Here is a 419,059-nt window from a genome sequence, read left to right on the forward strand (position 1 = left end):
ATTAAGTAGAAATTCTTTAATGTACTTGTCAACTTTCCCCTGCTTATTGCAGCATTCAGGATAACTAGTACTTAAAATCTTCATTTGATTTTTTTTACGGTTGTGATACGAAGACAAGACCTCCCAATAAATGAGATAGGGGAGTGGAGCTTTTCCTCATTTCCAGTGGCTTGAAAAACTAATAGTTACAGTTCCACCATGTTTAATGGCAAGCCTAAGTGTTTGCACGGTCTACGTTGAGCTACACCAGTTGTCCTTAATGGCAGTGATCTTTCTTGTAGCATTAAATGGATTTCAGAAAGAGTGGAGACAAACTGAAGTTCGGTTTACATAAACCATTATGTACGCCACTTGTAGACAGTGCAAAGAACATTTTAGTTAAGCTGCAGCTACCGTCAGTTGTTCAGCGTTGTGGAAACATGGGCAGGATGGAAAACGAAATTTCTTAATGACTACTTCAAGTGACTGGGGGATGAGACACTCAATAAGTCATCAATAGCTAATGAGCTATAAACTTTGCATTTAGTTTTTCAGTATTAATGTTCTTTTTCAGCCTAGCCTGTTTTAGTTCAAAACTTGTCAAGAATACCATCTCTAAACTTATTTTTAAAAAGCAAACTGGCAGCAACCGGCAGCAATCCCCACAGCAGCCTGTTTTGAATAGGTGGAGCGCCAACACTGAAGGCCATGGGGGTCATTGCCGAAATGGGGCTTTATAGACAAGAGGGACTGACAAAAGGAATGTTAAGATACCTTCATATCTGAATGTGCTGGCACCTAACTCTTCCTTGGCAGCAGGCTTATGTAGGAGGGTTAGGCATGAGAGCTTTTCTCCATAGTCTGTGAGTGCCTAAATACGGATTGAAGACTTACTGCTAGTACTGAAATTGTGGGCATTGTGACCCGAGGTTTTTCTTAACCCCCGCAATTTGGTTTTGCTCTGAAAAAATTGAGGGTTTTTCCAAGAGAAGTTGGTGGATTGTAACGCTAGGTGGCACTTAAACACAGCTAACAAAGTCTCTTCGATCTTGCAACACACAAAAACAGTCAAACACATTCTGTTCTAACATGCAGTTAATTATATCCTCAAAATGATGTCTTGGATTGATATTACTAAACAAACATGTATAAAATGTAATTACAGACAAGTGAAATAAATACTGTAGGCTTATAATTGCAAGATATGGGGTTTTTTGCTTGTAATATGCTACACACCTGTGCGTAGTTTATATAGATAGTATTTTATTTTGTCATTTTTGCTAACATTTAGAAGGGCACAGTTTAGCTTTATGTGCTTTTATTTACTGGTACCAATTTGTGCCATATGTCAGTTAAAAAAAAAAAAAAAGAATGTTTTTATGTATTTGGATTTTAAGACAGGGGTACTTCTAACGGAAAATAATAAGAAAAGAGTTTTTTATATAAAAACATTTCAAAAACTTTAAAAAAATGCATACATGTTTTTTATTTTATTTTATTTTATTTTATTTTATTTATTTTTTGATTGCTTTTCTTTCTTTACTTGCTTTTTTGGCAGTACACCTGTATTGCTATAATATCTTTATAGCCATTTGGAGGTCTAAAGTCCATCTGTTCATAAACATTCCTTATGTGATATCTTTGGTAAAATACACCAGGCCTACGGGACAGTCCAAGAGCCATGAAATCCCATGAGAGTAGCTTGTGGTCGTCACCCTGGGTTCTGGCAGTTTCTCTTATCAGCTGGAGAAGTGGGGGACAGCTGGCGGCATTTCAGACAACTGCACAAGTCCTGTGCAAAGCTGCTTGATGTTATTTCAAGCTAAAAAGGCTAAGATGTGCAAGGAAATGTCCTCCCAGTTAAGGGCCAAGCTAATAAGGCATCAAACCGAAAAAGTGCAAAAATTACCTTGTTCCTCTTCCCCTCACATTCCAATATTCAGGGAGCTGCTCTCAGCCTGGCTGTAGACAGGACCCATCTCACTCTGTTCAGGGTTACAATGAGTTGGCTTCACCGCAGGAGAAAGATCTGAGTTGAGCTGATGCTCATAAATGGTTGGGCAACCCAACAGCGCATCCTTGTATTGGCATTTTGTTATTTGGCAGCTGAATACATGTATCTGCTGTGGGAAAGACTGGTACAGGCATCAACGTTGAACGCTTGGTTGAAAGAAAATTGCCGATGCGGTGCTGTGTGCTTAGACAAAGCAGCGTGAGCACACTTGTTGGAATCGCCCTCAGACATCACAACACCCATCTGAGGTGATCCAGAACCCGAAGAGCAGACCAAGATGTGGTCTGTGCACCAGATGGATGCACCGCAGCTGCCAGCAATCTACAATTGTGAAGGAACTTTCTCGACATGAAGCCACCAAAAAAACACTGTCAGCTTCACACCTGGGAACGTGATCTCACTGCAGGGTTGGAAACGAGCACACATGCCCAGCAGCTGGTGCAAAAGTAGTTGGCCAAACTATAGACAGTTGAGTCAAGTTCTGAACAAGATTTGGAAGGGCTGGGGAAGAGGAAGAACCAATAGCTGTAAGAGCACAGAGCTGGTGGGACTCCAACCCAACTCCAACAACTCTTCGTGTGCTCTTGAAAGCACAGTGTAAAAGTGCTGATCAGGCCAGGCCTGGCCTTGTCCAATGCCAAAGAAAAAAAAAAAAAGGTTGTAGGAGAAGGGCATAAAGAACAGAATATTTTCTTTATGCTTCAAGTAGCAATAAAAACCTGGCAAATAGGATGGACCTAAGATAATCAGCATTCAGCTGAAAATTAATCTATTTATTTATTTGTTTGTTTGTTTTTGAGAAAGATCCTTTAGGTTCTGGAAGTGTCTTTCCAGTAGTAGTTGATGTGAAATATGAACTAGCTTAGACAATACATGAGAGTTTACTGACGTACCCATTCAGTATTGTCAAGGGGATACGATCCATGCCCCCAACAGGTGCTTTGCATCTGTAGTTTCTATGCCATAGCTACTTCTTTTTGAAGATTTCAAGAAAATGGTTTGGCCCTTGAGTAGTAACAATAAGCCTTCTGTTAAAAAAAAAAAAAAAAAAAAAAAATCCACAGACCTCCACTGACTTCAACAGATGTACAGGTAGAAGAATGTTTTACATGTAATTATAACAACTATTTATAGTAATTAGCTTGAATTTAATTGCTTCTCAGCATGCTAAGATAGTAAATTACAGCTTTATTTCAAACAACTCCTGTTGTCTGTTTTTCTTCAACTGAACACAGGAAACCCAATAAAAACAAACATGTGGAGCATCACCGTTCCCAGTTCCTGTCTCAGTGTGTCAAACAGGGATGCTTTGCTTTGATCTTACACGCGGCGCTTCCCTCATCCATGCAGAGGAGCCAACCTTGCTTCCCTCGGCACTGAAAGCCTTCTCCTCCTAAGAGCAACGGGAGACCACAGCGAGATTACCCTGAAACAAGCCAGCGCTTGCCAACCTTCACGTGAATCCAGTCTTGGGCAGGCACCGCTGGCTCTTCCAGCCATTGTCCAACTGCTTTGGGCAATAAAATTGGGCAATAAAGCGGACTCCTTAGCATGGTGTCTGCCCGTGCCCCGGGACTTCCAGCATTCATCCCTTTGCACTGGGTGTACGAGTCAGCATAGAGCTTTCATCCAGTGCAAGTAATGTTGTTGCCATCTGGTCTAACAAAGAAGTTGTCTTGTTCTGTAATGGTGGTACATCTACAGAAGCAAAAAATACTCTGAATTTTAAAACATGCATTTATGTGACTGTCAAGATGCTTGATATTAATAGCTCGACTTTACTGTAAGCAGAGGTAGAAGAAATAACACCACCTTCACAGCGCTGGCACAGTTTCCCTAAGAGCTGAATTCTCAGCCAATAGTTTCTGTCTCTGTTTTTTGCCATAAAAACCTGAGCAGGAATGTTCTATTTTTTATTTCAGTTTAGATTTTGAATGCTTTTATTATGAGTTTCCTCAATCCCTGAGAGAAATTAGAGAGGCAACAATGCTGCTCCTATTGCATAACACCAACATTTACTGACAATAAAAATAACTGAAGTTGCACAAAAAAAAAAAAGTTTCTATTAAACCCTTTTACTAGGTTGTTGTTATGAAAGTTGAATTTCTCATTTTTTACAAAAAAAAAAAAAAAATCCCTCTTTTTAAAGAAAGGTCACTCAATCTTTTTGGAACGATTTAATAAATGACTTTTTCCCCTTTTACTAAATTTAGCCTTTTGTTGAATTGTTTCAGTTCCTATTAAACCTTCACAAAAATGTACTTTCTATTATGTTTCTTCTAATAGGTTTCCCAGCCTTATAACTATAATAAATTTGTCAGTCTAGCTCCAGTGAACACTGGACTCCTAAATCCTACCACAACAGATTATAAATATAACCATTTCTAAACCCTTTCAAGAAGTTTTACCCTTTCTTTCAACTCGTTTTATGTACTCAGCAATTCAGTGAAAATAACCTTTCGGAGTCATTCTTTAAACTCTTTTTGTGGTGCTAGCGCAGTCTGCTCATTTGATCAGTCAGTTAGAAAACCCGAGTTCTGCTCCCACCTCTGCCACCGCAGATTCAGCCTGAACCAACTCACTTAAAGTCAATGTTTCCTTAAGTGTTCATTTAGAGGAAATGACCAACTTGACCCATATAGGGCCTGATTTCCAGAGTAGCTGAGTGCTCAGAACTGCGATTTAAATCATTTGGAGTGGTGCCCTTAGCACTGATAAAAAAACACGCCTGAAGACATCGTGTTAGGTAACCAGAAAGGAAGACCCTCAAAAGGAGCTTTTACAACAGATACACAAACACGCTTTGTTTGACTGATCTCTTTCCTCTAGCTTGCGTCTATGATTATTACTATTGTTATTATTATTGTTATTTTTTTTTAGGAGAGAAGGAATTACGCTTCTTTAGCAAACAAAACACTCCTTTGATAAACAGTTCTCTTCAGGACATGTTTTAAAGTTTGCATTAATGAAAACAAACTATAACAAAGCCTTTAGAACATTAATAACCACACTAAAAGCAGAAATGCAAGCAGTGTGATCATATAAATTTAAGGAAAGCAGACAGAATCTAAATATCTCAAGCCCTGTGTCATAAAATGAATCAACTCAGCTTTATAACTCTGTATAAAGAATAAACAGCAATGCATCATATTTGCTTTGTATGAATGAATGGGAAGCAGAGAGAGGCAAGGCTTATCTAAGTAGTATTAAAGCTTAATTAATGGAAACTTCCCGAGGACACAAATAATCTTCATCAGTCCTGAATTACAGCATAAACTCCATCCTTCAATTTAAACTCCCTTGTCAGGCCTACCCATAATCATAAAATGGAGGAAAAGATGAATTTCTTCACCCGTCTTTCCTTTTGAGAGAATTATGTAGCTGAGCTCCTCCAAGCCTGCTCGAGTTAGCTCTACTCGTTGGAACAGCTCTAAGTATTATGCTTTGTTTCCAGTCACCTGAGTTCAAGAAAAATGAATTCAAACCAAAGAGGGATACAAAAAGATTTAGGACGATCAAGGTAGTGGAGCAAATTTGCTTTGTGAGCTGAGATTTATCAAAACAAGATCAGGAGAAGTATCTTGATTGTTTTCCTATTCATACACGAGTAGTTGTTCACATCAGAGAAAAATGAGTGTTTTAAGCAAAGAGACAGAGCTAGCAGAAGAACAAATGGATGTAATTAATAAACCTCAACAGAGGAGTCTGAGGAAGGTACCTAAGCATCCGACAAGTGAACTTCGACAACAGCCTACTAGCAGGAGTGGAAGGGGAGGGTGGGCAGGAAAAAAGGTTCATTTTAACCTAGACCTTGATTGGTTTGTGACCGGGAATCTGTGACGTGGTTTTCTGCGTGACTCGGCGCACTAAAGGGAAGTCCAACTTGCAGAGCCCGTCCAACAGCAAGCCTGTGGCAGCAGCCGTGTCCTGCTGAGCAGCGCTGCTGAAACTTCAGAGTAACACCACAATGTCAATATGTAATAGCTGACAGTGGTGTCTGAGAGAGGAACTGTGGAAGCTACAGTTCCAAGTCACCTGCTGCTCTGCGCCTCTAGCTATGGGTAGTATTGCCGGGGGAAGATGGGCAATAAACATTGCACTGCACAACCTCTGCAGTCTGCTTCCATTTGCCTGCCAAGCCAGCCTGCTGGCTGCTGACACCAAGGCTATGGAGGTGTGTAGAGAATTGCCACGCTATTCAGACGTTGGAAAGAGAATGTTTTTTTAAAATTTTTTTTAAATAAATCTGTGTTGTGAAGCTCTTTCTGTCAGCATAGGCTTCCTAATGTAAACTTCCCTGCGCTGTGATCTCAATACGAGTTTTGTACTACAAAGTACATGACGTTGTTTGTAGTTGGCTGTTTGTCTGAACCCATTTCGTAGCCTAAGGCACAGAAAGGCAGGTGAATTTAAATCCAAGCTTTCAAGTTGGTTTCCAAATGCTGTCAGTTTAAAATATTAAAATAACGGCAAGTTCTAACAACATCCTCAAATTTCCTTGCCCAATTGGGTATCTTTGTCTTTGCTGAACAGAGCTCTATTTGCGATCAGAGTTATGGACAGCATGGTAGAGTCCAGGCTTTGAAATAACTGGCTAAAACTGTCAGTGCTGCCATTGACATGAAAAGGGTCAACACTTGGATTTCTGCCCTTTATGGTTCAGCTTAGCAGTAATGCAGTAGAGGAGATTTTATTCGGAAAGATGAAGCAGTAAGCTCAGACAGAAATATAAGAAAAGAAATACAGTCTAAGGAATGAGAAAATGAAGGAATATCATTCATTTTCTTCATTAAACCATATCACAGAAGGTTATCTGATGCTTGGATTGTCAGTTACTGAAAATGGACATGACTCTAGCAAAAGCTGGAAAGTTGCATCAATTTATATCAGCTTTTTTAAAAGAAAATGTTTATCTAATTAAATGAGGTTTGCACAGTCATGTTCTGCATGTAGGTACCTGCACACATACATGCACACCTTTCCTTAACATCTCTGTCTTCAATAATTGTTGACGTTGACCAATTGCAGCTAAGTTTGACACCAAGACTGCTAGCCTCAAAGTCAGTGCTGTCCTAAAAGTTTTGTGGCAATGGATGGCTATGCAGGGAGGAAGAAAGGCTGTAAAGAGAGCTTACCCCTTAATAGATGTCAGAAGCTCCATGTAGGTTATTTTTTCCTCCAACTCAAATCCATAGGAAACCAGGTTCTATTATTCATAGAGCTGCTTATTTAATTAAAATTTTATTGTATTTAGAGCAACCAAAATGAAACGAGTTTATATAGGCAATCAAGCGATCTGTTGCTAAAATATGGACTCTCGTATAAATCAAGCAGTTAGGGAGATGCCCTAAATTTCCTCTCTGGAAATGGCTCTCCATAATTGGCTAATCTCTCAAAATAATTTGTGGTACCTTCTTACATGTTGTGCCAACTGGAATAATCAAACAGGGCTGATTAAAATTACGCTTCCCCAGTTCTATTTAAAATGGGTACTTCATAATTTTTATATACTTTGAATTGGATGTTCTAGCCTCTTAGAAGGGACTGCTGTCCCTGCGCTAGAGGAAGCACAGTTGAGTGATGAAAACATCTCAGTCTCTGTTCACGTCTAGAGCCTGTGGGTTTTAATTGTAGGAAGTATCATGGAAGTGTTGGGATCCATGGCCCCAATCCCACATGGCATGCAGAAAGTTGCAAGGTACATCACGACAAGGTGCTGAAGGTATCTCCCAAAAACATAATCCTGAATGTAATGTGCTTGTTCATTGAATAATATATATATATATAAAGTATATATATATATATTAATAACATTTTGGGGGCACATCTCCCACTGCAGATACAGCATAGAGTTAGGTATAACATTCATTTAAAATAAGAGGCCAAATGAAGGAAATAAACTGTAGGAATTAATTCAGTAAGGGAACTGGGTATTTTTAATAAATTAAGACCCAGCTAATTTCACTTGGAACAGTAACTCTGGAGTCATACAGGCCAGGAGCTCTTCCATCTCATCTTTCTGAAGATGCACAGTGGGGGAGACCCACAGTGACTCAGCAAAGACAACTTCTAAAGGACTTCAGCTCACCTCCATTGCTGCTGGCGCATCACCCAAAGGCTCTTTCCTGAAGCCAGCGGGGGTGGGAGGGGAGAAGAGTGTGCACACCAAGCTTTGTGTTTATTCCTCAGCTTAAACTCGTTGGTGTTAATGTCTGAGGATAAAGTAAAGAGCATCATACATAAACAAACAGCAAACCTGGCTCTTTATTATGCATCCACACACTGTCTCTGGCAATGCCCATGGGTCCACCACAGGTCCACCACCAGTGGTCCCAGGATACCACTACAACCGAGTAATTGCTGTTCATCATAAACATCTTTGTAAGAAGACTGGAACAGATATGCCTAAAATTGCTCAGGAAAAAAAAAAAAAGAAAGCAGTAATGCCGAAAGCCAAGAGATTAGTGATACGGTAACAGTAAAATCTTGGCTCTGCTAAAGTCAAAGCGAACTTTGCCAGGAGCTTCAGAGAAGTCCAGGTTTTTGCCTTGAGAACCTGCCCTGAGCAGCTGCTGTGGCTGGGTGTCCTGAGAGAGCCTCCTGCCTGCAGGGCTCCGAGGGAAGGTGTGCGGTCCTGAATTCAGAAAGCTGGCTTTAACGAGCATGTGCCCCACAAATGCCTGTGCCACTCTTTGTGAACAAGCTAATCTTTCCAGCTTTGCTATGAATTGTCACTAAGTCAGCTATTGCAGCTGAGCACTCACAGTTGTCAGCGCTTGTGTCACACCCTTTGAGGGAGAACAGGCAAGAAAACATTAAAGTACAGAGGATTTAGTAAAAAAAAAATAAAAAATAAAATAAAAAAATAAAAAAAAATGGTTGGCTTGCTATTTAGAGAGTGCTGGGAAGGAACTGTTGTGAAAAATGAAAGATTTGAGCATCAGCCATTTTTTTTTCCCTAAGCTTTCCATCAGGAAAGGAACCACGACCGTTCCTTCTTTGGCAAGGTCTCTGGCCATTTTGCAGTGAGGAGGTTAAACCTGGAGGTTTAATGCTTTACGTTGTGCCCATTGCAATGAAATAAAGCCGTGGAGAGCCTGGCTGGCATGGATGCGAGATGCTGGCGTCTTCACCACGTGGGTGACGCAGTGCACGGCTTCTTGCTCTCAGGAGGAAGCAGGGGCCCCCAGGACAGACCCGTGCGTGATAAAATCTAAACGAGGACGGCGTAATGAAGCTGGGATTAGCTGCACGGAGAAACTTCTTAGTGCCGGAGTACTGCCTGTTTGTGCTGTAATCTGTCGCACGCCGTCCTACAACCTTATAATGAGGTTAGCTCATAAATCATTAATAGATAACATAAGCTCCTAACAGATAAGGAAAACAAGGGTCGCAAGCTCATCAGCAGATAATGCTATGCTGCGGTAATAAGCAACCTGCTGAACCCTGTAATCGCCTACAACAATTGAGACCTATTTGTGAAAGTATCTATTAATTCTTATTAACTGTTACAAAAGGAAATGTGACAGGAACGGGCATATAATAGGAGATCACTTTTTTAGTGCTATTTTGTCTCTTAGCACTTGCTCATTCTTGGCAAGACCCTTCTGTAGGTAGGAGATGGATCAGCTGCAAGTCGAGTGGCAGGAGAGAGGAATTTATTTTTCTTCTGCCGTTGCTTTGTTAGGAAGCTGAGGATTTGAGTTGGGCAGAGGCAACCATGGCTTCGTGGCAAATGGTTTGCACCAGCATTGTGCAGGCACGTGGGGCTACACGGCATCCCCTGGCCATGGCCAATCATCATCCTATTTTACACATGTTGAAAGGGATTTTTAAAATCCAGCAAGATGTTAAGATCAAAATAAAATATCTGGGATTCTGCTTGGAGATAGATCTGGTGCCCTTCAGCTCAAGAAGACCATGGGTGTCCCCAGTGTGGAGGTGCCACCCTACAGAGGCAATGGGCATAGTGCCACTGCTTCCCAAGCCCAGCATGAAGGAACTGACCGTAGCGTTACAGCCTGGCAGTGGGGATGCAGCCTGCCTTTAGCAGAAGAGTTGTAGGACTTTCTTCATATTGCTTTGCAAAAGTAACTTGCATCCTTTACTGGCAACTGAACGCAACAAAGCAGTGGATAGGAGGGATTTTAGAGAATAAATTAGCTCAGATATTATAGCAGTAGATAAAATTAAAAAAAAAAAAAAAGTCCTCCACAAAACCCAGCACAAACCCCTTCCCCAAGCAATAGTATTTTCCATTCATTATACTGGGAATGGCATGCAACAATAGGATTATGATGACTGCAAATGTACCATACTGAAATAAAATTAGTTTAAAAGGCAGGAACAATATCACCATCAGATAACTTTCTTGCAAGGTGGAAAATAGCTTTAATAATGTTATCGTTGCAACCAGTCTAAAAAATATGAAGGCTCTCTTCCCCACACCTCCTAGAAAACAGCGACTGTGTTAAAAGCAATCTCTCTGGGTCTAGAGGGCTCTTTTGGTATTGCCAACCTGTGAAAAACAAGGGCTGTGGCATGCAGCTGAAAATCAGCAATGCAGAGCGTTGAAATCTCATTCAGACAGGAGTGTATTTCAGAGTACGGGACCAAAGAGGAATATTCATTATACGGAAAGTTAATGCATCATGCTGCCTGGGAAGGATGCTGAGAGGTGGCACAGGAAAATCGATAAAGATTGAAGTCCCTGTAAGTGCAGGCAGAATGTGGAATAAGAGCTCCAAAGGCAAGGAATCCAATTGCCAAAGTTAATATTACCTTTTTGGAACATGCTTTTTGGGCTTAGTAAGAAGGAAATAACATAATGGGGCTTTGCTCGCTATTTTGGAAAGAATCCACTGTATAGTCTAAGAAGATGAGGGATGATTCAGCCTGAAATTGGGGCAGGGGTGGCTGTGTGCTCAGGAGGACATCAGCCCTGCTCAGGGCTCTTCATTGCCAAGGCCACGATCATCTGCCTATTAATAACAAATTCCAGGTCAATGCGCCTGTTGCAGTGGGTTTTCACGCCTGTTCTGAGAGAATGGACTTTCCTAAGCTAGTATAAGGTCTGTGGGAATACAGCTTCCCCCAAAAATATTTCAAACAATCTGAAAACCAGGAGGGAGCCATCGGACTGGGTGAACACTTTGTGCCATGAATCTGTGAGTTCGTGATCAAAATTACCTTTATCGTCCTGTGGAACACAGGCTGCGGCCCAGTTATGTGCAGCAGCAGGAGCACAAAAACGAGCCTCATGAAAGAAATAAGGGCATAAAAAGTAGGTGTAGGGGCAGAGGAGAGCTGCTATTATCCCTTATTTGTGAACTTCAGGGTAATTTGACCAACTTTATGCCATTTCTATTAACTGACCGTGTTCTTTCCACTTGTCATGTTGGAGCTTATTCTTTTTTTATTTTTGTCATACCTTTTATGTGACGAACTCCTGCTCAATACATTTTTTTGGCAGTTCTGTACTTAATCTTCTGATTCCCGTGGCTACCAGCACAACGCCGTGTGCCAGGTCCTGTTCAAGCTGATGGATCAGAGACTGGTCGGGGCTCTGTGCTGGGGCTGCGAGGTGCTGAGCCCTTACTGACCAGGTGCCTGTGTCTCAAGCTGGGAAATGAAGAGGAGAATTTTGGCAAAATGAGAAAACTCTGGTGCGACAGCGCTCTGCTCATCTGGCCACGTGGGCTCGACTCAGTTACTCTTGCTAACACACTCACAAAACGTTCATCCAGTTGACTGAGTGAGTGGTATGAAGACGTACTGACACACAGGCTGGCTATGGCACAAGAAAGATACCAAGACATTTTTATTTACACTTCTATATTATGAACACAGCACTGAGATAAACAAATGCTGTAAAACTTGCTACCAATATCCTATGTGAAACCAAGGAGGTACATTACTGGTGCTCCTCATTCTTTGCAATACCTTACGTGATAGACCACCATGAGATATGTAGCCCTATTGGGTGCATACCGGGTGAATAAGACCCCATCTGTTGTTTTTGGGATGACTGCACAAACCATCAGATTTCATAAAAACAACATTTGAGAATTAAATTTTTATGTTATGTAGTGGCATTGTCAATGAAAACAATCAGCTTCATAATACAAGAGCCAACTGCTATACATTTCAGGTACTACATCATAGATGCTGTGCGATCAATAGCGTTTCTGAACTGCATACAGAGCATAGAGCCTAACAGGAGACAAGACACCTGCATCCTTTTTACTTCAGAAAAAGAAAAAAAAAAAAAAAAAAGAAGAGCTAGGATTTACTTATAGCCAATTTTACAAGCTGCAATCAATTTACAGGTCACTGGGAGACTTTCTGGCAAAGGCACAACGTATGTCTGTGTCTAACAGGCTCAAAGTAAGAGGTTTAAGTAATAAGGAAGCTTATTTAAGGCACTAAAATTCAGAAGGCAGAGCCTTTCCTAACGTAAGCTACTGAACTTTTAAGAGCTTTTATGATTTTTTTCCCCCACTAATGGTGTTTTTCAGCTTGAAGGCTGGTATCAAGCACAACTAAGGACGTTCTTTGCTAGTTGCAAAGTGTGCTCACCTTTTTTATACCCGGCTAAGCAAAGTGTTAAATAGCTTAACCCTTTTACTTTGTCACCTGTTTTCATACAGCTTGCTGTATTACAGCTACAATAGCAAGAACTAGTTCAGGTCGCAGTCCCACCTGTTGCTTTTTAACACATGGTGTTCTGCAACCTGATGTGCCCTACAAGTGTCAGCTGACAGTATCATGAATGAAATGATTTAATTGAAATGACATTAAATGTTATTTTAAATTAAAACCACAGCTTAGAAACAGTGTTGTTCGAAGATTGGGACCAGAGTTTGTCCCACAGTTCCTACACCGAGGCAATGCCCTTAAAGATCATGGTTTAAGCCTGCGAGGATGAGTTCCTGGAGGGCAAAGCTGTGTGGTGCTGATGGGCCCATCAGGCTGCACATAATGAAGGCGTCAATTTATTGTTTTTCTATGGTTTTCTATTCTTCTTGATCGTCTGCTGATGAAACCTGGTAAGCACCTTGTTACAAGAAATTGCTCATTTATCTGGTACATCCAGGACAGCCCTATTTCGTCCCTCTGGTGTACCAGGGAGAAACGGCTTTGCGGAAAGAAAACAACTAGGCTTGATCCCAGAGGTCATCATTTTCCTCCTATGCGTTGGCAGAGAGAACGCTACAGATCTCATTTTATCCTGCAATCAAGCTCGTCAGCTCTCCCCTTGCTTTTCTTCCCAGCAAGGAAACGAGGAGCCTTGCACTCTTCCTCTCCTGCGGAAAGGGCACGCAGCATCGCAGAGCTCTAGTGCTGAATTACGGAGTTTGCTATGCCATGGGCCAAATGGATATTGTTTGAAATAGCTCTCCCCACCTCCCCCCCCCCCATCCTCCCAAGTCTCATTCTACAAAATTCATAGCAATCGTCATTGCCGCCAGGCTTTCCTGTCCTGCTAAATGTCTGTCTGAAGGGAGGAAGGGCCTCAACCAAAAGACAACAACACACCGGCCATCTTAAGTGACTCTGTGGCAGATTTTGTACTGGAGCAGACTGTGAACTCTTCATCCATGTCCCACAGCCTGCTGGCTGCCCAGTGAGGGGTCAGCATGAGCCAGCAGAGGCCGGGCAGGTCGGCGTTGTTACTGTGCTACTGAGGCATAACACCACATGGAGGTGGTGCAGGCAGGGCCCTGTGGGCCTGTGTGGTGCATGGCTGGCTGAGAAGCCACAGTTCCTCTATCAGGACACAGAAGTACTTTTCAAGAGTCCACACAGGATGTCTTGCAGTGCCTGCCTTTTATTTGGATGTTCCCTCTTGCCTCAGTGTCATTCCTGCAGGTCTGGCTGATGAGGGCTGGTGTGGCTGCAGCTAAGAGGGCTGCGCGCTGCCTTCGCTACGTGCCTGGGATCTGTGGTCAGAGCAGCAACAGTTTGTGGAGCAGTACTAAAAGTAGACACCAGCCACCCATCAAACCCAGTCCAGGCCCTGTTCCTGGGGAAGAAAAGCTTTAGTTCTGCCCCCTCCTGGCTGCTGGGGTCAGCCCCCGAGGTACCCAGGGAAAGCTGGGCCCCTTAGTGCCTAAATGGTGCGGAGAAACACCTCCTTTACACAGGGACCTGTGCAGGCAGAGCCTGCTGCCCTCACCTATCAGCTGCGGCGTGCTTCTGGAGCATAAAAGCAGGAAAAAATCGCTGGTGGAGGGTTGTGCCACATTCCCTTCCATCAAGCCTTAGGCTGCAAGCCAGTAACGCTATCCTTCCAAGACAACACACACGTACCTTCTGGCTTTCTTTTGATGTTGACTCAGAAGCTTTCTCTTTCAGCAGCTCCTTAGATAGAGGAACAAAGTGTTTATGATTAGCTATTGTGTAAGAATAGCCTGTGGTATGGGATGTAAGACCAACAGGATTTTAATTTAGGTGTGACAGAAATTACAAGCCATACAGAAAGCTCACAGATAGCAAAATATGAAGTACTGGAAGCTGCTCCCACAAGAGACATGGAACTGAAACGCAAAATCTTTTCAAAATTCAAAAACAACATAAAACACCAGTAAAGCAGATGTCAACTCCTAAACAAGGATTTCAAGACATAAGGAAGATAACAACTTTAGAAAAGAAAAGCGAGCCCAGTGACTGTCACATTAATTGAACACAGTGTCAGGAAAGATTTCTTTGTGAAGCGTTGCTTCTTAAAGCATTACAGAGTCAGAAAGACATCAAAACCATTGATTGGCAGCAAAGGGGAAACAGAAACCACAAGCGATCAATAAGGCAACTGCCAGCAGGTGGTGGTGACACGCCAGCACACGGAGCCCTGCGTGGTGCTTCAAGTGGCCACATTAACAGGATTGGGACCGAACCATTGATCAAAATTATTTTTATTTTCGCAAAAGGTCTTGAAAGTACACCTTCTGGCATTTGAATCCATTTTATAAAATGCTGCTATTATTTGTGCCTGCTTAGCATGACGGCTAGCAGCCTCTGGAAGCCTTAAAGGCTAAACTCATTAGCTATTTAGTACAGAAGAAGTTGGGATCTCCTGATACCGGCAATTAATTCAGACGTATTGTTAGGGGTGGGAAGTGCTAGTAAATCCTATCTTTGGCACCAAATACTCTGGTGCCAAAGTATTAATGAACTACTTACTGTATGCTTCCACGCGATATAGGTCCCAGCCAGCACCTTCCCCAGCACAAGCAGAGACTTTTTCCAAGACTTTGCCTCCCCTTTGCCCTCCTGTCCCACCCACGCAGCCCAGCAGGGGACAGCTCAGGAGCTCAGGGCCTCCCTGTTCGGGACTGCTGCAGGGCTTTCAGCACGAGGCCCGTGGGTTTGGGGCTGTTGTTTGGCTGTGGTGTGGCGCTGCCATGTCATGCAAGTCGCAGGCCCTGTCCGACGTCCCAGGTCCCTGCTTTTGCCCTGTCAACCACAGCATGTCTGAGAGGTGGGACTGCAGAAGCACAAAGGCAGGCAGGGGTGCAGGGGACTGAGTTTATCCAGCCATTTCGTGCCACCAAGCAACGCCAGTTACGGGTGCTGTACCCAAGTACTGCCATGGCACCACAGAGATGGCTTCCCTGCAGCTGTGGTGCCCACCACAGGCCTGCACTGCTGGCTGCTGGTGCCAGGGTGAGATCCACAAACCCAAGTGGTTTTCCCACAAGAATAACAAAAGAAATAACACACACAACCAGGATCAACACAGGAGGCGGCACACGGAGCTGTCAAGTTCCTGTCACAAAATGCTGAGCACTGTCGGCACAACGCACCCGCTCCAGAGGGCTCCCGGCTGGATGCGGCGGCTGGGCATGACTTCTAAGGCTCCACGGGGAACATTTGCTGCTTCATCTCTAGGATTCGGAACATCTGTCCCTCCCTCCCTGTCTGGCTGTGATGGGGATGAACACTTCTGCCTTCCCTACCATGGCACCAGGAGGTGCAGGTGACCACGGCGAGCCCGGTGAAGGGGCTGGGTGAAAGCCCCTCTTCCTCCAGGCAGCCATCTGCTGGTACACCACAATTAGATCCGGGGAACGGCACAGCCCAAGGAGCTGGGGGTAACAATCCCCATCAAAATCCCGAAAAGGGGTCACAAAAGTGACCAGAGGGGTGACCAGTCACGGAGAGGGAAGGGAAGCTCTCTGATACACTCCGATAGCCTGAGACAATTAGGACAGGGGCGGTGATCTGCACTGACAAGTGACTGAGAGACAGCTCCCAGATGAGTCCTCCTTGGAAATTTGAGACCTAATTAAAGCAGGCCTCGGATCTCATCATTCTTCCTGCACGCCTGGGACAATGAAATACTGACTTGCGCATCTGTTCTCTATGTGTATTTGATGCAAATAAGGAAGAAGTCTGTAAATACATCAAAAACCATACTTTATTTTATGTATAGCAATACAATTTACATATTAAATAACACTATAATAGAATGATTTGATATAGTTTTAAACATAACAAAAAGAAGATCCTTCAAGTTACAAAAAAACCCAAAACAAACAAAACAAAACAAAAAATCTCCCTCAAAATACTCCCTCCCACCCTGTCCCAAAAGCAAACACCACATTTTTTTTTTTTCTGAATGGATCAATGAGACAAACGTATCCAGTGACTGGCTAAGTCTAATTCCTATTGCACACACTGACAATGGAATCGAAAAAAAAATCCAACTTTCACAATCACTGCCCCAAAGAAATGACATGTGTGGAAATCTTTTTGGAGTGTGATGATGGTGTCTCACTACCTTGATACACAGAAGGTATGTATTCACATAGCCACCACAGAACTAGGAAGGAGGTGAAACTAGAAAAAAATTAGCTTTATATGAAAATATAAAATTCTATGATTATATACCATAGATACAAAGTTCCCAGAAGATGCTTATCCAAGCAACAAAATATTTACAGTTTTAATGGTTTCGCTATTTAAAAATGAAGGAAAAGAAAATATGAGTAGACACGAATGCTTAGGTCTTTAGAAACAATGGCTGCTTGCTAGTTTCAAATGTTCTAACACAACAAAAAAAGTCACTACCCCAAATGTTGGAGAGTTGTGACATTGTATAAAATTGACTATCTCCTCTTTTGGAGACGCTTATTCTTAAAACTCAAGATATTTTTCTTGAAATTAATTATCCTCTGTAGAAAATGCTTCCCTTTGCAAATAGTTAACAAAAACACTAAAAACAGTTTAACAGCTAAGACAAAGTAGAGGCCAAATCTCTTCATTACAGTTCCTTCTCTTTCTCTATCTTTGCATTCCTTCTCCTTTGATAAGTAAAGCCAATGCAGTTCACATTGTTAGAATGGCAACAAAGAGAAGAAAAGCAAAGGGGTAACAATAAGAGTTGAATTACGTCTGCCAAAAATTAAAAAAAAAAAAAAAAAAAAAAAAGAGAAAAGCAAAGAACAGCAATGCAGTGGATTAACAAATCGGCATTTTCCCTTCATATAAAAATTCACTGGCACCATTTGAACATAAACTTCAAAACGCAGGATTTGATGTCCAAAGACATGAATTTGAGAAAGATTGCTAAATCTTTAAGACAACTACATTTTATTTTATTTTGTAAATTAAGTCGGTTTTGTTTTGCTGAGAATTAGTAGTATGTATCTTTGGTAGAATTGATATCTATATTTTAAGCTTTTAAATAAAATATATCAGCTTAAAAAAAAAAAAAAAAAAAGATTACTAAGAAGGCAGTTGTGCTGTTTCACAAAGAGTCTTCTCCTAATGTTCCAATACATCACTTGGGGTTCAAGCAATTCAAGCAGTCAGAAACTGGAAAAAACAACTGAAATGTTGCAGATCCTGTGAAGGATTCCACTAACCTCGAACAGACCCACAGCACGGAAGCAGTCGCACACGGGAAGTAGGTCAAGGGTTTGGGATTATTTTTTACTGTTCCTAAATGCAGATTTGGGAACAGACGCTTTGAAATACTAAGGACAAATGCTGCTTCGAAGGGAAAGACTTTAGAGCTTGGTCTTGCTGAAGAATCAGCCTGCGTGTCCGGGCAGTCCTACCGGCCCTCCCAGCACCTCCTGCCCATGCCAAGTCAATGCCACGTCACTCACATCCAGGAGTGTCACCAGTTTCAGATGTTGCTATGACACAGCTGCTTTCCAAGCATTCCCTCTTGGAAAGCTTGGCTATTTTTATGGGCTCGACACACAGAAGTCTTTTCTGTCTTTCACATGGTCTGCAGGTGCAAACACATGCAAGAGATGGAGAAATCATATCTTAGAAATGTTGACACACATGCACACACGCTTCCATCCAGTGCTTCCTTATTCCTCAGGGCTGTTGCTGAGGACATTTTATGGGGATACTCTTGGGCAGTCCTAATCTGCAGGCCTGCACATTGCCTGGGAGCTTCTGATGCTTGAAAAACGTCCTGAGCAAATGCCAAGACATGGCTACAGCGCAGGGGCTGGTGTGGCGAAAGCAGGGCTGCAATGCGCAGCGTGGGGCTTGGCCAGACAGACCCCAGAGCATCTCGGTGGGGCACTGCAAGTGCAAACCTCTGAACACAACATGTTCAGCCCTTCTGCAGTCCCAGGGAAAGAGGGGCAAGTCCATGGAGGAGAGCAGGACTGCAGCTGCTTACAGCATGACAGATTTGTCTCTAACGCGCTCCTAATCCTGACCTTTACAAGCAATTCCTAGCTTCATCCACTTCAAGCCGAATGCATCATCTATTGGTTATCTGACTGTTAACACAGCTCTTAACACACAGCTTAATCCCCCCCTAAGAAAAAATCCATGGAGAAGTCATACAACATCAGTGTAAATTACTTCCTCATGGATTAAGCCCCAAGCAAGTGTTTCAGATGTGGGAAAATGCCAATGCAAATACATGAATTTCCAAAGCATCTACCGAAGTTCAACCCCACAGCCTTCCTTCATTGATTTTTAAAACTCGTGAGAAGGTAAGGGATTAAACCAAGGGTATTCAGACAGCGTGTCATGAACCACAGTTATCTTCCATCATGCCACTGAAATGAAAAGTAATCAGCTAAAAGTACTGAGCAAATCCAGCCCTCTCGATGCCTGCAGTAATCTTTGTGTCACTTTGCTCTTGTCAGGGTCTGAACTCATTCCTTCTCTCTACACCTCCCCAGGAACTTAAACACTTCAGGTTGAACTGAACAAAATCCCCCGTACTGGCTGGAATTGCCTGGGGCTGGGATCACGGCTGGGGGCATAAGGGGGGCTCAGCAGCCTCGTGCCAGCACGCACTGCACAGCACACCCTCGGCAAAACCTTCCTGGCAGGCAGCGGTGCCTGAAAACTTACTGCAACAACTCCTCCTCCTCACTGGGCTGCAGTGACCGGAGAGCCCAACTCATCTCCTACCACACGTAAACTGACTCACTCGGTGTGGGGCTGTCCCAGGGCAAGGAGGTGCAAACTACAAAGCATTCCTTTGGAACATTTTGCACATCTTTTATTTGGACTAGCTGGTGCTGGACATGGGATTTCCTTAGAGAAACCATGGATATATTCCACTGTTCAGCATTAGCAGTTATTTGGACCACTTGTATCAAGGGAATTCAACAAATTGATTAAGTAAAAGGTAACTATGTAAAAGGTTGCTGATGAACGCTTAAATATATTGGTGTTGGAATTAATCAAGTGCATCCACAATAGGAAATCTTTCCCTTATTAAAAATAAAAGGCCAGATGTTAGTACATACCAGTTCATGTAGCTCCTCTACTCTCAGTTTGTACCTCATGAGGTTCTCAACCAAAATGCCTACACTCGGTATAAATTCCACTTTCAGTTTCCTTCTGTATAAAAAATCCACAGAACCTTCCTCTTAGCTAAGCTTCCTCCTCGCCCTCCCCTCCGACAGAAGAAGTGGGCTTTGCCTTGCCACATTTCTGTATCCTAGCAAGGCCGGACTGGCAGAAATTGATGGTTTTACATTAAATGAAATATATGCTGTAATATTTAGACAAGTCCTGAAGAATACAATGCAGGTTTTGTGCAGTTGAAATTTAGAAGAAATTAATGCCATAAATATGGGATAGTGCCTGTAACTGTACACCAAACGTCAGGGTGGTTGAAATGACACAGTTCATTCTCAAAGCAGATTCAATAACCCCTCCCTACTCAGCAGAGCTACGAAGGACATGACTAACTTTATCTCTCAGGAGAATTAAGTATGTGCTTACTTCTTGTGTTAAATAAGGATGAGCCTTGTTGAATTGCAACCAAATACAAAAGGGAGCCAATAAGAATGTATAATTAAATGCTCCAAACAATAATTCAAATTATTTATAGAATCTGGGGGAAAAACACTTCAGTGGTGTGGGAGGGAAAACACAATAAACTAGGTTTGTGCTAAAGAATTAGTCGGGCAAAAAAAAAGAGGGAGAATGGAACTTTATAGGTAGTTTTTTTATTAGTTTGCTTCACCAGTAAATATGGATCAGTACTTTATGTTTTAGCACTAAAGTATGAAAATTACACACCTGTAAAAATGGCATCTAACAGTTATGAAATTAAGAAACGCCTGTCATCATGTAACATACCATTAGGTGTGAGGTCATATTGAAGAAATAGTAAGGAAATTAATGTGTTTAAAATATTGAATAGCTTAGTAATGTAAAATATTGCTACCTTTGATATATCTGAAAACAGGTCTGATTTTGGGTTATAGTAGATTTCTTACTGTATTGGCTCTGAAGAAAATAAAAACAAAATACTTTCCCATCACGGGGCCGGTTAAAAAACTAAAATTGACATTTTTCTGAGTAAACAGGGAAACTTTGGAACTGTATGTTCAAAACCTATCACTGTGTCCCACATATGAATCGTATCTAATTTATAATTATATTGTATGTAATTTGTATATTCCATGTGAAGCAAGTCTTATGTCTGTAAGTGTACAAACAGCAATGTGAAACAATACAGAAATAATTGTTTCCGCTCCACAAGGCTATTACACCTTCACTGTAGCTAATAATCACCTGCCACGTTTTGTCAAGAAAGGATGAACACTGCTCATCCACTCCATTGGAATGCAAAATACGATTACCAAAACTGTGACATGATAATTAAAATAATAAATATGGTATGAAGGGGTACAGTATCTGTCGTAGAAAGAATCCACCTGGCCTAGCATTCAAGATTTAAGATTCGAGGGTCACTGTAGTTAGCAAAACTTCACTGCATTTAAACGAAACAGAAAAAAGCATGTTTGTTGTCATGGAATGTCACATCAGGGCTTGTTTTGTATTAGAATATTATAGGCAGTAACACTGATCATATAGTGCAAACTAGATAAAATTGCGTTTCACTGTGTGAAATAAACAGAGGTGCAAATGCTCAGTAGGATACCATTAAGACATAAAATGGCAAAAAATAAATATCAAAACTTTTATCAGTGTAAAAAAGTAATTGGGTTATTGTATAACCTAGAGTCTGGCAAAAAAGGCCTCAAAAAAGTTCGCTCAGTCTTCAGAAGTTCTACAAATTAAGTGCCTTTTCAGGTTTCCAATTAGACAAGAGACTCCATGCTTTCTGCGGGATCTGACTCATCACTGGCCATCACAGCACCGTTTTTGTCCAGTGTCATGGGACCGTTTCCATTTTCCTTAGTGCTGACCAAGCTTAGCATCGCCTTATAAAGAAACTGGTACTGCTCCTGGAAAAGAAAGGACAAGTTATTTCAATCCTTCCAGTGTACGTAAGTGAGAGGCAGTTAAATTGGGCATTTCTTGGAAAGGACACAGATATTTGTTACTAGAAGCATATGTAAAAGAAAAGAGAAATACTTAAGAGTAATTATCTGTGTTAATCTATCTTAACCTTGTCACCTCAAAATCTCAGTTTTGAGTAGATTGTATTATTCCTGATCTACTGCCCACTGAAGGAAAAGAAGTCTTTCCACAGATACTATAAGGACACTGCAGAATGGCTGGAACAATTTAACAAACCAAACAGCAGGTTGCAGAAGCCCTAGAACATCATTACTATTTTTCCAGCAACGAGGGCATACATCCAGTTCCCTTATTTTCGTCTTTATTCCATTACCATGCTGATTTTAAAAAGCAACATACAATTTGTGCACATTTTATGATTTCATACCATGAATTCAATGTGTCAATTCCTTGATAATTGTTCCACACACCAGTTCTAAACACATAAATGTGTTAGATCAGTGGTTGGCTTAAATTCCAAGAGGAGGAATGAGGACAGAGCAAGGAGGCATCTACAGCTTCTCAGTTCCAAGGCATCAGCAGATCAGTGTGCCCCAAACACTGAGTTATGGCCAAACTCACCTTTGGGGTTATCTCTGGGAAGGCCCAACAGGCTGGGAATATAGCAAACAGAATGAGGTAAGGCCCCACACCTCCATCCATACAGACCTTAGCTGGACGGACACTACTTGGGGCAAAACTGCTAGAGGTGGGACTAACGCTTACACAATACAGGAGTGCAGGACAACATCTGAGCCCACAGCTCAGCCCCAGGCTGTTCCCTCGTACAGGCAGAGCCATGCACGCCCTGCCAAGGGCTCTTGGTGCATGCAGACTGAAGAGCTCCTATGCTGAAGGTTTTCCTCCCCTCAGCATTCCCTGCCCTGCTGCACCCTTTGGATCACAACTTACAGGGCTGGCAGGGGAGTGCTGACAAGCTGAAAGGCCTGCCTGAGCACTGGCCCCCTAGCTGTGTGCAAAATAAGCTTAATTGCAAATCAGAGACTGCAGGCTTGAGGTTTATAAAAAATGACAATAATATAAAAAAAAAAAAAAAAAGCCCAATGCAACTTCTGCTTGGTAGCAGAAGCAATAGACTTGATAATATACACAATACATGTTTCAGTTCATGCTTTTGGTCTCAAATGAAAACCTTGTAAACTCTCCATTTATATCCCATTTAAAAACTTACAATGTCTGTAAATACTCCAGGCCGCATAAGATTTATCATCTTTGCCACCTGGAAAACATCGACAGCATTTTCATTCTCCAGCTGCTGGGACAGAGTGGTAAGGGCACATAGCGTTCCCGCTGACACAGCTCCATACCTGAAAAACCACATCAAAAGGATAAGATCCTCAGAAAAATACTGGGGCACATTGACAAAGAGCTAGGAAAATGTCGGTATAGTCTTATTTGATTGCCACAGTTCGTCTTTATATCTAGTAAATGCTTGCTTTACACTGGCTATTTTTTAGTCATTTTAATTAAAAAAAAAAAAAAAAGACATTTGATGGTACACTAGTCATTTCAGGATATCTGCAGTATTCAATATGAAGAACTGTATCAGCAGAAGAATGTGAGCCATTTAAAAACACCCAGCTTGCAGAGTATAAAAATGAAATCAGTTCTCACATGCCACATGTACTGAAAGCATCTGCATTGTAGCCGAGTGTATTTTAAATTCATTAGTGGGAGCTCAAGCAAAACATAAATGATTAGAAAGAAATGTGACTTGCCTCTTCCTCTGCATCAGGCAATTATATAAAACTAACAGGGATATGAGGTGCTCACAAGGAAATGGGGCACCTTGAAGTCCTCCTTAGGTCCGATTCATAACCAAAATGCAACATTCCCACGTTGGGCACCCAAAAGACATTAGGGATTCTGACAAATTGAGCTGGGCTGTCATTTAATGAGAACCTGAGCAATGGTTATTCATCAGGAGAATGACTAAGAATGTGTCCTCGAGACAATTGGCCAGGTAGAAACCTTTCTGCTGCTAAGTCTGGGGGTATGCTTGAGACATGCGTGCAGTTGTGGGGTAAGGGATGAAGGATCTTAAGCAACAGGGGCTCGTAACTGCTTCTGAGGACCCTCAACTGAGCTCTGCTCTCGTGGTATTCAGGAGACTGAAATTCTGTCCTGGTTTTGTGAAGTCTACTCCGTGACTTTGAGAAAGTCTGCATCTAAATGTCCCAGCCTGTGAAAGGGGACATTGGTGCTGATTTACTCTGCAAACTGTTTGGAGAACTGTACACGAAAACTTAAATAATCGGCAAGTACTGCGCTGCCATCTGGTACAATACGATTACCACTAGGATTTTTTACAACATTCCTGTGGAAATCAAGACATATGCTGACTTAATTTCGTATGATTTTTGCAAACTCAATTTGCCTAGAAATTGGAAGCAGAAATCAGATCACAATAGACCTGCTATTTTTGATGAAAAGTCTCCAGAAGAAGCAGGGCTTCTGCAGAACTACAGAGATGGCTGCGACTGATCATCTACAGGGACAGCGGACAAAGTGTCTAGTGCATGGGCCTGGTGGGACACAACTGAAGGCCTCTTGGGGCCTAATGGCTCCGTTTCTACTTGAGTTGATTACCGCCAGCTCCCAACAATCTGAAGGCTTTTCTCTCTCAAATTATGCAACAAATTTTCATCTAGTTGCCTACATATGGGCAGTTATATTTAAAGTTCTTGACAACTGTCTCCAGTTGGAATTTCTGAACTACTTTGAAATGCTGTTATCGAGTTCATCCCACCATGTACTTCCTAAATACCACATGCATTTAGTATCTGCAAATTCATATATTTGGAATTAATCTGCAGTTGTAATTACTACTGGATTATGTGATACAGTAGTTGCATGTAGTAAAGGGAAATTTTTGTTTTCAGCTACATTTGCTTAGGCTTCAGTAAAAAGCAGAATCCGCATTATGTATTAGGCATAAAAGTAAAATCATTGAATATGACAAATAAACCAAAAAAAGCAATTTACAGAAAGAATGACTCAGCAACTTGTTAGAAATGTGATTTTGAATAATTTTTTTTTTTTGGTCTAGCATGAAATGCCCAAATCAATAATGGTTCCAATTTTGTAAAACATAATCTTAAGTACTGCAAGAGCAGCAAAACCTCACTTCAGACTACCCAAAGCATGAATATTAAAAACTAGCCTGGAATTAATAAGTGCTGGCAAAAGCCAACAGAGCTCACACTGTGCATTAGCAAGGCAGGAAACAGTGGGAGAAAAACCACTTCCTGCAGCCCAAGGCACCATTTGGCGGAGTCTGCTGGGAAAAACCTGTTGCAGCAGCACAAGCTGATGTGAAGTGAAAGCTCTTTCTGCAACAGCAGATACCAGCACGCAATCACACATCAGCACAAAGGCTGATCTGACCTCTGAAATACCAGAGTATGCTAATAACATTTTTGTACATAAGGTTAAGATTTCTATGACTTTTCCACTAACTCTGCTTTGTAGCAAAGGCAGAAGGTATAATAGACTTGAGTGCAGGAGGCTTGAAGGGGTAGCAGTTGTTTATGCTGGCTTGGTGTTTGCTCTACGGGTGACTCAAGCAGTGTCAGAAATCAGGCTTCCTCGGGATTTTAATGGCAGAATGACTCCACGAAGCACTGTGCCCACCAGGAAACAGCTCCTTCCAAAAACAGCCCTGTTAGACTGAGGCTTCGGTTTCACAGTAACAGTATTTTGCAGCTCCATGATGTGTGCGAAGCAATAACATTCAATGCAATATTTAGTATCTTAAATAACTGGGCATTCAAGCATAGCTGGCAAGACAATGCTCACCATTACACGACAAAAGAGATGAGTGTTGGGACATGCTGGCCCTGTGTTAGCAGGCTACTTCCATTTGGCACCATGTGGGCCCCTTGGAGTGTTTTGGGGGAAGCAGAAGGAAGGAAAATAAATCTGCTCTCAGATAACCTAGGCTCCTTCTCACAAGACACTGCAGCTCGTACTGAGACACTGCTAAGCTGAGCTTGCTCTATGCCTCACCTGGCACGTTAAACCTCAGTTATCAGACAGGAGCTCAGGGCTGTTTTGAAAGTGGTTTCCATAAGCCCTTACCAGGCTGCTCAAAGCCTCACCTAAACCAGGGCTCTGCTGGCTTCTGAAACCTGTCGTAGAATCTGTATGGGATATCTCCATGTACAAAAGAATCCAAAATGCATACAAAGCAAGAAAAAAAAAAGACATACTCATCATGAACTATGGTGGGGCCATCCCTTGTTAAGGCCTCTTCCTTGATTACATTGATAAGTTCAAAGGTACTGCTTATGGGAGCATCTGGGTTTGGCCATTTAGGACACTGAAAGTGGCGGACCTCCAGAACGTAGTCATCCTGAAATGAAAAGCCAGCCTCAGCATTAGCTACTTTAACATTTATCCACTCCATGTAGAAAGATGCACAGCTCTGTAGCAGCTCCGCAATAGTGAACACCCTAAAATAATGCAACTTTAACAAAATGTTTAGTTAATGAAGATTTTATATTTCATTTCAGAGCCTATATCCATATACACCTTCTCTCAAAGCCAATAGCTCAAAAACCAAACAAGAGAAGAGTAATCAAGGAATCTAAATTTAAAAGGGCTTGCAAACCAATGTTTTGCAGCAAAATCCAGCTGCAATTCCAATACCAAACCAGAGATAGGCTTGTGGCTCAAAAGAAATGTGCTTAATAAGCAAACTCCCTTAACACCCCGAATAATTACACTATAAATATTGACATTTATAAGCATGAATAGGACAATAAACCTTGGTGTAGTTTACAAAGAATAATTCCATCTACTTTTGCAATTTCTGAATGAAAATCAGCGTCTTCACTTTCAAATATTCACACATTAAATACGACAGCCTCACTAGCTAGAAAAATCTACCTGAAGTAGAAAATGTGAGAGGGGGAAGGAGCCAACAAGAACACCTTTCCCAGTGAGCAACACGCATTCATGGGCATTTACAAGTAAATAGTTTTCAAAATTGTTTGTGTACTCATCATTTGTCATATTTAAATGATATCAACAACATTTTGGAGAAGAGCCAAGATCCACGTTTGGAGGTTTATTTTACCTGGGTAGCTTCAAGGATAAAGTCATGGATGATAATTTGCTCTTCATTAGAGAGGCACAGTCTGTCTTTGCTGATAAGGGTCACAGTAAAGGCCTCACAGTTCATGGATTCCTCGCGACTTGGCCAGTACACAAACTCATCTTCTGCCTGGAGGGACGAAACAACACACTGTTGCAGCCTCTCACATACCTTGCGTGTGACTGAGAAATCCAGCGGATCAAAAAATTGGTTTGATAAATAGAGATGATCAGAAGCTGATTTCTACAAGCCCTTTTTGTCTAAAAGCAACCTACTATTAGTCTACTAGTAGTCAGTAAGCCTGCCAGATCCCTCCTTTGTGTGTCCAAACAGGTAACGTCTGCTTTTTAATTGGTTTCATAGGGAAATGGTTATCTTACCTCACTCGTACTTAACCTTTGTATTATATCCCAGGCTTTATTACCTCCTGCCTAGACAGTTTTGCATGAAAGGCAGACACCTGTTTAGAAAAAAATCATTAACCTTTAATAATTAATTGCTTATTATTTTAATTTATATTTTTGTGGCCTAATCCAAAACTCAGGGGTATTAGTGGAAGGTCTGTGGATCAGGTCTAGGTAGAAGAGTGATGTATACTTAAGAGAGGAATTTTTAGAGGTGGAGGGAAGAATGAGGAAGAAAGAAGACACCCAAACTCATGAGAAAACATGAGCTATGAACCCACTTCATCCCTCTGCAGCCATGAACGTGTCTCTAAAAACAGGCTTATTTCTGTGGGCCTGGAGCCTCCATGCACATGATGTGCAAGACACCGTTGGGACTTCTGTCTTAAACGAAAACAGTCCTGAAAACAGGACCTGGGATCCTAAGTATTGAGTGCTCTGCAAATTCCACCCTCAGTGTGCAGAGGCACCAGCAACCCACATAACATTGCTAAATGCTGTGGAAGTGACCTGTTTTTCAATGTGACAGGTTCTCGCAGCAGGCATTATGGTCTCATCCTTTGGCATTAAACATTTGTCACCTTGATGCTGTCCCAGCTCTGTTCCACCACTCCTTGGCAGCCAACACAACACAACACAAACCAAACCAAACCAAACACTGAGCCAACATAAGGGTGCTAATGCCCTGCTAGCCAACCTCCACACTGGGCACCATGAAGATGAAAGCAGGCACCAGGTGTACTTGCAAGGGATATGGTCTAGGCCGGTGCTCCTCCTTTGCCTTTTAAATCACTAATGTTCTGCTGAGCTAGTCCACAGACTTGTAAAGACAAGAGCAGCCTCTTCATTTCTACCTGACATGCTTTCATTTTGTTAGTACTTTCTGATTCAATCGTATTTCTCTGAACACTTTTTGCCTTGCAGTGCCTGCAATGCCTTTCATCACACTGCACGCAGGAAGCATATCGACTGCTGCCTCTTTAGTAGCCCCTCATGACTGCTATTTTCCTGCTGTAGTGGAGGTGGTTTCTCTACCGTTCTCAGCTACAACTGTCTCTGCATCTCAGTAATGCATGCAAGAAAAAATGAACCATTTAGTTCCTAATCCTTTTCGTCCTGCCCTCTTGAGACATGCTAGTAAATCTGGAAGCAGTGATTAGCACTTCACCTGTGTCACTTGCTTCTCTCTTCTCGTTATTTCCACTTAAATTAACATACACGTTTGCTTTTTGCTTACATCAAAAATAACTTTTGTAACCTTTCCCAGCCTTAAGTCTTGCATGGCTTTAGTCTTAACCCCCCTGGAAACAACTGACTTATCCTAATGCCCCTGCTTTGTATTTCTGCTCCTGTCAAAGTCCTTACCCATGGCCCTGGCCAGACAGTAACCTCACTGCCTTACATCCTGCCAGCCGGGTAACCCACAGGAGCTTCGCAGAGCTGTCGTTGGCTGCATGCTGCCTGGAAGCACTGTGGTCTGCTCCAACTCACTGCAGTTTATGCTGTCTTTCCCAAGGGTGAGGGCAGAAAGAAAGAGCAGAAAACAGGCCCCACACCTAGGAATTTATCTATTTGTGCCAAGCTTAGGGCAGAGTTTGAGAAGATGGCCCAAAAACTGGTTTTTCTTTCCAGCCTGAAATAGCCATAGCATGTATCTACGTGGGTGGCCTGCTGGGCTGAGCGACTGCCGCACGGCACAGGGAGGGAAGCGTCTCACTCACCAGGCTCTGGTTGTCTGGCAGCATGACGATGATCTGTGCGTTGTGATCCCAGATCATTCGCCAGAAATCTTTAGTTGTGTGTGGCAGCGGATGTTGGGTTATGATGAACTCGTTACTCCTGTAGTAGCCCTTTTGCAGCAAAACAAACCGCAGTTACTTACTGCCTTCAACAGTTTTAGAGCATTAATTTTATCTTTGGGGACACATAATGACCCTATTTCATTTTATTCCACAATATTTTCACACAGACTATAATTTTGTAACTCCATTTCCATCCTGCAGAGTCTCCGTTGTTTTCATTTACGCTAAATCCCAGTATTTATTTGACTGTATCTCATGGAAATACACATTCCACCTAAATGCATCTTGTATTTAATTTTTTTAGGCAACAATCTTTAATAAAACACAGTTAATAGCTTTACATTATGGGGAAGGTGTTAAAATCTCATCTGTTAATACACAGCCATTACATACAGAATTAAGACAATTACAGGCATCTGGTATTTAGCACCTTAGAATTGATTTTACTTTGTAATTAGGTGTTGGCTTCCTCACCATGATATAAGAGGCATTAATGTAATCAGTTCCCTTCATTCCAGGCAGCGGTGCCAAGCCCACTCTAGCACGCTCAGCTATAAGATAAAGAAAAGAAGAAAAAAATATCAAAGTCTGGTCATGGCACATTGCAGAAAGCAAGAATTTCTCAGACGTTAACAAACCAAATACTGTGCAGCTCCCATCTCCCCCAGGAGCAGGCCAGCACTTTAACCGTGTTAAAGCATTGCCTGCTAACACAGGATATAAAAGAGAATGTTGCACAATATTCCCACAAGGACAAAGTAATTTCAGGAATCAAATTTTACTATAGCAAAGATTTTCACAGCAGGCTGAATTACCAAATAACAGTATATGCAGTGATAACAGGGGATTTAAGGTAATTCTGGACTGCAGCGTTCCATTTGTCTCCAGCAGCACACAAACCCAGCTGATTTATTTTGTTTTCCCTACCACTCCGTAGCACAACCATCACTCACTCTCCCAGCTGGAGGGTGAGATAACCTCCTCAGACAAAGCCCTTCCCTAACAGGTAGCCCCGCAGAAGTGGCTACGTGTTCTTCAGGAGGTCTGCACTGCTCTGTGTTTGAGGGTTGGGTTCAACAACATCCCGAAGCCAACTGACAGGCTCCTACTGCCCAGCTGAAACCACCGTAATCACTGCAGCTACACGACACCAACTCTAAAGTCACATAGGCTATTTCAGTCCATTCACCTTTGTTTTCAGCGTATATCCTTATGATTTCCCTTTTTATGACCAACCTTCATGAGGGACCAAATCTGTGTCATTACAACTTTGCAGTAGCTTGGCTATTGCCTGTCCTGTACGTCCTGTGCTTGGGCGGAAAGTGATGGGAACAACATTGTGCTTCTGCTTGGTTTGGTGCAAGTTCATATTGCTTAGCAATTGGGCATAGATTCCATATTAATAACTGTGAAACTGTGGCCTTGGGCACTAAATACCCTCAAATCTACAGAAAGCTCGCACACAAGAATTGAGTGTACTCGCTGAATTATAAAAAACGAAAAAACGTGTGCCAATCACCCTGGGAGATCTCACCTGAGCTGGGAGCTGTATCAAAGTAATTATCACAGTATTCCATAGATTATCCCCTACCTAATTATTCAAATTCTTAAGCACTTCAAATTAACACTTCACTTGGACAGTATATCTGGCTGACACCGTAACTATTTTCTTTTGTTCAGTTTCATCAGAGTAATGGTGAAAGACAGCTTGGTCTGAACAGAAGATTACAGTTCTCCTTCCTAGTGGCTATGCCTTTTCATGCATAACACGTGGAGAATTCGCTACAAAAACTTATGCTAGGCAGTAATCAAACTGAAGATGTGATCTTACATGGCACGACTGATGAGTTCCTGTTCTTCTCTTTGTTGCAGTCTTTCTGAGCACTGAAGCATTCCACGTATTTTGCATTACACTGTGTAACCAGCTGAAAGAGAATAAAGTAGTAAGTCACTCCTCATAGCGATCTAAATGAAGAGAGGTGGTTTCTTTGCCAACTCCTGGGAAGATGCATCAGTAGAAGAATAAACTGCATTGTTAAACTTGTTTAAAATACTCAAGATGCCAATGGAAATCATCCTTTTCATACAATATGTTTAATGGATAAAAAGATCTTTGCAGCTCTCAGCTTCGAAACATCCTGAAAATGAAGTTCCATCAAAATGTATTTTCACAGAACACTACATTTAGTTATTTTTGAGAATATATTTCAAAGACTTGCAGACATTTTCAGTCAGAAGCAGGTCTCAAGGAAGAAAAGCTAGCAAAATAAAACAGTGACAAAAGAAAACCAAAAAAGTTTTACATTTACTTTCAAAATAAAAGTGAGATCGTTCCTACAGAATGACTTTTTCCTGCCAGGCCTTTTGTGAACCCACCATGCCAGCAGCAGAGATCTGAGGCCATGGGTTATATTATCTGGCCTGCTAAATTTGTTCTGGGCCCAATGAAAAGTCAGGGAGGCAGATTTGTGTATTCCGCCAGTGCATGGGGAATCTCTAACAGAGCAAGGAGGGTGAAGGTGGCTTTTCCATCTCCTGCACTAGCAACTCATTACTCAACGTAATTTTACTCTAAGACAGTTGAATGTGAACTACTGTCCAAAGGCATGAGTGCTGGTTATTTTCTGCCAGCTCTGTGGTAGCAGCAGAAATCTGGGAAAAAAATTAATAATTGAGGCTTTCTTAGACCTAGTTTCACATCCACTCTAAACAAGATTGCTTAACTCACCCCTGTACTTGCAGTAGGTCTGTTGGAAGTTACAGAGTTTCTAAACATCTGTGCAACTCTAGCAGAGGAAGCCATTTCCAAAAATGGCACTTACTTTTTTTTTTTGAAATTTTGCCACAAGTCACGAGAAAACATCTTTATACTTATAATTTAATATTTTTAATAAAAGTGGAACACTTATTTTTTTTTTTAATAACAGATGTTTTTCTTCTGTTGCGTTTTATGTGTGTATGTTTGTACTTGTTTCTTTAATTTAATAATTAAGCATCTGGAATTTCTACAAATGAATTCTGAGAATATCTTGTTCATTTGTTGAATAGCTTTGCATCTGCTAAAATTTAACAGTTTCAATTCCTCGGGTAGTTATTAAACTGAGTGAGCTTAGCTGTGAAAACAGACATCATGTATAATCTTCCTATGATACACAGTCTCACAAAATAGTTTTAAATGCATTCAAATAAAATGCAATCAGAAAATCTTAGGTTTCAAATAGATCCAGGCAAACAATTTTACTTTGGCCATGATGAAAGCAGCTGTAATATAGTAAGGAAAAGCAGCAAGCATTGTTAGCAATCAGAAAGGCATCTTGTATTTCCTGGTCTTAAAACATTTTTAATTCTTTAATTCCACAACACTGACATGATAAGTGGTATTAAGAACCTCATTTCATTTCGTTCTCCATATATATGCATGAGAACCACAGTTTAGAGGAAGACCTCCAGCCAAGTTACCCACATGCTCAGGAATGCCCCAGCTCCCTTCAGAATGGGGAGACGAGCAGCACACTTCAGTATCCATGCTCCTCTTCTCACCTTTGACTCCAAGGGTATTAGTACTGATTTCCAGCAGTGCAGCTAAGACTTGTTGAACACTGAGCTTCCCAAGATGATGTGCTGTGCTAATCAAGTGTTCTGGTTTGGTTCATCATCTATGACAATAGATGGTGAAGACATGCCATGCAACACAGAGTGGAGAAATCAAGTCCCTCTGGATGGGAGCGATAAGCCTTACCTTGAACTGTTTTTCTAGTCGTGTCTTCCCTCCTATGCCAGGTATGAGGATGCTGTTAACGTAACTGTGCAGCTGGTTTGCAGATACTTCAGTCTCTTTCCCAAGGATGGCTTCCAACAAGGCATCATGAATAAAAATGTACTGCTCCTAGATAAACAACAGCATGTCACGTAGGCACTTGAATAAACTGAACAGCTGGCTTTAACTGAGGGGTAGGGCACTAAAGGAGGGCATACAAAACAAGCCACCCATGCAAATACTGCCAAATCCAGAATAAACATTTACAAGTGTAACAAATACAACTTCGAAGAAGTCATAGGCAAAATCTGAAGTTTCTGGTCTAGATAAAGAGAGACATTCCTGTGCAATACATTTGATATATGCAATACTTACAGAGGTGTAAATAAAAAATCTATTTGCTTTTTGATTGCAACATAATAATGAACATAGCTTTAAATTGAACCCCACTGCAATCATTACCTCTGTCTGGACGAGGTAGTTGCGCTGTGTCCTGATATGTTTCAGGAAACCCAGGACATTAACTGTGCTTTTGTCTTTTATCTGTTGCAGCATACTGTCTATCACAATGTAGGTACCAGTTCTGCCAACACCGGCACTACGGAAAACATAAGAGAAACTCCATGTAATACAGCTGGACCGAAGTAAATGTTCACAACAGGAGAACAGAACTAAACATATGCAGCTGTTCCCAGACTCTCATTTCCCTGCAAGCCTGAACCCTGGAAGTTACTAAACACAATATTTTGGTTTTCTGGGAATTTTATCAGGCATGTATTTCTCCCATTTGTGGTATCTCAGTCCTGTAAGAGAAAGACGAGCATTATACAAGCCATCGTGCCTGAGCCACTGAAGCTGTCTAGGCTTGCAGGCCAGGGCAGCAAGGATGGGGCTGCCATGGTCCTGGATTTCACAGCCTGGCTCTTTGCATGAGCTGAGACTTGGATGTGCTGCTTTCATTGCTGTTGTTACTGGTGTTGGCCAGAGGAAGCCATGTGGCAATCCACTCTGTGCCAAACTGGTGAGGTTGCTCCAGGCTGTGGGCTGTCCTGGTTGGCTTCAGCCATAAAGTAAGGCCGAAGCTTCGTGGTGGAGCTGTAATGGTGCTCTGCAAATGCAGGTGGTACTATGGCAAGGCCTAGGAGGGGTGAACCCTATGGAGGCAGGACTTCTGGAAGGGGAAGAGGGCAGTCCCAGATTCAACACAGAGGAGGGAAAGGGGAACTGTTCAGAGCTGCTCAATGAGCTCTAACTCCATCATCCTCTCCACTTTGCTATGGTTTTGTACAGCCCCCTTGCACACAGCGATGGAGAACACATCCCTCAGCTCATTTAAGGGAAGTGTGGGCAGGTGGAAAACAGACTTTGAATGAGAAACTGCACAGCCACATCTGTGCAATGCTCAGCAGCTCACCATCATGATGCAGGGCTTTGCTAACATAACTGGGCTGCTTTTGCCTTGGAGATGGCTTAAAATGTAGGCAAAGCTAACTCATGTCTCCCCACACTCCACAGGGCAGGCACACTCCCATGCTAATAACTCGTGGTGTTTTCCTTCACTGGCATTTAGAAGAGCACACACTGCAAAATAGGCATTTGTACCATGAAGAAATTAATCACACCCATCATACCTGCAGTGCACAACCACTGGTCCCATGTCTGGGGTTCTGGCTGCAGAGGATCTCCTAACAAAGGTTAGCACAGGCAGAGCATACTCCGGCACACCCATGTCAGGCCACTGAGTGTAGTGATACTGAATAACCGTTCTCTCATTCTGGCGCCCTTTTGGGTTTCCTTTCTGACCCTGCATGCAAAGTAGGAGCAGAGAAAAAATAAAGATTAGGAAAGAGGAGCATGCAAATATATTCAATCCTACTGGCTTGCTCGGATGAAAAAGTGCTGGACTATTACAGAAGAAATCTTCTGCAGCTCTGTCTCCTGCTAGGTGGAGACAGAGTTCAAGAAAAAATACACATGGGAATAACAGCAGCAGCTGCGATACCTAACCAGCAGCAAATTTGAGAGAAAGAAACATAGGTTAATCCTTTCACCAGGCTCCTTGTAATCCTGCTTTTGTTTACTTATTTCCCATCCACCTGCTGCTTCAAGTTGCCTATGCAACAGCTAAATTTTCTCCTGCATGGCTTGCATCCTTTACACAAGCTAGAAGGCATCTGGATGAGAACAGTGAAAGCTTCACCCACCTTCTTCATCTTCGTGTTCCTGACTGTGAAGCGGCGCACAGTGTAGCAGGCATGAATGTTTGTGCTCTTCAGTGTCACTATTATGTTGCCATACTCCTCACTATTCTCTGACGGCCAGTACTGGTCACATTTTCTCTGAACAAAGACATAGTTGGATGGGTTGGCTGAAGGTTTGAACTTTCTTTACATTTGTGTTTGAAGTTTTTTATAAAAAGTAAAATCATGGCTAGCTATGCAACCCTCTATGTTAGCTATGGTTTAGACATCAACATGTATCATCCCAGACCATTTAAAAGAAATTCTGCCCACATGAGTTGGAGAGATAGTAAGGAGTATCTGCTAATAAACTAGAAAATCTCTTACTCTTCCTTTTTCAACAAGGTTTGTGATCATGACAATGATTCCAGTATTTTGTTCCCAAATCATCCTCCAGAAATCTTCAAAGGTAGACTTTAAAGGTCCCTGGGTAGCAATGTAGGCTTTTGCTTTGTTGTAACCCTTCAAAGAAAACCATAATGCCAAGTGAGATGAAAGCAGTATCATGGCAGAGGTATTAATAATTTAAAGGTAACAATGAAAGGTGCCTTTCTCATTCAGAATAGTGAGGAATCTGTAGCAAAATTATCATGTGAAATTTGAAAACACAAACACTTCACAAGTAGCAATACTTCCTCCTTGTGGAGGGATTCAGAGTTAGAGAAGAAAAAACAATGAAAAGAACTTACATCAACATAATTAGCATTAATGTAGTCACTGTGCTTAGAATCCTTTCCTGGTAAAGGCCTTAGCTTCACCCTACTGTGATCATCTGCAGGACAGAAAACAGAGCAGAAGCATTAAGGAAACACGATGAAGAACTGCAGGTAAACGTCCCATTTCCTAGGTACTGGAGCAGCCCTTATTAATACCCTGCACAAACTGGCTTTGGACTGCAAGTGGAAGGTGTCTGTTCTTGGTCACCTGGATGAATTGTCTGTTCTTCCCCATTTGAAAATGGCAGCAGGTCCTCAAGGCTTCACATCCCTTAAATCACACAGTTCATGCTGGGACAGCTTCTCTTTAAAAGACACTGTAGAAAGATCTCTAGGATCATCTGCATTGCACAGTGTAATGTGATTCAAAGAGCCACAGCACCACACAGGGCTGTGTAATGTGGTGCAGAGGCACCAGCTCAGCTCTTGCAGGCAGTAGAGCTGCCTTTGCTTGGCTCAGTGTCTGAGCTCATTATCCTCCACTCGGTGCTGTGCTCTGACAGCTCTACTGGCTCTGGAGAGTGAATGTCCCCACTCCTTCACCACCCTCATCATACCAGGAAGATAGACTTTAGATTGTGCTTTTCCACTCTTTAGCTCCTGTTTTTTTTTTTTTTTTTTGCACTCAAATGCCTGACTTCCTGCTTAAATCGGAAGAAATTGCAGCCCTTCTGCTTCTAAGCAGCAGTATGGGCCTGGGAGGGGCTTCCAACACATGCAGGAAAGAGACATGTGGGCTAACTTTAAGCAGGAAGAATCTGGTTTTGTTTGCCTTCCAAGGCACCAAGGGAGAAAGAGGTTCCTTCAGGTGCAACTTGGAACACCAGAGTTCCTGCTTCAATTCTCCTCTAGTGGTACTTCTCTCTCTGTGCTTAGAGGGACCAGACACCTATGTCTGAAATCAGAGCTGGGACACCTACAACGAATCCCCTTGCCCAAGGACATGTAGCAAGTGTGTTACTGGTCCTTAGCCTACACTTTGACAGATTCTGAGAGTCAGAGACATGCATTTCCTCCCTATGCCATCAAAAACATTCAAGATTTACTGTAAATTTTAAGAACACTGGGGACTCTGTATCAGCAACTTTCCATCTTTGATCCTAAACCACAGTAACTGCTGCACCTCACATCAGAGAACAACACGGAAAAAAGTCACCACATTTACATCCCAGGCCTGTAATAATTTGCACTGAGTCCAGATTTGCAGTTCTCAGAGGAATACAGGCAAAGCCTGCACTGTGCTACAAAGATCACTGCTTGTCCAAGTCGTACACATGGTTGAAGCAGTTTGAAATACAGCAGATATATTCTGCAAGATTTAGCACCTTTGGGATTATAAGGAAATCTCAGGGATCATCAGTAAAACTCTTTTCTCCACCGTGCACTTCCCTTAGGCCAGTTTTCGGATGTTAGCAGGCAGAAGAGCTCTGATCATCAATTTATCCGAGTTATTCCTCCACAAAGTTTTAGAGCAAACCAGTACTTCTAAATCTATGCTTTCAAACTGGAAACTATTTTAAAACAAAAGTTGGAGTGAGATCCTAGCCTCAGAGAATTTAAAATATCCACTGCCTTTAGAAGGAAAATGATCTCCCTGTCACACTGTCATGTATTTATTAACTATTGTGTAATAACATAACTTTAACCCACCTGCTTTTCCAGTCACACAGACACAGTGTGAGAGGAGAGTGTTTTTCCTGTTTGATTAAACATGCTCACTGCTGGTGCTTACTTACATGCTAGGATGTTGATGTATCTGTTCTTGTGCTTGTTGTCGGGGTGGTTGGAGTGCTCTGCAGTGATGTTCATGTCGGCTGTACAGCGTTGCACTTCCTAGGCATAAAAATTATTCAGATGCAAAACGCGTCAGCCCCAAAAATGAAGCTCTATCTCCTTTTGCAACAGCTCATAGAAACCGCGTTCAAAATATCGATATCTTAATTACTGAATTAAACACACAGTCATTCAGCATTTTCCTGTAGGACGTGGTCTGCTTAAACCAAGGAGGTGTTAGCCTGGCTTATGCTTCTCTTCGCAGACCTGGTGACAGATGCAGTCTGGGCACCCCATGGGTGGCTGTCCCATCAGACCAGCAGTCCATCCATCTTCGGGACTGCATCTCCTGTGGCACCCCACTGTCTCCCCCCTTGGGAAAGGAAGAAGAGTCCCTTCAAAGGCAAGAGTGGCCACAATGCAGGGTAAGAAATGAAGCACGAAGAACATTTCAACGGCAGTCTCTTGACCGCAGGACAACTAATTTGCTTATAACCTCTCAAAACAGGGTTTCTGACATTTCAGCTTGGCACTGACCTTTTGTTAGTTCTCTGCAGAGAGATGCCTTTTATAAAATATAAATAAAATAGATCTTTGAAGATAACAGCTAGTGCTTTAAATACCACTTCTTGGACACTGATGAACAGCCAATGATATAGTGAAAGAGATAAAAGGTTGCATCCACGTATATATACCGGAGCGATGTCTATTCAGACATTCAGAAAGCAGGACGAGTCTGTCTCAAAGCTCGAGATGCAGGTGTCTGTCTAGTCAGGTTAGATACCAAACTCCCATTGACTTTTCAGCTCTGAACCTACTTCCTACACCATCGGCCATCAGAATACAGGGCTATTGAAATGGGGCAGTGGAGGATCTCTTCTTAGCCCCTTGAGAAGCAGCTATTCCGCTTGGCCAGGCTGCCCTAGAGATTTACACACATCAGAGATTGTCTTGCAAACTAAACACTACAATTCCTCAACTCATGTATGATACCACCTCCAGGACAGATTTTTTTGTCAGTTTAATTAGTTGTCTTGAAAATGCTAAAACTCTTTTTTATCCCTAGCATAAATATTTGTAGTTTTAAAACACATTTTTGAAAAATATATCAATGTTTGGAGCTCACAAAGTTGCAGAAGAAACTACAGTTATTTAAATCTTTTGTGAGTCCCAGAAATCACACCAAATAGAACCAATTTCCCCCAAGGATATATGGGGAAGTGCCAAATTGCTTTGTATTCCAGGCTTTAAAAATAACAGTACAGAACCTGCCTAAGAGGGAAAGTCATTAGGAGCTCACAGCTGCTACAAAGATCACAAGCTAAGTGACAGAGAAAAATTATCAAGAGAAATGCTATACAAACAGCAGATGTAACAGAGTTCAGCATTATGCAGACATTTCACAAAGGAGTTGCATTGCAATTTTGATATCTTCCCCAGCATTTACATTTTAAAAGTGCAAAGTGTACTAAAACCTTGAACATTTTATAGCTTTTATATCCCCATGACACTCCCAAATAAAAATTGCCTCTCTTTTTCTCTTCCCCCTCTCCACAGGGAGAAATACACTGCATTCACGGAGGTGAGCTGAGCAAAGACAAAGAGGAATCGGGCAAAACTCGCAGCTGATCCTAACAGAATAGTTCCGTTTCTATCACGGATGAAAAACCACATTAAAATGTGCACTTCCCTAATTCTGCTTGTCAGCTCCAGTAAACAAGGGACTTCTGATTATACACTGGGCAGGAACAGCTCAGCCCAAGTCATAAATGGAAAAGCAGCATTACTTATATGTTAGCTCAATTTAATGTATTTTTGTTTTACCTCTTTTTGCATTTAGAAATCGTGTAATAGCAGTGCTGTACTCTTTGAGTTCACTACTAAAAAATACCCTCCCACTTCTGAAAAGCCTTACGTCAGCCCCTACATCCCTGCATCACTACAAAATTCTTTTTACAAGTTATTAGCATTGAAACATTTATGCCAAATGCTGCAGAATTTAACGCAGATGAATCCAAAAAGGTTCTGTGGAGAATACTCTAAAAAGTTATAGAATGTAATAGGGAATTACATCCCTGCTAAGGAATTTTCTCTGACGGTTTAAATACTACACAGTAAATGTATCACTTTCTATTAAATTCTATAGGACTTTTCCATAAGGGAATTGTTGGTGAGGTTAATCACTTTAATTAACCTTTTTATGTTGATGCTGACTGTTTTCTCAACTGTACATGTTCCCAGCTGGCCAATATAAAGTTAATAGAAGAGGAAGATTAAGCTAAGATGGTGAAAAACACAGCAGTGGAAAAGACAGTCTGATGCTGTGAGAGCTGATCATCTGAAAATGGCTTTTCCTAGCACATAACATTCTAAGTGAATTTGAGTACTCTGGAAAACTGTTATAATGGTGGATTCCTGTTCCACAGGAGACTGTGAAAAGACAATTGTTCAAGAAAAGCTTCTCCCTTGCCAATGCAGGTTTTTTTTTTTTTTGGTCTTTTTTAAAACATCAGTGTAGGCCAATAAAAGGCCATTTCAATTTCAGCCCCCTTTCCCCAGCCCAGGCCACACAAAGCATTGGGATGCTGAGGCTGTCCTACAAGAAGGAGCCCGAGAATATCCTCCAGCTTCATGCTGGCCACTGACAACGCTTGGCTGTGCTGCACAGACAGGTAAGATTGAGAGCAGAGGTTGGTTATCCATGGTTGGCCCTCCTGGATTCACCTCTCCAAATTCTAAAAGCAAATGACTAAACCACAGGCTCACTGCATCAGACAGCATGACATAGCTTAACATTCTTTTGTTATTAAAGTCAACAGGGTTGCCTTTCATCAAAGCACAAAATGCTTTAAGAAGGCAAGACTAGTAGCAACCTGTTATCTATGCCTCAGCTCAGAACATTATTTGCCCTTTGGCAGAAGGGGATGGCCTAGTATTAACTAATATCACTCTGGAGGAAGTTCCAAAAAGTCACCATACTAATTATGCTATTTTACCACATTTTATATATATTACATATTTATTTTCTCAGCATTTTCTATTGGTTACGCAATTAACGCCCTGGGATTTCTAAGTCACACTGGCTACGAAGTCATTCATTTGCATTTAAAACACCCCCGTGATTATATTATTATTCCCACTTAAATTTGCAGGCAGCCCACCAGGTCTGGTCTGATCCCAGGCTGCTCACTGCAGCCTAAACAAACTCCTCTGCAATTAGCACATAACTGCTTCTGGCACCTTGGAGTAGTACAGCCAGTGCCCCTACCGCCACCTCCATTATTCACCCTCTCATATCAAACAAACTTTCAGGTCCAAAGTCTTTTCTTCGCCTTCCTTCATCCTGCTTAGCCTCTTCCCCTGATTTTAAGGGCGGCTGGCTAGCGCACTGCTGCTCCTCATGTTTAACTGCAGAACGCATTGCTGCCCAAAGATGAATGGATACAGGCTCTGATTCTGTCCTTTCAACTTATCATTGACAACCCAAGAAACCAAAGTACATGGCTTCAATTGACCGTTAGTTACTGTAAAAAGTGTTCTAGTCTATGCTATTATGGCTAATTTACCTTTTAATTATATTGTCCATGCTAATGCTAATTGGAATTTGATATACCCAGGTTTAACGACCCATTTTCATTGCCTTTCTGAAACAAGTTAAAGATTAGTTTCTTCTAAACTTCAAAGAATTTCCATTTAAGTGTAAAATCAAACCGCTTCAGCATCACGCTGGCAGTATAAGGGTCTGAGCAAGAATTTTTGCTACAGTGACTGAGCAGGAACTTGCTCCTTTGATTTGGCCTTATGCAGTGCTGCTGTTGTTTCCTATTACTTTAGTAAAGAGATGTCCTAGCAGGGGCCGAACTGTAAAAGCCTATGAATAGCAATGAGGAGGAATCAGGAACAAAGGAAAGGATCCTAACCTAAAGGACTAAATAAGAAACGAGCCATGGCTATGTTTTGATATTATTGTGATATTTTTCAGCGTAAAAGCAGCTAGTTCATCCATCCCTAAGATCATTTTTGATCTATTATTTTAATCCCAAATTAGAGAATTCTCTGGTAGTGCTCTCGCTGTTTCTTTTATCACAGCAAACATGAAGATGGCACACCAATAGAGACAGCAAATAGCATTTGAAGATCTCCCACAGGAACAGTGTAGATTTTTGCAATAATTTAGCACTAGTAGAAACTCTCTGATGGCACTCAAGAGAGGGGTGAGCTGGGGACAGCCTAGGCAGAAGAGGAAAATAAATAAATCAAAAGGACTGAACCCAGGAATAACAGTGGAGGAATCATGAACAGATCATTAAAGATTCATGCAAGTGTGAGCAAGTCAGGACCACTGAGCTGGGCATGCTGCTAAGCCGTATACCCAAGTGATGCCCGCAGAAGTGGGAGAGCAGAGGATGGAGGAGCACTGTTTGCTCGCTGTATCCTACCCTTCGTTATGGTCCGGTGTGAGTCTGGCTGAAACCTCACATTCCCTGTGTGAAGCTACGGCTGCTCTGAATACTCCTCTGAGGACTTCCAGGCAGAAACTTTGTGTATGCTGCTGGGCTGCAATTAACAGACAGCCTGGAGGTGTTTCAGAGACGTGCGGATGTGGCACTAAGGGACATGGCTTGGTGATGTGACTCAGTAGGTCAGGTTGACTGCTAGACTCGATGATCTGAAAGTCTTTTCCAACCTGAATAGTTCTATGATATCTGGATTTCTTTTAGAGTTTCTTTTCTGCTTTTTCTCTTAATTCGTGCCAGTTTCTTAGGGTGGGTCGGGCAGTGAGACAGAGGCTCCAGGAAGACCTCTCCTGCAGTAGTCCTTCGTCTTCCAGCTTCACAGTGCTGCTTCCCTTTGCTTTCACTACAGCAACGCACAGCCTGAGAATACCTCTAATTATGGCAGTTTTGGGCCAGGGTTATAAAACATTTCCCAGTGCAGCAATGTCTGCTAGCAACACGCTTTTGAAACGGCATCCTTCTACTGCCAAATTCCTTGGTGTAGACGCAGTTCTAAGTATGAGTCTGGTGTAAGCTATGTCTAATCTGTAAAAGATGCCAGTGTAACTACACAGTGCTTTTAGTGCCTCGAGAAATGTGCAAAGCGCAGCATTATCTCAGTCTTCAATGCCACCCTTCACTAGAGAATACCGGTCTGAGGTCACTGCTTAAAGACAGCTAGTGACCCTGCTCCAGACAGCAGCAACCGTGAGAACAGCGTTAGCAAATCCCTGCCCCATCGCTGAAGATATGGATTTATGTTATTTTCTTACATTTCAGGACATTTAGAAGAAGGTGCCACTGGAGTATAAAGATATTTTCAATTTATGTGATGAGGGAGCTAGACAGCCTGCCTCTGAGTTCAGCGAGCCTGTTCAGACTCCAAATTGGCAATGATTCATTACCCTCACACAGGCACTGGCAGGAGAGAGGTCTGTGGAGATTGCATTCACCCACCCTAATCGCTCCCTCAGCAGCACTGACCAACTCACTCCAGAATTAGGGAGGAGGTAAATAAAATTGTCTGATCTCAGAAATCCAACTAGGGCGTCGTACTATAAAAATGCATAGTTAGCTTGGGGGACGGAGGGTCATTTCTTGGCTTAATGTTCCTTTCTTAGAGCAAAAGGACATGACGACTCCGAGAAAACTTACTGTGTTATTCCAACAACAGGCCAGGGAGAGGGAGTGAAAAGCTTCGCCGTGGGAGGTGGCACTTCACACCCTTCTTCGATACAAGAATTTGGAGGGCACATGCCCTGTATAATCAGGCTGAGTATCAGGGGAATAGAAGACGTGACATCAGTTTTTAACAAGAGAATCAGAAGGGATTTCAGGCACTACAGCCCACTACGTCTGACTTGTCTACAGGGCAAAGTGCTAGACGCTATAATAAATAGCAAAGTCGGTGAGTGCCTCGAACGCGTTGCAGAGAGGTCCCTGAAGAAGCCCATAGGTAAGGACAGTCTAGAAGAGAACTGCATATTTAGTTTTCCAAAATGGTTTTGGAAAAGGTTTCTCAAAAAACATTACTTAAAAAACCGATCTTTCGTGAAGCAGAAGGAAAATTGCCCCTGTATGCTAAGAGGCATTCACCACCCAGGAATTGTCAGTGTTCACATTTCACCAGTGGGACCTTACAGGGACCTAATCTATTCATAAATGGACTGCAAAGCAGACAAAGCGTGTTTATGATGAAAAATTATTCAGGATAATTAGAAAAAAAAAAACTGTTTGTTAAGGGAAGCAGAATGATCTCACAATACTGAGTGGCTGAATGATAAAATGGCAAATGAAATTCAATGTTGGTAAATGCAAAGTGATGTACTTGGGAAAAACAACCCTAACTATACACACACCCTGACAGGTTCCCAATTTGCTATCGCTATTCAGTGACGAGACCTTAGGGTCAGAGCTGATAGTTTTCTGGAGGTGTCAGCTCAGTGCTCAATGGTTGTTAAAAAAACAAATAGTATATTAGGAAGGATGAAAGTAATAGAAAACCAAACAGAAAACATCACTGTGCTCCTGCAGAACTCTGCAGTAAACCCACTCATTACATACAGTGCACAGCTTTGGCCTTCCCACCTTGAAAAGGATATCGTAAGGAAAGAAAAAGGTACAGAGAGAACATGTCATCATAAATCTAGAATGGCTTCCTCAAAAAAACAGATTGAATTCTTCAGATCTGAAAAAGGATGATTGAGGGAAGTACACAGAATTATGTGAGGCATTTAAGTGAACAAGTTTTTGTAATGCAAAAACTAGGAGGTGCCAAGAGAAGTTATTAGGCCTGAGTTAAAACCAAAGGAAGTCTGTTCTTGTGGAACAAATTGTAGAATTCATTGCTATGGGATGCTTTGGGCACCAGACGTCTAAAAGGGTTCAAGAGGTAATTAGAAATTTGTGGAAGAAAGGTCTATCAAAGACTATTAAATATAACAATGCCAAGAAAATCTCTGGCTAGACAGTGAGTAGATGTAATCTCTGGCTCAGGAAGCCTCACAATCTCTGCTCAGTCTTGTCCCAGAGCACACAACGAAAAGGGCACCAAACTCTGCCCCAGTGTTGCCCTGTAAAAGTGTAGTACTTCACCCTGTATGCCATGGGTGCTGGAGCTGCCTGAGAGCAAGCCCCAAAACCTCCTCGAGCTTTTCTCAGTTTTAGGTCGAACAAATTCCAAGCTGAAATACAAAGAGTTACATAAGAAACCAGCACCGACAGCACAGGAGTGTGGACTTCAGTTCAAAAAGCTACTCGTTGCAGAGTATTAAATCAGGCCGTATATTTCTAGTTTATATCAAAAAATTGAAAATTCATGGGACTCAAAGGAAATCTTAACAATTCTGTATACACAAGAAAGCTCAGCTATCACCAGACAATAAAGCTGGCTACTTGCACTGTGATTACCCCCAGGGAATAAGGAATTGTTGTGGATGTACTTTCCATCAAAAGATTTGTGAGTTCAAAGTCCTTTTTAACTCTCCACATAAACCGCTTCCTAAGCACATTCACAAAATATTTAGCTGTAATTACACTCATTTTAAGAGGAGGAAGGGGGGAGTATTCATACAATTTATTTCCACGGGAATCTTCTTCATGTAAAAAACAACTCAATACAACCCACACACGCTGCCAAAAACACAGGAAGAGACACCAAAAAATAGCAACAAACAGCTGGAGAGTGTTTACCTTCTACATAGGGCAGGTTATGTTTATGCCTAGGTCAGTCTTTCCTTTCTTAGGTTCCACCATAAAACCTCTTGCCACAGAAACTTCTGAGGATATTTTTGATGCTTATCTCATTTAAATAATCCCATGTGCTGGCTGACTTTGGGAGGATTTATTTATTCTGTAGGACTGATTTTTTTTTCCCCCCTCAGCATCTCATTACCACTCTTCTCTCTTCCTTTTAGATGTAAAAAGCCGATTTTTGTAAAAAGGGCTATGAGCAGAACCTGACACCCCTTTTCAGAAGTTCCCTAGGCATGGGGGTTGGAGGTACATCACTAATACTGTGCACATGTACTGTGTGTGCACACTGCCCAATCCCTCAGCAGTACATCTGTGATCTAGATCAGGTATCACTTTACCTACAGGATCTGTGAAAAATTCTGGGTTCACTCTTCCATCCCATCACTGTGAACCATAAGGGAGAAAATCAGGCCCACGAGGTGTCAGCAGGGCAGAACGTAAGCACCAAAAGCGAGATGGATGGTTTATGCCAGACAGCAGTCGTCTCGTTCCTATTCCCTCTCCTTACTCTAGGAGAAGGTTTCTTTTAGTCTTTAGGAACTGGAGACCTCAGCTACAGAGAAATACATCTGAAGTAGCTATACAGACTTCAAAGGAGAGGCTCCAAATTTTGAGCAAGTGGGGAGAACAGAATTTGGTGTGTGCAGTGTAGTCGGAGGAGTCTAACTTCCTTCTGAGGGGACCCTGCAGTCCCCAGCACAGGACTAATTGCCTAAAACCATCTCTCCTGACTGGCTGCCACGGCGTGGCACTCGCAGCAGGGAGCTCCAGGAGGAAAGGAAAAATAGGGCTATTAGAGCAGTGTTTTCCTTTGCTAAAACATGGGCGGAAGGTGTCCAACATTTGTTAATAGCAGTGATTTTGTGACAGCTGAAGCAAAGCCAGCTTAAAGCCAGACCAAGTTTACAGATGTGTTGCTGATTATTTTGAATAATTAAATGGTGTAAAACCCAGCTGTGATGAATAGCACTGGGGTCGCAATTCATAAATAATTGAGAAGAGTGAGTCGCATTTGATCATCCTGATCAAATTCTGCTCTCTGGAGAATAAATGTTTGTCCTGAATACCATCAACATTGTTAAATGCCTCAATATTCCTGCTCAGCCATCCAGCCAGCAGTCAATTGAACTAAATCACTTTAACACCTTACACATTTGCCTTCCTCATGAATACAAAACGTTTCTAACTTGCACAACGCTTTTGGGGCATCAGACAAAGCAGCCTCTCTTTATAGACAGTAACCAAACAGCAACAATAAATGTTTTAAATGATCCCATTAAAAACAATTCCTGCATACAGTCCTGTCTTTACTGCAGTAAGTAAAGAAGCTGTAGATATTAGACCACCTATTTTGTTCCGTTGCTCTGTTTGTAAGCAGAGCTACCCATGTGATTCACATGCATCGCACAAACACACCTCTTCTGCTGATAGGGAAGCCAGCACCACAGCTCCATTGCAATTTCCTGGGGCTCCTCCTGCTTCTAAACACTTCTAAAAGTTCAGCTGTGACTGTGATTAGACTGAAAGCAATGCCTAAAAACTACCCAGAGAATACTGACTAATACTTACTGGGCCCAACTGCAGTCCATCCGCATACTATGGGATGTTTACTGTGTTTGGGCAGCATGGGTAACCCAGTCATGGCAAACTGCTTTAATTTCATTGGAATTACCTCAAATTTACAGCATATTTCTAAGTCAGAACCTGTCCTAAGCAGCTAACAAGATGTAGCATTAAGTAAATACTACCGAACAAGTCTTGAAGCCTTTCTCTTTGGTTTTACTGGAGCAAAATAACCAATCACTTCAACAGCAATCTTTCCTGGCTGAACAGACGATCAACAAGGACTCCAAGGAACTGACATGGTGCAAATGAGAGGTACAGCCATAGTTTGGGGTTTTTATACAAGACCAAACTCTATTACTCACAGTGAGCACTATTTTTCTCTTTTTGGGCAAAGGGTGACTTCTAAGTGTGATGGAGAAAAGCAAATACCAGGCCAACAAGACTAAAATAAGCTGCAGATAGGAAGAGAGACATGGAATTAAAAACGCCTGCTTGTGCCTTCATGTTGCAGGCAGCTTTTTCTATTTAATAAAAACACAGTAAGGTCTCCCTTAAAGGCACTAATTCCAGTAGAAGGCTGCCTCAGACTCTTGCTCTGTGGCTTGAAACCATCTGTAAACATCCAGTCCCAGTTTACTCATAACTGGTGGCAAATTGGTATTTCCCTATTTCTTCTTATGCATTAGAACGTTGCCTTTACCTGACATGACAACATCGCACAGATGTCACACAGCTCCTTACTATTAATATGCAATTAACTTTAGGAAAACGCCATTTTATTAGTGGATCATTAAATCATACCTCAAAGTCTTCTGAGAACCCATGCTGGTTATTAGAGTAGAGCTCACTGATGTGTTTAACAAACTGCTTGACTGGAATTGCTTCCATATCATCTGTAGAAAGAAAGAAATATTCAGAGTTGCTATTTGTCTTACAAGTAAAACTTCAACATTTACTTTCTCAACTGCAAACTTAGTAAAGAACGCATTCACTCCATATCATGTAGTTTTGAGTTCCCAGGACCATAGTTAGTTCAATCTGCAGTAATAAGAAATCTTGATGAATCTGGCCAATTTTGAAGCAAATTCTTCATATTATACTTGTAATTCTAACCACTGCAAATATGCATATTGAGAGTGTATTCCCTGTGATGCTTATTTGCAAAGTCCAATTGAAGTTCAAGCATCTTTTTGTTCTTTTATGCACTTTGAAGATAGCTGTGAAGGGGATGAAGATGCCAAATAACAGAATAGACCCCAAATAGGAAGGTACAGTACACAATTGCACCCAGTAAGTTTTTATCAGATTGAGCAGAAACACAAGCTTTTCTCCTGCAATGGAAAAGTTATTAATTTTTTCCTTTTACACAAAAATATAGTATAGAAAAGAATGTAGCAAGATGCCGTTTCTGAGCAAAAAAAAAACAGGCAACCCAAGAGCCACAGTAATTTGAGCTTTCTCTCATGCCAGATGTATTCTGCTGGACCTTCCATTTATGCTCAGCATAGTGCAATTGCTACCCAATATACCAATAAATCACCCACAAACATTTTCTTAGAAGTAAGAAATCAAATGCTGGAACAGAACTAAAGAAAAGCAAGACTATTTCTAGCACCTTCACCTGTGGGCAGATGCTAATAAAACTGGGGTGTAGGATGGTTGCCTTATTTTTCTCTCTTTCCCTCTCTCAGAAAAGGCCTAGATGTTGTTATAACCACCACTGCAGTTGGTAGAAACACTGCGCTTGCCAAGATTCATTAGTTAATATTTTCAGTCTGGCATTTGGAAAATGTAAATTGCTATACAACTGTGATTACTTTCAGCATGTGAAATAATCTATTGCCTGATGGCTACTATTGTCTGATTGCATGATTTTATGGCAATACTCCGGTATTTAAGTATCCCATTTAATATTCTTCTGAAGATCGCATCCAGTTTATGTTTACTCCCAGTAATTCAGTGGTGTATTTTTGCTCCCATTTAACAGCCATATGGTTTGGTGCTACAGCTGCATTATAATCTGGATTCCTTTCCTTTTAAACATCTACATTATGATAGAAAAAATCCAAATATTTCTACAGATACTTAGCAAAATTTAACGATAAATAAATAGATGTGACATTTACTGTATTCAGAGTGAAAGATCTTTGGCAGCTAAAACCCCTAAGCTGTCACATATGCTTTTCTTAGCGAAGGGTATGAAGATCTGTATGTGTAAATGAGGTTCTTCTTTGGCAAGAATTTTATAGATCCAGCCCTGACAATCTGATTGCTCTCCAGCTGATGGCAGTTCATATTGACCATGTCATTACTTCTCTACTCTTATTTTATCAGGTAGCGCTCTAGGGTGGTTTTTGCATCTATTGACATTTTCAGATTTCAATCAGCTCTCTTCTATTTTATTTACAAGAGCCAATTGTTAAAGATATGTTTGCAATCTGATCACCTCCCCGTATAGTAATACTACTTTAATTAACCACATGCTCATTTACTGAATAATAAAGAATTCAAAACATTTGACAAGTGTATGCTCATCTTAGCAAAAAGCTGCAGCATGTAGAAATGCTGGCACTTTACAATATTTAAGTGCTAACATTTATTCTGCGTAATATTGAGAATATCACCATCTCATAACAACATTTGTATTAATATTTTTGCTGCCAAGACACTTGAGTGGAATGATCTATAGGAACAGCAGTCAATAGCAAGAGCCTGTAAAACAATCTTTCATCTCCGGAAAAGTAACCCACACATCCTTAATTTCTTTGAAAATAACTTGGGCTATGATAGCAATTTCACAAACTGTCACAAGAAGAGTTCCATATGCATTATTTGTTTTTTTTTTTTCCTTGAGTAGTTTAGCTCAGCTGCGACCAACCAAGATCAAGGATTCACTGTAGCACACCAGAGTGTCCAATTTAATTTTGCAGAAGGCAGAATTTAATTTTAATTGTGATCTGTGAGCCAAAAAATACATTAGAGATAACGTGCTCTCCAGTCCGTTGAATTCCCACCAATTTCAAGGATGGGTCTGCACCAGAGATCCATGGCAAAATATGGTTAGTTTTCTTTTATCATCATCACTGCATGGTGGCAGTATCTCTCCACCTTTAGAGCCACTGTTAATTCACTGCTCTGTTCTTCACTATCCTTTATTTTTCTCCTCCTTTTTTTCTCTTCTGCATTTTCTCTTGTACAGCCCCTTCTGATTCCCTCCAGAAGGCATCATTCAATATGGTTTCTTACCCCATTTGATAATGTGGGCAACAGTTAAACAGGAAATAAATAGTAAATACTGTTGACATACAAGCTCACTGGGAGAAAGGGATCTTAGGCAGCTGAAGGTGCCCATTAACCCAGGAAAACCATGTTGGAACAAAGGCAATTGTTTGAAGATTAACATCAGAAACACAAACATTAGTAACTTAATAGACACTTATGATTTCCAGCTTCTAAACTGCTGGGATAACGTGGTCCTACTGACCATGCAAGATCTGGCAGACACTGCACAGCACCTAGGAGGAGGCCACCCCTGCAGTGATGCTTGCAGTCTGTATTTTTTGATTCATGCCCCCTAGCACCAAACCCTTAGCTAGGAGCAGACATTACCCCAGGTGGGGTATACATGCATATTTAGCGTTGGGCAGCTGTCAGACCTCTGGCAAAATATGTAGCAATATACTCAGTGCTCTTGAATGGTATCTGCTCTGATGTTACCTGAAGATAGCCGAGACCTTCTCTAAGAAAACCAACAGATGTAGCTAGATGCACATAGTATGCTTTTCCTTGCACTGTCTTCAGTCCAAAGGCTTTGATTAAGCCTTCTTTCCATCTTGAAGACAAATAGACTTCAATGACTATAATTCTTTTAGTCGATTGAAGAGATTAATGGAATCCTATAATGGCTAATTAAGAGCTCTAATAGTTGTTCTGTGCATATTCCCTTTTGCACCATACACTTTTTCCCATCCAGAAACCAGAGTGACGTTTGATGTTGTCAGTGGGATGCTTACATTTTGCAAGACCCACACATTCTTCAAAGAGAGTAGGGAAATGTTTTAATAACATACCTTCACCTCCAACACCAAAGATATAATTACAGGTCTGTCTAGCTTGGGTTTAGCCATCTGTTTTATCAGTGTAAATAAAGTGATTCCGGATTTACACCATTACAAAGTATAAGCTGAATCTGGCACCATACTAACATATTAATCCTTTGTGTTATACAGAGAAAGAAATAATCTTTGATGGAAAGAGGCAGAAGTCTCCATGACTTAAATAATTATACATATTTGTATTTATTATTATTAACAACATCATTTATAATAATAATATTTATAAGCAGATACCACTGAAGCTGATAGGTGAGGGTATGTTTCATTACAATGCCAGACAGTTAACTTTTGTGGTGTTCCCATCTTCACTTGCTGGGCCAAGACAAGTATCTGAGATGAGTATCACAAACAAAACTGAAGGAAGCCTAACACAGCTCACTTTCTGCCACAAAAGGAGAATGCCAAGAAGAAAGACGTGCTTAAAAAAGGGTAGAAGAGGAAAACCTTTACTTGCACATACACAATACATTCTCTTAGAAAACAACCACCTTCGAAAGAAGCCCAAAGTATACAGAAGTAATAAAGTTAGTACAGGGTGACATTTAAAATTTGGACAATTAGTAATCCTGCCAGGATGGATTTTCCTCCACCTCCCACTTTAAGCTGCCTTTGCAAAGTTGAAGCAATAGAGGCCAACTGCAAAAGAAAAATGGGATATCGTATCAGAGATGGCATTTCCACATAATAAGATCGGGGACTCATTTTGATTCATTTACAGCCTGAGAGCTCACTGGATGGTTTAGTGGTATTGGATTGGAATAGATGGGTTTGGGTCATGAATTAATCCAGAAGGTCAAAAGCAAAATACTTCTTCATATTACCTTTGTCTAGTTTGGAGTTTTGGCATTTTTGAAGACCAGCCATTTGATGCACATGAAGTCTTGCTAAGAAGATTCTCCCATGTCTTTCCTTGTGTGTGTAAATGCTTTTAGTTTTTCAACTATCATCTTACTCACTCTACTAAATCCAATACATTCCCTGTATCTTATGCCTTACTTTAAATGTGAAGACTTAGTCCGATTCTTAGTCATTGCACTTTAGCCTCTCATCTGTAAGGCCACCTGGATTCATGTGCCATAGCTGCCATGTCGCTTGGCCCATCTGCTCAAACAGCAGCCACATAACTGCACCACTCAGCAGACCTGTGCCACCCCTTGCATCTCAGAAGCACCCCCATCAATTCTCAGTGTGCTAGCCACAGATCACTCCAGCCAAAGGACAAAAGGATTGACCCATTCCCTTCTCCCTGCCTACGGGGCTGAGCAGTGAACTGAAACAGCCTGCTAAGCTGTCTGATGAATATAAGAGAGGATTAATGGATTTGTGGGGAGGGGAAGAAGGATTAGTTGTCAGTGGGGTAAACGGGTTGATCTTACTCAGTGCCATGGGGAATAAGTGACTATTCCCAGAAAGGGAAACTGCTCTTTCTGAAGACAGCGCAAACCAAAACAGGCTCATGACAGTCATGAAACCAGTGATGTGACTATGGACATTAATCCTGGAGCATCCACCTCTCAACGATGTATCCTCACGCTTCTCATCTCCTGCAAAATAGTTTTGGAAAAATCCTGCATGCAGTTGAAAAACCTGGCACTAATATTTAGGAGGAATATTACTTAAAACTGAGTCCAACAGCCATTCCATAAGTTACAATACATACCAGGTAAGCAAAGGCTGCAGAGCTCCAGCAAGAGCCTGCCCGTACATGCAGCACTGCAGCAGAAGTGCATGTGCAGTGCGATTCCAGAGGATTCATTTACACAGCTAGCAATGGGGCTCTCACAGCCCAGACTTAAATAGGATCCATGCAGCTGTACAACACAGGATGAGTGCACACAGCACTTAGTGGGGACGTAAAGCCCCAGATGTCTGTATCCGCTCTGTCTCTAGAACAGCAGTTAATCACAAAGAATATTGCAAGGATTAATAGCACACCCTTGGGTGAAATTCTGCCCCAGCGGAGGTTATTGAAAAACTCATGTCAAATTCATTACGGTCTAGAGAGAAGCTTAGACAAAAACCTCTAAGCCTACAGACTATGAGCATACTCTGAAGTACACACACTACAGGGGCCAACAACTTCACATGCAGCTCAAATTTTGGCACTGATTGAAATGGAAATGTTTGAGCAGGCAACCCACATCCAGATCCTGCCCCAACTCATGCCAGTACTTGACTCCACAAGAAATTCCACGTGTAAAAATGGGCAGTGCCCTTCTTTCTTCAAAGGCTTTTAGATTTAATGCATTTGAACTATACACATTTATATAGGCAAAGCCTTTAATTCTGCAGTATACTGGCTTTCCTTGCTTAGCTATTTAAAATAAGGATGCAACTGAAGCCATTGTATTTAATTTGGAATAATTAATTTTTCTGACTGATCATATTGCTCGCTGTATAAAAAAGTTAGAATATAAGGATAGTTTTATTTGTATAACATGTGTATCAATTAATTTGTGATAAAACAAAAGCCATTACAAACTCCTTAATATTGAGAAGGAATTTGTTTTCTATGGAGATCATTTCTATAAATACTAAAAAGGCAACGTTGCAGGTTTCATTCTAGGAGCTCCAACTACATGCTGAAAGTCCATTATAGCTGGCATCCTCCTGCATACACTGACCTCAGTGAAATTATAAATTAGAAGAAATGAAGATAAATAATAAATGACTGAGAGTTGATTACTGGGGATACCATTCCTCATTAATTATCACATCTTTGTAATTATGTGTTTATCAAATCCTGTTTTTAATAAAAATGTTTCTCAGTGTGAAAAGGCGTGTAAAACTGTGAATACATTTGAGAGTCCTGCATAGGTTGAAACGCTGAAAGAAAAAAAAAAAACAACAGAATCCTTTTCTTCAAGATAATTACTATCTATTTGTTATAATCATGTCAAATGAATACAAGGACGAGTTTCTGATAAAGGAGAGACACACGAAAAAGCAGAATATGAAAAATCACCTGTGTAATACTGTAGCTACATTCATCTCTCTTGCTTCAAGATTTAATCTACTACAATGCTATTAGCCATGTGTCAGTCAGGAATATAAAGATCTTAATGATAAAATTTTATATGTGTCAAAATAAGAGCTCAGTTTAAATCTGCTTGTACAAATCTTAGATTAGGTTATCATTAATTATAAATGTAATAGTAATATACTTCTTCCCTTTAAGCAAAAAATATAATTTCCAGTGAAGAGAATGAAATAATACGAATTTTCCCGTAGCACAGACATTAGACATGATCTTATTTGGTATTGTCTGCTAAGGAGGATGACTTTAATGTCACACATTTCCATCCTCTGGTCCAGTTGTGCCATTCGTTACACACACACCTTACACTTAAGGACTAGACACATGGAGGTGCAACTCTGGAGCAATCTGTAGTCCAGTGCGAAAGCTTTCTGAAAAGAAAGAATCTGCCCACATTCTACATGGCCACCATGAAAACATTTTTGGATGACCGAGTCCACTCCTGAAGCCTCCATAACAATATCATAATTAGATACCAACCCTAAATTCTTCGGTGTGCTGCAGGAACAGGGATGGTCAAAGAGAAAAAGGAAGGCGGATGTTCCCTAAAATACCTTGATATTTTCTTGGCTTCAGAGGATGGCTGCGTTTGCAATATTGCGTTCGTGAATTTAATTGAAGCTGAAGATAGGTACGATTCACAATATGGTGCTGGAACATAAATCCGCGGGGAGCAGAAAGCAGACATGAAGTCTCAAACAGCTGAAGAGCACTACTTCGGTGCTCAGTGAAAAATTCCATGCCCTTGAGAAATAAGTCCTCAGAAGCAGTTAGTACTTCTCCCTGCCCCTCACCAGTCCCTAGCACAGATCACTGTGTTCAGCACACTGTCACTGCAGTGGCCACTCACCTTGCCACTGACACGTCTTGGTGCTCCACTCTTCTGGCTGGGATGCAACTGGGGACAGCTGCATCTCAGCAGAAAACAGTAAGGAACCAACCTCAGTTAGGAACCTCCAATTTCCTTGTCAAGTGAGGTACCTCGCTACAGTCTTTTAATAAAAACAGTTCATCACAGGGTGGTTTCCACCACAAAATAACAGAAATGCAGGAGGTAAGCTTGTAGAAAACACCCCAAGTCTAACCACTGAAACGTTTGTCAGGAAAGGTTGAAGGGAATTGTGGTTATTGAAGAAATAAGAAAACAGCTTTCAAAAGACTGCAGAAGAGCCAACAGAAACTAAGAGTTAAGATGGACTCTTGACAGGACGACTTCTTGTAACCATGAGATGACAGAGGGATATGACAGAGGTTGATGGCTGCACTGGCCTTCACAACCTTGTATGATAGCATGAGGTGGCCAAGACACCTTTTCACTGCAGTGCACTTGGCTACTCCACAATTTCCTGGTCTCATGCAACCATCCTGTGTCATTCTTGAAGAGGTATGGCAGTGTTTCTCCCAGATTCTACCACTGTTTACTTTAAATACACTATTCAGAAACTCCAGCGATAGTTAAAAAGTAATAATTTACTGCCATTTAAACCTAAAACTGCATGCACCATGACCTAGGTGCACTAGGAAGTGCTCCTGAGCCTTGCAGTCTAGACACAGCTGAAAGGACTGGCATCACATCCGACACATTTTACTTCTACTGAAAATGGTGAAAGACAGCTGGAATAATATGCTAAATGAACCAGCTGCGTTGGCCAGCTGTTCTGTTCTTTATGAGCTGTGTTTCTCTGGACTGTGGTCAAGACTATGCAGAATTTTGAGTTTTGCCATAGGGTCAAGCCTTGGCTATCTCTGTACTGATCTCACAAGTCCTGCTGGCATCAGTGCCACAATGCCTGTTGTGCCCTTGGGCTGGGCAAGGAACCAGGAAAACCACAGGAAGCTCCTGAACAATGCACCAACCAAAAGCAGGAAAACTCTGAAACAAATGATAGCAGGAAGATGGAAGGAGTGAAATTTGTGCTAATTCCACTGTTCGATACCATCTAGGTTACAGACAGACACTTCTGCTCTGCTTTCATGGAGCGGGTCTTGCAACCAGAACAAAGGAAGACTGATGGAGATGCCTTATGTTTTGTGGTGTGCAAAAAATACAGCTTTGCAGAAATGCTGCTGCTCTTATATTCCTACTTATTTGACTCTACTGAAATGGATCAAGTCTAGATACTAACCCAACGACATAGACAAACAAGCGAGTACAGGAGCTGGTTTGCTGGGAGAGATGTTGCCATTATAGTGAAGATATTCATGCAAAGATGATGTAGGCATGGCCAAAATTAACTGAGTACAGCGGCAAAGAGAAAGGATATGGAGAAATAATTTTGTTTGGCTGAATGGAGGTGGTTTCAGAGTTCTGCCACTGATAGCAGATGTGTCAGTCAGGCACAAGGCTGTGAGTTTAGATTTATACCTCGGTTGTAATATCCAGTGGCTGACTCAGTTAATATCTCCTTTGTCCTGTGTTTCTCTAGATCAAGCAGTGCAGATAATTATGAATAATGATAATGATTTGGGTCTCAGAGCAAATTTGCACAGATAACCACATGCCTATGGGTGATGTGGCTTCATGCACAATAATTAAGCATGTATGCTACGGGAAGCGAAGTAGAAAATGGGTAAAATCATTCCTTTAGAAAAAGATTTTTCAGATTTTTGGCCCCAAAAAGCTGTACCGTGTACCAACTGGAGGTAGCTGGGAGACTGACTTTAGAGTTCACAGAACCGAGGAAACACACGGTGTGTGTAACCAAGAGCAGCGTGTAGCAGAGAAATAAATATGAAAGCTACCTCTGAGCATGCCAACAACATCCAGAGCAGTGGCACGCGGAGACACCAGCGCCGTGAGAGCTCTCGAGCTGCATCAGGCCATCGCTGCGCCAGGCTCCCGGGCACCTGGCACAGCCACTCCGCACCTGGGCCAGGACCAGCCAGCCCAAACTCGCTCAGCCTTCTCCTAGCAGCAGCTTTCTGCACGCTGTAGATGGGCTCTGGCCAGTCTGTTAAGTATCTTTCAGATGCACTGCTCTGAATTGCCGCCAGTGTGGCTGCTTGCGTACAATTGAGAGTAGAAGTTGGTCCACTAAACTGCAGGAGGTAGATGCACGGTTCCACGGGGATCTATCCAAATATATTTTTTGAGGATGTACTGTCTAGGGTTTCACGAGCTAACAAGATAAATTCAAAAAAACTTGCTTTTGCAAAAATGCCGCTTATATTTTAATTCTGTGATCAACGTACCAAAATAAGACTTTCTCAGACACTCTGACAGCTTCCACTGGAGAAGTTCAGGGGTTTATCACTTCACCAGTTGCTGTTAGTTCAAAGGAGAATTTTGTCATTTAATGTCTTGAAGGAACTTCAGTGGGCTGCCTATGTGGGACCAGCAGCTGATTTCAGAGAAGATCATCATTAAGGAGCAGGTCTACAGGAGGGAACAGGCCTTATCTGTATTTCTAAACAAGGAAAATGTTTAGGAGAGCTTCACTATCTTTTCAAGCGGTATCTTCCATCTTTGGAAAAAGGCAACATAGCTGGAATTTCTCTCTACTAACTTAGAGCCTTATTACCGACTCCCTGTTCAGGTAATAGTTAATATGCACAGAGGGAGGCACTTCCAGAGAGTGATTTGATTTTTGACAGCCTGAACAGCTTTACTGTCAGTGCCAAGATCTTCAAGTTCATCCGTGCATTCTCTGTTAAGACCTTCTGGGTATGATTCAGCTTCAGATTAAGGCACCTCCATTCAGTTGTCTATATGCAGATGTCTCAATATCTATCATATCCACAACAATCATATTAGAATGGAAATTTGAGGGTTAGATTCATCTTCACATCCAACTAGACTAAACCTCTGCCTGAGGCCCAGCTCTCCAAGTGCCCTAGAGCTGATCAGCAGTCCTTGCAGATTTTTTTTACTACAAAGCTTCTCGAGGTGTCCTACAGCACTTGATCAGCAGGTGTTTTAATCTTCAGTGCCTGTTATCAGATGTGAGCAGCAATTTCTTAGCAGTACTGAGTCTGAACAGACCACGGTGTGCACTGCTGTGACAGCAGCATCGCATCAGTCCTTAAGGTGCCATGGTCCATCAACTTGGCTTGCTATAGTCATGGGTAGATGTACCCAAAATCTCATTTTCTTCATTTCTCAGAGACTTGGTGTTTACATGCAAGAATGACTGCTGAGAAGCACTAGTGTACGTGCTGGCCTTACGATACCTGCCACCTGCATTACTTTAATGGAACTGCTTCAGTCTGTATTACAATTTATACGAGTGCATTCCAGTCTTTAATGGACTGTCCATCAAACATCCCTATGAAACGGGGAAGAACCATTGTCTCAACTCAACAGATAGCAGAGCATGAAAAGATGGAGCTTTCTGCTGGTTTCTTTATCTAAGAAAAGTTTGCCTCAATTATAAAAAATAAAAATACAATTGACCAAAGAGAATGCTCTTTGAGGGGAAAATTTCTCTCTTCTCACTACCTTGTGCTCAGAATCCCCCAGGTTTTGACATTGCTCTGTCAAGGCTAGCCCACCCTGCCCTTCCTCACAAGCTCTAAGGAGGCATCACATGGCAGCAGACAAGGTGGAACCATTCCACTCATTGTCAAAGGCAGCCCTATCAGCAAAGTGCTCCACCTGGTTTTAGAGTCAGAAAAAATGAGTTCTCCACCTATTCAGGCTCTTCTGTGAAAGATCATCACAGGTGGTCTAAGACTGGTTTCCTGCCTCCTGTTACTCTGAAAGAGAATGAGAGGAAAGGTGGCTCCTTGCTAAGGAGGTGAGGTGGCCAAGACACGTATCTCAGTCTGCCACAGAATGGAGACAGGATGATAGTATGTTTTCTTTCCTCTTTGGTTGCACAGAATCAGGCTGCAAGGCAAAATGCCTATCATTTTCTACAGGAGTATAATATCTAACCTTTCATATTAGTTCCCATGGGGATTTTTAGAAAGTCTTCCTAGAAAGAACAGTCACACATGTCTGCTGAATAAAATCAACGGAAATGTAAATGGACTTTCTCACTTTTCGAGGATGGATGTTTTTTCAATGTCTCAGAAATGGCTTTGATTTTTTTTTTTTTTAAATGAACCTAATAGCTGCAAATTGAATCCCATACCAGCAATACAAATTACAGAATATGACAAGGAAACTTTGAAGTGATAAGTACAAGCATTTGACAGGCTGAGGTCAGTACAGCATTTTGGGTATCTTGGTTCTGCTTGAGAAACCGAGCAACATCAAAGAAGTCAGAGGCTGCAAAGGCCACTGTAACACCAAGCTGTTCTCTGCCATTACTACTTAAAGGGATCTGGATCCTGCACTTGATATTTCCTAGGGGAAATGCCTCATGAAGAGACTAGTGCTAAGCCCTGCTTCCAGCTTTACTCTCAACATAGCCGAGAGGAGAATTTGACCTTTGGTAACTTGATTAATACCAAATTAACAGACGGCTTTGGACTTTACAAGATTGTTTGCTTATCCTTTCTGTCATGCTTTCCTCCCTGAGACCCAGCAAACACCACCCTCTGCACATGCTGAAAGCGGTGACAAACCCCTGGTCTCAAGAGAGAAGTGGAGCTGGGTGTCCCTTGTCCACAACCCACCCCGACAGAGCAGTTTGTTTCACCTTGGATGCAACGCGTTAGTGTTTTTAAGAAGTGTTGCTCGTGGTCTTGACATTTGACAAAGGTTACTCTGAAATTCCCATTAAAATAACGTGGGAGAGATGCCTCTGGAGAAGTACAGCATCGGTACTCAGAGCCCCACTGCAAAGCATCTTAAATTAAATGAAGCAGCATCAATACCACAAATTTCTATAAAAACACCTGTGATTTAATACAACGTTCTCGTTATGTAATTAAACCAGACTCCAAATAGCACAAACACAAGCGATTAAGCCCGTCTTACCTGGAATAGGTATAATGGGAATACTTTCATTGGGGACCACACGGGGTGAGCTGCTGTCCTCCACATAGAAATGGGCAGTCTGAAAACACTTTCTGTTAAAGGGGAAATAAAAAAAAAAAAAGTTCAGGGTGTGAAAAAGCCCAAAAGTTCTGCACATCTTTGGCTTCTCCATTTCTACTCCACATTTTCAGATATTATAGTTAAAAAAAAAAATCAGTAAGTGAAAACATACTTGAGTTTTCAACAATTTCAATCCTAATTCCAGATTCTGGTGTGCTCTAATTCACTGACATCTGACATCCAGCCATCATAAATGCCTCTGTACATTATTCCAAAGTACCATTGAATATGGAATTATACTCACAAAAGTCAGCAGTTGCAAAACAGGTTTCAAATACATCATCCAGAAAGAAACTGCACACAAGAAACATATTCAGCATACACTTCAAGCCAAATCCACCCAAGACACTAACATTTCCAGGGAACACACACTTACTGTAAAGGTTTATGCTATGTATCAGCGGACAGACAGTCATACAGCATCTGTAACTGCTGCGTGTCACGATGTTCTGCTACAGAAGTTATCCTTCTTATCCTTCAAACATTTCTTTTTTTTTTTTTTTTTTAACACCAGAGCCATATAACACTCATCCCATCCTCCTCCTGCAAACTTGTATTACATATGCTGCTACAGAAAAATTCAAGACACTTAGCTTGGGCCCCAGGACTCAGCTCTGAAAAGGCCTATAAAGAATAGAACTTAAATCCACCTGACTTTTTTTTTTTTTTTTTACCTGTATTTAAGGCAAAGCAGAGAGCACAAGCTGGTCATCACAGAAAAGGTACTGAGCAGAACAACATGAAGAGATCCGAGGAGACTCTGCATGGTGATGTTAACTGAGGCAGGGTTTTCCAACACCAGCGTCACTGCTCATTGCTGACTTAATGAGCTGCTTGAGGCTGGAACTGAATATTTAATGAGTCTTGCTTGGTCTGAGCAGCTATTGTGACACGAGAAGGGTCTGCTCTCATCTGTCAGGGGCACTTAACAATAGCTTCCCATTGCAGAAAGATGCCCTTCGCTGCAGCCCTTAATGAACTGCTCAACACCTGGGCAAAGTTTGCAGGCGGCCTTCCGAGCTGCGCCCTTTGTCAAGTTGCTGTTTTCCTTGCTGAAACATATTTGCATGGAGTGGCTTCTAAGTTTCTGCCTTGCAGCCTGCTCCTCTGTAATTTGGGCATTGTGCTCTGCATAGAGAGCCCACTCTGCTGAGCCGCCTTTGCTGACACGGTCAAAGTAATTTGTGCTCGCTTTGTTTTCAACATCCATATGTGCCAGAGAGCAAAAAAGTCGCTGAAAAGCAAACCACTCTCCTAGGCAAAACCAGAACCAAAAATAATCACAGGCACTTGCTTTCTATGCATTTGTACTTTCTAGCCCACAATCAGAGCGCTTTATAATGCAAGCACATGCTGTAGCAGCACAAGTACAACTTAAGACAATACAGAAGCAGGAAAGGGCATATTGCACAGCACGGAGCAACTGTCTCATAGCAGCTTTCTATTTTCAGACACCATGTCTTGCATTGTGCTGGAGTTATTTATTTAGTCGGCATGCTTTTGTTAAGAAACACCATAAGGTGAGTTCACACATGAGGACGCAAGATGTGCAATAGCCTCAGCATTTAAAACCATCAGCTAAACCCCCCCCCCACCCTACTCTCTCCCTGGTCTCATTTTTTTTTGGCAGCCTTTATTTTGGACAATGCACACCCTGGGGGCACAGAGCAGAATAAATCAGTCACACATAAAGAAGAAACTATGAATATGAAACAGGCAAAATGTTCCTGATTTTGATATATTTGGGGCTCTTTCCCTTGAGTCAATACTACAGAAATCCTTGAACTGCTTCTCCTCGTAATGAAGGCCTTAAGAAGGTGTTTGATAAAAGGACAGACCTTTACATAGGGATTTACAGGATTTTTTTAAGCTGACGATACTTAAGAAAAGCAATTATTTTTTGTAATTTGTTATTTTAGACTCCGAGAGACTCTGTTAGGCTGGCATTATGCTTTTTTTTCAGTGCAGCCGTAAGATAGCTTTTCCTTAATAGCCTCCCAACATGTAATTGTATTGCATAATCACGCTGTGTGATACTGTACGGCCCGCGATGGCGATAGCCGAACACCCAGCGCAGCGTATCTCTGCTGAGCACAAGGGTGGAATAACAACGTACTAAATGAATATTTCACACAGCAAAGTTCGCTGCAATCTTTAATGTCATTAACAATTCTGTATTTTACTCCTGGTAGACCTTCTGCAGCTGTTTTTGAAAAGGCAACCGCATGATTTGAATAAAGGTTTTCTCAGTTATAAACATCACATAAAATACACCCTTATCTTATGTACACCCGTACATAACACAGCATGCTCATCACTTCACAATGCTAGATACCGGCACGTTACACGAAGACATACCCCTCAAACATTTTTTAACCTGCTCACGATTGCTGTTTTCCAAGTTATCCAAGTTTATCCTCTACATCTGAGCACCTGACACCCACATCTTGGTGACTCCCCCATTTCCAGGGGGCTCCTGGTGATGGGGTAAGGCAGCACCGATGGGAATATGCAGGCTCAAACTCAAGAGCAGGATAAAGCAGACTGATCTTCAAAAGGCCTTTTACAATGGGTTTCACAAACTCACTCCATGAATTTTCCAGCAAGTTCTGCTTACTGGGCCTCTGTTTACTCTCGTACGTCTCCTCTGTGCAGCTCCAGGAGGGAGCATAAACCTTGGGGCACCACACAGATGCCCACAGGCCACCCAGTTTGGATAATGGCCATTTTTTTAGCCTGGGACTGACCAGTTAAGGAGCTGCCTGGACCCAAGAAGAGCCTTCTGCAAACTCACCTAGCTTGCAGTAATATATACTGATCGTTGGAATGGAGGCTATGGGAAGCCATTTCAGTAAGTGTCTTCTTCCCTGCTTTAGGGTGCTCCTATCTCTTCCCTGGCACGTTCTTCTGCCCATTACCTTCCCGTCGGTATACAAACCTTAAGTGGCAGCAGTTGCTAAGGCTACAAAAGGCTGCAGTGAATCTGTGTATATTGGGAGGGATGGATAAAGGGAAGGGGTGAGAGCAGAAAATTGCTTGTTTCAAGTCATTGGACAAGCAGCCGTGGAGAGAGGTGGGAATGGATGCAGGGCTTGACAAGGTGCAAGTCTACAACAGCTTTCAGGATGAGCACTTCAGCCTGTAACTTCTGACCCCAGGGTGTATACACGTTCAGGTATTTGCACCCATCTGCCCATTTGCTCAGAAAACCGACATGGTCAGCAGAAAAAAATGAGCTTTTTCTTCTGACAGAAGCAGCCCTTAGTGAATGAACAATCTGAATTTGTCAATGGCATAAATGATTATTAAAATTTTAGCAACTGAAACACTAATTTTAGAGTAATTCTTGTATTCAGCAGAGGCTGTGCAAAAGCAAATCGCAGCCTTCATTTCAATTCCAAAAGATTTCAGAGAGCCCACATCTTTTCTGCAGTATACCAGAGTCTGTTGTCTCTGAAATAGGCTTGTGTGCAGTGAAGCACACAATTTTCTCTAGCCCCATATGTTTTTTGGCTCCCTTTCCCTGGGGTACAATAACTGTGCGAGATTGTGGTGATCAGATACACAATTGTCACATATGGACCGAAATGCAGAAAGTAAAAGACTACGAGATTAGCATCTCCCGAGAGAAGGAGCAGAGGCAGGGTCTGGAATGCAAAGATGACGTTAGGGAGAGCATCCCCCTGCCCCGAATCTTTTTGCAGAGATACCAACAACGCTTTATTAAAGGAAGCTAACAGAATGCAAAGTCCAGAGCAGCAGCACCTCATTATCACACTGCAAGCAAAAAAAATATGCCAAGAGATGCTTCTGATTAGCTAGGTTAAATGCTTGTTCCATCTCTGCTGAGCAAAACACCAGATTAGCTGCTGTAAAAGAAGAGATGCCTCGTGAGATTTTGACACTCAAAACAGGTTTCCTTGGTTATTAGTTAATAAACCTCAAGCAGCTTCTCCTTTATGCTCATCTAAAAGCCAGATCACACGACGGCCTGGAAGCATGGATGCATTTTATTTTCGCATAGAAGATAATGCCTCAGTGTTTAGTTAATTCTGCCGCCAATGCAAACACCCAGCGTGTGCTGCAGCCGACGGCAGTGCTGGGACCAGCTCTGAGGGCAGCGCTTGGCCTTTACTCCTTTGTGCTCCGTCTCGCACGGGCAGCATCCCCTGATCTGCGCTGACAGGCAAGGGATCTGCACTGCTCAGGAGCAGCTGAGGCAGGAGGAAAAGGAGCAAGGGATTACTGCGGTAGGGCAAATGACTGCCTCTGCAGTGGCCGGCTGACACCGCCAGAACAGCGGCTGAACATGGGAAATATCAAAGGGGAATGCTTCGCTTCCTGGGGACACCCAAGGGTCGTGTGCTGCCTTACACGCTGAAGTGCCTGGCATGGTCACCGATCCCTTGTTCATCAGGGATCTACTCTTTCTTTCCACAGCAGCCTCTGTTGGCTGGAGTCAGCATGTATTCCCTCTCCGAGGCTGGGCAGATTTATTCTTTATTTCTGTAATAGCAGTGAGGAGCTCCAGACTCTTGGTTTCTTTGCAGTTACTCTCTCCTTGGGTCATTACCTCCTAAAGCATGACCAATTCGGGGCAGATGGCTTGAAGGGGTCCTGGAGGCCTATTCACTACCATCAGTGCAGGGCAAACCTTGTCCTCTGGGTACCCTTCCTCCAGAAACAGCCTCCTACAGACAGGAACTCTGCAGAACGTACATTTATTGATGAAGAGGTGCTGCAGCCACCCTACTTTCACACACAGTCCTTGGCTGGCAGGCAGCACAGGCAAGAGCGACCAGAAGTCAAACCAGGATCTGTAAGAGACCTTTATAGCAGGCTGCTCAGGACATGGCTTATTCTTTATCGAACGCAACCTGGATACAGGCGCTCATTCATCATGCTCCTCCATCACGGGGAGGTCTGCAAATAACTACCAAATAAGGCCACAAAGACAGGAAATTATCCCTTTCACTACCTCTGCACAATCATTTTCGCTTTCAATAGAAGAAAAGATGCTTCAGATTCTCACCGAACTGTTTTGCATGTTTTCCAGGAGACACAATTAAGATTGGTTTCTGCTGGCACCAAAACCAGGGTATGTATGCAGTCAAGTGTACTAGTAACACATGGCTCTGCACTTTAAACTAGCTTCACTATTCCTTGGCAAGCATTTGTCACTGTCAGAATTGGCAATGACTCCTCAGAAAAGAGCCGCAGACTACAGAACAACAGAAGTGCTGCAAATCATGACCATGTCACCAGCAGAGCAGTGGATGGGAGCCTGGACAACAGCTGTCTGCAGTCTGCACTGCTCTAGCTGGGGTCATCAGTCACTGATTTTTATGAGCAATAAAACTGACTCAAGCGTTAAGAAGAAAAAGAGAAGAAAAAAAACACATGGAAAAAGCTGATCTTATGAATATGAATAAGTGACCAGCATGGAACAGTGATATTCCATTCATTGTATCAGAAGGGCATCTGCGTTTTCTCTTTTTTAGCCATAAAATGGCTTGTATTGCCCCAATTTTCCTCAATTATTTTCCTTCTCAGGTCTTAATGCTTAAAGACCAGAATCCAAAAGCTGAGTTACAAAAGAACCTATGCTGTGCTGGAACAGTGACGCTGCAAAGGCTTACCGAAGTTGAGCTATGGGAGGATATACAAAGCAGGAATGAGCAAAAACCAAGACTGTGAAGAAGAGCTGAAAAAGGAGGAAAATTTCCTTATGATAATGCTGATTCTCCTGCATATCCCTCCTGAAGACGATTCACCTTCTCCCCACAAAGCAATTTCTGCCTGTAATCTTCTTGAGCAGTGTTAAGCATCGTACAGATATGATAACTGAAGAGGTCTAGACAGTACATGGATAGATTTCAGAGGTTCACAGCTGCCAAGTGTTTGGCAAGCCAAATGGTGAAAAGAAGGCTGGCCCTTCCAGAGGACTTCCTCTGGGCAAGGAGAAATGCTTTTCCACACTCCTCAGTCGTGTACCAACACAGTCCCATAGAAGCTAAAAGGATCCAAGTGCTAATCACCAGTCCAACCACACCTACTTAAAACTACACATATTACTAAATCACAGAGAAATAAAGACAGGAAAAATGCTGGGAAAAGGCAGACAGGGGTTAAAAAAAAAAAAAGAAAAAAAAAAAAAAGGTGTGTAAAACTCTGAGGCAGTATTCGTGATGAAGAACAAACCACTAGTAAAATTCTCCATCTGAAAAACTAATCTGCAAACAAGGCAAAGGATTTTTGACACAGAAAGACAGCTAATTTAATATTGATGGCCTAAATTTGCCAGCTGACTACACAGCTCTCCACAAAATTAAAAATCCTCTTCTTCCTATCCTCTGAGATCCTGGATTTAGATGTCATCTTCCTGTACCAGATGACACACCCATTTAAATCACGTATGGTACTGAACTCAGACATTAGACAAGAAATGTTCATTTATAGAAGGGTATTGAAATGGCTAACAGCACACACCAAGAGGAGCTGCTTTCAAGTCATCCCCCCCATCATCAGCTGTGTGACCAGAAAGTGCCCAGGTGGCCAACGGAGAAATGCACTTAGAAAGCTCTTTAACTGCAAATTGTAAGTGGATAAATCGTAGTTTAACTCAGCACAAACATTTTCCACGCTTCCTTATCCCATCTTGCTGTGGTCCCTGGAGAATGGCAAAGACGATCGTGAAGCCTTATTTGTGATGACACTTGGCCCTGTACCACTTGGTAGCTAATTACTCTCCTGGTGACCTCTGACAGGGCCAGCAGCATCAGGCCTTCCCCTCCTGCTTTAATCAATACTCACAACAGCTGTGTTGGATACACTCAGCAATTTTACAGATGACTGAATGGGTTTACTTTACTCATCAGTATTTGCTGCTGTAAGAGAACGAGCTTCTTAGCATATGCATTACCGCTCAAATTTTTAATGTCTTTGGGCAAAAATGGGGTAAAAAAAGCCATAGGTGGTATCTTAAAATGGTTTAAAAATTAGGCATAGTTTTAAAAGCAAAGAGAAACCTGATGTATTCATTTTCCTTTCTCTGAGCCAACTATTTATTTAATGCAACATTCATACCACAAAGACTAGAAAATCAGAGGAAAACAAACGCATGCCTTTTCCAATCAAATAATACCTCAGGCAATTCCTGCAAAACGTGTACTTCCAATGCCCTAAACGTAACATAATATTAAAAGGGAAGCGAAAACTTTCTCACAGAAGGAAGCTAAATGTAGCCAAGTGAAGAGTTGTTCTGTAATCACGAGAACTGCAGCAATCAATGAAGATTGCCTCTTACTAGAAAGGAGCTTTTAGTAGCACCTCCAAGAACTCAAAATTGGGCATACTTGATACTACCATTTCGGGACATGAATTCCCTTTGGGATGAATCTCAGAAGAGGTAAGAAAAAGAAAAAGAGTGAGGGTGGCACACCAGGAAGTTAAGATGCAGCTATTTTTAAATGCAAAGTGTAATTCATGGATCAAAGTTGTGCTGTAAGAAGCACGATACAGAAATGATCCCAGCTAAGAGAGGACGGAAAAGATTTGGCTTCTGCTTGGAACATTCACCTAAATGTCCCCAATTAATCTTACCTCAGCTCTCAAAATGGAAGAGCTCTACTCTTCTTGTTGCTAAAATGCTCCTTCCTCCTCTGAGTGAGACATCAGGACATTCAACTGACAATTATCTTAGGTATCCCAAGCTACAGACAGGGACCTAAACATGACACCAGAATGTGCTAACAGATCAGGCACAATTTTTCTCTTCTGAAGGCCCTGACCATCTTCAAGCCGAAATGCCACAGTTCATTAAATATAACGAACTACTTGGTGGGAAGTGCACTCTTTCTCGTCAGAGATGTCCACTTGCACCTGGATGAAAACTGTATGGGAAAAACTTGGAAGATTTCGCAACACCACTGGCCATATTTCATGTTCATCATATTGGGGCCAGGATAAAATATTAAAAATGTAATTATTTCTTTCCTCTTTTCCTTACTGTGTATTTAGAAGGTGAGCCTTTTTCACTGGCCATTTCAGAAAGAAACTCCTACTTATTTTTTTATTTTTTATTTTCTCTTAACTCTGTTTAGGACATAATTAGTCATGGAACAAAATGACACCTTTAGAAGCATAGCACAAAGGAAAAGAAAAGAGCAGCTGGCACCAAGAGCAGAGAAGCAAATTATTTAGTACCTGGAAGATAATGAGAACACTGAGAATACACTGCTTAATGGTAGCGCTCCGACAGGGCTGCGTACGTCACCTCATCACGCTAATACAGACAGACCGGGTGGCAGCCAGCTGGTCCTCCTTCCCCACCCATCTCCCTGAAAGCAAAGATTTGTAAGCCGCCAAATAATAAACCTGGACAGAAGTCTTGAGGATCATTAATCTTGCTATCAATCAACCCACTTGGCGACTCGCTTCTTGCTGCTGTTGGTACTAATGCGGTAGTGACTCAAGAGCTCTGTGGAAGCCTGGCGTATGCATGTCTGAAGCATTGCTTTAATGAGTTTGTTGCATTCACAGGTTAACAAATGTGACAAGGAAGCACAAATATCAGAGACAATAAGATGATGTCCATTGAACCAAACCCCTGAGAAATGCTGCACTGTGTATTCTGCTCTAGTATGCTGAACACATCTCTAACAAGCTCTGTAAAAATACTTAAGTCAGACCCCAGTGACCTATCTGGGATGCCAGGAGAGATGCAGCCATGCTAGTGTGAGCTCTGCCTGCTCCAATACTCCTTATCTGCTGGGCTACATACCTTGGGCACTGCTCTGCCCTAATAGAGCTATCTTGTAGAGAAGCAAGTTGTATGAGCTGAAGTGGAGTTCAGGTTAAACAGGACCATCAGTGGGGTGTAAACATAGCCCCTGGGCTCCCTTGGCTGAAGACAACAGACCCACATCAATTCATAGATAAGCATAAAATGTCCCTCCATCAGTAGGATCAGTCCAGTAGTATTTACATTAAATACTGCAGTATTTTCTGCGAGAATGTTTCTAAAAAGTAAACTATCAGCAACAGCAGTAACATCAGACAAATCCCAAGATAACTGATACTGTAAGAAAAATCTGATTAATACCAAAAAGTGGTAAGCAGTATTAAGCATACTTAGGCACAATAAATGAGCACATGAAGTAAAAACCATGCATATTTCAAATTACCATCTCCACAGACCAAAAAAGCCATAATAAAAAAAAATATATATCTAAAAATATAAGCAAGTAATGCAATCCACTATACCCACTATAACACGAACCAGAGGGGACTACAAGGATCATCCTGAAAGAACTTGAAATAAAGTGAGAAAGAGTTTCCCTTTCAAAGTATCTATTAAGAACAAGGACATCTTTGAAGCTTCAAGCCTATGGCTCATCCAAAGCCCCTTGAATTTCAGTGTCAAGGAAATGCACTTTTATAGCACATGGGGACTCAAAGCATGAGGCATATCAGCAAAGTCATCATGAAGTATATTGACAGGCCCCCAATTATACAGAAGAGTCAAGAACCGAAAAATTACAAAGCAACAGATGTAGACGAGACTTTGCCTTTAAGGAATCATTCCAAATTATTCTGAAAATTCAGAATGCTTTCATCCTCATGACAAACTTTCTCAGTAAGAATACACTTGGGCAAATAACCTATTGCTTTCCCATTGTCTTAATCAGTCTGTAGAAACATCTAATAACAAAACTAATCACAGTGAGGAGAATATCTTGATTCAAGATAAAAGTTCATTGCAAATAAGAAAAACAGGAAATTCAGTCGACCTATGTTAATTAGTAGATACCTTAACACCAGATACTGTTTAATATATTTTCTATTTATAGACTGTTCTCCTTTTTTTGCATGATTTTCAAAACTTAATCTACCTTTTATTAAGCTCCTCATAACCTTTCAGTATTGGCAAATGTGGGACTGAGGAAAAGGAGAAAAAATAACACAAGAAAGGGAGTCTGCATCTAGGAAAAACACGTGAATGCTCCTTAGTGTATGAAGAAATGTGTCTGGGTACGTCAGGCACTTGTTTGGAAGTAGAGATGTAAATTAAAGGCAAGCTCTTGTCTCAGTATTTTCTTTTCTTTCACAGCACACGAAGTGACATAGCTGCAAAAGCAGGCATGCTATCCGTGAGAAACGTAGGAGATGTCTGCACCTAGGTGAATTGTTCGGTGCTGACACCTCCAACAATTCAGATTCATTTTCCGCCTACTGTATTTATGCATTTCATTTCCATGGTCTTAAGTGATCCGCGGTGCTGCTTTTGCTCTGATTAGTGCAGCGATTAGACAGGGAGCTCAGGAGGGGAAACCAGAGCAGCACCCACCATGGCCAGCACCATGCATTCGGGCATGTGGGCAAAGGGAGCTTCCAGCCCCGACAGGGGTCCTGCCTTTAGACCCACTCCAACAATTTCCATTTGTGTTGGTAATTGGGAATGGTAGTAACAAGCCTTCCTATTTTATTCCTGTATTTTAATTCAAGGAGTTTTGTGAGCTAAAAATGCTTAAAATGCAGACTAAACAGCAGAGTATTTTGCCACTATTTCTGGTAGTTTTGTCCCAGACATTTGGTTTCAGATCTGTGATTTCCTGTCGAGAACACACAAGTGTGAAATACTTGTTGATCCGTTTATTCATTTGCCTCCTGGCTGATCATAGCCATTTTGACAGAACAGACAAATTGATTTGCTCTGTGTTGTTTTTTCACATGCTCCTCCACCAGCCTGAAAATACCACCCCAACTTCCCAGATGCTGTGCTTAGGTCTTCATCACTCCTGCACCCTCATTTTTCATCCTGCACCCTCATTTTTGAGGCTTGCTAAGCCTATTTCACGCAATGCCCAGGATGTCTGAATTTTCACAAACTCTCGCTATAGCAGCTTCCACAACTCCATCTGCCAGACGAAAATGATACATAATATTTAGAAAAACTCTTTTTGAACCATTCATACCCAATGAACGATTTACATCACTCGCTAGGACACCAGACATATCTGCTGGCACGGATGCTCAAATATATCTGTGACAATTGCGCTTGGTTACTGCAGGCAGTATTTAACCATTATCTATGACACATCGCAGCAAACCATCTATTTTTCCAAGTCATGAACAAACATTGCAATTTGGAGAGGAAACAATTCCTGAACATTCTCATTGAGGAAATGGCAAATGTAACAGCTTCAAGTGATGAGGCAAAACTCTGTAACATCAGCACAAGTTATTCAATGCAAAGTAATTTCAGCAGGCTAACAAATGAGTCACTTTTCTCAGACAGACATGCAGCAGAATCCAGTGCCTTTAATTGATATGCCCTTTTATTTCAAAACATGCTGTCTCCCTCCGGTTGGACTAGACCAACGGGATGCAGCATTTCCCAGAAAGAGCTGAAGAAAGCAAACTTGGCATGACAGTAACTAAATGTTGATTCAAGGGAATTAGGAGACGTTCAAGGGGACAGGTCCCAGGCTCCAAATTATGCTCCACTCTTGTATTGCCCCCATATGATTATAGCAAGTTTGCTTACAATTTGCTGCTCACACTTCTAATTGGATTCCTGCAAAGGGCAGTTTGCTGTGCCATGAGCTTGTCACTTTAGATCCCGCTTTATCTCCAAACCACTCAATTAATAATCCATTCCATTTATTATAAAAGCATTTGTTTCGACCCATATGATGCTATCAGCAGCCATCCCATTAATATTTATTTTCACAAAGCGGTCCACTGATGTTAAGGTCTCAGATACGACTGGTAACTTTAAAAGAGGAAAAAACATGAAACCAAAAAAGTCAAAACAGAACATGAGCTGTAGCAGCAAACATCCAACCCATATGAATTTAACTCCTTCTGCACAGAAAGCCTAGTAAATACAGTGAGGTTGGTGGAGGGCAATGACAATGGGAAAGCTCAACCAGTCACCAGAAAAATGCCGTGTGAGGTTGCCGGCACAACTCCCTGGGGTGGGGAGCTGCTGCCTGGAGCACCAAGGAAAAAAGATGCTGAAAGGAGGTGTGGAAGGGGAATGTTCCCCCACTGTCCTCCAACCCAGTGAACCTTAAACTCTGGGCTAGGGAAATACAGGGACCACAAAGATGGTTTAAAGCTGTTTTTCTTCAGCACCCGTTTCTGTCCCCAACACACAGGGAATTACAACACAGGCTGTTCCAGCTTGCTTATTTTGGAAGTCAACAGGACCCACACTTTTCAGGTAAGGAGTGGAGGAGAAGTGGGCTGCAGATGGTTTAAATGTCTCAAAAAAAAGCTGGTATAAAGCTCTTTCAGTGCTAAGAAGCATTGCCAGGGACAGACTGGACATCCAAGTGAAAGTTCAGATCCTGCAGACAGCACCGAAACCCACCGAAATCTCAGACTCCCAGTAAAACGTGGACTTTTCATTTCCCCACAGGCCTAAGTGCAGCTTGTATTATTGCAAATGCTGGTGAAATGGGAGCATTTCTTCTGTGTTCAGAAGCGCCCAGCTGCTTCTCGTGCAGAATGCTCCTGAGAGTGAGATTACACATTCAGACATGGTGAGATGAAGCAGCTGCTGTGAATGTATATCAAATACTGTGATTTCTTCTCTTCTGCTCGCTTATTCTGTGCATCTTGAATAAAACTATGCTGCAGGGACAACAAGTCTCTTTGTAGTAGTCTCCACCTATTCCTTTAAACTATACAACAGGGAACTTGTTCAGTGTAGCTCTGTGGATAACAAAAACAGTGATGTTGAACTCTAACCTTCCACTACCACAAAGAGCTAAATTAATTCCCTGCAGCACATCAGTGCTGCTTTTGAAAAGGCCCAGACACTGCAAAAAAACAGATGGAAACTAAACTTATAGGCCTTTAAAGATGTCAAGCATTTCCTTGCAATGATGGCATAAGAATCTTTCTTCTTCCCATCAATTTTTTTATTAATCAGAGCACACATGGCAACTCCCCGTGTGGTACCACTCGGGGCTCACCCCATCAACATAAAACCTTGGGAAATTATCACCTCAGGTTTACCACTGGGATAACAATGCTTTTATACCTAGAGTTAAAAAGATGAATTGTCACAGATTTATAAATCAACACACAAGAGCAGACACCGAACTCCAATACCATTCTGCTGTCCCTTGTCTTCCCAGGGACTGTTTCTGCAATTCACTACAGGATCCGGCTCAGAAGGAAGCAAGGACTCCCGTTGCACTCTGCCACCTTCATGCTTTTGCTTTCAGGGCTACCGTTTTGCACATTTTGAAGCACAAACCTGTCTTGAACTGCAGCAAAACAAAGCTTGCAGGCTCCTGCTCTAGCAACCAAATACTCTTAAGAGAGTGCAGAGCCCCAAAGACTCCCAAGTTCTCATCTCCACCATCAAATTATGTGGAACAGAAAACACTTACTCATCCATTTTCTTGAAGCCGTTTGCGTGAGGATCTCAGTCAAGTTACTCTTTCTCTCCCAAAGAGCTGAACTGGCGTTTTTAACTTCAAGAGGGCAGAGTGGTTGTGAAGTGCCCAACCACCTCTGAAGAGACTTTGGGGACCTGGAGCCAGGTCCTTATTCAGAGATGACAATTATCACTGCGAGCATAAGAAAAAGGGCTCTGCCCTACTGACTGTAGCCAAGTGCTCCACATAAGTTGGCTTAGCAGTGATAAATGTCACGTTTACGATGCGTTTTGCAACATGGAAGTCCATAATTTGCTTTCCAGGGACCTATGCTTGATTATCAGGAGAGTTAGAAGCATTCACTGAAGTCTAATGAATAGAATTAACACATCATTTAAACAGGGACTAATATGTATGCAAATTAGAAAAAGTTAGAAATAAGAGTCCAACCCGTAATTTCAGAAAATGTAGACTGCATCCTTGTGAAATATGAATGTTTCAATTCACATCATATCTCCACATCTATGTTAGCTGCTTTGCATGTGAACAATAGGCATCAAGCCCATTTTGATTTTTATATTTGAACTTGGACTTACAAAATAGATTATATTGAAACTTGAATAATATATATGCTAATTAAATACTCCATTTAATGACATAAATAAAGACGAAGACCAACACAGGCCAATTTACATTTGCAAATTTCCTAATTACTTTATTTTCCTTTGGAAAGCAGAAACTTTATTTTCACAGTCACTGGAAAAAAAGGGAATAATTTCTTTGCTGAAATGATTTTAAAAATCTTTTCAACTTTTTTTTATTCTTTAGGAGTGATCTCCAAGGAAATACAATTCCTAAAATTGCTTTGCCTAGACAGATTCAATATTAAATGTCACCCAAGTCAAACTATGGTGATTTGTGCATGCAAATGGCATTACTTAATTATTATCAGAGGTTTCTGGAAAAGGAATTGCTCTCGATAAATGTAAGGTATACACTCTCCCCTTCAATACCACAAAGTATGTTCTGAACAACTCTAGCAGATATAAACCAAATGCCCTTGGTGTTTGATGGGCTGTTAATCTCTCTCTCCCTTCGTTCTCTGCTCCCCCAAATTAGACAGTACAAGGGCACAGGACAAGTGGGTAGCTGTAAGGAGCCTAAGCATAAGCAGAAAACATGACTATGACTTCTGACATCCAAAGCTTACAGAAAAGCTTGCTGAAGAATAAACAGATCGTAGGAAAAGCCCTTTTAAGTTAAAAGGCCTGTTTGTACCTTTAGCAGTGAGGAAAGTGGTGATAGTTCATCGAAATGAACGTGAAGCCTGTAAGAATATCATGGCCAGGAATCTTATTTTGTCTATGTTGAATAAATGTTGGTTATGTGGATGAAGAAGCCTGGATTCCGCATTAACTCACAAAACCAACATCTGCAGGCTGTGGAGAGTGAACTGCAAAGCAAACCCATTTACTCTCTGATTGAAAGAGCACCCTGAATGCTTCAAAAATAAGGAGCTGTATGAATGGGAAGAGACTAAGCATTCTGGTAGGTTTACATCCTAGGCTTTTATTCAAAATGAACAAATAATCACAAAAAGTGACAGGGATGAGGACTGCCCCTCCAAAGCTTTCACCTCATGTCTGCAATACCAGTCACTATGAGCAATGAACACTGAATTCAGGAAACTTAGAAGACCGAGGAGTAAATGATCATCATTTTGAGTTATGATGTGGTTGGAAGTCCTCCTTGCCCTCAGCAATTGTTGCAATCCTCATCTGTAACCATTGCTGTTCTTACATTGACAATGCTTTCAACATTCAAAACCGGAGAAAAAAATTTAGTCTACACCAACCTGTGTTGTTATTATTATTTTTTTAATATATTGCTTTATAAATGTCTCTTTGTATGATACTTCAAACGTTTTTGTTCTGTTTTGGAAAAAATGGGATTTCTAACACATGAAACAACCCACGAAATGACAACCAGGCATGCAACCTGCTCCCATTCCAGCTTAAATGTTAGAGCTCAAATGGATTCTGACTTGTAAGGTGGCAGAGTGAAATACATGCCATTCACGGTGATAGAAGAAATGTTTTCTTCTTAACAGACTCGGTGTTCTACAAGAACCTGAATGAATTCGCATAGTTGCAACATTTGTAATAGCAGCACAATACGCATCGAGCATCCCAAGGCATTTGTTATCTAAGTTGCATAGGTTGGCACTTCATTTTAAGGAAAGTAAAAATAAAAACCCACCCCTGCTTGTTATTGCTTTACTAGGCTGCTGAATCCTGGTATATATCCAACCAGTTAAGATTGCTGAACTGATTTAATATTCTTACCCTATAATTTTACACTTAGACCACATCCCGCTGTGAAATAGCTAGTGCTAATGTTAGTCCAAATGCTGCTGTGGGACTTAGGACAGCACAGGGCACTTCAATAGCTGTATTTTATGGTTACAAGGAGAGAGAAAAAATATAATTTATCTGGTTGCTGTGGTTAATTCACAGTTTCACAGCAGAGGTATACTGTTCCCTCTGGGTACATCTACTTGTATTATAGGATATTTCATTCACAGTTCATCTGAGACATTCCTCTAACTCTCAGCCTACCAATTTATGTGAGAATACTAGAGATACCGTACACGATTTAGCATATACATACTAAAAATATTATATAAAACATAGGCATTAGCAACAGATCAATAAAGAACATAAACTAGCAACAAATCAAACAAGGATGGGTTAATAAATTGTTTCTTGCAGCTAAGAAAGGGAACAAAAAATGCACCCAGCCTCTTAAGAAATATTTCTATTTTTGACTTTTTTCCCCCAAGTTAATTTCACACAAAGCATGATTGCTAAGACTGATTTCTCTTTTTTAATAGCTGATCATTATTCTAAAATCCAGAGTTCAGAAGTTTTAAAGTTTCTTATAAAAAAGCTTACAATGAACTAAAGCTGAGTAGGAGAAGGCAGCAGTAACATCCTCTACTGCTGTGCTCATCAAAAACCTGCACTCCTCATGGTGTACTATTTCTCAGCAATTACAAACCACTTCTTAATGGAGCCTAACTTCAACATTTGAATATTTTAAAAATATTGCTTCAAAATTATGCATTGTAAAAATACCGCCTTTAATCCAGTTACTGCACAAATAAAACCTTGCTCTTTTTTTTTCAAGACCTCATCACTACAGCAGCACTGGGGAAGGCATTTCCAGAGAAAGTGTCTGGAATTAATCCATTTAATTAGTTCCACGGAAACAAAACAAAGATCAATTGCAGCTGCGCCACAGATTCCTCATTGCCTGACCTCAACTGTCCCTGCCTGCTCCCCTTTGCTCTCTCCCCAGAGGAAGGTATTTCTGCAAATATTGGGGAAATGCTGCCACACATCTACACAAAGCAGTGAGGAGTGTGTCAATAGCAGTTTTCCATCCTGCTGCCAAGACCTTATCCTCTTTAGCAAATTAGCATACCCTAAATGTCTCAGCTCTTATGGGACATGCTTCATAGCAAATTAAAGATTAAAATAAAAACTTTTTTGTTGTTGTTTCATTGTTTTCAAGGTCACCAACATGATATTTTGAATTCTAGTCTTCCACAACCGAAGCACATATTTTGCTGTTATTTGACTTACGATTGCATGCTTGACATTATCTTTTTAAAAAAGAGGTGATGCAGATCGGGGCTCCCACTGAGTTTGTAAAAGTGCCTGCAGAAAAGACATTCACACAACTGACCCGCACGGTACAAACATCCCAGGAGCTGTGGAACAAGCATGGTTTTAACTAAGAGCTCTCATTTAAATGCACTGTTAAAAATAACCACAATCCAGCAGGCACCAGGACTGCCTGGGCTGGGATGGGTGATTTGTGTGAGGCTTCATAGTTCTGAGAATTTAGCTCTTTAAGCCATCGCAGTTCCCTGTCTGCTCTGCAAGAAAATACTTTCCCATAATGAGCTCTCTGTGCATGGCTTGATTCAGCCACCCTAGATGCTTGCTCTCAGGGTCCTTTCCTTTGACACGAGGGGTGGCCTCATGCTGGCACTCGCCGCTGCTAATGGCAGTATTGACACATGCAATACAGATGGATGCCTCGGATAGCACCCAACGGGGGTAACAAACCTCAGCTAGGCTCACCCCTGCTCTTCTTTTTCCAATCTTCCTATCGTTGTATTCTTAATTCTTCCCTAATTTTAGGCCCACTGCTGCAGGAGAACAGATGGAATCAAACTCCAAACAGATTTTTTTCCACCAACCTGCAGTCTCCTGACACAGCTGTCCTCTGCAAGCTGCCTGTGCCATTTCTTTCCTGCCTGTCCGTATTTTCCTCTCCCTCCCCAAAGCTACAGCCCCTTCCTCTGTCCTTACGCCACTTCTTAGATGTGCTTTTTACTGGCTTCATATTACTCACTTTAAACCTGATGCATTTGAATGGTGTCTTCTAAACACTTTTTCAGCCTTCTGGTCTGTGATTCACAGGACATTTATCACACTACTCCATTCCTCCTCTTTTTCTGTACTTGCATGTGTGCCTTAAAGCCTGCACGGCAGCGCTGTGGAGAATGAGCCTCCAAGCTCCCATGCAGGATCGATGACTCCTGTGCTGCACCTGACAAATGGCTGCTTAACCTTTTTTTGGAACGTAGAAATGATGGAAATTCTGTAGTCCACTGCTTTATTGTCTTTCCCATCATAAAGTTTTTTCTAATGTCAGACCTAAATTCCTCCCTTGCTTCAATTTAAACCTAAGACTCCTCATCCTAAGCACAATGGATGCAGAAGATCATTTATTCCTTGCAGATCCCTTTCATGTACGCAGGAACACTTGCATCCCCTCTCAGCTAACAATCCTGCCTGCCCGTATGGTCTGACCAGCTTCCTCAAAGAAAAGGTGAATCTTGTGGGATATACCTCACCTCTCACAGCCACGGTCCTCTTTACACGTGGAGATACACCAGCCTGCTGTAGATCTGGTTTGCTTTTCATTTACAAGGCAGCTGAGAGAAGAACGCTGCTTCATGAAATTCAGATGAAGGCTGGCCATGCGTGACATAGGAAGAAGCTGGCTTCAGACACCTGGCAAGAAGTAACTCGTTATTGCACTTTTTGTGCTCCTGAGAACCCGTTTAGGTGATGCAGGTTCTACAGTTATGTGGACTCAAATTTAAGAGGGCAAGGTCTGATTTAACTGATAGCAGTTATTCAGAGTCACTCTATTAATATCAGTGGTGCTGTTCAGATTTAAACCTGAAGCAAGATCTAGACCGTGCTGTTTCCTTGAAATGGGACATCCCTGGGTCAAAATGTGCTCATTACTTTTTGATGTTGCTCCTGATGTTGTACAATGAGGATTAGAAATGCTCTTTTCTGAGTTTTATAGATATCATTACAGTTCTAGAAATCACCACTGACATGCATTTCACTTCTTTTAACTTCCCTCTGACTTCTTTTCTTTCTCCTTTCTTAAGACAACAATTGTTTGTTTGCAAAGCAGCAGCTCGCTACCGACCTCACCAGGGAGGAATCCAAAATCTTGCAGTGTTTTGCTTTGCAAGAAAAAGTGAAACTAGTGTTAATTAAAGAAGAGTAAAAGTAACAGGCATATAATTAGATAACATGCCCCCTTCCACAATCTAGCTCTTAACAGATCATCCAGCATGCTTAAAAAGCAACTTTCCATCTGCAAATCTGTCTCTCTCTCTTTTTTGTCTAATGAGCATGAGTTAGTCTGTTCAAAAGCCCAAATGGGCATCTCAGGGCCAATTCAGCAGCAGGGGGTCCGTTACTATAACAACTGACAACTCCTGTGATTTCTGAAAGGCCTCAAGTAGCCGTTTGGGAAACGGGTACTGAGGAAGAGGCTGGGAAGGCCGGGTGGTGCGGGATGTGGTGTCGAGGCCTCCCCTCTGCTCGCCCACATCGGCCCTGCCTGCGCAGAGTAGGCCCCAGCACCCCAGCACCCTGACAGGGCAGCCGGGCCGGATCCTTCCCAGCTCCCAGTGAGAAGAGAGGATAAAACCCCCCAAGGCCCACGAGGGGAGGAAGAGCAGCACCGCACTACGCTTTGGCATTTGCATTTCTCCTCATGGGCTCTCCCCCCTCTCTGCACGTCACCAGATGAGAGCGGCGATGCAGTCGGAGAATTTTTCCTATCGATTTTCCCCGACAAGCGCTCAAAGAACGGTGCCAACAGCTAGAACAAGCAATGAGCAGCTGCCCCGAGCTTCAGGCTGGAAAGCAAGCTGCCTGCCGCCGGCACAAAGGCTGAACTCGGTTCCCCGCGTGGGATAAGAGGGAGATGATCACAGGCCTGCTCCCCTTTAATGAAAACGAGCAGCGCTTTGAGATACAGCACACAAAAGGGCTCGCTGTTTCAGTACCTTCACCTCCAGCACTGGCAAAATCAAATACAGCCTGGGTCTTCTGCCATAGAGGCTGGAGTGCTTTCCCTGCTTTGCCTAGGTTGAGGCAGGGAGATCAGAGGGCTCTGAACCCAGGCCGGGCTGCACGCTGCTTGCTGGGCAGTGATCCCTCTGACGCTGCTTTCCATCACACAAAGCTACGTGCAGCCATCCCCAGAGCAAAACACAGGCACATCGTGCTCGGCGTGAGCAGGGCACGGCTGGTTACTGAACCTCCGAACTGGGATGGTCACAGGGAGAGGTTTCAGGCACACAGCTCACCTCCGTGTTTCTCCTCATCTGCCTGTAGTGCTGCCCGTCTCCCAGCTCAGGAAATCTCTCCCCTTGGTTAACTCTCCCCGCTGCCTGTGACAACACGGGTTGCACCCCGAGGCAAAGCTGTCCTCAAGCCAAAAGGACATGGTCCTTTGGCACCACTGGGGCAGTGTCAGTGCGAGCATCCCCATCCTTCCTGCTCCTCCCTGCCTCTTGCTGGTCCCTTGGTCATGCAACTCTCTGGCTACTGCATGAAGCAGACTGGGAGTTAATCTGGTCTAAATCAGGGCATGAAAGACCCCCTCTTTTTTAAAACAAAAACAGTAAAAACAAAACAAAAAAAAAACCAACACATGGATTATTTCTCAATCCAGCTCATCACGTGGTTGTACAAACATTTGCTTTGGTATCACAGAGGGCAGTGCAAGGGCAGGAACAGAGGAGGGTGCTTGATTCACTGCTGGTGAAATAAATACACTAGCAACTGCACCCAAGTCATTCTTAAAATCAGCACAGAGACTCTCAGAAAGTGTTACCTAGCATCCTCCAAGAGTGAGAAAGCGAGCAGAATCACAAGTATTTCAGAGTAAGCTGAAAGCAGCTTTTATCATTGTAAGCAAGCAATTTTACAAAGGTCTGTAAATTTGCAATGTTCCTTTTTCAATCAGTACAGTAGATGAACAACACACTGTGTACTCATAAAATAAAATCTAAAGATAGGCTCAAATAACAATTTCAGCACTTTTTACAACCTCCTACAGGCAGAAGTTCACATTTTTTTCCCAATGAAGTTTTAACACTCTTAGCTATGCGGCAGCACAAGTTACCCTGAATTTAGCACCAAATGGCGTTTTACCAAGGCATGGTTATTAGACATGATAACTACAACTGTCCTTGGTCCTACGCTGCAGCTTATAGTTCTAAATTGCAAACTGATTTACAAATACAGCTAACTGACCTTCCGTGGTGCTATTTCACCAGTGACTGAGTTCAGGTGCTGAAATATTGAACACCTGAGCTTGCTCCCAGTGAGGTCTTTGCCACCGAGTTCAACAACAATGCAGCCAAACAGTAAGTGACTTGGCCCCAGGTCACACAGAAAATCAATGACAGTCAGAAAAAGAACCCACATCTCCTGTTGCTCAATGTCATTTCTTCTGCACAGAAAGGCACTGCTGAAGAAGCGTGAGGCTCTGTCACAGGACCTGTTCCAGGGCCTCTGTTCAATTCAGTAGGATGCTTCCCAGAACCTAAGAAAACTCTTCTTTTAAATTCTGTACAGTTTTGCCTAAGGAAATTTAAAGGCCTCTTTTTCCCAAGCTGTCTCATATACACACATGACTATAAACAAGCAATGTAAGCTTGCTTGCTCTTTGAAAGGCAGCAGCTGTGTTGTTCCAAAAATCCCTCCTGAATGTAAACATATTAGCACTGTATAAACAGCTTGATTTAATAAGAAATGCAATACAACATTCCTGCTTTGTCTTTGGGATCACAATGTTGATAGTGGCAATAATTCAGAGGTGAATTATGGTATCTGCAGAAAAGAAAGAAACAGAAAACTCTCCAGCTATAGTTGTGAATTAATTTCTTCCTCTTAGCTGAAAATGAGAAATGGCTATAATTTAGTTCCCATTTAAAAGTTGCTGTTGGCTAAACTCTAAAATCTTAATTGCTTCTTAATATTCTCTGCTTATTTCCCCCTTTGAAACCATGGTCTATGGTATTGCGGTATTTATATTAAAAATCAGAATGGAAAACAATCAGGGGAAGGTCACCAGTCACTCCTGAAACTCCTTTCTTTTTTCTAAAGTGACAGAACGTAACGTGCATCTTAGTATTTTAGCTGATTTCCCAACCCTATTCACATTCCTGCACCTCTGTGAGAAAGAAAGTGCCACTGACCCTGGGTATCCCTTACAGTGTCAATACTCAGGACTTCTTCAAGTCGTGACAGGAATACAGTGAATGTTTCCAGGCATAGTATGGCTCAGCATGCTGTAGGAACTTGCCTTGTTGCAAAAAAAACTGAAGTCACACACAATCCCTAAATAGTTTGGAGGTCACTGCCAACACACGCTGCAATTCTCAAAGCTTGTAGAAAAGGTTTTAAGAGTAACAGTGGCAAAGATGGCAGAAAATCCAAGTCAAAATTTAAACTGACCTTGAAGAACTGCAGAAGGATCTCATGATACTGAGTCTGGGCATAAAATCACAGATGCAAAACAAATGCCCAGAAACACAAAAATAATGTGCTTGGGAAACTGCAGCTTACGATGCACATGCTTGAACGGGCTCTAGATGAGCTGGTAGTGCTCCAACAAAGATCATAAAATCGGAGTGAACAGTTCTCTGAAACACGCAGTGGTTGTCTAAACAGAACCCAATTTCAGGAACTAGTACGAATGGAATGAAAGCAGAAAAAAGAAATAGCGTTGTGCCACTGCAGAAGTGAATGCTGTATGTTGAGTACTACACGGATCTGGCCTCCTCATATTTTCTATCTGCTAAGACTCTTAATTCTTTGCACTACAAGAAATCAGTTGAAACTGATTTCTAGCACCTGAAGGTGCTAGAACTGGGAGCAGCAGCTTCCTTCGTCATGCCCATGACAGCTCAAGGACCAGCCAGGCCAGCTTTTCTGTAAGAGGAATCAAAGATGCACAGAAGCAAACTGTTGAACCACAGCCCGCCTGCTGCGAAGCCCAACTCCCATCCAGCCCCAGTGCACCTCCCTGGGTCCTGGTCATCCCGTGGTGCCGCTCTCTTCATTGTCCTGGGGTAAGAGGCAGGGCAATCTCTGCAGCTTCATTATGCTGACCTAGTTTATTTTCCATTCTACCAACTTAAAATCACATAGCCCTCTTTGCACAGCGGTGCCATTAAAAGTACTGAATTCAGGAAACTTTAGTAGAAAGGTAATTCAGAGCGGCTGCTTGCCTCTAAGTTCCCATCCCTTTTCATTACTGAGATGGCCATTGTGCTAAAAAGAAGGAAGTGACCCTTTCTCTTCAACATCAATCATATTCGTTCACCATTTGTCCAGGATCCACATGGAAAAGGAACTGAGAACAGCAAATTACCTCTGCAAATAAGGGAGTCTTGTTCAGAAATGGGACAAATCATTCCCAAATATATTAAATTACAAGAAGTCTCTAATGAACACAGCGTGGAAGTTCCACAGATATAGGGAAAGCTTCATCAAACAGTGGCTGCTCCCTTTCACTCACCTTTTCACATAAAGGGAACAAAAAACAAAGCTTCTTTCCAACCTGACATCATCACAAAACTTACTTCAGTTCTGTATCACAGAATGAGATACAAAGGCGCAGAACAGAGATAAACGTTTTGCCAAGCCTTCCTAAGCAACCCCTTAACTCCTTATTTTGGTCCCTGGATAACAGGGCACTGATGCAATGCAAAGAAGCAGAAGGCTTTGCTCTGCTTCATTGTTCTACTTATGTCACCTCTGTTCTCCAATCTTCTTATTCCCACTAATACTCAAAAATGAAAAAGGGAAAATATCATTTGTTTTTCCCTTAAAATGTATCGCCAAAAGGCAACCATGTCTCTTCTGCATTTTCTAGTTCTCTGGGTTGTATTTTGTAATGCTTTTTCTCACACCAAAACAAAGAATTGCTGTGCAAGAGAAGACCCCTTGGTCCAGCATGCCTGTCCCCTCGAGGGTTATCCTTTCATAGTAAGTGTTTCTCTGCTGTGCACTTCAATACCATGTTTCCCTTACTGAAAAATCTGTCTCAAACTCATTTTCATGCCATTTGCTTTGATGGTGTTAATTAGCAAATTATTCCATATGTTGCCTATTACATTTTAAGCTAAGTATTTCGTCCTGAAAATCCAGATCACTGTTCCTTTCAAACTTGTAAATTAGACTCTGAGGTGTTTGAGGTTCTGTTTTTTCCTTTCTTTGAAGCACTTACAAAGATAAACATTTTATTTTTCCTAAAGAATGGTAATCACACTGAAAAGGGCACACAAAATGTTGTGTTACCACTTCAATGACATGGCCTGCACAACGTGAAATGTTACTGAGGATAATTTGTGTTCTAGTTCCTCGTTGATTTATTCTAAAACACGCATTTACTTCTTTTGTACTTGTTCTCTATTTGTTAAAAAAAATCCTCAGAACTATGAAGCTAGGAACAGGAGCTTATTTTGAATTGAGAACATGTGCCTTCAAGTTTGCTTATTGTTCTCCAATTTGTTGCTTCATGTTTATCCAAAACTTTTGACCATGATGTGACATACCCTTCCATGCCTATATTAATTTTAAATTTCTACATTTTTTTTTGGCATCAATTATACACAATAAATTGATCCACTACTGTCAAGTGTATTAACGTATTACGTGTTCATAATTCTACCAAAGCTATTGATGAATGTTAATTACTCGTGAAAATTCTGGAGAGCAGATAAAAAACAATTGCTGCAACAAAAATGTTTTGTTATGCAAAACAACAAACTACATTACTGGAAAAATAATTTGGTTTCAGTTAAAGCTTTTGTTCACTTCCTTGATTTATGTGCCTGTTTATTATTGCTAAGCAAATAAAAACGTCATGAGGTAGATGGTTTGGAATTTGAAAGACAAAAGGCATTTAAGTAACATATGTTAATTTGAGACTTAACTGATATTATTATCTATAAAAAAAACAGTATTTACCAAAAATTAGTCTCTAACAATTGGTCACTAAGCCAGTGCTTTCCAACTTTAATATTCTCTCAAGGAGAGTACTGATACTAAATTTGCAAGTATTTCTCTCCATGCACCGCAGAAACACAGAATGGTTAAGGGTGGAAGGGACCTCTGAACATCATCTAATCCAACCCTCCCGCCTAGCAGGATCAACAATGAGAGGTATCAACACTCTTCTTGGTAACTGCTGTTAGCATTTTATTTCTAAACCCTTCTTCCTTAGAAGAGCATTTTCTATCAATGCAAGATAAATTCTACATGCCCTTTATTATAGTGCTTCAGGATACATACACCATATACTTCAAGGGCTTGTCTGGTGTGAATATGACCAAGCTTAGTTCTTCAAATGAAAAAAAATGAGAGAGATTTTTGAAAAGCAGTATACTGAAGGATGAGATACTAAATTGGGATGTTCAGAACCTTTGCAACTTTAGCATTTGTGCACATATCACTGCTATTTTATTTACTGTTTTACTGTGATCACGTTATTTACTTGCAACTGTTAATAGAAATGAATTTCACAAGAATATTGTCATCTACTTGTTAATATACTTTAGAATGTTTCCAGTCTCAACAATTTGGCCAATTAACTGTCAGTAAAATGGGTGCATTGAAAAACAGATCAGTATTTTTTTAATTGATTCTGCAGATATAATGATCAATAGACTGCTATTTCTCACCAAGGCTACTTTTCTGTGTCCCATCTAAGCAGATTTTGAAATAATTCCAAAATGCCTTGTATAAGGCTAATGCCTGGCTAATTTTCACTACAAGAAAAATGAAGTATCTTAGAGTTCTGGTTCTGGCATAAGAAGGCACCACAGGTTTTGTTTTACTCTAAATCACCTAGAGTTGTATTTGTTGATGCTAAACCTAATTTCCACCACTGAGACTGGTTGGTGTAAAGGATGCTATCTCTTTTTAAGAAGCAATCTTTACTTGCAAGATCTTGCAGTCTGTACTTGTGAATGCTTCACCAGTGCTAAGGAGCTCCTACACAGAGCATTGCTATGTAACGTGCAACAACTTTATCTCGCTTTTGAAGAAGTGAAGTCAAAGGAAAAGAATGAACGCCTTAAGATCACACAAAGTCAGTGGCAAAGTCACACATGGAAGCTAGCAAAGTCTCACTAGGCTTTTAATAGCTATCTAAAATGAACTAATTGTGAAAATATTTGTTGACATTACAGCTGGTTCTACCACTGCTACTAGTAACTTCATGACACAAAAATTTAATATTTGAGATGGCTGAATAGTTAACCAACAGAGTTGTTTTAGCATCTGGAGAGCTATCTAATGCATCTATCACCACAACATCCAATAAAATAAAAAACATGGGACCACATTAAAAAATACCATCCAAAATGTGTTTTAAATCATGATCAGTTTCCCCATCTAAAGAAAACAGGCTCACCTCCAGTAGACAAGCACAGCAATGAGAAGAATGAGGCACACGAAGGTCAGTGCTGAGACCACAATAAGTGGGATGATCCATTCCATTTTACCAGGAGAAGGTCTTGTGGCCATGCTGGAGCTGTTCTTGTCAGCTGTGTATTAAACACATAATAAAGACAATCATTAAGTGTAAACAGAGTTACTGTATGGAAACATGTATAAGCAAAACAAATAGCTTGTGCATTTTACATGATATGAGCAAACACCCAGAACAAAGATCTTCTAATTGCAGGGTGGGATTCCACTTGTCTTTAGTCTGAAACATTAGAGCACAAAAGTATGGTGTTTATTGCCTCATATGGCTTGGATTTTACTGCTGCCTGTAATTACAGTCTCATGCACAATTTTAGGACTCTATCACTCAAGCACCTATTATCAGATGTGGAGGACCCTGCCGAGTCATTCCACCACAGCAACAAAGTAAATGTTTTGCTCCATCATCAGTGTTTGCAGGTAAATGCACCCTGTTTCTCAACACTGCAGGGCAGCTCTGTTTGCAAAGCTCAGCATAATACTTTGCTTCAGAAATAAATTTCTTGGTAACTATCTTCAAATAAAAAATCCTCAACATGCTGGGTGTCATGTCACATCATTTGCTGAATTGTCACAATCTGGTGAGTTACTGCATACGAAAGCACTTTTTAGCATATGGATTGTCAAGATGGATGGATGAATGAATGGATAGTATGTGTTGTAACTGACAGAAGAAATTGTTATGTGGCAGCTTTTGAACAAAATTTAAGTTGGTCAATATATGAGAGCTGGCCGAGAAACTCCATTTTCACTTTTTGCATGACTCTAACACCATGCCAAAATTACTGTATCATATGTAAGATAAATATCTAGGAGTTCTTCAGGTACTGGAGCTAATAAGAATAGACCCTACACCTACACTGTATGTCAAAAAACAACAAAACTGTGTAAATTCGAGTAGACTTGACCAGGGATTTTAGATAAGATTTTCAGGTAATCCTGTTTGGACTCAAAGATCCCTGTGAGTCCCTTCCAACTTGGAATAGTCTATGATTCCAATAACATGATAGTCAGAATTGAATGATAAATTAAGAAATAATTATAAAAAATTATAAATCAGAAATACAGAAGCAGATTCTGTATTTCATTCATGTTTCCTAAAAAACAGACAGTAATTGATTAATACCTGTCAACAGGACTTAAAGGGAAAGGATTAGTGTAAACAGCTTCTGATTTGAATGAGGACTGAAACGTACTTGAATTCTACATATTAGACCATCAGGTCCTTCCTTACCAATGTGCTTCCTTGCCCTCACTCGCTATTGTATTATCATATCTTCTGAAACTGCTGCAAATCCTACCAGAAGAACATAATTGCCTTTTCACCGTAGGCAGGCAAAACACAGATAATTGGAAGTCACCAGATGTCACATAATATGAAGTCATACTCTATTTTAATAGCATTTAGATTATATTCCTCCATAGGCAGGAGTAAAATTCAACTAACATGGAAGTAAAGGTTAATTGTAAATGCTTTTGCCTGACTGCTGAAAACAGAGCAAGGCTGCAGGCTGCTGCAAGCCCAGCAAGAAATCTTTCTAGTTTTAAGAACTAGGCTGATGGAGGTAATGCCCTTTAGCAAGGGACCTAAATGAGGTGCTAATCAGAGGGATGTTTGGTGGAAGTGAACGTGCACGGAGTGTAGAACTGATCAAAAGAGAGATGAGTAGCCACTGGTCTCCAACTTCAGTAAGAACGGCTACTGAGGTTACCAACAGAACCACTCTGCAGAACAGGCACACGATGTACTTAGAGCACGTGGTGAGTGTTAGTCTTCACAGCATACTAATAATATGCTAGATACCATTTTCAAGACAGGTTTTTGATTTCCCCGACCAGCAAAGAGTAAGGAAAAGAACAACCCGACAATGAGAGCAAAGGCTTATTCTCTGTATTTACAAAACCTGCAGAAATCATAAGCCTTGAGGCATTGGTTTTTATCAGTGCATTTCAAATCATTTATTATTGTGGAAAAATTAAGTCTGGGAGGTGTTGCTAATCAGAATGGCAAAAAAAAAGACAAAGTAAAAAGCATGCAATGTAATAAATCTTAGTAAGGAGCCAAATGGTCCTACCACTTTACATCTATATGGGTATTACTTCATTTCACACCAAGGACAATATTCTATTCAGTTTTACCTCCACATATTTCAACACAAAAACGTATGTTTTTGTTTGCATGGAAAGAAAATTAAATTCCATTGTAAGCACAGCATGGGCTGGAGTCCCAATGCAGGCTATTAAATTCTGCAATGCTCATGACGCTCCTCTTACTCAGTCTACTGTGGAGAACACACTTATCTGACCCTGCCAACTCTGTATACCACAGATGTGAGGATCAGTAAGCGCTCAGTATGCTGAGTGCCAGAATTGCAAATGCCATTCCTGCATGCTGACGGCTGGCCCCAGCTTCCAGTTGGGAATGTCCAAGCAGTGATGTGCTGAAGAAAAACATAAACCATTCCTGTACTGTATTTGAAGAGAAAGTCTTAGGTGTTTTCCACTGCTGAAGTAAAGTGTTGAGAGAGGTTAAACAAACCAACACCAATAAAAGTTGCTCTAAGAATGACAGCTGAGGCCAGAAGCACAGCAGTACAGCTGGAGTGCTGGCAGGTGTCTCTTGAGTGTCATTGCAAAAGAGCCTAAAAAAAGCACACTGGGTAACGTGGAAAAAAATTGAAGAAAACACACACAAAGGACAGATCTGGGCCCTTATATTTTCCTATTTTTCTCACAACTAAATACCATACAATAAAAAATGCTCTGCATTTTACTCTTTCTTTACTAAAGTAAGAATGTTGAGGCATGGTAGCACCAACAGCATAACCTTGTAACTGTGCCCATGTAACTACTTCAGGGGAAAAAAAAAAAAAGCTTAAAAATGGACCAGGAAACTCCATTTTTTCTAAGAAATGTAAACAGTTTCCAGTGGCATATGCCTTCGTTGAATTAATTCAGTTTGCCTTTTACTGGCTTGGAATACATCCCGGTAGGAAGGAATAAAAATTATTACAGCATATCTGTTTCAGGAGGTCCCACATGACACCAGCCCAGCATTGCTAAACCAACTTCTACATCTATAAAATCCGCAATGCTTGCTTTCCTGTGAACCGCCCATTCAGCAGTGCCATCCAGGGCCTGGATGGATGAGGCCCTGGCATGGAGAGTATCAGAGAGCACTGGGCAGCGAGGGGTGCTTTGGCAGTGAAACTCCTGCCCAAAGGTCAAGGCATTCTCCAGTCTGTGAAATGTACAGTTTTTCTAGATATTCTTGCTAATTGGTTACTGAGAATAGAAAAGTGTTTATTTCCCTTAAGTTACACTGCTTGCTATAATAAGCAACCACAGCCTTAATATATAATGGATCTGCCTTTTTCTTTTGAAACTTCCCTTTATCAGCCCTTGATATTGCACAAGCAGCCAGTACAAAGTTCTGTTTGTTGTACTGTTGCAGATACTGATAACCACGACAATACACGTTCTGCACGCCCAAAGAAAACCACTGCAGAATTGTCTCTGCCCTCTGGTCACTTAAAAGAAAGTCACCTGCCCACCCCTCCTTTGAGTAAATAAAATTACAGACATATAAAACTATCAGTTAATTCTGGAAAATAATATTGGCCATGTCATTCAATTACAAAAAAGCAAAAATAAATGTTTTTTAAAAAATGATCACTTCCACACAAGCTCATATCATTGGATAGCTATTTTCTTCCTATTTCTTTAAAGGCATTTATGCAGCATTCATACTTAGAAGCTGCACACAGCTAAGCATGGCTTTTCACTGCTTTGTAAACGGATGCCAATCATGTTTAAACCTGATGTCGGATAACTGAGATTCATACTGTTTGCACGCATCATTTTTTTTTTTTTTCAGTAATCCAATTCTTTTATACACAAGCCATTTTACTGCTTGCTTCCATAAACTGCCATACAAAATGGCTCATGTGCCACATGAAAATACAGCTTAATAATCCTTGCTGTGTATGGAGAAAGAAAGAATTACACAGATGTTTAATTATCTTAATGAGGTTACCCCCAAAAGGCTTTTGTAACCTCAGACCTGGCAAGGACTCTTCTAAAAACTAAAATTCACTCTGTTAAAAGTATATGCCTGGCATGAAATTTAGCCTGCACATTGTGATCTCTCTACACAGCCCTCTCCATCAGAGGAACTCAAAATAAGTGGGTGGGCACTGAGGATGGGAGGACCCGGATGAAGTTTTGATCAAGGTCCTAACACAGATCTCTGTTCTTGGTCCCGGCTCATGACTCAGGGAGAAGCCCCAACCAGACGTACATTCATTGCTCACAACAGCTCTTTCTTTATATCCTACCAAGTACAAAGGATCTGTTTAACTGTCTGGCACAACAAACCAGAATTCTGTTGGGTTGTGTCTGTCTAGCCTGATTAAACTGAATCATCCTATTTCCTTTTTTATTTCCTTTTTTTTTTTTTTTTTTTTTTTTTGGAGGGAAGGGAGGAGGGGAGAGCATCATTCTAATTGCTGTTTTTCTAATTTTCAGGTTTCAGAGTCATGGACAATGCTGCGCAGCTGCGTGTGTAACAGTTGCAGATCAAAGGTACAATTAGTCTAATGTGGGCAACAAAACAGAGAAAGGGATGATCAGGAAAATGAAAGAGGAGAATGCAAGCAAGCGCTCAGTGACAGAAGAAAATCATTAGCGTTGGCCAATACCACCAGACAAGAAGAGGCCAATGCCATTTGGAAAATAATGACATGGCCTCAGGAGAGGTGTGTGTATGTGTGTGTGAAATAAGCACTAAAAGAAAATGAGCCTTGCTGTACTAATTGGCCTCGCACTTTCCCCGTAATTTCTCATGTGTTCCCTGCTCTCCTCTAATCATCCACACTCGTGAGTACTTCCCCATTCAGTTATCTCCTTACAACTGCTAATTTGATGCTATATAATTAATTTTACAAGTGTACATTGTTATGAAACAATTTTCTACTCTTTAAAATGATTAAACTTTCTACTCACAAAAACATTTTGGAAACCCTGACAGCTTTTTAAGAACTGATTTCCTGGCGAAAAGATGCATCCAAAAAAGTTTCTGCCCTCTACGGGACACAGTAAGCTCCAGTGGCTTTGTCTCAGCTCAATTTCAGAAGCAAGCTGCACCTTCATTTAACTGTCCTGATGCTCAGAAATCTTTTCAGACAATTCTGGCAATATCCTCTTGACTTTGCTAGTTGTTGCCCTGATCTCAGGTTCACCTGGTTGTGGAAAATCTTTAAGTCCTTTTATCAGAGGAAGAGGTCTTGTTTATGCCTGGAGTTTCACTGAACTCAACTGCTTGTGTGAGCTAGGTCTGGTCTGTTTGTATGAATTAGATTTCCATGTTACTATGGAAAAAAATTAATCCGAAGAAACCAGTCACAGGCTTCATGGTTGTGTTTGGCTTATGGGCCAATTTCCCAGGTATGAGCTTTCCTGGCTGGTCTCTTTGGTAACCCAGATCCAGCCTGGGAGCAAGTTCCTCCGTCTATGCTCCTTTGTCTTCTCACAGGGATAACAACATCAAAAGGCCAGCCAGGCCTTACTCAGACACATCTAGTGAAATATTTGGGCAAATTCCTAGTAAAGCAGACCTCAGCTATTCATTGCAGTAGCCCGGAGACGAAAAATGTAAAGAAAAGGAGGAAAAACTCACCTGAAGAGACTTTGAAGGACAAGATCCTCACAACTGGTACAGAGAGATTGAGACTCAGAACCTCTGTCCCCAAACCAGTAAGAAGCATCTCCAAATCTTAGAGCTGAGAAGTGTTAGCTTTATGCAACGTCTACGCAAGGAGTTGCCACGCTTGTGAGCAGCCTAACTTCTCCCCCTTGAAGTCAAGGACAGAGAATGAACCTCTACCTCAGGGGAAGTAGCACAAATGCAGCCTTCTTCTCTAAAGAGCCACTTGCCACCAAGTAGCCTCCTCAGTTCCCTGAAGGATCTGGGAGAGGCTTGTCTGGGAACAAGGGTACAATCTGGGAATGGTATAGCTCATACCTTCTTGGCAGATATGTAACCAGTAGTTTAACAAAGATTCAACCAAGGTCAGCTTGGGTGAAACAGATGACTTTTTCTCCTACCTTTTCCCCCAGCTAATGGTGGTTATTTCAGATATAATTTTCTACACGTGGAAGCCAGATGTGTAAGATACAAGGATCTTCAGAAGTTATTCTCCCCCCATATAAGCATGGAAAAACCTAATTTGCAGAGTCCTTTCAAGACCAATCCATCTTTGTGTGCAGTCTTCAGGTAGGGTCACTTCCAGCCTCCAAGCCTGCAAGTGAGCAGAGCTCTTAAAAGAGCCTGTCTGGTAGGAGGCAAAGCTGTATTGAACCACTTTCAGCAATAGCTCTCTGCATGCTAAAAAGAGACAGAATTCACTTCAGACTAAGAGGATACAACCAGCAAGTACTTCTTAGCAATATGAACAATATTTCCCCAACTTTTCATTGATCTTTATCTTCTTCATGGAATAAAAACCAATCTAATAACAATCCCTTTGTCAGGAGCTAAGAAGCATGACCAGCTACCCATCTTTCCTTCGATTTACATTAGGCTGAGAATAAGCCATGAGGGCTTTTGCTAGGGCTTATATAAGGGATGTCATATTTGGGCCATTCAAGAATCTGGTGCATGAGAAACCAGGAAGCAGAAAGTAAGACCAACTAAAGACAGCCGCTCCAGAGGCAGGTTCACCCAGGCAGATCAAACAGTTGGGGTTCAAACCTAAATGGTGCTGAATGCCTACTCTCAGCATTGCAAAGCACGGAGAGGACACATTCCCTCCTTCCTGCTAAAAGGTTTTTAGGGCAAGTGGCGTGTTGAAAGCTGCCTGACAGGCATCTCACACTACACTTAGTGGGAGCACTGGACTTTGAAGAAGATAGCCGGGTGAGGAATAAGAAAAACAGCAGTGTATTTAATATATATATATATCTGCAAAACCCAGTGCAAGTTTCTTGGATTCTTCATTAATCTGTTCTCTTACAGAACAGTTATGATTCACAGTATTACAGTCAGGTCAGCATTTCTGTAACAAATATTATTCAAGACTGGATTTAGCTTTGTTTTTTTAAATTGGTTATGAGCTATAACTGAGTGCACAATGTCTGCATTTTTGTGTTTGTAAATGTAGGGAAAAATAAATATTTAAGTTTTTTTTCACAGTATTCTAACTCTAGAGCTGCTTTGATGAAAAAACAAAATTAGAAAACCGTCTATAGATTAGCAAAATAAACAGTAAAAAAACAAACAATAAAAACATGCACTATCTTATAAATGCTGTCATAATATACACAATCACTCAGACAAACTCATTGCCATATCTAAATCCCAGTCCTTACTCTGCAAATAGATCTGTATGAAAGTAGTCCATTTCTCCTTGCAAATTTTTCCTCATCAGTGTGTAGAGCTTCCCAAGCAGGAGTATGTACATAGACCTGGTGCACAGTGAGTTGGGAGCACCAGGGGCATCTCTTTGCATAGGCTTGTGCAGCAAATTCTGACCACACAAGACTTGGTGCACAAGATCACCAGGACATGGCTCCAAAGGCTGTACTTGCTGTGCGCATACTGTGGAATAGGTACATATATCCAGAGCTGATGTGAACAGGAGCATCATTAATTCTCATCAAGACAAATATAGCAAATCTGTGAGCTCTGCCTGGCTAAATTTTTTTCACAGGGAAAAAAAAGGAGGTAAGCATGGTGCAAAAGGTGCCTGGTCTTAAAAGATCAGAGCATGTAGATTTTGTGGTGACAAATAAACCAACATCTATCCTGTATTTTGGAGAATGTCTCAAAACCAATCAGGGAGAATCCTGCAGATAAACAAAATTAGCTTATAGCATACAGAGCTTCCCATGAAACACCAGCTCTGCACAGCAACCAATCTTCCAATTAATTTCACAACCATAGTTCACTGCATTTCCCCCCCCTTTTAAAAATAAACAAACAATCAAAAAAAAAATGCTTCTTGTAGCCTTTTCCAAAACATTTTTTTTTCCGAATTTCCTCTTCTAGTAAGAAGCATGAGAGGCACGAAACACTCCTAATAAAATAAAAATACCATTCTGTCCTGTCGCTTTCCCCCAGTAATAATTTGTTGGTTTGGTCCTGTGATGGCCTGTCTATCGTTGAATCCAGGCACCACAAAAATCTATCAAACGGACATCAGTAAGGAATTTGGTTTGTGCAATTTTCCAACAGTCTTATACTGGTAAGAACAAGGTCACTCACCTGGATTAATGGTGATGAATTTGTTGTCTGAGGGGTATTCCTCTGGAAACCTGTCGTCCTTCGGAAGAGGTTTTCTTGTTGTCTCTGGTCTTCTTGGGATCTTCCCCAGGTAAAGTTCGTTGGTGAATGTTGGCGGCACTTGGGTGGAAGGGAGAGGCTGGGGCTGAGCATCTGCTTCGGTAAAACTCTCCTCAGGGTGTCCAGCCTTGGGGGCAACATTTTGGTTTGGCTCTTCACCCGATATGGTTTTATTTCCTTCCTCCTCAGCAGTCCGGTTGGGGGAAGCCGTGGCCACGCTGGGCTCTGTGGTATTACGCGCCTCTGCGGCTGCCGTCGCCCTGCTTTTCTCCTTCTTCTCAGCATCCTTTTCATCTTCTTCCTCATGCTCCCTCTCTCCGTCCTCACTTTCACTCTTTTCATCCTTTTCCCCCTCCTCGGCTCCCTCGCTGTCCTTCGTCAGCGCCGAGTCCCGCTCTGGCCCTGGGGAGGCGGCGGCGGCGGCCTCGGTGGTAGCCACCACGGGCCGGCCAGCCTGCTTGCTGGGGGCGGCCGCCGCGGGGAGGCGGGTGGGCCACACGCTGCTGGGGAAGGAGGAGATGCCACCACCGCTGAAACCCAGCCCCGCCAGCAAGGTGCTGGTCACCACCGAGGCCACGGTGGCCTGGCTGCCGCTGGAGGAAGGCCCCATCCCCGTGGCCATGGAAACGAAGGAGAAGGGGAGCCCCGAGGAGGTCCACGTGGAGGAGCCAGAACTGATGGGAGCCATGTCGGCTGAGGAGGCAGGAGAGGCCGTGGGCTTGAGGAGGTCAACGGCAGCAGAGAGGAAGAAAACACAGCAGAGAGCATCAGCAGGGTCCCCTGTATACTACTTGGGATCAATTTTCTTTTGCTTTCCCTCCCTTTCTACACAAATGCAATTCTGCTTTTAAAAAAACAAAGACCTAAACCACCTAGATGCAAGGCCAAGCCACGAACAGCACAAGCAACAGAGCCATGCTATGGCAACAACGCTGAGAGGAAACTTGTGTTTGCCATTTCTGAATGATCCCTATCATCAGAAGCCTCTTCATCGTTATCTTTATTTTACAGTGGGACCTTCTCCACCCACGTCACTGGTGACTTGTGTGTAAAGTTTCCTCTCGGTTTGGGAAAAGCTTTAAAGAAGTTTAATGAATTTAGCTGCATTACTCACATCTCTTTAATCCCCAGAATACATAAGTTTAAAAATACAGTATTACATAAGGGCTGTCCCAGAATAAGCGCTGTGCTGCCAACGTGTGCATCCATGGCTGGTGGGTCAGCTCTGACAGGGAACTCTGGCTCTTCCCACATGCATTGTGAGGGCCTTGGACGGTACTATTTTTATTTCCTCAATTTACCTATCAGAACCCTGGTGTATATTTGAAGAACTAAACAAGCAATCCACCTCCTTAAATTACATGTGGAAAAAACACTGAAATTCAGTCAGTTGTCTATGGCCAAGGAGTAATTCTGTGCAAGAGCCAGGATCAACATTTCTGTTCAAACCATTTTACTATGTTCCCTCTCCATCTTATTCAAAAACGTCTCGCATTACTGAATTCATCAGCAAGAAGAGCATTAGGTGGGAATGCACACATCATACAAGGGCACACAAGAGTTAAATAGGTCCTACTACACCTTGAACAAGACCATAAAATGTCTATGCATTTCTGGAACTGAAATCTCTGCCTTAACAGTATATCTGCATCTCTCTGCAATTCCCAGTTTCAATCAGGCCATGTAGTCGAAATACTGCAGCAAAACAAGAAAGGCTTTCTCATGTTATTTTTGACCAGCTGCAATCACAGAGAAACAGAGATCTCAAAAGAAAACCTGTGCTTTAAAGATTTCAAGCCAAAACTTTAAATAAGCATCGAAACTTTCGGATACTTATCAGCATAAATCCCTAAGGCGTTGTGAGATTTGCTTGTTGCTGGCATGTATGGTCTCAAAGCTGGACTGAGTATTAAAATTTGACAGCAGATTTTATAAGTCTAGAATACCTCTATACATCATTAAACAAACATTAATCATTCAAATTCAAGCTTTGTATGCGTTACTTGCTTACTAGGGAGTATATCAAACTGGAACAGAATAAAACCAGAAGCAACGTACTTATAGCAAATTCAATAGCATGAATTCAGTCCATAAATTTGATTGAACAGTTCAGTGCACTGAATACAAGAATTTTAGGTTACGGGTAGTTTAAGTAAGCTTTCAAAACTGAAAGGTGCTTTTCAAAACTGAAAGAACGTATTCAATTTTTACTATAAATGTATCAAGATTTCTGATTCAGGAATACAAAAGCCTTTTTCAGTGACTTGTTAGAGTCTCGGCTGAATTAAAATTAAAACAAAAAGTTTGTTAAGGCTTTATTCACACAGTAGCAGATAACCTTAAAGAATTGGATGAATGAAGATGCTATGCATGAAGCTTGATTCCTGTCGCATAGACTTTTGGCTATATAGTTAATAAATGCAGTTAAATTTATTTACATAGTCAGCATTAAGATTACATAACCCCTCTAAATGAGCTCAATAAATAGTTTGGAAGATTTTTTAACACTTGATTCCCCATTGGTTAAGGCTCTTGGAATGTGAAGCAAGAAAGCCAAAATCCCTTCAATGTTTTAGGTAGGTTATGAAACCTTCTGTGGCAGGTTTGAACAACCACCTTCCCAGGAAAGCACAGGCCTGCTGCAGATTTACAACATCGTGCTGCCACCTGGTGGGAACGCTGCCCCAAATTACCAATACCCATCAGCTCACGGCAGTGATTTATGACCACAACTTACCACTCCTGTTTTCACAATTCTGGTCCCCTCGAAAATTCGAGTAGTGTTAGCTGAGAAACAAAGAATAACAGCGTTTCAGCGGGTTGGGAAGGGAGTCAGGAATTGACAGCCGTATCAGTATACAATTCTTGCTAAACAAGTGCTGAATTGCTACTATTAAACCTGTCAAGAGGGTGAAGAAATTGAGGCCTGTGAATGAACTGGTAACTAACCAAAGACTTGGCAGGAAAATGTCAGAGAAGACCTGTTGCATGCAATGAAGTCCAAAACGTGTGCTGGTCTCAGTCTGGAGTTAAGGCAACCTTGGTATTACTCATCTAACTTTGCACTTGTGACTAAAGAGAGATTTGTTTGCCTTTATTCAGGCCTGGTAATGCTGATGTTAAGTACACTGCTAGAAAACACATGCTCTCCTTCAAACCCAAGTTTAAAGAAATGTCCTGACTTACACAAGAAGTCAGAGCAGCTGATGATAATAGTTTCTTTCTGTCCTTATGATAATATTATCTTTATCACTATTTATCTGAAGTACAACTATAATCAGACTCTGAAGAATGTTTTGAAAGCTCAAGTGGATGCTATTTTTAGGTTAGATCTTGTGTACAGCCAAAGATTTGGAAAATAAATTCTTTATGGGTAGACATGGAAGGAAAAGTAACATTTACTTCCACTGCAGATGTGTGTATCATTTCCACTGTTTTGAACACTGGGCTAGAGTTCCCAGACAGTATCTGTCAAAATTGTCAATAAGGATTTACTCCTTTAACTGTAATTAAATAGGCATCGTGCTCAAATTTCAAAGAATCTTTCCATTCTATCATCTGCTTAAAGAGGCCACAATCAGTAATACACAGGCTTCTGACTTCTGCCTGGCACTTCAACTCCATAACACTATGCTGAGGTAAGTAACTAAGAAAATGTGAGCTACATGGGAGATAGTGCTTGGATGGGATGTTTCTTGTCTGATCCCTGCTCTCCCTGCAATACTGCTAACACCATGGCACATGCCATGGGCACTGGAACACAATTAAATTGTGTCCACAGTTTGATATATTTCATATGCTAAAGTCTAGAAGCTTAGAATTGAACCCCCATTTTCCAAAATCAAATTTAAAAAAGCCTCTATTATATTTACAGCATCAGACCTAACTAATGTAAGTCCTTGCTTCACCTCAAGGATTTGAATTTTTAACTCTCTGCTTCTTTTGTTTTCTGCTATCCATTCCAAGGTTTACGCATCTGTAAACTAGAGTGGGATGTAGTGCTCTCAGCAGAGACAAATTTTGCCCTACTTAATAAAAACATTAGGAATAAATTCCCAGGTAGAAGCAAAACTTTAGCCCTTGGGGGGGGGGGGGAGGGGGGAAATATCCTACCATACCTTGGTTTTATCTCCTATGAACTTAAACTGTTTTGGAAATCAGTGATGTTGTGAGCATGGTAAAACCTCTCCACGTTTGGTTCTCAACATGGGGCTGATCTCTTTTTCCCTTTACATAAAGCAGACACCACAGACTCACATTCTACTATAGCTGTGCCCCTGATGCATAAACAGTCTTCAATGAATTTGTTTTAGAAAACTAATACCAAGAAAATCTCTGCGTTCTCCTAAAAACTGATGAACCCCTGCCAGCAGAAAGGTGTAGGCAAAGCCTCATCGTTGGAAATAGGACTCTAATAAAGTCACTGGTCACAATATGAAGCGAGCATCATCTGCATGCATTCAAACATCATCTGAAATCATTCCACACCATATTGCACTCTGCAAAGGAAATGTTAAACACACACAGAGTCACTTAATGTAAAAATATGTATGCATGTTTGTTTTTTTACCTTGAAAGAGCATAGTCTGGCTAAAGTCACTACGCATTTCATTTCGGCAAACTGCTTGAACTCTGAACAGATAAAGGATGTCAGGTGAGACATGGCTAATGATGGCCTTCTGTTTAAAAAAAATAGATATTATTCAGTTTTTTACCCCCACAGTACTGTCCACGATCAGTTTGAAATATATAAAGCATTGTGCTAACACAGGACATTTGTGCCACGTAAGACAAACTCTTATCTAAATGGAAATTTTCTCTAGTCCCCTGGGAGAAAGCAAGGCAAAGGTCAAACAACTTCCCTGGGATAAAGACGATGCACCCAGACCCTGTTGACTCTGTCCATGAGAAAGATGTGAACATGTCCCACATCTGCTCTCATGACAGTCTTTGAGAGTCTGCTCTCCTCAGAAATACCTACACCACCAATTATTTGACTTTACAGGAACTGAAACGAGATTTCTGTGGGTAGAGATGCAAGTCCTGAACCTGGTATAAGCCCAGAAAGTCACTGTATGTTCAGACTGACTATTTTGCAATTAACTGGCTATGGCAATTTGATGCTGGTGGCCTATGTAGCACGACTGCTCAGCACCCTGGGCTGGGATGTCCCTCTATACTCTCACACTCAAGACACTGCCTTGCTGCCTTCCAGCTATTCCTTTGTGTTGCCTTAGACCACAATCACGTCAGTTCATGGCTTCAAGCAGACAGCACCAGTAGCTGCGTAGATCACTTGAAATACCCGTGATCTCTTTAGCAAAACACTGTCTAGCTCTGTTTCAAGATGGGACAGCCCAGCTGTCTCTGCCAGAGCACTAAAGGCAAATTCCACTTTCCTTTTAAAAAGAGTTTCTTTCTTCTCTTGCCCATACAGTAGACTAAGCTGTCGTTGCTTTCCTAACCTCCAAGCTCCGCTGCACAGCACAGAGTCTCACTGCAATTTATTTCCAAGCTATCACTCCATCACATCCCCTGCATTTTTAATTATTTCTTTTACTTCAAACAGGACGCTGTCTCTGTGCCCACCTCATTTTTGCTGATTAAGGTTCTCCTCCTTATACCCGATTAAAATAAAATCTCCCTTAAGAGTGCGAAGTTATGACAAGAGAGAGGTTACAATACATCATAACCTTGGGTGCCTTTCAATAGATTCCTTTCTGATTTTGTGAGGCACATCATTCCCTAATGTGACCCAGATAACAATGTCTAGTGGGGAAATTGAAAATATAAATGGAAATGAAGTAAAAGAATCTTCATCTAAGGGAATAAGAGAAGTATTATTGTATAACTGATTGAATGGGCCCAGAGGACTGTGTATTTGAAAAAAAAAAATGCCAACGATAACAGTCATTAGGAATAACACTCTGTGCTGCTGCATTTTTTATGTGCATATACAATTACTGATTTCATTATTCTAGAGGCTTTCTTTGATTAACAATAAACGGAGGCCTTTCAAACCTGAATATGTCACTTTGATTTCATATGCAGAGAACGTTAAAGACCGGTACAATACTTGCTTCCACTTAGACAGGAATGACAAGCAGATCAAATCCTAAATGGAGGAGATAGATCAGTGTTTGCATCTGTGCTGGAACTGTCTTGCTCTTCCCTCTTTCTCTTACAGCCAGACTGAGGCAGCGCTTATACAGGGCTTCTCTGCAATAATCCTCTAGCCCTGATGACACAAGTACTGCAGGCAGCACTTACTGATCAGAAACTACTCCAAAGACTGCAAGGGGCTGCACACAGGGAAAAGCCTGAACCCAGGAGTAGGTTTTGGGGATCGAGGATTTTAATGTGAAAATCTGTGAGCTGAACAGAAGCCAAAAGGTATTCATAGTCTAACTATTTCCTGAGCCAGCTGCTTCTCAGCAACAGTACATGAAAATGTGTCTGCAGATTTAGTCCTTTATGCACTCACATAAACTATAAATTCACACTCCAGTGTTTTGGGTAGTCTGTTAGGCAATGTTCAACTAATGCCTAACATTTTAATAGCAATTCACAGCAAGTCAAATGCTAGCCTGTCTGTAATGTAACAACAGCTTTCCTCCTCTACTTCTACTGAGAACACGATATAAGGATAGTTTGACACATATGTCTGGGGTTGATGCTGTGGTTTTACCAGGTCCTTGTCACTGTCCTTGGTGAAAGTCTTCTCCTTTTCGTCTTCATTTTTAGTCCAGCTGTAGGAGATCATGTAGTTCATGATTGGAGGGTGGTAGATGGTCTCTGGTTGGTTCCAGGTTACAAGCAATGCTGTCCTGTTCACAGGCTGCACTTTCATGTTGACTGGGGGAGTGCTGCAAGCTAAAAAAGAAGAAAAATATATGAAACTCTCCTAAATAACACAGAGAAAACAAACAGGGAAAACTGTGCCTCACTCTAAGAGCCAGTGTTTTTTTCTTTAATGTCCTTGCCTACAGTAATAGCTTAGACTGCAATCCACTGAGACCAATGGGATTTAATACCACCTGCAGCTGCTTTCTGCTCTCCAGGGGAAAGGGAGAGAGAGAAACCATTCTCTGCAGGCAAGTTGCTTAGTTCTTTGACTTAACTTTAGTCCTGGCATTTGCACATATATTTTAACTTGATTACTTACGAGCTGTGCATTTCAACATTCACAAGTTCACTTAAATCTGAACCCCACCTTTCCTGGCACACAGTCTCCTGCCGTATGAAGGGGGTAAATAGTCTGGTGTGCTCTGCAGGCTCTGGAAATAGTTGTAACCTCTGCAAATGTGACACTATTAGTTCCGTAAGCATCCTCCTCTTAACACAGTACATTTTTGTACATGAGAAGAAATTACTTTTATTACTTTTCATTCCTTTTTCTACATGTTTTCCTTCACAGTCTCTGAACTGTTTGTCATTAAAATATCACCAGCACAGGAAAGAGCAGCCTTGATGGCCCTTAGCCATCCTTCTCTTAACAGGCAGGGGAACCCTCCAGCCAGCCTCCAAAATCTACGGCTTCCTGACCACATCCATAGCGGAGAGGCACAAGTTACTTCTTGCCTCAGCTGAAGTCGGTGGGGAGGTCAGCACAGAACAGCTTAACTAGATGGTGAAACTACAGCTTCTGCTTCCTGGAGATGCCCAAACCCAAACTTCTCCAGGGAAGACCAAGCCCTGGCACAAAAGCAGCACGAACGCTTCATGTGATGCAGAGCACAGCCCGCTCCCAGCCGCTACAGAAAATACTTTTCAAGCAATTGAAATGTGAAGGTCAAGGTACTAATGAAGAACACTAGATGGCACTCATATGCTATCTATGAAGTCCATCATGTACTTTCCAAATACAGAGTTTAGATTTTTTCCAAGCTTTAAAAATCGTGTTTAAAATACACAATTCAGGATAGACTCTTACATTCGCTTTCCAAATATAAACTCTGAACCAAGAAAAATCACTTGAAATGATACCTAAACACATGTGCTGTGGCAAAGGAGATGGCCACTTCTGCCAGGGAAAGTCAAAGTGTCACCTAGCCCATCGTGCTGATACTGTTTTCTAAATTATTTTTCCCAATATGACTTTTCCATTTAAAGTCAGCACAGTCAGGTTGTACAAACTCTGTAGCTATAGATTTGGACATTATTTCACTTCTAGGGAGTCCTGGCTATACTGAAGGGGAGGAATGTCTGTTTCTAGGCCTGGAATTCCAGATTGGTCTTGTAGCTCTGAAATACTCATATAGCTAGGGTTCCTACATAAAAATGAATAAATGTTGTAAACACCAATATTACCATTGCAACAGAAAAATACCTGACAAATGTATTTGTGCAGTTAAAATTCACATTTCGTAGGCAGGCTGAACAAAAGAACATATTTTGCAGAAATATGCTTGGGCAGGCTTCGGTGTTTGCCCCTGTCATGAGTGGTGACGATCTTGCAGTTCGGCAGCAGATCCTTCTGCTTAGCACAGGAAGATCCAGCAAAGCAAACAAACCCTGCCGTATCTTGTAGCACTTGCTTGTTGACCAAATGAGTCAAAGTTTCTATTTATGTTGAGTAGAAGGGACCAAAACTTCATTCTGCTGTCAATCCAGCTCGGGTGCTGCGGAGCACGGCTGAGAGGGCACAGCTAAAAGCAGTCACAAGGATTTACAGAGCTTCGTGAGCCTCAGTGTGCCTCTCCATGCTCACCTCCTTCCTCTGAGATCGTCAGATCAGTTCTCACTTACATCACCGTGTATTGATAACTGCATAAATCATAGCTGCTCCCTTTGAAGCCCTTTTCATCACAGAATTACTCCTCAAAATGCTCCGCCAGCCTTTACTGCTCCACCTAGTCAAATCCGATGGGAGACTGAAGTCCATAGTGAAGGACTACCCAGACCTAGAAGTACCCAGTCCTCCTCCATGGGAATATTCAGAGATTTATATAGTTAAAGTAATCATGCATCAAATTGTTTTAGAAATAATTCAACCAGATACCCTTCAGGACAGACAGAGAGATCTACCTGAATTGTAATACCCCTCTGAACCATCTCTAAGTCAACGACCCTAGGCCACCCTAGGGAGAGGAGACTGCCACGTCCTCTATTCCACACCACCCGTCACAGCCTGCATCAATGCAATGCAGAACAGCTCGTACCAAACAGGAGAAAGAAGCAGGTATATCCGAAGGGTAAATAAATGGAGACTCACAGGCTCAAAGTTAGGACACCCCCCATGACCGTGCATCCTGATCCAAGAGAGGTATGAGCACTTCTAGGCAGCTGAGTGACTGCAGTAACTTCCCTGGGACATACTGTAACGGGTTTTGACTGGGGCCACTGCATGACTGGGGCAAGCTGCCTTCACAGCCAGCTACAAGGAGATTGAATTTACAATACTGCTATTTCACAGTAAATAATGTTACAAACTTCGTATGACTCAGTACGACTTCGTTTCAGTAACTCCAAGGCACGTAGAAGAACCTGATGTAATTAAGTAATAACCTGCATTTTCTGCTCAGCCACTTCTTTTTTTTTTCCTTTTTTTTTTTCTTTTTTTCTTTTTACAGTTTATGAATGGGCATAAAAAGAAATCTTTTTTATAAAATGAAACATATGGTTTTATTAATTTAACCAAACCTGCTCAGGACACAGTGGAATAATAATAAAAAAAAAGCTTGATCCAATAATTCAATTTGATGATTTAATTAAAGAGATACATAATAACATAGCAAATGCCTGAAAAGCAAGAAAAAAGTGCAATGAATTGACCATTTATAAAACAACTGACATTTTCCACAGACCTAATTTTCCTTTCAATATTCTGTGTGCCTTGTATTTTCTGTAGAAGATTAAAAGAATTGCAGGCTCCTTTTTTTTTTTTTTTTAAATGCTAAAGAGCCTCTACTGATTTTACAAAATGTGCAGCTGAAGGACAAACAGATGCAGAAAGAGGTCGGGACAGGGAGGGAGAAGCCTGCATGTTCCTCTGGATTGAATAAGATTGCACTGAAGAGAAACATGACTGCTCGAGGAAAAAAAAAAAAAAAGAACCAAACCCAACAACCAGCAACATTTCACACTGAAATAGCAAATCTCAGCTATTTTTAGAGAAAATATTACTAATGCTCTATTTTAAATTCAGATCCTACAGGATAATAAAAATATCGAGGGGGATTTCAGGACATCTTTCTGTGTTATAATGCAATCCAGAGCAGAGACACCTGAACTGGCTGTGCGTAGGTGCGGTGTGATGCCCGAGACTGTGCACTGCTGCCCTCCTGGAGGCAGAACAGCCTCGGGGGGGCCACAGGGCTGCACCTGAGGGGCACACATCAGCACCAGCATTCACAGTACCAGGGCCATGCTGCACAGCAGGCAGCGATGCTCTGTGGGGAGCATGTCCTGAACCTCTCCAAATAAAAACCCCAAAGCTCACCAGCTTACAGACAGTCCTGCTGGAGATAACCTGATCTGGAAAGCTGGCAGGCATGTTGGCTCCTGCTTTATGGAGAAGTCCTGCAGAAAAAGCTGGGCTGCATGGGTGCATCCAGAGGGAAGCCCTCTGACCTGACGTAGTGGCGTTCCCAGCCACATGTGGAGCTGCCTGGCAGCCTGGCTGTGTCGCTTCACTGCAGATCAGCCTGCCCGGGAAGGCCGGGGGCAAGCCAGCATCTTGGCCAGCCTTGTCCTCCAGGGCTCACTCAAGCCTAGAGCAAACCTGTTTGCCACTCGTGGACAAATGCAGCATGCTAATACGGTCCTAAACACTGGCCAGGCCAGCCGTACAGCAGAGAATTATTTTCTTCATGTTAAAAACATTCCAATGGGCTGGAACAAACAAAATTAATTTAACAACTCCACATTCATCTCTTCCATAATTTGATTTGTATGTTGTATTTGGCTACGTAACCTCCACAAGGCTTTCCTAACTGAAGCCCGATAAAGCTTAATCCAAAAGCTCCTGGCAGCTCCATTTCAGAGAGATGAAAGACAAAAAGGGGGCTTATTGTTTTGCAAAAAATTAACCACTGATATTCAGATACACCCATGACTGCGGAAAGGGCATGTAAGAGATTATAACAGCTTTTATTTACTTTTTAAATAAAAAAGCAGCCTACATTTGTCTTTCAAAGAGGGAAAAGCAAAACCAGCCAAACTTCACGCGTTTCATTATGCTTTTTGCATATGCTACCTGTGGTTATAAAAAGAACTATTTAGGGAAAATTTGACAGAGCACAGCACCTGTATTTTGGATTATTTCTTGTATATCTTCTCCCTGTACTGCAGGTGCCTGATGTGATGAATCCAGTGGTACTGGGCTCAGAGGGATTTATAAAATCCTCTAAAAATGTTCCAAGTTAGCTCTTCTGTGCATAGAAATGTCACCACTTTAAAGGCAGTTATTTCTAGCTATGTTCTTTTTCCCTCTTTTGGAAAATCCCACTCTCTCCCTCATGTCTCAGCACTACAAAACTGCTGTTCCTCTCCCTGATGCCGTGGGATATGCACTGTGTGGTAGAGCTGTGACATTTTTCTTCTTGCACAGAAAAGCAACGTGCCAGTGGAGTCCTCAATCCCTTGTGGTGAGACAGAGACGGGCAGGGGTCTTCTGAAGCCATTCATACACAGAGGGAGGAAACATCTGCGCCGGGATGTGCCCCCAGCATGTTGCTGGCTCAGGACTGCTCAGAGGTAGCTAAAATACAGGGATGAGGGGCTTGTATTGCTCAGGTCCGCAGCTGCTGGCCATAAGTGAGAGGGGCTTCACTTCTCCTTTTTCTCACCTGCTCTGGAAATGCACAGGGACTGGTGGCAAGAAATCCTGTTCTTTCCTTACAATGCAGGAGTGAAGCACGTGGTAGATAGGGGATTTCTTCCCACCAGGTCAGGAGAGGAGAAACTGAGAGGCCAATACAGATGTTGCAACCCTTCCTTTCTTCCCCATAAGGGCAATCAAGTTGGTGGTCAAGCTCTCTGGGCAGAGAGGGTGCTTATTTCCCTTCTGTCTCAGCACTGGGAAGGACCTGGAAGAGCTGGTCTGCGGGACAGACAGACCACTTGCTGCCACAATGCCCAACTCAGCCCCAAGTTTCCCCAGCTGATTTCAGAGAAGCCTGAAAACAGCATCATCGATGCCTGTGCTATTGGCAAAATACTGCACCATGTTCACTCTGCCTGCACAATCCTGACTGCAGTCAAGACAAAAACAATGCCACTAACAGGGAAGGGAAGAAAAATACTTTCACAATACATATCTATACACACACATATATTCTTGCTCATTATTAACCCCTCAAAACTTCAAATAAGCCCTGAAATGCAGAAATATGGGCTATACTCCAATGAGAAAACTCACACTTGCTTTAAGTGCCATGCCAACAGCATCGTGGTGGCAGAGGTGATGCAGTGCCAGCTTCAGCTACCTTGCTCTGGTGAGGCACGATGGAAATGCCTGAGAAGAGAATATGACCTGTGACAAACAACAGCATTCTTTTGGCTGTCTGATTCAATCTTGGAGTTCAGCGAGGGCTGTGTTCCCAAAGGATAACAAATAGACTACGAGGATCATATGCAGAGACAACACATGCTCTAATACATAGAGAAGTGCTGAGAGGCATACTTACAACATTTTTGCCCTTCTCCTTTTACTAAATGTTTGCAATTCTTTTTCTTTGCTTTCCTGTGTGCTGTTAACTTCTCGCAGTGCTTAAAAATGACATTATTAATATATAAGGATAATTGCTTTAAAGAGAAGCATGTATTTTTCCTTTACCTTTGCCTGTACTTTGCCGGCAGGCATTTGCAGGCTCCGGAGCATGCTGTACACACAAATATTTGTGTTGATCTACTTCAATCCACAGACAGAATGTAGCTAGGAGACAGACTATTTATCTTCCCTGCTCTTACCTTTCACTGTGCTTCAAACAAGGTTGTTTCTTAAGGTGTAAGGGACATTGACAGACCCCGCACTTGTTTTATGAGCACATTGAAGCAACCTCTCGAGCTAACCAGCATGGGGGCACTTCTGACACAGGGGCTCTGGGCAGGCGGGCTTTGCCCCTCTGCTGCCTGCCCGTTTCCTGAGGTGAATGTACAGCCAGCGTTTGGAGTGCATTTGATTCCTTCCTGTATGGCTTTCTTTGTAGCATTTGAGTTTCCATGGCATCACAGCGACGGACCCTGTTTTACTGAAAGGCACAGGCTATGCGTTTTACTATGTTGTGGTTGAGCCCGAATATTTCATAGATTTCACAAACACCACTTCTACAGCTACAGCCTGAACCCTCAGCAGGCGCAGATCAGCCTTGCTCCATGCTGGGCTAAGCCAATGCCTGCTGAGGATCTGCCCTGCAAGCTTTGTGTTTATATTACACTTGCGTGCACACACAGAGGGTGCCTTGTGTTTAAAGTGTACACCCACCTCCTTATCTGTACGGTGCACCTGATATAACACGTGTGATCATGTTCAGAGGCACGTGCTCATCGGTGTGGGGAACAAGAAGGAATTCCTGCTGGAAGGATGCGTCTATGCTGCATTTACCAAAGTGCCATGTCTGGGTGAGGGTGGCTTGCACCACAAGGCGTAGGATGTACAAGCCAACAGGGCAGTCAGAGAGTCCTGGTGTGTGCCTCAGGGATGTCCAAAATCAGGGTGGGGAAGTGGCTTCCCTTTTGCAGCTTTTGGAGGCTTTTTCCTATGTGAGGGATTTGCTGCAGGCATTCATGGTACAAAGTACAGTCAACACTGAAATTAAAATCAGTACTTCTGTGGGCCATACAGCTAGACCAGTAGGTAGGCAGCGCAGAAATGAATTCCCTGGAGGGTTTAAGTGGAATAAATCATCAAGCTCCCTTACAAGTACTCCGCTCTGCTAGCTTTAGTGGCAGCTACAAACCCAAACCACGTTTCAGCTTTCACACCGAATTCCTCTTGCTCTTTTGCTGTGGGCCTTTCATAATATCTAAACAAGTGCAAGAATTACTGTTTGTTTATTAATAAACCTACTGGCACGCTGCCCACTACATTCAGGTGTGGACCCATGCTGTTCCACATGACAACCTCACCAAGGTTACGACAGGTGAAAAGAGCAGCCTGCAGAGCAGAGCTGCTGCAAGGGGAAGCATGAGGTCAAGTACATGCACCACACCTTTTTGTACCCAATTCCCTTTCAAAATGGCTCAGGCCTTTTGCTGTAATGCTTTGTCTTCTACCTGACTAATGCAAGAACCTTTGGAAGAAGCCTGTCCTCTCCTGCTTTTGCACAGTGTGCTCCAAGACAACTGCGTGCCCAAGGACCAAGCCTTGCAGAACAGGACACGGATGAGGAAAGCAAATCTGAGGTGGAAAGGATGAGAAATGCACAAGGAGCAGACTGATTCCTGCCTAAAGAGATTACAGCAGCTACCCAAGGTTCATGTCAGAAGAGACTATCGCAGCAGTAAGGGAGTACATTTACTAGGAGCACTGAGGCGTAGTGGCAGCTGGGCAAGTCCACAGTGCAGAGAAGATGCAGGGCAAGCAATTAGCAGCACGGTGTTACCACCCTCAAGTGCAACCTTTTGCACCGAGTCAGCCTGCTGCGCCAGCTGAAATCCTAATAATGATACATAGATTCATCTGCACCAGCACACAGTAGTAGGGCACTGACCTGATTAAAGTACACAGTCCATGAAAGGGGAATGGAATTGGAAAAGGACAATCTTCATAACAATATGAAATCAAAAAGGAAAGGAGAAAAAGTCCGGTCATCCAAGGAAACAGGGAAGGAGTTGTTAATCTATGAGGAAATCAACCTGTAATACAGAGTCTTCCAAAGCATGAGAACAATTAAGTGGTAAACATCATAAATTAACGAAAAAGGTTCTTGTTCAATTTTTCCCCAAGATTTTTAAGGAAAATAAAGAGTATCTTTTTGCTTTAGCAATTCCAAGATGTCAATAATGTGCAATTTTAAATTTACATTTACACTATTTTAAATTTAGATGCTGCTTCAGGTAGGAGATTACACTTATTGCTGTGCAATATTTTGTGGTCATTTAGGTCTGAATAACATATGCATGGCATTCTGTAAGAGCAGAATTTGTCTGCCTATCCCCCTTTTTGGCCTCCCAGAGAGAACCTGAGGGCATGAAGAGACTGTGAAGTTGTTTTGAGAGAGTTCTCGTAAAACATGGGCATTCAGAAAGCAAAACAAATTACTGGGAGCAATAACAAAGGCGCTAATTGAGGCAAACAACTTGTTCTCATTGAGAAATACTGCTGTCAGTGCTCTGAACTATCTGCCTCAGAGTGACGTTGTCACTGCGCCGCTCTGAATCTCCAGCAGAACTTCAGACAAAGCCGCAGCGGAGATGCACTCCAGCACAGCGATGCCATGCCATGCCATGCTAGGCCATACAGAAAAGACACCTTCTTTGCAGAAAGCCCAGCTTTCTTTCCTGTTGTCAGGAGCTGTGAAGTAATGGATACGAACTAAAGTGCTTTGCTTGGGAGGTGCTGTACCTTTGACTGCAGGTTGCTGGCTGGAGCCATGAGGGAAGGAAAATCCAAGTACCTTTTGGGTAGTTCTAGTGGCACTAGGTTACAATGACGTCCAAACTGTGTATCACTATGGCTTGACAAAGAGAAAAAAGGAAAATGATCACCTGTATGCTACTAGAGAGATGTCCCAGCTGTTCTGTTAGAGTTCAAAGTTTTACTAGAGTGAATTTATGACTGCTTATTATTTAACTTAGTCTAGGATCATAATTAAAGATGGTACTCTAAGGCGAATTCCCACTGATGGGAAACAGCATCATTTGAGACTCCAGCAAAGAGTAATCAGACACCTTTGGGGAAGTAATCAGGCATCTGTGAAAGAAAACTCTGATGTCAAGAGCCCCTCACATGGGATGCTTGTTTAAGTGTTGTGAGGCTTGCAGCACGTTTAATGAGGCAGAAAGGTTAAAGGTTTTTTTTCTTTCAGAGTTAAAAAACGTAAAGAAACATTTGATACTCCTAATCATGAGCAAAATAAAAAGGGCAAATATTGTTGCATGTGGGGTACATCCTGAAGCAAGGAAATGAAACACCTTTTCTTCCTGAGCTTCCATGCCTACACTCTCACCGAAGCAGGTAATGCTTTGTAAATATCCCTCTCCTTGATGGGACAACATATGAAAGTAGTAAAGAACATGCAGAGTCAGGTCCTTGAACTGGATACACTTCCATGTAAAAATTCTGTTTATGTGTCTCCTAAGAGCGATGTACACTATTAAACTGATAACTAATTAGCAATAACTCTAGCAGAGCTGCTTGAACGCTGCCTGGGAAAAGCCAGAAACACAATACGTGAGGGGACAGAGCAACACAGTCCTAAGCCACAGAAGACAGGCCAGATAAGAAAGGAGACGATTTTAACAGAAAAGGTCATGTGCAAATACTCCAACACTGCCACTGCCTGTTACTCACAGTATCTGGCAAGTATTTTACAAACACACTACTCCTGGTTTAATAAGTCTGTACAGAGAAGCACAGAGAACCTACAAATTTGCAAAACTTTATATAAAATGGCACTGTAACACTGGTGAGTCCTCTTGTTAAATTTACAGGCCTGGTGATCTGCATTATTTAACAGCATGGTCCACTGTATGTCTTAAGTCTCTAAAAGTTTAACCTTCTTAAAAGACATTGTTGCATGGTGGTTTATTATCGATCCACCAACTGCTACTATTATATAGCTGAACTGTGCACATCCTGAATGGTACATTTCAGAAATACTACATTTAAAGGTGATCCGTATGGTTTCTTGAAACAGCTCCAGGGTCAACTTCAGAATTAAGTTCAGTTCCTAGGCTCTAATTCAGCAAAGGTCTTACACATATGCTTTTAGTCCAGGCATACCAGCAGTCCTCAAGAGAACTGTTTTAAATTGGCTTTTGCCAACAGGAGGAAGGAATGAGATAAAGGAACCAAAGAAAACTCTTCTTGCTAAGTACTAACACAAAAGGAAAACTGGAGTTTCCATTCTCAAGTGAAAAATAAGTCCTCTACAGCATTTAAAATTAACTAAAACATTTTCTCCATCTTGTATTCTGGTTATTGTAAACACTGCCACTTCCCCTTACTGCTTCTCTAATATTAAAATTAAAAAAAAAAAAAAAAAAAGGAAACAGAGGAGAGTAACCACAAAAGAAAAGATGTAACATTCACATTAGGTAACAAACAAGATCCAAATTCACTGACAGTTTTGGTTGACTTAAAACAACTTTTCCCAGAAGACATTTTATTTACCAAATGCTACCACTTACAGGGCTTTTTTAAGGAAACACTCTGAGGACTTGCATAAAGTGAGAAATAGTTTTCCTCCAGTGTATCTACAGGTTATGCCACTGGTCACGGTTCTGTGACTTGAGATAGCTTTGATAGCTCAGAGAAAAACCATTCCTGTTTGCTGCCAAAACGTTCAGATAGCACGCTTCTCAATGGACAGCCGCAGAGCTGCATCGCTCTGTGCTGCGCTGAAACTCGCCATTCACGGGGGAATTCTGAAAATTATGCTGAACATTATGCAAATTGTTCTGGGCACATTTTCCTCCAAACGAAGGAAGGCTTACATAACAAACACTACGCTGTTTTCTAGATTAGCAATACTGCCCACAGACTTAATAGTGTGTGACAGAAGAAACAAATTGCAAAAATTCACACCGACAAACAAATCCGAACTTCCCCTCCAGAGCTGAAGGCCATCACAAACCATACCACCTTGCAGCAAGTAAAAGACACATTTTCGTGACCTTGCCTTCTTCCACAACACACAAATCGAAGCACAGGGAGAGTGTACAGGAGCCAACATGTGGCAGCCATTGGTCACATTGCTTAACGCCATGGAAAGAAAGCACTGAGACGCGACCATGAGGTGTGCAGAAGAATCTGCATAAAATAAATTTGTTATGCTAACCCTACGCTCTTGTATTTGTATGCTAGACTGTCTGGCTGAGAGGCACTCTGTGCATCCAGCTTCTCAGTACTTTTGCATGAATGACACTATATAAAGAGGTACTGTATTTACTAGCTGAATAAACAATAGGTTTTGCTTTCACTCAAGTATTATGACTTCAACTCATTTTATTTATATGTCAGTAGTTCAGAATGTGCAGTAGACCAGGCACATCATCACTGTTCACCTTTGTCAAAGAAGGGGCCAGAAACATCCACGTTGTTATATCTCTAGAACAGCTATAACTCATCCCTGTAACCTTTGGAGGATACGCTACAATCCATTTTGTGTTAGTAACACTGCAGCAACCTATTTATTTTTAAGTTCATGAAAAAAATGCACCTATTTTCAGTTCCTGTTCCCTGGTGTGCACACAACCCAAAAAGTGACAAGTTGACAGAGCTGGTACAAAAAGACTGGCTGCCCAACCATTAGCCTCCTATAGCAAAAGCTCGAGGGAAAAAAAATCACTGACTTCAGCATCGTCCCTGCCATTAGATGGCACGCTGAACGTTGTCACATCACTGGAAGAGGGGACACACATGGTCCCTACCTAAGAGTCTCTGATGAGCACATTGCAAGCTCAAATTCACAGGCAGGCATGAGTACAGAGTGTTACAGTACCTGGACACGTTGGGAGAGGATCCAGAGAGAACAATCAAAGGAAACGAGTCCACAAGCATGTAAGTTGTTAAGCACCCAGGTACGAAGCTATCCAAACATGGACTAGTGCTTATGAAGCTCTCTTGATCCAGTGGGTTGGCTCACATCATGTTAACTAAACCATGTGCACTTGTCTGAATCTGGGTCTTAGAGTCCATAAGGAGCAAAGTCAGTGAGAATCTTTCCAGTTACTTCCAGTGCCCCTTCAATATCAACACTTCCAAGTTCAAGATCAGCCCATTAACTACAGACCTTAGCATTTCTAATGCCCCTAATTGTGGGTTTGAGATCTTTACTGTGGGGGTGAAAATCACCCAGAACATTTTTATAATCTTAAAAACCTTCCAGTGAGGTGAGGAATATTCAGGCATGTGGCCAAAACAGTAAAACCTTGAATATTACACCACATGTACCAGAGGGTACCTTGGCTGCACTCAAAATAATAACTAGAGAGTTTTGTCACTTTTAACATAACGTAACCTATTAACTTTCATCACTGTTCTGGGCAGGTAACAAGTACACAGGATATAACTGAAGAAATAAATATTGACACATGTTGCTGTTAAAACACTGATTGAAAACTGCAGACCAGAGCATCAGAGCATAGCAGGGTCTCTTCATTCCCAAGATCTCCTTCTCACTTCTGATGTAAATTTTCCGTCCCAAGGCTGCCTTTAATATACACGAGGTTTGTGTACGTGTATACTATATATATAAAAATAAGCGCACTCACAGAATAATGAGCCCTGAGAAATACTCTCTTTCAGCACTCTCGTGGGAGGGTGAGGCTGCTGAACGCAGCTGTTTTCATGATTCACATCTCAAACTACGCTCTATGTGCCTGGCCAGGTGAAAATGCCAGGTACGCAAGGGCAGATTGTAAATCTGCTTAGTTGTTTCCTTCTGGCAAACTGCCCCCTCTTCTTTTACCTGTACTCAGGACTGGTTAAGCACCAAGCACTTTTCGAGACTGAAGACTGGGAACTACATGTCATTCCTCCTACCTATAAATAACAGCAGTCAATAAAATAAAGGCAAATAAAGGTAGTAAATGATATTTATTTCTAGTCTTATTTTATCCGGTACACATTTCTCTCAGAATTTTTGATGTGCTCCTCTAGCCAGGGCTGTCTGTGCCAACGCAACAACTGCAGCCTCCCTCCCACCCCCCTCCATCCAGCTCATTATCCAGTGTCTGACAGAAGCGAGCACCAGCTGCTCTACAAAAAGGCACATGAAACACTTCAGCAAGACATTATAAAATCACCTGTCTGTAAGGAAGAGGGTTTTTGTCCCAGCCACCATTACCAAAAGATTGATACAAACTTTTAATTAAAAAGGTCGGCAGTTCTTCAGAACTCCTGATACTTGTAAAAATGAAAACCATGACCACATCTGGATACCCTGTTTCCATTCAAACACCCAATGAGTCACTGCTAACGGGGCCAAAATTTTACTGCTGACCCTTTTCATTAGCATTTCCTTTTTGTCAGGCATCTCTAAGGCCCTACAACCAGTTGGCAGAAACAGGGACATCAGCAGTTTGGGACTTGCAGATTCTGGGGCTTTATCACCACGGTACCTCGTGACAGTGAGTTTCACAGGTAACTGTAGGCACACACAGGACTAGTTAATTTATTAACAGATACCAACAAAGCATACCTGCATACACTGCATTATTTCTTTGGCAGCTCGCAGCTATCCTCAGCACAATTTAATGACAAAGCAGACAAAAAAAATCTCTCGTTAGTCAAGTGCAAAATTCATAAGCATAATCTACCTTTGGAAGCTTCTGTGCCGAGTGGATTTTCCAAGATGTCTGTCATATCTTGGCTCCAAGCATCCTTCACAGCAGACTTGGACACCTTCCTGTTGTTCAGGCTTTGCTGTGGTCGGAAGTTATTCCTCAGGTACTCCACGGACTTGACATGGTCTTGTTGCTCGGTGGTGAATATGGAATAGAAAGCCTCCAGCTGACCACAGCCATCATGGCAAGGAAGAGAAAGGACATTAATTAGAAAACAATGTGGTGAAATCCGGGTGGTTGATAAGAAAGTAAAATGGGAGGAAGTGTTGATGCCAAGACTGATAAACCATGCGGGAAGTCGGGCTGCCCACTGAAATCACTGCCAACCGCCTTATCTCAGCACAGGGCTTATCCTGCCCAGCAGAAGAGAAGACCTTCGATCAACTCTCTGTTGTCTGTCATGGGCAAGGAAATGTTTGCCCTTTAGACCCTCTGTCTGGATGGATTTCATGTGCAACAGCCACGCCAAACCCTCCTCAATGCTGGCACCGTTTTACTTCAGAGTATCATGCCAAAAAATGTTTCCACCCCAAAAGCCCTCTCCAGGAGAGGTGACGTTACCTTAGCTCTGAATCACGATACCTAGCCGCCAGGCTGAGTGAGCTCCATGGCCAGCTCTCGCAGCACTGTTGCACAGAGATCACTGCAGTTGTCCCAGCATTATGGGACCGACCCCAAAACCCCCGAGCTGACTTGCCCAGGAGCAGGTCAGTAGCAGAGCAGCACAAGCTGAGGGCTCCCATCTCCAAGCACCCTTACCTCCCTACCAGCCACTGCTCCCTCTGATACCTAACTACAGGGTGAGAAAAAATAACATAAAATGGTCACAGCTAGCACATATTCCCCTGGGAATAAGTTTCCTTAGTCGTATTCAGATCTGAGCTATTTTTAATAAAATGTATTAACCTGTGAGAAAGAACTGTAATTGGAAAACTTTTCCGTTAGTTTGTATCTCAGCACTTCCTAGAAGGAAATTTCTAGCAAACTAAGGTGAAAATATTTTCAGCTAATGTTGTTCTCACAGCTATCAAGGTCAGCATAGCATTTACTAATAGCTTGTTATCGTTCAGGTCAAGAACTAGAATCAGTTATGTCGCTGCTGGAAAGGTTGAGGAAGACAGAGCAAAGAAGGACTCACTGCTGATACTGTTTACATCAATTACATATATTGATGGTATGGATTTGGGGAATACAGAATCTGTATTCGACTTTAAAAAGGGACTTACACAACACTCATAGTTTAATAGGTCACTTTGAAAGCTACATACTTTTCATTACGTGCATCTGCTCTAAAAGCTATGGAAATGAATGTGAGTCCTGAAGTTTGCAACTGGGAAAAATTATCATTGTAGCCTCAGCTGATAGTGCTGATAACAATAATCAAAGGAAGCTGCAACGGAGCAGCTAAGCATCCTCCGCTGAACCAAGAGACACTCGCTATCGATATTTAATTTCCCTTCGAACCAGTAAACAGAAACTCCCTTCTGCTGCTGCCATCCAGTTTGCCTGTTCTGCTGGGCCTGACGATTCCTGTTACTGGGCTGAAATTGGTAAAACTTCTCCAACCCCCAAGGCAAGAGAGAGTCAATTTGTACACTTCTCATTTCAAGAGTCAGTCTCCCTGGAGCGGGGAGGTGTGCTGGGCTGGCTAATGGGGAAACGTACGGGAACATTATCACTGTGAGCAGCACATGGACAACAGGAGGGAGAAAGGATGGACCTCACAGCACAGAGCCTGAGTTTGGCAGATCTGTGCTCAAACACAAAGACGAGGGAACTGGGTCTCCTAACAGGCAATCAATTCCAAGGTAACAGCACAACTCAGGCTTGTACATTTTAAGTAGCAGCCTCCCCCTTTCCCTAACATTACTGTACAAGCAGGAAGGTGATGCAGAGCGAGGGGAGGCGAGCAGCAGGGAGGGCTGACAGCTGGTGACTGGATCCAGTCACAGGCAGGGTACCCAGGTGCTGCTTCCAGCCTTGTGTGCACTGGTGGTGGCATTTGGATTGGATTTTTTCTGCATCTTAGATGAATGCCCTATTCCCTGGTTCTCAGCTGTAATCTCCTCTCTGATTCTTTAGAGAAAGATCTTGAAAAATCTTGAAAACTATTTCCTAACTAGCATAATGCGGTCAGAAGCAATGATAGGCTAAATAAAAGTGGGTAAAGGGACTATCATCTTATACTTTTATCTTAACAAAGAAACAGGATGATCCTGCTAAGCCCTATGCACTCCCAAGACATTGCATGTAGGCACTGACCCACAGCTGTGTAAATATTTACCTACCTTTTTCCCTTCATGCTCTAGAACCAGTTTTGATGAAGCCAACTAACAGGCCTTAAAATTACTCCCTAGAAGTTCACGAACTGGGTACCAACTGCTCCTTATCAAGTCAAGTCTCTAAGCTTACACTTCCATGACATTAATTGAATTTTTAAACTTTCAGTGAGAACTTCTAAAATATTTTCTTCTGCTGTGCTACCTTGGGGAGGGATAATTGCATTTTAACAATTGCCAATTCAAATGTGATTTTTAACCTTCCCCTTTTTATGTGTTGAAGTATATATAAGTCATTTCGACTTCATTTTTACTATAAAAATATTATCTACCACAAATGAGAAATTAATTGATTTATAGCTGGCAGGAAAAAAAAAAGAAGAGTCACAGTCAAGGAGCTACATTCATGCTCTTCAAGGAGTACAAGAGCTCCTGTTCAGAAGAACAAATGAAAAGCTGTTTTAAGACTGTTATAGATAGAGAGAAACCTGATCTAAAATTCCAAGTCATGTAATTACAAACCATTAAAGCCTGATGCGCCCGGTTTTCTAAGGGCTGGATATATAAATGGCAATTAAAAATACTAAAACTGTTATAAGCACAATGAGATACTCTGAGGTATGCATTATGAGAGATAATGCCACGCTTTGGGTCATTGAATGCACTTAGCTTGACAATGTATCTGCAGGGTGACACGGCTTGTCCTGTTTTGTTGTCTAATTATCGGGGGAGATGATGATGATGGAGCACTGAGAATAAAATAGAGAAGCCTCCACAAATGGACCACTTCAGTACTGTCCTTTTTACAGCAAGGTATTTTGCACAAAAGCAAGGATTTAATTGGAACAGCAACAAAGCTTAAACAATATCACTTTCCTCCTCTGGGATTACAGACTGCTTCATGGGGTTTGTGATAAAGAAGGTTAAACTGTGGCAATGGATTATACTGCACTGTTTCTGTTAGAGGAACAAATAATAATCATAGCAATGGCAGGGTGGCAGGCTCTTAAAATACACCCATCTAGAACTGCCAAGGGGAAGAATACTATTATTTATTCCACATGTGTTGTAGTATCAATGAAAGTCTGTCTGCACACAGAATACCCAGCTCTTCAACCACACACACATTCATAAAGCAGCACAATGCCAAATTTTAAAGGCTTGGCTTGGCACAGTTACTGCTCTACAGCACAGGAAAGAAGCTCTGCCAGGATAAAGTACCTTTATACCACAATAGTGATAGCCATAATTGGCATTTAGCAGTTCATTTGCATTTGTTAAAACAGAAAAAGATGAAAAAAGTCCATGACCCACTCGATGTGTATACAGGGTGGTACGCAGGGTATAAAACTGAGTGTGGGTCAGGCCTCACAGCCACCCAGTAGTAAACAGTAAAGTTATTGATGTAGTGAAAAGCTACAAGGGCTTGCAAGTATCCTGCAGGCAAGGACAGAATTCAAAATGATCTTGACAATCAGAGAAACAGCCTGAAAAAAACAAAGGGTCTGATTCAACCGCGACCATGTGCAAAAAAGTCCCACGCTTCGGCCAGAATCGTCGCCTGTGCGAACACATGATGTTCAGCAGCACTGCTAGAGAGTGCTCTGGAGAGAGCAGCTAGCAAAAGGGTTCCTGCTGGCCACCAGCTGAACACGGGTAATAACATCGTGCTTTTGTGAAAAAGGTGAAGTCAAACCAGCACAGGTGGCTCGACACATGGCATGTCCCTCAGCCTCAGGGGAGCCCAGCTGAAAGTGCTGAGACCTGAGCGTTTGAACATGGCACTTCAAAAAAAAACATGAAAGGGTCTACAGGAGAAGCAATGGGATCTAGAAAACATGGAAACAAGCCTGGAGTGGGGACACAGCAATCGCCTTCTGCCGTTTTGAAATCCTTGAGAACCAACATCTGTCAGTCAGTCACAACCACCCCGTGAACTACCCACTTAGGGTTGACAGAGTTAATGTATTTAAGAACTTTGCTTTGATAGCTTAAGACAGATGAATAAAGGAAGAACTAATTTCAGCAGGATGGTTTTCTAAAGATGACAATCTTAAAATGTCAAAAATGCTCTTAACTAGTAAACATTTGACTGCATTTATCCATTACTTTATTGGGAGCATTCTTCTCCAGACAAATCCCAGACACTGCGTCTATTTGCATTAAAAGCTGCTATGTGCTAATTTTAAAGATTTGTGTACCAGCTCTCTAAGCACATAATGGCAGCTTTACTGTGTTACAAAAACAGTTAACCATGGAGAATTAATGGAAACACGTCTTTTCTAATGTAATTAGTTCAAATTACTAAATCTGAGCAGAACTGAAATCACTCACTTTACTTTGAAAAGAAAGTTTCAATTAAAAAGAATAAAAGAGAACTGCATGTAAATATTTACACCACAGCTTAATTTAATCTTAACAAAAACAATACCAAATAAATCATTGAAAGGAAACTAGGTTTCATGTTGTACTATCTTCTTAAGACTGATGGCTCTTGCTCAGAAACAATATTACTGAAGAAAAAAAAATCACCAACACTTCCTTTTTTGTCAACAGAAACTTTTTTGTTCTCAAAATTAAAACATTGGGTTTTGAAAACACTGTCTGAAAGAGAGCAAATCAAGAGATTCCATGGACAAACTAAACACACCTGATGGTAAGAAATGGGAACAGGCTTCCGAAAAACAATCCACTCCACGATTTCGCTGCATGGAGGAGTCGTCAGGGAACCTGCGTAGCGGTAGTAACTCCCCAGCGATGCCGGCAGAAGGTCCCTCAGCACAAAGGGATCCAGAAAGGTCTCCTTCTCTGCGGGGGAAGATTGACAAGTAAAATTACACTTTATTTTTTTTTTACGTGTCTTTAAAACAGACATCACATTGATAGGCAGCCTAGCAAGGTGTAATGGCAACAACATATTTTATCATATATATATATAATGAAGGATGGAAACACCCTATCAGGAAGTCTCTGTAAGAGTTGATGTGTTGATTATTATAAGAGCAGCCAAAATGCTAGTCAGTCCTATACTGCTCCTATTTAGAAGGCGTGCAGGTGTGAAATGCCCTTGTTATCCCACTGCTTTATGCTAGCACAAAAATAACACCGTATTCAGTGGCTTCAGCACTCAGTAAATTGCTCTTCAGCTTGATGGCAGTGAGTGTTTGTCAGAGCCTCCAGGGAACAAAGCTTGGTCCCAACAGTCCTGCTCATTGCTGCCTGACCAAAGAGCACCGGGTCGCGTGCACGTCCCGTCCCCACCAGCAGGGAAAAGGGATGCAGGAATGCAGTCAATCCCTCTGTGGGCTGCCAAGATGGCCAAGGCAGTGGCCAGCCAAAAACGTCTCCAGGAGCTGCCAGGGTTGAACCGAGGGGGAGGGCAGCACGGCAGCAGAACATCTGTAAAGCCAAGCTCCGGCTCAATGTGGTATTCAGAGCAGCATCCGGACAGTGCCTCTATGGGATTGCCTGCACCCAGCCACACGGGCAATACCAGGGCTGCTGCTGGATGCAGTTGGCACAGCACCACAGATGTGTCTCAGAGGTAAAAACACTCTTCCTTCTCATCCAGAAAACTCCTTCCTGCGGTCTAGCAGGCTGGGGGATGAAGTCTTTCCTCCAAGAAGGCTCCTTGAACAGCCTGAAATGCAAACCTACGCACTGAAAGCATTTAGCTTCAAGTAACAGTGACAAGCTGGTAATATTTAACACTGTGAAGAAAAATAAATAAATGAAAGGAGGAAACAGCTGCAGGCAAGACAATTTCCCTGCCATCCCTGAGTATTTATCCTCTGCAATTTATGTTGACTCACAGGCCGAAGCTCCCTCTCAATCTGTGCAAAGGTGCTCACTGCCTCAGGGCATGCTGACACGCGAGGCTCTTCCATACATCGCAATTCTTCACTTTTTATATTCTTCATGCTTCAAACCCAAGCCTACCTTCAGCAAGCAGGAACTCTTCTCTTTCTGCCCTGCCAGAGCTGCTAAGCAAGTCTGCAGGGTGCGGAGGCGGGCAGGTTGATGACCAGCACACACACCGTCACCAAGTCAGAAGGAAATGAATATGGGTGAGGTCTGCAGAATCCACTTCCACAGACCCCACCGTTTTCTAGAAGTCTTGATTAAATCAAGAGGTTTGCCTATAGCTCTGAACAGCAGCATGGTAAACAAGGGGATTCTTTTCCTCCACTCCTGCTGCAAGGTGCAAATATATGATGTTCTCCAAACGTCTTCTGTTCTTCTGCACATTATCAGCAGGCACGGAAACTTTTTGCAGCCTTCGGTGTTCCAAAATATGAGTGATTCTATTCAAGTCAAAGTACGCCACAATTTCTTCATTAGCAATTTCTCTCCTAATCCAAGCAGGTATGAAGGACTTTTCCACCCACAAGAAGGAAAGAAAGAAGAAAACACATTTTCTCTTCATAGCCTATCTTCAGAAAAAAGTGTGCTTAGATAATAAATAGTAAAATATATATGATTGGCCAAAGTTCAAAGAGAACTAATCAAGAAATCATAATCACAGCAAAAGGTCGGATTTAATTTGATTTCCAATTAAAAACTCATCGGCTTATTTTTATACAGGAAAAATTGGTTAGAAAAATTGCAAACTCAGTCAGAGGAGTTGATTTTGAAATTTAGCAGGCATACAGCTCAGTTCCAGAGCAAAATGACATGTTTCTATTTAAGAAACTCTCTCTCTGTGGAAGTCGAGCACAGAGTGGACTGCTATGAATCTGAAAGAGTATTTGAACATGCAAACATCCTCTTCACGTTAACAGCCAATGACTATAAATGAAATAGATGGGAGGTTCGGGACATTTTGAAAACAGATTTCCCCTTGTATCCATTTTTACTGAAACATTTATGAAATAAGCTTTCAGTTACAATTAATTTAGCTATTTTTAACTTTTATAACCTTTTATTTAGAATGATGGAAACACTTAAGATGCTGGCCAAACATTCCCTGGAAATCCTAGAATACAGAGTATCCCTTTATCAAGGAATGACAGGAGAAAGAAGCTCATTTTACACTTTCAAGGATTTTTGTGCCATATGCTGACAATATTATATTTTAATAATTAATTGTTCATCAAAGGAAAAGATGAAGAACAGGGATGCTAAATTCAAAGTTATTCAAATTGCAAAAATGAATAATGCATGACTTTTATATTAAACACACACTGTATTAAGTAGTCTACATTTCATCCAACTCTGTCTTTCATTTTTAAACATTCTGAACTACAATATGAATAATCAACCAAGGGAAGCTTATTTAGACAGAGAAATACCTTATTTGAATGCAAACTGGAAGTATCCGACTATGATTAAATTTTGGTTATCAATTAGGAAGGTTTCTTTCCTAAGCGTTTGGAAAGTTATAGTCAGCTGTGGAAAAGACTATTTCTTGAGGAAAAAGTAGCTTTGCTAATACACAGTTTAAGTAGGACAGGGTGTACTCTATCTAATTTTTCATGGCTACAAGCAATGCTTTAAGTTTTTGTTAATGAATTCCAAAGATTAAAATAAAAATTACCTATAATTGGATTAAAATGACTATTAAAATAGATGATAATCAATTGATTATGGTTTAATAACCTAGTACTTTTGAAAAAGGATTATTCATTTATATCACTTCCATCTAGATGCACGGTGTACTTTTAGCAACTGGAGTCACAAACAGCTTCATGACAAGCTTAAAGAAAAAGTGACTTAGAAATTCAGGAGTTTATCTCCGGTATATCCCTTCAATATCATATAGAAACAGAAAGTGACATGAAATTATGTTCCTAAGAGCTTGAGACAATTTTGAAAATAGGATTTGAAAATCAAGTCACTTAAAATTTCATCCTTAAATCACTTACTATTGGTGGTGAATCTGTAAAAAAAATCATTTGCAAGCTAAGCAACAACATTCACTGAATACAGAAGAAATATTTTGTGTATGTATATGCACACGAGTGTGTGTGTATTCACACTAACATTGCTACTACATTGTAAAGAGCAAAACTGGAAAAAATATTAAACCTTTCTGCCCTGTTTTCCACAGCCAGCTCCTATATCCCATTTTCCTTGCTTGGGACTGGGACGAGTTTTGCCCAGAAGACTGGGGACAGACTGAGCAGGGTGAGGAGTTTACAGGAGGGAGAAACCAGACAAGGCGGGGAACTACATGATCTTCTGTGCGAGAACGAAAACCAAGACAAAAAATAACAAGAGAGCATTTGCTGACAGGTACTAAGAAGAGAACTGGCAGACAAAAGCAATAAAACATCAGTGATAACATCTCTGTTGACCTGCAGATACCTGTGAACCACTGCAATGAACGCTGCAAAAGCCGCCCGTGAGCCACCTACTTGTTCTTACGTGTGAACCAGCCTCACACCTGCTCAGGCTCTTCTGCTGCTCCCTGTCCTACTCTATCAGCGCCAGAGCACAGCCGTGCACCCAAGCAGAAAAATAAACAAGCAGGAAATCGGAGCCACAGAGATCGGGACCCTAAGGACAGGCCTCAAGCCACAGAGCATTCCTCTGAGAAAGCAGCAAGGAAAGCATTGCGGTGGCTGCCACGTCCAGGCAATGTGGACTAGGACATCCACTGAGATGCCCCTCTAATGCCACACAGCCAATTTTATTGACAGTCAGCAAACAGGGAGCCCTTGTTTACAGCACCAAGGCTCGTAGAAACGCGTTCACTCTAATATTTCCACAGGAAAAATTATCAAGTGCCACAGATTCACTGTTGACAATTAAGACAATGAATGTGACATTTAAACTACTGAGTATTCCCCGGCATAAAAGCACAATATGGTATTTTAACTTGTATTCACAGAAAGGAATTAGCAGTCAGCTGGTAATGTATCTGACTTTCTGACACAACAGTAGTGTCTACCTCTCAGTTTTTGTCCCTGAATAGCAATGAAACTGAAACAAGCCCACATGGGCAGACCACACATTATGCTTCCACATTTGCCTGCAAACCAACAGAAAAATTTGCATTCGAGTTTTTAGTTTTACACTAATGCAGTAGGAAACATATTTATGTGACACATGCAAACTCTCTTTGGCCAATTTAGGTGGAGAAACAGAACACAAAAATGTAGGACTAAGCAACCTATGATAATACCTGGATGACCAAGTATCTGTTTCAACAACATCAGGTGTAGTCTCCCAACATTACTTTTGTTTACTAGACAAATAAATACTTTTTTTTTTTTAATTATTATTATTATTTTTTAATAATCCAGTCATACTCAGTATATTCTTTGTTTGGACTGGTAAATCTCCCCACTACTTTGCACGAAACCAAGGACCATTCTTTGCATAACCCAACCCGAAGTCACAGCACTCGCAGGCACACTTTAAAGAGCTGACCTATTTACACTCTGTATTTGTTAAAGCATCACCACATGTGAGCTAACACCGAGCTGTGCACAACAGTTTTCCCAGCAGAGGAAAAATCAGATCTTGAAACAGATACTGGTGGCAGATCTCCACCAAGTACTGCAGTTTTCAGAAGTTGATGCCAACAAATATTATATTGCAAGAGCTATCAGTTGGATATTTCGACTTCAAGGACTGACTTGCTAAAAATAAATTCTCTGAAATGCTGGAAGGAGATAGCCCTGAATTTTAACCGAATCACTGTGGAATAGGAGGGTTCTTGAGATATTCAGGTAAACAGCATCACAACTATCTGTGATCAAACCCCTTTTCAAATCCAACAGGAACTTGGATCGGAGATCACAAGCAAATAACTATATGCCAAGTCCATTTATATCTCATGGAATGCTCTGGACTTTCATCATGCGTTTCTGTAAGAAAACAGGAACTTGGCTGCATTGAAAACAATATCTTAAAATGAGCTTATTTCCAAAATTAACGTATGTGCAATGCCTGATAGGTGGAAACGTTACCCAGCTACACTTTGAATAACTGAAATCTGCAATACCAATATGAAGAGCTTTGAAAGTCTCCCAAATTTGTTAAACAATGTTACTGCCAATTTCATTTTCACAATGAGCCAAGTCATTCTAAAGCTTCTGCATTCAAACATCAAAAAACAAACACACAAAAATAATCAAAAGGACACCATGCCACACACCCACTGAGCCAGAACTTCCAAGATAAAGCAGGCTGCACACCAGAGACAGGGACCAGACACTCTGTGGTGATGTTAAAGATGAGATTACAAATATTATATGTTACTTTAATTGAAGAGATCTTCAAATGAGTACTTGCTGTGTAAATCCAGTATGAAGAGCAGTTTCTGCCAGACCTCCGGACCCACTCTAATTCTTGTTGCTTACTGTACAACTATTACTCTCATTTTTATTTTATTTTTTTAAAGACTACATCCTCTTCTGAATAATGCAAAGAACATGCATGCACAGCATGGCAGAGAGGAGGGGAATGAGAATAAACAGTCTTTACTCAGGAAGCCTGCAGTCTCATTTAACCTGGGACAATTGGTGAGTGATACAAAGAAGAGACGAAAGAAAAAAAAGTCTTCCATGGACAAAAAAAACAAACAACAAACAACAAAAAACACAACCTGAACATTTCCATGGCAGGTGCCAGCCTCAGGCTTAATTTTTCTCCTTCCCTCTCTTAAAAGAGATTAAGAAGAAAAGGTTTAGCTGGGGAGGAAGAGTCTTAAGTCTGCAAAGAAGTAAAAAAAATAAAGTAAAACAAAATTGGAACCTTTAATGCTTAATTACTGCTGATGCAGGGCTTTGGCATAACGGCTTGTTTCCATTCCGGACTGGGATGAGACTTCTCCAGGTTTCACAAAATCTATCCCAAGGCAGAGGTGCACATGAAGTCAAGGTGAGAGGGGATATGGAAACTAAGAAATACAGAGCAGGCACCACTGACTGGAGGAAAAAGAAACTGAGAGGAGACCTTCAGAGGGGCAGAGGATCCCTGGAGAACGCTGAACCCTAGCACAGGCAGGGTGAAGTAAGGCAGAGGTGGCCAGAGGAGCGTGTCCTTTTCACATCCTCCGGTGGAGCCACAGCACAACTGCACCTTCTCAGACTTCGACGCCCCTCTCTTCTCAGCAAATTGCCTCAAAACCCACCAGCAAAGCACACAACTTCTCCCCCGTCCCCTGTGCTTTGCTCACATTCATCATTAACCTGAATGCAGCCACATCTTAAATTTTGAGTTCTTATTGCTGCAATCTTCTTTTTGTTAGCCTTAGTTTTTCTGTGCAACGTATTAATTATATGTCAGCTTGCTGGTCTGTGCTCAGCCATGACCAGCACTGCTTTCCACAGAGCAGACAGGTGAAGGACCAGAGATTTCTAAGACTTCCATCATTTTTTCTTTTAAATGATGCAGACCCCTGCGGCTATGCACAGAGCTGCCCTATATAAAGGTGTGAACTTATCACCTCTGCTCTCATCTTCATTTCCCACTTCCCTCCTCCTCGCCTTTGCTCCACAGCAGCCGTGTCCTGGCCCCTTTCACACGGCTACTCTGACTGTGAACACAAGAACAGATCAGAAAACAAAAGAATATACCCAGATCATCCCAGAGGAAAAAAAAAACACAAACCACTCTTCCACATTTCGTTCTCAGTTCAACACATCGTGCTGCTCTTCCTTTGATGGGCTTCCTTGTTCCAAATTGGGTTTCTGCTCTCTTCAAAGTTTTGCTTTAAAAGACAAGGTCCCACGGCAGCACGCCTCACCCTCACCCCTCTCCCCTGCCTTTCTTCTCTGCAACCCCTGATATTTGGTGCAGAAAGCAAACAGCTTGTCAGGTGGCATTATGGTTAAAGTTAAAAACAAAAGAAAAAACCTGTCATGCTGCTAATGGTGTTTTCTTGTTATTATGCCTTCTGGTGTGATAGATCCACAGGGTAACTAACACTGTCTGGATTGCTTCCTTTTTCGTGCTGATTTATTTTAACAGGTTATTCACTGCCTTTTGCCTAGGACAACTGGAGAGATGCGTAGCATATTTATTTGCTCCTTTTTTGGTTGTTAAAGCAATTCAGTTTCCACTGTATTTTGGTCTCCCCAGTAGCCCCTGAAGCTTTGGTGGTCACCACTGACCTGCCGCAACACCTCTTGCCCACCTTGAGGGAGACCCAAGATTTTACTCTGCTCCATGCTGAGCTGAAGTTAAGGCACTTTGATGATTCAAAGGCAGAGGGAAAAAAAAAAACAAAACACAACAAAAACATAAGAATGTTCCCAAACTCCCTTTTAAATAAACAAAGGCATCCCTCTACCCAGCACCCCACCCCACGCTCGCAAACAAGCAACAGATGCCATCGATTCACTTTGTACCTATGCTTTTGATCTGGCTGCACCTTGATTTTCACTGCTCGCTTTTGACAAGGAAGGGAATAAGAGCCCCATCTCTGTGACATTAATAGAGGCTCTTCTGCCGTGGTAATTTATTTGTGCTTCGCTAATAATTTTCTGCTGATCTGTGTAGGTTCTTGTGACAGTCACAGAGAACAGGACAAGTGACAAAACACGGTTTCCATCACCGTGAAAGGTTTGCCACAAGCCTGGGGTAGCACAGGCTCCTGCTCCTCTGATAACTCCTTGCCTGCGAGGTGAAAAGGGACTGAGCAGAGCATCCGTGCCCAGCCTGGGCTGGGAGAAATAACTGCTGCACAGCCTCCTGCACCAGGCGCTGCCTTCAGGACTGAAATCAGGGAAGGAAACACCTTTTAGTGCCTTTCAGGCAGCTGGAAAGAACAAGGAAAAACCATCTCTAAGAGGCTTACGCACAAAATGGTACTAAAAGGGGTGAGCCAAAGACAGTGGAGGTGAAGAAAAGCAATGTTTCTGTGTAATAGCTCCACCCTGTTAGGTGCTCCTCTGAGATCTTGCTGAAGCATGAGACAGACAAAAGCTTTTGTGGCCATTTTAATGCAAATCAACTGTGTAAGACATAACCTGGCATTTCATGTCTCTCCAGTTCCCCCAGGGGTACGATTGCCCTCCCTGAAGCCCTGGGAGCCTGCTCAGCCCTTGCACAAACACAGCTCTGTCCTGCCCCACGCTCCTCTGCATCGCAAGGGAGGGCGAGAAGCAGAAAGAGGCTCAGGGCACCCAGGTGAGCACACCAGCAGCAAAACAGAGGCAGAAAAGTCTGATTTGCAACACCACGACTAGGCCCTGTGTCGTTTGTTACTCAACCATGCACCTTCAACGAAGGACGTGCATCATCCCACCAGCACCAGCACAGCTGGAGGCTCTGTGCTGGCAGCTTCCGCGAGGAGAGCAGCGTACGAAGAGGAGCTAAAAAAGACCCCCAGTGGTTAGAGCTGAAAGACACTGGCAAGTCAGCGTCAGAAAAAGCACATCACACCCGCCTGTGCTCCATCCCTTCTGCGGAGGGAGGACGGCGTGCTCCCAGCTGTCAGTCTCCAGCGGCTCCGCGGCAGACGCGTGCTCGCCGCGCGCTTCGCGGCGGGGAGAGCAGGAGTGAGAATAGCAGGCACCTCGCTGGCGGGAGGTGTGACAAATCCTTGGCAGAGCACAGAACCGAAAGCAATTTTAAAATCAGCAACAGGCAGCTGACAGCTCTGCAAAGAGCCTCCTCGTCGTTCGTGTGCCTTTACAATGCTCTGTGCGGGCGGCCGCGGGAGTTTGGGAGCAGCGGCGTGACAGGAACGTACTGTTCAGCAGGAAGCTGCGGGGCAAACCCAAAGGCGTGATCGTCGATCCAAACTTCGTCAGGGTGTTTGGGACCTCACTGGTTTCCCTTCCAGCTACAAAACTTTAAACAGTTGCTCATGTAAAATTAAGCTTAATGGGACATTAAGATTCTAGAAAATTACGCCTGGAAATGAGGAAATAAAGTGAACTCTGAGTAGTAACTAAGCCTGTATTGATTTTTATGCGTACGTTTCTCTGTCATTGTTACTAAGCTGCTGACACTGTGAAGGGCACGATTATTTATGTTCCATCAAATTAGTAAGTAATTCAAATCCCTGACAAAATCTCAAGCAAAAATTGCTTTCACTTCTGCAGAAGGGCCTTCTGACACTCGGACTGTTTGCCTACCCTTAAGAAGTGCACTGTAAAAATGTAAGAATTCCCCAGAAAACTGAAATGCTACGCAAGAAAAATGAAAAGTGAGATCCTCACTCATCAGTAACACCCTTACTTGGAACTGAGGGGTGTTTGAGCTGCTGCCATCACAGGGACAGGGCAGCGGGGCTGCTCTGCCATGCATGGTGCAGAACTGAGTCCCCATATGGGGACAAGTCTTCAAGTATGGCAAGTGAAGAAATGATGACTGTGTGTGTACAATTTCCTTCTTGAAAACTGAATGATTGGGAAGGAGTGACCATGCAGCCCAAACCAGCAAGGATGCTTTGCTGGTCAGAGGGAGAGAGAGATGGAAAAAGAATGAAATCTTACAGAAATAGGGGCGTTAAAATGAGTGCATGGCAGAAGCAGTGCCAAGGGGCTGATGTTCTTTCCAGTCAGAGGGTACGTGAGCATTTAAAAGCAAGGTAATTATTTCAGCATTCATATGTATTCTTCATTTCTACAGTGCCTCTGTATTGTCATGACCACCTAAAAATAACGTGGGTGTGGAAGAATTATAAAATGCAAAGAAACTTAAGGTTTCCATTTTGCTTTTCTCCAGCTTCTTTTGTTGGATCTTTGCTTGATCCAGCCACACTGTCCAAAAACCACATGAGTCCTCCAGTGTATTTCAGCCAAAAAGTCCGTTGTTGCCTTAGGGTCCCAGCTGAATGCAGCCAAATGGAAGGCAGGACGAGTCTTTTAAGATAAATTCATAAAAATGTGCTCACATAAGATGTAAGTAAATTACATCAAGAAAAGAAATGAGGGTGTCTGGAATTAAAGCTCACATCTTTACTATTATTCTACATAATAACATTAGAAGAGAGATAGGATATAAGAATTCTTCACTGAAGCGTTCCACCAATATTTAAGTTAAAGAGAACAATTTCTTTGAACAACTACTTTGCAGGAGGAAATTCCCTTATGTTACCCACCAAAAGAGCCTTAGAAAAGGCCTTTAATCAGGGCCTTTGAAACAGGAAGGAAAGCAAGATTTTCCTCTTTTTCTTCCTTAATGTTTTTAAAAGGAAACTAGCTATTGAAATATATCAAGCGAATTCCTTTACTTGAAACACTAGTACCCTTCTGTGCATTGTGAGCAAAACAAAAATAAACGCCTTTTATCCACCCAGATTTTGCTGTGGGTAGGCAGCGCCAAGACGGACTAATCATTATGTGGTCAGAGAAATCACAACCTCAGGACCGTGTCACATCCTACCCAAACAATTATTTTTGGGAATGGAATAATACTCTTAGGAGGCATTGGTGTGATTATCCGCTACTGGCTATTACAGCTGCAGCAGAGAGGAGCAAGAGACGGAGCAGAAAAAAAACACGATGAGATGGCTAAAATAGCATAGAGCTTGCAGGGGGTAGTGTCTTGAAATAGCAGGCAGGTAGAAAACAAAGCTAAAAAGAGATCTTGGTCCAGTTAAATGGCAGCTTGAGTTCAGTGTCAAATTACGCAGCCACTGAAAAATCTTTGCAGCCCAACTGGTCCTCACTTTATTTTTGCTAGCCTGTTTTGCTACCCAGTGGGAGCTAGATAATAACATCTATTTTTGTGGAAAGCAACAGTTTTTCAGCTGTGTGTGTTGTTTTTATCTCACAGCAGAACACTGCAATTTATAAACAGCAAAACCTATGGAAAATTCTCTAAATGAAGGACTTTATGGTATGTTATCATTTAACCCCTATTTTTCACTTCCATTGGATTTATTAGTGTTCCCAGTTGCAATGTTAAATGACTCTGAAAGTAGGGCAATTAATCCAAAATCCTATTTGTTTTAATCTAACACTGTCAACTAGTTTTAGGTTTGCAGTCAAGAGAAAAAAATGTTTGTTAAGCTCTACAGCACTAGCTAATGTCTAAAGACAATCCTCTGAAAAGGTGCAAAGATGTTTTATCGCAGCACTATAGATGGGACGGAGATTTATTAGAGTACCTAGCACCATTCCAGCAGATGCCTTTTGAATTATAATGAGATTATTAAAACTTTACAAATCATTATATTAAAACCTGACAAGAGTACTTCTGGAACCGGAGCATCTTGATGTCATTGCTAATGATGCATTACCCGTGATAAGGCTTCAGTAAAATTCCTCAGTAAGAACTGGTTCTAAAAGTATAAAATATATTAATATTTATTTCAGTACCTGCTTTAAGTTCAAGGATAATAGCTTTATATGCATCAGAACAGTCGAATGATCCTATTTATGTCAGCATTAGAAAGATGTTCATCTGCTGCAAAGTTTAATTAATTTTCACAGATAGTTAATTTTCTGTTTCATTATCAGCTCCCTAAATTTGAAAGACAAATAATTTATAAACAAATAGAAACTTCAGAGCGGAGTATTTTTAGAGCAAACAGAAGATAAATAGCAGGAGTGAAGCATCAGCGCTGCCTTCGAAGTACTAATATGAATGATATATTGTAGTAGGTTTTGATTGATAACTTACGCGTTCTAGAGCGTCGACTGAAAAGAAATAAATTGTTTACTGTTAACCCCAACCCATTTTCAGGTAACAAATGACGACGGTCTTTACCAATCAAATAATGGCTGTAATGCCCTTAGACATCGTGAATGAGCAATGTGCAGGCTCTGCATCCTTCCAGGGGTGACTTGATCCTCTAAGGACAACATTCCTGCCCTTCTCCCCTTCCCAGCAAGAAGAAAGTTTAAGCAGCTACTTACCGTGATGTACGACGCCCTTCAACCCATGGATAATGGAATCCAGTGCTGGATTGTCCCTCTGACTGACCTACATGCAAAGGATACAGGATTGGTTACATCTATTCTGGCATCAGACAGAACAGTCTCAGTTTAATCTTCTAAAGAGAAAAAAAAAAGATGTTATCTAACAAGCTGCTTAGTTCTCACATTTACAATGGCTCTTCACCAAATGCCAAAGATACATGGTGTAATGAAATAAGTAAGGAAGGTTAAATTAAAAGAAAGCATTCTCTGAATTCATTAAAACACCAGCAATACTATCACTCAACAAAACCTAAAAACTGTTTTTTTTCTCCAGCTACTTCTCCTTTCATAAAGGAAAACTGCTGTGATAAACAGAAGTTATCTCAGAACAGTCCATCCCTTACTGATACGGGAATAAATCTGGTGCTGCCACTGCACCCAGTAGAGCTGGACTCCTTTCAGCCGTAATGCAGTTGGGCCCTGACATCTTTTTGCTATTCATCTTTTTACATTTATTTAATTTAGTGCCGCTTGGACAGGAGAGAAGAAAAAGAGCTACAAGAGAAGATCAAGAAGCCTCTGAGTTTTGAAAATGCAATTGTCTGTACTGCCAGACCCCAAAACTGGTACTCCCACAATATTTCTTCCACGGTTGGCTAACATCCATGCCCTCTGCAACGAAGAGACCCAGCACCAGGGAGAGGAAGGAAAAGCAGCGGAGTACAAACCCTGTTGACCTCCACAACTTCAAATTAAACCCATTAACTACTTGCATAACAGCCACAGAATTTACAACCAATTATTATTATTTTTATTTTTTTAGTTATTTTTAACGTTTTGCATCTTTAGAGATATTGGAGGAAAACAGGCAATTTCTGTGAACACGTCCCATTATCTAAAATACTTGGCAATTTACATTGGGGAAAATAAATACTGGTATGTGCCTCATTCATGTAGTACTTCTGTCTTTTCTTTGCCACCAGTCAGTATCAGAAACCTGAATCCTGTTGGCCATTTTTGGATTGACTGCTCCCAGTACAAATACAAATTGACTGCAGAAGAGCTCCTGTACTTCTGCCTGCCCATGATCTCGTGTCGTGAGGAAAAACAGTTTAAACACTTTCTGCTCACAATTTAACATTGAGCAAAGAAGCGGTGGAGATAAAAGAAGAAAACATGAGGGAAGAACCACTGCCCAGCAGGGAGCACACTGTTGTGTGATGTGCGGAGCTGGCTTGGAGCGTACTCTTAGGATGAGCAACTGCATCACCGACTGCAGCACATCCAAAACTGCATTACTGTAAAAAATAAAATAAAAACACTAATTCTACCTGCCTGGTGGAGGAGAAAACTGGCATCCACTAGCCCAGGTTTCACACCTCTTCCCATCCTTCTTCCCCTTTACGAACAATAAACCTTAGAAACCTCATTATCTTTCTAGTCGACTGCATTGAGGGGAAAAAAAAAAAAGGCAACTTTCCTTTTTTCCTGCTTATTTGGCCTTTGAACCAAGCTGCTATGTTCAGGACACATTCACATGCTCTTGTCTCCAGAGAAAAAAAAAAAAAAAAAAAAAAAAGGTTTGTTTTGGTTTGGAGTTTTAAATGGAAATTGAAGATCCTTTTCTCATCGCAGTACTCCAAGACTCGCAACGATCAGGTAGGGCAAGATTCGCAATAAAATTATGAAAGCAGCAGAAGCAGCTTTGAAATATATATAGCTTAGATGATACTGGCAATAATATTATTAGGCCTGAAGGCTGTAAGCTCTTTGAAGCATGAACTTTTATGTGCCCAAAGGGGTGCTCTGTACATTTTGGACTCTGTATAAATAATAATCACAGTATACTGAACCCAATGACCCACTTTGTAAGTTCTGTCTGGCTTCTGGCAAATCAACAGTAAACACTTTAAAAATGCAGAGCTGTTGGAAGACACGTTCCTGCATCTTTTCCATTTATTCAGGTTTCTCCAAGCCATGGCCACCACTAAAGAAAAATCATTAAAAAAGCTACTAGTTATTTAGCACAAGACTGTAAGAATAACTTACACTGGACTCAAACAATGTTTTATTTATTGCTATTTAACTGTAAGTTGTACAGAATTCTATTTTGTTTGCCTTGTTTTTATCTCTGGTGACAGCTACAATCAGTCCAAAGAAAGCAAATAGATGGAAAGAAACCTAAAGGTTAAAACTCTTCCTTTTGGGATTTTCTGTCAAAGTAGATCAATTCTTAACCTCAGCCTCAGCAGCGTCCTTTAATCTGCTGAGGTGGTATGCCTATATAGATCCATCTAAGCAATCTTTTTGATAACATATTCTGCAAATATGTTGTGTTCTCCAATAGCATGAAACCAAGAGTCATGTTACTTCTTTGGGGGTGGGAAAGCATATGCTCCATGCATCTGTAATCATGTTTTCTCCGAGGGTATCGGGAGTGGGATCTCATGTTTCTCTCAAAAATCTCAGGCAAACAAGTACCACTCATGGAGATGTCAGTTCAGACCTGCTTGGGATATAGGCTTACTTTCCTTCCAGATGCTTCCCCCCTTTTTTCCTTGTACTCGCACGCTGTTCTCCCACATCTCGCTATACCCTTTTCAGGATCTTGGCAAGACCAGTAGAAAAGTGCCAAAAAGTTTTCTCATTTTGTGGAATGGTTCAGAATTCAGAACAAAACTTTTCTTACATCTTTTTTCCTTCAAGTTCTTTAAAAAAAAAAAAAAAAACTTGTTTTTTTTTTTTTTTCCCCTCCCCAGCTCTTTTTTTCTGCCGCTGTTCATATAAAAAAGCAGGTTTCTGAAACCCAGAACGTCAAGTTCTATCCCCAGTGCTGTATGTCTCTGGTTTAACTGCCCTAGAGCTACCATGCTTGTTGAGATCAGAGATTCACCCATACAAGAATCCTGTCTCTGAAAACAGCTGATGCTCCAAAGAAAGGCCAGGGCAGGGGATACCAAAACCTACCACAAACTGTTTTTTTTTCCTGTTATATAATCTGACTTACAGAAGAGTATTTTTTATTATCTTATGGATATATTCTAAAGGACAACAGAAATGAATTCTTCAGGTTGACTTTACACGCCACATTTCTAATGATTTCACATTTCTCAGCTGCAGAGCTGGAGAATGACCATACACCTGTGACTTGGTCATGATGCTTTGGCTTCACCCAACACAGGCCTGCCAAAGCTTTTCTTTACCTGTGAGACAGGAGCAGTGAGATTCTCCCTCCTCCTTCTGGAGGCTAACACAGAAGAAATGTCACCAGTGAAAATCTCTCAGGCAGAGGAATTTCACAGACAAACACAAACCTGTTGTGCTGCTGGTCATGAGTGCTCTGCACAGCACGGATTAATGGGACAAACAGAAAACCATCCTGAAATTGCCCTAAAATACTCGCAGCACCACCACGACAAATGTTGTTTCCTGAAGATGATGCACTCACTCAAGACTGACTAACACTCTATAGGTCTGCAGGAAACAAGATAAATAACGATTGCTTGCATCATTTATAATTGAACCATGTCTGTAATCCTCTTCAGCACAAACAGGTAGCTATTGTGCTAAGTGCAAGGGAAAAATAAACACAGGAATATCATTAAGTAGTTTCCTGTGCTGAGAGCTCTCACCATAGGGTAAATATGGAATGAAGATGACATGAGGAAGCAAAAACTTACTTATCATACCCTCTGGGTGACTTCGATACCTGGTGCACATGCTGTTCTGGGTAGAGTGAAGAGCTTGCCATTAATGCCGTGAATAAAAGAGGCATTTGCAATGTAGGAAAAGGTCATGCACAAGCGACCCCATTCTGCAGTCATAAAACAGGGACGTTCTTCAAGTGAAGTCATGGTGGAAATCATTACCCTAGACAGGTTGCATTTACTTACAGCTCCTGCATCTAATGCGGGGACTGAAAAATGATTCATTCCGCAGTTAACAGCAAGGTTGATCAGTCATGAACTCTATTGACAAGAGCGTTAACACCTTTCAGCAGCACAACCTGTTGTCCCTTTGCTTGCAAGCGCTGTTCCTGCAGCCCTGCCCTCGGAGTTAACAGGGCAGGAGGGACGCCAGGGAGCCAAGCTCTTCCTCAGGATAATGCCAACGATGCTCCAGAGAGGGAAGTTTCAGAGGAGGTGCAAGGAGCACGACGAGGACAGAGAGCCCCACAGCTGGGCTGTGACGTACAGCACCAAGCCACAGTGGTGAAGACAAACTTTATGGACATTACCCTATAAAAAGCCTCTATGTTACCACAGTACTAAGCTCAGCATGTCCTAATGAGTTAAAAACAAGCAAACAAACAAGCAGCAACAAAAGACAGCCCCCCTTCTCTGTCTTTCTCTATCTGTTAAGTAGCCGAAGCTCTCCGCTTGTCTGATCATTTTATGGAACAAACCCAGAACCTCTTAAGTCTCTGATTTCACAAAAATCAGCAGAATTGTAAAGTGTTCAAATTTATACCACATGCTATATAATTTAAACCATATGTTAATTTGTATAAGTAAACCATGACCTGTCTTTCTGCTGGAAACAGTTCTACAAAGCACAAAAAAAATGAGTCTCAGGCAAAATTTTCAAGTTTCATTTTTTACTGAAAATAATTAATAAATAAATAAAAAACACAGGAACTTGAGGTAAGCACTGAGGCAGTTGGAAGACCACACTACTACACCAGACGCAATTCAAAGACCCCTGCCCAGAGGGCAAGACTCGCTCCACTCTCTCCCCCCCCCCATTTCCATTGCGTTGGGTGCCTCTCCAAAACCAGGTTATCCTCCTCCCTCCAAGCAACATGAGAGAGGCTGGGGGATGCACCACAAAACCCTCTAATCATCACTGGTACCAGTCACCCTGCAAAAAGTAGGTGAATATTAATAGCTTGAACAGCTCAAAAGTAAGGAATATGCTTTTCTTTTAAAAATATGTTTAAATAGATCTGCTGTAATGAAGAAAAGGGTGTGGGGAAAAAAGAACAGAAGAAAACCCTTCCAGTCAGAGTGATATGAAATACAAATCTCTCTCTCATTTCCAACTACAAAAAATCTGGCATTTAGACTTATTAAACTGTCATAAATTTGCAGCAACTGCTTTCAAGCTCATTAAATGGCTCACAGACAGTACTGCAAAGCATCTCACAACCAAGGAGAATGCCATAGCCAGCTATATTGAAAGGTGAAATGACATGCATTTTGTGCAAGTCAGGGGAAAATGAATGGCAACAATTTTGTGATACACTACCTGAGCCTTTCCCCTCAGAATAGTGATATAATTTACTTTTCTCTCCCACTGCAACATTTGGCCCTTGACTTGGAAACTAAATCTTCAATCTATCAAGCCTTACCCATCTGCTAAGTAAAATGGCCAAGACAATCTGCATGCCTTGAATTCGATATAGCCAGCTGCTCCCAGAGCGCCGTGGCATTAACATCCAGAGACCATCCTCTTGTGCTGTAAAGGATGGTGTCTGCCAAGGATGAATGACTACATACTTAACCGTGGCAGCTGAAGCCAGTGACAATGGCTGACACAGAGAGAAGCCAATGTGTCAAATTCTACTTTCAATTTCAATGGTGAAAGTCAGGGGTAATATTCCCCCTAACTGCATGCCTTCAGCTCCCATTCAGCTCGCGCTTAAGATCTACAGCTCGCCCGCCAAATACTCAAGTCTCTGAACACGCTGTACAAACAACCAAGAAAAAAGAAAACTGTTATAAATTAACTAGGTTGCAGAGATTAAATTGTCCTGTAGGGTTTCAGGACAATCAACGTGGTTAAACAATTTATTCTCTTATCAGAGCAGTACTGTTGGACAGATGCCAGTCCTCAAGCTCTATGGCAAAGATATTCACTATTTTAGAACAGAAATGAGAAGAATCCCATTAATTCAAACGTTCTGCCACACAATACATATATTTTAACCTCACAGCAACAGGATTTCAAAGAATTCAAGATACAGACAAAAGAAACATACTTTTCTCCAAGGGAAGGTACCCGGCAAATTGCTAGTGAAACCTCAAATTCTCGTCTTTGGGGCCAATTTATTTTAAAGCTAAGTAACAGTTTGGGTAGGTGCTACTCCTAACCCTTCTGAGCAATCACACTCCAATCCTGCATGGGTCGGTGGCTCTACGAAAGGAAACACATCCTGGCTTTGGGTACCCTTTAGCTCTGCACAAATTCCATTGTCTCTCTTCTCTCCCTTTTGAAGCCCACATTGTAAACTCTGGTTGTGGATAAATATCTCATGTCTTAAACACTTCTGAACAAAAGAAAGGGAAAAAAATCAGTCAGATCTGGAATGTAGATGAACAGATAGAGCAAGTTTACATGTGTTTTGGTTTGAAATACAGTAGGATATATTTAATTTGACGTGTTTTTTTTTTTCAGGAGAATTGATGGGTGAAAAGGGATAGTGGACAAAGCTGCAGCACGCTGAGTTATCTATGAAGGCAAAAAATGCCTACAGAGCTCCCAACACGATGATAAGCCAGATTTGGTGCTCTGCGTATTTTTCACCTTCACAAGCACCAAATGATCCAGGAATGATACATTCCTGTTCCTCCACAGATGATAATTTCTTCCATTTTCCCCCCTTCTCCCCACACGCTCATAATTGCACATCTCCCACGGGAGTTTACGCAAAAGGACAAAGCTGGCCAAAAGCCTACAGCCTCGCGGAGGTGAGCTGGGAGATGGAAAGCATTTGCCGTGTAATGAATGAACTGCCCAAAGTGAGTGTCCTGCAGAACATATTTGTAAGGGAAAACAAGAAATGGAAACAGCTCCCTTAATACTTCAAGCTGCTGCTCATGTGTGAAATCAGAGAGAATAACAGGTACCGTACCCAGGCAAGATGTGACACCGAACCTTATGCTGGCGCATGCACTATTTCACACAGATACTACCATGACCTTTGATTTTTTTTTAAAAAATGTGCATTAGATCTAAGCTCACCTTTGCCTACAGCAACTGGTTTCAGGTTCAGTGATTTGAAAGCAAATTCTTTTGGGTTCAGTCTGGGTTTTGGTTTTCAGGTGTTAATAATCCCTCTATGAATGAACATATACTGAAGACACAGAGGTGCATACGCTGGCAGAGATGTTCTTAGATGTTTCATTCACTATGTTGTTTGAAAAGAGGGGGAAAAAAGTTAATGAGTCTTCCAATGATTATTTTAAATAGAATAATGGGTGTGCATTGATCCCTCTAGCTAATTCCACTTTGAATAATATATCATCCTGACTGAAAGCTTGCTAGTGATGTATTAACTTCATATTTCATCACAGCTTTGGAGGGTGTCTACAGTGAGATATTAACTAGCCGTACCAAGGAGAAAAATGCATTTTTTTTTCAAAAAAAAAGAAAGTAAAAAAAAGTCCCAAATGGTTTTAAAAGCTACTGAACTGACTTTGGGGTCAGGTCTTCTGGCTGCCCCTTATCTCTGTTTGAGTGCAAAGCAGCCACTCGCAATGGAGGAATCCACAGCTCGACCTTAGCTCGCATCCTCCCTCGCTTTGTACCAGCTGCATCTCAGCCTGAGTTAGTTGCAGACATCCTCAGACAAGGATGGGACAAACTCAGATACGGATCAGCAATATACATTTTCACTGTGCCCAGTAGGGAAGCCTGAAAATGCAAGATGCACAAATAGTCACTTCTACACCAAAGGTCGGATGAAATATCAGTGTCCTAAGTGCAAAAGGACAGCGCAGGCTTCCTCAGAACAACACTCAAGAGGATTTTTACCAAGGACTTCACCAAAGCTGTAAGACTATCTCAATAAAAAATAAAAATAAAAAAAAAACAAGAGCATGAAACAGAAAGGTAGAGCTAAGTATCGCTCTGATCTGTTTGCACACGTTGAGTTTCTTTGTTAGCAGATGGAAACATCGACCAGGTATTGTACACGTGCTGGCAGCTGACTGATCAGCTCACCAAACACTTCACAGCTTCCTCCCCGAGCATCACCTCCATTCACTACCACCAGATTTGCAACTCCAGAATGGTAAAAATAAATAAATAAATAATAAACAGCCAGCAATGCATTTTGCTTTCTTTTTGTAAGCCCCTCATTTGCGAACTTTGACTCACCCCACTGATAAGGTAGGCTCGTAGGCATTAATTTCACCAAACTATTCATGAGCTTCGAAAGCACAACGCTGCTGGCTTACTGTAAGTGAACAGCACATTCAATTAACAAATTACTGAAAGATCTTAATAAGCATATATCTAAGGAAAAACAAAAGATATGTGCAGCTCAAAAGCACAATCTGATTAGCAGCAATAGGGTGTTTAAGATGCAAAGCTCTGTAAAAGACAAAAATGTAATTTGAACACAGAGGCAAGACAACTTCAGCAGCAGATTCTTGAAGCCAAGAAAGCTTGATTGATAGACTGTACCATCTGCAGCTGCGCAAAAAAGGGAAAGAGGAGCTGCAAGTTTATTTAAAGCAATTTTGGTGCACTGAGCCTACTTGTTCTCCTTTGAGAAAATAATATGATTTCTTCATAGAGCATGTAGTCTACTTATTTAAGCAGCAGTGTGCAAGATCTCTCAATCCTACCAGCAGTTCAGCTGGAAAAATGACACACCAGGGGGTAACATTTTATCAGGATGGAGCCTATTTTATAAAAACTGCCATCAGTTATAAACTGCTCTCACCATCTGAGTTTAAAAGAAAAAAAACAGAGTTAGGCCTGGTTTAGAGTTTCCAAAATCTTCCCAATTTATGTGCGTTTTTAGGCAAAAATAACCATTTTGACCTATGTAAGGGGGGAAATGAAATGGTATAATGAAAAAAACCATCAGGAGCATTACAGCCAGATCATCACACAGCACCCACTCTTTGGTACACAGCTTCACATGTTTGGAGAGGCTGAACTCAAAACTGTGAAACCAAGAATGGAAATTAGTTTTCATTTTCTTCTGCTCCTGGCTTGAATCTGGTAGAAACATATGCAACTGAGAAAAAAACAAGAAACACCTTCAGCTATTTTTTTTTTTCCTGGTGGTGAAACAACAAAATAAAATGTGGTGAGCAAAATGTGAAGGGTGGAAGGGAACAGCTCAGATGGGCATCTGGAACCCCAGCGTTTTGCAGGAGTTTGTAATTTAATTGCTCCAGCTAAGCTTGCCTAGGATGCAGCAGAGATTTCCGGCCCTTTTCCTCTCTTGCAGACGACACAAAGGATTTTGGTGACAGAGGTCACAACAATCGCCCCTTTAAAACGAAGAAAAGGATTTGTCTCAGCTTCCCAGCATCTTTCATTCATTCTACATGAAAAGTCCTCATTTTTCTCTCTCTCCCAGCATTGCCCTCAGCTCATTTCCCCACGACTGCAGCAGCGGCTCTCTCCAGCCCGCCAGTACAAGATGACTCAAGCCGGCATCTATGAGTCACAAACACAAAGGATGCAGAAATGTCAATTAAGTTACACAGCCACTTCCCCAATGACAACCACACCTCAGTTCACAATTAAATTAGAAATCCAATGAAAACGAATTGTTGTAGGGCAGAATTCTTATCTCCTGCTTTGAAACATCAAACTCCAGCGTAGTTTGCTTGTTCCTTTTGCCTCATTTTTAAGTAGGTTGGTGTGAACTCATCTCCTGAAACCGCTGCAGCAGCCACAGCACATTTCCCGTGCCTAACGAAGCAGTGGGCTGGGAGGGCGCTTGGGTTTCCGGGCGTCTTTGTGGTACAAGAACCCAATTTTAGACCAGTGGTGTTCATTAATAGCTTCCTGGCGCAAGAGGACAAGCAAGTCAGTCAACCATAATACACTTTTTTTGGTATGTATGGTTCTCTCTCAAGCAAGTGCTTGATTTTTTCTCGTCTTATAAAAATTCTCAATGTAATTTAATTTCCTGCAGATGTGTGCACCTTTTCAAAATGCCACGTCCTTGCACAGTGCAGTACTCACAGTACCTACGGTACGAAAGTACCAGCTAATCCTCAGTTTCTTCACTTGTGCCTCCGCTCTCATTTCTGAGCCACCTCCCTTTTCCATCACCCACCTGCCACATCCTCCTCACTTTTTCTTCCCACCCAGTGAGCTGTTTCTGTCTCCTCCAACGCTACAGCATCTTCTCTTCCCAAATCGTTCCACATCACCCCCTCAAGAACCCTTGCACGGTTGTGTCACCTCCTCTTCTCCTCCCTCTGCGTTCCGCACCACTGAGGAGGTCCCTGTCTCCTTCCACCCCTACCCGGACATCTTTCCATGGAGACAGGGACAAAAATCAGCCTGGGCTACAGAGGACAGCAAATGGGCTAGCCCAGGGAAACTGATTCCAGCAGAAAGGGTGCAGAGCCCAGCTGCGGGACTGCCAAGGACTCCCACTGCTGATGGGCAGGAGATGCACCAAGAGGAACATCCTTGGGCCAGGGCAGGTACCAGCAGCGGAGCTGTCACAGCAGCAGAAATCTGAGAGGCAGTCCTCATCTAAATTTTCTTTAAGCCACTGAATTAAGAATGGCAGGATGTGGCCCACAATTCCTTTCTCAGCCGTTTCTGCGCTGCTCAAGTTCCTGCAGCAACAAAAGCACAACTCAAAAAAACCCACCCGATTTCACCCGGTGGAACACTACACACAACAGTGAGGATCATATGTCAAGCTGTTTGTTTTTCACTTGGTTAGAATGACCCAACAACTCACTCAGTTCCTTACAAAAACATTTCAACAAGTATCATGGCTGGTGTTTAGAGGAAACGGGGAAATTATTGTGCAGAAAAAAGCACTTAAAATACAAGTGCATTAAAAGCCTGGGAAACACTGAGTTTGTGGCAGCAGTTTCTTCCTCTTGAAATACAAAGAATCGCAAAAACTAACATGACATGTACGCTTGTTTCAAGATGTTCTACATTTCAGCAGTGGCAAAGTGAATGCTATTCAATCATCGCGAGTAGGTGATAGTCTTAAAGCCACAGAACTCCTCAGGATGCTTTACCCTTCATGCCTCTGCTCTGCGGGCTTCTTGCAGCTTTCCGGTGCTCCTGCTGAGTGTGACCCATCTACAGAGGGGGTTTTCAAGCTCTGGCTCTGGTCAGGAAGCTCTCTTCCGACAGAGGATGCAACCTCAAAATTGCCAGAATCTTAAATTCTCAGGAAAAGGATTGAGCGAAGAAATGAAATGCAACTGAATAACATTTAAAACAAAACTTAAAACACGGTTAGAACAAAAGGTGCTCCTTTTACAAGCCCAGTCTGACCCAGAGCAGTGGAGAAGCTTCCTGCAGGCGGGTGCACGCAGGAACGCTCTCAGGAAGAGTCTTCCATCTCCTCTCCTCTCACGCTCTCTGAATCTGCCTGCCAGAGAACCCACCTATTATTTACAGAAGTTTACTTCCTTCTTTATAACCTTGTCTGGCCACTCCCCGGTGCTTTAATTCCTGGGTGTCCACAGATCACACTTGCTGCTTATGATCCTACCACCAACGCTGTGATCAGTCCACTGGGACGTCCGGGCTCCTGGCACACACTTTGGTTCTGACCCCAGTTTCAGTATCCACCTCTAGAAAAACTTCTCATCTCTCTTCTCAAAGCCTGGCACCACCATCATACAACCAGCTATTGCAGACACTACAACCTGTGTCAGACTTTCCCCTGCCAAACCCTTGAGCTGGTACGGAGCAAGCCTAGGAGTCAGAGCACAGAGAGCTCTCCCCCAAACCACGTGAGGACCCAACGCGGTTTAAATTCCAGCTCAGCTGTAACACACACACGAGGAGCACTGCACTAGTGGCTACTGTGAGGGCGAGAGGGCTTCCAGAGCCTGGTCCTGGAACATCCCACGTTCCCTGCAGACTGACCTCTAATCCCAGCACAATAGGAGGGCACACCTGCATTTGCACTCTCTCTACACCTGCATTTATAGGGGGCAGCAAGCACTGGAATATAAGGTATGCTAAGAAAGGCATTAAAAATCTTCTATTTTTAGCAGTAAACCCTGGAAATATGCCCCAGATGCAGCACAGGCAGTACTGGAGGAAGAAAGAGGGTACGTCCTAACAGGCAGACATAGGCTGGGCACTTATGACATAAACGCAACATTAAAAAAATTGCTTCTGACACAAGAACAGCTGACAGAGATAATCTCCATAGCTCAGCATGAATTTATACAGCCTTTCAGCAACTCTATTAGACAGGTGTGGTAGCAGCCAGCTGTGCCGCAGGCACAGACCAAGTTTCTTTAAGCCTGAGTGCCCATATGGCCCTGCCGCACACCGAGGCAGTGCCACCTTCCCAGCCGTCACCCCCTTCTCCCACCATCTGTCCATGGAGAGGTATCGACACCTCTCAAGGAGCAGTGTGGAGCAGGTCTAGGTAACAAGCGAGTTCAGCCTTGGAAATGATGGATGTCTACATCCCCAACACAGAGACCACCAAGCAGCTCTGCCTTAGGTTTAAAAGCCAGCCTTGCTCTGGTCTTTAATTCTCTGCTCGAGTTATAAGAAGAGACAAGTCTAGCCATAAGGTGGGGTGGGCCGTGTGTTGTTAGAGAAGGTAAGCTTATTAGCTGAAATATGATAAATCTCCGTAGATATCTGGGGTAGCAGAAGGCAACAGTTTGCTTAGCTGTATCACTGGTAATGAGTTGGCAAAAGGAGAGCATTCCGACACGCTAACCTAAAGTTTAATCTGACTGGTATGTGTTTGGGGAGAGCTTCTAACAATCCTGGTTTACCCAAGATGGGGAACTAGCTGTCTGCTCATGCCTCCCCTGAAACGCAGAAGGATATAAAAGCATGTGCTTTCAGCAGTTTAGAATATGAAATGCAGAAAAAAATATTTGAAAAGTGATTGATGCAGTCTAATCATGTTTCACACAAGAGTATTTCAAATTACATTACGTGTTTTTATAGGATGCAGATATGATAAAGAAGGTTTGCCAGGTGGCAAGGTAGGCAGGGGGGAAGGAGTAAGAAAATTTTCTGTTGACTGCTTCTACTATACAGGCATGTAGATAATACCATACAGATCACAGATAAAATACACACAGAAATACTATCTTAGCTGTTAGGGTTATGGAGCTTCACTTTCTAATCAACATTTACCCACATAGCTGTTTTTAAATATTGATCTGGTGGTATGATCCCAAGGGAAAATCATATATCAAAAGGGGTGATTTAATTCAATCATCCTGATTCCAGCATAATGGGATCCTATTTCTCCTAAAACCCAGAGAGCAGTAACTTAAGCAAAGCTTACAGATCAGCTAATATATTTACAGCCTTAAAATAACATGAGACACACTATAAAATACACTGAGATTCAAAGTTAATCTGTTTTAGCAATATTCTTGCAGCAAGTAAAGATGAATTTTCCACTGAAAAAATCCATTCTCTCAGAAGCAAGACTGAGCTTTGTAATAACCAAGCTACCTTCTAATGTGGTACATCATTTTACGTTACTCATAAAGAACAGTTTGCCAAATCTCCAGTTAGGCTTCATTTGATACAGTATACATGTTGCAAAAGCCAATACCTTCTATCAGAGAGTCTCTTTACTCTTGATAATGACTCCATTACAATGCATTTTTGATTCACAGAAATCGTACGGTTACAATCAGCAGCTAAATACTTTTTTGATGGTATCAGCCAGCCAGTGTTGGGCTTCTCGGTCCTCTCAGAGCTGCAAAGCAGTTGCAAACACTGTGAGCTCGCAGGAAAAATCCTGCTCCATCTTGCAAGCCTCTGAAAACTTACTGCGCAGAGGTGCTGCGAACAGATTTAAGCAGTCTTTATTTAACACACATTTCAATTTTCAGCACAGAATAAGATTGTGATTGGCATTCTTGACTCTCATCTATCTCCAGTAGAGTTTAATGCTCATAAAAGCTCCTCATCCCAGCTACTTTGCTGGTTTTGTTCAGAGAACTCTGATGCAAGCACACCTGAACTTAAAACAAAGGAGGGTTTAATATTACTCAAACTGGGACCATTTAGCTCTTCTCAAACTCACTACCTCAGCCGGATTAGCATGCTTTTCAGTGAACCTCAGATGTAGAAGACATCTGAAAGCTACTAAAATTATACTGTAAAAGGATTCCCAGGTTTACACCCCCTCATCTCCACCCTATGAACTAGAGGATTTCTGATTTAGATTCACAGGAGGTAAAACATCAGATACACGAATTGCTCTGGGCAAGCCGCCATCTCGGCTGCAGAATTATTTTGGGGGGTGATATGCCATCAGCATTATCAGTTAAGCCATCAGCCATACATATAAATGTCTACCTCTGTAAAAAGACATAAAAAAAGGGGCCAGTCCAGCCTCTGATTTACTTTCATTGCCTTTCTTTGACCCCTGGAAAGAAAAGCACCGGCTCAGAAAACCCTTGATACTCATCTCTCCCACAGTTGTCCTGCAGCACAGACACTACAGATGATAAAAACCACCAACAGTTCGACCCTCCGGCAGTAACCTGGAACACTGGATTTGCAGTCATTTAGAAGAGATTATATTAAATTATTGAGGGATATTTGCCTGCATGTTTGATCTGCATTATGTGCAATGTATAGGAATTATAGAGGAAACCACATGTGTCATCGGTAATAACCGGGGTGGTACTTACACGGACACACCAACCTGACGCTGCCCCTGAGAGGGGCGGGCAGCACCTTCTGCTCCCAACCTCCCTTTTTCCCTCCCTTGCATGCTTCTGTGCTTTCACAGCGCGCACAGCCTGGGAAAAACACACTGACTTCGCAGCTGGACCTGCTCTGTGACTTGGCTAAGGGCTGACGGGGTGGGCCCACTGCTCTTGCTGGCAGCACAGGCGAAAGCAGAATTGAGATGAGGAGGTAACCCCCTTGCTGATTGCACAAAAACGACATGTTCCATTTATTTGCACAACGCGAGCCCTAAGTGATTCTTACATCTTGCAGCAACCTATTAAGAAAAAGAGACTTTGTGAATGGAGTATCTGGGTAAACACTTCAAACAAATATATAAATTATGCATAGTCAGTGTACTTTTTCCACCTTAGGGATCAAACTGAAACAAGACTAAAGAATTATGTTTTATTTGTATTAAAAATGTATTAGCTGCTGTCCGAGCAGGTTTTCTAGAACATTTGGTATGCTACCCAGGAAATTCTGTCTGAAGCTTGCATTGTTTATTATTGCCAATACTAGGAGAAACTTGGCACTGTTATATCTGAGAACTACAGCAATAATTCTTCAGGCAGAACAGCTTAAATTTAATAAGAATAACTTTTCCTTCTGAGCCAGAAGATCTAAAGGCAAAGGAAGTCCCAATTTTACCCATCTATTTTATATATTCAGACTTTACAACCAATCTCTCTTTTATGGTACAAAGTGAAACCAGGCAATCATTTATGAATGGATCCTGCGCTCACCTCGACTTAATACGTGCCATAACGCTAACTGGTAACCAGAGACACCTGCAGATACAGAGGATGAAAACCAGTGCCATTTTTCTAGGGGTTACACAAATCACATGCAGGTTCCAAGCAGGATCGTGCCTCACGTGGACCTGAGAGCTGGAGTTTCCTGATGGAAATGTCAGATCTCACTGCCTATGTCCCGTGAATGTAAAACCGCGTACACTTGATTAGTCCTCCAAGAGACAAATGGGGTATCAGTCCTGGATGGCTACTGAGGACGGGCTTTGCAGAAAAATAAATCAAATTAAATTTAAAAAAAGGTAGGCAGAGAGACATAAAAAATGATCTTCCTGGTATCCAGGCTGAACGTTTAACAAGAGGGAGAAAACGGAGTCATTCAGAGGCAGCTGCGGTGTCGGGGAGAGAGGAGAAAGGAAAGGAGATGAGCATAAAGCTTTACATCTCCTTTGATTCTGTAACCAAGACCAATTCTAGCAAAACTCTCCGAAGTCTTGGATAGCAAAAAATAGCATTTTATTCCAGCCTCTCTCTCCTTCTCTTAAACAAAAAAGGTCAAGTCAAAATGCACCAGACTCGAAACAAGTAAGAAGAGTGGGGGATGAAGCAATCGTTGCTATCACAGCGATGGGAACAGGTACTTGCAGCAAAGAAAACAAGCCAAGCTCAATGACTTCCCCATGCTCAAAGACACAAAGACAGGCTCTACATAGGGCTGGTGTCCCTAAAGCAGACAACAGGCGAGTGATGGGAGCCCGCACAAAGCCTGGGGGCCTTCTACTCTGGCCCAGCTCTCACGGCACCCAGCTCCAGGTCTGTTTGATGAAATGACAAGTGGCACATCAACAAAGCACACCAGAGAGTAAAACGCAAAAAGCATTACTGTAGTTAGGGAACTAATTTGTTTTTTAGTCTAATGGTTATAATCAGCAGACTTCCTGAGTATCAATCTTCCTGAACCGCAGAGGGGGTGAGATTATAGACTGACGACTGTAATTTTTACATATTAGACATCGAAGTGTCATTTTCAGGAGTCTGGTAATGAAAACTCCACAAGATATTTTTCTATCAATTGAAAGATTTTTTACTGCATGACTACAAAATGATTTATTTTCTTAAGGCAGTATATTTTTAAATCACAGAGAAGTAAATTATTGTGTTTAAAATGCTGACATTAGACACTAAATATTCCTAATCTGACTCCACTTTTGAGCATGAAGGCTGAAGGGAAGGAAAAGGAGGCAGGAGAGTATGTAGATGCATGCTGCTCATGTTCTTAGGGTAAGTTATTCAAACAAAAACAGTAAACTATAAGGGGACAATTATGAGAATTAAGGCTAACAAATTGATATGTAATTTAATGAAGCAAGTTAATAACAGCATCCCACTTGGGATTAATCGTAATACATTAATCAATTAATAACCATTGAGAAGCAAAAAAGCTGCACATCAAAAGCATTTACAATGCTGTAAACCAAAAGATAATGATCCTGACATTCAGACGAACGTTAAACTGGAAGAGCAAAGAGATCTATTCCCCATGCAATGCACATGACCAGCTCACATTAACGGTTACAGCAGATCGTTCAAGACATTTAGAAGAGACCCCATAAAGCATATGGAAAGTGTTTTTTCACATCTGAAAATTTGCACAAGTTTGGAGTTCAAGTCCTCTCAACAGCAAAAAAGTTTACAGTTACTTCCTAACATCAGCAATTGTCATGTTTCCATAAAAATAAATAAATAAATAAATAAAGAAATAAAATAGCAATGGAGTGCGTTTCATCACAAAAAGTAAAAGGCACTTAGTAAGGCAACACCACTGCCAGCCACCCTCCCCACTGCTACTTCAAATCCAGGGAAGCATCAGCACAAGTTAAAAGCCTCGGCAGTTAAGAAGGCATTTACAGTGCACTTATGGGAGAAAAATATATCTAATTTTTATCTTTAGTTAGAGGCTTCTCCAGACGCTTGGGAAGTTGCATTTCTCTAGAAATATCTGAAATTAAAAACAATATAGAAGTCAAAGACTCTGTGCTCTCTGGTATTTCACTCTGCACTGCAAAAAGGGCTGCATGACATCACGTTCCGTACAGACCATATCCTTTAAAACTCAACCTAACAAAAAGGCTTTAATTGAAAGTATTGCATTTTGGAGGTCATCTGACATAAAATCTTGCTTCCTGCTCTCCTGCCTTATAGGAAAACACCATGAATGAGTTCATAAAGCCAGAGAGAAGAAGGGAAAGGAAGACGATTGCTTGGGCGCTGAAGAAGATAAGTGCACATAAGGTAGATTATCTTTCTATGCTGCACAGTCAGCCTGTGGATAGAAAAGTTTCAACACAGCAGGTTGCAGCCATCATGATCTAGAGACTGCAAATGCCTCTTGGCAGAACACAGGCAAGCAGAAGCAGAACGATGTGTTTGCTTCCAAGAACGATCTGTTTCAGCCGCCCTGTCAGTCTGTCTGCCTCCAAATCCAGCCCCCCTTTCGCTCACGCAGTTGTACTTCATTCCTCCAAGCACGCTTGCTCAGATGTTCGGGCTGCTGTGTGAACACCTCTGCTCTTAGCAGCCTTCGACTTAGCCACATGGGCTCCTTCTCATGAGTAAGCCGCGGCAAATGCAGAGCCATGTGAATGAGCAAGCCAGGCTACACAGAACTCTGCAAGCCAAGAGAAACTTTGCTCGTGTTTGTCTGGGGTTTGAGCTGGGGGATTACCAGGAACCCAGGCTCTCCATGGTGACCCCAGGAAGCAGAAGCACTTTTCACTGCTGTTGTCCATTGATGGAAAATTTAGAGTAGTGCAGATCACCCAATGCTGGAAAAACACACGCAAAAACAAAACAAAAAACAAAACAAAAAAACACAGGTGAGAGGGCCAGCGTTTCTCCTGTGCAATTCAGCCCTCTAATGAAGTCCTTGTTCCTTGAACCCAGCAGCACACCTGGATCCCAGTCCCGACCCCTTCCTGGCTCACCGTGCTCCCCCCAGAGCTCTCGGCTTTTGCTCGGTGGATGGAGTTCCTGAGCTCATCCCTGCAGTCTGCTGCTCCCTTACCTTAACAGCAATTCTACCCTTAAAAAACACGTGAAGCATAACAAAACTGTACAAAGGTTTGATTCACAATATGGATAAAGCCTCATTGTTAAGCACTTGAAAGTCAGTAAGCACCAAGACTGAAACTGGGTATATACTTTTTTTTTTTTTTTTTTTTACTCACAGAGCTATTCCCCATCTGTTCTCCCCTTACTTTCTTCCTTTACATAAAATATTCAAAAATATTCAAATTTCTCAGAAACTTTCAAGAGAAGATGAAATGGAATAAAATCTGAAATAAAAATTTGAACAGTTTATGAAATTCTTTTTGTTTTCTGAAATTAAAAGGTAAAACTTTCTAGAAACACTCTCCATGAATTTTTGTCTTCTACCCAAACCCAGCTTCCAAGCAAAAAGGTTTCAGTACAAGTTTTTTGATCAATGTGACCACTGATTGTTAGGCACCGAATCTTGCATGGTTTGGCTAAAGAAGACCAGCTTTGGAGACTGTTCAGTGCCGTTCACATACTGAATTCAACCCAAATCCAGCAGGTTTTAAGAAATTCTCATAATTTTGTATTTAAATTCTCCATGACAGAAAATCACTTTTGTCCTTTGATAAGTTTATTTCCATCCATTTACTGGAAGTTAGGTGAATTCTCTACTCCAGAGATGCTTTGTATCACTGTACCTCATTACATGTATTGTACAAGGTGTTTCTCAGAAATATGTTTCCTCACAGCTGTACAAACGCAATCTACCTGCTCTGATTTCCTCATCCCTTATAGCTTGGGGTAGCTACTTTGTATTGCTATATTTTTCTTCAACTATCTATAGGCCCTACTACTGCTTTTATTAGTAATGACTAGAAGTTTTAAAATAGCTGCAATGATTTAAAAATACTAGGAAAATGTACTTCAGTGAGCACAAAAACATTTCAAATTGTTTTGCTTGTCTTCTATTGCACGGAGGGTTACTAATACGCAAGCATTCACTTTGACAAATATAAATTATACTTTTGAAAGGCATTGAATAAGTAACTCTAGCTGCACACATTTTCATATCATGAAGATAATAAAAAAACTGCACTAATTACTAAATAATACTGCTAATCAATAATAATTGTTTTATTATTCATAAGCTACTATTAATAAAACACCATGGGCTCTAATGTAACCATTAAAAGAATTAATACTGTAATTTAATTTTAAGGCCCTTACATGTATCTGAAGTCTATTAAAATAAATGAAAAGCCTCTCAATAACTCTGGATGATGCCCTGCATGTTAATGATCCTACGTGTTATCTGAGCTGCTGCAAATCACCTTTAAGATACTGCCTAAACACTGTAGCACTGATGATCCTTCATGTAGGTGGACATAATCATGTTTCAGGAGAAGGGTACACCTTCATCTCATTTTCATTATCAAGCTAGTTTTGCTCAGTCTTCCTAACAGCATCCCGGTACAGGAGAGGTTGAATTAGGGAATTTGCCAAAAATTGAGGCAGGGACTTGGGATTCTGGTCTCCTACCTGGATAACCAGATATGGTTATCTAAATAGGAACTGTATTTAAAGCAGTTATTCACTGAATTTATTCGGTTATGATAGAAAACACCTGGAACACTTAATGACAGGGAAGAAAGGGTTTCTAGGGAAGTTAAAAGCTGAATTGTATTATTTGAGAAACGTGCATTAAAAAAGGGCATATTTGTGCCAAATATTCAATAACTTCAATGGTGTTCCACTGATTTATTGTGTTTAGCTCACTTACGCCCCTGTGAAAAGTGAGTTATTGATCACCTTTACAAAGCACACCAAGTACTACCACCAAAAATCTTATAAAAGCAAAGCCATGATTACTTTCACTGATATGAAATGGCAGGCCAGAAAAAGACCAAACTCTTGATTTTTGACATGTACTTTGAACATCCCATTAGTTGCATACTTGCTCCCAAGTAGCTAATTATCTTTAAAAATCTAGCCCTATAATGCTAAAGCTCACGAGTAATCGAGGTACCAACATCACTTACAATTATGAAGACAATTTTAATGATGAAAGCATTGCTAAAAGTTATTTTAAAATTCATTTTTACTTTAACTTCTTTAGAGATGATTTGTTTGAGTACCTGAGCTCCAGTAACTAATCACTGATGGCTTTCTTTGCAAATACTAAAATAGATTTATAGGCCCTCCCTGTAGGAACAAGAATTCCATCACCTCCTCCTGAATTTCTGAGCTATCGAGTATTTGATGAGCGCTTAGGGAATCAGTATTGTGTCTTTTCATAGCAGTAATCAAAGAATGAAGTATTCTCTCCTGTAATGAATCTACCGCAGGCCCAAAAGATGAATATTTCAAATGCAAAAGCAATATGTTTGTTTTGAACATATTTAAGTTTGGCTTTAATAAAGCAAGTAGTGAAGTGTGCAATGAATTATATTGTTAGATGGTTAAAACAGAGCCGTGCAATATGTCTGAATGCATTTAATCCAAATAACTATTCATTTTAAATATGACTTGTAAATATGTATTACACGGATGTATACGAATGGATGATTCAGGAGCCAGTGAGAGATCTGGGCCTTCCCTTCTACTCCTGGCTTGCTTCAAAACTGGCTCAGCCTGACAATTAACTGAGGCCTAGAGCCAGAATATCATTAAATACAAGCTGAACCTTACAAGGGCTGAAATTAAGCACATACACAAACTATTCAAGTTTAGGACCTTTTAAATCAAGACTTAAGTGGGACTGCTAGACTGGGACCCGAAATGTGTCTCGGCAGATGAGGTGGACTCAACACACGCTGCAGACAACATGGGTCCTGTCCCTGCTCTGTCATCGTGTCTGCAAACCCAGAAGCTTTTACTAAAGACTACGAGGATGCTGCTGGCTGGAAGAAACGGACATGAGAAGTTGTAAAACTCCCACTAGCACTAGTTTCATTTTGAGATACACCAAGTAGCCCCAACACTGTCAGGTATGGTCAAAAAACCAACCAAAAATACCCCCCCCCCCCAAAAAAAAAAAAAAGTTTTCTTTAATAACAGCAACAAAACACACACAAGAGCTTTTTGTCTCACATTGCTATTACATGCTACAATTCCCACTTCCTCTTGAAACACACAAAGCATTTTCTACAGAAATTCCCACTTGAAGAAAACAGCCCTTTCTCCCACTGATTCCCCTTCCCGCACTGAAGCCCGTGTATGGGCTTTAATGACCATTCTGCCTTTTGGCACCAGCTTCTGGAGCTCCCTTTTACCCATTTCAGCTCGTTCCAGCTGAATAGCTTTTAAAATAATTTGACCAAGACAGATGAGAGGTGCCTAAGTCACCTTGCTCCTTTGTCACACAGAACAGGGACCCTTTTCCTCAGCACACCTGATTGCTTTACAACTTGCATGCCAATGCAAAACACAGCTTTCACAGCCCAGGTAGAGATCTCAGACCAGATCATCATATTTGCAAATTAAGAATAGCTGCTCTGGAGTCCCAAGCAATTTCATGTGACACCCTCTGAGCATCTACCTGCAATGAACTACAGAGATGAGCACTTATAGCAGCTTGTGTATGCAAGAATTGTTCCTGATTTCAACTAGCAATTTTCTTCATTTGTCAGGTCAACTGACCTGCAGCATGCAAACAAAAAGAGAATTTATCAACAGAGCTTACAATGAAAGCAACGAGAAAAGCAGAGATGTAATTAGCAGCAATTACAATGAAGTTCCAAGTGCTTCAATTATCCAAGTTCAGAACCAACGTGCTTTACCTGGAAATTGCCCTTGAAAGAATAAATTCAATAAGTAAAATTCTTATATAGTGTAAGTTAAATTATTTAAAAACGAGGAAAGAGGGTTCTTAATTACTTAATGTTTCACCAATAATTATACAGTTCAGTATAATGTTCACTCACTGGAGAACCTGATTTTCAAGGGAACATTTGTGAACTTCAGTCAAACAAAACCCACCTGCCAGACCATAAATTCAGTCACCACAGCACACATTCATTCCAACATGGAATTAACACATTAGCAAAAATCCAAATCTTGACTTAATGGCAAACCTAGCCAATAATTTTCACCTTAAAATATTTACATAGAGAAGGATGCATAATTCAGTCTTCTCATGTGTTTGCAAACAAACAAACAAACAGTACGCCCTGCATCACTGCATTTTTTTAACGTTGTGTTGTAAATAACTGTTAGAGGTGGGACTAGAGCTCAGAAAAGAACAGACTAAGCAGACTAGGAAATTAGTATCTGAATAGTTACAGCTGCCAATCAAGATGTGGACACGGACATCATAGGGTCATTTAATTTAACAGTTACTATGAGTTAATTTTAAAATTAGTTGCATGAAATGGTAGCCTATCCATGTGGTGCCCTTGGGAGCTAGGCTAAAGGCACACCAGGTATTTCTGAACGAAATTTTGTGTAAATGTTTTCCAAGTCGCGGATCACCAACTCCATCACACGATACACAGCAGAGGGAACTACAGCAGCACCTCCGACAAACACAGTATGGATCTGCGAAGGATTATCACCATCAGTTACTAACCCTCAGTACAGAAGCTGTACCTTCCTTGGACAAAAAGGAAAACCCTCCTGATGGCCAAAATAGCAGTGATCACACCGACTTCCTTAGCATTTGCTCACATGGGCCAAAATTCAGCGCGTGCCCCTCCAGGATGGGGACTTTGGGCTGAGTTACCCAAAAGGAAGACCTGATATACTCAGAAGTTTAATGGCACATTGCTGATTTACCATTTCAACCCAGAGAAAAGGAGAAAAAAAAGAAAGAAACCATTTCCTTTCAGCCACAAAACAGATTGTCGCTGGGTCACTTTGCCGAGGATTACCTTAACCCCATCACTCTGGAAGAGATCAGTGACTCTTTATCAAGTAATGCCTTCAGATTTCATGGCTCCTGGAGCAGAGGAGCCCATGTGCACCATCACCTGGACTTTACAGCCTAATGTCCTGTGGCCTGCAGGGCTAGAGATGATGAAAAGTATAGATTTCTGCGTCCCTCAGGAGATCACAACACTTGGTTGTCGTCTTAAAAAGTTTGAGGTCTCTTACAATCAAAGATGTTTTTTTTACAGCATTACTGAGTATTTTAGGTTATTTTTAGTGAGTTTAATGGCTCCCTCGGAGTTGTGCAAAGTGGGACTCATAGTAAGCACAGCACCTGGATTTGCATGTGGGGAATATATGACATTCCCACTACAATTTTAAGATGCTCTAAAACCTGTTTTTTTGGGGGGGGCATAAATGTTACATACAGACTAGGAAATGGTGTGACATGGGGCAGTGCTTCACACAGCTTATGTAGAGCTTATTTGGGCAACAAATTGCAATTAAATTTAGGTAATTAAATTCCAGACATGCTGTCCCACAATGTGCATTGCGCACCATGACATAACACATGCTCCTTCTGACATTGCTCACATACAACGTGCAGCTTTCCATCACGGCATAAATCACCTAACAGTGACTCCGGTTGTTCTATTTCTAAACTTCTGTCACATAAGGCCAAATTCAATTGCCCAATCCTTCCCACATCACAGCAAGATTAGGAAGTCTGGGGAAACGTCCTGCTATGCCACTGCAAATTATCGCAGCTCCACCAACTTTACTCTAACACGAAACGCCACAGAAGTGCGCAGAATTCAGCAATGATGAATTTAACATGCCTACTTCCACTAGCCTGATGTCAGCAGAGTTACAGCAATTTATGCAATACAAGGATCTGTCCTTTTCTCCTTATCAAAGCATTTGATCAAAATCAGTGACATAGAAAAAGACAACCTTGTTTAATTTAAGCAGGAGAGTCAGGCTTGTCACTCTAACATCATAAGGAAAAGAGGGAGGTATTTACATATGGGTACTTGTATATTCTTTTTTATCTGCCTTCACAAAGGTAACAGTGAGATCATTTTCTTCCACAGCAAAATCTCTCGCTAAACCTCACAGAGGACCAGCGTTTTTCCTTGTTCTTCCCTCCCCTCCTTTTGAAAAAGCAACACCTTGAGTTACTTCAAAATCTTCATTAGCTACTTCTCACAGTTCCTGACAGCTTGGTGGGATGGAGCTGCTCTCACTCCATTCCGTTCACCCTCGAGTCAGTAAGGAAAAACTCCATTTCTGATAAAACATGACAAAGAGCCCACACTGCTGAACACCACTGCCACGTGACTTGACCTGCCAGCCGTCGCTAACAGCAGTCTCTAACCCGTGCTGCAGTCCTCGAGCGTGCTGAACCAACAAATGAGCTAGCTGAGCCTTCACACTCTTGAGGATGCATTTTAAAAAAGTGAATGCATAAATTCACTCATTTGGAAACCTGGTATGCTCAAGAACTTGTTACTATGACAATTTAGAAGAAGCTGCTACAGATAAGATTGATGAAACTTATTGATTAATTTTCTCCCAAGCTATGTTTGAATTTTAAGTTTTCTCTAAGCAGAACCAGTTCACATCCCTGTTAGTATTCCAGGGACCCAAGCAACGTACTTCAGCAGCGAAGTTTCATGATAAATGTGTTCTCCAATCCACATCTGTAAAGCAGCTATCAAATCAAAACAATTGAGGCAAAATTTTTCATTACATTTCTAAATATCCTTATTTACATTTTAAATCACACATAGACAATATGAAATATTATTCACTTAGACAGGTGGGAACAAGAAAACAGATGCATCCATTAAGCTTGAAACAATTCAATGAAATAATCAGTACTTGGTGAAAGCTTTGGTTTATGTACGTAGACCTTTTTAAAGGTTTAAACTTACTTGAAAAAACACGGCCATGGCTCCTACTACCCTGTTTTCTAGAACTGCTGTTCCAAAACTGTCAAAGTCATCAGGATTGTAGAAGTAAATCTGCATCTGTAAAAATTAAAAACAACAACACAATCACGTAAGTGTTGATTCACACAGCTTTCAAATGAGGCGGTGTGTACACACCGTATGCAAATCCAGTGTTATGAACCTAAGATAAAGGAATTCTGCTGAACAATATTGTTTAACTAGGATCTTGATTAATAGCACGACTGTCCTACTGGGACAGTAACCAGGGAACAGAGTCAACGCAATGCATTTTAATAGCAAACTGAAGGATAAACAGTATGACCAGTCTGTTTAGATGGTAAACTTTGTGCTTTTTGCCAGGATCTCTTCATTTCTTTGTTCATTGCAGGCTCATCTCCTGCTCTGCAACATGTACTAGACATATTTATCTCAAAAAAACATAGAGAATTTTTGAAAGCAATTTCAATGTTTAGAGTTATTCCTTTACTCCTAAAGCAATTTGTAAGATAAAAGTGTGTTTCTGTAGCAATGCATTTTCATGAGCCTCTGATATTCAGGACTATCAGTTAGGGTCAGACTTCTTCCTGACTTCAGTTAAATTTCATGACTTCTATTTCCAAAGCTTTAGTGCTTGGTGAAAAGTATAAGTGAGAAAAAATATGGATGTTTTGATGTCATTTTAGGACAAATAATACATATTAATAATTAAACGAACAAAGTGAAACGCCCATGTTACACATAGGTGAGAACAGTGATCACCCCAAAACAGCAGATGTGCTAGGTACACAAATACAGAAGGACCAAGAAATAGCTTCCTTCATACCCTCTGCTGCTGAGCAGTTCCACTTCACTACACACATGCCATCAGTAGGGCAACTTACAGAGGCCATGTGCACTGCTGCTCAGCTCATATTTTCCTTTATGGTTCTTGTTCCATTTACCACATTAATTGAGCTCCCACTTCTGTTAGCCATCCCAACACACTGCTTCTTCTCAGAGTAGTTCAATTTCCCAGTTCCCAAAGAAACAAGTATTTTTCCCATATTCTGAAATGTTGTATATGGGAAGATGAGACAATACCCTTGCATCTCTCTCAAATACACTCCTACTAATTTTTACTGAATCCCAGGCTCCTGACCCTATATATTGGCTCTAATGTAACATAGTGGCAGAGTACCTATATATCTAATAAAACATCATAATAGAGAGAAATGGCCAAAACGAAGATCAGGGTCTTCAGAGGTGGAGGTACTTTTTCAGCAGAAGGATAAAATAAGACTACATTCCAAATAGCTCACACACACACACAAAAAAAAAGAAAAGTCTGGCATTCACTCTAGCTTCACAAAATTGGAAAGCAATTTTCTCCCCCCTGTTTTGGCCTTGCTATTCCCAGCGTATTTGCAGCACACACAGAGATGCTGGCAATATCTCACAAAGTTGGTGGTGCCTCCAGGTTCTAACGCGTGCTTTGAACAAATGTGGGCTGAGGTACAGTCATTCATTGATGTAGGAATTAGAAACAGTTTGTTTCAGGTGCAATTGCTTAAACTTCAATTTAGCCAGCACAGACAAAAGCTCACAAAACACTTGCAAATTGCATTTTACTCCCCTTTAAAATAAAGTCTAAAATTAGGTGTACCTTATATAAAATACTTCAATATATAGTCCTCACAGGAGTTTATGAAGAAAGGTATCACTGAGTGAGTTCAGCATATGCCAAAATCATTTTGGATCAATTTTGCTCACGGCGTTTTAAGGAAATTAATTTTTACAATACACTTTTGGATAGCAGTGCAAAGGGCTTTGGTAAAAAAGCGCTTAATTCAGATCCCTCGTCTCAGCAGTGCAATTTCAGAGACTAATCAAGAACCATACTCTGCCTTGATTACCATACACATTGAAACATTTTCCCACTGCTCCCTGGTGTTTTTCCAGAGAGCGTGGTTCCTCTCTCTGCATCCATCAAGTCAAGGGGAACTGTCTTGTATGAAAAATTATCATCATCTGTCATACAGTAGCTTCCTTATGTGTTCATACAGCTGGAAGGAACATTTTAGGAGTGGAATCTCCCAGGAATTGCTATTATATAATTTACACACGCATACACTGCAAAAACAACGTTAAGAAGATGGTAAAGTTAACATCCTCAAAGCTGCCAGATTCAGGCTGCTCGTGAAACCACACCTGGACACCATTGAGCATTACTATTATGACAATTTTCTAATTATGCGATCACATATTGTTTTCTGCCATAATACTGTCTCATCTGTTTTCCCACAATTTACAATAAAACGTAAACGTATTTTTGTTCTTTTCTACATAATACGTATCATCTTGCATGCATTTATAGGTTGACATTTTGCTTAGCATTTTCTATGGATGGCATAATGTTCTTTAAGTACAAATCAGGAATAAGACAGTTAGCCATAAAATTAATTTCACTGCATACTTAAGTGGCCTAAACATGCCGCAAAATTTTCATTATTACTCCTTATTATATAATTAGTATATACAATGTATGGTGTGCTTTGCATATAAATTACTTCTGCTGTCTCTGCTTGGTACATAAAAAGCAGCAGTATAGAATGCAACAAAGGGGCATTCAAGCTAAAGAAAATTTGGAGCTTATTATGATATGTTATTTGTGAAATGCACAATGGAGGACCATCCAAGCTTGCACATCCAACCCGAATTCTGTCACTGCCTGACTTCAGCACCGTAAACCATTGTTTAGTACATTTCTGCATGTGATTTTACAATAGCTTCTATTCTCCAAAATTATATATATATATATTTTAAAGACTCTGAATCCCTTAGCCACAGGAAAGCCTGAAAAACCCTTTGTAGTTTCTATAGTGTGACACTAACTGTCTGCAGTGAGAATGTTCTGTTCCCCACCTCTCTGCTGCTGGTGCTCCAAATAGCCTGCCCAGTGGCATAGGTCCCAGAGGGCAAAGAGCCCCGTTCTCTACGGCACAATATATTAGATTTATAAGTCTTTCACATCCAGCCTGCTACACCTAACGAGGCCAGGAAAGGCTTACATGGACTTTCTTAATCTCAGATGTGCAACACAGCGGTGTGCTTGCATGTACCTTGTGAAGATCTATTAGAAGAAAAAATGTAGCGTCCAAGCAACCTGAAATTTTCAGCGTTGTGATAAGGCTACCCTGAAACAAACCTGCACCAGACACACAAAGGCGCTTTTGTTACAGGATGACTCCTGCAATCCTGAAATTCTACCAACGACTGCAGCTCCAGAGCTTCACCAAGGCAAGGAAGGAGAGGGCAAGAGTGTGCTTTTAATGGAAAAACGTTATGCTTTGACACTCTTCACACTTTAGAAGAGTAGAATTGTTTTCACTCAAACTTGAGAGAGATTTGCTGTACAGCAAAGATTAAGCCTGAAAAAATCTCACTGAAGGGGAAAATCTTCAGAACGTCACAAGTGCCTTAAAACAGAGGATTAGAGAGAAAACCCTCACTCTGCCATAACCCAGCAGATAATTGCAGTCACCCTATAAAACCATGTCTTGTTTTCTATTCTTCTCTGTCCAGAAAGATGCTCAGCTGTTACTGTTTCCAAGCACTGCAGGCTTTTTTGTAGGGTGCTAACTCCTCCACAAATGTATACACCCCATACATCCAACTCCTGAATAGTTTCCCAGCCTGGAGCATCTTTTCCACCATGCCCCTATCAACTACCTCCACCCCTGCCCCATGCCATGGGGCAGGCAATCCTCTCCTGCTTGGGTCAACCCCACTCCCTGCAGAAACACCTCTCTTCAGCCCCGTTCTTCTGAACTCTACAGAAATCTGATGGTCCCAGGGTAACTACCTGGCTAAAAGTCAGGCTAAAAGTGGTTAAGAGATTTGGATGTGAAACTGGACTGCCACCACCCTGATCCCGTAAGGACAGGCTGTCCAAAACACACGTGTGTTACTGAGGAGCGTTGCCCACCAGAGAGCAGGTCTGATTTCCGAAGAGCAATCGCTTCTGAATAATTAGACACCCTCTATCAGCCACCACTGGCTTGCAAAAACTGAGCACACTTCGAATGAATGGCTTCTCCCCATGAATTATCCACAAAAAAAAAAAAAAAAAAAAGAAAGAAATAAAGGCTCTGGCTCTCTGCTCAGATGCTCCTTCTCTGCTTGGCAGGACAGGCCTCCAGACAGAAATCACCATTCCCGTGCATGACATCTTGTTGCTCTTATTACCCCATTACAAAGACAGAAAGTTTACATCCAATACAGGCTATCATGGGTAAACTCATTCAGCACTTATGAGAGAAAAGCCACAATGAGCATTTGATAGATCCCAGAAGATCTGAGCGAGTTCAAAGCAATTCTAAGAGACTGGAAACCAAGCAAGTACATTTTCCATAGACAGATGCCAAGTATTTTAAAAATAAATAATTGAGACTTTTAAATTGGGCTGCTATCACCCTGTGCAACCTCCCACAGCAGATTTCTCTTTAGATTAAAAAATGAACAAAGGCTCATTGTGCTGTCACAGATGTGGAGTACAGAATATTCAATAGTATCAGGAATTCTGGTGGAAGGGAAAAGATCATCAGAATTAGCTTTCCGCTCATTTCCTTCCAGCTATCCAAGGACTACCATGCAATTTAAAGCTAAAAAAAAAAAAAAAAAAAGGTTTTATAGGCCAGCCAATTTTTTGATGAATCAGGCAGCAAGACACAGAGGCAACAGCTATGTGGTTTGTTATGTACTGCTTTAGAGGCAGAGTATTTTCAGAGAAGAAAACACACAGGCATAGCAGGTAGACTGCAAATCTTTGCAGAGTGGTGAAACAAAAATTTTGAAATGTTTGCTTTAAACGATGGAGTTAATCACTGAATATACTAATTCTTAATTAGTACCTCTGCTGCTTATATTGTAAGAATAAATTATTCTCAGCCACTTCTACAGCTGGATTTAAAACCTCTTACACAAAAACAAATCCTGTGCTAGGATTATGAATCATACATGATTTTTCTTAATTGAAAGCCCGTATGTAACTTACTTCTGCTTTAAATATGTGCATAGATTTCTACCGAAGTAGATGATGTGATCCATTTGACTGGAATAAAAGATTTCTACAGATATAATGTAATCTTCAGTGCAGCACTGAAAATTCAGAATAGCTGTCCTGCAGTCAGCGTGTTTACTAGAGTATGAGATGTATGCTGGAGCAATAAAGTCTGATGTTTGGCTTCTCGTTATATTCTCTTTTAAAAGAATACAAAACTTATCATTTATAACATATTCTAAATCTGCTTAAAAAAGGCAAGGGGATGGAGGGAAAGCAAATCGTGATGTTTTCCAGTTCTCCTACTAGAGCTTGATGTAATAAAATAGAGTATACTGCATTCTTTTTAAAAGATAAAGTTGAACAGGAGCAGATAATGGCATGTTTTTCCTGCCTAGTCTATTATTCATCAGTGAATTTTTAACTACAGTTAGGCAGGTACAGAGATGTATTTTGAATGTCATAACTTAGTATTTTACAGTGTCTAAAAGTGTGCTGGGTAAATTGCAAAACAAAGAGTCAGACAAGGTCTTTGCCCTAAAATAATTGCAGCTTGATAATGAATACAATGCTGGGCTGAAAAAATGAAAGGAGTTGAAACAACAGGAAGAGCAAAGATCATACAAGTGAAATAACAGAATTTAACTCAATTTAGACATTTGCATGCCTTAGAAGTATGATAGGTTGCTATTCAATCTTTTTAACATTAAGCATTAATTATTGCTTCATTATGCACAAACAACACAGGAGGTGCACCTAGGTTACGTAGACAGTTGAGATTAAGCAATTTCACAGTCTTTTTCATCCTGGAAGCGGGCACTTGTTGCACGCGCTGCCCCTAGCCCCGGGCAGCATTTAAACCTAGGGGGGGTCCAGCAGCAGCCCAGCAGGACGGGCCCGCCAGCACGGTGCTGGTGGGATTGCCATGTGCTTAAATGCAGCGCTGGATCGTGGCCATATGACTCAGTATCCTGCGTGTTGGGCTCTGCATGTTAAGAGAGAAGTATGTTGGCAAGCCAGAAACTTCCCCGATTTCTCCTTCCAGAAATAAATGCCCCTTAGGCCCACTTCTGTCCGAAACAAGAGAATCCACTCTCACGTATGTACCCTGAGTCATTACACAATGAAGGCATATTTGATGCTAAAAAGCTGTATGTTGCATTCATTTGTATTTCCATAATATGAAAATAACGGTTTCGGTGTTTATGCTTTCCATAACATGAAACTTTTTTGCAATTGCTTTGTACTCCGAGTAACAGCCATATGATTCACCATGAAATGAAGTCTGGAAAATCGTTTTGGATAAATGGAACTATAAATTCAATAGAATTTCCATGACAACATAGATTGCAACACTCTGCCACAAGTAAAATGTTATAAATCATTCAAAACCAACAAGAAATCAGCAGTAAGTCTTCTCTTTCACAACACACAAGACCCCTGAATTATAGAGCTGTGGTTATTACCTCACCATGCAGTGCCTCTCACTTCTGCTCCTCTTCCTTGTTTCCTATCTGACCTCCTTCCAAACACAGGAAATTATAACACTAACACTTTAATACCAAGATGTAAACAAGAACTGAAGCATAATGAGCAGTAAGCTTTTTCAAACCTTTCTTTCTTTTCTCATGTTCCCAATATGTTTAAGAATCCTCATCCTGTGCAAGAATTCCTGTGTATCGAGCTACGTCACAGCGTCTCGCTGGGCTCACAAGATTTAGGGGGTTCTTTTTATGGAAACGCGCGTGATGAGGCCATGACAGGGCACTCAGCTTGTAAAACGGATGCAAACAACATGTCCCCATGGATGGGAACCAAGGAAATTAGGTAAATGTTAAAAAAAAAAAAAAAAAAAAAAAAAAAAAAGGGATAAAAAGATTACACCACCCAGTACTGTGCCTTCTTACATCTCCTGGGGGGGTCCTGGCATATGGTATTTTGCTTAAAGTTCAAAGGTCTGGAATCAAGTGACTCCGGGAGGACCTTCACGGTGATTTACAATCACTATGGCTGTCGCTATCGTGCTTATGAGAAAAACCTTGGAAATGCAAAGCTGCTTCCCTCCTGAAAAGTTTAAGCAACCCATAAAAAACACATGAGAGACAAACAGCCCAGGCTTCTGATCTTTGGGCAGAAGTATGAGTATTTCTTTCTATCCGGGTCTCTTAGTACATCGAGAAGCAGCAGTAACCTACTGCTACTAGTCCCTGGATTGCAAAGGGTCACCTTCCCGCACTGCTACAGAGCTTCTGTTGTCTTGGATAAATAAATCACTGCCCGTTTCCGGGCCTCTTTTCATCGTGTGTAACCTGTGGTCATTGCCCATCCCTCCTTTAACTGGATGTTTTCTTGACAAAATTATTTAAGACTGGAAAGAAACGGGAAGAATTACAAGAAAAGTGAAAAACACACGACATCAACTGCCAGTTTGGAGTGATGTTGGGGATGGAAAACTCTGGGGCTGTTGTTCATTTGCTTGGTATTGCAGTAAGGGAGGGTCAAATGCATACCTCATGGAGACAGCATGCTGCCTCTGGAAACCACTACCAACTTCTTCATGGCTCGTATCTGACGCAGAGCTGACATTGCTGGAGTTCAGTCCAGACATTTATTGCAAGGAGCCTCAGTGCCTCTCCCCAGGCTCCAGGAGATCAGCTGGGGTCTTTCCCTGGTCTTTAGCTCTGGTGCCACGACCCAACTCCACCAGAGACTTTCTGATTTCTTTATCGAGGATTTCTGGGTCTCACCCACAGGAGCTTTGTCAAGCCACAACACGAGGGCGGCATGCTCCAAGCGAGACGGTGAGCGTGCATGTGTGGGAGCTCGCAACGCTGAGACCGCGGTTCAGCGAGAGACAAACTGCTTCCTAAAACTGTCCGAGTGGAAAAATTAGAACCAGTACTTAGCTGCTGGCGGGGGTGAAAAAAATGAAACAGGCAATTTAGGAAGTGGCTAAACACCAAATGCCACAGCAACTACAAACAAGCTGGACGGACTGACTGCATGAACGGAATAGCTCTGAACTCAACCCCGCGGAGACTGTTAAAATCTCTTCATCTGTTTCCCATGTTCTTCCTATAAAGAGAACTAAAACTACTGAAAACACAGTTTTAAGCTCCAAAATACCCAGACTGTCCATACTTCAGCTTGTCTTTAAGGAATCCATTTACTTTCTTAAACATAAAGAAGTGTTGCCTGAATGGAGAGAACTGCTGGGACTTCCCAGCAAAAACACTCTGGTGCTCTTCGGGGAAAAGAAAGGAGCTGCACTTTAAAAATAAACCCTACAAAAGCATGCTCTTCCTAGCAATTGTCATTAATACAATTTCATATAGCATTCACTTTAAAGATGCACTAGTGTGAGCATTCAATCCTCTGAGAGCTCACATCTTAGCGTAAATTATTCTTTTTGTACTGCGGAATTCAGAACATCCTGTGTGGTTTAGTTGGTCTTGGGTTTGTTTTTGTTTCTTTCTTCTTCTTTTTTTTTTTTTTTTTTTTTAATGGGAGAAGGCGAGCTCTTCCACGAGGTTTAATGATCTTCAAAATGCCTCAGAACAAATTTTGAGATATTTATAGTTTTGTTGCATCTCTGGATTCAAAGCCATGCAGCAGATGGGGCACGTTTTCTGAAGCATTTTGCTGGGCGAAAGGCCATTCCTATCTCCAAGGGGATGTGAAATCCTCCGGGCTGCACACTCGCAGAGCTATTTTTGTTTATGAGCTGTGAACTGTATGGGCAATCACATCAGAATCAGCCCATGAGAAGGGCTTACCCAGAATTACTTGGAGGGCTTCATAACAGAGGGTAAAAATAATACGGGTTTTCCTGTATTTGGGGGAATGTGTATCTATTTAAGGCAGCATCGTGATCCCAAAGACAGCTTTTTTCTGACAAAGCAAGCTGGGTGCTCAGCATCAGAGGTCTCAGCACAGACTTGCAGATTTCTGGAGGAAGGTGGAACAGCCCCACGCTGCGAGGATGCCCCTAGCTCTCCGGTTTTAAAATGAGAGGGATTTTTTCTATGCAACTGCATAATAGGGGCATTTTACTTCAGGTTCCTCAAATGGGCTTAACACCAAGGAGAGGGTACGCTACAGCCTTTCCAAAAGGCAGGATCTCTTGAAGAATTAAAATTTAACCATCCCTCCAAGCCCCCAAGGCTGCCTACCTAAACACACCAGTCTCTTGGAAAACCCTGCCTGCAAAAACTCTGTACTCACAATCTAAAATTTTGTTGTGTGCTGTATAGTTTTTTTTTTTTGCTTGTTTTCTTACCCCTTTGACTGTTTCACCTGAGTAAAAAGTGAAGTCTGCACCACCTGAACTGTAGAGTCAAGAAATTTGCAAGCTCCTTGACTGGGTAACTGTGTACAGACACGCACACAGGAGCAGAGTACAACTAGCACCAGCTCGTTAAGGACATGATTCTGTATTAACAGCAGCAAATCAAAAAGAACTGGACCTCAGCAAGGCAAGAAGGAAAATATTCAAGCAAGCAGCAAAACTGACAGAAAGGTTAAAACTCTAGAAATTGCATAACCTTTTTAACTTAAAACCTTGTCCACTGTCACATCTGCAAACCCATTTGCAAACACATTCTTTGCTAAATGTCAGAGTTATTCTTCCATGCCTATGAAGCAGAAACACAAATCCAGCTCTCACCACCTCCCACGCTCGCGCACTGGTACCTGCCTGCAGATGCCACATTGAGACTCCCCTGGTGCCTCTGAACCTGTTGCTCACTTGTGGCATCACCTTACATCATGCGAATAAAACAACCGCTTTGCTTTAACACTTCCAATTTTGTAAGGCCCATTTATCTTGAAAGAAAAGCACCTCAAAGTTCTTCAGACTCCTGATGAACACAACAGTGCTACTGGTGAGTGTTTGAGTTCACCTGTTACAGGTTTATGTTCAGTAGAGTTGTCAGCATATGCTCCTTGTGGGAGGTATGCACAGTTGTGTTGCTGCTCGCAAGGCTCTGTGCCAGCTTCATCCCTTCCCTCTACTCATCATTTTAATGATAAACACAAGTCTAAAGCCAAGAAGTCACATTTCCACCCTGGTTCACACGTATATTTCAAGAAAGCACCTCTTCAGCCGCAGCATCTCGCATTTGAACAATTCACCTTGGTATGGGCAACGTGTAAGTCTGGCTTCAGCCACTGGCCTTTTTCCATACTTTGGGTGTCTTTGGCTTTAGAAGCAGCCGACCAGATTAATTCTTGCTCATGCCACCGCTGTCTCTAGCAGCCCAGACAGCTGGTTTGTGCCTGCAACCATGACTGGAAATTGGAAATGCAAAATGGTGGCAGCCTTTCCCTCATCCCACAACAGGCAGAGCATGCCCCACTGCCTGGGACTAGCGCAGGTATGACCTGTGACCCAAAGGCACATCGGTACGAGTGTCACCATTACCCTCACTTCTTTTGGCGTTGTTCTGTGGCAGCACAAAATGCCTCAGTGGAACTTCTGAAATACGGGAGTTACACAAGTGAAGTCTTTATCATAAATCTGATAATTAACCTGCATAACTAATTTCCCTTCTGGCAGCAGGCATAGGTTGGAATAAATAGTCTATTCAACACCCACTGAGAGAAGACTCCTATATTTCATGTTTACTTTTAGCAAGTATAAAAAGCTGGGGACAAAGGGCCTCAAAGAGTCAAATTCCTTGCAGTTTCAACAGAGTGCCCTGAATAATACATAAAGCAGCTATGCTCTTATCCCTAAAACCACAGGTGTGAACCAGATGTCATGCTTATCTTCTCTTGAGATTACAGCAAACAATTGCACGCCTTCAGAATATAAAGTAAGCTTTGGATCAAGAAGCCTGAAATATATTAAAAGTGTGGCACTGAAGTTAGAAATTCAAATATTAACCTACAAATCATTGATTCATTTAAGAGTCTGTTTATAGCCTATGGTCTATAAAAGTTATACTTCTTGTATTTAACCTTTTTGTAACAACGTGCATTGTGAGTGACAAATCTGAGGTAAGTCTACTTGCATAAACCTCAGTCATGGTCAGCAAGGTTCGGCCAAGCAGACTGTTCAAATATAACACCACTTATTTAAAATACACCATGGCTCAAAAAAATAGAATTAAAGTTAAAGCCTTGATTTAAATTTTAAACTTTCATACAATTGTAATAACAGTTAAGAAGGTGAGCACTCAAATATTGAAACGAGATTAAATCCAGAAGGGTATCTCAAAGAGAACTTTGAAGTGAACTTACTGTGCAATAATAAGCCATGGGAACAGCAGTGCCCTAACCATACACCCCTGACCATGACCCGCCAGCTGACAGCGCATAGCCAGAGGATATTCCAAAACGTCCTGTTTTAAGGAAACAACAATTTCCTCACTTAACTAGTGAAAGTCACTAATATGCTATTGTTTGATACTGGGGGCATTTCAAAACAAAGAAAAACAACAACAAAACCACAGTGATAGGATCCTCCTCACCAGATGAACGAAATAAGCACAGTGTGAGACATACTCCTATTGCAATCTCTCTTAAACTGGGACCTGGCATCACCTCTGGATGTACAGAACAACTCAAAAAGCAGAGGGTGAGGGTCTTCTGTCTGACAGACTGCTCAAATCCTATTGCAGGTTGTGGTGGTTTTTGTTGTTGTGTTTTGTTTTGATTTTTTTTAAAGCTTTCCTCATCTACCCTGGCTAGCTTCATTCCTTAATCCAGTATGCCTGGTTTCCTTCCACAGCATCCTCTGGCACGCACACTCCAAACGCTGTCAGTACCTAATGCTAATGCTTCACTAAGAGAAGTCTTCCAGGTCAATTTATGACAGAAATATTGCAGGTTTGTAATTAGAGCCTAGATAACAAAATCCTGTGTTTACTCAGTAATCCCCATATTCACTTAATAAAAGCATGCGTCTTGCTCACATAGCTGTAGAGAAAACGTGGTGGGTATGACCCGAATCCAACAGCTGTAAGGTCATCTGCTTGATCTTGAGGGAGTTGAACTTCCCTGTTCATATAGCAGTATTCACCAGTGACCCACAGCCTTGTTTTGCCCTCCAGCAGCACAGCCGGTGAGTCAAGGGGAAGAAGCATCCAACATTTTGGCTCCCTCATGTTAATAAAACAGAGTAAGTAGAGTCATAGGCTAAGGTGTTAACGTGACCCTGTCTTTCTGTAATACTGAACAAGCTTGGTTTGAGTTGCAAGCACAAACCCAGCCTGCTCAACTCCATGGCAACACTAATAATTCAAACATCTCTCTAGCCTTTCATTAAAGCTATAGGATAAAATATAAGAACAGTACAGAAAAACAAAGAGTTTCAACTATAACCAATTAACTCTTTGAGTTTCACCATATGCCTTATCCCCATCTCTGTTAGGGAACAGATTTTTCTTATACGGACAATCTTTAGCTGGTATTAAACGTGGTGACAACCATTCTTCTTCGGAAAAGCAGGTGAGATTATCGAGAGCTGTGGAGACCAGTCCTCATTTCTGCAGATAAAGTGTAGCAGCGAAGAGAAAAGAAATGCACAGGCAGATAACGTAGTTTCCGTGACTGATATGTGCAACTTCATTACTGTGGAAAACAGGCAAAGATGTGGCTGTTATCAACCACGACAGCACCTGGTACACTTCTGCCAGGTGGCACAGGGCACAGCTTTTCCCTGCCTCGCTGGTCAGGGGATCACAGCAGTGCTGTGAAGGGAGCGTGTCTGGGCTTACTGTGCCAGCCTTGTATTAAACTGAAGGAAGAAAGAGATAGGAAAGGAAGTGAGGTGGGGAGAAGGAAAAGACAGACAAAGAAGAGACAGCTTCTGTATCTCTCACCCCAAAGGGCTGTTGAGGATTTGGGTGTCCAAGGAGGCTCTGGGAGCTTCCCATGCTGCTGCTCCAAGCAGCTCACAACACACTCACAACATGACCGTGTTCCCAGGACACCCAGTCACTTGGTGGTAAGTGCACTGGTACTACAGGGTCCTGAGATCCCAGGAGATCAAGTGAAGAGTAAAGATTTTTTCCTGTTGCTCCTATTCTTTTCAAAATAATTTCTAATCTTTGTATTTGCAATTCTGCTATCGCTGAGTTTGCGTGCAGGGAGCTGTCTGAAAGGACTCCAGGAACACTGACTAATTTGTGATAACTAATTTAATGTCTGTTACTATATATGCGTGCTCAGGCTTATTTTAACCTGACTGAACTAGAAAATGAGACTTACGTGATCCTTCTTTGTGTGATGACATGTCAGTCCCTATAATAAGTACAGAGCACTCTGACCAATTCCATCAAAACCTGACCCTCACTCGAGTTCTCCAAGATTTCACACCACCCATACAACTTCTTTTGCAATTTAGTGGCCAAGTAAAAGACAGACCAATTTCGCTGGTATTGTTCAAATACTGTGGACTCTTCCGTCCTCCTTCACAAAGCTCTTTACCACCAGCTCCAGCAGGGGTAGCCACCGTTTCAGCAGCTGTGAGGTTCCTCCAAAGCCAGCAGTGCCGCACACAGGTGAGCTGAGATTTTTTGACTTGAGAGTTGTTCTGAATTAATTCCTGCATCCAAGGACGCACCGGGACACACAAAATACCTGCATTCATTTACTCCATGGGATTGATATCAGAAAGTACAAATTCCCACGAGTCACTGAGAAAATACCAGCATTGGGATCTAAGCACGCACAGTATTAATGGAAATCCACCATTCTGTTAAATATTGTAATATGGAAACTTTAATCATAAACCCTCTTACTATTTAAATACTTCAGGCACTGTAGACATTTATACAACTAGCAGTAGATGAATTTTCAAATAGATACTTCTGAGTAATTATCCTCTTGAGACAGCACCAATTGCTAAATAATGCCTCAGTTTAATAGCACATAGCTCTTAAGAAATGAACAATTCTGGGGACTATTAAATCTCTCAGAAACTTAACAAAGATGGTGATAAATATGTTATACTCCATTTTAGTCCTAGCACAGATGAGGAATAGGCAGATTTTTTCTCACCTGTTAGCTGGGCTTAGAAGACAACTCCTTGGAAAATCCAGGGGTAGGCCCTCATACTTCCTTTCATAAGGCAGGGTATGGAAATTTATTCCTCCAAACATTAGCAGAGGTTACTTAAGAACAAAATTAATACTCAGACTCACAGGGAAAACTATATTAGGAAAACATATAAAAGGAAGAATAACTGGGTGGGACAAATAACACTGGGCAGGAACTCCTGGAAATGCCATAAGCCTCGCAGATTAACTGGTGGGGAATAATTGCTCTGTCCCTCCAGAATGTCCCTCTGTCATTTTAGGGAAGAATTGCCGAGGAGAAAAATACAGGGAACAGAAAGAGTATTAAATCCCAACTCACACCAGTGAATCGAGGCATGGCTAGAGAAAGAGTTTTCAGGTGAACCTGCCTTTTGTAACACATGAAGGTCTAGAATATCAGGAAAAAGCAGATCTCCCATTTGTATAAAATGCTGGCCTTTATTCGTGGTCCCTAAAGACGTTTTCCCTAAAACCTTGCCTGCCTGCATATTACTTATTGCTAATAAAAAAAACCCGGGGAAAGAAATTTGCATTTTCTGGTCTCCAGAGGTCTGTGAACACAGCAATTCAGCATGTTGCTCCGTAGAGGAGAAGGTTGCCATTGCACAGTCAAAAGCAGTAGAATGGAAGCAAAGGGCATGAAAATACCTGTCTCCTCACCCTGACATCATTTTACCTCTCAGGGGCATTCAGAAGTCTTTAGAGATTACAAGCTCTCCAAAGCAAACCGTATCAGATGGTGTTTACCTTCATGCTAAGTTCACTCAATGTCCCAGCTTCGTTTCAACAGCAGCCATTGATAAGACATAGAAGAGGCCATCTCTTTACACAGAGAAATTAAAATTACTGCAGGAAGGCCAATTTGTAGCAGCTGAATATCTGACCCCCCTAATGTGAAGTAATTTCATCATCATTTGACAGTGCATCACGAAAAGCTCCTCTACTTAATTCTGCTTTGAATGACGAATGAAAATAAGATGAATGATTTGATAACTTGGTGATCAAAAATTTCCATTGTACTTTCTTCCTCGTTAGAAAAAGTTACATTAAAAAAGAGAAAGATTAATATGGAAGTGCCAGATTTTAAGCAATGATTGAGGGCTTTACATAAAAAAAAAAAGCTCAAAAAGTAAGGACAGTGAAGTATTTTTAGGTGTGCAATAAAACACAGCATTTTAACATATATATATGTCACTTTGGGTTCAGCGTGCGATAAATTTCCATTAGTACCTCACTGACAATTGAAGCTTGGCTGAATACTAAATAAAGTTGCGTGGCTGTTCTGCTAAGCCCCGTTGTGCCAAAGAAGGTCTGAAAAACACAGGAAAAACAGTCTGCATGTGGGGTTCAGCCATGAATACTTCTTCGGTGGTCGCTATCGGAACTGAGCTGAATACGGCCACCCAGGAGCACGCTCTCACAGCATGATGTAATCATGCGTCCGGGCCTTCGGTCTGGCCTTGACCTTGACTTGTGAAGGATTTCTCTCCAAACAGCTATATTATACCTAGCTTCAGCTTCTGTGGATCAGTAAGTCATCAGGAGGGCTCCTCTGGTGCTGTTGTGTCTTAACATGGTGCTGAGACCAGCTGGAACAGAGCTCTGGTGTATTGAGATGCAAGTTGTACAGATAACATCTCCTTTCAACCCTGTCTTACGATTACAGCAACTTCGTTTTTCGGATGTCTGGACCTACCACGTGAAGTTTAAGACTTGAGATTTCTGTACTTACGTGTTCCTCGGAAAGCCACACTTCCATCTGTGGATGTTCAAAAGCTGGTAACACTACCAGCCTCCACACACACAAAGATCACACCGCTTTTACTATGTGATATCAAACTTAATCTGCTAGACAAGTGCACGAATGTTCATGGACACATAGAGCCTTTCCTCTATTAAATTACCTTTGCAGAACATAATCCATTTGAACGTGCACAACCTGACAAATCCCAGACGAATGCAATAAATTATAAACAATTACACAGCACAACCAATAGGCTGAGGTGCGCTGTCTTCATTATATCACTGAGATACTTGTTTTTTGCAGCCACACTGATAAAACAAGTTTAAAAAAAATGCTGTTTGACATGGATCAAGGCTCAGAAAGCTGGATGCTGAAAATATGTGGTGGCGTGAGGGAGGCTCGATGCAGGTGGCTCAGTTTGAACCCACTCAAGTGTAAAGCACTCAGACCTGGGACAGCCTCCGTGCTTGGTATTTGTACAGACACATAGCCTGGTTCAAAAGATGCTACAACCACAGAAGCCACCAAACCACACGACTTCTGTACAGCATTTTCTGCTCAGATGAAAGAACTTCAAAAAAGAGGCAAGAATTACTTCTTGCGTTGGATTTTCTTCAGCCTAACCAGATACGCAAACTTATCTGGGAAGAAGACGGTTTAAAGACCTAATGCATAATGTAACAAACTATTGGAGCTGACTTAACTCAGGTGACATTCCCTCCTCCTTCCTTCCACATCACATCCCAATTACAGTTGCATGCAGATCGGAGTTTGTAATCACTATCATCTTGCTCTTTTCCATGTTAACAGCAGCAAGGCATAAATAAGGATGAACTTTCCTCCACAGTAATAATGTCAGGCATTTTACTAAATCCTTGATATAAAGGAATCTCACCCACTGTTAGATCCTCCCCATCACAGGCAGAATTTTGTTGCATCTCACTAAGAAATAGTAGTTATGTGCAAATAGTTTTAAAAGTTTCAGAGCTTCCACATAAATAAACACACACATACGCCCACAAGCTTAGCGAAACAATAGATGCTTTTTCAGCAGGATGCTGTGAAAAACAATGTTTATTCCCCCTTAAATGCATGAAATTACAATCACTGATTGTTAGACCACGACAGTCTACTCATAAAACTCTGCGAAATTTTATCTGTTTGCAAACTAGTCTTGAATGCCTTCCGAAGGCCTTTGTTAGTGCCCATCCCCAGAGAAGATGGGGATAATGCAAGAACTCTGCCTGCCACAAGAGCAAATCGATATTTTAACTCTCAGGCTGCCATACAGTTCATGCAGACTTCACAGAGAGCCACCAGAAAAGTTAGCTACCCAATTTTAAGCCAGTAACAGACCAAGATAAAGGTGTATACTTGTCACTTTGGTTATTTTTGCCTTTATTTTCCTAGTATATTTCAAGATTGGCATCCTTGTGACTCCAGGCAAAAACAAAAAACAAACAAACAAACAAAAAACAACAGTGACAGGCAGCGATTTGTTTGACCAGACCTTATGTTCTCAGATTCCAAAATTTGGCTTTTCTAGCAATCATAATTAATTAAAGCAAGATCTGAAGTGAAGTTGTCAAGTGACAGTTCTTTTTCCCCTCCCCTCTTCCCCAGGACTGACACTATTCACTTAGAGCAGGTCTACACGAGAATACCTAATCTAATCTGCTCAAACCTCAGCAAGACCTGGCAATATCTCAGCTGGAAAATAGTCCTGAAATTAATAATAATAAGACCTTTCAGTTTAATGCCTTGGCTATCACAGGTACATAATGATGCACTTTGCACAAATCACACTGAGACACTGGCAGCAGAAGTGGAACAAAGACAAGAATTAAAGCAGAGTCGTCACCGCCATGCAAACACAGCCGCTTTAAATGCAGAGTTACATACCAAGCGGCCAATTTTATTTCACAATTCAATCTGGTTTTGTGATGCTTGATCTCAGTCTTTGCTCATGCAAAAACATCTTAAAACAATTCAGTGGGAGCAAAGGTTCATTTTCTGCTCTATGTATAAAGATAAAAATGAGTCGAGACTTAAGGGACTGTAAGACTGAGGTCACAGGGCACCATTTCTGTTTCCCATCATTTCCTACTAAGTAGGAAGAAAAGAATGAAAACATTCATTTGTTAAAATCCAATTAATTACAATTCGATTTGGCAAGCCCTAGCATAGGAAAATCTTTCCTTTTTTATCTTGTAAGTTTTTAGAAAAATGTTAGGACTCTATGATTGATGGAAGCTCCCAAGCTTTTAAGTAGTGGATACTATAACATTTTCCTTAGATAAATTATTTCCCCAATGTGAAAGTGTTAGTTCTAATGAAATGAAATAGCCTTAATTGGTTGTGATGGGAAGTAAACCCTGAGATAAACATTGCATAAATAATTCACATCCTTCCATCTGGGGAACTTCTTCCTGAATTGAAAAGAGTCTCCAAACTGAAATGCAATACATGTTATTTTAGCGGCAGCTAAAAAAAAATGCAGACTTCTTCCAATACACTGCATCTAGAGTGGAGAGCATCTGCTATTCTGGAGTTGAGTGCATATTTTAGGACCTGGTTTTACCAAGCTTTTCTGATTCAGGACTGGAACACTTTCTCCTAACACAAGGTCTTCCGCAGAATGGGTCTCTACTGACGCTGGATCCCTGGATCCAACTTTAGTACCTTGATCTATCTGGGGAAACTCACTCTTCCCATCCTGTCCCAACCAGAATATGTAAAATTTTTTTTTCCTCTCTTTCCATGTACACTGTGCTGTGACCAAGGAAGCACCTAAAAGACATCTGAAGGTAAAAATGGCAGTCTTTCATACTGGATTATGGTATATGAATCTAATTCTCTTACATTTGCATTTACCACTTATGACTTGAGGCCACAATCTATTTTTGGCAAAGGCATTCTGGTGGGTCCCAATGTGTATCTACCAGCAAATTCTCTACACAATTTGTGGTATCTACTGCACCCCACACCAACAGAAAAAAAAAAAAAAAGGACACACACATATGGAAGCAGTGAAACTGCAAAACTCATTTGCCCTTTTTGACTGGATGCTATAAACTTCACCACAGAGAACATTACCAACCATAGCTTCCACGGGGTGATCTTCAGAGGTGTTCTGCAAATGAAACCTAATAGCACATCACAAGTCATTTTAACTCTGATCACAACTCTTATTCAAGGCCAGCTACTGACTTTCCCTAGGTGCTTGAAGGAAACTTAGTTGTGCAAGCCACTAGAAGTTCTTCTTTAAAGGTGTTATTCAGGAAAGATCAATACCCCCTGATAAACACAGCATAGGCAGCTGCCTGCTGGAGTTAAACCCTAACAGTATGAAACAAAACCCTCTGAAGTGACAACACAGTATCTATACAAAACTTTATATATGAATATATATTAAAGTCAACAAAAATATTTTTAAAACCGAAAACTGCTAGAGACATGGATGCTTTTTTCTGCCTATTACACAAAATAAATATGGATGCATAATGAAAGAATATATTATGCTTGCTTATGTTCATCACCACAATTTTTATAGGATCAAATCAAACAGACAATGGAAATGAGTTTTGCAGTTTCACTATGCCTTCTGGTTACCAAGTGATAAGTTCCTTGCTGATGACCATTTTTTTTCTCTTTTAATGCAGACTCCAAAATAAACAATTACAACACACAGTGTGAAAGTTTTAAAAATACATTTTCTTCTCTCTGCAAAAGTTGACAAACAACCCCACTTGCAGCACAGGGTGGGATATAGTTTTGGTAGAGGATTCAGTCAAATTGTTTGCTTTTTCTGCAGCAGAACTCAAAGCACCTTGGGACTGGACTTAAAAGGCAGAGTTTACTCGGGGCAGGGGAAGAGAAGGAAAAAAAGAGGGAAAGAGGAATAAAAGAAGGAAAAAAAGGAGAAAAAAGAAAGCACTCCATGGTCAGTCCCATTCTGCAGAATGACTCTCTCCCCAGAGCAGAGAAAAACAATTGCTTAGAACTTACTTTTAATGTTAAGGTCTATTCAGGAAATGCTTCTGTTTGTGTTTTTTTTTTTCCTTTTTTCTTTTTTTTTTTTTTTTCTTTTTAACATTTAACCATATAAACAGCAACTAAGAAGGAATTTCTTATTAAGCATTTTTATGGTTACAGCTACTATGCTGCTGAAAAAGCAACTACTTATAAAAATAAAGCTAATATTTATAGGCACTGGAGCTCAGGAAGGGACCTCTTTTATAAGACACGTTTACTGTAACAGCCATCACAGCTGAATCATGTTATTGCACAAAAGCGAGGGTTTCTCTAAACCCAGGCTAATGCTTAACAACTTTAAGTAAATGCTAACACGTGAAATTAACTTCCAATAAAAGACGGAAAAGCAAGGACCAAATCCTTGATGGGCTGATCATCCTCCCACGTGTAAGTGCTCACGATGGGGTCAAGAAGCAGGGATCATTGTGACCACCACAAATGCAGGTCATCTGCAAAGCCGTGGGGCCAGCTACAAATGATGGCCCACAGGACACCTCTCTGCCAGCAGCTACAGGCCTGCCGAGTCCAAAAGTCCCCTCCCCGATGCTGTCCCTCAGTATCAAGCACCAGGTACAAAACCTCATGTTTTACAGCCACCGTGAAGTCCACAGGGAAAAACCCACGGGCCTGTCTCCAGGAGTCACATCCTGCTGTCCTTCTCCTCCCCCAGGTAACTGCTGTCAGCCTCATTTGTGAAAACTTCTGTTCTGCGGCCCTCATTACAGCAAGACCTAATTACAGAGGTAGGGAGCTACCCTCGCAGCCCCAGATGGCATGACCTTCAAAGCACGAGTTCAAGGTCACCCTTTAATTCCCCCCAAAGTCCCCAAGACGATTATTCTACAATGTATGCACTAATCAAAGCCATGTTTCAGGATTTGGCAGACAAGCTGTTCTGTCTATCAGAATAACTCACAGATGGTATGTATGTGACACAACATATTCATCATGTTATATTCTTAGCATATGCAATTTTCCCCATTGCTAAATTTTCCTGCATTCAGCAAGGGCTCTGAGAAACTGCTGGTGCCTTGGAAGAGATACCCTTCCAGACTTGTCGTCTTTAAATTAGCTGAATAAAGAAAGAACTAAAGGTTGAAAAAACTCATTCTCCTGTGTAATTGTAAAACATATTGAATTTGATTTTTTACCTTAGGTACTATTTTTCAACTTTATTTTGTTGCTCATGTTTGTTTCCCACTCCTCAGCTCACATATTGTACTTTCTTTTTACTTGATGCGTGCCATATTGCTTTAGCTTTTGCTCTTACTTCTGCTTATTTATGATCTTTTTTGACCAAAATCTCAATAAGATTTGCTTCAGGGACTTTTTTTTTTTTGGAAATCTTTTTTCCAGGTAGTTGCATGCATAAGTGAACCATTAAAATTGAATCAGTTCAGTGAATCAAACTGAATGACAACGAACTAAAATGAGCAGAAACATGCCTAAAGCAACAGCAGATTACTTATTTTACTTATTTGTAATGTTGCTTTCTTTTTTCCTCTCCTCTCGTTCTTCTGATGAAATACAGAACCACTTTTTTTTTTTTTAATGCTGGGATGAGTTTTCAATCCTTAATGCCATATAGATTTTATAAAGGGTAATGCACAGAGGGAAAATGCATCCACACAACATTAGGTTTCTGATGCTGGCCCAGCACCCTCCTTTAAAGCTTGGCATCTGGAGGAGTTAGCCAACAAGCAAAGGCAAGAACTCATGAAAATAAACTTCCTGCTCCCAATTTCTCTTACTCCTCTTACACCTGTCTGTCATTTACTCCCACCTTGCTTTTGTTTTAGAGCTACATGAGCACAGGACACCTCTACTGCTGATCTTCGTTTTGTACGCTGTGCCTGCTTGGATTAGGCCTCGGTAGATTAGGACAAAAGTTAAAAGAAAAGTAATTGAAAATTAGGTTCTCCATGGTGGAAAGAACAAACCAACAGCCAGCACACAAGCTGCCATGCATTTTGTTAGAGAATGATAAACGTCACTGCCATAATCTGAAATTTTCAGTGCTTTTCACCATTTTAATTTTTATGCTGAAAGTCGAAACATTAATAAAGCAAGTGAAGGAGTAGGCATACAAGTCCACAAATGTCAGTAGCAAGGTTTCATGTATGTCACTGTACAGTAATAAAGGACTTCACATACAGTGCTAGGACTGGATGTTACTATTTTTATTTATTTATTTATTTTTTGTATGGGAAACTAAGGACAGGAATGCAAGCAAACGGAGGAGAAAAATGAAGACAATTCCAATTAATCATTTCCCCTGGTGACATTTTAATGCATTATTGTTACAATTATTCTAACGTCCTCAAAGGATCATCACACCAGCTTTTTCAGACTTCATTTTTCACTGAGTGAAATTTTAACAAGCAACCTTTCTGAGAAGTTTTTCTCGCTGAAGGGGCAATACCTGTTCACCCCTCTCCTTTGTGGGAAACAGGGCTACCAGCTGCACTGAAATACCAGGCGTGTTATGCTACAAGGGCCTCTCTTCATTTCCTTACATTTTCACTGGCTTGAGGTTTTCTCTGCTTTGCTTTCATTCTTCTTCATTCCTCAATGACCTTCTTAAACTCTGCATTTTCAGAAACCAACTTAAAATATGGCAAGACAAAATATATCAGCCAGGCTGCGGGGGAAGGAGAAGAGGTGTGGGTTTTCTTTCTTTCCTTTTTTTTTTTTTTTTTTTGGTTAAGCTCTAGACTTGCTTTAATATTTTTCCACTTTACAACTTATGAGTAAAATAACCTCTCCTGTCTCAGCATAATTAGTTCCCCAGTCCTGGCATGCCTAAGAGCCTTGTGTTGTTTGGGGTGCTGTTTGCCAGGGAACACTTAATATTCTCATCTATCACATGAATCAATAAAACGCAACCCTGTTTTTCACAAGGTGGCAGTGTATTAGGAAGAGTCATATGGGCTGAGTTAATTTAAAAGTAATAGACTGAAATTGTCCACATTACTTTTATTGAATTGACAGAGCAGGTCCAGTGCTACTACGGAATTAATCCCATTTCATGGAATCACAGGGTGAAGCCGTAAAAGTCACTGGTCTATCTTAAAATATAATAAAAAGAATTTAAACTCAAGCTTTCATTTTTACTTCCAGAATATGGAGGTTTTTTAAAGACACTACTCTGGAAATGAATTGGAGAATTAGACTTATGCCATATACCCACTGGGCTCAATTCTTCATCAGAAGAAAGGAGTCTCCCTACTGATAACTAAAAAGTCAAAGCCTGAAAATTAACTTCAGACACCTTTGACATGTGCAAGAAGAAGGTGATGTTCCTGTAAATTTCCTTGGTGGAAGGAGAAGAATGCTTCACAGGGCAAACGATCAAGGGCTTGGTGACTTTAGAAGGTGCAAGTCACCACTGGATGGAGAGGAAACCCAGGGCCAAGAGTCCTAAGTTAGGGACTTTGGTTTAGTTCACTTACCCAGGATGGTCCTAACTGGACTAAAAAAACATGCCACAAAATCTCCCCCAGACTGAGAGCAAGCAGGAGTCTTGGTGTTAGACCATGCTGGGGGCCTCCTGCCTGCAACGAAACGGAGTCTTCCCCTCCCCAGCTCTGTTTTGGGTTGTTAACATGTCTGTGTCTTTAACATGTACTAATATTTTGTTCTGAACAGATTCTCATGGCTCATGAGATGGAGGAAGCTCAGTGCCAGGGAAGAAGTATTACCTGGATCTGTCTCAACAAAGCAGACTTCACCTTTGATAATGCTTATTTTTATCATTAGTGGACCCTGGAAATCCTCACTGCAGCGTATGGCAACGTGCTCATTACAGCTGCATCCCCACACGATGCTCTGAGACTCTACCCCCCGTTTTCCTAAAAGCTTAATCCTCAAATTGATAAATTTCCTCAGATGTGAAATTAAAATATTCAGCACCAAAATATATTTGCATCCAAGGATACATGTCATTTCTCAGATCCTGCTATTTAAATCATTTGACTTTGAGTGAGATATGGGAGAAATTTAAGTTTCAGTACATTTTAGTCTCCATCATGTCAAATTTACAACCCTGGAGTAAATCACACTGCCAAGACAAATGTCTTCACTTAAATCAGATTTGTTGCTTCCTTCCATACTGCAGGACATTAATAAAATTGGAGTTCATAATAATAGTTTCATCCTTAGCGTGCCAGCAAAACCACGAGTTCACCCTCCACATATGCACCTCTCCGGGTTAAGCAATGATGGGCCCCAGTTTTTATTAGCGATGTGAATGTGCGTGCATCTGACTCAAATTCTTACAAGTGTGTCAGCATGCACTCAGTTGATCCAGATATACTAAGGTATACTAAGGTGCTTTTTTTTTTTTTTTTTTTTTTTTTAAATGTCTCCTCTAAATGCCATTCTTATCTTCAGACTTCCTGAAGATTGGAGGCATTAAAACAACAAAACAGCTCTCAGGGAAGGGGCAAAGGCACCTGAATGCAAGCGAAATGGCAGGAATGTTTACAGCTTGCTGAAATTACCTGAAATTTCTCCCTTAAGTACAAGAAATTTCTAACAATTGTTTTTCCCTGTCATCTTTCCAACACCTCCGACATCTGCTCTCTCGAGAGAACCAAGTCCCTCTTCCACTTCTGGATCTGATGCACAATTATACGAGCTGCTACTGATGAGGATTACAGACCCAGTCCCTCCAGAAAAACCAAAGGAGATATTGTTTGTTTCCCCATTGCAGCACCACCCTCAGACTCTAGCGTTGCTGTAGGATTTATATGCAGGATTATAAAGCAGACCCCCCACTGAGGCACACAGCAATGGGATGGAGCTGGCAACAAAAGTATTAATTGCATTCACGCAACAGCAGTTCACAGAACAGAAATCTTAGCACATACCAAAAAAAGAAAAAAAAAAGACAAAAAAAAAGACATCAAGACATCACTTGAAGCTCCTTTTTGACCCACTGACCATTATTCCTAAACCTAAAGACTAATGCAGATGGGGTGAGTGACACAAACCTGGATTTCTAGCATGGGATCAGGAACACGAACGTGTCTTCCTAATTGCCACCCATTGCAAGCCCCTTTGACACATGTGGCTCCGGCATTACATATGGCTTGTCAAGAGCCCTCCGTAATGGGAGGCACATGTCAGTGGAATGTTGCTGGGAGCTCTGTGTGATTCAAAACGCTTACTGCAGCATTATTACAGTAATCTTTCAGCGTGCTTTTACTCCCCAACCTCTCCCCATTTTAACAAAACAATCCTAAGCCTGTATTAACAACGGGGTTTAATGAAAACCATACATTTCATGATGAGTGTTTGGTCATGCATGGGAGATTTGTTTGGAATCAGGATCACTTCTCTCTAGGAATATGACAAGAGATTAAATCATTAAAAATGTATAGTCTGTAATTAGTTTATCATTGCCAGAATTGTACGAATATTTTCCAACATAAAACTGATGCCACCAGCAAGAGATCATTTTGAAAGATCAATGTTGCTGAGATATCTGAAAACAGAGTAATTAGGAGGCAGCATGCGTGCTATTTTCCTCTGTATTACTTCTTTACACACGTGTATCTGTTTCATATAAATTTCTGTATTAAAGCAACTCTTATAAGCCCAACCAGCGATGGGACAGATTCTGTGAGTCACTGAGGCAGTATCAGTGACTGTCTTCACTGACATGGTGATGTGAGATTATTCTGAAGCACCACCATCTTCCGAGCCTCCAGGATTTATGCTAACTGCATATTTCTGGAGAAAGCAGCACAAAGCGCCACAAACAGGATCTTGGTATTAGTTAATTATGGCACTGCAATATTTTCACCGGAGGCGTTTTAGAAAAACTGCAGTACAGTGATGCTGTTTGTATTGCAATAGTTAAGGTGGTTTCAGACCATAAATTATAAACCCCATTTTTCAGAGTTTATGACAGGGCTATAAAAAAAGGAACCAGCCTTAGCCAGTTTTCTTTTATGACATAAAAAAATTAGCTATTTGAAAGCTATACATTTATGCATGAGTTCAATGGTTTCAAATGATTTTCCCTTCCCACACTCTCCTGTTTGCTATATGCAAAAGACATGGCCACATTTGATGGCCATTCTCCTCTTCCTCCATACTGTGCCCCATCCCCTTGCGCATATTACCGCCTAAAATCAGGCACTTCTGTTTTTCAGTAGGAATTCGTAATCTTATGTGAGTCAGCATCCCTGGACAACTCTCTGTAAGTATTTAGTAAGGAAATATTAAAGCTGTCATTTTCAATATGAGGTTCAGAGACCCCTGGGGGACTAATTTAAAGGGGTCTGGAGAAGATAATTAAGAAGAGTCAGTCTCCTGTCAGCAAGCTTAAACTCACTGGAAAAGGGCCTGCATTTCAGCAGGAAAGTGTTTAGGAGACTCACCAAAAAAAAAGCTTAAATACTACAATGGCATAATATTACCTTTTTTTTGCCTCTCACCAAGAAGAACATGAATTTAAAGTAGCACAGAGGGTTGGTATCAGCTTCCAGTGAAGATAGCTTATTCAAAAGCAGGTGGCAACCTCATAGGCTTAGAGCTTACATGCCAGGGGCCTTCAGATGCCTGCTTCTGAAAGGACCGGTGCATTTGCACCACACGCGCTCCTCAGACACCAAGGTCTCCACTTCCCCAAGCCATTGCAAAGCGCTCTGTCTCCTGCTTAAAGTGCCTTACAGTCAAGCAGCGGCAAACTTATCAACTACACATGCTATTGAGTTGATGCTGAGTTTCTGGATCTCGGTTTCTTCAGAGTTACATACTGGAGGAAGAAAATACTTTTAATAAAACAAGATTCTGTCCTTGTCTCATCTCACCCATCCTTTGTACCTTTGAATTGTGATGGGACAGGCTGCCTGGGAGAGACCTTCCTCTTTGTAGTTACTTCCCCATGTAGGAGAGCTAGGTTATGAACACACATACATACCAAAAGGGTACACAATGCCAGAAATGGAGAAGGCTTTTTCTGGACCAATACATGTATTGGTGCTCATGGACTACTTGTCTTTCAGAAACCAAGGAAGCCACCATGTATCAACCACCACCTACCAAGTATTAGATCCACATGACACGTCACTTTGCAAATGGGATGCAAGATCCTAAGTCACTTACACACCTTTGTACGCTCTTCCCGCTACTCATTAATATTGCCAAAGTGCTCTGTAATATTCAGTTGGAAAGCACTATAAATGCAAAATGTTCTATGATAATCAAGCAAGTCATAGCATACAATTTGGTTTTATACGTGCTTTTCATACTCATAGTTTTAAACAGCTCTAGGCAGCAATTAGTTTTTTCAAGATAAAACAGTAGGTAACAGTAAAAATATAATCATTTTTCCTGACCCAATAGCTGATCACTAAAGAAAACGACTGTAACTGACAGCTATGCAACCCCTTTTCTGCTGAACTGGGATGAAATACAATATTTTCCCTTTCTCGCAATTATGCTTCCACAGCTAAGTACTCTCTCAGTCATGGCCTACTCAGGGCTACCTTTGCATCCTCGCACCCAGGGGTGCCACAGCTGAGCCGGATCAGCCTTTTACCCTCACACACCCAAAGCAACCTCCTAGGGCAGTGGTATTTCACTACTGAAACAGCACCAGCACAGGTAGGTGCTGTGCCTGCACCTCACAACAGTAAGCAATGATGCTTGGTTGTTGTATCATCCCTCAGTGAGCGGAGGTCCTGCAGACTCCCAGGATGTGTGCTTCAGAACCTGAAGCAAGTCGGGGTGCCAGGCGTGGTGGGTGCTCTCCTCTCCTGCCTGCTGGCCCCATGCATTCAGCAGAGCTCTGTGAGAAAAGGCACTTGGCAGATACTGGGGGAATAAGCTTGTTTTCAGAAGCCATATCTCTGTTCCCACTCCCTCAGCTAGTTACCTAAGATAATAATGCCCGTGCTTATGTGGGTATTTCTGAAGGGAGTAGCTGTGTCCATTAGTCAACTTGTGGAAACACTTCCAGTTTAAAAAAAATAAATAAATTTACACTCAGCAAGAAAATCCTCCTCTCTGTTGTGGCAAATGCACAACTCCCATTAACACTAATGAGACTCACACATGCTTTGAGAAGGGTGAAGAACCCCTGAGTGTTTGAATAGAGCAATACCTACTGTTGTAAAGAAACACAAAACTATAGAAACAGTAAAACTGATCACCTCAGGCTGACACCGTGTCACCAAGATTTTCTAGTTGAACAAAACCACCTTAATTTATACATAATGTATATGTATGCATATATTAATGAGACAATACAGAGAAAAATCACTTATCAAATATTACTCAGAACTTCTTGAAAGGGGTAAGATATTTCTGTTTGAACCGCACTTTAAGTACCTTAAATTGAGATACCGAAACCTCTTCAACATCATTAACCTGGATTGAAAATAATCAATAAATAATCATTTTACGTGTAAGTATGAAAGGCAAATGTCTAATACATTACTTTTGAAACCCTTTTCTGTACTAATGGTTGCCATAACCTAAGGGATCGATTCCATTATGGATATTTACACAGTGACCTATTAGGAATACACGGAAGTATCATTTTTTACATTGATTATCCATCCTTAAAACAGATAGTAATGTATACTTAAATGCATGGATTGCAAAAATCATTTTTAACCTTTATTACATACTCTTTGTTGAAAAGGAAATCGTTTGAGCATCATGGTATGAAGGACACAATTTCAATTTATGTATTAAGAACAGAGGGCAATTACGAATGCATATGAGCAAAAAAAAAAATCTTATTTTTAATAGTTGGGCAAGCAAGTGCTACCTAAAAAAACATAAACATTTATAATCTGAACCCACACAAACAATACAGACAATTGCCGGGGAACCAGAAAATAAATACGTATTAAACCTCTACAAATTATATCTCCTTTCATTACTGCCTGAAGCAAAATCCCCCTTCTGAATAGCTCCAACATAAACTAGCATAAGCTTTAATAAGTATTCTTGATGCTGGAGGCTGTGCTTTTTAATTTGACAGACTTGTCCTATGTCAAGCTTCCACTAGTACAGTAAATAGTAGGGCTACTGGGGGAGATAACTGCGAGTCCAACCAGGAGCCGCGGAGATCGCCTAAAGGTTAGGCAGAAACGCCAAGGATTAAAATGGCCGCCGGGCGCTTCCCGCCTTTCCTGACAGGGCTGCCACAGCCGCTCTGTGGGCGCAGGCCTTGTGTTGCAGCATCGGTCATCTGGGCCACCAGAGAAAGAAAAATCTCCTCTTTGTGCCTGAAGCGTAGGGAAAGTCAACAGGGGCACGCAAGCAGCTGGGAAAGAGCAGCTGGAAACCAGAGCAAGGCAGTCAGAAAAGGCTCCTGGCGAGTCAAAGGCTGCTGGCAGCACTGATGCTTTCTACCTAGAGAGGGCAATGGTGATGAAATACTATAGCCCTGTCAAGGGGAAATAAACGTTATAAGCCTGACGATGATGATCACCTTTATCTGGTTATATTGTACGAGTGAGGTCTGGCTGTCTTCAGGTTAGTTTTACAGCTGAAGAGGAGAAACTGCTGCTTTTATTTGGCAGTAAGTCTGCACAGAGCTTCCGCTGGGAAAAGCAAAGGAAAAATAAACTAAAACCTCCAAGTACATTTAAAACAAGCTGTCACTAGGTTAACCAAGCCCCAAAGAAGGTGCGTAGTACCCGCTCTTAGCAAATTCACTTAGTGATTATCAAATCAATTTAGTGATTCACCGAAGTGCCCGTCATTGCTCAGGGCTGTCGCCACACCTGTCAGCAGAAACCAGGCTCCGGCTCCACTCTTAAGGACACTACATGTGTCAAATTGAAGGTCCTATTCAAATCACAGCTTCCTGCCAGTTCTGATCTCCTCTTCCATCTTTCATGCCACAAACTGCTTAAAATGAACAGAACCTTCAATTTTTTAGAGTGCTGAGCTTCCCCCCCAGCAGTGAACCCAGTGGTGACGTGACAGGGATGGCACCGAGCCCCTTGGGCTGCCTCGGTCAACACCAAGCAACACCAGGAGATGGGACAGGAGACATGTTCACAGGGCAGCTGCTGCTTATCAGAAACTGGAATTTTTGTTGTTGCTGCTGTTAGGTAAATAGGTCTTTTTCAACTTGATCTCCAGTCTTGCTAGGGACAGAACACGTACACTGTACAATCGGGGAAACAATGCTGTCCTGCTGTACATCTCCTGTCCTTCACAGCAGCACTCATTAACAATGAGATTTCCAGTATGGTTTCAATTCTTTCAAAACACACATATCTGGAGCAATCCGGTGAGTCTATACAGAGGAAACATAGATCTAAATATCTCTCTGTATTTACATATATTTACACATGCTGCTTATCTTCATGAGTATTATTTCAAGCATGCACACACTATTTTTGTGTCCAGGGGCATGCATCACAATCCTACAAATAATTCCCCAGGATCTAAAAAGATGTGGAACAGGAAGATACACTAACAGAAAGAAGCAGCATTAGGTTTAACCTAGTGACATTTTGGCATTATTAGCTGCACAGAGCCCGGGCAGAATCACAATCTACAAAAGCAAAATCTCTGCTGTACCCAGCTCTCCGCCTTTCCACACCACGAGGTCTGCAGAGCCAGCAGTGTGGAAGTGTGTTTGAAATACCCCGTGTACAAAACGCCTTGCCATGTAAGCCCTGCAAGCTCTCAAACCTGTTCTGTATGAGGCTTGAGTTTAATCTTTTGAGCATCCTATCTTTTTAAAGCGTAAGCAGATTAAGCTTACTGAGCATCCTTCTTCAGCAATCATGGTAGATACATTAAAATACAGTAAATGAAGAGCTGATAAGACGGTAATGAATGCATTATCTCAAATCCCAGATTGCTATAACTTTACAGAAGTAAAGAAATGAACCTAAGAATAGGCTTAAAATACTGTTTCAAGGATAACGTATCGATGTATTGATCTTATGAGTGCTATTATCAGATGGCTATCTCTTGGTGTCAGGTGAATTCATTCACTGCTAGAAAAACATACCAGGTTGTCAAGGCCGAAAAATTATTCTTGTTAATTATTTCCCTTCTTCTGCCCTTTCCACTTCCAACTTCTGCCAAATTATTCCTTGCAGCGTTAGCACGACCAGAAATGCTTTCCACTTGCAACTTACTTAATCACAATGGGAAAACACCTGAAGTCACTGCTAATAATGCAAGGATCACATTTGGGTGTTTGGCTATCCTTACACTACAAAAAGAACAGGAATGAGAATGTTTTATTAGAAGACACAAGGAGTATCCATTTTTGACCAGTTTGGACCAATTTGGGTCTCGGTCTCGCTACTACTAAACTGACTGATAAATCACCATATGGTTCAGTGGGAGGGATAACAGGCCTTTCATAAATGGTGTGCCAGCAACAACAGCATGAAGCTTTCAGCATTACTTAGTAAACAGCATGTGGTTTAACATCAGTGACTGGTATGATTGAGGGTATCTACTTCGGGTATTTCCTCGAGGCAACGGCCCCTAAAAATTTTCCTAGTTAAACTGGGAGCAAGAGAAATAATAGACGAGGTTGAGGAGAAAGACACGACTGAGGATTTGAGGATGGGTGACTCCATTTATGTTCAGGAAATAATGGGTTTTATTTTTATTCTCTTGAAATTTCATCTTTTGAATGCAGCTCATTAAGCGAGTGCTCACATTTCTGCCTCCCAAACAGAATGAGACCTCTCAAGCAAAGAATTTAAAATGAATCTTTTTTTAAAACCTTCCCGCTATCTCCAATCTCGTGTTCTGAACTGGATGTAATGACATTTCTTTTTCTTAAGGGATATTATGGTTCTGCCTGGTATGTGCCACCAGAAGATTAAATGTGTCACTCAACACTCAGGAAGCCACCCTCTACTCAAGAGCCTGCCCTACAAAGCTCTGGACCTCAGAGAAAGGAGAAGAGAATTTCCTCCTCAACCAAGGTGATAAGAAACTAAAGAAAAGAGGTTTCCTTTTCTTTTTGGATGATTTCTGTCATTCTGGCTACTCATCCATGGGTAGTTTTGCATTTTAGGAAGTTAAATCTGTCAGTCTTTGGGAACCCTTGAGCACTGCATGCAGGCTTTGAGCTCTGAATTTATCATCTTAGTTGTAGAGATTGCCACCCTGAAGGAATGGCAGGGCTTGACGTAGAAATAAAAATAATCTGAAATCAACTGAAATCACCCTTTCAGCAGTCCAGTAAAGGTAAAAAGGAAATGCAGGTGGTACTGCAAGCATGAATTTCAAAACACAGAACCCAGTTAAAACATCTTTAATGACAAAAATGACAAAACTCGAGTAATTTGACCTATCCCTGCCATGATCAAATCCCAAAGCACTCTCTCCTATCCATAACCAGATGTGTGCTACATCTTGTGCTGATGCATATTTTTAATTCTCAAATTGCATCACCACCCAGAGTTAAGTAAGGAAGGTACCTCCTGTCTCTCCATATTTTATCCCATGTCTGAGAGTTTGTTCAAAAATCAAATTTGCCCCCTATCCCAGAGAAGAGTGATTCATCCTTAACTTATTCAGAAGACAGTTTCAATCGTCTTTTCCCGGACAATTAACAGCCCCCTGTGGAGTTACTAACGGTCTTTTGGCAGACCAAGTCCCATTTTCTGTGCTTGAATAAACTATTAACAAACTGTTAGCTCACTGCAGGGGGGAAAGCTCTTTCCCACCTGGTAACGCTATTTCTAATCCTGGTAGGAAGCCAAAATTCATATTTCTTACTAATGTGTATATCAGGAACTATGTTTTAATAAGAACTCCTGAACAGTCAATGGACAGCGATACCCAAGCCCTCTTTAAGGGATACTATAACAAAGGTTTTCCTGCTGAGGGAGTGAGCAAGCTGAAGGCAGTGCGAGCAGGAAACAGAAAGGGTTGCTGATTTCCTGGAAATACGAGCCTGCTCTGACTGCTCTCCTAAGAGAGAGCATAAAGGAAAGCCCCCTCTGAGGACACGCAGCCTGGATGGGATGGTGACAGAAAAGGACATTATGGGCCTATTGAGGCTTGTACTGAAAAGCCCGGCTAATTAGAGAACAAAGATTTTTGCTTATTAAGCTGGGTAGAAAAGTAGGGAAAGAGAGGACACGTATTCTGGGATATGACTGTTTTCCCCAAATTGCTTTTTCTTTACAGAAAGATAAGTGCTGTATGTCTCGAAGCATGAGCAAACACATACCTTTTTCAACCACTTGATTGTTATTTCATTTCTACCAGACAGTAAACACTTGCAGTGTTTTAGATCCTTTTTCAACTTTTGTTAACCTTCCCATCCTGTCTGGAAAATACAATGCCTGTGAACTGGGGAAATAACAAGGACTACATTCATATTGCTGCCTGATCTCTTACATCATGTGAAGCTTTATCATAGAAAAAACAAAGCAATTCATCCCTGCAAAGCCTGCGGTTATAGCAGCAGCAGCACTGCTGCATCCCAGAGCAGGAACTCCACTGGGGCAGGCGCTGCAGAAACCCAGCGAAGAGACACTCTAAGAGCTTTTAAACAATGTAAGAGACAGCAGAGGGATTCAGGTAGGAAGGCAAGATAGAAAGTAAATACAATAATACTGATTAGCACAGTCTGCAGTGAATGCATTTCACAGCCTGCCTCTCCCCAGAATTAAAAAGCCTTTCAGCGACCCTTATAAAATCTCTTTTTAATAAAAACTTTTTTGGACCTTTGAGTAACAGGCAGCAAGATGTGTCTTTTTTATGGTTAAAGCAAGCTTTTGATCATCCCTTAGAAAATACTTCTTCAACATGGTAAAACAGAAAAAAAAAGAATAAATGTTCTGAATCTTCTAACTGGAAAAATAAAATCTGACGCAATTTATTCTCTCGGTACAAAATTACAGCAACTGCTTAGAATTCTACAGAAAAAAAAAAATACAAAAATGCAATCAGTAAAGCACCAGTATAATAAACGATTTAAATCATTTCCTGCTTGCTTCCTGAAATCATGATTAACATTGGTGAAATCTATTCCCACTGTTTGAGACCCAGTGAGAAGGCTTCCACAGGAAACACTGGCAGACAAGCTACCAACAAGCCTGTTAACCACATAAAGGGTTTTTTTGTTAGTTTGTTTTGTGCATGTGTGCACCAAGGAAACATTATCACTTCTTAACACATTTTTTTTTTTGGTCTTTTCCCAAATGTTACCTATCTTTGCTATTTCTGGAGGTCCTACAGGAATAACCATGAAGGATCATACACCTCTACGGGAAGATGTTGCAAAGTCCAGGATTGTCAGACTTGCCTACAGGAAAGAGACAACACTGAGTACTTAGTGAACCTCTCATGTTTTTAGATAACACCATCACCATTGGGGTAAGGAGACTTGACACAGACACACCAAGGAGAGTTCCTGCTGAATGCCCCCCCGAGTCTCTCAAAGTCTCCCCGCCCCTTACACCCAGGGCCACTAAAAGTCACAGAAAAGCAGATCTCGCAATGTCATCCCTTGTCTTGCAGAGGCCTGCCAGATATCCTCTGGTAGCCACCTGACATGGTGAAGCAGCAGAAATAGCTATCACCTGCTGCCTTCCTCCTTCCTCTCCTATAATCAAGTAACTCTTCCAGAAGAACAGAATTTAGCAAGCTCCCACACTTTTTCCCTATTCTCCCCAGGTGCCCACAGTGAATGATGTTAAACTCAGTGGCCTAAAGACCCGGTAAGTTCAGCACGTAGAGCTCACCTTTACAGCTGGGGAGAGACAGTCCCATTTTTCTAACTTAGACAATCCCACATTTCAAGTAACAATCCTATTGAATCTGCTACCTTTCATTAAAGTAGCTCTTATAACTCTGTCAAATTCTCCAACCTTTGTATTGATTTTTCTCCTATTCAAAATAACTCTCCTTTACAACAAGAGCTGGCTGCCAGCCTCTTATCTCTTATTTTCACCCCATCTGATCCTCCTTCTCCTTGTCAGTCTTTCCAGGTTCCAATTAATCACGTTGAAAATCAGGGATTTATGTTAAGAAGAACGTACAACTCTTAGCTCATCATTAACATACTGTAATTGCAGTGTAGTGCTACTGACTCAGACCTTTTGAACAAGACAGTGGAAATCCTTTGTGGAAAGCAGGACATTTCCATGAAACATGAAAAGAATATCTAGATCGTGTTACTGGATAGTTATTTCAAAATAAAACTCCGGATGCATCATAGCATTTGCAATGACTCTAGAAATTACTGGGGCCTGGCAAGCAGCAGGAAGATGCAGCCATAAAACCAAACTGCTGTTAAGTCCCTAAATTTTTTCTGGGTCTTTACACGAACAGTCCCACAGGCTAACCCCTCCACTAAACATATTTTCATTTCAGACCATCCTCTCATGTTTCTTCTTAATTATCATAGGACATTCGCAGAAAAGATCAGCCAGATGGAGACTAAATATTTCACTACTACAAGATGAAGCATTCTGCACTAAAATGGAACCCTGATTGCAATAAAGTCATTAATTTAAGTCTCAGCTGATTCTCCTGTCAGTATATGGGAGGAACTGAAGACAAGTATGGGGAGCCAGTGCAAGTTACTCTAAGGAAGATAAAACAGTAAAACAGTTAGAAGATAATGCTTGACTTGCCCAGCTCACAGTGCACAGTGCAATGTGATGGAAACTCAGCCAGGTGCTCAGCCAACATTCATGTACTTCTTGTATTAAAATTGCAGCACACCGTTTTCCTCATGAGGAGGAAACCTGAACAAGTTTTAAAAGTGATGAAAAGCAAAGAGGGGTAAAGTCTGGTGGAAGGTAAGGCTGAGCAACATTTTTTGCTTTTTAGTACCTTGTATATTTAGAGTATGCTGTGGCTATCTAGCCCGTAGGAGACTGGGGGAGACAGAAGAAAAGTAAGAAAAGACTTGGAAATCCTGCAAAATGTCAGTTTGAAACAAAAAAAAAAAAAGAAAGAAAAAAGAAAATAAAAGAAAAAATAATTAAATTTGCAAATCCCCAAGCCATCTCCATGTCTGAATGATTAAGTCAGAGGTGCTGTAAGAGATGAAGATAGAATAAGCTGTGTGTGCTAATTCCCTGAGCACTCTACAGCACAGACAGCATGGGTTTGGAGCCAAATCCTCACTCAGAGTTTCACCAGCACATCTCCCATCAAAGTCACTGGGAGCTCTAAGTATCCCCATATAACTGTAGATTTAGTCCTTAGAGAGAATATTACAGTAAAATTACTTCAGACAGTCTAACTCTCTCCCTGTGATATGTTCCCAATGGCCCTCTTTGGGTCCTTCCATCATTTATTGACTTCTACTTTGCTACATCCTGCCAGATGGAAGCAAGGAAATTTGAAGAGCAACTAGTAAATGGAATATAAGGAAATAAACCCTGCACTGGCTCCCTGTTTCACAATTAGTCTTTACTTGTGCTTCAAGCCAACACCAGAGATCTTTGCAAAATTACAATTACCAGATATGCTGGATGCCAGAAATAATAAACCTAACTGCAACACAGCAACATAGGGTGCTAATTCTCTCCTGGAAATCAAGAAAACATACTGTGATCTGTTCTTCTTTTAATATGTGGAAAAAAAAATGCACACAAACCTAAAGACTCAAAACGCAGCAAGGTAAAACTTAAAACTTTGTTAAATCTTAATGAAAAAAGCCCAAATCCTAACATTAAATAGTAAATATCCCCTGCCATCCTCAGATGGACAAAAGCCTCGATGAATACTGTAGATGACACTCCAGGCATGATAGGAAGACCTAGCAGCCAGGATATACCCCAAAAATATGAGCTAGTCTTGGTTTATACCCTGTAGTAAAGGCTTTTGGGCACTGAGTACCACAAGGGTCGACAAGGAGAGAGCAGTAGATGTTGTCTACCTTGACTGCAGCAGGACTTTTGACACTGTCCCCCACAACATCCTCATAGGCAAGCTCAGGGAGTGTGTGATACAGATGAGTGGACAGTGAGGTGGGCTGAGAACTGGCTGAAGGGCAGAGCTCAGAGGGTTGTGGTTGATGGCACAGAATCTAGCTAGAGGCCTGTAGCTCTGTGTCCCCCAGAGGTCAGTACTGGCTCCAGTCTTTACTGTGAAGGTGACGGAGAGCTGGAAAACGTTGCCCAAAGAGGGTGTGCAGTCTCCAGAGATATTCAAAACCCGCCTGGATGCGATCCTGTGCTCTAGGTGACCCTGCTTGAGCAGGGGGGTTGGCCCAGAGGATCTCCACAGGTCCCTTCCATCCTCAACCACTCACGACTTTTCTTCTACATTAACAACATCTGTATTATCACAGACAGCAGACAATCAAACATGAGAATTTAAGTGTTACAATGAGAGGTAGGATAATGAACAGTGATAACCTTTGGCAAGGAGATCTGAGCATTCAAATTAAAGCAACTAGCTGTAGGTCCAGACAATGCTGAAGTTAGTATGTATAACTCAAAGGGAAAAGGAAGAAAATCAAAGAAGGAGCGAGAACAAAGATACCACTAGAACATGGAAATTCTTCTAAGGAACATGCTTAAAGAGCAGCGAGAATTGTTAATGCAAAAGATTGTTTATAATAATAATTTCATGAAATGAATCAATCAACATAACATAAAAGCTCATTAATCAACATGAAAGGGTGCTAGCTCTTCATTTTCTACTGGAATGCTTTGTGGGTTGTTTTTTATTTTTTGGTAGTAGAAAAAACTTTTTTGATTTTGTTTTTGTTTGTTTATTTTTTGTTGCTTTTTGTTTTAAATGGAGAACTAGAGTTCTCCAAAAACATGCATGCTGGTGCTTGTGGGTACCAAATCACATCGCTATTTCAGAAGCCAAGTTGATGTTCCTATTACCAATTTGGCCTAGACATTGCAAGTTTGTTCATGTAAGATTAAAGGGATGAGGTCTCTATGGCATATTGCAGTATGGTCCTTGGAATAAGATTCTCATTTACTAAATAAATTACTGTATATTACTGTATAATGGTGTTCACATTATAACTGACAATTAGCGCCATTAAAGAGAAAGCTCATAAACAGCCAAAGCTCACATCAAATTAACACAGTCATGATTAAAATCACTCTTCTGATTTCTGCTCTTCACAGAAATAATCAGCATTTTGCATAAAAATGAGTGCGAAGCAGCTCAAAATCACAGTGATGCTGGGATGGTGGTAGTGAACTCCGCCAGCACAGCACTGCCACGTCAGCTGTTTGCCTGCCTGTGCAGCTCTGAGCGCTGGGTTTCCCTCCCGGCAGGGAGCCCGCACGGCGAGCCCTGCCTGCCGCAAGCTCAGCGCAGGCAGGGCTGGTAACCGGCACGGTGACGCTGGAGATTAAAGTCTGCAATTACTCCTCTTGGCTCTAATGAGGGGAACCTGGGTTCTCTCCTGGCCTGAGGGAAGCTCTTCTTCTTTATTGTAATTCTGTCACTTCGCCATTTAAATGGTTTCTAGCGTTTGCATGTTCATTTATACCGCTTCGGCTTCAGAAAGAAAAAGAAAACCTGAGCAATTATAACGGAGAAGAACAATAACAAAATACAAAGGAGTCAGCAATTCATTAAAATTTAGAAACTGCAATGTCAAAAACTTTTCTTGACTTCAAGAAAAAAGGAGAGAGACTTTTTCTAAACTGGCACAGAGCCCACATCCTCATTAGGATTTGTGCTCCACTCGCCCAGCAATGCGCTAATGGTATCGCTTTAATCTTCAGCATCGCAGCGTTAGCTTTACTGTGTTCACCAATGATGATGCTGAAATGGCAAGGAGGAAAAAGGAAGCTTCCAGCCAATGCTGACCAGGGATGGTATCATGAACTGGCACCTGGCCGTGGACAAAAGTTTGAGACACACGGACATCTCTGTTCCTGAATGATACTTCAGAGAAAGCCAAACTTATAATGGCTTCATAAGGATAAAGTATCATCAAGGAAAATCTGATCAATAAATAAGCAATCGAGACCATATAATGAAGGAAACCATTTAGAATACCATTACATATCCCATGGTTTGAAGAGAAATCACAATATGCTGCATATGCATAAAAGTACTGCAAGATAATACGCCTTTGATCCAACATGCCTTTAAAGTAGGAAACAAAAGGACATTCTCATATATCTTACCAACTAATTTAACATATAAATCACAAAAAAATATGATCCAGATGGGCTTCAATGAAGGAAACCAATTAACGTAGACAGCCTTACCATCTGACACATTAGTTGTAATAATAAAAACCAAACAACATGGTCAAACAATAATGCTCTGTATTATATCTGACATTTCTAATTAGTTTCTGCATCCTCTTCAAGAAAAAAGACTAGCAGCAAGCACTTTGTTTCCCAGAGGAAAAAACATCTAAACTTCATGTGTACAGAGCAAAGTCTGTGGATGACACTGATCTATCTGCATTCCCGTGGGATGTGCTTTGGAACTAATGCGCTTTGCATAGTCCACATCTGGTTTCCCAATTAGACGCTGAAAATGTTTGCTTTCAACTGCATCACCACTGTAACTGCTGCAGGCCTGGAGTGCCAATACCTGCACATACTCCTTAAAACCTTTACCTGTGTCCAGGGACCCAGAACAATCAGAGAGATTTGGGCTTTGGTTTCTGCAGGATGGGATTTATTTATTTATCCTTTCTCCAGCCTTCCTTCAAAATGTCTCAGAATGTCATTTCTCAAAGGAAGTACAGTATTTCTGGCACAGACCTCCCAGCATCAGGCTGTAAGGGTTGCATCAGACAGTTGCATGCTGAACTACAATTAGGATTACAAATTAAAAGCTCCACCATGCATACATGTACAGTTACTGTTTGAGATGTAAAATCTCAATTGTATGGACTCCTTTCCATGCATCAGCAAGAGGAACACAGTTTCATCACCTTAGACCTTCTGGTTACTTTGAGCATCCTTTAAAATCCACCCATAAAAATTGTTTTCAGCATGTGATTTAATAAAGCAGATCAACATTTGGAAATCTTGGGTAGGTGGTACATAGCAAAACAACAGGGACAGGCTTGTTTTGGAAACTGCTCTTCTTTTGAAAAATAGTAAAGGGATGGCTGTGGGAATTCTGCTAATGCATTCATATTCAGAAAGGTCAGAGATCAGAGGCTCATGTCATTGCAATGAATACAAATCACTTGGAAAATTACATTTTTGTTATTAGGATTAACACTAAACCTATTCGATATAGCAAATTATTTTGCACAGCATTCATAAACAGTAATGAAATTCAGAAAGGCAGACTCTTAAAAAAATATTTAAAGATGACAAAATTAGTATTCCAACCAGTTGAAAAGAAAATAAAGAATATTTAAATGAAAGGAAAAATATTTTTTAAGAATTTTCTTTTTTTTTTTTTTCCAAAGTAATATAACATCCATTTGTCAAGCCAGTACCAAATCGCCTTGGCATCACACGCGAGGGTTTGTGAAGTAGAAATACTATTTCTGACACTACCAAGAATACCCAGGCTCCTGTACCATCTCCACTCCCAGAAATTTCAAAAGAGGCGTTGACTGGCTTTGCAGACTTCCTGAGTGTTCCTTCTGACTCCCTAAAACGGTCCTAATGAATACCAGCACTGACAACAGAGACAGAGAGGGAAGCATGACAGGCCTTTGCTCTGTGTGTTCAGGGTGGCCATTCGTGAGAAACCACAGCTTCATCAAACCAGAAGCTGTTGGAAAAAGTTTGCAATAAATAAATAAACCAAAAAATCTCTGCCTCAGACCATTCAACCTGTAGCTTCAGGTATTACTGGGAGGCAAAACAATTTTTCTAATTCATGTGGTGTGGCAGTTGGAGCAGACAGATGAAAACAGTGATTTTTTTTTTTTTTTGTCAGGTCTATTACAACCTTCCTTTGCACTTTGGGAGCCCATTCCCACCCTCTGAAAAAGTGACTTGGCTAAAGTGACACGTGATTCCTTCTGGCAAGTTGGGGCCTGAATTAAGTTCCTGCAAGACCCAGTTGACAAGAAAACCACTTCTGTCCATGGGTGAGCTTTCTGTGCAAGCATAGGACCGCACAAGCTGCTCACATCCACATGTCACACCAGGATGCAACCTGCTTTGAAAGCAGGTATCTGATTACCAACAAGAAAAGGTAATTCCAGATAACATCTGCTTTATTTCACCAGGCAAAACCCTTGAATATAAAGTGAAAAGCATTGACAAACTTGACAAAAAAGACATTGCACTGCCCACAGACAGACCTGGGACTATCAGACCCAACTGCATGGGGCTTCCCAGCAGCCCAAGGACTCTCTCTGTTGTCTGAAGACACATCTTTGCACTCAGCTGTTGACGGCTGCCCAGCCCCGTGCCCTGATCACGGCTGCTTTCACAGGGTGCTGTGCCCGAGCTGATACCTTGCTCCTGCTGTGGCACAGCGCTCTGCCATGCTAGCTGTGCAGCTGGCTTGGGTCCGGCTGGCTCCTGCACAAGCAGAGCGAACACACAGCTGTTTGTGCAGCTCCTTGAGATGCCCTGCTAGCACGAGGCAGGGGGCTGCAGCTGAACACAGGTACGCAGAGTGGAAGGAAGCAATGCCAATGAAAGACGGCAGTCTCAGCACGATGGCTCCCAAACCGCTGCTAGCTATTTGTTTGTAGGCATCATGGGAAAGGAAAGATTTGAAGGACAACGAGGTCACTTTGCGGATATTTGTAAGAAGATCCTCCCACACATGAAAAGCTTATGGGAGAAACCAGAAAAGTGGCTGTTTGAAACTTAGCCCATGGGACGCGAAAGCTGGCAACGCTAGCAAAGCAGAGCTCAGAGCTGACATTGCAAAAGCACATAAGAGATGATAGATAGAGTGCTGCGAGGGCCGGAAGGGCCTTGAAAGTGATATGTTCACTGAAGGAAACATTGCCCTATTTCACAGTCATCTCAAAGTACTGCAATACATTCTGATTTTATTTTTTTCGAGAACATAAGCACATGTCTTTCCACTCACCTCGACAGGGAACCTCTTGCCATTGATGCTGTGCTCAGAGCCTGCTGATCCGTTGCTTTGACCCCAGTGGAACTCCACCTTCTCTGCCTTGAATCTGCCTGGCAGCCCAGCACCACTGACAAAATAATCGTCCTTCAGCAGGATAGCAACTGCACACACAGAACACGGAGAAAGATGTTCTTAGCACAATTTTTTGAGGCATTTACGATTTTTATTCGTTATACTACAATATTTCTTCTAATGCAAATAAAAAGTGAGGTCATCATTTTTCTCTTTACAGGGATTTGATTTAAAAAAAAGAAAGGCTCCAAGTAATGCTGGCTAATTAAGGAAGTGATTATGAAGCTACATAGTCTACAGAAAATCACAAAGGCCAAATTTCTCAAGGACTTTTTGGCCTCCTCATTGGACATTGATTAAAATTTAAATGGCAAACTTCATTAAGAACTATTTAATGTGGTTGCAGGGACTAACGACCAACCATGTTTCTTGGCCTTGTGATTCACTAAAGTCTGCAGATCACCAGTTCAACCCTCTGATTGTTGGATTCCCTCTATGTTATCGGGGGGGGAAAAAAAAAAAAAAAGCCCGTGCCCCTGTGCCCTGTCCCACCTCTACTGCTGGATGTGGCAAGTACATTCCTTAACCTCCCTGCTTCTCCCTTCTGTAAAACTGGAGAGTGACAATAACTTTTTTTTTGAGACCCACTCATGTAAAGTTCTCGATAAGAACTGGACTTTATTACAGGAACTCTGACATTATTATTATATGATTCAATAAGGGTCAAGAGGATCTTCTTTGTATTTTCTTTTCATTTCAAAAGCCTTTATAACAATAAAAGTTTGACATCCAAACAGAGGGCAAAGTCATGGTGGAAGATGGTACATGTTACAGGGGTGGTCCCACTATCAACTAAATCCAACTTTCCAACATGCATGCCTGCTGCTCTCACTACAAGATCACCTTCCTTTCTAGCATTTCCTATTTTTTAACTTGCGCAATTCCTAATAATGACTCCTTATAAAATCATTTCTTCTCATCCTTTGCAAAACTAGTGCTTAAAAACAAAACTAAAATTAGCATTTTGTTCTTGTAAAAGCGATTGCAGACCACCACTTGCTGTGCCCAGAATCCTGTGATTAAAGTGTTGTGGGTTTGTTTTTTTTTTGTTTTTTTTTTTTTTTTTCCAATGGGAAAAGCTTAACACACAAGGATTTCTCTCTGTTCTCAATCCAACTGTGTCATCACAACAGGAACATTAATATAAATCCATTTTTATTATGTAACAGGGAGGATTTTATTCACTGCTGAAAAAACTAAAAGGCTAGTTGTGAAATAGAAGTTACTCCTCTGTTGGTGAATCACTGGCAGGCTGTTGCTGCAGGCTAGGCTTTCTGCCACACCAGGGCTGCTCTCCCCGTGAGTACAGACAGTTGGCTAAAGCAGCCTCATCTCAGGTGCAAGCGTGCAATTAAGAGACATCTAAACATTAAATTGTTTATGTTAAAACCACCTAAATGTTAAATTGCATCAGATGTTCAGATGTTTCTAAATGGTGCCAGTGACATCATGGGGCTCTTCTCTTCCATGATTTCTGGTTCCTCCGCACAAAAGTATTTGTGTAGGAAGACCGGTGGTGTGGGACTGGCTGTAGGTCGCTGTCTGTGTCTGCCAGGATACCAATGTATCCTTATTGAAATACAAGTGGCTAGAAGCACCACTGCTCTCTTCTTCCCTTAAAAAATTCTCAGTGAGCTCAGCAGTGTTTTGGATACCAAAAATCTCACCCAAGTGGTTAGAAATTCCATAGACAAAATTCTAGGAGATGAGGAATACACGAAAGCAGATTTGTGTGCATCTGTTAAAAATCTCTGTGGGGATTCAGTTGCATCTAATAAATATTTGATAGTTCCTAAATCATTTATGGCTCTGTCAGGGGTCATTTTACTTGTTTTAGATGAATAATTAAAAGGATAATTAGGAGGATGTACAATCTGAAATGTTCATCTAATTGTTCATTTTACAGTATTTCTTAACGCTGCTGAGCTGTACAACACATGTTCCCATCACCTTCCTATTTTAGCAGCATGTCCTTATTTGCAATGATCTGGGGGCTTCCATCCCCTCCCCTCCACACAACTTCTGGTTTTCAGGGTTGGAACAAGCAAACACCATGTTGGAGGGCTTCAGGAGCCACCGCGTTTATCCAGTAATTTACTCAGAGTGCATGCCAACGAATCAATCCCCCACACCTACTCAGCTTAAAATACTATATAATTTAGATTTCGAAACCCAAGGAGGTGGTGCACAACTACCAGGATCACAACTGTGTGATGCCATTTGCAGGATCAGGCCTGGAGCTGTGTGTCTGTCACCTTCCTGAGGGAAAAACCCATCCTGGATACAAATCAGCTCTTCCCCCTTCCTAAGCAGGGCAGCTGGGCAGAGATACACGCCACACCTGCAGGGTACTGTACAGAAACACACCTCTGGCAGAAGTTTTGGTAGTTTTCTCTAAGTGGACGGTGTTTTTAGAAGTTTGAAGTGATCTAAGGAGGGGTAAAACAGCAGTGTCTGTGTAATGCTGGCGAGGGACCTGCTCCCACAGGCACTCTGTGGCCTCAGGGCAGGTTGGGCCTGCGGAATCCCTGTCAGCCTCAGGCCTGGCTGACACCAGCTAGCACTTAATTATAAGGTGGCACAAGCAAAAATAACTGTGAAATATGCTTATACTCTCCAAGTGATCTTTACCACTTGGGAACCAGCTACTTCAGTGATGAAATCAAACCCACATTAGTGCCTTTGCCAGTGTAATCATGCACAAAAGCATTTCTAGTTAAGGCAGAGGCATAATGAATCCATTTTCATGTTCTGAATGAAGCTCTGTTTTTTGTACATTGTCTGTCCTTTACCTGACATGGGGGGAAAAGAAAGAATACAACAGATCTAAAGAGCAATAACCTCTTTGCCTTTTAACATTTCAGAGCATAAAAGTAAGTAATTGTTCCATCCTAAAATATATATATATATAAATTACTAGTCCAATAGCAATAACAATAACCCAAGCAACACATTTCCTGCCAGTTAATGAGCATCAAGGTTAAGGGCCTTTGGCTTTCCCTTGGACCCTGGTGTCTTTTAACCAGTCATTAATTGCTGAGAAATGCCCTCTACATCCATCACTATTGCTTAAACAGTTATTTAGTTTACTATCTCTGTCAGTCTGCAATATGAAGGTCTCACGTGGCCATCTGCTCCAAGACTTCACTGCCAAAATGCATCACAATTTATGGCACAACCTGCTTCTACTTTCTACCCATAAGCCAAAACATCCTACTTGGTTTGCTGCTCTGCCACTTACCACTTAAAAAATTAATCCCAGACAAGTTTCTTCAAAAGGTCAGAAAACCAAGAAAGGGAATGGAACTTGATAAAATAAGGGAGGAGTTAAGCGCTTAGTAGAAGAAGTCACAGATGACAGCAAGGCAAAGAGAGTCTTCATGTTACCAGTAAGAGATTGTAAGTTACCCAAGAAAAATGACAGTAACTGTTGCCCTGAGAAGCAGTAACTTGTCAGCAAAAATCCATACCCCAATGGGTAAAGGAATCAAGTAGAGCAGCAGTGCTAAAATCACCCAGCAGAGGAGACCAAAGATACAGCTTTCACTGCCAACTGCGTGGAGACTGGAAAATTCGCTGGCACGTTTCGGTTCAACATGGTTTCCTATTATATGTGCAGCAATATGTTCCTATTATATATTCAGTATAGCATTAGCATCTTTCTTAGAAGAAGAGCACCATCCTTTTTTCTTGGTATTTCTAATTATATTTATTGCTGGTTACTACAAACACTCCTTTGTGACCAAAAGGGCAGGGTGCATAACATGAATAGATTAATTAAGCACCAAATTTCCATAGCATTCAGCCTTCCCCGAACCTCATTTTGTTACAAAGGGCAACAAACTCAGAATTTCAAAGCAAACAGGAGCATTTCTTAGTGAAGCTGGAGAAAACCTCAGTAATGCATCAAAAACCCAAGCTATGCTTGATGGTGGTTTGCATTAACTAGATTTGCTTTGTGGTAAAAGAAAACAGGATCACAGCCTGTCACTCTATCTCATCTGAGGAGCAATAACTCCCAACTCCCACTACATCCCTGAATCGCTGGAACAGGATCTAAGGCATCTTGTGGACTCCAGGTTGTGGCTCGCACCCAAAGTCCCCTGGAAGCCATGGGCGTATCCGAGGTCAGGCTCCGTGCACAACTGTGTTGCACACTCCGGGAGCAGGTACATGCCCTGGGATTTGCTAGCAGACCTTCTGACTAGGAACCTGTTACCTAAAGCACTATAGACACGCATGTCGAATGTTAATAAAGATAAAAATATACTTCCAATAAATAAAATTGAATTAATTAGCGGTTTAATCCAATTCCCTAAAAATATTTGACCTTGTCAAATGAAGAGGGTGGCCTTATAATTTCTGCTTTTTACGTTTTTAGAATTAAAGAGTAATCAAATGCATGCAGCTTTGCATATAAATCAACCTTGACCTTTTGGTGAACTGTTTTGGTAAAAATAAGCAGTACTCTGACTGTTCTTTTCTCTGAAAGCCAGAGCAGACAGAGCAGAAGAGGATTCAGTTCAGTGAAGAACACAGTGCTATAATCATAGCAGAAACACATTAATAAGCTCCCACTACTTCGAGCAGTTATTGCTCTTTCTTCTCTAAAACATCACAATTTCTAAGACTTCTCCTTTCCTACAAAAGTCTGAGCCTTGCATCTCAGCATTCTTTTGGATTAGATGTTACAGCCTCCCCAAAGCTGATAATTCAAGGTTACAGCTTGAAACTCTTATACAGCCCTTTATTCTGAGGAACAACTGACTACCAAGAGAATTTATATGGAGAGCCTAAAAAAAATAATTTTAAAAAACAAACCTTAAAATCTGCAGAACTAGCTTTGCACAGAATGCAAAAGGCAGAGATAGGAGGCTGCTGCTGGAAAATTATATTAAAAAAAAAAAAAAAGCAAACCCCAAACAACAGAACAATGAAAAAGGAGGAGGGTGAAACATGGCTTGAATTTTTAATTGACTGCAGGCACGCTATGGAGACAAACAGAAAAAAACATACCCGTTTTTCCTGTGTTTTTCATCCAAGTCTTGTTAGAAGATTCATTGTCAAAACCATCAAGCTGCAGTTCTTGGTACTCGTCTCCGACGTGAGCCTGATGGTCTATGATGTCTATGGGAGACTGGTGAGACCCTCCACACTTCTCACTAGAAGTAACCCAGTGCTCGGGACCATAGGTACCTGTTAAAAAATACCAATGGAAATTAATATTCCAGTGGCTCAGCAGTTCTGGATAATGCTTAAGAAAGAGGATGAAGCACTTAAGCTCCCCAGGTAACACCACTGCTGTTACACTTCCCGCATTTGAAAAAGGTTAAGACTAGTAAACTTATGAAGAGATCGAAACCCATTAGCTTCATGCCGTACTCAAACTTTGCCTCTAGCAGTAAACAACAATGGCCTTTTTTTTTTTTTTTAATTACTATTCTATAAAACTATCTGCAATTCCCAAGTTCTTCACGCATATGTTATGAATTAGCATGGTTTTACAGGAACTTTCCTAAAGCTTCAGCTATAATGTATTAGTATATATTTACCTTTTTACATGAGATACATAATGTATCAGCTAATGTATATGCATTAACTTGCATTTGTGCAATACTTTGCTTAGATAATATGATCTTTATTAATGATCTCATTTATTTGGGTGGTTTTGAAATCAGAAAAGATTAAAATAACGAATTAAACCAAAGGGGATATTAATAAACTTGAAGAAAGCAATAAAGTATAAAACACAAACTCTTGATGGAGGAAATAAAGTCAACAATAGTTAATCAGGAAAATAACTTTCCTTTGTTGTTCTTACATGAGTTTTCTGTTTTGCTTATTAGCACAGTCTGCTCTCACCTAATGCAAGCTACTCTCTCAAAACATGTCAAGTATTAGCAGTAAAGAAGGTCATGGTCTGTCACGGTGTGGTGGTGGAGCTGCGAGAGGTGGTATCACAAACCACTGCTCAAGCTGCCGCAGCCTGAACCCACCCTGCCCATTCTGCAAAGCTCTCCAATGAGAACAGTCAATAAAAATAATACGTGGAAACAAAAGGTTTCAGACAAAGCCCTTGCTGTCCCCACCACATACCACCTCTAGAAGCAATACAACACCAGGGGCCTCAACAGCACACAGAGGAGGATCTCCAGTGAGTTTCAAATTTTTCTTACAAACCTCGCTCTCCAACTCTTAAATTGCATTAACGGAGACTAAGAGATTATGTTCCTGTGAGTGCAAGTAGTTGTCCACGCTCCTGAAGTAACAGCACAGAGTTCTTGCAAAGCAGTTTTCGCTCACAGTTCTTGAGGTGCTTTACAGCAGGGATCAGCACCCTTATTCTCATGTGAAGACAGGGAAAGGGATGAGCTGAGGGAAGCAATTTGCCCAAGCTCTTCTACCAAAAACAAGTTACAACCCAGAGCCAAACTCCAGTCTCTGGAGACCTCTGATGTCACACCTGTTCAGTACCTCTGAACTACACAGTCAGCATGTCTGCTCTGAGGCATACAGCAGCAAATGATGCGCCCATATGCATTTATTACCCTTGCATCTGAGAAACATATGTAAATTCAATTAGTGCCATCCAAACACAGCAGTTGGGAAGGCCAGTTTCTTTGGCCCCTGGGTTTTAACGTGTCTAGTTGCAAAATGCATTTTTCCCATCTTCCCTTGGGCTGATGCAGGACACTTAATCATCAGCAAGATTTTGTGCATTCCCCATCACATGCAAATGCTCTATGGTAACTAAAACAACATCAAAGTGTTTTATTTTCATCTGCAATTAAGCAAAATTGCACCATCCTTTAAAAGTCATTTACATCACCTGCCCAGGTTAAAAAATCAGTTTTGTTTATCTCATTGTTCAACTTGTATTGTCAGCAAAAGCCACTTTTAGTTAATTTCCCAATGTACCACAACTAAGGAGAACAAAATTATTAAAAAGCCCTACATTGGGAAACCTAAACGTGTTCCACTTGTAGATTATTTTTTCCCTGAATTGGGATGCTCTTATTAATTGTTTTGCAGTGAATTAGCTGGCAATTCAGATTTACTTACCATATAACCTTGCATTTACTCCATGAAATTTAGGAATTTGCTTTAGAATGTTTAGTCCTGCACACAATCATCAAACCTGCCAGCTCTCATTTTTTGGCTTTGTTATAAGCATAGGGTGAGCTTTTCAAAAGCACTCTGCTCACAGAGGCTATCGCAATGGTTTCAGCTGTGCTTTCAAAAGCTGTGCACTCCATTTTTTATTTATTTTTTTTTAGTATTTTGGTGACCTCTTAACCAATGGGAAGATCTTATTTTTGAATAAGCTGATTTATTTTAACAGGCATTGCAGGGTTACCTCCATGCATCTTGTCACAAAGGCTTTTTTATGATGATTCTTCTTATTATTGTTATTTTTAAGTGTAGCCAGCTCTCAAGCAATTTGCAGTGAAAACTGTCTTGTCGAAGTGAATAAAATAAGCCATAAGGGTAAACAAGCAAGCAAAACATCTCATTGAGTTAAAACCTCAAGCAACTTAGGTACCTGGGCTGACTCCTGCTGAAATACAGTCTTTCACTGCCCAGACTTCTAAACGCTTTTAGGTCTTTGTGTCACTTAAACAAGCTTTTTTTTTTTTTTTTAATTTATCTTGTTTGAATTAGTTTAATATAGTAATGCATCTCTTTTTAAAAATACAGTAGCTTCACCTGGTTCTAAATCTATAATTTACCAAAAAAAAAAAAAAAAAAAAAAAAGCCTAATACTAGCTGCTATCTTCATGTGACAGTCTTCATGTTCATACAGAAAGTGTTTCCATATGCTGAATTAGCTACAGGAAAATCTAATGCAGTGAAACTCTCTCAGCAATTCAAAACCCCAATTCAGTGCTGGTGCTGTGACTCCAAGCCCTGACATCCCAAATTACAGCCAGAAGGCTAAGCTCTGATTTAAAGGTTCGAGACCTGCTAGTTAAAATCAGCACAGGATTTTATAAACGGCTGAGCTTTTCATTAATTTCTTTCGGAACTTTTTGATATGCAAAGTGTTACATGCAATATGACCTACACCATTATGGCAGCAATTCTAGACAGAAATAGAGGCCACAACCTCAACACCGCCATCCCAGCCGCGTGGGGCTGGGGCCATCCCAGCTTTAACAATTAGTGTGATACAGCACGGCTGGGGGGAGGCAGGAAAGAAGCAAATTTTCATTTCTGAGTTTGAGACCAAAGTAAATCAACTCTCTCTCTAACCCAGGAAAAACAAGCTCAACAAAATGTAATCAAGACCAGTGCAGGGGGATTCATTTATTCCCTGGTAGCCATCAGAAGGTTTAAGTCTAACTGCCTGCTTTTTTCCATGGACATTCAAGTGCAGTTTTAATTGAAACTGATCTTCCACTACAGATTTCAAATTAATTCTTCTTCCAAGTGTCTCATGCTCCAGACATCCTTGCCTTGCAAAAAACCCTATATCATTAGAGGAGGAAATAGAACACTTTTTCTAAGCTTGCAGGTATTGATTACCTATTCCTTCCATCAAAGCACAATTGCCATTCTGCACTGTATAAATCTCTTCAGTGTTAGACACTTTATAAAGTACCGAGAATTATATCATTAATCATTTGCAGTTGCACCTGTCTTGCTTTATTGAATTCTTTGTTTTTTAGAACTTTAAATAAATGCTTTTAAATAAAAACATGACACTAAATAAAGACTCTGTTTCACTTAAGCCTAGCAAAAAAATCCCTTCGTTCTGCGTGTAACATTTACCCATCTGAGACAGATAACTTATGGCTGTTTGTATTTCATTTTTCCAATGGCGAGCATTACAGCTTTCATCAAATAAAATTTGGAATGAATTTGAATTGACCTTTTAAGGATTGACAAATAATTCAGTTTTCAAAACCCAAACAAGCTAAGAGACCTCACCTGTGCTAATAACGAACATGTTTCCACCACAATGGTGGGATGACCCGCAAGCAAAGGTGAGCGCCCGACAGCCTGTCCTGGAACTGGAGCACTCGATGCAAGCGCGGCACCGAAACGGGATGTGCTGGGAATGCTGTAGGGAGGTGGTTACCCTCTATGGCCCCAGTAACTCCAGCCCCACCAAGATAAGATCCTGCCCCGCTACTGCGGAGCTCGCTCATCTCCTGGGGCTGGCAGCCCCACAAGCTCATTTTGGGCTGCAGCCAGGTCTCTGGGATCTGACCCTACCTCTGCTGAAACCAGGGATAAGAGGCCTCTGCTTCTGAGGGGTGAAAGCGCATCTGGGGTCCATCCTCAGCAAGACCGTCTGCTTCTCACACCAGGATTTGCAGCAGCACATAACACCAAAGACAATCTCATCCATCCTCGTTTGAACTTACTTGATGCTTCCAAAGACTCTGCAATCTTTTCTCATGCAAAATCTTTCAGTCAATGACTGCAGAATCTTTATTATTTTTTTTTAATACACAAACTGCTCTTTAAATAGAATCCAAAATTACCTTTCTCCTTCTAGTTATGTACAACTTAAACAATGAGAAGTCTTCATTAATGAAAAAACATTTCCACTAAATCTAATTAAAGCTTGCATAAAAACTTTAAAAAAAAAACAAAAACAAATCTATTTTTCTTCCACAAACCTTTTGTTTAAACTATCTTTTATCAAAACCAGTGCAATTTTCTTGATTTTAAATCATTTCCCAATTAATGGATCAGCTCCTCTGATACAGACTGATGTATACCACGTGCTTTTACACAACATCCAGATGTAGTTTAACAGACATCAGCAATTTATGAACAATCTGATTATGATCATTCATTTACAAGATGGGAAAGAAGCAGAAAAACATTTGTTTTTCTTAATTTAACATGGTTTTAACATTTGCACAAAAATTTGACTTTAAAATCCTAGTCTATCATGCAAAGAGGAAGTTTAGGTTTTTAATTTTTTTTTTTTTATGTGTTTGTGACTTGCGTGTGCTTTATCCTTTAACATTTTTTAAACAACATTACCTCAGACAAATCTAAATGTATTTGATGCCTCTAAACCTTTTATTTCTGAATGAAAATGGCAGTCATGATTGTAAAGGCAACTCAAAACCACTCACACTTCTGCAATTAAAACAAATTAGCTTGGCCACTTCACAAGGACATCCTATCCCATCATCTTAATGCACAAGATCATTAATCCACGATTATCTGCAAGGCAGATATTCACAGAACTGTAAGGAAACAGGCGCTGCAGAAAGGCTTACATCCATCACCCCTTCCAGCCCTGCTTTGTCCTCCCTCCACATGCAAATGGCTCTTGCTGCTCCCTTGCACGCTGTTTTCTAACGCTGGCAGAAGGAAGAGACCCTCCTAAGAGGACAGGATCTCTATCAGAGGCAGGATGCCCACATTTCACACAAAGTGGCAGGGCTCTCTTCTTGCTGGGTCAGAAGGATGTGGGATGTTGGGAATTATGTTTGGAATCTCACCCAAAATAAGGCTAAAGACATGCTAAGCAGTGGCTTGGTAACTCCTCAGATGGCAATGGTATTCAGTTGTGTTAGCGATGCCACCCAAGCAGGTTGCCTCCAGCATCTACTCTGCAAGTTTTATGGGAAGGATTCTCAGCAAGATTCTGGATAAACAGGAATGCTTTTCTTTGTACAGATGGGTAGGTATGACCTGCCCAGCCGACTCAGCATTTACTTGAGTAATGCTGAAGATGTGAACCTCAGAATCAGCTCCTCTGAGTCTCCGTCTTGAGCTGCTCGCTTGTGAGACAAATCTCAAGAAACACTGAAAAGAAACACCAGTAAACAAAAACATCTCCTTTATAACACTGAGAAAGAGCAAGGAAGCAGTGCCCTTGTTCAACTACAAAGCAGTGAGCTTCACTTGCAGGCTGAGTTTCCAAACAGGAAAAAATGGTTTAAAATAATCAAACATCAAGGAAATTCACTGCGGAACTGGAAGTATTTCAAGATTCTTCAGAAGTTTCAAGCCTAGGTCTTCTCTCTGTTATCTGGGACAAAAAGATCAAACCTGGTACTTGATGCCATTAACCAAGACTTCATCGTTTTTGCTGTTTAAAAGCAAGTCCTGGAAGGCACCTGGGGAAGGTGCTTACGCCACATGAGTGAGGACAGCAGGCAAGGTGTGTGCTGCAGCTCCAGCCCAGCTGAACCGTCAGCCTCCCTTCGCTCTCTAACCTCCGGCTTCCTCCTAGGAAGACGAAATGAAGTGAACCCTGCAGGATGAAGGCTAAAGACTGCATTTAGATACAAGGCAGGAAAGAATGATTCGAATGACTGACTGATCTCTTGCTGAGTAATTTACCATGTGGCAGCAGGGGTAAAGGTATAAAAATCCCCGAAAGCCCTGATAAAAATCAGTGGCATCTTTCAGGGGCCTTCCCGTTGCAGAGAATGTAATCAAGTTGTTGAATCATTATATTAGGGGAAAAGTTGCTGAAATTATACTGTCTTGCTCTAAAATGATGGCATACTAAATTCAAAGAGATGGAGAAAGAGAGCCCGTAGTTAAGAGTTCACGGTGCTGTTTTGAACAAAGATTCCAGGATTTCCTACCCTGAGGGAAAAGGGCTTTTCATTTTATTATTCTCTGTCATCACTCTGTTTAACATGAGACACTCATGCTTGCAGAAAATTCCAATTACTGCTTGAAAAATGAGACTGAATACCAAGAGCAAGGTCCTGAAGAGCTCGCTGAGACCCAAACAGATATAAGCATCATCCAGTCTGCAAACTCGGTGCAGAAAAAAGTGCCTAAGACATGTCAGAGTCATAAACAGCCCCAGACAGGTTTTTGGAGAGCTGAAAGACGCTGAAAGAAATTTTTCCCAAGAACAGTTTCTGATAAGGGATATCTTAACCGGCAGTTGTTGGAACATACACAAATACAGGAAGAGAGAACAAAAAGGGTTTGGATTTAGATAACCTTTGAGCAATTGCTAGCAGCAACATCAGAAGCACCAGCCCCACTTCTCCTTTCTGCGCCAGTGCCACCACACCTACAGAAACGTCCAGCCTGGGGCCTTAAAAGCAGAGCTGATCTCGTCAGTGATAGCATCTCACTGCCAAAATGTGGCTGATGCAAACAAAAAGAATGGCTTGAAACTACACTCGTAAAAATAAATTGTCCTACAACATCTGCAGGTTTTAAACCCAAAAAGAGAGAGGTGCACCATCTTCTAAGTTTCTACCAATATCACATTTCTTGCTGGATTCTTTAATTAAGCCTTCTATTAATTATCTTTTGCAAACAGTTCTAACGTATGTTTTCAAAAGCTTTGTATTCTTCAGAAGATACGTGAACATCTGTATTGCACAGTCACAAATGCTTTTTTTTTGTGTGCGTCCTCACACATCCGTACAAATACTTTCTGGATCCTAATTTTGTTCCTCAAAAAAGTACGGAGCTGCCATGAATCTTGCATGAAGCTCCCGCTGTACCTATCAACCTGCCATCGGCACAAATGCATGATAAATACGCAGCATAGGAAACCTCAGCACCTTAAGACAAATGTTGCAGGAAGTTCACAACAAATTGGAGTAAGTGCAATTACTAAAACAAGCTTTTTCCATAAACATTTCAAGGTTTGCATCCGTGACCTGAATAACGTACCACCACACAAAAGTGAAAATGGGACTAGCTTTCGCCGCGCTGGCAAAATATTTCGGGGTTTCTTCAGGGATGTGACACGACATACTCTTGACAGACACAGCTAATGAGCTGCTGAGTTTTTTTAACTCCAATATTTCAAAAATGTTTACATTATGTTGAACACAGCATAACAATATCAATGAGATTAATATGCAGAACTCACTGAGCGGGAGGATAAATTGTGGTATACAAGGTGCGTGCTGGTGGCAAGTGACTGAGACAATATACATCTACATCCTCTGTTTTTCATAATTTTCATTTTTAATAAATGTATCTGACATCTCACACCATTCATTTCGTAACTGTCTGTGGCCTTTTTAGAACCGCTCACCCTGAGCTGCATATAATAAACGAGGTGATAACTTACGTTATAAGGAGAAAACAGAAGATTAATTTATATGAAGATGTTGTAAATTAACTTTCTTCTCTTCCTATACCAGTTGAGTAAAACTCCGTGAAGGCTAGGGACAGACATAAAAATGGATTTTTTGCTTAAATATAATTTAAAAAAGTATAAATCCTAATGGAAATTACTGGATGAAGATGTACTGTCAATCGATGCGGTAGCTGATGACAGCACCTGCTGTCGCTGGGTGGAAGGCAGGACGGCAGCAGGGGGTGCCTGGGACAGGGCCCATCTGTGGCCACCTCCCCAGCAGGGCAGCCCTGCTCTCACCGTCCTCCTTTCCCTTCACGGACAACAGCTGGACAATGATGGATGTGGGCAGCAGAAGCACTTATATCGCTGTACTGCCCAACACTGCAGCGAGGAAGGAAGAAGGCCTTCATTCTTCCACAGACAGGGCAGCAAAGAGCTCGAAAACTCATAAGCGAGCCACGAAAGGCAAGGCCGCAGTGACCCAACATGTGGCACCGCACCCTTGAGAGCAGCCCCTCCTGGGCTGACCTGCCCCCTCCTGTAACAACTTTGCTTCTCCGAAGGCATCTCCCTCAGCTGGAAACCCCCCAGCACGTCCTCTACATCAGAAACACAATCAGCTGTCCCATGGGACAGGAGAGAAATGCCGCCAATTCTTCCAGATCGCGAAGATAAAAGGAGAAATGAGCCTGGTGTTTCGTGGAATTAAACAGATGAAGAATGAGCCTGAGCACATATAATGCCGATGTAAATCACGGTCCCATCTGGGCTACTCCAAGAAGAAAGCACAGCATGAAAAAAGCTCTCAGAAAATAAAACAGAGGAAACAAGAGGAAGAAACTGGGCAGGAAACTTTCCCACCCAAGAGCTGTTTGATGCAGACAGAGGCCCGAGGGGCTTCGAGAAGACTTTGTGGAAAGAAGAGGAGGGAAGAGGATGTGAATTCGGCGTGCTGCTAATTACAGCATCCCTTTTGCCAAGGCCAGGAGAGGCGAGGGGCTGAGCAGGCAGTGGCCGTGCTGTGGTAATGGTCCCCACAGGACCCAGCCCCAGCTGAAGCGGGCAGCAGCTGTGTGCCAAAGCTGTGGCAGGGAGACCTCAGGCTGCGGGTGGAGTGAGGCGAGAGGAAAACCTAGAACAGCCACGGTGGGATAAGGAACCACTTTATGGCAGCATTTTTTTCTTCAAACCAGAGATCTTGGCTAGCTTGAGAGTTTGACTTAGACCAGGCTGAAGCATCAAGGCTCCCATGCTGCTGAGCCAGTCCAGCGGCTCCAGAGATGAATGCTGAACGACAGTGACAGTAATAAGCCGTGACATTTAAGTCAGGAAGTCTCAAATTCCCATCTTGCTTCTCTGGCTCCTTGCTACCACCAGGAGCAACACGCTCCATTTCATTCCCCTGCTTTATAAAGGGAGAAGTTCACCTGTCTCATCAGAGCATCTGCAAGGATTGCTCAAAACTTGAGAAGAGCTGCAGAGATTTAAAAAGAAAAAAAAAAAGAAAAAAAGAAAAAAAAGAAAAGCACAGTAACTGTTCAAGCCTCAGCTGTCCCGCTGCAGACCTCAGTGCCAGGCTGCCTGTAAATGCATTTAGGAAAGACACAGTTCCAATTATTTCTCAAAGCACCGCACACTTGAAATCCTACTACTTCTCACATGTACCCTTAATAGCCTTGATCTCACCAAAGAAACTGCTAACGTAAATGATGCCTCACTGTAACTTAATTACCTCCAATTTAGGTGGGTATGGGAACAGAGAGTACCTTTTCTTGATTCCCATCTGTTCCTCATAACTAACCAAAGGAGCCTTCCCCAGAGCTCTGTCTCTGAGAGCCAGCATGAAAAAAAAAAAAAGAAAAGAAAAAAAAAGAAAAGGGAGAAGAAAGTAAGGAAAAAATTGTATATTTTTATTGAATTTTTGCAGGATGCTGGTTAATAAAACACCCACAGAGAGCACAGAGCAATATAGAAAGGGAATAAAGGGAGGGAGGGCTGATATCAATAAAGCCTATCCAGAGGCACTGGTGGAGTGAATGTACTCTTGGTTTCAAAAGAAACCTGCTACTAAAATGATTTTCACTCGTTGCTTTGGCTAAAGTTTAAAATTCACACACAAAAAAACAAAACTGTCCTAATAAAAAAAAGCCAGGAAGATAAAATCACCCGCTGCTGAAACATGTCTCACCTTCAGCTTTCCAATACCCGTTGTTGGTCCTAACCTGACCCACAGACGGCCACGATACGGGCTGTAGTGTTTAAGTGCATCACGGGCAGCGCTGCAGCCTCTGAAATCATTCATTAGACTTTGACGAACACTAGCTTTGCCATGTGATACATCTCTCTCTCTTTTTTTTTTTATTTTTATTTTTTTAAAAAAGGTGAAAATCAACTTTTGACCAACTAAGTTGTTAATGGCATCCCTGTTAGAACAGACTTCTCAATCCAGCTGTCCTTTTCACTAATATGCACCAGTCAAATAGCTCCCAGGAGAGTTTCTGGGAGATAGCCAGCTTTTACTTAACGACACATCATGAACCCTAGCCTCAACTACCATTAACATTCAGTCTATGTTTCTACCATTAATTTAAGAGCATCAGGAGTAAGAATAAATAGGAAGACAATAAGCAGCTGTAACATCCAGCTTGAGGTACTCTAGCTGCAGAAGCAGGGCTATCTGCTACGGCACAGAACAGTTTACAACCATTTTTCTCATTTTTGTTCCATACCTGCCATTTCCCATATGTTACATTAAATAGCATAAACTATTCAGAGCCAGCTTTAGTTTTTCAATTAGGTGACGAAAGAGGGAAAGAAAGAGGGAAAGAAAGAGGGAAAGAAAGAGGGAAAGAAAGAGGGAAAGGACCTGATTTCCCTAAGATGGATCTCAGCTCATCGCACCACTCCTGGATGAGCTCTGGGTGGAAGCACACTAGTGCAGGAGGAGAGCAGCAGCAGCCACCCCCTGGCCCCACAGCAGTAGAGCCTCTTCCCTCCCTCCGGCGCTGCCTGTGGTGCATGACCCGCATGCGAGCAGCGAAGCAGCTGCTGCGGGGAGAAACCAGCTGCCACGGGGAGCTGGCAGCAAAGCGACCGCAGTGACGGACCGAGTCAGGGTGAGCACCGCAAGACATAGTATCCATGGGGCACAGGCAAACGCTGCATAAAATATAAGGCTGGGATAAATGTGGTTTCCTTCTGCATAGCATGACCGCGTTGTTTAGAGCGTCTCTTTAGGGAAGATCACCCCAGAGGGCAGCTTGCAGGCTATGAGCTTGTCACCAGAAGGGATCTTCCCCAGAGCCACGTACAAGCATCACCTACCCCTTCACGCCAGCATCTTCGCTTACTGCCACCGAGGATGCTGGTGAGCGAAGCAGGTGCTTTCTCACAGCCCTCCCTGCCCTGCTCAGCCCGATGCAGCCAGCTCCGAACACGCTTCCCCATGCTGTTTATTCACAGCAGCATTTGGGCAGCCCATGGCGACATAGACCATAAAATGGAATCTGGAGTGCATCGCTTAACTGTGAAATCTGTAAGATATTGGATTTATATGGTGTTTGCAGAGCACATTAGAAGATCATCATCATCATGTCTTTTCAAGACAGCCATAATTATTCAGGCTGTTATTCTATCTCACTGGTGCTTTTGAAAAACTATTTAATATTAGCGAACCCTCAGTAAAAACAATGTTTTGGTTGAGAGACTAATCTTCATCTCAGTACACAGCCATACCTGGTCTTATCTACATTACCAATTCCCTGCTGATTGAGCGGATTCATTAACAACACAATCTCTGGCGACTGAAATGAAGTCTCATTCTTCGTATCACTGGTGCCTTGCTGTTTGCTTTTCCTTCACAGTGTGCACACAAGTAATTAACTTACTATGCTCCGCTAGCTCCTGACACATTACTTGGCATAGAAAAATTCACCAGCAGGTAGTTAAGCATGCAAAATATTTTCAGTCAAATGAACTTCACAACAAAGCACTACTTAGGAGAAATGTGGCTCTTCCTGATACAGCACTAACATGCGCCATGCCACCCATACCGACAGGAACTTCTTGAGTGGCAAGATAAAAATATATCACTTTTACCAGTTTTGTTCAACATGTAGGAAGCTTCTTTAGGGATTTAGGCTGGCAGGCAGTAAAGGGTGATCACTGAAAGGATGAGCATGGAGATGAACCTGATCGGCCCTTGTGTAAGCATAACGTAACAAGGACTGGAACAAGATACATAAAGTACAGAACAAAAAGAAAAGGCAGGAGGAGGGACAAAGTATAGAGGAGATTCACTTCAGTACCGCATTACTGAGATTACTGGTGTCTGGATGTACAGAAGAACAGTGCATTTGCACTTTTACATTAAATAAAGAGAGGTAATTTGCTATTTTAAGCCTACAGCGCTTTTAAGCCGAGAGTTCAATAAGAGTGAAACCTCCCTAAATAAAAACATGAAACTTATTATGCACTCCACTGAAAAGCCTCCACTCAGGAACGTGACTTAAAATATTTAACTATGCTCAGTAATATCAAGCTGTAACACTGGAGTGAAGTTACTCATGAACTTACCTATTTGCAGGATGAGAGGTTATGGCACAAACTGACTTAGTACCTCCGCAGTACAGGGTGAGATGAAGCGTCAGTGACAGTGCAGTGACAGCCTGGCACTGACTTTGCTAGCACCAGGATTATCCCTTGAGAATATAAAGATACCAGAGACTTTGTGGAGGTCTTCTCTGATCTGACCACGCTCTGAACTAGGACTTAATTACCTTAACATTTGCTCAGCACCAGAGACTGGGAATCGTGTGAGCTTCGCACCACGCTACCGCAGTCTGGATAGTGTCATACCAAACAATTAGTCACCTGCTCTACGCTTTCCGAGGCATTCCTTTAAACCAGAAGTACCTGCATCTCCAAAACGTACGTAACGAATACTTGACAAAAAGCAGGAACATGGCTCCTATAAAGACCCCTTCACCGTATTATTAATCACAACTTTGACCTTCTGTGACAAATTCTTGCTGTGAAGTTCTACAACTGCACTGACCCAGAACATGGGAAATTGTGATCTCTAAGTTTCCTTCTACACGAGGAAAAATCTTTCAGAAGTCCTAGAAAATAACAGTTGTCTTCCACTCAGTTTTGTCCAGAAGACATTTGTTCCTTCTCCTTTCACGTGCCTCAAGGCATGTACCTTTGCCAACTCCGACTGTTGTTCCTACTTGCTCAGTCACAGAAGTTAGCTCCTCATGTTCCGTTGCAACAATTTTTGCTTGTGGCAGAAGAATTAGATCTGCGGAGGACAGAATTCACTGAGATTTGTGTATATCATTTTCCTCTATTCTTACACTGCTTTCAACAGCTCATTTAAATATAGCTCCTGTCATACCCATCATTTTCAGTTCACCTGTTATGCAGAACCACACACTCCACCTCCAACAGAGCCAGTCTTTTTCTTGGCTGTATAGTTTACACACATTCTTTAACTCTACTCTGAGCCTTAACTTCTTATTCAGTTACAATCTATTCCTCAAACACTATTTCCATTTGCTTGACAGGAATATTAATGCATGGAATAGAAACCAGTTTTTGTTATTTCTAATTCTCAGCAAAAATGAACTACCTAGCTCAATAGCTCCCTATATCTTTGAGAGTTACTCAGGTCTGTAAAGAGTTCAGTATATCAAGGAAAACCTTTACGACATCTCCAAAAGGCTGCTGAAACTTGCTGTGTTGCAGGGATGGAATCTCAGGTTTTGTTTGCTTTTCCCCGCTCACAGTATCACTAAAAAGTAACAGGTTTTCATGCCAGAAGAAACAGTTGGATAGCACATACTGACATGATGAGCAGAAGTCATTACTTCAGAAAGCTACCTCTCCACAGAGCCTTAAAAACAGTCTTCACCTCTTTCAGAAAACTATTCAGCATTGAAGAAATCACAACTTAAGAAGTCACTATTTATTTTCTGTTTTAAAGATTGTTTCAGCGTTTAATCGCTGTCTGAGTTTCAACTCCCAGCTTACTTCTAACGCCAGCTCATCATGTTTCCAGCCCAGGGTTTATTTTGCCTTCTAACAGTAGCTTACAAGGGGTCTTCAGTAGACAGCATTTTCTCTTTATGGACGTGCATGCTTCTCAAGGGACTTACCCATATGCAAGTCTATGTAAATGCCATTGGGGCTGGACAGCTTTCCTCCAGGGGGGGGAAAGAGTTGCACACTGCCCAGAACCATCTTCCAGTGAGGAAGTCAACTGGGCTGGAAATTGCTCTTCGCTCCATCCAAAACACTGAACAGACCTAAGCTGATCCCTCCGCTGCCTTAGGGAGCATTCCTTGTATCGAAGATGAGTAAATGAGTACTGTCCCCTCCTCAACTGGATATTTTCCCAAAGCCTAGATTTCTTTCTTTGGCTCCAGTGGAACCTACCAACGGACTTGAACCAACAAAAAAGGTGACCAGGCATAAAGACAGATAAATGGGTCTGAAGAATGTCATTGGACCATATTTTGTGTAACTTGGTCTTACAGAAGAACGTTTTCTCTAGAATGAGATTGTCTTGAGAGTGGAGATTTGCGTTGCCCTTTTCTACAGCACTCCGACAATCGAAACACTGCTGTAGCCAAGTCCTGCCTCTTCTGCAGCTCTTGCTGGTCCCATCTTATCCGACCTGTCCTGAATGCTTTCTCCATTCAAGCCGCATTAGGCACATAAAATAATTTTTCTAGCCCCTATATGGCCCATTATTGTTTTCACATCTTCTTTAGCTTCTATCTGGCTTATGGTGTCAGCCTTCAGTTTCCCCAGCCATGGGTTACTCAAAGCACACAGCTCTGTGTTTTCTTCCATGCTATCATTCCCCTGGCTGAGAACCACTCACACACATTCACAGAATTTTATTATTTTTTTTCTCCTTTAAGTCAATCCTTAATGGCTTCACCTACAAAAATCTGGCTGCCAATTAAGCTTGCTGTTGTGTTGAGATCAATTCCTACTACGCTAAGCAGTGCTGCCCCACTGCACCGTTGCACTTGTCTGTATCCCTGCACTATTTATTATCTTACACAAGTCAAGAGCTTTTTGAGGAGCAGCCTATCCTTCTGTTCTTGTTTTGTTCAGAGGAAAATTTAAAATAGATTTCGATCCATGACTGGAATTTCTTGCCAGTGCAAATCCATAGGAATGAGTTAGAGTATCCTGAGTATGATAAGGTAATTACAGAAGCCCTGTTTGGGACCATGGACCAAAATAAGTAATTAAATACAACCCTCCTAATTATAGAGCATGTCTTAGGCAATTTAATGCCTTTATTAAAGCTGTAGCCAGTATACTTGAGAGACTGCACTCTTGGTCTCATGAGAGTGAATTATGTCCAGCTTTTTAAACTAGAAAGTTTTCAGGCTCCTTGTCTTCAGAGCAAAGTTCGAAAACACAGAAGAAAGGTCCAGGAGCCAGAAGGCAAAGAACCTTAAAATTACTACCTTTTTTTCAATCCCCCCAGATTTCTTTTGGTCGGTCTCATTACTTTTGAGCAACTGACCCTGGCAGTACTCCAGTGTACCTGACTTTATTGACAAATACCAAACAATCTAACGGCCAGGGGAAATAACAGAAAGAATCCAAAGCCATCAATACCAAAAGCCGGGCTAATAAAAGGGGCCCACACAGGTGCCCAAATACCAAGCACCCTCCCGTGCTCAGCTCAGACCCACTTCCATTAGCTTTGTAAGCTAAATGGTGATCATGTAGATTGCTTTTTTGCTTTAGGATGCTTTTATTCTAGATGACACCTACATACTTCATACTATTGAGCATGAAAAGAGGTTTTATTTGTTTAGTTTTTGTTTAAACTACCAGTGACCGATACTAGCTGACATGCCTATATAACACATCTTCTGGTCTTGCTGGACTTGTCAGGTTTTCACAGCAGCAAAAAGAGCAAGCAGGGCTCACTTTGAAGTAAGTTTTGGATGTAACCACTTATACAAAGAAGCTAGTAAATCAGTAACAGAAGTTTATTAATTTAGTAGTTACTGAGACAGATCTTATTGATCTTCTTTACTCACACTCTGCCTCTAGAGTTTATCTCACAGCTCCAGTTTATGCCTCGATTAAGTGGCCGAGAGAAGCTTTGCATTTCATAGCATGCCCATCATGTAGCGTAATGCTCATGGTATGATGACTTGCAAACCAAGCAGTGGATTTATCGCCCTGCAAGAAACTCCATCTCTACTCACCCAGGGCAGCCAGCACAAGCACTTGAGAGCTAAGCCCAGTCCCGAGCTGCACCACAAGATGCACGGCGCTAACTCATCCGACGACAGCCTCGTAGCCAGCTTCAGCTCGCTTGCGTTTCTGACACAATATCAGTTAGCTGGCGAGGAGTTTCCATTTTCAGCATTCGCATGTTTTTGTGAACATTTCTTTTTATAGGCTCTGACTCAGCAAAGTACTTAAGCACATGCTTTACTTTAAATAGCTGAATAATGCAATGTCTTTTTAGCAAATGTTTAACTTGAATTGTGTGAATAGTTCCAGTTCAAGGGCTCCTCATGCCTCGGACACTGAGCGCTCACTTATGCGCTCTATTCATTGCACAGATATAATATTATTCATGGGCTTCACGTTACACATTTACTTAAGTGCTTTGCTAAACAGGGTCCAAAAAGCAAATATGCCACAGCCAGTTTATTTAATAACGCTTCTACAAATCCGGTTCTAAACTGTCAAGCATTTTAACAAGGAGAACTAAATAACCGTAGGATTTACCACATTTTCTTTCACCTTGATTTAGCACCGACTACCACTGTGGCAACATGGGTCAATAAAAAGCATTAGGATTCCCCCTCCACTCTTTTTCAGAGGCGTACTTGCTCCTTCAGCAAACCAAACCAAACATCTCCTGCATGAAAACCACTGCTGCAGAGGGTTTTCCCCATGGCCACAGGTGACACAGAGCCAGTGCTACTTCCAAAGAGGAAGGAGCCTCTCTGGAGAACTTCTCTCCCCCATTTACCGTATCCCAAGTCCCACCATGAATTTTACTCTTGAAATCATGATATCTGATCCCAAAAATGACTAGAGAGTTCTGGAGGGTCTTGTCATAGGATTTTTTTTTTTTCCTTCATGCTGAAGGAAATACTTGGGACAGATTTTCATGCTCCTCTCCCATAACCATTCCTACATTTTTACGTGGAAGCTGATGAATTTTCCTCTCATTCCAAGGCTCCAGCAGCTGTGGCTTTAAGAAAAACACCAAATTGTGTGAGATTAACAATAAAACCAGCAGACCTGGCAGTGCTGCCTTACCCCTTTGGGCCATTTCCATTCAGAGTGGCTCCCCACTGACCCACACAATGCGCAGATCCTCACTAGTTTGGTAGCTTGTGCTTCAGATATTTCAAAATACCGTGTTTTAAATTATTAGAAGGAGGCATGCCAAAAAGAAAAAAAAAGAGGCTGCCAAGTGAACCTTCTGAAACACCAGCTCTCTAAATGCGTTAGATAAAAAGGCAGAGAATGAAATTCACACTTAACACACATCTGCTCTGAGAGCAGAACGCCTTCCTTGCAGCGCTAAGTCCCATTGTTTCAGATGAAAGCACCACCGAGGCCTGCAGGTAAAGGGCTTTATGCTCTCAAGCGAGCTGAAGAAGCCAAATTAAAATGGGTAAAAAATGTAAACAGAACCAGATGCACCTGAGAAAAAGAAAGGCAACTAAAATTGCCTCAAAAGATAAAACGATTAAGCTCTGCTGACCAGTAGCTGTAAAACATGCAATAAATTTAGACATTTCTTTTCTGAAGGAAGAAGAAAGCTATTTAATGAGATAAGTGTTATTAAGATAGAGCAGAATAACTATAATGTAGAAAACTGCTCATTAGTTGAGGCTTAATTGCTCTTATAGTTGGTGAAGAAGCAGCAATTACTATACCAAAAAGAAGATCTGTATTTAGAGATTATTTGTTTGTATGCATGGAACGAGAATGCTACTTTGATATTAAACCAAAATTTTGCCAGAATATATCCAATGTCATCCCTTTGGAACTGAACACGGACAACCGTATAACTCCCCATGCAAGGAAAAAAGAGATACTGATTATAGCAAGGAATGTGATTTCAGTTTGCTCTGAAACAGGACTTCGATACATTTATAGTTATTTATTCACTGTGGTCTCACTGTTTGCCTGCTTTGTTTATAAATATTTACCATGCACTATCTTCATAAAATAATAATTATTCAATGTACACAGCAACGAGAAGACATTAGAGATCTAGCTGTGTGTTTTTCCATTCTAATCTGTATGGCAATATTTTAATTCGGTTTTAAAACAGAAGTCCTTACAGCTGAGCTTTCTTTGCCAGGTTATGCATGCAAACGCTTGCAGACAGGCAGGGTCCCTGCTCAGACGGCTGCCCCCTGACACGGTGCAGGGGCTGAGGCAGGGAGCCCTGCTGCAGCTCGCCAGTTCCTCTAGGACAGCTGACAGCCTAGGACATGTCGGTGACATTAGAGAAGATACTAACGGCTGCAGTAACATTTTCAACCCCTACAGGGGTAGGGTAATTCTTTACAGGGGTATCGCTTAAAAGATAGCTTCTTAATTGATGCACAAAATTAATTCTCCATGCAAGTGCTGAGCCAGGAGAGGCTTCACCCTGCAGCGCTCCCATGGGCAGCACCACCAAAGCTCATGGTGAGGAAGAGAAGCCCACCATCTCTTGGGGTTGGGGCTGTTACACCAGAGACACAGTGTCCCACAGCCAGCTACATCACCCATGTCAGGGAACACATTTCCTGCACCACTGTCCTCGCCAGACAGGGCCATGTCAGCAGGCACGAGAACGGCTCTGGTTACACAGCGGGCCTCATCAAGTAGATCTCTAAGTGCTGAATATGGCAGCGCTCAGCAGCAGGCCATGGCCTGCACTTAACAAGGCAGGCACAGCTCAGCCTTTCTTCCAGAAGTGCAGCATTTCGGGCAAGCCAGGCTCGCTCCCTGTGGCACACAGGAGGCTCCCTGTGGCACACAGGAGGCTCCAGCTGAAGCTGCAAGTTTACCTCCCAGGTGTTACGAGGGTACAAGGCTTCAAAAGCATGCCTCAATCCACCCTTGTTCCAAAGAGCATCCAACCTCACTGATGTTAAAAAACATAAAAGGGAATTTTGGGGGGGGATTTATCATCAGTATCTGGCTGGGATCAGCAGCACCAAGATGAAGTACAACCTGTTTGGTGATAGATATATCACCTCATTCTCTCATAAATCGTGGTTATAAAACAAATACTGGTGGGACAGCCAAAGTTGGGAACAATAAAAGACTCGTAGGCCAATTTTTATTTAATTTGATTGTATTTCAAGATAATGATACCCCTTAAACTATGGGAAACACGCTCCATCTGCTCTCCAGAGCCTCTACGTCTTGCAATTTCCGTCCACGTGCAGCTCCAGATGTTAACCAGGACCCTGGGAGGCCCCCACGACCCGGGTTCCTTGTTCTCGCTCCCCTGACGGCGCAGGTGAGGCCAACAACAGTGATGAAGGCTGCGTAAAGCCCCAAGAGCAACTGTGAAGATTTAAATAGGACTGGAGCAGCAGAGGGGCACTTTTGCAAACCCTCGCTTGATGCTGCTAATCTTAGCAGCTCACATTCTTGTGTTTTGAGCCTGAGGGACCAGAATAAGGCCATCGAAAGGCTGGAGCAACAAGCCCAGATCTCCAGCTCTCTTCTCCAGTGAGCATAACCAGAATCACCTTACTGACACCATACAGGTGCTTTCTTTTTACTATCAGCTTTTTTTTTTTTAAAAAAAAAAAAAACAACACCTTGCACATATTTTTATCTATTGAAAACAGTCTTTAAGAAAAATGAAACACTGGAGATTTACTCTGTGAGGAAAGTCTATACATAGTATATACCGTAAACAACATTAAGGTATTTTACAGTGTAGATTTTGCAATCCCTCCAATAGTAATAATAAAAAAAACAAAAACACCTCTGATGTGCCAAACCATGAATTTTAATTCCTGGAAGATCATTCTGATGATTACTAATTCCTTTCTGTTGCTCAGGTAAACTTAAGGGAAATATATTCCAAAGGAATGGATAACTGTAGGGTAGTTTGCATTTCTGTTTTTACAAAGCAGGAAGTATTGCTAGCTATATTCAGCATCTATACTTGCATATAAATGAATACCAGTCTGAACAGATTCTTTACACCACTTTCAAATTCATATTGCTTGCATAAATCACACTTATTCCTTTATACAGACTTTTTTTTTTTTTTAACAGAATCATCATTAATAGCGTAGCATATCAAATATTATTCCAAATTTAAATAAAATCTGTTCATCATTATGGTCATTAGCTAATGGCTTTATTTTCCTTCGGGACCATAGTAAACATTAAAATTCAATTTATTTAACATTTACTTCTCATAAAACAAAAAAGAGCATCATTTCCTTGCTACAATAACAAACTCTCCGGGTCACAAAACTCAGGAGAAACAGGTTTAAAAAAAAAACAAAACAAAAAAACACACAGACAAAAAAAACAAAACAAAAGAAAAAAAAAAACAACACACACCTTTTGAAGACTAATGAGGTACTGAAGAAGGTTGTAAATATATACAGGAGCTCTTATACGGGCTATGTGCCTAATCCTGCAGCTACTAATTTTCCAACCTCTGCAAAATCTGTAATGCCTGGGGTTTTCAGCTTTTTTGATTTGTACATGGCAAAACCAGTCTCCTGGGGGAGTGCAGACCCCAGTAACTGTGGATTTAAGCCCACTGATAATTGGTTTTATTTTCTCAGATACCATGCATGGACTCCTCACCAAAAACAACAACAAGAAGAGAGCAACCCTGAATCCTCAGGGATTCACAAGCCAAAACCTGGGATGTATTACAGCAGGCATATACCTGTGTGTGTCCAGTATTTCAGAACAACCATTACACAGGCACCAGCATGCATGGTGCTTTTAAAACAGCTGTGTGAAAACCTCAGTTTTCCCTGTGATATATTTGCATTATTTAATCAAACTCTGATAAATGCATTCTTTTCACTTAAATTGATTTTCTTTTCAAAGCCCCCTTTGTCAGCTGATTTGTTAAGTGCTAGAGGACTGCACATCTCGCTGACTGGTGCTCCCCTGGGTATTCATTCGCTTTACAGTTTCCCCTGCAGGACTACCATGATTTCACTGATTATTTTTCAGTAGACACTTCGTTAGACTACTTATAAACATACTGACCTAATTGCTTTTAATTATTCCAGTGGAGTCTGCTTTTACAGTGGTTATTTGCTTCCACACAAATAGAGAAATACTACTGCGAAAAGCATCAAAAAATCCATATCCCTGGTTTCTCCCTAAGCCTAAATCAATCTGAAGTTTAACGCACATAGTAAATGTTTATGTGCATGTGTATCTATTGTGCATGTATGCATGCAGTATATAGGCCTATTTTACATCTATACCCATCTGTATATCACATAAGCCAAATGGGGCTAGAAAGATAGCAAACCCATTTAATTCTCAGTTTCGGAGACAAAGTGTTTTCTTAACAGCTCCACGAAGGATCCAAGCAAATTTGGTGTTTTCACTTTCTTTCCTAGCACATGTTTAGAAAATTATTTAAATCTTAGATCTCCATCAGGCCTGTTGGTATTCACATGCATAGGCCTCATATGCTAGCCGTATAAACAACGCTTCTTAAAAATACATGAGATTAGAGCTACACAGAAAGCCAGTTACGCTACATCTACCCCTTTTGCAGAGAACACAACTTAATTGCCATAAAAAAACACAAAATCCTGTGAACATAGGATAGGCTGGACTGTTAAATCTAAGTCAGTAGCTTTACGAGAAATAGTTCACCATGGTGAAGTTGATGCTCTACCTACAGGGAAGTCTGTAAGGGACAAGAGTAGGAAGAGGACACTTGAAAGTCTGTCCCATACTCGCTCCAGCTTTAGCAGCAGGGAGAATTGTCATCTCCTCTGAGTGCACTTGGAACCTACACTTGCCCATTAAAAACTTTTTTTTATTATTATTATTATTTTAAATTTAGATTTTAAAACTTCAACCAAAGAAAGTAAAAAGAAGCAAAAATATTAGCGGCTGGTAGAATCACCAAGTAACTTCCTGTTACCTCCCTATTTTACCGTCAAAGGACTGCACAGTACCCAAAGACCACAAGAGTAAATAAATACCTGCTCTGCTAACAGTTTGCTGGCTCATAAGGCAGCAATATGCTGCAAGCAAGCCTCAGCTTTCTCCAAACTGTACATTCAAACACCAAAGGAAAATTGATATTGCTCATGAATAGCAATAAGCTCATATTTGAGCAACTGTTTGTTAGAGAATTTAGTGAAATGAGCAGTGTTATTCTTATCAGTTTAATATTTTTCAGCAAGAAAAAAAGAAAAGAAAAAGGAGACAGAATGCAGCATTTCAATTAAAACAAACAAATCAAAACAACACACATGAGATGTCTGTGAAACTGTCTCCTCCTGGTATGGAATAAGATAAGATAGAAACATCCTGGTAGCTAATATTTTTCCAAATCTTTAAATGTTTTATAAAACAGTTTGCCTGCAACAAAGCAAATTCTTATCTTGACAATTGCTAAAATATTTTAATAGGATTATAATTTCTAAACGATATTTTCAACACAAGACAGCACGGACAACCTGACTGTTAAATTAGCAAGTGTGCATCTTCCAGGGGTTGGATTACTCCCTTCTGTTTTGTTTAACCCTCTTCGAAGCACATAACTTGACACTCCAGAAGTTTTCTCAAATTCAATCAACATCATTCCACACACACTTACAGTTAGAATAGCTGCGAGTCCTGCTGAAAGGGGCTGTCACTATTTTTACACACTGAAAGCTTGGATCTAGCCACCTGGACAGCTCTGTTCAATGAAGACACAAACCTTCATCTCTGATCAAGCATCTACAACAGGGACAGGCAATGTCTTGAAGACATAATTTCTGAACGCTTTGCCAAATACTTGAACTGGGGACCAAATACGGCCTGATCCCAATCCCCCTGACTGAATCCCACCATGCTGAGAACATCCTGAAAAGCGGGCTGTCGGCAGCCTTTCACTTCAGGTCTTAGTTTTAGTGTCTGACATGATGCGAGACCAACTGCAGAGAAAAAAATTCCCCTTCACCAGCACTCTGGCTGCAGGAACGTAACTCACATTTAAGATGCAAAATGTGCTTTCTCATTAGTGCATCTTTAGGGTCTTCATCCTTTCATAACTGGTGTTATTGTACTATTGATCACTGCACAGCACCGTAATATATACTGATCCTTCAGATTTGAAGAAAGGTGTGTGCCAGTCAGCTTTATGAAGCCTATAAAACTTTTACTGTGCTTGTAGCATAACCAAAAAGAAAAAAGAAAAAAAAAAAGTCATCCATAAATTTAATTATTTCTGGCTTCTGTTCTTGGAGACATCTCTCCAGGGCACAGTCTACGATTATTGAATACCACTCGGTTTCCTGGATCAAGGTGATACAAGTTTTTTAAAACCTCAATGGCAATTAATAGAAGAGTTTCCTCCCATACGTGATCTTTTCCTAAACACAGCGCTGTTATTCCCTGACCTCGCTGTGAACAGGCATATTCATAGACGGAAGAAATGCCAGCAAATTCTGCGGGGCTTCTCCACGGCTGGCTCTCATCACTGTCCACTGCCTGCGTTAAGCCACTGGCAGACAGTGACGGATGCCTTATTTCAGGCGTTTCTTGCAACCCTGCTTCTAATGGGGGAACAGATGGTTCCCTTTAACTGTAATATTTCCACCCTGCTACCAAAACCACCTCCATCTGATCTGCAATTAGAAACATGGGATTGCTGAATCCCTCTATCCCACACTGTAGCCTTTACTTAGAACTTTTTCCTTCCATTTTAAGTGTTGGTCTATTCTGAGCAGAAGACGAAAGTAGCAGGGTTTGCCATTAGGCTGGGCAGGGCCCTGGGTGCGCACAAGTTAGTCCATGGGCTTTGTTCACATACAGAGCTTGCCTAAACTTGCCTAAGAAGGCCAGTTTGAAATGGAGTCCAACAAATCTGCTTCAAATTAGTCTAACCTGCTTTTTTCAGATAAAAATAAAAAAGCTCACATGCTCAGTTTGACCAACTTTAAGTTAAATGTTTTAGTGTTTGTTCTGAAGCAATACTTCTTGCCCTGGAAAAGGATTATTACCACCACCCTTTAAAAAACATTCCTTTCAGCTGCAATGCATTTGGTTTGCTTTACATTTCACTATGAATAAACTGTACTCTTCTTGTAGGATCGATCCAGTATAATTCCCATCTCCCACCTCCTTGCCTTTATTTTTCTGTTTGGCCACTGATTCAAGAAATGAACTACTGACCCAGCTACCCAGCAAAGAGATAATCCCAGCTGTAAAAACGTAGTCTAAAGGCACGGACAGATAAAAGATTAGCGATCTTCATTCAAAACACAACCCAATGGCTTTGCTACACGGATTACAACAGATTCATTTTTAAACCTCCTTAATGTTTGAAAATAAATAAACAAACATCACAGGGCAACCGTTCATTAAAGTCAGGGATTCCAGAAGAGGGAAGCTGAGCAGGCAGCACTTTTGGTTGCCCTCTGACCACAGCCTTCCCTACCGGTTACACGAGAGCCAGTGCTTTTTCCCCTCATCCTGATGAGTTCCTGCACGAAACACGTACAGGTTTCTACTGAGGCAGCTCCCTAGCAGACGAGGGTGTCAAGCAACAAACAGATATATCGGGTCTATGTTAAGTAACAATCACAAAATTGATGCTAGCTGCAAAGTTCCCTCTATGCTGGCTTTCTGGTGAAACTTAAAGCAGCTTCCAGCCTTAAAAAAAAAAAAAAAAAAAAAAAAAAAGTTATTCTGGCTCACACTGTCTTTCTCTCTGTTCCTCAGCAACGTTACCAATAGTTTAATTTCATTTCCTTAGAAATAATCAGCAGGCTATTTAAATATTAACTAGAGGAAAATATTAAGACACTGTTGGGGAAATGAGATGAATCTGATCCCACACCCAGAAAAACCTCTCTTTAAACAATTCTAAATGCTATTACACCCAAGCGGGATGCTGAATTCCCCAAAGAGTGCTCAGAGGGCAGTTAAACGATTCAGCAGAGCTCATCTGACACGCGGGTACTGGCAGAAGAGATAGTCCCATTCCTCCCTCCTCCCTGTCCCTGGATGCTTGCTCCCACAACAGCAGAAACCCCCACATGTCTCCTGCCCTCCCAGTTTCACAGAGGCTCCTACGTTCCTCAGTACCAGGGAACGCTCCTGACATTGTCGCATCACAAATCTCATCACCTGAAATCCTTTTACGACATCAGATTCTGCCTCTCGCTTAAGCTCCTGGAGTATTTTTGCAGATTAATTGAAACGGAATAAGTTTCCTTGATCTTTTAATCCCAGGTACTTCCCGGGGCGCTTTGCCAAGGCAGCCAGCCCAGCAGAGCACAACCGAGTGTGCTGCCCGCGGTGACACCAGGTCTGCTGCCTGCCCCAGGAGCCCTGCTTAAAATTCCCCAGGCAGCCAGAGGCCGTGAGAGCAGCGCTGCTCTTCGGGCAGCCGCGATGCGCTGCCATCTTCCTCTCTAGGGGAGAAAGAGCAAAAAGGCACAGGGTGCAGGGCCAGCAGCAGCAGCAGATTGCAGAGCTGGTAGATGATGAGGGAGAGAGCAGGAACACTGCGGCACAAAGTCCTTTTCACAGCCGGGAAGGGGCACCTGGAAGCGTGGCACTACCAGAACTGAGGACGGATGGGGTGAGGTCTGTTTGGGTGGGGGGAGAGGCACCACCAAGAACAGGGGAGGATGCTGAAGCTCAGAAGCAATGAATCTGTGACCCTGAAGGGGATTTTTCTCTACCTGGCAGGCTACACAGGGTGAAACCCACCCAAAACATTCACACACACAGCTCTGCTTTCACCTCCCTGCCTCACCCCCAAACCTGTCCGTCCCCAGACACAGAGCCACGGAGGGGATATTTGGGGTTGTTCCCTTGGGAGCTGCATTATCACCTGAGCTTTCCCCAACCTTCGCTGCTCTATCACCTAGCTCAGATTAGGGGTTACATTTTCAGCCTCATATCGGTGGCAGAAGGCTGTCAGGTTTGGCTTAGAGGACGTGAGATGTGGCCTGTTTTTCCCAACACAAATGCCACACGGAAAGCTCACCGAGAAGCGCCTGAGATGAATTCTCTCTACGGCGCAAAGAAAAAAGGTTACCTGACAACAACGCAGCTTGTGTTTGCACATATTAGTAGGAAAGAGAAAGAAATCCCCTTGCAGACACAAGCGTTATCTATTTTTGGCTTACAATTTTCCAAGTAATAACTGCTCACGCCAACAATACCAGTATGTACTGGTAGGAACAACTGTTACCTCCACCAGAGACAGGCTCATAGCAGAAGAAAAGCACACAGTCCAATATCTCGGAACAGCACTCATATTTCAGAGGTCCAAAGGCTCACATAAAACATCCACACAAATTCACGCTAGCAATCCCTTTGAGAGCTAGGTTTTTTTCATCACTGAAGGTCGTATCTGACTTATTTTCAGTGCCTTATGAGACCAAAAGGGTGCACACACAGCATCATGTAGCATTAAGGCTGATACCTTCAAAAAACCTCAGAACAAATACACACCAAGCTCGTACTTACACATAGAGGTAAGTTTGTAGAATAATTAAAACAACCGTATCTTCAAAAATAATAGTAAAAAAATGCTAGAGATGCAGGAGAGGAGAAAGATGGGGACGTGATCGCTGGGTGTTGTTTCTGTGACTCCACCTTGTTCATCAGACGCATTCAAGCCAGCGCATCTTTCTTTCCCGAGTGAAATCTGTTTCTACAATTTTGCCAAAACTTTTATATATGGCAGTGGCCAGCTGGCTGCTGGGAGAGCCATGTGTCAGTGGTCCTGGCGAATGCTTAATGTGTGATATGGATCTGCGCAAACTGCAAGCATTTGGTTTGCAAACATTGCTGTTTTATGCATTTACAAAGCAGCTAGTGAAAGGAGAGGCTTCTTTAGCAAACTCTTGCAACATGGCAGACAGCTCATACATTGAGGCAACTCCTCGATACACAAACACGTTGTGTGTCCCTTTTTCCCGGAATGCTCTGTCCCCTCGGGCTGCAGTCACCAGGTACAGGAACATCTCTCTGTCCCTACAAAATACCTTCACCACCTCCTCCTCTGCTGCTGCCATCACTTTCACAGAGGCAGGAACACACCTCTAAAAGGTTTCTACAAGACAAGCTGCAGGAAACCTCTGCAGCCTCCCTCCAGCCCTGCTGGACGCACGTATCCCGGAGGGGCAGTGCCCACAGATGTGACCTCGGATGAGCCCCCTGCGATACTCCAGCTCCTGGCACCTCGAGGGATCCCCTGACGAAGCAGACATCCCCGCACGAGGGGTCAGCAGGGCAGTCCCCACAGTTATGGGAATCACAGCGGGAAATAGCAAAGGAAGACGGAGGCAGGGTTTGAGTCGAGGTATTTTGGGGCTGCATGCTTCTGACAGCACCATCCCAAAGTAAGCCTAAGAAATGCATCAGCTGGTGAGGGCCTTACAGAAGAAGGCAGAAGCTGACCACATTGAAGAGGTCTGGGGCATTCCCCAGGCGTTTAAGAAGTATGTGCTAGTGTTAAGGTAAGCCACCTACTCAGGGATTTGTTAATGCATCATCCCTGTAGCCTGTAGGCCTCTGTACACGAATACGTATGGCTTATTGACTAATGTCAGGCAAAATAGACTTCCCACCCTGGATTAAGTTTATCACAATCTCTGCAATCACCTCAGTGAGAAAAAGCACAGGTGATGGATGAGCCTGCCACAGCCCCCGAATGGCAGCAGATACCAGCTGGCAAGGCACCAGGGGAAGCCGATTCCAAGCGAAGGCTGCCTGAGCGAGCAGACCCCCTCCTGATGCCCCAGAGAGAGGCCTCCCATGGATCTCCTCCATCCTGACAGCTCTTGGCCACAGCTGCAGTCTCACCAGCCAGCCCCAGAACTACACGGACCACAACAGCAGCAGTACCATGCCTTGTCCTGAGAGACAAAGGGGACACTGGGCTGGTCTCTGCACCGTGGCCAGGCCAGGCCCCATACAGCTGCAGCCGGCTGCCTCCTGCACTGCTGCCCCGCCGGCACACTGGGGGCTGAGTGCCTACAGTCCGAGAGGGATCTGCCAGGTATCTCGGCTGGGAAGCAGGAGCAGGGAGGCTGGACTGGAATAAAGCTCCTCCCTTCCCCACAAGCAGAATCTGTCGATTTCAACATTTTTCAAAATCAAGGCATTTCAGTATCTCAGGTGGAAATCACATTTCAATTACACAAGCATAATAAAATCATAAACCGATACTGATGCCAGAGTTTTAGTTTGTCCCAGACATTGCAGCCCAAACCAACGTTTCCACAATCTGTCCATCGCTCGTGGCGCTCACATCTCTGCTCAATACTTGTGAAGTAGGAATTTGGGCGACATTTCCAGTGAAACTCATAATTGTTTCCAAATCCACCATAAAATCCAGTCAACTCTACAATGTAAGAACCTAAAGGTTAATGTAAGGACACAGATAATATGAACTCAACTGCCGAGGAAGGAGAACAGAACACAGTAATAGACACGGCATCAAAATTAATCTTGATTTGAACAGGAAACCACTATGGGATAGCAAGTAGGAACAAATTGGTGTTGTCTCCCAGGTTATCATTAAGTACTTGCGGCAAAGAATCTGTTCATCCTCAAAGTTAAAACAGAGGAATCCGTTTTCTTTCATTACGTTGCCTGAAAGCATCTTAGCAGCACCAGCAGTTTGTAAAGATGAAGAATAGTGTTTAATAGGCAACTGTAATGGGTTTAGGAACTGCTAATAAACACACAAGGAAATTGGGAAGAGGAACATTCATTCAAAGCCACTGTAGCCATGAAAAGTGATCCCACACATAGTTGTCAGCCATATGACCAAACGGACCTGCTCCAAATCAATTCTACACAAAAAATGCCATGTGCTGAAATTAAAAATAAATAAATAAAATCCAGCTGCAACTGGAGGCTTGCAAAGCAAGAGCATCTAGAGGCAAGATGGGATTTAAGTAACAAATCTAAACATTTCATTGTTCCCATATCACAACTGCACAAAATTTTGTCTGATCCTACTGCAAAAGTCAACCTGATAAACATATCCAGCATAAATCCAGCTGTAGTCTCAAGAGGAGCTGTAATTCACAATGCTTATGAGTTGCATCTATTATGTGGCATTCTCACCTAAGCTGAAAGCAGAAATATATGCGGACAACCCAAAAGGAGGCTCCTGTAGATTAAAAATGACATTCAGCAACAGAGAAGATGGGTCGTTAAGAACTGCGAAAAATACAAGAACGAGCCATGCAATAAAAAAGATCAACAGTGGTGACACAGCCAGTGGGGATTACAGCTGTCTGCTCAGCCTGTGCTACTACATCTGGTTAGTGTTATTTGCCCTATGGAGAAGGAAGAAAAAAAGAAAAGTCTACATCTGATATGACTGCTTTGCCTGTTTAAGATTCAAAAGCTCCACTGAAAGCTTTCTCAAAGCTGAAGGGAGCGTGATTTATACAAAGAGCCACAAGCCTTTTACAGCCCATTTTGAGCAGAATGGACATCAATGCTACCTGCCTTTTGAGAATACTCTTTCCTATTTTATTTACATTCGCTCTTCATTATGCTTTTAGAGTAACTTACCAATCCAGCCAATCAATTCAAACTATTTTGCAAGCATTTCAAGTCATTTCCTAGCATCACCCCGTAGGCACTTGCTCCTATGTAATTATAATCATTTTTCTGCAGAGATTTTCTTCATTCAAGTGCCTTTGCCAAGCAACAAGAAACAAAAGAAAAAAACACATCTAAAAATAGGTAGGAAAAAATGTAGGAATCCCACTATATTGAATAGGGTCATCAGGAAGCGAGCGGAGGATAAATGTGTCTTCCCATGTCCTTCATGTCTTTGCTGACAGCCTAAAAATAGTTCTGTTCAATGTTTGATAGATATGGCTCTATATTGCAGCTAAAACATATTTCCCAAAAAGTCTATCTTAAAATTCAGCATTTTCAATTCTTTTTGGGAGGCCAGAAATAATCTGGCTAGTTGGTTCTCTCTTTTTTTTTTTTTTTGGTCCTTCTGTTGCTGAAGCAAGTTTATACGCCCAACTCAATTTAGCTATTTCTTTCAAGTAAAAAAAGAACAAAACCATGTCAATGCAAAAATAGTGCTTCATGCATAAAAGTATTAAAATTTTGCCCTATTCAGGAATCTGAAAGCTGTGATCTCCTTCCTTTGCTTTACCAGATAAGGTGGCACGGGACCTAAGGTAACCCATGGTGAGGGGCATTGCTCCAGACCTGCTGATCTCACACCTGACCATGGCACCAAAATACAAAGAGTGATTTTAACGAAGTAAGCCCAGACAAAGGGGACTCAGAAAAAAGCTGCAAGACAAATGGCCTTGAATCCCAACAATCTCCCAATAAAAACAGAATATATATATTTTTTTAATTCAACAAATGCAAGTTCCCAACTGCCTTGTGATCATTTCAAGTGGAGAGCTGTTGTTGTGTGGTGGGTTGCTTGGTTGGTTTTAAAGAGGTACTATTTCCTTGCCAGCAGCTTCCCTTTCTTTACTGCTTTCACAGTTATTTGAGACTGACCTAGTCAAAACCTCATAAACCATCAGCAGCACCCAAGTATCACCCAGCACCAGCCTTGTCACTGGTTTTAGAGTTGCCTTAAATAAAAGCAACAGAGCACTTCGTAAAACTGAATAACCTCCCCCCCACCCTCCATGTTGACGTGGTCACTAAATCCCGCTGGGTAATCTCCAGAATCCATCTGTTCCTTCTCATTCTCATCCCGAGAAGCCTCCCATAGCCCCTGATTATTTCTCAACTTGTCTGAAGAAATATCCTGTCTTCTGGCTTCCCAGACGCTTGCTTCTCCCCCCCCTCTCCCCGGAGGTTTGCTGAAAAAGGCAGCTGCAAAGATTATCCACTCCGATGTCATGCCCAGGCTCTCTTCAAATCCCTTGAAGGCGGAGACATTTCGCTAAAGGGAAAAATGTTTAACAGAGGAGAACAAGTGTCCTTCAAAATGAGCTTCTTCCCAGGTTCATCCTGGAAGATCCAGCTCCTTTTAAGCAAGCACCTTCCAAAGCACTTTTGGCAGAAGTGGAAATTAGGAGGCCCCACGCTGGACACAGCTAACCCACCCACGAGCGACAGGGAAAGGAGCCGTGGTGGGGCCACGCGGCAGCAAAGCGCTGCGCTCCGTGGCGGCACGCGTTAACCGGCTGAGAGGTACCGGCAGCGTTCACCAAAGGTCACCGTCAAATGGCAGATGCAAGCATAAAAACGATGACATTTGCCTAATGACCACAAAGCAGCTGAAATTACAGGAATGCATATCTTCTCCTTTTTCAGGTCAATACAGCCAGCATGTCTGTGCATTTAATGTATCCAGCGCAGCTGTACAAAACACTCTAAATGCTTCTCATTTAACTCCAGGGCTGTTAAAAATGGTGGAAGAAAAGCAAACTCTCTGTACTTGCGTTGATGCATAAAATCAGAACACAAGAACCAAGCCCCACAGAGGACCTTAGATTTAATTGTTCCATTGTATTTTGTTATTGCTTTATCCGTAACCTGAAGCCCCCGCAGGACGGGAGCTCTTGTACACTTACAGATTCCCACCAGCCCCCCATGTGCTCCCTCTCCAATCACAGCTACCAAAAAAGCTAAACAGCAAACAGGAGGCTAGAGAAGCTTTATGGTTTCCTTACAGTTCCAACATAACTGCTGCTTAAGTTTAATGCTAAGTTTTATGGGGATGCCAAAGGGTTAACTTTGCTTGAAATTCTCCCATTTCTCGTCATTCGCTTCACATAAGGCGAGTACTGAAGGAATTTATGATGCCCAAAACTGACAGTCACTGACTGGCTAACAAATCTTTCCTTCTGTTTTCAAAATAGTTTTGTGTTAATCTCTCAGGTCACTATCAAAGACAGTTTAGCATCTAATTTATCACCTTTTGGGCAGGGATCCATGCTGAAAAATTCACATCCAAACTGCAATTTAGTTCAGTTAATGGTCTTTTCTCAGAGGAACTGGACAATTAAAAACATATGGAAATGGAATAAGCTACTCACTTTTCAACTAAATGTTTGTTCTATGTCTTGGGAAATAAATTTAGGATGAACAAACAGAATTCAGCCAATGGATTAAAAAGAGGATTGGACTACTGTTATAAATCAGTCCTCTCAAAAGCCACACAGCAGTATTTTTTTCTTTTTATTTTTTGAACAGAACATGCCCAACAATGGTGAAAAACCTTCAAGAAATTCCAGGTTTAAATGTGATTTGTGCTATTAAAAAAAAAATTCTTTACGCACTATAAACATTTGACATATTTAGGTACCTAGATACAGTAATCAGAAATGTCAGGTTAAACAAGAAAAGCATAAAGGCAAAAATAGTTCAAAATGTGTACATCAATGTACACTGGCTTTCATTATAGTGGCAATCAATCACAGATTTTTGGTAGAACTATGACATTCTATTATGTCTGGAAAATATCATGGTAGAGTTGATACGTTTAAGGAAACGCACCGCTTGGAAACATATATGGCATTTTAGCAATGCTGCCTTCTCTTTTTATTCCTCCCAGGGAAGCGTCAATGCCAGAGCAACAACTCACAAGTGACACCAGCCCTGACACTCATCCTGCTGAACTTCTCCCTGGGCTTTGGTGGGTGCTGGATGGGGACAGGAGGAGAATATCAATGCCACTGACATCCCTTCTCTGGCCAGTTCTTTTTCTTTTTTTTAGTGCCCTGAATGGCTGTTTCTAGCCATTAAGAAAACTCATGAAATTCATCATGAATCCATTCATCCATACCTCGCATCGAGGTACAAAATGTGATCCCAGTCTCCTTCCTCAGGAAGGTCTCTGAGTGAAAAAGTCTTTTATTATATTCCAAGCGTCTTCTGGGTTGTACATTCTCTTCCAGTTTAGTAATAGGCCTGCTTTTAGTCACCACGCCCTGTGCTTCGCCAGCTTCATTAGCAATTAAAGCTAGCGAGCTCAGCTCTCTCCACCAGCTGTGAGAGACCCAAGGGCCCACAGAGTGCGAAACACACACTGAAGGTGAAGGCCCTGGGCTAACACCTCACTGCAGCTGCCCACAGCCACCCTTCCAACAAAAGGAAGCTGAACAAATAAGTGATGTTATGATGCTATTTTGCTTCCAGTGCTGTTTTGGCTGAAATCAGGGATTGAACTGGTGCCTTCCAGAACCCAAAGGACCGCAGGTTCGCCTCCTGTGCTGAAGGCCTAAGGCTTGAGGAGCACAGGCCAAGGCAAGGGGAACACACCAGCGCAGGGGCTGCACTGCAATTTTCAATTAAAAACACAGAAAGGCAGCCATCAGCAACAGCCAGAGGATGGGAAAACAAACAAACAGCACACAGAGGAAGAAAGTGGGAGCTACACCCTTGAAATGCCTTTTGATGTTAATGCGCTGCAACGAGTCTTAGCGTAATCTGCTTCATGAAATACTGAAAGTAAACAAAGCCCAGGAACACAAGCTTATCTCCCCCCAACTTTCAAGAACACCTAACACCTTCAGCCTCCTTTACCATGATTTTTTTTTTTTTTTAGCCGTTGCAAAGAGACCCTCAAACACCCTTTTCAATTCTTCTCTTCAATGAAAAGTTGCTGATAAGCTCAATTAAGGGAGACAAGAAACAAAACCCAGGCTGTTGGTTCCGTAAGTCGTCTGCTTACTGTTTATTTCATAAAGACCAAAGGTTTGATGTTAATTTTCTGTGATGCATTTTCCAATAATCCACGAGTATGAGCCTGAGCACTGACAGAAAGAAGCGCTGTATTTCACAGCCACACAGGAGCAGACAGTTTTAGGATCATTTATTTAATTATGCAAATGTTACTCTTGTGACAACAAGAGACAGACTCAGGCTGAAACCATACATTTGATAATAAAGTTCATATCCAGCTGAAGATTCATTACCTGCTGTGTCAACTCCAGCTATTACCACATTATTATAGCTTATGCTACTGTGTAGTTAAAGTTGAGATAACACTTCCAATCTAAAACTCTATTTTTAGGACATTTAAAAGGAAGCGTTCGTTATGTATGTTTTCTTTAATTGGCTATTCTTTGAGAAACTCTGAACGTACAAATTAAAAACAAAACCGAGCCACTGCTCTGAAGCTAATCACCACTGAATAAACAGAGGCTTTTTAATCAACATAAACTTCACTTCTTCCCTGCATTTTACAGCCGTGAATACCCAGCAGACACACAGTGTTTTCGACAGCTTTCACCAACAGGTGCACTGAAAGTAACCAACCATACAACCTCAGCAGACTTGTGCACGTATAGATATACACACATATATATGAAATAATCTCATCCAACAGGCTCTTCTTGGCCGGCACACTGATAAGCAGGGAGGAAAGCAGCAGGTGCTGAGCTCCTGTTCAACCCAGCGCCCATGCAATCTCACAGCCATTTTCCTTCCTTTCCTAGAAGCATGCTGCAGGTAACAGCAAAGAAATGGCCGTACTATGGAAACGCCGCTTCTTGCTGCTACCCACTCCTCTAAAAGCACTGTTCTGACCCAAACACAAGGATGTATGTGGAATTTACACCCTAAAGACTTCTCTTTCTTTCAACTCTATAGTGACAAAATGCTGGCCACAACAAAACCCCAAGACATTGTGGTACCTAAGGGTGAGACCCACATGTAGGGCTGACCTGGGGCTGCTGCTGTCAGGGCTGGATGCTCCCACCCCACGTACCTGACTCCCTCTCCACCATCCTGGCTGCTAGCAGGGCTGATCCCACAGGGGCCTGAACTTTTTTGATGCTTGTTTTCCTCCTAATTCTCCCCTGAAGATGCTACCAGGAGGTCAGAGGCACCCAAGAGAGGTGGCAGCACATCACCTTGCAGAGGTGGCAGGCACTGAGGCTGGCTCAGGCGTGCTGGGAAGACGTGACTCTAAGGCAATTGTGTTTTGAACTCTTCCCGCCGAACAAAAAGCTCTTGCGTGCAATGGAATCCTCCTTTGCAACAGATGAGCCAACAGAGGATAAGGAGACATGTTTGACACTTAAGCATTTAGGGCTTAAAAGCTAAAGCATTTAATCCCAGGTACCACATATACCATGAGACTGGGCATGAAAAGCAGCCCAACTTCTGCAGCAGAATGAATTTGTCCAAAGAGTCACAAATCTTGAGCTGCTTAATCTACAAGGTTCAGGGTTACTCCAACATGTAAAGTTGACATCTTTTTTATTAGTGTATTAAAACACTATTTTTAAATACATAATGGCGTACAAATGCCATGCAGTAAATACTTAGCACCAGGCTTTTTATTTTTTATTTTTAATAGAAAAAGGATTTTATTATCAAAGGGATTTTGGTAATATGCAGCTATTGCATGCCAAACACCATGCATGAAATACCTACATTTTGGGTAGGGAGATTAACGTGCTTACTGCTGTTCTGTGGACAAGTGCTTTGATGTCACTGAGGAATACTGCAAATACTTAAGCACTAAGCACCACAAAAATCTATCTCAGTCTACATTTTTCAGGGCTGAGAAAATGTTATTACATGCATGTATGTTTAGATACACAGATCTAACGTACGTAAAGAAAAACCTTTCAGCAAGATGAATGATACACGGAATACACATCTGATCTCCCTGCTTGAAAAATGCTCTCGCTGCTCAGCTTCCTTCTCTGTTTATTACGAGCAGCTCATGTCACTGCTCCCTCCCTGCTCTGTGCAGCGGTATTCAACCCAGCGCAACGGCTGCTCAGGATGCGAGTGCCTGACTTCATGAAATCCAAAGGTAAGCAGATCAAAATCTCACCACAGCTAATGGATTTGGTCCTTATCTTCTGTTGCTAAAGCATCCTGAGCGCCAAGAGACTTATCTGAGCATTAGGAATCAACATTAATATTATAATGCAATATTCATGTATTATTCTCTCATCAGTATTTTAGCTTATATACAACACTTCAACATGGACACTCGCTCATACCATGCTTCTTTTTTCATTTATCTTTATTACACTTTTCCTATTGAATAAAAGCAAAAATATCTGCATTAGCTACGTCATCGGCGGACGATTCGGGGAAGAAAAGAGTTATTTTTAACCTGGGACAGTTCCCAAATCAGTGCATAGCTCAAAAACTGGCATGAGAGCACAAAAACTGCACGTGGCTGGGAACAAGCTGGGGGAGTAAGGTTAAGAACTACTGATGCCCCATTTGCCAACAATAAATACGACCAAAAAAAACCATGTCCTAAAGCACAGAGTAACCAAAGGCACAGTAATCTTAGTCTAGTAATCCTAGAGAAAAATCTTCAGCTGGGATTTCACATGCACCTCTGTAGCTCAGGTGCTGTTTCCAACAAGTCCATGGGATTTAATTGCTTCAATCATTTTGGCCGTTAATGAATTTCCCTACATACCTTAGTGAACCTCTTTTAAACCTGGCCCTTGTCAACTTCAGAGTCTGAGCAAAAGGTCAACAGCACAATTCACAGCACAGCACGTGGCTTCCAGAGCCTGGGATGTGACGCAGCCCAGCCTGGCCAAAGCCAGCAGAGCCCAACCAAAGCTCACCACCTGGAGACTTGGTCTCGGAGCTCATGCCGCAGTTCCAGCTCTTTCAATTTGTCTGTCTTGACAAAAAGAGAAATGCTTAGCGAGTTTTACGTGTGAGCAGACAAAGATGAAGCACCTCGGCTCTCTCTTGAGACCGCAGGTTTACCGTATGTCTTGGGATGAAGCAGCAGCTTGTAACTGAGGGCTGAGCAGGAGCTGCCTCCGTATGCACCAGGCACCGCTGCGACACGGCACCAGAGACCTGCAAGGCCAGGGGGAAGCTACAGGAAGCGCGGGCGGCTGTACGGCACGCTCATCGCTTAAACACTCTATTTCATCCCAAGGTTCCAAAACGATAATAGACTTTATTCTAATTGGATTGTCTGCAATGAGCCAATTTAAGTGCTAAATGCTGCGAATTATTCAGCATGACATAGCAATGCAATGATCTGAGCCACTGCAGGGCAGGAGGCTTGTTGAAAGCTACAGTTCCTGAAGCATAATAAGGAGATGCAAGTCTTACTTGGCTTGTCTCCACTGACCAAATTTGTATTGTTTCAACAGCTGCAGTGTGCCCACTAAGCATTAACTAATGCTTTGACCTAGAACGCAACCACTGTCAGCCAGCACACCTGACTAGAAGATGATTCTTCTGAACACACCCTCGCAGTCCGTATCACCCTAATTGCTGGCTTTCAAAGGGGCTAAACACCTGAGACGTCCTATGCATGCTGTGCAGAGCTGTGAAACACTGATGTAACCACCAGCTTTAAAATATTTAACTGAGTCTGTATCTTGGTCATCAGAGTGGAAATGTCACACTTACTTGCAAGGATTTGAGGGACAGAAAGAGATAGGCATTTAAAGCATTAGGTTTTATCCTGGTGATTACAGCACCATGAATTACAAATGCAAATGAAGGACTCCTCTGTTACCCCTCAGTCCTACATGTAAGGCACAGTTCAGAAAATGAGGCAATGCAGTTGCAGTTAAGGTCCAGACTCAAACGACAACGTAGGCGCTTACGAGGTTGGGAGCTTTGCTCCTAAGTTCTGGTCACCTCAGCTCTGAACCCAAAACACCAGGCTGCCGGTCCCATGGAGCAGGAGAGACAAGAGCGTCAGGACAGGAGAGAGGGGTCGTGCGCTTTGCCTCTCAGCTGTGTATGCATCTCCTTCAAAAGAATTTAGCAGCACTCATCCTCAGTGGAAATCAACTCCTCAGCTCTGCAAGAACCCTTGGATACAAGTTATCTGTCCCCACTGATATAAAAATGATTGATTTTAATACCTTCTCTCCAATATCATGCCTAGTTGTCAGTGTGATGGTACATAGTTAATCACCATCTAATATGAATACATCATCTGATCCACCGAACAGAAATATTTATTAAAAAATTCTGCCCTAACTTGACTTTGCTTCTTGGCTTCTGGATTTATTAGAATTAACACCAGTAGATGAGCAGTTTACTGTATTTTATTTTCTCACATATTTTCTAATCCACAGAGGCACAGGAACATTAATTCAGGAATTGGCTGCAATTATTTTTTTGCTATTCAGCTAGGGGCAGTAAATGCAAACAGAATTGGCTGCAGTACAATGTCATTGCGTAAGATTTGCTCTATTGTTCCCTTAGATGCAGATGTTAGGGTATATAACGCTAAATCAAAATAGCAGCGGTGTTGTCCTATGCACTTTCTAATGGGTTCCCAGTAGGTTCAGCTTTCTTGCTGGAAAATTAATTTGCTTTTGCCTAAAAACAATCATAGGATTACAGAATTAAGACCAGACCACTTCTTCCATCAGCAAAATTTTAAAAGGAAGAAATGCCTCAGCTGTTCGTTTTCAATATAAAGCTCACGTTACACCACAAAACGAAGACTGCAAGCTTCATGCATTCAACTTAATCACAAAGGCAGTGAAAAATGATAAGATAAATAAGAGATTTCACATTGCTATTTAAACAATGATTCTTTCTCTTGCAAATGCCAATTCCTTTCACACTGAAAGCACTGGAGAGGCTTGAAAAACTCATGCGTTAATCAGGGTTTCAGCTCTGTTCTCCAGGTTCTCAAACCGATCACCAGGAAATGCTCTTGCTCTTTGGAACTGCTGAGGGCAACAAAAAGCAAGCAAAGGCAGCCTCTCCTCTTCTGCGTTTGCTTGTTCAACATCATTGTTTTGTCTTTTAAAAGAAATGCAGATGACACACTGCTACTGGTGCTTTTATGGGGGTAGATTATCTGCAGATCAATATTATTGCTGTTTATCACACAAAAGCCTCTTCTCCAAGGAGCAAGCTGTGTGGGACAGCACAGGGATTGTACAGATATTATAGGTCCTCTCTGCTGTAGATGTAACCACAATTGAAAATACCAATTATCTTCCCAAACAAAGCTCCTCCGTAGCTGCAGTAGCCCAAAGAGGGACGTTACCAGAACACCCCTGAGGGCAGCCAGCCATCTTTTACTCATTTCTGTTTGCTTGCTTTAAATGCTGGGGGAAAATTAAAGGATGAAATGATGAGATTAAAATGGCTTTCCCTGCTTGCCCTTCCCAAAGAAATAAAGATATAAACAAACAAAATCCATCTATCTTCCCTCCGCCGGGATGCTCCTGGCAATGGTTATTAAAACTCCCAGCTGGGAGCTCGCTCTTCACCACCTCCTAAAGATTGTCACTGCCACAGGTTCCTATCAGATTAGTGGGAGTGGGAAAAGACTGCCAAAATTTTGTACAGCACACCGTACGTACAGCCCTTCACATACTGGCTGAGCACTGCAAGGCAGCTGCAAACAGCCTGAGATGCATCCCCAATGTCAAAAAGAAACCCATGTAAAGAAGAGCACACTCAAGAGATAATGAGCTCCCCAGGGAGGAATTGAGCATGCTAGCTTGAAAGAGGTCCGCCAAGAATAAGTTTTTATTTACATTCATTTTACATGTCCACAGTTTTACTGCGGGAAGCTATAATCTTGACGTTCTCAGGTGTCGGCTCCCATCCTCCTCAGGCTTTTACTACCGACCTTCAGTGGCTCTTTAATTGTGAATAGCACTCTTGATAAAATTAAAATATACATTTTAATGGATCATTCTAGCTTTTTAAATTGAAGATGAAAAGCCATACATTGCAATTGAGAATCATGGCCTGGCTGCCTGGTCTGATCTTCTTGGTAGTTATTTTGCACTGCTGTAATGCAAGGAAAGCTAATGCTTTCAATAAAATTTCATTGCTACCCAGGCTGCTTTTTACTTAAAGCTTAAAAAAGAAAAAAGAAAAAGCCAAAGATTGAGGTTTGAAAGGGGCTGCAGCCTGAGTGGAAGGGAAGCACAAGGCCTGCTTGTCCTGTATTGAGGTGGAGCTCCTGCTGCCAGACAAGAGCCACGGCTGTGCTCTGTGCCCAGGTTTGTATGATGGTGGCAATGTGGCATCATGAACCCAGCTGTAAAGACTAGACACCTCCACACTGCAAGAAATAAATAAATAAAAGCACTAACTTTCCATGTCATTAAAAGCTCACAGGGCATGGCCCATTTCAGGACTAGAGTCCTGCATTCTCCCTACAGCTCTGAATTATGCAGAAAAGGGGCTACATCTGTTCACTATCTTGCAGCTCTGCCCTGAACACGGGGAACATTATTGCAGCCCATGCAGAGAACCGGGGAAAAAGGAACAAGAGGAAATCACCAAATTCAATAATTATGCATCTGGATAAAACTCAGGCTAACAAGATTTACTTATTACACTATATGAATAAGCTACCTTGTAAGAGTCTGCTTATCATCAGACTAGGAGAAGAGTCGCATCTTTAAATAAAAACATCCCCCACGCAGTTAGGTCACTGCTCCACACAACGCGTTCAGTTCCAACAATACATCCAGCAGATAACACAAAGCTGCTGGTTAGAAGCTGCACTGTGTCCTTCCATGCAGACCTCTTCTCTGTATGCTACTAAAGCTTTACGGATATATATGGCTCCAAAAGAAAGCGTGCCCACCAGGCATCAGAAATAGCGTTTGGCAAAGCAGGAACAGCGCTTCAAGTGGGCAATTACTCTGCAATATGTGCCCAAATTAGCTATGGCAGAATCCAAGACTTGCTTTAGGCAACAAGGCACAAAAGGGAAGAGAAGAGCTGGCAAAAGGTCAGAGCAGGAGTCCGTCCTAAGTGTATCTCAGGCAGGCGAACACAAAAAAACAACTAAAGGTAAGCTATGGTACAAGCTTGGAAAACATCAGGTGCCAGTGCTTGCAATCTTTTCAGAGACCAAGTGTAAAGCAAACAGGTGCTCCTTCACTGCTCTCTAAATGCGCCTTGTGATTACTGGTTGGGCTGTACATTATAAAACCAGAGAGCAGCTGACTTGCAGCCACTTGGTACCTGAGTTTCCCCCATGCATTCATGCCCTGAGTTTCCAACAAGCCCTTTTATTACAAACTGGTGGGGGCCAAATGGGCTGAGGGTATCTTTTGTCAAGGTGATCCTGTTGACACTAAGAAAGATCTCACCTAGATAAAAGAGAAAGTGTAACAGCACAGAAAGGCAGAGTAACTGAAAAACCAATGCTAAAAATAATGGTATTTATTGAATAAATGATAAAGTGACTGAGAGCTTAGGTAAACATAATTTCAAGAAAAATCAGATCAATGTGGGACTCCCCTGTCTTTATGCATTTTGTTTAAGAATCTCCATTGTGCTCTATATTTGCAGAAGTAATTCTGAATATATGTTCTCTGCCAACTTCTGTAAAGATTCAGAACTTCACAGGTCTATGTTGATTTCTTAAACAGAAAAAGAGCCAATGTGAATGTTTGTTTTAAGAGCTCCTGGTCTTGATTTATTATTAAGAATATGAACAAAAGAGTGAAAATAGTCTTCTTTGTTTTATGTGCCTTTCTGAAGGAAGACAAACATCCAAGTGTCTTCAAATCTCACTGGCTTTTAGTACACACAGGTCAATCACAATGACAAAAATTTGTAATCTGAAATTAAAAGGGCAATTGTTTTTAAAGTTACGTGAAATTTATGGTTACACTTTAATACAGAAAAACTAATGCTGAAAGATCACAAACTCTAGAATAAGAATCTGTAACTAAAGTTTAATTAAAAATAAGGAGAAAAATCTAAAAAGTATCAGTTTGCTGTATGGAAAAATACTGTCCTTAATAAAATAAAATAGAGTATTTATTTTCTTAGCAGTGCAACAACATCAACACAGACAATCACTGTCTGGTAGGTAGGTAGAAGCAATATGACATTCGGCAGTAAACGTTTCTCCTCGCTTAAGATGAAAACATCTCCACATTCCTCCCCTGTATATGTTGCTTTCCAGTATTGAAGGAAACCTCTCGAAGAACATCCATATACAAATATATAAGATTTATATGCCATTGGGTCAAAGGCTTAGTGTAATACAATATTACTGTTACACTTCGCATTATTATCATTACAGCTATGCTTGGTTTGCATTTCTACAGCATTTGAAATCAAATTAGTTTGCTCTTCTGCTAAGTGCACAGTTCCAGGTGGCCTCTGGTGTGACTTAAGGTCAGGAAAACCCTGAAGGCTGGCAAATGTGTGTCTGACTTCCAAATGTTCCTATCACCTCTAAATCTGATTGAAAAGAGCAAAAGGGAGAAAGCCTCAATGTATTTCAAAGCTAAGCTACTGCTATGCAAGAAACTTGAAACCGTAAAGTTACTTGGGGCTGTTGGATGAAAAAAGGAAATAGATTCAAAGCATCGGAACCATTACAGAATGAGCATCTCTTACTTACCAGAGCATTTAAATTATTTAACAAATTTCCCAATAAGCTTTTTTGCTTATTATTATGTGAATAGAAGATGTCGCACAATTCACAAGACCCTTGCCAAAAAGAAAAGAAGGGCAGTCCATGGAGAGATTTCTAGCGAATAGCCAGAGAAATACAAAAATCCTAGTTAGACCTTGCGCACACACTATAAAACTACCTCCCCTGGCCCGAGGTGAGCAGATACAACGGTATGACCTCAAAAAGAGTTTAGTATTCAGGTCACACCGATATCGCTAACGTTATTTTATATCAGTATCATTCATTTTTAGGTAGATTAATTATAATAAATAAGTGCTATATCAACAGACTTTTCATTATGGTCCATTTAACCTCATAAAACATAATTGATTCCTATTTGCTGTATCTGATCGATGCTTAGGGCTCATTGCTGAAGTGTGCTAGGAGAAAAAAAAGACTAGGCAGGAAAGGACCATCTCTGGGTAGGATAAATAGAATGGTCCACATACTACGTAGCTCCAATATGCCTGCATAAATGTGTGTCTATGCACTTACAGAGAACACAAAAAATAATAATGGTGTTTATTAACTCAAAAATCCCATCCAAGAAGCCTAAAAATCTTTACAATTGACTAACTTGCATTTTCAAGGCACAAGCACTAGAACTGGACTTCCCATGCTACATAAATAAAAGGTGTATTAGTACAATGTTCTGCTGAAAGAACTCATTTCTTGGAGCACGTTTCCCCCAGTGTTTTGGGAGATTTCTGGGAAAGGGAGAGGAAGGTAGCTCTCTCACCTTACCATGTCCCTTGCTACAGACTCAGTTGTGTTCTCAGTCTCTGAAGAGCTCCACATTCAGTTATGAATAGAAGAATAATGACCGCTGCCTTACATGGAGCTTCAGCACATGGACCTGCACTGAAAAGCATCAGGAAGATGACATGCACGAATGAACCTCTGGACCAGGTTTATGCCGATTGCATTACTCAAGTCCCTCCTTCCACATTGGGGTTTTCCAGGCAGATGTTCAGACTCTGGGTCAACTCAAGCGTCAGAAAATGAGCAATGCAGGAATGGGTAGATCTCAAAAACCACTCTGATTTAGGCAGAGCTGAAAGAGATTGTTTGCATTACTAGGATCACAGACTGACTGTGATGAAAAGACCTATAGAAACAGGTATAAATTGTATTCCTTCAGAAAAAGCATACACAACAGTGGCACATGCCTTTGATTCTTTAATTACTCAAGGCTATGTATAGAATTCAGCCCTTCTGTAACTATTAGTAAATAAGATAATTGTACTGTATATTAATGCAATCTGCTGGAAGTAGAACCTTCCAAAAATATTTCACTACTAACAAACAAGATCTTAACTTCACATCACTGAAGTTAATTGGATATTCAGCTCATCTCTTAAAAAAAGCAAAAGCTTGAGATGAAAAACAATACATTTATTTCTTAACAAAGATGTTAGTACAATGCTCTTAGTAGTGGGTAAATATTTAATAGCTAAGTTCTTAATGTTCACATTTAACTATGTAAGAAGCCTATTCAATATTTTTAGGAAGAAATAATATTTAACAGAGCCAACTAATTTACTACTTGTTGCAGAGAGGTTTAGTGTGACAGACTGGAACAAAATGAACAAATAGATATACATGACATGGAAATTTTGGAATTGTATTTCCAACTGTTGCTCTCTGTAATCTCTTGATTATGGAAAGAAGGGAGCATGTGCATTTCTTGTACCAACATTGGGAGGTTTGCCCTTTGTGCCAATTAAACTTCAGTCAAATCTGAAATCATTTTTAACTTAAACTTACCTGAAGGAAGTTTCACAAATTATTAACAAAGACCTTCAGTTAAACTGGTACATCAACCAAATCACTCTCAGTCAGTTTTACCACGTGAAAAAAATATAGTCTCCAATACGTATAAAATATACTTAATGTTTCTGAGAAACCATCATCTAAAAGCTCACCTGCCCTGCATTTCTCTTAATGGGTTTATCAATTTTTAGAACACCCAGGGTATAGTAATATTTAATACTACGTACTAAATGTTAACCAACATTTAAAAGCAATAAAAAAATGCCAAGAGACAGTTTAAGATTTCAAGATGCCAAGCTTGTCCAGTCAGCTAATCATCTCACAGCACAAGAAAAACAACAGGAAAACAGCTACAGCACCGGGACTTGGTGATTAATTTAACTCTTCCAGGTAAGCACTTCAGGAGGAAAGTCTGAAGGCACAATTAAGGGATGCTGAAACAGAATTTCCAAAGAATCCTTGCTGTGAGATGATGCCAGATCCAAAAGCTTTTAGTTCCCTCTCCACTAAGGCAGAAGCAATTTCCTTTGATTAGGGACTCTGTCAGCCCCTTAGGTCAAGATGAAAAATCTGTATTTTTTTTTTCCCTGGGTGAATCTGACACGCCAATCACACAGTCAGCCTCAGTGGAGCAAGATTTGGCAACGAACAAATAGGCAGACACAGCTGGGCAAAAGCTCTTCAAAGGCAGGGTGTAGAGACAGCCTGCCCACTCTGACCACACCTGTACAGCCCCTTAACAAAGCATCACGACATTTCCGAAACCATTGGCAGGGAATTAATAAAAAAAATAATGTTGTGTAAAGCCTGGGCAGGATTTAGTCTCCTCAGCTGGGAAGACGGCATCAAATTGATCTCTCTAAACATTAGAGGAGGAAAGATAGGGATGTAACAGGTGGTTTTATGGCATCCTGCCCCTTTACGGAGGAGGAACATCCACCTCCTGCTCCTCCTTCACTGCTGTAGCCATAGGTGCACCCTGGCGCCAAGCGACGAGCGGGGCAAAGCCACCGATGATTTGGGCAATTCCGTTCGTTCCCCTCTCGCTGCTGCCAAGATAGCCATCACCCCATTACCTATCCCAACAGTCACACCCCAAATCGGGCCCACGGCCCCTCCACATGCCTGTCCGGCCTGATACAAGCGGCCTTCAAGCCTGCCCTGAGGGGAGGAAGGCGGCTCTGGGGTGGCTGAACTCGCCTTCAGGCATCATTTGCCATCTATGCGAAGCCAGAAGGTAGCACGCCCCTATGTGGGGTTATAAAATTGGGTTTTTATCTGAATCTGCAGGGATTTCCATCTGCATCTGCACAGTCTATTTGCCCTAATTGCAGCTCTGACTCGGAGAGACTCCAGCATTTTTCAATTTAAGCCAAACTTTTAACGTGGTTTGAATGTATCTAAATGCATTCAGGAATGTAATGAAGTCCCACTTCCCCCAGAAGTCTGTGTCTATTGCCCCTAAATAGTTCAGCTGAGGATTTATTTGAATTTATAGGCAGCAACCAAGTCATATATTGCTTTCTTAAATGCCTTATATAAGCAAAAATGCGTAACTGAGACATGAGGAGTTCAGCATAATGGTGAACCAATGCTTCATAAAAAGCAATAATTTTATAAAGCATCTTTTTAAAAAGAAGTTTTTAAAATAAAATACACTCCCCCACCTCTCCCAACTGAACATGCTCAAAAACAACCATACAAATTCCCCAAACTGCTGTATTTCTCCCGAAAGAACTGTTTGGCTATCCCTCTACCTTGCTGTGTAACCCCATGTTCATTACTGATGTGCCACTAGAAAGAACTGAAAGTGTCACAGAGCCCAGAACTTAAAAGTTAAGAAATGTACCGTGTGATTTTCTGCCAACAAGGCAACATAACACGCTCATTCCTCTACCAAAATAAAGTCAGCTTTCGAAATACATTCTACATTTTCTAGGCTTAGGACTTTCATTGAGAAAACGCAAGGTCATGTACTGTGGTTTGATTTACAAAGTTAGCTGCTGATCATTGTTTATTTAGTCTGAATCTCAATACAGCGTATTTGATGACTCGCATATATGAATCTGAAAGGAAGAAGCAGCCATAGAAAATACTTCAATGTCTACAAAAAAGTAACAAAATACACAAACTTCTGACAATTTTCCAAGGTCCTGATTACTTACAAACACGAAAGACTTGGGGATGGTGTGGGAAATTAAATGAGACATTTGACTTTACCAGATTTGCCAAGATGACCTGACTTTACATAACATTTTCCAGTGCTGATTTTACTTCATGCACCTGGATGCATACACTTTTTCTAAAAAATACGATCCTAATAACTCAGGTAACAGCTTTTAAATTTAAGTTGATGTTCTCTAGGTTCTCTAGAGAATATCAACTCTGGTCACCTTAGATACAAGACGAAAAAAATAGCGTTTCCATCATTTCCTGCTAATAGTACAACATGGCAATACAACCAAACTGCAGGCAGCTCTAGGTATTACAGTTGGCTATTTCAAACTCTGATTATGTCCAAGACCTTACACGGGACAGATTTAACCTTTGTCAGTCTTAAGCTCCCCGATGCATATGAAAAATGGAAATAAAAGTTGAAACGATCAGTAATTATATTCATTTTCCATGTAAAAAAAGAGGTGGTGACAACACTCTTCCTACCCTCTATTCTGTGCACAGCAATTCAGTCTATTGATAGCTCCTTGCCATTTGACAAAAAGCAGCAAGTACATTCTAAAACTTATCCCAAGCACCTAATCCCCCAGTGATTTCATGAAGAAAAAAAAACCTGCATTCCACTGTTATCACACACCAGCCAGGGAATGCACAAAGGAAACGTCTTCCACAAAAGCTGCTGAAAAGATTGCTACACCGCAGGGAACACAGAGCCCACATACACCGAAAGGACCTACCACGAACTGTGCAGCAAGACAAGCCTCAACACTGTAAATATGAAATACTCTGAATGTATATGAACTGGCTTTTATTAACACAAAAAAAACCAACAACCAACCAAACAAAAAAACACTATGAAAGCCATAACCATTAGTTTTCACTTTACCAAAAAACTCACAGCGTTTGCAGCAGCAGAAATGTACATTTCTAAATGTTAGAGCATTACTGCTAAATTTCAATCACCAAATACAGCAATACTCTAATGTCCCTAGAACGATATAGACTTTTCATCAAAGCTAAAATGAGAAGGAATATTACTGTGAAATTATCAAAGGACATAATTTAAAAGTGCACTGCAGTCATGTTTCCGAGCAGAGGGCCAGGCAACTCCTACTCCTGTAGCAGAAATGAAAGCTAACGTTCTTGTGCAGTCCCTTGACTATACAGAAGCGAGAGGCTACATAAAACAAGGATCAAAAACTTCATGCAAGTGAAGTGAAAGAGACAAACATGCTAGAGAGGGGCAAGAAGGGATCATCTGCTGGGCTTCTTGATATGAAACAAAAATAAAAATAAATATTTATTGTGAACAATTTGGGAATAATTGAGGAGAGCACAAGTAGGGTTTCTTTGTTTTGTTTTCATTTCAGTACTATCAGGAATAATCAGTAAGGAGATAAAAGAGCTTTGTATTTAATACAATATTAGTTCTTCCAGGACACAGCTATTTTCAAATGGCCTGTGGCTGCCTTCTGTGCTTCTCTAAGACTGCAACCTTCAGTATTCAAAATCTCTTTGCTAGAAACAAAATGATTAAAAAGTGTTAGAAAAGAACAGTGAAGAGGTCTCTAATTTCTGCTGTACCTTCTCAGTCAACCTCTCTGCAGGCTCCAACTCCTGCATAAATCTCAAACAAATGTAATCCCTTTTGGAGTTCAGTGGCTCATGGCCAACACAGGCCACATTACCCAGCAAACACGACAACAGACACATTCTTCACCCTCACAATACACTTAAAGTTGGGCTCCCGGTAATTTGGCCAAAGGAAGGCTTGCATTCATCCAACTTCTCAAGCAACTCCTTGTCATTTTGGCACAAGCACTTTACAACTCAATTTACAAGAAAAGTGGCAATTTAGTTCCAGCTGCAAAGCTCCAAGAGTAATATTAGGAAAATAGGAACCATATTTCACCTTTTATTGGCAGGGTACACAAAGTATTTCATTAGTTTACTTAGCACCCAGGAACTGCATGCGTTTATTGACTGGTGCTTTGATCAAGCTTTCACTTAGTTAAAAAAGGCCAGCCCCTCCATAGATCAGTTTCCTAGGACAGACCAAAACCATGCACGTAAATGAGTAAGTAAAAGCCCAGGAAACTCAAAAGAAGAAAACAAACAAACAAAACCAGACAATCACTTATTTACACTTAATTAAGCATAAAATAACTCCTCTCCTCCTTTGGGAAGGATATAGATAAAATATGAATGGAAATAAGAGTGGCTGAGTAATCACTGCAGCTCAAACAAGATTTCGCAAGCAAAACAAGTGCGATAAGATTCAGCAGCCTGTGGCAGACATTTGTTTGAGCTAACAACAAGATCGTACTTCCATACTTTTGGCCATCTCTGTAGTCCGAGGCAAACCGCCAGCTCCTACTCTCTACTGTCAACCCCCAGACCTAATGGAGATGAAAGGCAAAATATAGCTCAGCTCCAACTGCATTATTGATTCCAGCAGGGCCAGATTCGGGCTGACAGGGCTGAGGTCATAATTTAGCCATTAGCACTAGGAACGGCAGGATTCGTCTACCCAGAACCGCAGGACTATGGGCCATGCTCTCCCTTTTATGTCTAATCAATATTATATTTTGCAGATGTCTCACTGGGCTAATGGAAGAGCGGCCGCAGCACTGGCTTTACAAACAGCTCTAGCAGAAGGCAAAATACCAGAGCCTCCTTGTAGACCATCCCATCGTAAACCTCGGCCCACCTCGGTTTTTCTGCTACAATCCCTCTGCCATATTCAACCCCATCTTCTCTTTACAACAATCCAAAAAGATCATATGATACATAAAAAAAAAAAAAAAAAAAAAAAAAAAAGAGATTGTACTGGTAAGAACAGCTCTACCTACACCTTGGGATTCTCATACCTCTGCCATGCCGCAGGCAGCTTTTCGTATCTAAACATGAAAAATCCCAAACAAAAAAACACTGTAACCCAAAATAAGCTTTATTGCTACACAACATCACAACATTTGGGGGACAAGTACAATTTAATCACACAATCCTGCAATTTTCCACTCTCTTGTGGAAGCGAGGCCTGTGCTCGGAGCTGTTCCACAGCCAGCCCTTTCAGGTGGGCATGCCTAGATGCAAGCTACTGAACAATATTTCCTTCCCAGAGGAATAGAAATTCCTAAGTCGAATTTCAACTGGAGGTGGATAACCTCACGGGACAAGCACTCAAGGTGCTCATCCCTCCCCTCAGCCCTGTGCTTCTCCAGGGCCTGCTCAGCGGACAACGCGTACCGAGCCGGACCGAGGTGGGAAAGCTGAGTGTGCCACTTCCACAAACTGTGTGACGATCCCTGGTTTTAAATACCCACTTAGGAGGAAAGTCTTATCTTCTTCACAGCTCCTCAGCTCACCATAGCTTCCAACTTAACTTTGCAATTTTCTTCTCTAATTTCTCTGAGGACCTTGCACTTCTCCCACCAGCCTTTTTAGATTCATCGTGCTTCACTGACTAAATCAGAGGCCATAAGCAGGTAGAAATGAAGATTTTAAGCATCTGTGCCTCTACTTTTTGTTTTGCCTTTGAAATAACAATATAGAGTGACCAGCATTATCCTGACTTCAGATTGGCTGCTGTACTTCATTGCTCTTAATTATTTGATGAGGAGGAAGGGATCTCTAAATGGCTGTTGCCGAGATCCTTAACAAATAATATACGGTAGGGTTTTATTAAATGCTGAAATATTTAGTTGAATTCAGTGACTCAGACAAATCTAGAGAATATAAATTCAGAGCAGTAACTTTATATATTAAACAGCTGCCTTAAGGCTCCAATTTATTTAAAAATAGATTTTATTGATTTTTTTTTTTTTTGCACATTTTGGAATTAAATGTTACTGTCAGCTCCACATATGCTCATCTCTGTAAAGGTTTCTTATGAACTATGAAATCAACTTAAATTCTAATCTATTTGCGTTAAATTGGTACAAACCCTGGTGGGTAAAGTCTTCTGGTGAATGAACATTAAATGGGAACAGATTTAAGTAACTTGCAACATTATAACCTACTTTTAATTAAAATAAGCACACCCTAGATAGGGCAGCATTAATTTATCAAAATAAATAAATGTTCATGTGGCATTTTAAGTTGATGCAACAGTGGTTAAAATAGGAAAAACAGTGGCAATAAATGGTCAGTTTTTCCCATGGAAGGAAGCTGACACTGAAAGGATTCTCAATCAAAACAGACACTCAAATCTTAATTTAACTGGGAAAATGAGTAAATATATAGATATATATATATTATTAAAATTATCTGCGGAATATTTAAAAATAAACAACTCATGATCAGCAGATCATGCCACCTCTATTGCACCAAAAATAAGAGTTATACAAGGTTCTCACAACACTGTGCAATAAATAGCAGATGAAATTCAATGACAATCAATGCCGAATCAACCCTAATTATATATACAATGATGGACTTGAAATTAGCTAGTAACATTCAGGGAAGACTTCAGAGTAATCACTCACACTGGCAGCTCTCTGCGTGTCACCTCTGTACTCCACAGCAGTTCTAAGGCAAACAAAGCCCAAAGAATTGCCACAAAAGTATTAGGGAAGAGCAAAACACTTTGTAATTGTCTTGGAAACTCATGTCCCAGAATGCTGGGAGCCTTTCTGTTCACTTGTCTCCGAAAGGACATAGAACAGTTAACAGAAAAGGCAGCAAGGATGACCACAGATAAACAATGGCTTCTGTTTCAAAGAAAAAAAAAAAAAAAAAAAAGTCCAGACCTGTAAAAGAGATGATTCAGGATGGAGAGAGAAAAATATACTAGCAGTCCTTAAAAACCTGTAATTGCACAGGAAGATGAACAGAGCTGCCATTCATGCTTTCTGCCAACGCAAAAGCTATAGAGTATCAGATGGAATTATGAGTCAGTGGGTTTAAAAGAGACAACAAGTGCTTCTTCCTTTTGTTTAATGCCACAGGACATTGAAGAAGCCAAAAATACTAAAACTTCATGGGAAAAAATCAATTAGAAAATGTATGGAAGAAAATTTAGTCACAAGCTATGAAAAACAATTATGCAGATACAACTTATGGTTCAAGAAGCCCCTTACACAGACCACTGCTGGAAGGAGCATTGCTGCCTTCTTATGCTTTCCCTAGTCTGTCCTATTGGGTCACCAAAGATGCAAAATACTGGGCTAATCAGACCTTCAGCTTGACCTGTATGCCTATTTTAATATTTTCCTAAAGATGAAGCTAAGACTTATTTCATTGTTGTGCAATGGGATCACATACCAAGTATACTTACATGCATAGCTTCATCACCTGCTTTGGAAAAAGCAGAAAATGTAAAAAACCACTTTCAGGTAATGTATAATTCATGCAAATCTTGCCATCTAAGCTCTTTAGGTTTTTCTTAAATAAACAAATAATCCATCCTCCACGTCTTTCTACAGTCTGAAGCTAGTACTAATTATGTTGATATTCTGGTACAAGTCAGAGACCCAGCCGAGCCCAGGGTTCCATTGTGTCCTGTGCGAATACAGGAAGAGACAGTTCTTGCCTCACAGAGTCTGCAAGCAGTATGAAAATCTGTATTAGGAGGATCAGAGAGAGACTGGAAACAGAGATGAGGCAGCTCTCCCTCCTCTAAAGCAGAGAATCGGGAACAGAGTTCAGGTGGTTTTTGTTTAGTTGGTTTGGTTTTATATTTTTTGTTTTGAAGTTGATGTCTATACATTTCTCCCAGACTGTCTCAAAAAGCAACAGAACAGGAGCTAAGCATTTTTCCACACAGGCATACTAACCAGCATGGAGATGCATTTGAGAATTTCATGTAGATCATGTGCCACGTCTGAAGAAATTTGATCCACCGAAACGTTTTCATTTATTTCACGTATGTATAAACCATGGCAGACCCTAACAGAAACCCTCACATATATTTCAGGCAATTTAAATGGAAACCATGTCCACTAGTCTTGGGCTAGCACTGTGAAATCTCAAGAGATAGGAAACACAAGTCAGTACAAAGAAGTACAAGATGTATATGTAAAGACATCTGGTACAGTTTTCTGAAATTTCAGACTTCAGCACTGTTGGCAGTGAACACAGTACGTTTTTGCACTCAAGGGGTCTGATTCTTCACTCTTCTTATCATACAATCTCTACTGTCCGGAGACCATTACGCAGCACACGACAATGGAAGAGACACTGTCTGCTCTATAAATCTAAAAAGATCAGGTTTCAGAAAGGAAGAAAATATCCAAGCACAAAGAAAAATGATAGGGTCTGCAGCAATGTCAGTTGTCATTTTTCAATGGGCTTTTTTCCTTCACATCAGCTTGCTATTTACATAGCCGTCCTACACCTTAAGCAGCGGGCAACGCATGTAAGGTCCCAATGGTGTAAAGAAGCATGTGATTCTGCCAAGAACCAGCCTCAAACTCTGCAAACAAGATCGTTGGCTTTTGATGTGTTTCAAACATTTTTGTTACAGCCTTTGACATCTAGTTTTGGTCTGCAAGTGATATGAAGCAGCACTGTTAGTATTCCAATCTGAAAAGGAGAAATATGAGATCTGTCAGGATGATGCAGTCTAGTGTTGCTTTAATTTAGGTGACAATATGAATGAGTCACAGGTAATTGCCAGGTAACACGAGGAATACAATTACCCTCAGTCAACAGCATAGTCCCGCTGCCAGCCACGTATATCAGAAATAGTTTCTGCAGTGGTGGAAGGACTCAGAGAAGCAGAACAGAGATAATCTGAGTCAAGAATGCATAATAAACATCAATTTCATATTAGGGAAAATCTTTGATGAAAGGATTTAAATATTACAGATAAATGGCAATAATATTCACTATTGAGGTTCCTATTATCCTAATTAAAAGGACTAATTATTTTGTAACTATTACCAGCAAAAGCAAATATACGCTCATAGAAAAATATTCTCTTACATTCTCAAGGCAGTACTAATTGCACACTGCTTCTGTCCCAGTTTGCTCTGAAAGATCTGCTAGACTGCAGATACATTTCTGAGCAAGGTGTGAAGTCCAGCTCCTCATATCTGGTAGAAAGATGCATCAGTATCTCTTTAAATATTTAGTTTCCTGCCTAAAATTAATAGTGGAATATCAAAAAGAACTCTGACACCTTCAGTGAAAATTCTCTCATACAAGAGTCCCAATTTTAAGAACAGAGATCTCAGGAACTACTTCTCTAACTTAATGAGCCTTGGCAGCCATTCAAATTAAACACTCCATTGTGCAAGGAGCTAATTATGCTGAGATTAAACCCAGAGAATGATAGGGACATTTACTGTACTTCTAGCAATTATAAGAGCTCTCGGTATTGGAGAATACAGCTTGTATTTCATAATTCTGAAAGATGTCCCTGCTAATCCAATAAAAAAATTGCATGTACACGCACACACATACAAGATTAATTTAATTTTAAAAACATTTTTCAACTGCTTCTATCACATATACATTCACAAAATTATTATTTGTTTTACCCTCTTTCTCCTACATCTGAATGTTCATCCTGTATCCCACACATTCATTGGTCATAATCTTCCACCATTTCTCTGATAGGCAATTAATGTTAAGTTATCTCCTTTCCTAGGAAGCCTTAAGTAATGACAGTAAAATATTTGCTCATTTAGTATTCTAATCAACTTTTCCAGTATCTTCGCTGATAATGCCCCTTTCTTTCCCAGAAAATCGCGTGGTCAGTTATCTTTTTCATTGCTACCCACAGACTGCAGTGACAATGCATGCCAATATATGGGGCTCTCCTTACTTGGCATACCCAGGCAAAAGCACTTCTGAAATTTCACGACTAAAATCTGTCATGGGATGATTTCCCATGTCCCCTTCACTATCGCCTACTCAGAAGAGGTTTGATTATGCACCATAAAACCCTTTAAATACCCGTAAGAGCCAGGAGAGGCTGAAGACAAGCGAATAGCAATGATCAGACTGCTTTATGGCCAGAGCTGTTCAGTGTCTCATAGGAACAGACCCTTATACATAGAATAGGAAACCAGGCAGCAAAAATAACACAAGTTGGATTGCCAATGGACTTTGCACCTTGCAGTTGGCCTCACTGGTATCTAGCAATGTGTGTACTCTGATTTAAGGTTCCCCCCAACCCCAAGAGCCAAGGCATGCACAACAGCTGCTTCCCCAGGGGATTCTCTGATGTCTAATGAGAACACAATCCCTGTGGCCTTTCTGGGAGAGGCATTAACAGAGTCACTTTTCTCTACCACGGCCCTTGTCTTCATGAGACTCATCACACTGTTGTCCACCCACCTCCTAACCCCACTCCTCCTGTCCCATCGCATTCAGGAGACTTGCCAGCAGACACAAAGATTTCTGGGAGGATGGACAGCTGGACAGAAATACCAGCCTGAAAAAATAAGCCACCTGATCTGTGCTCCAGGTTGTGAAATTGGTCAAAAGTGATTTTTCAAGTTTGCGGGAAAATAAAACAAGCCAGCAGGGGTACCTCGAGGAAACGTCTCCAAAAGTTTTGAGGCAAAACCCTTGCTCCTGGGGGAGGGGGGCACATTCATACATAAATCCTGCAGTTTGTTTTTTTTTTTTTTCCTGTATTTTTGTATTTTGTTCCCTATCAATATATTGTTTTGCTTAAAGATGGAAAGCATAAATGTGAAAGGTCTGACCTCACTGGGACCAAATGGGTGTGAATCAGGGCACAAATGAGCTGCATCTGCAAGTAATTATTACTTAGGCAAGTCTCTAGAGGGTTGGAGGCAAAGCAAGGTTGCTATTATTAAATGTAGCTTACTGTAAAACCAGATAAATCAGAAAGACAGTTACAGGTAATTATTAGTATGTTGTCATTGGTCAATCAACAAACTGCATTTAAGAAACTGTGATAAAGTGATTTCATAATTAATTGCTTATCAACAGCACTTTAAGAGAGGATAGTGGGGGTGAGCTAATTGTTTTAGTAAAAAAAGAAGATAAACAAATTACAAGTGTCAAGAAGTAGAGAGTACAGCAATATATTGACTGAAATGTAACTTCTAAGCTTGCACTTTGCTCTTTATACTGCTCTGCTTCTGTTGCAAAGCAAGTGCACATAATGCAGTCACCAAATCTCATTCCATTTATGAGAAACATTCACACACACAACCTTTCAGGAAGCAGTCTTTACGTTTTCCCTGTGGTGGTATTGTAACCAAATGCCATTTACTGGTGCTTTTCTCACATCACCTCCTGCTAAGCCTCAGCCCCAGTTCCCACATTTCTGCTCACAGGAGGCACTGGGAACAGGGCAGGGACAGCCAAACCCAGGCAGCACAGTGTGATACGTTTCCCATTCTGGGGCTACAGGGGGATCAGGAATCATGCAAGCACCACTGAGCCTACTATGCTAAAGGACAATTTCATATATTAAGCTCATACCTTTTAATTCTCAGAAGAACCACATCCAAGTGGGTGTAGAGCCACCGCTAATGCCCCTTCTGCTCTGTCAACAGCCTTCTCAGACTACACTTTCAGACTGTTTGGCTGCTGTTGTAACCAGGATCTTATTAATACCACCTGAAAAGTTCTGGCCACAAAGCTGTCTCAGCTGAACACACAAGTTTTGCTAGTTTCCCCTCTCCAAGCTTTTAAATGATTGCTTTCAAAATAAAAATAAATGAAAAATGTATAAACTTGATGAAGACAAATATCTTCTGGTTAGTCTCATGCAACCTTTGTTACATTTAAAAAAAGGCACAGGCTGTAGAAAAACAAGTCTGAAAAACTTCCATCTCAATTATGCAGTCAAAAACTTTCAAAAAAAAAAAAAGAATGAATTTTGTTAATTAAAAATTTATAGAACTCTTACATGTCACCGCTCTGTACAGTTGTTTCTCCTGCTGGGATGCAATATCTATGTTTGAAAACCTTTACATAACTTCTGAATTTTTCTATCTAGCTCCAGTGAACTAATATAATCTATCCACATAGTCTTCTATGTCCCAGTGCACATACTTGTGGTGAACTGTGAAAGCTGCATGGGGATAGTTTTAAAGTTTTATTTAATATTTTATCATGGCTTTGGTTGATGTTTGCATGTCCCCTCCAATCCTAGCTGCTGGCACATGGAAATTTTAACTTTTCAATTACCAGTAGATGAAATTTTCTGGCTTATTTTCCTCTGCAGCTGATATATTCTTTTCTAAATATATGTCAATAATTTTTCTATTCCCCATCCCTTCCCTAGGAGACTGATAGCCTTCGTGCACGGTAGTTTTAAAATAATAATATTTTATTTTTGCTACTTGGATAGACAGATTGTAACATTCTTTTCTTCAAATGACTAATCTACGTTATTTGATAATTACCTAGTAAAATATAAGTATTTCTCCTATATCATTATGTGGATTTTCAAATAATTTAATTTGGTGTTTTTATTTTTCTAATGCATCTGTCTTTGAAAAAATTAAAGTAAAACATCTATGTGCTATGAAAACCATAAGCCAATAAAACTCATCTCTCCATCCATTCTTCAGTCTGCTGTAATTGAAGCACAGTTTCCCAGATTAATAGATGCAATATCACTATTTAATCCTCTCCTCAGTGACAGGGTATAATGATCTGATGAACATGCTACTTAATGGACTACCTCAAAGTATTCAAATACCATGGTGATGAACATAGGCTAGAAAACTACAGAAAATATACTAGAACAGAATAAGAATTAAGAAATAAATCTGCACATAAGGAACAAGATTTATTCAGAGACGTATGGGGCTTTTTCTTTCCCATAAGCTTTTCCAGTTTTAAGTCCTTTATTAATATTTTTATTGTTCCCATAGCTTCACATGAATGCACTGGAATTGTATGAGGAATAATCTAAATTATCTTGCAGAGCGAGGTTGATGTCTCCCACAAATTAATATTAGCTCAGTAACTTGGCAGATTGTGTGTATAAATCACCAAAGATACATGGTGCCTCCCTGTTTCAGTATAAATATAATTTACCATGAATTTATTACTTATATTAAAATGCACCATCACACTGTAGCAATTATTTATTTGTTTTTAATTTCAATAGGGCAGAAATTAATTTGCCAGCTGTACAGGCTCCTTGAGCGATAGCTGGCCAGGGGGCTGTAGGAGCTCCTGGAAGATGTCTTCCTTCAGCCCACCCGAGCCCTGGTTGTAGTGCCTCTCCACTGGGATACAGTCCCCAAACACAAGGGGTACCCAGCTTCTGCTCGAGTCACATTCACCGTCTTCAACCTGCAAATATCACAGTATGTGGGGGCTTATCAGATGAACAGAGAGCCATTAACACCAGCACGAACCTGCATTTATACCGGAGCGTCACCAATGCAGAGCAATGTTCAAGGACAAAGATTTCACATGCCACTTTTTTCTACTTTTTTTTTTTTTAAGGAAAGGATAAAAAAAAAAAAAAAAAAAAAAGAAAGTAGTATACTGTTTCAAAAAATAACTGTTGAAATCAGCACATATGTGCCCTAAACTATACCTGCAGCATTCTTTTCAGGAGGAAAAGAATTGCCACCTTGCTCAGCCCGGGGACGCTGGACAAGGCAGGCATTGAGCACATCGAGCTTAGGGGCATGGACAGGTACCATGAGCTCTGATTCAGTGAAATGCAAGCACAACCAGTGTTCACGTGGAAGTAACCAGGCATCTGTTCAAATGTCTTTCCCTAGCTTTCTGGTTTCCTCTGACTTGCGAAGGTCTTCAGAGACCTGAAGGTCACAGCTTTGGCCTCTATTTTGAGGACTCTTCATTCCCTGAGCAAAAGCAAAGTGCTGATTTCTTGGGGAAAAAAAAAGGACTATGCTAGAAAACATCTTATGCAAACTGTTAGTTTTGTACATTGTCAAATTACTAAATTTGCAGGCAATTAGCACCTAGAAAACTATCTAAAGAAGCAAATTTAATAAACACACAAAAACCACCGCTGCTGGAAATGGATATTTTGCAGGCAAAACTGGTATCTAAAAAGACTAAAAATGTTCTCTCAGGAACAAATGCTCTATGAAGTGGTAAGTTTTTCCTAGAGAACTGTTCTAACCTGAATCATTTTGATGCATTTTGGAACATAATATATACATGCAGGTCAAACTTAAAGAACGAGAGCCTTCTTTGAAAAGCAGTGGTTTTGACAGAGACTTCAGGTCACATGAATTCCCAGCACGATGCTGTAGCCAGACACTGACAAATTCTTTGGAGATATAAGCAGCCAGCTATCATTTAGGATGAAAACAGTGTTTTGACTGTTCAACATATGTATGAGATTATTGCCAGGCTATTGTTACTATCCCACTATGCAAACCTTTTCTAAAAAGGAAATTGAAAAAGAAGACATTTCAGAAAAAGCAGCATTGCATTAATGAATTGGGGTCAAGAAAATACAGATTTCTTACAAAGCAGGTACGGCTTTGCCCCTGTTGCCTTCCAGGTTCCTAATTATTTTCTAATTTCCATCCTAGACTTGATGAGTCATTTTTTGGTTTAACTCGATTCATCTAGGATCAATGCTAAGAACACAGGGAGGAGACAGCTGCAGCCCAGCAAAGACATCAAATCCAGTGGCTGGAATGTGAAATTGTATCAGATAGGGGCAGAAATCAGCACTGACCTAGCAGAAGGGGAACGAACCACTGCAACATTACATATAAGGCTATCATGGAGCTATTGTAAAGTCAGTCTGTAGATATAAAAAAAAAAAAAATGTTTATGCAAAGGACAAACGTCAGAAAGGAATTCTTGGCTCGGAAATCACTGGGTAATGCCTATCCTACAAAGTGAATCAGACTACGCAATGCTTCCAGTATCCCTAGAACTTATGGAAACAGGAAGATCACAGAATTACAGCTCGGGTTGGAAGGGATCATAAAGAGCACCCAGTTCCCAGCCCCTGCTATGGGCAGGGATACCACCCACCAGAGCAGGATCCCAGGGCCCCATCCAGCCTGGCCTTAAATGCTTCCAGGGAAGGGGCATCCACAGCTTCTCCAGGCAGCCTGTGCCAGTAAATAAAAAAAAAAGCGACACAGCTTACGGCCTGGCATTCATACCTATGTGGATCCTGCCACCTAACCCAAGTCAAAAGTATGCTTAAGTCAAAATTATTTATCAAAAGAAAAAAAAAACAAAAACAAACAAAACAACGGCAACAACAAAGCAAGCAAATGAACAAACCAACAAACAAAAACACCCTCCATGGATATAAGATTGAACTTCTTGGAAGCACTGCAAAATTCTGATGTAAGCCAAACCCCCAAAACATTATTGTTCTAGAGAGGGAAACAGTGAATTACCAACATCCTTACATCTCAATCAAATACCCAGTTAACTTTGTTTTTAATTACTGATGAGATTAAGACCATCAGGACTGATTTAATATACAAACAGTGCAGAATCCCTTCAGGTTTTGATTGTTCCTGTATAAAATTATAAAAGGACATACAAAATAAAGTCTTTACACCCAGACACTAATCAAAAACAGATGAGAGTTTATGTAATGAAAATCAAATCATTATAAACATTTTGTAAACCACAGCTCATAAGAAAAACTTTTTTTTCTTTTACACATTCCCAATCAGCTCGTCAGTATACGCACACACTGCGCAGTGCAGAGCTCCTACCCAAGCACTGCCGGGTGTCTTAGCTTCTGGTTCAGCCTCTATTTAACTAAAAGGAGATACCCATCAGTTTCAGCAGACACTGTATCACTTCCCATGTGTCTTATCCTTACATACTTCACTTATAAAATATCCACCGCTTTCCCCCTGACAAGCTCAGAGGACTTCTCAGAGATAAGTGAGAATCCATTTTACTGATAGGAGAAGCAAGACAGGGAGCAGGGAGGAGACTCGAGGTCCAGGTCCCAGTGCGGGAAGGAACCTTACCCCTATTGGCAACTGCACCTCCACTGAAACAGGGCCAAGCACAGGGCACCAAAGGCTGGTCCTCAATGCACTGACTCAGGTTAAACACTCTTGTATTATACTTTTAAAATAAAAAAGCATGAGAAAAAAAAAATACGTAAGGAGATGGGAAAAATATTTTCAAGTCTTTGCTCTTGAAGTTGCCAGTTTAGAGCAGTGTATAGGTGATCTGTAAAACGTACTACCAATAAATGAACAGGGATAACCTGTAACCTAAAGCATTCAAGTTAGAAACCTTCAGTCAGTTCACAACAGGACTATTCTGGTATGGCTACATCTTCATGGTGCTTTCTCAACATAATCTCCACTTTTGAAAAAACAAATATATATCTGTTCACTGTTCCAGGAACTAAAAACCTAAAAAAAAAACACCAACAACATACCAAAATAAATAAATAAATAAATAAATAAATAAATAAAAACAAGGCTTTCTAACTACAGAGGTAATAAAAGGCAGCTATCTTATCATTAACCTCGTCCTTTCCTACCCAGTAGAATGTATTTGAAGAATCAGCATTTTAGCCAAGTTTATTAATAGAATAAAAACATGCTTTGCAATTTGTTTTTTATTTTAGTAACTAAAACACATAATTATACTAATTTACTTGCAAAAATGGAAATCGTAGTGGTTTCCAAATCCTCTGCTTATTAAAAATACCATAAGCACTTCACAGCTTTAGAGTCATTTTGTTATAAATAACTGTGTTTAATTTATTTGGTAGATATACAGGCAATGATAAACTGCTTAAACATAGCCATGGGTATAAGGTTATGAAAAGTTACTGTCAATAAAGTATCTGGAATATGATTCAATATGCATAGTCATGCTATTTGCAAACAGACAGAGGGCAGAGATTAAGCTGTACAGCCGGCCTGGCATACAATTTATCAGTGATTCAACAGCAAATGCTTGATGTGGAATATGGGTGGGAATGGAGGCAATTACTTCTTGTGTTCAGTGTCTGCATGAAGGTGAAGTCTGAGAAATAGGGTTGTGTCGTACTGCAGAAACATAAGATGAGCTTTCACAAAAACGTTCAGAGACATAAGAATTGCTTTTTGCCAGCCCGTATATATTTGGTAAGTTAAAATAATGATAACCCCAAGTTTTATTTCCAGTAACAGATGCAGCCTGAGGGCAACAGTACAAGTTGTCTTCTGTCTTACTACGCTGTTTACCAGTCTCCACGCTGATCTCCATCTGCTTGGCCCTTCCAGTAAGGCTCTCTTTAGGTTTTAATTTGTGCCTTTCAGTCAAGCTTCTCACAAGCTGGAAAACAGACAAAGAAAATCCCCCCCACTACCACGGGTTCAGGACCTGAGCAGTCCCACCAGGCAGCCAGCTCGTGTGCCTGGATTACATAACCCAGAGCTACAGGTTAATAAGGAGGCTCATGAGCTCAGGAACTTCACAAACAAGTGGTCCTAAATGGGAACTCACTTCCCAAGATGGAAAGGAGTCGGGAAGAGATACCTAGCTCTTTTCTGCATTGAATTAGCTGAGGTAATGTCTCAAAGTGTTCCCTAATTCTTCCATGCCAAGCACACAGCCATCCTTTGGTGAATCCATTAGCAAAAAGCACATCCAGGACCCAGGCACCACTTCTCATGGAGATACAACCTAAGGACTTGTGAACATGAGAAATGTCCCTCTGGGTCAGACCAACAGTCTATGACTCTGCGGCTTTTTTATTTGTGACACTTCAGCTTCTAAGCACTAGTTTTCATTGTGCCTCCTACAGGTTAAAATAACTGTTGCTTTTCCTACCTGAGCTGCATTCATGGAAAGTTAATATTTGCTCCTTTGGAAAGGGGGCAAGAACAGCCCCCTATTCACATATGTAGCTGAAAACGTCTAACATCAAGGCTAAAATTAAACCACTAACAAAAAGACAAGAAATAAGTGCTGTCCATAAGAAGGAAAAAAATATTATTATCACAGCCTACTAGAATCATACATTTAATTACAAGAAGTTTGAAAACACCTTAACAATTCATAACAGATCACATTAAGGTAGCACATTTCATACAACTCATATTTCTCATCTCATAAAAAGACGATTCTGTCACAAACCTCTTTTGATCGGAGAACAATGGCTTGAACAGAAACATCTTCCGGGGCTGTTTGTCCATATAATTAGAAAACTTAACTCAATTTTCAGTCAGCTGCATTTAGGAATAAAACTTGTGTCCCTGTTCTACTGGTTGAATAAAACTTGTGTCCCTGTTCTACCAGTTAATGACTCAGATTATCTTTGCAAAAATATTCTGAGGAAAGGCTGTTAATAGGTTAACCCACTCTGTAATACGTTATGTAATTGGTAACCCCAATGGTTCTAGGTATGGCGTGATATCATTTGTTGAAATCAAATGTAGAGACCAAGAGATAATTGGGATTGATTACAGTATTCAACAAAATACGAACAAACACAAACAATGTAAGGTCAAAGAGGAAGGAAAAAAAAAAAGCTTTTTCTAACTAGGCTATGAAGTCACACAGAAGTAGAAAAAATCTATTCTGGGTTGTGAAAGATCACGTTTTTGTCTAAGAAGCATTTTCTGCTGCTACAATTGCACGACTCTCTCTGTGGTACAGCAGTATCATTTTGTACCTGTAACAGGGGTGCTATTTATTATATTTTATTGACTTGAATTTTATTTATTTTTACCCACACAGATTTTAAGCACAGCCAATTCACTGCAGTGAGAAAAAAATATGTATGTATGTGCTGCTCCAGGTGATTCTCCAGGGTATAGAACTGGTAACATTTAAGCATATCAGCCATGCTCAATGGCCAAAGGAAGGTATCAAACAACGCAAGAAAGAGTGGACCAAGACAAAACTCTTGCACATGCTCTCCAATTTCAGTACCATTTTTAGAATAACCATATACCCTATGATATCAACTAAAGGATTTATTCTCTGTACAGGAATTTAACTACATACGCAGGTCTTTCAAATCTCTCTAGAATGGGCTAAGCTCAGTTTGACCTATGTTTGGTTAGGTCAAGAGAGTAATATGTCTTGAGCGTAAGGCAAGGATAATTATTTCTTATGAGCACTGTTTTTATCCAGATTCCCAAGAATCCGCACTTCGGTTAGACAAGCAATCAAAACCTACAGTTAAGCAGAACAGAGAATAAACCCGTCTCTAGCCAGCTTCAAACAGCTACAGGGCAACTCAGCGAGACCTGTCTATCACTGGGGGGAGTCCTTCCACACAGGTATAATCTTCCTTCTGTCAATGTAAATTCTCAGATAGTAACACTTCAGCTAAACAGAAAAAAAAGAGGATGTTCTGCATTATAAGAGATTTATGGCAGTTTCACTACAGCAGCATGATTAAGACCAGTAAACCTACATTTGTAATTTTGCCAGGCAGCTTCTGTCCCACTACCATGCTGCTCCAGGAGTAACGTGCTCAAAGGATGACCACAACCACCCACAGACTAACACAGTAACTAGTTACCAGCTGGCTTCTGCAAACCCAGAGGCATCAGAAGTTTGTATTTTCAGGGACCGTTTAAGCATAAACTTGAGCGAGGCACATAATCAGCATAAGGATTTCTTGAGTAAGTTGACCAGAAGCTATCATCCCCTTCTCCCCCCTTATCTGGCTGCTGAACAGAGCGTTTTCCTCTTGGAGAGCCAAACACCAGTGACCTATTTCTGATTAAGATAGCAGAGATACTAGACACATTTCATCCACGCCATATCACATAGAACATAGTCCGAAATGACAGAGATTGGGAGAGGAAACATAACTTAGGTTTCTAATGCTGGAATCAGACCAATGAACTTACTCCAGATTTATAGCAGCGTAACTACAAATGAAATTGGACTGTTATCTCTGGTTTTATAGCCAAAGAGTGGTGCAGCAGGTACAGGGCCAGCTGCCACAGACCATATTTGTTAGGGAGGGCTTATTTCCCCTCATAAACCATATGAACCAATTTCACTAGTCAGAAAATAATTATATGGGTTTGCATACTTCAAAAGCCTGTGGAAAAAATGATACGTTTGCTGTCAATTTAGAATTTGAGTCTATTGTTTTACTTTGTTTTGCTCAGAGTATAAAGCCATTACATGACTAAAATTAAATAAAACGGTTTCCTTGAGAGCTGTTAAAAATATTCTAATGTATTTGTCTTACAGCTTCATTAATCCATTTCTAATTCATTCTGCAGGTTTACTCAACAGCTGTGCCTGATGTAAACTACAAATCTGGATAAAATTAAAGCTGCCATACCACTAAATCACTTTATTTTCAAAGACTTAAAATCTTCTGCTTTTTCAAATCATAGTTACAGGTTATTCTACCTATAGGCAAGAAAAAGGTTATTTTTATTTTATTTTATTTTTTTTGTAAGAGAAGAACAAACAAGCCCGAATACTAGAGTTTAAGAGTGAATTTAATTTAGTACCAAGTACAGGAAGTACTCTGTCCTACTATTCCTTTTTTTAGGTAGAGATCAGTATTCATTTTTAAATTTCCATGTGCGGCATTGCAACACAACTGGAACTACCACTTTATTTTTATTTATAGTGTTGTAGCAGCTATGACAACCTGCAGTTTCTCTTAGAAAAAACTAGATTTCAAAGAAAAGTGCAAAGTAGCTGCAACTAACATTGCTTATGGCAAAGATGCTTTATCTGTAACAAACACCTATTTTTCTTGCTGCTTAAGTAAATAATAATAATAGCAATAGCAATAATAATAATAATAATAATAATAATAATAGTAATAATAATAATAGTAATAATAATAATAATAATGGAGCCTTAGTAATGTAACATCTTCTAAATAAAAGGAAATGTTAACTTTCAAGCATTGGTGGTTATTCCCAACACTGCAGTACCTAGACTAGAAATCCACTTTGGACTCACCATCCAATAGTGTCTAGGGGTGCAAGTGCTCGAGTGATGAGTTTAGGTAGTTCATTATGAATTGTATCTCTGCACCCTTCAGGCTCTGCTGTAGTATTATTGTATGGCAGAGCTCCTTTCCGATTTAGGAAATGTTACACTAATTGAGTATGCAGGCACACGCTCTCCCCATCTCTGATTAATTAGCACCACTCTAGCTCTTCACATCAATCTTGTGAAAACCACTGTGACTGATCTTGTCTCACTTGGAGCTGAAAATTACTTTGCCAATAGCATAACATAATACTTCAGTATAAACAACAACAAAGACGGGGCTCTTTGGTGGCCCCATGATCGTTCCTTTTATGTTGCACATCTCTACGGTGCTTTTGAAGACAAAGGACAAGACTTTACAGACAAATGCAAGTCAGAAAAATTAAGATAGGATACTGAATGCCCTTTATTTTTATAGTGGTGTCTCTGATCAAAAGCAGTGGCATTTTTTGCAATCCCTGTTTTGACAAGATCGCTTCAAAGGTCACTACTGTCTTCCCTCCCTTCCTTGGGAGGGAGTAAAGTCCCATTTAGGAAAGCATTCAGAAGCTTCAGGCATTGAAGAGTAACTCCTGAAGGATGACTGCTAATGCGTGACATAGCCAGACTACACAGCATGACCCAGAGCCACTCTGCTGCGTTTTCCTTTCTTAAACTTTGGGAAAAGACTTTCTTTCCCTTGCCCAGCAGCCATTTTGAACACACGCAAAGGAACAACATGAATTGCAAAATGTTTTTTCTCACATTGTCTTTTGCTACTGATGAGTCAAACGGTTGAGCCAGGAAATGTCAGCAAGACGGAGATGAAGGCTGATGATTTCAGGGCAGAAGTGAAGTTTTCAGGCAGAATTTCCCTATTGGACCAGGCTGCTTTTATCACGTGTATCGCAACTCCCAGGCTAGCCTAAGGCTGCGCAGCTTGGCTCCCAGCGTTCCCAACTCCCAGCCCCATTGTTTTACACATTCAGCCTTCTCTCATCAGCCCAGATTTCACAGGCCATATTGTCTTGCTCTGAATTCACTTACTAGTTTTAACCCAGAATTTACTAAGCTCCTTAAGCTGTATGTTTCTGAACAAACCCGCAAGAAAGGTTTTGCAGCTAATACCAGCCTTTCTCTAATCTCTTCAGAGCAGTGCAGCCTTCCAGCTGAGTGTCCTTCTATTATATAGGCTTGTGCTCTAGGATAAAAAATACAACAATTCAAAGGAGATGAGAACTACCCCAGTTCTTTCACCACCACATTTTAGCAGCACTAACAGGAGTTGCTGCATGACTCCCTGCATGAGGAGACGTGAAGGTACAGCAGACCAGTGGGAACAACAGCAGTCCTTGCCGGTTCACAAGCACCAGGTTAGTTCTGCGCCTGCAAGCCATATCCCTCCCCTTGGTCCTGGTGGGAAGCAGCTCATGCAGCGGAGAGGACGTGCACTCTGCCTGCAGTGCTGCAAAAGCAAACAGAGCTCTCTGCCGAAGAGGTGGCCAGATCTCAGCAGCAAGGTTGTCGCTGTGGTCCTGTTTGTGCTTGTTTTGGCTGCCTCTCTTGCTAAGAAGTCAAAGGAGAAGTCCTACCTACCTTTTCTAGTTGTAGAAACAGGGTGAGAAACAGATTTCCCATTAAGTTGAAACTGAAAAGATTTTAAAACCAGCCATTACCAAAAGGTTTACAAAGGCTGAGATTTTAAAAGTGTCCTGAGGGAAGCAAAGAACCTCTCAGAAATTAATGGGAATTAAATGTCCAAAAGCCATGGGCAATTCTGAAAATCCTATCCAAGTATCTAATACTTCTATCTGCCAGAGACACTAACATTTAAAACAAAAGTGATTTTATCACTGGCTAAGAATCAGTTTAAGTAAAAGAATTATAAAATATTAAACCAATTAGTCTGTTTGACAACTTGACATTGATTCTTCCCAGATGATGAGAAGGCTGCAGGATGGCAGGAAATAGTACAGCCATGATATAAAATGAGAAGAAACTTCGGAGAAGTCTCAGAAATCTGTAGGTCAGAGCTCAGACCTATGTGTGATGAAATTGGCATTTCTTGGTATTCAGCAAGTATAATGTAGGTATTTATTACCTAAGCATAAGATTTATGATCCCCTTAACTACTTGTTAACTTACTTGGACATGCTTAGGTTTTATAAATGGCATGATAGCTAATCACTTTTCTGGTGCTTCTATCTTCTTTTCTGTCACCTAAAACAAAGGTCTCGTATTTGCAGTAAGGCTCTTTTAAAGTAGCACATACTAACCTTTCTTACAGCTTTTTCTTATATAACCAGCTCCAGCAGATTACTCACCCAAGGAAGAGAAACTTGTTCAGCTTGTATAAAGCCAAGCCATGCCAATTTGAGTGGTACAGGAAATTTAAATTTAAGCTTCATTTTACATGGGAGAAAAAAAAAAAAAAAACACAACACAACACAACATTTCAGAGCTATATAAAAGGTCACATCGGTAAACAACAGGGACCCAGAGACACAACTGTTAAGTGTTCCCTATGCAATGTAGCACATAGCATTTCTAAAAGAAAAGGAAAAATGGTGACATTAAGAAACACGTTTCCTGCTACTTCAAACGCTGTGGTTAAAATCAGCCTTGCTTCCTTATTTGACCTACGAAATTAAGCTATGTGCATTCCAACCCACACACGCACATTTCCATACAGTCATGGTTTATACAAAAATGCCTCGTCTGCTGTTAGGAACAACTTGCCTACAATTGGTTTCATCGGGACCCGAAGCAGGATCATAACCAGCCCTGCCCGCCAATGAGAAAATGCCAAAGCAGCATTTTACCACAATTCCCCAGGCCTCTATTTTCGACTACTGTGACGTTATAACTAAGAAGATTCAATTAAACAGATTCTTTAGGCTTACTCATCCAGCATTTTATGAACCATCTCACCTCTTATCAGGCTAAACCAGATATTTATTATAACAATAAGGAGATTTCATACTAATGTTTCACATTCACTGAAGCCCAGAGATATTAAACAAGATCATTTACCGCTGTCTGCTGCCATTTAAAGAACTGCATTCAGAAAACGTGAGGTGTTCAAAGGTTAATTTGGATTAATGTCAATGGATTTTGCTTCCTTCTCCCAATCCTTGACTCTTATACTTCCCCGAGGCCATGTAGGCCTTTTCAGCTCATGGGGAACAGAGCCCGGATACACGGGGATGGAAACGACTCTGCCTTTGCTAGAGCTGTACTGCTCTCCCCAGCCTGGCCCAGCCAGGCCTTCCACACAGGCTTTAAGCAGTCCCTGAATTTTCAAGATATTCAGGCTGAGTGAAGCAGAGGAGACTTCTAGATTTCTTTATAAGCCCTCAACCTGGATCCCCTGCTGCTCCCTGTCACTGCTCCCAGTGCACCCAATGGGGCTCAGTCCAGGACCACTTCCACACAATGCCCTCTTCCACTGCTCTTCCTCTCCCTGTGCTACAGGAGACTCAAGGGACTACTACGGCCTTCAGCACTGGTGACTCCTGTCATTGCCTTTTCTTTGCAGAGAGGAGTCATGGGGAGGCTCCCAGTCCAGTTTTTGAGGCCACTGCTCCTAGAAGCCAACAGACTGCTCTGCACAGAGCTCTGTGCCAAGGCTGGCCAGGCTACAGGCTGCAGCTCTTGAACCAGTGTTCAACCCACAGAAATGGCAAAGGGTTAAAAAACAAACAACAAAACAAACAAACAAACAAACAAGTTTGGCCAGCAAACAAACAAACTAAAAACCTACCCCATGCAGCACATGTGTGAGCAACCATCAGCAGATGCTAACAGAGTGCAAGCAGGCAAGGACCAAGAAACACATGATGAAAAGAATTACACTAAAATCAGGCTCCAAATAAGGAATGAATATGAAACTATGCAAAATTTAATATGGAATTTCTTTGTTTCCTTGTCTTTGGAGAAAGGTGGACTAACAATATACAATGGGCCAGATAATGAGAAAGCCAGATGGCTGAATCTTGTGGAATTTGGGAAATGAGAAATGAGAGTGCACGGAATGAGTGTACAGAAAGGGAAAAGCAACAGTATTTTAAAACCACTCTGCAGTGGAAGACAAATTTTAACATATTAAAACCATATGCCTTTTCTTCCTAAAACAGTACCAGTCATTAGGACCTTGAATTTAAATCATGCTTTAAGTACTAGTTTGTTACTGCCATAAAGACCAAGTGTCCCTGCCCTAAGAAGACACTATGTCCATGCAAACCAATTGCTACCTTTATTTTTATTTTCCTTTTCCTAAATCTTCTAATGTCACTGTTACTTTCTTCCTTTCAAACAAAAAAAAAATCAATGCATAAGCATCCATACTATTGTTTGTCCCACTGTATCTTGCTTGTTAGCAAGGCTCCTGTTGGCACAGCAGTTATTTATGGGACATAGCACATTCTTCCCTGTTTCCTCCAGCTGCTCAGCCACAGCACTGCAAACAGGCTGCAGGAAGGCTTTTATTCACAGAAGTCAGATTCAGTTTAAAAATAAGCTGCATTTTACTACCAGAACACATAACTGGTTTACAATGTCAATTAAACATTGTATTTAATAACAAATAAACAGAAATGTTTTCCTAAGTTAGCACTGGTAATTAAGTAAGAGTTTCTTCCATGGGACATATTCTGGGTAAGGCTGCCTGTATGACAGCACAAGATCGTCACCATCATCATTTTACAGCTCCCAGAGCTCACTAGATTAATCACAACAGAGAGGTAACCAAATGGCTCCCCCTGCTCACTCTGCACCCCGCGGCACCACGCTATCCAAATCCTGCAGGTGCAGCAGCACAGAGCACCACCAACCGCAACAGGGAGGAGCGGTGCAAAAGGGGCAAAGCAAATTCCTTCACGAACAAAGGTCGGTTCTGGCTCAAAAGCTGGTTTCATAAATGATGAGCGTAGCTGTGGAGATCATGGAAGGAAGCCGGGGCAATACCCAGGATTTCTGTTTTGCAGGGAGAGCTGCTACACAGCAGGGTGCAGGAAAGGATGCGTTTGTCTGCCCAGTGCATAAATTGCTTTGGTGGCTCCTGAAGTGCTTAAACCATGGAAGTGTCCTCAGACAGCAATGCAAATTACACCAGTATGCGAGCACTGTCCCACTGTGACGATTGCAAAAGAAATTCATGTTCAAGCCCTTTTCCTGAGCTAGTGAGCAGTGAAACAAGCCTCACTTTTGCAGGGAATGGAAAGCAGAAAGCAGGCATTTAAGTCACTTATCTGGCTAAGAGGGTAATTCCATAGTACAGAAAACATAATGCGGATGTGGTAGCAAAATTGCATGGCATTAATATTATCAGTATAGTGTGACCTACACACCTCCATCAGCACTGGGCTTCCATGGGTTTGGTGCTCTAAAAGCACACAAAAGGTAAACTCTGGTACAAAAACAAACTCTGCAGAAGGAAGTGCAAGCGTGATGCCCTCTGTAAGGTATTACGCCTTTATTTAGTGGTGTTTGTCTTTTAGAAGGCAAGAAATGAATGCTGACTTCATGAAGTATCTAAAAAAAAAACAAAGCAAAAACAGATTCTCTGTTCCAAAGCCTTTCTCTACCCTATTTAGAAAGTCTCTTCTCCTTCTTGCAGAAATGCCATAGTATAAATCTAGGGGAGCAAGACACGTCTCACGGTCCAGGAAAGAGCTCAGCCAGCACAGCGGCTCAACCACCATGTATTCCAAGCCCATTATTTTTCATTCTTAACTTAACCATCAAATACTTTCCAATGCCAGAGAGCATTTACTGCCAGAGAGCTATTTTCTGCTTTGCACTCATCGTTCAAATAAACAAGAGAGGAGGAAAAGAAAAGAAGAAATAAAGAGGTTAGCATAAGGTTCTGGAACTTCAGAAACCAGCAAGAATACGATAGGCTATTTCTTAAATCATGTTATCTAAAAATCGTAACACATTTTAGTGGTTGGTGTTTTTTTTTGTTGTTGTTGTTTGGTTTTTGTTTGTTTGTTTGTTTGACTTTGGTTGGTTGGTTTGCAATTAACAGAAAGCAAGGATTCTTCTTGATGAGCTGACCATGGAATACAATGAACCAAGAACACGCTGGAGGCACAGCTCAAAAGATTACACTCCACTTCCCCTGGAACTGGTTCTCAGTAAGTCTTGGCCCCCAGTTAGATTCAGCTAACAGCCTCTTTAATAAAACCACAATTTCTCCCGACTCTGCAATCCTGAAGACCTTCAATAACAGCACTTTTCTCTTCAAATCATTCAATACATGTCCTCCAATCCTGACCTCACACTTCATCATCAAGGGCATCCACTTTGACTAAAATTGCTAGTCTAAACTTGGCAGATAGTAGGGATTTGGCTCCAGTACTCAATCATGCTATTCTACTGTATGGGCCGAGAAAAAAGGCATAGCAAAATTATTTATTATCTATAGAACAAAGAGGGAAGTTTCAGTCTTGGCTCCTGTCTAGTCGCCTACAGTCCTCAACTCCCAGAACAGTAAGAAGAAGAAAAACACCAGGTCCTCCGAGCACATACAGTATCAGTTGAATATCAGCCCACATCAGTGTGCATTGCATGTTCATAGGTTACTTTTGGTACCTCAGATGCCTATACAAAATTTAAAGATTCAGTAGAACGTTCAAAACGTTTTGCACGGCACAATTGTGAATAATTGTTTCTTTAACTCCATCACTTCTTTTCCTTAGAGCCCCTAATATTGTCCCTATCTGAAGGTCTTACCTTCTTCGTAACCAATGGTTAAACCCATTACTCTCAACGCTGACTAAACTCTAGATCTACTCCCAACCCTTTTTCTTAGGAATGTTGTTTTTACATAAGGAGTTGGTTGTCTTAGCCATTCATTGTCCCCAAAAAACCGTGAAGTTCAAATACCATAAGCTCAATAACAAACTTCAAATTAGACAATGAACTAAACTCATTCATCTAAAAAAAATGGTAAAAGCGTAAAACAACTTACAAATTACTATCATCACCTCAAATCATTAATTGTGGCTAGTAATTTAAAACAGGAATGTTATCTATTTTCATCCTGAAGAAATTTAGAAGCCATGGTTTCCTGTTAGAGGGTGGTGTCCAAAACTGCTCAATAGAGGTCTGCAAAAGTAATCTTTCTAGTTCTGTTTGAAAAGAAATGCTTGGAGCTTTTCCCATTAAAAAAGGAAACAGGCTTGTCTAAAGTGCAAAATCTTTATATTCTTCAAAGAATACAAGCAACTAAACAACTTCAACCTTTCTGGGGGGAGTCAGGGAAGAGAAGGGAAGTGCTCGTGAGATGACTGGGTTTTTATCTTGATGCCATAAGTAGACTTAAATATGCAGTCTGACTAATATTTGTTTAACTCAGAGCTTCACTAAAGTAATTAGTTTAATATACAGCACATTTAGATGGCAGAACAGCAGGAATGTTCTGTTTTAAATACAACAATGAAATGAAACTTTCCCAAATAACTCCTAATCTTTAAAGATAAAACTGCTATTTAGGTTCACACTAGCGGAATACAAAATGGTTTCCTGAGATATTCTGGATGGTAACTACATGTTATAAAGGAGCTGCTAGACAAGAGCCATTTTTTATTTTAAATTACCCAAGCCAGTCACCTCTCTGCATTCAGAGGTTTCTTGTGTTGCTATTTGTTCTCATTTTAAACGCTGTACGTAGTTTTCATCACTCTGATGCTGCTCTTTGGAAATACACAATACTGCCGCCCGGAATGGAAGACAGCCCCAAGCCTGAGAAGCAGCCACCACCCCTATGGTGCTAGAGGAACCTGCTGCTCAAGCACAGAAGGATCAGTTCACGTATGCAGGTGTCTTGAGATGGGACGAAATGCCTTGAAGAACCTTCCCAATGGGGAGGGGGACAGAGTTATAGGATTTCACCTGTAAATACAAGCTCTAGATTTGCAAAACATCTGAGTTCACAGTTTCTGTGCACAGGCTAAAAAGGTTTTTCCTTTCACAGAAGCACATATACCTAAGACCTACGTGGTGCAATTCAGGTTTCTCATGAACTGTCCTCTCCCAGTTTGTGCTTCTTTCTACATGAAAAAAGTACACATTTTCTGCCAGTCACCAGCTCACCCAAGGGACAAAGGACACCGCAACACATTCACACCACTAAATAGAGGAGACCAGGTCTTCTGCAATTAAATAAACAAAAAGAAAAGAGGGGAAAAAAAGAGACAGAGAAGAAGAAGGAGACTACCTCTGTAGGGTGTAAAATGACTAAAAGAAAAGCTAATGTGTGCCCAGGAAGAGGGCCAGCCATAGCTGAGAAGTATAATCTGGAACTTGGAATCAGGGGTACTTTTACTGCCAAACATATGTCAGGAGCGGTTTCAGTGACTGTCTGCCTGTTCTTTTATAGGAGCCAGCTAAAAAAGGCACTCAGGTCCGTGCAAATATTCTTCCAGTATTGACCTAGAGACTGCAAAGCAAAGGGATTACTCCATTTGCATGAAGACTGTGTTTGAAGCAGTTATGAAAAACGGCTGCAAAGAAATTCTAATCTGCTGATGTATTTATAGCTGAAACATGGCTTGCAAATAAGAATTCCAGAACATAAAAAAGGAGTCTTACAAACAAGGACAATTCCATACATTTCATATGATTTCATAAAGACAACGGCACCATAAAAATGAATTGTAAAACTGGTGACAAAGACAACCGATTAGTTCATCATCTTCATTTCCTGCTATGGCAAAATTTTTCTCCGGAGTGTATTCAAAAGCACATTCTAGATCTTAACAAAATTAGTTAACCCTGTGACTGTGTGTGACATAGCAAGAATAAATGGTCTCTTTGCACACAAATAGTTTAACCATTCAAGGAAGAAGAAAAAAAAAAAAAAAAGTAAAGATATTGCTTGCCATTGATCTCTTTTTGCTAGGAAATCCCAAAATGCACAATTCTGAGACACCGCAGCTGCCAGAAAGTCTGTTCAGGTTACAGAGCCAGCCCATTTCACAAGGTTACAAGAAGCATGACAGAGGACATCAAGACAGCAAAGGACTTTAAAGGGCTCCAGTGAATGCTACATCTAAAATTCTCAGAAAGCAATTTATTGAAAATTAATCATTTTAATCAAGTGGTCAGATGGCTGCATCTATCTTCAACCCATTACACCTAGGAGGGATTCTACTCACTAAACAAGTCTAGACAACCTCTAAAAATCCCTGCATTGTGCAATGGCCCTTCCTGGCCTCCTGGTCCGCAGAGGTGATAAGTCCACCTCTAGTCCCCTGGTTTTCTGTTCTTCCACCCCTTGTATGTCACTGTGTTATTCTGGGGAACAAGCCAAGGATCAAACAGCGAATGTCTTTAACTACCTCACCTATGAGCATCTTACTGATCTTCCTTGCATTGCTTCAGCCTCCTCAGCACAGCTATGTGAAAAAACATTATCTAACAAAGGGATTGGACGAGGTTTCTGTTCACTAGTGCGATGCACAGAAGATGCCTCCAGCACGCTCTCCAAAGACATGAGACTCATTAGCCTTTGTGCTACTTCTCTAGGGTTCTCTGGGGTCCTGCCCTTTCAGCAGGACCTGTGAGATTAATGAAATGTGGTCTGTAGTCCACAGCTCTTCCCTTAAGCAAAAGCTGCAAAGGGAAGTGCCCGGTCCTGCCCGAATCTGAGTGAATAGGAAATGCAACTGCGTCACTGAGAGGGAAAAGACAATGCTGGATACCTTCTCATCACTGCATTTGTGACAGAACTCTGATACATCTTCATCAGCTTTCCACCACACAGAGAAACGATGTGGAGTATTCTGGCAGTCCTGTAAACAACACAGTTCTAACATTTTGGGGTTTACTGTGACAAAGAAAAGCTTGAAGACAGGCAGCTAAAAGAAGTTAAAGGTATTTACAAAAGAGGTATGTCTGGGATATTTCTGTTGTCAGCCTTCATTTAAATCCCTAGACAGCATTAAATAGCAGGCATTCCAGTATGTAAAAAATACATACAGGATATGAATGTTTCTCCTAAGCGTGTAAAGGGTTCACACACTCTTTCTTAAAAAGAACATTCTTGCTGTCTTTGATGTTGTAAATCTTATTATGTAAAACAGTCTGTTGTGTAAAATAAATGATGGTGCATGATCCTGCAAGAAGCTTAGTACCCGTAAGTCGTTTTAAAGCCATGCTTGTAAAGGGCACTGAGCATCAAGCAAATTTCTACTGTGCTAGTTGGTTGCTGAATGAAAAACCTCTTGAGAATGAAAATTAATGTAAACACAACTTGACCAAATCACAAGGCAGCAAGCTCAGTAAAAAGCTTGTGTTCAAGAAAAACTGCACAGAATTTTACTTCCTGAGGAAAGATCCAAGCTACTGGTAAGACTGCTGCTCTACAAAACTGATGCAGTAAGAAACTAGCACACCATTAGCTTGCACTGTAATCATTAAAGACCTCAGCAAGAAGATGTGAGTGAAGATGTGGTGAACACATGCATTATATGAAGTCACTGCCAAAAGGAGCTCCCAAGTTGAGCATCATTCAGCTCTATCAACATCTGTTTGATGACTAAAATGACAGATATTGAATTCCAGACACGTGGATGCTGGTGGCAAAACTTCCACTGGTGTACAGAGGACCAGTACAACTCAGTGGGCTATCAGAAAAGCCTTTAAAGAAAGTACTATATTGCCTGTGAAAAGCAATGGATTGATTTCACTCGCAGGTGATACTGAGCTTAGAAAACAAGCTGTTGAGTGGTGGTCTGTCCTCCAACATGCTCATGCTCTCTTCATCATCAGTCACTTCCAGTGGCAAGAGAACAGTTAATCCTCTATGTTCTGCCAAACATTGCTTCTCTATAGAGTCTTCAAAAAGGTGCAATTAGAGCAAGTTGCTCTGTTAGGAGCTGGAGTAGAGCCATTAATTCATTTTTACTGTCCCCACAGAGCCAGCACTGATAACGGCTGTCCCCCTTCTGCTGCAGGTGAACTAGTGGCCGAACGTGGGAAGACTACTTGAGCAACCTACCAAATCGTCCATCCTTTTTTCTTCCCTGTGTAACAGGACCCCAGACACTTGCTAAAAGGATAAATATTGTGAATCTTCACCTTTCAATCTGGGCCACAGCTGGAGACCATGACCCTGCCACAAGCAACAAACGTGTATTTACCCTGCTCCATGGAAACGACATACACCGAGCAGATACTTATTTTTAGCTGGTCACTTGGCATAAAAATGATCACACCATGTTTATTTGCATTTTTAGCTTAATTACCTCTAGCCTCCTGCTATACTTGAGGGAGTTCTAATAAGATGTAAGAAAGAAGCAGTTTACTACATACATTGCCTCAGGTTAGTTCAATGCCCCATTAGCCCATCTAATGGCTTCTCATCTGCAAGCTCTTGTATGGGTGTCCCCAGGTCCATGTAAAGAAAAGCACAGAGGGTGAGGGAATATTGCTTGTCCTCCTGGACCCCTCCTATTTGGTCATGCGTGCCTTAGCTATCAATAACATTGTTGGCTGGAGTTAAAACTTACGCTGATGAAAATATTACCAGACAACACCTACCCAGAAAGAGTCTTAAAAACTGTAGTCACTTTGTCACTGAAACATAAATAAACAACAACAAAACACATCACTTATCTTAGGAGAAAATCTTATTCCATAGTGTTTTTACTAGGTAGTAGAAGTTATCACATTTTATTATTTGAATTCTTAATACGGCAACTTCATTGCATTGCTCTCAAATACAAGACAAGCACTGTTTTTCCCATTGGTTTTGGTACAGGAATCCTTTCTGGTTCCACCATGGTAACAGATCCCATGCTCTAGTGCTTATGACCAAGACTAAGCTGTTTATAAGTGCTATTTCCCACAGAGAACCTCAGCAGGAATTCACTTTGTTTCTCAACTATCCTGATAGCTCTGTGAAGAAACTTCCAGTCCCTACCACCTTCTCACCTTTCACTCTACAGGCCAGGTGGGAACAGTGGAAAGCATGACATGTTTCATGCCTCCTGTCCCACCGTTCAGCAGTGAATAACGATCTGGGAGCTCAGCTCAGGCATGAGCAAGCTGCCTCACAGCTGGAGGTAAGATGAAATGGCAGGACAAGCGAGGGGCCCAGGCCTCAGTGCTCATGTTCATGCGGGGCTGGTTAATGGCAGACACACACTGCTGCTGCTAGGCCGCAAGCCATGAGGCAGCTGAGGACCAGACCTGCTCCCTTCTACCAGCTCTGGGACAGCACTGCCTGCCTCCAAGAGAGGAGAGACATGGACAACCGTGCTTCCAGTTGCCAGCTCCACTTTTGGGGAGGATATCTGTGTGATAACCCACAGAGCAGAGCAGTGAGGGCCATGGTTTCACCACCAGTAGGTCTGGCTGCAAGAAGGCAGCCAGGGCAGTGAGCAGCATGCTGGCAGCAAAAAGGTTTCTGGAGACATAATCCAGAGGTGCATATACTCTCTATATTCTGACAAACACCACCCTGTTTCCCAAATTACAATTTAAACCCCAGCATGTCCCACTTGGCCTACCTAAACTGACAACCCTGACTCCTTTCTTTCAGCTACACTCCCTTATTTACAAACTCCCCTGATTTTAAACAATTTTCAAATGACTATGATCAAGAATATGAAAGTGCAGTACTGAACGTAATTAGATGCTTGCCCCTCTTTCAACACATATGTATGTCTTCCCAGAGAATTCAGCTCTTTTACGTAGACATTACAAGGAGTCAACGTGAAAAGGGACACAACAGCCCTGCTTGCTTTCATTCATTTGAAACAAAACCACTTCCAGAGTTACGTATTTACACATCACATATAGGACAACCCACTTCATCCACATTAAACACTTAACTGCTATTAAATCAACAGATTTATAGATTACCTGGTCATTATTTATTCCAGCATGAGAAAAATAACAATCAAGATGCATTTAGCAATCAAGATACATTTATTCAAAGCATAATTACACACATAGGGTGTGACCTTCACAACGAGAGGCACCTTTAACTCCGGGTGGTTTGGGTGTGAGCAGGGAACAGATTATATAAACCCAAAACATCCCAATAATCCAAACAACCGGCAGCAGGACGCCCCCCTAGCAAATAATTTATAATCACTTGTGAGAAATGAAATAAAAGTATTCAACTCAGATCATACTGAGGTTTAAAATACACATTTAATCTGTATCATTCTAAACCATCTCTGTCCTCTTGCAACCCCAGATAATGGTTTGTTTCTCTCCCACAAATCCTGCATGTTACTTTCTGTTGAGTAATTTATGATGAAACCTCAAAAACATACCAAGTACTCGGATTCATGCAAACTACCTTATATACCCTGCGTAATGTTTTGGTAAACTACAACATTCACAGCCCTCCTGATAGTAATAGAAGAACAGTCTTATGTCTTTTTAACTCCTTATGACTCTGACCCCAAAGAGGAGGGAATTAAGTAGTATGAGGCACATACTTTCCTTTACCCTCCACATATTCCAATCAGCTTGAAGGAGTTCACATTATTTAGTGGTTTTGCATACCACCACATAGAATGTTGAAAATGGAGACTAGTAGCATTCGCTAGTGTATTTACTGAAAAGCAAGGCAAAAACAAATTCCAAAAAATAGTTACTCAAAAGGAAAATAAATGACACATTATAGGTATACTTACAATACCAAATACATCAAGTTTGTCTTCCTTGGGCCAGCTCTGCTGGGTATTTTTGGACTACTAGCAGCAATACAATTTAACTTTATATGTGGCAAAATTATATTTTGGGAGGGACAAATATAGGGAAAAGGGCTCTGTAGAAGGTAATACACAAACTGAGGTGAAGACAGCGTAATACTAAGGTTTTCTGTAATATCCAGCACAGAGAGGTTATAAGTATAATACAAAAATCACCAGTTTAAACAGATGAATAGACTTGTTGAGCTTGGCAGAAGTACGCATGCATATAATAAGAGCCAAAATCTGTCTGTTCAGTTCCAGGGGGCTGGTCAGATATTTATGCTAATACAGAACAACCTTGGGTATCTGAATGTCACAGAGACACAGGATGTGTGTGGAGAGTTGAGGTTTTGGATAACCGAGGTAATTTTCAGAGTAATTAACTAATGTCAGGGGACATGACCGCGTTCCAAATAACAGGGAAGGTTAGATAATCGAATGCTGCTGTCTTACCACTTATCTTACTGAATACTGTAAAGGTTTTTATTGAAAAGCTTTTACTGAAAAGGAGTTCAAGATCAAATGAGCACAGAGACCATTAATTTCACATGCAAAAAGCACTGCTACAAGGTATTTTGTGCCAAACCACATACTGCTCGTCTGCCAGACAACAGGAAAGTGGTTTGTATCTTGAAAAGTGAACTCCTCCCTCTGAAGAATTTATCCTGCATGTCATCCCTGCAACAGCAGCATCACCCAGCTCCCCGAGTCCCGGAGCAAGGTGTGAGGGTACGAGCCTCCCAGCTTTCCTTTTCATCTCCAGAACCAAGCCTCACCACATCATCAAAACTGCAAGTGCCGAACTTGCTGGTCTCAACCTCCTCCTGTCCTTCAGAAACACCCCGCAGAGCCTGGAATTTGCTCGTCCAGAGCTGCGAGTGTTATTCAGAGGAATAGCTTTCCAGGAACAAGACGGGGGATACAGCTTTGCCAGAAGACAGGCGGTCAACCTTCCTTAGTGTTTTTTAGTGTTTGCTCTGACTGTGCACAAATCCGACCTGTACATGCGTGCTGCTGCACCAGCAAGCGGGGCCTTGAGACCAAAACTCCCTCAGTAATCTCTCCAATCCAATGGTCTGTGTTAAAAGAAGCACGAGTGCCTCCTGATTCAAGCTCTTAGAGTGGAGAAAACATTCCCAATCCATGTCTTTATACAGCTGAAATGTTTGCTGCAGTTCTCAGCTTTTTACATGACACTCAGGGTAAATGCTGCTCTGTTACAGCTTTCCTTGGGCTGTCTTCCACCTCTCTTTACTTTTGTTCAGCTACCTTTCTTGTTTAGTATTTCTGAAACATTTATAATAATAGCAGCATAACAGCACCAGCACCATTGTGCCTCTTTTACAAGGCAATAATCCACTTCCCTCCTTGAGATAAACTACTAGGGGGAACAAGAGCTGGGTTATTGGCTTGTAAAACAGTGTGATGATAGTATTATTGTCTAAATTAATGTCATTTAACGCTTTATACCACAGTTCCAGAGGTCCCACCTCAAGCATTAATAATGCATTTTGCTTTTTAACATGCCATAGGGGAAAAGACCGACTTCTGACATCCAGGGATTGCATCAGTAAAACATAACTAATTGGTGCAATCTGCAAGAACAAAATAGGAGACCTTGATTGTTTCTAACAACAGTTCAGTTACTTCGCTCTCCCACCCCCTCCTAACCTCTTCCCCTGCCCTCCCAATTACGATCTTTTTGGTTCCTTACACTATTCATTTCTGAACAGTAAGAGCAGCTAAAAATATAACTTATTCATATACATTTTCTGTGCCGAAAAGTATACGCATTGCCTCTTCTGAGCTACCTTGTTCTCATTCATATATTCTGTCCCATTTATCAATGTAAGAAATTGAGGCTTTACATAGGAATCACCAAAAAAGACAACAAAACAGGGCCGGCATTGCTAAGACACAGCAAACAAGCCCTTGGCTGATAAATTTGCTTATGACAATATTGGCAGTAATTTGATTCAAATTCCAGCAAAGTTGATTTTGAATTACAGCAGCCATGGACAGAAAATATCTGCTTTTCTTAGTTGTTAACCCCATAAAAGCTCCCTTTTTGAACCAGAACACAAGTCCAAGATATTTCCCTGGTGGTGCAGCTTAAACCAGTGATCAGTATAAGTGAAGCATGATAAATAGCTACTGCACTACACCCCCATCAGCTGAAGTCTGCACAGGTCTGGCTGTGGAAACAGAAAGGTCATTCATTACTCAGTGTGAACAAACAGATGGCACATTTGTGATAAATAATAGCTATCACAGAGCTACAAAACACACTGAGGCTTTCTGCTCCATAGCTGCACATGACTTCCACTGTATTGCTCTTTAAATATTAATTATTTAAAATCTGCTTCCTTGATAAAGATACCCGTACCTTTATGGATTAAACTCATAAACCTAGGTATAAATATACACATATACACGTAAATCTTTTAAACTGTGTATTTGGTTATGGCAAGTGGGGCATAAACTCATTTGTCTCATCTACTAGAAAATAAGCAAGATACATGAGACATATTTGTCTTTCTTTTCACTTCCTTCATCACTCATGATGTGGATCTCAGGACTGTTAATAGAAACAGTAATTAGTAAGCCAACCTCTGATAAGAAACTCCTAAAACGTCACTTCGCAGTGGTTGCTTTAATAACCCCATCAAGCAAGGAAACAACCTGCACACAGCTTTCTTTCCCAGCCACCACGACCAGCAGGGCAGGTTATGGCAGCACAGTTTCCACTTGCTTATCAATCTTCTAAATAAAACATCATTTCTTAAAAGTAGGAAAGGCTTTAATATTCATTCAAACCCGATAGGCACTGCAGGCGCAAAGAGTTGATCTGATGCTGACAACGGATGAATCGTCATAATTATAAAAAATGAGCAACTACAAAAGCCATAGTCTAAGACATTTAATCACACTGAGAAACATTGTATTCCCCAGTATTCCTAGTATAATAAAGGAATTATCTGGGATCTTTTTTTTTTTTTGTGAAGTAAATCACCACCATGCTAAGTTAGTATATTAAAATATGTGTGGTGTTTTTTTCCATCTACTTTTGTTCAATATGAAGAAGCCAGAAGCATCTGCAGTGCCTGCTGCCCCTTCTCCCTTGTCAGGGCACAAAGGAGGAGTTTCCCCCAAATTTCATCAATTTCATCTACAAATCTGCCAGCTTTACTGGCCCACAACCCCCAGCCTGGCTGGGCCTCAGGTATCTGTGCCACAATTTGAGACTTTCCTGGCAATACAGGAGCATAGTGTAGCTGGACAACCAACTTCTTCCAAAGCATATTATAATTTTGGAAGGATTTCTAGGATTGAATTATTTTCTGTCATCAGCACACCTAGTTGCACATGTTCATTCTCACAATGCTGCTTGTTCTTAAACAAGCATTATTTATACTCGTGCAATCTCTGCTGGCTTCCAGCCCTGTACTTCTGTTTGTGTTCAGCTGAGGACAATTCGACCTGCTCATGATAAGCACCTCCAGCCACACGCCTACGAGGGAAATTAACTGGTCACTGCGTGAATGCAAGGGCATGAACGCTTGAGTGCACGAATCTGATCACAGGAAGACAGTCCAAGCAGCTATGTGCTACAATATTCAGCAGGAAATTAACTCTCCTGCACTTCCATCCCAGGTCTCTGCTGAATATGCAGCAGTACCAATTAACTTTTACAGAGGTGGGGAGGGCGGAGGGAGGAGAAAAGGGCGAAAGTTTTGAACTTTCACCAAACTTGTACCATTAATCACAATCTGTAAATTCAGACGAAGAGACCAAAGCAGCAAATGATTTCCTGTAAATTTCAATTCTTCATTTACATGGCAAACAGAAAACACAGGTCGTAACTCACAGCAACTGGAGTGCAAACTATCAAATTAGCCCAATAGAGTATGTCATTGTGCAGCTTCAGAAACAAACAGCAGCCAGCAACGAAGCCTCCTGAAAGTCAGAGATATTCAACTGAGCATACTACACAGTGTGCTAGGATGAGTGTGGTGATTACTGGGAGTAATGACATGAATAGCAAAATGATACAGAGCATTTATTTCAGCCATGGAAATCAAGGAAGCCTGCAGCAATTTAAATTTTAGGCTTTACAGCTAAAGGCAAAGCAAGCTCTATAAAAAAACTCTTAATGCACAAAGAAAACTAGAGCTGCTTACTTCTGTTAGGTATATATTTTTCCAGTTCTCCATGAAAATGGTATAAAAACTTTAATAACAATATGCAATTACAAAACTTTTGATAGCTATATGTAACATTTTTATCCATATGCAGTAAATATATGGTAGATGTATGTATTTAGCACCTCTGAGTATGTGTGTGCATACACACTCAAGCGTACATAACTAGTTTACTTTCATAGCCCCCCTTTTAATATATATATGTGTGTGTGTTTTTTGATGTGTAAATAGCAGGAAGATTTTCAAAAATTATTCCTCCTGGAGTTCTTTCTGTATCTTTCTTCAAGTGGTGATGTAACAGGACATGGAAAGGAATGGAAAAGTTTGCCCAAAATGTGAAAAGCTGGCTAAGTTTCCACCTTTGCATTCTGCCCTTAAGCCCAGCCCTGCTGCACAGCAGGAAGCTATCACAACACCCATCATTTAAAACACCTGAGCATCAGTGCAATTTGTTCTGCAAAATGGGATGGCTGCACTTGCAAGAGCTTCCTCTGTATCTGCCCAGGCTTTGCAGCAGCTCAGATGCTCTCGACTCTTTCACAGCTCACCGTCTACAATGCCTACAGCAGAGTCAAAAGGCAAAAAACACCTAGTTATCACAAGGGGTTGCTACCTCTTCCCTGACACCTTAGCCCCAGTACGCTTCTTACTGACAAGCAAATAAACATGTGGCACTTACCCTAGAGCATCTAAGTCAGATAAATGGAAAGTCAGGAAGAATAGGCTGGATCCAGCTACAAGAGAAGCTGTTACCAGTGCAGCCATCCCTTTTTGCAGGACAAATCACACCAGCAAGAGAGAAGAAGCCAAGAAATGGCTCCACAGATTCAACGGGAGGAAGTCACTGGCACAATCTCCTTAGCTTTTACCTAAAAACAACCCCCCAACCTGTGGGCACTGAAAAAAAAAAAAAAAGAAAAAGAAAAAATGGCACTTTTAGAAGTCTCCTCTTGAAACTCAGATTCCTTTAATGAGAACTAAATTTCAGGAAACTTTGTTTTTCCAGGTAACATGATGTGACCATTTCAGTACATACAAGCCATTGCAGCTCACTGTAGTTCAGACTGTCAAATGAGACACTGTGCTCTATGTGCACTGATATATAAATATATAAATAAATTATCAAAACAAAACATTTTGTAGGATAAATGTATTACTGCAGTAAAAGCAGCTCTAAAAATGGCCCTCTCCCCACCCCCCCTTTTTTTTTAAAAAAAAAAACAAGCTGTAAAAATATCAGGGGAAAAGCAACAAGCACAGGCACTGAATTATTTTTCATGTGGAAGGTCAGCCAGAAAGTACTTTACCTGCCAGCAGATTTAATGATACCAAAAAAATAAAATACAATTAAAAAAAAAAAAAAGAGCCATCAAATCAAAAACACCCAAACTTTCAAAGTTTGGAAAATGCTCTTCCACATAATTTAACGAATCTCTGGACCATTAGCTCTAATGGCACCCGTACAACACAGAATAATACCTTAAGGATATTTCTCCTTTCCCGTAAAGGCCTGATTTATATTTCTTGTCTGGTTGGTCCATGGAAAGATTCTTGGAGGCTACAAAGGATCCTCCTTTCATTTGCTTAAAAGATAAATTACACAAGTAATGAGATGCAGTTCTGAGAGTTTCTTTGTGGACGACTCTTACAGGTATGGTTTTAAGGGTCAGAGCTGCAGACCTGATTCACGCTTTGCAATCACATTGATTGCAATAAGCCTCAGGGAGTAAGATGCAGGGAGTAGCTGGTGAAGTGCGGACCTTAGGGTATGGCTCTCATTTACATTAAGATCATTTAAAACCACTCCCAAGGGGCAAAGAGCAGCATAAATGGCTTCTACGTGGGCGTAAATTACATGCGTACAAAGGATCAAAACAATGCCAACACCATGCATACAAAGCAACAGACTTTTTATTCAGGATTTGAAATGACTTTAATCTCTACCTTGCTTAAAATTCCTCATAATAGGCCTCTTTTTTTTTTTTTTTCAAAAGAGCTGTAGACATATTTCTGCACAAACCCTTATTTAACAAGCGCATTCACTTGGTTTTCAAATCTTTGCTAAAAGATGGGAGCTGAAATATCCATAGAAAGTTTCTTATGGTTCTGTGGAACAAAACAAGGCTATTCTAGAAAACTTCAGTTCAATCACCTTTTTTCTGGGCAACGCCGTCAGAAGCATGTTTTCAGATTCCAAAATACACCAGTAATTTCATACCCGAGTTCTATATACTTAAAGCCTTGCAAAGCTTCCAAGCTTTCACACTTGTTTCGCAAACCTGTATTTGCAAGAGCTTGAATGTCTCACCCATGCTCTGCTTTAAACTAAACTAAACTGTTAACATGAATCCTAATTAAATTAATTTATTCAGCGACTCAGCTTTTAGTTTACATGAGCAAGCTGAGGACTGCTTCCTCTGGCCTCTGATTCAGAGAAATCCTTATGCATGCGCCTCGACTGTAAGTTTACCAGCAGCCCCCTTAGTTTAACAGCATTTCAGATTATCACGGAATACTTACTCACTCAGCTGAAGACGAGTCAATTCACCTACTTCAAAAGCCAGGGCCAAACGCCCATGCGAGGTGTAGATAATACACTGGAATTAGGTTCTGTGTTATTAGTCTGATCTTAATGACAGTTACACCAACACGAGCATATAGTCAAAAAGTTAGATAAAAAAATCCCAAATCATCCAAAAACAGTCTTCTCCAAAGAAGGTGCATGACATGAAATTTAAGTAGGTTAGGAATGCTTACTCCTGAATCCTCTTTCATTCAACAATCAAAAAGTGGAACAAAGAAGCTTTTTTCATTTGCCATTAGTGGGGGTGGTTTGTTTTAAGAGTAAAATAAATTACACTGTGAAGAACAGTGCCTGACCACGAGCTGGCATACCCCCAGCTTTTAATGGTAGTCTGAATGGCTAACACACTTGCCTTTTAGTCCAAGTCTCTTGATACTCCTTTTGGAGTTTGTTCACAGATTTCTTTAAAAAATGCCTGAGGATTTAAAAAGTTTGCTATCTGAGTCATCTCTACATGATTTGGGTGAGTGAGTCTTTCATTTCCAGTCCTTTTTAGAAATAAAAACTCCCTCGCGGAACGTGGTTACATCTGGAGTGGAATTCACTGTTTGATCAACGGGAGATGTAGAATAGGGAGGCCTGACAATGGCAAATTGACTTTCTGCTTGGGGTAACTCAAAGTTCAAATTAGCACTCAAAGAAGCTGAAGTAAGGTGCAGAAGTATGGTCTACTGGTTAAAGCACAGGCCTGGGAGACAGGCTCAATTCCCAGCCTTGCCAATGACTCACTAAACCTGATCCCACAAAGCACTTGCAAACGCTCAGGATGTGGATGAAATTATTGCACTCCCTAAAGAGGCTCGCTGGTTCCAAGCCGGGATGACTTGCAGTTGATTTAACTTCTCTGTACCTCAGTCTGTGGTGTATGCAGTAATTCATTTAATCTGTAATACAATTTGAGAGCCCTGAATAAATATACAATTCTCATAAATATTAATACTTTATTATTAAGTAAGTACTTCTTGCTTGTTACTGACCTAGTAAGTTCTGAAATATCTGTTGCTGACATCAGTGGGGAAATTTTTAAATTTATATTAAAACTTGTTAGCAAGTTCAAAAGGTATGAAAAATTCACTGCTTTGCTCTTTTTACAGCAGTTTTTTACTATACTGATGCAAAACCCAAACCCACACATTTTCCATGCTGTGCTTTCTCAACACCCTCAAAGGCAATCGTGACAACCAAAAACGCAGTAGCAGGTCTGGTCCTCCAGCCCACCAACTTCTTTGACGAACAGTCAAACCTGTCGGCACTCCTCGCTCTGTCCCGCATGCTGCGACGTTCTGGGAGTACAGCAGATGAAGCACACCGGCAGAGTCCTTCGTTCCCCTTACTCCACATAGATGTGCGGAACAGCACGACACATTTGAGCAGCAGCTGGAGGGTTGCTGGACACATAACCACACTTCATAAAATAGCATCTGACCTCCTGCACTCCTACCACTAGAATGCTCTTAATTAGCTGCAGCCTGGAAATGGCTGGAGATTCCTAAAATAGTCAGTTAATGAAGACTGACACGCACCAAACTGTAACAGCAAGGAGAGCGGTGAATATGGCAGCTAGCTGGGGATTCATGTCTCACATATGCCTAGGACCGCTAATCTGAGCTCCAACACTTCCTGAGCTATACGACTTCCATAAAAAAAAAAAAACAACAACAAAAAAAAAAAAAAAAAAACAAAAAATAAACCACCACGCCACAATAAAGTTTATTTCCGAAGTTATTGTTGTGACATTAACAGTTATGTTTAATGACTCACTGAGCACAACGAAATCACTTATAGCATCTATGTGTTTACATAACAGTCACTCTTGAAAGCATGTTTATTGCCAGAGGTAACCAAGAACCTTTCTCTCAGTATCTCTTGCAACAAGAGGGAGCAGATTTAAACAGTACCAGCATAATCCACAAGCATAATGGCAAAAGCACAAAAGTAACATAATTAAAAAATAAAAATAAAAATCAATGGCACTATGACATGTACTGCTCAAAAATTCCCACTGCGATTATTACTATTCAAGACATGACGGTGCGTAAAAAGAAATACATAATTTCAAAGTATTGCAACTGCAAAGCATTAGTAACAAACAGTAGATATTACAAAAAGGTCTCTGTTATTAATCAGAATTCATATTTAAGAAACAGTGGTTGTTAAGTAACTCCTCCGAATCCTAATCACAACCAGGAAGGTACCAATTATTCTGACTCTCTGTTACTATTCATTAATATCACGCTGAAATCTTATTTGCCTTTACAAGCTTTGAGGGGTGGCTGGGGGGAGGGAAAGCAACTTCGAGGGTGGCTGTGGCGTTCTTTTTATTTTATTTTTTTAACTGCATCTGTACCTGAACCAGCCATACCCACTGAGATCAGGTAATCAGGATGCAAACAAGAACCACATCTGACTAATTGGAAGGTCAGGTAAACAAAGCTCCGTTATCATGATAACAAGACATGTACTTCCTTGCACAGTTGCCAGTATTTTTATGCATCTCTCGTCCTGACAACAAAAGCAATCTGTACTGAACTGAAGGAAATATTATAATATGGTTCCCTACATATTACTTTATGAAAGGCTTTCACCCCTCCAAGTTTGACCTAATGCTTAATTAAAGCAACACTGAGTGGCCAAAAAAGATCTAAAGCTCTAAGACAGTGATGGCTGGAAACTGTTAGATCTGGTTTTCGGTATAACGATTATCTCCTATTGGCACAAGGAAAACAAAACAAAACAAAACAAAACAAACAAACAAACATGAGCTGTAATAATGGTCAAGGTGTGTGAACACACTTTGGGGAAAGCTTTTTGCTTTTGATATTCAGCCTCTGCAATTCTGGAAGGTAGCCAAAGTACAATTCTGCCTCACTTGACTGACAAAGCCTGCTATACCTTTAATTAAATCTGTGACTGTACGCCACCTTTATCAGTAAGCATAAGGAATTAAAAATTAATTTTCTATAGGAAGTGCCCCTTCTCCTCACAAACTGTATATATATATTTTAATACATACATATATATGTGTGTGTGCGTGTGTATATATATATATACAGCATGATTAGCTGAGATTGTATGTATGGCATTTCCAGAATAAAACTAATCAGTGTTACCATGCGCTCCATCACACTGCTCTATTTGCATTTTTTCCTGGAAGGCTTCCAAAAAAAGAGGAAAATCTGCTTAGGAAGAGGCAAAACACCCTGAATGTACCGTGAGGGGGACAACCAGCAGGGAACCACATAACCACAGCCTGCTAGACCTAACGCCTTCACACCACAAATAAGACCTCTCCGCCTGTTTCTCTGAGAAAGCCACCACACACGTAGGCAGATGATCTTGATCAACTGATAACGTGATCAACTGATCCCCTTATCAACTGATCATCCATTTCTTCTGCGTGGCCCTGCAGCAAGAGACCAACCCTCGTGGCTGTGTCACCACCACAGCTCTGGTGGCCCTGCAGGCCTACCCAGGCCCCTCGCTGCCATGGAGGGAGCAGAGCAAACCACCAGCTCATCTGGGCTCTCACCTCACAAAATACTGACCCTCTTCCTCCTGGGGATGCATCCAGGAGAGTGTCACGTAGTGGAGTTTCCTGAGCAAAGGCGGTTTGATTTGCCACCATTTACCCAAATGTGTGACAGACGGCAGTCATGGCTGTGAGTTGACCACTGTATGAGAGATGAGGACTTTCATACCTCCTCTTCAAGTCTGCTACAGTCAAATGAAACTAACACAACGTATTTCCTATCACGTTTTGGAAGTGCAGTTGGCACACTTCTGCCAGCTCCTGGGATCTTGTGATTGTGGCAGGATCTTATTAACTTCCAGACAAAAAAAATAGGGAAGGGGAGATAAAAGTCAATCCTTTCAGGCTTGACAGAAGAGCTAAAGAAATACCACCCAAAAAGAACTAGAAAAAAAAATCAAAAGAAAAATCAGAGGATTATTTTTTTCTTCCTTCCTCTCAATAGAATGATTTTTAATACCAGCCTCCTGATAGATTGGGCTTTTCACGGATTAGGGCTGAGAGAACTTGCAGAATCTGAATACTTTCAGCCTCACTGGAGAGATGGGCAAGATACCAGGAGGAGGAGGGAATGTTTTCAGGCATCTTTCCCCTTTATTACGGGCTTATCAAGTCTCTAAAGACCCTTCTATTCCCGTGAGTAGCTAAGGAAAAAAACGAGCTACGGATAGGGCAGAAGGACCTTGTGCCACCTATATTGTCTCAGAAGAGGCAAGATAAGAAACCTTGTCCTAAAACAGCAGTGAAGGTCACTAAGGAAGCCCACTGAGGGCTCAAACCTGTGCACTAATTATGCTCGACTACACCTGCAGCCTCAAAGACAGCATTTTTTTTTGAAGCCAGAATAGCAGGATTTAGGGGAAAACAGTCATCTGCAGGCCCATTATACAACAGAATGGGACAAAGTATGATGCTCCTACAAGCAATGACAAGTGACAAATATGCTCATGAGGATCAAATATCACATTCAAAGGCTGTGAAACAAACCTGACATCAGCTTTAAATAAGAAGTTCCCTAAGGCATGTTTCTAAGGGGCTCTTTTGAGCATTATTTGCTAAATTTTGAATCGAAGTACCGCTCTGGGAAGCTTTAGAGGTGCATAAAATGCAAACTTGTACCTGCAAAACCGTTCTAACTGAACAACAACTACATTTCTGCATATTACAGACAGCAGGGTTCAAAATCAAGCTCATACAAAGTGAACTTCTGTAATTTAAACATTAAGTGCCAAATCTCTTTGCTAAAAGTGGCAGAACAAAGTAACATCTATTTACCTATCCCTGTCACAGGCTTTGCTCCTGCAGCTCATCACTGTAGCATCTTGGAGCTTTCCGCAGGAAAAAAAACTGCTGCAGACAATTGCACAGGAGACTATGAAGAACCTTCTCCCTTTCCAAGTTTCAGCTCTATCTAAAGTACAGTCTTATCGGCTAAGAAAGAAGGAAAGGCCTGATACAACTGCTTTCTTGGTAATGACAGACTGATTTGAATGGAGAGCTTTGCAGAATATCCTGAGCATGGCTAGACTTCAGGTTTCTCCAGCCTCCGTGAGTTTTTAAGTATCATGTTACGTATTCAGCAGCTATAACTAAGCCACTCGCCAGATAACTGCAGGGAGCTAAACACATCAAGGTTTATAATACTTAAATAAAATTACAGTTTATCTGAGAAACTTGGTACTTGGCAGGTGAACAAAGAAAGCAACCTCACCCCTTTTTTGAGGTGGATAGGACAGGGGATGGATCAGAAGGAAGACGACCACGCACTGTCTTAAGCAGCAAGAACCATGATTAAACAATACCAAAAGTACACAAGCTGAATTATTCTTCGCCATAGGATCCTGATGAACTTCAGAAGAGTTAGCTCATCAACCACATTCTGCCCCCCTCCTTGCACTTATATAATCCTTTATTCATTCTCACGTATTACCTTTATTTTTCCTGACTGTCACATTATTTGATTTACAGATATTATGCTATATTATTATTTTAATTCCCTGAGAAATCTGAGACACTTTTATTTTGATTTTCAATGTAAATGTCTTCACTTCTCTCAAAGTAAAGACAGTGTTTGTACTAATTTCTACGTGATACAAACACACATGAAGGAAGAAGCTAAAAACAGGTATCCAAGAATTAAAAAAACAACCCACAGAAACTGCACATCCTGCTTCCTCAAGGAACCAGCAGCCACATCTTCCAAATTATCTGCCAGTCCACCTTCATATTCAATCCAATACACATAAAGTAATTGAATTCCCATCTCTACTCTCTGGGGTGACCAAGCTCATCAGCAGAAACCCACAATAGTTTACAAACTACAGCACACACCTCCAGTGGAAGCTACTAACAGATCTGTTCTAGCAAACATTTTTACCTTAAGGTAAGGATTTGAGACCCTGGTTTCCATCCCTCCTCTGTGCTGGCAGCTACCATCCTCTAGCATTGCCTCCAAAAGATGCAAACTTCTGTTTATATAGATAACGCATCAATCCAATAAGCAACAATGACAAATACTCACTTGCTTCATTACCGAATTAACGCACACATTTCTGAACGTTAATGCACATCCTATCATTGTGTCCAACTTATTTCTGGCATTTCATAACAGTCAGACCACAGGATCCACCAGTCAAAAGGACGCACAGGGGAGGGACAACTAGCCCCAACACTCAGACTCCCCTGTTACCACTGAAGTTAATGCCAGGGCAATAAAGGAAGCAGATTCACATTTTCTGTGTCTAGTCTTTCAAACACGTATACATGTGCATAACACAGTCAACACAACTCAGACTGGTAAACTGTGCAAACTTAAGCAATTCTGAGATCATGCTCCCAGTTAGCAATCTGGCAAATTGGGATTTCTTTACTAATTCTCATTTCCCCTCTCCATTCTACTTCTATAAGCTACACGTTTTCACAGTATTTAAAGAATAAAAGTGTCTCTTCTTTCACTCAACAGCACATCACTACAATGACCTGCTATAAGAAATGAGATTCTTCAAACAGCTAAAGCTGCCTTTTTCAAGAGGTTGACAGGTTTTGATTTTTAAAATCAAGCAATTAAGTTTCTACCAGAAGTTCTTTGCACACAGGAAGGCAGCCAGCAGGTCATTTAATTATTTATCTGTCAGAGGTCTTTTAAGGTGACTCTTGGAATATCTGAGTGTCTCCATTTGAGAAAGTATTGATTAAGACAAAGTCATTAACAAGAGAAAGCATTACTGCAGGAAGAACCTTGGCAGGTCTGTAATACATACTCAGGCACAAGAAATAAGTCTGATAAGAATTTTTAAATCTGTAAACAAATCTACTTCTCTTCAGGTATGACTTTTTCAAAAATAATAAAATGTTGACTCTATTTATTTATTTATTTATTTATTGCCTAGAAATTGTTACAGAAGTTCCTTAGAGTCAGGCCCATATGTCTACAGTAATTGCCAAGTATTACATATCATACTGTTAAACATCCTGAATGTTCTGAAATTTTCCTATGTCGTGCCTATATGACTGGGTAACGATTTTTTTTCTGGTATTTACTGAGAGCAGTCTCCTTCCTATTTCCTTAAAGGTACTGATGAATCAAATTACGGGTATCTTCAAAGACAGGTCTGAGATATGAGCCAGAATACTGTTTTTCAGATTGAAAGACACGATTCCTCTGAAGCTGAGAAGTTCGTCTTTAATGTGTGGCACCACTTATAACCAACTTTCCAGCTGAACCAAGGAAAAGAAAAATCTTCCAAAAAACAAAAACAAAAACACCCTCAAGGCTTACATCTGTGAAGGTATTTAAACACCTAATTCTTATTTACATACTATTTTCTGAAATACACAAAGGATTTAGATTTCAGGGAAGGCTACCAGCTGGATTTCCAACACACGAGTCAGAAGCAACCTCTAATGAATACACCATCTTTGTGAACACACAAGGGAAGCACTGCATCATGTTTTGTACAATTACATATTTTGTACAATTACAGTGGACTGCCTTTCTTTTTTTCTTTATTTTTTATTTTTTAATAAATCCTAACTTGTGAACAAATCTTTACTTCTTACTCATCAAGTGAATGGTGTAATCGTGCTCCTTCACAGGTGACAACATAGCCTTCGCTACTGGTCATCAGAATCCAAGAGACAATGCAGGTTTTCTAAATAATGTTGTGGAAACCTGACAACAGACCAGTCTGAGACAGAAGGAGAGGTCACGTAACAGAGATGCAACTTCACTGCCCAGATTTCCATCTGCATGTGAAAAGCATATCAAGAGGTGCCCAAAAAGACTGTAGTATTTGGGGAAAAATAACAGCCCTGCTTCTTGGAAGGACTTCAGAGGATATTGCAAGGGGAAAAACCCAGAGTTTACTGAGGCAAAATAAATATTTAACATGAATGTCTCTATCTTTCACACCCATCAAAATTAGCTTTTTTGCTTCTTTCATGCCAAGTTCACCCCATAACAGATGACCTCCACCAGAAGAAACCTTCTAAACTCGCCTTCAGTCTACTCTAGCAGCACCTATAAGGTAGAGGACTTGGTTCTGTGGTGTGACCCATAATTCATCTCAGGTCAGAAAGAGTGGCCCGTTTCCATAACTCTTTTCTGCTGTTTCTTGATTTTATGTTGTAATTTCCTGGTAATCAGTGTTCTTCCCTTCTTTGTTTTAAGCCTTTCCTATTTGAAACAGGGACAGGTAGTGGGTGTGCTATGCAGAGGAGCTATGCTGGGTACCACCCATTAGTGAAGAGGCTTTTCATCAAGAACAAATTGTAATTACTGTCATATTTTGAAAGATCCTCCCTTTCCACCCTAACAGCTTCCTTTGCAGACAATGGGCATTTAAAAAAAGATGCATCTCTCAAATTCATTGAAAACAACCAGAGCCTTAGCTGCCCATGCAGATGCTCAGGGCTAGGGTGTATGATTCTGCTGCTTTTTACCACTTATCTCTTGAAGACTTTGCTCATGTTGCCAGTCAACCAATTTACCAGCACCCGCAGTCACCTATTTTAGGAAGATGTATTACTATCTCTTGACACACAGAGGCAGCATATAAAAAGGTTAGAGAAGGAGACTGAAAGTCACCGCTGCTGAGCTCCACCGGCAGCTTTACCCCTGCCTCTGTAGTGGTGGCTGGTTTAGGTATTTAAACCAGTGGTGTTAAATTGTGGTCGGTGCAGCACCGATTGCAGAAGGAACATTTGCTGGTTGATGTTCTGAGAAATTGGCTGGCCGAGTACTGCTGGCTCTTCTTGTTCTCACATATGTACGTGGGATTTATTGCCAAGGCAAAGGCAAAAAGACATCAGATATTTTCCTAATTATACTCCACATAAACAGCTACTATTGTTTGAAAGAGTGTCCTGAAATGCCAAATGGCTAACGCCTGGAATATGGGACTTGTGAACTAATGTATTCAGTCACTGGGGAAAAGATTACAATTCTTCCTCTAAAATATTCCAAGCTTCAATTTATTTGTACAGAAAAAAGGGTACATTTCTGACATGCCTAATGAGAAGCTATCATTCTTAATTGAGTTCTGTTTGCTCTATCCCTTGAAAACGACAGGGTCTGCAGAAAGAAAACAAGTGTTCTGTGACTATAAATGCCTTCCAAAAGCTGAACTGGGAAATAAAGCAAAGATTCGAGTAGGATTCTCCTGAGCTGATGTTACACAAGGGCTCATCTGTGCTGATGTGTATCAGCAGAGCTCTATTGATTACATTGATTTTACACATCTGAAGGTTTGACCCCCAGTCTCTGAAGAAGAGCTAGAGCTATGCAACCTCTAACTAACTAAAAGCAAACAATAACTATTGAAGCAATAACTATCTTTAAGGAAATATAGAGGGATCAAAAACAATGACAATGCAATAACAGCAGCAAAGGAATAGAAAATACGCATGCCTGAACCATACAGAGACCGAAACCAGAAAAGATCAAAGCCGGGAAGAAAACACAATATGCAGAGAAAACATCAGAAAACTCCGAGAGATGAGAGAAGAAGAAAAAAAAAAAAAAAAAAAACACATGAAGAGAAGCAAATGGCTGTCTAATACTGATCCTGAAGCAACACTATTTCATCTAATACTGAAGTATAACATACATCCTCATTATGTTTCTCATTCAAACCAGGAAATAAAGACTAAGGATTATGGTCTTTACAATCCCTTATGATACATATTTTAAATCCCCAAATTACTTGCCATCTATCAGACTTTTTACCAGTTTGAGTGTCAGCCCTTACAGTTTACAGACATGTCCGTGTTTTTCTAGGGCTTTAGCATCACCATAGCCTCACTGCCCACATCTGCCACTGTCCCCAACGCAGCCTATTTCGTCAGGGCCTCACCCACGCCAATGCTCAGGACTTGTCCAAGCAAGGTTCAAGCCTCCCAGCACTCACTTTGCAACAACAGCTAAGGTTTTAACATTACTGTTACTTCACTACTAGTGCCTAACTGTGGCCTGATGAGTTGCTGATTACGAAGTAACTTGGAGAGTTTTTCTTATACATACAGACAGCTTACATTCACAAACACACACCGGTAGTATATGAATGCTGGTCATGCATAGATGTGACAGGAATGCAGTCTCACACCTACATGTAAATGATTGTCCTTGCTCCTGCTGACATATAAATGCTACAATCCATGCTGCTATCCTGTTTAAAAAACAAAACAAAACACAAAACACTATCTACACACTATTTGCATTTAATCTCTCCTTAATACAATAGAGCTCTTTAAAATGCATCTGTACACAAAACATTTCTATAAAGACAATGCCATATATCTTTGTTCTGAGTAACACTGTACCAAATTCTGTCATATCTACTCACAGAAGAAGGCCTATCAGTAAAATCAGCCTGTACTCTATGCTCTGTCAGCATGAAATGACATCGCCGGACACTTTTGCTGACCATACAACTGTATCTTCAAAAATACAGAGATGAAATAGATGATCAAAGCCACCCAACGTTCAAACGTAAGCCACTACCTGCGGTTTCTTCTCATTTGGCTTTGGTCAAATTTTACTGTGACTGGGTTCCAGCATGACACCATGCACTTTCACGGGCTGTGTGGACAGAGGAGATGTCCGGCTGGGTCAGCCCGATGCCCAGCCAGCCCGCTGTTAAGTCTCCAGCAGCAGCAACTGAAGGAGCTGTTGAGGAAGGGCACCAAAGCATGTTGCATTGGGAATAGTAAAAGGTGCATCTCTGGCAATTCCCATTAGCTCCTGTTTACAGCTGTTATTTTACTTACCCTTCCTTGTACCAAGGTACCTTTCTTGAGGTGCAGATACCAGAACTGCACAGACCACTCCTGACATAGGTATACTAAGGTTTTATGTGGCAGCAGTGTAGAGTCTACGTAGAGCTCAATCTTTCTGAGACTTCCTAAGATGGCCATACTCCACTGTCATGAGATTAGAATTATATATGTAGCCTTACCACGCAGCAATAATGTCCATCTACTCATGAATCTCCTGCCGCTTGATGAAGATGACTGGCACAAAGAACAGTAACCACTTTATGCCCACTCTATCAATAAACTTCATCTTAAGGGGCCTCTGAGAACAGCCTTTAACAGTCCCACAGGACAGTGATGCTGTATATTCTGCCCATGAGCCAGATATTGAGGCATTACCATTAAGGATCACAGGAGCTCTAAAGGCGCTGTTACGGTCCATGGTCTCGGTGATCTGGCATTAGAGAGTTCCCAGACAGGCCTTAATACGAGCCTTTAATGAGCGAGTCACAGGTTGTTGTGTCATATCCTACTTGGGGACACTTTAGTTCACGGATCACTTAAGTGAAAGGCAGTAAAGGCAACTCTTCTGAACTTCCTTCAACCAGCCAGCCATGCAAGAATGCCAACTCCTTTAACCCTCACAGAAATTTTTTAAATCCTCCCTGTTCTTCCTATCCATTTTCTGCTGGTAGAAAGCTACCTCTGTTACAAATGGAGCACCCCTTTCCCCCGCTTCTCCTTTAGCCACCAATAGATGACAAGAATGTAAAAATACCATTAATAACTAGTTCGCTCACTGTAATTAACACCTTCGCAGCCTTCTTACCAGGGAGAAATTGGCACATTTAAATACAGCTCAGCAAGGTGTTATTTACTTAAGGAAAAAGAAAACATTAAAGCTTTATGTGAAAGAAAATTATCTGTTATCTCTCTTAGCTCTCAAATACATTTACAGCAGTGACTTTTCAGCCTGCTTTTTAAAAAAACTCCTTTTAAAATCCATTAGGAACTTAAAGTATTATCTACCACTTTGCTACGCTCTCCCTATTGAAACTGCCAACAAGAAATTCACAAATTTGTTTTCAGGGTTTTATTTATTTATTTTACTGTGTTGATGATAAGAGACAAAAAGCATCAACCAACCCATCCACCATACCTTGCTCCTAATGTCTCTCACACAACGAGATGCTGCAGGCGCTCAGAGCTGCCCCACCAGCTGCAGGCAGCCCATTTTCTGAGGCAGTCCACCCAGCCTCCAATATGGGATGTAAAGATTGCACAGTGATGCCAGATGGGATGTGAACCTCTCCTTCCGAGACAAGTGCCCTGACCACAGGAATCCTCATCAGACCACTAGAGAAGCACTAGGAGAGAGCCATCAGGCCAACCACACCAAATGCCTGGCTCCCAACACTGGATCAACATTCTCCCTGGGCTGTGCTTGCTGATCCCTCTGCAGAGCCTTCTCTACCCTCTTCCCTACCCTCAAGAAGATCAACACTCCTTCCAAACTTGGTGGCGTCCACAAATTCACTGAGGGTGCACTTAATCCCCTCATTCAGATCATTGATAAAGATTTTACAGAGATCTAGCCCCAGTTCTGAGCCCTTGGGGACACCACTTGTGAGCAGCCACCAACCAGGTTTAGCTCCATTCACCATGACCTTTTGGGCCATACCACCCAGTCATTTTTTTACCCAGAAAACAGTATCTGTCCAAGCCATGAGCAGCCAGTTTCTCCAGGAGAACTGTTTTCTGTGGGAAATGATATCAAATGCTTTGCTGAAGTTGAAGCGAACAACATCCAGAGCCTTTCCCTCATCCACTAAGCAGGTCAACTTATCATAGAAGGGGATCAGGTTAGTCAGGATGGACATCTGTTAACCATCTAACACCAAAGAAGCAAACAGGAACATGACAATCCCTTACATCCGAGGTTTCACCAAGGCAACAAAAACATCAAGCCATCCAAAATCACATACAGAGTTTTCCTGAGGCTTAGAGCAAAAGTGAGTATGTCACTGCCAGGGCCATGGCTAAGCTGGCAAACCAGGGAGCCTGGAGCAAACCTTCCTTTATTCCTTCTCTACAGGTCACCCAGAAGCTCAAAAGGACATTTTAACAAACCTGACATTCTTAGTTTCATTTGAATTCAGTCTTTGCTGTATGAGAAAATAGCTTTTGAAAAGAGAAAGGTCTGTTTATATAAATCCAGAAGATAAACCCCCAGAGATTACTATAATTTCAAGTGTTGTATTTAAAGTAGCTGACTGCATCCTTTTTGAAAAGAAAACACCATCTTCCTCTAGCTGTACACGAAATATAGGACATTCAAATAATTTTTCAACATATTCATGCAAATAAGGTAATTCCATACTAGTGCCAGTAATGACAAGAAAGCATAAAAACTTTTCCCCCTTCTTACAGCTGCACAATTACGAGTGACAGGCATCTGATGATTATTCCAGCTAACTGTCAAATATCACAATGAGTTTCCCCCCATTTCATGAGTTAAAAGGGCTTATAAACTACAAAACTGTGTAAAATACAAAGTGCATGGGAAAAAAAAAATCAATATCTATTTAGATAACCTCTTAAGAAAGCTTACTTTTGATTAATTTTCTTGACTGTTGAAAAATCTGGTAACAGGAACAGAAGAAGAACACGTATTTATAAATTGGTTTGTCTAACAAGTTTGAAGATTTTCTTTTTTTCCACTCTCATTTTGCATATTAGCATTCCTCTTTCTTTGCAAAAGATCTTCTGCCATATGTTCCTGTAAAAGGTGTTCTTTTGAAAGCCAGTAAAAATAAATCATCTCCTATTCAGGCAGTGAATTAACTCTTACAGACTACATTTTTTTATTTTTTTTATTTTTTTTTTAATTTATTTTTGTCAAAGTAGCAGGCAGATGTCATGTTTTTAGCATGGCAATGACCACATTAATGTGGTTTGCAATACATCTATGGGAATGGCACATACAGACATGGGATTCTAAAGGAGCCACAATCCCAACTTCACTGCCAAATTCACAAAGGTTTTAAAATAAATAAGTACATTAAAAAACACCCTTAGTAATACTCAACAGAAATTCACATTTTGCCACAAATATTTAGAAGCAAAATGGGATAACAAAACCTGATCCTACTACAGCAAGACCCAGCTAACCACTGTGGCTCCTGTCTAAGGAGATTTCACCTCTCCAGTTCTGGCCCTCGCTTGTGATACACAGCACAGGGCTAAGTCTTCCTTCTGGAGCAGGACACGTTATTGACTCAAGAACTAAGCTCACTAGAAACAAATGAAGTATCTTCCCCCTTCTTATTTCACTGTTGCTTTTTTTTTTTTTCTGTTTGTTTGTTGTTTGTTTTTTTTTGTTTGTTTGTTTTTTAAAGAAAAAAGAGGCATTAACGTCGTGTACTGAACCAAGTGAGGGAGATGGTCCAAGCAAATCTACTGTGGCATGTATTGTCAGTGGTTAATGCTTAAACAATACAGCTAGCTTTAGTCAGAACAGAAAAATGATTCATGGGCTATCAATTCTTTCAGGTGCTGCACTTGTGAATTTTACTATACATTGTCTGTATGCAATACCCTGTCTCTTTCTCTCTTAAATATCTGTCAGTGCACAAATGCGTTTCTACCCTATACAATGATGGCAGACAGTGACAACATATTGATATACAGCACTACTTGGGAACAAGGTATAAATATTACATTAGCTGAGTTATCACTATAGGGTTCTGACCTTGAACTATCCAATTTTAAATTCATTTATTTTCAAACTATTAAACTGTTCTCGATCACATCACAGAAATTGACAGTACGAAGGTAAGTTTTACTGACAATGTTTAAATCAAAACAAAGTTATGATATATTAGAAGACCATGTATAAAAGAAAAAGTTTGCACTATTAAAATCTGGAAGGACTCTATAGCCTGTGGTCATAGTGTGACAGGTTCCTATTCTTCCAACCCCACAAATAACTGTGGATCCATTACCATTCCCTGCTTCTTACTGAAAATTCTCTCATGTATAGGTATGTCCTGTTTTCAGGAACAAGTCCCCCCCAGAAAGAGCAAACTAGATTAAGAATAGGGCACAGAGAAAATGTTAAATGAAACTTTTTCCAGATACCTTACTGGCAAATAGATCAACAGCTAAGAAAAGCCTTATTTGCCAGTCTGCTGGGCTCAAATTTCCCAGCAAGTTCCCAACCTGGTAGCATGTCTCCACGTACTCATTCTTCCCTCAGGACAAATAAAAAGGCAGAGAAGTTATTCCTTACAGAAACTGATACACTCCTCTAGCATTCAGCTGTATGTAAGCAGCTATTTCACCTTTCCAAACTACAATGCAGGTTTTTAAAATCAAAGAGCCAAAACAATGCAAGGTCCCCTCAGAACAACACGAACTGCTTGCAAGCAAGCAGCAGGGAAGCTCCACTCGGTCACCAGCAACCTAAGAGTTACAAAGGAAAGGAGCAGCAGCATCACCACTTAATGCAGGGGGATGCTGCCAATACAGCACTTAAATGCGGCTCCCCATCTCTTTGGCTTCTCAAGCTCTCCTACCTATGCAGGCCACCAAAGCAAGCTGTTTAGTAATAATGGGCTGCCACGGCAGTATGCAGACATCCCTAAAAACCCACGTGGGAGCTCTGTAAGAATATTTAGGTGTCCTTTATGGAGGCATTTTGCCAGTTTTTTTAACGTGCCTAAAAGAGCCAGCACCTTCACCCATCAAAAGTTTAAACAATGAAAATGTAGTCCAAAAATGTATGAATAATGCAAGAGATTGGATGGAAGGTGTGGCATAAAATGCTCTGACAAGTATCAGAAAAGTACCAAGAGACCAGAACATATTTTTTTGTTGCTTTTGTTTTAGTTCCAGAATCAAAAGGACTTAAAAGATGCAAGTTACAGGGAACAAGCCCCAGCTGCTTCCAGCAGTCTTCTAGTAAGGGCCATAGATCTGATGACCACATCCCTCCATTCCACAAACAGTGCTTGAAAAGGCAGATATACATCCGTGTGGGGACAGAAGCCATTATTTTACCAAATCGATTACTGCTGAAACCTTTGAGCTCTAAACAAGTCTTCACTAAAGTTCTATTGGCATCTAGGTTAACAATTATCTTTTTACAAGTTCTGAAGACGTACTGAAAGTAATAGCACTCCCTGGTTAACACCGAGCTAATTGATGCAAGAAAGATAGGCAATGGGATTCTGGGATGGTACTGTTAAAACCGAATCAGTCAGTCTAACTTTGTTCTGAATAAAAGAAGAGAGACTTTCGGCATTGCCCTGTAAGCAACATATCATACCACAGCAGTGGAAAACCTTATGAAATCCTTGTCAGCCCAGTGAAAAGAAGAGAACCAAAAAAAAAAAAAAGGAAAGTCACGGTATCTTTCAGGGTATCTTTTTGTAATTAGAGAGAGCAAGCGAACAGGAACTCGAGAGAGGGATTTCTCTTTATGCATTCAGGTTTTAGAGAGAGAGAGGGAGAGAGAGAGATCTAGCTGTCAGGTTTAGGTGGGTGGCCATTTTAATCAACCTGCTTAGCATATTTTTTTTGCATATCTGCATTAGAAGTATGAATTCTTCTTAACTGCTTTCTGAAAAGGCCTTTTAATGCAGAGACCGTCCCCTCTGCAATGTCTCCTCTCAAGAGTCAAAAGTCAGTGCCCTAGAATTACAGGAATCTAAGCTAAAAAAAATCACAAACTTGTATTTAATGCCTTTCCGTAAGCACAGGAACTTCATTTCAAGTCAGAAAACAACAGTGATTCTTGAACTTCAGTGTACAGCAACATAAATTTCTTCCTCAGCTGAAGATTTATCCAGTCCTAAAACCACAAAATTGCTCTCCTCAATTCACTCCTCTCTTTTTTAGCATCTTCCTCAGACAACAGAGCTTCTTGCAATTTTTATAACCTTTTTCTAAGGGGTCTTAATTTATGCCAAGTAAAACATTGCCTGTTAAATGGCATCATTAGACTCACATGAATTCTTGTGGTACATGTGAAGTTTTTGGTCTCCTGCATACTAAATGATCCTTACAGTTCTGAAGAAATTGGTATAAACAGCTGCTTTATTTTGTGCTCTGATAACTAAGGAAAAACAGCCCTCAATGAAGAAGTCATCCTTCGCTTGGGGGAAAGTAAATGGGCAAGTAAGAAGTACATGAATAAAATTAGCAGATCAGGCACTGATTTCTTCACCAACGTGCGTGTGGTCTAAAGGTGGATATCCCAGCAGACGTTTTCACAAGCAGAGCTCTATCTTTTCTCATGGATAAACATAAGATAAGGCTCTTCACCTGCTCCATTTCATTACCCTTGATACTCCGCACACCAAGAAAGAGGCAACAAAACAAGAAAAAGCACACATTTTGATTTCTTTTAGTTTCTGTATTTTGATGAAGGACGTATTGCCAGCAAGTTCAAACTTCCATCCAGCCCACAAAGCCATGGAAAGCGGACAACAGTCGGGTAAGTATCAGACACCTAGCAAACAGCCTCGTGACGGTGTCCATTTGCAGTCTGTCAACAAGGGCCCATGAAGATCTGCAAGGAGCTTTCAGGTTTTAGGTAAAAATAACTGGAGAGTCACTCGTGTGTCACTCCATTATACATTCGGTGCTGGTGATCAAACTGGGAAAGGAAAGAAGTGAAAAGTGGAAGCGCTGAGGAAGGAATGGTTTGAAGTCAAATCATTACTTTCTTAGGAGCCTGGAGGTGACAGGCAAGGAAGAAAATGAAATAATTCTCTTTCTACCTCTACAGAGCATAGGGGCACACATTTAGGGGAATAGACCCAAACTCATCTGTAGTAGTTGGCTGCCAAGGAAGAATGTTTCTCAATACATCTAAACTTTTTTTTTTTTTTTCAGACTTTGGGGCTGATCCAAAAGCCTGACACAGTCACTAGAAATGGTTATTGGATTAAATTCTTAGACAGCACAGAAAATAGCAGGGTAAAGAATCTAAGCAGACTTTCCAAGAGTATTCATTCATCTCTGGCTTGGGAAAAGCATGTGAAGTGTCAGACTGAAGGAGGATTCTGCCAGGAAACTTCAAATCTGCTTTTGAACCACGAGAATAGCTGGCTATAACAGCTCTGCCCAGAGAGGTATCAAACAGATGCTATAACCAGGGAAGAAAAAAAAAAAAAAGTTAAAACAGTATAAACAAAATGACTTTGTGCCACGCAAATAAAGTTTCTCCATCGTGCATAACAAAGCAACAATTCAGAGAAACTTCTGAAAGGCATAAATGTCAATCCAGCACCCTGCTCAGGGTGACCTTTACAAACGAGTTTTTCATTTTCGCAACCGTTTTCCATAGGAATAGAGATCTCCTTTGAAAGTCTCCTCTCCCGGAGACTGCAGGAGAAGCATAACCAGGAGAAAAGACCCAGACGGCCTAGCAGCTCCAGCAGCCACAGATTTCCCTATCAGTGCAGTTACTCGCAGACCCTGCCAGCGACCTGGGCAGGGGAGAAGCCAAGCCTCCCCCTTCTTGTCCACCTGCTCCCGTCTCCGCATCTGCTTGGCATCTCGGCGGGTCCAAGCAGAGCTGCACCCCGGGAAGAACTCGCTCCAGTGAGTCACGTTTCTCCACAATTGCTAGCAAAGGGTGAAACAACGACATCTTTCAAAATTCCCATGGCAACAGCTCCTTCTCCCTGCAAACTCTGACTCCGCTGGCAGCCTGAGCGCTGAACAAAGTAGCAGCCTACAGAGGAGATCTAAAGCCTGTATTCAGGTAGCGTTGCTTTCATTTAATAAAAATTTCACAAGCACTAACTACTGACCACAGCCACTGATGTAACCTTGAACTAAGGCACCTAATCGTTGCTCCTGTATGGATCTTCCTGCACTTCTATCTTTGCAATAACGGGCTTATCTACGATATTGGAAATTGGCTCTTTAAGGTCAGTAGGAGACCTTTAAAAGCTCTCCAAATAGAACTGAGGTCGTGACTATTTGTGGTCATTGACGTTACAGCAATTTTTGTAAGTACAGGGATATTAATCTCAAGATCCTGACAATTTCAATTTCAATAATGACATTCTGTTCACCTAAAACTTTTAAAGAAATTTAACATTCCTTGTTCCACAGCCGGATCTGCTTTTATGCTGTTCCTAACTGTTGTTGAACAGTTGCCTCATTTCACTGGGGAGCTGGCTGACCAAATTTCACTTGTGCATGGACTGAACTCAGTGCAGTGTAGCATCAGTAGTTTCAGAGGATTACAGCATTGAAAAATATTATTTTATTTTTTATTATTTTTTCAAAGCAACTGCATTTTTTAAGAGCAGCCTTTTTTTTTTTTTCTCTCCTTGGAAGGAGTACAATAAAATAAAAATTAATTATGCCATGCAGTGTTTAACTGAACTTTAAAATGGGAAAGGTCCCCTATATTAAAAAAAAAAAAAAAAAAAAAGACGCTGTATCAGTCATGACAGTACTTGGATGAATCACTAATTTTTAAACAAGCTTGAAGAGGACTGCAATAGTATTCTTATTTATTTCGTGTACATTTGGATGCCAGTGCCCTGATACTGTTAAGGACACCTATGTAATACAATTCAAATGAATAGTTTTTACACGAGGATTGGTGTAAATTAAATTTCATGATTACTTAAATGGCTGCAAAATCTGAGCTTAAAATTTATTCCATGTAAACAGGATTTGAACCAAAGTTGGCAGAAATTTTTCCAAATTTAAAAGCTTTTATTGTGTAGCAAGAAACACACCTCCCCTGAGCAACATGTATGCCTGGAAAAAAAATAAAAAAAGTGTCCTCTGCACAGCTAACAGCATCAGCTTGGGCATCTAATCTCTATATCATGCTAAATATTTTCTTCTTTGAAGTGATAAAAATCCAACTGTCGAGCATTGCTTGATCTGACGTAACGCCTGGGGAAAGCTAATCAAAAGGAAGTCTTATAGGTTCCCCCTACTTAAGTCCACCCACCCGAATAAGCACAAGTTAGAATTTTTATGAGGTAAAGAAACTCTGCTGTCACAGCCCGGTGTTAATTGGCACAAAGGTTTGAGACTACCTTAGTTTTACCCAACTGCTTTGATTTTGAGACTTCTGAGCTGCATTTCCTTGCTTCTTTATAATCCTGTCTTAACTATCACTGAGTTTGAAGTGAGAAAGGAGCTTAGACAGATCTATATCAGTGTTCATTCATGCCAGACTATTGCATTTTCATCTCAAACAGGGTTTGAAAAAAATTGAGATTGAGGGCAGAAGTAGCAAGGGGAGCAGTGGGAATGCTAATCCAGTTCAGCACTTGTGGAAGCACCAGGTGATGATTAGTCACTGGCCACCACGTCAATGGCCTCTTGTTTTCTTCTCTGACACTTCCAGATGAAGAGAAAGAAGTCTCAGCCCTTTCCCCCCTCTCCGGGTTTGTAAAGCAGATGCAGTGATACAGGCAGCATGCACTGGAGGCCTTTGAAGGATCACCTCCCAGGACTCTTCCTTCCCAACTGCTACGTGGAGCAGGGCCGTTAATGATTCGGTGATGAAAGGAACCAAATTTGATAAAAGACGACGCTGCTCTGGTTTACTTCCACCTCAGATTTCATTGCAGTTGCCCATTATCTCATGGCCCTAGCCCTACAGCATTTACTGGTCTTAAAAGCCTCTTTGCTGCTTCAGTTCCCAGGCACGCTACCGGTACCTCAGCAGCCTGGATCTCCTCTGTTTTCAGCAGATTAAAATATTATCAACGAGCTGATGTTGAGTTTAAGTCATTACAGATCTCCAGACCCTATTATAAAATAAAATCTGAGATGCAAAAGCTGGGGTATCTGCTACACACAGGTGTGCGCTTCTTTCTGAAGTTAATTGGCTCCAGAAAAGGTGTTGAAACCCCAAATGAAGCTTGCATTACAAAATGAACAGGAGGAAATGTCACTGTGCGAGGACTGACAGACATTTCACTGCTGTCATGAAAGCAGCTTTTGCAGATCACCTGGAAAACTGTCAACCATAGGTATAGAACATCTATATTAGCATATTTTCCGTGTAGCATCCCATTTCAAAAGCTACTTTTTCTCTTACACTTCTAACCATGTATAGATATTTTGCATTATAAAATTCGCTCTGCAATTACAAATGAGCTAATGTCACTTTGCCTGATCCTCACACCTATGACTAATCATGCAAGGTTCAAATCATCTCTAGGGCTAAGAATAGAATTTGTAATTTTCATAAAATTATTTTCCATGGCATTTTTTGTTGTTTTAAATCTAAAATATCCGATGAAAGGAGTTTAGTGGTCACTTCATACAATTTACAATGCAGCTTTCAGTTTGTTTCTATTTGTTTTATCACTGAAGGACAGATATTTTTTTTCCTTCTTATTTTCACAGAGCAGCCTTTATTAACAAAAATGTGCAATCCCAATTCTGCCAGCTTTGCTTATCAAATTAGAGTCAAATGTAATAAAATGGGCTGCTGGACAATGATTTCAACAAGGTACACAAACACTGTCATTTTTGTAGTATTATGTTCCACTAATACCTTTCTCCCAATATTTTCTCAAAAACTTATCTAAGCCAAAAAGCTTTGCAAAGATTGCCCACATTTTACAACACAGTACACAAACCTTAATCTTATTTTACCTTTCTCTTTCTAAGTACTCATGCAGCTTCCAGTGTCTAGTAAATATTATGTCTTGTCACAGATAACCAGCCATTCAACTAATTGGAGATTTCTATTAAGATTACTCCTAAATTCTCCCTTCCAGTAGCATTTATTCATCCAAATTCATCTTCCTGCAAATGAAGTCCTACGCTTTCTCTGTATTATCAATTTCTGTAGGAGATACTACTATTTTGGATTAAGTAAGCAAAAAAGCTCTAAGTCTGCAAAATTTATTTATACTGTAAGGTCTTGAAAGTACCTCCTCAAGCCATTAAAGACAAAACTCTCATTCTACTTTGGTGCTGTGGAAAACATATTCCTCTTTTCTATCAATTGGCTTTACTTTAATACCCAGACTCAGTTAAATAAAATAAAAAAAAGAGTATCACAATATTAGAAGAGAAACTAATTATCAAAGAAGGAACTTTATTTAAAGTTTGTTTACATTTTGTACATAAAAACATTTAATTCTTTATCAGAGCACTAAACACAAAACCTCATTTCACATTCAGTTTTGTTCATGAATCACCTGTACAACAAGAAACAAGATAAGGTGAGCTCAAACCTAAACAAACATGCTTTCACTGGCTGGCTGCTCAGTGACTTCCATCCACAGTGGCAACATTACATTATACCCATGTCAATTCTATCAACACTAATTAATCTAGAAGTAACCTTTTCCTGGGTCCTCCCTTCAGTATTTTAAAGGTAAACGTTATCTCATAAATCAAAATCCTTGTCTGATTGTCCTGGAGGTCCGTATGTAATAAAACTCCACTTATAGAAGTTGCCTGCGGGAGATGCTTCTTCCTTTATCTGTCCTTTTTGTAAGCGAAGACGGACCTGGTTTCTGACAGTTCAATCTGTGTGCTGTTTAAGTCTGCACTCCAACAGTTTCACATGAACTATGCGGGGTTTCAGCTCAGGGATTTGGGTTTTTGCCCACTTGCACGCAGTGGAAGGAGTGAAATACTTTCAGAGTGCATCTCGACACGGTCCCGCAGCCCAGCCTACCGTAAAACAATCTCTATCAGCATACGTTGGCAGACGGCACAGGTTTAAATCACAACAGGAAGCAGTCAGGACAGGTGGCTGCAAAAAATATAGGTTTCCAGGGAGCCAAAACCTGATTTTTTGGAACTGATTTTGTTTAAGAAGTAAGCTTTCCCTGACAGTCTCTAGGAGCATAGTTTGGTTGAAAAACACCTCTCAGAGGCACTGGCTGGCAGGACACTGTCAGGCATTTCCAGTACTTTGGTTTAAAAACCATGCAGGAATGGCATTTAGAGTGTCATTGATTAAAAATAATTTGCCCTTCATTTAGGAAGACAATGTCTTTGCATCAAGATAATGGGATCTAGTGTCTAAAAAGTCAGCAATACATCCTTTCGTGAAAGCGAGTCTTAGGGAGAAAGGGCACAATTATTCAAAAGTGTTTGCAGGAGAGACTGAACAGCATAGCTGGCTGGAGAGCTGCCTTGTTATGGATATTCAAGGAAGAAAGATGTGTGGAGGCAAGGAAATTGAGGACTGAAAAGAAGAGATAATGAGACCCAAGCCCATCACCTCTAGCTGAAGTCTGACCTAAGCTGAAAAGCAGCAGAAACCACAACTGCCACGTGCTGGGAAACGGAGGTCACCTCAGCTGATTCTGCTGAGCGCCCTCATCTCGGAAGACATCAATAAGCCCCGGGAGGCCTCTAAAAGTCTGACCTGTCTCTCCACCAGATATGAAACCTCTGATTAGGACAGGGCCTTCTGATGGGGCTATGCAGGTGACATTTGCCTGCACGTTGCATGCAGGGAAGATTCCTATGCACATTCCTATTTCCTTCCAACTCAACAAACGTGCTTCATTTCAAACGTGCAATCATCGTGTCTGCTTCTCACCATCGCTGTTCTCAATATGGAGAAGGCCAGCCAACAGCGTGCTGTATTATTTATTCATGCAAACACTCCACTGCAAGAGGTCACAAAAGTCATGATCCTGCAGAAATACTGAGACTCTGTCTGTATATGGGCACTGGCATGAGGGGGTGTATTTGCTTTCCCCGGAAAAGTCAGAGGATGCTGATAAGGGCACAAGGCTTTTCCAGGGACAGTAGGAAGATTGCTTTATTTTATTTTATTTTCATTTCTTTAAGTCTTGAACTATGCAAAACCTCAAGAGTGATTTAATGAACAGAGGGATTTCTAAGAGGCAAGCAGAGCCTGAGAAATGCTTTTTAGATAAAGGTATTAAAATTCTGCAATCTGCAAAACACAGATAGATTATTCTAACCTGCACTTCTATGGGGGAGTTACAATGCATTTTGGAACTTAAAAACAAAAAGCGACAAGAACACCCCAAAGCTATTGCAACATCTTATTAAAGACGCTGAAGAGCTGTGAAGGCAAGAGCAGCCCTGCCCTGCCTGCAGAGCCACCCAGCTCTTCCCACTTGTGCAGAGCCAGTGCTAACAGGCAGGGACCGTCCCGTCTGCCCTGCAGGCTCACTAAACCCAACAGCTCCTGCTCCAGCTTGCTGGGGCCTCCCTGGTGGGAAAACACACCAAGCACCTGCCACACTGGCTGGATCAGATGGGTGTGCGACCACTTAAAGTAGCCTGTGCCTTGAAAGGGATGAACACACATCTATGAACGCTGATTTCTGTTCCAGTCTCTGCTGTCTCGGTCTTCTGGATGGCTCAGGACAGGGAACCGCTTTTCTTTTTTCACCCTTAACATGATGGGGGAAAAAAATCTCTTGGGTCACAGAACTGCTACAAGGTATGGGTATCTCAGACATTCCTTCCAGCAAGTCAAAGTTGAACGTAACAAATACATGAGCTAAAGTGAGCTCAGTGTGATTCCTATGGCCCAGACCATACCTGAAGATGCGATGGTAAGAAATAAATATTTTCCTTTTGAAGAAGCACACGGGAAACTGAAGTAATGGATGCACTAGAGATCTTTAAAACAGCATTACTGTGTTCCAGGCTAATCAGGCCCATACAATTTGGTACAAAATTAATCAGCTAGGACTGTAGTAATAAAGTCTCACTTGGAGGCTGCAGCTCTGCTTGGCATAGACCCAGGCATACACACTATGTCAGATGGCTGAAAAAAACATGGAGAAGACACAGAAATAATCATCTTCCCTACCCGGGTGCCTCAGGCATTCTCTTTATCACACCAAAACAAGGAGTCAGAACATCTCCCGTCACAACTTCCCTGGATTTAGTGCAGGTACAAGACATTCTTCTGTGCTCTTTCAGTCATACAGCAACTAATAGTTTTGTTACGATAATGTATCAAATTTCTATCACAATTAGCTTTATTTGCTCTTAGTTCTTGTTCCCAAAAGGCACACTAGATACTAAAATAGTCAAGACTGGTCTAAAATAAAACATTAACTCTTATTGACTGAATAATTTTCTCATTGAGAGCGAAATGAATGCAAACTGCATGAAGTTAAGCAGTAATGACTTTTCTGCAAAACTTCTGGTAAATGAATATCGGTGCTGTTAATTGCTATTAATTCTAGCTTAGTTATAATTTGTGGTATAGGATATCACGGCACTTTTTACGAAAAATGCATCTAACTCGGACACGCTCTGTTTCCCATTAATGTCATCCCTCATAGAGCTGGGGGCACACACAGACCGGAGGCATCTGCTACGCGCTGCACAGGGCACCGCACGCTTCCCCGGCTCAGGCAGGCAGTGCGCAGGGGTGGGCTGCCAAAGAAAAAACAGATTTCAGTCTCACGGTGCCTCTTAGCCCCTTTCGGCTCCACTAAGGATGACAAAATGCCCTTGCCTTTGCATGGTGGGATCATCAGGACAGAGAGGCTGCTCTCAGTTATCACTCTGGTAACCAAATATTTGGAAACGGAGGTGAGAGGAATATTCACACCTTCTTCTTTTCTTCCTCTCATCATGAGCAGGACCAGACATAGGCTAGTCCCAGCTCTACACAGTAATTTAAAATCAATATAATCACAGTGAACTTTGTCACCTCTGCCTCAGCTGAGTAGGTTTTTCATTTGGGTCCCTTGCCATTTTTCTCCCTGAAAATAAGTTCTTCAGTTTCCAGTCTGCCTTGAAATGAAATAAAGCCATCCTTGGCTCCAACGCAGCAGGTAAGCAGCCTCTCAAGAAATGCAAGACAGAGCACACTTCCGTCAGCTGCACATCCCTACATTCAAACACAATGGTTTCCATTAAATATGTAGGATTCAAATATTTATTTCCAGTCAATTAAATTAAGCACTACTTATCCTCCAGGGAATTCTTCCTCTCCCTCAACACAGAAGAGAGCACCAAAGTGCATTTCCTATACTTATTAACAACTCAGCAACACCTAAGGCTATAAAGAAATCCTTCCAACTAGATACAAAGAGCTCAGAAGCAAATATACAAATCTAGTATAAAGGAAGACATAAAGATCCTTTTGCCAGCCAACATAAACAAATGACCTTCTCTGCCCCAAGGAGCTTATAGTCTAAGCTCCAAGAGACAGTGAGACGCAACACTAGATGAAAAAAGGGTGAACAATGGAGGAAGACCTTCTCCACAGGTAGCACTGCACTCAGGATTAAGTCTGACCTGGGCTATGCGGCGATGCTCCAGAAAAAAACGGCTACTCCAGGGCATCACAGCACCGGCCCGGCTCTGAGAGTTGTAGTGGGAGGATTTACAGCTAGCGTTTTGTCCGGAGGAAATCACCAGCTACACTTTTTAAATCGTGTTATCATGCGCACTAATTCATACATCTCTCCTACAGCAAAACCTTTTTATTACAGAATTTCAAAAACCAATACTTGAATTTTAAACTTTAATATGAACTTACATTTTAAAACATTAAATTATCCAGCGAAGCGGACGTGAATGTGAAAAAAGGCCATTTCCTCCATCATTTCATTAAATTTGAAAGTACTTATTTATTTTAATAAGTTGAGATGTCCATATGCCAGGAAATTAACATGAAAGAATGTTAAATATGCCCAGTATCACTTCTTAAAAGCCTATGGAGTATTATGCATTTTCAAAATTAGCATAACTCAGCAAAACTACTTTCCCAGCAGTTACTTTTTATCATACTTTCCAACAGCACTTTGGGAAAAAAAGCTGGAAATGTTTACTGTACTTTGCACTCCAGTTCATACAGAAGCCATGAAATGAACCCTAAACCACGCACCTTCCCTAATTTAAGGTCTGTTAATGACAAGCAGATGGTTGTCTCGCACGCACTCTTCCAAGGGCTCCTGTGCAGGTGACCTTCCCTGGCACACCTGATCAGGACCACAGACTCAAATGGAAAGTTTTCAGGGGCTTGAACTGTTTCCTCTGGACAGCTGTACTTCATTTAGCACAGCAGGACAGGATTGTCACCAGTGTTCTGATCACTTGAACTACCCAGACCTTCCTCAGGTCTTAAGAACCCATCTGTTGAAATTGCAGGGACTTCTCATGGAAACACAGCACCTAACTGGCACAGCCTCTGAAAAGCTACTCACAGGAGCCTGCAATTTTGAATAGGGGCCCACATGGATTAGCCTAGTTTCCTAAGGAAACAGGCTTATACATTTGAGCCTTCAATGTGCACCTGGTCTGCCAATTTCCTTTCCCTCCTGCATCATTTTTGAACCTGAGGGCTAATTTTCACCAAACTGGAGAGCAGCTGGTGAGCTTAGAGATATGGCATTGCTACGGGTTTTGTGAAGGACAAGCACCAATGCGGGGAACTGTGGCAGGGAGCACTAACAAAGCTCGCAAAAGTGGCTCAAAACTTCTTAGGCATCAGACACAGGAATATGAAGCATTTACCGGCTCATACAGAAAGGAAAGATTCTCAGTACCTGCTCCAGCTCATATTCCTCATTTCATTACCATTACGTTTCAGCCATTTATGTGCTTAGCACCAAGCCATCTCTCAGACTCTGCATTTCCTGTAGGAATTTTGGGCAGAAGTGACTTCTGTGTTCACAGAGAGAGCGCTTAAGTCCCAAAGACACCTAGGGGGCCCTTGTACAACATAAACAGCATCTGGACTACAGACACCAACACCATTCTTTCCAAAAGTTGCATCAAATTCTCTCTGTGAACTTGACTTCATACAGTAAATCCCGTTCCTCAGAGATCAACGCATGACAATACTGTGTCATGCAGATAAGTGTCTCAATTACAAGTCTCCAACAACAGAGATACAAATTAAAAACATAATCTGAAGTGCCACAGAAGCTTGCAAGTTGGAATCTATCTGAAAAGTTCACGTCCCCTCTGGTTAGCAGCAGATTAGCATCTGGCAAAATGCAAAATGGCTTTTCATACCCCAAAGGGGCAGAAGGCTCCAGCAGCAGCCTGAGACACACTGCCACACCTCTGGGGTAAAGGCAGCACGTGAGACTGAACGTGAAGTGACCTAAACTCTCCATGACTTCGCTACCGTCATTACCTCAGGGTAGATCTTATTTCTGTACTTGAGAAACACATTCACACAGATGCGAAGCAAAGCACCTACCGCTGAATTCCTCATTCTGAGCGCGTCCACTTGCTGCTTTGCTGTGCAGGAGCTCGGCACCTGGGACCGAGCAGCGCTCGAGGCCCTGGTGATGTGAAATACAGCCAAGGTGTTCTGTGAGGTCCTGGTGTGGCACGGTGCAAATGCACGTGATCAGCAGCACTTAAGGGACCTCTGTCACCTTGTCTCTAGCTGTAACTTTATTACAGGTCAGTTGGGAAGGAGACAGAAGACATTTGTTTCACTAATCCACGTAGGGAAAGCAAGAGAAACTGCAGTCCACATGTCAATACTGATCACCTTCAGGCATTCAATTGCAGGACATTTCCTTTGTTAGATTCTGAGGAAATTTATACACCAAGACAGTTGAGGAAGTCTCGGAAGTGAGTCAGAAAAAAAGAACCTCAGGTGAAACAGCTCAGCTCCTCCTGAGCTTTCTGGCAGCTGGACAACTTAGACGTTGCCCTGAATGCCCTAGTTACAGCAGGGTAAAAGCAGCACCAGCCAGCTTTGGGGATCACCAGCCAGCTGCAGCCCTCTGCTCAGGCACACATGGGTGATCCAAGGTCCACCACCCAGCCCCTCTGTGTCCCCCTGGTCTCTACGATCACAATGTGACCCTACCTGACAGCAGCTCTACTAGCACAGACGTGCCTCTGTTACCTGCAAGTCTGCGATGCTATAGCAGTGTGGAGAAAACACACATTAAGACGGCATTCAGAGAGAAATGCAGGGGAGGAAAGGTTTACTTCAGTCGTGGGTAGAGCAGACTGCCTTAGGTGAAACCACAGTACTGCTCAGGAGATGACAGACAGCTTTGAGACACAGAAAAGACAGAGGGCCTAATACTCAAGGCAGTGAAGACTGCTGGTGGAAGAGCTGCTTGCTGTTCAACTCAGCCCACTTATGGATTTGAAAGCAACTAAGGTCTCAAAAGTCTCTCACCCTACTGAGGATTCAACCAAAGGCCTACACAATGCCCACCACTCCTTACTGGGGCAGCTCAGGTTGCAACCTTCATCTCTGCAACAGGGACGTGGGACTCCTAATTCCTCATGAATGAAATGAGTCATCTCACCAGCTGTCCTGCAAACATTATCCACCCACAGTCTAACTCACCTCACGACTGTACAGTGGTAAGAGACAGGAGGGGGTGGGAAGGCCTACTTAGGACACATTCATTCAGGGTTCGATTGAATTAAACCCACTTGGCCTTCCCAGCTCTCCAGAAACAGAAGCTGGATACTCAGGTGCTCAGCAAGACTTGACATTCCTTTTTATACCACAAAGTAACACACCTCTTCGATAATCATTCTGGTGCCAATAGTCTTTCCTTGGTTTGGAAGGCTACAGAGATGACCCTTATGAGTTCAGTGGAGAGAGTTAAAAACATTTCCAGAAACTCATTCAAGTGCTGCTTAAAGATGTAATTTATATGCACAGCTCTGCACTCCATTGCAGGATTTCATATTTATTTAATTCGATGGTTAAAAGTGTGCCCATCCAACTCCCTGGGCGCATGCAGTCTTTAATAAAAACTTTTGGAACTTAGACCCAAATGTTCAGTGCACTGAATAGGAAAATAATAACTTCTTGCTCAAGCCCAACACTGTCCTAATGCCACCGGAAAAAAAACGAGAGCACCAAGAGGACCGTGAGCATCAGCACAGTGGCCAGCACAGCCCAGTTTGCTGGGGACAGGATGATGGTGCTGGGATGACCTCAGGGAAGGCCTCCTGGTAGCTCAGGAGCTTCACAACAGCCAAGCTGTTGACACATCTCCCACAGGATGAGGAGGTCTCCACAGCAACCAAGATCTCTTCAATTAGCACCTGATCAGGCTGGATGCCTGGCCTAAGAAACAGCACAGCACTGAGACCTGGGTGAATTTCTGACGCTGCATGGGGTGCATCAGGTGCATCAGAGGAGTTCAACTGCCCTGTCCTTCAGTTCCCACCATGTAAACACATCGACCTCAGAGATGTTATAAGAATTAAAACTACCAACTGCTAAGCACTGCAGTACTAAAGGACACCTAAGAACCTGTACAGATGAGACTCTCCTACCCTACCTTTCTCTAACGGAGATGTGGCATTTAACCTAGAAGACACACAAGGACACTTCCGCCACCTCTAGTAGACACTACACCACCAGCAGCTGACGAGGAGCTGTGTGGGAATGCCCTGCCAGCAGCTCGCTGCAGCACTGCCTCTGCTCACTCTTCCCATCCTAGCAGATGTACTCCTTTTGTGAGCAGGAGCTGCTTTTTCAAAGATCAGGATAAAAACTGCAAGTCTTCAATGCTGCATCCTGCAAGACAGATATACTTTCTGGGAAAGGGTAGAGAAGAGGTGGGGTAATTCCTGAGGCAGTGATACTGAAAGGAAGATTATCTTCTAGACAGTGACTGGAATGACACAAAGCAGCCATCTCAAAAAATAATAGAAATAATTCTACAACTATTGCATCAACAGCACTACTGGCCCTTGCTTAGCTCTTTCATACAAAGGCTCCACTTACATCCTGCAACAAAAATTCTGATTCATGCCTTGATTATTTCATACTTGGATTACTGCAAAAATGTTTGTGCCAAGCTTTTTTTCCTCCTTTTTTTTTTTCTTCAATCCACACTACAAGGCTATTCAGAGCTCCTCCATTTGCTTCATTTCTCACTGCAGTATCCTTGCTGTTTGCATACGTTTTTCCTCCACTGTTATTCTTCTATATGTGTTCAGTTACATATTAAACCAGGACTGGAATTTCAATGTATTATTGCAGTCATTCAAGAACGTCAAGGCAACCGCAGACTCCAACCTTCTTTGTATTCTCCAGCCCATTTGCTGAGCTTGTATCACAGCTGCTACCCAAATACTCCATCTTTCTTTTCTAGGTTTAAAATATATGCCTTTCAATTGTTTTTGTCTAAAGAAGAGCATGAAGTATTTTATACTCTTTCCTATTTCAAAGCCTAGAAATCAGTTAAAATTGACACAACTTTTTGCTGCACTTCAGCACATTTTCAGTTTTGTAAAACACTGCAACAGTTGTTGTCATTCCAAAGGTTTTCTACAAATGTCCCAGTGTTCACATTCAAAGAAAATGCAACAAAAAGAACAGTACATGCTTAAGGAAGTGAGGAGTTCCCCCTCCCCAGCAAAAACAGCTCTTTGTGTGTCTTCATTTCATTGTAGATAGCAAAAGCTGTGACTGCAGCAGCACAACGTAAAGATACTTTGATATACTTTGATGTTCAGTTGGAACAACTGCATCTGAAACTCTGAAGGTATCATCTAGCATCTGTTGCAATTATTTAATACTTTTGTGCTGTGGTAGGGAAAAACTTCATGAAAGAACTGAAGTTGAAGGAACATCTGGTTATTTGCACCTCATATTTAAGCTTCTCAAAGCTGTTCAGCTGCCAATGGCCTATCTTCTCAAAAACAGTAAAGAAAAAAATCAGAGCACTCAGAAATCAGGGATTTGCTTTAATGCATTTAAGTCATGAAAAACAATCAACTTACAGAAAGAACCTTGCCAAAAAAAAAGAAAAAAGGCAATTTTACCATAACCGTGTCCAACATTTAAAAATTCAGCCAACCATTTCATTATAGACTGGATACCAGGATTGACTATGACAGTACTTGGAATGAAATGTAAGTGTTGCATACAAGAAAAGGTGGCAAGAAGAGACAGAAAACAGTATTACTGGTATTCAATAAAGCAGTTGTGTCTGTGTCTAAGTAGAAACTAAATTACTATCTGAGGTTTTCTTAGCAGATTACATAGAAACTTGCCAATAGACAAACACAGTAAATGACAAGACTCTCAATCAGAGCCGTGTTCCCCAGCAATATGGATTAGCAGAAATGATACCACAGACTACTTGGACTGCTTCTGGCGAGACAGGCACTTCTTTGAGCACTGCTAGTGTTAAATACTCAACGCAGCCATGTGATTGTGAATTCCTTATTTACACTAGGTTATGGTTAGGAAGATGTATCCTATTCTCAGGAATAGGAACTTGGAAATTTAATTCTTCAGTCCTATGACAAAAAGAAAAAACTGGTATATATATTTCATATTTTTTACTTCAAAAGTCTGAATAGCTAAGGGAAAATCAAAAGCATTCTCTTTGACACCATCCTGGCGAATGCATGTTTTGATACAGATACCTCAGACAACATATGTCTAATGCACACTGTGCAGTGCCTAGCTCATGGATGCGAAGACCTATGACCAAGTACCATCAGAATGCAAACAATCAAAACGTACAGATGGTATTTCCTGTTTATTTGATAAACCACACAGCAGTGTGCCACTTGCTTTAGCTGTGCACATTAGAAATCTGTGCTCATGCTTAGGCAGTAACAGTAAATTCTCAAACTACGGTTTTCCATGTTTCTCTTATGAAAGAGTGTAGCACTGATTTCTGGAACAACTGTTACTCTAATAAGACTGCACATGGAAATGAATGCAACACAGCTGGTTTCAGCAGAGTTCAGTGAAGACTACCATTCATCTCTGATGAACGCAGATAAAATATTCAAAGCTCAGTTTACTGATCAGAGCAGATATTAAAGGGAATATTTTTTTCTGGATCTCTCAGATTTCTCCCCCTTTAGACAGTCAGCTTTAAAGAGCAAAAAAGGGAGAGCCAGAACCTGCTCATTTCAACCATTCTGCATTTAAAGGAGGTGAGTACACTGAGAGCAGGATGATAACCATGTACGCAGCATGCCAGAGCTTTGGTCAATATCAAGATTTATTATTCCAAGGGACAGAAAGAGTGAAATACTGACCACAGCAAATAGTCCATTAGTTACCTCTCAGTTCAATAAGTCTTGATGCTTTCCTTACTATGTGCTGATTATTTCCTGTCCAATTCACATTAGGAGCTTATTTAATGAGAACAATCTAAGCAAAGAGAGAAAAATTCACACTTTTACAGAAGACATCACCAAGTTACATTTCATCACAGTTAACACCATTTGCTATTATTTCAGGAAATAACCTTTACTGATCTTTCCTGTTTTAATGCCAGCAATTGCTTCTGAGAACACCACTTAGCTCTTATATTCACCACTGGTTATATTTTAAATAACAGCATCTTATAGGAAAAGCAGTAACTACTTAAGTGTTGTAGGACAAAGCATTCACACACTGACAGTGGACACTAGCATGACAGTGTGAGCAAAAACCCTATTCTTAATGGACATTTTTTCCCCACTTGCCAGGTCATCCCTACTTTTGTGAATCCTATTTTTCTTCTATTAATTTCTACTTATGTTCATGGTAGTTGCAGGGAGAAGGGATTCAACATTTTAGACTGGAAAAAAACCAACATCAGTAATAATAAGCATGAAAGACAGAAGCATTATAAATAGTGCTAATAATTTCACACAGAAAATGAGAGCTATCAAGGTACAAAGAGGAAAAAGATGCCTTGAAAATACCGTAAGATTAAAAAGAAAAAAAACAACAACACAACAGTATGCATCTTCCACACAGGGTTTTCTTTACAAAGCCACGGTTACATAAACAAGTAAAAAGAGCATGTACACATCCTTGGCTAGAGTCTGCTTTTTTGTTCTCTGAGAAGTCCAAATGGTTTTGATTACTTAAAAGGGAGTATTCCTTGAGTGAGTCAGCTTGCAGCACTAGGGCCGAGCAGCAGAACAGCCACCAAGAGAGCAGGGTACACCAGCCCTGCCAGCACCTACACACCAACTCATCCAGGAAACTCCAGTGACAAAAGCACATCACCTGTCTACAGCATCCCCTGCTGAAGGACAGCACAGCCTCCCATTTCACACCCTTTGATCACACACATTAGTACTGGGCATGGTTTGACATTACATCTTCACTTACATCTAAAAACTCCAAGAGGAGTCTCCTCATTTGAATAACAGAGAAAAGAGTGCTATTTCTCCACAGCTACTCCTGGTTTTGTATAATCTCATTGCAACAACTGTTACATTAATTTTGCATAAAAATTTTTCAGAAAAACGTATATGAGTGTAGGTATTTCTAGAGTGGCAACAGGTAGGCCTTTCAGATCCCCTACCACTTAAGATACAAGCATCTGAGTCAGCATCTCATAACAGAATCTCATCCCAATGTCCTCACCCTCTTGCTAGCCATTTTTGGGCTACTGCATGGCAAAACAGGATCTAGTCAGGCCACTGGCAAAGTGTTTTCAGCCCTGACATATACAACACTTGACAGCTGAGAGTCATCTTCAAATGTCTGGAATATTACACTGTGAAATAGCACACAATGTACAAGGGAGGGCCAGTCAGAAAGCCCTGAATCTGGTAGATGTTTCAACAGCTTGTTTCCATAGGATTTCTTTTCAATTTTTTAAATAAATAGTTTATATTTACAAAAATGTCTCCACACTGATGAAAAGGTACCCATGCTGCTATCTGTTGCTATTACAGATATTAGAATTGTGCTGAACTCTGCGGCAATTAAACAATGTGCTAAAAATCATTCCAGACTTGTCCTTCATTCAGTGGTTAGCCTAACAGAGAAGATTATGGTGAAAAGAAATCCAGCAGGCCTGCCCTGAAGCACATTCAGGATCCACACCTACTTCTTGCTTTGGCTGCACTGCGCCCATTTCACATTCCCATTACGCTGCAAGTAACGTGGCCAGTTGCAATTTAGGAAGTCTTTGGCAAGCCATAAGACACGCTCATGGAATAAATGCTTTGCCAATACATACACAAATGCATGCACACAGAGAAACCCGCCTAGAAATGTAGTTAGTTTCCTGAAAACTCCTAAAAAGAAAATCTAGGAGATCTCAGTCTCTGTTCACTCTTGCAGCTCCTATCTAAGGACAAGTTACTGTCTTCTGTTGTCAGTGTTTGCTCACTCCTGAATTTGCTTTAAAGAGCTACTAGCACAGACTTAATGAAGTTTCTTCTGAAAGGCCAATTGTGTTTCCTTCTGTCTTTTTGACAAAACCCATTTAAAACGGGCCTTCATTTAATTATCCGCTCTTTATTTTTGTGAGTTTTATTTCTCAACTGGAGTGAATGTTACAGTCAGAATTGTGTCTGTAGACAACAGGCTTATTTTATAAGGTTTAAAAATCCCATCCTTTACAATTGGACAGTGAAGGGAGAGCTCTGTGTACAGTACACGTGCAGTATGTGCACAGAGCACAGAAGTTCACAGGGTCCTGTCTGCGGGGACATTTGGGTACACGGGTGCCTTATACAAACGTTTGACCCGAGGCTCATTTGACTCCTCATTAGTGGTTGAAGGTTTATCCTCCCCCAGCTCTCACGCCTGAGAGAAGCAATGTTACAAGCAACACATGGTAATGCCACACATACCTCGTGAAACCAGGAAAATTCCTGATCTCCAGAGTTTGAAAGCATCTCCTAGGCCATTCGTCCTGCACAGGAGGGGCATGGAGACACAGTAGTGTTTTCCACAGGCTACAGAGGAGTCACTTGATAAGCACTATATAGGACAGATATATCCTGTGGAAGATAAAGACCTGAGGGCTCTCTGTTATATGGCTGTGCCCTTTTTCCGCCCCCAGGCAGGAAAACCACAACCGGCTGGTTGCTTTCAGACCTCTCCCGTCCTACCTCAAGATTTATTACAGAACATTTAAGCCTGAAAATACAAAAGCTCTGCAAACAGGGAAGCACAGCCATAAATGTAAAGAGGCCTCCGTGGCTATAAATCAGTAAAGCTCAATTGAAATCAATATAAAGCCACAGTTCAGCCTAATGTAGGCCCAGTGGAGATGCGGGCCTACCGGTCAGCACTGCGCTCTGCCCATGCTTGTCCATTGATGGCTGGCAGAAGCTGTCCCGGGCTTATTTACTCTAGTTGGCAAATTCCCTTAGAGGAAACTTCAAATTCAGCATCATACAGTCCAGCACAGCTTTTTTTCCCTGCTTGTAATTGCTGGGGCTGGGCCAGCAGCTGCTGTACAACTAAGTGGAAGAGAGCTGGCCTGCACATTTGAGGACATGGAAGGAAAGCAGCCTACCAAATAACACCTATAATATAAAAGAGTTTGGAAACCACTGACACAGACTAATTGCTTATTGCAGAGCAGGTTTCTCACTCTGTAGGCTCAGCGAAGTTTGATGTAAACTTCCTCGCTATGTCCAAAACCCTGCTCAGGGTTCCTAGGAAATACTCCAGGGAATGGAGAGGCAGGAGAAATAATCAGATAACATGAGCATCCTCCTCACTGTGTCTGTGTAGAAAGAAACATCTGTGTGACATCTGGGCTCAGCCACCCACCATTTATCCCTATCTTCAACCTAATACAGAAAGCTAGGCATCTTCATTACCCCTGCCCACCTCAATGAACAAATGTGAGCAAAAGGCGTCTGATTAGAGGCTGAGTTGGCTGAATGTCCCACATGGAGCTGGAAGGAACCAAGCGAGGGGACGGAAGAGAAGAACTCCCACACAGGAAGACATGACAAAGCAGCAGCCTGTGGAAACATCCAACTCTGAACAGAGCAGAGGCTCCTTTCCCCACCTAATTGCTCGCCTTCGCTTCCTCCCTTTCTCAGGGAGATGCTGGCAACACTGAGATTCCTGCAGTAGAAAATTCCTTCAGAAATAACCATGTCTTCAGCACAAGCTGAAGCAGCAGAGCTGCTCTGCCTTGCAAGCAGAGGCCACAATATGGTTCAGGAGGACACCAGACCTCCAGCTACTTCCACCGTGGGCTTGCTGTGATGCAGTATGCACAGAGTCCATACAGCCAGGACATGCCGTACCTACACTGTTTGCTCACACCTGTATTTCACGTCACGAAAGCTTTGGCATAAATCCATATTCTGCAGCTGGAATAGTCGGTGCCAAACCACTTCTCCCTGGAACGGCATTTCAAGTTTCTTTGATCAAACAGTAGCCTGACAAAGCATCCTGAAAAAATATTATATCCTCTCCTGGTTTCTTGACAAGTACTGGTAAATATATCATTTCCACCCTTTCCATCTCCTCATTTACTGCTTTTATCAGCAATAGTGACAAAAAGGTTCTAATTAGGTAGTGCTAATCAGGTAGAATGGCATGTGATTGACGACTGAGAAGTCACTATCTGTTCTCCGAAAAACAGATTGGCTATTTTTCTCAGAGAAGCAGGAGATTTATCAATAGACAAAAGGATGCAAAACCCAACAGATACGGTATAATTACACATCAGGACTATACATTTTATTTTGACATAAACCTAAAAGGATTAGTGGGTGGTAAAAGCTCTTTTGGAGGGGTGAACAACCCATATTACTCATAAAGGAAGAACTACATGAGCTCAAAAATAGAATTAAGAAAAAAAAAAATTAATGAGATTTTGGGGGAGGTGTTTTGTTTTTTTTTCCCTCTCCCTGGTTTTGCAGTGTGTGTGTTTTTTTTTTTTTCTTTCTTTTTAAGGTAAAGGACTAGTTAAAAAAAAAAAAAAAAAAAGTGTAGTAATTCCAGCAAAGAGTTTTGACATATATGACAACTGACTAATTCCAGTAGTTTTGTCCTTTTCAAACATTTTGATTTAACTACCAGCAATGAATATTCTAAATACATTTTTCAGTAACAGAAACAAAATAAACCTGCCAAGTGGCACTTAACTTTCAATATTTTATACAAGACAACAGATAAGAATAGGCCATTCATTCCAGCATAAAAATCTTTCCTCTATTTATTTCCACTGTTTATGAGTTTGGGGGCTTAAAATCTAAATGAGTTATTTTAAGTTGAAGCATGGAAATAAATCTCATGACAGAATTTGTCCATTTGATGATAACCTCCAAGTTCAACAAAAAGCAGTCGTTTGTCCTACATTACTAAAATGCATAGATGTATTTTACTCATATGGCTTCACTTGCAAATGAGGCGGCTTGTATTTTGAGATCTAATAAAGAAAATTTGTGACATTTGGTATTTTGTGTATTAATGGAAAAAAACTCTAACCTTACCTAAAATTATTCACTTCCAATGAAATTTATGGTCTGCATAAAACAGAGGAGTTGGCAGTCAAAAATTAACATTTGCTTGTTTATCCAGTATCAGTATTCAGACTTCTAAGGACACAGTATTTTTCTTTCAGCTAAAACTAGGTAGGCCTGCACAACATTCCTCCTAGACAAGCACCAAATGTTTGAAATGCACCTCAGATATTCCAAAAAAAAAAGCACGCACAAGTTCATTATGATACTTGAAACCCTCATAAATACTTTTTAGATATTCAGCAATTTTCCATAGAGAGCCAACATAGCTACTGACATGATTTCCATTTTTTTGACAACTTCAAATACAGATTTGGAATTTTCTATACCTGAACCAACCAGCAAACCATATGTCTACGTTGCCATTCTGAAGCACATTTTGATTTGTGGCATTACAAAATTGTACACACATCAGGTTTTTCTTAAGACTTCTAACAGCAATAGGACAAATAAAGAAACACCCTCCACACCCTACCTTCTCAGTAGCACACATCCTGGTGTGATGCTGAACTGACAGGTGTCATTGTCGACACTATACCCTACTGCAAAAACACACACACAAAATGGTAATTATCAGAATTTCTAGTATTTTGTTATCTGGACATATGTATGGATTCTTATAATCCTCACAGAATACTAAACAGAGTAAGCAAGTGGTAAACTTGGAAATGTGTTGTCTGGACAGAGAGAGGTGGGAATATGCCATTTTAGGGGTGTGTTAAGAGACTAACACAGGACTGAGAGAAGGTGCAGAGTAATAAGAAGAACCCTCCATTAAGTGGCAGAAATGCAAGAAAGGACTGGATTTGTGTATAGGAAGCCAAGAGGAAGTCAGAAAATACATTGTAAAATTCATTTAAACTCCATTTTCTGAGCATAGAAATAACATAAAGCAAAGAAACATTTTTATTTTGGAGATACTTCATGTTTCACTGTTCTGAAGAATTCAACTCACCCGAGTATGCCCAGTAAGGATCCCCTGAAGCCTTTCGCCTCCGTATCTGCACAGAACTACCATGTCTGTTTTCATGCAGAGAGCCAACATAACCTTCAGTCAGAGCTGCAAAGAGAAGAAGCAGGAATTGTTAGGAAACTGGTATTTACTCCCTGGAGTTTACACTGTAAAGCTTAAATCTTTGCTGAGCAGAGACTACTAAATTGGCATTGCTTTAAAAAAAAATAAATAAATAAAAGGTAAGTTCCTCATCCATGGAAACCCACCATCCAAAGATGATTCTGAGAAGCCAGGACTCACTGATACCATTATTCTGATCTGGCCATGCCAGCCTCCACTCCAGTAATTTCCATAAGGATTTTCTGATATACACAAGCAAACAAATGTAAGCTATGACAACTCATCTTCCTCTGTCTAGACCTTAAAGATGGTCATTAGAGAAACAAGCTACCAAACTAATAATTGTAAATCTACACACAAATTATCAAGGTCCTTAAAAGAATACAGATGCAAGAGTTCACATTATCCTTGCTACCACAACTTCATCTATTTTAAACCACGTCTTACAATCCCATGTAGAACAGCTTCATTCAGTCAGGGTAACAGTCTCAACAAGAGCAAGGCTCAAGAAACATCACCTCATGTGATTAACTGAAATAAAGTAGACATAAGACAGAGGAAGGTTGCATGTCAAACAACTATCCAGTGTGCAATACCCATGCCTTATGACATGAAAGGGAGGGACCAGTAAAGAAGAAATCCTTATAAAAATTCACAAGCAAGGAGGAGTAAAATTCATCAACCAAAATAGAAAGTAACGCATCCTACATTGCATCCCAGCTTTTTTCTTTTAATACCCCCACACATTTTTTTCTTGTAAAGGACCACACAGATTTCATGAGGAAGTAGAGTTTTTTGTTTATTTGTTTATCTTTTTACATGTAAATTTTTTTCAGTGTTTCTATACATCTGACTGAATCAAACTGGAGGTGCATGACTTCACAAATTCCAATAACAAGTCTAAAACAAATTCAACCACCTTCCTCAGAACACCATAGCTGAAAACTTTTGTGCTGTAGTAAACACACACAGACAAAAACCCTTAGATCTGCACACAAAGAACATGAAAAACAACCACACACTAACTGACTCTATGGCAATTCAAGTCCAACTGATCTCAGACCACTTATTTGATAAGTAACTATCTGAATAATTCAAATTAAAACATCAGAAAATCACCCGAAGAATCACTCTACCCATACGCAGTCACTACATGGCAGAACACCTCTGTAGACAGCCTTCAATCTGCAAATGGGTCATGGATTTCTGCAGATTTTTGGAATCCTGAAATGGTAGGAAAAGGCATGCAACCTTGGGTAAGGCACTGCAGGTTTTCCCCTGCCAATTTTTTCTCTTGTGCGAGCAAAGGTACTAATTGTGCAATTTATTACGAGCCTCTGATTTGAATGAGTTTTCCAGATTTCTTGGCAACTTTCTAAATACTAATTGACTGCAGGCTGAACTAGAAACACTGGAACATATCATGCTACCAGGATTTGTAGGCAACATTACAACATGTTGCCTTATTCTCTCTTCTGATTTACCCTCGTGCGTCTACCTGGTTCAGAGGCAACAAACATCTGCATCAACAGGAAAGAACAGATAGGGGATGCAGAGACCCAAACTGCCTTGGTGAAAAGGCTGAGCAAAGATGACAGACCATGAAAATCCAAGGAACAGAACACAGAACTAACCTAGCTGGGTGACTGGAAAGGCCTTCAGATAAACCAATCCAATTACTCAAAAACAAACACACACTTGTGTCCTGGGAAATATACCTGAAGCCCCCCCATTACTACAAAATGAAAGAGAGCAGCAGCTCTTTTCTGAGCTTGTGCTACAGAGAGGAAGGATTTTTATTTTTATTTATTTTTTTTTTTTTCAGCCCCAAAAAGCTACAATTCCTGCAAGCAGAAGGAAGATTTCACCATGGTACCTCCAAGGAGTAAGGTACTCCTGCAGGTAGGTATGTGCTCAGTGAGCCTTCCTTTGTGCCCTGCCATTGGAAGGAGGAAATTATGCCCAGATAATCTGTATTTATTGAAGGGAAAAAGGATCTGAGTCAGTGCAGAACATCTGAAACTGTAAAGCCCTTTGTAATCCTAGCTTGAACCGAAGAGCCACATGGCAACCATGGTATGGCTATGAATCATACTATTGATTTTCAGTATCCTCTGTGCAGAAAATTAAATTATGTAAATCCAGGCCTTTATGAATGCCTAACTTCAATGTGAAATTGAACATTTGCTTTAGTCAGCATCTTATTTATGCAATTAAAAGCCTGGTATTCTGGTGAATATATACAGTTTAAGTTTTTTGCATGGACACTTAATAGATTTGTACATTTATCTATACTTATAAATAGTGAAGAGCCATGTTATACACAAATTTAATTCCACCAAAAGAATGTTACAAACTGAGAGGGGAGCTCAAGCATTTGTCAAGAGAACTGTGGAAGGGAACTTGCTCGTTATGCTGCTAAACATCTTCTGTAGGACTGAAAGAGAAACAAATTGGTACGTACTAAATAACATCCCAAGTGACTGTTAGGCAGCCCAATGTTAATGACAATAGTCCCCTTACAGACGTGCAGTAATTCTGCAGTCATTAGCAATTTTGAGAAGATATATGTTTATTGGATAACTGTAAAAACTCTGGGAAAGGATGGCAGTCAAGATCTCTTGCCGTGCTGTGAACTGGGAAGGTAGTGGTCAGTCTCCACCGAAAAACCACGACACTGCCTTCTTGCCAGGCTGGCTCAGCTCCCCAGCCTGCTGATGGCAGGGCCAGGCATTCTGCACAGCGCTGCACACACACTAGGAGAAACCACTGCGGGAACAAGCAGCTGTTGCTGGCTGTATCTTACACTGGTAAAGTCATCAGGAAGCCACAGTCAATCTCAAGGTGCTTTTGTTCTGTGCTGTCAGCTGGGGTCAGTGGACTCTCCTGTACTGAGAGGTGCGAGGTACAGGACAGAGCACCCGGTGCATTTTCAGCTTTGCCGGTCTTTTGGAAAAGTTGAAAATACATTTTGTCCAACCCAAAACTCATCTTTCATTTCTACTTTCCACAGATCAAAGTCTGAAAGAGCCAAAGTATCAAAGTCAAATTACTTCAAAAAAGAAAGGGCTTTAAATATATCAAAACCTCGCTACATTTCAGACAGCTTACTTTTTTTCAGATTTTGGGAAGGACCAGGGATGTACCTTTCTACCAAATCAACTTGATGACACCAGTGGAAATTTAACAGGCATCTCAGTGTTGCTGAGCCTGCCTCTTTCAGTGGAAAAGCACACAACTAAAAGATTTCATTCAGCTCCAGCCATTAGAGCACATTTATCCATTTTTGTGCAGAGCTCCAATCACTGTTCCAGAAGCTACACACGCAAATAAGTGACAAACTCAACTGACATCTTCTCGTGTTTCTAATAGGAGAACAAGTTTTGGAGAAAATATTTACGAGAGTTAAGTTATTAACACCAATCATGACGGGTTTCCACAAGTCTTTCTCAGCTGGGAGACAGTTAACAGCTCGAGAACAGAGAGCAGCCAAGTGATTTCCTGCTCCACTCCCACAGAATTGGATGCTGGAGAAAAGCCAGCAATTAGACGGGCTGGTCCGGCACGGAGCGAACATGGGGAGGCTCCGCTCTTCTGGGAACCCTGAAAAAGTGGGGGAAGTGGAAATCGGGACAATAGGAGGGGCAGGAACATGCTCCAGGAAGGCTCAAAATGGACCAGCCAAAATAGAGAGGTGGGGGGGAAATACACGCGCACAGCAGGAGACAGAGGAAGGGAAGGGAGAGCAGAAGACCTTGCCCTACAAGGCTTGATTTGATGCATCATGCCAGTGCTGATGGCAGAGGAGCAATGAATACCATAATGTATGTTCAGAGACTTGCAAATACACGACTGAAAAAAAGACGGGGACCAATCTGACACTCAGATACACAAGCATGAAATTAAATCCTGAGCAGCTCCTCTGGCTGTTGGTGCAGTGCTGGTGCCTGCGAAGCGTAACACCTGCAGTCGGCAGAGTTGTGCTGGTGCCTATCACGACCACTTCTGCAGGGAATAGAGGATCCTTCAAAGCTAACATGGAGAAATCTCTTACACACAATTTCATATAATTTTAATCGGTACTGAACGCTACATGATTTTAGATGATGTGCTAAATTAATCAACCCATGCCGCATATCTGCAGACAGCAAATGCAACGCAATGCTGGGATATTCCTTAGCATTCTGATCAGCTTTCCATTTACTCTGCCTCAATATATTAAGTTTCCAATAAAAATTATTTGATAAGTGCCCTCAAAGGTATGATAAGGTAATTCCAGCCTGAATACCTTAGTGGTATTCACAGTTCACATGAAAACGCAAAATTTTATCCCCAATCTACCTTAAATATAAAACTATCATACTGTTCAGAGAGATTATACCCTGGGCATTAGTGTTTAAATGGTATCAAGCCATCCGCTGTGTCAGAAAAAATCCTTTAAGGTCGGTACTTTACGTCTGAATGGTGAAATCATTAGTTATGATGGTAGATTAACTAGATGGTGTGCCAAACTCAGATTCTTTTAAGCTTTCTCCGAAGAGGAAGGTCGCACACTAATTTGTTTCCGATTAAAATGGTACAGAGACAATGGCACATGCATAGCCCAGCTCATAATCGCTCAGTAACTTGCCACTGTGGGCCACCTGAGCAGCTGAGTCAGTCTCAGTCCCAGTCCCTGATGTGGACACACTTCTCGACTGATGTAGTTCAGCCTGGTGCTACTGCTGGAAAACAAGGCAGCCTTTGGAGACAGAGGCTTGGCTGCTGGAATCTGGAGAGGTGTTACACCATGAAAACTCAAACAGGGAGAAATCAAATCTTGGTAGTATTTAACCAAAAAGCACTAAATCCTAAGGAACACCAGCAATTAGTTCTTTATCAAATTGATGCCTGTAAAAAGCAAGCTTTTTCAAAACAAGGAAACTACTATTTTTTTTAGAAGATGATGCAACAAGGTCTCTTTCTTTTAAAAGGGGTGGGGGCACAGGAATGATACCTGAAGGGCTTTTGCATCATCGGGAGTTTCAGAGATCACTGAGCCAAGACACTTAGCCATCTGCAAGCCTGAAGCTTCAAGCAAATCTCACAGGGAGGGAAAAAAAAAATTAAAAAAAAAAAGGCAGTATCTCCATCTAGGCATATTTATTGTATTTTTAATTGGACTGTGCTAAAGTGAAGCAGGTAAGGTGAAGACACGGCAGTGCTATGCACTGTAACACATGCTCTGCTGACAGTGGTTTAGGCTTCCCAGCGATTTCTTAGAATAAATGTTGTGAAATGGGCCAGCAGGGAAAAAGAAAAAAGAAAAAAAAAAAGAAAAAGGTTTAATATTATAAATTTATTTCCTATCTTTTTTTTTCTATATTATTAAAATTAATAATGGTTACATCCATTTCTCTAGGCTCTTTTATGGACAACTTCCTAAACAAAACTAGGCTATTTGTCTCAAATATTCTACCATCCTTTGACAGCAAATAAATCTGAAAATATTTCAGGCACAGCTAATCCATTCTGAGAGCGTATTACTTTCAAGCGGACTCCTCAGCCCTGGATTCCCATATTTTTGGGAGATTATTTTATAACTTGCCAAAGAAGGATGAAATTTAAAACAACATATGGTGGTCAGACAACATCAACAAATCCTGTTCTGAATGAGACTTATTCCTTTGACTCTGCTGCAGAGTTTTCTTCTGATTATCAGATAAAAGACACGGTCTATTCTCCCATGAATGCATACACATTTTCACAAACAGCTTCCCATTAATGAAATAAGGGAGTTACAATCACGAGTTTCTCATGACTGAGTGAAACAACAGACATCCGAATGCAGAATCTGCCAAGAGATGCATATCCCTTTCCCAGATGACAGTAGTCACCCAAACAGCCTCTCGGTTCCTGTGTGAGCACAATCTACAGGTCTATTCTTAAAAGGGACACGGGGCTCTTCACACCATTCCTTCTGTTGTTCACGTGCCCGAGAGATGATGTGGTAGCAGCGCAGAGCCTAAGAACAGGAACGCAAATGGCAGGCCTGTACAGGAACCAACCAGCAGACTGAAGTTTGAAGATGGAAGATAGTCCAGGGAACACACTGTCAAACTGGGGGGATTAAATTAACTAGTGGGATTAAAAACCCTTATCCCAAAAAGTCACTAGGTGCATTAACCCTCAGTAACCCACTAAGCTCAAAGCCAGTGAGCTGTATTCTGCATTACTCCAATGTATCAACGTAACAGCAGTCCCAAAGCATCAGAGCTGCTGTAGATAAGCAACAGAAGACAGATTTTCAGTGCAGCTTTTTCTTTAAATTACAAGGGATGGAGTTCAAGGGTTACACGGAGGTCTCCTACTTAGCCAAACCAGAACAAGGACATGCAATGCCCCACATGCCACGTGCTGCCAGATGCTTGTGGCAGGGCAGATTCCCTCCCAAGGAATAGCAAAACAAAGGCTCCCCAAGTCATGGTCAGTTCCCCCAGACCCTCCTCTCTCAGCTTTACAGCAAAGCTCATTAGCAAGGCAGCTTTGAGTTGCATTAATGACGCCCCATTAAGAAGACTCAGAAAAAGAAGCTTGGGAGGCCAGGAAGAGACAGATGCTGCCGGATGATTAGAAAGGGCTTGGTTTTGCATTTTCATGGCTTATACACTCTGCTGGCATCAGCTGTGCAAGACATGACATGGCTGGTGAACTCGGACCACAGATCTCAACTGGCATCACCTGCAGCACTTCTGCTAGGAAGAAGCAAAGTCAGCCAGACAACCAGCAGTGCCAACAACCTCCTTCTCAAGATAAAAACACACAAATTAAACTAACTGCAACATCACCCTTTCCACAAGGACAGTGTACTGCAGCATGGTTTCTGCCACAGGGCTTGTGGAATATAGTCTAAGACTTCTCTGACTGCAGTACATGAGCTCAAATCTACCAGTGTGTGAGCAACACAGCAGGAAAAAGAAACAGTCTGCTATCTTTTCCCTTGAGAAGACATAGAAATGCTGAGTAGAAAACATAGCTCAGGCAACTGCACTCCTCCTCCAGGATGGAGGGGCTGCTGTTCAGACTGCAGACAGTGTGTGATGGTGGTAGGTGAGGGCTCCACTTTGGAACCACTCATCCCACATCACCATATCCAAACCCGGAATAAAACCTTTGTCTCAGTGAACCATTCTCTAACACTTCCCCCCACGTAGAGATATACTCCATTTACCTTTAAGACTAAGTTTTTCAAACAGACAGATATTCTAGGTATCTAATATGAGATACTTTAAAGAAGAGTGAGGCACATTACATCCTGAAAATTGAACTCCTTTTAGATTCTTCTGATTTGGGCAGTCAGACAAAAAAATAATTGGGTGCACCTGACAACCCTGTAACCTTGAAAACTCTTGGCCTGTGCATCCTGCACAGTCCCTCAGACTTCTGCTAACCATCATTATCTGCATTTCTTAAAAGGAGGAATCCTCTTCCTTGTTCATCACCCCTCCATATGGTACCTCAGAGGGGTCATGTCATTGCTGAATTTTACTCATAGCAATGCATAAGGCAAACACGGAAATAAAACTTCAGAGCAGCGGTTCATATGCAAGGCTGACCTCCGCAGGAAAGCCGATGCTCCCTCAGCCAGCGCTGACTGAATTGGAGCAGATATGAGGGAAAAAAACAGATAAACTCAGTTCTCCAGCATTTAGGATAGCAGGGTCAGGCTGAACCAAGTCAATGAAAACCCAAGTATCAGGACAAAATAACTACTCGAGCCAGCTCCAGCATCTCTGCACTGTTTCCCCAGGGGCAAGCGCGAAGTCACGCCTGAAGCCAGCTGGAATCCAGAAGCAGCTCGGTGTCCTTGTGCAGAAGGGACTCGAGTCCATCAGCACAGGCAAATTGAGAAGGGGCCATCTGGGTCTTGTTATTCATGGCACAGTTTGTCTGGGAAATGTATAAGGCACACATATATAACAGCAGCCTGTTTGTAGGGTCAATTAACAATGGGAAAAGGGGGGCTTTATTTCACTTCTCCTTTTAGTGCACGTACCTAAACCTTAAGAGTTTACAACAGAAACCACCATGGCAGTAACCACCTGTCTCACTCTTTCTCACATAATTAGGTGCTGCAGCATGCAGTGTTAGAAGAGCAACCTCTGAACAGCAAATAAATGTGACCTTAATGGAGCATTTTGTAGCTTCACTTCCTTGTTTAACGCAGAATCACAGAGATTTTCATTTCACTAAAGCTAGCAACGCTCCTCAAAACACACAGACTCATACAACATCACCAGTTTCACCTCTCTGCTCAGGAAACAATTTGCTTGTATCCACTTTGCTTGTATCTACTGCTGGCATTTATCATAGCACAGCCTCATTATGTTTTCAAAACATATTCCCATAAGTCACATACCAGAAGTATCTTGATAACAAAAAAGGCCAGAATATTCAAAACAAACATAGCACAGACTTTGTGATGCAGACCTGGTCTGTGCCTGACTTCTGTCCACCTGGGCTGAAGTCTTGCCAGACACAGTCACGCTTCCCTGCAGGTAGCCTACAATTTCATTTACTCATCATCCCATTAAAGCCACAAAGGTGTTACAGTGAAGACAAGCACATATATAACCATCATGGCCTTTGCAGCACTCCTGACCACCAGTACGAGACTATTACTGAATCCTAGAACATTTCAAATAGCATCCTCTGCTCCTTTCCTTCCTAACGTTTACATAAGGGCAATACCACCAAGAACAAGTGATATCAAAAGCCTCCTAGCTCAGACCGCATTCTTGCATATGAGTACGCCAGATCTCTCCTGGTGGATAATTCAGCATTGACGCTGCAAGGAGTCCTCAATCCGAGGCTGCCCTCCAAACTCACCTGCCTCTAACACCCAGGGAGCAGCAAGCTCAGCATTCATTCAGCAGAAAATACAGGGCACAATACTGATTTCATTCACACTGAGAACAGCGAGGCACTTTATGAAGCCAACAGAGCTGCTCCCACTGCATGGCACGAGATCAAACCCGCCCCATTATAAAGTCTTCAGAGACGGGGGCTCTGTCAGCTAATAAAAATTCCTCATTCTTTATACAAAATGATTTTTTTAACCCGTGTCCTTTGGCCCATTTAACAATTTATTGACTGTGTGAAATAATGTGAGGCCACATCAATCTCTTCCTGGTTATTTGGTTCAGGCTCTCAAATTAATGCAGAAGGTGGAAAGCTCAATAAAGAACTATTTAAGAAAAGAAAGAGAAATGCTCCAATCCCACTGTGAGATATCTTCCTCTCAGTTTGCAGTCAGGTCTCTCCATCTATGGCTGCACAATCTCCTGGAGAAAAGATGGAAGGGCATAAATGAGCATGCTCCCCTGGATCGAGCAGAAATAATTTTAGATTTGTATCACTCTGCACCGAAACAGATCTGCAGCGCTCAGGTAGCCAGATTTAGTGCCTCCAGCATGTGACAGCAAATCCAGCCAGATCCACAAAAATTATTTTAGGATCAAACTTAAAAACAGAGTAGAGCCAAGCAAACAACCATTCATATTTATTTGTGTAAAAATGTATTTAATTTAGCTTATGGTCTACAAAATAGTGTGTTGGTGTTTTTTTTTCCCATCTTTTTATGCTGACAGCTTGCATTACAAACAGATTTTGTAGCAGAGGGTTTCATCCACATTTATTTCCCAAAATACAAATCTGAAGTGGAAACTGAGATAAATGGAGATTTTTGTGCTGACCGAACAAGTTCCTAGTCAGGGATATATGCCCCAAAAACATGACCTACCATTTTGAGAGCTCTCATTTTCTTCCCAGTAAGCTTCATTGCTCAAAGGGAAAAGACTCTACAAACTCGGAGCCGATCTGTGAAATGATTCAAACTTCCTATTTACTTTGTGGTACACTATCAGTAAGTATTTCACCCAGACAAAAAGTTTTCTGGAAGTTTCCCAGCAGGAAGGCCTGGCGCTGCATAGGCTCCAAAACTAATACTCGGTTCCTTGGTCATTTGTCCCCAGAGAACGCAATAAAGATCTCAGCACAACCCCCCAGTTCTGCTGAGAGCAGGAGTACTAAGGCCTTGGCAGCAAGAACAGAAAAGCACTAACAGAGCTCAGATGAAGCAAATAGATAAAAATTGCTAGCAATGATGCACATTTTATAACCATACAGTGAAAGTATGCAGCACAGTCTGAAAAGGCAAGAGGTCACTGTTCTTCCCTATACAACCAATTTAACCATCTGGAGGACACTGCTAATACCAGGCTCAGTAAATGTAAACGATGCTAAACCAAACGAAGGAAAAGCAAGCAGAAAATACCTCCAAAACATTCAACTATCTGGCAAGCTCAGCGAAATAGGCTGATGTAAGTGAGACATCCTACAGAAGATAGATGTAAGGCAATGCAGTTGGGGAGAAATAATAATCAGTGCAGGAATGAAGTGAGAGACTGCTGTTTAGAAAGCAGTAATGCAGAAAGACTTGAGCATTAGGGTGGATAATGAATTAGATGAAAGTTCATGCTGCAATACCACTGCAGAAAAAGGCAATTGCTATCCTGGGGCACATGCACAGAGATACTGGAAGCAATAACTCAGATTTAGACAGTCTTTGGCAAGACTGTCACTGCAGTGCCACATGCTGTTTGAGGCCCATTACTCAAAAAGAAAAAAAGAAGGGAAAAGAAAGGCTTCTCTCCCCTCTTTTAAAACCAAAATTTAAGACAGTGCTTGGAGGGGCAGGGAGGGAAGGGGATGTATCAGAGCAGCTTCAATAGCAGCCCTCAGCCCCACGCTGAGCGGGCCTGGACAGCCCCGCCACAGGCGGCTCAGCCCTGCCTTGGTTCACGCTCACATCCTCTCAGGCCTCGAAGGCGCCACTCCACTCCCCACCTCCTTGTTTCATCCATCAATTTTCCTAACAAGCCTCATAGTTAGATTTTAGAGCACTCCGAAGTGTTGATCTTCAGGCGAGAAGTGCTCTCACAGCACAAGAGTGAAAGAGATGAAGAGCTTCGTGATGAACAAAGGGATGCTTTCACCTTGAGGTGGGCGCAGCGGGACTCCGACACACACCACCTCTGACGCACGGATGGGCCTGAGAGGATATGCTCAGTGCACACACGTGCTGGTAACACTGAGATTTGCTTAAGCACCAGGGCATGTCGGCTGAGGGTGGTGGACAAAGCACAAGGGATCCGCAGCAGAGGCACCCAGTCCTCACAGCCGCTTCCCTCAGGTCCCACAGCACCACGTTGGCATGGAGGAAGTCAGCTCTGGCAGGGGGAAAAGGCAGCTGGAGAGCTGCAGGCCTGACACCCAAACTTTCTGGGGCACAGAGCTTTGCCCCCTTCCTATTCACGCCTCAACCACTCTGCAACATTCCTCAGTTTCCCGTGTTACTGCAGTTATTACAAAAATTTTAATTATTAAAATTGACAACAAAAGCGCTGTGCCCAGGGAGTACCATTCCAGTGAACAGTTCATGGCCTGACAAACGCAATTGTTTGTTCTTTTTTAAAGATTGTTAGAAACCTCACGACGACTTCAGCCAACCTGCACAGCACATTTGTTTGACTGCTGCAAGTTTCCCACTTCCCATGCAGATTGGGTTGGCTGTTTAATTACAATACGACTTCGTGCTTAGACTCAGCCCTAGAACAGTGCTCCCTACCCACAGGAAGCTGAACGCTCCAAAAGTAACTGCCCCCAGGTGAGTTAAGTCCAAAGTGGGTGCATGTGTTTCACAGTTGCTATTTCCGTATTTTATGCTTCTTTTATGCCTTCATTGTGAACTGTAACAATATCTCTTCCCATGTAGCCGGTATGAGCGTTAAAAACAAATTCATCCTTTTATACAATGCTTGAGAGATTTCTTTATGGTAATGTCCTATGTTCCAGTTTTTCCACAAAAAGGAGATATTAATATCACAACAGGTATTCAGTCTTACTCTAAACAATTTAAAAATACATTACAATAAGGAAATGACTTTTTAAATAACCAATGCATTAAACACCAACAGCAGATCAGTGCTTGCTCCGTGACAGCGTTAGTCCTATTCATTATAGGCATCTGCAAAGCTGTATCTTACAGCTATAAAGAACTTCCATCAATTCTGCACAGACTACCAAAAGTGAGTTTTCTCTTAAAAAAAAAAAAAAAAAAAAGTTCACCATTAAATATGCTTTTATTGTTGTTCTTTTTTTTTTTTTTTTTACATTCTCCATACACACGATAGTCTACGCCAGAAAAATCAAAAGTAAGACGATTCGTAAGAAAACCTCAAGTTGTCGCCTGTCTTTTTTAACCCTCGATTCTTATTTTGTAAACAAGAAGCTCAAAGCAATCAGTTCCAGTCAGACTTCTCAGCTTTGGATTTAAATCCTTTCATGACTTCTTCAAAAACCACGCATCAAAACTTCAGAGGGAGGCGGGGGATGAGGACTCTTGACATTGCAGTTTTCTCTGATGAACGAACTGATGTATTACAAAGAGGCATCTATTTACTCAAGCTACTTGCCAACTGACAACCAAATCCAATTTGAACACAGGACTTTAAATAGCTATAAAATAAGTTTCGAATGATTAGCAAAATATCATCTACTGTGTGCGATTAGATTTAAAGCAGCAGGAAAATAAAGACTGATACTGAAACACGATGTAAAGCACATTTGGCAGCTGATAGTATCCATGTTAACACAGCATGTACAAAGACCATCTTTGCCCCCATGGAGTATATCCCTCATTACTGCATTGCTCTGAAAGGAACTAAAGAGATACAAACATGAGATAAGAAGTTAGTTTAAGCAGATCTTCTGAAATACTAAGCTAAGCTTCTGGCAAAGCTGGCTCTAGACACCATCTTTTAAGATGGGTACAAGAACCTGCTAGGACTTTGGAGATCTGAAAGAAAACCACCCAAGACCTACAAAAACCCTGGCAAATGATGACTTAAAAAAAAAAAAAAAAAAAAGGTTAAAAAAAAAAGGGGGGGCATAGAGGCTGAGAGGTGGAAACTGAACTGCGGCAATGGGCCAGAGACAGTCTCAGAGGATGAGGACACGTGGGACAAGAGCGAGCCACAGTCAAAATGAAGAAATTTAGTCAGAATCCAAATGACAGGCTTGGAAACTAGTCTTCTCAAAAACTTGTAGGAAAACAAACAAACAAACAAAAAAACAACAGAGGATGTATTTTAATAACCAAACTGCTCAGTGACAAAACCCTGAAGAGTGTTTTTTAGCTGGGTGGATGGAGAAGGAGGACTATTTTGTGGAGCAGTAATGCAAGAAGAACCCGAAATGCTCAGACAACAGTATGGCTATGCTGACAAAGGTCTGGCTTGAAGAATACCTGCAGGTGGCAAGCGTGACAGCTGAGCATAACAAAAGCACTGCTCATAACTACCAAAAAAACCCATAATGGTTTGAAACAGGAACACAACAGCCCCTTCTAGCCGCAGTTACATGAAGCAGAAGGATGGACAGAAGGACGAAGCAGCAACTGCAGAGAGGCACTGCCACAGCAGATGGGAGACGGGGCAATGAGGAAAGAGCCCAAATGTGGAACAAGTCAAATACCAGCAGAAAGTTGAGGAAAGGTGAGAGACCCAGAGGTTATCTGGTCTGTTACTGTCAGAAATGCCTGCAGCTCACCACTCCCCAAATGAAATGGGAACTGTGGAGGTTTGCCCTATCTCAAGCCCAACAGAGGTGCCCATCACTTAGAATTATTCCACTCAGGATCAGGGACTGCCAAAGTTGTTGCTGAGTATTCTTCACAAATATGATGGCACTGATTACTTTCTTATCAGTAATCAACTTCTCCAAGTTTAAATAGCATCAATAATTAAAAAAAAAAAAAAAAAAGAGCAGAGCAGGCTGCTTTTGCAATTTTCAGCCAGTTTGCTGCAGCAGAGCTGTGTTAACTGCAAATGAACCAAGCCCCAAATTAAGCAACAAGTAATCAATAACTACTTGTTATTTTCTGTATGGGTAGGGAAAGGAAAAAAGTGCTTCTCAGGTCACTGTATGGAATACATCAAGTCAGGAGGAAAGAAAGCCTTGAAAATGCTGCTAGTTCTTAATTGCCACTGAGGTCTAACACAGCTGAGATTTATCAGTGCTCTCTGCATTCATGCCCCTTCAAATTAGGTAAGTGAGAAGGTGTTGCACTGTATCATTCATAAATAAGGGCGCTAGGAAGGTGCATGTTTATTTGCACTATATGAAATTCAAGAAACAGTCAAATTGAGAGTTTTTGAAATAATTTTCTTCCTATTATATAAAACACCATGATTACAGGGTGGTGAGGAAGGTGGGCTTTTTTTTTTTTTTTAAACATCTAAATAAATTTTGTATTAAAGAGCTTTTAAAATATTTTAAAAATATATAGTGGTGCCAGGATATGCTAGTAAAAGCTTGGCACTATCAGAAATTGGACTTCTTCAAAATATATCTACTTTAATTTCCTTTTTAAAAAATTACTATAATCTAGTAAAAATCTAGTTTCCAGCCAGCTATATTAATATTTCAATTTGGTAAATTATTCTTTTAAAAAAGTTTCTAATAAAGTAGCACTTGCTGCGTGTCTTTTAATAAGATTACATTTCTATTTATGATGTTATAACACAATGTATTAAAAACAAAAGAAAGATTACCACAGGAGGAATAGAGATGTCTTCCTTCATTTTAAATTTAATTTAAAGTAGAGGAAAAGGATTTTTCTTTTAAATTAATATTTCCCTTACAGTGTTATGAATCCTATCTTCTACTATTGAATGAGATGCAGGAAAAGAAGTTTTACTACTTTTACACAAACTCAACAAAAATGCAAAACTAAACTTTGGTAAGCCCCATAGACACCAGAAAGCCAAGACTTGCATCTTTGCATAGTCTAAGAGCAAAACTCCTAAACTGGAGTGCACGTTCCTCCTGCTGAAGTGGAGGAACAGGGTAAAAGTGACTATGACTCCATATTATTGTAACAATCTGTATGTAGCAGGTGAAGCGCAGAGCCAGGGAACAAAAATTATCCTCAAATGAGTCAAGGCAGTCCAAGGAGAAGCAAAATACCTGCAGTGCCTTTCTCTCCTGCTCCCTCTTCCACCTGGAAGACGTCTTGGGTACAGTGCCAACAGAGGGAAACTTCTCATACCCATTAGATACTTCCCTTTTTTGATTGGGGTGGATAAAATCAATAGGAACACCTTGAATCCTATAGGCTGGGAACTAGTGGCAAAAGGCCAGAGTCCGTTTGACTCGATTGCTTCCCAGCACCAAGCAAAAACAGAAACAGTCCATGCAGTGCCCCAAAACCGGGCCTACGCTTCTGCTGAAGTGATTAAGATGATTAAGCATCGCTGTGTTCACTCAGCTCACACTGCACACTGTGAAAAGCCTCACTCCCGTGCTCCCACCAAGCCATGGAGGTTTTCTATCATAGCTAGATAAAACTGCTCTTACATAGTCTGGTGAAATGTTCAGTATCAGAGCACTTTGCAAAGGTGGTTAGCGCTGGAAAAACAGAGGTGCAAAGAAAATAAGTCATTACTCAGTATCAGCTGAGGGCTATCAGCCAGATCAGGATTAAAATGCAGGATCAGACCTGAACGCCAGTGGAATATTTCATCCAGGCAGTTGGGCCGATTTGTCCTTCAAAAGTTAAACAAAGGGTGATGCCAGAAGTTCAGCCTGAACTAGTTCAGAAAGAACATCCAAGTACTCAACTACAGAAGAAACAGGTAGAAGATAGTACATGAACCCAAGGGGCTTGGTGGCAGAGGGATAACCTCCCGCTGCACGTACCTGGTAATACTTGCCTACAAGCAGGTGAGGCATTTCTAGGTCTATTTGCTGTACTGTAAAAGGTGACTTTTGTTTTCTTCTCTAAGGTCCCACTATAGTTTCCAGTGGAATCTTCTAGCCCAGACTCAAACTAAAATTCTGCCCATTCAAGGGCAGAAGTACACACTAAGAGTATCATCTATGGCCTAAAACAGGACTAAGGAGCAGAGTATGATGGTCTCTGAGGGGAGAGGAAAAAATAGCTCCCAAAAATCCCTTCTGAGGAATTGAGATGAATTTCCAAAAGAAAGTGAGCAAGTGTGCTCAGGAATTATTTAGTCTCAGCATACATGTATATTCTTGATAAAAATTGATGCCCATGACATACACCACACCATGCAAACAGACCCTTAAAGAGCCGTGTCTTGGACGGCAGGCCACAACCATGCTTAATCTGGGGAGTGAGGGAGAGCAAGACAAAAAAAGGATGCTTTTCAGATAGGTCTTTATTGGGCCTTGACGGTCAACAAATTTATAACAGATGCGCCTCATTCTGAGTGTGGAGAAATGAGTGCTGGTAACTGTTATTGTCAGGACAAATCAATTGGAGCCATATGTCTGCAGCGGCTGACAGCATCATGAAAATCTCAAGTAACACACAGACATTAGGATGTTGCTGAAAATAAGAGCTTTCCCATCGTGTAAAGGGCCTTAGGGAGAAGCCTCTCTCTTCGAGACAGGTTTCTGGGAATTAGCTTATATATTTTGATTCTTTCAAATGCTTGATTGTATGCGAGACTCTGCCCTCTCTTACCGATTCCCCAGACAGTACGTTATAATTAACAGGAGGTAAAATGCTACAAATTAATCATAGGACACATCTCATTAGGATTCTTATTTTATCTAGATTAAAGAAGAAACTGTCATGATAGAGAATGGAGAAGCTTCCTAACCTTCTCCGCTACCCCACGCTCCCCAACCAAATGTCAGCCATTAGTCCCAGTGATAGAACCCAAGAGGAACGCACAACTCACGGCAAAATCATAAATGATAATCAAAAAAAAAGAAATAAAATGCTAAGATCTCATTCTAATAAACTGAAGTTATGCTTTTAGAGGGCTTTCTCCTATCTTGCATTTCCGAGATTTTTCAGAACACAAAATAGATGGTGGTTATGAAATAGCTGTACTGTAAAACAGGAATAGACATAGTGGAATGGATCCATGGCCCATTTTTTTTGGCCAGTATGCTAGACTGAGACAGTGTAACATGCATTACAAGAAAAGGAAATAACTAACACTGTCAAGTCAGCAGGGTCTCATGTAGGTTAAAATATAATGTAAGATCACTGCCATAATTATCCACACCAAGCAATTTTTTAGTTTATTGACTACGCTGCAGTTCCTGAATTTATGTCTTGGGGCTTAAATTGCAAAAATATTATTGCAATGTGGCAGATATTATAATCCAGATATTGGTAGCTAGGCAGGAATGCTTGGTATTTCTCTGAACAGCCAAGTTTCTCCAAAACCACTGCCCTTTTACCAACACTCATAAGCAAGTTTGCCAGAATGCAAGCATGTACATTATGTATTTTTCCATAAAACATACAGAAATAGAAAAAATACAAAGATTTTCAAGGAAGAGTTAATTTTCAAAACAATTGTAGCTAGGTCACAGACAACCAGCACTCCCAACTCATACAACAAGTAACAAATCCCAAGTTACAAAATCTTCATGTTTTTAGCTTCCCTCCTCCCATTCCCCATCCTGTCTCTGCACCCCAAGTCTTCAAGGCTTTTTTCCATTCGGGTCACCATTTCACACTGTGCAGACTCGCACAGCTGACAGCCTTTAATACTGGAAGGCTTCATTACAACATTTGGTAATGGACAGCATTGATTTCACTCGTTGGGTGTCTCAGCAGTGAAGGCAGGCGTGCTTCCACCCCTTAGTGTCAGTAGGTCCTTCAGCATTGCCTTTGCCAAGTGGAAGGTCCAGCAACACAAGCAGAAAGTCCCTCTCGGGGCCTCTTCCAGAATTAGCAAAGTAACATATATATATATATATATATATAAAAACAGAAAAGGAACGGTCTTGGACAAAATTAAGCACGCTCTACATCCTTCCAAAAATTTCAGCAGGAGAGTGAGAAGACAGCCAACCAGTCTCTTGATCTGAGGTTAGTCTGAAACTGAGCACAGGCTAGAGGCAGGGAGAAAATGAAGCTTAGAGAACTTGAATGAATTAAAAAATAATCACTGCTCATCTTTGTTTTCCCTCATGGATAAGGAGAATCTAATTTTCCTCAGGAGCAACAGTGCCACTGAAGGTGAGCAGATTGTTCTCTCCTCTTCAAACCCTGAAAACATAACAGCTACCCAAGAGCCCACCGGGGACAACAGCACCAAAGCGAGAAGGCCGTAACATTCAGTGGAGTGGCTTGGAACCAACTATAAAGATTTGTAGAACAAAAATCAGCATTTTGTTCTCGACTGTTCTCTGCAAGCAAGAAAACGTGCTCACACATCCCCACGGACAGCTTGCTGTAGCTGTAGGAGAAGGCTTGGTTCGAATGCTAAATACGGTCTCAGTCTTCCAGCTCTCCACCACGGAAACTGCAACAAAACATACTGCAGGTTTTTGCCGTCATTAAGAAGTGATCGGGTCAGAATACTGACTGCTGCATGCTGCTAACTTCCAGAAGCATCTACGATGGATATCTGACTTCCAACATCAGCTTAGTAACACAGGAGCAACTGGGCAGAATCCTCTGGTCTGTACTTTGCAGGAGATCAGACCATCATTTAAATAATCCCTCTAGCCTTAACTTCCAGTTATTTTGTACCCTGAGACATGATATATCCCCCACATGTCCACTTATCTTGTCAGAAAAAAAAAAAAAAACGGAATAATCAGAACAGACTCAAGACATTTTGTGAAGAACGAATTCACACAAGTAAACATTTGGCATAAGGAAAAGACCCCATTCATAACAAGAAACAAACTCAACTGTACATCTGCTACAGCCAAGTATTCCTTTCCTTCAAGGTGGAAGTTTCCACCATTTTTGCTGGAGCATAGGCTATTGACGAAGTTACATGTATTTTTCCTCTGTTTTTGTTGATACCGTTTCAATACTCCACTGCTGTATTAATCCTATTTTGTCTTTCAGATAAGGATATTGTTGTTACTAAGTACTATGCTAATTGTTTTTGTCTAGTATTAAAAATATGCTGCACTGCCTTCTTCTAATTAACTCGAGATTATTATTGAAATAATGGTTTTATTATTTTACCACCGGCATTTTACTGCCTTGAAGTCTTAGTTGTACTCAAGCTATTATGCCTTTGTAGCAATTGACTAACTACAATTATTCTATTATCCAGCTTCTAACATTTAATTGGGTGAGTGCAGAAAATACTTTCCTGTTAAAAGATCTTTGCTTTTTGATTTATTAGCATTAACCTTCAATATACAGAATCCAGATTCAGTTCATTTTTCCTCTTCTCAAGAAAATCCCATGAGGATCACCATAAGCTTCGTTTGGTTTAATTAGGAGGGGAAAAATTTAAAATACGCTATGAGATTTATATTGATGCCCTCCAGCACACATTCTTCACTTCACACTTATGTAAGATTTCAATAGCCAATACACTTCCCTTCTCCCTGGACGAGAACACACTGCAGGGCAGGACTGTTAAATGTCATTAGCATGAACTATTTTTTATATTGATTTTTGTTGCTCTATTTCTCCTCCGTCCACTTGATGAGTTGCAGAGTTCAGAGTTAAGTTTTAATTGAAATACTTGGAAGCCAGCATACCTTACCAGGCTGCATTTTTCCCCTAAGTTCCAGCAATGAATATCCATCAGGTTTACAGCGCTGTGCAGGTACTAGCAGCAGAATTTGGCTCAGCAGCAATTTGAAAGTGTTTGCTGTTGTTTTTACTGATGCTAAGTATACATATTCTAAGAGGCTCCAAACAAGACCATTCAACTTGGTGTGCTCTTACTCCCAGCGGGAAACTTGTTAAGCTACCAGCTGCCATTTAAATCAAGGAATGAGAGATTGGCATGCTATGAGACAACTCAGCCACTGATTGCCAAAAAGGGCAGGGCAGGCACTGACTGCTGGCTGGAGCAGTGGTGCAACGGCAGCATGCACAGAAGGTGCCCAAGAAACAGCACAGATTGGCCAGGGAGATCAGAATATCAAAACACTTGTGCTCTGGCCAGTCTGAGGACGTTTAACACACGCTGGTCAGTGAATAGCTGGTTTAGAATCTGGGCACAACGTGTGCTTTCGCATATGGTCTGGTGCAATGCGTAGGGGAAAAAATAAAAATAAAAGTCAGCAAGCAAACAAATAAACCAACCAGCAAGAGCGAAGGCTAAAGAGTGCTACACTTTGAACTCCTACACCCTCATTTCCTGGTTTTATTGGCATTAAGTTAGGTCATTAACATTTTATCAATATATTATGTGTATATAATGTTACTGAGATTAATGGACATGGGCAGTGCATTTCCAAAGGCAAGCAGAGGTCTGTAATAAGTTACATGCCTGCTCTTCCAACAAGCTGCTCAGAGGTAGGGATGCATGGATTTTTAAACACCCCCAAGTTTAATATGCTATAATTGTAAGTGTGACTACACTGCAGAAGTAACTTTAAAAGAGCAGATAGCTTAACCCAGATTTGTATGCTGCCCCTGACAACTGAAGTTTTGAAACCCAAGTAGTTCAGACTTCAGCATATGCTCTAAGTCAATATGTATTGAACTCCAAGCCTCTGCTGCAGCTGATTAAGGACAAAGAAAGGACATGATACGATGCTACAGGAATCAAGGCAGTTCTTTTTTGTGTTCTCGAAGGAAGAACATTACTCATTTTTATTATGTCTTAAACTTTCTGTTATCTGGCTACCTAATACCAGGTATGTTTACTGCCCTTGTTCCCAGTTTTAAGCTTGAAGTGCCTAGCTTCGATTCTCATTCTGCTCATCTGCTCTTGTTAGGGGTTGCTCGCATTAGGATACATTCAATTACACAGGTTTTATTAGAAGCCCAGGCAAAAAGAAAAAAAACCACTGCTTTTCTTTTCCTCCTCCTCCCCATTCTCCATCCTGCTCATGTAGGTATATTCCTATGAAATATTTTTAAATTTTATCATTAGGATGATTTACTATACTTAGGGGACACTCTGGAGCTTAATATGTTGACGTCAAAGCAGTTAACTATTAAAATCCCCACAGTAGCACTTATGATTTACATTACAGAAATGAGACATAAGCTCATATCTCCTGGGTGGCTTCCAACCACCAGCACAAAGGAAGGGAACACCTCTAGCCGCGGCGATGCAGCATAAAAGGAATCTTGTGTCACATTACAATAGGCATCAACATGATGCATTAGCACTTTCTCAAAAATCTTAAGACTCTTCTTTGACCACAGTACACATTCAGACAGAAATTTTCATTCAAAACCCTGGGGAAAGAGATTCAGCATGCTAAGAAAAATATTTACATATGGGTCCATGGCTGCAGTAAGAGTGGGCTAATTCTCCTCAATCTGACAGTACTTGGGGACAGAAGTGCTGAACATGCTCATGGAGAGCTGTTAATCAAAGTTTCCTAAACAACAGACCACGAACACATGGCTTATTTTATCCAGAGCTGCCTGCAAAACCCACCTGCATTTCTCCTCGAAAGGCCTGATTATACACTAAAGAAACATGCTGGTCCCATTTTGTACGATACTTGACAGTTGTGCAACTCCGCACAGCCACTTCCAAAGCTCTTTCATCACTGTCCAACTTGTCTCCAACTTGGCCAGCGAGCTTATTCATATTGTTGTCCACTGCTATGTACCATTATATTAGCAGGCAAGGAGAGGAAAGAACTAGCTTTCAAGTGAAAATTGTTGCTTGGAAGACACATTAAGATACATCTCCTCCTCTTCAACATTCCAGCCCCATTCTGATTCACAAGCTGCATTCCCTAAAATGAATCATGTTGAATAACAAAGGTTCCCAGGCTGACTCAGATAATTTGGAAGAGGTAGTCTTCCCCCTCAATATTTTTAAAGGCTGAGTTTTAAAATAGAAGTTCTGGGTTTTAATTTATGATTATCTTAAAGGTTCAAGAACACTTTAGCCTGGTGACTGACTGTACCAAGTAAATCACCTAATTCTCATCATCACCACTCCCACTATTCCAAGAAGGTGGTGATGTTTTTTTCTTTCCCTGTTTGTTCCCCCTCTCCTCAACCCCCCCGAAAGTGTGAAAAAATCAGAGCAGGTTTTCAAAAGCATCTGGGAAGTATTTCCTATATTGGAAGAAGTAACCTCAAAACACTATCCAATATAATACTGATTTGAGAAGATCTACAGAGGGCTCTGAAGCAGCCAGTATTTAATCAGAACTCAGTAATTTTGCTATCACGGAGACTCCCTGATAACAGGTAGGTACTTCTGCTCCCCTCATTTGTTTCTCAGAGAATGAGACTCCGCTGCCTCTCAGCATTCAGTAGTGTACCTGACATCCATGCAGTGGAGGGATGGTCACTGGCATCTGAAGCCATGGTACAAATAGATTATTTTTTCTGCTTTGTCCATCATAACCCCTAGATTTCTCACTAGGGAAGAACAAGGAATAAGCAGAAGTAATCAGTCAATGACAGTGCAAATGCATCTCCCCTGTGATCATAATGACATAGTATCTAAATCTGTTCATCACTGCATAGGTGCATTAAAAATATGCACAGATGTGTCTTTCACACCACCACTAGCAAGATACTCCCCCTGTATTTGCTCCATTATGAGATGATACCAATTTGCATTTATGTTTTGATTACATCTGACTGAATTCTATAATGTTCGGCAATTTGCAATGGGTGAAATCTGACACTATCAAAATAAGTGGGAGCTTTGCCATTGACTTCAACAAGGATGTGATTTCATCCTAAATGCTCTGATAAGCCAAGCTTTGAAGAAATAAGAGGACCACAGCATTTCTAAACTGCACAATTTTGGATCAGAATAACCTTGCTGAAATCTACAGATTTATACCAGTAAGAGTGGAATTCCCCAAACCATTGTTATGCCTCAGTTAAAGTTTATTACATTACAGTTGAATGATATTTCACTGTTATGACTTCTTATTATGGGAAATGTCATAGATTCCAAGTGCGGCTGGGGGTTCCTCATACCTCCACAGCCCCTCTGCCTTTGCATCTACCAAGCTTTGCAAGTTCTTTTCAATGATCTTGGATGGCTTTGCATTCAGTGCAGTTGAGGAAATGGGGTAGAGCAACATAAGTTTTTCGTTAACTAAAATCTTGTGTCCCTGAGGCTACCAATATACTACAGCCAGGGACAATGTTGCTCTCCCCATACCTGCTCGCAGAGCCCCAGTTAACAGCAACTCATTTTCAGAACATGTTTGAACTATGCTACCCTGATGTATTATCAACCACCACGTAGGTCCAACACAGCTTTGAGTAGCTACACAGACCCTTTGGGATCCTGAGCCCAAGGTCAGACAGACTAAAAGCACTCTTGAAACATTTCTGTTTAACTAAGAATTTAAAAAAAAAAAAAGAAAGATTAAAGACCAATACCCAGCGTCTCATGTATCTTACGCTCCAGTAGAAGAGAAGGTTGACAGGCTTTTTCAGAATTATGTTCTTCAGTAATGTGCTGGGATCCCACCTGCTATCAGTTTACATGCCCAAGGGATGGGATCATATATTTTCTGTTACCAGCTTTCAAAAGCTTCCACAAGTTCCCCTCTGCCACCCCCCCACATTAATATGGGCATATCATACGTACATGACATTCCCTCATCTTCCTTTACTGTGCTCTTCAGCAATGACTTTGGCAAAGGACAAAAACATCAATGGTTTTACGTTCTGCTTTGTTTTGCTTTTTATCCTCAGAAGAGTTTTTCCCTACACAAACAGACCCTCTGGAAGAGCACCACCCTAATTGCCCCAGGCAGCTAGATCCATTCAAGCTTAATGCCTTGCAATTGTTGGTCTTATGACTGAATCTACTTGTCAGGGAGAGAGCAGAAACTGTCTGCTCTTCTCTGACAGCCCAACACATCACCTCTGAAATCCAATACATACACCACATTCTGAGCCTCCAATCAATAATTGCCATCAAGCATTCACTACCACGTTGCACTGAGAAGCTCACCTTAATGCCCAAGACTTCTGTCCCCAAGAGACTACTGCTAATTCAGAAGTCAGCCGGGTTCAGCCACAGGTCTACTGATTCCTCCTACGCTGAGTGCCCCAGATTGCACCCACCACCCTGCTGCCCTCCCTACCGGGTCTCCCTGACATTCCCTTTACCACCCCTCAGTGTCGACTCCTCTAAGTAATTCTGCATCATTTCCTTTCCCCTTTATCAGTGCTTATGTAAAAATAGAAAGCGCTGTCTTAAGGACCACAGGGATCCCCCACTATTAGCCTTTTCCCAGATCTAAATCTAATTTTCTGTTGCTTGGCCAGGTTTCAGTCCTGAGCTGCGAGGTAAAAACACCATGAAGCTTCAAATCTCCCAGAATATTTAACAAGGTGGGAGTTAGTTATTGTGGAAGAGTTTAAAAAGTGATTAGAGGCAGAAACTGGACATCTGCTGGCACAGCAGTGCCTAAGTAAAGATGAAACAACTTTTCGACAGAGTTTGGCAACATCACGGGGAAAATTAGTTTCATTAATAAAGTCAGACTTTCAGCTTTTTCATAGTTTCTGGGCATGTTGGGTTCACACTGAAGTCACAGAAAATATGCAGCACTCTCCTGTATGTCACAGTGTCAATCCCATTCCTGCAAGATCTTACGCAGAGGAAGAGTGGGCAGAAGGGCTGCCCTGCACCAGACTGAAAGGTCAGCATCTTCCCAGGAAGCTGCACTGTGCTCATTTATGTTGGAACAACTCCTGGAATAGTTACTAGGGCTGCTGTTACCTCCCATGTGAATTCTTATTCTGGAATAAAACCATTCAAATGGGATACTGGTACAACAACAGCAACATAAATAAACCAGTACAACTGTATTGTTTCATTTCCTTGAGAGGCCTTTAAAATGATAAAAGCCTTCTTGTCCTCCAGAAGACAAGAAGCTAGTGTCATTTTTTAATACATTATGTACACAGAATATTTCTGTTTGGACACTTAGACACGTAGAGAATACCTACTTGAAAAAAAAAAGCTTCACCAGCTCTAACTCCATACACAGAACAGCTGTATTCTATTAACTATGGAATATAAATATGTTTTTCTAGTTAAGAAAATACTATGTCAAACACACATCTCTCACAGGTAACAAAACACACGGAAACCAAGGTATCTAATAGGGCTGGGACATCTGGGAAAAGCCTATCCGGAGAATAAGCTTGTTTATAAGAATAAAAATCTCACTGAGTATCTCAACTAAGTTGGAGAGAAAATTAGGACAGCGGAAAAAAACAGTGTTGTTTTTGTTTTTCCCCTAAACAAATGGCTCCATCTTTCAAAAAAGCACAGGAGATGCCAGGGGGGCTGGTGACAATCACCACTGATGCGAATGATGGGATGTGTCAAGGAGAGAGAAATGTCATGTGGGAAACGTAATTAACCACTATAGAAGGGGGGCCAATACCGCCCCACTTCCTCACATGCCAAACAGTGAAGTCCCAAATTGATTAGTACAGCTTCTATTCGTTTATTTGTTGTTTGATATTCTTGTAGACATTTATAAACGTATCAGCCCTTTTCCTGGAGCACTGCAGCATCCCAGTTACTTCCAGTCCAGGTACAGTCACTGTTCATTTTACCTGAAGACACTTAACCTAATGGGGAAAGGACACAAGCTGATCAACTGTTCTAAATTTGTTCAAGTTAATCTGCAATAAATTAGTTTCTTTCCTCATCAGGATAGCTAAAAAGGAAAAATGTGTCCAGGGCCCTGAAACTAAAGGAATGCAGCAGCTTTTTAGATTTAGCTGATGTTACACACTCATTAACACTGTCAGGTCAAATAAGCATCTTTAACAACAACAACTGAATGATGCTGCATTTTCTATATTAAAAATCATTGGCGAGGTTTTTGGATGTAGATTCAACAGGTGTGTAGACAGACATGAACCTGGCATGCTGTTTTGTATCTGTTCAAAACCATCTGATGTTCATGGGGCGTAGTTGAGAGTGACATTCTCATATTTCCAGGGTGAAAGAAAAGAAGGAGGGGGGAGAGTGTTTAAGAAAAAGAAATGATATTGACCTTTTTGGGAGTTAGCTGGAGGTGTGGGGAGTTTTCCCCAAGATGCTAAAATCATAAAGGCAGACACATAAAGCAGACACGAGCTGACATGACCTTATAGAAGAAGCTAAGGCAAGGACCCAGTGGCATTCCATTGCAACTGTGCATCCGATAGTTGTGACAAGCTCTGTAATCCCCTACCCTAAGCCAGTTTCCAGGCAGACCCACAGAAACTTAACGGGTTTAGTAAAATCATCATCTCCAGAATCACAAGAGGATTAGTTGCCATCATCCTCTCTCTGCTTCCCCTTCCTGATATACTGAAGAAAAATAAGGTCTGAAAGATCTCCTGAATTCCCCAGCAGCTAAGCAAGCTCTGAAGTCACCATAATATTGGTGCACTAAGATACCTACCATCTTCCTCAGTGTCAGCTTTATCAACCCACTATGTCCCTAATGTTGCTAAAATTTCAGTACAGAGGTTGAAATCTATTCCCCACCACTACCTTGTTTCTTTTGGCAGGACTAAGCTCCACCCAAAAAGATATACCTAATCAAAAATCCTGACTATTACTTTCAGATATATGCAGAAATGTGTTGTGTTTTTTTTTTTTTTTTTTACTAGACACTGTATAATATACAAAACGGGATATGGCCCACCTTCTACAAGTTTACAGTCTAAATAATCCTAAAGGAAGAGGCTTGTTCAGAGACACCCAAAACCCAGGAACTAATTCAGATTCTTCAACCTCTACTAAAGCACTTGAGGCACATTTTCACCCTTGAAGTTCCTTCCTCCTCAAGGGCACCTCAAGATCCATAGCACAAGCATACAACATTTCTCTTAGTGAACCAAGGTCAGATTCACATGTCAATCATTTCCCAGACATCCCTAAAAAAAGCTCCATATCCCAGTGAAACACATATTGCAGTGGCACAGACACTGCAGAGGTGATGCTCCAAGACGGAGCGGCTCAGACTCCTGAAGGCTGTGGGGCTTGGTGCAGAACTGCCTCCCCCGTGTCACGTAATGAGAGGTATAACGAAGGGGAAATCATGCACAGCCACTTTCAAATGTCACACAAGTAGGCTCCAGTAGCACAAAGAGAAGATAATTCAGAGAAAATTTCTTCTAAAAAGGTGCCTATAGTTTTCAACTCTGAAGAAAAATCTGTGTAAAAATTACCTAAAACACTCCTCAAATGCTTCAGTGCTCGTGTAAATGGGGCAAAAGGTGCACTGCTTAGCAACATCAATACACTGCTACTTAATACCCTTTTCCTTTTTTTTTTTTTTTAATTTAAATAGATACCTCTGACTATTGTTTCTGTAGTGTTTTTCCTCCTTCTCTTACCTTACGATTTCTCTATCCACATTTTCTGATTCCTTCAAGTTTACTTATTTGTGGTCACATTAGTTTTTAAATAATGCAAAGGAAAAATTACAATAAATAATGACCTTATAAATATATTTGCCAAGAAACTGATTACATGCATCCATGAAGCATGCATTCAGCCATAAAAACTAGTTCTAGAAAATGACCTAAGAAGCTTGAAAAGATAAACAATTCTAAAATACATATTTTAAAAAATTTTGTAAGCCTAACTGCTGTGTTCAAGTTCTCCACAATTATGTTACTATCCTGTCTTTTGGGCAACTTGTTATTCAGTGGACATAAATGTGAGAAATTGTGTGTCGAAATGCTGCATGTTCTGACAAGACCACAAGCAAATATATAGTCCCCAAAGGTTCAGGGGCCTTTGCATACAATCCTATTAATCGCTAGAGGAAGGCAACCATATGGCAAGACAGTAGCGTGCTCAATGAGTGCACAGCAGGAAATATGTAGCCAACTGGGAACTTTATAAAGGACAAAGGGAAAGAAGACAGAAGCTGCTAAATCTATAGATTATTCATTAGAAATTCAGTTATAGACTAGTGCATTTCTAATTACCGAGGTTCATTAAAGAACAGGGCTTTTTCTAGATAAACTAGAAAACTTTCATCCTTATCATTAGAAGAATAATTGAAATCTTTGTTTCCATTAAAGTTTAGATGACTTTAAATATCTTCCTTCAAGACTATAACAGCATGTAATTTAATGCTTACATAATCAACAGAATACAAATTACATGTTTGGTGCTTGACAGACAATATAGCTGCATGCTACATACAGCCTCAGCTGCACACCTGAAGATGGGAACTTACCAGGCTGCTGTGCTCCAGCCATTTGCTCCGGCTATGGGAGCATTTGGGCTGTAATTAGGCATGTTTATTCTGGCACAAGCAAAAGTTCAGGCATCCTTCAAACCCTCCCATTCCACTCATTCCTATCCCTGCTCAAAAAACCCCGTTGGGTTGGTACAGCTGTCTGTGGGTTCAAGTAGGAAGCCACATTTAAGCCAAGAAAAAATTCAGCAAAAAATAGTTTTCTTTAATGGTTACATCTAGTTTAGATCACTTCCTTGACTCAGGTCATCATGCAGGCCTGCAAACAAGGCGGTTCGTGAAGTGGTGCCAACACAACCCAAGAGGGGAGCATGCACTGCCGCCGTAACAATGCCACAGCAAACGATGCCCCGAGCAGGCAGGTACACGATGTCTGCCTTTCCTTTTGGCACGCTTCCTCAGAGCAGACAAGAGTTCCTTCCTACGCCTTCATAGCACCATTCCTTCCCATAACAAGTTCCCACGTGAGGAGGTACCCTCACAAAACCCCACAGATGCACCTTATCAGCGCTCCAGCACGTCACAGACTCGCTGTGATGTCCTTGGATATGTCCAACAGTGGGCACAAACACCAAGATTTATAAAGGCTTTCAGCAGAACTGTTTGTATTTGGATCGGAGAAAAATATGGATATAGACAAATAAAACATGCACCACAACACCTCAGTCTACCTCAAGTTCAGTTTCAGTCCTTGGGCTCCCAAGGGAGTAGGCCAAGCAATCGTTTGTCTCGGAGGCCTATGATTCACCACACACCGCTAACGGTGGCTTTCGTTCACAGACAGGCCATGATTCAGAGGGGCTGTATCAGTGGCTATAACTCACAGGAAACACTCCGAGGGACACGGGGCACCAAGCTCACCATAAAACCTAACAGACCTTACCAGGCTGGTGTTAAAGGCTGTCAAAGAGATGCCTCTCAGATTATCTAGCTCATCTTCCAAGCCTTACTGTTTGGCTTCTTGTCATACCTGACGCTTGATTAAATTTAAATTCTTTGTAGCAGGAACAGAGGACAGATTTCTCTCTTGATGCTTATTATTGCACCTTCTGGCACCTTCTTCAGACTAAGCAGCCCCAAGGTAGTCTTAGTCACCCCACCTTGAAGCACAGAGCCCCACACCAACCACAAAAACCAAGCTCAGGTCTCAGGCGGAGCACAAAGCAGAAGGATGATGCCAGGTGACCCTCAGGCAGTGCCACCAGGGCGACTGCTGTTTTTCCTCACAACAGGGAGTTTTGATTTCTGTGCGAACTGTGTTCTCAAGAACTGCATTGCTGACTCACGTTCAGCTTGTGACACACGCTACAAATCCAGATCTTTTTTCGCAATCCTTTCACACAAATCCGAGTGATTGTTCCTACATTTATCTTCAATGAATCACATCAAAATTTTTTAGATTATTTCTCTGATGTGCCCTCCAACATATTTATAACTTGTCCCAGCTTCACGTCATCCACAGGCTTAATAAGTACTCTCCCTACTGCATCATCCGAATCATCACGAAAACAAAAATACCCAACAGAAAGAAACACTATCAAAACAGACCTTTCCCAAGCTGCACTCAGTACATTACCCTGTACATTTTTGAAAACAAAAGGGATGATAAGTAATCCCTCAACACCACTATCCAGCCAGGTTTGCATCCGACACTCGCCAGTAGTTCCACAGCAAGACACTAGAGTCGAGATGTGTAATAGCAGTTCTCTCCATTAATCATAAAGGATATTACCCAACTGTAAAAAAAATTAGACTGGCTTGACGTAAGGCTGTACTATTGCACTATGATGACTGTAAGTTGGTTATGAAGCTAAGTTCATATGATGAAAAATTAGGGGAGACAAACGGCCAAAATAAGTCACATCAACCCAAACCAGCTCACAGCATATCCTGAAGTCTCCCACAAGCAGCCTGGGACGTGTGCAGGCACTTCAGCTCACCCAGCTGGCTTGCTGTATAGAGGTGCCATCTAATCAACCCTCTCATCTTTTGCTCTTCAACCAAGTGGCAGAGAAGGACTGTACCAAAAGGTTTACTGTCACTCCTCTGGAATAAATGTCAGGGTCCCTTTTCAAGGGAAAGGGATGAATTCATTATGTAAATCTAAACCTGAAGTTCAATCGTCTAACCCCCGTACCTGCAACATCACCCCTGACTCCGAGGGCAGAAAAGCTTGATGCAAGCCTCACACATTTGTGATGCTGCTCATCATTTCTTTCTATAAGTAACTTGTGAACTTGAACTTAAACTTAAGACCAAAAAAACAACAACAACAAAAAAAACACACCACAAGAAGTATTTAAAGAAAAATGGTGTCAGCAACCTCAGCAACCTACTTCTAAAGTTTCATGTGATATATTCTTTTCCACTTCATAAGGAAAGTGGAGCTCACAGGGTTTTTAATGGAATACTGAAGTTAGGTCCTGGCAAATTTTTATTTCAGTATAATATGGTTAACATATAGATTCATGTCCTGCATTCAAGTCTAAACACACAAACATTCAATGCAGGAAGCCTAAACGTCTAAGCATATGCAGGTTCAGAGCTGGATTTCTGGAAATTCAGATAGCTTGCTATGTCCCAATAGACAGAATTTCCTACAATCCTAGGGACTATTTACCTGGTTGATATTCACTCATTACTTCATATAAAGCGTAGGTAATCTTTTTCTTTCATATTCAATAATAAATATGTATAAACAATGTAAGAATTTGAAACAAAATACTAATTCTTACAGGCTGCATGGGATAGACAGGGGCTAAACATGACATTTGCAGATTGGTGGCGAGCTCTGGTTTCCTGACAGCACTAGTGCTTCATCGCTGCTTATCTCAAATGCAAACATCTCCTCTCTCCTTGAAAGGAACAGTTTCTACTACTATTGCTTTACCAAGTCACCTTGCCTTGTCTTGTCTTTTGGCCTAAGGCATACCTTCAGTACCAACTAAAAATGGAGAAATAGCAAGATGAGCCAATTAATCCCATTTCCAGCAGAGGAACAAAAATAGCAAGAAATTAAGTACCCCAAATTTGTTTGGATTATGTCTGAAACACAGCATGATTTCTCTTCCACTTGGGAATCTCTTTCTTTCTCTGCCCAGTCAAATTTTTGGATGGGCACTTAGCCCCAGATGCTGCCTTCAGAGTATCATTCAGAGCTTAGGGAATGGAGACTGGCTTTGCTCTCGAGTCCACAAACCTGTCCCCCTGTGCTTGCTACCATAGGATCTGAGCCTTGTTGCAGAACGGAAAAACCTCTGAATCTGTTCAGTGTGTTAACCTTATTTCAGGAGCCCTTTTCAAGTCGTTACTTGCACGGAAATCACTGCGCTCCCTTGTCATCAGTGAGACTCTTCGCTGTTCTGATGTTTTTCCCCCTTTGTTCTCTTTTTGTTTCAGTGAGTTAAGCTTATCTTTTGCTTTTGTTTCCCTACAGAAGTAAAACTCCATTACGATGCTTGGCAGACAATTTAAGCTACTGTGACAATCATCTTTGAAAAGGGAATCTGCTTTCATAAACCCTTTCTACATGACTAAATATTCGTTTCTGAGCTAGAGGCAGGCAAAGATTCCACCCTCCTTCCTATCTAGCTCATGATTTTAAAGCTACTTAAAAAGAGAAGCAGCAGCTGATTACAGAGGAATTGGGGGGGGGAGTGTTGTTTTGTTTTTTCATAAGATGTGCACAGTACCCCCTCAACAACACTTCACTGCAAAGGTTTCTTCATTATTCTCCCCTCCTTTTTCTTTTCTGAAAAGGAATAAAGCAATATAGAAAGACTGGCAAATCTGCAGGGTCCACTCCACACTTACTTCCCATTGTACAGGACAACCCAGACTTTTCACAAACACTGCAGAACAGTCACAAGAGGTTTTTTTGTTGGTGTGTATTTTTATACAGAAATAATACACTATTTTTATTTATTTTTTCCCTTCGGGTCTTGAATCTTACTGGGTGACATTTTTTAAAGCTTTTCTGCAAAGCTCAAATGATCAGAAAAAAAAAAAAAAAGTAAAAAAGAAAAACCTCACACAAATACAAAAGACCCAGAAAAGCTTCTCATATAATCCCATGTCTCCAGGAACTAAGGCTTTCACAGAAGCAGAGAAGCAGTACTATAGGATTCTGATTAAATGTCACAAGAATTGTCAAAAGCAGTACAAAGAAATCAAGTCTCAGTAGGTCATTAAAACCAGGAACAGCTTCCTGCATGTCCCTCTGTCCACCTACAAGGAACTGTTCTGTACTGACCCATGGGAGAAGCACAGCTGGCACCATAAACATGACTCCCAGGAGAACATGCAACAGTTTTGGTACCAAGGGTGGCCCAAACTTGTTTCCTTGACTGAGAGCGAAGCAGCAGCAGCAACACGTGCTAAATAAAACTAAACACAAAACCAGCAGAGACTTAGTTGGACATAGGAGGGTGGTGCAGGGGAAAACAGAAATGCATCGATTCCCTGCTGGTAGCTTACACTAGAAAAGATAGAAAGCTTGGTTTACTTCCGCACACAGCTGGCTGCTTGCACACCAGGCCTTTTTGATAGAGGCAGTTGGGGGAGTATTGATGGAGTGGAGAAAAGGAGAGAAACAAAACCAACAGCAATGGCTTCCATCAAGCCAGAGATTAAGGCAGCAGGTAAAGATGTACCAGAGGGGTGAGAGTGAAGGGAAGGGTTCTTGAAATTCAAGTCCCTCGAGGTCTAACTTAGGATGCATAGTGCTTAAAAAGGAAGAAAAAAAAAATACATATATATATATATATAAAATTAATCCTACATCAGAAAAAGTAGTGAAACAAACAAAAAACACCATTAAAATAATGCTTCATTATACAACCACCAAGAATTCCTCGTCATAGGGGAAAAAAATCTATGGAAAAATAGTAGGTTTGCAATGAAAAACCACAGATGATTATCTGTTTTCTCTCCTAGTAGTATTTTTCTAAGACTTTGCCACTAATTTTTGTTCTAGCAGTTTTCTACTAGTAATTTCATTAGTGGATAAAACATATTTTTAATATCAAAGCTCTTAGGCGCTGCCCCCAGACCAGAAATCCACCAGGCTTGGTTTCACATGGCCACAGAGACACTGAGATGCCCCAGGAGCTATTAAGCTACTTCAAAAAGAAAGGTAATACGTGAGGATGCCAGAGGGGAGCAGGAACAGACGACCACATCATACAGTTATTTAAATGTTCAGTGTAGGTCAAGGGAAGGGAAGGAGGAGGAGAAGGTAAAGACTTGCTGAAAATTTGGGGTAGTGTTGGCTGGAGGTTAAGATTCAACAGCTGAGAGATTACAAAGGGCAGAGTCATAGGTCACCAAAAAAAAAAAAAAAAAAACCCTCAACATATTTTGGTACAAACCTGTTTGAGGCAACAGCTTCTGCAAAAACCCTGGCTCCATAATTACAGTGTAGAATAAATTCCACTCTAAGTTTACAGAGCTGTTCCATAAAATTTCAGTACATGTCACTGGACAGTGCACACTGACTGCTCAAAATCTCAGTACCTTTAAGTTTCTACATATTTATTCAGCCATTCTTTCTCCCTGGAGTGAATATTATCCTGTCTTAAAGGTTTGATGTGAAATCAAACAGCATGTTGTTTGGCTTTGCTTTGGTCTGCTTTTTAGGACTGCTATTTCTCAAAAAGCCATTTCAAAACACAAATATACCAAGGCATCTAAATATAACTGACCCAACTTGGACATAAGTTCTCCTCACATCTGTCATCTCTCCCTCAGATCTTTTTAAATTGCACCTACTGGGTAATAAACTATGCTCTCCTGCTATACAAAGGCTCTTCTGCTTTCTTCCCCCAGTTTGGTAAGAGGATCAGCCATAAGCTGTACAAAGACCATCAGCTGAGCGTATGCTATATCACCGCTCCAGCAAACGCTTGGGTTACTCAAATTTAAAATTATGCTTAAATTCCCTTCAAAAAGTCCCTTCAGCGTCACGGTTTTCTGGGCTAATTCTAACCAGCAGCACAGAGCACTAGCAGCCAGCAGCACAAATCCACCGGGGCTGCAGGAGAAGTGAGCAGCTGGGAGCAGCCCTGCCTCTGGGCTCTGTGGGTCCTGTGCCCAAGCAGCCCTAAGTGCTGCTGGCCTCATGCAGCTGGCAAGGTCCTGAGCAAAGCTGAATCCCTACCTTCCGGAAGGCCTGAGCTTCTTGGCAACTAGCTTACCAATTGCTTTTAACAAATTAAAAAAAAAAAAAAGAATGAAACAAACCCAAGCGTGTGAAAACTCACCAGAAAGCTGTCTCTGATAGACTATCAAATGTTAATGAAAAAATTGAGACAAATCTGAACCACAGGCTGACGGTTCCCATTCTTGCTCTGTATCAGTGGATGTTTCATAGCCCAGTTCCCACTCTGACATTGAGTTGAGCCAGCAGCTTCAAGGCTGTTACCAGAGATGAGAAAATGAAAGCTTTCTTATTTGCAGAGCCATTTTATCAATTTAATTGTGGGAGTACATGATATACTGCTGAATATTAAGACAATACCTCAAAACTCTTTCTGCAATACTCTCATTTGTTGTGTAAGTCTGCTAAATACAGGGAAAAAGCAGTCTAAGTATTCTTTTTGTTTACTAGTCCTCTGTGCTGAACAAGTTTTCCTACAAGCATTGGCATAAAAATTATTCACTCTTCTGTTAAAATAAACTACTGAAAAATTACCATTTTTTTATTCAAATGAAAAAGCCTTACCACTTGAATCTAAGTTGCTCAACATTTACAGATGCTAAACAGTTCTTGATTAAACTCACTTAAATTCATTAAGGTCAAGCAACACTATCAGGGATTTGAAAAAAAGAAAAATAAAAAAAATGAGAAGAGAAAAGCAACACTTCCCACTTCTATTGGGGAGCCCTGTGATTATCCTCTAAGAAACTACTGTGGTTAACAATACACTGCACCACAAATTGGTTACCTACTGGATAGGCTCCCTAATTAACTGGTGATCTAAGGGAGGTAGAATACAATGTATGTTCTGGGTTACTTTCCTGGAGGATGTTGGAGTAGAAAATAAAGGACAAAACCCCCACTCCTCTACCACGGCAACTGTTTCAGCCCTGTATGGGCATGTTATTGGAATTCTGGTTTTGGCTCAGGACAAGGTTTAACTTCAGATTTGGGAATAAGTATTTACTTTTAAAGCAAACTAGTTTAAATTCAAAAGACCGTGTTTCAAAACTTGCCTGCTTTGACATCTTTTCCAGTTTAACCAAATCTACTGAATTAGAAACTTGTTTTTTTGTCTGTACCTGCCGCTGTCACTACTACCACACCCAACCCTCAAACAATCCAGAATTTCTATTAGTTTCAGCCAAGACAAATAGATGGTCTTCAGGAGGAAAAAAGTTTTCAAGTCTTTTTGATCTAACAGAAGATATATGCATTGTATCAGCACCTTCTTGCTATGACTGATGTGTCTGAGCTGCTGATTTCAGTTCAAGGGTATGCAGAAAGTAATATGCTTACTGGTACATTTTATTGTTTCCTGCAGCATTGTTAGCGAGATGACTGCCAAAACTTGTTTGTTCATGGCAGCATGCACTTATTTGTTGATAATTGTCTATGTTCACCTCCATTAACAGAAATAATTAATAGGTGGTAAGACAATCCTTTCAATCCTGGAAGTCCAGGAGTAGAGTGAAAAAATATTAGAAAACTCTACCCTATCGTCCAATGAAGAATAATTAGGGCTAGCAACAAAGGCAAGCAATTTTCTTATATAACCCAGAGAGTTTTCCAGGCCTGTGGCCTATTGCAGTGTGCTCCTGCCATGTGTTCTCTTTCATCAGGTATCTTACGGCTTTATAGAAGAAACAAGTAAAACCAAATCCCACAGGAAAAAAAAAAAAAAAAAAAAAAAGAGAGAACAAAAAAAGAAAAAAAAAAAACAACAACTTTGTTCTTTGCTTTTTCTCACAAGTCTTTTTCTTCACTCTAAGTTAACAGTTCATTACTAGCCAGAAGTGGTTGCTTAACAAAAGGCTGACATTAAAACACACCTACACAGTAGAACATACAGCAATAATGTTAATTATTTTTTGCACCAGCTAAAAATATAAAACAATAGAAAAAGATTAGGCATTCTTTTTAAATTTAGGTTCTTTTATTTCCCCTCTTACTACTATACCTCAGAAAGGAAGGTGTTATGGCCAAGAGGTGACATTTGACTCTGCACAGGTTTTCTAGAATATCAGGAACTACAATTCATGAATTAAGCAACGTAACTTCAATTATCATACAAACTCCATTCCATTTTTCATGTTCTTCAAAAGAAGCACTTGAAGCGTATTGGAACATTATATAAGCAAGGAAGCAAAACCCAAAAATTCAGGATTGTAAAGTGAGAAAGGCCTCAGATGCACAGCTGACTTTGTAGCATAAGTTGGCAAGGTCCAACATGGTATTTTTTGGCACTGGAGCCATGCCTCCTCCTCCCTCCAAGAATCAAGCATACAAAGATGGTTTTAAGGAAGAAAGATGGTGAATGAACTTAACTCAAATTTAAGTAAGTAATTATAACATTCACCTGGAGACTACCAGTTCAAAACTGGTTTCTGGCAGATCTGGATCTCCTACTCACCAAGCAATTGCCCTTATACTTCTGACCCACAGAATATTCGAAAGGTAGCCTGTCACATCAAAGCTATTCACTTTGCCTAATGAGTGCTTGCAAAAGCATGTGCTAGAGCTCCAACATCATCCTGTTTCACCACGACCAGAAAACTACAGTAAGCATCAACATACGGAGTTATTCTTGTTTGCTCACTTGTTCTCAATTACTACATAATAAATATTTGTATAAAATACTTAAATATTCATTGGATCAGAAAAAGGCTCAATTGCTTGGTGGCTCAGAGAATTTGCCAGGGGCAGAAAATAGGGAAGAGGAAGGAACTCGAGTTCCAGGTTCTGCTAAAATGAGTACCTAAATTAAGCAGAGGAGAACAGCTTCAGCGGAAAGGAACTAACAAAGTATTTTGAAAAGAATTAAATCATTTGGCTTGTCAAGTCATATGAAGGAGGAGGCAACTTCCTTGGGGAGTAGGCAGGTAGGGAAATGTACTTCCCTCTTCAAATTAAGGCCAAATTGTACTTTGAGTTCACTTTCTGTTCCTGTCTCTACTCGTGGTGCAGCTGCTCACTGCCCCTTGAATGCTCAGGCAGCTACACGGCTTCCGTGTGAGGTACAACAGACAGTACCAGTGGGTACGAGGGCTTGCATTAGTATACAGACACTATCAACAATATTATTTTATTATTATATGAGCACTTCGTTATTTATTACACTGTAATCCCAAGGTGTACATCACCAGAGCCATGTTCAGAAGACACTCTACATCCCCCGAGCACTCATCTATTGTACTAAACCATTGGGAGCAGCCGCACTTAGTGCTCTGGTTACTCACAATCTCTCAAGCTTACACAGGAGAAGACTCTTCCAAAAGAGGTCACTGGCACTGCAAATGACAGGGGATTCTCCCCTGGTGTGATACAAGTAGCCCTCAATCCAGGTACATAAAGAAAAGCAAGAGATAACAAAATCTGGCAGAAGACATGTTAAGTGTGTCTTTCTTTCAGTCTCCAAATTCTTGTTATTCTATCAAGAGAATGCATCCATTAATGTTGCATTGAACAGTCGCTGGTGCCCCAAGGAAGACTTTGAAAAAACATTCTATTTAAAGACAAGCCTGTTAATGTGTTATCCACAATATGCCTCTCTTACTCCTGGGAAATTTGCATGAGAACAGGATTGTTATTGCTCTGAAGTTCTGGTGTTCCTCTTGCTTATTTCACACTGGAAGAGGCACGCTACCCACCCTGGGGAATCAGCCCTGCCAACCCTGCGTACCCAGCCTAACCCCCTCTCTATCCCCACAAAAAAGGAGTTTTAGGTGCCACCCCATTGCAGCTCATGTTCCTGAAACCCTGGTTTTAGTAGCAGGGAAGCTCATGTGCCAAAGGAAACAGATGCTATAAAAGCTAATAAAAACAAATAAACATAAATAAATAACATTTTGTCACCATTCATGAAGGCTTGCGATTACGTGAGTAACTCAACAGGAGCAGATACATTTCTAACAAGAAAAAGCACCACCACAAAATACATCCAATGAAACGAAATTGGAAAGGCAGATGAAATGCCAGCTCAGACAGGAGGGTACCAGACCGCCATTTAAAGCAACGAACTCCCGTGCATATCATTTCTTTACTACTGTGTGCTGCCACACAGAAGTCCTAGCTTCATGGGGGAAGACAATGAAAGCACCAGGAGGATTTAAGAGGAGTTAAAGAGGACAGCGATAATTTACCTAAGTGTGACGGGTCAGCACTAACGGGAAGCTTATAAGCTTTTTCAATACATTCCTATCTCATTATCACTCCCTTTACACATTAATTTCTCTGCATTTTTAAAGACGTACATTTACAACAAAAAGAACTGCAGAAGGGTTTATTGTTTAAGGCTTCATTTGAAACAGACTGATCTGCAACGTCAGTGCAGCTGCCTCATATGCAGTATTGCATCCTAAAAATCCTTATGACATTTCTCTTTAGACATGAATCAGCAGACTAACAGATGTCTCATTCACACCATGTTTGAGTTTCAGTTTTACTAATGAAATTAATTTAGGGCCAAATTGCATCTTGAGTCGCACACAGAACTCTTGTTGACTTTCATGTCAGCCAAATACGTGCACGGGAGAATGGAAATCCGACCTTAATTTTAATTCCATCTTTGGAGCAGATTGCTAATTTAGAGAGACAGATTGCAATGTCCGTTGCTTGTGTTACATGGTACCTTACATCACAAATAATCCCACTGAATGCGGCAAGATTTCTGAAGTACTGTATACTTCTAGGAGACTCAAGATCTCAAGCTGGCTGTTAGCAGTGCAGACTGCCTCTGAATCTGCAGAGGTCCCAGTACTCAGCCTCCCGAACTCCTTCTCTTTGTGCAAAGAAGCGTGCAGCCCCAGGAAGACCTGCTGTGCTGTTGCTGGGTTTTGTCGTGCAGTGGTACAGGCAGCAGGTCCTTAGGAAGGGCGATGAAGCAGCAGCAGCAGTTTTTCCCCACCGGTTGCTCACAGTTTTTCACAGGCACATACAAGCTTGCCCAGGCCAGAGGCTGTGCAGTCACTTTGGCCAAACTGGGCTTATTCACTTTGGCCAATAATCCGCTGTGTTAACTGCATGTTCATAGCTACCTCTTAGAGCTCATTGTGTAGCTACATCTGTTTGAAGCAGAGCGTGAATTCACATCTGCCTGCAAACACTCTCTCAGTCCATGGCTGAAATAATTTCTAGAAACAGAGCTGCTTCATGAGAAGCAAGCAAATGCAGAGGTTTTTTTTTTGTTTTGTTTTAATGTCCTGATTTTCTCAAGGGCTGAACCATGACTGAACCATGCCCTTGGTGTGTCTGCTAAGGAGTAAATAAAAAAAGACGGCTGAAAATCATAACACGCTATAACATCGGTATAACATTCAGTATAACATTCCCTTCACCTCAATTATCTTCTGTAACTTGGTAGAGAAGAAAATTCTCTGCAAGTGGCACTAATGTTTAAAAGAATAAATAACTACCGCTGTAGGCAGAATATTGAACAGTCCCCACATGACCGACTTCAGAACCCCAATCACATTTCTTTTCATAGTGCTCCAGGCACACAGCCACACTTGGAAGTCCCATACTGTTTCGAGCAGCGACAGATCTTTATTTGGAATCACAAGTGTTTTCACCGCTTTTTTTTTTTTTTAAACCGAACTTGACTTTACAGTTAACTTTAAGGACCCAGTCATACAAAAAGCTGGTCGCGTTCCAACAAAATGAAAAACAAAGTAGTTAAAGTACAAGGTCAGGGAACTCCATTCATTCAGCATCCTCAGTCTCTAACTTTCTCAGGAATATGAGCAGTTCCTTTTGGTTAAGCTGAAACTCCATGTTACTTCTATCCTTTCAGAGCAGGCCTGCTCTTCCCATGTTTCCTTCCCATCTAGCTAATGGCCAATGCTTAGTCAAAGAGAAGATACATGTCTCCTCTTCTGGAAAACTGTATCAAAGTGTGAACTTTACATTTAGTACTGACATTATTGCAACAATTAGGGTCTTTCTTGAGTCCCTCACTCCTCAGCTTAGGCTGACTGTGTTGCATTATTACTCTGGCCATACATTCAATTGCTCTCCCCTCCTGAAGAGATCACTGAACCATACTTACTGCGCCTTCGCCATAACATTCTCAGGTTGAATTCAACTATGACATTATGATAGATAGCCAAAAGCCAATGGCACCTTGAATTTGCAGCTGGTTATCCATTTTACCAGCAGATCCATTTCTGCTATGTTTACATAGTTTAAGTCCATTCCACCATGAGCAAGTAACATCCTGAGGACACTGTTCAGGACTGAATATGCTTCAGGCTGAAAGCTCTTTTAGGTGGGTGGAAAGGAGCTGTAATTACAGAGCAAATAGCTTTAAGAAGCAGAGCCCTGTCTAAGGCACAAATATATAGCTCGCTACAAGACTGCACAGATGCAGGAGACCTGCAACATCAAAGATTTTGCCATGTTATGCCACAGCCAATTATTTCTCTCACCTACTTTCAAACATGAGCTTCGTGTAACTACAGCTGCCTCACCCCAATAATTGCTGTGCTAGAAATCAGCAGCAATGAAGAGAAGTTTGATCTTTATTACCAACAGGAGATTCCTCTTGAAACCCACACATGGATCTGCCCCAGAGGAGTGTCTGGGGGAGGAGAGGAGTGGCTGTGACAGCACCAAGCTGGCAACTCCTGATGAAGCAAGCCAGGTATTGTGCTACAGCATCTCTGACATTTACAGGCACAACTACATGGCGATAGCAAGAGCTACAGCTTGGCTTCCAATACATACCTCAGATATAGCTCTGCCAGTTTGGTTTCTTTACATTGTTTCATATGTGTAAAAACAAGAGTTTATAAAAAGACATTGGGATTGTTAGTCACACCACTTCCCAGCCCAACAACAGGAACATGCCCCTGTTTTGCACCACATCCATAAGGCACGATCTGGCTCTGAAAGCTGGAAGAGACATTGCTGCATTACGAGCTCTGAACTGTAACAAGCCAATTTGTCTGTGAAGTTCCACGCATATGCTGTAAACAGTTTCAAAACGTGCCCAATAAAAGTTAAATTTTCATTTACAGTTTAATGTTGTTAACAAATCATGATTTACTGTATCTGTCAAACATATTATACTACTCCCTTTCAAATATTATAGGAACTAAAAAACAAGTTTCTAATTAACTTTGTCATATGAGTAAGTTGTTTTAAAACTTCTCTCTTCAAAGTACTGAGATTTAAAGTAATATATATATTCCTTCAGAAGTAGGCCAGTTTGAATTTAATATGCACCAAATAAATATTCCCTCAATTAGATGTGTGCAAGTAAAAAGCTTTATGTTATGGCTTATAGCAATTTCAGATAAAGAGCTTGTGTGATGGAGTGAATCCAGCTAAGAAATGATTGCAGTACCGCAACATATTTTTAGCACAGGATACCACTCATCTCAAAAATAATTCTGAGAATTTTTGCGATTTTGAGATCACACTACATTTTGAGCAAGACTACCATGCTTAATAGATTTCACAAATTACTCCTAAAAAATTAATAAGGCAAATTAAGGGTCCTTGTAATGAATCATGTAACTTCTCATTTGGCAGAATTACACCCTTTTTCTCTTTGTGCAGGAACCATAATCTAAATTGTACTATTAGACACAAGGCTGATGAAAGAGGGAGGAAAAAAATCACCTGTTGCAGTGATATAACTTCTACATTATCACTACTTCCAAGAAAATTTCCACCCATCAATTTGACTGAAATCTAAGCCTATCTTCATGACTATCAAGGAATGCTGTTGTTACTACATCAGAACACCCTTACCAGAGATTTTTTTTGACTAAGGAACACAAGTTCATAGAATACTTCGGAAATCATCTTATAATAATTACTATATACTTAAATAATAATAATAATAATTATTATTATTATTATTTAAGTATAATCTACAACTGAATCTAAGACTTCTTACATATTGATCCTCATTAAACTCCCTTTTTTACATCTTAGAGCTACTGTTGATTATATAGTAACAAGATAACGTTTGGGCTGTTTGCTTCTTGCAAAGATTACAAGTTATTTTTGTCTGGAGTTTTGGTGCCTCTGTAAATAAGAAAGCTCTTGTTGAAGGGGTTACACAGCCTCTGTTGTGCACATACCCAATGGTCAGCAAGACTGCATTTACTTAGGGCAGGTACAGGTACTGGTACAGTGACAGCATGGCTAGCCTGTGCACTACAAGCTGCTGAATTAAGCAGTGGTTCCAGAGTCTTGTCAATAGATCCACAGGCATTGCCAAAAATGAGATCCTTAACTGGAAAAAGTGTCTTCATCAGAAGAAAGGGAATGGCAGAATCATCCAAAAATCAATAATGGTCTCTTCTAGAACAGGGAGTTATTCAAAAGAACAGTGACTACTTCTTCAAGCCATAAGAGTCAATATTCAGCCCGCTGACTTAGCAAAGAGATACTACTCATTTTTACACGAAGAGATCAGGCAGTCCGCAGCCAATGCAGCCTTTGATAGACAGCTGCTGCAGGGAGCAACTGGGCAACAATTCCCAGCCAATGCCTTAACTGCTGTGGGAGATAGAAAACATCTGGACAGACTTGACTGATCAAAAAGACAGCGGAAAACATACTGTACCTCTTTGTTTTCCTTCATTTTTCTCCAAGATCTGTTACACTGGCCCAGATCATCTCCCCCCTGCAAGAGCTAGTGCCAGTTCTGCATGAGGAGAATAAAGCACTGAGACAATGCAGCCTTCAATTGGGTATTTGCACATGTGCGTCGCTGACTGTCAAAGCACCCCTTCATTTTTATCTTGGTTTTGCTTTCAAAGCAATCACATGAAGCCTGAAAGATAATTAGCACTCTATATACTGGAGTATGACATCAAACGAGTGCTAATATTCTGTTTCCCCTAAGACAGTTTGGAGAGAGCCACAGTTCTGTACACAAAAAATACGTTCTGCAACACAGAAATATATATAAAAAAACAACATGAACATGTAAACAGAATTAGCTGTAATAAATTGAGAATGTTGTTTAGCACAGTCAGTCCTTTACTAGCATGAAGAACATGTCTGTAACCTGCTCAGGGCCTGCAGACCCCTGAATTTCTCACTCCAACGCTGGCAGATGCTGGGGTCTTGGACCACAGCAGGAACTGCTATTGAAATCTCTCCACTTTTATGCAGGTATCACTGACAGTAAACATTCCCAAAGCACACAGCTACCAGTACAGCTTCTCGCTTCTAAGGGATTGAAGCGGTGCCTCCTGTAGTACCCATCAGAACTCACAGTTAATGCTGTTTCTTCAAACATCAAAAACTTTTTGACACAGCATCTAGTGCTAGGCTCGAACACATCAGAGGAGCAGCTGAAGTGAAAATGACAAGTGGCTCCGGCATTACTTTGGACCAGGACTTCTGGGTAAAGGCAGAAGATGAATTTCTGGCAATGCTTCTCAGTCTTTTCACAGCCCTTTGTTCTGGGGGATCATTGCCTGTTATTAGCCTAATTCAAGAAATTCAGCTTTGTCTCATTTACTCTTAAATGATTTAAAATCCATCTTATAAATGGAGTATGGTCTTCTGTGATTCAGAGCCACAAGTCTACTTCTATGACAGTAAGAAAGATATGACATGAAGTTCAATCTTAGGCCTGCTCAGAGCTTCACTTTTCGTAAATTATTTACCATCTGTTCAGAGTACTGTCTATTTAGACGATGATGATTCAGCCATCCATGCCAGGAGTTACAAGTGGAGAAGTTGCACCAGGAAGTCAGACTGATTTCCACTTCAAGAATTACTGCTTGGTGGGTGCTGCCAGCAAATATAGATGGGAGGCATTTCCCCAAATTTTTTCTGAACCTTGATTCAGGGAACAGTCAAAAAATGTGTGCACCTGTCAGCTCCGTTCAGTGAGCAGCACAGTACACATGGGTCTTCAAGAGGGTCTGACGAAGCAGACAGGATAGAGACAGGGCAGGGAGGTCACAGGTTAACGTATAGGGAGCCACAGAGAAGAATTTACAAAGATGGATCACAGGACATCTGACAAGCAAGTTGCAGAGCAGAAATGACAAGAGACCTCGGAAAGCCTGGCAAGAGAAGCTAGACTGAGAGGGTCAGAGTTATGTACAGCTTTCAAGAGTGACAAAAGGCATCCATCAGATACAACTCAATGAGAACTTTACAAGGGGGTTCTGAGAAAGTTTCCTAGACAAAGAGGTTAGTGGAAGTGGTTTGAATGGAACAAAAGGAGCAATGAGTAGGACTGAGAACACATTTATTTAATAAACATTAATCAGAACAGGTTAGCTGAGAAAAGCCTGAACAAGATAATACCCTGGAGAAATGGAGGAAATTCAGAATAACCTGCCTGGTGTGGTCCTGAGCCAAAGGAGGTAGTGAGAGTCCTGTTAGACTAACACTCCACTTTCACCGAGAAAGCACTTCTAAGGCATTTTACAGAAACAACCCAACATGCAGGAGTGAAAAGCAGTTCAGTAGAGGACAAATCATCTGCAAAGATATCCCAGCTTCAGCTATCATTGATGCAGTAATGAAACAACACAGTTACCTGAAGATCATGGTGAAGAGCAAAGTGCTCAAGAACCAAGCCTTAAGGAACAACCTCTTTGCTCTCAAAACTAGTGGTGAAAGTACCAGCTGAAAATGGCAGCATGTCACAGCTTACAGCAGGAAAAGCATCATGGACCAAACACTTGGCCATTCAAAAAACAGAACACTTCTATTAAAACATATTTAACTAGCAAAACCAAATCCTTAGTACCATCAAGCACAACAGAAGATGACTAAAACTATCCTCTCTGCCCTCAAAAATATCCCCACGCCACACAGAGCATAAACAGCTGACCTCTAAGCACCAAAAGCACCCTTACTTCTGGAGGCACCATCCAGCTTTATAATGTGATTCTCCCTTCCCTTTGCCTAGTTACAGTATGTCATTACTAATCCCACTATTACTGATCCCATGTAGAGAGCACAACAACAACAGCTCAGAGCCTGATAAAGGGAGATAACACACATCCCCTGAAACACAGCATAATTTTCTCAGGGATTTGAGCTTATTTATCAGGCATCTTTATCCTGCTTGGGACACAACTACATCTGCTGTGTATTGCAGATCTGACTTTCGTGCTGAAGTGTGTCTATTGATTGTTACAAGTTCTTACATTTAAATAAAACTCTTTTAGAGCTGTTCTTCCATGTCCTAATTATTGAGCAGACAACAGAGGACATTTCTAAGCAAAAGCACATGATCCTGTCCATACATTATGGATGACAGTTATCACCACTGCCCCAGGTTTTCTTCAGGCAAGGAATCATCCTAATGCAAGGAATCATTCCCACTCCAACATGAAAAGGAGACATATCAAACAGCCTCTTATAAGGCCTTGTAAATCCCTGCTGCTGCATATGAGCACGCACACACGCCCTCTCTAAAAATACCAACACAAAGATGTATCAGGAGTCTACATGCACAAAGAAATTGACAAGTTGCAAAGCTGCAATTGCATAGAAAAAGAGGATATGATGAACTGCTGCATATTCTAAATTCCTTGGGGACACTGAGCAAACAAGATATGTGCAAGAACAAGGAATTCTTCCCTGGTGGAAAGCAAGAAAGTGACTACCAGCAAGATATTAAGCTCACAGCCCCTTTTAACAATCACTACTTGAAATAAAGGACAAAGAATATTCTTCCCCCACAACAGAAAAAAAAGGAAAAGTTGAAAGAGACCCTGAAAGCACAGATAACTTGAGAAAGTTCTAAGAGCAGCCTGCCACAGGCAAAAATCAAGCACCCATGTAAACAAAAAAGGCCAGTAAAAACATGTATGTTGACAGTACTTCCTAAATAGGGGAAAATAGCTGTAGTCTTAACCAAAATTATGCCTTGAGTTAGTGGCCCGTTGCCACCCAGAACCCATCAGCTGAGAATCAGAGAAGCAAGCTGGCTTGGTAAAGATGCTATTCTCATTTATGAAATGCTGATATCAGTATGAAAGTTAATAAAAATGAGCTATGGATGATGATATCCAATTTTGCTTATGTGGTACCCAAGCTGTGCCAGGTTCATTCTAAAATACAGATGAAGATATTTCCTGTCTCCATCAGCACATAATCCAGACCCTGCATGTCTAATGTGGGCAGAAACACATGAAACCTCATTCACAGGCCATCTGAAATGCTCTAAGATAACTCAACATGGCTCTAAAGACTACTCCAGAAGGACCTGGGTATCCCATGGGTCCTGTGCCAGATCTGCTGACCCTGTGCTGTTTCTTCAAATACCCTACAGCATTTGAAAGGGAAATAAATACGTATCCTTACTTTTGCAGCAGAATCATGCCCAGAACGCAGATTAAACAGTGAGCACACAGTTCAAGATTAGCCTTCCAGAGCAAGTTAAGAAACGAGATTTGCTCTCAAATTTCTTTTCCTTCCAGCCAAAAATTCAGCAAGAAGTTGGGAGCCAAGCCCAGGTGGTGTGGAGGGTTCAGAGGTCATGACACAGATTCCCAGCTGAGACTGCACCCTCCCCATCTCTGCATGCTGAAGCCAGTGTTAACTCATTTGGTCCTCAGGATGCTTCTCAGCTGAATGGGCTTGATCAATGTTCAGCAAGGATGTTGGGGGGATATTTACTACTTTCAGCATATGAAGATTTTTGTGTTTGTTTTTCTTTCTTTTTAGCTAGAATAATCTTTGGAAGATCGGAAGTACAGTACAAGAGTAGGCAGGAATATTTACCTTTGCATTAGAGGATTACCTTGGAGCACACTCACAAACCAGAGCCCTGCTGTGCCAGGTGCAGGAGAAAAAACAAGCGACACCACTTCCCCTCCAGGAATCCACTGACTCCCGGCCAAGGCAGGTCATAACCCGCAAGGCGGACAGGACAAGCTGGAGACTAAACATGCAGACGGGTTAAGAGGTATTGGGAGGAGGAGGAAACAATAAGGTGAACAGCATCTAACAAAAGGAAAAAAAATAAATACCAAGAAGAAAAACTCATAGTAGTAAGTGTTCAAATCTATTTCTGATCTTATTCAAAGCATGACAAATATTCTCAAGGGAAATAACAGTTCCTGACACCACACCCACACATCATTATGTGAAAGTTTTAGCATTTTCTGGCTTCTTAAAGCCATTCGAGTTTTAAAGAAACACAACCTGAAAAATTCAAAACAAGATGGAAGATTCCTGTGCTATTTGTGCTTTTGCAGCCCCAGCCAGTCCTCATGTTTCATAGTTATGTCAGCCTAATTTCAGATGTCCACCGCTGGACAAAATGCAAATACTGCTCTAAATGGACGGTTTATGAAGAACATTAAATGAAAGAGATCACTCATTTATCATAGTCATACAGGACTCTTGCATTTCATAGTACTGTTTTAATCATAATAACGATAAAAACAGAAATGATGTTTTGCAACTCAGGAACAAGCTAATGGCAGTGGCACCCTTTGGTAGCAAGCCAGACAGGTTTCAAAAGTTCAGCCCATAATCCTACGAGCTTTACCTTCGTGCAATAACCAGGCAGCAACCGCTTGTACTACAAATTGACCCAGCAGCCCAGCCTATTTCACAGATCACAGGACACCAGAACTTTTAAGTGTCACGTTTCACATCTGTCTGCTACAGCATAACATTTTCAAAAGCAGCTGGTAACAGAAGATGAGATGACCCTTGTCTGCCCACAGCATCTCAACTTCCCACACATCAAATCCCCTCTTTCCATACAACAGCGAGCCCCTCCACCCTTAATGAGTGCCTTATGTACTCAAATGATGTGTTGTGTCCCCTTTACATAGGGACAGGAGAGAAAAAAAGGGGCAGGTGAGAAACCACTCATGGGAGTCATTCCTTGACCTGCCAAGGATACCCACTGCTCCCCAGTATGGGGCCAAGGTGTCCCACAACAGAGCAGGACATCCTCCATTCGTCTCCACCAGCCACCCCACTAAATACAGGAGTCTGGTCCACAGAACCAAGTTACAAGGTATTTGTTGTGTTTTCATCCAGACACATGTCTTTTCATTGAGAAGCGTGTAAAAGAACACCCCAGGGAGCATTCAGAGTTGATATGCTGGAAGCCATCGCTTACAGAAAGTTACCAGCAAGGTTATGTAACACTGGTGTCAGCATGGCTCTGTGCACAGATGAAGCAGACTAAGTGCTTTGCTCCAATTCCATCTACTCCCTGCCACCTGAAAGACCGCAGTTTCAACATGCTGTGCTGAGACTCAAAAACCACTAAAGAAAACAAAACCACTCTTGTAATCTAAAAAGGAAGAAGAGAAGTTAATGCACCAAAACAGTATGAATTAAGTTAGATTTTATACCCTATAACTTGCATGTAAATAAAGCTAACTTTATTTTGGCTCTTGTGTTAGCATATAGTCTCTGAATACTTCATCATGGACAAAAATGGAAACAACTTAAAAATCCCATGCACATGATAATAAGCCTTTGCGGCATACTCCCAGAATACATACTCACACATTTGAGTTCTTTGTCAAAAAAAAAAAAAAAAAAGGTTATAAAACTGGAACTTAGAATTAAACATCAAGTTTTAAAGAGGAATGAAAACCATCATTCTTGTTCGGGTATTTTTGTTTTGATTTTTTTTTGTCTGCAAGGAAATATTAACATCCAAAAGCAAAGGTTAAGTTCCAAGTACAGAAAACAGTGGTTTTTAAAGGTAGAACTACACTAAATCTGAATTGTCTATTGTGCAATTATGTTGAGGTACAATGAGATGCTGCTGAAGGCTAAGAGAAGTAAAAGTAAATGCACTTCGGATAGGACAGAATCTCCTTGCCCTATTGCTCCTCTATCACTAGAGTTCCTTCTTATATGGATCACTTCTGTTCCACTGAGTCACAAAATAAAGCTTCCCATTTTATTTCCTACAAGAAGCGAGAGTAAGACATGCAGAAAAAAAAATATTTAGAACTAGATTCTGGAGTGTTTCCAACTTGTGCCACATGTCTTTCTACAGCAATTAACTATAACCAAATAGCATTCCTTACATTGTACTATTATCTTTTTTTTGTTTTTAATCCAGATATGAATTATTTTTTCCCGATTCATACAGGCAGAGTCTAAGATAATCACATAACACCAACCCTAAATGCAAGATGCTGATTTGGGAATGTGGGGGTTGACTGGGGGAGGATTCCCACTTGCACCCCCGACACTCTTACTCTCCATGCACATACTGCATCAACTCAACAACTCCTGCATGTGCTTTCAGTAATTTGAGCAGGTCAGATTTTGCAAGCACACTCCAGCTCACTTGAAAATAATCCTTTTTGCTTTGGGAAAGCCACCCAAAGTTGTAGCCAGATTTCCTGCCAGGTTAATATGTTCCATGTGGGAGCCCAAATTACCAAGGTTCATGCTTCATGGCACATGTGCCAGCTACATGAGAGCTACAATGTGAAATGCCTGCATACCTTGCAACCCAGTTCAAGTGCAGCACGAGCACACCTTCAGAACAGTGGTAGCTGCAGGGTTTTCAGCACATCCTCAGATATTTCAGAAAGCATTTGTATTTCTGGAACTAACAGTTTTTGATTCAGTCTTAACTTTTAACTCAAGAACTGAAAATTACTTTTTTTTTTTTTTTTTAAATTCGAAGTGGGAAATGTGTTGCTGCTGGCACATATCTGGAATCTCTGCTCGATGCTGGCTTTAGCTAACGCCAACCAAGATTCCAGATGGGCTGCTGAGTGTTTTTAGTTTTTAAAAAACATGGCAGCCAATGCACCCATCTGGCTGCATACAGAAGTGATGCAGGAAAAGATCAAGTTCTACCCCTGTAATTGAGGTTGATAAATTGGGCGCTAAAATTGTGCACAGCAGAGAAGAAATATAAATGTATATACAGAGAGATGAGCAAGTACAATTTATCTGCATCATTAGAGTGTTACCATTGAGTGATTGCAACCATGTTATACACACAGAAACTTCAGACTGCTGAATCACTGCTCTTATGTGAATAGGGTTTTTAAACATTTATACTGGTATTTTAATATAGTTTACAGCAAAGACTGCATATTTAAGTGTCTAAAGTTCCTACACAAAGAACAAAGCAGCAGATGGTACAGGTTTCTGAATTTATGCTCCAAGAGAAATCAGGGGTCAAATTATTTTTGTGTTATTGTTGTACCTTGTGTTATTTTCCAACAGTGCTAAGTGAGTGATATTTTTACTTTTTTTTTTTCCATTTTAAGCCTGCTTATATTTACTCTACGTAGCTACAAGCAATTCCAAAAAGAGCCCAGCAGTAGAAAGCACAGAACATCTAGCCAAGAGTACATGAACTCAGTAGCACAACAGATGAAACCAAAGACCTCAAACTATATAGCTTTGTATCCAGAGCTGTAGTTCTCAAGTGTAAACAGATATTTCACATGTGACCATCACAAAAAACACTGCATATTTGCATATATTGTCATTAACACAACCTCTACATACTTCTTCATTGCAAGATATTACAAAATTGTAAGTTTCCAGAAGTAAGTAAAGTGAGGTCTGCAGTAGACAGCAGGCCAGCATCCACTTGCAAAATGCTTAACAAGGTCAGTGGTGGAGTAAGGATGCTCACAGAGTCCTCTAGAAGGTCTCCTCCTGAAGTCCCTGTCCTGACTAAACCCCCAGATTTTCCATTGGTTTCACCAGGAATCACAGAGCAAAAAGCTTTCACATTTTTATTTATTTTTAAATCAAAAGTCACAAGCCTAATTCTATTCCCACGTAACGGTGATGAAGTTACTCCAACTTCAGTAGGAGTTTATCTTCTAATTTAGAGAGGCATAAGCAACAGGGCAAATGAGAATGTCAAAACTCTCAGGAGGAGCACTGATTAAGCGTATTCTTGGAGAGGTCTCTCCGGGTCCGAGTTCACCGTCAAGGCCCATGACTACCAGAATGTCACATTCCTTCAGCTTCTGTGCAGGACGATTGCTGGGTGACAGCTCAAATTACGTGGAGTGTTTGTTCTTCTCCTTTCCTTAAACAGTTCCTTACAACACTGATAGGAAGGAAAAAAAGGAATAGCAACTCAGACAGAAGGAACAAGCCGGAGCCATACTGAAATCCGTGGGAGTTCTGCCATCCAGTCTGATGGGGCCAGAATTTCATGCATTGTCTCATTCTATTAATATTAAAGAAATAACGAGTACAGATTTACCCAAAAGGACATCTCATTCAAATTTGTAGATAACTGGCGTCTTCTAAAGAGACAGATGTTCCCAGAAGCACACGTCCTTTGCATCCTAAAGAACGCAGCCTTATTATGCAGCACCCACTAAAGCATTAACATAGAGTGGTCCTGGTCATACTTTTACCAAGAACTAAATGGTTTTCTCACAAAATTGGTAGCCTGATTTGAGAGAGATTCACATCTATAAGTAAAGGACTGTTTTCTTTATGGCTTTTTAACAAAGTAAAGTGCCAAGAAACAAATGAAATCCTGGATACATTAAATGCAGTAATATTAAAAGGAATTTTTGTTACATCTTCCATCTAATAAACTCTTCATTATTAGGAGTAATACAAAACTTTCCTAGAACCCTTATAATCAGAAGCAAGACAAATATTTGAGTAATAAGTAAAGGTAACATAATGCACTATGATCAACCTGGGAACTCTGCTTTATTAAACGTCTTTTGTTCCCCATTTCACCTCAACTCTAAACAGCAGACCATCATGTCTGTTACCTGCTCTATCTCTACCTGTCTTGTCCTAGAGTTCAGTGAAGGACAGTGGGAATATGTCCTATTGCATTCTGACTTGGTTTTGTTTGTTTGTTCCTTCTTTTAAAGAGTATCGCTTGTTAGCTAGAATCCCAGATTATAGAACAGCCTATATTTAGTACATAGAGACAATGAAATGTTGAGTCTACTGTCATTGTGACAACTGAAAACATCCTGCTTAGCTCTGTCAGACCCAAAACTGTAGAGCTTTGCACAGCTGAAGCTCAACAGCAATATTTAAGTCACGTTAGCAGCCTTCTCAGAGTTCCTCTAGACAAAATGACATTGGAACCCACTGTACTCAGCCAGTTAATTTTTTCTATGTTAATAATATTTTAATATACTTTATCTTCAGCTAGGTCAGGACACTAACAATCCCTCGTAGGTAGATGTTATTTCCAGGAATTTCAGCAGATCTTGGTAAAACATACTTCAGTATCAATATTTATCCAAGATGAAAATGGAATCCATCTGGCATCTCTGGGCCTTCTCCACACTGAGGTCACAAATGGATATGGAGATGCAGATTTTTCTTTTTTAATTGATTTTTAAGTTTCAATAAGCCTTAGCTGCTCATTTGTAAAGCCACCATAGAACGAACGGCAGTTCAAAGGTGAGCTAGTAACATTAAATGAAGCCGGTCCAGAAATAATGGACTTCTGCCCCAAATCATTCCTTTCATTGAGAGGGTACAGTATTGTACATATAACATAACTAAGGGTTAGAGATCACACAAGAAATCTCTGCTGGCACTGGAAACTCATTGCAGCTGCTGCAAACAGCTTAGCTAGTTCTACATAAAAGAAAAAAAAAATCAATAAAGAATTGTGATGAGGTATAATAATTATATTTGTCACCCTGCTCACCTCCCCAACGTGTATGGCAGGAGGAGGTCAGCAAACTCACGAAGGAAGAAATGCTTTGCTCACTGTCTTCTGTGACTGCTCCACATCTCTGAACACCACACTCACATATATGGGAGGTACTGGGAGGATCTCATCACACAGAAGAAATGTAATCATCACTGAAGATAAGCCTTAGAAGACTAAGAACAAAAAGTACAAAAATATTCGAGGCAAATAAACCTACTTAGGTTGATATGTTATGAACACAGGGCCAAGTGACTCAGTTTTGAGAATCTGAATTTGGAAGTTCTGGACCTTCCTTAGAAGAACAACCCAGTTTTTACCCAATTTGAATGTGCAAACTTATCTACGTATACATTTAATTGCATGAAGTCCCATTTTCAAGTGTATTAGCACATTTACTTCTAGGACTCAGACGTGGGGGCATTGATCTCATTTTCATTACACTGCACTGCCACCAAAATCTGAAGTTAACTATGTTAACAGAGGAGATAAATGTTTTCCGCGATATCCTGTGAAGTTTAGACATATTATATATATAGAAGATCAAATTCATTAACAGTTAGTGGGCTACACAATCTTTTGTGAAGCATATATGAATTATGGTGCAATGAAACACAAAGTCAAGCTCCTCAAATAAACATTTGTTAATTGTCTATCAGAACCTGAAATAGTATCAGGCACAAGCTGAGGGCTTTTGGGATGTTCTTAGTTACTCTACCTCAGTACATCTCCAATATATCTCCAGTAGCTAAATCCTGGTTTGATATTCAGAGGGTGAGAGAACAGACTCCTCCATACCAACACTATTAGCACAAAGATCTGCTTTCATTGCCTTCATCCCATTGTCGTCATGATACAGATTGCTTGAGCAGGGAAAGAAAAACTGAAGCAGGAGGGGGATTTTGCTCAGTTACCAGGCAGTTCTCTTTGCTATGGAAATAAAGCAACTGTTTGAGTATGCTGCAGTAGCGTTGGTACTCCATATTAAAGACAAAAATAAAGGATATTAAGTAATTAGTAGCAAAAAGAAAATGTTCTGAATAATGTTCATGGTTTATTATATCCATCTGGTGCAGAAGGCTAACACTGGTAAAGGAGTTTCTTGGTCAGCTCAGCTGCTAGAGGTGCATCCCTCTGCTGCTGGCAGAAGAGCTGCCACTCAGCGCCTGAATAACAAGTCGGAAAAACAAGGGCTTTGTACTCAGGGTGCTCCACAACAGCACTCAATTCTGGTGCTCTGATTGCGAGAGACTCCTCTGCCTGGCCTTTCTCTGCCAGACAATCCCAACATAATCCCCAAAAGGCATCTGTGGAAAACATACAGCCTCCCTTGGGGTAAGCTGAGAAAGGTCCTTACACAAGGGCAGCAAGCACAGAACTGACAAACTGCACAATGAGAAAAACTGAATGAGCAGCATGAGCTCGATTTAACAATGCTTTTACAAATCGGAGACTGAAGAGCTGGAGGCAAAAGAGGCACATATTAGACGACTGGGTCAACACTAGCCTGATAGTGGGCAATTTCACTGTAAGAAAAAGAAATAGGGAGGGCTGCTTTGGAGGTAAGATTTTGTAACATCTGGATCCTGCACTTAAAAAGAACAAAATCCTGAGGAGTGCAAGCACATAAAATTTGTCTACCAGACACATAGAAAGGAAAAGACTTCACACACATCAAGTCCTTTATGTGATTTATCTTTAACTGAGGCTACCAAAGTCATGCATCAAGCCATTCATTCACAACTTCAGGAAGCTCCATATGAAGGGGACTTAGTGACATATTTAATATGGTTACAAAGCCAGATAAGAAACATCAATTCTTCTGTGAGCAAAAACTGTGCCGCAGAGAGTTCACACATACACACACACAAAATCTGAACAATTAGAGTTACTGACATCACTTATAAATTCTGCTATTCATCATCCTAAATGCTACATTTGGGAGCTGGGGGAGGAAGGAGCCTACAACCAGTCAGATTTAATCATAACATCTGCTAAGAACTTCCAACCTTCGATTTCATTCCAACAAGAAGTAACCTTTAAGAAGAACACCACAAAAAGCCACACTGTTCAACAAAATCCACTTGAAATATTTAATGTCAAGACACTGATAAATTTAAGAAAAAAAGGTTGGGATGTTTCAGTATCTGCATAAAGCAGCCGGAGCAAGTTACAGATTTACAGTGTCTGGACAGAGCTGGAGGACGTGGCATTAACAATAAGTAGGATGAATCCAATGTGCTACTTAAATTCAAGAAAGCCTTGATTTTTATTAATTCCTTCTGATTTTAAAGGTTCTGTGCCCACCTAATGCCTGTCAGTACACTAACTGGCTGACTCACCAGGGACACACTACAAACTGGGAAGATGTCATGGTGGGGCCTATTAATAAACCAGCCCAAATACAGGTTGGGCATTATCAACCACAGCAATGAAGGGGCAGAAAGACACAAGGACAACAGAAGTGCAGAACAACTACCCAGGTGGTTACTGTTGCACTAGTCTTACACTGACACTTTGCACATGCTTTTTTTTTCCCCCCAGGCAGAAAAAAAAAAAATCAGCATCTTGGATTGTCCTTGGAGAAAGGGGAGGAAATGGGTTTAAAATTACAGAGGAAGGAAAGGTCTGCAGACTGAGAACAGTTTTTCCCCCTTCTAAAAAAAAAACACACACAAAGAAGAAAGTATACAGTTCAAAAGTTTCATAACAGCTTGAACTCCACAAGCTTCCTTTCAACCCACTGGAAAGGGACATTCCTCTAACTGAAGTCTTTGGCAACAAAGCACCTCCACGATCTGGTCAAATTTCCACTAGACATATCAGGATACAGTGCAAGTATGAATTAATGGTTTTACATGAACATCCATCATAGTAAGTTAGATGGCAACACTTCCTGTCTTGTCTCCAGTTATTTCAGACCAGACGATGCAATCATTAAGTTCCAGGTCACACGCCTTCAACCCAAACACAATGTGTAATGCTACCAGCACCTGGAAACCAACAGAGAACACCTAATGAAGCTACACCAGGTTCATCTCCAAGAGATGTCAGAGGTTTCCTCCCCCCCCACCACCACATTACAATTCCAGTTTAATTTTTGTTCAACAATCTGCTTCACAGACTAAAATATTACACTTAACATTTGACACTAATGTGTTCTAACAAAGTTGACGCATTAAAAGGATTACACATTTACAGATTATTGAGCAGGTTCCTCCTGGATGTCTGCCCAAAAAAATCCTGCAAATGTTCTGGCTCTAGGCTCTCTCGGTTACACCCAGCATTCATCTTGATAGGTTAGTGTAATCAGTTTGCATGCCACAAAATGATCTGAGGCAAGCAATCGGGTGGCTTTTACTAGAAGCCAAGCTGAGTTAGAGAACCTGAATAAATTAAGAAGGAGGTTAAACATCAGCTAATTCTACTCACAACACACTGCTGTTTATTCTGGTGCTTTGTCAATTTAGTAATCCAGCAGAGCCATATATACGACTTATCTTGTATGTGCAAGCAAGAGATGATTAGGAGGAAAAGGAATTTAAATTGTCTGTAATAACAAACCTTGAATACTCTATGAAAAAAAAGGAAGAAAGGAGAAAGTTACCAGGTAAATTTGGGTTGCAAAACTGAAATCGAGGTTTCATGTTCGCTTAGCTGATTTCTAAGCAATAGAAGTTCACATGTTCTGAAGCCAATTTACTGCAGCAGATGTAAGTATTGAAAATGCAGTGAGAGAAAAGAAGTCATGCAGCAGAAGGGACTGCATATAAGCCTCACAAGCCACTGACTGAAAACTCTTAAAGACAGGACTGCAATTCCAAACTAGATTAAGATATATAACAGATCTCCTAAGGGCTTTCTGCATTTCTATACTTGCTATTTCTAACTTTGTGTTAATTTGAACTTCTACTTGCTTGAGGGAAAAACAGGAGTTTTGAAATAAGTCCTTAATCATATCAGGATACCACCACATGTTCCACCAAGAAATAAGTGTTTGCTTTCAAACCTGGTACTTGGGGGGGGGGGGGGGGAAGTATTGTCTTGTGTTAGTAGCTCATATGAGAAAGATTTATGAAACAGTTAAACTCATACACACCCTTCCTGCCTCTCTGGGAAAGGAAGAGTGCATTTATTTATATGTTCCATTCAGAAAGCTGTATTTGAAAGCTATTTTAGGGCTGCAGATTGAAGTGTTCAAGTGGCAACATTAAAGCAATTTGGACAAAAGGGATTTTTTAGCCTGCTATATTTGCATGATACCATGGTCTTGAAACGAATGCTCAAATGTTGTATTTTCAGAAGATCCATGCACCAACCAATGCACAAGAGGAATGGAAGCACATACCACCACACCCTAGACTACCTACAGGTTTTATACCTGTAGGAACAATTATTCTACACTCTGAGCAGAGCACTCCAATGCTTTTTCAAGTTGTGCTGCATTTTAGAAAGCTCATCCTTGACAGATCTCAAGTTCCTGCTTTTCAGGTTAGTTTTATGACCTTATCAGTTGAATTTTGACATACTTGCATATTGCTTGAAAAGGCAAAATTTCTAAAGGATATATCAGGAGGCATGAAGGAGGAATTTAAAAGCCCACTGTTTGATGAGCACTGTGCCTGGAAAACAATTCCTTTGTACAATCAGATGCAGTGAACCTCTCTTTAAACACCAAATGTTTCCTTCTATGCCTCATCGAGTGATCTTAGCAGATCCAATGACCTTGAGTAACCATGTGATTTTCTTTTGTTTCTAAAACATAAGTCCTGATCTGATGACTTGTAAGCCATTGGCATTAGCCTCAGTTCATATGAAAACACCCCAGATCCTGCTTTCCTTGCTTGTTCCATCACTAGCTTTTCACCACATCCTTCCATTTCTAGCATACTGAATCAGCCAGATTAAGAGATGCATTCAGAAACCGAATTGCTAATCACCTGCTTGTACTATTGATCAGCAACTTCTACAACATACTACAGCTGAATGAGAAACAACCCCAGAAATTTAACACCTACAAGCTACATTTAGGCTTTTGGAAGCAGACATCCTCCCCCGCCTCTCCAGTAGTTACCGTTCCCACTGCTCTAGCACAGCAGTTTGAACAGCTGTGCAATGCACCAGACAGATAGGAACAGATCCATCTGGAAAAGCTTGTATTTCTGGAGATTTTGGCACTTCCTTCCAAACGCTGATCAGTGCCCTGACACGGAGACTACTTGTGCTAAGGCATCACAGAAGACTCCACGTAGGGCTAAGAGCAAATTGCCAGTGCTACTCAGAGCTGCAATGCCTCCAGCAAAACCACAGACGTACAGGCTGACAGCCACTACAGAAAGACCATCCATCCATTCACTTCTTTCCTTCAAGACACCAAACAATCAATTTGCAGCCATAACTACTGGAGGCTGTGTTGATCAGAGGCTAGGTAATCAAATTCAGGACGTAGGGACAGTCAACATCTGTGGGGAGGTTTTGGTTTGTTTGTTTTAAAATCATTTTAGAAGGAAACTATTTACAGAGCCTTGACAGTAGTAGTTGTCTTACACCTGGGCTATCATGCCAGGTATAAAAGCAAACAGTTTATCAACAAGGAACAGACCACAAGCATTTCTTTTCCTGAACTCATTACCCTAACAAAACATGGAAAGGAATGCTTGTTGGACACAGATGACAAAATGTGATCACAACGAAATTCTATCAACCATCTACTGCCAAAAAAAGAAAAAAAAGTATCATTTCACATAACACTCCTTCCTCCAATAATGAAGAAGAGTGTTGTTTTCCGTATAAATGATGGTGTCCAACCTGTTATGTAAAATCAACATAAAACCCCAGCAGTGACCTGCAAACAGCAGGCTGCCAGTGATTTCACATACCATTAAATAATTAAAGCTAAGTGTCCACAGGACTCTTGTAAAGATTCCGTTTGACAGGTTTCAGGAAGCAGAACTCAAGATCGCACTGCATATTCAAAAAGGAGTCCATGTGTGCTTTACAAGGTCTCTGCACTCCTATGAACCTTGTCCATTATAAATACAGGCTTTAGATATATTCTCACTTCGAGATAACTTACACAGTTGACTATTTGCAGGGCAAACGAATGCAATCAAACACTAAAGCTTCAAGGAGATTAGAGAGCTGCCAAGGTCTGAACTATATCAACAGCTTGAAGTCAGCTCATTCAATAAAGCTTTGACAGTATTACACTGGCAAAACAAACAAACCGATGGTATTCGCATCGGACATAGCTTCCCGTGGCACTAGCTGTTTCTACTCATGTAAGAGGAAAAAAGCATCTGTTCAATTGCCATTTCTAGAGACAGAATGCGATCGTACTGTCACAGGAATACCATGGAGTGCTGTTGGGCCAGCACCCAAACTCTGTTACAACCCACTGGGGACACACAGGTTAAGCATTTTTGCTTCATTTCAGGACTGAATTTGCCTAGTTTTAGCTATTGCTCCCTTTCCACCCCATCCTCTTTAAGTTAAACTGTCACGCACAACTAAATCAAGTGCCTTACAGAAATCAAAGCATATCATATCATTGTGTTTCAATCAAACTTGAAGCTCCATTGCAGAAAGCTTAACTGCTTCCCATAAACCAGCAATCCTCAGTATGAATTGTGTTACCATCTTTACTCACACTATTGTTCACACAGCTTCGTATTTGGTTTGTCCCACTTCATTCGAAATATTTCTTCATAAATCAGTTGACCAATAATTCCTCACTGACGTGTTCTGTTACAGCTCTGTTTATAGTTTTTGCCATAAGTTGCTTTTTTAAAAGAAAAAAAATCATTTGTACTTTCTAATCCATCTAACCAGGACTTTGAAACACATTGCTTTGTTAGACACCTTCCAAAAGCAAATGTTCTTTCCAGAGAGGCATTTAAATAATTTTCAACTATATTTGTTTATAATTATTTTCTTCCCAATCAGTCAACCCTTCGTGGCTTTTTAGCAGTAACGACCATTCCAAAGCCTTTACACGTTATTCACAAGATATTCAAATGGCTGAAAGTCTGCATTCTGCCTCCTTCTACAGATTTCACAGATCCTGTCTCCCATGTCTTTGTGCTCACGTACTAAAAAAAGAAACTAGACAGAGTTAGACAGAGTACCTCAGCTGCTCTCAAACACCATGCAGCACGTAAGGATCAATACACAGCATTCAACATCCAGAAATACAGCATTACCACACAAACCTAAATCACCTCTAAGCTCAGTTCTGATTCTTGCATGTAAAATTAATACGCCAAGAGATACTGAATCTGCTTAGAGTGTTGGAGAGTTATGAATTGGTGACAAACCTTTCTTTTCAGAGCTATCAGAAGAAAACTGCAGGCACGAATAACAAAGTTGGGAGCTGTGGCCCCACAGGAAGTAAAGGCAGTATCATGAACAGCCATATTCTCCACAAGCTATAAGAAGTCATTTTACTTACTGTGAAGAGAACACCCTTGTACTTGGGAAAAGGCAAAATCTCCATTTCTATACCTCATTAGTAATCAATTTTCATAGTTCATTAGTAAGCAAAAGGAATGTAAACCGACACCTTGAAAAATTGTTCTGTGCTTAGTAATAATAAACTTCTATTTCTTTCCAGAGTTAAGGCAAATATGCACAGGATGTAGACTTCAGATTTGCATTTCATGAATTTAACACTAGTGTGGCAGAACAAAAATAGAATAGCTTTATTCTTCCATGCAAGAAAATATACTAAGCCTTCACTATAAAACGTACCAGTTCTCTATCAGATTTTGGACATTTAAGCGCTTGGAAAATTGCAGAATTGCGATTACTTCCTCTGGAAATGACAGAGCTCAGCTAGACACATAGCCTACATAATGTATCATACTTTTCACTAAAAGAAATACAAACACCTTTAATTCAGGGCTCTCTGAGCAATTGCCTGGACAACAGGATTAAACTTCTGAGCATCCCTCCCAGAACAAAAGCGTTAGAAAGAGATCTTGAAGTAAACTAAAAGAGGGTAGATTTACCTTAGATGGTAGGAGGAAATTCTCCACTCAGAGCGTGGTGAGGCACTGGCACAGGCTGCCCTGAGAAGCTGTGGATGTCCCATCCCTGAAGGTGTTCAAGGCCAGGCTAGACAACCTGATCTGGTGGGTGGCATCCCTGCCTATGGCAGAAGGTTAGAACCAGACTGTCTTTAAGGTCCCTTCCAACCCAAATCATTCTGGGATTCTACAGTTCTAGTAATAGTGCCAGGCCTGGCTCATAGACTTGTCTTCTTCGATATCCACACGCCCATAAGGAATTAAAAACAACCACAAAAAAAAAAAAAACAAAACAAAAAAAAAAAAAAAACAAAAAAAAAACACAGAAAATAGCTTAGGAAAAAAATTCAGTTTATTTCATAAAAACTTCCCTTCACCATTGAACTACTGCAGTACATATGGCTTTACTCAAATCCATGGTGCAACCGAGAGCCTTTTTTTTTTTTTTTTTTTTAGCAGTAGAGAATACCATGAGCTTCCCCCCATATTCCCCACACAAAGGCAGACACTCAGCACCGTGGGCTCATACCTTCACATCAAGAGAAAACCATCCACCAGCTCCACAGGCAGTGAAGAGAGGTGCAACTGCAGCACCTTCAGCAGAAGCGTGCCTGCTTTAGCTGGGGGGAGATTTGATCAGTGCTCTGTATGCAGGTTCTGTACTTGAACAGCTGCAAGTTTTAGGGCTATCACCGTGTTCACCCAGCAGCTGGAAGTCAGTTGTCTGTCACTGTAAGGGAACCTATAGACATATTTCTCCCTTTCTTCTACTTAATGCACTCAAGCCAGAGTCATTGCTGGTGAGAAGTAACACACCAAGCGATCCTGTCACTTGGAGGAAGTGATTCATGGAATACAGTAGTTTTAAAACCGCTCATCTATACCAGCTGAACCAGACAGCTTTTCCTTCTACCATTTCCTAGCAGTATTAATTACTATTTTAACATATTTTAATAATAAATTCTCATCTCCCCATCACTTAGAAATAATATTTCTGCTTTTAATGTTCCTCTGAATCCTTAATCTCATCCTCAAGAACATTATCTCTTCCATTAAAATGATGTGTGTGTATATACACACAAATAGTCGTTCAATCATTCATTATAATTTTAAGCTTATTATTCTACAGATGCTCCAGAAAGGCTCTTTACAAAGCTGAAATTTTCAGGTAAAGCAGTTTCTTGACAGCACAATACAACACAGCCCTTTGATGAAGCAGCCAAAAAGCTGAAGTCATTTACTTTCATAACACTGGTTAACATTGGAAGTCTCACTAAGATCAATTTTAATCTGCCATTTATTACTACTTCAAGAACTCTACATGCCTTCAAGAGAATCTACAGTAAACCCTTGCCCTTTTTATCTCCTTCATACCTGAGATCACAAAACTAATATAAGTCACAAGCTTTAAGAAGATATTGCTTTTCCTGTTGACTCAGATTGCTTCCAAGCAGCTTTGCACACAAAGGTATCACTGCATTACATCACATGGACCTTTTAAACTTTCAGTAAGAGGCAGCAATAATGCATACAAAACAGCTGGAGAACAGGTTTCATTTCAGCAAGACATTTTGGCGATCCTCTTTAGAGGAAAACCTTTGTCTTCCTGTTAATGGATTGCTACCATAAATGTTTCATGAGCATAATGTTTTATGCGGGTGCTAAGTAAGGAAAAGACAAAAAATACTTGCTACTTCCAGTAAAATAACTGAACCCTGAGCTGCTGAATAAAAGTGCTCAGAACAAATGTCTGCACATATACGGATACACTTTAAAAAAAGTTTCACCGATCAACCAGAACATTGCTGGGTTACACTTGAGAATTCGGTTTTATTAATACAACTTTATCAAAACACTTCACACTTGAGCTACAGCACTGTGGACCCGTATTGCACTGCAGAACACTGAAGACAGAAGAAAGCCCATATTAAAACAAAAAAGCAACTTGACAAGATCTTTACTCAAACAAATGTGGTTTAAATGATATGCTGATTCCCTCCCCCAGCCTTTGCAATGTGCAAAGGAGAGTCTGTGATGTACAAGCAGAACATTATTACAGCAACAAATGTATATTTTGCCAAAATTGAAGGGAAACACCAAGTAGCACAATGAACCACAGGACTTCTGGAAAAGTTTACTACAGGGCTTCAGACTGTGTTTTTGTTTTGTTTTTAAAAGAATAATAATCTACTTGTTTAGTGAGAAACAAGTCACTTTCATTATTCTGGCACCAATGCAGTAACATACTTGAAAAAACCTCAGGACTTAAGCTCATGTTTAAGCATGTTCCTGAGTAGAAACCGAGACGAAAGCAGGCTGTGGAGCCAATGCACAAGGGCAGAACATAGCATCATAACCAAGGGCACCAACAGTTGCAACGTAACACACCTAGATGGACAGAATATGACCCCAAGGCTTGAAGTCACGAAGTACAAGGCTCAACTACATTAGCTAAGAGCTCCTGCTGCAACAGTCAACAACATAATGGTCCCACCCACCTTTATTTGGCTGTGCCTTGAGTACAGAGCCAGACCATCACATTGCCTACCTGTGGGTTTGTGTTATCTGACAGCTCTTATGGTTTCTTTCCATCAATGCCTGCAACTGCACTGCTCCTCAAGAGACACCCATGAACCATGTGTCAGACAGGTCAGGTGCCAGCAGCTGTAAAAAGCCTTTTACAACACTTGCTGCATTGGGGTAAAATTCAGAAATAACTTTAGTGCACGCCTTCCCCTGAGCTTATGCTTGTTTAAAGTGCAAATTACATGACAGCCCCAATAATTCCAGAACACCACTTCACAAACATTAATTACTGTATCATGAGGAGCTGCCTTGTTTAACAGCCAATCCTAAATAGCTCTGAAACTTTCAGTCCCATTAAGGTTTCTTCAGAATTAAGTACTTGGTTGCAGTTGCTCTGTAAAGGGTAAGAGAAACTAAGCTGGCCCTGTATCACACGCAAGCTTCTGACACACAAGAGAGCCCTGCACAGAAGGAAGGCTAAACTTACATCCAGTTACATCTCATCTAGCATACCCATTTGATAGCAGTTCTTAAGTAAGATGAACGATCTTCAGGCTTCATAGGGCACAGGACTGAAATAAATCTTATATGCAAAACAGTTTGGATTAGGTTTAATCTATTGTGTTTCACTTGGGTGATTCCAGGCATGGAAACCACTGACATGATATCTAGACTAAGGAAGTCAGCAGCTTAAGCTTTCATACCGCAAAAGTACCAATGAATTCCTGAAACCACCATACAAATTCGTAAGATAAATCCTGAAATGAATGACTAGAAAATGATCACCAAAAATAAGCTTAAATAATCAGTAAATTTCACAGATGGACAAAAAGTACGACTAAATCTCTCATAGAAAATAAACTCCGTTAGAACTGATGAACAATAGTACTATAATAATATATATATTAAGAGTTATCACTGGCAAAATCTAGCTTTACTTCAACATTTGAAAATTTAGGGACAATGTTTTGCCACTTCATAGCCAAAACAAAGTTCACTGAGTTTTTCAGCACTCTTGTAAGGGCAAACCCAGCACAGGTTTTCTTGAACCAAATGTGACTGTTAAGAAGTGACCAACATGTATTGGTATTTGCAGCTTTTTGTTTATCACTGTGCAAAACAGAACAGAAAAAAAAATGGAACAGGAGAGGAAAAATGTTGTGCCATCCTTCACAACAGAAGGAGACAGAAGAGCCCCATCCCTTTGTGCTGCTTACACGGACATGGCACTGGAAAGCTCTGCAGAGGTCTGCAGCACGCTCAGCACTGTACAGGGAAAGTCTCTGCCCAGAACGGTTCGCACAAATGGGATGTCAGTAACTCAGCCCACGTCAGTCTCGGTCAGTTATCTGACAGCCCTGCAGTTTCCAAATGCCGATATTTAAACAAATGAAGCCCCACCCGCAGCCCTCCGAGCCGCCTGACTTTCTGCCTTTAGCTTATCAGGATAGCAAAGCCAATTAAAATAAACAGACTTATGATGCTCACAGCCTTTCTGCATCAAGACCATTCATGGAATGCTTAAAAAAAACACAAAAGCAGTAAGGCCTGTAGCCAAAATAGCTGAAGTTACATTGCAGGAAATACTTAAGCTATTCTGCTCACAATAGGCGGTTTCCTGCCCAGCATTAGCATTCCTCTAGGTGCCTGTTCTCTCGGGGGAGGCCCCCCAAGGACTGCATCACAACTTGGCTTCAGAGCATGAAGCCAAGCTCTTTTTTTTTTTCCCCGTCTTCCAGAAAGCCCGTGCTTTCATCAGTGGCAAGAAGAAAATAGGGGCAATATTAACTGCAGGTAAATCAGTGTTGTTTCTCCCCACACGCTTCTTATCTTCTGCAGCTGGAGGTCGGATTCCTTTACATGGGCCTTTACATTTCATCTTTTGCATCTGAACCACTGGCTGTATTGATTTTAAATGGAAAAAAATATATATTTATAAAGCCAGAATCATTTTTCTCCTACATTCCGTAATTACTCCTATTCATATTTTTGAATTATACCAAGTTCAACAAGGATCATACTCCAGTTAAAATGTAAAGCAGTTTGAGTGTTACATTCATTGGTCCAAAAAACAAACAACAACAACAACAAAAAAAACACCACACCACACAACACAGCCAACCATTCATCCATCATTTTGCTGTCACCAGTTTGTTATGGCCACAAAACCACCAGCAAAGTCTTTCTTCCCTCACTTTCACAGGATGGACGAGATGAACAGGCTCCCCTGGAATCGGACCAAGACAGAAGTCGCAGGTGCATAAAACTGCATGTGGAATTTATTGCAAGTTCTGCAGTCCCCTGGCAGCCCAAATTATAAATTCAGGCTATCGGTTTTGGGAAGCCCTGAGGTACACCTACAGCTTACAGGAACACAGATATGGAACATAACATCTCAATGGACCACACATCAGTTTGATCTCAGAATGCAAACACTTCAGGGCAAGGTCTTTCTTTACTTAGACATTGTGCTAAGTGTCTTGTACATTTGTTGCACTGCATGAAGTATTCACAAGATTGAAACAACAAATCCATGTGTTTCTAAGAATCCCTGTCAAGGTAGATTTTCTTTTTTTATTATTCCCTAAATCCCACAAAAATAAGCACTCACTACCCCAACTATTTTTCCCCTCTTTGGGAAATAAATCACAGCATCTCTTCTTTCACCTAATGAAGTCTGTGGGAACAGGCTCAAGCTCAGACTTTGCATACTTATTATTTGCCATTAGCTATTAACTCCTACTCAGAGTGAACCTACGCTACTTTCATAGTCACCTGCATAAATATGTTTTGTCAAGCCACAAAATTGCAGAAAAAAATGAATGAATGACCATTACAAATCCATTTGGGCTACATCATTATCATTTCAGACTACAACCAAATCCCATTTTCCCTTTGCAAATTCAATTCCCATCAATAGCCCCATACATCAGTGGCTGCTCATGTTTGTGGCCTCATTTTTTACATTAAAAAAATTGAAAGATTACTGCCAGTGTATAATAGGCAAACTGCATTTTCAATTCCCAACACATGTGCTTCAGGGAAAAAAAGAAACACAAGGTAAGGGGAAGAAATGCAAATGAACGCACTGCTATCAGCTGTATATTACCCTAGTGACATTACCATACTTCATATCTCTGGTTGGGTACTTTAGAGGGAAAAACACCACATTGTCATTCAAGTAAATTCTTTTGTCATTTTACCAAATGTTAGTTTACTTCTCAGGTTCCTATTTTATTTGCCCATGGGGCAACAAAACTAAGCGGAGATGTTTCTTTCCACATATATAGTTTTTATCTACTTTGGCAAATTTTCTCCCAAGAACAAAACAGGTATCACAAGCAAGATTTCAGCCAAAGTGCTGCTTTCTAAACGACAAGGAAAAACAAATTAAAGGAATCCCACACATGTTGAAAAGGTTACACAACTGTTTGGTATGCCAAACCTCCTTTACTGCCCATGCAGCAGGGTATCACAGAGCAATGAAACTTGCAGGAATCAAAACTCTCGTCTTCTCGGAAGAAAATTCTAGTACATCTTTATTACAACCCGTGTACGAGCTAGCCAGCAGCCTGCATAATTCACATTAAATCTCAGTATCTGTGCTGCATGGATAAGTCGGGCGCTAGCTGGTCTCTTCTGGTAAACACTCATTTCATTGGTGATGTGCTGCAATGCAACAGACCAGCTCTACAGGGAATTAGAGCAGACAGGTAATTCCTGCCAATCACTTCGAGGGGCCGTTCTCACACCAACAGACAGATTCAGACAACTCCAATTAGCGCTAATTGTACTTCTCTCCAAGTCCCTCTGCAGCCAGAGATGACAGACTTCATACACGGCTCTTAACATAAGTGGCAACACTAATTTTGTTCACTTCAAAATCCTTTCTGGACACAAAGCTCTAAGCTCGGTAAATAACTCTTCCACGTTTTCAAGTGGCAGCAGAAACCTCCATTTTTAATAATTCTCTCAAAATGTTTTACTTTACCTCAGGTGCCATACCTATCCGGACAGGAGACATTTGTTCTGTAGGTTTTCCTGCTGCATTTCCCTACATTCAAGGTGAGGTACAGTCTTAAGAAACCTCAGCAAAGTTTTATCAAGAAAAAACAGCAAAGTGTGCAGTGAGAAGTTACATGTCATCCCCCAGCTCCCTACTTCCAAAGCCCACACTGGTGCTTCATGCAGGGCCAAAGGCCTGGTCCTCCAGCTGGGCAGTATCCAAAACAGCTGTGCCCAGAAGACCCTCGGGGCACAGCAGAACAGCAGGGCTTCTGCACAGGCCTGGAGCCCTTTCCTTCCAACGCCAACACCTTCCACCCAGGCAGGCTTTTGCTGCTGCAGGGTTTTGTTGCTGTAGAGTTTTTGTTTGTTTGTTTGTTTTTGACAGAAGCTGTGTCCCCCAACCCTCCCTTCCCTCCGCAGGCAGGGGCCTGCTGAGCTGCCTGCGGCATCCTGAGGGGCCACGTCGGCTAAACACCGACCCAGAGCACAACAGATCAACGAAATCCTGCAGGGTTAAATTCAGATCAATACGGTATTGTCATATTCATCAATGGAGAACTCAAAGGCAACCGTCATTGGGTACAAACAACGCCTCATTTTCCTCCAGTGAAGTATTTCCACCATCTGTGAAACCCACAGCGAAAGACAAATATGGTTAAAAAAAGATGTTTTGAGAGCAGTTTTTACACTGCAATTTCACACCAATCCTGCAAACAGCAAAGTCTGTCTACCAAAGATGCTCAAAAGTCCATCCATATAGTCTCAAGTAACTGACACAACTCAGACTCAAACTGCTTGCTCCCAATATTTCACACCTTAAACATTGTATGCTTAAACACATGCATCCACAAAACAAATGTCAGTGTCCACAGACCACAAGTTTATAAACAAGAAACAAAAAAGAAAATGTTAAGTTTTAACAATTAATTAAAGCAGTTTAGCTCAATTTCCATCTGCAATTATAATCATTTCCCATTTAAAATATCTACCACATTTTATTCTTAATTAAAAATGACATCCTTGCAATGAAGTGCAATATGAATTAAAAATTCAAATGTTATCTATGCAAATTTGTTAGTCCTTTGATTTTCTCCCCCTTTTATGCAAAGTCATGTGTAGGTTTATTTTTATTAAGCTTGTATAACTTCACTCAACGTCTTCTGCTCTGAACTCTATACATAATATTTCAATCCAAGGACAAAGAAATAAGTTGTAAATGGTGCAATTTCTTTTCAAACCTCATAGCATTCATTTAAGAATCAATACCTATGTGAAGAGGTATATTTCAAAAATAATTTTGAAGAAATCTGTGCAATTTTAAGACTTAAAACCACTGGAAGTGTAAAGTGTTTTTAACAGCTATTTCTTCAGGCCCTGACAATGGAGAAGTTAATGCAGCACGATAATAATCCAACTTCAAGTCTGCTCTGATGACACCTAGATTTCTGGTGACCTGACTCTTCAGTGTGACACTGTACCCTCAACCCCACATAAGAATCTCTTGCCAATGTATTTACCTTTCTCTGCAATGTTTGAAGCTCTCATCCCAGATTTAAAATCTCTCCCTGCTTCATCAGCCAAGAGCAGTCTCGTCTCAGATTCTCTAGACGAACGAACTCAGCACGTAGCATTAATGCCTTAAAAATATGCATCATTGCTTGCCCCACTTTTTCTGGGGACGTCAAAAGAATTTAGCAACATCATAGTGCTAAATTGTAATTTTTTCCTAGTCCACCTCCAGCTTTGTAGTGCTGGAGCTCCAGCAGTACAGTTTCAGCTCCAGCTTTGTACTAAGAAAACTCAAGAGTTTAAAATCCCATCTAATATGCAAGCATTATTAGAGTAATATATTCATAATTGCATAGACATCTTACTAAAGATGACTGCTGCCTTGCCCATAACTACTTATCTATCCCAGTCCAGCAGGAAGCAGGCTTTCAGTAAAGGACCAGCTGAAGCAGTGTACATGCACATGCCAGGGATTGTCTTGGGGAAGCCCCAGACAGCCCCTGACAAGAAGATGCCTGTGACTGCTGTGTTCTGGTCTCCCTGCCAAAAGAGGGCATCCTGCAGCTGGGAAGAGTTAAGGCAACACACAGTATAATTTCTTCTGCACTGTGATAGCAAGGTGAGGTTATGTTATAGCAATTAGATGCGTATGCTTCTGAAGAAATAAGCAAGAGTGGCCAGCTGCCTCACAGATAAGATCCATACAGAAATCATCGTTATGGACGGAAAGTGAACTTCAAGGTCCAGAGTGCAGTGCAATGGCTTTAAACCAAATATATATTTATACGGTAATTAGATGTGTCAATACGAGGCACAAGAAAAATACACTATATCAGAACAAGATCTGCAGTTTCCCAAATTACAAGGACATATCTTGAAGTCAAATTACACAAACACAATTACATAAATTACACTTTAACCTTCAAAGGAAGGGGTCTTCGTTGTATTCCAAAAACGTCATGGTGTTTTATTAATAAATCCTGGCAAGACAAAGTTTCAATTCATGCATTTATTTCACTGGCTAGTTTAAAACCTCTTTATTCAATGATCTTTTTCTGTCATAATCTCCTTATCTAATTTAAACAGAGTGCATTCTCTTGCTAGGAGTGTAATTTTCATTTAAGTTGCTATATCTTGTGCACAAAGAAATATGTCAGTTCAGCTCACCAGTAATGCATGTTTTTATGCTATACAGGAGAAAAAAGTAGACTGCTTATACATCCTGATATGATGGTTGCTTTTTTACATTTTCTTACAGAATAGGCCAGATGGCAGCAAGCCTCACATAGTATTTGTGCAAAAGCTTCCTGTAAATTCTCTCAGGTATGCTAACTCCTCCTTTCTTTCCCATCCTGTAAAGACTCCTTGAGATTAAGGCAACCAAAAAGGACTAGCATGTCTGAACGCTGTTCCCCGGCATTGTCATCTTCTTATCCTCCTCATTCTTTTAGAAGCAAGCACATATAAAGTCTCTCTCCCTTCCAATTATGTCATTTGTCTTCTGCTAACTCTTATGCACATTAAAAAAAGAGGCAAAGAAAAAATCCTTCTATCCAGCATTGTAATTGGAGGAGCTTTAAATAGATAATTTAACCTTGGGAGGATGTTCATTTTCACAAAGCTTCTCTCTCCAGTCTACAAAACTGACAAACCCTTTCACCTGAGCCTGCCTTTCTCTGATTGTGACAGCACTGAGATAATTCATTTCAAATAGTTGATCAACCCAGGGGGAGTATGAATGCCCAAATATTTAACAATTATGCCTTTCTAAATGAAAACTCAAGCTTGCAAAGATGGTTGTTGCATGATCAACAGCATACCAACACCATCAGAGATGATGTTTTACACACCAAAAAGAATTGCTTTTTCCAGAAACTATTTGGTAATTAGTGGATGTATCATTTTTTTTTAATTTGTCTCTGCTACTGCACACTAGTTTATCAGCTCCTAGCCTCTAAGAGAAAAGAGCTATCTAATTAAAGCAAAATGGAAAGACTAATGCTCTTTGTCCTCTTTGAAGGCTACAAAAATTCTTTCAGCTCAATATCAACACTGACTTCATGATTATGAAGTTCAAGAGCAAGACAGATTTATCCTGAAGCTAGCCTTCCAGAAGCTCAAAGGGTAAGGAGAGCTGTAATGTCCTCTAGGTCAGAAACACATGAAAATGAAGATAACCCTGAGGAAAGGCTTCTTTCTGAAGTGCAGGATGGGCTTGTAGACAGGTGCATCCAAAAAGAATTCAAGCCATTAGTGGAAAGCAATGTCTCCGGGGAATATATACAGACTCTTCCCCGTTGTCAAGGTTCTCAGAATGAGCACTGCCACAGACCGGCAATATCTGCCCACACAGATACCACAGAGGCCTCAGGAGCATCCTGGACCCCCTCAAACAGATCAATCTTCTGCAGTGCAATGTACACTTTGCCTTGTCTTCATTCCCAAAGAAAGCAGAATCAGTGCTATTGGTACCTGCACATACAGCTTGCAGGCCAAGAAAGCTGTCCGGCAGCCAAATCTCACTGACGGTGTGCCAGCACACCAGTATCTAGGAGTTTCCTTTCCCAAGATGCAAATCCCTGTCCTAGTCTTCCTCTCTCCCAAGCTGCAGAGAGCTCCACAGTACCCTGGCCACCCTCTCACCCTTTGTCTCCACACAGATTACTTAAAGCAGGAGGAAGTCTCACCATTTCACACCCAAATTCACCGAAGCCCAACTAGCTGCAGCACAGGATTTTACCAACCCCTTTGCCACAACAGTGAGAAGAGCCTCCTGGCTTCAGCAAGCTGCTTCAGTCTTGACCACCTATGCCAGGGCACGCAACTCCTCACCCCTGTGTAGCAACTCACCAAGGCACCATCAATACTCCTGCTAGCACCAGGCTGAGTCAGAGTCTGGGAGGGAGAAAGTTTAGCCTCCTCCTCAGGGCTTCTAATCCAGACATGCATCTTCAGTTACCAAAGCTCCCACATTAACCAAAACCAAACCCGCAAGCCACACTCACACTTTTGGAAGAATGCAGTGAGGAATCCCACAACATGCTGCTGACCAGAGCAGTACCTCTGAACGCAAGGAAACAACAGGCTGCCTTCCTTAGAGTCCCCTTTCACTGCAGCGTTTTAAGTATCACACAATACAGAAACATAAGGAGCCAGGACAGACCATGTATGAGTACATTGTGATCAACGTGGTCCAAACCGTTCAAGCCTAATTAGATTTAAATGCTTCTCAATCAAGAATAACTTGGGTCTAAGGAAAACAAAGGAGTTCAGTTTGCCAGTCACAGGTGCAATGTGTTTACCCCGGCCTTCATTGTGAGGCAGACAGGGTATCAGGTTCAGCCTTTCTGTAGCTGTCAGATCCAACTCCAATAACAAAAGCTAGAGCAATTCAACCTGGTTCAACATCCTGGAAGTGATGAAAATGCAGGCTGTCAGCTGAGAAGTGCTGGTTACACACAAGCCAACTTCGGAGGGTATTTTTAGTGTGTTTGTCCAGCTTCGTCATTTCAGAAATAGCTGTGGCCCAGTCCATCGCTGCCCTTCTGAGGGATACTGGAACATCAGGAGACATCAGGGTCTGTAGGGGCAACATACCCCATAGCTCTTAGAGTCCTACATTTCTTCAGAGTAAGGTTCAAACCAGGACATCAGAAAGCAGCAAGTCCAAAATCCTATACCACAGTCCCCCAGAAAATCAGTTTTGTTGTGTTGTCTTTTTTTTTCCCCCTTCTACTTGAAGATTATCATCAGATTCCCTCAATTATTTTTATTTCATTCCTTTGGCACATCACCTCTGATCTGTTTTGTCATACCGTGCCATTACCTTCTAATCACCACTTGCAGATTCCTCACGTGTTGCATGGTGAAAATTCTGGGCTTCACAAACAGTCCTAGCACAGAAAACAGTTGAAATGGGGAAGAAGTGGCAAAGGAGATTATAGCTGAAGTTTATGTTAAAATGCATGCTAAAATTAAATTGATTTTTAGAACACCAGTATGTATTTTATAGACTCTGTTGCCACAGTTTCTATTGCTTTTTCAGTCTTATTCTTAAAACACTAAAGAAAATATATAGTTGGCAAAACGGAGCATAGACAGGAAGAGGGAGCAATCTGACTGCAAACCCAACCGCACAAATAGCTTGCTTCTTCACTAGTTTTACTCATTGAAAAAATGTGTCTATAGGCATTAGTGTTTGAAAACAAGCAATCTCCACACGCTTCCCCTCAATGACACACACTGCCCAAACTGATGAAACAACATGTAAACAATCAAACGTGAATGCCACTGTAGCTTTTCAGGGAAGAAACTGCAATGAAGTATCATTGCCCTTTATCAACATATCCTGTACTCGATAGCTTTTTCTTGTCAACATTGCAATAAATCACTCACTAATCAGATTTCATCTGATGTTGCACCATCACAGTCAAGGTAGAAGTCCCCAATGAATTTAACAGGGAAGGTTCTTTCCAGACCAAAACCAACAGTCCACCATAGGCTAGATTATATAGTAGCATGTAAATGCTTTTCTCCTTACTAGTTAAACTCTGGTGCAAAATTAACAGGCACCGGCAGCTTTAATACACCTACACACAACGCTGGCTTCAAAGTTTACAATAAAAGCATTAGCTAAATACATTTCAGCCAAAGGAATCACAAGGCTACTTGACGTCAGTATCACTACCAAAGAATTTTACTACCCTATAAAGTAGCCTTCTGTGTTGTTTGGACAGAGCTGTTCTTCCCCCCAAAAAACCCTCTCATCTTGCATTTTTGTCTGTAAGCATGGATTCAGACATTCATTATGAATCCCCTACGCAAAGTCAGTTCTAATCTATTACTAGAACATCTGCTGAACATTCCTTCTGATACACCCACTAAATGCTTTGCAAGTGGAAGAAACCTATTCAGGTTTAGAATTCTGAAGCTTAATCATTATTATACCAGGTATTTAAAAGCAGTAGTATTCATACATAAATATTAGAATTAGATATTAGGAGGAAATTCTTCACTCAGAGGGTGGGGAGGCACTTGGCACAGGCTGCCCAGAGAAGCTGTGGATGCCCCGTCCCTGGAAGTGGTCAAGGCCAGCCTCGATGGGGCTTTGGGCAAACACACATAGCGGGAGGTGTCCCTGCCCATGGCTGGGGAGTGGGACTTGGTAATCTTTAAGGTTCCTTCCAACCCAAGCCATTCTATGATTCTGCACAGCAGTACACAGCAACTTGAATACAAAACAGCACCTCAGAAGTGCTCCACAGACCAGAGCAATCAGGAGAATGATCCTAGAGTAACAAGAGATGCAAAATACCTGAAATCCCAGTTGTCAGAGGAATATTCATGCATTCGGGCATTGGTGATCCCAGCCTGAAGCACAAGCAAGCCCTAGATATCAAACACTGCATAACCATAAGGGGTCCAGTTACTCCCGAAAGGGATGGGGCAGAGAAAGGAGCCTGCAGATGGAAGCATGTGTGCAGATGAGAGGCAAACACAGCAGGACAAGACAGTTCTCAGGAAGGTTGCACCTCAGTTCTTGCTAGATTTTGCTTTTGCAGCAAGGAAGATGGCTGTGCAAGCCCCATGGCAAAGACTACCAGAATAACCACAAAGGCCATGACCATCAGAACAATTTATCCATGGAAGATAGTCAAGATGAACGAGCAAAGGGGCGGCAAAGCAGCTTTCTAAAGGTATTGACAGTTCTAAATAACAGCCACTTCTTCAGCCTAAGCTTTCTGAAGAGAGACTGCAAATATTAAAAACACTCAAAAAGTGTACTGTCCGTGTAGCCCAGCTGAAAGACCTTTCAAGGTTTTCTTTTGATATACACAGAACTACAGCATTAACGCCTTCACAACCAGCTTGTCATCCTGGAAGGTAGGACAACAGAGTCATGTAATACAGTGCAAACAGGTAAGCAGGCCTCTTGTATAGCACATGTGAAAGGACAGCAAGGGCTTAAGCAGGAAAAGAAATTGAGCTCTCTCCACTTTACTTACAAGCACGAGAGCTAGCAGTAGGGTCCAATTTTTGTTGATGCTGCTTACATCAATCACAGCAGAAGTCACTGACAGGAACCAAGGGAAGCACCGAACAGTTCATCAGCTTTCCCTAGCAGACAGGACAGTGCTACTGGCTTTGATCCTTCTTTTTGCTCAGTATTGCATGGCCCAGGCTGTCAATGAGAACAGAAGCTATGTTCACAAAAACAATGCATTTTATTTTCAACTCATCAGGACAGACTACTCTGAGTAAGGCCTATGAGCTTTGACATTATTTCCAAGGAATGTAATCAAATGCAGCAAACTCCAGGATAGCCACTATTTCACAAATAAAAATAAAAGGGCAAATCAAAATGTAATCCCTATCTTTCATATTCAGCATATATAAAAGCATCCAGCTTTGCAAAGAAAGCGAGCGCTCCTTTATTACCAAGGGTGCTCATAGCCTCATCAGTTCAGCAGAAAGCACAACTGTCAGATAAATTAAAAACCAAAGATCAGAACAGAATTATTTAGCAAGTGAACTTGTTACTAATAGAGTGCAAATGAGACAAGCTAGAGTTGTCATCCATTGACAGCATGCATCTTATAAGCCTCACCTGTGTCTGCCTCTGCAGGCACAGCCTACACCCAACAAGCCAGATGATGGCTCCCAAGTACAGAAGCAAATAGGGAAATGCAATCTCAAACTACAGAAATGAAGAGTAATTGATCAAGATAGCTATCAAAACTGTAAAGCATGAAGGTGTAATCAGGACTGCTGGGAAACCAGAAGGCTCCTCAGACCCAGTGAAAAAAAAAAAGTTAATTTACTTCCTAAGTTGGTTTTCACCTTGAAAGCTAATTGTTGAAAGAGAAAAGGTCACAGTACTTAATAGCATGAAATAGAGAAAGCAGTACATGCAGATAGTGCTTGACATGAGGTATTAATTACCTTTTTGACAGAGAATCTGTTTGTGCTGTTGTGCATTATTCCTTGTAATAAACTTTTGCTTGGGATTCACTTATTGTAGGCATCACTAGCGTGGGGCAACTCACTTTTACCTTGCTTTCCTGGATCAGTGTATACCAGGTCTGCTCACACTTCAAACACAGCTGGCTTCTTGGCACACAAGCACAAATTCCTATGTGGTTTTAAGTGATTAGTTAAAGAGAACTCATTTGCTGTTTTGATATCATATTTAAACAGTTCATGCACTAACCTGAAGTTGCCTTCAAGGATGAAGGAAGCTTGCTCTTCATCAGTATCATCTAGTTATTAATTATGTTTTGTTCCTATAAAGCATTGCTTTAGCAGCAACTTCAAGGAACAGACATTTGCTTTGATTACCAGGGTAACCAGATCTGCCTCTATGCCTTTTGTTTGCCCTCTTCCTTGATTCATTAACGTATCTCAATCAAAGCATGGGGAAAGAAAGGAAAAGGTGAGAGAAAACTGAACACAACCGATTAAAATAACTGGTAGCTCATAATACTTAGGAGCTTCAAAGAAGGACAGTTAAGCAAGAAATTAGATTTAGACCATCTGAGAGGTTCTGGTATTCAGAATTAAGAATTCCAAGAATTCTTCAACTTCTCTGAAATTATGAGAAGCAGTGAGCAGTATTACAGCAGCCAAACATCCATCTTAAGGAAAAAAAACAAAAACAAACAAAAAAAACACACACACATTAATTTCTGGAGGGATTAAAGTTTCACTTTGTACAATTTAAAATACAATAAAAAAGAGGAATAAAAATGCTCCAGAGACATGGGCCCTACTATGCTGGATGTCAAACTTCACTTCCCACACAAGAGGTGGAGCAAACACCTTACCAAAAGCTTCCACGAAAGAGCCAGGTTCCTCTTCACAGCAGCTGGTCTACCCTTTTTGGAAATGCTGTTTCTGAAGACAAACTAATTCCAGCTAGGTATCACCACCAGTGACAGCAAGCCTTGCCAGTGAAAATTGAACCTTCATAAAGTGACACAGAGGACAACCATTACTCAGTAACATGTCCATTTCTGTCCATTTCAGGCAGCCTGTACTGCAAATTAAAGAGAATGATTTTGTGCACCCTGTGATCAACTCACCAGAGCAGCAACACATCCTATTTTGGACACTCCTTCACAGCATTACCTGCAGATATTTACTCTATGTTCTGGTTCACCGTTGCCTTATCTGGGAAGCACCAACATTGCTTCAGCCTGAATTCCATGTTGAATTTGACCCAGGTTAATTGTTATTGCTGGCAATCTGCTGGCTGTGTGTAAAAGAGCCAGCTGACAACATGACAGCAGCTTCTTACATGAATTAGTGAAATGCAGACATATCCAAGCCAAGGGCTGAAGGCACAAAGACCTAGACTGGCTTTTTCACTGCATGTCCTCCCTGCCCAAACAGGCTACGGGAAGCCTGGGCTGCCCTGCCAGTGCAGGGCTCCTGCACCAACAGCCACCCATTCACAGCTCCCCAAGCATATGCTTCCTCTCCAACTGTTTTTAAACTACTTCTAACTGCCAAGGATTCTTTACCGCATTTACTTCCCAATGATGATTTAAAATAAATGTTTATTTTTAAATCATATTTGACATTTTATTAGGTACACTGGAAAACAAACCCATTCCTACATATGCAAAAATGAGGAATTAATGAGGTCTGGCAATTATCTTGATGGAATGAACCAAGTGACTTAGTTGAACATACAGACTTTTGCTAGGAAAAAAAAAAAAAGCCTGCTCTAGTAGTTAAAAAACAAATGAAATTGCTTCTTATTGATTTTAATTTAGGTTGAAACACTAGCTGTCTCTCTGACAAAGCCAGAAATGGAAACAACTATAAATGAGTACAAGATGCGATAAGATAGACAGATTCTTAAGTAATCTAGTTTAGAGATGACCTCCAGTTTAGACAGTAGTTAAAATATGATATCATATGTATGGATCAATAAATAAGTTTGCGTTTGTCTCAGCACCAAATGCTGGAGAGCAGTGTGTCTTTTTTTTTTTAAACTCTAAAATGTTGTCCAATTAAGCTGTACTTTTTTTCTCCTCTTACAGAACATCTAGATTCTAATTTACAAATAAAATCAAGAAAAGCAATTAAATGTTAAGTACTATCAGCATGTTCCCCAAGTGAAGCACATGTGCAACAGAATAGAAGTAGTCCAATCTTGATACAGAAGGCCAGGTTACAAATTGAAATACATTTGTATTACCATTACTTGCAGGCTTCACGCTTTAGCAAGTAACAACACCGGGCAGCACCACGCTCCCCCCTCCATGCACAGCAGACTCTCTGGCCACGAGCCTTTCCCAGGCTGCAGTAGTTGCAGGTACACGGTGATCCTGCAGTCCTCCAGGGCAAGCAGGGACACTGAGCAGCAGCAACCAGGTGCTTCAGGTACACAGGAAGGATGCTAGAAGGGCCTTCTGCTGATGACCACCCAGTCCATCACTTTTAGTGTTAGTTAAAACCTTCCTGGCAGGCTGCCTAGCAGCTCCTCCCAGCTCTTCAGGCAGCACCCACTGCCAGGACCCACCTGGCTCATCCTGCACTCTGTCCTCCTGAAGCAGACGAGACATATCAGCTACAATCAAGCACAATTAAGTTTATGATCCTTTCAGCATGCCAGAACTTGATCCAATATTAGCTTACAGCAATGGATCAGATCTTCTGCGTGCTTTTTGCTGAAGGCTCTCACATTTGGAATATCAGACTTCCTCTCTACTTCAGTCATAAGGAAGCATCTCTCCACCTTCACAGACAGAGCCGCATAAGCAGGGGGAGAATGGATCATTTGTCCTCATTTGGTGCATGGTACAAGCTCACTCAAAACAGTCACAGGTGCGAGCTAAAAATGCCTCCAAGGGAGGACATCCTAATGGAACCAGTCACAGCAGCAGAGCAGATCTTCTAAACTCCTACAGTTTGCTCCGTATCTACTCCCTCCTACCTGAATCCAGCAGGAGAAAGTGAGGACACTACAAGAAATACAGTTTTACCAAAAATAGCAGCATGAGTAACAGTAAGGGGGTGAGAGAATGGGGTAACAAAAAAAAAAAAAAAACAAAAACATTTAACACTCCTAAAAAAAGAATCTATTGCCTTCTTTGGTTTACACCCAAATTGCAATCTAGTCTCTGAGTTTCAGGTGAGGCTCAACTGCTAGCCAAGTCAGGGACAAGCATGAGGGCTCAGTACCAACCAGAAGGCCATAACCTTGTTCTGGAGATGTGTGAGGATTTCACAGCTCACAACACGGTAATACAGAAGTCAAACCTAAGTTAACCATTTCAAGTAATTTCCCAATTGCATGCACTGTGCACCTGGACCATCATGGGATGCACTGGACACACTAACTGCTGCTCCCTTACAAACTGCTTGGTGCTGCAACTGATGGCCAGGGGTGGCAAAGAAAAAACAGCAAGAGACGCATCGAAGACATTACAACTGCAGAAGCCTGCCTTTATATTGGTGAAGCCGCCATCCCAGATTTAGTCAAGTCACTAAAAAAATCTACTCAAAGAATTTCTTAAAGTTAAAAACACTAATAATTAATGATAAAGGCCACGTCCACTGGAGAGCAGAGTATTGTGTTCAGCACTGACTCCAATAACAATCTCAAAGTCTCGCTAGGCAAACAATCAACACGAGCTTTTTTTCTGTGGCAGAAAAATAGGTCACTGAAAATCCTCAGACAAACAGAAAGGGCAATAGCATTGTCCATATACAATATGAACAAAACCAGCATTTAGTTCTAGTGTGCACCTTTCTAAAAATAAGTTGCATAAAAATTGAAGAAAAGGCAAAAGAGATTGCTACAGAAATTATTCAAGGACTGGATAAAATCTGATAGCAAGAGGCTTGTGCAGCTCAGGTCACTGAGTTAATCAGAAGGACACCGCGATATGGATTGATTGCAAATTGCAAGTACTGTCATGGGAAGAAAATATCAGAGGGCTCTTTAAACTAAGAGAGAAAAGTGAAACAGAAACAGGACAGCTGTTAATACAGCTGTACATTTGCAGTATGAGCTTTGCAGCCAATAACTACAGAATTATTGCAGAAAAATAATCACAGAATATTTGCAATAACTTTTTTGGTAATTTATTTATTTTGGTAGCTGCTTTACTCAGAGAAGAGTTGGGCCTTGCTTCAAAATAGGCAAACAAATAATTGCTTGTTTAAAAAACAACTCAACTGTTGACAGAAAACTTAACACCTTCCTTTGCAACAGCCACAGCTTTGGTCAAAAAACTAAGCACAGCCCACGAGTACGATTCCAGGAACTGATACACATGACAAGCATCCCCCCAGAGAGCCAGCATTTAAACAGGACTAGACATCCCTGCTCCACAGCAAGGAGAATCACACAGTAAAAGAAAAACTCTCCATGAACCACAGAGAGGGTACCAAAACCATGCACCTCTGACAAAATGGAAATACTGAAAAGAAGATGCACAGTCATTTTTCAGAAGGATCACATGATGGGAATTATGGTACAAATCCTCACCTGGTGGAGACTGCCACAGTAACAGTAGCATCAATGGTGCTATGACAATTTGCAAAAGCTGAGGACCTGTCATTATGCTAAGATAAAACACTGTAAGCTTGCACATTTTGCGCCCCAGGTTTACAAAGATAACAACGAATTAATTCACAGTAAACAAAAGAGAATCACTTTACAATGAATAAACAAATTTGTAAGAAACAATTTAAAAAATCACAGCTTCTGAAACTGCTGTCACCGAGCCCGTATTTTTAACACTTACTTAAATAGCTAAAACCGCACAAAGGTGTTGCTTTGGAACACAAACAGTTATGCAGAAGCCATATAATCTGATGCAAAACCCTTGGGCAAAGAAGAAAAGAAAAATAAACAACTAATTTTAGAACCTGAATACTCCATTAGCTATTCTCACCAATTAAAAGATGATGCAACTGCTGTCAACAGGCAAATTTTAGTTGTATTTTAAACACGGATTTAAATACAAAATACACAAGCTCTGGCAGTGTAAGAATAATAAGTAAACTAGTTACGAGAAGCACAGAGGCCAGCAAGAAGAAACACTCCACCATTTCTGTTAACTCCACCTGCTAAATGGATGCAACTTTTAAGGGACAGTTATGCCACACAAGCCCTCATCCCTGCTTTGACTGGATCCATAATCTCCAGGAGCCAAAGCACGTTAGGAATCTAAATCCCAATGAAAGTCAACAATAAATTTAATCCCTAAACTCACTTGAGACAGCAATGTGGATGTGTACTTAATTATTTGAAAGCTACTGTGCATCTTTGTTGTCTCAACTTGGTTTCCCATAGGAGCCAGGGGGGATATGAAAGGTATCTATCCAATCCACAGAGCATGGAGATGCATGAGGTTGGCTGGAGGGCACAGTTGCATGCTGAGGTCCATAAAGCTGAGGCTTATATAGACATCCAGCCATTAAAATAAATAAATTAATCGCTAAACCTGGTCTAAAATGAGATGTGTATCCCTAACTCCACTACACCTTAAAACAAAAAAGATTTAATAGAAGCATTTCCAAGGACACCAAACTGTGCCACAGAGTAGGGTAGTGGTCCTCAATGCGGGGGTTTCTTCACAGGCATCCATGTTTAAGAAATGGAATGAGGCCCAGAGAAAGTAGTTTGCTCACCATTTAGGATCAGCAAGTGTCAGGGCAGAAGCAGCATTTCCACTTCCTTCAGTAGAAAAATGGCTCATCGGGTGTGTAGGGCACAATTGCTTTTGCCTTCATACCTTGCTTGCTTCCTGCTCACCACTTCGTACAGTGAAGGCCTCTGCCACTCTGCAGCAACAGACACTGCTTTTCAACCCGTCTCACATAAACAAAGCACTGAGATCCAGGTCTAAGACTTCAGATTGCTAAAAAAACAATAATCCAAATTGCAGGTGCTTTTGTAGAAGTAAAGAAAGGGCAAGGCATTGCTTAAACTAAAGCAGGCATTACAGCATTTCCAATGTCTCCTACAAGCCTCCCGCAAGGACAAAGGATGGAAAAAATGAAATGTGGGAAAACTGAACAACTGTCCACTTCGCCTGCAAAGAGTTATCAGATAGCTTTCTTTTACTGTCAGCAGAATAAACCGACTCCCAGCAGAAGAACTTTAACAGTACTCTGTCAGGGAGACAGGCACATTTTATTTCCAAAAAGAGAGAACAGCTGCCACAAGACCAAATAACATCTCACATTTTGCTCCTAAATACCAATGCAGCTCTTCAGGGCTCAAGGTCTCATTCATTACGTATTTGCAAGCAAAGGCAAGGATTTTTCAAATCAGCTTTCCTACACTAAGCATCCAAGTCTCAAAACACCTAGATTTTCTTTAGAAAGGCCTCCATGCTATGAATGCAAAGTCCCTCAAAGCAGACACTGGCACAGGATAAACACATTCAGGCATCACTGCAGCATTTATGCATAGAAAAACTGCAACACCCACGTCAATTGAGATTTTACGTGTCAGTTCTGCTGGCAGGTGCACGATGCGGTCAAGTTTTAAGTTCTAGAAAATGGTTCATCATTATTCAAATGACTTGATAATTAAGAACGCTAGTACTTCACCTCCCAAGCAAACTTCAAGATGCATAATAAAACCACATTAAAAAAACAAGGCCATGTACTAACTGATTTTACCTTAACCATAGTTCTCTCAAAGATAATTTAAATTGCCAAAAGGTGAGCCCATTCAGTGCAATAAAAACATATCTTACAGTGATTGCATGAACATCTTTATTTCATCTTTTACTGCCCTGTGTCCTCCCTCCACCAGGTATAGATTTTATTCACTACCACTGCTTCCCTGCTTCCCTCAGCTTCCCAGTAATACTACGAAGAACCAAATAAAAGGAAAAACAAAACAGTAATACCCACAGAGTATATTTCTTCCCTGTTTTGCTTGCATTCTGCACCCTCCTTCATCTGTTCATTTTCTGGGTTGGAAGAGCCTCTGCTCAGGCTACAAGTACGTGACAGCTCAAGGCACAAACTAGCACTGCATCCTGGCCGCTGTGCCTAGAGGACTGTTCATTGAAAGGCAAGCATTTCAAGGCATGACCAGTGTAGCCCTGTTGCATCTATGAGTACCTCTGTCCTCACTGCAGCAGTAACATTGCTTTGCAGTGCTCTATCGTGTGGTATCAGCATTAGAAGCAGCCAGTCCAACTTACCACAGGTCACATTATGCAGATGTCTCGCCTGCAACACGGATAACCCAATCAGCAGCATTACCGCAAGATACCAAGTAATGGCAAAGTTAATTATATCCAAGGATGGCTTTTCTGGTTTGGTTTTTCCCCTCTAAATGTTTTTTTGACAGAGAAATGTAAATACTGGCTGTTTTCATCAGAAGTTATTCTCCAGTTGGTCCCACCCCAGGTTCCCCGGCTCAGTATGGCAGTGCACGTTCCTTTACATCTTCCTTCTCTGCTTTGCTTCCAAACCCTGCATGTCTCTGCAAAGCTGATTGAGGCCGATTCTTCCTGGGAGTTACTCTGGCAATCGATGAAGTGACACTCCCACCAGCCTGGTACAAGAAGTTGCAGGTCTACAATTTTCACTTGGAAGAAACATTGACAGGAGTTTAAACACCTCATGAAGAAGGGAAAAAAATGTCAAGATATTTAGATACCTAAAGAAGCAAGCAGTCCCCAGAAGGGATATATAAAAAAGCATAAATTAACCCCTTTGGAGCACATCTGCATCCTGAGATGGCTCAATGTCTTTCAAGCACTCTTTTCTCTACTGGTGAGATTCCGTTTCCTAAAGTACTTCAAAACTGTTGGCTAGAACCAAACTAAAAAGCATAGCATGTAAGCATAAATAGTTACAGCTTGGTCAACACACAGGAGCAACTGTGATCTTTAAAAATGGAAGGACAGGAACCCAGGCAAACAGAAACGAGCCTAATTTTTTCATAATTTCTCAGATTAAAGTTACATTTTAGCTAAAGCAGTGTTATTACTACACCCTTAGGCTTTAGAGCACATCATTCCACACGTTCATTTGGCTGCTAAAAAGCAGCAATCAAATGATTAGCATTTTTTCTGAGGATAGTTGAGATTAATAGTTTGAAGCCATTTCTGTAATTCAACCATGAAACTCAAACACTGAAACTAGAGCCAACTTTTTAACAACACTGTTTCAGAAAACTCCAAGTTAGTCCTTGAGCATTGATCAAAAGCTGGATAGGGTCTCCATTGTTATCTGTATTTCCTATAATTGGATATAAACCCCAACTATTAAACTTGAGCATCTTGATAACAGAACAGCTTTAAGCACACATACATAACTACAGACAAACCATTTCCCCTGCCAAAAAAAAAAAAAAAGAAACTGTGAGGGAAGCCATCATGCTACTGAAATCAGTAGTTTTTTTCAGTGATTTCTATGGTATCAAGATCTCTCCATGCTTCCAGTTGGACGTTTACAGGGCTAATACAGAGCTTGACACCGTTCTCTCTCCTTTAAGCTGCACTGCAATGGATGTTTCCCAGTGCTCAGCTGTGACAGGGATCAGGCAGGGGAGCAGAAGTGGAAAGGGGAACCCAACGGCAGTGCTCATCAGAATGCATTTGTTCAGCAGAGGCTCCCAGTGCGGATGCAGGAGGGCAGGTGAGCGATATGACACCTGTGCTAGACTCACATTAAGTTCCTCACTGCTCTGAGCGAAACATCCATTTTTTGGATAGGATCAAAACCCTTTCATCCCCATTTTCTAATGAAAAAGGAGAGGAATTGTAGGAGGAGAGAACAGCAAGAGAACACAGGTATCAGTTCCCCTTGCTCTCCCAAGCAGATCAGCACCCCCATGCTGAGCACAGGCTTTGCAGACATCACAAACCTCAGTCTCTTCAATGCCCTAATGTGACTGATGGAATTTCCAGCTACCCTCAGATCGTTTTCTTTTTTTGTTGTTGTTGTCATTTTGTGTATCCCTACCCTGCATGACACCTCCTCCTCCTCCCTCCCTAACTTAGGGAACCTCTTCCTCTGGCACAGACAGCTCCTGGGGCTGCTTGAAGGCTTTTGAAAGCTGTGTCCTGGCTCTGCTAACCACGAATCAGCTCCTGTAAAGCTGCTAACAGATAGCAAAGCTCTCCCCGAGTTTCCCCCCCAAGAAGCATACTAGCAAGCTCAGCTCATACAGCCTGGGAAAGCTCATTCAACATTCTTTATCTGCAAGGACACCATTAGCGACTTCCCGGAATGTAAATTGTATTTTAAAAAGGCACTGAAAATAAGAGATAATTAAAATGTAAGAAGTGTCATCTTCATAAAAGCCACAGGACTAAATAAAGTCTTGGAGGGCCCTCTCCTGTACATTCCGTATTTCTCTACGTGCACAACACACCTTCCTCTGTAAAACCTCAAATAAACAGAGCTAGCCTTTTTGGTACCTTTAAAAAATATCCAGAGTGGCATTTGATTAGTATATAGGGAAAAGCTCCTTGGACATTTTTTCCTCCAAGCAGAAAACAGTTACATGCAAAATTAACTCTCAGCTCAGAACTGAGAAGACTCAAAATACAAAACCTATTTACAGGCAGATGCCAGATCGGCAACAATTTATTAAGAGAGAGATAATCTAAATTTAAGAAAATTACTTTCATTTATGCATCTAGCTTAAGAAAATGTGAACAATTACCTCCCCTTACATGACAGGATAGGGACAGCAACAGCTGCGAAGTGCACAAAGGTGTGCTTTTTCCTTTAAAAAGAAAAAAAAAAACACTTCTCTGAACAGAGCACTGAGAAACTATGTAGCAAAGATAGCAAAGTAACATTAATGTTTGTGTCTTGCTGATTTTTGGTACTGTGCATTCAGATAAATGAACAAACAGACCCACTGGAAACATCCTCTTTCACCTTGTCTTAGTTTGATTTACTAAGCAATGCAATTACCAATGACAAGCCCACGAAGAAATACACTGAACTTAACACTTCAGAAAGAGCAAAACCTTACACACATTTTTTTTTTTAAATGCAAGAATGACTCCTTCATCTTACTGCAACCAAAGGAACAGCAACACAAATACCTACTTAAACAGTGAAAATCTGTTACAATCCTCCTAACAAAAGAAAACTGCAAAGACTTATTTTCAGCATGGTTCGTTTATTGTTGGTGAACAAAGGAAAAACAGCCTTTATGTTTCTTTACAAAGTAAGGTGACTTGCTGGAGAGAAAATAAATAGTGACCTCTTTCATTGAAAGAAAAGTGGATACGAAGTGGAGGGAGGAACGATGCTTGTTATTTAACACACAGACACCTTAGTTCTCTAATCCTCTCTCCAGAAAATAGTATTAAAGGAACTGAAATACTTGCGGTAGATACTAAATGGTTAATAACCGGCCGGGATTCCCCGCCAACACAAATTCCAATGATCTGCCATTGGATGTTGTCAGCACCAATGTCCTGTTATAGTCCACTGAGATCCTCCCTGCAGCTTTCCTGCCTCGGGCATCTCTGATGTACCAGATCAGAGTCTGAGCGTCCCTGTTTATCACGACGTCTCACTTACCGCCCCCCTGCACGCACGCACACCAGACATTACCGCTTTTCAGAAGAAGGCATAAAAGACTAAGGAAGTCACTGAGGTCTAACATGGTAGCTCAGTACGGAGACTAAATGCATAAAAGCCCTCCTGGAAAACAGTTTGCTTCCCGAGCAAACCTTTAGGCATGTTTCAGGGCTGTTCGTGGCTAAGTATTACCCAGCTGTTTTACAGCTCCTACTTCCAGCATTAAAGAGTTTACCTACACGCGGAAACGTCCACAGACCTACTGCTTTCTGCTCGCATTCATCTTTATATTCAAACTATAATGCAAATATTATCTGGTTCAAACACCACTGATCTAAATCAGCACGCCTTACAATACTGTCATATTAAACCTACATCATAGCTTGTTTTCCTGAAGCGTTCCTACAGCCTGCCTTCTAGATGTAATTACTGTACAATATATATCAGAACCAGAGAGAAAGGCTTCACTCTGAGGGCTGAAATTGAGAAGAAATCAATACAAAGAAGATAAATGTTTCTTCAAGAGCTGCAGAGGTATTAACCCTCTCTCCAGCTTATTTTCTTTTTGCTTCAAATCATTTTACCATCCCAGAAGCTGCTGGAAAGACTGGGATATGACAAGTCTACCTGCTCATCTCCGTGCTTGGGGTTAGGAAAAAAAATATTAAGTGCATTTAAAAAAAAAAAGTGGAAGTTCCTATAAAGCTTCCAGAATTTACTTCTTTTGCACATCTGCACACCTGGACACAGCCCTCAAGCAGGGCAACACACCGGGACCCCCAGCAGGAGATGCAGGGCAGAGACCCCACGGGGCAGGGGGCTCGAACTAGCCAGGACCCCCAGAACTCCCCCCTGCAGGGTGGGCGCCCAAAGCGGGTACCAGATAAACCAACAAACCCACCACTTTTGGGGCAGAGGGGTGTTCAAGCAGGGGGGGCTGTTAAGTCATTTTCAAGGAGCCCTCGACTTGGGGGGGGGTCCCCAGCAGCCGGGTGTGCTTCGTGCCCGCTTGCAGCGGAGGGGCGCGGAGCCGGGGGGACCCGGGGGGTCCGCACAGCGCCACAGCGCCCCTGGTGGGCGGCCGGAGCCCCGCGGGCTCCCCCGGGCCGGGGGCGCTGCTGGGGCCGCGGGTCCCGGTGCGGGGCGAGCGGCCGCGGCGTTTTGGGGTGGGGGTGCGGGGATGGGGGGGAGCTGAGACGAGTTATGGGGTGGGAAAGGGGAAAAGCAAGGTGGGCTCAGGGTGTCGCTCCGCTTCATTTGGGTGCCGGGGGGGCTGCACCCAGCCGGCCCCCGGGTGCGGAGCGGCCCCGGCAAGGTCACGAGTGGGCTGGGGGGGGGGGGTGCTGAGCACGGCGCACAAGTAAGTTTGATTTTTGGGGGGGCTGCAAGGAAGGGACCAAAGCGCGGAGCCGCGCTCCTATGGGGGCGCCGGTCCCGCGACACAACGGGAGCCCCCCAAGGCAGCGGGCAGGGGGACGGGGACCCCCCTGCGGCCGCCCCACGCCGGGGGGGGCTGCGAGGCACCGGGGGGGACACACGGCAGAGCCGCACTCGCAGCAGCCTGCAGGGAAGCGGCGTGGGGGCCACGCGTGGGAAGGGGGCACTCGGGGCCCCCCTGAGCCCCCACGGGGGACACGGACACGCGTGGCGGCAGCCCCGGGATCCCTCCCGTATTTCTCCTCCCGCCGGTTCCCCCTCGCGGCACACTCACCGGGGAAGCACACCACATCATGCAGCACGGAGCTGGTGATTTTCAAGAAAAAGATCCACCAACACGGTTGCAGTAGCCTCCGCATGTCCAAAGCCGCACATCGAAAGGGGGGAGAGGGGGCTAAAACAATTCACGCGCGGAGAGAACGGAGAGGGAAAAGGGAAGGGAAGGGGGGGGGGGGAGGAGAGGGGAAAAACCAAAAAAAAAAAAAAAGGAAAAATTAAAAATTAAAAAAAAAAAAAAAACTTGTTGAAAACAAGTTTCTCCCCGCGCCCCCGGAGAAAACGGGGGGGGGGGACCGCTCGGCTGGGGCGCGGAGCGGAGCGGGGCGGTGCGGGGCAGCTCAGGCGGGCGGCGGGGCGCGGGGCATGCCGCGGAGCGGGCGCTCAGAGCCGCCTCCGCGCACGGGCGGGCGGGCGGCGGTCAGCCGGGGCCCCGGCGCGCTCCATCCCGCCCCACAGGAAGTGCCGGCCGAGCCCGGATCCTGGCCCGCACTTTAAAGCGGGGCGAGGGAGAGGGAGCGCGGCGCGGCGGCGAGGAGAGAGGAGGAGAGGAGTGGGGAGAGGAGGAGAGACGGGAGAGAGGAGAGGCGAGGCGGCGGCGCGCCGGGCGCCCCGGCGGCGCGCCCCCGCCGCCCTTAAAGCGGCCGCGGTGGTGGGGCGGGGGCGCGCTTGTGCCGCGGGGACCCGCGTGTGTGCGCGCACACGGCCCGGGCTGGGACTGCCGGGCGGCGGCGGCTGCCTTGGGTCTGTGTGTGTGTGAATGTGTGTGTGTGTGTGTGTGTGAGAGAGAGAGAGAATATATGTGTTTGTATGTGTGAATACATGTATTTGTGTGTATATGTATGTGTACATATGTACATGTGTCTGTATATATGTGTGTGTGAATATGTGTGTTTGTATGTGTGTGTCTGTATGTGTATGTATATGTACATATATGTGTGTGTATGTGTGTACATATTATAGAATCACTAAGGTTAGAAAAGACCTTCAAGATCATCACCCTATGTACATGTCTGCATGTAAATGTGTGAGTGTGTATGTATATGTATGAATGGATATGTGCGTGTATGTGTGTGCCTATATGTGTATGTATGTTTATATATGTATGTGTGTGTGTGTGTGTCTGTGAGTGAGGAGGGCAGGGGGCACTTGGAACGGAGCCGAGGGACTCTGCCCTTCGTGATTTCACATTTTGCACTCCTATGCAGATGGAGGCTGCTTGGAAGTTACTTGTGTCATTACACTGCCCTCGCTGAAGGAGGCTGGGGCTTGGTGTTGGGTGTCCCGGCCAGCACCCCCCACCCCTCCCATGACACCCCCCTAGCACCATTAGCCCAAGTATTGCCAAGGGTATCTGGCTCCCCAAAAATCAGACACTTTCCCTGCATCCCCCTCAGTACTGCATATCATGCTGCGTATTGCCAGAGGCCCCCCAGAAATCATACAGCTTTTTTCATCTAATGCTGTGCTGTGTA

The 419,059-nt window shown here is 41.4% G+C and overlaps 1 protein-coding gene and 1 long non-coding RNA gene across 3 annotated transcripts; both read right to left on the reverse strand.

The window, feature by feature from the left end:
• Positions 1-20,423: 20,423 nt before the first annotated feature.
• Positions 20,424-418,175, reverse strand: PTPRG (protein tyrosine phosphatase receptor type G). Of its 2 annotated transcripts, XM_027467840.3 has the most exons (29): positions 417,583-418,175; positions 329,096-329,200; positions 204,317-204,496; positions 199,181-199,329; positions 157,363-157,458; positions 132,141-132,207; positions 120,026-120,183; positions 115,070-115,262; positions 101,331-101,515; positions 99,213-99,321; positions 97,380-97,429; positions 94,565-95,360; positions 86,228-86,360; positions 59,889-59,980; positions 47,672-47,763; positions 37,517-37,613; positions 35,754-35,836; positions 35,392-35,526; positions 35,029-35,163; positions 34,456-34,628; positions 33,287-33,422; positions 32,807-32,953; positions 30,899-30,992; positions 29,542-29,618; positions 28,987-29,115; positions 26,844-26,990; positions 25,975-26,117; positions 22,935-23,070; positions 20,424-21,687 (listed from the first exon to the last, which is right to left on the reverse strand). In XM_027467840.3, the coding sequence occupies exons 1-29, from the start codon at positions 417,665-417,667 to the stop codon at positions 21,541-21,543; spliced, it is 4,269 nt and encodes a 1,422-aa protein (XP_027323641.3). In that variant the 5' UTR covers positions 417,668-418,175; the 3' UTR covers positions 20,424-21,540. The 2 variants fall into 2 exon arrangements, with proteins under 2 accessions (XP_027323641.3, XP_027323642.3); XM_027467841.3 differs by lacking the exons at positions 329,096-329,200; positions 417,583-418,175 and adding an exon at positions 260,272-260,420.
• Positions 380,103-382,563, reverse strand: LOC106014505 (uncharacterized). Its single transcript, XR_001185865.5, has 2 exons — positions 382,264-382,563; positions 380,103-380,673 (listed from the first exon to the last, which is right to left on the reverse strand). It is a non-coding gene; the product is annotated as an uncharacterized lncRNA (long non-coding RNA).
• Positions 418,176-419,059: the final 884 nt, after the last annotated feature.

The sequence above is a fragment of the Anas platyrhynchos genome, chromosome 13, assembly GCF_047663525.1.
Source record: "Anas platyrhynchos isolate ZD024472 breed Pekin duck chromosome 13, IASCAAS_PekinDuck_T2T, whole genome shotgun sequence".
Taxonomy (NCBI): domain Eukaryota; kingdom Metazoa; phylum Chordata; class Aves; order Anseriformes; family Anatidae; genus Anas; species Anas platyrhynchos.

What these genes read in the sequence shown, in the direction of transcription:
- PTPRG (XM_027467840.3), bottom strand. Translation starts at nt 417,667, where the DNA reads ATGCGGAGGCTACTGCAACCGTGTTGGTGGATCTTTTTCTTGAAAATC. An exon ending in CGGCACAGAAGCTTCCAAAG is followed by an intron (nt 101,516 to 115,069) that starts GTAGATTATGCT and finishes CTTCTTTTTTAG; the next exon opens with CTTGCAGCACTCCCCCAGTC. An exon ending in ATTCATCACCATTAATCCAG is followed by an intron (nt 86,361 to 94,564) that starts GTGAGTGACCTT and finishes TTTAATACACAG; the next exon opens with CTGACAAGAACAGCTCCAGC.